Source organism: Pithys albifrons, chromosome 9 (genome assembly GCF_047495875.1).
Source record: "Pithys albifrons albifrons isolate INPA30051 chromosome 9, PitAlb_v1, whole genome shotgun sequence".
NCBI classification, from domain to species: Eukaryota; Metazoa; Chordata; class Aves; order Passeriformes; family Thamnophilidae; genus Pithys; species Pithys albifrons.
In genome coordinates this window covers 24,170,467-24,684,095 of record NC_092466.1, presented here as the reverse complement: position 1 = coordinate 24,684,095, position 513,629 = coordinate 24,170,467, and the positions used below count along the sequence as shown (strand labels likewise).

The 513,629-nt window shown below is 36.1% G+C and overlaps 1 protein-coding gene across 33 annotated transcripts; it reads left to right on the top strand.

Annotated features, from left to right (window-relative positions):
• Positions 1 to 61,853: 61,853 nt before the first annotated feature.
• On the top strand, positions 61,854 to 492,025 carry KCNMA1 (potassium calcium-activated channel subfamily M alpha 1). Of its 33 annotated transcripts, none has more exons than XM_071563747.1 (34): positions 61,854 to 62,616; positions 63,158 to 63,372; positions 185,209 to 185,373; positions 261,935 to 261,996; positions 309,129 to 309,222; positions 309,926 to 310,037; positions 331,490 to 331,565; positions 336,429 to 336,504; positions 338,195 to 338,365; positions 339,978 to 340,069; positions 353,399 to 353,509; positions 355,292 to 355,397; positions 356,127 to 356,209; positions 358,369 to 358,438; positions 359,875 to 360,030; positions 370,061 to 370,170; positions 372,180 to 372,248; positions 375,777 to 375,788; positions 384,145 to 384,231; positions 390,613 to 390,689; positions 391,887 to 392,039; positions 399,972 to 400,145; positions 426,574 to 426,667; positions 438,443 to 438,566; positions 441,452 to 441,676; positions 444,927 to 445,119; positions 468,428 to 468,541; positions 469,247 to 469,330; positions 471,709 to 471,839; positions 479,873 to 480,067; positions 481,593 to 481,711; positions 483,424 to 483,648; positions 485,705 to 485,733; positions 491,388 to 492,025. In XM_071563747.1, the coding sequence occupies exons 2-34, from the start codon at positions 63,190 to 63,192 to the stop codon at positions 491,540 to 491,542; spliced, it is 3,927 nt and encodes a 1,308-aa protein (XP_071419848.1). In that variant the 5' UTR covers positions 61,854 to 62,616; positions 63,158 to 63,189; the 3' UTR covers positions 491,543 to 492,025. The 33 variants fall into 33 exon arrangements, with proteins under 33 accessions (XP_071419848.1, XP_071419847.1, XP_071419842.1 ...); XM_071563746.1 differs by having other exon boundaries at positions 61,854 to 62,652; XM_071563741.1 differs by lacking the exon at positions 61,854 to 62,616 and having other exon boundaries at positions 62,705 to 63,372; positions 491,391 to 492,025.
• The last annotated feature ends 21,604 nt before the right edge of the window (positions 492,026 to 513,629 follow it).

The window sequence follows — 513,629 nt, the reverse complement described above, 5'->3', positions numbered from 1 at the left end:
TGTTTACAGTCCTGGCTCCATAAGGCAGTTCTGTGCCTTCCAGAGCTGAAATGGGATTTCTGATCAGTCATTGCAGCTGTGTTTTTCTTTCAGTTGTGCCTTTTCTGCAATGTAACCATACACAGACCTGGTGTTTTGGCAAGTGCTCCATGAAATTTTTCTCAGAATAGGAGTGAGGTTCTTGTTTGTATGAGAAGTATATTATGGATACATCACAAACTTTCCCTTTGTTTTACTTTCATATGGAACTGCAGTTTCCTTTTGCTTTATAGTCTCGTTATCATTAGTAGCTAAATCTTTTTTCAGGGTGTGTCTGCCATCGAGTTCAGCCTTCCTGTTTGCCCCATTTCCTTGCTTCATGCTTCACTTGGGCTTCTAAACTCTCAAAGATAATTTTTTCCGTTGCTGATGCAACCTAATCTCTCCCTTCCTCGCCCTGTTATCTAATGCTAAAGTATTTTAGGACATTATGTAAAGTCTGTTTGTTTCATAAAGTGTATTGTGCGGTTGTGTATTAATTACTGATTTGATTTTAGACACTTTTTATACTCACTGTTGATGATCTCATGAACAGCATTCAGCAGCCTGCAATTTCAGATAATGTTTTAGCAAGGTTTCCATGTCTGCAGTTTCTGAAAGTGATGCCTTGCTATATTTCCAGCAGTGTCAGCAGTACATCTGTAAAAGAACCTACTTGGTAAGCAACAGAAGACAACTTGAGAAAGTCGACACACCTGCCTTAAGATTTTATAATCTCTGCTGGCTTACAGAGGCTTCAGTCTTTGAAGTAATTTGGGTTTCCCTCTGCACTATTCTGATTCTGTGATAACACAGCACTGGTAAGGTGTACAGAGGTATAGCTGAGTTGACTTGCTGCAAGTTACTGAAATCCAAAAATGGTCCCTGACCTTCACTAGAAATAAACTACCATTATTCTAATTTTAAACTGTATTGCTATAACTCAAGACATTACTGAAGTTACAAGAAGTCAGTTTATAAAGAGTTCTGAAATGCTGGAACTTGTCAGAAGTAGCCATATTTCTCTTGTTTTTTTCCACCCTACTCTTGCTCTAAAGCCCAGTTTTTATTTTGCACTCTCTGTACTATCAGCCATTTGAAGATGTAGGCATTCAGTAATACACTATGATGGGAAGAACACGAAGAGCAACAAACTAGTGTTGAGTGTTGCAATCATGGGCCCTAAAAATCCTTTTCAATTCTTTTGCTTGCAGCAGGAGCTACTCAGAAGCAGAAATCCTTTCTTGAAACAATTAAGAGAGAGTTTGAAAGTAATTTTCTTTCTTGTTCTCAGTGCTCTCATAGTGAGACTTTCAACATCTAACTCCTTTATTTTTAAAACTCTGGTGTCCAGACCAAAAGCATTTGTGGCACCTTAATACTTGTTCCTGTGAAAATACTATTTCAACTTCTCTGATGCAGTGTATCTACTTCATTATGCAGAGTACTTTTGGCTATCGTTTTATTGGATTTAATCCTCATCTATTTCAATGATTTGGGGTTTAAGACTTTTGGTTACCACCCTGCTATTTGCAGGATTTGGGATTTTTTGTTTAAATAACCCATTGAGTTGTCCAGCTTGATGGTGAGAATTCATGATTCTGTAGTCGCTCCAAACTGAAGTGCCACGTTTCTCAATGGAGGTGAAAAAAAGGGTCAGCTGACCTCTCCAATGTGGGATTCCCCTTTCAGTGTCTGTGTTTTGTGAGTGAAGCATTTTGCTCTCTTGTTTTTTATTTTTTAAAAATCTAAATGACCAATATATGGTTTCTTAGTCAGTGTGAAATAGCAAAATGGTAAAATTGTTTAGAATTAAGCTGATAGGTCACATAAACCCCCCAAACTGATGCTCCCTGAGACTCCATTTTTCAGTTATTTAGCCTTGTGTTTAATTTTTACTGTGCCTGCCTTAAAAAGGTGTTATTATCTGAAAGTTACATTTGGAAAATGTAAAAGCATTGGAAGGGATACTTCATTTAATAAACATTGAAATGAGGCACTAAGTTTCACCAGAAGGAAAGCCGTTGTTCTCTTTCATCTCTGTATTCACTGTTTTCATGAAAATATTCTGTAATTTCTGAAAAACAAAGGATATGTTAAACGATGTCTCAAGCCAACTACTGAAAACAGGAGTTATACTATATAATTGCTGATTATTAAAAGTTTAGTTTGGGGATTTTTACTGTGTGTAGTACAGAGTGTGATGATTGGTGCAAAAAAATTTATTTCTGGCATGTGGGAGAGAATAAATCTTTCTTTTCCCATTATGCTAATATAGCCAGTACAAAACCTACATCAGATGAAAAAAAAGCACTAAAAATGATTTCTTCAGTAGTACATGGAAGATGTCTTGCATTTATCAAATTATTCTTTTAAAATTTGAGAAATGCAGCCTTGATGCAAACTCACACATCAAACATTTCTGACATTATTTTTATAGTGACAGCATTGCATTTACCGTCATTTTATGCTGTATACAGCACTGATTGTTTTTCTTGCAAAGTTAAGGGCAGAGTTTCAAACTGTCCTCCTCAAGGTTACAAGCCTGGGAGGAAATTCTTCTCTTGTTTTTTTTTGTAAATAATATAGTACTTCAACAACAAAAAAAAGAGAAAACAAACCACTAGACAAGCATGCTTAGGTTTATGAAAATCAAGTAATATGTATTCTATGATAATTTCCTCCATAAGACAGAATCAGCAAATTCAATGGTGAGAACTTGCAGCCCTAGTGATGACTGTAAATCAGCGGCTGCCATGCATGGCATGAAAAAACAAAGTAACTGAATATTAAAATAATGTGTGCTGCAGTCCATATTGCACAATCAGAGGGAGTTCAAATAATGGTTCTGAAGGGATTGAAAAGTAAAGCGTATTTCTTATCTGTAAATCCAACATTTCTAGTGCGTTAAATTGAGACACCTATTATGGACTATTCTGTAACAATCCCTCTAAATTGATGAAGGCATACTAAGCCTTGTATGGCCACAGACCTTTAGTTGAGATCAGACAATAATAATCTAGTCTCTAAAGTATGCAAAAAGCATGAGGGAGCATCAGGCTGACTGGCTTAGGGTCAAGTCCTACTTATAAAAGGTATGACTTAAAATGGAAAGCCTTTGTGACAGTTTATGCTGACTAACTTAATGTGTGTAGCCTGTGCACAGAGTTATTTTTCACCTATTCATGAATACACAAGTAAGGAAATTGGCTTTAAACATAGAGGGATGCAGAGAGTTCTTTTGTTTAATCAAATAAATATTTTCCAGTGAACATTTAACCAGTTCTAATTTATGGGGAACAGATGGGTTTTCTTCATTAGTAATTGTTTTTCCAGAAGATAACCCTGTATTAAAATTTGTGATGATTCACGGGCTCTTTTATTCTAAGTAAAGCTCTTTGTTGAAACCACTCAGTGTTTTAGAAAATAAAAAACAAAGTGACTTTCTCAAACCTCCAAAGCCTGTTAATTTATTATATTCTGTTTTTTCTTAGAGGCAAAGGTTGTCAAACATGTTGTTACACTCTTCCTTGGCAGGAAAATCTTTAAGTGTTCCTGCATTGCAGGCATAACAAAAGTTCACCAAAACTGCCTCTGCTTTTAACTCAGGTAAGATGCAATGGCATCAGATCAAGATGTCAGATTCAAGTCCTGAAAACTCTTTTGAATCCACCTGTGTTCAAAATTGTGTTCGCAGTTTCATGATAATGAAAAACTTCTGGTTTTCTTTTGGGACTACTGAACAGTGTGATTTTTATGTCTCCAGCCTTGTCCCAATGAAATAGAACCCTTACCCCTTTCTATAGGAACAAGAACAGAAACTGAGTCCTCTCACATTTCAAGTGCCCCTTTCGGAAGCTTATTGTTCAGTTCTGTTTAAAGTATATTCAGTACTTTGAGTAGTTGGAGCAATACCAGGAAATTATAGCCTTAATATCTGGTATGCTGGTTTGACAAGGTTTTCACAGTAGAAGTCACTGTTGTTTAAGCCTTCACAGATAGAGCACTTTTCTCTCATTATGGAAATGTATGTACAGCTTGAATAGTGTTTTCCTTTTATGACATATTCATAGCTCTCTACAATCCTTTAAGATATATTGATAGAAATTTGCGAAGGAAGCCCTCTAAGAATATTTCAAGTATATGAAATACCAGTGTCTAGTAATGTTGACTTTGAGCTTTAAATTTTAAAGGTCTAGAATTCAGTGGTAATAGCACATTTCCCACTGACAAAGATAGATGTTTTTGGGCACCAGCTTTCAAAGTTAGACTTAGAACTGCCTCTTACTTGATCAAACTACAGACTTGCATCTTTCTTTTGTTTAGGCACCAGAGTAAGTAATACAGTCATTAAGTTGTCAACAAGCTCCTCTGTCATGTGTTGCTGTCTTGTACACAGCATATGCAAATTGTCCCAGTGCCTCATGAGAAGTTGCTACATGTCTTTCCTTTTGCAATGCATGCATTGGGCTGTGACCTTTCTCTGAGTTTCTTTATTCAAGTTACAGACACCTCAGTGTACAGGTTTTGAAGTGGCCTGTGCCATGTTGCCAGTGCTAACCTCTGCCACCAAAGGGCACAAGAAACCAGTCTCTCTGTAGCCCGACTAGGAGCGTGGCTGCACTCCAGCTCTGCCTGCTGTGTGTTTGCTCTGTACATTTTGGTTTGCTGTTTTTGAAGGGACTGAGCTGTTTCTTGCTTCTCTCTTCACCATGCTGGAGGCCTCAGAGGTCCTATTTGCTGCATTTCATTGTTTCATTTGCTTTGATACCCCAGACTGTAAAACTGTTTGAATTACCTGCATTTTACAGGTGGCTTACCTGTTCGTATTTGTACAAAATGTAGTATTACAGCGAGGGAATGGGGCAGGGAGCTCAGTGAGTGGTTGGCTCTTACTTCAAACTGGAAAACAGTTAACACAAACTATTCAACAGTGAAGTGATCTGTGATAGACAGAGCACCAGATGCGATTGCAAGCTCAGATTTTTCTCTTTTGAGTGCCTTTGGCTCTTGAAAGAGCCTGTATTTTATCCCAGAAGATTATAGTCCTTTTTATGCAGCTTAACAATTTTTTACAGATGTCTTACAGACAAGAAGTTGTGTCCTGTTTTACAGATAGGAACCTGAGAGGCAAATAGAGACCATTTTTTGAGAAATCATGAAAGCTTTTTAGAATATGGCTAATACAATAAATGATGCTGTAAAGAGAAGAGGCATGTTGCTCCAACTATAGCTTAACCAGAGAACTGCTACACAATGCCGTGTGAAGTGTCAAACTACCTTAAGTGTGTCTGATTTCTGTGCACTCACTGAGGCAAATAATTGCTCCAGGAAATAGCATTTCAGTATCTCATAATCAGCATTTCCCTGAGTTTACTCCACACAGCATTCTGTTCTTCCTTCTTCTGGTCTTTCAAAACAGACATAGAGGTCTTGCCCTTGTGCCATTGAAGGCAATAAGAGTTTCTCCTGCAGCTCAAATGCAAAATTTGTCGCTGCCTATTCTTGTTGTTCAAGAGCTCAACAATTCTCTTCTGTGAGGAATAGGGAGGTAGGGGCACAAACATTAATTTTTATTATTTTTTAAACACAGACCAAAGAAAGATAAATTTGGTGCTCTTTGGTTTGTGGGGCTTTTGTTTGGTTTGTTTTGGGCTTTCTTCCCCTATTTTTGGTGTTGGGTTTGTGGAGGTTTTTTTGTTGTGTTTTTTTTTTTTTTTGGGGGGGGGATGTTTTGTTTCAGGTCTGTGGGGATTTTTTTGAGGTAAAGTTGACTTTTTTCAAGTATAAAGCTGGGGAGTCCCATATAATTGATGTTACCATGGCTTCCAGCCAAAGCTGGAGTAGTAGTCAGTCAGTCCTAACATGATGAAGGGCAGAGACAGACATAAATCCCCCCTCAACAAGACGTAAACTTTTTTTTTTTTTAGACTGTTTTTGCTTTTTGGGAAATTTGTAGAACAAAGGAAGCAATTTAAAGGGGGAAGGTCTGGACTATGTAGTGCTTAGTTTGTAAATGCAATTTGTTCTGATATACCATTATTTGGTACTAGAAGATTAGTCTTTGTTATGCAGCTGCTTGGTTTCTCTAGTTTTGCATGGAGGAAACCTGAAATGCAGTTAAATTACAGGTTGATTTCCAGCGGGTACTATTTAGCAATGTCCCATTCTTTTTCATTCATGACAGAACAGAGTCCATGACTAGGAGCTGCATGATGCAGATCAGCCCTCCTGTGCTCTCCTCACTGTGCTTGCAAATGAACTCCTGTGGTCATCCTTTCTGTCCACATGTCAAAGCTCTGGCTGTGCAGCTGCAGGGGTGCAGCAGCCTTAAACACAGACTTGACCTGTGCCAGTTGTGACAATATGAAGGATGTTACACTCTATTTATTGACGTTGCCTGCAAAGTCACTGCCCCCCTAATACAAAGGTATTAATTACAGACAGGAACTTGGTGACTCCAAGGTCGAGAAGTGAGTACATTCAATCTGGAATTTCCATCATGACTGATTATGCTTCTGCTTCAGCTATTAAAAGTTACAAGGTTGCATTTGTTATGTGGATGCTTGCTTCTAATTAAAGAAAATGCCTGTCCTTTAAGACCTCAAGAATAAATAGATTCCATTTGGTATCTTTACCTTACTTTCTTAATACCCTTTCCATGTGAATGCTAACTTATTCATTTTCTGTGTAAATGTGATTTGCACATTTGTTCGATGAATTAAAGACTGCATTTGTACTCATCTGATATCTTCAGAGGAAAGCTTTGCCTGCAGCACAAGATAAAATGAACTATGTACTCCTGTCTTATTCTTTTCTTTGTCTGTGGCGTAACTCTTTTCCTTATTTACTGCCTGTCTGTGCAGAGGTGTTTCAGAGAGTTAATCTAGCCAGGTGTTGATTGCACAAACCAAAATGGACTGTGTAGATACACTCATTGAAGAACAGGCATTTTGAAGTGAGTTACACTGCGGAAATAAAAGGTCCTTGAATTCTGATTCACATTGCAATGTGAGATGTGCAAGTGCTTCAATTAAAAATAAATTCAAATTATTTTTCCCAAGTGACCCTTTGCAAAATCAAAGGACTCGATTCTCTGAACTCCAATATCTTGATAAAAGAATGAATCCAATCACTTGACTCTTCACCCTACGACTAATCTCTGTCATAGCAGGAAGATATGCACAATTTCCTGTATAGAAAATATCCTCTGTTTTCACCAGTAACCTTGCTGCTTTATTTGTGTTTCAGTGATATCATTTGTACTCCCTGCCTGCCTTCCTTATTGCTCTCCTCTTTATGTTTTCATTATTTACTATGGTTTGCGTATACTGGTAGATGGAGTACTATTTCTTGACGCAAGTCTTTTATGATGTTTATTGATGAGACATTTGTGAGAACAGCCTCTTTGTACCTTGTTCAGTTACCATTTGTGTTTTGCGTTAATGTGCAGCTTTTCAGAAGCCTTTCTGTAAGCTGGATAAAATGAGACTCCCAGCTGAGAGCAGTTCAGAACATCTCCCTGTGGCATAGTAGCTGCCTTTCTATTTTAACTAAGTGAAATACACTGAGACTTAGATGAATAAGTGCATCTGAAGCTGTGCTGGCTTGGGATGAAGCTCGCAAGGGATATATCAGGTGTGTGCTTCCAAAAAAATGCTCACTAATAGCCCTTGATGTGTATCATGAGTAGAAAAAGGTAGGATAGGAGTATACGGACTGCTGGTCCCTCTGTATATAACTGATATGTTTTTATTCAAAGCCAAGGTTGCATTCAATCTACTGTGGTGTTGGAAGATGCAAAAACAAAGAAGGAAGGAAGGTATGATAATATACTAGGTGGGGACTCAGAAAACTCTCTCCCATTTCTGGGAAATAGTGACTTTCTATTATTATCCTAGGTAAGTCAGCCCAGTTCGACATTACCTATCTCATGAAAATCTCAGCAGAATTGAAGGGAAAGGAAAATATATTACAGCAATAATATTCTTGAACTGGCATAAATCTACCCCAACGTGAGAAATTTTGCCCCAAGTTATATATACATACATATAGATATATAAAAACTTGTTCAGTGCGTTTTCTTCCTGGGCCATCTAGATTATGCAGACCTCCTCCAAAGAAAAGAATATTCTCTGTCTCGCTTGGGTGAGGAATAACACCACTTACGTTTCCACTTACACCACTTACAGGCTGCAGCTTTTGGTTGGTAAGTTTGTATCACACCTTGTAGAAAGAGGTGCTGATCTCAACAGTGAAGTGACATGACAGCAGCAGTGGTTCTCCCTGCTCTCCTTCCTGCCCTGCCTTTCTGGTTTGAGTTTTTTGGGAGCCCATAAGAATGGTCAAATGCATTTTCATTGCTTGTGAAAATGTCTTGCTACCAGTCTGCCTGTCATGAAAGTTCAGCAAACAAATACACAGCATTTGGTAAATAGACTTTAAAACCAGAGGAAAAAAAACAAGTGCCACAATTCAATTTCTGATTTATAGGGACTAAAATTTTGCATTTTGCAGACACACATAACAATTAATACATACATAAATAAGCTGCAGAAAATGGGCTGATGTAATTACTATAAATTTAGTGCAAATTTTCAAGCACTTCAGGCAGTTAATTGTGCATCTTTCTACCCAAAGTTTTTACTTTACATTTAAATATATGGATTGCAGAGCAAATGTGTTGCACTTCAGTCTTTCCCAGTAAAGAGCATTTAGTGACATGGGAGTTGATTTTTGGAGTACCCAAAGCAGTGAGTGCTGAGGTCAGGCCTGCAATGATAAGCTTTACTGCCAAGTGCTGTCAAGTGGCAATATTGATGGCTTGTAGCATCAGTGGAATACACATTTTTGGCTGTTTCTGCCAGCATTATGAACTTCTCACAAAGATGTTTTATATCTGTAGAAGCTGTAGGCATGTGCTAGAAAGAGCCCACCTGTTGACATTGCTGTTGTGCTGGCTGATGCCAAAGGGCTGCGGTGTTCAGGGAAGAAATCCAAGTGGTAGAGAAGTGAGCATTGCTGTTTGAGTGAAGGAAAGCCTACAGTGAAGGAAGGGCACATCCTCCAAAAAACTTTGTAGGACAAATGAGACTACATGCTTTGAGTGTCTTTTGGGTAGTTTTGGAGAGTAGATGTTTATTTCAGGGGATGCTGCTTCACCAGGAAACCCATGAAGAAAGCATCAAAATTGCTGTACACAGGTCATGCCTGAGCTCAGCCTCCAGTCTGGCCACGGATGCAGGTGTCTCTTTCTTTGGAGAGCTCCTATTGCTTATTTACTTTTATTTCTGACAGCTGCTCTCTTCTGCAAGTATGATATCCTGGTCTGATATTCTGGCCAAATTCTAACTATAATCCTTACTGCCTGCTTGACTTAAAATAGCCCATACGTTAAAATGTGTCATTTCTAGCTGAATGTGGTGTTTTTAAACAATTTCCATTTTTCACCCCAAATATGGTTCTTTCAGCTTTCAATGTTTCTCTATTTCTAGCTTGTTAAAGTACTTGGAAGGCATTATGCATTGCATGCATAAAGACAAGCTATTATAAATATTTAGCTAGCTAAAGCATTTGTGATTTTTTAACTTCAAAGTTAGAAGTAAATGGGATACTTGTAAAGACTCTTGCATTTTTTTACAGAAAGTTATCTATAAATCTTTCACAATAGTTTGGGACTTTTCACGGTGTGTGTGCCAAAATACATCCTACCCCAGTACCACTGAGATTCAGAAACGAGACAAAGTGTCAGAGAGACTAAAACAAAGACTCGTGCCTGGAATATTCCTAAAAGAATCTGACAAGCATCAGTGCTCTGTGACAGAGTGGGGCTGGTTGGAAAGGATCACTTAGTAAAATAGTTTTCCCTTTTCTTCAGGAAAGGAAAGGTATTCTAGTGGAGCCTCTGTTTATGTTTTCTTTTTTGTCAAAAGATCAGGGTGATTCCTAGAAGGTTGCTTTGTTTCTCTAGGCCTTTCTCTTAGGCTATAAAATAGGAGCCTTGGTACATCCATTCTGCATGGAAACATTTTCTGCAAAAGATTGTGAGGTACTTAAATGCAATAGTATTGGCTTCTTCACAATAACTGGATAAATGTTTCTTAATTGTTTGATTAATATCCTGTTAACACAGTTCAACAAATAACTGAAAGTACATTTTGTCTCTGTTTTAAGAAAATGGAGAATTTTATTTACTAACGGTCTTCTCAACAGTATTTTAGCAAAGAGCTTTGAAGAATGTTTGTGAAACAGCTAATCTTAGACAAATACAAGTATTTAAAGAAGGCAAATGTGCAATTCTAAGGCACAACTGTTTGCAAAAGGAGGCTGGTTTCACTCAAAGTAATGGAAACAGGTCACGTGAGCTATTTATCAAATGGTTTAAAGGCTAGGGTTTAAAATAAATGAAAATGCTCAGTCTTTAGGCAAAAAACTTATTGCAGAAATTAGAGAATATTAGTAAGTGTGAGAATCAGAAAATGTTCAATGGCAATTCATAACCAAAATATTTTTTCTAGTACATTTGTCTCTTGGACCATTAGTACCATCTAGATGTTAATTTTTCCTTGCAGCCAGACTCAAAGGATGGAACTCTGAAAAGGAAAGTGTTCAAGATTATTTTATTTTAATATAGAAATGTTCCACTATAGAAGTCTTCCCTGCGTTTCAGATCAGTTTTAGACTATAACCAGCATACTCAGGAGGCCATACTGCTCAGTCTCCAAGCCATCCTTATCTGCCCCTTTGTGCTAAAGGCACCACAAACCACTGAAGAAAGCATTACACGTTTCCATCGTTTGTCTTTATTTTATTTGGACTGGGCTTAAGGTATGTCTAGATGTGCTTTCAAGAAGCTGTGGGTTCCATATTTTTTCAGTGAGACTGACCAGAACTGATAATTTATGTCTTGTAGAGTTCATGACTTAGCACTTTCCAAGTTAGGTCTGGAGCCAAGCACTGCAGTAATTACTTTGCAGTTGATTTCTAAGGGACCTTTGAAAGCTCAGCGTGGGGGTGGGTGAGGCACAGGCAGTGCCGCAGAGGCACTGACAGAACAGCCAAGGGGGTCACACAAATTCTGAATCTCACTGTTGCCCATTCTGTTCCAAAAGAAGCTTCCAGTCTGTGATGAAAAGGACTGATCTTCCTCTGTAGAAAGCAGATTAAAACTACAGCCCATGTATAATTGCCTGAAAAGATGTGGTAAAATCATTGCTACCTAATGCATCACATTCTTCTGCTCCTTCCAACAGCTGAAGATCCATAATCATGTTATTAAACAGCTTGAAGATCTCTAAATCTGCTTTTCATTTTTAAGTGTCAGTTGATTATTCTATTAACCTCAAAAGATGAACTGAGATGAAATGTGTTTCAGAAAGGAAAAAAGGTGACATGCACAAGGGAGTCAAGATACTGCTTAAACTCAGAGGGTACATGGAAACTGTCTGGTAAGTGTGGTGCTCACCTCTGTCTGGATTTTCCCTAGCCCTTTTCTGGCTGGGAGAAGATGAAAACAAGGGAGAAGCAGTTTCTAGCCATACTTGCATATAGGAAATAATTTTCTTCCTTTCTGCCTCTGCTGTTTGCATTATATTCCACAGTTCTGCCAGTTTGTCTCATAATTCTCTTCAGTAATTTCTTAGGAATGTTGTTTTTTTTTATAACCTGACAACTTTTAAAGTAATAGTTTTAATAAAACTTTTCTCTAATTAGATAGAATGTGAGCCACCACCCTTCCCTCTCTTTCTCCAAGTCACTCGGTCAGCTCCCATAGGGAGCTAATGCCCTGCTGACCTGTGTGCAGCTACTCTGTGAGCATCACACCACCATGTATGAGCAGTTTGCGAGCACTTTGTGTGTACTACTGAGCATGTCATCATGACTTATGGAGTGTTTCAAATGATCTTAAAAGCACGACTTTAAACCTCACCAAGATTACCTACCACGGTGCCGTGGAAGGAAACCAGGTATCTACATGAGATTGTAACTTGCAACAGCACCTACAAAAAAGCTTGAGATACACATTAATATCATAAATTATATTGAGAAGGCTTAGAGGAACAGCTTCACATATACTCTAAAAGTATATGTACATGCATTTTCTGTTGCTGCAAGACTTGAGACATGCTTTGGCAGCACCTCGGTGAAAGGATCTGTCCACTGGGAATTGAGATTCATGAAATGCTTCGATAAGCCAATAGTGCCTTTTACTTTTGAAACAGATCTTTCAAAATGTCAGGTGCAATTTCATGCATTTTAGGATAATTCAGGGTCTGGAAATCAAACTCTGATTGAAAAAGTCTTGAACTGTCTCCATTGAAGTCTGTATTAAAATATTCCAACTCTAAAAATAAGGAAAGGGGAAAAAAAGCTACTTAGTAGTGTCATTTCAAAGTCACCTCATTTCAGGTGTATATCCCTTTTCTGATGCAGAATTATCTGAGCCAGAATCAAAAAATGAAAGTTGCCATCACAAAACCCATCTCTTTTTGCCATATCTAGTGGAATACTCTTTGCTTTCCTGTCACCAATGCATTACCTCACTTCCCCTGCTTCCAGTGCCTGGACACTGCCTATAAAGCCTGGCTTCTAGTGATATGTATTGACAGAGTGGCATGCTTGGAAGTGTCTTGGTGTAGAACTTCTCAAACAGTACAGCTTATCTATAGTCTCTATGTTGAATTTAATGACTGGTTTTCATTGCTGCTTTGTTTCTTTCTACTGAATTAAGCATTTTAGGGTTTTAAAATTTTGTTTTCAAGTCCGTCCTACCACCTGAAGTATTTGCTTCTTTTTTTCGAATATTCAGGAAAACACACTGTCTCATTTATCTGCTGTAGTTTATCCTTATTTCCATCCCTCCATGCCAAACATTGACTTTACCTATAATTCCTCTATTCTTGAGCTTTCTGTATGACCCTTCTTGTCTTTAGCCTGGAAGATCTAGTTATTTGTTCATCTTCACTCCTAGTCTTATCTGAGACGTGAAGTACAGGCAGAGGTTAGGTTTTTTTCCTCTTTTCCTTAAAGGGTTATTGCAGCAAACAAAGACTAAGTAGGGAGGGTATCCTTTAACCTATTCATTCCAGAAGTATCATATTTTGATTCTTCTTGCAGCAGATTCTTCCCTATACAAGCATACACTTTTGGAGAGGGAGATATGTCTATTTGGCCACTTAGCTAATGTGACTTCAAGCTTAGAACTGGATATCATTTCCCCAACTTTTCCTTTCTTTTGTGTTTATTCAGTTCAAGCTACCACAAGCATCCTTATGTCAGCCATCTTTGACTGCCCCAATTAAAGTGGACTGACATCAGAGTTCATTCATTTTTTAAGTTATGATAATGGTACAGTCCATCTCAGGTCTCTTTGTTATGAATTCTTGAATAGCTTATATTCAAAATCATCTCTCTTGTTGACAGACATGACAGGAAAAACAAATCTCTTTTCTTGGTTCAAGGCCCACCATGTAATTTTTTTAATCTGACCCTGATATTGCAGACAACTTTGTTCCTTCCTTGTGGTGTAGCTCTCACAGCTTCTGCTGCCCAGCACCTGTGAAGTCTTCCCAGCTCCGAGATGGTGTCTGTCTGGCTACTGTCTGTCTCCCACAGTGGAATGTGAGTGAAGACCCCTCTTTAACTCCTCCTAGGCCACTACTTCCCATGAACACAGACATCACATCTTACCACCTCCTGGTTAGCAAGGCAAGCCCCAAGCTCTCTGTGGAGTCCAAGAATTGCTGTTTTCAGTACTCAGTTGGACTTTATCTTCTATACCTGTTCTCTGACAAACATGAAAGTGTGCTTATACTTCCTACTGACCTACCCATTATAGCTCTTTATGCCCTTTATTATGGCACTTTAATGGCTTCCATCTATCAAAATATATCTGAGAATTCATACTCTTCCATATGCACTTAGACTTGATGGAAGGAGGAATATCACACACAGGCAATGAGCCTGCCTTGCTTAGTGAGCTGAATAATTAGTAATTTACAGATTCAGTAAACAGTAAATGTGCTCTTGACCTTCCACTCACACCAGCTGCCTGATGAGGCACCCAGCTGACATGTCCAGCTGCCTAATGCCTTTTCCCCGTGTAAAGCCCCCACCGAAGCTCCTACTTGCTCTGTGCTGTTGTTTCAGAAGGCAGCATGGTCCTGCCTACGCGGCATTGTGCTTTCTGATTCATACTAATCCCCTCATCTTCCTATGGAACATTAAACATAATCACGATATTGAAAATGAAGGCGTTGCAGATTTAAAAGTGGGATCTGCTTAACTAAAAATAGCATTAAAGCAAACCCTGTCCTTCTGTACTGAAGGACTGGCTGGTATTTACAGTGCTGTACAGTCATCAGACTCAAGCATAGGAATAGGAAAGAATGCCAACCAAGAGGGATCAGGAATTATAGGCTTGTTCTGATTTATTCCAAGATCTGTTCCTCCTCTGCTGTGTGACCTTGAGCTTTTCATATGGTGTGCCCAAACCACCATTTATTCTTGTGTAATGTAGATATAAAGCTGGTTTTGCAACTGCTGTGTGTGACTGAAAGCATTTGTATTTGGAGAGTGCTTGAGGGTCCTTAGAGTTGTCCTAGCGATCAGCAGGCAACCATGGATATATTTATTACTCATTTCTCTGAATTCTAAAAGAAAAAGATTTTTGCAATAGAAAAGTTCAAATAATTCCTTGGTAAGAACAAATCTACAGTGTGCCTTCAAACTTCCAGCCCCAACTACCATGAATATTTGATTCTCTTTGAACAACATTATGCAGTTTGAAGCTAGCTTTTAAATATTGCATATCAAGGCAGCTACAATGGAAGGAAAACACCATATTGTCTTATTACCATTTAGTTTTCTGCACTCCACGACCTTCGAACCTTACTAGTTCCTTTGATACTTCCATCTTATTCTGTCAGAGTAGTACTGACACTCAAAATAAGACCATATGTACGATAAGGGAATTTTATCTCTCAGTAGCTAAGTTGTATAAATGACACATCTCCTTAACTTCCCCTTTCTAAGGATTCACTGTTTCTACTAATGTATAATTTCAGAGAGGCTGTTACTAATTTAATGTCAAAATTACCTGGAGAAGAGCTTACAAGGATTCTAATATTAACTTAAATCAATCTCTCTCCTTAGACCCTTAATTCTGAAAGCTGAAGCTCTAAGGAAAGCACCAACTGTCACAAGTCTTGCCAGACTGCTTATGCATCTCACTGTATCAGTTTTCCTTCCCTTCACTCTCCCTATTCTCTGCAGTTGACTCAGGCTTTTTTTTCTAGGTCTTAAAGACCTATTTAAAACTCTACAGCTTGCCTCCCACACTGTCCTCTCTATAGTAACAAGCAGCTACAGTCTGAGTTCAGATGTCTTGTGGTCTGCTTATGGCCAAGGTCTGCAAGCTAGTCTGGATATAGTACATATGTTCAATATGGCAGGACAGTCCAAACACCCAACATTTTTTGTTTAAGTCCAATGAGAAGGTATTGAGCTAGCTAATTACCACGGTCTCATTAGCACTCGTAAGCCAATTAAAGCTCCATTCTATTAGATCTTTTTTGTCTTCTCATTCTGTAAAGTAACTAAAAGAGCTTAAGAAGAAGTTGTTTTTCCCTTTTATCAGGGCTCTCGGAATATTTAAGATAGTGGCTCTTGGCTAAGCTTAGGTAAGTCTCATGATTGATTGTGTCGTCTTAAACCAACAGGGTACCTCTTGCGCATTTACCTCCCAGCTTCCAACCTAGACTTGGACCAGGGGAAAGTTAAAGTGTTAGGATATTTCTGCCTTAAGAAATGTGGTGAACAGAATGCAACTTCAGGCAGTCAAAACAATGTAGAAGATAAAAATTGTCATAACTATGTTGTCGTGGACAACCCTGCACTGTGAAGGAATAAAAGTGCTATTCTTAACTTTTACCTTATGTAGAGCCAAAAGGAGTTACGGTCTAGGCCATGCTTTTTATTGTGACTTGCTGGCTATTATTTTTGGAATGGCTGCCAGGACCTCAAGAGACAGTATTGTAAACAAGGTTCTGCTTTTCCCTTCTCATTCTTGTTGTCCACATTTAGACATGACCTGTGGTGGTAATAAGGGTTTGGTTTCTCTATGTCTATGAAGCTGTCATTTGCAATGAGGTGCTATTGTATTTTTGCTGTCATAAAATTAAAAATTTTGAAGGGTCACATTTCATTTTGGGTTCTCTACTGAGGTTTATTCTGGCTTAGGTATTTCTCAGGCATCTATCACTGCTGTCATGGCTATAAAAAAAAAGAAGGATAAGTAGGCTACAGGAGATGTTTTTGAACTCAATGGAATTAATATTTTTCCTCCTATCAGGCTGGATCAGTTCTCTTGGTAACATACCCATAGTAATAAATCTGTTTCTATATATAGTCATAGATAGCAACAGCTAGCTAAACTGCAAATAGCACAGGCACTAGAATTCAGGATCCACTGTTTAAAACGCTGCAGGTCTCAACCACTGTTGTTCAAGAACAGCAGCTCATGCTATTTTATTGACTTGTGGTCCCTCCTCCATGCAGGGGAGATTGTCACAGCCACAGGGAGAGGCACATATTCTAACTGAGCTGATGCCATCCAGCAGATGTATACATAAACAGACATTTACATAACAGAAGGTGGTAGAACTTATGTAAAGTTTGTGTTTTATCTCCAATACACTCAAGCATACTCTTGGGTGTTGCTAGCTGAAACTCAAATTTTCTGCTTCTAATTAAAAGAGCATCTGTTTTGAATATCCTAGAAAAATTATTTCAGGCTAAGAGACATATCCAGAGAATAGCTGCTCCTCTAATTAGTACGCTGAATGCTTATCTGTTTTTCTTCTTCCTCATATTAAATGGTTTCATTGTATTGGATGTTCACTTCTATTCCAAGCTACCCAATAAATCAGATAAGAAATGTCATTGTGTATCACATTAAAAAATGTTTTATGTATTAAAAGTAAAACAATGCACTCTGTCATGGCATATTATGACATTTACATAAATGGCACGATGAACATAATGTGGGATATGGTATTCCATCCTATGCTGTGACTTGCCATTTTGAAGTGAGATATACTAGTTCAAGATCTAGCAGATATATTCTGTAAAGAAGAGCATTTCTTTTAAGGAGAAATGTTGAAACTAACTCACTGCAGTAGAATTTTATTTTATTTTAATAATCTTCAAAAGCCAATATGATTGCACAGCCATGTAAAGGAAGTAATTAAGAAATAACACACCACACCACCCCCCCGCCTCCCCCGAGAAAACCCAAGTCTTTTCAAGTAGACATTATTTCCTTGCAAGTAACCATGAATATTGCTAGTTAATGCTAAAAATGGGGTATTCTCTTAAAGATATGTAAACTTACAACAAAATCTGGTTTTATCACATCAGAACTTAGGAAGATTTTGAGAGAGTTGTTTGGAACAGACAGTTGATCCAGGGTATAAGAAGAGCAGTCAGAGAAGATAAAAGCCATTGCTGAAGAGCTGAATATATCAGTGTTCAGGGAGAAGGTGATCAATGAAGTTCTTCCAGCAGTATTTTTTAAAAACCAATCATTAATTGGAGAAATATTAAACTGAATATACCATAAAAGAGTTTATTTACAGAAATCTTCTAGTCTCAATAGTAAAGAGTGCCAGGATCTGAGATTATTTGCCTTCATGTTCCAAAAGACATTAAATAGTATTTGTTTATGTAGCAATGTAGTGTGTTACCAGTTCCTCAAAATGTTGATGGAGACACAGGGGCTGGGATGTCTCCCACTTGCATCCAGGGATGGCTGCAGGTTGACTGTAAATCTGATGTACATGCTAGGCAGACTAGTGTAAACTGTAATAGTGAATGCAATTAATACACACCCAGGCAGCTGTAATATACTGGAGAAGAGGTGAAAGAATCTGTGTAAAAGGGATGGCAATGTCTCACTCCTCTGTGGTTGTTAATACTGCCAAAGGCAGATAAGAATGCAAAATTATTAGTACTTACTAGGGTTTTAGGAAAACAGCAAAGAAGGTCTTTTGTGAAGTCTATAAGGGCTAACCCTGGAATGAGAGGAACAGTCCACATCTGAATTAAGAGCCAAATAACAGAAAACAAATGGAATGACTACATGCTCAGTTTTCCGTCAGAAGGAAGTTGCCAGTAGCATATTCCTACGTTATCTATAAAAGAGAGAAAAAGTGGCATGACCAAAGGTTTCCAAGGCAATCAGCTCAGAAGCCAGCTACAGGGCAAATGCAGAGGTATATAACAAGAAAAACAAAACGTATGTGTGTGTAGTTCATGTTTAATTCTTCATGTGTGTAAATATAAGAGAAACCCTAAGATATTTTTGTTCTAAGCAAACAATATTTATTTTTTTAACAACAAGAAAAGTAATATGTATGTTATTCATTGATACAGGATTTATGGGAATGAAGGCCAGGCTTTGTTTTGCAAATGTATCTTTGGATCAGGAATCCATCAGTGATTATTGAATGTGAACTGCATGCACCCTCAAATCCAGCAGATCTTATGCTGTTTGCTCGAGGAAAGAATTACATGGAGAAGGAAGGCTCTGCCTGGACAGTGCTCTTTCATAAGCACCCACTACTTCCCCTGTGGGTGAGAGTGAGTGAGTCTGGCTATTGCTCTTATCCAGTAGAACCATTCTTAGGTTAATACATCCGCAACAAATGTAGTGAAATAATTTAAAATACTCACGCCACTGTGAAACAAGACATTGACCATTTTGTCCTGGAGTAATTTACTTCTTTAAACTTTTTTTTTGGTCAGGATCTGAAGTGCATTTATCTCATTAACCCCTTCTCAAACCAGTATTTCCAACATGAAAACTGCTTTTGTGATAAACTTCCATCTCACTTTGTTCCAGTCACAGGATTCTTCTCCTACCAGTTTCACACATGTACATGTTGGTTTAGGCTAACATTGCTGTCATCCTTGTAGACCTAGTTGAAGTGCACAGGTGGGTTTCCTGTATCAGGTATCCCCAATGTTTCTTGCTCTTATTTCAACGAGACAGCAGGTAACAGCACAGTTTTCTAGGCTCTGCAGAAACACCTAATGGAATGGGAAAAAAACAGGGCAGGTAAATATGAATTTTTGCAGCTTCTATTCCTTAATAATAACAAAAGATTGTGAGCCCAGTCCTTTGCAAATGAGTATATATGCTGCTCTGCATGGTTAATAATAATATTCATGAGAATTACACAAGGGCATCAAAAAGAAAAGAGCAGCTATCCTGCTTAAATACTGTATATGAGAAATACAGCCATCAATGCACTAAAATAATTGTCTGCATACTTTATGTCAGCAGTCTTGTCAATTTGATAATAGCTTTAACTCTTTAACACTTAAATAAACAGTTCTTTGTACAAGGTACATTGTCATTACAGACTTCATCGGTAAAGCTGTGACTGTGTCTTCAATAACAGATTTTTTCTGAGGTAGCTGAAGTTTGGCAATAGTATTTTTTCTGGCTTGGTTCACTGAACACATACCTTATTAAAAGAGAATGAATAATAATAACAGAAAATGTATCTTCCTGGTTGTTTTTCGGCTTTTTTGAGTTTCCCCCTTCTTTGGTTAATTGTACCTTTGGCATTTCCAGCTGTCGTTGCTTTAAATCATGCCCTGTACCTGAAGATGGCATGAGCTGAAGAAGGTTTGTACATTTTATTACTTCATCATAATGACAAACTTACTGCCACCTTCAGAGAAATGGAAGAAGCTCAATTGCCAGCAAAAAAGCAAAATGGTGGCTATGTCACTCAGGATAACGAATGAAAAGAGCACAGAAACTTTAGCAAAGAAATGGAGAAAATAATGTGCATGAAGAGAGGAGGAAGTTGCCATAATCTGTGCCTTTCTCTGACTGGGCAAAAAAAATGAGAATTATTTCATGGCCAAGAGTTTGTCAGAGCCTGGAAGGTAATTAACATTATAGGCATTTTTTTTAATTCACAACTTCCAATGCATGTAGATAGCTCTTTGCATGTTCCTTTAAAGCAGATATCTCAGATCCCAATCTGAAACAGGATGTGTGTCTGCATCTATAGCCATCAAATGGAAGTATGGACAGGATCTCAAATGGCAATTTCCTTGTAAACATGAATATATCTTTTTATATATATATATTTTATTTAGCAGCTTTTCTACTTAGGGGGAGTGATTTTTAAAATATTACTTTTTTTTTCTTTTCTTTTTTTTTTTTTTTTTTTTGTACCAGAATATATTACAATTTTAAAAATACATGCTATTTTGTGTGTAGCTGCAGTTGGTTACATGAACTATAATATTGTGGGTATCTTCCCTGTGTAAGTGACCATGAAAAGGAGGGAAATTGCACTTTTGGAAAACAACTGATGCTGAGAGGTAGGGAGTTTAGGAATTCAGTATCTTCATGTGAATCAACTCAAAATCCTATTCTTCATACTCATAGAAAGCAAACACAATGAGCCATACTTTAAGCATCTTTAATTAGAAAATATGACAAATGTCAAACAGCGTGCATCATTTATCTATGTGTAGAAAAGACTCATCTGCCCTTAGATGATACCTAATCAAAACAAATTGGAATCAAATTAACAGAAAGCATGTTTTAAAACAAACATTGTTTAGTTTCAACTGGAGACTATGTTATTATTTAGCATTTGAGTAATTAATCTTGATTTTGCTAAAATAGGCTTGTTGCTAATCTTTATTAAATTGATGTAGTATCCCAAAAATGACTGTATGCAGAGATTTACACCTAAATAGCCATATTCTGTACACCTTTCATTTGATTGGTATAAATCCCTGCTGAGATTAGTTATGAGATGGGAGGGAAATGATAATTTAAACAGCAGAACGTGTGGATTTCAGATGTGTCCCCATGGAGCAAACTGGCTGGGGACATCAGCAGAGACTCAGGCACTTGAAAAAAGGCTGAGCACTTGCTAGCAGCTGTTGATGTGGCAATGGAAAATACTAAGGGTTCCAGAGATTACAGAGGTATAATTTGGCCTGCAGTAAAAGTAAGTAGAAATGCTCTCTGAAAAGAACTCCTCGTTATAAGCAATGAGGTTTTGCCATTAGCTGTAAGGGAAAAAGCACTAATGCTAATGGTATTTTTTTTGTGTGTGCATTATTTTTCCAATAGTGTTTTAACAAGAGATTTTTATGCATAATAGTGTGGTTTATTTATCAAGACAGAATTATATCTGGTAAGCAAAAGTTCCCATTATGAGCTATATTATGTCTTCATTGTATTTAAAATATGTCAGAATAGAGTATATATTACAAACATAAGGAATAAATGTGATGTAGTTTACAGTATATACAAATACATTAGAATTTTGCAATGTTGTTAGGATTTTAGAATTTTGTTTTTAATTTTGAGTTCCTTTCACATTCAAAGATGCCAGTGCTTTAGAGAGCATTAACAATCCCTCTAATTCATATTATGCTGTGTAATACATAGTACAATTAGCAGGGAAACAGTCCCAGTAGGTGTGATCCTGCATTCTTTTGAAATCAAGAAAGAAAGGTTTTTTGTGGCATTCGAATCCACTGCTTAAGGATCCAGAACAACAATAGTTAAGGTTTTTAAACTTTCCATAATAATTCTGAAGCTTTTTGCCAGGACTACTGTCTGTGTGAGCACTGACTCCATAAACTTCCTGGATCAAGACTAATTCTGGTCAGGCTTGGGGAGGAAGTGGGAGAGGACAGAGGAGAGGAGTATTCCATCATTAGGTAAAATTTATATGATTTTTCATTAATGTCTTTGCAGCCAAAATAACTTATGAGTTGGATTCCTCACATATCATGTTAATCACACAGAGAAGTAATATCTTTAATAGGTGTGAAGAACTTGGTTTGATGTAGCTCAAACAGAACACTTCTTGAAAGCCACTCTTGCAGAAATGTGTAGCAGACCTGTAGCAGCATAATGTATTTTTACAAAATATTTGACAGGCTGCATTGATGTGCAGCTCAATAGAACTACAGGGAAATGAGGTTTCACATTAAACTTAATATGGAATGTTCCTGCTTTACTAATTCTATGTATTTTCCATAGGAGTTCACTCCTCCTTTGTCCCTTGTCAGTAAAATTTCAGTGTAACTCCTTTATGCCTAGAAGTTTGCTAATGATGTGGGGTTTAAAAACAGGTTGTAGCCAGGAAGGACTTGCATTCTGTGGGTATTATTGATTGTCTTAAAGGCAGATCAGCCAACAGACCTGTCCAAAATCAGTTTATTATAGAAATTGCTTATTTGCATGTTGACTTTCCCCAATAGATAAGCAATAATGAAAAATGGTTTAGGAAATATTTTCCTTGTAACATTTACTGCACCTTTACTGGTACCTCATTGTGATGGCAAAGTAGCACCATTACCCCTTAAGTTGTGGTCCTGTCTATGGACTCATCTTTAAAATATCTCAGCTATGTGTTCATATTGTCTTACTACTGTCACTATGAGATAAACTGAATGCTATCATTCAGAACTTACAGGTTCTGAAGACCAGAGAAAAGCATTTATTCATTCTTAAGCTGTACCCTAGTTCTAACAATTTAGTTCTATACATGCAGGAATAGAGGTTTTATTTGTAGAGCTCTTAATGTTATGTACCATTTCATGGGTTCACAGACCAAAGAAAATATGACTCTACACTAGAATATGTTGCAATCTAGAGGAAAATAGCCCCTGCTTTTAAAGTAGTCACATGGAGAGAAGGTCAATTAGCAGATGTAAAGAATTAAAAGAAGTGTCTTAATATGCCTACACTTAGAAATGCTACCAGTGAGGTTTATAGAATTTCTAACATCAAAGGGAAGAGCTTTATAAGGAAAAAAACCCCAAACCAACAGTGGAGAAATCACTTAAGTGCCTATTTCCTCAGATAGAGTATGGTATCTTTTGCATTTTCATTCCAGGATTATAATTGTCACACCACAGTATACTTTTCAAATGCCTTCAAGAATAAGTAGCCACTAGATAAAAGCACAAATCATTTAGAAAACACTACTTTAAACACAAAACCAGTGTACTTGCACTAATGCCAAGTACTAACTAATACAGTCTTTATTCTACCTTGATGATAAGTATCAGCATTATTAAAAGAGCCCTTCTAATGACATTTTTTATCCATAACACCTGAATTATGTCCTGTATTATAGTGTGATGTTTAAATGGGTTTTGAAAGAAAACAAGTATTAACAATAGTTAAGATTTCTGAGGTATATCAATTTGACAGAGACCCCAGCCAGTCAAAGGCAGTGTTTATAACCATCTTGTTACAATAGCTATTTTCTTCTTCTATCTCTTGTTAGATATCCTCATACTAGCTGATGCTTACTTCACAACCTTAATATCAGAATAGGATTTGGTCTTCTATGTCTGTAGCTGTTTTGATGCTCCAGAATACATTCACATTCTGCATGCTTTCTTTAACAGCTAGAGTAAAGTTTGGAATAAAGAAAGCTGAAGTTCTTTTGGTAGTTGCCGTGTCTTCCCTTGAATGGAGATTCCTCCACAAGCTTGCACCGGATTCCATTATTAGTAAAGGAGAAGTATCTCTTGACAACCAGAAGACTAGTGAACAACATCACTTTTTTTTTTCCCCTGCACCAGGAATATAATGATTTCAGCCACAGTGGCATCAGCAGCAAACATCAAGTGAAATGAGATTGAAATAGAGAGTGAGTGCTTCTATTTCTCATTCTCTTCTGTGCTTAGCTGTTATCATGCTGCCATTTTGGATATTGAGGTCGCTCAGCCTTGACATGAGCAAAGTCTGTCTCTGAGGACAATATGGCAAGTGAAAGTGCACCTTTTAGATGAATTTTTTGAAAACACATTACTGCAGGCAATTGTAAAAATTTGGTGTTTATCTTCTCCTAACTAAAATTAAACATTGTTTACCTTCTTACTTCTATCATGTAAGTATACATTCTTCCACCTTGGAAATGAGAAAGAAAACCAAGACTTGCAGCTTATTTGAGAGTATTTGAATGATTCAGCCACATCACACTGGGTAAGGTACTGAAGGGAGTAAAAACACCTGCTTCAAGCACAATCCAATGTGATTCCAGATAACGAAACTTTGTTGGCACTGCAAACCATACCCATACAAATAAGGAGGCAGGTTCTTGTATATCAAAAAGGTCTAAATGTATCTTAGGTTTTATTTCCCCTGCACTTTTACTGTTGCTATCAAGAGTCATTCACAGACTGTAAATTGGCATAGGAAATAAGAGAAAAACATTATATATGGTGAGGTTTCACATGTCAGATGGAAATTTGGAAGAGTGAAGTTCTTTCCTTCACTCTGCCAGTTTTTCTTAGATTCTAGGTACAATCTTCAATAACGCTTGTCTCTATTATGCATAAATAAAATGGGTAAAATTATACTTGATTTTTGTTTCACTGGGATGCATTGAAGACAAGTACATCTCAAATTTTAAGGTTCATAGATATCTCAGTAATGGGCAGCAGAGAAGAATGGAAGATAACAGGTACATCAAGAAAGATTAAATATAACAAATTTAGCCAAGGCAAATTCTTAAGTAGTGAATAGATAATGGATGACGGATGATGCTAAAGCACACCAGCTTCCTGAAAAAATACTTTCAAGTAGGAGAACCCTTTCTTGCCTTACAGACCTTCAGTAAGTGCCCTTGTGCCCTTTGTATCTTTTGACTTTGTTCTGCCAGGTGGGTGTATTTGAGAGTGGTTTTCCCTTTGCACAGCAGTACTGTATGATGTGTAGCACAAGAGAAAACTCAAAACATTTCCTGTAGCTGCTGTTATCATCCCTCACTACATCTGAAATGAAGACAGAAGCAAGTTTCAAGATCACAAGTGTGCATTGCATATCTGCCCTACAACACAGAGGTGATTTCTTACATCTTAGGTTAACAGGTGTGGTAAAGGAGAAAGATCAATAAAGAAAATTGCAAGGAGATACTGATTTATTTTTCTTTTACCTTTACAGAAATGAGTTAAGATTTTCTGAAGATCAGAAGATTTGGAGCCTGTCTTTGAGATAGAACAAAAAAGTCTTCCTGGGAAGTTTTAGTTATTTCTATCCAGACATGCTGCTTCTGTGTTACCTGTCATTGTCCTTGAGACTGTTTTGAGAATGTTAGCTATAACAGGATTAGTTTATGAGATCAAGAAAGGAAAAAAAAGTTTAAAAGATTGCTACTGAATTTTCTGAAATTCTCACTGAGCTAGAGTAATTTCAGTCACTGACTACCCCCTTTTATTTATTTTAGATCACAGTTTAGTTTTAAATGTAACAAGATCAGTAAGATCACAAAAACGGCATTTATCCTGTCTAGTTTGGTTGATTTCTGGTTGGTGTCAGGTGCATTTTAGTTGATTGTTTCCTGTGTCATTTTACTAGTGATTCCTGACTGAAGAAAAAAAATATATTTATCCTTGCTAGACTGGTGCCAAGCTAGAAATATACTACTGCTGCTGTCCAGAAAGTTGAAGAAGAAAAAAGGTCTTTTCATGACGTGGAGGGGATGAGGTCTTGTGGAAGTGCAGACAAAATAATATTGAAATTTGGATCCAGGCTGAAATCACCGGTCAGTAAATTTGTCTTTCAACTTCTTCAGTACCTTCTGTCTTCTGTTGAAATTAGGTTTACTTGCTGTGTAGCCAGAAATGTTTCAGCTACCTCTTTGTGGTATTGGACCAAAACTACTGATGGGCACAGCTCTTGAAGGGTCAGCTACCTCAGGGTCACACATCATCTCTGCCCTTCCTTTCCATTGGTGCTACATGAGCCTTTATAATGACAGAAGAAAGGTTATGAGAATTTGCTTCCCAGTTTGAAGTTCATGATTCTCAATAAATGTTAATAAGCAGGCAATGACAGGAGCAGCAACTTCTCTAGGAGAGGCTGTGTGCCTGCTCAGGTGGAGCTGTACCCTGTTTGCCTGGCACATGAATGACAGCACTGTAAACACCCTGATTCATGTTAGGCTTACCCAGTGTATAAGAGGAAGGGGTTGTTGATTTTCTACTAAAAAAAGAAATGTGATGAGATAGAATATTTTACAATTCTGTAAACCTTTGAAGCAATTTCTTTACGACTGCATAAGAACGAATAATCCAAATGTCTTGATTAGTTTGTGCTTAAAAACATTAATGATATTGAGAGGTTTTCTAGGTAACTTGTCACCTTGTTTAAAGACATTATTTAGCAGCTTAAAATTTTACTCCATTTCAGCTGAATTTTTCAGTCCTTCCCTGCATTGCTTCTCAAGCCTGGGATCCTGATGGCCATGTGGAACTGTTCTTTATATAACTGTTTTGTAACTGTTCTTTTTATAACCACATTTTAGGTTTTGAAAAATCACAATCATGAGTTCCTTCAGTCTTCTGCTTTCTGCTCTGAATTCCTTCTGACTTTGTCAGGGTTCCTCTTCCTCTAAGCTTGTTATCCTGCTAACTGTTTTAATGTGCTCAATGCAGCTTCCTTGGAGCTTTCTCCGTGCCTTGCTTCTGGCTCCTCACTCAAGGCTTCATTAGCACAAAGGACCGTGGAATACTTTATCATGCAATGGATCTGGTCATTTCATGCATTTAAAAGAGACCAGATAATAAAGTTCTGCTCCCTTAGTTGCCTTATTTTAATTCTGTTTTATTTCAGAGTTTGAAAACAAAACCTTTGTAAGCTCTGATTTCTATTTCCACAGAGCTCATGTTGCCAAGACAACTATAATGAATGTTCTCTTCTGGAAAAACCTCTTGTAGACATAAGAAGCTTTCCCAGATATACTATTCAAGCTGAAATGTTGTGAAATGAACAGTGAATTCACTAACATTTTTCTGTAGACTGGTCATTTAATTGATTTGCTGGGGTTATTCCCCACTCTGTGTTTGCAGTTTATGTTATTCTTCATCTCCATTTGACTAGCATAAATGAAAAAAAAAAACAAAACACAAAACCAAACCCCATTTTTCTCGGATGTTTATTGAGTTAAAAAGGAGCAGGAAGTATTTCTGGTCAAATATTTTAGGTAATAGAAATGCATGTTCTCTGTGTTGCTCTGACATCAAGTATCAACATCTTCATAGCAAAAAAGCGGGGGAGGCTTAATTTCTGGCAGAAATATGTTAGCTGCTACAGAAACTAAAGAAATTAGCAAGATTGTTTCGGGGATTTTTTTATTAATTTTTGGATTTCTTTTTCATTTTTTTGTATTTTACTTTCTCAGCACAGCAGTATATAAGGTATCCAGAGGTAACAGTACTAGCCCTGGATCAATTCTGCAAATTTGGAAGCCCTAGAAAACAGAGATGAGTTGCTACCATAATTGTACCAATGGAATCAATTAGACCTGTGCTTTAGTTCACTATCCTTGTCATTGGTCTTTACAGTGTTTAAAGATTTGTACTTGTTAATGGAAGAACCACAAGCATATCACATGAATTAGGTTCCATATCACAGCATCCATACTGAATAATTTTATCACCTCACATCTCAACTGGTACATGAACAATGAGCAAATTTACATTGTGAGTGTTAATGAAAACCACAGGAAATAATCCAATATAATGAAGGAAAACAGCTCCTTGAAATGGATTAATGTGGTTTTGTAAACTGGTGTTGTATAAATCAAATCTGTAGTTGCACACCATAGTCTCCTCTTCATAGGAAGTCTTGTCCATTGCATAGACACATAGTGAAGAGTCATAGCTCAAGGAGCAGAAAAGAAGTTGAAGAACACACACTGCAGGTAGTATGAAACACTAGAGCAATGTTTTAGAAAGACGTCAAAATTATTAATAAAAGGTATTCCATTAACATATGAAAACAAACTAACCTGTGCAAAATCAGCATTCTTGAAAAAATTCTGTTTGACTGATTAATTAACATCTCCTGAACAAAATTGTTTGAACTGAAATATTTTAGCCATTTCTTTATTTTCAGTCAAGGTAGATAATACAGGAACTATTTAGACAAGCAGATTCCAAAGCCTGCTGTTTTTGCAAATGGGTCAAGATGCAACAGATAAATGCACAAAGGGCTTCAGCTCTCCATTTTTTTTTCCACAACAGCTAGTTTCAGAAAGTCATAAAAGAGATTTCAGAAGTAGAATGAGGAATGAGCAGGAGCAACCATGAATGCATGTAATCCCTTCCTCCCACCAGCCCTCTAGAGGATACAGAGTACCAAGAAGCTCATTTTAAAAACTATCATTAGCCATGACTTTTCAAAAAGGCACAAGTCTTTACAATTATAGCTGTTCTTGTTCTAAACATGTTTCAGTCATCAAAATTTGGGAGATAAGGAGACTTCTGAAAAGCTGTATAACATAATGGCTGATTAAAGATTCTGCATCCCCAAGAGCATGTGAGCACAGCTAAGACAGAACTTTCTTTCAATGTAAAAAATATACCAGTTCTGTCTTTATATAAAGTAATCATTTAAGGTGAGTAAAAATAGGATGTTGGCAACAGAGAGGTCTTTGTAGAGGAATATGTTACTTTCTGTAGAGTACCATCAACATATTCAAATTTCCTTCCAAGAATCTTCTAAGAATTATCATATTTTTTTATAGCTCCTTCTCAGATACACTATGTCACTTGCTCTTGCAGTTCCCATTTATAACTGGTATCACATGAGCTTCATTAAGACACAGAGCAGAGCCTGAGCTGTTATGACACAGAATCACATATATGGGCACAAAGTTTCTTTGGCAAGTAGTTTAGAAAATTTTCTTTTATTATTATTTTAAGATAGCATATCTATGCTAAGTATAACTGCAGTGAAAACTGAAATAAATGGAGGTCCTGGGTCTCATCACGGTTTTGCTCCATTCCAGATCAACTTGGTGCAGAGCTGTGGATGCAATTTCCCAGAAAACTGTCAAACACTTTCAGCCCCAGGAACTAAGAAACTAGACATCAAACTCAAATTTCTTTCATAGTAACGTGTACTCTCATTTGTAGATAAGAACCCCTTTTTTATTTCAAGTCAAGGTGGGGAGGGCCCAGACGAGGCTACTAAGTTTCGGACTAGGTATCCACCTCCCTCTCTGCACAATCACTACCTAAGGTAATTTACAAGTTTTATGTATTGAGCTCTAGGTGTGATTTCTCTTGACCTCTCCTGTTCCCTTCCTGAGGCACAGTATGATTAAGACACTCTTACTACAGTACCTATATGGTGCTGTTCTGTGATCTGTGCCATAGCCAAGGAATAGATGTTGTGTGACTCTTTCTGAAGGAGACAGACATCTCTCTCATGGTTACCTGAACCTGGGAGGCCTGGCCTGGGTCACCACAGACTGCCTGCCCTACAGCCCTGCCCTACAGCCCTGCCCTACAGCCCTGCCCTACAGCCCTGCCTTACGCCCTGCCCTACAGCCCTGCCTTACGCCCTGCCCTACAGCCCTGCCTTACGCCCTGCCCTACAGCCCTGCCTTACGCCCTGCCCTACAGCCCTGCCTTATGCCCTGCCCTACAGCCCTGCCCTACAGCCCTGCCTTACACCCTGCCCTACAGCCCTGCCTTATGCCCTGCCCTACAGCCTTGCCCTACAGCCCTGCCTTATGCCCTGCTCTATGCCCTGCCTTACACCCTGCCCTATGCCCTGCCCTACAGCCTTGCCCTACAGCCCTGCCTTACACCCTGCCCTACAGCCCTGCCCTACAGCCCTGCCTTACGCCCTGCCCTACAGCCCTGCCTTATGTCCTGCCCTACAGCCTTGCCCTACAGCCCTGCCTTACACCCTGCCCTATGCCCTGCCTTACACCCTGCCCTACAGCCCTGCCCTACAGCCCTGCCTTACAGTCCTGCCTTACGTGCTCACATGTTCCTGAGGGCATTATCAACACTGCCATCTCTGCAGGTAACAGAGGAAGAAGCTGCCTTTAAACTCGACAAATGAAATACGGCTCTCAGCAGTGCTGTGGCAGACTGGAGCTCACTGTGGGCTCACTGCCTGAATATTTATTTAGCTTCTTGGGCATGTTTTCTAGCTGAACCAGTCTGCAGCAGCCACATGGCTAGAACTTAGCTGGGTGAACGTGTGCATTAACCTACAGTACAAGCTTAATGCTTGAAAATGAGCTGCAGGGAATGTAGAACAAGATGACTGGCAGGAGCACAAGAGTGTTGGATGCTTTTAGATAATCCCTCCTGCACAGCATTCTCCAGTAACTTACTGTGTACTAGCCTTGGGAGTTAAAATTGGGAAAGAATAACTTTCAACCAAAGTAAAGGGACTAAAGCAAAATTATAGACTGGTGGAATGGTGCAACTTTTGATTTACTCTGATGGTTCTTTAGCCCAGCAAATTTGTATTTCTGTCATGCACAAGGTAAGATTCACAGTTTATACCCCCAACAAAATGTTGAGAACATGAGTCATACTAAATCTTGCAACTTCAGGCAAAGAAACTAACTCCCAAAGCAGCTGTATTCCTGGAAGAAATATAAAGCTACCTATTGCTATCACAAGTATTAAAATCTGTCATCTCTAATGAAAAAAAAACCAGCCCAGTGCATGCAAATAAAAAGGGATAATCAACCTCTAGATAGTGGCAGACTCCATAAATCTTATAGCATGGCAGCAATACAGTGCTGGGTGGCTATCAAATAGACCATGGTACAAATTATAACATGCCAGACCTGCCCCATGCAGCCATTTGAATACCAATTCAAAGAGGAAGGGACCAGCAACCCTTAGGACAATGAGCTGCAAATGCACTTGAAACCTTTCTCTTTCCTCTGTTGAGCTCTTATTCCTTCACATTTTCTTCAAGTTCAGGTAGGATGAGAAAAGATTCCTTAGACATACTACAAAATATATACTAGTGTTAAAGATTACAATGTTTCATGTGGCTTTGACATACTACTGCCTTGTTGGAGATTTTTCTTCCAGATATTCCAAAAGCAAATGTTTACACAATGCAAGAGATTAGAGGGATAAAATAAATAAGTGTCCATCTGAATCTGGAAAACCTCAGCTGCTTCACTAATGTGTGCATGTGTATATATGTATACATACACACACATATATCAACAAAAAGAATGTGAAATGGAAGCCAGGGAAGTCAGTGCAAAACCAGCTGTTCTACTGGTTCTTTGGCTTGCTTCACAGAGTAAACTGCCTTCCTTTTTGATTTTCAGTTTTTCTAGAACCTTTGGAACTTGCTATGGTCTTCTTCTTGCTCAATTAGTTTTTTGTAAGGTGCTTTTGGTTCATGTAAACTGTACCTATTTGAACTTATCACCCTGTTTTCCCTGTATGCAGTTTGTGTTTTAATGCTTTTACACACTGAATTCTTGAAGACTTTAGAATGCAAAATACTAATAAAAAAAGGTAAAGCAGCACTGTCTATACCATGAGTAGGTGATGGATTCCAAGGGGCTCCAGGGAGTACTGGATTATGTCTTTGGACTGCAGGGCAAAGGGAGAGTTTTGGAACAGTATGTAAATCTAGATGTCTTCTTATCTACTCATCTTTGTAGAGACCCAAGAGCCCTGTCTGTTGCAACCAGGGCATAATTGAAAGTATTGCTGGGAGGTGGTAAAATGTGAAGAGCTGTAGTGTGGTCTCCTTAGCTGGCATAGCAACAGAATCTGTCAGCAGAACATTTGTCACCCAGATTTTGCCATAGTCAAGAAAATGGAAACTTTTTAGTCTGAATAAGTATTATTCTTACAGTAAAGAACCAGAGTGGAAGACTATGTGTCCTTTGGCACTAGATTCCCTAGTCTAAAGAAGCTGGAAAGAAAATATTTCTATGGAAAAAAAAAGACATTTTATTCAGTAATTTTTTTTTAAATCAGTACAAAAGTTTATGAAGCACTAAAACTATTTACACAAAAATGCAAAGTGCTATCCAGGTTTTGCAGGGCACTGCTGGCTTCTTGCCTGCCTTAGTCTCAGAATGAAGGGAAGAAAAGGGGAATCTGGTAGGAAAGAACCAAGTCAAGGTGGAGATTTTGAGTCTGGATACCCTTGGGTCCAGGCATGGGTCCCAAACCTTGACACATTCAGAGCTTGGACAGGGGAAGCACAGAGCTCTAGCATAATGTTTCTTCTCCTTCATTGTGTGAGTCTTAGTTTCACCCCCAAACTTAACTCAGCTGCAGTGGCTGTGTGAAAGGGTAAGCTTTGCTAGAGTTATGACAAGCAGCACAAACAGAGACAAAGAGAGAACTTTAAGTTTGCTTTGTTTGATCTGGACATGCTGCTGCAGCCCAGTCTGTCGGCAGCTCTCCAGAGCTTTTCCCAGCAGGACGTAGAAAGCAGAGCTCAGGCCAGAGCCAGGCTAATAGCCAGGAGTACAGGAAGCTGCTTGGATTGCTGCCTTCCTTCTGTCTGCCTTTGAACGAGCTTTCATCCTTGCAGCACACACCTATGTGTGTGTAACTGGAAAATACTGGTGTGACTGGGAAGGAAGTGGCAGAAGAAAACTTATTGGAAGTTTGTTTGATTTTTCATACGTTAGAGACTTCTGGCAGCACTGAGGGCTAATTATCCCTCAGTCCCACATGAATTACATACATTTGCACTACACAGGGTTAGAACTACACCAGCAGACAGCTCATTTCACATGCTAATAGCCTTTAATATTCTTCTGCCGTGTTTCACAATCCAATTATTCATTTATTTAGCAAATCAAGCTGAAAGGGAGAGAAAAAGTGTTATATTACAGAGGATCTTAGCCACAGAAGTGGCCTTTGTTTTAGAAACTGCCTCTTTATTTTTCTTCATTGACAGCTGGTGATATGATTGGTAAAAAGCTTTGTAGGGAAGGGTCTTACCCCAGCTTGGCATCCTACCTTGAATTCCTGTGGCCTGGCTGTTTTACTCAACCAGATCCTTCCATAGCCTCTATTTTCAGACTCTCCTCTCGTTATCCCATTTGTGGAGGCATTTAAGCGCTTTATTTTCTTAAGTCAGATGTGATTAAAGTGACACATCAGAGACTGAGTCGTGCTGTAGTCCTGTCCTATATATCCATTATAGGGCATTATAGTGCCATTATAGGGCACTCTATGCTTTAGCTGGTCTTTTGTTATGTGTATGAGGTCCCAAGAGTGGGTTTTTTTTATTACCAATGAAGTATCCCTCATTACCTTTCAGCTCACATCCCCTTTTAAAGTACACTAGAGCTTTTTTTATTCAGCGTCACTGTATCGATGCCTAAGTTTGATCCTCTTTGATAACTGTTCCAGAATAAATCAGCTTCTTTCCCTCTCTCTGTGAGAAGGGCAGAGAAGGGAAGAAAATTGAAGAACATTTTCCAGAGAGAAAAAAGGAATATCAGGTAAAACTTGAGAAGTACCTTACAAGTGAAAACCTGAAGAAAAAGAACAAGACAAGAACTGTTATTTCCTTAACGTGCACCCTGCAAGGAGAAGGTCAGAGAAACGTGTCCTGGCCTATCCCCAAAGTAAATAAAACCCCTTTCTTCTTGCTATTTTGTCATATTTTTCTCATTGAAGAGGAAAAAGAAAATAAATAAGAAAACTCTTACATTTCTTTTTTGTATAATGCTGCATGTGAAAAACAAAATTACAATGCAAAGGACAGAAAATAAAATATGAATGTAAACTTTACAGTATTGAAGGACAAAAACACTACAGGCTTTTTAAAAGACTCTTGCTGATTCCTGTTATTTCTAGTGATTGCTGGGTGCATCCAGAGTATGACCATTGCTTGAATTCTGCTTTTTAATTATTTATCACTTTTACTTTCATGTAAAATATTTGCAGTCTTTAAGCCTTTTAATTTTTTTTTCACTAAACCATGGAAATCTAAGGAGGACTTTGAGATTTACGGAGATGTAATTCTATTAGAAACCTTGCCTAATTAGAAGGAAGTGTGAGGTGAGAGACAGCAAATAGAAGTATGCCTGTAACTGTAGCATTGTGATACTTTACAGTCTAAATGGTCAAGAAGATTAAGGGGATAGAGAAAGAGCTATAAAAAGTGCTATTTGTTGAAGATCTTGCCACAGGATAACCTCAAGGCCAGGAAGAAAAGACAAACTTGAGCCTATGACCCTTGTAGCATCTTCCCTTATATGTGTGTCCTCCTTGCTTCTGGGCACTGGATACTTGCTGTTAAACAAGGAAATTACCTTTTTTCCCATGTATTCATTTTAAAGCTGCTGTCAGAACAATGTGAACTCTTATAAAACTCCTTGTATGTATTTTGGAAAATGTTTCATTAGCCTTCAAACTTTTCCTTGTGCCTTTCCATTTTCAAACTCCACATGAAAGTAGTTATTGGTGTCTCCCAGCCTTCTGGTTTGCAGGAAGAGTCCTGTCATTCATTCACCATCCACCTGGTTTTTTTATAGTCTGTTTTCTTAAAGAAAGATAACTTACTGGGCTGTCTGTTTCCTGCAATTGCTGTCTCTCTCAAATCATTTTTAAACAGTTGTTTGATTTCATCCTCATTTGACAAAAATGAAAAATGAAAGGAAATAAAACTGAAATTTCTACAGATCAAGCAAAAAATATTGGACTAGAAAAAGAGTTTTAGTTTTTAGTGATCTGACTGAAGGAGAAACTGCAGGATAAAGCTTTGCTACTCCTGGTACCCATGGAACTACTCCCCTATCCTCACTTTCCTCCTGTTATTCCTGTTAACTCCATTTACATGGCTTACTAGTGAGAAAGAAAGCAAATGAAGTCACTGCTTTTCACATGAACAGTCACTGTAATTGCTAGAAAACATTTCTGGATTCCATATAAGTAGAGGCACAGAGCGATCACCATTTTTCTCAAACCCTGATTTTTTTCTTTTTCCATTAAACTGTTTTCAGTTATTTAGAACTGAAACATTTTTCGCACTTTCAAAGATATTTTCTTTTTTTTCATCCATGCTTCTTTTCTAAGAGGGGAAAGATTAAATAAATAGAAAAGGTGAAAAAGAAATGGAAAAAGACCTCCAACATTAATTTCTAACTTTCTGCCACTTCCATTGAAATATTGGCCTCAAAAGTGTTCTAGTGGTTTACAGAACAACCTGTAGTAATATTATGGTCTGTCTCCTCTCGTGGTTCAACCCATTTAATTTCAACAGACTTGCTTGGCCAGTCTAACTTCTTCCTGAGAAATGACTGTTATTAAGAAAAGCCAAAATTTTTACTTTTCGCCATGACATGAATTGGCAAACTCTCAGATAATCTCTTTTGGCTATATTGATTTGTAGGGCAGTTAAATACCTCCCTGACATCTGATCTCGTCAGATCTCGGAAGCTAAGCAGGGTCAGCCCCAGTTAGTACTTGAATGGGAGACCTCCTGGGAAATGCCGGGTGCTGTAGGTTCTAGTCCTGAGGAACTTCACTGGCACCATCCAAGCTCGCTCGGCCGTGGCAGATGAACCTCAGGACTTAAACGGTGGGGCCAGTTCTGCGCACGCTGAGCCTCACCTAAAAATCCACTGCGCAGGCTGGAAGGGCACACCCACGTGGGGACAGCCCTTCCCAAATCTTCGTTCACGAAGCTCAGCCACACACACACACATGTTGATTTGTACTTCCAGTTTTTTGTTAATATATCTGTTTTGTTTTGAATGGGATGTATGGTAAAAGTCACTACATTTTATTTTCTGCTCTGTTGCTAATGATGAAGCATCCCTAATGTCTGATTTTTTCCTAGCAGAAGTGAAATCTAAATCTGTCAGACAATAATAGCTCTCTCGGGGATTTGAGGCTTTTGAATCCCTTTACACAGTCTTCCCTCATATTATTTTGTTCTCTTCTCTTGGCAGGTGCTCTGAGGCTGGGATTTCACTTTTTAAGGTACTGTGCGCAGTGTCTGTAGAATCTGAATGACTTTGGTTTGCTCAGCTGAAAGGAAAGCTAATGGCAGTGAGGCATCCTGTTGTATTTGTTTACTAAGAGACATATTTTTAAGATGGATAAGATATGACAGAGTGTCCATTAGGGCTATCCCTTTTTAGTCTTTATTGAATGAAAGTGTCTAATGATGTTAACTGCTGTTTCTGACAAGGGCCTAGAAATCAAATATTACATTGCAGACTATACACATAACCCTTTTCAAACATGTAAAATGAATAATCAAATGTTGCTCTGAAAAGAGAAAACCATTAACTTTTATTTTCTAGAGGAAGAATGCACTGATATCTCCTTTTAAAGATTAAAGGAGAAACTTGTGGTTTTCAATTAGATCCATTACTTGAGAAACAGATGCCTGAGTTTGAAGTTGTATTGTGCAAAGAGCTCAAACACACCACACAGAATCCTACCCAAATGTATGAAATGAGCGAGGACCTGATGATGGTGTTTGTAGCTCTATTTTTTATGACACAAGAAATCCTCAGAGAGAAAGTCTTTGTTTAGCCTTAGGGAGAGTATGCAGACTCAGAAGAGGAGATTGCTAATCACAGTTAACACTGTAATGACTCTTGCCAGAAAGTAGCTGGCTCCACAGGATAATAGGATTACAGTCTTCCCTTCTGGAAGAGCAGGCAGTGAACCAGAGCTGAACTGTCCTCTGCAAGTATGTGGTACAAACTCAAGCCTTGGCAAGACTCTGACACCCAATTCCTGCTGCTGCAGCTGGAGAAGCAGCTTTCCTCTCTCAGCATATTCTATGTGAATATGAGTTTTTGTAGCTTTTCCAGAGAAGTGTAGTGCTGGCTGCTAAGATCCATCTTCAGGTGTCCCCTTTCATTTTGAGCAGGAAAATGAGTGAGACCTGTAAGGAAGCAGGCTTTTTTCCAGCAGCAGATGGTTCAGGATGTAAGCTCCCATCCATGACCTAAAGGGATTTGGAGATAGGATGTGGAAACTGTCACTCTCAATCATTGCTTCAACTCTGGTCTAACTTATTTCTGAAGATTTGAAATCACTGACTTGGTAGTTTAAAATCTGAAGTTCTCTCTGAGATAATGTTGTGATTAAAGTTTATTTCCTAATGAAAGAAGAAAACTGTAATGAACCAACCAACAAAAACATAACAGTATCTCAAAACAAGACCTTGGTTGAAATGGTCTTAGAAGATTCTTTCGTAGGGAATATCCCTCCAGGGCTCTCAGTGCTGCATATTCTCAGTAGTTAAACAAAAGAACTCAATCACTACAAATATCAAACAGCATGTTCAGATTTGTGGCAAGTCACTAGAGAAAGAGATTTTATTGAAAACTGCATTTCAGAAGGTTTGTCTATACTGCAGTAATATTTAAAATAATAAGGAAGGTAGAAATTAAAACATTCATACCAGTAAAGCTAAAACCATTCACATTTTTCTTCAAATTGACAACAGTACAGATACTGAGATCAGTATGAGAATTTATAATGATATAAAGATCACTTCAAGGTTGGAAATTAAGGGGTTTGGTCAGTTAGTACAAAGTGTCCATTTGACTCCATATACATTTTGCTTTTGTAACGGCCGGTCCCTGATTAAGAAGCTTATAATAGGATGGAGTTAACTGAGTCATCCAAAATGCTCCAGACTCTCCCTACAGTGCATGAATTGTCTACTCAGTGCTACACTTCATCCTTTGCTGTTATATTCTATACTGTTGTGTGTCAAGTAATGGGAGGCATATAGATCAGGTGTCACTGCATTACTGAGATGTTTAAAGCATTAAACTCTTGAAAGGTCTTTAGAGGAGCAGTTCCCTTCAAAGAGCAGTACCTTCTCTGTGCTACCACTTATATTGTGTCTTCTAGATACAGGAATGTTTTCCTTACATCACCAGCTGAGCACATGTTTTCTTGACAATCAGTTGAGAAAATTAAGGAACCTAATACAATTTGTCTGCTTTGGATACTAACATCTCTTACAGAAGGAATGGAGCTAAGAGTGGATTAACTCACAAATTCTCTTGAAGAAAGAGGGAATTGCTTATATTTCCAATAGGGAAACATTCTTTCTAGGCAGCGATTAAGATAAATAGTCTGATTTTGAGATATAGGCTGTCAGATAAAGTTCTCAGGAGCTTCTATTCTGCAATTGCTCTAAGAGGAGCTCTTTGTCACTAACCTGAGACAGCTCTCCAGTTGGGATGGCTCTCCGGTCGGTACAGCTTATGTTGTGAACAGAAGATTGAGCCTAAACTTGGGATATAAATTTTCTGACACCATCCTGTTTTCAAGCTAATGCAGCCAATAGCTGGGAGAAAGCCATGGGGCTGAAAGCCGTAATTGCCTGCCTGGCACAGAAATATTGTCTCTCCTTTGGTTAGAGGCATGCAGGGAGGGGGAAGCAGACTGCAGAGAGTCAGAGATGAAGTAGTCAGGGGCAAGATCTTTGCTTGAGAGCTTGGGGTGACTCTGGGCAGCGATGGCCAGGCTGGGACTGCATTTTTTTTATCTCCTGCAATTGGAAATGCACCAGGGCTACAGCTACATTTTCTCCTAAATGAGTCAGCTGAAGGGAGATAAATGACACCAGTGTGTGAGGAGGCCTGCTGTTCCCACCCAGACCCTTGCTTACGGGGCAGAGTGACCCACAAGTGGAGAGGAAACATCTGAGGGTCTCTCTTATAAACAGACCTGGCACAACCACCTATGCTGGGTGTTAACAGCCCATCTACCACCTACTACTTAACACACAAGGATTAGCAGGAAAATGCGATCCCTAAACCTGCATGGATTAAAGTTATGCACCAGGTGTAATTCGTAAAAAGCTGGTTTTGTCTTGACAGCAAAATCCATTTTATAGCAAAGACAAAGAGCACTAGGCTAGCAACATTTGAAAGCCAGAAGAAGAATCCAGAATAGGATTTCCTTTCCTATTAAGGAATTTAACTAATCAATGTTTAAAGGATGTTAAACCAATGGATCAAGATCCGTCTAAAATGTACAAAAGCATTTTTTACTGGTAAGGTCACTGTAAGCACAGTCCAGCTTATTAAGGACTCTGATTTGGACTGCATTTAATCTTACTCTCTGGGTATTGCAAACCTGGTTTGGCATTTTCATTTGGCACAAGCTGACTTTAGTCTGATGGATGGTTTCGCAAAGACAGTTACGTTTAAAATGCAAAACACCATTTTCTTCATTCTTAGCATTTGTTTCAATCTAAAGCAGTGCTAAATGTGTATTAGTCTAAGAGTTTGTCCAAGATTCTCTGTAATTTTTTTTTCTTTCTTGCAGGTTTGGTGGGTTTAGATGAAAAATACATTCATATCAAAACTGAATTTAGAAATAAATAGATAAATGTCTGTTTCACTTGTCAACATTATGTACAGTTATGAAAGATGAAGAACATTCTGTCTTCTCATGAAAAAGACAGGTCTGTTTTGCAGGGCTTAAAGAACCAAGAGCCAAATAGTTTGTTAAAATATTTTCTTTCTTGTGTTAGCATTACTGTTATTTACTTGGCTGCATTTGTGACTAAAATATGTTAGACACTGCAAGAGAAACAATCTCTCACTGTGACGGTTTAAAACCATTATGCCACTATAGATTAATTGTCACTTACAGAATATATTTTAGACAAATATTCATTTTTACAACTTGAAATAACTATTATTGCTGTGTGCTTTTGAATTTGACTAATACCAGAGGCCAAGGTATTCAATTCATACAAATTATTAAGTTATTTGGAGAAAATTTTTAAAAAACAGTGCTCCTAGAATTATTTTCCATGGGAGATGCTTGAATCTGAGCTCTGTTAACATTTTTTTCTTTTCATCTTGGTTGAACTTCTAAAAGGTTGGGATGAAGATAGTTTGCAGTCTCCTTTGCTTAAAGAAATCACTATTAAAAATATGAAAAATCTTATAGCCCACTTGCAAGAAGCATCCATATCTCTTTTACTCATTAACTACTTTTGTCCATTTAGAAGTGGGGTATCAAAACTATGAGATCTTAAAGAGTATAAATTACTTTACAGAAACGTTTCTATTTTCTGATGTCATCTACAGAGAAGTTAGAATTCTTTTCAGGTGTTCCCCATTTAAAAGGTTGGTATCAGGTATGACTCTTCCACTATTAATTAAAAAAATGAAGTCTGAGAATAACTCACAAAATTATATTACATATACAATATATAACATATATATAATGATTATATATTTTAATAAATATGTTAATGGTATAATTTTATTGCATAGAAACCTACAAGAACATAATCTGGTTCCTGAGGTTTTCATGAGATGATGTTTCCAGGAAAAAAAAATCTTCAGTGGAAAAAAGGATAGTGTAAAAAAAGTATGTAAGTTTATAAAATTCAGCCAGTGGATAACTGTGGGGTTTGTTTGGCTTTTTTAGTGTGTGTTTCTGTTCTTTTCTCAAAGGAATGTGCAAAACATATTAAAAACATTGCATTTTTTTCCTATTTCAAGATACTAATGTGCTTTAAAGACTAACAGACATGATTCAACTGCATAGTGACAAATGGTTATTATGCTGAAGCATAGACAACCAGATAGAAAAATACACCCTTACAACCAAGCCTCTAATTTTTTTCTTAGATGAAAGAGAAAATAATATAGTGTGGGCAATATTCAAAATTTCTGCCAAGTACCTATCTTTTGAGCTGAGCAAAAGCTATGGAACAACAAATTTGCTGTCCAAATAAATTGATCTATAGAAATTATAATAGCAAATGTTTCCTTAGCGAAATGTCTAAAAAATTCTTCAGTTTTTAGAAGGTACTTGGTAATAAGGAGAATATTCACCATGGAGAGAACTTTTCAGTAGCTAAATATAATTTTTAATTATTTTGTGACATATTTGAAATACATTAACATTTTTTGTGGTTTTATGTTTAGCTTAATTTGAACTTCTATATAAAAAAATAGAGGATTGATTGCAAATTAAACACTGCTCTTATTAAAAATACTATAGTATAATTTAATAATTATAAATGGCTTTCATGGAGTAGGCTGCCTTTTACTTCATAAATTTATATTTTGCAGACAGACAGTCTGTAATCTGATACTTCACTTCTTGGGATAACATTGTCATTTCAAATATTTTTTTTTTTACTCAATCAGCTAGGATATATTACTGTCTTTATGGTGATTATTGGAAAATTTAATCCTGTGTGGCTGAAGCTGACAGAAGATCTTGCCTGTAGGGAACATTCTGGAGGCTTTGTGCCTCAACTGGATATTCTTTCTGATAGAAATGTGCTGACCTTTCTTTACCCAAATAGAAAATGCACAAAGCAGTAATGACAAAAGTCCAGAAATCTAGAAAAGACCAATCAATTGGACTGCTCCTTTTTTTGAGAATTTAGTATGAGACCCCTTGAACTGATTTCAGAGGAATTTACTGGAGGAAGAACTGCCTCTACCAATGTCTCAGATTTGGCATCCTGAACTGAAGGCATCACAAATCACTCTGGGAAACCTTATGCTAATCATTAATGTTAAACCTGTAGAGTCTCTGTCCCCATTTCAGAGGATGTTGTTTGCCTTCATAATCAGATATTCTTGGTGACACAGCTTACCTTAATCAAAAACCTATGTGTTGTGTAGGTTTTACATCCAAACAGCCCCTTCTTCCCAGCTGTATCTCCTTGATTTAGCATGCACTGTGTGTGCCAAGTGCAGACCTGGAGGTATCCTAGGAGCTCCACCCGAGCAACCATGCTGTAATGCAAACCTCTCAGCATTTCTAAAAGAGCAGTTCCACATATCAAAACCATGCTTGTTTCAATTTGTGTTCAGATTTTCTCATCTGCTGTAACAGCTGTCCCTTAAGTAGCACAGAATAGGCTGTGCAGACAAATCTCACCATGGGAATTCTCCTCCAAGGGACATTTTGCACTGTGGTAATTAACAGCTCACATGTTCAGAGTGCTGCATGCCAGGCTGGGGAGATGTTAGAGGAGCCCTGACATGGGTTGTTGACTTATTTCAGTAATGGGTGTAGGACATAACATGTATACGTCTTCTACAGGGTAAAATATGCCCATGCAGCACATAGAAAGATGTTCAAATTGGGTGTCTGAATGGAATTGAGAATTGGTATTCTTAACTGCTTAGCTTGAATTGGTTCTTTTCCTTTGCTGCCTCATTATTTTCCAGCTAGGACTGAAAGAATAGTTCTTATACTTTTCCACAGATGTCAGGGGTCACAGAGAAACTTGGATTCATGAAAACCCTGTTGGAGTGTTACTCAAAGTAGTGGGTCTAATTTCAGGATGACCTCAACTTCTGCATCATACTTTTCTTCTGACAAGCTAGTGGGCTTTTTCCTTTTTTTTTTTTTTTTTTATTTTTGGCTCCTTTTAGAAGCCATTGTCATAGCAACTTCCCCTTGAGTCACATTAGGTGGTTACTATTCAACCTCAGGGCTATCTATGTTACTATTTTGATTTTACCTGATGTATTAAATTAGCTTTAGGGAATAAACAAACCCCATCTAAAAAAACATATAGGAATGCTCATACACTGCAAAAGATATTACTAGCTGCTTCTACTGTGATACAATAAAAAAGCCAAGTATGATAATCTTATTTAAAAAGACTTAATAGTAGAGAGTTAATAATTTTTTAATTTTATTTTCTCAAGCAGGGGATTATAATTGAAATATAGTCATAATACATATAAATTAATAAAATACACAATAAAAAAATCTAATAAAGACCAAAAACCTGAGAAGTTTTAAATGGAGACAAACACGATCACCCTAAAACAGTTCAAAGCCTCACAGAACTTAAAACAGTATTTTGTAAAATTTAAGGATTCTCCTCCTTTCTCCACAACTATTGCTACTGCAGCTGTTCCTGCAAAATATTCATTCTGCAGAAGTTAGTTTTACTACCAGTTGGAAAAGGAGACTAAAGTATTTCTGCTATGATCAGCCTAGATGAATTTCACACCTCTCTAACAGAACCAGCTAGGCCAACAGCAGTCAAGTCACACTTAATCCTTGTTTTGAGGGTTTAAGGGAAACATAAACCCTGTGCTGGTTCTCAGATGAAGAATAAATGCAGTGCAAAATGTGTCCCTTCCCTGTAGCTTCTGGGATATCTTGCAATAAATAGGAGGTTATAAGGGGAAATGCAATATACAGCAATTTGCAGATCATTGAGGCTGACTCGGCAAGGGCTCTCTCTGTATTACATCAAGTGCAAGTTGTCATTGCTGTGTGCTGTACCCTTTCCTCATCCATTTGCAAAATGGGTGTTCAGGTTACTGCTCCTGCTGCGAAGGAGGAGAATGGGACCAGCAGCACAGAGAGGCTGTGGCGTTTCTCAGTCCTGGTCTCACGTACTCGAGCTGTTCTTACAGCGAGGGTTTTGGCTTGTCTGTTCAGGCTAATTGGCTTGACAGCTAATTAGAGCTCATAAGCCCGAAGCACAAAATAAACATGACAACTATGCTCTGCCTTTTATAACTCCGGCATTTCTCTCATTTTGGTTAAGCCTATTCGTGTCACATAGATTGAAATACCTAGTTGATCTTGTTACCCTTATGCCTGCCCCGAGCACATGGTAATGCCTCTCTTAATGCCAAGAAGCATATGAATGACACAATTTAAGTCATTGCAGTGTTAAGAGGGGTCATCCCAATGGGAGCTTGCCCATTTATTCAGAAATGTGGTTGAAGGATCGAACTAAAATAATTTTTAAGTGGAAGGAGACATATGGAAGAACTGTCTGCAAAGAAACTGTTACAATGAAGTTTTGAACTGGATGCAATAAGTATTGAAAAGAAAATAGCTGCTTAAAGGGATGACTGAAATTATGATGTTTTAATTCATATGACTGATGCCTAAAGATTTAATGTATTTTTGGTAGATTTTAGAACCACATAAGTTTTTCTAGGCTGCTCAAATCCTAAATTCAGTTATTAAAGGTCTTCTCCACAAGACTGGGTGCTTTCTCAGGCTCTGCCAAGGCCATGGTGTTTGTGAGAAGCCACCTGCAGATAACAGGTCTAACAGCCACTAGAAGATCTCCAGGGGGCAGTTGTGAAGACCCCTATGGGTGGACCCACAAGGGAAATGAGAATAACGATTGGATGTTATTATCTTATATGCAAATTACTAGACAAGTTATAAAAGTTGTAACACCCCTGGAGGGGGGCTGGTCAGGCCACTGTGTTTTGCACCTTAGAAGCTTCTAATAAAGGTAACCTGTATATCTTTCTCCATTAATCTGTTTTCGAAGTGTCTGTGTTCACAGGGCTAAGGCAACATGACTATGAAAATATGAATGGCTGATTCATGAGTTGTGGGAAGAATAACCTTAACAGAGCCAAACTGATTCTGCTGTACATTATGAAAAGAACTGACAAGTTTTACTCTACCTGCTGGAAGATAACTGTTGTCTTCACTGTTACTAGAAATTAAAATTATCAAAATTAAAAAAAATTAAAACTGTACATCACTTTACTCATAATTAAGCTACACTTTTCTAGGTCTAAACAGGATGCCTGAAAATGAAAAGGCTGACCTGAGGTCTCTGCATTCTGTTTTCATGCCAAAACATAGAAGATGGACTGCAGTACTACAGAACATATTTTTAGGTGGAATTGGGTTGCAGAAAGTTTTTGTGCAAGGTTCCAGTCTTTCCCCTCTGTGGCTGATCTCCAGACTCCATTTGGGCAGAAATACACAGCATTGCAGTGGTATGTAGCCTTTGTTCTCTTTCTAGTTTCCATTTTGACTTACAGGGAGGCTTTGGACATGTAACCTGATCTCTCTGGCTGAGTTCTTGGTCTGTGCAGTGAGTATGGTTATTCTTCCTTATTCAATTAATTATTTAGAAGGCTAGATGAAGCAAAACTACCTTTTCAACTGTAACTTTTATTGTCAATAGTGAGAATGCCACCATATCAGGGACATTGTAAATTAATTGTCAATATATAAATGATTAAAATCACTGCAGGCGAATTAGAGCTTGTACTTGAACTGTTTATGAAAGACGCAGATACCACAATGACAGGAATCACAAAAAACATTACAGATACAAACTTATAGGACTTTACTTTACTTTTTCAGGTTCCTCAAGCATTATTTTTAGAGTATCCACTTTCTTAATTAACCTTGTGAGAAGAAAAGGAGCCACAAGATAGAGCTTTTTGGATGGATGGTAGTTACAAAACATTATGGTACCCGGTTCAATGGGACTGATCCCAATCAGAACATCTGAGTCCCATAATAATACAAATATAAAACAGATCTAGATATACTTATCTATATAGGTATGTTTAATGCATCTTTCAAATCAAGATTCTAGGAAGAAATCCTCACCAATATCCTTTTTGTATCAGGGATGTACACACTCAGGCTGTAAGGGAAGCATTAAATGACATTTTATGAAAAAACCCACAAAAATTCTTGGTTTAAAGGCAATTACTACAATTAAGTATGAAACATGAAACAGCACCTTTCATGCCAGCAATTCACACTGCATGAATTTACTTGGCCATAAAAGTGCAGTGTTTGTTCTTAAAATTATAGCTAGAAGAATGCAATGTTCAGTCTGGAAAGATTTCAGGTATGTATTGATAGGGTAAAGAGTTACTAAGGTTAATAGGAGCTTTTGAGAGAATGGGAAGGAAAGAGAGAAACAAGTGTTATTTTCTTGGATAACTGTTCTATTCACAAAACCAGAGATAAGAAGCATGTGTAAGAACCCTAGGGATGAAGGATGGGTTAATCTTGATCCAGAAAGCATTTTAAGTCTTTTATAGGGGAAAAATTGCCCCAACTTTCCTTGACTTAGTAGCCAGGGCTTCCCATAAGTCCAGTTCATTCTACCACTATAAGAAACAGGGTAGGTGATAGTCAAAGTAATTTTTTTCATATTGCATGGCTCTTCCTCTTGGGGTTATTCAACAGGACTTATAGTTCACACTAATGTCATATTATAACAAAGGCTGTTTGCCCCATATGCTTTAATACAGGATTGCATTGTTTCTGATGACATACCAGCTTTGATACATTCAACCAGTAAGTAAATGAAGAATGCTGAGTGTGTCCTGTTTTCATGTATTACGATATATTACTGATTTTTACCTCCTCAACCAAAGCCACCATGTCCTTGGATTAACATGTAAAGAATGAGCAGGCCTGAAATTAAAAAAGTTTTTTCTAGTGAACATCTGTACCTAAAAGTAGTAGATGCATATTTCAGTATTTTATATGGCATGCTTAAGTTACATTAGTATTTGGGTTACTTTTTACAGTCTATATGATTTCCCCTGTGTAATTTCATTCCCACACAAAGTGGCAAAATGCTTGATATGGATTCTTTTGAACATTTTATTAAGCTGCTTTGTCTCCAATTGTAGGGGAAAAAGGTTCCATATCATAAGTACAGAAATATTCTTGCTAAATACTATTACTATTATAATTGCCATCATCATCATCATCATCATCATCAATAATAATAACACTAGTAATAATAAAATAACAACAACAACAACAACAATAATAATAATAATAATAATAATAATATTAATAATAATAATGCCCTTCAGTGATTCTGCAGTGCTCAGTTCATAAGTAAAAAGGACAAAACTTCATGCCAGAGATATTAAAGGAACTAATCTCTATGCCTACCTCATTAGGAGGAATTACTCAAGAACGTGTTGTCTTTCTATACAGATTGCCCCCGTAACGCTGCCAATGTCAGCAAGACCTTGGGTGCATCTGTCATGCTTGTGACTGAAGACTTCATACATTTTCTCATGTGTATTTGCTCAGGAGTACAAAAAATATCTGTGCTCTTTTTTATTTTTTTTCTGTGAGTTTTCTCCCTTTGCTTCTTGCATCATATAAAAACAAGCAACTGGAATCAGATGGCAAAGTCTCTTCTTCCTGCAGAAATCTTTTCTAATAATTGAGTTAATATCAGAAGTAATTTTTTTTGTCTAAGATTTCAGGTCTTGCAAGTACTGAAAAAGTCAATTATAATTTCCTTTTAAAATATATTCACTAAGCAAAATAAGGATTTTGAAACTGTAAAACCAATAATTAGACAGACTTTCAGAACCTGTTATTTTACTATCTCAGTATACAAATGTCTTTCAGATATTTTTCAAGAAATGCTTCTTCAGGACATGAGTGATTGTGGTACTGTTGGTTGCTTGCATTGAATTACCCCCTAGTTCACAAGTAAGTCAGTGACAGTTTTCTTCTCACTGCTGCTCTGGGTATCACTGCAGCAGGCTTAAATATTCAATTTCGTGCAAGAGTGATTCCCTGTTAAGAGTGTTGACTCTGCCCAACAGATCTTGTGATCCTTCCTTTAATGGCTGCTGTTGTCTTTTGACACTTCTATTTGTTTTTAATCTGCTTAATGTATGCCTTATCCTGCAATGTTCCCAAAGCTAATAGTTTATGAGAAATCTTATTGTAGTAGGGCTACATGACTTGCATAAATCTGCTAAAACAGTATTCTACTGCATATTGCCTTCAAAATCTAATAAGCATTCAGCTTTTTTTCTTAGCCAGCTGGCAGACCTTTGTGATGTCATTCTGATTTTATGACAAAACACTGATGTAAAGCAGTGATAACTAAAGGTAGCTAAACTGAGATTTAAAACTGGATGTAAGAATCAAAGGCCAAGTAAAGCAGAGTGACTCAAAGTCATGCATAAAATTAGTGTGATGACAGCCATGGGAATGCCACTTTGGGATCCCAGCCTATCCTGCTGCCTTTGTCTTGTTCTGATCACATGCCAGAAAAGGATGGGGCATTGACACTGTTTAATGTCAATGTTCACAGTGGTATCCAGAGTTAGTATGAGAGTATTTCTGCGGTTAAAACGTGGAAGTTGAAGATATGAACCCTGACTCCAATGTTTTTGTTGGACCTCTAGAAGTAATACTTCAAAATGGAACCCATTTCTCCTCCAAAGAAGGAAACAAACCAAAGTATCTGCAAAGCTTACATTGTAAAACCTGTGAAAGGGAGAATAGACTAGTTGACCTTACAGGTATTTTCCCTTCTAATTTTTGAATTTGATGAGAAAATTACTTATAATCTTTCCTAGCCATCCTATTTTTTCAAATAGACATATTACTGCAGGAAAGAACCAGAGATTCTCTTAAAGAATAGAGAAGGTGGGAGCTTTGTGACCAATAATATCCAACAAGTAATGCCTGGAATATTAAGTCCTAGTTTTCCAAAAGGTAATGGAAGAAAGCACAGTGACAAATGAAAGGACCTGCGATGCCTTGCTTACAAATGTAAATTCTTCCAAAGAGGGTATTTCAAATGCAAGTCCTCAGGATAGCAGGCACATGTGAATTTTAGAATCACAAAATATTCTGAGTTGGAAGGGACCCACAAGGATCATCAAGCCCAGCTCTTAAATGAATGGCCCATACAGGGATCAAGCCCACAGTCTTGGTGTTATTAGCATCATGCTCTGACCAAACGACCTTTGCTGCTGAGAGGCTGCCCCTCCAGCTAAGCCTGGCCACAGTGGGTATGACTTTTGAATCTGTCAATCAGAAGACTTGCAGCCAGCCTAGTTCACAGCCTCAGACTGCTACTAGCAAGGACTCCTGTTAGGCTAAACCTTGCAGGTTTCACAGAGCCAGTTCTGCTACAGAATGGTGTCATTCACAGTGACATCAGCACAGGTGGAGAGGAAAAGTAATGTGATTTTGATTTTTAGTTTCCTGAGTTTTCTAAGTCATCAAACAACTCTTGGGGATAAATAATAGGCATCATGCATCTTTTTACTACCAAAGGGAAATTGATGTAATTCACATCCGACAGTGAGACTGTGCTTTGCTGTGTAATGGGAAGGTGATGTTGGATTTGACATTTCATGAATGTAGTCTTAAGTTTATGAGAAGGTTAACCAAATTGTATACCTCTACTGACACCATCTTTTTGGATAGTGATTCTATTTGCTTGGAGATTGAAAGCCAGAGCATTCCAGCTGTGCCATTTTTTTTAAACACTGGTCTGTAAATTAATGTGATCTAGAGCTGGGAAAAAGAAATTGCCATGATATTAAGGAGGGCTCTTAGTATTAAGAACTCTTAGTTTCGTGTGATTGATTTAGTTCTGCCCTTTCACAAGATAACTTTTTGGAAAACTGGCAGTCAGATGTATTCAAGGACAAGTCCATTTGTTTTAATGCATGTGGAGGAGGGAATAAACTAGTGTTCCTTGTGGGAAGGAGAGAGCTATCTGAAAAATAGTGATGTAATTAATTTCCAAATCCCGCTACAAGACTGAACTTTTATACACCTGCAGAATTCTGTGCACCTCTCAGACTTAGCACTCTTCTTTCCTTGTATCCCCCTCACTCCATCTGTTTGTATAGCACCTGTATTTCTATGCCTCACTGACTCTCCATCTGTTTCTATAATTTGTATCTTTCTCCTCTACTTATGGCCCTTAAAATTTATAATAGAAGTAGGGAGACATTAGGAATGAGTGCCTCAACATGTTCATCTGACAAAGTCTTTACACTAATGCTTTCAGTTCCTGGCTGCTGCAGGAACTCAAGCCTGTTCTGCTGCTCCAGGGCAGCTATTTCTAATAGCCCACCATCTGGTTCCTATAAGCAGTTAAATCTTATTTCACCCAGCTGTTGCTGCTGATGCAATTTGTACCTTTGTCCATGTACATTCTTCATTAGAGAGTACAATCCAGCAGCACGATCGCTGTAGACCACTGTGACCTGGTTTCTTGCAGCCAGTGACTGACTGGCTTAGCTCATGGTATACTGACAAAGTAGATTTCATTCTCAGCTGGATGTTACTAGCCTGGAGAAAAAAAAAAAGTATTTCTCTTTCTATGTTGATATTGGCCAGTTAGAAAGTTTATTCTCACCCCTCATTTTCTTTCACAACACACAAATTAAAAAAAGTTAAAAAGCTGTGTGAAATATAATGCCAGAAATTGATCCTGTAGTATATTAAAACTGCAATATATTAAGTGAAGATATAATTGCATTCATGTCTTTCATTAAAAAGCTTATAAAATACACACACATAGGCATATTTCTGTAAATGCCAAAAAGTAACCCACACACTCATATTCTGCATTACAATACTCCAGGAGAAAAGACAAGCTGCATAAATGGATGGTATTAAGCCCTTGATAACCACAGAACTCCGAGTGTATTTTAACACAGCTGATCTTAAATGAAGTCACAGCAATAGTTAATTATAGGGTGGCACTGTAAGTATGCTGGCCAGATGAAAGGTAGCTTGTGTTCCTAAATCACATATGATCTGGTATGATGAGTGTTTGGTTACAGCTGCTGTTGTGCCACTGCTAGGAAAATTGAGGATTTGGCAATTTTTAAGAGAACAATCTAGGACTCATGAAAACTAGCAGAGATGAAGATCCATTGTTGTAAGGGTGAAACTATGTTAGATCACAAAGTGGCTGTTTTCCTAACTAAAAGTCATAGCCATTTTCTCACTGTACCCCTCTGTCAATCAACTGATTATCAAAATGGAAAATCTTCAAGAGTTATTATTCCAAAGGTCTGAGCCTCTCTGCCATTTTTAGTTTATCATAATGCAATTCAATCTGTCAGTGAATGTCACTTTGCTCATGTACACTTTGCTTGTAATGCTTTCAGTGTAACAAAATATAGTCACTCCCACCATTTCTTAATCTTCTGCTGGTATTCAGGCCATTTTAAGAAGGTGACCTAGTATCATTCTCTCAGGCATTCAGTTAATCTGGTGCAAAAGAACTTTAAGTAAGTAGCTTCTCTAGTCTGTTTTATTGAAGACCTGCAGCTTTGTACAAATACAAATCCCCATGTTAGATATCTAAGACATAAACTGGAAAAGATATGTGTATATATATATATATATAATTAATAAGTCATTCTTTGAGCTTTTACAGTGCCTTTCACCTAATGCTCTAAAAGTTCCGTAGAAACATTAACCCCCACAATACCTTTTGCACAGAAGTAAACATGAAACCCATGAAGTACAAGTTACTTCTCAAGGTCACAGAGAAAAGGCTGCATGTGTATCTTGGCCCAGGGATTCTGCTCTAATAACTGAGCTACAATCCCAAACTCTTATAAAATAAGCAAAAAAATTACATAGTCATTTTCAGTGGTCTGGTAAGACTCGCCAGAAATGAGGTGTAGTTCAGAAAACTGTAAAATAACCTCACTCAGGTGTTAAAACTCACTTTGATTTTATATGGAATTATAACAGGAATGAAATGAGATTGAACTCAAATGAATAATGAGCTCTAAATTGAGAAATGGTGTGATAATACTTTCCATGGTTCAATTAGTCAGCCATCTGTAGTACTTTCTACTAATAGTTACATTGCCTGATTTAGAAGAGATTTAAACGCCTCTGTCTAGTTTTCAAGTATACATATGCATTATACAAGAGATATTAGGCATCGTGAGGAAAATATAACAGGGAATGTGTGTGTATTGACCCACATCCACCTGATCTCAGTTTAATATGAAGTCAGTCTGAATATTCAAATCATTAACTGGAAAAAAAACCCCAAACCTCCCCTGAAATTGCACTGTGCATTTCCTCTGTAACCAGATACTTGAAAATCTTGTCTCAGATTTGAATACCTTTTTGCCTTTAGTGGCCATTTCCATTGTGGAGTCCCTGTTTGGATGTTGCCTGGTGTGTTCCTTCTCAGTAGGGCTAAGGCTACGACTCTCCTCTGTCACACTGTAGAAGCATTGAAAAGCACTGATTCCTAATATACAGCTTTATCCTTAGTATGGGACATTTTATCCTCCCTGTCTTGAGTTCGTAAGGATCTCATCCTTCATCTAGGAGAATTTAACAAGCTACAAAACTGGGAAATTTTTATTATTATTATTAGACTGGCATGATAAGAAAAGCTGTTTCTGTAGTGCAGAAGTATCAGCCTAAGGTGAGAATTAGGTAATGTGGGAGTTTTGAAACTGGAGCAAGCTAAAGAAGGTAAAGCAAATCTATTCTGTGTCCAAAGAAGAAATAGCTCTACCTGAAACCTGATATCAATCCAGAGAAGACTGGAGAGATGACAGTCCATATTTAAAACTGTAAAAATGGCTAATACAGAATTAGACTCAAAGGCAGGAATTCTTTCACAAACGGGAAGGTGAAGTGGTTGGCTTTAGGTTTTAGTTGGTGTTAAAAAGTAGTTACTGTATATCCAAGAGAAAGGCAGTGGAAACCCTCTTTTTTTAAAGAAAAAAAGGTTACCATAATCTAGGTTATGTCTTTATTGATAGTGACAATATCGTGGTAAATCTATTACTTTGTGACTCTTGCAATGCACACAGAAGTGTGTTGCATTGACACATCAATCAGGATTTAAACACATCCCAATTAGTTGCCAGTGCCTATAACTGAAAGGGTGCTAACCTGATGCACAAAGAACAAAATGTGTTGCCTAAATACTGTCTATTAAAATAGTATTTATTTATATAAATGTTAACCTGCCCTTGATAAACTTCCATTGTCCTATTGCTCGGCTGCAGTTAGTTAATAATTTACTCATGATTGCTTGTCTCTAAATAGTTGAATCTTTCTGCAAACAAAAGTGTTTTATGAACTTTTTTTTTTTTTTGCATAAGGAGGCTGGGTTTTTTTCTAGGAAAGAAGTTTAGTGGCGAGCTGGTTTTGTCTATGGGAATGAGTATAAGTACTCCTGAAATGCTCATTTAATTTTTCTTGTTTTAACACAGACTGAATGCTGTACTGTTAGAGTTTCTCCAGGACCACACGAAGACCATTGAAGTACTGATTATTTATGTAACAGAATCTTAACATGGCTGTATGTTTCTCTAGCACTTAAATGATGGCTTTTTTGGGTGATAAACATATTACATGGCATTTCAGTGGCCTTGATCATAAAAGGCATAAAATGACTACAGAGCTTCATTTCTTCACAGACCTTAAAAAGTTCTAGGTTACTCATTTCTTGTTCCAAAAAGAAAACACTTGAAATCTGACATTGTGAAAATTCAGAGGAAAAAAAATATCATGATAACAAGCTTAGTAAAGTTGCTAATGCTAAGTAATGCTTTATAATACACATGTAACAATAGGAATAATTTATGAAAATTGCATCACGTCCAAGTACTATAAACATTAAAAGTAGTCTAACCATTGAAGTTGTCAATAGACTGTATGTGTCAGTTTCTTACATACTGAGGGTAGGTGAGCAATAGTGTATTATCAAACGTATGGCAGAGAATTTCCTTTTAATAGAGGAGACCCTGGGAAAACCTGTTGTGTGAGATAAAGAAATATAATACAAAAGAGTTTGTTGTCAGAGACTTTGAATGGGACTTGACTGAGATGGTGAATAGGTGGCAGGTTTGTGATTAATGTGTCTCCTATTTAAATACAATTTAGTATTCCATTGCCTAAACCTGCATGTTAATTAATAATTAAAAGTTATCATCAGAATATCAACCTGTGAACATTTATGAAAATAAATGTTTTATTATGCTTTTCCCCAAAGACATTACTCCACTGATTACAAATTAGTCTGTCTAACTGTTATTAGATATGCACGTGTAAATTATTATCAGATATCCACATGTATTCTTCATCAATGCAGCTACAGACCTGTATTCAAAGGCAAAACTGCATCCACTGCAGAAGACAGAAACACACCATCCTTTTTCCCAAATAACTTATCTTAGTTCTGACCATAGGTTAAATAACAATTAGCTCATGAGAGGAAACAGAAGTTAACATCTGCCTGCAGATCAGATTAAATTAAAGCCACGAAAATGAGTAGATGCAGCATATGAGACTATTCAGTTCATAAAGCTTCATTTTACCATTATTATATTGCCCAGAGGCTGCAGCTGAAGGTCAACCCGGACTTCCATTTAGTCCATTTGGCACTAGGTATCTCAACATTCCACCAAATTTAGCACAGGAAAAAAATTATATGTACTGTTGGAAAATCCTTCCTTTTTAAGGCAGCCTTCATTTTGGCCTTGAAATCAATCATTTTGAATTCATCTTGAGAATATTTTTTTATAGCCTGCTGCAGGCTTAGTACCACATATAAGATTGCTGCATTAGCAGAGCTCTGACATTTGACACTTTTCTGTGACCACTGCTATATATTTGATCCTTAGCAGCACCATTGACTTGTGAGAGGACCTATTTGGATCTGTTAGTGAGAAAACAGACTATTATGTCTTTAGAATACTATTTCAAAGATTCATCTCATATCAAGAATACAAAAAATAATGTCAGTTAGTCACTGATCCTTCAAAAATTGTGACTAACTTGCATATTGTTTTTTCACTATTTTGTTAATTGAAGAACACATCGTTCAAAGCAGAATAGAAAATACTAAAGCTGTATTAATTCTGGAATTAAAGGTCACCTTTTGCTCACTAGCAAATACAACCCAGTAAGAAGTAAGTGCTGATGAAGTCAGCAAGCAATTAAGGACGTGACTCCTACACAACCTCTTCAGCTTACTAGTCACTTAATCATACAAGGTGTCGAGCCTTGTCACCCTGGACCTAAGACACATGCTTAATTTTAAACATGTGACTTGGTTACAGGATTCTGTGAGATTACATGTGCATAACATTAGACACCTGTTTAAATGCTTTGCTGGATCAAAGCAGGAATGCACAGAATTTTGCAGGATTGCCTGTTAGCTGGGTTTTATCTCATCCTGCTATTGGAAAAACACTTTGGTGGATATGTGCTTATGTAGTGGGAAGAGAAAGAGCATCTTCTGATTATGTTGAGATTCAGCTTTTCAAACCTTACTGTATGAACTGATGTTTGATAATGAAAATTTATTTTTTTCTAATTTATTTTCAGTTGCAAATTTCCAGTTCTCAGCTATTCAGTGCCAGACAAGTGTGAGAGACAAGAAAGCAAAGCAGGTCATTGCAAATACTGCTCTTCCTGAATTAAGTTGAGGGTATTGTCAAAAATAAACACCAAGTTCCTAAATGTGAATATATCCTGGGGAGAGCAAAGTGTAAGTGTCATAAAAAATGGAGTGGCTGCTTGTAAACATATGGTCTCCCCTTAATGGTTTTAGTATTGCTGATGTCTGATTTTTCAGTGTTAAGCAGATTTACACCTCGTGGACATCAAGCTAGCTAGTGCTCAGAGTTGTTTTCAGTGGCTGCTTTCAGTACATATACATTTTCACATTTAACTGTCTTTTATGAAAATTTCCATTGGCCTAACTGGAATAGAGCAGCAGGACTGTTACGCTATTACTTTGCTCCCCTAAGAATTTAAATTGTACAGCACAGATTTTGGAGCCCTACAGTGTGTTAAGGCTGGCAGCTGGTTTCAGGAATGACTGGAAGAACTTCCATTTTAGGGGCTCTGATTCTGACAGCAATGCCTCTCTGCAAGTGCCATGTGGCAAAGTTGGCTGCTGGACTTAAAAGAGAATTGCCCAGTGCAAACAGGCATCTTTGGATTTATATTGTACAGCAAAACTTTTTCCCCTTCATTCCCTTTTAGTAATTTCTTACAAGGGTCTAGAGTGCAAGCCAAATGGTTCCTAGAAGCAAGCAAATAAAGATACCCAGCCTTCACTGTTCCAGAAAGATATCAAGTAAAATTAATGGAAAAATCCTAAAAGGTGAGGCAATAAACATTTAGTTCTCCAAACTAAATCCATCAGAAAAAAGTAGTATTGGTCTTTGTGATCATTGTGGCAATACTTGAGAAGTTCTGGAATTCTTGGTTTCCAGCTAGTAGTCATAGTCACAGCATGAACACTGCTGTCAGAAACTGCACAAAGGTATGGGGAACAGTCGTACTGCTTTTTGTTTTCATAATTAAGGCACATAGAAGACTTATATCTTCCCTGTACTCTTATAACAGTTTCTCTATTGTTGCATTAGAAGTTTCTGGGCCTATCTGGAAAGACCAATGAGTGCCAATATTTATACAAAGAACTGGAGAGCTTCCACAAAACAAAAGTTGTGCAGAAACAAGTCCTCTCAGTGCCCTGATGAGTTTGCAGGGTGATGTTGCTGTCCTGGTTTGATACAATACAACAAAACCAATAAAAAGCACAGTCAGAGAAGTTTCGCCCTTCTTCTTACTGCTACCCTGCAGTGGTTCTTTGCACACCACTGCAAGTAACTTATTTCTCTGCTGGTCATTGTCATTCAGTACAGAGTGAAGGGTTTGCTGCTTCTCTCTATGGTTTGGTCATCAAGGCCCACTCAGAAAACAGGGAACTAATGGTTTAAGAGAGACATTGTAAAGGTCTTTTTCTTCATGTGATTAGTTTTAGATATTGTTGATGCATTACTTAACTGCTGTTTCTGTATCTCTCTTTGTTAGTCTACCTGTGCTTAACAGGGGTTGCTGCTATTCTGTCTTCAGAATATCCTGATATCTTTCCACTTTTTTCTCTCCTGTGGTAAAATCCCTGACTGGAAGGAAAAATCATTAGTAACAACAGTAATAAACAGGCTTTGATTCGCAGGAGTCAAGAATACTTTTAAATGTGTGGATTGATATTTATTAAATGCACTTACAAACCTCAGACAATGTAATATAGATTAATTAATATCGCACCTTGGGTCATAATTTATGCTGTCATATTTTTTCAGATGTTAGCCATGTGTTAACATTCCATTAATGCATAAACCATACTCATTTTCCAATAATAAGTGGTTCTACTTGTAAGAAATATCACATCTAATCAAATACCACATGATTTGGTAAACTTGGTAAGAAGAAAATGAGGATAAGGAAGTACACTTAGGTTTATCTCTTAGAAAAATACAGGGATATCCAAGAATTTCTTTATTTAAAAAAAAAGTTCAAAGAAAATACTCTATGTTTGCAATATTCATTTGTATTAAATTCCTATTCATACTTATGGATTAGCGTGAACAAGGGATTTTCTTTAATATTTTATTTGGCTGGATTGAATGCAAGGGTTCCAGTACTCTGGAGATGATTGCTCTGAATGACTGGGTGACCCATTAAAGCATTCTGCTGAGGTATGTCTTTGTCCTGCCAGCTGGAGGATTTTGCCAGGGTTAAGTGCCAAAATAGATCTCAATACCAAAGTTTTAACTAATTCAAGGAAATTGTTACGTAACCTCCCTGCCAAGAATAGTGTACACGTATACGGTTACAGAGAGATGTGATGAGGTTGAATATATTCGTATTTGCAGGAGTACTTTGATAAGAAGGTGTCAGAGCATGCAATATATTATCTTGCTAAATATGTACTTCAGTCTTTGAACAGGGATTGGGCAGATGGAAAATAAGCTAAACAGAATTTTCAATTAATATGTACCAAAATAGGTTGTCTAAATTCTATGGAAAGAACAACCACTAAAGATAATGATTTGCCATAAGCAAATATATAGTTATAGTCATATGAGTATCATCTCCTGCTAATATTTCCTCTTTAGAGTGTTTCAAATAAGGACACCACATCCAGACTTACATGTGTTTTACATCAGTAGAGGCTCTTCCTCAGTGTCTCAGAGAGCAAACATTTTGCATTAGAACAAAAATATCTCAGAATTATTTCATTATGCAATTTTGTTTCCAGTATCCATCTACTCACTATACATTTATCATTTTTCACTCTGCTTCCAGGACGAAATAGGAATAGTATGGAATAGTATTAAAGTGAGGTTCAGAGTTAATTATGCAAGACATCTCTGCTTATATGGAAAGTCTGTTTGATATTGTGCCTCTAGCATTTGAAGTCAAGACCAGTGCTCCAGTGACCTCAGAAATACAGATCTAGCCTCTTGACTAGTAAAATCTTTTTACTGTAATTCTGTGGTAATTCTGTGTGTAAGTACTTGCCCTGCCATAGCTACTAAAGTTACATAAAAGCCAACAGCATATTCTACAGGGACAACAAAAATGTGAAGGAGGCTGTTGGCCACAAACTGTTGTTATTTAATACTAATTACATACAGCATAACATAACAACAGCACATCCTATATTGGATTATTCAGGTAGCCACCCAAAGACTGGTGTTGCAGAGAATAAATGCATATCTGATTGTTGGAATTTTGTGGATTTTACCTTGAAAAATATTTATCTTTAGAGAACCTTAAGCTGCTTGTTTAATATTTACTCTCTACCTTAATCAAATGGGAAGGTTTTATATAATCATTAAACAAAAAGTTGTGGTAAACAAGTTTATGGTATATTGGCAAATAAAGTCTTTTAGCCTTTTGTAATATTATTTCTCTCTAGATAATGGCATGCAATTGTTTTCTATCATTTCCCCAGACTCAGTTAAACCAAATGCCTTTAGGCAAAACTGGGAAGTAAAAATTTATTCTCTCACATTTCACTTCTTAAGAAACAAAATATTCTTTGTATAATGTAGTCATCATTTAGAAAACACATAAATCTTACACTGTTAGTCCATTCATAGTTTTTTTTTCCCCAAACTGCCATGCCAAATTAATCTGTGGTGCAATATTGTGTCACCAGTGAAGCTGGGCCACCTACTTGCTTGAACTCTTTAGTTTTAATGGAAAGATTTATCATTCCAGAGTTTCTTTGTCTTCAGTATTTACCACACGGATGCTTGGAAATCCTGACTGTTAGGCTGTTATTATCTCTTTTCTTTATATAGTATATGCTTTCCTTCTTTTTTAATCATGGTTTCCTGTAATGGAACACAAGGAAAATTGTCTCATGAAAGCAAAATAAAAAACCCACTGTGATTTACATGTGACTCATATAGGTACAGTTATGCAACTATATTATCTTTGTTGTGTTCATTGCACTTAATTCGTTATTGATAATGAGTAATTTTGCAAGTTATATTATCATAAAATGCAGTAGCTTGTTCTTCCTTGTATATTTAATTACTAAACCCAAGAATGTCCTAGGTGTTTGGATCATGGATGAACAGAGATGGGGGATTTAATTGTAAAGATCCAGGTTTGATGAATATTTCAAATACTTTGCCTCTGATACTGTACACAGAATATCCACAAGAGGGAACTGTTTTACATAAAGAGGAGTCATTTCCCTGCTGCAAAACTACTGCTTTCTGGAACATAATTCTCCAGAATTATGTTGAGCTGGCATGATTGTGTCCTTGACCACGCTATCTGATAGCAACAGGAAAAGTACAAATAAGCATTGTGTTTGTTATGTTCTGTAAATAGTATTGTTAAATAAATTTTGAGCTCTTGTGTTGAAATATTAAACAGACAACTAATCTGAAAACTAATAGATGAAAGTTTTCTGTTTGCTCATAATAGACCTCTCCAGGAAATAGAGCTGGAAGATCTTCTTTACTCAGAAGGCAACACAAAATGCAGTTGTTATCTCAATAAAAGAAGAAAGTAGCCCTAGTGGGCTTTCTCAAACTCTGCTTTATAAAACCTGCAGGCCTTTCCTGATTCATAGAGGAGTAAGCTCAGATGGGATTTAACTTGAGAGATACTCATTCAAGAATCATTTGTATCTCTGTCTATGAATAGATGAACAAAATACAAAATTACCTACCTTGTCTTTTGCAGATAATTCCTATTAAGCAAACTTTTCGCTGGTAAGTTTCACCAGTTGACGTCAATATTTACTTTTTAGTGTGAGTTTTATCACAAATATTAGGACAACTGAGCAATATTTATGTAAATAAGTTTTGTTTATACGACTAACAGAAAAGGTTTTCCCCTGGATACATAATGTAAAATTTATAAACTAGGACTCCTAATGTATGTGTTTGTTGATTTATTAATAGTTTTGGAGCGTGAGAACTTAAAATCAGCTTTTTACAACAGGTCACAAGAAATTTCCTACCTACCCTTCTCCAAGTTTGTATGTAAACTTTGTGTGAACACGTTCATATCAAATTACTTTAACATACAGACTATATTCTGTGCTGTACTGTCCTGTGTATTTGTAGGTACAGTGTTATGGGGATGATATTTTAGAAGTGCCTAATTATCCTGTTTGCATCTGGAGTGCTCTTGAAACCAGTGTCTGCAGCACTCAGCTGCAGCAGTACAGAGAGTCAAATAAATACCTTTTAACTTATACCTTCTGAATGCATAAAGCAAGAAAACATATTTTCAGACTACAGCACCTCTGTCAAATCTTCTGGGCCCTGTTAAACAACAGCAAGGGAAAATATATGTCATACCCTTGGCTTCAGAGACTCATCCTTTATTATCTGCCAGACCAGAATGCAGAAGAAATTCCATCATGCAAAAACCTTCCCTGGGATGTGCTGCTCAGCTGCTCTTCATTGTCCCAGTCTTTCAAGGTGCACAGGGGTCGTGGTTTCTATTAGCTGTAAGAGTGCCTGTAAGTACCTGGCACTTCTGAAGATCAGACATCAAGTGGCTGTGTTACAGTGCTCCTGCCCTCGTTCCACTCCTGGTGTTTGCTGGTGGATAAAAGGATTCGCAGGTATGTGTGCAGCTGCAAAAAGGGTGCTGCTTGAACACCAAACCAGGAATGCAGAGCAAATGACCATCAAGACCAGGTTCTGCAGGAGCCAAGGCACACGATTCTGTCACAACAACACTTTGGGGCCCAGGTGGCTTTCTAGCTGTGGAGAGGGTTGGTAATGCAAAGACGTGGGAGGGGGTAGCAGCTGTGGCAGTGCAGTCTAGGGTTGCATGTGGCAGCTGTGACATGCAGTTTCTTTTCAATCTGACTTGTTTTCTACATGTAGAAATCCTCAACTTAATACCTTCTTACAACACTCTCCTGGGAATAGTCTGCATCAGGTGTGCTACATAACTGACTGCCTGTTTTCCTCCAGGATAATGTAGTATTTTTCTCACTTGTACACACCTCCATATTATTATCTAACATTTTCTCTATTTAGAGGCCTCTGTTAAACCCTTCTTGAAAAAGGAAGCTTTCTCTTGAAGGAACAGATTGGAGAAACAGACTAGAGTGAGACACCATGATAAACTTGCAGAATTATTGCATGAAAAAAGTGGAGTTGAGAGGGTTAGAGAGCTCCATAAAAAGCTTAGAGAACTCATAAAAAACTCATTAACATCACGTAAGCAGAAAACAAAAATAAATAAACCCCGGGAAGATGCAGAAACAGAAACTACTACTAGTAAAGGTTAAGAGATTACTCTTCATAATGGTGGCTCTCTGCTGGTGTAGCGACTAGATAAGATGGGGGAATGTCACACACACAAAGACTGCTGTATTTTACCCTTGGAAAGATGTCAAGAGGATCTGCATAATACTTTGTAGAGACAATTCAGCGAGCAGACCATGTGCCAAAAAGAGATTTTGATTTATATATAAATAAATACATATCTAGACTTATAAATTCCTCTGCTTTTCACCATGAATCCGATAAAAGGTAGGAGACAACTATCCGAATTTTCTTGCTGGTTTCCTCTTTCCCCTCCTCAAGCGTCTAATTTTAAATTGCTGCTTATATTTCTAAGGGTTAATTTCAGGAACGTTCTTGGGATGTGCGGCAATTTACCGTGCGTTTGCGGAGCTTTCGCAGTACTTCCCCCGTGACAATGAAAAACAAACCACGAATGCCTTCAGCGGGAAAACCCACGCCACGGTTCCCCGATGTTTATTTCATGCTCCCTTAGCGCGTTTCCATGCCAGCTCCCCCGCCGAGCGCATCCCCGGGCACCTGCTGCTGCAGCTCAACCGGCTCCCGCCAGCCCCGGGCGCGCCCCCGTGTCCGCCCCGCTCCCTCCCGCTGCCCCGCGGCTGCCGACCCGCTCCCACCGCCCCCGAAGACGCTGTTCCGGCCGGGCTGCGGAAGGGTCGCGCTAGTCATCGCGCCGCGCTGCGCGTCGCGGGAGGGACGGGGGAGATGGGATGGGGGAAATGGGATGGGGGAGATGGGCGCGGGGGCTCGGCGGGGGCCGGGGCCGTGACAGCGCCGTGCGTTGGCCGCTGCGTCATGACATCCTTCGAACCGGCCCCGCGCACGGCCGGCGCGGGGGGGCCGCTGCCGCTGCCCCCGCCCCACCGCGGCTGCGGAGAGCGCGGCGCGGCGGCGATGGACGCGCCGGGGCCAGCGGGACTTGTTGGACCGGCAGCTCCCCGGCGCGGCTGGGCACCGCCTCGCCGCCACCTGTGAAGCACCTCGGCAACATACAGCGCCCCGCTCCCGCCTCGCCGTCCTCCGGAGCCGTCGCTCGGCACCTCAGCGGCCCCGCGAGCAGAACCGAGCGGCCGCGGGGCGGGGAGCGCGGCGGCGCTGCCCATGGGGCGCCGGGAGCCCGCCTGAGCCGAAGCCCCCTACCCCGGCGGCAGCGGCAGCAGCAGCGGCACCCCGGGCCAGCCCGGCACCTCCGCCCCGCGGGGCCTTGGACGCGCCCACGGAGGGGCCGCGGCTGCGGGGCCGTCGCGTCCCCCCGCGGCCGATAGGGAGGGGCGGGAGCCGGCGGCGCCGCTGCGCGTGTGGGAGCAACAGCCTGAGCGACAGCCGGGCCCTGGAGGGAGCTCCCGAAGGATGGGCGAGGAGGCGGCGGCAGCGGCAGCGCACGCACAGATGGGCCAGCGGAGGATGAATTAGGAGCCACAGAAAGCTGCTGCCGGCACCGAGGGGGGAAGAGGAGAGGAAGGGGCTGGACTTGGAAGAGGAGGAGGGTGCACGGGGGGGACTAAGTATCGCTAATAACAAGTTAAAGACTATTAACAATAATAACAGACCACCTCCGGGAGGATCCGCGGCGGAGGCTGAGTGAGGGATCCCCGCTGAGCCCAGCGGGGTCGCAGCGCTGGTATCTTCGAGAGACGCTGCGAGGCAGCAGTTTGTGGTGGTGGTGGATGATTTTTTTAGGGTGGGCGGGGTGGGGGTTGTGTATGCGGGAGAAGAAAGGGGTGGGAATCTGAGGAGGAGACTATATTTTTATTATTACTTTTAATTTTTAAAAATATTATTTTCGCCGTACAACGAGGACGCTCGGAATTCACAGCCTGACGGCTCCCGAGAGGGACCCGGGAATTGTGCGGTCGCTTTTCTTCACCTGCTTTTTTGTTTGTTTGGTTTGCTTGTTTCTTTTGATTGGGGGCTTCTTATTTTTTATTACTCTCCGTAGCCCTTCACCGCTGAGCAGCGGCGGCAGCAGCAGCAGCAGCAATATGGCTGGTGATGGGTTTTTTGGGGGGCGCTGGCAGCGGGAGGAGCTCTCGGAAGCCCCTGCGCGCCCGGCTCGCTGTTAGCTATGGCAAATGGCAGCGGCGGCGGCTCCTACCCGGGCGGCAGCGGCGGCGGCGGCATTAGAATGAGTAACAATATCAACGCCAACAATCTCAACACAGACTCGTCCTCCTCCCCCGTCAATGTGCCCAAGATGGATGCGCTCATCATCCCGGTGACCATGGAGGTGCCCTGCGATAGCCGCGGACAGCGCATGTGGTGGGCTTTCCTCGCCTCATCCATGGTTACTTTCTTTGGGGGACTATTTATCATCCTGCTGTGGAGGACCCTCAAGTACCTGTGGACTGTCTGCTGCCACTGCGGGGTCAAAAACAAGGTAACTCCCCCTCCCCTTCCCCTCCTGCTGCCGGTGATGATTTGGTGTGCTGCTGGTGGTGCCGTTGGTGCTGGTGGTGAGAAGGAGTAGTAGTAAGAGCCCAGCCTTGTAGACCAGGACACCTCGGCGAAGTGGCAACTGGAGGGCTGTTGTTGGATGGCAGTGTGCTGGCTGCCACCTCTTATGGTGGTGTTGCCACGGGCTGTTTGGGGCCGTGGGGAGTGTGGCTGGGGGTGTGAGGTGCTGGGTGCAGTGCTGAGGCATGTCCTGTGTTCCCTGCTTTCTATTCCACCCATACAGGGATTCATTCGTTTTCATCTGTTAGCACAAAAAGTTACACCTGGTGTCCACTCACCCTCAGTGAGGCACATACTGGTGTAATGGGACAGTTTTAATCAGAAGTTTATATGCACCCAGACTACATACGATGGTGGGCTGGGAGCTTGCGTTTGCTGGTCTAAACTCTCAGTTCCCTTGTGGAATGAGAAACTTTGGCAAAATTGAAAAGGTAAATTTCTCATTCAAGTAAATCTCTTTAAAACTAGTTCCACTTCCTGAGAATCTTTGATGCTTCTGTTTGTTAAATTAACTGTAGCTATCTAGAGGCATTCACTAAATTTGTAACACACTAAATCAGTATTCTCTTAAGTGTGAAGGCTTTGAGGCACCCTCCCTGTTCCTTTCATTTTTGCATATTTCCAGGTGAAAGAAAGCAAAGTACGAGTTAAGTTCAGCTCCTGCCTTAAAGGATCTCTTTCCAATCCAAAGCTAAGAACTTACTCAGGTCCACACTTTAATTTTGGATTAAGACAAATGGGATAGAAAGTGTTAAGACTCTGTATTGTGAAAGTGGATTTTGACAGACCCCCAAATAGACCAGCAGCTGGAGTTTCTCCCCTTCCCTTTTCACATTTTTTGAATTACAAATGGAATAATATCTGCTTCAGTTATTCCTGGCACACAGACACCCACAAAAACGCACACACCTTTTAATATATGGTTGCTAGGTTGCTGGCTTGCTTTGACGTACAGTGAGCTGTCTCCCCCTTACTCCTGTCCCCTCACCCCATAACACACTTGATACAGCACTTGGGGAAAATGTGAAACAAAGTTACAATGTGAGAAGTTAAGGTACTTGTATGTTATGTAGTAGGAAGGGTCTAACACTTAGGGGAAATGAGAAACAAAGTTACAATGTGAGAAGTTAAGGTACTTGTATGTTATGTAGTAGGAAGGGTCTAACACTTAGGGGAAATGAGAAACAAAGTTACAATGTGAGAAGTTAAGGTACTTGTATGTTATGTAGTAGGAAGGGTCTAACACTTAGGGGAAATGAGAAACAAAGTTACAATGTGAGAAGTTAAGGTACTTGTTTGTTATGTAGTTTGAATTGCCTATGAACCTCCACATTCCAGTTGGAAGTTAAAGCAACTACAGTGAGCTTGGTCTGTCTATGCAAGGACTGAGTGCTAGAGTTAAGGAATAAAAGCTTTTAAGTCAACCTAAAGCACCAGGAATCCTACTAGGTGGCACTTCTTCTCTATAAGCAGTTTTTATTTTATTTAAAACCAAACCTGAACTTTCTTAGAGAGTCGTTAGCAAGACATCATGACACATGAATTTGTGATAAGATACCAGTTCCTACAACAGTAAAAGGCGATTTTCAGGAAAGAGTGAGTAGTGAAGACTTATGTTTGGGTTTTTTGAGCATTTAGCATTTTGTTCTCCACAGAATGAGACAAATCTAGAAGGGCTATCAGGGATCTTGATGAAAAAGAAAAAAATTCAGGTTATTACCTTGTGCTTCTTTCCTTGAGAGAGTAAAAAGTCAGAGACTTGTACACAGACTTTTTATGTATGGTGTGATGGTGGGTATTGTTGATCAGATAGTCCATTATTGTGAGGCAGTCAGTTTAAAGCAGATCAGTCATTCCTTAACCAGTATAGAAAGACATATCCAAATTGTCTTTAAAACCTCACAGCCTAAATGTGTCAGTTTGGTAAGTAGCAGGCATCATCAAGGGGTTCCAACACTTAGAGTCTGAATGCTTGCACACACTATGGCTATGTCAGGTTGTAAGATTTATTTCATCTTTGAAACCTGAATAGTTCTGTGAGTGTCATTGCCTGGAGCAGGAGGATAAAGGACTCTGCAGGTAGGGGGAGATATATGTCTCTTTTTAGAACCTATTTGTTCCACTTGTAAGGGTTTTCAAGACTCTGGTGAAGAACTTTCAAAGGCTGATCCTGCATTCCTTTCATGATAAAATGGGGAATTGGAGAGAAGTCTGTATATGCAAGGAGTAACTCGTTATTCCAAACCAGTTTTCTAGTATTTAGAGTATAAAGGGTAACTGAAGTAACAACTGGAAATGTCTTAAATTTCGCTGTTATCAAGCACGTGCCTTGTGCTGCATGGTGCCAAGGCTGCCAAGGCTGCTGGTGAAAAATGTGAATTCTTACATATGCCATGTCGACTATATTGGACCTGTTAGCAAAAGCAATTTTAGAAGAAGTAGCTCCTCCTACTGCAGGATTGAAGAAGTTTTCTGCATATTAGGACTTTTCATTCCCTGTGCTGCCTCTTCTGCTACTCCACAAGTTGCAGTGGAGTTGGGTTATTCAGCATCATCTCACTATGTGAAGAGCAGTCCCAGTGAGAGAACTAAAAGAAATCTTTCTCATGTCTACTTTCTGTGGCTTCTTATTGAATAATTCATATATGTATGTGAATAATTCAGAATTACTGTGCTAACATTCATGTCCATATATGTTATTGCAAGGAACTGCAAGAAGTTTCAGTTTTTCTCCCTGCTATACTCAAAGTACAATATTGTATTCCATGGATTTGTCTGTGATCGTCAACTTGACTTTAGGATGTAACACTTTTTAATAGATACATAGAAGGGTTTAGGATGTGGTTTCTTTAGTTGTTTTCCCCTCCTTAACTCATTCAGTTTAAGGTTGGAATTTAAAAACATATACAGTTAAGCACTTGGTGGTATAAAATTTTGTTATGACTTTTTTTTCTTGCAGATAAGAAAGGCCAGATACTGTAGGTCAAGAATATGAACACTGCTAATAGAGTTATCAATATTTCCCCTTAAAATTCCATATCTAATATATGTAATTGTATATGAATATAACATTAATATTAATCATGTACTAAGAATGATTGCTGAGGTTTTAGGATTTTTGTGCTCCATGCTTGTTTTGTGAGTTGACATTGAAAAAAAATCTGTCAAAAAGAAAATGTAAATCTTGACCTGTGTTGTCAGTGTTTCATGTAATGTGACAGTCATTACAACTGAAGTCCTTGTATTCCTTTATTTAATAAGGTATATAATTTTAGATGCCATTTTTGAAAATTAGGTACAGTCTAATTGCAAAGACTTTACAAAGGCTAGTTTTCTCCACAATGTTTATATCTACCTTTTCAGTAATGATTAGATATTGTTAGAGAACTTGTTTTGTCATTGCATTTTCTTTGTCCCTTGATCAACTCATTTCTATTTGTGTATGAATACTAGAATGTGAGATTGAACTTCATTGAGCTGGTCTCTGACACCATTAGTTGCTCTCATTTCTGGCAATAGCAGAAAAATAAAATAAATATGCATGATGTACACAGTAGACATAGAGGCTAAATGTGTATTATACAGTCTGTAGTTCTTTTGATTATTTGGATCTGCCTCTGCTTTTTCTATGCTCCTTAAGGGCATTTTCTACTGACATTATCTGATATTTTTGCTCTGAACAAACTAAAACATGAAGAAGGAGCAGTGGAAGGAGAGACCACAAGTTTGGGGCTCCTGGAGCTAGCCAGTGCAGAATGAAGTGGAATTTGTACCTTTCTGAGGAAGATGATACCAGACCCTTTGTCACTGCTTCTTGGTTCCCCAGTGAATGGTATCTGTTAAGGACCTTATGTCATCAAGACTCTAGCAGGTAGAATGTATCCTTATTGCAATGCTCTTGGTGTTTTGAAGAACTTTCCTTCCTCACAACCCAGGATTTGTATACATATAAAATGAAATTACATTATGATTATGGATAGCAGTTGCCAGCCTGAATTTACAAACCATGATAGTCTTGTTTGACGTTGGTTTACATATTTTTGAAATGTAATAACTTATACAGTGCTGGATTTGGTGAGTAGAATCTGAACAACATTCCCATTTGTTTTGAATAGAAAAATTCTGTTATTATTGGAAATACAGTGTTTGCAGAAATCTTCTTTGAAAAGTTAAAAAATTTAACCAAAACTCCAAAGCCTGAGAAAATTTTTAAGTGAAAAAATGAAAGTTTTTCCTAAAAGAGGCAGTATTCATACCAATCTGGCTCTTGTATATACTAGGTTTGATGATTTCCGAGCCATACCTGCATAACCATCCTCTCCAAATGAAAAAAAATTGAGGCATGATACATTGAGAAGAGTGAGAGAGTACATTGGAAAACACATGTGAAACCATAATGCAGGAGATCCCTTCATTTAAATCTGTACGTGGAAACCTCACCTTGACTCTCTTGAAGATGTACCGAGCAGCAGCATATGCTGAACAACTGGAAGGCTCAAGGGATTAGCAGTGGACTGTAATGCATTTTGCTTGTTAATCACATGCACAGCCTGGCTCAGGCATCCTTGTCTCATGGCTATCAGGTGGTCTGCACACAATTACTCTGCGACAGTCCCACTGGACAGGTTGCCAGTGGAGAGATGGCCATGGTGGAGAGGTCAGGGTCTGAAAGAAGACATACTTGCAGCTTTTTCTAGGTGCTCTTTCTACAAGTGAATAAAGTCACTGGTATGGAGAGGTGTATTCTGCTGTGTTCCATGCTGTGAAAAAGAAGATACTTTTGGCTCTCTGAAGTGAATTTCACATTTTCTAAACACATGCTAAAATTGGTTATGCGTACAGAAAAGAAAACATATAGACAAGGATTTAAGCTATAAACCAAACATTGTTGACCTAAATGTTATTTGGATACAGTATCATACTTCCTTTCAAGGCTTTTCAACACATATATTTAAGGAGAAATCTGCATTCAAAAAGAATATGCAACTCTCACATGTTTGCAAATCTGTAAATGCTGGTTGGAAACCATTAAATTTCACACCCCTCCCCCCCCCCCCCCCCAGTTGAGCTCAACAGAAGAAATGCCTATAATAGCAAACAAAAAGTTTTTAAGTAACAATGATCTATGTACTCAGTTTTGATGTGGTGGGATTTCCAAATGCAGAATGAGGGCATTTTACAGACCCAGAGACAGAAAGACTGAAAATTTAGAGAGCTCAGTCCTAAGTATAATCTCTGCAGGGACAGAACCTAATGATTATAATTTAAAATAGCAGTGGTGGTCCTTGTATGTCTTGTATTATTGCAAAAAAATGGCTTGTGAATCTTAGTCATTGAGTATCCTTCCTGGGACAAATCCTAAAAAGAAGTAGTAATCTCTAGTCAACAGGCAAAATACAGAGCAGCAGTCAGTGTTACTTCTAAGATTGGCTCTGCTATTCTGTGGAATCCAACTCAGAGTGACAAAAGTTTATGTGAATTTCAGGGTTGGCTGGTGATAATTCCTCAGCAGGATCAGGCTGTAGTTCAGCAGCAGAGAGGCATTTTGTAGTGTGAGGTTGTAGGGCAGCAACCGCTGTGGAGATGTAAACATAAAATAACACCAGATGAGATTAGAGGACAGGCTATCCCTTTGGTTCTACTAAACAGTCACACTTTATAAAATTACGTACTTTACATGTATGAAAATTATTGACTTATCAGAAGTCTGAGAAGGGCACAAAGAATACAGTTTGTGGAGGTTTTCTAAGGGAAAGATTGCTGAAACATTATGTGTGGGTGTTAATGGTTAAAAAATATTTTTCTCCCCCACATATGATTTTAGTGACAGAAGGAAAGCACCTACACTTGAAACAGCTCTCATACAAAACTGTTTCTGTAGTGAGTTCATATGCTGCCACATGGCTGAAGGCTTAGAATCACAGAGTATCTCGAGTTGGATGGGAGCCGTAAGGATCATTGAGTCCAACTCCCTGCTCCTTGCAGGAATACAATGCCTGACTGGGAAGTGAGCACAAAACTCTGTTAGACCACAAGACTCGACTGGCATTTATGTGAACTTTACACAGTTCTGAATGCACCAATTCCAAATAAGACCTCCTGGTTTGTAAGTGTGATCACTTTGTCTGTGACACATAGGTCACCTTGGGTGACAGTGGAGGGCGGAAGTACAGCAAAAGTTTGGTAGTGCTTTTAACAATAGTATAGCTGTATGAATAAATGAAAAAAGAAAGATACCTATCTTCCATGTCTGTCAGAGCAGGTCAGAAAGGCGGATTTTGAATTCTGAAAGTATTTATAGCCTGAGAATACATTCGGTTTGCATCTTTGAGAGGAACACTTCATTTCCATATATAGTATGCATGGTTCTGTTTAAATGAATGTGCTGCCACTGAAATGTGTTGAGCTTAGTTTGCTTTGAGATGATGTATTGCTTATATTTGTCTGTTTGAGAGTTACAGAAATGAGCGTGTTATCCAAAGTCTGTTGAAATAGAGGGAGGCAGTCCTAGTAACTTCATTGGCTTTGGACTCGGGCCCAGATATTCACAGTGTTCTAGATGAATTAGTTGTTTTTTCTTTTTAATTTATTCTTATATTAACATTTTAAGCTTTTAAAAGCTTTTTTGTCTTATTGTGGTGAGGTTTATTTACTTGGCTTGTGGCCATTATGTCTAAGATTTCAACATTAAAATCATAATATTTAAAAATCCCACAAGGTATGTTTTCATTGCAGTCAAGAATTATACCTTCTGCCAGGCTGCCCTTGGAAATCAAGACTTGGTACTATCATGGCATCTCTCCTGCGAGCTGATATGCAATGGTAAATATTGGCTCTTTTTTTAGATCTGCACTAAGTGCACATTTAGTGGAACTGGCAGAGGTCCCTTGCCCTGTGGATCACCTGCAGGACAAACGCATGTGCAGCTGCAGTCATGAGTCCTGGAAATCCCTTTGCATGTCATGAGCTTTACTACCTAATTTAAATATTAGAACAGCTAACGTATAATGGAGAAAAAACCCCAAATCTCATCACCATGCCAGGAAGGTGTGGGGGAGCACCATAACCTCATGAGCTATTGTAGCATCACACAATGACTGAGTGGCTTGTCACTGTAACTATTAAATACAGGTCTACTGTGTTGCTCTTTTATTACTCTTTTCATAACAAGAAATGAATTTATATTACAGTTTTGTTCCCCTTTCTCCAAACAGATACTGACTAAATATTTTGACATTTTCTTTCTTGTTATATTTAATTCATTTTTCATGGTATCTTTTAGATTTTTATGAAACAGTTTAGCTCTTTTTTTTTTTTTTGTTATACTAAAAAGGTAACTCACTTTTAATTTGCTGCTATTACTATTACAAAAATAAAGCGAAATGTATCAGAATGATTCTTCGTTTAAGCATCTTGTAAATTTATTTTAGTTGTGATTATGAACACATATTCTGCTGGAGAGAAGTAACGAAGCAGGTTACTGGCTTCTGTGACCTATAATGTTCATCATTGGTGTAGAGCAGTGTAGGTGCCTTCTGATATGGTGAATCCCTTGGCTACAAGTGATTTGACATCACTTTTTTGAAAGTGAATTTACTGATCAATAGGCAGAAATTGTGTGATGTTCTTACATTTTCTAGGTAATAATACTATAAGTATTGTTTCATAAAGAAGCTGGCAAACTTTACTTGAGTTTTAAGGACTGAAGAAAAAAACCTCTCCATAATCCTTTTCCTTTTATTCACAAGAACAGCTTAGTTCTTGTATAAGAACTAAGCAGCTGTAAAAGGAAACAACACAAAAAATAATTTTGATACTTGCAAAAAAAATTTTGGTTGCTTTGCTGTTACCTTAGGGTATAATAAAATATTTATTTACTAAAAGTAGAAAATGCTGTCCAGTGCATGGAACTTTGACTCTGCTTGTATGATCTAAGTGATAAAATTTGAATGTTAACTTAAATGATATGTAGTACAGGAAAACCTTCTTATCTTTGTGTTGCCAACACAATAATTCTACATGATTCTGGAAGCAGAAAAAAGAAACATTTAGTTTTCCTGATTTCCAATTTGTGGCATTATGTTTGTTATTAAGTTATGCATAATATTTAAAGAAAACCCACACACCAGTTGTTTAGGTTAATATCGGGAACTTGTGTCACTTGCACACAATAGGCATTTAGACACCTAAATTTATATTTAAGATCTGAATAAGATCTTAATCTGTATGGTTTTCAGTCAAAGGCAATTTCAGATAATTTCAGAAGAGGTATTACTGTTCTTGAAAACTTTTCTGTATTTAAATGTTTTTTCAATGAACATAACCTAAAATCCTGGGTTTTGTTTTGGTTTGGTTTGGTTTTTTTTGTTTGTTTTTGTTTTTAATGTTGAACTTACCATATTCTGGACTTCAGCTGGATTTACATAAGCCCCTGATTTCTCAATATATATAAATGTAGGAGAAGATACTTAAGTATTTGTAAAGTTACTGTTTTAAAGCTCTATAAAGCAATATATTCTCTTGCATTAATACCTAGTACTCTAAATTCTAATTTTCTTTTGCCTAAGAGATTGATAAAAAATATCTATTTTGAGCTGATTGCTCTAGAAATGACTGTAATAAAAATGGAGTTAAAAATAATTTTTCATGCTCCCATTTTGAAAATAGGGATGTAATTGGAATATGTTACCATTTCTATGGCTACAGTTGCTTTAATAAAGCTGTATATAAACTTTTGTCTTTATTGACTGTCCATGTGATTTCTTGTCTTTGGGTTTGTGTTCTTTAAAGTGAGAAATAGTAATGGTTTAAAATGAATAGATTTAATTTATTGGCTCCTATGCCAAGTGTGTACAAAAATAAAATGTATCCTTACAATTGATTCCAGAAACTGTGTTTAGACATTTTCCTGTCTTATTCAAGAATGGTTGAATGAGAGAATATATAGTCATGATTTGTGGAGGTGAAAAATAGTTCAGTCCCTAGGGTGAAATGTTTATTTATTTTTTCATAAACAAAAAAGCAAACCCAGAATTTCACAGGCATGTATGTTTGGTTTTCATACACAGAGATATAGAATACTTAGCTTCAAAACAGCTAACATTTCTGCCTGCAAGAGCTAAAGGGTACTGCAGAAGGGACTCCAGACTTGCATCAAGTGCAGTAACAGAGCAAGCCTGCTGAGTTACTAATTGTTGAACTCCTTTATTAATGATCTGCCAGAGTGTTGCTGAGTCTGGCTGAGAGGAGGGTCATATCACATAGTGAGCTGATATGAGGAGTGTGGGTGTGCATGTTGAAGTTGACTGGCTGATGGATAGAGCTCCACACTGTCATCAGCATTTGACTGCGCTGCTCCTGTGTGCTCTTGAGCATATGGGAACAGCAGTTTGTTTTAGAGCAAATCTGATTGTATGATTAGTTCTGTTAAGGTATCCAATCCACATTTTGCAGTGTTCCCATCTACTTTGTGACTTGGTACATAGTGAAGGTGATGTAAACCATACCTGATTTGCATGTTAAAGCTGAGTTGCATTGCTTACAACTTTTTTAAACACAAATTTAAGTCCTCAGAGCAACTTAAGTGTTTTGGGAGAGCATTATTTTTATTTAGTCTTCTAAGACTAGGCTTAGTATCCTGAGGTGATGATTTGACAGTGTTAATAAATCCTGAGGTTGTGTCTCATGTATTTTTGTTCTCCTAGCTCAATGAAAAATATTCATGAACAAAAAGTAGAGAAATCGTTTTAAGCGCATACTATTTTTATAACTATTTCTCAGTCTGAATTGTCTTTTCTCTGGGACAAGTAGTTTTGGTCCTGGGAATGGATTGCTTTCAGCAAGGAGTGCAAGAGTGTAGATTCTGTTGATTTGTAAGATATTTTTTGGATTTAAATGGTATGTGGATATGGCCTATGGTATAACTCCTATAGAAAAAAATAATGCCCATGACTTACAATTGGTGGCTTTAATGGTTATAAGTAAATGATAATGTGCTCTGAGATCTGATGAAAATGGCAGTTCACCTCATCTCATAACCAATTATGTGTCTTAAGACCATAGCAGTATTTTGGCCATTAATATCAGTGAAAAGAGGGGCTTCTTCACCCCTATAATTATATTGATGTTGGGTCCTGGGTGTCTAGTTTTACATTGTCAGCTTATTTGGGTTTGTTTTGACTGCTTTCTAACAATTTATAAGACCATCAAGTTAAAGTATTAGGTCATTCTTTTCTTAAACAAAACCAACCTCTTAAAAATCAATTATTTTTAATTGAAAAAAATGATTTAATTCAGTGCAATTTAGGGCATGCTACATTGGTGTAAAGTATTTTAAAACTTAATTGTGGTCTTCAGAATTTAATTATAGGTTGTTTCTGTACGTCTTCTGGCCTCATGTTTTTTATTAGATTACATATTCTTGTGTTAATGCTCTGTAACTGTCTTACCAGACTTTCTGAAGGTGAAAACCCGAGATTCTTGTTTAGTTGTGCGACACTTGGAGCTAAAACTGTGGAAATGTTTTAATATCAGGAGAGATGCAGTGTATCTGTTATGTAAACAGTCCTTGGAAAGATGGTATCACTTATAAGTGATTAAGCTGGTTTCTATCTTGTATTGATAAATTTGAAATAAAATTAGTTCCTGTACTATGTTTCAATGCTTCTGCATCATTTAAGTTCCATTTAGAGGGCTGAAGGACTTGTGGTTTTTGTTGTGTTTTCTGCAAGTGGGAAAATTCATTACTAGGGCTCAAGAATGTTGCTTTAAAATGTTCTACTCTATACAAGGATCATTGTATACTCAAAATTGGACTTAGCAACTTAAAAGATTTATCTGAACTATTTTTCTACTGTAATATTCTGAGGCCACATGGTTTTGCTGGCTTAGTTATGCCAGATCCTATTACCAGCTTTGACAAAGGGGCCATCGACTGCCTCATGGATCTTATGATGTGAAAGCAGATAATAAGGAGAAAGCCAGGAGAGCAGGAGGATTGTCAAAGAGCTGTTTTGCCCCAGTCCATATAAAGCAACCTAGTGATCAAGATAAGCAGATGATTTAATTAATGTGCATCCACTCACCCCATTTGTTAAATTAATGAAGGGAATATGGTTTGTGAGTCCTTTAGAGCAGTTACTATTTTTAAAGAGCTACAAGTGGTTACATCTTGCTGTGTCATGATAAGTTCCCATGAAGATTTGTCTTTTACGTAAGCAGAGAATAAAAGGAATAATAATAAAAAATCTTTAGTTTAGATGGGATGAAATTTTAGCTGTAGTGTGTTGAGGAATTTTTAAAATGAGAAAAAGTGTGGTAGAGAGAATGAAGGCTGGTGACAAGAAGGATGGAATCTGTCTCGTTCAATATGCGGTGTATGGTATTCACTTTGTATGCAGACACTTGGAATATGCTTGCTTCATTACCGTTAAAAAAACAAAACAGCAACAACAAAAATAATCCCACAGTTTTTGAGTTCTCATATCCACGACTGGATTTAAAGAATAATGTTACTTTTAGGATCTAGGAAGGTTCCCAGTTAAACATATACTTGTTGATATTACTATTTTTAGCTTCTTTGAACAGCACGTGTTCTCCTGAGATATTTATTTATGAACTTTGTATTCTGTTCTTAAAAGGAAAATCTCTGTGTGTCTAGATTCTTTTTCTGTATCCAAGAAAGGCAAGAACCAGGGCTCTTGTCAGTGCTTTACTTCTTAGAAATCCTAAGAGACAGGGTAAATTAATTAAATCTAAAATGGATCCATCTGGTAGTGCTAGCAATGCCAGGGGAGAACAGGTGAAAGAATCTGAGCCAGAGTAAACATATAGTGCATTATATAACATGTAAAGTTCTCTGTTACACATCACGAACAGAAGACTAATCTTGGTGTTAGGTAGGCTATTTACTTTTTGTGTAGTCTTGTTTTTAAGAGGGTTAAGGCGGTAGTTTGAAAAGCTTGTTTATGTTGCATTGCTAAAAAGCTCAATATTTTTCTTCCTTATTAATAAAACACAAATGTTATTTAATCTATCCTGTGAGAAACATACTGTTCCCTTTACAGGTTTGCTTGCAAATAAATGGGTTTACATTGTTTGAAACGAAATGAAACAAAGTCACAGTTTCAGAAAAATCATATACCTGTTTAAAATTTAGAAAGCTGTTATGCAAAATAAAAATTATGAAAGATATGATGCCAACTCCATTTTGCCCCTGAATTTATGTTTGTGTAAGAAGAATACAAAATCTCTATGCAGACTTTTTTGTTGCCAAAATTATCTTGTTTAAGTTCTTGGCAATACTTTCAATGTAGTGATTGCATCACTGGGAATAGAAATGTAAAAATGACTGTAAAAATTGAATTGTATTACCTGAATTGGGAGGCATGAAATGGTAAACAGCATAAATGCTGTGAAGAAGTGAATTAGATTAGAAAAGAAATGGCAATGAGGAGATTAATGGATGGTGTCTGTTCACAGTGCAGGGTTTGTAGTTTGGCAGGACTCCTTAGCACACATTCCAATTTTATTATGGCACCACTTAGACATGATTTCTGTGTCATTGTCTATGCTATGGGGCCTGTGTCTGAGAGAACACTGCTAATGTGCAGTCTTTGGGGAAATTTATTTCAACAGGGCAGGTGCCTGGGCCTTTTGGGGTGATGTTAATACAAGTGGAGAAAGTAGGCCACAGAGCTTTTTGTGAACTTAGGAGCTTAGTAGCTAGATCTCTATCTAGCTTAAAAAAAATAAATCTCATTACCTACCTTTAAGTCAAATTCCATCCTCATTGTGTTGGCTGTTCTTTTATTTCATGCTGTTTAAATATTACACCTTTTTTTTTTTTTTTTTGTAATTTGAAAATCCCAACAATGAGAGTATTTCACAAGTAGGTTGGAAGGAACATGCCTTGTTTGTCGTACTTGAATTTGCATCTCTCAAGGGAAAGGTTATAGGCAGTTTGTAATATTAAATAAATGTTGGTTGTCTTCTCATAGGTGAGAGGATTTACTGCCATTTTTGATCAATAATTTTCATAAAACATACTATTGCCAAAATTGGAGTACTAGCAAAAGACCTGGTAGTGCAGTTACAATAACCAGGGGAAGGGAAAAGATGATACTGAAAGTTTGTTGTGGTTTTCTTTTCTTAAATAAATGTTTTAGCTTTTAGTCTTATATTTTATTTCATACTGTAAGGTCAAAACCAAAGACAATTAATAGCTTAATTCATGCTTGCCCTCCAGGAATCTTATTTTGACAAGTGTTTATCGTGCTCAGGAGTTGTTTCCACATTAAAAGTTAATTTGTTAATCTTAACATTGTATCCAATACATAAATTCTAGTCTCTGCTGAGCTGTAGTCTTTGAATGTTTCCATTCCTAGGGTATGGCTATATAAATATTTGTGTAAAATATAAATTTTTATATATACAAATGTGACCAAGCCTTTATGAATAGTTACACCAAAGTTAGATGTTATTACAATGTGTTGTTCTATTAGGGAGTGTTATGTTCATTTTAATTTGTTTCATAGACTGTGGAAATCATGCAAGAATAAGCAATGAAATACAGTTCTCCTTTGCAGAAATATGGTAAATTCTACAAACTCCCTAAAATCAGTTTATTACATGACCATAAGAAGGGATGTAGCAGATAAGTGACTGTAAAAACTGTGGTCAGATGTAAAATACATTGCATTGGTTTTAATAATTCTTCTCTTTTCATATAGTTGTAGTTCTGTTAAGAATTTTATGTGGTTTATTTGTGGAAATAGCTATTTTAGCAGACACATGAGTACATGGAAACAGGCTTGCTTACTGAAATGATGAGCCCTTGAGAAACTCAGCACAGCCTTTCAGTGTTGGAATGAAAGAAATTAGTGGCTAGATGAGAGCAATAGGGATCACAACTGGTCTGTGAGAAGACAGAGAAAAGAAAATGTTGATTACAAGTATTTAAAAAAAACCACAAAAGCCTGGTGCATTCATGCCTTTCTAGGCCATTCCTACTCTGTTCTTTTTTATCAGTGTGCCTGTTGTGTACAGAATTCACTTAATTCTTCAGTGCAACATTTTTGGACTTAGCTTTTTAATGCGGTTTTCTTTTATCTGAAATCTGTGCTCCCAATACAGACTGGGGTGCACATGGCAAAAAATTACATATGGACTATCATCACATGTTTGAAAATTATGGTGTTTTTTTCTTCTGAGGTGGATATTAGAATATGGATTCATAGTTCCTTGTTAGTGGCAAAATTTAAAACTGATTACCAGGAGGCAGAGAGGGTTTGATGCTGTTTCTGTATGTTTACATATGAAACAGATTAGTGATATTCCAGCCCATTCTACCCTGCCAAGAGAGGTCTGGAATAGCTTTAGCAATATGGTAGACTAATATTTGATGGTGCTGCTCCTCCACAGCACTGGTCAATTGAGTTGGAAACCATTAAATCACAATATAATAAATTAGCAGCCTTATTTTGAAGGTATGTGCCCTCAGGGTTTTTTTTTTCTCCCTAAGAAAATTAAGTATCTTGCTTTCTTCCTTTATTGCCTTCCTCATAAGCCTAAAGGGTACTTCACACAGCTGAGTCCTAGTGAGACCAGTATTGGATTTGGGCCAAGAAGAAGACTTCTAGGTAGGAACTGGTTGATCAATGTAGCAGAGATAAGCAGTGCCCTGTGGCTTAAAGGAGCTCTGGAGTCTTGGGCTTCTTAGAGTGTCATTATGTTTTCAGTCTGACTTCAGCTAGAGCCACGTGTTCAGTTTTAATAAGAAATTACACTTATTCTCATAAGTAACTGTGTTTTAATTTATCCAGATGGTTTTTTGATTACCTGGGTGCTGTAACAATGTAATTCTTATCCGTTTAGAAGAAACTCTATTACTATAGAACTTCAGAAGTAAACATCCATTGTTTAGGTAAGGTATACTTCACTGACTAGATAATGTCTAAACCACAAGTTTTCTGCTTTATACTTTCCTAGTACAAAACTGGGGCTGAATAAATCCTGTAGGCTGTGCTACTGAAAAACTTAACTTTTGGTAGGATTACCTTTATTCTTGAATACTTTTTGAGATTTTAACCCACAGAGCCTTGTGGTTTCATAGTTGGGATCTCTGTGTGTGGCATTTATAAAAATGTACAGCCAAAACCATTCAGAGAGCTTTATTAGCACAGATTCATTATATCATTTTAATTTGCTTTTATCCTTAAACTAAATTACAGTACTGTGGTACATTGCATTAAGAGATGCCATATAAAAAACTTTGTTGTATTGCTTTTGTTCATCACTTCATAGCAGTTTTATGTTTTCTGTTTTAGTGGCTAATTGCTTCTTGCTTTGAGTAATTTGCCAGTGAAATACCATCTAAGACTTAAAATCACCACTATTTGTGCAGCTGAACACCGATATGGTTACCCATCTTTTTCCTGTCTTCACCCAGTGCTCTGTTCCTTTTGCAAAGAGCACCCATTCTGTGCCTTTGTACGAATACCTTCTTTCAGTGGGTTGTCTCGGTATTATTTCAAATTAATGTCACACAGACCTGGTGCATTCTCAAAGTTACACGATATGCTACTATACACATTTGTGTACAAGTCCCTCTGCTATTCTAATACTGTCAGGTCCCTGGAGGTAAATGATAAATTCCAGGTAACACATGCATCATACTGGAAAAAAAAATTATATATGCCTGCAGGACTGCAGGGTGTGGTTATGGATATCCATCTAGCCTTGGTTGCATCTTCCTTGGCAACCTCTGTATTACTTTGTCTTAAGTATTGTAGGGCTTCTAATTTTTTTATTTCTTCAGTTATTGCTCAGTAGGGATCCTCCTGAGACTTTGGTATGAAGTTTTATTATCATGCAGACTTAAAATCAGTCTCAATATATAACAATTTCCCCAGCAGTCCTTGAGGTTAATTTCAGCTCTGTGAAGGTTTTGGTAGAGGAGTTCTGGAGAGGCTCTTGATACTGGGCACACTGGTCTTTCCTGGGAACTAGAAGGGAAGGAGTTTATTTAAGTGTCTTCCTCATTGCTGAAAACAAATAACATTCTGTAGGTTCAGAAGTGTTCTCACATTAATTGTTTTAAAATGCATCTAGCAAGTATTCTCAGTCAAATCAAATCTGAACTTGTACTTAAGTAATTTTTATCTGATCAGAACTGAAGCACTTGTTCCATGATGTTTTGAGAACTCTCAATTCATGTTGAAGGCATTGCCAGCTGAGGTTCTTAAAATGGTATGAAATTCTTAACTGCATAATTTATTACTGTTAGGGATACAAATGGGTCAGTGCCAAAGGCTGAAAACAAAATACAGGGATTTAGAATCCAGTCCAAGAATTCAACGTAAACTCAGCAAATCCCTGGCCAGAGCTGGTAACTTTCCAGCACTCCAGGACCAGGCCATTCATTGTCACTGGTGACATTTGAGCATTTGAGAGTTTTAGCTGTTTACTTAAATAAGTATTGATAACAGTTGTAGGGAGGTTGCTGAGTTTGAAAACCCAAGAATGCAGGGATTTTTTTTGATCTCTTGAGTATACTGTTTCCAAAGTTGAAATCTTCTCTTTATTTTAAAGAGAATCTTGGACTAACAGGAGTTTTTCAGAGTGATTAATAATTAACAAAGGAAAAAAGCAACCCCAAAACAATTCACAGGCAGAAGTACTTCTATGCCTTCCAGGGGATGGCATTCTCTAGCACCAGAAATACTGTTTTGTTTTTTTTGCTACATAGAGATCCTAGAGTGTAATGGAGAATTATATAATGCTGGACTTATATTTATTTTTTTATTTAAGATTTCATATTGAGCTCTGATAATGTCCTGGTTTTATCTATTTTCTGTTGTAGAGCATTCTTATTGAAACAATACAATGTGTGCCCTAAGTTTAGGAGAGATGTCTCAGATTTTGAGTAGCTATATTTTTATTCCTTTTTTTTTTTAGTTTGATAGAATTCCTGCTAATGAATGTCAAACAGTACATGCTTAATTAGTTGTTCTAGGATCACTGTAAAATATTTATATAAAACATCTACATGTAATGCAACAGCAGTTGCTAAAATTTCAGTATGTTATATAATAATAGGAAGCTAGAGCTGGGCAACAATACATCTCAGAAAGAAAGGGTATGGGTGTGAAAAACATCAGTCATCAGTTAAGTGGAGTGTACCAGTTGTGTATAAACATGTGGAAGTGCTCCGGGAAAGAAGGAGGAGCAAGAAATATTATACTTAACACATATTTGGCTTTAGGTACTCAAAGGTGTTTATTCGCAATGAAATTTGGCAAGAAGCTCAAAATTAAAATAATCTCAAGCATAAGTGCAAATATGTAATTATGAAGAGTTGTGAATGAACTTAGAAAATAAGCCAGTTTTGCATTTAATTGGAAAACTGAGTTTTGGGGAGTATGAAGATGAAAAAAGACCATGTAAGAGCCTAAAACCCGTTCTTCTCTATCCTTGTATCTGTTTCTCATCTGCTTCGTATCCCATAAACTCTGTCTCTTTGACTTCAGTTCTTTGTATTGCACAAGTATGATCGCTTTTTTTCTTTCCTCTTATGTCTGCTCTTCTGAGTGAGTGTATTACACAACTTTTTTCAGGGGGAAAGGCAAATACCTACCTGCAAAAAGCTGAGGTTACACTTTAGCAGAGGTTACACTTTAGTGGATGGGAGGGTGGAGAATGTGCTCTAGCCTTGGAATGGGAAAACACAGTCCTGAATGGGGACAAGGAATGGCCAAAAATATTCTTCAGACTTCAGGAAACCCAACAATATCAGAAATAATGTTAGTCACAGACCTGATTTATGGAATGATACATTGCAAAATACAGAGAAATTTGGCAGCTTTTGTGTTTTGCTGCCTGCACAAGGAAGAGATTGAAACTTCAGTAGAAAAGGAGTGAAGAATAGCAGCCACGAACCTTCATATGGAGGAATGTTTTCATTAAAGGAGTTTGTCTTAAAAGATGAGAAGCAGAGAGGAGGAAAAAACCAGTAGGTACCAGATTGTTCAGGAGGATTAATTGCGGTAAAGAGGGTGGGATACTTGGATGGAAGTTGGACTTGGAAGCTTGCTGCTTCAAAAAAAGAACTCTTTTTACATTTACTTGGTCAGTGTCCAGTGTGCTCTTTTAATCCAGTGTAAATAGGAAAAGATTGTAGTACGTCAACTATTGGTTTTGGTTTATCATCCAAACACTTCTTTTGCTGACTTGAGTGGGAATTTTTCATTCTATCCAAACTCAAAATACTTCCTTCTGGTGTTAGAAAAGCAGTTCCTTAAATAGATTGCCATTTATAGTTTTTTAGAGCATTTGAATGCGCATGAACTGCTGTGAAAGTTCCCCTTTTTAAGACAGCCCTGGGATTCTAAAGGAAACAAATATTTGTACTAAAATGAGGGTATTTCACAGTCCACCACTGGAACCAGAAGTTTACTTGGTAAAAATGGAAGCTGAAATTATGTAATAATTGTACATGTCTTGGAAACACAGCCTTTTAGATGACACTTTAGCTTTTGAAAGGGCAGCAGTATAAGTAGGATTTGTTTTTTAGTTTGTAATTGATGAAAGGGCTTCCTAAATAGAAATGATCTATGTAAATTCCCAGTTAAAACCATAAACAAAATTTCTTGGCCTTATTTGGGCTTTAGTAAAGAAGGTAAGAATATAGTATATCACAGAAAGAAGAGAAACCTGTATGATGCCAGAGCACATTGATGCTCCTACTTGCAGCTATCTGAGCTTTATTAAGTGGTTGGAGTTTTAACAGAAGCAGATAAGCTTGGCACAGCTGCAATCCCGTGCTGTAATACAAGTTTTCACAGTATTTTCTTTCCTCTGTTCATCATAAATGTCATTGCCTTACTTGCTGTTTCTTTGAAGTAAGGTAATTAGGGAAGTCTGGTATGCCTTTTGCTTTAAATATCGCATTTTGTGGCAACTGCTGAGTTGGAGAGCTACATAACCTCACATGGAAAAGTCTTTAGGTTTCTGTCTAGTTCAGTGATCAACACTAGTATCATGTATACAAAATAAGCACAGAGTGAATGAAAATTTAAGCCCTGCCCTTATTTAGGCACAGGCTTTAAGTCTTTAAAACATGTGATCTAAGAAGTTAAATATTTAAAAATATTTTAAAAATAAAATTATGGTGCTATGGAAAAGAAGTAAAAAGGAGTGGCAGTTATGAAACCGGCCTTGTAGACTTCTGTGAGCAAATTCTTGGGTCGCAGTCTGGAGGCAGACTCTGCAGCTGTAGGGATGTGTAAAATACACAGATGAGATTTACACCTTCATCGTTTTCAGTGTTTTTCTGCATGAATCACAGATGGTAGAAGCACTCTCAAGTCCATTTAAGGCTCTGAGCATAGAAATTAAAGTTTTACCTGTAGATCTGCAAATATCTCAAGCCTCTAGAAATCAGTCTATTCAGCACACCTATGCACCCAAAACCGCTGACTCCCCCACATATGCGTGATCATATCTGCTGTTCTGTGTAGACCAAAAGCTAAAATATTGCCACATTTAACATCTGTAACCCCATATAACCCCATATTTGCATGTATGAAAGAACAAATGGGTGCTTCCGCTGAGATCCTTCACAGCACAGCATGCCTTCATGGATAAGTAGTTATAGCTTCCAGCTATTTATTTACTTGTAGTGGGATAGTAAAATATCGTATTATTATTTAATTTATTATTAATGTGTAAGATATATCAGCTTTTAACTTTTAGTTGTTTTGTCTCAGTAATAGCTCATTTGCTGAGATGTGCAAAAGTCATAGCTAGTCTGAGACAGGGACTAAGTTGTGACACTTGTTGTAGCTCAAAATGTCTCTGCTCAGAAACTTCAGATGGACTTTTCTACAGTTATTCAGGCTTCTATCTGGATGATAGTGCAATGGGAAGCTGACGTTGCTAAAGTGAGGAGAAAACGCAGTCTTCGTTAGAAGAGATGGTAGTATGAAGTAGCTGAAAATCATCAAATTGAGAACTTGAGACATTTGGACAATTTCCCTCTTCTGACTTAATGAAAGGACAAGGGGTTCATTTAAGTTAGAGTGAAACTTTGAGACCACACACAGTTATATTGAGAAAACAAGAAATCCCATGTCTGAGTGCCTGGACTGGCCTTTAATTTGTTCAAAACACAAATACCTCAAATATGGATCTGGTTCAAGATGGTAAGCATGTTTTGACCACAGCCTACTGGTGATCAGCATTCATTGTTGCAGGAAATTTCCATTCCTGCAGGACTGTATTAACAATAAAGGTACACATAGGTGTCTGGGTTTTTTCACCCTCTCTGTGGAGGTGGTTGGGCAGTGGGTTCAGATGTAGCTGTGTCTAGCTCGGGGAGTGGTCCCATAGCACTGCCCATGAAGGATGGGCATCCTAAATGAGGAATGCTGTCCACTGTCATGGTCCCATGTGGCCCAGCATGGATGAAAGGAAAACAGGTTCAACTTGTACCTTGGAAAGTGCAGTCTCAGTGTTGAAGACTTTTCAGAATGTAGGTGCAGCTCTAATGCAGAACTCCTGGATTATGTGGTTTACTGTTCAGAAGGCTATTTGATAATCTAAGTTTTATCCAAGATATTTAATCTCTTTGGGCCCAGGTTTGATGATTAAAGATAAGCAGGAATTATATGGTTTATTGATCTCATTTGGGTTTTGAAATGGAGTCCAAACAATTCTGGATGCTGCCATTGTCATAATGTTTATTTGGTCTCCTCTTTTTTTTTTTAAACTAGTTTTCTAATTTCCTGAGGTTTTACTTTCTGAGCAAGATTCCTTTAAAATTTCTAACAGAAACAATGTTCTACAGAATATGGTAAATATTGTCACTTTACTCTGGTGAACCTGGTTATGAAGAATAGCTTCTTTCTGGCTTTCAAGACACCAAGATCTAAGTCTGCTCTCTTTGTTCAGTATTTGTTTCTGTATTGTTAACAGCATCTTAACTGGGCTTTTTGCCAGCTTTATTTAGGAAGGTAACAATTTATGACACATAATGTCTAGTAAATGAATTGTGATGTTATTCCTATAACTTACCTTTTTATGATCTCAGAAACTCAGACTTAAAACCTAGAAGGGTGTTCCTTGGCTCTGAACCACATGCACATTCTGTACTTGCTGTGACTAACAACAGGGATGAAGTGCAATTGGTGAACATCGAGAGGGCACTTGAGAGGCTGGCGTGTTTGCGATTGCCATTTTGATAGTGACTTACACTGTATTTTAAGTTCATGCCAATTCCATTGTGAAACAGTTGCAGCTCCAAGGCTTGCATGAGTCTCTTGCTGTGTCCAAGTCTTCTAAATGTATAAATGCTATATGAATATTTAACTTGTCCAAGGCAGTTAAATGCCTCCCTGACATCTGATCCCGTCAGATCTAGGAAGCTAAGCAGGGTCAGCCCCAGATTAGTACCTGGATGGGAGACCTCCTGGGAAATGCCGGGTGCTGTAGGTTCTAGTCCTGAGGACTTCACTCGCACTGTCCAAGCTCGCTCGGCCGTGGCAGATGAACCTTAGAACTTAAACGGTGGGGCCAGTTCTGCGCATGCTGAGCCTCACCTAAAATCCACTGTGCAGGCTGGAAGGGCACACCCATGTGGGGACAGCCCTTCCCAAATCTTCGTTCACGAAGCCAAGCCACACACACATTTAACTTGTCCTACAAAGTTTTGCTTCTTAAGTATGATTTGTTTAAAAGGAAGTGAAAATTTTCCAACTCTGCTTTACAGATTTTGTTGGCTGTATTTTTCAAGTCTTAAATCTGCTTCTGCTAGTATGTAGTGAATCAGCTGTAGTTGAAAGTGTATCCAGAATTGGGAAAAGGCTTACAAAGTGTGAATGAATAAAAAAGAAGAATATAAACCATGAAATTTTAGACAAACCTTCAAGTATACATGTTTTTCTCAAGGACCATGAAGTTCTTGCAGGCAATAGCATTGTGTGGATGTTTGTGTTTTGGAAGAGAATTCTTCACCTGTTCTTGCACTTATAATGTTTTTGGATATTACATGCATCCATGCAAAGATGTTAATATTGTGTAGGCACAAAGCCTATCAGACCATCCTTGAAAAATCTTAGGATGAAGTCCTGATCTTGTTAGAGATAGATTTTCTTAACAGTGAGGAAAGGAATTAATGATTTTTACCTTTGGTTTGATTCCCCACTGCCCTACTCACGAGGCAGCTGTTGAAACTGTGAAAGAGCACTGAGTCAGAGGTTTGCACTGACTAGTCTGCTGTCGATACAATATCACATTTGCTTTGCAGAAGTGTCAGCTAACAGAGTGGCATTTCCTGTTGGAGTGATCAGAAGAATGGCAGGAGACAGAATTTACACAGCTGCCTAATGAGTATGCTAAAACGTTTCGAGTTATTTTAAAACATGGCTTTGAAGTTCCCCATTTAGAATATGCAGTTATGAGGGAATAAATGTAACTGCCTGCAACGCAGTTAAACACTAGTGAAAGCTGCATTTCCCACTTGTACGACGTCACTTTCTGAGCATCTGCTTAAGGGAAGGGAATAATTGATGTTTATGCCCTGTTCTCTCTCTTAGTTACTCTGTTTTCTGCTCTAAAGTCCTTCCTGTTTTATACTTCCACCTTTTGAAATAATCACTTCTATTGCTCAGTCCCAAACGTGGAAAGATAGCACCATTGGTTCCTCTTTGTCATGAGAGGGTATATTAGTTGCTTTTGCCAGTTATTTTAGTGACACTTAATGACTCAACTGTCCAATAGCTAGAGGCAAATGCAGGGGAAAAGACCTGTATGAATAAAAAGTGTGGATGTATACTAAGGGGAGTGTGATCAATCTCAGACTTCTGGTAGCACAAGAGAAGAGAGTTTTTAGTGACATGGGCCTGATTTGATGATGAAAGGCAGCTGAGAGTAAAGTGCAATAGCTGAAACCAACGATATTGAGGATGCAGGCTAGTACTGGTAATACCAGAGAGGAAAGTGCTGTGAGCCTGCTTGTGAGGGAAAGGAGAAGAAAAGTTAATACCAGCACCACAGCTAATGTGGATCTTCAGATTTTGCCATTGTAGGAGGGCCTGTGTGAATGGATGTGTGTAAAAGGCAAAAAGGGATGTAATGCTGAGCAGGGAGGAGAGGGCTGAGTAATGGGGTGCTTTTGCAGCTGTCATAACAAAAGATACACTGAGTAAAGCTATGAAAACAAAATTAATGGATGATACAGTGCTGCTTTTTTGGTGGTGTCTATATAGCCTAATTCTACATGTACTAAATAGTAAATGCTCATATGCTTCATGGAGATTGTTGTGTAATTGAGGCTAAGGAATTGTGACCTAAAAAGTTTCTCTAGGTACAAAATATGAAATAACTATATGGAAATGTAATAAAGCCAATTTAAAAATATTTGCTGTTTTATTCAGTGGAAGGGACATTTGCAAAGTATATAAATGCATTTTATACTTTATAATTAATTGTTCAAGCTTTTGATATGTATTCAGGAAAAAGTCAAAATTGTGTAGACCCTTAGTTTATATACAATAAATCACTAGTAAGACTATTTAGCTTCCTTTGCTTATTAATGCATGAAAATAGTACTAATTTATCTTTTCTTAAATTTTTCCTAATTTGTGTCTTATTTTTGCTTTCAGAATCTAATCTCTTAAAAGTTGCAGGAATAATAATTCCAAATGTTATTTTTAGATGTTCATTAAGATTTATCAGATTTTATACATGAGGTATGACTGCAGAAGTTGGGTAAGTGCATACTAGGGGAAAAAAGGAAAAACAGATGCTGTATGATCTTGGACTTGTTGCTTTGTGGGATATGCTTGTGTTACAGTATATACTTGTCTGCCATAAGTTTTTTTCTTTCTGTAAGGTATTACAGGCTTTTTTTTTTTCTTGCTTTCTTTAAGGTATTACAGGCTTAGGGTTTTTTTGGGGGATTATTTTATATATCTGGCACTGGAATATATGCAGATGAAGAACAGCTAGGGAGAAAGTTGGAGTGTTCTGAGGATATTTTTATTTCCCTGTTGTGCTTTTGCACTTGATTTCGTGCCATGTTGCACATACCTAGGGCTGTCTATGTAAAATGGTTTGATGATCAGGCAGTGGTTGCATTCTGGCAAGTGTAACCTGCAGCGTCTGAAGTGAAAGTAGCAGCCAGCATTGCTGGGTGCTGTCAGTGTTCCTGCTGGGTGGGGAGTGCTCACTGTTGTATTAGAAGGCTTTACTGTCTCTTGCTGTGGACTGTTGGTGCTCCTGCCAGTTGCGCAGGAGGGTAAAGGAGCCATCTCGACAGCTTGAGGGTAAAGCCATGCTGTCTCCAACTCATTAAATCATCACAAATCTTTCCTGTAGGAATGCAGCCTCTTCAGTCTGATTCCTTGAATCTGAATGTAAACAAAATGTATTTGTATGGGATGAACTAATAGGGTTGAGGGTTTCTTCATCTATGCAATTGGAAAACCACATCCACTCTGGCATGACTTGGGGAAGCTATGGGCTCACATCCTGGTGAGGTTTGAGTAATTGATTGAGAATTTATAGCCTGCTTCCTTATTATGCATGAGGTGGATATTTGTTTTATTCATCCTTTTCCATTAGATGCCTGCTTGAGTCAGAGGGTGTGCACAGAAATGCTGGCTATGATTGTTTTTTGGAGACAGTGGGCTGTGAAAGATTTTGCTGTGTTTCCGATGGACTATTTTTTCATATATTTTTTTTCCAGTTGCAGCTTATTATAGTTAGAGGGCTGTGTGATGTGTGGCTGTTTATTTATTGAACTGTGGTCATACTTCTGACAACTCACCTACTGTCTGCAGTCACTGACACATTGACTCTCCAAGATACAATGGTGGCTTCTAGCGATTGGAAAGAGGAAACTAGTTACAGGGATGCTAATAAGCTAATATAAGGCTCTACACATCATGATCACAATACGCAAAACTTGCAAAAACACACATAAAAGTGCTCCCTTTGTAAATGTCTGTACATTTTCTTGTTTCAAGGTGATACAGTAATGTGAAGTGTACAGCATAGTCATGTTGCTATTGCTATGCCTCCTTTTCCTTTATAGATCAGTAATTTTTGACATATAGGTGCAAAACATAATGAGAAATAAATTAGCAGTAATAGAATAAATGTGAGCTACTTATAAGTAGATTATCTCCCCAAATGTCATGGAAGTAACAGACATGGGAATTTTGCACACAGCATGAATTTTTATCTGCCTTTGCAGGGTGCCCTACTTTTTTGAAAAAAAAAAAAAAGTTCTTAGGAGAGTTTTAGCATTTCAGAGCAGTAGAGATTTTTTTATACATGTGTAGAAGTAATTGATAATCTAAGCTGTGAGTGATTGGCAGATGTTGGAAAAGAAGCAGTATTCTTAAGTTACTCAAATAGCATCAATTTCTCACTAAAGCATGTAAGGAGGACCACAACGAAAGTAAGATGACATAACTTTTTTTTTTTTACTTTTATTAAATCCATACCTAGGCTGTAACTCTTCCACTGGTAGTAGCACAGAATGTGCTATCTGATTAAATTTCTTTTCATGGCATGGATGAACAAAGAACAAGGCTGTAACCTCAAGTAGAGCAGAAAATAGAACAGAGTGCTAGAGGTTTGGTCTATAGGGTCTCTTTTACACCTGAGAAAAAGCCCCCAGCATCTTGTAGATAATCCTAATAAAAAGTACTTTTTGAAAGTACTTAAATAGCTTATGCCTGTATCTTTAAATTATTTATTCTATATAAATGCCATTTGAAAACAAAGGGCAAATGGAAAGCTTGTGATAGGATACCAAGAGGAAAAAAGTGATCTCTAAAAATAATTTAGAGTCCTAAAAAGGATCTTAAAAAATTTCCCTGTACATATTGCTAACTATGATTACAGGCCTATTTTTCTTTTTCTTTCTGGAGCTTTCAGCACCTTTTATATCTTTGATTCACTCGTCAAAATATGAACAATCACAAGTACTGGATCTTGGGGATGGTGAGTGGGGTAGTGAGGAACACCCTTCATAACAGCATCAATATTAGTTACAAACAGCCTAATCCTCGTTATATATGGAAATATATATTAGCAGCACTTCTTGGGTTTGAACATTTTCAAGTGTTCTGTGTGTATGTCCTATGCTTCTGCTTCTTCAGAGCTATTTCTGGTTTTCTTCCAGGACAGAACCTTTCAGGAATTTGCTGTCTGGGGGGTTTTGTGTGGAGAGTTTTTTGATGCTTTTTTTTTGTTTGGCTGATTTTGTGGGGTTTTGTGGGTGTTTTATTGTTTTTGGTTTGTTTGTTTTAAGTTCCTAGCTTCAGCCTTGAGATTCCTTCCTATTGTTTAATAATAAAGTTATTCCCTAGTAGACGACTAAAAATACTCTGTGTTAGACATAAGTCTATGGTTGGTGAGTACAAAGTGTGTACTACTGGACTTCTGGCTAGCATTATTAACTTTGTAATGTTATAGCTAAGGTATTCTGTTCCTGGTGTGGGGGTTCAGCCCAATGGGCAATCTGGAAGTGGCTTCATAGTGCTATTAGTTTTCTGTAGTGTTCATTTTGTTAGTATTCTGTTGTTGTCTGACCATATGGAAAATGAGTTTTTTCAGTGACCCCCAGAAATAGTAGGACAAGGTAAAACTAGGAAGGACCAGGCTCATGAGAATAGTAATGGAACAGTTCTGTCTTCAGAGTTCACCTATTGTACAGCAGTGAGTACTGTACAGTAATATAAATTGGCATGGAAAAAAGCTTTTGATTCACTCAGCAAGCAGAAGTCACAGTGTAGTCATTTGGCAAAACTGCTTGAGTTAAGATGACTGGCTGTTCATTAATAAATCACCAACACTCCATCAAGGGACCATGATGATGGGGAAGAAAGCGCACTGGAGGTGAGTCACAGGGGCCCCACCAGCAAGCACTTCTTAGTGGAAAGTATGTATGTGGTGGTGAATCACTAACTCCACCAAAATCTGTGTGTGCGTCTTAATGTTTGTGTGATGACGAGTACTGGTAATGAAAACCCTCAGCAAGTGCAAATCAACACACCTATAGAATACACTGTAAGGTTCTGGGATACTGTTTTAAACCTGAATATCTGTTGTCTAGCTAGAAGAAAATGTCCTTTAAAGAGACAAAGCTTTTTGCTCTGTAAGTACTAAGACTTCCTCCTTCCCCCTCCTCGCCTCGCCCCCTCCCCCTTCCCCTCCCCAGCTCCCCGAGGTGTAATAGCTCTCGGGCCATGTTCTTGCCCTACAAGATGGATGACACTTGAAGTGTGTAAACGAGTTTAAGATTTTGGTGTGCAAGGCACTGTGGTGACATTTTTAAGAGGGGAGGAAAAGCCCCCTCAAGTTCTATGATTTATCTCTTCATTTAGTGGAGTAAATCAAAGATGTTATCTGACTTTTTGCTCTAAGAAATATTAGTCTAAGATTGATAAATGATGTAATTCTTACATAAATCTGAATCAAAATAAAAGAGACTTGGGTACAGGAATTTCCTAAGTAAAATTAGAATTGGCTAGATGAATATATGCTTTCAAATTCCTCATTTTTCCTATTTCATAGGGCAGCTGTGTTCCTTCCATGACATTGTTGCTTCTCACTTGTCCCATTCAGTGGGAATCTTCTATTCTTAGTCGGGTTTCATCTATAAGAGGATTGCTTTCTGTCTCTGCAGTCTTTCTTCGTGGTGGTTTCCAAATCTTTAATTGCAAACATATCTAAAGTCTGTAGCGATGTTCACTTGATAGGCTTCTAGAAGATTTGTCTGCAGAGTATATTCCCTATGGAAAGATAGAAGGTCTTGGGTATGTGAAACATCAAACACTGTGTATTATTTATTGACAAAATTGAATAGGCCTTATTAAATGAAATTATATGTTTAGAAGTTACTAGCAAACCTGTGCATGCTAGACAAGATTTGATTCGTGAGGCAAAATGGAATTGCCCCTAAAATAAGGCTTTTTTATTTTTAAATAATAGAACTTTTCCAGCAAGAAATGAGTTTAAAGAAAGCTATGTTTCCATGTTTATATACTGGCTTTTAATGAGAAAAAAAATGAAAAAGAAATGGAATGGCAGCAGTCTGACCAGAATGAATCCTCTTTCAAGGGCAATGTGCTCATTACGAAAGGTTAGGGTTTTTTCTCGTCTTGGGAATTGTTCTTGGAGCAGTGATGAATGCAAGGACTTAAGGAATATCCAGAAAATTGTGATGGGTGTATTATCATGAAGGCTTTTCCAACATGCTTTTTGAGACCAGTGACTACGATAATGAGTCCTTGCTGTTACCCAGAAAGGTTTCTGATAATCTTGGGACATTGTAATGCAGTGTTTGGGCTGTTTGTGTCCTGCCCTGTTCAAAGGGGAGTTCAGTGTGATGCTCTTTGGATTTCAGTTTTTCTGTGAAGGCTGTCATGAGTGCAGGCTGTTGGAGTTTGAGCTGGGGGATCTGAGAAGATGCACTCATGAAGTGTGCTGTGCTTTAGCCAGACATATGGCACATGTTCTAGTAAACGTGAACATAATATCTAGATGACAGTAGTGGTGATTCTCTTGCATGTGTGCAATGTGCCAAGTATGGCTTTGCATCACTTGGATGGAAGCCCCTTTCATCTTGAAAGTCACCTGTTTCAAAGGCAGCTGGGTAATGCTCCCAGCTCTTTCGGCACTGGTGAGCTCGTGTAAGCTGATTCCAGATTGAAACACATCACCAAAATGATTAGTAGAGAGTTTCTGGCTCTTCTCATGTCTGGTGTGTGGGTTACACTTTTGAACAAGCGGAACTGCTCTCCTTGTCTCAGCAACTGTTTATGACAAGATGAGGATATGGGAGATGAACAGAATTCCTTTGCTTTGTGCTTCCCTAAAGTGATTCCGCAGGTGCGGATTGTGTTTCAGTTGCTCTTAATATTTTAGTAGTGACCTTTAAGTAAGTGTTCTTATGAGGGTGGTGATACGAGCATAGCACACGCACATATATATGCTCACTTTACCTATGCTTGTGTATATGTGCTGAGCTAATAACTTGTTCATATATATCGTATATGTGCCTTACTTACATAAAAAATAGTATATAGGGTATTCCTTTTTGTAAAGGTATAAGCTAATCCTATTAAACTTGTTTAGTTTCTTCCAAAGTGGTGTTTTGTGGCACCATGCCTAAAAATCTTTTGAATGTTTTAGGGAAGAGAAAGCTGAAGCAAAAGAAACATTTTTTCTATTTGCTTTTTGAAGCATAGTTGTACAGAATGAAGGCAATCTGCGTTCTTTTTCTTTAAAAAATAACCCCTCCAAAATGAGCAGTCAGAGTAACATCTTTCCCTCACATCCTATTTTTCAGTGATCATAACTTTTTCTGAATTTTAAAGAACTTGTTTAAAATATGTACTGCCTTTTTGATTGACTAGTGTAATAGATCTTCATGTCTATATATGAGAAGAAAATTGTCTCTTATGCAAGTGTAAGGAAAAAAAATAATGTGTTTATGTGTGTGAGAGGGCGATCACCATAGATATATATATTGCACCTATGATATGTATAGTTGGAGAGGAAGTATTATTTCTGATAAAATTTTATTTGAAGCCAGACAGGCTAGAGAAAGGAGGAATGATTCTTCTTTATTTTTTCAATGACATAGGGAAATAATTTTCATTTAGTAATTTTTTCCTCACTCCTTTGCAGTGAATTGGGATTGCTGCATACAAGCTTTTAGCTTTGTTTCTGTGCCCAGGTAAGCGATAGGCAAGCTTTTTTTAATGTTAGTGCAGGTGGAAGCTCATTGTGACCAGCTGGTGGGTCGGTGTTTATATTCTTTTTGCATAAACTGTAGTTAAAAACCCCAACTGACACATATTTTTTTTCTGTAGACACTGTGGGTCACAGGAAAAGCTCTTAAAGAAGATGGGGCAAAAATACTGATGTGGTTTTTAACAGACTGATATGGATATTTTCAGTAAAACTTGCTACTCTTCCCTGAAATTACCATCTATTTATTTTTAAGAGAAGTGCTGGGAGTTGTTTGTTTCAGGAAAGGGGACTTTGCAATTTTATGCTTTTCCATGGACTTTAACCACAGGTAAGAGACTAGAGTAATGGAAGACAAGAAGTATGTCTATTTATGTGAAGCAATTTTTGTGGTCACATTTCCATCTAGGATCACTTTAAAACTACTGGTACATATCAAAAGATCTAAAAGAGCGAGTGATGCAAGGGATGTGAAGGATTTTATGAATTGAAAAGAAAGAACAATTTTATCTCACCATTTCAGGTAAAATGTAGAGTCCTGTATTGATTTGAAGCTTATCTCAATCAGCAGTGTTCAATTTTGTCCTTTTAATTCTAAGAATTTAACTTAGTTTTATTCAAAGTGTAACTTAACTAATTACATACCCAATATCCTAATTCAGGATGCTCTAAATAGGATAGCCACCAGTGCAAATGCCATCCCCAATTTTCATTCTTGTTTCTTTTGGTACATCTTGGCATGGGAATGCATGTCAGGAACCTAAGTTCATTTACCAATGCTGCCATGAAATGTCTTTTAATCCTTAGCTGTAATGTAACCACAATAAATAAAACACAATAAGAAGTTTATGGCCACACTGGCTTGTGACTCTAGTTAAGGAGGTGAAAATTGCACTGCATAATTGTCTTTTAAACATTAAAAAAATTAATAGATTTAAGAAGATGGATTAAACACACTTAAAACAATACAAGCAGTATGATGCAATAGTCTGTATCCCTGTTTGTAATAGACTCATAATAACTGTAGTACAAAATACATGAACAATTTGTACATGTGAGATGCTTATGAAAAAGCAGGTGTGAATATGAGTAAGCTCTGAAATGTAAGAAAAGAAAATGGATTAGCTAGATATCAATCAGAGAAAAGCAGGTTGCAGCTTTATGGAAAGTGAAGTGCTGTTCATTTCAAGGCTGTGCTGCCAAAGAACTGGTTGTGGATGAGGGTAATGCTGTATGCTTGCAGCAGTGATCACTGTCAACCTTTGAAGAGAGGAGTCTAAAACATGCTGGTTAATTTATTTAAAGCTTCGGTACAGGTTCTGTTAATATTACTTGGCTGACTTTCTGCAGGTTACCTTGAGAAGCAACGTAGTAAAAGACTGGCAAGCTCTTCCAAAATGCAAAGATCTAGAATACATTTTGGTTTTTGGCTAATTTTTCATGTGTTTAAGCCTTTCAGGGTTTTTTCCTTCTGAAGTAATAAAAACAAGTAGATTTTTTGTTTGTTTGTTTGTTTGTTTGTTTTTAATTAAACCAGGGACTCACATCTAATCATGACTTTAAGGAAACTGAAGAAAATTACCCAGATGTCACCAGGGCAGTAAGGTGAGATGGTCAGACTGGATGGTCTAGATCATCAAGTTCCTCTAGATTATAGTATGCAAGTACAAAACCAGTTAAAGTGACTGCTTCAAAATTTCTGCCTTTCTCCTGTTATTGCAAATATGTATTAAGTCTATTATCACTGGCGGAGTGGCAGTGAAAGTATTTTCTTTGTAGCATAGTGGCTGTAGAAAAGCCTTTGTGCTGTCCTGGTTACTGTCAGTTTGTTGTTAAGAATCCAGCATTTCAGTATGTGACTGATTGCTCTGAAAGTGGATTTTCTCTGATCAGCAAAAGGCTAACTCTAGGTAATTTCTGAAAGACTATACCTGGGCAGCCAACATCAGACATACAGCGAGCTTCTGAATTGTTACTGTGGATTATTTGTAAAGCATTTTGTTTTGTTGAGAATAGGACAGATTATTGTCCAAAGCTGGTCTTTCCCTGTAAATGTTGATAGCAAGCTTATTTTGACGATGGATTTGGCCTAGCTCTTGCATTGATTGGAAGATCAGGCTTGACTGAAGAGCAGAATTCCTAATTGTCTGTCAAACTCATCTGTTTCACTGTATTTGAGAGTTAAGGCCTCCACTGCTGTAATTGGTGCTTGCTTGGAGATTGGTACCCTTGCATAGTTGTCTGCCAGTCAAAAACTGCCTTGACAGCCTTTGCTCTTTGCTGATCAGACATCATGGAGGAATTCAGCTGGCATTACCAGTCCCATATGTGAAGTGTGGCAGGACAGATAGTCTGAAAAGATATTGTTACAGATACTTATTTCCTTAAGGAATATTTATTGTGGTAGAATGCTACTCTGGGCTTGGTTGTAGCTAATATGTCGTAATAGGAATGCTTGAAATAATGAAGCCTTGTCAGAAAATGCAAGCAGCTTTAGCATAACCCTATCATAGCAGCAGTGCCAGCCTTCCCAAGAGCTGACAACCACCAGCACCCTCTAGCATAAGAACACTTAAATAAATGCTAATGCCTGAGAATCAGGAAGTCAGAGATACTGTTCTTGAAGATCACTTACAGGGGTCTATTCTTTGCACTTCTTATGTATCATTACTACTTGAACCGAAAGTTAAGATCATTGTGGGGAAAATGGGAAAGACTGGTTTGAATTGAAGAAGGAAGGTAATCTGGAAAACCAAAACTGCTGCTATTAAGAACATAGGTTTAAAACCATCTCTATTTACAGTGTGTCATTCCATTTAAGTTAATAACAAAATAAACAAACAAACAAACAAATATGTACTTACATGAACTCTAATAGCAGAATTTTTATTGCAGTTGTGTAGTGACAGTCAAATTAGTCCACAGAAACGTAATATTACCTGTTTGCCCTGAGTAGTTTACAGACCAGTTGGAATAGGCAGATACCACATAAGGAAAAAAAAAAGATCCACAGGATGGATGGTGGGATGGCAGAGAAGTAGTGTATTATGGCCACTTTGAGTTTTGGAGTGGACTTGTTTAGAGGAGAAAAAACTAAGGGGAAAGAAAAAAGATAAAAATAAAAGGTTTAAGAGACCAGGCTGGGGAAAAGAGACAATACATGAATCCTGGCATTCTTGTACTGTGATCTGGGCCTCTTTCTTACTGTCCCAGCAGTGAAACAGCAGAGATGGGCCAGGACTCAGTGATTTGTGCTGGGTGTGAGGAGTGGAAAGAGGTGGAAAGCACAGTAAGCGTAGGCTAGCAGTGCTGGCAAAAGAGCAGAATTAAGAAGTGGCTTTGCTTCATGGCTCTCAGGAATAGCTGTGAGCCCTCTGTGCTTGAGCCTCTTTGTCACAGTAATGGAGGGCAGAAGCAGCCTGGCTTTGCAGAGTCCAGCAGTCAGTCATGATGTTTCCTTGCTCCCATGTGTTTGCTGTCTAGTGCGGTTTGTCTGTGTCTAGAATTGACTCTGGTGGAGGAGGCTGCTGTTCAAATTAACTTGGATGCTGCCAGAGGCTCATTCATAATAAAAGATTGAGGTGTGTATTGAGAGAGTGCCAAGCCTCCTTTGTTAGAAGCTGTAAACCCAATAAAAATAGTAAGGCTTCTGTTTGCAAAAAATGATTGGAGCATGCAGTGTGGCTAATGTGTGGCTGGTGCTGCTGGAATTTGAGCATAAAGTGCTGGTGACAGTGTGACTAAATAGACATGAATATTTAAAAAGTATTAAAAAAAGTTAGGAATGAGATTTGTAAGTGCAAATGTCTTGAAGTGAAACTAGGGAGGCTTTTAAAAGGCAGAAATGGGATTGCTTTGGTATCAAACTGTTTCTGATTCTATGCCACTTTCAGACTTTTATGTCAAGCTAGAAAATTCTCTTGAGGCATAGCTGGAACATCCAGGTTTAGTGAGTGAAAACTAGTAATTTGGTTTTTGCTGTCTGAAGTCTTGCCCTATGATATTGAGCATGGCATAGTGAACCTGAGCTGAGAATGTGGTGACTGTACCTTCTTTCACTTCAGTTTTTGTAAGATTCTGGGTAAGATTGTATTGCCCTTTCTGCTCACAGTTTCAGGGCTGCATCACACTTACCTGTTGAGGACGAAGTGCCCTTGACTAGCAAGGTAAGTATACATATTGTACAGCAAGCCTACTGCAGTGATTAGTTGAAACTTTCTTGTGCAGATCCATCCCTAAATCTTTGGTACCTCTACACACGTCGCCTGAAAAAGGAATATACCAGTCTGGCAGGAGACCAGCTGAGGCAATAACATGCATCATCGAAGACTTACATAATGCTGTCACTAGAATAGCTAATGGTTTTTTCTTGTTATCTGACCTAGCTCCTTGCATGACATATAGATTAGTTTTATCTGCACTGTGTGAAATTAGAAGTACCAAAACCTGAAATAAAAAGTAGCTTATCAGCTCCTGTTCTGCAGAGGCAGAAATAAAAACTGTGTAAATATTGGCTATGTTTCAGCATCCTGTATTACAAAACATGCCATGTAAATGTGTACAGAGAAAATGAATAGGGGATTGTACTTTTAAACACAAAAGGGCTAAGGGAAGAGACAAGGCTCTGCATGAGTACCAGCTTGGAGGTGCACCCATCCCTGCTACTGCAACACACTGTCTGTCCACTTTCAACACTGTACCTTTTGTGGTGTGCAGTTCTTCAGGTTTGTAGGTGCTGAAGTTTGTAATGATCAGCAGGTCCAGCTCTGTCTTTTCAGAAAGAATTCCTCCTTCACTAATTTTTTTTTGAAATATTAGTAGTAGTCTTTATAGCATAGTATTCTGTAGTATTCTTTAGAGAGTATTGTTTAGAGAGGATAGTTGTTTGCCATAATAGAGCATGCAGGGAGGACTTGGGCTTATGCATTGCTATTGGATCAAAGACAAAACTACCAGTCAGTGAAATGGGAAGTTAATGTTTCAGTGTCCTAGCTGCTTATCTGGTTCTCCTAATAGATTTTACAGTGTTGAGAACAGTGTTTCTGAGCAGCACCAGTCACTGTCTGCATCTCTGTGGTTCATGCATTGTAATGATACAGAAAGTGATGCCTTAGAATATGTGAATCTAATAAATTCTGTTTGTGCTGCTACATAGTTGTCTGTAAATTGTGTGCTAGTAATCTTTATCCTGAAGGTTCTGTGTAAACATAGGGTATTTCAAAATAAGGAAGACCCCTGCAGGAAAGCACTCCTTTTTTTTTTTTTTGTAAGAATTTAAATAGTTTTTGAAGATGGGTAGAATTAATCAATAAGAGTAAAAAGGAGAGAGACCTATGGACTAGATAATTACTTTAAATGGATGTTACAGGTTACAAAAATAATCCTGGGCCTAATCAAGTAGTTTTCCACTATGGAAAACAGGCAGCTAACTTGTGACCCTTGGGAATGAGTTGCCTCACTCTACTTTTGAAAAAAAATCTGTCACGATTTCTAATTATTTTCTAAGTTTGTAAGATACTCATTCTTGAGTATCTCCTTCATAGTTTGGAAGAAATGTTGAGTGTAGCTCTCTGATCTTCAGTTTGACTATTGCTCTTCAGTTTTGCAAGTTAAAGTGAGGCAATTTGCTCCCTGCGATCTCATCATGCCAAACCACTTCTATTTATACCTGCACACCATCTTTAGAAATTCAGCAGGGTGTTTGTAAGGAAATGCCTGCTGCTTTGGCAGCTGGGTGGGGAGGAAAGGAGGTACTGAACTGTGTATTTCTATAGACCCCGTGAAAATTACTCCTTGTGGGAGACCTGTGTGTTCTGAGTAATCAGACTGCACGTCTCCTCAGCAATCATAGGTGGGACTGGAGCTGGTGGGGAAAGTGTTGCTAACTTTAAACTAGATAGCTTGAGTAATACCAACAGTGTAGCTATGGCAACACAGCTCTGTTGGACTGGCCACTCTGTAAGCAAGTTTTGGTGCCCATGTTGGATTCCAGGTGGTCATAGTTATGCTCCCATCGGTACTTGACAGAGATGATTATGAGGTAATTAGACACACTTGAGGAGCCATGTGGGTCTTCCCCAGCATTTGGGAGCAGTCAGGCTTAGTACTTGATAGATGCACCTGAGAGGCCATGTGGGTCTTCCCCAGCATTTGGGAGCAGTCAGGCTTGTGCAAGGAGGGTTGTGTGTCATGCTGGTGTCTTCAGTCAAGTCTCCAGGGCAGGAAGGAGGATGCAAGGGCGTGTTGTTGCAGGTGAGGGTTGTCCTGGCTGGTGGTGGTAGAAGGGTGTTGGGTCATCACTCAGGAAGGTCAAGAGTTTTAGTATGAAGTAAGAGGGGAAACCAATATGGCATTGTTTAGTAAAGCTGGTAAAAGCTTGTAGGATTGGTCATCATTAAAACCCTCACCAGGCTGGAGGGATTAAAAGGGGGGATGTGGGAAACAGTGTAAATGGTTATTTCTGCATATATTTCTTAGGTATTGTGATAAAAATGAATATTTTTTCAGACTAAAATATTTGCCTGTATTTTTTTGGAAAATTTCATATTTTCTATAAAAGTATGAAATTCAAAGGAGGAAAAATGTTCTCATTTGGAGCAGAAAATAGTTTCTCATTAATAATTATTACTGGATACATAAAAAGCTAATAATTGGAGCTAAACAGGTTATTCTAAGTTAAATTAGGACAGCTGACTGTGGAAATATAAATATATTTATTAGAAATATTGACATGTCTATTTACCACTTACTACCTGTATTTTATGAATTGTTGGGAAGGATATGGCTGGCAAGCAGGCAGACAACCATTTTGAACAGTCTGGGTCAGATCAAACAGCCTCTTCAAGGGAAGGGAAGACTCTTCCCTGAGAGCAATGAGCTTGCTCAGGAAGAACAATTTTCAGAAGTACAAGGAGGAAGAAGGCGCACAGATGGAGAGATGGGAATTAGGGATGCTTACAGCAAGAAGGCCAATTGGGAAAAGCTGTGGTGAAGAGGGACCTTGCCTTCCCAAAATAAGCAGACTTAGACCCAATAATAATACTTCAGTGGAAATGTGGAGGCTTGTTTCAACTTGAGAAACAACCAGGAAGGGATCAATTAGAAAATGAGGTTGACAAATGGATCATGTCCTTTCCTTTTTTCCCATCTGGTGCAGCAGATGTCGATCTTTTTCCTGTTCATTTTAGTTATATTGAAGCATTCCTTTAGTAGTTTTAATCTTTTTAGCAACTTTCAGCAAGTTCACTTTTGTAAATATAGACATGAAGCAGAATCAATAGAAGCAGCCGAATCTTGGTTCAGTTATATTTGCCTCAACTGTGAAGTACAGTTAAAAGCAAGGAAGAAACTGCTTATGATCAGTGTTGTAAGAGGTACTTGTAATTCTCTGGGAGGTCAGGGGTAGGAAACACAACTGCCTTGGTGCTGGTGAGGAAGGAACATGTCATTTGGTTGTTTTTGCACTTTTTACTTTCAAGAAAGAGTGATTCTGTTCTGTCTCAAAGGCTGAACTGATTCTGGATTTTGCCTTAATGATCTTTACTTAAATATTTTCTTGTAACAGTAATGACATCTGCAGAGTTGTTTTAGTATTACATGAGAAATGTAAAGGTGCAGTGGTGTTTGAAAAATTATTTTTCATTGTAACCACCAAGATAGAAAGTCCCCAATTTATAAAGATTTTCATTTCATTGCACCTACTCAAGGGAAACATGCATATTTTGTTTCAGTTTTCCTACCCAACTGGGAAAAGAAACTCTCATTACTTATTCAATTAAATTAGTTTCTATAAATTAATCAGGAATAATTGTGTTTATATGGGCCAAAACTTCCTCAAGGGGACATTAAATGGCAAGTGATTTAAAATATATTTAGAAATCAATGGCAGTGATTTGAAAATACCCGTGAAGATGAGTGTGAATGGCAGTAGTGCAGCAGTTTGTCAGATTTATTACAAAAATTGCAGTAAATCAAAGAAATGTTGTTAATTTACTTTAACAAAGAATTAAAAAATAACAAGTATAGTAGGTTGGATAAGCCACAAGATTGAGTCTTGCTGAAAGTATATAATGAAATACAGATCTGATATTAGCACTAAAGAATATAGGTGGGATTTTTTTCTTCCTGAGCATGCAATCCTAATTCAGACCACAGTCTGTATCCCAGAAATCCTGTTCCATGTTTGTAACTGGTTTCTGTGGCAGTTTCTAGAAGTGTAGTTGTCCTGTTAGGTGAGTGTGTGTGTGTATGTATGCATGCGTACATATAGAAAGGATATAAAGTACACTTCAGGAAGTCAAACTGTGATGTAGTAATATGAGAAATTCAGTCTCGTGTTTTGTTCAGAGAATGGAGTTGCATCTGGTACCTGCTGTTTTGCCTCTCCCTTGGGCTGGTCAAGTTGTATTTGTTCTGTCTGATCTTCATAATTTTTTTGCTCTCCCTACTATTTGTATAGTCTAAATCCCTCTCATTGTTTTACCCTTGTTATTAAGGCTCATGGTACACTCCTCTAATAATTGGGGTTTTTTTCCTATGCAATAAGTAAAACTAAATTCAAATGAAGTAAATTGAGTTGGTTTATTTACTGAATTCTTAGATGCAATAAATGCAGAGTTTTGATTATGTTCAGCACAGAATAGAAAATACAAAAGAAAAACATAACCTGAATTTTGGGATGTTTTTTGGTCCAAAATTTGTGTAGTCCTTTGACTTTACCAGAGATACTGAAGATCAGTGAGTAGCTGTTTGTTTGTGCAATATTTCTTTTACCTAATCTTGCTGTTACTGTGTCTTATTAAATGTACAAGACAAAAATGGAGCAAACCATTTGATTATTACCAGTTCATCAGGCTTAAAACATGAATTAGAGCCAAGTTCAGCTTAGAGATTCATTCACGTGGCTCATACTGAGGTTGGTGAGAGGCACATGCATATTCACAAATCCAGAATTTGGCTTTTTGCCTGAGTTTTTAGTAGACCAGTGTTCAGTGAAGGCTCCAAGGTAGTAGATCATTTGTTATTTACAGCAGATAGTGAAATGCTACTGTGATTTTATTCAAAGTTTTGTTGCATTAAGTCTTTAAAGTGGTAGAGCAAAAAATACTCTTCTAATGAATTAAAACATAAATGAGAAGAAGCTGTGTATTTTTGTAAGTGAATTACCATGTTTTTGAGAGGTGTTTTAACTGTAAAAACAGGATGATGAAAGACTTGGTTGGATTTCAGATTTCCTTGGTGTGGCATTGGACTCTGGCTGTTTCTGAGTCACAGGTGTTGCTTTCCTCCCAGCAGCTGCTCCAGAAATGCCACTTGGAACCGGAAACTTTCAAAAATATTTCACAACGTTCTTGTGGCGAGAAGTGCTTCTCGCCACGTGAAGTTTTTGGACCATTGGGCTGAAGGAAATGGCATGAATTCTGTGAGGTGAAGCTGCCCTTACTGACCTCAGAAGCTGCACGGGGCTCTCACGGAGTGTGTGGTTCTGAACCTCACTCCTCTTACCCGCTCCCTGTGAACTGGGACTGCCCTTCACCCAGAGAGGGCAGGCACTGTGTCTGTGCCAGGGACAAACAGGCGATTCTCTGCATGCATAAGACATCATCTGGAGAGAGGCTACACACTTAATTTTCAATAAAACTGTTCTTTAACAAGTCCGGTTCTTCCCCTTTTGCACTGGATTTCAGCTTCTCTTCTAAAGTGCGATTGCTGGTGGGGACAGCTGTAAGGGCTGAGCTGGGGAGGGAAAAGAGCATGCATTTGGCTGTCCCAGCACAGGATCTCTTTAATGATTACTTTTGAAGTAAGTTGTTCAGCAGTAAATAAAATTTTCAAAACTACTGTTCTCCTTGGGTTGGCTCCAGTTTAAAGGGGCATTGGTCTCCCTCCTTCCAGGTAGTGCAATACTTCATCATACTATGACCATATTATCCAAATAGGTGCTTCATCCTGTATTATTACAGTCCAGCTTTATTATCTGCCATGCAACTACATCAGCAAAATTACATCATGATGTCACTGTGTGAAATATAACAAATCAAGTTTGGTGTGGTAGGGATTTTTGTAAAAGATGATTACTTTCATCTCTTATATAGGTGATTGATTGATTTCTCAATAAAATGTATTGTCCCCTCGCTACAACCTCAAATCAGTTTAATGCTGAATGGTGTTAGTCTTCAGTAGGCTTTCATTTAAGGAATTTCCCCATCCTCATCTGCACGCTGGATAGAACAATGCCCTAGAAAACAAAAATAGAAGTTAGTGTCCCAAAGGCAATGTCTGTCTGCCAGAAGTATGTATGACTTGTTTGGTGGCAAGTGTTTTAGAATTGTGAGCATGAACTCATTTGGAAAATGGAAAACCTGATCTCCTAACTTTAATGCTGTCCCTCTTCCTTTATTTTTGTATTTATATTATGCCCTATGCATTTTAATAATTTTAATTTACATCCTGTGGCAAGTACATCTGTGGTGCTTCTAACCCACAGTCAGGTTCTCTGCAGCAGATGTTGACAGGCTTAGCTGTTTGCCTCATGGGATGTGCATCCTGCTATGCATTTATATTACAATCCGAATCATCCCTTTAGGATACTAATTTTTGTGCAGCTTTAAATATCTGCAGGGTGTCTTATAGATCTGAGAAGATGGGAAGATCCGAAATTCTTCTGACCCACCAGTATTTCCACTGAAAATGGAAATATTCTGTCCCAAGTTGAGCTTGTGAAAGGCTGAAGGTGATAAGAAATGTGTCATTTTGTAAGATATTTCTCTTTGGGGGAGTGGAGTGTAGATTACTGCTTACAAAAAGCCTATGTAGCCTATTTTAATTGAAAACTTTCTTTTCTCATTTTCCTTGGATGATAAACTTTGACTTTATTTTTTTTGGATAACCATTAGAGCCGGAATTGGCCTGTTATTTAAAGAAAACAAACAACTCCACATGGGTACCTTTAATACCATTTTGGAAGTCATCTAACACAACATTATGGAAGGCGTAATGCTGCTCTCCAAGTGTGTGACATTTCTGTCTCTCTCGTTGATCAGTGACTGAGTCCAAACCATTGTAGAAAGTAGCAGTTGCTGAAAAACAGTGCAAGGTGATGGGAGTGCTGGATGTCTTCACTCTTCTTTCAGTATACCATGTTTCAAATCTTAACTGGAGGTGTATTTTCTTAATTAAATTTGATGTTATTACTGTAGTTAAAAACTATCATGTTGCTACTCTGCTAGTTGCTTGAAGTGTGCATGTTATTATAGTGAATAAAACTGGAAGCCACCGTTCAGTTTTCTTTAGCTGGGATGCATGGGTAAACTTGAAAGTAAGAATCTACCCAAACTCCAACTTTTTATTGGAAATACTACTCACTGATATGTTCTGAGTGAATTTGTAACCCTTAAATTAATCTCTTTTTCAGATGTTATGTTTAGTATAGCACAGGATCTAACAAATAATTCAAATTCAATGGTAGATTTAATTTTGTCACTGCAGCTGAAATAGCACTTCTTAAAATTAAAATTTTATAAGGAAGACTTGTAATACTGCTTCCCACCCCTGCCTCTTCTTTTCTTGTCTAAGGTAAAAGGGAAAGATCAAGTAACAATTACAATTCAAGCTATCACTTTGTAATGCCTTGTATGTACACACACACTTCCATCTCCCAAAGAAATCTTGTATTGAAGAGATTTTCTTGTATGGGAGCTGTAGGTATACATCTTTATATTGTTCTTTTAATAGTATACTTTTCTGCATTCTTTCATCTGTTTTTTTATCATCATTATGATATTAGTCTACTGCTTCTTTGTGTATTTCTACTGACTTTATTAAAAATGAAATACAGCTTTTACCTACCTGTCTTTAAATTCTGAGGTCACTGGAAAAGGTTTTGCTGGCCTGAATAGTTAATTGAAGCCAACTATTAATGACAGAATTTAAAAGCCAAGTATGCTGAAGGGATGCTTTAAAAGAAAACTCAAAATTTGCCTGTGCAATGGTAAATTAAAGTAAATTTTAACATAAATTTGAAGGCACAGAAATTAATATACAGCAAAATTTTGTGTGTACATTGTATATCTAATTAATACCTGTAAAGTTGAAGGGTTGCCAATATATAAACCTCCAGAGTTTTAATACTTTTGAAACTAAAACAGGAACCTTCCCACAAGGTGCTGTATGTGGTCCCCCACACTTCACAGTGAACCTGCACAGTTCTGTTCAAAGTCTGGACAAAACTCATCTTGTCACAGGATTTTTCCCCAAATTAATTTAAATCTGGATTTACTACATGTGAAAAGTGTTGTTTTACAGGGGAATAAATGACAAACTAGAGTATGAAAGACCTGGGGTTTTGTTTTATTCATCTGAAACGCTTCCTTTGTGTAGAGCTGATACAAAGAAAAGGAAACACTTAGAAAAAAGGAGATCTCAGCTACAGCTGACTGGCAAAGAGCCTGCACATTCAACCCCAGTTTATGGATTATTGATTGGAAAGGAGATGAAGTGCAGCTCCTATTCTCAAGGCAAGCAGACTGCCTTACACAGAGTGCAGCTTAACTTTCTTTCTTAATTAGTGTGGAATACATAATGTGTGTGGAAAAAAGGAGGTCTCATTAACAGGTCAGAAGAAGGGAGGTTAGCCTGAGTATTGCCTGTCCAAATGAAAGAAAAGTCAGGAAAGTGAACTTGGATTACTTTGTTGCTTTAGAAAAACTTGTGTTCATAAACTGTGTATATATTGTGTATATACGTATTTTTAGGTTGAGTACCTCACAGGTTAAAAAATGAGGAGTTTACTGCAGAAGTCTAAATTCACTTGAACAGGGAAATTCAAAGCACTGAAATCTAAACAAAGCTGGCTCTGCAAAAAACAGACACTGAAACCTGATTAGCACCTTTCTCCCAAAGAACTGCAAACAGCACAAAAAAACAACTTGCATCCCACCCCAACAACAATTAACCAATGTCTAAAAATGATGCATTTGAGTTTAATGGAAAATAGACCAAGTGTCATCTTGGGCAGCATTTTGAAATCATTGAGCTATTTAGGCAGTGTATGGATGTAAATAGCTTTCAGAAATAAAGGGAAGTGGTATGGTAACCCATCAACCCTATGAACTTAGTCTTCCTACTATGAAGCAAGTGCCTGTCTGTAGTTATTACTTGAATATGTAATACTCTACATGGATTTCGGTTTGTTTTTTTTTTCCATAGTTGCCTATGGGATTTTGATTCAAACTCAGTTTTTGTATCTAGTTGGTGAAGAATTTGGGCAGAGGTTAAATTAGAGGCCTTTGCTGGCTTCTGCCTATGTCTGCTGTAGAAAAGGGGAGATGAATATAAGATTGATGGTGTGAAAAATCAGAGTTGCCCCAATCTGGTAATGCCAGAATAGCAGGATGTCACCCTTCCAGGAACTCTTGGTTTTTCCTGTCATCTTGTGCAAGGGTTTTGAAGTCTTATGCTTTTGATATTCTTTAGCATGCTAAAAGGGCCACTTTATTTGCTATAATTAAGATTTCAGAACTCAGCAGGTATTAGCTCCTACAAATTACAGAAAAGTTTAATTACTTGTATTGCTCTAAGAAAAATTCTTGAATGTGAGAAATAACATAGATAGGCTAAAGTGGCAGGTGACAAAGCAAGGAAGTAGAAAAAACATCTTGCATTTCGGGTGTGAAATATGTGAGGGTGGGTTTCAGAAAGAAAAAAGGTGCAGAAATAAATATGACAACTTATTTTTTTTCCCATAAATATGTATTGAGGGGAAGGATGAGGTCAACATAGTGCTTACAGCTTAATCAGGATGGGAAATACACTGTATAATACTAAATATAATAAGTTATTTGTATTTACATTATTTAAATCTGTCCTAGGATAAAATTTTAGCTGACAAAGGAAAAAAAAATAAGTAAGATAAGGTCACGGAGTTGTCTTGAATTTATAAAAAACATTAGGAAAGATAGTTATGTTACTTTGCAACATGTTTAATTTTATTAGTAATAATGATTTAACATCTGCAGGCCACTGCTGTGGGGAAATGTTGTGAAAAAACTGTCAGGTAGATTTATTTGGTGTCTGACAGACTTGACAAGGGCAGTTACTGGGTTCAGGTGTAAACCTAATTTTAGTGTAAAACCAGGAATAATTTGCTGAAGTTTACTTACCAACATGAGTGTGGAAGTGTGGCAAATGATATGTTATGTATGTTGTCTTAATTCCTTCCCTCAAAAAAAACTCAACAAACCAACAGCAGAAAGAAATACTAATTTTTGTCCTTGCGAGTCCCCTGACGGCCTGATCCCTGCAGTGCTGCTGTGCTTGTCCTGTCAGACACTGACGTGCTGGGGTCTGTGTGAGCACAGGGACTCTTGCATGGGGCTTCCTTTACTGTGCCAGAGTAGCACCTGGACACTTCACAAGAGCATGACGGTGACTCCAGTAGTGTTGTGTGATACAGTGTTTCTGTCAAGGGTTTGGCAAGCATAGGGATTTTCTGACCTTCCTGAACTGACATGACTGGTATTTCTGTACCCGAATGAGCAACGTGCTAGCCAAGCTAGGTACTTGTTTTTTAAAAACTACTCCTAATAGATTTATTATCTTACCTTGGACAAAGCTCACCAGAAGTGAAATATGTTCTTTTTGTCACAAAACACTAGTGATTTAGTCTAAACTGACATGTGTTTATCATGACAAGCATCTCCTGGAAGGTGACATGACTTTTAGAAACACATGCCTTCTTTCTCATCAGCTTGTCAGAAGTATTTCAAGTTTCCAGCACCTACTACTCCTGGCTGAGGGTTGCAAGTCTGCTCATGTCCTTGTCACAGCACTAGGAATCACAGAACCAGTGCTGAGGAATACATTCAGTGCAAGGAGCTCAGGGTGCAGCTGCAGTGGGACCTACAGGTTGAGCTCTGGGTGGCAGGACCCTTGGTGAGAGTTTGGGAACTGTTGACCCTTTGTACAACAAAGGGCCTGAGGACCTGTGGCCTGGCCAGATGAAGGACACTAAGGCATATTTCAGGAACCAAGGACCCCAGACTTTGCCATGTCTAGACTGTGAGGGAATAAAAGCTCTATAAGGGTATAAAAACCCAAGGGTTTTCTTTGTTCCGGGTCCCTCCTTAGGAGCACCAGCTCAAGTTGTTATTTAGTTATTGCACCAAGATTAAATTATTTTAAGGATCAAGACATCAGAGATTCTGCTCTGGAAAACCTGGGGTTGAGCTGGTGAGGAAACCTGATCTACCTGTGTGAGTGTGGGACACGTAGCTGTGAAGGGGCTTTCGTCCCAAATCAAGTGGTGGGAATGTGGCTGCCACAGCGGCTCCGGGATGGTTACACAGGGAAGTTCCCATAATACCTACTGGGCTCTAAGGTCTGCTTCTCAGCTTTTAGTTTCTGTCCCACACTTATTATGAAACAAAGTGTTATTAAAAAAATATGAAATACGTATGTAGACCTTTCTGTGGAATAGAAATTCTGAGTTTCAGATGCCTGTGTCTAGTGAGTCTTTAGTCAGTGCAGAATAGATAGTGATTATATTACCCCAAGAAACTCCGTTTTTAAGAGAGTAAGTTTAGGCCTGTATTGAGGAGTTCTTTTAATTTGAATATTTTGCTTTCAGGAACAATTTAAACAAATGGTGGCATAATGTGACTTAGTCACTACAAAGGCAATATGTAGACATGGAAGGAAAGCATCTGAAATACTGATATGACATTAGGACAGTTTTTCCATCTGGTTTAGGGAAGAGACCTTTTATTAGGATGTTATTTGTTTGACTATTTACACAGTAGCCATGTTTTTGAATTACTGTGGATTAACAGAGTCTATATTACAAAGCAACCTTCAGATGTTTCTATATTGCTCTGATTATATGAGCAGTACTTTATAAAAGTGTGAAGAAAACAGATTTGTCATTGAATTGAACTGAAATTCATGGATGCAGCTCAGAGTAAGAGACCCAACTGTACTGTAATGGAAAAAGTTTGCTATTTTCCATGCTGTGTGATTTTTGTTGTTGTTTATATTTAGTACACTTGTGCATTAGAAAATTTTGCAATCTAAAATAACTGAGGATATCAGTTCATAATAAGAATAGGTATAAAAATGTATAGTGATGCAGATAATGCTTCCAAAATATGTCTGGGGAAGAGTTCTTTTTATAATAGGGCTAAGTATTGAATTTTTGATTAGTATAACAATCTTTATGGAAGATGCATGACTGGGAATGATTCAGTTCCTGCTTCTGGGGTCACTTTTGCCTATCCATTCTATGAACCACTGTCTTATTTTCGTTTTCCCATCACTTGTCCTCTTATCGCAATATATACATCTAGAACTGTACTGCTTTTGCTTGGTTAATGCTGTGATAGTCAGCAGAGTACATTGTTTTGAAGTCTTTTTTTTAAGATTAAACTGTATCACTGACAAGGATTGACAGCTGTTGAGAATATAATAATGAGGATTTTGTTCCCACTGTCTGTGCAAATTTATCACTGAAGTTTATTTTTCTCACTTACCTGTGGAAGCATTTACCTTTGGTGCCACTCTCCTTGTGATCTACAGCTGTGTTTCTTTCCTTAGCAAAACAACATTGATTTGTGTAGTTTATATTAATATAGAAATTCACAGCTGGTGAACAAATCATGGTTAAAACGTTGCAAGACAAAGGAGATACCCCTGAAAAGTAACCAGGATCATGTTATCGGTTTTGCCATGTTTTCCATGGGTCCACATGGTGTATGGAATATGATTTAAAAAGATCTGGTGTGTTGTGTGTGCCTGTTGTTATTCATCACGTCCTCAGCAGACTGTTTTTCTCACTGACATACATATTGTAGGGAGACATCAATAACTAGTATTGATCAAGAGGAGAGTTGTTCAGGTCTGAGTCATTTGTGTGCTGACTATACAGACCAACTTGTAGCTCTTTGCTAGGTAGCAACCCTTAAGTAATTTAGAATTCTAAACTTTATGCAGCCTTTCAGAAACTTACAGTACTGCAAAGGTATAATTAGTACCTTGAAGCATCTTTAAGGTCAGTTATGGTTTTCCTGAGGTGGGAGGGTGTCATTTTGTGTGTTTTAAATTTTTGGTTGTTTCTGCCACTATCCCCCAGACTACAAAACGATATGCAAAGCTGGGCTTCTTTGTCTCTTCATATGGTTTGTATTGTTTGTTTAAATAAAGCAGTTACTACAGTTTGTTTTTTTTGCTGTATACTGCATACAGACATGTGACTTTATACAACAGAGAGCAGAAACAGTAAAAATACATGGAGAATTCCAGAAAGGAGGAGATGAACACATTCATACTGTGGCAAAGCCTTATTTAGCACATAGACTCATTCAGGTAAATGAGTCATAAGCAGGAAAGATAGGAATCATAATTGAAGGAAGTTAGTTGTGGAAAGGGACATCCTAACTCTCACTTGGTTATTGGACTTATGTTTGTTTGGTTTTTTTTTTTAACCTTAGCAACTTCTTAGTTCTGTTTTACATTGTTCTTATGTCATGAAGGAAATCATATTTTTATTTCCAGTTTTGAGCTTCAGACACAAATTAAAAAATCAGGGAAGTCACCCCTGTCCCTCAAATAGGTAAATGTAAAAGGTTGTTAATGAAAGCCTGTATAAGAAAAGTAATGTATAAAGAAAACATAGCTACAGAGCATAATTCTTTTGGATCTTATAGCTAGTTACAGAAGCCCAGAGAGTATTTTTTTTATTATCATAAATTATACTAGTACACATGCTGCTAATATGTATATATATTTCTATTCTTTAGTCTCACTGATAGAAAATTCCCTCAAATTGCTTATCATGCTTTCCTGTTCTGTTTTCAGTTGTGTGACAGCTTAGCTTTACTTAGGTTAATTTAAGCTAGTATATGTTAATATATTTGCTATGAAGTATTCAAATGCCTACTGAAAATCCTTTGAGCTCTACCAAAATTGAGATGGCCTGATCTGGAACATCTTTGATAAACCAGCATGACTCATCCCTGCTATGACAGCTTCTCTCAGAAAAGCAGTGAGCGGAGAGATTCTCTGTTTTTTTCTGTTAGGTTAAATGATGTACTTTAGAGATATGTTTGTAGTGATACTTGGTGGTTCTTTAAATGTGTTTTGTTTAATACTCAGTATTTGAATGATAGACTGGTGGCAATGGAAGTTCTGCAAGAAAATCTCATGCTGGCCTTATATGAGAATACTAAAACTTAACTGATCTTGAATATTGTCCAAGTTACGTTTTTTACTGATAATATATAAAGTTAATGCATAGGAAACCAAGAACACTGAGTTATATTTGGCTTAGACACTTACATATCCCACTTCAGCTCACAATTTCTTCCTGGTGGGAAAAGAGTGTGGTAAATAACAAAAAGTATCTATTAGCAAGCTGAAATAAAAACATAAACTAAACCAATAAAAAGTAAAATAACAATTAAGCATAGAGAATTTTGTTTAGGGATTTATGAGAAATAGTTAAAGGTTTTGAATGGACAGTTTTGTGGATATTCCTTTTTTCTCTTTCTGTTGTTACTGTATACACCTGTGAATTGTTGTCCAGGTGTGGAGGCAGAGACTTCTTTCTCTGATTTTTCCAATGTAAATCTATGATGGATTTTGCAGCGTGAGTGCTTAACTCCATACTTTTTATGTTTTCTTCTGGGTTTGCAGAATACCAGCAAATGATTTGTCAGGTCTGTAGTGAATATAGGGAATGGAATATTTAGCGGTGGAAGTTTCTACTGCGCCTTCCATTTCACTATTATAGGGGTCATCACTTCTTTCCTCTTGAAGTTGCACCTCTACCTAAAAATGTGTCTTACTGGAACACTTGCTTTCCTTGAGGAGAACAAAACAACTTTCCTTTGACTGGGAGCAGATTTACAAATGTGACAAGAAAGTGGCAGAAATAAGTTTCATTTTATACTTAGTTTCACTAAGTGACCTTTAACTCTTGTTAAGCATGCATTAAGTCAAATTGCAATAAATAAAGCTGTTCTGGGATGAGATATTACTTAGCATGGCCAAAGGTGATGTAGTGTAACTCCAATGCCAGTTTCCAGTTTATATCAGCTTAACAACAATAAAAATGAAGTAGCTTAATTGGTGCTTTTGGGATTTGCTGAAAATATGCTGCAGAGGAATGGGTTGAACTGTATTCAAAATAGCAAGACATATCTGTGCTGTCATATTGAAATTTGCTATGGCTAAGGGACTCCTTTTTCACCTCTGCCCCTGCCCCCCCCACCCCCTTCCCCCAGACTTCTTCTGAAGCTGTATTTGGGTTTCACTGGAAAACATGTACTCTATAATGGTAATACTGTTTAGTGTGACTTGACATTTTTTCAGGGAGATAATGTACTAGGAGTGTCTCCTTCCAGGCCAAATGACTCAGAAAGCTCTGAAAATATACCATGGTGTGGGAAACTTCAGAAGCATTGCAGGAGGAGTTGCTGATGACTAACTCAGTGACAAAACAGTGGCCATTAGATGTATTCTGTGCATAAGGTTCATCCGCACTTCACTTAGTGCATACAGTGTATTTCTGCTGGACGTCAGTGTGATTTGGAATTGCCCCTTTTATTAATTGTAACATAAGTGTATAGACCTGGTATGGATCTAATATTCATAATCAGTCTTTCATATTCTCTGTAATATCCTGTCTGTTGTATGTTTGCACAAATCATACTGCAGATGACTTTTTGTCTACTGTAAAATACCTTTATTTTGTTAAAGATTGAAAATTATTTATGTTAATTTAAGTGTCAGTGAAGAACCTGCTGTTAAAAGTTCAAGATCTGTTGCTTAAAACAGGTTAAGAATAATACCTCTTTATGCAGCACATTCCAGTTTCATTTCCGTGGAAGACTGTCATTGATGAATGCAAACTGAGGTGTAGGTTTATATCATTTTACATAACTTTAAAATGTGAGAAAAGTGGACAAACTGATACAGTGGTGAGATGTTAATAAAGATGATGATTCTGGCCTTTTGTTTTATAGGTCCTAATGGAAAATATTGTCTTCCATTATACAGTTGGAAGATAACATTAAAATGTGTTTTATGTTTATTTCACTGTTTCTGAGCAGAAACTTAATTTTCTTTGTTTACAACTGTTGAACAGACTATTGGAAATAAGAATCTTGCAAAGAACTGAAACACAGAGTAACACAGATGTGAAGAAAAAGAGGAATAATAATAATAATAGTGAATTTATTTCTTGAAATAATGTCAGGGATGCACTTCTAGTGAGCACCAGTAAAAAAATTTTGAACTAGGTTTTGCAAAAGTCTGTATGACAGGATAAGGTCTAGAAACCATGAATTGAGTCTCCTTTATCAAGGACTGCAAAATTCTACATTGAGACTATACTTGTCTTGAGTATCTTTCAGGAAAATCAAGTTTTGGCCTTAAGCAATACCTCTTACCCTCTGCAGCTGAAAAATGAACAGAAATGCTGGAGTCTTGCCAGAATTGAAGAAATTAGGAATAAGGCTCTGAAAAAATACCCAAATAGATGGTTAACTATCATCTACAATAGTAAAACATTATTTCAGGAGCATAAAAGCACGATGGCATTAACTTCACTCTTCCTGTGCTGTTTTAAGCATTTTGACAAAAGCAATTTGTGTAAGAACTGAACAATGAGACATAGATTTTGTAATAAGAAAAACATCTGTCTTGGATAAATTTGCACAGATACACGTCTAGGACAAGGAGTGATTCTTTATTTGACTGCAGAACTTGCGTAAGTTGAGGTTTTTAAATCTGCTAGAGCAATCTGATCTCGGATAATGGATTCACTGTTAAATGTTTTAATGGGAGCCGTTGTTAGTCATTTCTGCAAGAGGCCTGAGAGGCTGGAGAAATTGCCATTTATTTTGACTTAGTTGTAAAAGAAAAATAAAAAAGAGTTCCATGTTATTCTAATAGATCCTTTTTAAAAGACAGCATTCCCTTCACAATTCAAAATGTCACTGAGAGAAGCAGCAAGAACCTCTACAGTGAGTTAGCTGAGGTTTAGAGGTGCTGTTTGATTCATGAATGGGAAAGTATTATGGTACTGGTTTTGGCTGGGATAGTTAATTTTCTTCCTAGTAGCTGGTACAGTGCAGTGTTTTGAATTTAGTATAAGAATAATGTTGATAACATAGTAATGTTTTAGTCGCTAAGTGGTGCTTACTCTAAGTCAAGGACTTTTTAGTTTCCCCTGCTCTGCCACTGAGCAGGTGCACAAGATTCTGGGAGGGAGCACAGCCAGGGCAGCTGCTCTGAAGGGATAGTCCATATCATAGAGCATCATGCTCAATATATAAACTGGGAGGAGCTGGCTGGGAGGTACCGATTGCTGCTGGGGGACTGGCTGGGCATCAGTCAGGGTGTGGTGAGCAGTTGTGCATCACTTGTCATTATTATTTTCTCTTTTGTTTTCTCTCTTCTCTTTGTTATCTCACTTTTCATTGCTGCTATTATTATCATCATCATTATATTTTACTGTATTTCAGTTATTAAACTGTTCTTTATTTTTCTGATTCTCTGCCCCACCCCACCATAGGGGTAGGTGTGTGAGCAAGCATCTGCACCATATCTAGTTTTTGACTGGGTTTAAACTACAGCATATGGAAATAAAATTAAAATTGAGATTAAGAAAAAACAGGGACTGTTGTTACTTCACTTTTTTCCACTACTTATTAGCAGTGGTGCCAGGCAGACCAGACATATAAGTATCTCATTAAAAATGAGTAAAAGTTATTGAGAAAAACTTACAAGAGGCAAATAATGTCAACTGAAGGAAAAATTTCTTAGTCTGTTATGAATAAAGTGTTAGAACTGAAAACATACTCATACTGGGCACTAAAGAACAGACCACAGATCAGATGATATCTCTGAGGTGCCCTGATGTTAATGAAGTGTAGTTCTCATTGCTGCTCCAATTAGAGACCAAACCCTGCAGTCAGTGTCCTTGGCCAGTCTTCAGCAGCATTCCTGGTAGCTGTTGGCAGTTCAGTCTTGGTTCATAGTGGCTTTAGCAAACTCACTGCAAAATGATGAGGGTGTATCAGATTTATTTTTTTTCTTCATTTATGAGCTGCTTAGAAAATACTGGTGGACCAGCAAATGAAAAAGTCAGTACAGTAGAGAAAACTTAAAAGTTTACTGACCCTTTAGTGTGTTGCCAGAAGCAAAAACAAGTGGTTTGGTAACTGCCTTTCAATACTTTTGGTGAAAAGGGTTTGGCCTGCCCTAATATTTGATCAGTGTTGAGAATGTGTGCTGCAACTCTCAGATAACTTGCTCTGTTGTTACTGGGAGTGCAGTAATCCACTGAAAGAAGGAAGTAGCAGCGATATGTCAGGAGTACAGAGAAAGGTTTTAAAATATAAAGCTAGTTAGTAAAAGAAGTTTTCACGTTGAAAATTCAGATTCTACAGAGTTGACCTAATTTGGATTTTCTTGAAGTCAGTGGTAAAAGGTAAAAGAATTGGGCCAAAGCTGAGTCCTTGGATAGTTCCACTTCTGATGAATTTTGATTTCAAGTATTTTCTAATTATGACTCTTCTCCATTTTTTTATTGCCCAATCCTCATTTTTATAGTCCCTGCTTAGCAGAAGACACTGCCTTAGTGTAGGTGGGATCCCAAATGTACTAATTCTAGAAGCAAAGGAAGAATAAACGTGGGTAACAATGAAATAATAGATTTGTCCTTCCTGCAGTCTTTCCCCTTGTTCTTCTGACATAGGGGAGAAGAGTTTGGGGATAAGCTGTAGAGGACAGAAACTTCCCTGTTCTGCCCGGTGTGTCAATTCCTGAAGTGGCAGTAGGTCATTGTAGGTCTGTGGTACTTGATAAAGTTTCATATGTTTTATAATGTGTTTTCTTTATTATGAAAAAATGTAAACACTGTCAAGATTTCTATAGTGGACTCACAGAACAGCTGCATACATGTTTATATGCACCCTTCATTGTAGTATTAGTCAGGTGGGTTGATTGTTTCCCGGGGTTTGTGCAGATGTTTTAATTCAGTGAAAACTTTTTTTGTCCTAAACTAATTTGACTGATGGTTGAAATGCCATCTAAGGGCTTGAAAAAGGCTTCTAGGATGTATTTAAAAAAAAAAAAAGTCAAATGTTACTTAAACCTATTAGATGTCAAATTTGAATTTTGGCTAGTGTACATAAACCATATTTATGTATTCTAATGCATGCACCCAAGTGTAAACAAGCCCTACATTGCCTGGGTAACAGACCAGAATTGACTTTAAGGTCTGTGCATCTAAGCAGTGTACTTTCAAACTCTGACTTTCTGTGTTTATACTGTTATTTTATTAAGCAGTGTGATTGAAATGTAAAAAAGCCCAGCAATAAAACTCATCCTCACCCTCTCAAAAAAACAAACAAGCTTTCTGCCTTGACATTGCATAAGTATCTTCTAAAAACAAATCCAATGAATCTTCTGATTAATGTTATAAACTTTTATGAAAATGGAACATTCATTGTGCAAAGAGTTTTAATGGAGGGAATGGGACACCAGTTTGAGTTAACAAAAAGAGAAATATAAAGTAGTGATGGTTTTGGGTAGGTTGGTAAGACATGCTGAACATCTGTAAAAGAAAATTAAGATTTTTTTGGTTTCTCTTATATTTGTACGGGGATATATGCAAAGGGGTTTAGAAGAATTTAAATACTTTTCTGGGCTCCTCTATTTGAGCAACACATCTTTAAAATCTTGAAGCAGCAGCGTTTCTTCACTGGAAGCTAATAAGCCTTTTTTATGAAGTTTTTAAGCAGATATGGGAAATAATGTTAGAAACAAGTTAAAAGCTTTTGCCAGCCTGAAGTAGCTCTGTGGTAACAGCCCTGGTCTTTGTTATTGTGACTGTTTGCAAGGTGGAGGTAAAGCTGACTGGTTCACAAGGAGCCATCTCTAGGTACAGAAAGGTGTGGAACTTGCCAATGCCTTGTAGAAAATTTATTTTTAATACCTGAAAGAGCTTGGGATAAAACAAAGACAGAGAAAGAAAATTCAAAATGGTCTAATGAGCATTTATTGCACATTTTGTGAATTAGAAGAGAATTGTAATTGTAAACATGACTAATTCAAAATTCATTTGTTATGACCATATCAGCAGTTACACTTCTTTAAAGACCTTGACAGACACAGCAGTTACAATGGATGTCAGTATAATATGTAGCCAACACTAGCAAAACTACAAAGTAACTTTGTGCAAAAGATCTAGAAAGGCATTCTACAATAATTAAAGGACTACATTCAGCAACATTGTCAAAGACACAGGCAAACTCACACACGTTCTCCAAACACTGATCTGCCTGTGAAACTTCAATTAAAATAGTAGAAATGATTGGTCATAAAATGAAATTAGTAAGTGCTCTGGAATGTCATGTCAAGAACTGTGCTGTTAACCAGTGAGAGATGCAAATAATGTGCTATTTGGCAGACACAAAAGGTTATGTGTTGTTGGAATTCAGCCCAAAAAAAGATTGGGGTTTTTTGGTGTGTGTGGTTTTTTTGGTTGTTTTTTTTTTTCCTCAGAAGAGAAGAACCTCAAAATTTAAACATTAAAACTGCTTTGATTTTTATTTGAAGCACAATAATATATCTGCCTAGTCCTATATGATGCAATTTCTTTAGCATAAATCCATATATTTCAGGGAATTTTGTTTTCTGCATGAAAAACTACAAGCAAAGTTGTTAGTACATTTATTTTTAGATTCAATGGATTTGCCTTTCTCTTGCTACTGTTCACGAGATATTTCATCTTTGTTGTATATCTACAGTAGTGACTTTTAGTACTTCAAGTTATATTAAACACTGATAGACTTAATTTATTTTAATAATTTTAAGGTCAATTTATTACTTTTCCGGTGGATCAGTTTTCAGTCTTGGAGACCTGACTCTCCAGGTCTTTTCAGGTGTCATCTTCCCTCACACCTGTATGTGTCTTCATTCTCTTCAGAATTCATATTCTAACATTCTGATCAATTCCCATGGTTATTCAACATGGTGTTTCTCTGAACATGGTGTTGATAAAAGTTTCCATTTGTGATTGCAGTTTTAGCACTATCTTACTTTTTATTTAGAAAAAAAAAAGGTAGAAGAGCTAATTTTGAACTGATCTAACCTGGTCTGGATTTGTACTGACCAGTTTCCGGGAGCGGACTCTGAACTGTTTCTAAATCCTTGCCATAGCTTCACTTCTTAGTGGTCAGCATACCAGTTCTTTTTGTTCGATATTTTCTTTTCTGCATATCAGTTGCTATGCTATAACACATCAATTTTAAATTTTGCTCTAGTTTTGATTTGAGGTCTTTCAGTCATTAATAAAATTTCTGGTTAGTAGGATCTAGCTGGAAAATTCAGAAAGGTTTTGTAGACTTAGCATTCTGAGATAACAGGGCAAATGGCAAGAAAACTGATGAGCAGTAATGCCATCTGGGCAATAAAAAAGATTTAGTCATTTCAAACCTGCTGGCGACTGACTTAGCATGTCCCTTTAGTAAATGGCAGGTTTGGAACAGAGCAATAAACTTTATGCCAGTTCATCTCTCCTTCCAGAAGTCTCTGTATGGTAGTGGACTACATTGAAATAAATGTTGAGGTACAGAGATGATTTTTAAACTTTAGGTTAAAAAAAAGGAATTGTTGTAACCTCAGTAAACAGCACTCAAAGTGCCTGACCAAGTAGGTGCCACAGAGTCCTGAATTTATCTCCTGCTATATCTATTTCATGTAACACACACAAAAAGTAATTCTAAAGAGTCACCAGACTGAGTTACACATATTCTGGCTTGTTGTTTGACATATCCAGGTGGCAGAGTCTGACCTGTTTTTCTGTGCTGGATAAACACTGTAATCACACTGAAAAAAAATAATTGTTTTGCACAGTAGGTCAATTCTGTTGTCTTCCACACAACTTGTCCATGTGAATGGGAGTTGTGAAATCTCCAGTCAAATGCCTAATTTTTGAATTAAATTTCTTGTACAAACAGCATCTCATTTATTTTTGGGTGCATGGAGTACTAGTGAAATTCTTGCAGAATTAGTCTGTAAGCCTTCTCCAACAATTGTTGGGTTTGTATGTTGTGTAATTTAGGTTATCTTGTAAATACCTGCATGAAATAGCATTTTATGCTCTCTTGCCCTCCCTCTTTTCTTTTGGCCACACAGCTGATAGACCAGGTGTGAGTGGCTAGATACACAACTGTAGAGGTAAGAGTTCTAAGTAGAGGCTCAAGCATATCTTAGCCCTGAATTACAGTAGAATTACAGTTGTGTTTCAATAAAATATGCCATAATAGTTCAGATATTAAATTATAATAGTAAAATGTAGTGTTGCAGTTGGGAAGATAAGAGCAAGGAGGGCAAAAGGCCAAAACCATGCAGCTGCTGCAGTATGCCACCAAAAGGTAAATTACTGAGAAGGATGTGGAATGATACAGAAAAGGGAAAAAACAGGATGCGGTATCAAGTGGAATGGAAGAAAATTCTTGATAAGCCAGAATAGAATTAATTAGGAGGATTACTATGGAAAAATCCTTTTTAATTGATGGAAATCCCCTAGAAAATCTAGAGTTCTTTGGTTTCCTATGTGTAAATAAACAGCTGGGATAGGAACCACAGAGGACCATTTCAGTGGAATGTATTTTGAGTTCATGTTCCTTCAGATGTCTTTTCCTCACCTTCGGCTGTATGACCATTTGGAGAATTTTCTGCTCCTCTGACTTATGAAGAGCACAGTGAAGAGAAACCTATTCATAGTAAAGCTCAAAAAACTCTTGGTATTTACAGAACTTCAGGATTGTTGGCTGAAAGAGGGAGTGTGACTTTCTAAGTTAATCTATGTGTGCAACTGATGTGTTCAATATCCAACAGTAGAAACTAACATTGCAAGATTTCTTCCTTTATACTGTGTGTATTCACATAAAATCAGGTTTTAATTCAGGCCAATTAGGATTTCCAGTTCTTCATTGAACTCATACAGAAAATAAAGATGACATCCTCACTGGCTTTGATATTTTAATAGTATTTGTTTCTCAGCTTTTAACCATGCTGAACACTTTAATATGTATCACTACCACACCATATAGTTTCCTGTGTGCTGTCCTGTCTATAGGCAGCAGCTCCAACAACTTTTTCTTTACTGCTTATTCCGAGGAAGACTTTTGCTTAGCCTTTGCAAGAGTTATGTACCTCACTTGGTCAGTGTCTTGACGGGAGAAAAGGTTTCTTAATATAGTAAGCGTCTGTTATTTAATGACTTTCAGTTCATAAGAAGAAAAATCCAAATTGGATTTGTACTGTCTCTCCATGTCTTTAGCTAATGTTTGATATTTTTCCTCCCTCTCCTATTCCTCTGACAACAGGAGATGGCTATGGAAGGTACTGTTGATAAGATGTGACGCATGTTTAATGTGTAACGAAAGGACTCTGCAAAACTAAAGGATTTAGGAAATGTTGAAAGATATAGAGGTTGCCTGAGGGGCAGCCCTCAGCAGGGGAAGATAATGGATGTTGGTAGCTGGAAACCCAGCATGGCTTAGTATAAGCAGGGAGTCCGAGATTAGCTCAAAATAAAAATGGAACAAGCCATAATTATTCCTTTCTGCATTGAAACCTTTACAAAGTGCGCAGTGAAAGCTGAAGGAAGCCTGGTGATAGATTTCAGAGGTGGGAGTAAAACCAGCATAGTCTGCCAGAACTGCCCATGCTTCCTTCCTGTGCAGGGGGGCTGCAGGGTCTGTGGCCGTGAGCTGTGGGCTCACAGGCCTGGGGGCCCAACCAGTGCCTTGGTTTGATTCAGTTTCCTCTCCCACCTCCTCTGTTCAAATGAACCTCAAGAGGACAGAGTGGAGTTAACCTTGGCATCAAATGGAATTGTGGTGTTACTAAGATAAAGGACTATTTAGTGTTTACAGGCTGTATCCCTATTTTAAATCTGCTCTAACCTAGTTTTCCAAAGGACCGATTTCACAGAAATCCTTGGTAGCTTAAAGATTGTTTTTCTATCAGCACCAGATTTCACCTTAAATCCATGAAAATGGCAGTGATTTCAAAGGGAGACTGTATGTACTCAAGGCCAGAAGTCGGCTTTTTGCCAGCTCTTGTGTTAAGCGAGTATAGTAGTTTGCTGGAATGTTCAGTTCCTTGCTAATGTTTATTCTCTTGTTATCGTTATTGACAGAAACTATTTGTCAAAACCTTAATAATTCACTAAGCCATCATTGTTCACCTGGGTAATTCCAGGGAATTTAAATGAAACAGGAAACTTCATATCAGAATGTTGTATCTTTAAAATGAATTAAGTTACTTTACAGTGGATTACTCATGTAAGAGAAAAACCAGGCTATGGTCTATATAAAAAGAATCTTTTTTAGGTTCATATTAAATTTAGAATGTATTTTGTTCTGTTAGGAGTAGGTATGAGCATTTTTCTTCTTTGTTTTATTATATAGCATACTCAAACCCTTTTGGGAAAAGATGTTATACCTTTCCTCTTTGGACAGTTAAGGATGTCAATTGTATCAGGTCTTCCTGTTAGCCTTTCTTTTTCTCCTGTAAACACTATTCCATTTTTTTCTCCTGTGTAGTTAGTTCCCAGCAGTTGCAAGGAATCTTTCCCTGCCCCTGTGCATTAATACATCTTTTAAAGATTGTAAATAGGCTTTTCAGACTAGTTTCTTCTGGCTTAAAGACAAAGCATATCAGACATAACTATTTTTCTTTTGCTGTTCCTTGAGAGGGCTGCTTATTTCCAGTTGAAATAGCTGTAAAAGGATTCCTGACAAGTTGGTTTATCATGCACTATTTCATCCAATACTTTGAGAGAACTACTTTAAGATTCAAAGCTCTCCACAGGGTATTGCACACGTCCAAGTGAATGATGTGGACTGTTGGGATGCATAACTTTCATGCTGCTCAGAGATGTAAATTCTACTCTGAATTTTTCCTTATTTTTCTTATCTCTTTTTTTCTTCACTAGTAACTTGAAGACTGAAACTTGTATGAACTACTTCTTTTGCATAACATTTCATCAGTTACAAATTGAGTGGACAGAGTCCAACAGGTTTTTGTGATGGCATCTTCTGTTTTTCTATATTGTGTTTGTATTCCTTTTTGTGATACAGCATAACTCTGTTAAGACACTGGTTAGGAATGTGAAAGGTCCAGGATAAAAGGCCTAATTTTGATTTCAGAAGAGTGGAAAGTTCTCTTTCTTTTCTGTTCAAGGAGGTATTTTGCCCTGCCTTGCACTATGAGCAGACAGTAGTGGGTGAGATAATATTTTGTTTTTCATCCTTTCACTTATTTAAAATAAATAAATAAACACCAAAATTATTTAGAAGTGTTAAGTTGCTAGTAAATACCAGATTCCCTCCAAAAGCATTTGGCAGTGATTTTTCTGAGCATTTGAGCTGCTCAGGGAAGATCATGTGTCAACCTGCTATACATACAGCTCCCACATGGTGTATATTCTGCCTCCAGCAGTGCTTTTGCTGGCTCTGGGGAGAACAGCATAAGAAGTATTTCTCCCTCTAGGCCACAGAGCAGGAAAGAGCACAAGGAATAGCCTGCATGTCTAGTATTTTGTTAGGCATAGACCTTGCCTGGGGATGTAGTAAAATATTTAGTAGCAGGAGAGAAATAAATATGGAGAGAAAGTGTATAAACGGGTTTTTTTTTTCCCTCAAGTTATACAGAAAAGCGTTAGAGAAAGTTTTTTAGTTTTTGACTTTTTGTTTTGCTCTAAGTCTCAAAATAACTTGATGTTTGCTCTGTGAGGCTGAGAATAGATGCCAATTATAACTGTCTGCAAGTTCTTCCTACAGTGGTCATGGACAGTAGCTTATGTCATGAGCCTGCTTCAGGAATAAACATCCTTGTCGTGTTGGAATGGCACCATGGGGTGGGCTTTGGGTATTGACACGCTACCACTCTATTCTCCATTCTTCCTCTCACCCTTCTTATCCTGTATCTCCTTGCATATTGTAGAACAAGCTGCTCAGGGGATTCAGAAGATGTGATACTGTATGCTGATGACTTCACCGTATTCAGTGTAGGTTGTGGTTAAAGAGGCTGGAAAGAAAAACAAGAGATATTTCTAGCTCATTTTTAAATTTGAGGCTTCGTGATGTGCATAAAGCAGTATTATGTGAATACACACTAGTTGGAAAAAAAGTGGAGTGAGTTGCTGAAATTTTGATCCCACGATTGTGTGTGGGGATATTGTCCCAGAGAGAAACTGTAGGACAAGGGAAAACAGATAAAAATATTTCCTTTGTTCTAACTTGGTTTCAACTTTTTTTTTTTACTTATAGTTTCTGGCTTTCAAGAAACAAACAAATGTGGTGCACAGTTATTGTTAGGTCTGTGTAGAATTTAGAAGTAAATTAGAATTTACATCTTGGCCTTGGGAAGGTAGACATGGACATGATGTTTTCCATTATTGATATCACATGTTACGAAGCAGGACCTTCTTATGAAAATGGGAACTTGGGGCTCATAGTTGCCATAAACAGGAAATTGCATCTTGTTTGTACTATAAACAAAACTTGCAGAAGGATGGCTTCTAGATTTATGCCAGTCCTTTAGTAAAAACAAAACAACAAAAAACCCCAAACCCCCTATGCTTTTGTGGATAATTTTAAAGGAAAATATTTCTTATTCAAGGAAAGTTGAATCTATGCACATACATTGAAGTATGCATGTATCCTGTAAGACTTGTTCCACTAAGTAAGTTGTAAATATGTTATTTTTGTCGAAAAAATAGGGTTTGAACCTAAAACAACATTGTAGTAGTTGGTGTACTAAGCTGTGGTTGGCTTGCAGGAGGCAATATATTGTCTTTTACAAAATTGCAGTCACTTGTGTTGCTTAGGTGAATGTACATATGCCAATCTGAACTAGAGTCAGATAATTATTTTATAATTTAAATATCTGTAATATTGCCACTTCTCACTTTGATACTATCTAGCGCTTGTCTGTTTTACAAGTGGTAAATGTGAACGCCTCTAATAAAGACCTCTTTCCAAAGAGCCTTTTGTGCAAAGTCTTTACTGAATGTAGCTATATAGAGTTTTCTGTTGGTGGGTTTTTTCAGCTAGAGAAAACAGTGCTCGGTAACAATGGCAAGTATTTTAATTCATGCAGAAATAAAAAACTATTGAGGTTAAGAGGGTAGAAGTTTAGAGACTTTTCCTTGTTAGTCAGAGTCAAACTCTTCAGAAAAGTGAAAATGGAAGTGGATTGAAACGCCTTTTTTTTTTCTTAGTTGTTCTATGAGTATTTCTGTGTCTTTAATTTATGGAGTACATTTTTACTTGTATGGTTCTCAGATCATAAACTTATAATAGATAGTAACTGTTAGTGTCATAGCATTGAGTTTTTTCTACTCTTCCTGATGTTGCCAAGATAATAAAGGTATTTCCTCTTTGATATTTCTGTTTGTGGAGATGGTCCTTAAGCTCTTTAATTCTTATAAGTACAGAAGTGTAAGTATGTTTCATGATAATGAACAGTGAAGCCAGTACAAAATGTTAGAACTGTGGCCTCAAATCTGCCATGACCTTTTGCTTAGAAGCTGAAAATATTCCATGATGAGGTAGAAAGTAGGTAAATGTGAAGTTCTTCATATTTGTTATAAACTCTGCAGTTTCTAACAGTGCTAACACACTCAAAGTAACCTTGGATTACTATTTCCAGTCATCAAACAAGAGTTCTGAGCAAATTAGTGTTTCTTCTGTATCATATTTTTTAATACATGCACATATATGTGCTATATGGTGTATTTTGTGTGTCTGTGCATGTATCTGCTCTATGTATGAAGTGAAATTCAAAATTCAGTGTCTCAACTTGGACAATAATGATACTGAGCTCAGATACACAGTTCAGCAAACCACTGCCTGTTGCTGCTAAAGATGACACCACTGGCAGTTAAGGGATGGAGACAGGTGATTGTGGAGGCTGATTTGTCCCAGTTTCAAGGAAAGCATGCAGAATGTATTAGAAAACACCATTTCTCCTTGGACGAACAGGTGTTATTTTTGTATTGTTAAATAGTAAGTGTAGCAGAACTGGATTTACATTTGTACTAAATTTAGCTTTTTCCATGTGGATAACATACCAGCCCCTTGAATAGCTTTCAACATGGGTAAACATCAATTTTGTACAATTGGAGAGGAAGAAGCACATAGCCACAGCAAAGTTTATCCTAAATTTTCTGAGAGCACTAGGATATTTGGCTGTGCTCCAAATAATGTATATTGGTATTGCAGACAAGATGTGCAAGGTACGATTTCTGTATGTAGGTCACATCTCCAACTGCAATGCTTTAGCCTTCTAGGGTATGGGTATGCTTTACTGGCAAAGCAGCAGTACAGCAGATGCAGTTATTCTGCACAGTTGTGTTCTGTACTGACCACCAGCTGTGCTGCCCAGGCTGGGCTTCAGAAACAGAACCTTCTCTGCCATGTCATCTTGGAGACTCTGCTTTTTCTTATCACCATCAAAGTTGATTTTAGTGGCCAGAGATTTGGGATGTAGATCTTGCTATGTATTGTCTCAGCAATGGGTGCCAGGCCTCTTTTTAACACTGAGCTAGTAAAGTACTTTGGAGGATTTCTTTCCTGTTTGTTCCAAGTTTAGCCAGTACTCAGTGCCATGGGAGAGTTTGTCTTGATTTCCTGTGAAGACACCTGGTATTTGTAATTGGCTAGGCTAATGTTTCTAACTCCCTACATTTACAAAGAAAGTCAGGCCTGAAGAGGAAGGAAGAGCAGCATGTTTACTATAATGGTGCCAGCCAAGAGACCAATAAGTTTTGTTTCTCCAGCCTAATGTAGTATTTACTTGAAACTTTTGGAGGATTAAGTTTTAAAACAGAGATGGAACCATATGCTAATGGTATAAATGATAATGTTTCCTTATTGTTGAATGGCTACTTAAAAAATGTTGAATGTTAGGTATGCTGAAATACTTAGTCCTGCCACTTTTAGAAAGTGAAACTTCTGATTCTGTTTTTTCATGTAGTTATTTCTGTGTTCCACAACAATACAATACCACCTACAGAAATAATTATATGGAAGAAAACCTGAAGCTTTACAGGTTTGGAGCATTATGAAGTCACACTCTGCTCCTGATGTCAGCAAAGAGCTTGCCCATGAGTGAGAATTGGCTTGCAGACCAAGACAGGGGTTAAGTGGCTTAATGTGTAGGTTTTAAAAAGTGCAGCAATGTCAGCAATGCATGAGGGATTGTGTGCAGGGAACACAGAATGTGTCTTCAGATTAAAGAGTCAGGCCAGGTAGGTAAGTTGTCTGTGGCAAAACATACTTGAGGTGCTGCTGAAGCTGCAGGAGGTGGATGCTCTGCAGCCAGTGCATTTCCCTGCCTGCAGAATGACTAAAGATGAGAATGGATAGAACTCTGTTTGCACCATCTGTGATTCACAGCCATTTCATGGCATGCTCGTTGCAATGTGGGAGTATACTCAAGCTGACAAATTTCTGTGTAAAAGGACCTGCAATATGAGGGCTAATGCAGAACTCTTGAGCCAGCTGAACTGCATAACAACAAATGGCATATGTAATTACTTGTTTTGGAAGAGAGTGGCTTCTGCCTTATTCTCTGACTACCTTCTATTAGATTATGCACCTTAAATGTTTTTAATTGTCTAGAACAGAATAAATTAATTGCAAAACTTTATTACTTTAGACTATTGGTAAGGGATTTTTATATGAAAGTATCCCTCTGGATCTAACCCAGTTTTCTTTCTGTATGCTTTTCCAATTTATGAACTCACAGTGCTTTTTTACCTTATGACAGACTTTAGGTCAGAAACTCTTTGAAACCTTGATAATAGTGTACTGGTTGTGGCCAACCTGTGTCTATGGTGTCATTTATCACTTTTAGTTTCCATTGGTACCCATAGTACCTGATGAGCAGAGGGGTGATTCACTTTAAGTCCTCTCTCAGCATTATCAGCAAATTTCTCTTTTCAGAGGATTGCTAGTAGTGTAGCTTCATGCTGCAAAAATGGGCCATCATAATTCAGAAAAAGCACAAGTTTACTTTCTCCAGTTCATGTGGACATGAAATGAATCATAAGATGCAATATAGGTGGAGAATTCCCACTGCCATTCTGTGAGTGTTTGTTAATTTGATTTACTTCTTGATTTAAAGGATACTCATTCCCCTCATTTATTCGGTGCTGACCTCTCTCAATGTCCCCATTTGACTGTGGAATGATCTGGGAGATGTTTGCACTCTGCACTGCTAAGTCCTTGTCAGTCTCATTCAGAAGCCAACACCTAGTGACACCAATCCTCTAATTTTCTCTTGCAGGTAGGCAGAACACATCTGCCTTCTGAAATCTTGAAACCTTCTTTGCGTTTTTGATGCCCCAAGGTATTGCCCAACACCACACTTCCACTGGGTTCATTATCACTGTGAAACACTGACAGTGGGCTTTGCATGCTTACTTCTCTTAAGCCACTACTCCATTATAGACCTGCTAAAAGTTAAAAACAAAAATCTGAACTAATAAAACAAAATACATAATTTGTGAAGTTCCATGCAAAGCGTGGGAAGTTCTAATTGGGATTGCAGTAAGGTGCAGCCTCATGCTATCCTTTGTCTCAGGTGGTTTTCTTAATTATCTGATAGGATTCTTGGAAACTGGTAGAGTGACCTGACAGTAAAATGCTACTTTTGTGAACTAAATCTTAAAAACAGATCAGAAAGAAACAGGCTTTATTTCCTTTTTTTCTTTATAAATTCTTTTAAATGCGGTAATGTGGTTAAAGTAACTTATGTTCCTTTTATGTAGCTATAAATTTTACTTTTTGTTGCATTATCTTGAGTTATTCATGGAGACTGCATTAATACCCCTAAATTTATTATTTAGAGCATTTCATGAAACTACTCCCAGGTTATTGATGCATGGCTTCACAGAATCACATCTAAACAATAACTATCCTGTTCAACTAGTCAAGGAACAAATATTTTGTTTAAACCATCAGTGACAAATCAACTAAGGACTTCTGAACTCCTAAGGTATGAGTAATGTATAAGTGGTACAATATATGAGGGAGAATGGTTTATAACTGATTTGTTCAATAGTTCAGTACCAGATAACAGGTATCAAAACCTACCAAGTAATAGTTTTGGAACTAGTATTTACTATTTCAATGACTTCTACAGGGTATATGCTTAAAATGAATATAAAAGGATTGAACTGATAAGCTGTGAAACATTTTGATCGTTCTGTGTTGAGTATTTAAGAATAATTTCCTTTTTATACTCAATATGAGATATGCTAGTACAAAAAAAAGTGATGAAGCTATACAACCCACACTGAAGCTGGATGATTTTGAATAAAATATCTAGCAGAGATAATGGTCTTTAGTGGAGGGCTGCTTCCCCTTGATAGTAATTCAGACAGTTATTTCTGTCACAGCCAGCTGAATGGCAATATAATTTTCAGTGAAACTATTGTAATTCAAACAAGTCTGTGTGTATTGAAGAATTCAAGATGAAAAATGCATATCTGTTTTTAACATAAGGTCAAATAAAAGTTGATAGGAACAGAATAGATGAATACTTCAGAAGATATAGGAAATGTAATGAGCTGAGATGGTTTTAGTTTTTCCATTTAATGTAAGCATTAATGGCTACATTAAAGGAAGTATTTAGTGCATTTTCCTAAAAACTGTAAAACATGATTTTTCCAACAATGTGTAGCTACATTTCTTTGAACTGAAAGGTCTGTTAAAAATGTCTTTAAGTATTTTCACTATCTTTGCCTTATGCTTCTTTTTCACTAAGAAGTAGTTAGGTTGGTAACAACCAGTTAGTGTCCCTCTGATGCCTTCCAGTCAATTGAAATTCACTTCCTTTATTAAAGAATTATTTCAAGAAAGTGGACTGAATCTAATGAAAATATTGCTTGCCTTTTTGCTGGTTTTTTCCATTACCGTTCCTTTCCTCAACACAGCACCTCGTTTGGCGAAAGTTGACTCCTGTAAAGCTAATTCTGGTCCCTCCTTTCTTGTGTGTGGTCTGTGTATTCAAGAGGGAGTCAGGTTAGGCTTTATTTCTGTCTATCTTTCTGAACTAGTTCACTCATCTCTTCTTGATTTATCATTAAAACAGCAGTGTTCTTTTCCCACCTGCCCCAAATAGATTTGTGCATATATAATTGCCTTTTATCTCATATATAGCAGCCCTTTGAGAAGTATGCTACATAAAGCTAAGCATGTTCTGTAGCCTACAGTAAAATGAAAAATGTTTCAGCCTGGTTTTTCTTTTTTTTTTTTTAATTTTCAATGTAATTCCAGGCAGTGAAATTCAGGGCCATGAGCAGATGAATCTTCTAGCCAATATAAATACCAGAAAACAAAGTGTGTACATGAAGTAATTCAGCCAATTCATCTGTAGGCATATAAATGTGACATGACTTTTGAAAGGTTCACCTTCCCTGAAGCAATGAACATTATGATGGCAAAGGAAAGGAGCTGCACCTGTAAGTATTCATCTACTTAGGATTACTCCTAAAAAGGCCTTACAGGGCAGAAAAGAGGAGAGAAGAGACCACGCTTACTGGGAGATCAGATTTTTAATTTAGTTTAGTGGAGCCCTTCATTCAGCTGGAGGAGTGGATGCAGTTTTCCTGACCAAAAAACCTTAACATCATTGTGGTAGTTACCCTTGCTATTACACATGCAATTAGGAGGTCACTGACACCACACTCACTCCTATTTTTCAGGCCTCCCTGTACAGGCCAGTGGGTAAGTCTGATTTTTGTCACTGCAGTGGTTGGTCTGGCAAAATTACTTTTCCACATGCCTGAGTAACACAGAAGACTGTTAATGTTTTCTCTCTTTCTCTTCCTTTATTTTTCTGGTGATGGCAATGTAGGCATGTCATGTGCATAGTGAATTTTAAGCACTGCCTGAATGTGAATTTTGGAACTGAAGCAGTTGGGAACAGGAGCACACGTTACTGTTCCCTTGCAAGTGTTCTTGGAATAGCTGTCAAGGACAAAGCACAGCTCCTTCTGGTGTCTGGCTTCTGTGGGGAAGATTTAATTTCAAGCATTCAAGAGAATGCTGTTTTAGTGAACAGTTTGGATTTTTAGTGATGGCATTATCATTTGGTATGCATAAGTGGGATGCTTTAAGTGGGATCACTGCTAACTTTCCTTGCTGGCTCATGACCGGTTGTTGCTAAGAGATGTTCACACGTATTTGCTGTGTGAGGGAGTTCATCTCTGTTATGTAGATTTTGATAGCACGATCCAGAAAATATGAATATGCTAATGATTGAGCATTATAGATTAGGGAAAAAGCATGAAGCTCAAAGCTCAGGATAATTTTTTTGTTGTTGTTAAATAGATTCTATAATAATTGTGTTGCTATTGATCCATTTTCTCAAATATTTCTCTGGTCTTCTGAAGCAGAGCTTTCCAAAGAGTGGGTGAGGTGATGCCACACAAACCAGAAGACATTACTGCATGAGAAGGTGGCATCCAAAATAGCTGGTGGTGTGAGCCTTCAGCGCTGGTCTGGACTGAGTCCTGGCAGCAAATAATAGTTCCAGGAATGGTTAATATCTTTGGATTTTAGTAGAAATTCTTGAATAGTTGCAGTAAGGGTGGGGTTTCCCTTATCCAGGGGACAATATTTATCAACGGTAAAATGCATCTGAACCCCCACTACTTCTGTAAGTGTTGCCTATTGATTTCCATGTCACTCTGCTTCTTATCAGTGGGTGGCATCGGATGATGAAAAATGAAGAATTACTGGAAAAGTGCAGCTTAGAAACTGATATTTTAATGGTGTTTGGAATGGGAAGTGAACAAGATAAGATGGTTATGTCCTGCTTTCCACATTTTTCAACTGAAAAAATAAAACTGCAAAACTGTGGTTTTGTTTTTAGAGGGTAGAATTCATTTCCTTTTCTGACTGTAGACCTATCCAGTGAATGTCATGCTGCTGACGTGAATTTTAACAGGGATTTCGGTAGCCTTATAAATAGATATTTTTCCATGTTCCTCAGCTCAAAGATAAGCTGAAATGGTTTTTTTGAATAGGAACTACCCTTTCTGAGGAAAATATTTTTTATGGTAATAATGATAATTCTTCATAGTAACAATTTTATCATAATGAATTATGATTTAATTTCTGTTTGTCTAGGTAGGTAAATATTGGTGTTCAGAGAAGTAAAAGCAAAGTATCCCAGTGCTGACCTTGTCTAATTCATCCATACCCTTTTTTCAAGTGCTTTTTTTCCTGAGTCATCAGAATACCTTTTCACTTCTCCTTTTCACTTCAAAAATGCTTTCATGCTGTTTTTATAAATATAAATGTATTCAGTTCCAGCAGTCTAGCAAAGTACTATATTTTGTCTGTTAGTTTCAAGTAGAGAAAGCAACTTCTGCATTGAACAAGATTTTGGTTTCAAGCTTGTATGAATTCTTCACCAACTGTGCAGATACTGTTCTAATTAGGAAAAATTACCTTGGCTGTATGTCCTTAATTATGCTCAGAATGTCAGATAGATAATGAACAATTCAATACGGACATAAAAATAACTTTACATTTCACTAGTTTGACTTTGAAATAATACTGAAGTACTTAGACTCTATGAATGTTAAAAGTAAAAAAAGGCCACTGAGGAGCTAGTCAATGAACAATATGCAGCAATTGCAGAAGTAACAGGCAAAAGATGATTTACTTGCATAGAAAAACATTCCAGCATACTTTGAAAGTTGGGCAGTGTTTCTGGAAAGCAAATTAAACTATCTCCTTCTGGGCTGATTGTGCTAAAGTTCTTCAAAGATTTTTTTCAAATTGTCTTATTTTCTTGTGAAATTCTATTAGACAGAATAGATTTTGGCTGGTAAGTAGACCCATAAGTTCTGTATTGCTTTAGTGCTGCTTATTGATGGCAACTGTCCAATACCATTTTGTTTAGATTAAAGGTAATGGTGATACAGAAAAACACTCAAAGTGCTATTTTGTTTCCATTGAACTGGGAGACTTGAACATCTGTTTGAGTTTATTCTGAAAGGGATTATCTCCTGCAGTTGAGCTGTGTGTTGGGCAACATACAGTTGCTGTGGCCTGGTGTAGGTCATTTGGCTTTTACATGGTCACTGAACAATAAGTAAGCAAATATTTGTGAGCAGAGTTGGAACAGGGGAAGTGTGGATTTCAGTCCTGCAGTTCTTTGGAAATAACCATGACAGATTCTCTTGAAGTGATGGTTAAGGTAATAGTGCACTGAGAACAATGGAGAGTTTCATCTATTTCAGTCAATCACACTGATTCTAATCTTCTGGAGGGTCCTCAAAGTGTCTGTTCTAGTTCTGGCTTAATGTGAATTTCAGGCCATTTAAGGACACAGCACAAACCGAACAGTTGTTGGTGCTTCAGGCTTCTGTTTTATCCCCTCTGCTAGGTAATTTCTGTTTGTAAGTGCCTACACAAGCGAATGGCCGTCAGTTATTCAGTTACAAGCACCAGAAACACTGGTTGTGTCAAACTCTCCATACCTGAGACATCATGTGGTTTATTTGATAAATTTGTATACAGTACAGAGAAATGGGATGCTTCAGCTCCAGAACTTTGTCAATAATGCAAGATAGGTGATGTGCAGTAAACGGATATTTGAGAGCAGTTAAACACCCAGTTTCCAAAGCTGTCAAAGGCCCTTCAATTTTAGATTCATAATAGAAACCCCCCAGCATTCATCTTGGTGGGTGTAGTGGATTTTAAATGACTGTTGGCATGTTAGACTGGATCAGAGAGTAACATTCTTGTTTAGTAATGAAGCTCTCCTTGGATCTGCCAACACAACAAAATGTCCCTGTGAAATAATTAAAAATTGTATTTAAAAAAAGTAAGAAGAATGGTTATTTCTTTTTCCAAGGACTGAAGAAAGACCTGTTCTGTAAAAATTTAAGTGTTTGTTCAATATTTTAATTTTTCAGTGGTTTCCTTAGAGGGGAGAAATAAAATATAGGCTATCAGTGCAGTTCTGATATGCAGAGTGTGCAATACTAGCTCCTCTCCAGTAAATTCCCAAGGCTAGAATCTTTATTGCTTAGAATTATAAGTTGCATTTATTTCTAATATTAAATCATCTCTTACAGCTATTGTCTGGTATTGTTTGCAGAGATTAACCATATATATCCAGTGAGAATGTAAGTGATGACAGTTTAACATAAATGTATTAATTTGAGGAAATGCCTTTCAAAGGGCAGCTCTTGCATAATACCATCTGCGGAAACTCAGTAATGTGGTTTATGTCCATGTGGAAGGTCCATGGGGCAGCCTTGTTCCTGTGTTTGTGCTTTAGGTGCCTTGCTGTGCATGGTTGCTTGCAGCCATTCTGTTATTGTATTTGTATTGTTGCCTATTCTACTTCCCCTCCCCTCTCCCATTTCGACTACACTGTTAGAAAACAGCAGTACAAAGTTAGTTCAGGACTATAACCATTCATTACCAAGAGTGAATTATGTACTTGATAACATCAACTCCACCAGTATATCTTCCTGAAAGCTAATCTTGAGTTTTCATATCTTTGCCCCCAGGCATTACAAATGCCCTCCTTGAAAGCTGACATGAAATATGACTCCTGATTGACTATTTCACCAAGTCTTCTTGTATTCCTTCACAATGTTCTTTTTCTTGTGTGTTTGCTCCATCTCACTCCTCTTTTAAACAGACCAAAGGCATTGACAGCAGCTTATGGCATTATATGCTTTTAAGCTGCTTTAACGCCTTAGATAATTTTGCATTTCTCTTACTTCCCTATCCCATAAGATGAAATGCTCCCCTGATCCCAAACGAAGTGCACATTTCAGAAGTAAAAAACAAGGATGTGTTTTTCAGTGTACTATGTTTTTCCTTAAGTGCATTCACCTTGGTCCTGTATTTAATGGGTCTTTATTTTATTCACACCTTCACATCTCTTGGAGAAATACACTGAGTTCCCTTGTATTAGCAAAAAAGTTCTTTATTTAATTGATTTTTAAGAAAATTGTAAAGCATTGTAAGGCACTCTTGCACAGAATTTGTTTTAAAAATAATTATTGTAATGGTAATTCTGTGGAGGAAATCAACAAGTATGCATGGAGGAAAAATATTCTCTACTTGCTTGGTATGTTATTATATGTAATTTCTGTCTTGTTTCTAAGCTATAAAAGGAACTTTAATTGAGGAAAATTTCAATCTCAGGACTTGGGGAATAATCAGACTGTTGAATTTTTGCCAGCAGTGAAGAAATTCTTTGTCAATTCACTTATATAACTTAGAATCAAATTAAGTGGAAAGGACAGAAATAAAGAAGGAAGGGCCAAATGTGCTATTGAAATGACAGAAAAAGTTGGAATCGGCTGAGATTTTGGGGTGGTGGGGGAAGCTTTGTTAGAGAATACATAAAACTTCAGACTGTCCTGAGCTTTGCTGTATGAACAGGTATTACTGTGAAACTAAATTTGAGCAAGGAGTGAGAAGTAACTCTTCAGCCAAGGCTATACAAAACATACTTTTTCATGGCAGGTAAGGAATGGCACTTACTATTTATAGTGTTCTGAGATCTGGAGGTAATATTTAGGTTTTTCTGAATATACTAAATATCTGAAGATACAGATTCTATTAGGTCAAAATTGTGACAGCAACTAACTTCATATTCTTGCACCAGGAGGAAGAAGGAAAGGGTGTGTGAGGGGGCAAAGTCGAAACATCTTTAATTCATTTGCCATATCCTTGAAGCAATATGAAAATAAAAAGCTCATCGTGCATTGTGATGTTTATGCAGTTTTAAATCACATGAACATCCTTGCAAAGTAAGATATTCCCCTGTTGTGTCATCTGAGGACATATTACCTAACCATTTCTGTCTTGAAAACATCATACAAACAGGAAATTTATGCTTGCTCACCTATGATTTATTCCCTTCTAGTGCAACCAGTTGGTCTGTTTTTAAAAACAAACAAAAAGCAAACAACACACCCCCCAACCAAACAAACCATATAAAGTTAGCAAATAAGCAAGTGTGTCTCAACTACTGTGACATATAGATTTACTAAAGGACTTCATATCAGACTGGAGTGAAATTCTAAAGTTCTTGATATGTAGTCACATGTTCATTTGTCTCTTCCACCTCAAATGACAAAATAATATAGAAAAGCCTTATTTAGTCTTTATTCTCCATGAATAAGATGCTTTCCAGACCACTTAATAAATCTACAGTATTTTTCTTAAAGCCTAAACTGACCTGAAGAGTCATTAGGATTTAAATCATATTCTTCCTCCTGTTTCTGACAGTCTAATTAGAGGTTCCAAAACTTAGGTGAATTGTACATAGAATTTATAACTTAATCATCACTAGAAAGCAATAGAAGGAGTGTTTAAGTGCTGAAAATGTAAGGTAGCTTGCTTGAGGCCAAAATACAATTCTAATTTTTTACCAAATGCTAGTCAACATTTCTAAGCCTTCAATCTGACTGTCTTGCTATATCTTAGGATTCATGTGGTGTGTTGATGAAATATGTACAGGCTGCCACCTTCAAGCTGTTCATATTAGTCCAGGCAAAAATACTTTCCTGGGATGCTATACACAGCTGCAAAAACTGAGTGTTCATAATCCCTGTGTGAGAAGACTTTAGTTTCACTTTTACATTTGCCAACTTTTATAACCTATAGATTAAATGTGTCTTATTGAATAAAAGGGAGTCCTTACTGCAATTTTGTGATTTTAAGAACTCATTTGCCTTAAGATGCTCCTGTTTTTGCTGTTCTCCGGAAGATGAGGATGTTATAACATACAGCAGCCGTACTCCTTTTACAGTGTCAGCTGACTTGTTGCAGTGTAGCAAGTCACTTGGATTTTTGTTATGAATGAATGAGTAAAAGTTGGGGTAAAAGATAATTGCTTCAAGAAATGATCAAGGAAGACTACCTTGCAAAGTCCATTAGAATCAGGGCCAATAAGGGAATGATGAAAGTAGTCACTCAACTCTCAATAAGTTGTATTAATTTGTATTAATTGCTAGTCTGTTCTGTAAACCAATAGCAAGTCTGACTTGAAGGCTCAGTAAGCTCCTCCTCCTCTCATCTTTACATTATGATTGATAGGAGCAGTGGTAATGTTTCTTATCCTTTGGATTCCAAGCACATAAATATCCAGATTTTGAAGTCCATGTTATATCAGTCAAATAAATCAAAGTGTTCCACAGGAAAATGGTATTATTTTTGCCTGATCAAAATTGAAAGCAGGAACAATTTCTAAGAAAGTATTGATATAGTCATGTGTATGTTGATAGTGAGTCTCTTAGCTCTTTAGTATATCTGGATCCAAGAGAAATTTGGAGCTTTTATCCATCTGGTCTGTCTCCTCTATATGCTATATCAGTAGCCAAAGCAACCTTAACAATATCTAACTTGTATATTGCACTGGTGTAATAACGAATACTAGACAACTAAGTACTGATGTTAAGAAACTTACCTTTTATTTCTAACTGGGACAAGAACAGAACTGTTGCTATAAATTACTATATTCCTTGGCTGGTGGTTTACTTTGTCTTCTGCAGTCATTTTTGACCCAAGTGTGTCTGTAGCAACATTTTCCAGTTCTGTGTGTTTTGGCACTTCCAAGGAGTACAGATGGATTTCTCTGGCACCTGTTGTTATACATTCTGCCTCAGCAACATCCAGAAGGACTGATGTAACCTACTTGAAAAAAAGTAACGATGGACTGTGTTTTTCATCACATCTTAGCTATCCTTTCATTGTGACCCAAATGTAACTAAGGCTGTGGTACCAGTGTAGTGATGAAGCTTTTCAGACAAGAATGAACTTCTGCATGGTTGTGCAAACATACTCCTTAGTATGTAATGGAAAATTTCAAGCTTCAGTTTATTCCAGGCCCAGATGTTGACTCAGAGAAAGAGACCTGTCTCAACCCCACAATGCTGGTTATTGTCTTTTAAGCATTTCAGTAAAGAAGCCACTTTTTAATCTTGAGTGGTCTAAAGTATTTATTTTTTTTTTATTTTTTTTAAATTTTTCCTGGGTCAAAGAGACAGGGACTGCATTGTTTCTGTCAGATCCCATCTTTTTGCTGTGAAATCTATCTGTCAACTTACTCAGGAAAATGCTGACCTGAAAGCCTTTATGGTGGTCCCTCTTGTCATTTTAATGACAGGAAAACCAAAAGCAATTACATTTTCCTTTCTGTAGGATACCCTTTAACTCCAGTTTGCTTGTTCCCTGTGCCAATTTCAAGTAAGATCCCACTACTAGTGTATTTGCAACAGACTCAGACATGTTTCCTTCTCTAAGGTTAAACCTCCTGCAAATACAGGCCTTCTTCAGTTAGAAAAAGAGTAGTGGTCTTAAGTAGCTCTTTATATGTACATTGGTAGTGTGACTTTTGAGTTTATTAGAGGACATTTGGGTTGATCCTCACAGTAACACTGGACATAAAACCCATCCTGGCGAAAGAATTTGTTGTCCTTCAGCTGCCTTTTCTTCCAGAGACATCTGTCACATGCGGGACATTAAAAATAACCTAGCAGTTAATAGCCGTCTCAAAATAACAGCCCACAAAGTACTTGGGGAAAAAAGGAAATGAGAACAAAAGTTATATTTCTGAAAAGTGTCACTTAATTACTGATTTGTTTTAACTTCTGGAGTGATTTCTGCTTGGCTGCCTAAATGTGCTGTGTGTTAACCTGTATCTGTTTTAGCCAGAGAAAGTGCATCTAAGACTGAGTGTGTGTTTGTTAGAGTTATATCTGACTGTCAGCAGAGAACCACAGCACTGCAATAACTTGGTTATGTTTTAGTGTGCCACCAGACACAAGTTTTCAGTACATCTTACATTATTAAAATCCATTTTAAATATTTCTTATATACTACTCTCATAATTTTGTGATTATTGTATTTCTGTAAATCATGGTAAACTTGAGTATTTAATATGACCCAACATTGTTCTATGTAATAAGAGAACTGTAAAACCAAAGTCTGGTGAAAAATTCAATCTTCAGAGTTTGCGTGATTTTTAGTTATAACATGGTTTTCTTTCTAATGTATTTTGGCTTAAAAATGCCAATAGAAAAAGTACACTTCAGAAAATAATTGAGAGGTAATTTTTCTGTATTTGAACAACCTTCCAGGAGAAAACAAGTTAAGGTTCAGCATCAACTTAGTGCAGGACCTACACAAGCTGCAGTTCCCTATGTAAGTTGAAACATTCTAGCTATAGCTCTGTTTACATTTGGAGTTTCTTATAAGTATTTCAGACAGCTAGAGTAAAAGAGGACAAACTGTAATTTGGGACAATACGGCAAGTCTAACCATAATTAAAATTCAATTGCATGTTTATTTAGTCTGTAGTTAATTCTCTAAGGCTGAAACAGCTCTCATCTTGGCATTACCTATATATAAAAACATCTTGAGAAAATAGATTATATGAATTTCAGTGAGAAGCAGTGGTAGAAAATGTATTTTGCGTCTGCATTTTTTTTTTCTTGGTGTAGATAGACTTAATGCTGCTGCTGTTGTGTGCGTGAGTATAACCCATGTGCCAGTCACAGAGGACTAATGTGCTAAGGTGCTAACTGGAAAGTATGATCTTCCTATACTTCTGTATGTAGATGAAGGTTTTCCAGTATCCTAAAACTCAAGTCATGCTTATTTTTAAGTCTTTCATTGAAATCTGGAGTTTAAGTTAGTTGGTTTGTTTTTTTGGGTTTTTTGGGGGGGGGGCGTGGGGGAATGGAGGGGGAAGGGAGTTTGGTACTTGTTAGGTTATTTAACAGTTGTGTGGATCACACACTGAGATGCATGTTTTTATGCCTGTCAAGAGGATCATTAATCTAATGAGGCAGATGCAGAAGGATGGAATTACAGTCTACTTCCTGTCCCAGTTAGCAAAAGTGAAAATCTTGCAAGCCATGTGGTAGTTCCTACTCTATGCACTGAGTATTCTGGCAACAGATGATTTTGTGTTACTGCTTGTGACGGTTGAAGACACTGAGATTTTTTGCTAAAACAAAAAGCTGAAATTTTCAACAGTGTGATAATGTGATCGCTCTCCCACATGTAAATCATTTTGTGACATCCCAGCTACTTGGACTGATTGAAAACAAAGATGTAGCCACTATTGATTGATGGTATCCATTACTTACTAAGGGCAAAGCACTAGAGTTTGCCTTGCTCTGTGTCCTACCTTGTCTCTAGAAAATTAAACAATGTCATCAAAGGCCACTTACACCTATTGGATTACTGTCTGCTTGCTATCAAATTCAAAGAAATAGTTGTTAAATAGTGTTCCAATTTACTTCATGATTTTACTTTTGTTTGAAAGTATTTCAAAGTAAGATTTATTGTGGTTATGTTTAATGAATGCTGTCTACCAGTCATTTGTATGGAGACTAATGAAATGTGAATATGGGACTTAGAAAATTGCTTGCTGCTGTCATGAAGTGTATTTAGCTGGCAGAATGAAGCAAGGAAAGCCCAACAAGCCTGCTTTACAAACAGGAAGCCAAAGTTATGCATCGTGCCCCTTGCACTTCAATCTTCAATTGTTCTGTTCTTGCTTAAACGATCTATTTGCTCTGAAAGGTGTCTGACTTTGTTAGCAGGAGTGGCTTCTGTTAGACTACAAACTTTATATTGTGAAGAGAAATGCAACATAACTTGCCATTTGTGAGAACAAGCCATACTGTATAGACACCTCCTGAGGCTCTGTGAAGATCATTACATTTCCTCATTCTTCTGATTCTTAGCCTTTTCACAGAAGTTTACAGCAAAAGTGCATATTGTTCTCTGTGGCCTAGAGTGATTAGCTGTAGAGATTTATTAACTATCTCAAGCTACTAAATAGCTAACAGATGATGCTAACTGTATGAACAGTGATGACTCAAAGGTTAAATTCTCTAACAGTTTCTAGTGTGTGTCCTTCAAATGACTGTTGCATTCAGGCTGTTGTGGAAGATATAGAAAAACCGTTTTAAGCTTAAAAACGGTCAAATACAGAAGTTGCTCTATCCCCTTTCCCTTCATTTGTAATTCTAGCTATTCTCTGCATCCCCAGATTTTTGATGAGGTTTCTCAAGTATGGCCTGTGTTCTTTTATTTACTAACTGTTCAAGACACCTATCAGTTAACTTAAATCTGCTTTTCTACTGTACAGGGAGTTTGGGTAGAGGAGAGATTATAATTCCTAGCTTGTAAAACTAGAGCTACTTTTAAGAAATAAGTAGTAGGGGATATTGGCTGAGATATCTTCAAAATTTACTTTAATGTATTTCCTGTTTTTTAATGCATTGTGTTTCAGCCTGCTCTAGCTTTAAGACCTGAGGGTTAGTGTTGAGGGCGTGCAGATTTTTCATACAGTAAAATTTCCTCTTTCTGAATTTATTTTATATGAAGAAGTAAAATTAATGGTTTAGGTATGGTATTGTTATGTATTCAGTAGTTAGAAGGTTTATTCAATAACCCTAATGCTTTGATGTTTCTGTCATTGAATCAAAGACAGATAGCTTACAGAAAAAAATTGTAATTGTGTTGTCTGTTCATAGTCATGTGTTTTGTTTTTGGTGTTATTTTACTGTTCCTTAAAGGATTTTAAGTTGTTGCTGTTCTTGATTTTTAAATTGGACAATCTGCATAGGGAAAAATAACAGGTAACTTCTCTTTGCCTTGAAAACTAATCTCTGCAAAAGCACAAAATGGTACTGACATAATGATATCAGTGCTTATTAATACACTGATTTAAATAATCCTAATCCCAAACAGAGTTGCAGCAAGTTAACAAAGGCTGCTGACACTTTTCTGCAAGTAACACAATAAAACTGTCACAAAAATTTTTCGGCTGTCTGTGTGGCTTCTCAGTGTTGACATTCTAAATTCTTTTCCTGTAGTTTAGTTGTTATAAAATGCTGTACAAAACAACATCTATTCTATGGAGTGTGGCAGAGAAAATGTTGAGATTTTTGGTGTGTTTCTCAACTGATTTGACTTAGCAGGAAATCCACTGAAATATCAAAATGCATTAATTTTTGAATGGGATAAAGCTGGGTGGGTTTCAAACTTGGCAAAGTCAAATAGAAGTGTTGTGTTAAAAGAAGAAAGATAGTGTGGATACTTGAATTATTACCTACTTTGTGGTAATGAAAAGGATTTTTACCTGACTGAGAATTCCTGCCTACATTTTTCAGTGAAGTGTTTTGGCTATACAGGTCAGAAGGTCTGCAAGCATCTAGAGTGAAGGCAGATTCATACTTTTTTACTCAGTTTGCCATTGAGCTACTTGGGGTTCTGAATAACATGCCCCAAAGTCACCTGGAGGATCAGCTAGGGTGATCTACAAATGTCTTTGGATGTTCAGCTCTATCAGTAAAAAAGAATTCTAAGCATGCATCCCCAAGATATGTATAGTTATTTCTAAATGATATACATTAATTGCTGAAGTTCTAATATTTTCTTCCAGTATCCCAGTGAGTTTTCTTGAAAACCCCACTCTGGGGACCACTACAGCATTACTGTTAAATCTTCTGCCTTTCCTAAAAGACAGGTTTATCACACTTCAAGTGTAAATGACAGGAGAAATAGTTCTTTTGAGTCTAAGAAGAATTTTAAACTAATTTTCAGCTTTGATTAACTTTAATATAATGAAAAAATGATTTTATGATTGGGATGGGGTTTATTCCTGGGCATATCTGAAAATGGTATCTCTGTATATCAGTACAGCTCCTAACCTGGCTAGGAAGCAGAGAGAAAAAAGTAGAGGGAAATGTAATATCAGGATTATAATGATTGTAGTGGCATGGGATTCCACATAGTTTTTGCTCTTAGCACTGTAATTGCTAATTTTCCTTGACTCTATTTTCTTCTTTTGTGTTACAGTTCAGATAGATTGAATCCTTCACTTAAGCAAAAGAAGAGGGCAGAAACTCAAGCAGAATGTCACAGAGCAGCAATTTTTAGGCTAAATCAGTGAGGAAAAAACAGTTTATGAACTGAATGTTACCTTCATATCCCACTGGACTACAGGCCATGAATTTCTATAAACCCAGTGCTGTTGGAGAAACTGAAGATTTATATCAGAACTAGGCATTGACTGTACATGCTAAGAATGGTATGATGCATTATTCAGATGTAGTTCTTTTCTAAGTAATCTGCCTGTTATTTATTTGATGGTCAAAATACATTGGCAGCATTCAGGGCTTTCAGAAAAAGGATAGTATAGTGTGGCCCAGATTCACCCAGCCTAAATGCCACCTAATGCCACCTAAGTCCTTTTGTCTAATGTTTCCTACTGGCTACGTGCCTTTGGAAGCCTGGAACCAACCAATAAGAACCAACAGGCATGGAGCCTATTGGGGAATTATGTGGGATTAAAGCTGTGTAAATCTGAGCCATTGCTATACTTTTCTGTTTTTTTCCTGGATGTACCAAACAGCATCAGCCTTCTCTGACACTGATGTGCAAACCACAGACTGTACTGCCCTGGGGAAAATGCTGCTGAGTGCTGGAGTGTTGATACAGCCACTACTCCACCTTGCCATGCTGGCCCAAGTGAATCTGCACATCTGCAAGTCTTTCCTCCAGGTGTTTGTTCATTGGTATTTAGTGATAAGATATTCCTGAAGTATTCTCATTACTGGAAGTAAATCCATAAAAGATGAATTATTTTTAAAGGAATGTGTATTTTCCCTTATCCATTGTTTTAAGTCCTCCTGATGCCCAGAGACTTGCCTGCTTCACAGATGTGCACATTTCCAGTGGGTGCTTGAGTCCAGTGATTAACACACAGGAGCATTTTTCCATTTTGAGTCCTAAGCAATGGCACCTCTTATTCATTCTGTAGGGGTTTTTTTGTTAATTTTCTTTTTTTATCCCAAACAAGACGTATAAATTTAGTTGATCTGGGTTCAAAACTGTTGAAATCTAAAAGTTAGCATACTCAAGTAATTCTAGTCTGTGTTGTCTTGAGCAGTCTTCTTTCATTCCGGAGGATGTCTTTTCTCAAATGTAGTTTTTATTGAACAAAATACTAATATCTGTGCTGGAATTAATAATTTATGCTTAAGAACTCTAAAATCACTTTTTTCCTTTTTTTAAGTACCAACATACCAATGAGGGGGAAAGGGGAACATGCTAGGATACTTGGATATGAATGTAGTGCTTTATTTAAAAAAGGTTTTTCTTCAGTCTTTAAAAAGCAAAAAGGTATCTTTTGCCTTTCTTTTATGTTGGTCAGCAACCTAATTGTTCCTAACTGTCCAAAACAGAGAGTGTATCTATTTAAAATCTGACTAACTTGAAATGCATGAAAATATCTCTTGAACTCTGGCCAACTTCAAAAGGTGACTTAAAAATGTTCAACACTGCATGTTTAAGGAATGATGGGTTCCAGATCTGGCTTTGCAGGTGTGAGGGGTTTGCTCTTAGAATTCTGTGATGGCTTCTACAGCATATGTCAGTTCTGAGTAGAAGATAAAAATCAAATTTATGGCATACTGTATTTTCGAAGTGAGATTCATCCTTTTTCTAAATGTTGGAATGGGTTGGAAAATGACAGGCATGCTCATCTCTTCTTGAAGGTAGAACTCATAACTGTATGATTTATTAGGAAGCTGTAGTCCATGGGAATTCTGCTATATGTAAATATTGCCTTTTGGAATGTTTGTACAAAAATGTTTCAATATGAATTATGTGTATTTGTGTAATACAAGATATGCTGATTCTTTTGTGAGTATACTGTTTTCATGTGTAGCATTTTTCTGATGATACAGAGAAACTATCAGTGTCAAAGTACTTTTTTAGTTGTCTATAGTAATGGTTTGAGTTTTATATCTATAGAGCCCAGTGTGTCTCCATTCAGTTATTGCTCCAGTATGGTGGGTCTTGTGCACTGGCAACCAGCATGGTGTGTCGTTATTGTATTGGGAAACTTAGCAATTCTCTGAATCATTCTCAGATTCAGACACATAAAATTGGTTCTTTAGCTTTATAGGTTAAAGAAAATAGAAAAAAGTAGTTGCAAGCTTAGGGGGAAGACTATATGGAGACTGTTTTAAATTCTATTAGCAGCACAAACCCCGAAAAACTATTTTTCTTACTCTTAGTTCCTAAAATTAATACAAAAGCATGTGAACTTGAGACATTATTATCTTTGTGGTAAGTTTAGTCACCATTAAAAAAAAATTGTTAAGTTGCCTACTTCATAAAGCAGTCAGCAGCAACTGCATGTTCCGCTGTATGTTCTGCCAAGATCTTCTGGAGAAACAGAGAGGGAGCATCACTGGGGGCAGGGAGAAATGTTTGAAGACCTGCTTGGATAGAGTCCAAAGCAACTTGTTTTGAATTCAGTGTTTTGCCTGTTTTGAGCAGAAGTTCGAACAAGGTGACATTTTGGGTGCCTGCCAGCCTGAATGATTCTGTGGAAGATTTTGGGGGAGCTGGGATTTAAAAGTTGTTTTTGATATATCATTAATACAGCATCAAATTTAAAAGAAAATAAAATGCAAATCTCTGCTGATGATGTGAATTAAAAACACCTTCAAAAGTGCTTTTTGAGCATTTGGGCAAATGAATTAGGTAAATGCTGAATGGAGACTAGCAAAACTCATCAGAAAAAATCAGGCACACCTACCCCTGCTACTGCTTCCTGATGCATATTTTGAGCATAGCTGCAATCAAATACTCTACAAGAAAATGTAATTTGAGTTGGGAGACTATTTGCTTCTTATTTACTTTTGTTTTTCATTCCATGAATCAAGTTGCTTTTTTGCATAGCATATTAACTAATAACATAAAGCAAGGGTTGGCTTAGTAGTAGAGTTTTGATTGATAGGGCTACCAGGAGGCAGAAACCATTCCAGAGCACTCTGTGTGAGCATGGGTGTCTCAGGAATAAAGACTGTGGCCTTTTCATAAGGCAAACAGCTGAAAGAGTAGAAGACAAAGGTTAGAAGCTTGTTTTGTGAAGAAAGTTCAGATAAACCAAGCGTTTTCCTAAGTGCTTATTCTTGATGAAACAAGCATTTCATACAAAAATTTCTTTAGAAAGGGCTTCTCAAGGTCTCTTGGTACTATCTTTGGTGGAATTCTAGGTAAGAAAATAAATTTTTGTATCTAGAGTTTTGAGGGTTAGTCCCTCAGAATTAAATCTTGATATACTCTCATGAAAGTTTGATTCTGGATTCCACATTTTGGTTCTAGTAACAATAAAGTATGTGCTCGCTTACACTTTGTGAATATTCACATTTAATCTGAAGCTTTGTGAATATTCTGTATTCTAAAGGAGCTCATATTTCATTTTCTCCAGTGCCTATACCCTTCAGTCTGCCTGATTTCATGGAAATGTGGAAGACAAAGGAGAAGCAAGTGAAAGGGCTATTAAACTGAAGATCATTATGTTATAAAAAATTTAACTATGGCTTATCAAAAATTTAATTCAATCTGATGAATGAACTGCACAAATCTAAAATGAATCTTTGCTTTCATTAAATAAAATGGAGGGACTTAAGAATTCATTTCAGTACTGTAGGAATAAAGTGCTTTTGGACTGTCATAATAAACTCAGAGCTCTCAGTCTTTCTGTTGTAAGTGTATAGAGGGCATGCATGTTCTTCCTTTCTTTCTAGGATCGGATCAATTTAAATTAGAGCTGAAATCTGTCAGTGGAGGTCATTGCTACTATTCTTGTAAAAAACAATATGGAAAAATTTAAAATATTTTACTTGGGGAGGGGTTATTACATACAATTTACAAGTGTTTTCATTTTAGAATATGTGCTATCGAATTATCAAATACTTTAAAATTTGAGAACCATTGATGCAATTGTTTTGTATACTGTTGTATATACCTTTAGTATTAGGTTAGCAAACTGCTGATTTTAAGTGGAGTTAATTTTATGACAGTGGTGCACTAATAGCTGTATGCAATGCATAGTGAAAGCTTTATACCTTAACAGTGCTGTGGAAAGATAAAGCTGAAATGACTTGTTGCTGTACATAGAGTCCCAAGTTAAAGCTGTCAGAACCACAGCTCTTGGTAGCAGAAATTATTTTCTCTCTCAATCCTTCTACATGTATTTTTCATAGGCTAAGGTACATTTGAGAGCTAAACCTAGTTTATCTGTCAGCTAATTAGATAACTGTTCTGGAGGTAATGTAACAAAAGGAGACTGAAAGTTAGTGCCAGCTTTTTGGTGTTGACCTGCATGGGAATGGGACTGGTACCATCTTGTCTGACATGTTGGATCACTATGAAAATTGCCTACAGCCTAAAAGGGGTAAGAAAAAAATGCCAAAGAGGTCAAGCTCGGGTGACAGACCCAATTGCTTTAAAAGGAGAAAATGAGTGATATTCACATGATAATGCTTTCAGAACAGGTAAGAGAGGCCATTGAAGATTTGGGCTCTTTGAAGCCTTTTCTTACTGCCTCATCCAGTGGTGAATTTGTCAGATATGTCAGGCTACCTATTCCATCCACTTAGTAGTTGACTGAAATAATGTTGTGTTTTATTTCTTTTTTTTCCCCCCATGCAGATAACAAAGAGACATAGCATGAAACCTTTGCAGTCCTATAGATGTCATCTCTGTCCATTTGGTTTTTCTGTTATAAAAATGAGGATTTCTCAAGGCCCTTTGCTTCTAGTGACAAAAAGAAAGGAAAAAATTCTGGTAGGATTATATGGCCTTTCCATCCTGAACTGCAAAGCAAACTCTTGAATTTTTAGTGGTCTTACAGCACTGTTCTCCTTTGGAGGATAATGTTTATTAGTTGCCAGTTAATTAAGCAGTCCCTTGTGCTCCAGGTGATACCAACAAGTTCAGAGTTATAGATTATCTCATGTTGTAGTCCTGCTATCAGTAGAATTCTATTTTGTTGTTTGTAGTAGCAATTGAGGAATTGCTACTACACATTGCTAGAGGAAACCCTAACGTACTAAAGTTAATCCCTGCCCTGGATTATCAATATGCAAAATAAAAGTTAATTTCATCAGTAAATCACTGTAGATAACAATGGGGCAGAAGAAAAATGTACATCAGCACTTGGAATGTGCTAAAATTCAGGGCTGACAGAGGAAAATCTTGCTCCTGGGAAATAGCAGCCTCTGAGGAATGAAATGGGATCAAAAAGGTGAATCAAATGGTCTTCAGTATCTGGAGGCAAGGGTTTAGGATTATGGAGTAGACAAGCACTGGAAATCTAATGAGAAAAAGTTTTTGGTAGATAAGAAATGCTGATGACAACAGCTGAATTGAAAAATGTCAGTGAAATTATTTTCCTAGAATTTATAAGATACCTTATTTTCTAGCACACTGCTGTACTCCTTGATGTATGATTAAAATAATTACTAAAAGAAAATAATTATGGCTAGTTCTACTGGTTGCAGTAATTGCAATTACATGTATAGGGGATATCTAGTCTGAATGACATCAACCAGCTTTTCTGCTGAGTGTTGTGGGCAATAAGCTCTTAGGGCACCTTCAGTACCTTGGATCTAGTTCCAAGAGATCTTTTTGTAAAATGTAAAGTGTAGTTATCCTTTGGGACTAACTTGATAAGCAATCTGTGTGGCAGAAGAAGCATTTTTTACTAACAGAATATTTGTGTTTAGAAAAAAACAAGTCCAAACTATTCATTTCACAGTCTGACTTAGGGATGCCCATTGTTTGATCTTGATCTGCTACTCTAAACAACAGTTCTGCTACATTTGGTGATCACAATTAAGAACTTAGAAAACTTATGGGAAATTTTCTTTATATATATATACATATACATATTTTTGTTTTATTTCTTCCTGACTCAACTCTAAAATTACTGGCCTTTTAGATAGATCAGTGTGGAGGTTTCAGTCTTAATATGCTGGTTCTGGACATTTTGAGAGCGCCTAAAATCTGCATAAATTTCTGAGGGATGAGACACTCCAGGTGTCTTTAGCAATATTTAAATATAGGAAAGATGCAACCATGAGAGCCTTGTAGGTTTTAGTATATACTGGATATAATTAAAAAAAAAAAGGCCAAACAAATCCCCCAAAATAAAAACTATAAGAATTTTGTTATGACACAATTGCTACAAATTGAGTGCCATTCCACAACTACTTGAATAGTTTGTTGAATGTATCAATCACACTTTGCAATCTACGTGTCTACATGCACAGAAGTTATTTGAATTCTGATCTTAGCAGAATAATTCCAGTTATGTCCCTTTCCAGAGATAAATTACTGTAATCTAAGATGAGTTATTGTGCTTGACAGCAGCTCACTTCCACCCCATACCTAAAGACATAATTTGAGACTTCTGATCTAAATTAAATCCTTAATAGCTTGTCACACTTACTATAAATAAATTTCCTTAAAGGCCAGCTAATATAATTATTTTAATTAGGAAATAGTTTTAGTATGATTGCAGTCCCTTGTTCTATTAATTGCTCATCACTGGCAGAACTGACTCAATTTTTCCATAATCTTCAGTGCTATCACTTTTCTGCTTTTCTCTTCTTGCTCTGTGTACATCAGCTACGTTCTCAAACTTACAGGCAAGTGGAAATGATGGACTTGTAGCCATGCTGGCTGCAAAGATTTTTTTTTTACTTGATCTCAGCTCTTAGCAGTGGATTTTCAGCTGCTGGTTTCTTTTTTACCATATTCTTATTTCTTTATTGTTCTTTCCTGTGTTTACAATTTCAGTTATAAAAATGGACAGGCAAAAAAATAAACTTTCTCCCCTTGCCTCCAACCTGTCTGTTACTGCTGTTCAGGTGGACCTCCTTCCGGCACCTTCCCTTTGTAATGCTTGGTCTTCTCGGGAGAGGCCATAGGATGAACTGCTCTTCACCCTCTGCTTCAAGTACTATGCCCAAACCCCGCGTGGATTATTTTTACCTAATCTTTTGTTCATAGTGTACTATTGCCTTGTGTACTGTCAAATAGTGTCGAGCCAAAAGGGTTCATAAATGACTGGCCTGGAGGGTCTGTCAGTGCTTTAGATGTGGCAGCGGGGTAGTTGTTCCAGAGGTGACAGTTATCAGGTACACTGCTGGTGTCCACCCTTGTTAGAATATGTACTTCAGGACAAAGGGTTGTATCAATATCTGCACCTACACAGGTACTTTATCCTGACTGTGTCCGTGAAATGTCACATTTCTAATGGGAGATTGGGGTGTAGAATGGACCATATTGTCGATTATTTTTGCCCAAGTTTGTTAGTAAGGCAATTGGTGAGAAAGAGTATAGATACCAGTCAGCATTGTAGTTTCCGTCCTGAAAGTCCATATGGGTTTCTTTTTGATGTTTAAGAAGAAAGGGTTTAGTTTGTCTCCTGCTTGATTCTGATCCCCTTGATGTCTCCAGAGGCAGTCCTTGTATTGCTGATATACTTTTACTCTCTGCTTATTTGAATTTATTTTAAATTAAGGTAATTAATGATAGTAAATTATGTATTAGGGGGGAGGGCATGGGGGGCAGGGCATGAAGGTGACCCATTTCTGAGAAGGGAGAATCTGAAAATAACCTTGAGGCTTTCAGAAGGAAAAATTTAATCAGTTTTTATAATTAATGAATGTTCATGCTCCAGCAGCATTTCCCACAGGGTACTTCTAGTTCAGATTTTGGAGCTGTCTTTGCATCTTGTATAAGAGTAATATGCTTGCTGTGGCTTTTATTTAGTCTATGGAAAACAAATTTCAGCACATGAAAAGAGGTAGATATTTCTGGGTTGTCTGTATAAAAGTGTGAGCACACACAGAGGGATGAAGGCTGCTGATGTGCATTTTGAAAAGGTTATTGTCATCAACCCCCTTGTGCTGTATAGTTTCTATAGAGAAACACTGAAAGAGCTCACTGCCTTACCTGTGTGCTCCAGAGCTTTTCCCTCTAAGTGAAACATTGAGTGAAATTAGCACAGAGAGAGGAAAGCTTATTTTCTTGTTCTCTTATTAGGAAAAACCCCCAAACTGCTAAATATGTGTGCATAGGGATCTGAAAGGATGAAGATAGTAGGTTTACTTGTTTTACTTGAAGAAAGCTGTTTTTTTCAGAACAGTTAATTGTTGCTTTAACTCAAAGTGCTGTCAGTGGTAAAGCAGGCATTACAGTCTGTATTTATGGTGTTTAGCTTATTTTTTATGGTTCTACAAGACTCATGTGGAGCTACTTAAAAGTCTTTGAGACTACGGACCAAAGAAGGAAAAATGAATGGAACTCCAGAATGAGCAAGTTGTGTCAAACTGAGCATTCTCATGGTCATACTCATCAGAACTTTTTCCATGAATTTCCATGACAAATATTTAACTATGCAACCTGGTTATTATTTGAATGAAATTCGATTGCAGTATTTCTTACTTGTTTGATTTTTCCTGTTTGCTGGACTTTGAGAGAAGATTGTATCCCTGTTGCTTATTATTTCTGAAGCAAGAAAGTATTCTTTCCCCCTAATCATATATCTCTATTATGTACACAAATTAAGTGGTTTTCCAGCTTTTATTATTATTTAATTTTGTTCTTGTAGAAAGCAAATCATGAGAAATGAGGAAGCCTAGTAGTTACAGTATGGCATTGGACATGAAAGACCTCAGTTAAAACTTCTGTGATGTCACAGACTTCTTGGTTGACACTGGGGAAATCTCAATGCGTTGGTGGCTCCTTGGCAGTTGAGTAATACTAGGATCTTATTGCAGTTCTGTAAAAAAGTTGTGAAAAACTGTAGAGTCACACTGTAACAGAGGCCTTCCTAATGGCCCCCCAAAATAGAATTTATCTGATATTTGGGCAAGTAATTGATAGTGGAAACACTGCTTCCAATTTACTCCTCCTTGTTATCTGATAACAACTCCTTAGAACAAGTTAATTTGCATCTACACTAGACTGCATGAATGTCATTTGTGCAGGAGAATGTTTATATCCCTGACGTGAAATGTGAACCTGAATAAAGCTCCTCATTTGCTTATAACAGTAGACTGTCCTTTGGAAATCTTTGTAGAATGCTTTTAGTAAGTTTGCAAGATATTAATTACCACCAATTGGCCTCTTGAGGTAGCTGTATCTCCCTGGGTGGTTTTTTGTCTTTTTTTTGGTGTAATTTAAGTCACTGATAAGCTTATCTGGGTTTCTACATCGCAATGCTTGATGTTCCCATTCTCTCCTTGACTGGCAGCTAAAGATAAGATTGATGACAAAGATAGTGATGGGCTGGCTGTAAGGATGTTAGGATTACCTTGTTAGGAGCCAGAATTGAGGAAGGAGCACAGTTCACTCACTGATTCACTGTGAGCAAATCTGAACACAGCTAAATTCACTTAAAAAAAAACAGGAGGAAAAAAGAGTGGATTTTCTTTATAATAAGCTTCAAAATAATGAACACATTGTAAATCATGCATAGACTTTGATTTGTTTATTTGGGTTCAGTTTTTTAATTCAATTGCTGTAATCAAGAAATACTATGAAGAGTGTTTCTAAAATTCCCCAATGCAGAGAAGTTTCTGAAAGCTAGATCCTTGCTAGGAAGGGACAAATATTGATCAGATAATAGATGTTATTTTGTGGTTAGTTTAATTTCATAAACTACAGAAAGGAAAAAAGGATAATTCCTAGGCTTTGTCTAACTCTCATTTTATTATCAGTAACCCTGTCTTGTCTTTACAGAAATATATAGGCTATGTTAGTACCTTTTTATATTTCATAATCTGACTTTTTTTTCCTCCTGTTAACAATGATTTTAATTGTGTTCCACAGGAGGACAAGTGACCCAATACCTTAATAGTTTCATAACAAACCATTTTCTGCATCTCCACTGTTTGGTTTCAGAAAACATTACATCACTTTCTGTGATCTTACTGTCGGCAGGCCCTGCATTCCTGGTGGCCGTGGGGATCCCTGTCAGAGCTGGGCAGCTGCCAGTGGCCCTTTCTGGGCATGGCCTTGCAGGTGTTCTCAGTGTGCACCTGCTCTCCCTGTCCATCTGTGGACACTGACAGTAGATTTTGATTGCTCTGCTCTTTTTTCCTTATTTTGTTTCCTTTTCCAATGCTCTTTTTTAGTTCTGCCTCTGTACTGTAATTATGACAGTGTGATAACTTTTGTTTGGGGAAAGTTGGTGTGGGAGCAAGTTGGTGGCTGCTCATGCTGGGCCAAATCTGCAAAATAAAAATGGCCCAAGAATTAGAGTATATTCTTGTTCAACAAGGCTGTGATTTACCACCTAGTCAGTAATAAAGCAATTGCCTTCTTTTGGTATTGCTAACCTGTAGACTCCCCCTTTGCTAACTTAGTAAACTCCCTTTTTGCTTAAGAGAATGTGAAATCTTCACGTATGAAAAATAAGGCATTTTATAACTTCCAAATTATTATTTGATTCGCATTATGGGTCAGGATGCTCACAGCATACAATGCTAATTACACATTTTCAGGATATATTCTGACTTTCATAATTTTTTTTTTCTCCTAAAGTACTATGCTAAATAAAAAGAGTAGTAATTAGGTTTTTTTTTACAAAGGGAAATTAATGATTGAGTCTGGTCTAAGTTTTTAAATTCTTCATGTGAAGTGAAATAAAGCCATGATGAAATGCTTTGATTTTTATTCTAAAGCAAAATTAAAGAAATATCAGAAAAAGAAGTCTAAAACAGTTTTGCTAAAAAACTGCTAGTAAGTTACTGGGAAGAATTGTTATGAAAGAATAGAAATGGTAATGAAAAGACAGGAAGGCTGGGAAAATAAGGCTGATTTTTAGGGAGGGAACTATCTCATTTTTATCATTAGCCTAATTAAACTTATTATAGCATCACTAATAGTATTTTTATTTTAGAATAAACATGCTTCATCTGCGCTATCCATTAGAACCTGTTTTCTAATCACTGTCACTCCATGGACATCATAAGAAGAAAACAAGAGAAACTAAAATCTACGGATATTTTACTTTCATTTGCTTACTTACATTATCATTTTTTTCTGTGAGATGCACCCTTTGTTCCATTGCAGGCTTGAAGCTTTCCTGTTAGGTAGAATTTCTCTTCACAATCTTCTTCACTATCGCAATAGTTGGGCACTTGGGCAAAAGTAATAGATTATGTTTTCTTTTATTAAGCTCAGTCACAAAATTCCAAGTCAGTTTTGTCTTGGAGCTCAGTCTTCAGACAACTCTTTCACATGAAACCAGTGTCTAATGGGATGTGGGCTAATAGGGAAGATAACCTGAACTTTGTGGTTTAAGGTTGCCACTGTAAGGGATTCTCAATACTTATCCTTCACCAACTTGACATTTCCGATATACTGAACTTTTGGAACAAGATTATTTTTGTGTGGGTTTCAGTTTGGTGTAGTGAAAGTGATTGCTGAACACTAAGAGTAGCCTTGGTTCCATCTACTTTGTATAACTGACCTCCTGCAAGTCAAAATTACTACTTCAGTTTATTTGGAGCTATTAAGGATCGGCAGTCTTTGTGCTATTGCCTGTGAATGTTGACTGTTACTGGAGGACACTTTAACCTTCTGCTGGCCATAAATGGCTCAGCATTAAGAAAACGTCTGAACATATACGTAAAAGAGGGATTTGGCCTCTATGAAGTTACATAGCATTTCAATTCCTGCATGGAGATGTCATAAAATAAGTCTGGTTTTAGAGTCAAAGTGACAGTGCTTTAGCAATGTAAATGACAATTATTAATGTAACAGTACTCATTTACAGAAGAATTAACTTCAAATATTCTTTCATTTAGACAGAATCTGCAGGGAGCTCATCTGATTTCTCTTGGTAGTTTATTTTGTCATTGTAGCTTATAAATTCCATTGCTTCCTTTAACCCTTATAAAGTCTGTATTGTTGTGTACGTCCTCTGTGCTCACTGAATTGAAAAGTGATTTTCAAAAAATCGGTGTATAATTATTATTTTTAAAATTAGATACAGCTAATCTGTGTAAGTAAATGATGCATATCATGCTAACACTCATAAGACATGACATGCAAAGCTGGTAAGCATACCACTACTAAGAATTTAATGCCTGCATTCCCCCTTTTTCTAGTAACAAATTATCTCTACTATTAATTGACCTCAGATTTAGTGAATTGTTCTTGGTTCCATGTGAATTTTAATGTGAGTTGAAGAAATCAAACTACCTTTCTTCTTACATAATCAATGCAATTATTCCAGTGTTAAAAACCCTACAGATATAACAGAAAAGAGATAAGGCTTTTATGATTCCACAGGCAGCTATGGCATAGACAGAGGTTTGAAGTATCCCTAGAGTTCTTCCACTCATCACAAATGAGGAGCGCTTCCCAGCATTCTGTATTGATCTACATGTGCTGGCAAGACTAAAACAAATACAGGGAAAAGCTCAAATACAAGTGATCCTGAGCACCTTTCTAAGGTGCAGAAAGTTCTGGTCCTCATAACCAATTTGACCATCTATTTTAGTGTGGCTGAATGCAAATTCATTTTCCTTTATCTTCTCTTTGAAAAATTGCTTATAATGTGATACTTTTCTATCATATTTGTTCAAAAAACCCCAACTTGTTCCAACACTTCTGCAGGGAGCTTGCTGTTTGAACTGAAATTTATTTAATAAAATGCATGCATATTAAATCAGAAAGTGTGTATTCATCCACTTGTATTATTGATTCTTAACTTTCTGGAAAAGGTCTTAGAATTCTGATTAGCAAGGAAAGCTACTTTTGTCTGCTCAGCAGACAGTATGCCACAGGAGCAGTCCATCTGTGACTAAGAATTACATACGAATGGAGTACAGGAGTTGCTAATGACTTAAGGAATATAGAAAATGGATATAGTCATGGATATGTCTACATGGTATGCTCAGTGGAAAGGCAATATTCCACATCCTTTCTTGTTCAAGGACAAGAATTTTGCAAGAACCTTTTTCTGGAATTCCTAGATGAGTTTAGTCTAAGGGGACAGGGAGGGACAGAAGGCTGAGATATTGAGAACTTGCAATTTGTAGTCTTACCTCAACATCTGAGTCTCTAAAAATTCCCGTTTCTCCATTTTGAATCCTAATTTGTCTCTGCTGGATGTTTGCTGCTTTGGATGGCACTCTGGAGTGTGCCAATCACATCACCAGGTGGCTCTAATTGAATGAGACGGTTCCAGTCCTAGCCCCCTTCTAAGGAATTCTGGCTGCCATTTCAGAATATAATTTCTATCTATTTTTATATTTAGTTTGTATGAAAGCTATGAGATACTTGCAAAATTGAAGGGACTTTGATCCTGTCTCGCTTGAAATATTTATATGGAAATAAAAATGTTTTTTAGAGCTTCTGAATCACAGAAGCCAAGATCTCAGTGGGATGCCAATTAAATCTCTCTTGACTTGCTTTCCTGTTTGCCATTTGCCCTTGTTTATGTGGACAATACAGGCACACATACTGCTTCGTGAATAAGCACTGCTATTTTATTTATTGTGGAACATACATAAATTATTCTGTAGTTAGAATTATCAGAGATGACCAAAAAATAACTTTGTTATCACATTTTTCAACCTGAATATATTCTCACTGCTGCTAATAACAATTTCTTCTGTGACTTTTAATATGTGAAATTAACCTGTAGTTCTAGGTTAATGCCCATGCTTAGAAATTTGGCAGTCCCTTTCATTTTTCAATTTATAAGCTTGCATACTATTTCAAGATTTTAGAAAGCTTAATGACATTTCTAGCTATCTCACTACTATGGTGCACATTGATTCTGCATAAGTGTTGTTGATTTTTTGCTTAAGACTTTTCCATCTCAGTCATCTTGCAAAATTGTAGGAAGGTTTATTTCTGTATTCTGTTTTTATAACGTTTTGTTGGGCTGGTTCTAGAAGATTAATTTCCACTCAATCACTAAGACAACTGTTCATAGTCCCTGTATCACACTGTCAGAAAGTCTGCCATGGTAGCTAGATGATTATTCTGTTTTACTTTTGCCTTGCTACCTCTCCTTATGAAATCTGTAGATACTTCAGACAAATCAACTGCGAACATAAATTGGTGATCTTTTCATCTTAGTTTTTAAGTAATTCTTTCAACTGATTGAGGATTTGAACATTTTTCTGTGAAGTTCCTTTTTCTTTGACCTGAGAGAAGAAATAGTTACAACTTAAAAAACCAAAATCAAAACAAACACCCCCCCAATCACCACCACCACCAAACAGACTCATAAATGATTAGCAATTTTCTAAGGTGCTGAACTTCTTTTTTTTACTGGAAGGCATGTGCTTAGCAGTTTTCACTTCTGGAAAAAATCTCAGCCATTTAAGGCAGTGCAGACTAAAAACTCAAAACTTCAACATATCTCTAATGGCAATTGTTTCCAAAATCTTAACTAATGTTGTAACTGACCAGGTCTATCATCTCTGGAATTTTCTGGAATTTAGTTCTGTAATGTTCAAGTTTTATCAGATCACAAGATGATCTTAGCTAAAGAAAATGAAGGATTTGGTTCCTTTGAAAGTGGCAAAGCACTAATGGTGCTGCCAAACACTTAAATGTACTTCAGCATTAGCTCTGAGCTTCTTGTGAGTTAGATTCATGCTCTACACTGTCAGTTTTACTTGGTGATAAAATAACTATACCTTTGAAGACAGGTCTTCAGGCAGTTCCACTAGAAACGGCTGGGAAATGCCCTACGGCTTGGAAACCAGGTCCTTCTGATACAGCAATAAATGGTGACAGTTTCAAAACTGGAAAATTCATTAAACAGAATTCTGTTATGAAAAAGACATAGTCTTGACTTGTGTAAGCTCATGTGTTAACACAGATGGAGTGAATTTTGAATGAAGGTAGTACAGTTGATAGGATTTAAATGTGTGAACAGTTAAAGGCAAAGATTGTTGCATCTTTTCTTAGTAATTATTTTTAAAATTAAAAAAGGCTTTGTTTGATGGTTTTCTATTGATTACTAGAAATCCTGAAATAGGAATTTATTTTTCTTCCCATAGAGAGCAAGCTTATGTAAGAAAAATAAGCAGGGAATAAATAACCCTCAACCCCAGAAGGCTGATACACAAGTGAAAAGAATTTTTATAATATTCCACTTCTATAATAATCTGCACTTTGCTGAAGACCTCTGGTCCAAAACATAGATTTTGTGATTTGTTTGTGAAGTATTAAGAAAAATGCATGCCATATTGATCCTTTAGAGGAAAGCAATTGCCAAAAGCAAATTGTGTTCTAAATCAAATATTAGTCTGTGAGAACACATGGTGGAAGCTGCGTATGTGAAGTGGGGTGTGAGTGGGTTTTTTGGCAGGTTTTTATTTATGGCCTGTCTGGCAGCAACACTTAACTACCTTTCAGAGAACTTTGTTTAGAAATGATTGCATTTCATAAGCTATCAAATTTGAAAAACCCGGAGTGTTAAAAGGAGTTTTTATTTTGTGATGGATAACCCATATGATATCCAGTGGTTTGTCTTTAGTTGTATCATTTATTTAAATTTGCAATAAATGTTCATTAATGAAGCCTTATCAAATAAGAGTTTTAGTTGCATTTCTGAATTGAATGGTAATTTATATCTATATGAACTATGAAAAGCAGTAACGAATGTTTTAATTTCTGCTGTGCTCTGTAAATTAAATTGCATTTATGGTGAAAAGGACGTAATAGTTTACATTTATTTCATATCCAGGGATCTTTTTTTAGCCATTTTAGCAAGAACACTGATGAAGTTAACTGTAAAAGGTGATGCCAAGCTCTAACTCTCCATCATAGGAAAGTGGGTTTGATTTTTTTTTTAAATTTCCTTTCAAATCTTGAAACACCACGCGACAGATATTATTCATTACAAATCTTCCTGATGGAAAGTCCTGATTTTTGAAGATATTCCTAGGAAATATTTTTATTCTTAGTCAGAAACCTGTATATACTATATACCTTATCTTGCATCCATTGGGCTTAAGTTGGCTTGCTCTTAAGCCAGTAATACAGAGCTTAAAAAAAAGTCAAACAACAGTTCAGATTTATTCCTTCAAGTAATATTTCCTTGGGTTGAAGGCACAAAATAATGAAAACTGAATGGATAGACAAAACCAGAATTACATGAATGAGATTACATGCCTGACCTAGTTTTCATAGACTGCACAGGCTTGAATGACTGAGGTAATAGTATTTAAAAATACTTTAAAGTGTGTAAATATGATGTGATTTTAAAGTTTTTTTTAGTTTTTTCAAATGCAATAATTATATAATGTTGTTAGGTTTATTTATTATATTTTGAAGCCATTAATTTTTAATATGCTGTCTATCAAATAGTTCTCTTGCTTCATTGAAGAACATCTCTGTGTTCTTTTAACAGCCAGATTTAAGAATGATATACGACTAGATGAACTGGTCAATACTGTAGCTGAGGCCTTTACACTCCTTGATACTACCAGTGAAGAATGAAATAATCATTTCATTGCCTAGCTAGGCTGTAATGGACATTACTCCAAAGAGGAACATAGGAGTACCAGAAAAAATAATCAAACCGCAAAGAAATAATGTAGTTAGTCCTGGTGTTATGATACTGTTTTTAAAAGTTAAGATTATTGAGGCCAGAAGGTTTATAGACCTGTTGAAATTTATTTTACCCATTTGACTTGTAAAGATTACTTTATATGCAAACCCAGGGCTGCTGTTGAGTATGCTTATTCTTTGTTTCTTTTAAAATTTTATTGGCATTACTCCTCATTTACACTGCTATTACACACATAATAATGTTCTAGAAAATATAAGTATTGCCAGAAATCTAAACTTGAATAAACTGAAAACTGGGACATATCTTTGGCAAATAATGATGTGGTTTGAGGATATTTTATCATTTTTTGATGACTGTTGGAAGAATGGACCTAATGTAAGAGATAATAATTTGCAATTATATGAATGCCCAGAGCTGCTAAAACAAACTTATGTTAGGAGGTGTTCCATAACCACTGAGCATCTGAGCCAGAAAAAACGTCGTCATATCATTAGACTTAGTTCTATGCCTCTGTTTCTGAGGAACATGAAATGTCAGATGGTTTCAATACACATATGTAAGCACCTGCATGAGTGGCATTGTTTTAAGATTGGAACCTTTTGACATGGAAAAAAAGAAGAGAAGCAAGTAGTGAAATAGTAGATTAAATAATAAAATGTTCCAGATTTCCATGATAATTTTGCTAATAAGCAATAAAGAAAAGCAAAAGCTGGAGGAAATAACATAGTGAATGGGGAAAGTTTGGATGTCATTACTTGTCAGTTGTGATATTTTCCTGCCCTGAAGGGGTTTGCTCTTTCAGTCTCTCACTTCTTTGTGTGTTTGGTGTTTTTAAAATCTTACATACTTAAGGGACAGTTATATGTAGTAATATACTTTTAAATTGACCCGATTTTCAAAAGCTCTGATCATGCTTGTAGATCTCAGACACAGTTAGTACACATAAGGTTTGATAGTCTTTCAGTTTAGGAAAGAAAATCAAATGCTACCTGCTGACTAACGTGGGACATTTGTCTTGCCTATGTCAACTGAAATTCTAAGTAGAATTTGTCTGCATTGTTTGGCTTCTTTTGTAGTCTTTGGATTATATTTCTATGCTTTTTTTTTAAATGGGTGATTATTATATAGGCATCAGGAATACATTATTTTATATAATTTAATTATGTTAGAGAATGCTGGATTAATAATTATTAGGAGCATTGAGGCTAGCATTGATCCACCATACAAGAGGACAAAAGAGAACATTTAAAGGATCGTATTATACTATCATTTTTTACTTGTATATGGATCCATAGATTTTTTTCCTAAGGAATTATAATTTATTTCCTGAAATGTGACTGAACATGGTTCCTAGGCTTTAACTGTCTTTTCCATCACACAGCACTTTCCTAGAAATGCCATTAAAATTTCGAAAAGAACAGCTGCGAAAAGGTACCTCACCTAAACCTATTTCTGGGAAAACCTCTATAGAGGACAGCAGCATTATGCACTTCTGTAGTATTTAAATAAGAAAAGGTCTGCAGTTGGTTCGTTTCTTTGTAGGAGTCCTAGGTGAGTTTCATAACTAAGAAACCATTGCAGCTGCCTTTTGATTTGTCTCCAAGCCTATGGGAATTTTTTACTGAAAAGAAAGAAATTAATGGTTAAGGTAGTAATTAGTCAAATTCTCTTGATTCCATTCTGTGCTATCTTCTAACCACTCACATTTTTTAAATGTAGCATATCTTAAAGCAATTGAAGTAGTTTCCCCTTATGGAACCCACCCCTGAATTTCTCAGTTTCCCTAAAGTCAGTGTCATTGGGAAGTGTTTGAACTCCCTTGTGTTCCATTTTTCTTATTCCTAAAACAGGTATAATGCATATCTGAGAGCAATCTCTGACTTTCTAATGGGCTAGTTTTCATATCCTTGCCTGAGGACATTATGTAAGGCAGTTGTACACATTGTCCAAGGCATGTTATTTGGTGGGAAATGGCAGTGTTGCCAGGAAAATGTTTTGGTGTAAGTTGCTGTAGGTTTCTTGCATTTGTGTATTATTTGTGGAAAATTGTATGTAAAGGTTGTATTTTTGTTCATCTTTCTCTCAGGGTTTTCAATCTTGTGCATTTTCAGATTATATAATGTTAGCAGCCCTTGTTATTTTTCATCAGAGAATCGCCATAGAGACATCATTTTACCTTCTGGTGCTATGTGAATGCATCAGTATGTCATCCTTCACTTAAAATAAAAAGTTTTAGTATTTTTGAATCTGATTTTTCTAAAAGTAAACCATATAACATGCTAAAAAATAGAAAAATTTGAGTTTGGATGTGCAAAAAGAAATGAAATAACTTTATGATATCCCAAGCAGTTTGAATAAGCAGGAACAAGTCTTTTAATGCCTCATCTCTCCTGTCTTCCTTATATACTTGAAAGGATGGCATTTTCACGTATATAGCACTTTTTGTTGCTGAAAGAGGCTTTGAATTTGCAAAAGTAGTGTATGTGATTTTTGGCTTTTAACTGCCATCTCCTCCTCCGTCATATTTGTATTATAATTCTTGTAAGGGAATTTAAATTTCAGTTAACTTTATGTACAAAATCCCAGGATAATAGTATTCATTCATTTCTTCTAGTGAATTTTGTGATTAAAATGCAATACAACTCTTTTGTTGTATTAAATATAACTGTGTGCAGTAAAATGCTTTTTATGTCAAAATTATACTGCTATGACTTACTTAGCCCTTAACATGTAGCACAACTGGTTATTATTTTATTGGACAGTATTAGCTACACAGGCCTTTCATGATTGCATCAGAACCTATAGAAGGTTCTGAAAATAAGAAATGTAAATTACAGCAAATATACCCATACATGGAATGAAAGGAGCCGAGTAGTGTCCTTTTCTGTCACTCAGAATTTTCCTCCAGCTTGTGCTTTATATGGTGAAATTGTCCTAACTTGACTTCTGTGAAGGAGCAATTTTCGGTTTTGAAAAGTTCAAATGTCAGAGTCTTGGAGAGACAAATGGGATGAGATAGGATTTAAGTGATCTCCCCCAACCCCCAAATCTCAATAAAGACAGCTGAAATGTTGAATTATTACAGTTTGACATAAAAATAGCTCTGGTTGCTAGGCAATGATGAAGACTTGTTGTATAGGAAACCAGATTTGTGTTGCCCAAGATCTAAAATTGTATGCCTGTCATGTGTGTGTGTTTATTTTTATGTATAGGAATGCATGTCTGTGTGTATATATATATATGTGTCTGCTAAATTCACAAATAAGTATTTCTGTCGTTCTTGACATATATGGAATGCCTCAGTTCTCCTAATTTTTGTTTCTTATTTGCATCTCCTGTTTACTGTCTGGCCTTTAGATTTGCTCCTTAATTATGCAAAAATCTCTCCTCCTCAAAAATAAAACAATCAGAAAAAAAACCAAGATAAAAAGGGAGACATTTCCCTTTAAAAATATTGGAATACAAGGCTTCTTTCACAAGTACAATATTGTAGATAGTTCCTGATGTATCAGTGATGTAAGAACAGAATCTTTTTATAATATTTTAGTGGAAATAAAGATGTATTTGAATTAGACCAGCAGGATTTGTTTCCTTAGGCTTGCTTTTCAATTTCATTGTTTGTTCTTGATTTCACAACCATTCATTTTTTTATTATTGTTTTTGTATGTTCCACTATTTTGTAATTATCATGAATTTGATAGATTTCAAAATTTTTCTTCTCCTTTGACTCCCCTTAAAGGAAATATTAAAACCTTTGCTTTCACTTCACTGCGTTCAAATAATTCAAGGACCAACCACAGCTTCAGTTTTTACAGCCCCCCCTCTTAGACTATCCCGCAGTGCTGTATCTTCATCTCACACAGTCCTTAGAGCCAGGTAGGTCTAAATTAACTACAGTAGCAATACTTGCTGTTCCTAGAAGGAGTCCTAATCTCAGCTTGAATTGGGAAGTTCAGTTGTGCACATTAAACAGTGTGGCTTCTTCAGTGTTTTTATCTCTATCTGCTGAGAAATGTGCTGCTGGTACTCACTTTCAGTTTTTTTAGAAGGGCTCAGCCGTGTGAACCCTCTCCTCCCACCTAAATATTCTACAAGCACAACAAATCATAAAAGGATTTCTGTAAACAGCAAAATTAAAATTCATTTTGACCATACTGAAGAAGCCAAGAGCATATATAAATTTGGCTTGGCAATGGCAAGAATAAGAGCTAAAATAGAGAAATGTTTTAGACTTCAAGAAAGGGATGCATAACAATGGGTGATGAGTGTGTCAAACATTGCAAAGGGGTGGAATACATATTTATCAGCCTATTTGAACAGAGTAATAAAGCTTCAGTTTCATCTGCTGCTATAAAGAAGCAGTTTCGAAGCGTGAAATTAGCAGTCAAGTAATACATATGCCATAGCCAAAAGCAAAACAATTAGCTGCACAAATCCACAGTTTATCTACTGATTCTATTGCGTTTTCAGCACCAAACTTGATGCTTTTTCACTCACTGAGCAGCAAAGGCAGTAAACAAAACCCATTTGCTGAAAAAGAAGTAGTATTCTAGCCTGCAGCAGCAACTCAGCCTTGCAACTTTAGTGGGCAATATGGTGCATGTAGCATCTGTAGTGAGTGGTAAACTTGTAGTTCTGCACTGCAGACTAAAACAGGTGAACTCTTGTTAAAATCAGTTGGAACTTTGTACTCCAAAATGGATGTGCATTTGTGTATCTCTTAGCGGAAACCATTCAGAAATTTGGATTCTGCATTTAAGACCAAAGCTCATGAGCACTGCTTTTAGGTCAGGATTGGATTTTGTTGCCTGTAAGATAAAAAAAAGATATAGTTTAATGCGCACTAGAAATAAGTTGCTCTTATGCACTTTTGGGTTTTGTAAAGTATCAACGTATGTGAAAAACCCAATCTGAGTCCATTCTGTACCTCCTGGTAAAATTAAATCAACAGAAAGTTGCGATAATGGGTAAAGAAAATGCCCTTTTTGATTGCAAAAACTCTGTTATACAGTAATAGTTACAAAAACAAATAAATTAAGGTCAGTGGTAAAAAAATTGCTCAAATGTTATATATTAAGTAAGGAACTCAAGGCTTTTGGCATGGTTCCAGCACAGTCATTTTGCTACTGTAATAAGGTGCACAGCATGTACTGGAGCTCAGTTAATAACCATTTGTAGTTTAAAGTTGGTCCCTGCAGCTGTGTTTTTGTGCTGTTTGTTTGCTCTTGTGGGCACTTATGAGGTAGCATCCAACGTTCTGTGAGAACAGGCACATATGGATGACAAGTTTTAAGCTCTGGCTTTCAAATCCTCATGGAATGGGGTTTTAATTCTGGGAATTGAACTTATAGTCAGTAGTAGCAACAAATTCCGGTGGAAAGGATCTTCATTTGGTGTATCATGGTAACAGCCAGCTGACCCTCAATTACAGAATTATACTTTCTATTTTAGCCTTTTGAAAACGAAGTAAGAGAATGTTTCCCCTAAGGTTTGTCTAAAGACAATTTGAAGAAGCATGGCAAAAAGAAGAATGGCAAATGACGAAAAGGAGCACCAGATTCAATGAACTTCTCATGTGACTTTTTAAAGTGATCAGGCGTAGGTATTTCCATTCTGTATCCTTTTTGCCCCCCAACATGCCAAAATGAAGGAAATGTTAAACATTCAAATCACGAATATGTTACAGGCTGGATTTATTTCATAGGCTTTAAGTCACCACATTTTTTTCTGTGTTTTGTCTTTCTTTTTGTCTTTAGCTGGTTTTGCTGCTACCTATAAGCTAGCTAATACACAGCCACAAGTGTAACTTGCAATTTTTGACACAAAACTTGTCTTCGTGTGTTGTGGCAAGTGACTGTAATCCTTTTAGCTGTACTGATTTGAGTGTGTGTTTGCCATGATTTTTTCCTTTTGAATAGTTAAACCAAAGCAAGATGTTATTGCCAGTAATTAAATAAATATTTCCCCTTTCTTAAGAACATAATAAAAAGCATATCAAAGATCCCTGTAGCCAATTATTCTTTTGCAAATAGTAGCCAAGAATGGAAGCCCGTAGATGAATATTTTTAGCAAGGCTGGCATATATAACTGTTCCTCCTTTTTCTCTCCAAACCTTCAGCTATTTGCAACTTGAGTGATTTTTCTGAGACCTGCATCGTTGGTCTGCAGTAACAACTCATCATGGATCTCTCTTCTATAAGTTTGTTCAGTTTCTTATTGAACCTAAACAAATCTACACCATCAAACTTCAACTTTTTTTGACTGAATCTTGGGGAGTGGACAAAACCATTTGATTTTTGTAACTAATCTACTGGATATGAAGATTGATACAAATAAAAAAAAATTAACCAAATGAAGTTCAGGGTAAGGATAAGTGGTATTAACATTTCTGAAAACAATTTAAGATGCCTCTCAAAAAATTGTATCTTGATAGACACTTGCATTTCTGTGTATGTAGTAATTTGCCTCATTTGTTGGGACAATTTAAAATCTTAAAATAAAAATTATATATATGTATTTTACTATGACAATGATCCTTGATGTGGCAATATATTCAGAAGAAAGTTAAGGCATACCTAATTATAGGAGAGGGAACTTTCCAATTTTTTTCCTTGTTTCCTAGTAAGTTGCCAAATTGCTCATCAGAGAGAAAATTAAGTAGAATCACTATCACTGTTCCGTTTATTTAATGGTTTCCAAATAGCATAATTTCTTTTTCCAGAATATATTGAAAAAGAAAAATAAAAAGGCTGAAGAGTTAATATTCCTTGATTTTTATGATCTGAGCCATATATTGTAAAATGTATTGAAAATTTTCATGTAGTCTTTTACTTGTTGCTTTTAAACAGGTAGATGATTTTAAAGAACTTGTTAGTACCACCTGGACGCTACATTAATGCCTCAAAAATGCTCAAGGAGATTGTTGTGTTCTCCATAGTTAAACATTGCTTTCCTTGTCTCTGTATTAAGGACTGGGCATATCACAGTTCTGCTTGCAATCCAGGGGTTAGCATGCCGAGCTGGTTACAGTACTGGTTAATATTGTGATAGTTTAACTTATTGAATTCTGGACATTAGCAAAGCTGAGGTGTAAGTTGCCATCTTAATATTCAGGAATCATAGCAGACTGTTTCCCGTTATCTTTAGTCTAATGTTCACTGCTTACTTTCTAGGATGCCAAAAAGGATAAAGGACAAACTATTTTGTTATAGTTCTCAGCCAGCGAGTCTCCTTGAATTTTAGGAGATGCTGCTTTCATAGACACCACAAGTCTCTGCAGTGTTGCAGTGCTCTGTAATTAATTCTAAATTCTGGGCTTCTGCTTTCTAAACTTTTACATGGAGAAATAAAATTCTGTTTAGAATGCAAAGTTTTTTATTCTATCATCCCATAAGATTGAGTTTATTTTCTTCACAGACTGTAGTAACAGTTCTTTGGCTAGAAAGAGAAGAAAGTATAGTCCTTGGCATGACAGGCAGGAATCCAGATTGATTTCAACTGCTGTATGCAGGAGTTTCTTAAACATGAGCTGAAGTAGCAATTCCAATTTTTTACTGGGATTTCTTTCAGATATACTTATCCTAAAAAAATGTTGTTCATGGGAAAATGGATCTCTTCATAACAACATTTTCGTGGGTTTAGAATACTAGAATGTGTGGATGAAGTTACTTTCCTGATTTGTGCAGTCTTTCTGTATCTGGGAGCTGTCCATCTGCTCTTATTTTATGGCATTCCAAGACTGAGTTGCTGGTAGCAGTCACAAGAAATTAAGCAGTGAACTAAATTGGTGATCTGTCCTCTACATGGCAACTTTGTTACAAGGTTTCTTATGAGACAAGGTCTGAACAAAACACTGCCAAAGCTTGGTTAGGAACTACCTTGGATTTTATGATGACCATTTCCATTAAATGAAAGGGGGAAAAATTGAGGACATGTGCTAAATTTACTGTCCTGGGAAGTACTATGTTTTCTAGTCCAATAGAAACTAATTAGAATAGGAGATTATCAGAGGACCCAGACTATAAGGAATGCGCTTTATGTATACACCAAGTAACATGAGGTTATTTCTAAAAATGGTTTCAAGGACTCACAAAAGATTTCTCAGAAGTAAGTTTAAGTATGTGTGTGGTTTAGCAAGGCAAAGGATTCTGCTTACATACACCCTATGAGAGAGGAAGGTTGTTCCTTTGATTAGTGCTATGGCTTAAAACATATAATCTGATATCACATGTGTATTTCCTTACAGGCTTTTTGCATGCCTTTCAATTTCTCTGTACCTTCTTTTTCAACTTGAAAAAAGGGGTCAAATGACAATTCCCTGCTTTGTCTAACTAGTCTGGAAGCAGATATTTCAAGTTCCCCAGTGTTCTGAGTAAGTCCTGAAATCTGTGATATCATTTGATACTATATTAATAATTGTGAGATATATAAGCAAAAATCAGGTATTTTTTGCCTTCAGTCCTCGATGCTTCAATATTATACCAATGGTGCTGAACCTCGCATGAAAACTTTTCGCTTTCAGGCAACATAACTAATCAATCTCAAGTGCGCAAATTATATAGTTGAGGCTGTCAAATTACTGCGTCAAGTTCTTCCTAAAATTCTGCTGCGCTTTTAAGGAGGGCACTTTTTTACACCTCAAAGTCCCCATTCTGTCCCTTAGCTGTTTAGCTTTCTGGTCTCCAAATGTTCCTTGGTGATAGATTAAAGTGCCAAAATTTTTTCTGGAGTTAGGAAGTTGCTGAGTGCAAAAAGCAGATTCAGTGCTTTGAGAGGAGCAGCTGTGTGAAAATGAATGATTTTTTCAGTTTCAATTAATAGTAGTGATGTTAATGTAGGTCAAGTTTACTCACAGGATTAGTGGAGTAATTTCAGTTTGAGGGGAAATACTATGCAATGTACATACTTTTATGTTTATTACTTGTCTGACAGTATCCAAATCTGATTCCCTGAGTGAACTCATGTGAGTTTCAGGATGTTTGCAACAGAGTAGCAAAAGTAAAACATTTATTTTTAAACATCTATTTTTTCTGATGTAGTACTATATATTTGCTTTGCCTTTGCTCAGTGTATATGAGGAAATTGTCAGTTTTATTTCTGTTTATCTGTTATTTTCACTAGTGTGTTCTCCTTTAAAATGTGTTGTTATAATTTGGATTTTTTGCTCATGTCAAGGAAATATTTGTAGTATTTTTTATTCCTAGGTAAGGGGGTGTGTGTGTACATTCATCTTTATTGACATAGAAAATAAAGTCAGGCTTCAAAGTATTTATCATGTATTTTGTTGGGTTTTATTTACTAAATCTATTGGGTTTTATTATTAAATCTAAAATTTAATGTTATTTGTTTTGTACAGTTATGTGACCTATGATGAAGTACCAAACTTGGATACTTTTATTTGTTCTGGGTACAACTTCCCAGATAGAGGAAGCTAAAGTTTAATTGAAACACAATAGTATGTCTTTAAGCTTATTTTGCCTCTAGATACACTCTGGTTTCTATTTTTAGAAAAGATAAATGAATTTAGCACATACAGAATTAGCCAGCTCAGATCAGAGCAAACTGTCCTAAGAGGTTGGAGAAAGTGGTCTGCACTGGTTAATAGATGTGTTTTCTGGATTCCAAGGCTACTGTTCCCATTCCTGTTAATGGTATTACAGAATCCTCAGAATCCTGGTTTTTTGCCTCCATCTAGCACAAAAAAAAATGCATTGCTTGCTTAAACAGATTTCAGTTTGTTTTAACTGCTTCAAAAGTGTCAGCTGCTTGGCTGTTGCTTACCCTGAGCATAAAATCCTTCTTCCTAAACTGACCATCCACTGGCTGATGGCAACCAGTGGTGCTTGGGTGACTGTGCCCTATCAGTTGGGGCTACTGGCAGTCACCGCTTGCAAATGTCCATGGATGCTGCCAGGGGAATGTGTCCTTATGTAGGCATAAAATTATTTTCTGAAAGAATAGCACTTTACTTTTATATATTCCAAAACTCAAATGAAAGATCAGATTTATGACAACAAAATATGCAGTTCTGATTACCTGTTTCTGGCTAGGGAAGGGAATTATACAAAGTATAGAGCTAATTGATGAAAACTGTAAAAAGTCTTCCCTTATTTTAAATAGATTTTAGTGTTCAACCTTTCTTTAAAGACGATATTATGTAGTAAAATTGGTATTTGCCAGGAAGGAAAAATTTTCCCCATTGCATCTATCACACTAAAGACTTTTTTGTTTTAATATAGGTTTTTAAAACTTTTCCTTTGTATTTTGAACAATTAAATTCGAACTACAATCAGTCAACCAAACTAAAGTCTTATTACAGATTCTGTCCATGTTTTAGATCACAATCGGCTATTGCTGGCTTTTTTGCCTTTTTTCTTTTTTTTTTTTTTTTTTGTTTGAGTTGTTCAGTGAAGAAAGAAATAATGCATAACTAATTAAAATTTTTTTTTCCCAAACTTTATGAGTATTTTTGTACACGTTAATTAGTGATGTATATTTTGGTGAATTTGTCCATGTGAATTAGTGTGTGTACTACTGTAGTATATGTTATCAATCTTAAGAGAATATTCAGCAGGTAGGCAATGAATAATGATTCTCATTACAAATGGATGAACCTCTACTTGCTGGATAACTTTATTCCCTCCCTTTAAGTGTCAAGAATGTGATAATTTGTTTGCTTTGCTCATGACTAGTTGAGACATAAGTCTTAAATTGTTACCTATTTTGATGGCACTGTCATTTCTTTTCTGAAATAATTTGTTCGTAGACTTATAATACAGTTTGGGTTGTAAGGGACTTTAACCCAAACAAGATGTATATTAGTGCTAGAAACAAATATAAATAGGCAAACCAATTCTCTCAGCCAAAAAAAAAAAAGGTGATGCTAAAACTAGTTATCCTCATTGAAGACCTGTTACAGTAAGCAGAAACTTTTCAGTGAATCTTATTAATAATAGATCATTCCTAATGAGAAGCTTACGGAATATATATTTTTTAATTTTAAACTTAAAATATCTGTTTCTTTGTGGCAAAACTAGATTTAAAACTTATAGAATAAAGACTGTTAATTTTAAAATTATTCTTTCGTAATAGGTCATTTGACATTCATACTGCGTGGTGAAAATGTCTCTAAGGTCCTAGAGTATGAATTAGCAATAGGGTTGATGGAACACGAGAGCCATAGCTTGTAGTTTGATTGCTGGAAAGTGGTGGAGTAGGTACAGCACAGAAGTCAAGATGTAAGGGGAATCATGGGGATCCTGTGGGTATTCTTTGATCAGTTCATTTGTATCCAGAAAGCATGCTATAAACCTTCTCATTCTTTCACTGTACATTGTTGACTTAAAAAAAAAAAAATCAAACAAAAAAAGCAAAACCAAACACACACACACACAAATCTAAACCAACAACCCAATAAAAATCCCCCACCATATGGAGTAATTTATAGAGCCATATGCTTTATCCTGTCCTGGAGGAATGTGTCTTTATAGTTTCTGGCCAGCTCCTTAGTTCTTATGAATCAATGCGCCTTTATTATCTCTGTCACTGACTTGGAAATTCCTTTAGTTTAAAAAAACCCAAACAACCAAGCCAATCAACTGAAACCTTCCCATTTTTGTTCTGCTAATAACTAGGTTGCTACCCTATACATTCTAATAATTAGTACTATAACTTTAATTAGAGCACCTGGAAATTATTTGTTGGTGATGCTCTATAATCACATTGTAAAGGAAGTGGGTGTTTTAACAAGCTGCATTTTGATTGCAGAGAAACATAGGAAAAGGGAGAAATATTGGCACTATGCTCTAGAGGTAAGTATGCATGAAAGCCTTCATTTTATTATCTTTAGGGACCTCTGCATATTTTATAGATTCAGAGGAGTTTGTGAAAGATTCAGTTATCAGAGGTAACATTGTTTGTATGTCTGAATACTCGTGGCAAACAATACTGATAGCATGAACAAATCTGCTTTCTGAGATAGTTTTGTCACAGCATGGATATCAATGTAGGCCAGTAATGGGAGAGAACCTCAAACAGCTTGTTGGTCTCTCAAGCAATTCAGATCTAGTTGTGTAAGTCTATGCTGGAAATCTGTCTAAATCCTAGTGAGTATCCTGGAGAGTGTGGGGATGTGAGACAGTGAGTTAATTGTTAAAAGCAAAACCAAAAACAAAAAAAAAACCAACCAACCAAAACCCCCAAACATATAACCCCAAACTCCCACTGGAGGAATGAGGGAAGAATTTGGTTACAGTGACTTAGGATTTGCATGCAAGTTGCATGCAGTAATTTTAATTTTTCTCTATTAAATATTCAAATTATTTTTATACTTTTATACTGTTCTGCTTCAGCCATCTCATAAACAGTCTACCTAACAACAGTTTGAATCTGGCATCCAACAGGGCTGACATTCTCATAATTGATATGCCTGTGTTGATGAAAAATTTCCCCCACTTAGATTCCAGCAGAAGTCACTGATTATAGGGCGTGCAGAGCACAGCAGAAAATCATACATTTTTAAAAATGTATTTTTTTAATGATTGATGATAATTTTATTAAATATCACTGTTGCTGGGTCTCTGGGTAATGAAATAAAACGTTTTTCAGAGAGCAGAGCGAGGCAGTAGTGCCATCGTCACTGGGATGCTGGGTTTCTTACAATGTCAGGAAGCAAACTCAAAGCTGTATTCTAATAATCTAGAATTAGTTTTAAAAGGTCTGTATAATCTTTTGAAGAAATTGGCCTTTTTCTTCACATGAGTTAATTGTCAGTGTGGCCTTTGCAGTAATTTGGTTGCCAGGAACAGGATTCGTATTCATACCTTTCATACTCTTCTTCCTACAAGGTGAAGTGACTCATGTAATGCAGTTAGGAATCCCAGCTGTGATGGGAAACTTGCTATACTTCTCATGGGATGCTATCATGGGAGAATGCCTAATGTTCCTTTTATGACAGAATTTGAATTCTGATTTCACTAGCCAAGAGGATATCTTGCATGTTAATATGAAGCCCGAGTTGCTTATGGAATTCTTAAATTTTATGTCTCAATTTTCTAAGAAAAACAATTTTTTTCCAGAGGGAAGAGTGAAGCACACTCCTAAAAAATTCTGTTTTAGATAAAAATCTAAATTTGAATTTATATACTTTTTGGAAATTTCATTTTACTCCCTAATTCCTAAAAATTGTAAATCAGCAAACTATGTCTGCATATTTGTGTCAGCAATTCCCATATGCTTGCTTTTACAGTTAAATAGACAAACCAGTGAACTTTTGCCCACTTTCTGGAGGTCGATTACTGTATCTGGCAGCTTTTATTTTTCCGGTGTTCCAATTACAGTAGCCTTGCCACACACATTATTGAGTTTAGAACCAGCCTAATGATATATTTTCATTACAATTGTGTTTTTATTTTGTTATAGCAAAAAATCTTTCCAGCAAGCTGAAGGGCTGTGTAGGCATTTGGGTAGTTTTGTGTGTATACTCCCATGGTGCCTTTTTCAGTTAAATGGTGGCCTCAGTGCCCACAGGACCATCATATTATTCCTGCTGTCAGTCTTGCTTTCAGTTTTTGACTCTTTCCATGGGTTACTTGTGGCTGCTGCGAGACATGAGAACTAACAGAAACATCTGTTGTCACCCCAGGAGTTTGGCAGAGTTTCATCCAGAGTATGTGTGCTGCTGTTGATCATATTTTCACTACTCAGTGCCACCACAGTTTGATGACAGTAGAAGAAGATGCTCAGAAAGAAAGTGGAGGCTTTGAGCCAAACTTACAGACAGGAAATGGCAAAGTGTTTGAAGGGAGAGGTAGGAGGGGAAGGGAAGAAAACCTCAAGAAACCCCATCCCTAAAACAAGCAAATAGAGAGTAAAAAATTAAGAAGGATGATACCTCCCTGTCTCCTGAATAAATGTCTTAGATCATAAAACTTTTCTCTCAGCATATTCTACTTTGTGACTAGATACCTTCTGCTGAACTCAATCCCTGCTGTGTTAGGATAAACATCTTAGCAGAGTCAGAGGTCTTGGGTATATAGGGAGAGCAGGATTAGAAAGGTTTAAGAAAGGCAGATTTAGACTGAAGGTTAGGAGATTAGATGCAAAATCATAGAATCATAGAATATCTCAAGTTGGAAGGGTTGGATTATTGGGTCCAACGCCTTGCTCCTTGCAGGACTGCACATCATGTGACTAAGAGGATTGTCTGGATATTCCTTGTACTCTGACAAGTTGGTGCTGTGACCATTTCCCTGTGGACCCTCTCCCTTTGTCTGCTGTGGCACATTGTTGAATCATATTCAGCTTGACATCAACTCAAACTCAGTCAGAGGAACTGCTGGCTTTCTATGTGTACTGCCATAGTTCTCAACAAAGGTGATATTAGTGTGAACTTAGTTTTGCATGGGTGCTCCACAACATTTACAGTGCCTTTTTCTGGTTATACTTCCTTATGAGATGGCAGTATCCAGAGAGATGGCTACTGGAATCATAGATTCACATCATAGTATCATAGAGGGTTTTGGGTTGGGAGGGGGCTGTAAAGATCATCTCATTCCAACCTCCCTGTGGTGGACTGGGACTCTTTCCAGGAGTCCAACTTGCTCAAAGTCCCTTCCTACCTAGTCTTGATCACTTCCAGGGACGGGAAGTAAAAATGGACATAGAGCTTGGAAAGTTTGCTTAGCTTATATCTTTCTGTTACTCCTGTGGTTATCTGCATGAATAGAAATCAGAACAGAAGAAGATTTCTGTGGATATGAGAGATTCCAACTCAATTGTCTTATGGCAGTAGTAGTGGGATTTTAGAGGAAATAAAATTGTTTCATCATTTTTGAATCCTGTAAAAAATGAAAACTGAATGAAGGTAACACTTTTTCATTTGAATTTTTACAACTTTTTCTATTGATTCAATCAGTAACAAGAAGACTTTTTTCCATATAGAGCCCTTTAAAATATATTTCAAGTCAAGTTTTATTTGAACAGCACAGTACAAAAATCTGATATATGTCTTAGTCTTAAGGATGAAGCTTCCTTCTCAGGAAGTTCATTGTATTCAGTAGAAATCTTTTGCAACCTAGAGTGAGGACCACTAGATGCTTCTAGGCAGTAGTGATTGCCAACATGTGCATCGAGTATAAGTACTTAGGTATTGCACATCATTTTTAGTGTCCTGAGAACTTTATAAATGTTAATAAAATGAAGCATTTGAATTATGCACAGTCCTGTGATGCCAGTGAAGATATAGAAAGTGACCAGAAAGAAAAATATCCTGGAATACTCTTTCTTAGAGTTGTGTATCTGCAGACAAAGTGGGAAGCATGCTATGTATGACTTCTGCTTTTGTAACCCATATATCCCATTTTCCTTGTTAAGATAGTTTGTGAGGGTACTTTTAAATGGGAAAAAAAATCTGATCTTACAGCTTATGCCGTTAGTTTTTTCCTGATTTCCATCAGCTAAATCTGAAATGCAGAGATATATTTATTTCTGGAATGCATCCCGTAGTTATGTGTATTGCCTCAGTGTCTTGTTGCTGAATAAGCTAGAGGAAGGTATTTGGAAGAATTCAAATGTTTATTTATTTATTTTTAAACGTGGTCTTAATTAAGTCCTTTCTTCCTTTAAGAAGTAGTTAAGGTAAATTTTTAATGTAGTGTGATACTTGTATGAGATTGTCAGTGAATCTCATTCACATGTAAATTATGGAGGGCACCTGCATCTTGGGAAGCTGCCTGAGATAATTGTGCAGCACTGTAAATGGAGAAAGTCTCGTAAGCTTCAAGCTGCTGCTGAGTAGGCTCTGTAAAATACAGCTTGTGAATAGTGTAAAAGTTTGACAGTCCTCTTTGATGAACTGTTCAATCTTTACGCTGCAGCAAATTCTTTATCAGAATAATTAATATAAAATTTACAAGAAAAAAATGGGAGTTCTAGGCACTACAATGATGTTATCACATTGTAAGAAAATTACAAGTAAACAAAGGGCATTCAAGGTTGACATTTACACAGTAGCATTAACTTTATTATTCCTCAGTGTCCACTTCTATTCCCATGAACACTGAGCAAATTAAAATTCAGTATTTAACAACAGTTACACTGATTTCTTCTTGTTATAATTTAATTTTAGCAAAAGTGCTAAAAATTTCAGTTGACCTATTCTCTCACATCTGTTCATTATCTTTCCTGATCAGGTGTCAGTAACTGCTTGCTGTATCATGCATAATTTATAGGCAGAGAGAGTATTAGGAGGTAACATATTTTTGTGACATATGCTGCATTTGCTGGTTTGATAACTTTTGAAACCAAAAGCTGCAGACTCATGAGACAGAACAATGACTGCCTTTAAGCACCTCACCTGCCCTCTGCTCCTAATGCAACTCTGTCAGTGCTGCTTCTAAGCACTCAGACCTCTGAGGAACTTCAAAGACTTGGTGTTCTCATTTGGAAGATGACTAGGAGGTTTATCTACAAGTTTTGGTACAGGCAGATTCAATCCTGCCATGAGCAGGATGTGTTATGAGAGCTGAGAATGGACACTATACATCTTTATTTTCCACTTGTCCAACATCTGATTGCTTAAAAAGGCTATGTTCAATGTCACAGTCATGCACCAATTCCTGACAGTGCATCAGTGGTATGACCATTGAGAGCAGGAGATGATCTCTGTCAGTTTGTTATTCCTGTTATTTAAAGTCATGAGGTTAAGAAAGTCAAAGAGAATTCACTGAGCTTGTTCTCGTTCTATGCAGCATAAATAAAATTTGATGGAGGTATAATACTCAAGTCAAACAGAAGTTTTGCTGTCCTCTCCTCTCTGCCTTAGATTTCAGTCAGTATCTGTGAATTTGCAGGAACTGTGTATGTTTCCTTGCATCATAAATGTACCAGATGCAGCATTTGTAGTCTACAGGTGTTACTGGATAATTTGAATGCTGGTATTTGGTGTCTAGGGAGTAAACCAAAGTGTTATATGCTACCTAAAAGAAATGGAACCTAAAAGAAGAAAAATTCCTTGTAGATTAAAATCTTTTGTCTACCATTTATATGGTGGCAATGAGATTGATATTAAACAAAACTGTTTCCATAGGAGTGGGTAATAAATGAGGCCACAGCACTTAGACGTTTCTTAAAGTGTGATGTAACTGGTCTTTTGGGGGGGAAATACCAAGTTTAATGTACATATTTCAAGTAATCATTAAAGCAGTTACTTTGTAAGTTCATCTGCTTTTTCAATATTTTGAGAAGTAGAGCTGTACATCTTTTCTCCAGATTTCTGAACATTTGGGTACTTTCTGACTTCCTCCTGCTCCACGTTCTTTCAATCTGAAAGCTGCATTGCACTGTGTAGTCTCTGAGAGAGAACTGTTGTAATCTAGTAAATATTTTCAATTACTTACTGGCTGACCTGCTGCTCTTCAAATATTTATGTGCTGCATACTGGAACTTTATTTCCTATATCAGTAAAGGCTTAGGTATGACTTTATAACTTACAGAGAGCTCCCTTTTATTCACAGAATCACAGACTATTCGGAGTTGGAAGGGACCCACAAGGATCATCGAGTCCAACTCTTAAGTCAATGGTCCACAGAGGGGATTGAACCCGTGACCATGGCATTCTTAAAACCAAGTTTAAACCAACTGAGCTAATCTCAGGGTCATTGTGCTTTCCTCTATAATTTCATTACAATGAGAATAAATGTGATATACTACCCTTGAATCAAAAAAGGCCTTAATGTTTTGTCAGATTTGGCAGATAATTGAAGGATTCTCTGGCATTCTTCAAATTGTTGTTATATATGCTTATTGTGATATTATCATCTAGTTATATTCATGAGTCTCCCAGTTATTTTTGTCCCACTGCTTCTGTCCTTCATCTTTTATCCTGTTACCTTGAAAACCTTGTAAAAAATCATAAATCTCCTTGTAAAAGTATAAATGCAAACAAATTCTATTTGACAGGGTTAGTATTGATGAAGGTTATCTATATTCCCATAAAATATTGATAATTTACTATTTCATGTAAAATGGAAAACACAAGTGTTTAAGTCCATCCCTTCCATGGAAAAAAGTTTGATTTTAGTCAAATGAAGACCTAAAATTCCTGTTGCCAAGTTTTTGAGGTGAAAAAACTTTTCTTTTAGTTAAGGAAGGGAGTAGTTAATCCCTTTTACGTAAGGACCAAGATTTCAGTTTTGGAGTAGTGACAGTACCTTGTGCTTAGAGGCTCTGTCTTTTAAGCCGTGTACTGCCTTTCCTAATCCATGGATTTTTTGTGATTTTTGGGCATTAGAGAGGTGATTTTGAGCATGGGTTTTAGTCATCAGTGCTGGCTGCCTTGCTATTCTGTAATTCACAGAAGGCAGCAAAGATTTCCTTCTGCAATTCAGTCCATATCTTCTTCTCTTGGATACCTCTAATAGCAAAAGCAAGAAAGTATTATTGAAGTTCATGCAGTGCAAGGCAGCATAATGTTTGCCAATAGAGAAGAACTTCCCCTCTGTGACTGAGCAGCATGCAGCTGAAGAGATATTGTGAACTTTAACTTCACTGACAAAGCAGTTTGAGACTTTGTACACAGTTTTTGTGAATATCTCTTAGTGCAATAAACCCATTTTTGCAACTTTTTAATGACCTGTTTTAATATGGAATATTCCTGGCAGTGAATAATTATTTCAGTGGTTTTTTTAATTTCATCTTCTACCACATAATTATTTTTGTAAAAACTACTCTCATAATCTAGGTCATGTAGTACATAAAAGATTTAATAATAATACTTCTTTAAAAATTAGGAAAAAGTAAATTTTTTTTCAATGTTATCATTCATCCTTTCATGGTACTAAAAAATGTGCCAAGAGGTAGTGATTGAAAAACTTGGAATTGTGTACTAGTTAAGGTTAACAACAACAATAAAATTACGAGCAGTCAACTAGAGTACTTCCTGTAATCAGGCTAAACAAGTAATTTTCCTATTATTTCTTTCTCTTTTTTGTCACTTTTAAGACCTTTTACTTGCATTTGTGAAGCACTTTGAGACTTCTGTGTTGATGATTTTTTTTTTTTTAATGATCTGGGACAGAAAGGTTTTTTTCTCCTGGATTAATCATTTAATGGGATATGGGTTATTTGGCAGTTTTCATTTCATATCAATGTCTGAATCGAGTTTCCTTGCTATTGTATTCTTGTTATGATTTGCCACCTGTGAGGTGGAAAGAAATAAAATGAGAGTACAACAGCCAGTGCATTCTTTTCCATTAAGGAACGCTCCTTTTCTGTGGTTTCAGTAGCTCAGTCTTGTATATTGCCTAATATATTTTTACAGGTTTAGTTTCCATCATATTGAAGGCTACTCTACTATAAAAGGTTTTTCTAAAATATATTTTGAAAGTGTAACCTCAGTATAAGTTTTGAACCATAGAGAATACAGTTAAAAACCAGTATTGTCTTAGATGTTAATTACCTAATCTGCCAAATGCACCTATTTCTGTGGTATGTAGGGACCAAAAATAATAATGTGCATGATTAAAACTTAGTGTCCCTGGTAATAAAATGAAGTGCTTTTGTCTGCTACTTTATAATTGAAAGAGCCTTCAGAGAATGTTTTAATCCAATAATAATTTGACCTCTGTAGAGGAAATTAATTAAAGAAATGCTCTATTAACTATGAAAAAGTAAATTCACAGCCTAAGTGTTAGTTTGAAAATTTGTGGAATCTTTTCAGTGAATCATCTTAACCTGCATATGACCACCTTGTCCTAGTTTTTTATTTATTTATGTGTTCCAGACATTAATTTCACTTGTTATGTAGTCTTACAAGTTCATGGATTATTTATTTCTGTAAATGTGGTCTGATACACAGTCACAAGCAGAAAAGGAAACTTTGTGAATAAATATAAATGAAATTATTCACACAAACTTCTTAATTTATGGTGGTAGTTTATGTAACTATTGATATCAACTCCTGCTAACTTGAAACAATCATGTTTTTTTAAAAAAAACCACTCTGTACATTTCAATGCATGTAAGTTTGTAATTACTTTGTTGAATTCACTATAATGCCTGGAGTTCTTAATAGCTTCCTTTTTTACACATCTGTCTTAAGATGTTGAATTGTCTTACATAACTAGTTTAACAATCTTTAACAGTTTTAGTGTGTCTTATTTTAAGATTCCCTACACTATGCCTGCATTGTCTTCCATTTATGCAATACTGAAACACTTAAAATCCTAAATATATTTATAAGAACCCTATGCAACAAAAACTACTGTTACTCTTGTTCTGTAGCTGTGGGGTGAAGACCCCTCAACAGTGTGGCTGAGGACTTCCAAAATTGGTGACACAGCAGGGACTTCCTGCATATCTCTCTATTCTTAGGCTGGTATGGAAATCTGTCAGCCAGCTTTCCAGTTGTTTGGAAATACTGTTTCACATCAATGAAAGCGTTACATTATCATACTTCTATTACTAGGTAGAAAATTTTAATCTTTTAACTGAATCTTTTTGTGCTTTCTTCAGATTTCAAATAATGTAGGTGTGTACTGTTTCACATTCTTAAATGAGAACCATATCCGGGAACCCTTCATCTGACAGGCTGTTGTACTATTTGTAGGATTATGTGTGGGACACTATATATTACCAATCTAGTTTCCCTTGCTGCTCAGGTCAAGGTTTTAGAATTAATTCCTCTACTGGAGAAATTTTTGTCAGACAATGCAATGACATGAAAAGGGGATTTTGTACAAGTAACCCATATCAGAAATATGAAGGGCACAGAACAAAAAAACCCTGTTAAGACTACTGAAGGTCTGCACAAATACAACACAGAGGCTGGTCACTGGAAAAAGAGGAAAAAAAAAGGGGGTGGTGGGATTTGGTCAGCAAAGAAAGTAAGGTTCTGGTTGTAATTAAGGACTGACAAGATGCTTCTCAGAATTCCTGCAGGAATGCATGAAACAAAAAGAATAGTTTTGCAAGAGTTTAACATTTCAGTCATAAACTAGTAAGAAAACTTTTGTACTCTGTTTTTGGCTTATTTTTCTTAACCTGCCAAATTTGCAAAAACCAAATTATATAGCTTGTGAATATTTTATGAGAGCAAAATGCTTGGTTATCTCATCAGCCATGTTTTCCACAGATCTTTCTGGTTCTTTTATTCAGTGAAAGGAATAATGTTTGTCTGGATATCAATAATTAATCCTTTGAAAAGAGTCAAACCATAGCTACAGTATGATAAGTGACGTCAATGTAACTTAATATTGACTAGTAAACTAATATCCGAGGAGGTGCTGTGGACAGGCCAGTTTATGAGTACCTCTTAGCTCACATTTAGTTAGTTTAACTTCTGCTTTCCCTTTCCTACAAGACTTACTCTTTTCCAAGAGAATTAAGTCTCCATACAGCTATTCATTTCTCATATTACCTTTTTTGTTTGTTTGTTTATTAGTGTTCCTTAGAACAGGTGAACTGCTTCAGGGCGTTGGGTTTTGGTGTTTGTTTTTGTGGTTTATTTTTTTTTTTTGCTTGTTTTTACCACTGGATCAACTGGTACTTAGTAACTATTAAGGTGAAGACTACAGATGGTAACGATATCTGATGGAAAGCATCTGCCGTGGCAATGTATTCAGGAGGTACCTGAAGTCTTAACATACACTGTAGATTGCCCCTTTTCTGAGAATGCAGCATAGTATTACGGCTTTAAATAAATTTAAGACCCCTCTTTGCACTTATTAAAATGGTGAGTGAATGTATCTAAGGATATGGAATTAAATTACAGATGGAGATCTAATAATTTTCACCTCAGTGTTTTAGATGTTTTCCTTATAGAAAGGAGAAATAGTCTCATGCAAAATTATTCCTCTTCACGTAGCACCTGTTGGTGGCTTTGGGGAAACTGATGAATGAAAAGGAAAGGAACATAAACACAGATTCTTAATGTGTGAGAATAGTAAATATGAGAGTATTGTCGATCTGATATAAAACCTTTCTTAAAATGTAGGCCCTAGGAATGTAATGCTGTTAATTGAAGGGTAGTTAATGGAGATAATGATACCAGCAACTTGAAATTTTATCTAAAGCAGCCCTTTTCTGACTTCTCCAAACTACATTTTCTTACTTGATTATTACTGCATACTTTAAATGAGGTGCAACTGCAGTTCTGACAGGCCCTTTCTCATCTGGTGTTATCTAGGATGAAATTCAAAGGCTCAAACTGAGCTGGCTACATTGATACTGCTGTTTTTAAACATCTGCTTAAATTGACCATACTGTTTTCTCTTGTGGTGTGGGCATTACTCAGTGCCCTGTATTCTCATTACAGGTGATACTTCCTAATTTTTGTGTGATATTCAAATAGTTAAATGTTAGATAAATGGGAATATCAAGTAATTTTCTTTGTTTTCCCAGACTTTAACCCAGTTCTTTTTCCTCTCATTACCTGCCTGTTTGCTACATTTTCTAACATACTGTAGGGAGTAATCAAGTCTTTTCAGCACCATACTTCAGAGAGTGCTTGTCAGGTTCTTCATGGCATTTTGTGTTTTTAGGGCTTCTCAAAAGACCTAAAATTATTTTTAGATGATGTTTTAAGGTTTCATAACAGTCTTCTAGTTTTATTTCGTGTTGTCCTGTGTTGAATGCGGTGGTTCTATGTACAGGTGTTCTAGAGAGGTGAAATGAAGCAGGCAGGACTAAATTTTCAAAACCATTAAGTGTTTTTGAGTCTCTTTTCCCTTTTCAAATTCTTCTTCCTTAAGGTAACTGTGTTTTATCATCTCAGAATTTGTGTAATCTAAATCAATATTTATTTTTGAAAATAGGAGACAAAGCATTGAACTTTATGGTCCAAGTCTTTGCCAAACCACTGGTAGAAAAGTGAGTCCTGATTCCAGAACACCCCTTCTCATCATGCTCTCTTCCATTTTGTCATTAAGTTCAGGAAAAACATGCTTCACAGGGCACATTGCTTCTGACTTGATCTACCTGAATTCACGTTCCTGTCCTCAAGTAATTAAAATAATGAATACAAGTAAGCAAAGTGGCTAAAGATACCTTACTGGTAATACTGAACTTGTAAATACTTAAACAGTTATTGTCACTGTCAGCACTTTTTTCATGTTTTGGTGTTGGTTACTCAATGCTTTGAGGTGAAGAAATAGCAGTAGGACAGACTAGTCACTTAATAACAGGACTGATTTGTACTCAGTGTAGATAAAAGCAGCCTTTAGCTCCTTTAGTGATTTCTGCACAATTGCATAATGACTTAGGGATAAAATTTCTTACTCCTTACCTGCCAATTAAATAAGATAAGGAGCTAGCCATATAGATGAAAAATATAAAATATCCAAACTGAACAGAAATATTACATAACAGCTAATCTGCATATTAATTATAGCTACAATAATGGCAAGAGCTAGGCTGATCATGAGAGTCTGCTCCAAGTGATACTTGGCAGGGGATGATTGTTTTACTTACATTCTAATTAAGAAATAATATGGGTGGGAGATTTTAATAGAGGTAGAATAAGTGGTATAAATATAGAAATACAGCCATTCAAAATGTATTACAGACTTTAATACCTTCAGAGAGTCAAATAGTGAATAGGCCTGTCATGCCTTACTGCTTTATTCCAGTGGCAAACAAAGTCAATACAGCAAAAAGAACTGTAAGCTATGAAAAACTTTTCAAAATATAAAAATCTACCTTTCTCCTTCAATTTAGTAAATTGCCTACTATTTTATTGAGTGTTGGGAAGTTTTAAATTATTTTTATAATCTTACGAGTAAGCACATCTCTTGACAAAAAGATTGAGGGTAAGGAGGCAACATGTACAAAATAACAGAATTTTCCAACCTTGATATTTCTAAGTTCACTAACATAAAATGGACTTTTTCATTTAGCGCTTTTTGTTCAGTAATCTGTAGTTCTGGAACTTTCTATATCAAGATCCATAGTTATGAATGTTTTTTTCAAGGTATGCACCCCTGTGATTTTTAACAGAGGTTGCTAGGTGAAAAAATCATGAAAGACTGTGGTTTCATCCTTGCTCTGCCAGTGCCTTCTCTAGTGACTGAGTTAAGTGCTTAATCACCACCTCAGTTTCTTATCTGAGAAGAAGAGATAATTGCACCTCCTTTACTATGAAAATCACATTAATTCAGTTAGTATAAACCTGTACAGAGTATGAAAGCTTGCTGTGCAATGCAGAGAAGGATCAGGCAGCAAAATCTGGTGTGTGAAGTTTACATTCTGAAAGATAAGCTCCAGCAGTTACAAAAGGCAGAAAAATGTGGGAAAAGAGAGATGAGCAGAGTGTGTAGCTTTAACTAGTCAGTAGCTGCCATGGCACTGGGGGACTCCCTGACTGATGTGGTGGGGTGAGGCCCTGGCTGCCAGGAACCTTCTTGGGGCCAGCCTGGGATGGGAGCCTGTGGATCAACCAGGCAAGGGGAACCAGGCATGGATTGGCCGAGCTTGGGATCTGGTCCATCAAGGCTGGATAGGACAGGGTTGTGAGAGTGGGTGGCACTGAACAGGGGTGAAATGACATCCTGTGCAACAGAGGGGTCAGGGGACACCACTGAGGCCTGTGAGTGCCCCCAGGGCCTTGAGATGTGTCTTACTTCAATATTTTATGCTATGACAATGTCTGCTATATTGAGCCTAGTTTTACTGGTTTATGATGGAAACCCTGCTGATGGTCAGGGCATTTCTTTGGGACTGATTTATAGGGCTTGGTGATATTATGGGTCACCAGTGGTCTCCAGGCAAGTGTTGTTTTGCTGGAAATGCCTCATGCCATGCTGTACATCACCATCCTCTGCAGTGAGCTCAGTCCTGTAGGTTGTGCTCTGTGCATGTGCAGTGCAGGATATGTCTTTCAATGCTGAGTGTAAAACATCTGATTCACTGTATTCAGATTTGTCAGTGAATGAGGTCCAGTTACACAAATACAGAGAACTTATCTTCTGTCCTATTTGCTTGGGAAGTGTAACTTAATAATTTGTTATTATCAATATAGCAATATCATGCACTGTGCTGTAACTGCTAGTAAGAACACAGAGCCTGCTTTTTGGGAGGGGAAACTAACAGAAGAAAGAATCTGATTAGCTAATTAAGTTGCACTGCTGAGAGTCTCTTAAAACAACTGTTGGTCTCCATATTACATTTTTAGCATTGCTGTCCTGTTCTTTGCTGACAGATTCAATGCAACTGTTTATTAGTTCACTGCTGATCTCAGGAAGTGCCTGTACCCTTATATCCAGCTGTGTCCTCATGGCCATCTCACAGCTATTTGTTTTGACCATCACAGTGTAGTATTCCTACTGTAGTAATAATAATCACATAACTGGCATCAAACATCTTTGCTTGTATAACAGATATCCCAAAGGGGAATAATGGCAATTGATTTCCTGCTTAGTGGTCTACAGACAAGTCATCTATAAGCAAGATCTTTCAAGCTGTTGGTCTGTGCAGAGTGTTTGAAGCACTAAAGTAGATCTATGTGTGAAGTTCAAATGCTTGGTACTTACTTCAGCACTGAATTTTCCTGCCTCTCCTATGCTTGTTTAGCATAACTTGTCAAATATTCAGGAAGTCATTAGTATTAAGCTGTCACCAAAGGCATGCTCATGGCACAGTATGATACTTTGCATACGATATTTTTTAAATGCTGTACAATCCAGGCTGGCTTTTGCTGTCATTTCCCTTGATTTTTGTGTGGCACCCATGACTGTAGCACATAGCAGGCAGTTACAGAGCACGACAATCTTGCTGCAGCATCCGTGAGAGACTGAGATGGATTCCAGTGCATGTGACTCATCAGTCAGCTTGGTGCAGCTGGGGCTCCTCTTTAATTTCTAGCTCTCTATTCTGAGAGCCACTTACTGACTGAATAATTCCTGTGATATATTAAACACTTTCATTGAAAAACTGGTTCACTGATAGCATGGCAGCTCCCTGCAGATTCTCTGTGGTGTATTTTGTTCCCCTTACACTTGATAATTACTGTCTTGTTACATCATGCTTCTTAGTGAAGGTTTACTCAGATAATTAATTCTAGTGATATTAAATTAAAGTTGTGCATAAATTACATTCACACCTAGTAGGCATTGTTTTGAACTAATACATCAGAAGGTCTTTCAGTGTATGTGTGACAAATTTTTTTATAAGTGGCTCTATAATTGCATACAGAGCTCTAGTCAGTTATGCTGCTTATAAGCAAGTAACATAGAGCATATTTGATGCCAAGTATATGTTTTTAAGATGTAATGTCAAGGAGCATATTATTATCTAGTTGTTAATCTGGTACCTTATAAAACATATCTATTTCTAGTATTTCTAAATAGGTATGTCCAATTAGGTTCTGTAAAGAATCCCAGAAGATTTGTTTTCTGTTTCTCAAAGCATATCTTAGACATAACTTTGCTGTAGCTTTCCTTGTCAAATTGCTAAACACTGACTAACTCCAATACTTACTTTGCAGGAGGCCCAGAAGATCAATGGTGGTGGAGATACACAGGCAGATGGAGCCTGCAAACCAACAGATGAAAAAGAGGAGAATGTGGCAGCAGAAGTGGGATGGATGACGTCTGTGAAGGATTGGGCAGGAGTCATGATATCTGCCCAGACATTAACTGGCAGAGTACTTGTAAGTTTTCCATAATTTTCTATGTTTTTTTTTTAAAGAACATTTCTTAAGAAGAACTTAGTCCCAGCATTAGTGGAGGATTTTTTATTGGTTTGTTGCATCAGCACTTAATCAATCCCAATTTTCTCTTTTGGAAGTAAAAATAGCAGACTATTTCCCACTGCAAAAGAGAGGCAGAGACAGTAAGTAAGAACAACTGACTTCTAGACTACTCCCCAGCCTATTTCAGTATTCTGACACCAAGATTTTGAATTGTGCTACAAACAGTGAGTTTAGCAATTTCATATTAGGTTGCAAAGCTATAGGCCTATTTTATCTGGAAGTAAAATTGTGTGGGGAAAAAAGGAAGCCAACTTGGAAAATAAGCATAGCATTACAAGTGTGTATAGTGGTCAGAAATATAAAACAAAGAAAAGTTTGAACTGGCTATGCTGTGATATTTTCAGTAGAATAGTAATAATTTTATATTCTCTGGATCTTTATTAGCTTAGGAAATCCTTCAAATATATGAACAGCTACATATCAAATACGGCCATATACTGATGATATGCGGTTTAAAATTCTACTGAAAAAAACTCTGTAGTTTTCTACTTTATTTGACTATAATTACATTACAGCTTTATTTAATACTAAATTGCCAAGGGTTTTCTGTGGTGTTCAGTGCAGTAAAAGGTGACTCCTGTGTAATTTTGATTAGTTTCCTTGTTAGAATGCATCTACTTATAAACAGCTAAAGTGATTTAAATCCCATTTAAAACCTCTGAGAATCCCAGTGAGACTTTGTAACTAGTTTGGGTAAAACTGAAAAAGGATTTGTGTCTGTCTTTATTTTGGTATAATTTACAGTGAGTCAGTGTGGGTCTATAGAGTAATTATTTGGATGGGGAGGAAAGGGAGAAAAAGGAAAGAAATTGCACTTCTCAATCAAGTCCTTTACAATAAAAGGTGATGCAATTGCCACTGTATTGCTTTGTTCTGCAAGAATATTATTTTGATTATTTTTTCTTAAAAGTATCTTCTTCCCATTTGCTTGTGTTAATTGCTGACTTTTATCAATACCATGGAAGCATGTTCCATTGCTGCTTTGAGCACTATGTGTCTTCCATGTGAAGCTGGCAGACTGACGTCATCTTATGAAAAGTGGCACTTTGCATGTTTTCCTGACATTTTCAACATGAAAAAAGGAAAAATCTTAAAAGTCATGCTTCTTATCCCAATTTAAGTATCAAGGCTAGAAATCACCCCAAACCCACTGCTTCTAGCTATGCAGTGAGAAATTGGCCTGTGATGTTTCTACTGAGTTATATATGAGCATAAATACAATCCAACAACCAAAACCTAATATAAATAATATAAAATGCATCGTACTATGTATTTTTTTCAGTATACTGGGAGAACTTATTCAATTCCATTAGATGACTTCACTTACCATTGTATTTTACAAGGGACTAGCTGGGCTGTGTTGTTGGGTTAGGTTATTTCTGAGAGTGTATTTATAGTCTTGTCAAGGTATAGCAGCAAGTATTGTGCACCTCTGGGTTTATCAATATGAGGAACCATCTGAAAAATAAGAAGTGATGTATGGAATCTGTTAGTTTATTGTATTCAGTTTAGAAAACAAGATGTGTTTATTTTAATATAGTAGTCATCAGTTTCTGCATTTGAATTGACAAGATGGAATTCATGGAGGACAATTTCCAGTTTCAACATTGTCTGTTCATTTAAATTTTACTTTCTGGGTATATTATTAAATGTTAAGTGCTTCAATGAACATTTGTGCTGGACGTAATGCTCACATTATTTGTACATATAGGATGTAGCAAAATTGTTTGAAAATTTGAGGACTTACTCATGAATTCCCGCTAATTTAATACAGTCTTTTCCTGCCAGCTATATTTCTGAATCAAAGTGTGGAATTTCTTTTCCCCTGAAGAAGAAAGAACTGACGATTTCACAGTTCTGTGAAATATCTGTGTATGAGATATCTGCAGCCAAGGAAATTCTAGTACACTTTTACACTCTGAGAGTTTCAATTAAAATCAGTCTTATACATCCAATGTTCAGTTCAGCATGATGACCTGAAGGCAGTTGTGTAACTGCTGCCTGGTTTTATATAAGGAGTGAAGGTTATAAGTTAGCTTAGTGTTGAACACACATCAGTGTGAAGCAGAAGCTTATTTGTGTTTTCTGCTCATGGGAAAACTCCCATCATTATTCTTATCTGGACAGTCATTTTCTGCACAGTGAATCTTAGTGGAATGTCAAGTGCTGTGTGTGGAATCTGAACAGACCACATTTTGGACCTCTCTCTACTGGCATCTGTCACCGTATCTTTGACAAGTCTGATCTACCTTTTATTTCTTCCCTAGAAGCCTTAGAAAACAACTTTCTAATTTATCGGATGAGTTGTCCAGTTGCTTTTTGAATGTTGAAAAAAATATTTGCATAGTGGATGCTCCTATAATGACTTGTTTAATATTTAACCTTTATGGCTACCCAATGGTGAGGAAAATAAAGGCCAACAATACGGAATATACAGGACAAAAATTTGTGTTTAAAGGGCATAGCTTCATAGTATAGTACAAAATTGGACATTTGCATCAACATTGGACCATTTGCACAGTTTTCTAATGAAAAGAAATATCTCTGTTAAGACAATAGATGAAAATTAGTACATAAGTCACGATGCCTAAACTCATAACAGACAGTTTTCAGAGGCAGCAACCCCTATGTGTTAAATAAAGCACTTTGAATACTGCCAAAAAAAATAAAATTAGATGCAGTCAAAGTCCTCATTGTCATGGGTCACAGCTACTAAGGAATGGTGGGAAAAGGGGGCAAACTATGTTTACAGTAACTCAATTTATCTATCCAAGTGTAGGGATTTTATAAACTACGGGAGGAGTTTTACACAGAACTATTTTTCCACACAGTTGCACACAATTCTAAAACCTACACATCATCTAAAATCTGACATTAGTTTTTCCAGCAGTGAAGCCACATCCATTATTTGATATAATTGGTTTGCAGTCTATTGGCTATGACATTACAAATTTTCTTAGACAGTTAAGCAAACTTTAGTGTCACCTATACATTACCATAGCTGGGCAAAAATAAATAATGTCATATTTTCCCTTGCATGTGTGCTCCATGTTTCTGAACTAGAGGAGAATGAGTAATCCTTCCTCAGTCTCCAGGTGTGACTGCACAGGCAGGAAGCACAGAATGTTCCATGTCCTGATTGGTTTAGGTGGTGATTTGGGTTTTTGTTTCTCTCTCTCTCTCTTTTTTCCCCCCATTTTCTCCCTGATTTGTTTTGTTTGTTGTTTTCAGTCTTCCGAGATTGAAAGTCTTATGTCTGTTGTGTAGATTGTATACTATTACATGTATATATATATATATATATATATATATATATATATATATATATGTATAGTACAGTAGTATAAAAGGTCCTGTTTCCTCATCTTGGTCAATAAGAGAAATGACATAAGAATGAAGGGCAGAGTCTTACCAAGTATCGGACATGTGTATAAAGACAGTGCACAAAGCTGCTGAGGATGCACCTGTCAGTGTAACTGCACAGATCTGTGCACCACAGTTGGTAGCTTATAAACTTCTTGTCGATGTTTGTTACTTACCTACTGTTCATAAGGGGGTAGTTTAGATTCTGCTCATCTCTACTGAGAAATGAACTTTGCCCATTTAGTTATTTTTAATCTTTCATAGCCCTTAGTGGCAAGTAAATGAATACAAGAGATGAGTTCTAGATTGCCTTAATCTCCTGTGACAATGATGTGGGCTATTTCCAGGGTTTCCATAGGAATAGGAACAATGTTCTCCATTTGAGTTCATGAGATAATGATAATGGCATAGAGTAGGAAGTGTTGAGCAAGTCTTGCTTGTTTCCATGGTAACTGCAGCTAGATTAAGTTCCATTTAAGCATTTTTTTCTCTGAATATTTGTTTATTATTGACAGTAGCAAGGATTGTTTTGCAGGTTTTTTTTGCTATGGATCAAAGGATGTTCTTCTGCCCACAGTCTTGTTGGAAAGTTTTTCTACTATGCATATTTCTTTAACATTGAATTATTCAATTCTGCATGTAGATGCTACATATAGATGTAGCATTCCTAATTGACACTGCACCTTTAAGATAGTCACCTTATATTTTTGGAAAAGTGCTTCAGTTTCAGTGGATGTTATATTTAAAAAAATTGTTTAGTGGCTAAACTAAAATACTAAAAATAAGAGCATGCTGATTTCTTCATATGGGGTGATATCTAGGACAAAGAAATCATTTCATTATCAGTTATGACACTAATATAGGAATAAGGTGGCTAATTGCAATTCTTTAACCACCAGCTTGCTCTTAGTATGTTATTTTTAGTATAGTTTGGACAATGCTCTCAGGCACACGATGTAATTCTTGGTGTCCTGTGCAGGGCCTAGAGTTGAACTCAATGATCCTGGTGGGTCCCTTCCAACTCAGCATATTCTATGATTTTATGATTAAAATATGCCAATGTTAGACTTTCTTTTCTCTTAAGTCACCACAAATTGTATGGCTAGTCAAACATAAATAGCATTTTTTCTCCTCAATTTTTGCAGGTTTATGTTCTGCTATGTGGAGAATGGGCTAGATTAGAATAAGGTAGATGTACATGGTAAAATCAAATCAAGAAAAGAATAAGGAGCACATTTCATAAAGGCATGACATGAACTATCCTGAGAACTGGACTTAAAACCTTGCATTTGAATTCTTAGCTCAGAAGGTGGAGAAATAGAAAATTAGCGTATATATCACATATGCAATCCACAAATGTTTATCTTAAATAAAATTGCTAATTTTTATAAACGTTTTTGTAAGACAAATCTCAGTGTAGCCTAATCTACCTTATCTCCATGTGGTGTTTCAGTCAGATTATAGCTGCTGCTATGGAAACTATTGTAAAGTTATCTCTAAACTTCTTGCTGTGCTGCAGTGACTTCTGTGACCTCTAGATAGATGGCCATGCTTGCTGAATCCATTCTAACAGTATTATAAAGCATGAGTCTTTGCCTACAGTGGGAATAAATATATTCTTCTAACATTTTTGACATCTACTGTTTCCTTTCTTGGCTAAGTGAAGATATCTGTGGAATTCTATTACTAAAATGAAGAAAAGCAAACACATTTTAAAATTACGAGTCAAGATTTAAATGGTGTGATTACTTGGAGAAAGTATTTTCTCACATGGTTACTCTTTGGGAGAGCAAAACTGGTTTGGGCACACTACTATTGTAGAGAGTGTTTCTGTTGCACAGCACTTCATTGCTGAAAAAAATCAGTGTATACACATGTCAAATAGAAGTTAGAAAAAGTCCTTGCTACTCCTTTCTTAGATACAATGAGAATGAAAGTGTGTTCCTTCTGATAGCACTGTGTTATCCTCATGATAAGAATGAGGTGCAGAGGGAATTTGCCTTCCACCTATAGGCCATTGACAATAGTCAGGTATTGAACAAAAGATAGAAATAAAACTGTTGCAAATGAAGTGTGTTTACAAAGTTCACTAGAGGAGACAGATGGCTCCCCCTAAGGCATTTGCGCCTTTCCCATGCAAAGGGCTGCTCTGAGGAAACAGTTGATAATATTGGGGTTTTAATGGATTTTTGTTTTTTCCTCTTTGCATTTAGTGTATTTGATAAAATTGTGCTTGCAATCAAAGCACTGCTGTGATAATGTGTATTTTTAAAGATAATTATGTATATGCTTTTGTACAGCTCTACCATCAATGATTTGTTCTGGGAGATGGGGTAAATGAAACCAACTGCTAAGCTTGTGGTTAAAAAAATTAAATCTCCATTTTGAAGTTCAGCAAAAAATAATAATTACTTTTACGCAAAATATTGTTATCAAAATAATTTTCCTTTTGCTTCTTTTATATATATATATTTTTTTGAAACTGTTTTGGTATTTACTTGAATATGCAGAAGTTTCCTGAGTACGGTTCTCAGCAACTTCATCCTGGCTTCAGAAGTTTAATGTGGCTCCTTAAATGTGCATTACTTTGGCACAGGAGATTCCTCTCTTGTAATTAATGCTTGTTTCAGCTTCAAATGCTGCAGCAGAGAGAACTTCAAAGCTTACTACTACAGCTGCTCAAAGTCCCACTTTTCCTGTGAAGTCAGATGTCTGTATTGGTAGGCTTTGGAAGGCTTGGTTCCACCTGAAGTAATAGTAAACAATCTACTTGTCTTTCTGAAAAGAGAGCAGGAAATCTACTGGTAGAAACTAGGATGGGAAAGTTGTCAATTCAAAGTAAAAATGAGGGAATATTAACTGCCTGTTGCATGCATTTCACCTAGAAGCTGAAAGCTCTCCAGCTCTTCCATAAGTCTAGAGCAAAATGCCATGAATTTAAAGGAGAAACATGTATGTCCACTCTTTATCCTGGAGACACCTTCCCTCATCTTAGGAGGTAGGAGAAATAGGAACAACAATGGGAGAAAAAGGGAAAGAGATGGAATTTTACAGAAGTTTGAAGCAACCCTGCTTGTTCTTTCAGTCTTGTGAAGACTGCTTCTAGCAGCAAAGCTGTCTAGGATAGGTGGTTGAAAAGGCAATTTCGGCAATGTAATTCCATGCCTTCTTATGAGCTGTAGAACCACTGACTGGTCATGAACAGGGGCTTACAAAAATAACTTAATTGAGGCAGTGTAAGTATAGAATGAAAAAGGAAACATAATCTGATCATTTCTCTATTTGTAGTCCAAACTTAAAAAAAATCAAACACAGTGTACTTGTTACTGCTTAGAATTGTGGTACTACTTGGGAACTAAAGTGAAATGTGGAACCTTGTCCTTCCTTGCATAGACAGATACTCTTCACTGCATGCAAACCGAGCCATGCAGTTCTGTCAGATGCCCACAGTCCCCTCACTGAAAAACATGTAACTCCTACATACTGTTAAAAAATCCACTTTGTGCCTGTCAGGGTAAAATCTTGCAAAAATTACTTCAGTAGAGATGAGTAGATTTCAGTGAGCCATCTGATTGTTGTGATATACAAAATGTGATACTGTCATGAGCCTGCTGCAAAGGATAGGAGAATGCTAAGTTTTTGCATAGAAAGGAACTATTCTCTTTGCTACTGTCAGCCATTAAATTTAATCCTATAATCCTATTTTGAAGGTGCTAAATGTACCTTGTGAAAGTCTGGCTGTGTATCTTGGTAACAAGGAGGAGTATATTGTCTGCAGTTTAGTGTCAATGCAAAATGTTTATAACATCCTTGTGAGTGGTTTAATTTTATAATTTTTCTTTACTTTTTAATCTCTTCCTTATGAGGAGGAAAGAAGTCAGATTTTGTGACTTTGGATGCCTTGTTTTGGATTTTTAAATCTATCCTATCCAAACATTGCAAGGTTCAATTGAATCTTAGAGAATTTTGAATTAGAAGAATCAACAGTGTGGACAGTGTTACATGCTGCCATTTCTATTCCATGCTACAGATTAGCAACCATGCATATGTAATCAGGGCCTGGAACAGTCAGTTCTATTGTTTTAGCTAAATCAGGGAATTCTGAATTCTGCTCTAAGCAGTGTAAACAAAGCTCATCTGTGATGTTCTCCTACCCTTCAAAAGCCTGGCATGTATTATGAATGGAAACTCAGCACAGGTACGAAAAGATGAATTCAGCAGGATCTTTCTTGAATATTGTAGCAGTTTGCTCAGATTTTTTTATCCAAGGCTGCAATTTTATTTTTTTATTTATTTTTGTTCTCAAAAAAGGCTGAGCAAATTTTGCTATTGATGCTTATGTCCAAGGATTTAATAAATGTGATCAAGTTTCACACTGTCAAAAAAGATTTTAAAGTCCTTTTCTGCTATACTTAGAGGATTGTAAAATATTATCAAAAATAATGCAGTAAGTGCAAATCAGGGTTCTTTTCCATATTAAAACCCAGAAACATAGATTAGCATGTAGATCATAAAAGGCTTCCATGTCCTGCTAATTAAAGATACTTGAGAAACCTGTGGATATTTTTCTATCAATTTCAATTTTTTGCAAAAGTTGGCCTATATATTACATTGTCAGATTTGCCTTATTTTTCCTCATGGTAAATGTTACAAAGTTGGTTTGGGTAATTTTTTTGATATTTTCCAGTTTGCTGTTGTAGAAGGCTCTGAAAAGTAACAAAGAAAACCAAGCCAACAGGTGATATATTTACAGTTGCTCTTTGGTGTTTGTAAGTGTAGTTGAAAATTTTTAAGGGTCTCCAGACTGGAAAGGATTGTCAGCCCCTGTCTTAAATCTAGTGGAGGAGTTAGTTGGGCAGAAAACTCTCCTGTCTTTGAAGTACCAGCTAGAGGAAGTACAGTAGATGGTGCTGTCCGTAACAGTAACTCTTAATTTCCTAAGCATTTTCTGTCACTCTTGAGAAATTATGTGAGCAATGTGAATTCAGTAACTGCAGTATAGGATTGGAAGTTTGACATGTTTTCTGTTCTCAGGTATAAGAGTAACTTTGTTGATTATGAACATATAACTAATCTTACTATTATTTCTTTGTTTCTGTGCAAGCTGTGATTGAAATTATGCTTGTAAAAAGTATTGAAGTCAGCTTTTAAGTACTGAAATTAGAAATTTAAAATTTAGTGACTTTTTTACTTTGTCCAATAGAAATTTTCCAGTCCAAAATATATTTCTGTCCTATATAGTTAAATCCATCTAGTGGTATGAACTATGTATTATGTCTTCTTTATATAAATTTCATATATAAATATTTCTCTGCCTATATATGAGTTATTTTTACTTCCATATTATGCAGTTGGAGATTGCATCAAAATATTTTTTACTATACAGGCTCTTTTCCTTAGTGTTTTTGTTCTGTACTTCTGCTTGTTTAAAAATCTCTTTTGGGCCTGATAGGTGCAGACAGATAAATAATCTGAATTTTTCCTTGCCATTCAGTCCATTAGACTTATTATGTATTCTCTTTTAGAAAGAGCCTCGGGCATCAACACTAGTTGCTCATGGTCTCTTTATAGCTGATGGCTCTTGATATGAAAGACCTATTTTTTAATGATGCCATTCCATTGCTTATCCAACCCCACTGTTTTATTTCTACAAATAAAAAGCCTGCCTGTGTGAGATCTTTCCTTATTTCTCTTAAGAGAATATATCATGTGGTATAAAAAAAAAAGAAAAGTTAAAACTGGTTTTATACAACTTAAGTTATGTAGCTATCTGATAATTAATCATGTGAGTTAATTCATTGATATGGGATTACAGGAATAAGCATAGGTTGAATCTTGAAAACTTTTGGTTTGCCACAAAGTAGGAAGTGAATTGAGAAAGACTTCAGCTTTGTCTTACCTAGAGTAGCCAAGAGTACTGACATCAGATGCTTGCACTTGTAAGGGAAATTTCTGCTTGTCTTTTTGATTATTCAAGGAATAGGAATGAGTGAAAATGCTTGAAAAATGTCTTCATTTTTGTTACACTTTCATTATTAGCTTGCTAATTGTGAACTGCTTTATTGCCTGCTATCGTCTCATTTACAGGTACAGTGATGAGTATATAGGAATTCTCTTCCCCATTTTGTTTTCAAAAAGTTTTAATAGTGCAATAACTTCTGACCTGGCATGAGTATTGGCATTTTAGTATTATTTAAATGTTTATATAAATTTATCTTTATACAGAACACAAATCTATAATTAATATAAAATGTCTTTGCTGCAAATTCGGCATCATAATTTGATATGATTTACAAAGAAGTTCGTGTTTCTGATTTGCTCATAACATGTTCAGAGTCCCATTGGGTAAACCCGTATGACTTCGATAAAAATGAACCTGTTAGCAAACTGTTAGATATGTAAATGATTGTAAAAACTGATGGAGTTAGTGAACTGCATCTAGCCACTAGATGGTTTAAACAATGTTTCCATTTTTGTTGTTTTGTTTTGGCTTTTTTTGTGTGCGTGTGTGAAACTGCTATTTTAACCCCCAAATTTCTTATACAATTCAAGAATATCATTTATTCTTTTGTGAGTTCAGTGTAACTGCAGCTGCTGGCAGGAAGTTCCAGTGACTTCATCAGTAATACAGGAAACATAGTAGAAACAGTTTTAAGACAGGTCTGAAAGGCAAATTTGTATCACCAGTAGAATTTTGAGACTATTACAAGTTTAAACTGAATAGTACTGTGATGTATTTCAGTGGAAAAATTGAGGGGAAAGTAGTAAAAAAACCAAAAATTCTGTAATTGCCTCCACTGGTTTGTATGGTTTTTTCTTGTTTGATTTTTCTTTTTTTCTGTTTTTGGTTGGTTGGTTGGTTTTTTGTTAGTTGATTGAGTTGTTTTGGTGGCTGGGGGAATGGAGGGGGGGGGTAATTTTTTTAGTTGAGTGTCTTTGGGGTTCTTTTTTGTTATTCAGTGATCTCTTTGCATTAATGTAGGCATCACCATTTGATATTTTTGGATTGAAATGTCAAGATTCCCAAGCTTTTCTCAGCAAGTAATGAGTGTGAACTGTATAAGGATTTAATATATAGTTAACATTAAAATACTTCACGGAGAGAATTTTGCTAGGCATTTGCAAAGCCCTGTGTTTACCTGCTGGGAATTTGGGAGGTTGGTACTGGTGTTGCCATGTTTCTCTAGACTTTTACCTTACTCTTAATGAGTATTTCAACCAGTTCTCTTGATAGTAAATTAAGGCATGCTCTTTTGTTCCTTTTGGTGTGATAGTTAGCACCTGATACAAACTTAAATACTGTAAGACAAACTGACCATATAGTCATATAATTTATTGCAATTGAGGGACTTAATGGTTTTTACTATCAGTTCATCAGGCTAATTCTTAAACATTAAAAATGCTTGGTCTTTCCTTTTCTCTAATCTTGATCATATTTTCTGTTTTTTCTATTGGAAAATTTCTACTGATACCTAAGGACGGTGTCAGACTGGAAGTTTTCAATGGTCAATTCAATAGTTCTGCTTCAGATGCGGTATTGGATTTCTATGTCAGATTGCCTACTTCCCTTTTAGTGTGAAATTTTTCTTTTAATTTACTCCCTTTTCTTATCTTAAATTTAGAATGTATAAGAGGAGTAAACTAGCAGTAAAGATTGTTGTTTTAAATGCTACTCCACATAATGATGATTTTTTAAAATGTTAGGTGACCTCCAGTCTAGGGGAGCTGATTTGAGAGAGAAGAAAAGGATCTGCTTGTCAAAGAAGCTTTTTGTAGTTATGAAAAATGTTTTTAGTGTGACTATTGCAGCAATGAAGTCTCATAGTATTTTACTACTGAAGACATCAGAGTTTCTTGCATGAGAGGTGTATTTCAGCTTAATTAATGGTAGTTGAAAAATGAAATGTTTTTTTCCTGTCCTACTGTGCTAAAGTCTCCCATATTTAGCCAGGTTAAACCGGTCTTCTGGAAAAGATAATACATTTCATAAGAAAAGCATTATAGTGCTGTCAACATTTTCTTTTAAAGTCAATAGATCTGACAATGTTTTAATTAGAATAGTAGATCGAAAAGCCTTTCTTTTGAGAAGTACTTTGAAATAGTAACATGAAAAGACCATCAATTCAATGTTAATGTTATGAAATATCTTGACAACATAATGATTTCAATTAACTGTGTTTGGAAATTAAACTTAAATCATGCGAAATGCCACAGAAGACAAGTGGCATAATTTAACATTCTGGCAGGTATGTAACACTACTTATGAGTTGTGTGTGTGCAAGACATGACCTGGAAAACTGCTTCTAGATTGAGCCAGCAACATTTGAGTTTTCAAAGTCATGTTCCATCTATGGAACACAGTAATCTGATGTATCTTATTCAGTTGGTTGATGACCACAGGTCACTGAGCCTTCACTTCAGAATCACTGATTTTATTATCCTTTCTTTCCCCCAAGGCCTGGTGCAGTAGTCAAGATTCTGATGGCTAAAATATTTGTGCTTATATACAGGTGCAGTTACTTTGACAAAAGTTGTCTTCCCAGGAGAGCCTATTTCTAAGAGCTAAAGCAGTTACCTTGTACAAACAATTTTTTAACCAGCAAGACATGCTAATGTATAACTTGTTTGTTATGGCAAGAATGACTCAGTACTTAACTTCTGAATATTAACATGGAAAAAAAAATAAATTTCCATTGCTTCCTTCAGTTTTAACACAACTGCTCAGGCTAGCTTTTAATTTGAAGGAAGGTACAGTGTTCAAAAACAGCAATAAAATCCTTTTCATTTTTCCTAAAAGACTGAACTATGTGAGAACTATGATGAACAGGCTGTGAAAGTTCATATAATAGGCAGAAATATCTACCAGCAGAAGAAAGAAGGAAAAAGCTCAAGACTAAAGGTTCTCAATAAATTCGATTCTTTTCCCTTATATCTTTCTTTTCATGGAATGAACTGTAAAGGCTATACTTACTACGTGTTTTTAGATTTATTTATTTATTTATTTCTTATATAAGTGCTCATTTTTCATATCAGTCTTACCTAACAAATGTTTAATGAGGTTGTTTTATTATAACAGAAAGTTTTAAGCTCTTAGTGTTTCACTAATGCCTTGTGGGGAAAAGAAAGGTCAGTGAAAAATACTTTGGTTCAGTTTATGAAACAAATGCTTAAAAAGCTGTAACATTTTCATCATGGCTCTTAAATAAGAACTAGACTTGGCTAAGCTCTGCAAAGATGCAAGACCATGAGCAGATGCTTTCCTAGGGAGCTCTCTGTTTGATTAAGTCAGAAAGTAGATACGAGATCCAAACTGAAATTCGATACTGAAAGTTTATCCGGGAAGTCAATACCAATATTCAGAAGTGAATATTAATTCAATACTCTAATTGATCATTAGAGAAAGTTTATTTCCTTCTTTTTATGACATTATGCTACCCCAGTTTCAGAAACTCATGACTGCATTTAGCTGCTAAGACAACTTACCCAAGTTGTCCTAACTGGAAGAAATATTGTGTTCTTTTAACATTTTGGTTGTTTGTCTTCTAGTGCTAAGGAAAAGGGCTTTATGAGTTCCTTTCATTTTGAAGGAGACCTAGAACTGAAAAAATATATTGGTGACAGCCCCTTTCCAGCTTTGCATGGCAGGAGAATAATTTTGGGATAATTAGTATTGCCTTAATGTGCATCTCAGGTGGCAACTTTATGATTGTCTTCACATGAAATTGCCTTGGATGAGGGGAAATACCTTGGGATGTATAACCTGGGCACATACAGGCTTTTCCCTGGCCCTTTCAGATAAGGTAACCTGCCTTCAAATAGTGTTACCTCTAATTAGCATGCCTGGCCAGGTCTGTCAGATGGTATCTGCAAACTCTTGTTCTACCTTTGTTTGGAAAAGGAGTGATAGTACTGCATAACAGAAGAGGTTCCTTTTGAGTGTGTGTGTAAAAAAATAAAAACCTAATAAGGTTAGCAAAAATATTGTTATTCTCGCTGTGCTTAAGTAATTTCTTAGGCTTTGAAAAATAAAAAATGGCTTGTATCCTAAAAATTGTAAAAAAAAAAAAAAAATAAATCCAAAAAATCCCCCCAAAAGGCCAAACCAAAACAAAGGCAACCCCTAAACCTCCAACATCAAACCAAAAATGCTTTGGAATATAAGCCAGTAAAAAATTAATATGAAAGTAGATTTCTGAGTTTTCTGTATCATCCTGTCAAATGCTTTAAGGCAACTTGATGTCAACTTTATGCTTCTTGTAAATCAAATAGTTGTTTGGTGAGTGTTTTAAGAAGCACTTGTTTTGACCTGAAAGGTACAAATTGCAAGATTATCTGTCTGGTTTTCAAACCTATTGTTGCACAATTAATTTTTGCCCTGTTGTGAAAAGCCCACCACAGGATGAACAGAAGTGCTGTACAGTGAGTTTAAATGTTATGATGGAAGATTGAGATTTTTATAATACTTGCTTTACAATTATCTTGGGTTTTTTCCCCTAGTTTTTGGGTTATGGTAACAGTCCCTCTTTTATTCTTCTGTATGTTATTTTTTAGCAGTTTGTATTTTAATGCTAAATTAAACATTATGGAAGTGAAAAAGCTGTCACCTTCTGTATTGTATGTATGTGGATATAGAGGCTGTGGACCTGACTCTGCACTTGCCTAGAATTTCAGAACACGCAACTTCGCTTTTGGACTTGATGTTGCAATCTACTTTTAATTGAAGAGAGGTGTTCTTTTGATAAATGAGCATTCTTCACCATGTACAAAATATTTTATGTTATTCCTATGCCCCTTTACTTGAAAGATTTGGAATGTGTTTTTTGAAGAAAGTTGTAAAGAATGTAATCTGACTTCTGCTCACTGTGCTTAAAAGGAAAACTGAATCAAGGATGATCTAGGGATGTGGCTTCTCCTGGCCTGTTAGAAAAGAAGAGATTTTGAGACTTAGTACCTAGAGTTTCTGTTATTGTTTAGCTGACATACTGTTTTAAACTCCTTATGTCCTTAAATATTTTTCCCAACATTTCATTTAGTTGGTAGTCCATTCAGATGACCACAAGTGGAAGAATCCTTCTATTGCGAATCCTAGGCTTTAAGGACATTAATGGTACCTGGCACGTCACCAGCACTGTTTGTTTGTTTAACCGCATATTCAACTACTTCAGTAATATTAGGATCTCTAAAAGCAAAATGATCTGACCTCTGACAGAAAAGTTGCATTGCAAAAGTATTGCAGAATTGTGCTCAAAACAAGTTCTTGAGCCATCAAGACCTACTCTCTTGTATTAGCACAGTTATCACCTCTGAAGTAATCGAAGCTCCCATGACAGCGCTTCGTTGGACACTCTCTCCAAGTTTTCTAATATCACATTTACTTTTCTGCAAGAAGCATAATTCCAACATTTCATTCTTTTGCTTTTATCTATTTGTACTTTTCTTTTTTTTTTTTTTTACTGTCAAGGGAGTCCCCATTTTCTACTATTTTATCTGCTTTGATGTTCTATTTCTTGAAGCTGCACTACACAATTTTGATGTTGTTTCTCTTTTGTTCTTTATTCCCTTTAAAAAAAACAAAACTACACCACTTTTTTTCTTTTTTTTCTTTTTTTTTTTTAATTGTGTATAGAAGTCCTGGAACTAAAATGCAGTTAAAAGTGCTAGCTGTGAAGCTGAATAACTTCCTTCTAGGCTGGAAAAGAAGTTTGAACACCTTTAAACATTTAAAATACTGTTCTTTGTCTCGTGTGGATAGGGATATGGGAAAGAGGTAATGAGGGAAGGTTTGAACTTGCTAGAGTGGCAGTACTTGATGGCTTAGTAAAGACTAAAAAGTGATGATTATAGGAAGAAAAGCCCAAGCTTATTTCTCTGGGCTTGTTCATGTGCCTGTTTGCTGAGCTCTCTTGACAGGGCCACCACCCATATCAATGAGCCTCATTGATCCTGAGACGTTTGCAAGACTCACGGCCAGTTGCACAATAAAACTTGTCACATCTGGCCCCTATTGGTTTTTGCTTATCAAAGCTGAGTTAATTGCTTTGAGGTGCATTTGCAAGTAGTAGAAAGTCTTGAGTAGGAAAGTACATAATCAAGATAGGATGTGTTAGTGGCTCACAGAGAAAATATATATGTATGTGTGCATATGTAGGTGTTTCCATATATTAACATCTTAGAAGAATATCTGTGTGTATGCTGGAAATCAGAAGTGTTACCTATCTAATCTCACTTCAAGCACAATGTATGATGTGATGATCTGAAGAGGATAGACTGATTGTGTGATGTACTTGGTAATATCCCTCATTTTTTGTCTTCAATACTTTATGTTCATGTTAAGTATCTTTTAACAATTTGAAGTGACTCCAATTAAGATGTAGTTTAGTTCCATTGAAGTATATCAGAGGTAGATGGCAAAGGAAGAAAGAAAAAGCCTAAGTTTTCCTGTGCAATAAACAATATATTTTTGTCCAATGTTTTTGAAAAAAAGATGTCAAGGAAATATCAGTATCCTTTGATACATGCATGGAAAAGTATAACCAGCCATACAACGTGTGCTGGGATTTGTACAGGAGTCCTATTAAATTAATTTTGACTGTATTCTGAGTAGTCTTATATGTCTTTAATGCCCACATCCACTTTCCTTTCCACAAATTATTATCAATGATATGAAATAGAAATAAATCTTAATTGTAATTGTGTATATCCCTGCATCCAAGGAATTGATGTTGATTTACCTTACTTGACATGTAGTTTATTTAATTATGGGAACTCTCTGTTGGTAACTATCGTAGAATGTACATGATTGCCTCATTATCTTGCTGTGATAGTAAGTGGCTGTTATGTTTGCTTATTCTCTTGATGCTTGTTTACTCATGGCCCTCAGGGAAAACCCTATTAAATATTTCTGCAATCATTTTTCCAGAACAAACCCCGCCCCCCCCCCCCCCCAAAAAAAAACCCCACCAAAAATAAACACCTTAGCATTTTCGTTTTTAATGCTGACATAAGCTGTTTTTCATGACTTCAGTATCATTGGAATATATTGGTTTGGATTTGGAATCCCACCATAGCTTCATATCAAACAAGGATTTCTAGAAACAATATCCAGTTGGAAGCTGATGTTTTCATATGATATACAAAGCCGCATTAGAACCCTTTTTGGCAGTCACTAAATCACGGTGCTTTAGAGTTCCATGGGGAAGCTGCAGCAGCCCCATGGATGGCATGATGTGGGAACAGAAGGCTGGAGCTAATGGAAAGCTAATGCTGTGTTAGTTCCCATATGAGAAATCTGTACCAGTGCACCTCTCTAAGATGCTGTTCACCTCCTGTAACTGCTGTCCTGCCTGTAATTTCTCTCGGGTTACAACACAGCACAAAACCTTTCAACAATTGGCAGATGGTTGCCTGGTATTTCAAGGTGACTGTTGAACTGAAACAGGGACAGAGAGGGCTGTCCTGTTGGTACAATAATTTGTGTTTCCAGTTATTGCAGCTAAAACTCACATCAGTCTCACGAAGCAGATGAGTAGTATGCCATCATTATATGACAACTAGAGGTGTGCAAACCTTAGCATTTGTTACACACACATCTATATCACGTGGAGTATATTTATTAAGACGGATATTTTTAATTTCTTGATTGTTTCAAGAGCTGAGGATCTGCTCTTCATCACATCTTCTTGCACTATAAATCTGAATTAATTTTGATTTCAATAAATTTCCAGTTGTGTAAAACTAGGTCAATATTAGAATATTACTGAAACAATAAAATATTCATAAATATAGGAAAGACCAATATATGCAGCATATCTGAACATTGAGCTTTTGGCTTGAATTCAAATATGAAATTTAGAAAATGAAGCGTGTTTAGCAGTTTGCTTTTGTGGTGCCAAAACTTACTTTACTTACCAAAATATCACCTGTAACTCATTTGCTATAACCCTTTCTTAAATATATTTCTTGGTCTACAGCAGGTATCTCATATTAGAATATCATTTAGAGGCAGACCAAGAAATTTGTTAGATGAAAATATTCATTTTAATTTTGGATGCTAAGTTTGAATGCTTGCAGAGGATTACTGTTACTTTTTTTTATGGAACATTTTTTGTGATAATAGGAAATGTAATGGTGCAGGTAGAGACCAGTTTGGAATTTCAGTGCTGATCACAGGAACATCTGTTATGGACAGTCATGTATAGATATCATTGTATCAGCAATCTCTTTTGTAGTCCTGAGATATGTAACCCTAATTACACTTACCCACTAAAGGAAGGAATAGGTTGTGGAAGAGGAAACAAACAAAGCAAAAAAAGAAAAGAGGTGAGTGATTGTGAACTGTGACAGAAAATTAGTATTGTCTCCCTGAGACTTTTAGTGTGGTTTATGGGAATTTGTTTGTTTTTTGTTTTCAAGCTGTAAAAGTAAGGATACATTTGTTCTTTATGGTTTACGATGATTTTTATAAAGAAACAGAACAAATTTTTCCATGTACATTCCCTGAATATAAGTTTCCATTTAATATGGCACCATTCTCTGCACCTTCACTCAAACATAGCCCAAAAGCAACACACCCAAACCACAAATCCAAACAACTTCTCATTTTGCATTGGTGTTGGGCATTAAAGTTTGCAACGTTTGAAATGACAGGAAATCCTAGATCTTGCATGGTTTCTTTCATGAACATGTACATATGTACTACATTCTAGATGAATACAGGTGATCATGATGGTCACAGGATGCAGCTTTGTGCCCTTTTTGTGGTCCTTAGAAGCAACACATCCTGTCTGTTTCTGACAGCTGCGAGGCCAGGAAATTAAAAACAGTCTCATAGTTCTTCTCTTGCATTTAACACCCTTGAACAATGTTTTCTTGCACATCACTGTACCCTGCTTTACTTCCTATGGCAGGCTGCAAAAACGGTTTTAAAGACCTTTCCTCAATTTTTCAAATTTAAGTTTGTAACCGGCATCATCCCAGTAAATGCTGGTTTTTGTAAGACTGATAGGGAAATCCTGAATTTCTCCACTGCTTTTTAGGATTAGCAATTATATAATTAAAAGAAATAAGTTGATATTCAAATAGAAGATCCAGCAACAAAAATTAGTTGTAATTTCTAGTTCCCATTCCTAGTGTGGAAAAAAAGACTTATTTCCATTTTGTTATCCACCACACTGTGTGTCCACATTAGTTACTTTTCATCTAGATCCCTTTTCCTTTTCGAAACTAGCACAAAACATCTTTTGGGGACTGACTGACAGTGTTGCCAGCTCTGTATTTTACTATGTGGGGGTTTTTTTTGTTGTTTTTTGTTTTTTTTTTTTTTTTTATCAGAAAGCATTTACTCTAATATCTGATGCTATGGCTCAATTCTTGTAATTGTTTGTTTGCAACTGGTGCAACAACAGTACAAAAAGCCATTCTGTTTTCATTTTCAGATTGTTTATAAAAGAAACAATTCCATATTGCTATCATTTCAAGACTCTTATGGCTTATATTATGAAGGACTGTTGACTGTTCATTTTGTTTTGATGATTTAAATCATCAGCACTTTGCAGATCCCTAAAAATAAATCAATTGCTTCTATATGGTCTACAAATGTCCCTCATTACATTGTAGTGTGAGATTGTCTTACAGAATCATCCTACCAGGAGAATGTTGGAGATTCTGTAGTAGTTCATAGTGTAATGTGCTAAACAGCATATTGAAAACTTACAGCCTAAATGGTAGTTGGAAGCAGTATTCATGCACCGTTAGCAGTATTTCACTATTTTAGGACAAATTCAGTTTGGTGTTGCTACTTGTCACTGAGTAAAAGTGCCATAATTTGATCCCTACTTCATTAGTCTTCTATCACTGGCACTGCTGACAATGATTTGCAGAATGCAAAGAGGTTGTTGCACATATTTCATGAAAACATTAAAGCACATCTGAGTTTGGGAAATGCAGTTCTCTGAAATGCACAAACACACTGTCTCTCAAGGTTAACCACCTTTTCAGTCCACTTTTCTGCAAATGTTTGTCTTGCATTTCTGATAATAAAAAGTAATTTCATTTAATTCGGCTTTACTTCTCAGGGATTAGTGGTTCCGCCTCTGACACACTGATCTACATGTGCAAATAATTACATGTGATAGTTAGCTTGGGGAAGGTTAGGCAGGGCTACAAGGATCTTGTGTATGTGATATTGTATGTTGATGAAGTATTATCTACCTACACATCAGCACTTCCTTACCCTTCGTATTAATTTTAGAGTCAATCAGGGCAATGTCCTGCTACTAAGAGCTGGAAATTTTAGATAATACTGCTTATGAAGCATAAAAGAAAGTCAAAACAGTAAAATGAATAGGGACACATTTTAGAACCACCCTTGATAAGAAGCCTTTTGTGTATAAAAGTTCTCAGAAACTGGGCTGGGTTTTGAACTCCTATCTCCAGTCACTTGGAGATTAGAGCCCATGGCATGAGTAAACCTGTTGTGATTAATGTAACCTCTTCTGCATTAATTAAGTGTAGAAGGCTTGATAGGCAAATACAGCAATTCCATCCAGAAGTCCTCAAAAAACTTTCCTGTGTGTAAAATAAGAGCTTAGTTAAACTGTGCCAGACTGGATACTATAAATATTGGTGTTGTGCTCTCAGTGTGCTATGAATAGTACGATCATGTCACCCATAAAGATTTAGCAGTAATGTAAAGCATGTGGAAAAAAAAAAAAGGCCATAGAAAACAACTGCCAACTGCCTGAGGTAAAAAAGAAATATTTTTAATGGTTAGGTATCCCTCTGATATTTTAACAATACCTCCTGAGGACTTTGATGTTGTCAGACATAAAATAACTAGAGGAGATAGGAAACTGCCCACTAACACAATCTGAGGAATGATGTGGTCCTTCCCTGATTTAACAGATCTATGATTTTACCTTCTAGTTAAACTGAGGTTAAAATGTATGTGGATTGTGCAAAGCAAATGTCAAGTTATTCTAATTAAATGATACTTAAAGTGTCAGCAAAGAGTTAACTGTGGCAATTCTCTATTATAAATTCAAATGAACAAAAAATTTCACTGAGTAGGAGGACAGACATTTTGCCTAGAAGGTCACTGTTCTATTAATAAGGATCTAATGGGTTTTCCAAATGAATGACTTGTATTTTCAATTTGAGGAGAGGTGAGAGTACGAGGTGATGGAACTGAGGTTGAATTGAGAATTTAATCTGTGTATCAAGAACCTTTGTCACTGAAAAGATAGTGAATGGATGAATTAATTTATGAAGTTTAATGAAATCCTATTGAGAATTAATTATCTTGGTACTTAGTTCTTAAACTGGAAACATATTTGCCCCTTGAAATCAATCTTTTTTTTTCCTCATGCCATCAGAAACCAGATAAAACTTCATAAGTTCAACATGATGAAACTTAGAATTTATGTATTTTTTTTTAAATTAACACATTGTACAAGCATGACTGATGTTCCTATTCACTTTATTAGTTTTAGCACATGTCTGAATTCTGACTGCACTTCTTCCTGATTATTACTGACTTTTGGTTAAGTAAATGTATGTGATGATTTATACTTTTGAGAGATGGAAAGCGTTGTTACACCCTAATATGGTCAAGCACCTGGAAATGTAAAGGCAAAATCCAAGGATTGTCTCGGAAGTTAAGGTAGAGGACATTAGTGAAAGTGTAAAATGCTCAGATATTGATAGGAAGAGGAGGACAATCGTGAGAGAACAAGTGTCTGTCATGGAGAGAAACATTCAGAATAACCAAGTGGCAAGGGGGATTGTATGGATTTTATATATTTCATTTCAAAAATACATGAATGTGAGAGTAACTTTGTTATCCATAACATGCATTGCACAAGCAAAGATCTTTAATATCAATTTTAGCTCTATCTTTTGTTCTCTAATTCTACACTTAAAGCATGTTATAGAATAAATCTGACTTTCTTTAGAAGTTTTTGATGAAGATAAAGGAAGAGTTACTGCTCTCTAAAAGATGTTACTTTCATGGAAGAAGAATCATTGGTTATAACTGACATTTCTGACAAGTTCAGTTGAAATTTTACAGGGCATCTCAGAAGTCATATCAGTTTTTACTCTATAATGATGTCTTTTTATATTATTGGTTACTGAACAACTGTAGTTCAGCACACAACAGGGTGGAAAAACTGGAAAGGTGGGGGTGGAATCACTCTTGATGGCCTGTCAACACATTTATCACTCCATGTTTAAAATATTAAATATCTTCCAAAAGGGAAAGCAGAAAGATAAGATCAGAGAGTCACTGATTTCTGGTGATTCCACCTTAAGATAAAAAAAAAAAAACAAACCCAAAAGTTAAAGCTAGAGCTTTCTCCAATTAAAATGGTTTCCAAATTTCCATTGCACAGAATCAGGTCTAAGAATCAGAATCAGGTGGAGATGACTTTTAGGTTATCAACAGGTATACCTGTTGTCCCTGAAAATACCATACATCTCTTTAAGTTTACTAAGAGAATTTTGGCTCAGGTATGAGAAACTTCCCATCTCTGTTTTGTACTCCTGAAATAAAGAATTTCATCATTTTAATGCTAAATACATCTCAGTTTTCCTAATGAATTCATGAAAAGTAAAGACTAAAGGTGAAGGGTTTTTAACTATTATTTCTTTAATATGCCTTGGATTTGTAAAGTCAGTGTTTTTGTAGTTGGAATAAATGACGAATTTCCTTTTGTAAAATACAAATTTCCTTCTTGCGGGAGGAAGTTCCTAACATGACTTCTACCATTTAATTGTAAATTTCCTGCTTCAGCCACCTTCAGAATAAATTCTGAAATTTATGAGATTTTCAGTCAACCTAAAAAATAGTCTACTTTTAACTAGGTTTTTTATTTTTAGCTGAATGGTTAAATGTGTACATATTGTAAACTAAATAGTCAGATAATATAATTCTTGAGTGGAAATGGAGACTTCCAAGCAACAGGTGACATCCGAGTTAATCCTGATAATATTCTTTTTATTTCCCTTTACATGCAGTTAACTTCAGATACACTATAGTAGCTTCCAACAACTTCATTGATTTGCATGTTCTGTTAGCTTTGGATATTCATATGACCCACTTTAGAAGCAAAGGAACTATTGGAAACCTTTTTTTTAAGTAAAAGATAGAACTGTGTAATCTGTCATATCTCATCTATTATATACTATTTATGAAATATTTTTTAAAATCTAGAAAAAGATACTGTGAGTTGTTTTAGCTTTTTACTGCCTTTCATTCTATTCTGTGTCACAAGTGTAAAGAAGGCCCTTTTAAAGAAGATCTTAAGTATCATTTTATTATAGATAACAATGCAGTAATTTAAATGTTTCATACACTTTTAGTGGTGGAGATTGAAAAGATTTTAACATTTTTAGATTTTATTTTCCCACCAGTTCAGTACGGTGTTGGCAAGACAGCACTGAGCCTTCAAATAGACATGTGAAATAAAGGGTTTTATTATGTGAATTCTGAGGCAAACAACCTGAGCTGTTGCATCAAATTAGTATATTCCTAGAAAGTAGGTAGTATTTATACAGGAGAAATTTTTGGGTTTGAGTGTTAATATATTTTCTGCCTGTCAATTCATATCCTTGCTTCCTCTTTTCTCTCTCGTGGCAATACTGTTATTGAAGGGAAGTTATAGTTTCAATTGCTGTGAATTCTTTATAATCTGTTAAATGCTTTAAAATTGGTTAAGCTTAAAAAAAGACAGCCCTCTAAAATCTAGACTTTTTCATTATTGAAATAGTATTCTAAATTGATCTTGTGCATAGACTTTTTAATAGCTTCAATTTTTTTTGTGAATTGTGAGTTGTGCTCACAGAAATTCAATTTAGATGACAGGTAAGATTGATTTTCAGTATTGATTGTGAGCATTCTTCCTAACTAATTCAGAGGTAGTTCTTTAATTCTTTAGTTCTTTAGTTCTTTAATTTTTTTCCAAGATTCCATAAAAAGTTGAATGAAGTTTGGATATTTATGCATGTGGCTGCTTGTGCAGTTTATGTTTTTGTTGAGTATTAAAGGTTCAATATTGCATAAATTATTCATTTGAATTTGTATGTAAGCATCCAAATTTCAGAGCTCTTGTAGAATATTTTCTGAAGAGATAAGTTAGACTTCACAACCAGTAAAAATGTCACTTAATCCTGTCTTTGCCAAATGAGTGAAGTGCATTTCCAGATGTGTAGTAGATTTAGGAAATAAAAGTTTTTGATTTTTTTTAAGCAGGTTATATGGATGAGTTGTTAGACTACATAACCTGGGAAACTCACAGTGCCAGTTCTTCACATCCTGCTTTTCACTTGTCTCCAGAGTCACTATTTCAGTATAAGGTCCTCTGTCCTGATAGTTCTCAGATCCATAGGGAATGAATCTAGGAGTTTCAATTCTTTGAGTTTGCATATTCTGTTACAGAAATGTCCAAATGTGAACAGCTTTGATTAACTGCGAAGGAACAGGAAGCTATGTGATGGCTTGCCCATGTATTGTGACAAAAGAATCTGGTGATAATCTACCCTGTTAAAAATGTATGTAAATACTATAGTTGCTCTAAAGAGTAAAAAAACCAACCAACCAAACTGAAAAAAAACCCCAAAACAAACCAAGAAAACCAAAACCACAACAAAGAGCCCCTGATTGCAACTGGTGGTTTGAGAAAAGAATAAAGATGTCCTGCCATCCATTATTTCACTGAAATTTTTGACAAATGTCAGTTAATTTGAATGTGTCTATGAGAAGTGTTCCAAAAATAGTTCTGCTCCTCCTTGGTAACTGACTTGGTGGCTAAACAACTGGAATGAGGTGAATGTTCCAAGCAATACCTCCTAGCTGCCTCAGGGATCCTGCCCATTGCAGTGACCGTGCCTTGCACTACTTTATGCTTTCAACTACTCCTGTAATGGTCTGCCAAACCCTGTAGCACTGTGTTTTGAAGTCTGCTTTTGTCAGTCTAAGAGTTTCCATTGAGAGGAGCAGAAGCTGAAATCAAAGAGGATGAGCATTGGAGCAGTAAATCCTGTGCTGTTTTGTGCAGTTTTATAAGCATCTCCAGCACAGATCACATTATTAAAGCAACATCTGCTACAAGCACAGTACTTGGATTAGGGATGGCAGTCATTTGCAGCCAAATGAACTCTAAAAAATAGAATATATATAATTTGACAGGGATTAATGTTTTATTAGCTTGCTAGTTTCTTAAGGTTTACAATAACATTTTCTATTGATGTTGTATATGGATGCTCTTTATATTTAGTCTAATGTAAGTATGCTCTACATCATCAGTTTTCTCAGCTTGCCCTGTAAGCTTAACTGATGTTCTGTCTCTTCTCTATTATGAAAAATCATGAGGCTCAGGGATATGACAGCAGTATTTTTCCTGTTAGAGAAGGACTTAAACTATATCAGCTGGGCACCAAGAGGATGGATATCTGTTCAGACACCTGTACCAAATCTAATGCCATTAGGCATCTATATCCAATCACAAGTTTTTATTCAGCCCCTGCCAGCGTCATTGCTATTCTTATTCCTTCCACAGGATCCTTACTTTATTAACTTTAATTATGGATAATTTGGTCTTTTTAATACTTTTTTTTTCAATTAGCTTCTCATTTACACGATTTCAAGCTATTTAGGACATAGTAGCTGACTCCAATGGCAACCTCTGCCTATGGCTAGAGCAAGCAATTTATTTTGTGTTTTTGTCTGCTCCAGCATTTACTCTTTTAGGTTTTTTGAATTTTTTCAGCCTAGTCAGAAGAGGTCCAGGTCTGTTTCTCAGAGCTTCAGTCATATAAGTAGACTTTGTAAGTGCTGGGGGAAACTTTAACGTAAGAGGAAAAAAAAAGTCATTCTGACAAGTGCAAGTAAAGAAATGAATGCTGCCATGCATTAAATACAATCAGAGAAACCTTTTCATTTTGCATTGATTCAGTGTGTTGGTTCATTCAGTGAAAAATATGTATTTTGAAAACAAATCACTGGCACGTTTAAATAGAATGTGTTACACTTAACTCCTGCATTGACAATATGTTGCTGCTTAAAAGCCCCACCTGAGAATGATGCCAGGTAGAAACTTCAGAAAATTACAATAATAAGGAACAATCTCTGCTCTAAAAAGCTTATATCTAAACAGACAAGACAGTGGGTTGAAAACTTTGAAAGAAATAGAAAAGCAGAAAGCTGATGTGCTTTGCTTTAAGAGAGTCTCACAGTAAGTACAGACAGAACAGTAATTCAGTTCTTGCTGACATTTTTCTTAAACCCAGTGAAAGATAACCATGCTGAACTGGTAGGAGATGCTTCTTCTTTTCACTGTTCCTCCATTTGCAACCAGTGAGGCAGAAATCTCCTCTTTGTGACCCAAGTTCCATCCTTGCTCAAGGAAGATCTGCAAAATAGGATTTTTTTCATTTTTGGTAAGCTACTGAATTAATGTATTGTTACTATGAAACTTTGGATGTATTTTGTCTAATGCATTGCTTTCATATACTCACCTATTAAATGGCTGAACTTCAACCAACATATCGGTTTTATGAGAGCTTTTTTCCTTTTAATGATTTTTTTCCCACATACTGTGATACCTAAGGTCAAACATTTTCAGATTTTATTTAATAAATTGAAGGGACAACTCTTAATGAAAAGATTGAATAACAGCTGTTTCTGTCCTCAGTGTTTGTTCACTGATCTTTACTTTTCACTCAAAATGGATATAATGGAATGAAATTAGTGAGACATGTATTTTCTTCCTTTGCAGTGGGTTTTAAAAGTGATTTTGGGCAAGACATTTAAACATTATGCATGTCTTTTCTGCTCCTAAACATGCAATATGGCATTTTGTTACCATGTGGAACCTGCTACTTCATGTAACTGGTTTTTAGATCCTATGGTAACAGGGGCTATATGAAGTAAGTATGATACTTTAATATGGAACTGCTTGTTCAAAGGCAAAGCTGTAGGACTGAAACAAAGATGTTTCAGAAGGACTGTATATAATTCCTGGGGTGCTCTCTCCTTCCCTTACCCAACAATCGTTTTTTTCCTTGACAGAATTCTTGTGTTAATTACTTAAAATTGTCTCAGAGGTTTTAGTATTATTGTCCCATGAATCCAAGTTCTAGAGTGCAATTTAGTATATGTCCAGAAATATATCTCTCTGATTTTCATGCTTTCTAGTCCTTTGAGCTCTATTTTCCTTTGTCCTTCCAGGTTCTTCAAATGCTGTCTATAAAATGATAATCTTAGCACTAGAAGAATCCTAAAAATCTAAATATATGCATTCATTTAAATACTTACTTAACTACAGATCTCCCTAAATCCCCATTCCCCCCAGCAAAAATGTGATAGAATGTCAGATAAATGATGGATTTCTCAGGTTTAGGTTTATGATATAAACAGCATGTCTCTAAAATAGTTAATATCTATACTATGTCATAATGAAGATGTTTTCTTAACTGCTTCTGTCCATCTCAGACCCAAAGGGAGTGCTTTCTTCATAGCATATATATTTTTTTATAATCACCTGATGGATTTTGGTTAGCTGCTCATACAGAGCAGAAATGCTGCGGATACTGAGGACTCATTAATAGATGAGACTTCAGAATGTTTAAGATAAGAAACAAATATGACATTTTAGATGAGTTTTGCTCAAGTGTTTAAGGCATTCACTGTAGCTGTATCTGAATCTGTATACAGGGTCCAGTACTCTATAGTCACTCTCTATAACTCACCTACCTGTTCTTGAACACTGTACAGGAATGTGTAATGGATGACATTTGCATGGATTATCCTGATACTTATGGATTTAGAGAATACATACTTCACAGAATAGAAGCTTTTGAATTAAATACAGAAAGACTGTCTTAAACCTGCAAACATGGTTCCACTGGAAAACTATAGATAAGGATATTAATGAGAAAAGTGTATTTTCATTTGGAAGGAGATATGTTTTTTGCAATGGTGATGAGCTAACCATTGGTTCCAGTTCTAGAAAACTGATGTGTAAGGAATGCCTCTGTTCCCAAGATAATTTGATATAATGACCACTGTGTAGCAGTAGACAAAGACAAATAGTTAATGCTTCTCATTTCGGAATGAGGACGTTGAGTTAAACAAATAAATTCTATAGAATATCAATCCATAGCATCTACTATTTCATCAATTTATTTTGGGGAAAATGTAGTTAAGACAACATTAATTGTATCTGCCTCTCCATCCCCAGTTATAATATGCTAACATATTTACTGATATCCTGTGATATGATAGTAAGTGGATCATACATGAAATTATTACATCAGCCATGATGTCAATTAAGGGATTAGTACCAAAAAATATTAATAATTCATCAGTTAATAAAAATATTTTAACCTGACAACTTACAGAATTTTTTCAAATAAATTTAATGTGCTCAATAAAGCTACCCTAATCTGTGGCTGTACCTCAAAGTATCAAAACATATTTACATGTAACTTATAGCGATATTTTATATTTATAAAATGTTCCAGAGATCCCTGGAATCTTCATTTATTGAGAACAGTGACTTTTCTAGGGAAGTGTTTCACTTTACTCTTTTCTAAGGCTCAGCATTTTGGCTGTGAAAAGCTGATTAATAATGTGTAGTTTTATGAGTAATATAAATATCTGTTAATTCTATCAAATGTCATAGGATCAGTTCTCATACCTGGGGGAAGGAACATGCTCACTTAAAGTAAACAAACTTTCATGAAGAGAAAGGACTTCACCAACAAGCTTATGAAGTTTATAGTGAAGACGTTTTATTTCACACAGCACACGGTTTATATAGGGTTAGAGGTACATCTTATTGGCTAAAAGGGTCTCACCCCAACACCCTAGAACTTCTAATTGGTTAAAAACCTATCTCTCACAAGTCCGGTGTTTGTATTATCTCATCCTAATGTTTTGAGGTCCATGTCCGGAGATCAGGAAGGCAGTTGAGACGTTCTCATGAAAACACTTGCAAGGAGTGACCGTCACCTACCGGACAAACAGCAGGTGTGTGTCCTTGCAGGCTGAAGCATCAGCATGATTCTCATGGAGCTAAAGCAGTTTGGATTGCTCAGAAATTAACTTTTTGCAAGCAATCTCACAACACTCACTGAGTTCTACTTTTGCCCTCATGAAATTTAGATGCACAAGTAGGCTTAACTTAGTTTGTAAAACGTAGCAGAGTTCTTTAAAAATGGCAAATGCTGGTACATTTGTTTTGATAGGAAGAAAGAATGATAGACTTCTCGCTTGTAGAATTTTGCTTCATTAGGTTCTTCAGTGATTGCCATTATTGAAAGCCCTCCGGCAAATTCATACTCTTGAAGAAATAGCATGTGAACTATTCCGCTGTTTGGCAGATTTCGGTCCATTTAGTCTTCTATGTCACTTTCATAGCTCTTCTAAATGAGTAGCTATTTCTGGAATGTAAGCAACCATAAATTTTAATAAAGAATAGCATAACTGTTATTATCTAAAATCAATTTCTATTCATAAATAATAACTTTTATCATGTGACCAGCATAAGTATATGCAATCTGAAAATTACAAAGAAAGCATGTTGAATACAGGTTGTTCTGGTGATCAGGCATAACAGGGGAAATTAATGAATTCATTGTTAGGGTCTGTTGTTGGCAAAGGTATAAGCATTACACTGCATTTCATTATTTTTCATTTTAATCTGTGTTAAGCCTTCTTTTTTTTTACTTTATAAATTCTTTTCTGTTTAAAAGAAAGATAAGCCAGAATTCTGAGGTGGCTTAGAAAAATGGAAACAGAATAAAGCCTCAATAAGTGTTACATTGGATGTGAGCTTCTTGAGTTAATATAGCCAGCCTCAACCCTGTAATCCAGGGAAAGCCCAAGATAAGAATTTCATGTGGTTGGAATAAACTCTTGGTTGTCTAGTCAGATATTGAAGTCTCAGTGTGCACACTAGAAGCTTCTGTAAGATTCCTTTTTCTCAACTGGCTACACTACTCAAAATTACAGATGAAATCAGACATTATTAATGTCAGTGATTTAATGAGCATTTGGTAGTTAACTATATATGTACCTTTTTATAGTCTTTACTTTCTAGATTATGAAAACTTGTGCAATAAGGCTCTTTTCTCAGAATTCTTTAATGGACAAGTTTGCATCTTAAACTTTTTCTGGACTCTCAACTACAGTTTCTGTTGCCATCTGCAAATCTTTTTTTCTTCCAGTTAATGTTTATTGTAGCTGTGCAGCGGTAAAAGATTGTATAGGAAGTCAACATCACTATGTGTGACTAGAATTAGATAAAATAGGAGCATCTGCTTGCAAATTAGTTTGTTACTTGGCTCTGAGATGGCTTCTCTTGGCAGTTTCAGGTAGTTTCATATTGCATCAACATCTGATTTGGAGCTATAGAGTGTGATTAAGCTGTGTGATTATTTCAGCACACTATTAGAACTGGAAAGGGGGCAAGCAGCATTCAATGGATCTGTGTTTTGAATTGGTGCTAGGAGATTTAGTGGTATCAGGGTGCTGACCTTCAGTTGGTTTGTGAAAAATGATACTGTTAACTTGAAATATTAATATCAACAATCAGATGAGTTTAAAGGTTCTAACAAGAACTGATTAAAATTGCATAGTTTCAGTTCCATCACTGCAGTTTGGATTACCATATTTCTGACAGAGAATAAAAAAAAATAAGAAGGAAGAGTTCAAGAACTGGAAACCTAAAAATAGTGTGTGTGTAAACCTAATACAGAGGGGAGTTTTCCATCTGGAGTCAGCGTTACAGCTTTGTCTACTAACCCTGTTCTCAGCCTTGGAGGACCTTTCTGAAGATACAAAGACAGAAGCTGTGACTTGCAGAGTATGTTGGAGTTGTGGAAGGATGACTTGGCTGAAATTGGATGACTCAAGAAATAGTGATTGGATTGATGGGCCCTTTTGCAGACGAATTTCTCCATGACAGTTTAGACACATTCCCTTGGTATCTTTTGCTTGCTAATAGCAAAACAATGGACTGAATCATGAGCTGATCCAAATTTTACGTAAGAGAAGCCCCAGAAGAGAATTTGCCTTAGCACCTTCCAAAATTGACAAGGGAAAAGTATGGAATATATGTCTTATGTAACAATAAGTCTTGTAATTATACACTTATTTGAGCAGATGGATGTGCTATTTTGGGACTGAATAACAACTGAACATTCACTCTAGTAACTTGGTTCATGAAAAAAAGAAAGCTTTTTCAATGATGGCAATCTGGACAAATGTGCTGCAACTCCAAGAAGCTAAGGCAGCTGGTGGAGGCAGAGCTCACTGAGGGCTGTCAGCCTGCTGTGCTCCAAGCCCACACCTTTATGTGTGACTCAGTTTTTGTTCCTGCTCATGCTCAAAGCCCAAGGCAGAGCATTGATCTGATCATGTAGTAGGAGTGGACAGAGTAGATTCTTTATGTTTTATCTCTACATCTAAAATACCAGTGTGTTCAGTGGAAGGGGACCAAGATGGTGAGAGGTCTCAAGTGTCACATTTATGAATTCAGGTGATTTGTTCAGCCTGGAGAACAGAAAGCTGGGAAGTGACCTAATCCCAGTCTACAACTTCCTCAATGGAGTCAGCAGAGGGGTAGGTGCTGATTTCCTTTCTCTGGTGGTCAGCAATGGGACACAAGGAAATGGAGTGAAGCTGTGGCAGGATAAGTTCAGACTGGACTTTAAGAAGAGGTTCCTCACTGAGTAGGTGGTCAGTCACTGGAATAGATTCTGCAGACAAGTGGTCATGCTCTTAGTCATGCAATTGAGTTTTAAGTATTCCCATGAAGAGCAGGAAGTTGGACTCAATGATCCTTAAAGGTCCCAATGATCCTTAAAGGTCCCTTCTAACTTTAGATACTCTATGATTCTATGATAGCCTGATAATTACATATTTACTATATTCTCATATTAAATGCACCAAAACTTTTTCCAAATAACCTATTCTGACAGTTTCTGTTTACAAAACATCATTGTCAAAATCAATCCATATTCTTTGTCATCAATAAGTGGTTTTGGCATGAAAAGAATATTCTCACAGCCTTTCCAGACATATAAAGCATCTTTATTTTCTGCAATATGTGATCAGGTGTTTTTGCGGTACTTAGGGTGATTTATGACTTTAGATAATTTTATGCTCACTTTTCTTTCCTCAAACCTTTTAGCTCTTCTTAATGAAGCTTTAGTAAAACATCTATTCTACTGAATCCTAGAGTCAATTTACTCTTTTGTTATTCACAAAGTATGTAATTGTGCCTATAATTGGGAATGTACTTGGATGCATAAGCAAACTCTGTCTGTGAGTGCTGATTAACATGAAGCCTAATCTTTGAACTAAAGTTGCTTAAGAAATTAAGCATAACTAAGCTATCTGTAGTGGGGATTTCTATAGGAATTGAGCTGCAGGATGAGTATGTTTGTTTTTCAGCTTCAGTGTTTGGTATCAGCATTCATTACAATAACTCTGAGTTATTTTCCTCTTGTCCCAATGCTTCAAGCAGAGGCAACATTATGTATCACCTGTTCATTAATTGGACAAATTTGTGTTCTTAGAAGGCAATTAAACAGAGATGTCCTGAGTTGTATCTATGCTTTGAAAACTGGATAGCTATGACTATTATATTGCCTGGACTAGGTACTTCTCACATATATAATTGTTAATGAAGCTTGATTAAATATCTCATTCTTTTAACTTAAAAAGTGGATGAGAAATGGAAAATTATGGTATTTTATAGTGTATTTAAAAAGGAAGTAAAATCACAACTATTTGCTAATAGTGCTAGACAGTTCCCTAGAAAGTAGTTTACAAGACTTAAGCATGCTGAAGACAAGCTGACAGGGCTGTTCCTGCCAGAAACTTTCCCCAAAGACCTTAACTTTTACTACTTGGGAAGAGCTCTCACTACCTAAACTGGAAAGTCTCAAGCATGTGAATTAGATGCACTGCAGTTAGCTGTAGTTCTGTTTTTCTGATATGTAAATTGTGACAAAGACTAAAAGCACCTGATAATGCCGAGTAGCCCATTTTCCGTGGACCTGGAACTTCCAAACAGCAAACTTCAGCTTTTTCTTGCTCTGTTTCACAATATCAATATAAGTTACAATTTATCATAGAGATCTTAGTGAAGCAGCCCATTGACAACATAGAAGAATAAATCGTTTGAATTAAGAGAGTAGTTTCTAAATTTTAAATATTCAGATTTTGTTATGTGTGCAACAGACAAGACTCATCCATTTCTGTGTTTGCACTACAGTACAACTAATACCCAAGGATAATAGAAAGAGAAGATAGAGATCTGATGGTTAGAAATCAAAAACTACAAAAAAGTAGTTGTCCTTCCTAATGGATCTAGACTTAGAATTCTTATTGAGAAAAAACAAACACCAAACCAAAACCAAACCAACAAACCCCAAAAACCCCAAAGAGACAAACCATTCCATTTAATTAGTTTCTTGTTCTGTAAAAACCAATAAGGACTGGCATTCTAATGCATCCAACAAAAAAATTCCCCCAAATTGGTATGACTGAAATATCTGTTTATACAAAAATTGCAAAGCACTCTTTAGAATAAGAAATTACTAAAAATTGTATTGTATTCTTTATAATATACGAATAAGATTCACTGAGACTCAGGCTTTAATTGAAGTTATTAATTTTTGGCCTATTTTTTGTATTTTTTTTTTCTTGTGAATCTAGACGGCAGCCTTCCTTTCTTTTAATATTTGCTGGTTTCATGTGAGACAGCTGAAGGAATGGTTGTAAAATCACCTGTGGGAACACCAGCCTCACAGAAATCTTGATTCCCATATTGATTTCCCTTTCTTTCCAGACTACTTAAGCTGGCAAGTGGATTTTGCAAATTCTGGAGATATGCCACACACCCCATTATCTTTCTAGGGTCAGAATAAGTTTGTTTCCTGTACTGCATATAGAGTGTCTCTTATATAATTCTTTTTAATTTGACTGGCATGAGATCAGCAAGCTTTTGATAAGCAGAAGTATCTCTATATATAAATGTGCAACTACATGTGAGTAGGACTAATCAGTGGTTTGCTGATGTCAAGGAGGCAGAGACCACTCCTTTTTCTCATTTTGTTTCTTGGTGTGGTTTTTTTTTTGTGTTTATTGTTCTTATTTTGGATTTTCCCCCAAGTAAATAGGAATTAGTTGGTCTGATGGTGCTAATTCTAACCAAAAAACATACCACTGAAGCAGGTACAATGCAATTTAGCTTCACTTTGATTTGATGGAAAGGAATTGTAGAGGAAATTTGTTTCACATGACTGACAAATTAAATATGCAGATATGAAACTGAAATAAGCACATGGAGCCTCCAAGTATGAACAACGTGGTGAAAAATTTTCTATGGAAGATGCAAAAGAAGTTGACAGGGCTCCCTTCACAGGACAATCTTTGCTTCTTGATTTGACAGAAATGTCCCCCAGATGTCCCCGGGCTCCCACTGAGACAGCAAAAACTCCCAATTTAGTAAGCCATGTCAATTTAAATACAGCATCAGGATGTTTTGCATCCTTTCACAGCATCCAGACACAGCAGCTGACATCATGCATTTCATTATATAGGTCTGATGTTTGTTTCATGATGTGCAAAGAGACATTTGGCATTCAAAACTCATGAATTGGTCTAGGCTCTTTGTTCTGTTCTGCACATGGACAGTATGGGTATTTTATTTCAATTTGTGACAAAGAGGAAACATTTTCAGATATTTACTTTGACTTAGAGTGTTGTATTGACAAAGATCTTTAGTGATGTATATAATTATGTACATGTTTGATGTTAGGATGCTAGATGTGGACATCATACTATTTTGCATCTGATTTCTTCATTATGTAGTGAATGAAATTTTAGAGAAAAGCATGAGAATGACAGCCAAGAAGACTGAAGTCACTGCTGCTCAGTGACTCTTCCACCCAGCTCTGGCTAATTTCCATGAATTCTGAGAATGCTTGCAAAAAGATGGAGCACTAACATTTAATGCAAGATTAAATGCAGATGGGCACTATGTTCTGCCAGAAGACCCTCCTTTGGCATCATTAATTTGTTTTATTCTTAAGAACCAAGTGGAAATTTTGAAGGTAGAATAAAAGGTGGGAATTGTCCAAATTTTAGGTATTTTTCAGGGGTGTTGAATCGATGGTAGAGGCCAAACACCTGTAACTGTATTCAGGTAATAAAGTTCTCCATTTAAACTTGCTTGTCTCTCCAAGCTTTCATAGCTGGTCATTGGAAATAGTCGTTTAAAATGACCAGTGTTCTTTAAGCACTGGATCAATTCACTTTTAGCACTGATTGGAAGTTTCAAAACCTGGACTTTTTATTGCTAGATTGTTGATAGCTTATTTTTTCTTGAGGTTTATTCTTTTTTCCTCTCTCTCACATATTCTGTCTTCTCTTTGTTTCTTGGATTTTATTATATTTAAGGATTGAACTACCTATGTTCTAGGAGTCTTTCTTTAAATCCAAGTTGTTGATGCTTGAAAAACTATCTTAATATAGTGGGAAACTTAAAATGTTTGATGAACTATATGCCACAATGGTGGGAAGATGAATGCATCAAGCCATACAATGAATTATACTGTCTAGTATGAAGAGGCAGAAACTTGCTGAAAATAAACTTTGTAACTGGATATATTCTGTGGACTGATACCAAATTAGAAATTTAAGGAGATATTTAAGGAATGAGGCATCCACTGAATGCAAGTAATTTGAATTATCCATGGACAGCTCTTAAAGCTCCCACTAAGCCATTACTTGCATGTTATAGCTTGTGGTGCATGGAATCATGAGGTGGTTGGGCCAGCACCCTAAAGGAAATTTCCCTAGATGTTGTAATATAATGACATTGATGGAGCTTTCTCTTTGTCATTCCTCCATTCTCCCTCCTTTGTTACATTCATTTATGAGAAACGGCCAACAGATTTCTGAAACTTTTGGATTCAGATTGTGGAAGAAAGTTATGTCCGATGTAATACTAAAATTTGTGCCATATGCTCCAAAGAGTAAAGCACCGCCTCAAGTAAAGGCAGGAATATGAGTTTAGTGAATGAGATTTAATATCATTTGCTTTCTCCATATACTAGCCATGCAATTTAAAAATCAAAGATTGCTTTCATCTATGAATCATGACTAATGAAGAAGGTAGAGTTAATACTAGATATTTAGTGACCACATATGGCAGGGCAGGTGGTTGCTAGAGGAAATGAAGTTTCTATGGACTTTTTATTGAGTGAATGATTTTTAGACTGTTAGAAAGATTTCAGGTTGCCTTGAGCTTTAAAAATCCTTGAGCTGGCAACATAGTGTTGCCACTGTTGGCAAGTCCAGCCTCCTCATAAGTATTTGAAAAACCAACCAAGAAGAATTTTAAAGTCTTTAAATATGAAAATCTAATTAGGGAGTCATTGTTTCTAACTTTATGATCATAATATTTAAATACTGAAACTGTTTCCTATCCAAGTACGTATGAGATTTTTGATGTATGAGTATGTCCTATGATTTTTTTTTTTCTGTGAAGCTCAATATATGGTGGGAATAATCTAATTATAAAAGTAATTTTCTTGGCCTTTGAAGAAGTCTACAAGCATACTGAATTAGAACCTTCTATGAAATTTGGCACAACTATTTTTTGGAAAATACATTATAATTAAATATATATTTATTGGTAGTAAAAGTTGTTTATGAGGTAGTTATTAAAAAGAAATGTAAAATCTTTTTTATGTTTAGTCTTTAAAAGTATCACTATTACAGCTAAATTGTTAAAGTCTTTTTCCTACTGAAGTCCAATGTCATACATACATATGTATGTTTCTGTGCTTCTATGTGTCTATAAATGTTTGATTATCAGTTAATAACTAGAGTTTATAATTTTTACCCTTTATAATATGCTCTAAATGAAGTGATGTTTCCATAATCTTTATAGCCTTAAAATTCAGGGCCAGGCTTTAACCAGGTTTATTTTGATACATTCTCTGGTTTGCATTCAAGAAGTTGATGTTATGATTGGGAAATTGACCATTTATTTTGGATTTATTTTTCTTTACAAAACAATGTGAAAACAGAAAGTAAGAGTCTGAACTATGGCTTCTTGCAAGTGTGCTCCCACCTCTCCACCTCATGTTAACATCATTCAAATCAGATGCCTCAGGAGAACAGTGGAGATAATTTCTAGCACGAAACCCCACAAATTACTAACCTACCCTGTCGAACAGGAACATAACACCAGCGGTGAGGAAGATACAGCATATATCATTCAAGATACTACATTGTCATTACCATAAAGAGGAGGTTTTTCAAATAGGAGCTACTTGGAACTTGGCAAAATAAGGATAGCATTAGATTTTTTTTTAATTACTTGGACTGAATTTACTGAGTATTCATTCATTTGCTAAAAATACAGTCTTGTAATTAGTAATGGAAAGGCTTAGTTTAAACACAATTTTCCTGCATTGGTCACTATAGTAGCATTGTCCTACTACATGAAGTCTGGAAGACAAAATTGACTTGGAGTTGCTAGTGCTGAATATAAAATGGAATCTAGCCAAAATGATTTATTTATTTGCTTAAGTTTAGAAAGCTCACTAGTCTGTGATCAATATTCTTAGTAAAGTAATTATCTATGTGCTTTCTAAAGAAGCATATTCTTTAGTATAATAGCTTTCCCAAAATAAAACTCCTTATTATTGTGCTTACAAGATAAGTCTCAGGCCAATGTCGTATGTACAGGCACACGGGGTAATCTCTTCATTGTTTTGTGACTAAATTGTTTGTTGACTGATTTACTTTGTAGTGATGCCCCACAAGTATTCCTGAAAGATTGATTTTTTTTCTTTTTGTTTTCAAGTAGCTTCCCTACTGTGTTAACATATTGAATACCCAGTGTAATTACCTCACAGTCACTCAAAAGATGTGCATGACAGCTTATTGCTGTTTTCTCTGTATCATGGAGAAATCAAGAACTGCTCTTGTGTTGAGTGTAATCACATACTTAATTCTTTGAAATGTTTAAGGTTTCTGATAGTCAATAACTATCTTCCACTCCTTATCATGTCTAAGGGAAATAGAAACAAAATCTAACCTCTGAATTATAGGATACTTACAAAAGAAATAGGGAATTCCAGCTGGTAATATTTCCCACTTAGCACTACCTTAGATAAGTAGATACAATGAACTTTCTAACATATTTCGTGGTATATAGTGAAGCAGACAGATGCACTAAGGGAAGGACTGGTAAGTTTGTAGAACAGCATCTGCAAGAGGCCAGATTTAATAATTCTGTAAAGCCTGAAGCAGTTCTTGCATTGCTTTCTCAGAAAGTAGTGTTTCTCTTCCAGTGTACTCTCATGTTTCATTCTAACCTATATAGCAAGATCTTTCTGGATTGTGTAAAGTGTCTTGGAAGGCCCAATGCTGAGCTTACAGGGATTTGAAAAGGAGGCAGGTCTACAGTTGGCTTTGCACACAGTTTTAATTGCTTGTGATGTATTCAAAGCTCCACAATTGCCAAGTTACTTTTTGTGAAATAGATTTTAGAAACTTTTTAGACATTATCACTTCTGTCATTTAAAGACATTATATAATATATGTTCCAAGATAAAACACAATTTAAAGGTACCTTTTCCCTGAGGGTTAGTGAGGGAACAGTTTGCATTCAATGTTCCCAAATTCTCTGAAGTACTTTGTGCTATTGCTTTGTTCTTGAGCACCCAGATAAATGGGGTGGGATAGGCAAAAAGAAAACCTCTACATGAAGATAAGAATAAAAGCATAAAAGAAGGAAATCCTTTACAGGAAAGTAAATAAAATCCAATAAAATTCACTGGGTTTATGCCATAATTTGCATGTGAATATAAATGTGCGTTATAAAACTTGACAGTTATAAACCAGGATTATAGAGAGATTAAAATGGATAAGGGATGTTGCAAACTGGCATGTTCTACACTTGAAATTCTTAATGGGGTTCAAAACTGTTAATTTCCAAACACAAAATTGCAACTAAAGAGCCAAAAGTGATCTCATTGGTGCTAACTGACTAGGCCAACATGTGGCATTCCCTGGTATGTGCTGAAAGGTGAACACCTGTACACTGGAATATTTCTATTGGCTATACACGCAAATAATTTCGTTGGCTATTAGGGTTTGTTAGTGTGACCATGTAAGAAGTCAATCCCTTTTCTGTGACTGGTTGAATGACATCGTACTGGAATTGGAGTGACTGGCAGAGAAGAAGCAAGAAACGAGAACAATTTAATGACCTCTGTTGGTTTAGGACCTAATCCGAAGTTAAATGACGTCAGTGGAAAGACTTCTATTGAGCTCATTGGGCTCTTAAGTCAGGTCTTTAAATCTTAATGTAAACAGTGTGTTAGCCAGTTCAGGTGTTCCATGGGACAAGCAAAAGCTAAAGGGGGTTGCACTTTATGCTCAAATATCAGAGTTTTAAAAGTTTTTACTGTCTTTTGAACATATTGTCTGACTCTGCCTCAGAACTTCCAAAGCAGCTCAGGAAGATATAAACGTGGGTGGTACCTAGACTGCATCACTGAAAAAAATTTTGAGGTGAAGTAAGTGTTTCATGGAACTAAAGTTGTTTTGAAACAAAGCATAATAGGACAGATGAGCACTGGGAAAAAGGAAAGTATGATTTTGGCAACCACATCACTTTCAGTAGTGCAAACTTCCATTGTATAGCAAAGAAACGTTAACAAGGAAGGATTGTTATGTAAGTAGGGATTTTACCTTGCTATTCCCTTTTGCAAATGCATCGTTTGTGAAAATGATTGATAATTGCCTCTAAACATTTCACCACTAAGAAAGAAAAAAGCAAAGACTTCAAACAATGTATTTAAAATAGTATGTTAAAATAGTATGCTTATCATTAAGAGACCTCTATTAAAATATATTTTGAATATAGACTAGTCTATTAGTTCTGTGTGATTCTTTATCATTGGTGTATACATAAAGTTACTCCATAATAGAGAACAGTTAAATAACTGAAGTAACTGCAATGCAACAGTTGCATGGTTTTAATAAATCCAGAAACAGGTAACTGTTTACTGGATTTTATGTATAATATATGGGTGTTTAGTTTGTTGCAAGGGACAGGGTATTTGAATTTTCTGCTTCTATTTAATTTATAAGAATTACTGTGTGAAGGAACTGTTTAAACCTCCTCCATTATGTTTTACTCTCCTGAAATTTTTCTTCCACTGATTTTTCTCAAATGTGAAAATATATCCATGTATGCATGGAACAGTGTAACTTTTAAAAATATTTTGATTTAGTTTTTGCAATAGAGAGCTGGAATTTGAAAGCAGCAATGGCTATTACTTCCAAAAGCACAAAAAAATAACATATGATGATTCTCGCCAAGCCAATTTATAATAGCAGGTATGATTCAAAAGATGCCTGAGTCATAGTAGGCAACCTGTTCTGGTTTGCTTTGAGGAATGTTATTGGAATGTGATGGTAGGCACAATATCAAGACAGATTTCTCCCACTATCCCCCGTTATTTTTTAAGTAGGGTGACAAGCTGAAAAGTCCACATCTGTGTTAATCAGTAATTATAAGGCTAGAAAAATACAGCTGACTGATGGCATATTCTTGTGTTGAGATTTCCATCTTAGTTTCTAAGCACAGGCATAATTTCCACATTAACAGTGCCTCTCAAGTCAGCTATTTGTTTTCTCTGCTGCTAACACGATGACCTCATCTAATTTTTTGTTTGCTTTGTCCGTCTTGAAGGAGATGTAGTCTGAAATACCTTTCATATATCTCTGTACTTATTGTTTGAGAATAGAAAAGTTATGTTTTCTCCCTCTTGAGTGTCCCCCCCCCCAAAAAAAAAAAAATTAGTCATTAGTGCTTTTCTTTAGAAAGAACTCTTAACTCCTTTCATTTATCTAATTGACCAATAGCTGTGAGACTTCTCTTTGTGGCTGAATTACCAGCTTTAGAGCTGTGATGGCTGATGTATGGGAGGTGTATGCATATGACTGTAGTTCTTATGGGTATGTAATATGTTTGGATGAAATTTTTAAAGATGGGTAATTCAGTACCTAGCTCATTTAACTCTAAGACAAACCTTTAGTGGACAGATCCTTCTAATACCATGACTCTGGGGAGAGGATGAGAAAAGCAGCAATGAAGCAAGAGTAACTTTCTCACTCCAGTGGCTATTTAGGAGAAAGAGGTCTGGTTTACATGTTCTGATTTGTCACCTGAAAAATTTGAGCCTTACAGAAATGAAAGTATTTGAAAACCATAAATATATTATTAACTCTAGTGAAGGAGATTCCAGAGGTAAAAGTTTTGACAGTTTTAGTTAAAAGTGAGAAGGGCATCAGATACCTTTTGGCCACTGTCAGTGGCTATACCATCTTAGCAAAAGATAGAATTGTGTGTCTTTGGTCTAAATATGATTTTGTAATGCTTTTTTTCCCCAGCTTAGAGCAGTGAACTAGGCTAGTAACTTGAACATTCTACTTAGACAGTAAGTCAGTTGATAAAAGAAAAAAAACCCCAAAACTTTAGTAAAATTAATGTATGTTTCAGATCATTACCTCTTTTCTTCAAGATATTGAGCTAGCCAGATGCCGTGCTTTTTAGGAACAATATAGGCTTTTCTGAAGCAGGAATATGAAGGTCAGAATCACTGACAGTCCAGTGGCTTGCTCAGCATAGTTCACTCCTGCCTGATTGTGAGTGAACTCTCTTGAGTATTATGTACTCCTAGTAAGTGCTACTATTGAATGACTTGCCTTTTCTACTCTAATTTCTGCTTTTGCTTTTCATCTGCATTCTTCTGTGAATACATATGCATAGAGCAAATTTCCCAAAATAGTTAGGCCTCAATTTTCAATGCTTAGTAAACTCCAAGAGATGAAGGAATGTAGGTTAAGACTTTTCTTGTTTTTCTACTGGGATGTGCAGGTAATTGCTGGTAGTGCGACAGGGTGAAGCAAGACAGAAGCAGCACATTTGTTTCTACTTGTGAGTGTCTTGTTTTGCGGCAACATTTTGAGCATTGTGATTTGTCACCTCTTAACATTAGACCATGGCTATCCTGCATTTCCTCACAGTGGAAAATGTTTAGTTAGCTTCTCTTATTCAGCTGTGTCACCTGCTTATTGGTCTCTCTGGTCTTAACAGCTTCCTAATGAGAAGAAAAAGCCAAATTTTCTGATATAAACCCCCGAGCATCTGTGTACACTGTAGGAGGAAAGTTAAAAATGTTTGGCACTGTTTTAGGACAATTCAAAGTATATGCTTGTTTACTTTGTTTTGATTTTTTAACCATATATGTTGGACATGATTTCAAACTATTTCACTGTTTCACTAAATCAACAGATTTAGTTAGGTATTATCATATTTCACACAGTTCTAATATGAAGAGTAGTATGTACCAGAAGAATCTTTGGGTTTTTTTTATTCTTTCTTGCTGTGACATTAGCCACTAGAAATTGTCATCACACTTTGTTCTCCTCATAAATCAGGTCAGTTTCTGGGACCTTGCATCTGTTTCTTTTAATACAGACATGTCCCAGTGTTGACAAATCACCTTATAAATGTTATAGCAGAAGTGCTGAATGGATTGCAATGAGCAATCACTGGGGGAAAGGAAGTGTTAGCAATGGGGATAGCATTTCATCACAAATATGCAGTAGAGTAGAAGACACCTTGTCAGAAGCCCAAACACCCTTTCAGGCAGGAAAGTGAGGGGGAGAAAATGCTCACCTCACTGTGAAGGCTCTGATTGTCATTATTTTTAATGATGTAAAATACAGCAATAGTTTATGCTTTGCACATTTTGCAAGTGGCAGTATAAACATACCATGAAAAATTGGTCCTTTATCTGCAGAGCTTATGATCTCTGATTGCAGCTGTCAGGAAAGATTAGATGAATGAATCCATTTTTTTCAGCCGAGATATCACAATTTTTAAGTCTTCTGGATATTTGCAAAATAACTGGGTAGCCTTCAAGTACTTAGAATGATGTACTGAAAAATAATCTGGTTTTGTCCACATTGTTTATTTTTCTATATACAAAACTGATTATCTGTTAAGTAATTATCTGTTTGCCTTGAAATATTTTTTTTAATGTCCTTGTAATTTTTAGTGTTGGAAGCAGGATTCTTTGGCTAACTGGTTGTTTTGTTTTGGTATGATTTATTTTGTAAGCCATGACCTTGACCTCTATGTATCTATGAACAGATATAGAGAAAGAAAACATATTACACAATAAAGCTGGGCTAACAAATTCGTAAGTTTTGTCATTAAATAATATTATAAAATGTACCCTTTAAAAATGAATGACATATCACATATCTTTTAAAGTGTTTACTGTGGAGCAAATTAGAAGAATGTCCTAAGGATTTTGCTGACTGCTCATAACAAAGATAAAGCCTATTCAATTTTTGTTATTAACTGATATTAAAAGAGTTGTGTTGTTTCTGGCTCCTCTCTTGCCTCCAAAAATTGAAACTGTCAGTACATCCATCTTTATTGGCCTCTCATAATCTTCCTACATTTTAGAGCTGTACATGTCAGCCTTGAATCATCTTTGCTAAAAGTAAAGAATTGTATTCACCTTTCAAGACCTGATTTTTTACAGTGTATGAATGATAGATTGTTGACATCACAGAATGCTTTTTTAAAGAAGGCTTTACTTAAATACATATTTGTGGAAAGGTCATCTGTAACTCTGTTACAAATGTGATGGTTTAATCATGTGTCTAAGAAAGTTAGCCTGTTTTTTTCCTTCTTAAAGCTTAAATATAATTAAAGATATATTAAAGAACCTCAGGGCCAAGCCTTAAAAGCATGATCTATAGCTAATTCACACCAGGAGAGGACTAAAAAGATCACTGAATTTGGTTTTAAAACAGTCTTTAAATAATTGTTACCTGAGTCATAAGTCTTGTACATTTGAGAAGGGTTATCTGAAAATACTCATTTCTGTTTGCCATACAGTATATTTATAGAATTGATATGTTTTCTAATGCTGACCCTGTCACATGATCATGTAATAATCTAATATACTAGCTTGTGACATTTTAAAAATTGAAATACATCTTCAGTATTTCAAAGGTAAGAGAAAATAGAAAAGGGAGGAAGAAAAGGATATCTGTGCCCTAAGGGACACATTCTGAAGAAAATTAATAATAACTTTGTACTGTGTAAAGTTCAGGTATTTTTTGTTAAAATTTATAAATCATATTTGTTTCTCTCTTAAGTATTTACTATGGTTAGTCTTGCTTAATAAATTTTCCGTTTATGGCTGCAAAGTAACTGTTGTTCTTAAACTTGCTCTCATAAAAGAGAACAAAGTAGATTGAGAAGATAAACCAAAATCTTCACTGTGCTCTAGGTAAATGACAGAGTGCTTACCTGTATAACAGCCAGTAAGACATCGCTGACAGAAAGGCTTCCTAAATAGTGCTTTGCGTGTGCAATAATTTCATCTGGCTTCACAAATTAAGTTCCTAGAAGTCCAGCTGAAATCAGTCAAGTTTCTCAGCATCTCAGGCAGAATCTTGATCTCTTTCCTTTGGTATTTTTCCTGCTCTATTGTTCTGTTGCTTATTATTCAGTTTCTGTTCTATGTTGTTCATCAGAGTTTTTTCTTGGGTTGAGGAATGTGCAAAGTTTATTTAAAAAAAAAAAACCTTCATAAAACTCCCATAATTTGAAGGCCCATGCATTGTAACTCTTTTTGCTGATGAAACTTACACCTATTTTTCAAGAAAAGTCTTCCATGAGAGACCATACAGATAGGAAGTAAAAAACACCTTCATACCCACAATTTACTTGATAAATAAAGTTGGGAATTGTAGGTATGACTGTCTAGAGTGTTCTGAGTCTCCTGTTCTATTTAGATCCTTTGCTGTCAGAGTCAGAGCTGGGTTGGGGATTATTAGAGGCATATCTGAGGGGTTTTTTTTCCATTAATTGCCCTTTAAGTGGCGAACTTTTACATGCTGTTTTGTCTGGTCCAGCTCACTAGCTTGTGCGGGAGAGCAGCAGGGCTGGCTGCCACACAGGGGGTGTGAGTAGCAGGCAGGGCCATGCCCTCAGTGTTCAGGGCATACTCAACCCTCCCCCACTCCCACATCAATATTATTTTAATGGAATCAGATTATAGATTTAGGCATTACTTTATTTTCATTTTTTTTCTCTCAGGACAATTATAATAATTGGTCCTTTTTACTTAATATCTTTCAAAGCAACCTTCATGCTGAGATTAACAGTATGACTTTTCTGTTTCTCTCAGGGCTAACTAAGATTGTCTGAGTCTGCAAAGAAAAAGAAAAAAAAACATAGATGAAGGAGGTGTATGTAATATTCAGCTGCTCAGACAATACGTCAGACAGAATTGAAATTATTGCTCTAAGTCCCATTCCCAAAGCAGGACTGAGAATTGAATATGATTTGTGATAACCAGCTCTTTCGCCAAGTTGCTTTTCAAAAATTTTGCAAGTCTCTATGTGATCTTTTAGCTTGAATCTGTTACAGAACTAAGCAAAATACTAGTTTTATATCAACTGTATGTTGTTGTAAAAATATATATATGCGTTATATGGAAAAGGTTTTCTTGTCTAGTAATCTTCTAAATTCAGGAAATCTGTAGAAATCTTAGTGGTAATTCCACCTGACAAAGCAAGAAACAAACTAATACACCGTGTTGATGCATCTCTATAATATATGGAGCACATTCTTGCTTAGAACACGTTTCCTGTGGTGTCCCTGGAGCTGTGAGAAGAAGATAAATGGGTAGTTGCAGCACTGCTTCTATTTAATGTTCGGATATGCTGGTAATTTATCAAAATGTTGTAAGAGCTTATCCTTATAGGAGATCCCTAAAGCTTTGGACTCTCAAGGCCCAAAGCACTATAGTGAAAGTAGGCACAGTGGGACTGGTGTTAGTGGAGGTGCTTCTGCTTATGCTAGTCCTGGGTTTTGCAGATAGATACCCATTTATTTGGCTGATTTACTGTGACTGTGGGATTGCAGTAAAAGCTTTAACAAGCCCATAAATTATGTCTTAAGTGTATAGAGGTGTTTGAAGTTGGACAGAACTCAAGTCAGGAAAAGGCTATTGAATGAGTATACTTTTTTTTTAACTTTCTGAAAATGTTGTCATCTAGTATTTTCTATCTTATAATATACAAATAGTAACTGGTATTGTACAAGTTGACTTTGCTGAGTGACCACTAATTTCTTTTTTTTTACTTCAGCTTATTTTATTGTGATACAGTGTCCTTTTCCATAGTGCATGTTGCAAGTATAATAAAATGTATCAGGAAAATAGGATCAAAGAATCTCAGCTCTGTTCATCCTTATGGCATTCCTCAGTTCTTGCAGTGGTATTCTTGATATCTTCTTAAAACACAGAGGAAGAGAAGGGAATTGACAGTCACAGTCTGTTACTCTCCTTTCTGTGACTGTGTTTGAGTTACCACATTATATCAAAAATAAATTCATTATTTTAGATAGATTATTTTTTCTACTCCCATCGCTGTTTCTCTGTCTCCTTGATAACCTCCTGCTGATCTCTAAGGGCTAATGCCAGAAGTATGAACTGGTGGATAATTATTTGGAACTTTGAGTTTAACAAAATAAAGAGAAGAAACAGAAAGCAAAATGTCAATGAACTTGGCTTCAACATGATGTCAGTTATTGACTTCTCATTAAAAAAACCTCACTCTTACACAGAATCCAATATTTATGAAATAAAAATGTTTAGAAACTCCAAGGTAGTTTTGCCAGCTTGTATTTCTCCAAGCTATTCTTTCATATTGTCTACTGTGTAAGGCAGATAACACTGCACTAATTCACCTTTCCAGAGTAAATGGAGTGATCGCTAAACAAATCAAAGCTCAGATTTTTGATCTCAGTTCAGGAAAAAAAGATGATGCTAGGAATCCATGGAGTGTTCAGGCCCTAGTTGTAGTTGATAAAGTTGCAAGGGTTTTCAATGCTATGGACTCACTAATATGAAATAGGATAGCCTACAAGGGAAAAATTATGTTTAGCTTAATGTGTATTTAAATTGCCAAGTTCTCAACAGCCTTATTGAAAAAAAAAACAACCAAAAACACCCAACACAACAAACAAGCTAAAAACAACAACATCAACAAAGCAAACCAACCTTTAAGTTTCATAGTTATTTCATAGTGGCTGTAGCTTTTTTCCTGTATTATAGTTGGGGAATCTGTAGCCTGGTTCAAGTCTAATAATTTCATATCATAAACTATTTTTGCTTCTTCCTCCCTATCTTACCAGTGCTTTGCATTATAATTTATTTATCCCTGTGTCCTATTTAACTTATTATCCATCAAAGGATTTCTTTCTGTTCTGCACCTTTTCACTATAAAGTAACTTTTTAAAAGACAAGGTGATTATGCTGCTTCTCTTCTGTGTATGTTTCCAGCAGAAGAACTGATGTTCTAAAATAATGCAGTTAATCCATGGAAAAATACATGTGTTCTTTTTCCAATTCCATTTACCAGGATACAATAGGCAACAAAGAGGAGGCAAAATTATTAAATTTAAATAAATGTTATTAAATTTAAATCTTTTTTCTAATTTCTTTAGATCCCATCCTCCAACCTCTTAATAAAAAGCAATATTGGAATATGAACAACATTCTAATGGTGTGGAGAGAAGATGATTGTTTTCTTTTGTGTGGGCTTTGTTTCATGCTGCACTAAAGCACAAGGCCTATTGCAATTAATGGGTTGAAAAGAAAGTGTTGAATAGGACTAATGAGTGTAATTAGGCTTCATTAGCAATGACAGAAGTTACATATGCACTAAAGGGGAAATACAGTCCTGAGTGTTTGTCTAGCTTTCCATTCAGTGGAATGGAGCATTGCAAAGTTTCATAATACAGGTCCCTATTATATGTGGCACGTGGTGAATGAAATCAGATATGCCAATTCGTATGGTTTAGAGAAAAACTGGTTGAGAGGAGTGTACAGATTTGTATAGATACCTTTCCTAAATGCATGTGACATTTGTGTTAGATGCAGGTCATAGTTTGGCATGAAACGTGACTACTTGTCTACCCTAATCCTCTGCAGGTAATGCCTTTAACTCTAACTCTTTAAAGGCTTGCTTAATCTCAGTCAAGATCTATTTATAAGAACTGCAACAAAGACATTAGGGCCTCCAGTTGAAAAAACTATTTAAAATTCAAGTAGATTTATGTTTGTGATCATTTGCAACTACTAAACCCATAGATTTTAAGGGAACATTACTATGAGAAGCAACACCATGCAATTTGAATATAGCAAACCACCCATGTTACTGTAATGACCTTCAAAGGTATAAAATAAAATAATTCAATAAAACTCCATAAATCTTAATTTTCAGCTATCATATCCTTGTTTCTTGTATCCTTAGAGTAGTGAATTGAACTTGCTCTTTTCTATTTTCTGATCATTTCAGTTTCTGCTTTTATCTTAGTGATAGTTTGCTTTGTCTTGAATTTCAAATTTATGTTGTAAATATATGCTGGCTTTGTTTACTTTTCTAAAGTAATTACTTTCTTTTTATTTTTCTTAACTTCTTATTTTGGGTGTGATGATGAGAAAAAAACCCCAGTACTCTACAGTTATCTGACTATTCAATATGGTTTATCATGTCTTTTTTAATTTAAAGTTTTGTTAAAATTGAATAATGTTATAGTTCTGATGAGCTTCAAATTACTCTCCAGGTTAACTTGGACAGCACTCTCAGGCACGTGGAGTGACTCTTGGTGTGTCCTGTGGAAGGCCGGGAGTTGGACTCAAAGATCCTAATGGGTCTCGTCCCTCTCAACCCATTCTCTGATTCTGTGATTGTGAGCTGTTCATACCCCTTCAGTTAGGGACTCCCCGGCAGATTATTTTAACATGGAGCTGAGAGAACTTTGTAAACCTTTTGCAGAATGGATCCTTTCAACGGTGAACTGCCCAAGAGATTTGATCAGCTGTGTTTTATTTAACTGAGTCTTGAAAGCCCTCAAGGACAGGGAGCTCTCTCTGGGAGAGCTGTTCCAGTGTTGCACTGACCTCTTATGGAAGTCTTTTTCTTGCTGACTGGCAATGGATGTGTTAGGATGACATTAAGCTTTCCACTGAAATTCTGCATTTCAAGCAATATTTTAGTGTTTGAAAAGTAAGCACAATGCAATAAGTGCCTAATCACTCTTGTGACTTTCTTCTTGTATGTATTCTAGTTTTCTTGATGTAAATGTCTAAAAAGTTACAGAAAAAAATCATGGCTGGAGGGGAATTTCAATCCTGATTAAATTGTGTTTATCCCTTCAGTATGTTTATGTATCAAGTGAAATTATCCAACTCTAGGAAGTGAGCATACTCCACTATTGTGAAGTAGTTGTCCTATGTTTTTTGCTTCATTTATTTTTCTGTAATATGGATGAATGAGGTGTTAAATTCAGTTAAACACTGTGAATATGGAAACCTGACAGCGATTAATGACTTAAAATGCTCTTGGCAGGAGTTGAAGTGTGGGTTGGAGGCACAGCAAAAATAATCGGTGAAAAACATAGTAGGGTGAGTGGAAAAAAGACACAGGAGATTTTGTAGAATGAACAAAGAAGGAAACAGATGCCAATTAAAGTGAACACAGAATCAACATTGTAGTGTCCACAGGGGCACATTTGAAAACTTCTAGAAGGACTCTTCTACCCCTCTAAAAAGGGATAAAAACACAAGCTTCACCTCAGTTAAGTAAGCAAATTTTTATTTGGCCAAATCTCAATAAAAAATAAAGAAATAAGGGTGAAAAGCAAAGGCTTAGAAATTCAAATTGGTTTCACCACTCTGTAATAGTCCACAAGAGTTCATTTTTCTTGAAATGCAGGCACAAATAAACTTTACAGTTTTGTTTAGAATATATTTAAAAGGCAATATTTTTAAGTATAAAGGAAGTTTGTTTTTATAACTTGTTCTTTTGTGACCGATAAATTGATATTAAGCACCTGGAGACTGAGGACCTAAATTAGAATATGTGGCTGTTCACTTTGCTGGATATGGAAGAGAAGGACCTTTCGAGGGGGACATTTCAGTCCCTGTCCTCATATTAACTTCTCAAAAGTTTTAGCAAAGGGCAAAGTAATATTTGTGGTGTAAGCAGGTAAGCTGAGAAATGTGTATTCATTATGAATACTGTGTTGAACAACACTTATCCCATAACTTTGTGTGCTGTCAAACTTTGTCTTCTAAGTGAAAGGCTGTATATCTCTGTTAATCCCATTAGCTGGCTAATTTCTTAGTTAATCCCAATGTGGTTTGATCTGAGCATGTCTTCCTTGGGACTATGGAATATTTTGCAAAAATAGATATATACACATACATACACACACACACACACACACACACATATATAAATCCCTTGATTTTTTTAAAATGTCTTAAACTCAGCATAAGTATCAAACCATAAATTTTCATGGCGTGTTATTGGTATGCATAGTTCAACAAACAAACTTTTTAAAAAAAGAATGGGATTGAAAATGTGAAAATAATAAAGGAAACTGTGGCTGCCTCAAAGCTGTATGTCATCAAATGTGTTATCTCTGGAATCAAAACTGTTCTCTTGCTGCTCTGGAAGGCATTACACTGCATTGAATAACAATGTCCACATCTCCCTCTAAAAGCAGTAGAATGAATTACCAAAACAGATTTAAACTGGAGTCAAAGTAACACCAATCAAGAAGCCCTGCAAAAATGTTTGTGAGTTTATGGCAGACATCTTTTCCACTAATAGATGAAAAACATCCCTTCTTGAATTCATCAGAAATGCTGAAGGCAGGTGTGTGATTCAAGTGAGTTTTTGGAAGACATAATCATGATACAGTGCTTAGGGGTATGGATGTGTATCAAAGCATGCTAATGCAAAGTTGAAAACACTGTAGCACCTTCATTTTTATAAAACAACTTTATTTCTCACATCTTTATTATTATGATTATTATTCCCTGGCAGGCTTTGTTTGCTGCTCCTTCAGCTATCAGCAGGTGACTCAGAGGGGAGTTGGAGGCGGGGCTTGCTCGTTAGCAGGAGAGTGAGAAGGCTTTAAGAACATCTCTAGGGAGCGCAAGCGACCCGGAGCGCGGCGAACAGGAGCGGGCAAACAGGGGCGTGGCACGTCTGTGAGGGCGTGGCACGGCAGTTTGCACGGCAGTTCGCACAGGCAGGGCAAACAGGCAGGGCAGAAGCCTAGGTATTTCTGCAGCTTTTTTTTTTTTTTTTTTTTTTTTTTTTTTTCTCTCCTCTGTTCATTTGTTTCTTTGTCTCTTTCTACCTTTCCCCCCAGCTTAAGGCAGTCATGCCTCCCAGAAAAATGAAAGCTGTTGCTCCTGTTACCAGTAGAGGGGTGTCAATACAGACAGAACCCTCTAAAAAGGATGCAGCCACTCAGGCCTCCGGCTGCATAGACTGTCTGAGCCTGGACCTACTACCAGAGGACAGTATGAGAAGTGCCTGCATACGATGTGAGCAGGTGAACGATTTGCTGGGTCTGGTGGCAGAGCTAAAGGAAGAGGTTGATAGGCTCAGAAACATAAGGGAGAGTGAAAGGGAAATTGACTGGTGGAGTCACACCCTTTCCACCCCTAAGGAAGCCCAGCAGGAGGTGGTGAAGCCCAGCCCCTCCTGCCATCAGGCAGACGGAACAAACCATAGGGTTGGGGATGAATGGAAACAGGTGCCTGGTCAGAGAGGCAAAAACACCCCCTCTCGACCCCTTTCACCTGCCAGGGTGCCCTTAAAAAACAGGTATATGGCCCTGGACTCGGGCAGTCTGTTGGAGGACAGTCAGGAGGAGGATCTATCTACAAGATCTTCTGGTTACCCCCAGCCTACCGGACGGGTTACGACTACAGGTAAGAGAAAAAAGAGAAGGGTTGTTGTAATAGGTGACTCCCTTCTGAGAGGAACTGAGGGCCCTATATGTCGGCCAGACCCGTCCCACAGGGAAGTTTGCTGCCTTCCTGGGGCCAGGGTGAGGGAGATTACCAAAAAACTTCCTAAACTTATCCAACCCTCAGACTATTACCCACTGTTGGTTGTCCAGGTTGGAAGTGATGACATTAATAAAAGGAGTACCAGAGTAATTAAAAAAGATTTCAAGGCACTGACCCGATCTCTTCAGGGGACAGGAGCACAGGTAGTAATTGCCTCAGTTCCTGTGCTAGCTGGGATGAATGAGGAGAGGTTTAGGAAAGCCCAGCTTACCAACAGGTGGCTTAGGGGATGGTGCTATCGTCAAAATTTTGGGTTTTTTGATCATGGCGCGAACTCCGTGTTGCCCAGTCTCATCAAAGCAGATGGGCTTCATTTATCTAGGGAGGGCAAAAGAACTGTAGCCCATAAGTTGGCAGGGTTAGTTAGGAGGGCTTTAAACTAGGTTTGAAGGGGGAAGGGATGGCAACTGGGCTCTCCAGAGACAGGCCTAAGAGCATAGAGCCTGAGTTGAGAATGAAATCAATGGCCCAGCTGAAGTGCATGTACACCAATGCACGCAGTATGGGAAACAAACAAGAGGAGCTGGAAGCCATAGTGCAGCAGGAAAACTATGACATAGTTGCTGTCACAGAAACGTGGTGGGATGAATCACATGACTGGAGTGCTGCTATGGGGGGCTACAAGCTCTTCAGAAAAGACAGGCAGGGAAGGAGAGGTGGAGGGGTGGCTTTATATGTTAGAGAGTCTCTTGACTCTGTTGAAGTTGAGGTCAGCAGTGACAAGGTTGAGTGCCTGTGGGCCAGAATCAGGGGCAAGGCCAACAAGGCTGACACCCTTGTGGGTGTCTGTTACAGACCACCCAACCAGGATGATGAAGGGGATGAATTATTCTACAAGCAGCTGGCAGATGTCTCAAAGTCTCCAGCCCTTGTTCTTGTGGGTGACTTTAACCTGCCAGATATCTGCTGGGAGCTTCATACTGCAGAGAAGAGGCAGTCAAGGAGGTTCCTGGAGTGTATAGAGGACAATTTCCTTCATCAACTGGTAAATGAGCCTACCAGGGGGAAGGCCCTGCTAGACCTACTATTTACAAACAGAGAGGGGCTGGTAGATGATGTAGTGGTTGGAGGCCGCCTGGGGCATAGTGACCATGAAATAATAGAATTTTCAGTCCTCAGGAATGTAAGGAGAGTCACCATTAAAACCTCTACCTTGGACTTTCGGAGAGCAGATTTTGGCCTATTCAAAGAACTGATTCAGAGCATACCCTGGGAAACAACCCTTAAAGGTAAGGGGGTCCAGGAGGGATGGACATGTTTTAAGAGGGAGATTTTGAATGCACAGCAACAGGCTGTCCCAGTGTGCCGAAAGGCCAGCCGGAGGGGAAGACGGCCAGCTTGGTTAAATAGGGAGATTCTGCAAGAAATCAGGGATAAAAAGAAAGTTTACAGACTATGGAAAAAAGGGCTGGCTACTTATGAAGAATTTACAGATAGAGCTAGGTCATGCAGGAAAAAAATTAGGGAAAGAAAAGTGGAATTTGAAGTAAATTTGGCTATTTCAGTTAGGGATAACAAAAAGTCCTTTTATAAATACATTAATAACAAAAAGAGGGGCAAGGAAAACCTCCATTCTCTGTTGGACTTGGAGGGAAATATAGTTAAGGAAGATGAGGAGAAGGCTGAGGTACTTAACACCTACTTTGCCTCAGTTTTCACCAGTAAGACAGGTGGCCCTCAAGACAACTGGCCTCTGGAGCTGGTAGACAGGGAGAGGGAGCTGAATACCCCTCCTGTATTCCAGGAGGAAATAGTGACCGACTTACTGAGCCAGCTGGATCCTAACAAGTCTATGGGACCAGATGGGATCCATCCCAGGGTGATGAAGGAGCTGGCAGAAGAGCTTGCCAAACCGCTCTCCATCATCTTCCAACAGTCCTGGCTCTCTGGGGAGGTCCCAGATGATTGGAGGTTGGCGAATGTCACCCCAATCCACAAAAAGGGCTGCAAGCAGGACCCTGGCAACTACAGGCCTGTCAGCCTGACCTCTGTGCCTGGCAGGGTTATGGAGCAGTTCATCCTGAGTGCAATCACACAGCACCTTCAGGGTGGACAAGGGATTAGACCCAGCCAGCATGGGTTTAGGAGGGGCAGGTCCTGTCTGACCAACCTGATCTCTTTCTACGATCAGGTGACCCACCTGGTGGATGAGGGGAAGGCTGTGGATGTGGTCTATCTGGACTTCAGCAAGGCCTTTGATACTGTCTCCCATAATATACTCCTGAAAAAGCTGGTAGCCCATGGCCTGGACAAGTGTACCCTCTCCTGGATTAAGAGCTGGCTGGAGGGTCGGGCCCAGAGAGTGCTGGTGAACGGAGCTGCATCCAGCTGGCGGCCAGTCACCAGTGGTGTTCCCCAGGGGTCTGTGTTGGGTCCAGTCCTGTTTAACATCTTTATTGATGATTTAGATGAGGGGATTGAGTCCATCATCAGCAAATTTGCTGATGACACCAAGTTGGGAGGGAGTGTCGACCTGCTGGAAGGCAGGAGGGCTCTGCAGAGGGATCTGGATAGACTTGAGAGATGGGCTGATTCCAATGGGATGAAGTTCAACAAGGCCAAGTGCCGGGTCCTGCACTTTGGCCACAACAACCCCCTGCAGCGCTACAGGCTGGGCACAGAGTGGCTGGAGAGCAGCCAGGCAGAAAAGGACCTTGGAGTACTAATTGACAGGAAGCTCAACATGAGTCAACAGTGTGCCCAGGTGGCCAAGAAGGCCAATGGGATCCTGGCCTGTATCAAAAATAGCGTGGCCAGCAGGACCAGGGAAGTGATCCTTCCCCTGTACTCTGCATTGGTGAGGCCACACCTTGAGTACTGTGTTCAGTTCTGGGCCCCTCAGTTCAGAAAGGATATTGAGATGCTGGAGCGGGTCCAGAGAAGAGCAACAAGGTTGGTGAAGGGACTGGAGCACAAGTCCTATGGGGAGAGGCTGAGGGAGCTGGGGTTGTTTAGCCTGGAGAAGAGGAGGCTCAGAGGTGACCTCATCACTGTCTATAACTACCTGAAGGGAAGTTATAGCCAGGTGGGGGCTGGTCTCTTCTCCCAGGCACTCAGCAATAGGACAAGGGGGCATGGGCTTAAGCTCTGCCAGGGGAAATTTAAGTTGGATATCAGAAAAAAATTTTTTACAGAGAGAGTAATCAGGCATTGGAATGGGCTGCCCGGAGAGGTGGTGGATTCACCATCCCTAGAGATCTTTAAATGCAGATTGGACGTGGCGCTGGGTGCCATGATCTAGTAAATGAGCTAGAGTTGGACCAAGGGTTGGACTCGATGATCTTGGAGGTCTTTTCCAACCCAATCGATTCTATGATTCTATGATTCTATGATTCTATGATTCTATGATTTCTTTAAAATATGTGTTTCAAATGACAAAACTGTACAACTTCGCTGTGAACATCCATGTAGGAATGTAGATGTTTTGTGTGAACTTCGTGTGTTAGTGTTGAAAAAACAACCTGTACACTTATCCTCATTCAAATACCATACAGTATCTTCCAAATAATTCTCTTTTAATTGGAAATTTGGTATGTAAAATACTATTTAATAAGAAGGGTAACAGACTTCAGGAGTTGAGTAATGCTCCTTGTTGCTTTTACTTTACCTGTGCACCCACTGAGACACATTGACATTACTCAGTTTGGATAACAGTGATAGAATGTTACTTGTTCATCTCTGTTGCATGTCCATTAGTACACCACAGATGTTATTTTCAAGTCAGAATGAACCATATCTGTTTTTTTAAAGTATAATTGATATTTTTTGGTATCAAATCCAGTTCTATGAAAACCAGATGAGGAATATAGAAAGGGCAGATGGAGCTTAACATACAGTAGATGCCTGACTTTTTATCTAGTTTCTTGGAAAGTTTGTGTGTTGTGTACCATTATGGTGTGGAGCTGCTGGTCATGTATATGTGAAGTTGGCTTGGATCTGGCCTTGGATAGGGTCTAGTTTATTGACATATTCTAAAAATTGGCAAGTCTTGCTCATGTTGTTATTTGTTAGGATCTTATTTTGTAGAAGCTGATATCACTTACTTGCACCTTCTTTGAAAGCAACTGGGTCTCTGTGCACCAAAGTGGAAAAACAGTGTTAATTTAATTAAGTTCTAATGCAGAGTCCACTGTAAAAGAAATTGAAATGCCTCCGAACTGCTTCATAATCAATTAAACCAGGTACCCAGGTAAAAATTTCCGTAAGGGAAATATATTATTTCACATTACTGCTAAAACATGGATTTTGCCTGCTCTAAGTAGAATATTGGATTCTGTATCTCTCCCCGTGTCTATTTGCCAGTGTTATGTTTAAAAATTCAAGTAGCATTTTCCTGTCTGTCTGGAGACAGTAGAACTCAAAATCTTGCAGAGCAGGATATTTACTGAAATTGAAAGGAAATATGAGGAAATAACTGAAGTTATTTTGTTCTTGCTGAGGCTAAAAAATTATTTTGGGGGTAAAAAATTTTCAGAGCTTTTCTACCAGGTACAAACCAGTACAGCACTTATCAAGTCCCAGCCTTCATTACTGATAAACTTCCCAAAGGGTTTTGTGGAGCCTCTGTGAAAGTTTATATCCATCCTAGAAGCAGAGTAGCACAGGATAAACAGATTGGTTAAAAATCAAAATAAATTTTGTCTTATAGGTCTTACACTAGTCTGGACTTTAATACCTTGTAAAACAAGTATCTGGCAAAGCCAACAGCCTGTTTTACCTTTTAAAATTAAAGTTAATGAAAGCATGCTCTCTGCTTTTTTCATGTAAAGTTTGCTTTGTATCTTGAGTATATTCAATAAAATTATGCTTATTCTCTTCTGATTTGAATAATTGTGCAATGTCAATTTCTATATTCAGCCAGCCCTGCACAGAGGCTGAAGCTGGATAAGGCTTAGGCTAGAGTGTGCTGAGATTGCTGTAAAGACTCTTCTTTTGAGTGGGCTGTCAGCTGTTGAGTTTTTAAAAAGGGGAAGTTCTTTTGCTGTTATGAGGTCATGACATATGTATGATAATTCAAATGTTTTAGCATTCAGATCTCAAATGCTAATGTTGTATATCTTATCCAAGCTACGTGTTATTCCACTTTCCTAACCCCTTTATTGGTTGTTCCATTCACTTGTAGCTTTTTTACTTTTGTCAGTGATTTTTGCAGGCTCTCTGTTATGAAGTTTTATTGAGAAATATTGTAGCAGATGATAAGGAGCCAGTTTATCTGGGATAGCCAGCATAGCTCATGATGGCTGAAGAGCAGGAGACTTGGCAGTTTGACTTTCCGAATTTCAGAATAATTTCACATTAGGATTATCAAGTATCATTTTCTGGGAAAGTTTCACTTTCTTGTCCACGCTCTTCTGTTGCAAGATACTGGACTCATTTTCCTAATGAACTTAGTGCATATCTCCACATCCTTAAGTTAGGACCCTAAACTGCTCATCCACCCAGAGACCTCCATTTGTTTCCTTGTTTCCCCTCTGTCACTATGTCCATTTGTGCAGGTCCTGCTTTCTTAACTGTGTTTCTTCCAGCCCTGTGGACCACAGAAAGGCAGACTTGGCACAGTCACAGAATGGATAAGGTTGAAAAGGACCACAGGGGCACCCAGGAAAATTCTTGAATGAGGGAGATTATACAATCTCTGATCAGTCTTTTCCAGTGTGCAGTCATTCGTGTTCAAGTGGAGCTTCCTATACATCAGTTGCTGCCCATTGCCTCTTGTCCTTGGCATGACCGAGCAGAGCCTGGCTCCATCACTTGGCACCCTCCCCTCAGGTACTTATAGACACTGATGTGGCTGAACAGGCCCAACTCTCACAGCCTTTCCTCATAAGGGAGATGCTCATCTTTCTCTCCCTTCATTGGACCTGATCCAGGAGCAATGTCTCATACTGAGAAACCCAAAACTGCACAGAGTACTCCAGGTGAGGCCTGGATGTGTTCCAGAAATTTCCCACTTGTATGCTAGTGTCTGTCTGTGCAATGACTGACCTATGGTTGAGAGAAGTATGTCTACCCAAATAGTTACTGTGAATAATAGGCATTTCCTGTGTGGAAGCTCTTTTATGAAAGGCAGAACAAGCACATTTGCCAACAAACAGCTATGGCCAGTTATCAGGCAGTGGAGAAGTGGTTAAAAATCTCCACACTGGCAGGTCAGACACTGGACTTTGTGATGCTGGACAGCTCAGGCATACCTGCTTAGAGTCATCTATATACATGGAGCAAAAACTTTGTTACCTAAAATTCTGAAGAACATCTTTCACGAAGAAGAAAATGTGTGTGGAAAAGTTATGGGTGAATGTTAAGACAATAAAAAATAACAAGAACAAAACAAAAAAACAAAACCAGAAGCTGATAGAAAAAATACCATTGGAAGAGACAATAGGGAACAAAGTGCCCCTTCTTCCTAGTTTGTGGAATGCAATTTAACAAAAACTTGCCAAATGGAGTAAAGTCCTGTACATTTTTTCACTTTTTAAACTTTCATAAATGTTTAGAAGATATTTGATAGTGTGTACTTAAGTTAGATACTGCTTGACGCGGCGTTGTATTAGAATAAAGACACAATTGGCAATTCAGTATAAATTCAAGTTGGATCTCTTAGTGGAATTGCAACTTCAATGTAATGCCAAATATCACAGAATCAAACAAATTTAGTTGTTCTTTCCCCCTCAAGCAACTATGCAAAGTTCATAAAAAGGCATACGCTGGGCCAGAGTGTAGATATTGTTTCATTCACATGATGGAAGGTGATCCTTCTGCTACTGATGCATTATACATTAATTGCCTTGTTATGCTGTGACACCATATTGGAGCTACGAACAATGACCCAAACCTGATAATGTACTTTCTGTTTTGTTACTTATTCATAAGATTCTTTGGAAGGTTTATTTATTTTCCGTTCCCCAACAGCACTTTCCAGTGTTTGCTTTGAGAACAAAGCAGTAAACACTTCAAACCGTGAATTTTAATGAGTACCTTTGCAGAGTGGAAACTCACTGAGGAAGTTAGTTGTTAGTAAATCAGCAAGGCCCTTGAGAAGAAGATGTGTCTTCAAATGGATAATACTTTAGCAGTAATAATCAGCTGCACTTAGAAACAAAATAGAGACAGTAAAAGAATAATGAGACTGATGGGAATACATAAGAGGCCTGGTTATTTTTGTGACACCTGACACATTGATGCAATTAAAGTTGCATTTGATTCTATTTTAGATTTGCACAAAGCAATAAATAATTTCCTTATTTTTAAAATAGCATTTATCTACTAGAATACAATAACTTATGAAATAGAAAAAAAATCACAAGTATATTTTTGAAATGCTTGAAATAACACTGACTTTCTTTTTTTTACTCCAAATAATACAGGAAAATACATATAACTTTAAAAAACTTTGGTTATTCCAAATGTGTATGCTTTGAAGAAAAAAATAGTGGATGAAAACAGTTTATCCAGTCAGTGAATGCAAAAGGACACTGCTTTATTGCTGTAAGATTTACCTTTAACCATGGTTTAAATAAGCTTTCAGAACTGAATGATGCTGAGAAATATGCCTTTATTTCTACATGGGAAAAACAGCATACAAATATAAATATTTTTTTCATTCATTTTTCAATTTTTTTATTAGTTGAAATGTTATTTTCTGCTCTCTGTTTGTGTGTATCAGTTAAGCTCAGCATACCAGAGTTTAATCTGTTAGATACCTGAGCAAGTGTCTCATTTGGACACATTCAGCATTCAAATTTAAAACTATTTGTCTGTATCTGCCTCATATTTATTTTTGTTTCATTCAGATTTACAGGCCTCTCTAAATTATAAATCCAAGAAATCATACAAAACTCAGTGAATACTGATATAAAAATCAATGAAATCATACAATATAATTTAACTGAAGAAAAAGAAGGCATTTCATTAAGTTCAGTCTGGATTGACTGCTGATGAGTGGCAAGTTGCTTTCACATGGTATAAAACAATACATGTGGATGTATTCTAGACTACAGTCCATGAAATTGCAAATGAAGGAGCTCTCAAGCTCATGGCTTGTGCACCTTTATTGCAGTGACATTAAAAAGCTGACTAAGGTATGCTGCCACACTATTGATCGTTAAAGAATTTGAAGTCATCATAACACTGAAAAATAGGGTAATGAAGATGGATGAGTGTCAATTGTTGGTTCACTTCGAGCTTGATTTATTACTGGAAAAAAGAATATCCATCTTCTTTACTTGAAGTGGGACTTGAAGTGAATTTTAGTCAAACAATGAGCAGAAGAAAATCAAAATAAGCATAAAGCTAATATTTTTTTTTAAATGTATGTTTTTAAAACAGGTTCAGTTTGCACCCAGTCAAGCTTACACATGGCCTTCCAACAAGAACTTAAAATGCATAGGTCTCAGACTCAAAACACATCTTGCAGCACAAAGACTAGCAGAGAACAGCCTGGCTCTTTAGACAACATGCCAGAAGAATTTTTGAGTACCCTGTTAATGCAAAACTTACATGGCCTACTTTTCAATTGTGTCAGTCCACATGGTGTGAAAGAAATAGTGTGAAGAAAATGTGCATGCTATAAAGAGAAAAAATTACGAAGTGTGGGATTTTAAAGCAAAATAGATTTTAATTTATATGCTGGGCATATCCAATTCCTTCTTGTTTAGCTCTGTCTATGCCTCCCTGATGCCAAATCCTGTCAGAGCTCAGAAGCTGAGCAGGGTCAACCCTGGTTAGTCATTGGATGGGAGACTTCCTGGCAATACTGGGGGCTGTAGGTTCTAGTCCCAAGGGCTTCACTGTCACCGTCCAAACTTGTTTGGCCTTGGCCGATGAACCTCAGGAGTTAAAGGGTGGGGCCAGTTCTGTGCATGCTGTGCCTCACCTAAAATATCCACTGTGCAGGCTCGAGGGGCACACCCGTGTGGGGAGAGCCCTTCCCAAATTTTTTTTCATGAAGGCAAGCCATGATGGTCAGCTCTGTCTATGCTTTGCTTCCTGCCTTTCCCCAGACACTGCCTCCACACGGGTGCCACCACCATCACTGATGGGCTTGGCCTTGCCAGCAGCAGGATTGGACAGTAGTATTGCAGATTCTCCTTTGAATTCTGCATCAGTCAAGCAGCTTCAGTTGCTTGAGTTGAAGGCAGAAGCTTTTGTCCCTTAAAATGTTTTCTATTGTCGTAAAAAAGATGAACGTCTGGGCTTTGAACCAGTCTGCTAGAGACTGTATTTGTTCATATCCTCAAAATACCGTGTAAATGAAACTAAGACTATAAAATCCTCCTACTTTCATGAGCAAATGCTATTCATATACTAAAATCACTTTACTCTGATGTCACAGAGTAAGCAATTTCTCTTTTTTTTGTTTTTTTGGGTTTTTTCCTTTGAAAAAGAGATAGCAGTGCACTTGGCTAATGTACTGGGTTTTTTTAGTTTCTGTGTGCACCAAGAAACTGCAGAGTGATCATCAAATATATGGACATTAATCTGGACACAGGGTGTAAAATCTTCTGTACAAAATGAGAAATATTTAATAACTGAATCATTGCTATTAAATACTGGATTTTAAAAATTGCTCTGATAATACCTTCACCAGGCATTTTTTAGTGTCAAGATTATTGAAACTGAAGATGATTCATATGAAAATCTTGCTCCATTTTTATAATGCCTAAATTGAATTAGCCATAAACATCTGGCCCTGTAGCACCAGAGAGAATTTTATTGTTCTAGTCTGCCTTTCTATTACTGCAGGACAACTAGCTGTAACATATTATTTTAAGGTACTTTATTGAGGCAATTTTAGTTGTGCATACATGTTTTAAAATATAGCTTATATTTCCCAGATAAAATTATTCATAATATTTTCATTGATTAAGTTCAACCCCCCAAAAATTATAATAAACCTCATGAGTTCTATGTAAAATCTAGTGCTGTTAGACAACAAATTAGCAAACAATTCTTTGGTGTAACTTTAATTTTTTTGGTCATTGAAGGAAAACTGCTAGGATCTTAATTTATTTATAATGAGTATTATATATTAATGTGATTTACTGCATACTACAAAAATCCTTTGCTGTAAGTAATGCACTGTGGTGAAACTGAGAAATTTGAATTAGAATAATAGAATATCCTGAACTGGAAGGGACACTCAAAGATCATCAAGTCCAACTTCTGGTCCTGCACAGGACCATTCCCAAGAATCACACCACGTGCCTGAGAGTGTTGTCCAAATGCTTCTCTAACTCTGTCAGCCTTGGTGCTGTGACCACTTCCCTGGGGAGCCTGTTTCAGCACCCAGTAACCCTATGGGTGAGGAATCTTTCCTGATACCCAACCTCAACCTCCCCTGACACACCTTCAGGCCATTCCCTCGGGTCCTGTCACTGGACACCACAGAGCAGAGATCAGTGCCTGTCCCTCCTCTTTGCCTCATAAGGAAGTTGTAACTGCAATGAGGTCTCCCCTCAGTCTCCTCCATTAGAACGGTTTCAAGTCTCTTCTGGTCAAACCTGGAACACTTCCAGGGATAGAGCATCCATGACTTCTCTGGGCAACCTGTTCCATTGTTTCGCCACCATCAAAATAGAGTATTTCTTCCTTATACCTGATGTAAATCTTCCCTCTTTCAACTTATAGATGTTTCTGCTTGTCCAGTACTACAGGTCCCATTTTCCCTTTAATTTTAATTCCTTTTTTGTTTTCTCCATTCTTTTACTTTCTGGATTTTTTAAACTTTTTTCCCTTCCTTGCAGAAACTCTTTTGGATTGTCAGAAAAGAATTGGTTAATAGTGGTAAAGATACTATTCTATGTTTTTGGGGATTTTTTTTTGTTTGCTTTTTTTTTTTTCCCTGAAGCAATCAGATTTGCTTAATAAATCTTTTTTTCAATGGCAGAGATATATCATAAAATAAAATAGATTGTGTAAAGTAGATGCAAAAATTCAAACTCAGTAATGAACCAAATAATACAGTTTTCACAAACCTGGTTAAAATGGACAACTACTTATTAAAGCTTTTTGCTAAAGGCATTAAACTCTTCAATTTGTTGCATAGGAAATGGAACTGGACTTAAGCTGGCTGTCTTTTGATGGTGTAATGGATCACTGTTTGTCTTTTGGCAGTTTTGCTGCAATTTGCTTTGATGAAATGAAGTTCTACATAATTTGCTAGCCTCATCACAATGTCAGTGCTTATATTTTCTTTGGCAAAAATTAATAGGGATCATTGCCAAAAACAAATGAATGAACAGAACTAGCAACTATTAAAAAAGATGAAAAAACAAACCCAAACAAACTGTTATATAGTCCTAAGCAAGAAAAAAACCAAAAAAAGTAAGAGACTAGGATTTAAGAAGTAAGGAGTTGACAAGTTTTGCAAAAAAACCAACTGTTTTGAGATAAACCTTATTATGTGAAAAGAATAATTCAAAATTAAAAAGAAGAGCCTGACAGAGTACTGAAAGGAAAACTGTAAGAAGAATTCTCAGGGGCAGACTAATTTTAGCATTTAACTTGCTTATGGGAGATGTGGCACGTTACATATTTGAAAAAATATGTAAGTATTTACACAAAATAGATCATCTCAGATGAGAGAAATTGAGAGCTATACAGTGAAGGTTTATGTTCAAAGGCTGAGATATAACACCTTAATCTGCAAACTCTATGTGTCACCCATTCTACCAAAGGCTCTGCTCATTCACAAAAGCCTGTCCTCATGGCCATGTTTTACTTTGTGGAATAGCCCTGCAGCATGTTCTTGTTAGTAGTTACATCCTATTCTAGCTCTTGTAGTTAAGAGAAAGCTGCAGCTTTCAAGTCAGGTATGTAAGCAGATATAGATGTGTGTTTGGTTTTCCTGTGTTTAATATATCTGGAACCAGGGTAAGAAACCAAACTATGAATTGAGAAACTGCTTCAACAAGAAATCTCCAAGGAATACATCAGTGCTGCTGGCAGTCATGGACTTCCTTTCTGAGTCAGCAGTGTTCGGTTGCCTTGGCACACTTTTACGGTCTTTATCATAAGATTCTTTGATCAGAGATGCGTTCTGATGTTTTGGGCAATCAGCAAAACGAACTTTAACTTAATGTTTGAAATGATGAATGCTGAAAGTTCGTTATTCCGTCCTCTCCCTGAGAGTCAGAAAAGACTCATGTCAGCCAAGTTGTTGAGAAATTATTTGTTAGTATTAGGACTTGATAGTGTTTATTCTTATGCAGTATCATCACCACAGTATAAATATTTCTCATCTGTGTATTTGGTATAAGGATTTTTTAAATGTCATTGCCATTTTTTAAGTGCCACTGGACTGCTTTTAATTATTTTTTTAATCTCTTTTTGTTCCTATATGTGGGGCTGGGTATGCAGTGAGTTGGCTCAGTGAAGCAGGGGAGGTCAATGGCAGGAGTTGATGGGATTTTGGTTTGATACAAAACCAAAATATCTGGTTTTCCTTCTCTTTCACCTCCTTTACTAGATGAGAAGAACAGTGTCTTTAGGGGAGGCTGAGCATCAGAGCAGTGGGTCTGGTGGTGTAGCACAGTGGAGAAAAGCAGCTGAGTCTACAGCTGGGAGAGAGAAATTTCTTATCCCAGAATAAAGACTTAAACACTTGTTACATGGAAAATTGTGTTAAAAAGGTAATTATTTTTCAAACTTTCTATTCAAAAATAGGTTCTAGAAAGGTGACCTATTTTAAAATCAAGTGTTTTTTGAATAAAGCAACATAGGACTGAATCTCTGAAGGAGATCTCTAGTAAGTCGAGTTTCAGGAGAAGGGAAGTACATTAAAAGAAAAAAGAAAATGGTTTACGCTTCAATGGCATAATTTACCTGACCAGATTCTCAGCCAGATGCTGCAATACTTATTCAGAGAATATCCCTATGTATATCATAAAGTTTGCTTCCAGATATTTTGTAGTTCATATGAGATGTAATATTTTCTTGCAATACTAAAAATCCTCATACTTAAAACTCATTATATACTTTCAAATTCTGCCCATTCTGTCATATTTTTGAAATGTGAGTTAAAACTGCATATTAACATAAAGACATGGAGTTGTAGCCATACCTCTTATAAATCTCTTTTATCACAACTGGTGTGTGATTACCTGGTACTTTTTCCAATTTTGTTTTTCTGTGATTTTCAGAATAAATGCCTTCTAGTAGCCCCTCAGAAAGAGGATAGAGCCAGGCTTAAGCAGGTCTGCAGAAAAGGGAAAAAATTATGTGTCAGCTGACATTTATGAGGCAGAACATAAGCTGAAGTTGTATGTTCCTTGTTCTCCACCCTTTCCTTTCTATGCCTGTGAATAAGACCACTCCAGACTGACTCTTGGTAACCTTTCAGTGTTAGATCTTCACAAGGGACCGTATGAAGCATGTGGGAAGGGAGGCCATTTCCTGGCTCTCTACCCTACAGAGTTCATCTGTATGAAAAATAAGGATGCTGATGGGAAACACTACAGCCAAGGAAAGCCAGCTAAAGATGCAAAGACTATGGACCAGAGGAAGGGAGAACTATGAGGTCTTTTTTTTTTTAACTTTAAGACTTCATGTTATATAAAAAGAGTAACAAAAGCCATGACACCAGAGGGTGAAAGTTAAATGACCTCACATAGTGTTGTCAATAGCAAGAGAAAAGATTAGCTGAGGAAACAGTTCATTTCAAGGCCAGAATTAATGGCCACTTCTGTATTTTTTAAAAGCAGGGATACTAAACAAGACTATTAGAGAGATATGCTTGAGGTTGGTTCTGCACAAGTCTTTGACTATGTAATTATAGTATTTTATCTTCAAACCATATAAAGAAAGGCTCATAATAAAGCTTTAGAATTATAGCCACATAGCAAAACAGGAAAGCTCATCTTCAGGAAACATTTGCATGTTTGTGCATCCATAGAGAGAAACAGCTCTTTCCATCCTGCAACTCAAATATTACAAAAAAGAAAAAACACAAAAAAACATTCACTGCAAGTAAAGGTTTGTTGTGTAAAAAATAACTTTTTACCTTTGTTTGCTACATCATTTGTTTTCTGCATTGGTCTTTATTGATAGTTGCAAATCATTGATTTCATGTCATACCTTGTGTGAATTTCTCATAATTTGAAACATGATGTTGAATTCCAGATTAACAATACTCAAAACACACCATCAGCATTTCCTTGATGATTGAAAATGGAAGACACCAGCACCTGTAATTGACGGCGCCAAAGGCTTCCATGCCTTTCTCTGAAATACCAAGGTCTGAAGAACCCTCCATATAGGAGTGCAGCCTTGCACCAAACTGTGAATCAAGATTTCACCTCTAGTAGCAAATAATTATACTTGTGCAGATTTTACATAAGATAAAATTTATGCTTATGTTGTTTTAAAGTAGTAGAAACCAGTCCATGAACATTTGTTCAGGTTACTTCCAAAGCACACTGACAACAGCTCTCTTAACTGTGAGTGAATGCTTCCTCATGAACCAAGATCACCACAACCCTAAACAGTTTCTGCTTTAGGTTTAGCTGCTTCAGTGAAATTGCTAAATTTCATTATCTAATTATGTAGAGATCTCACATCTCGTGATCAATGGCGGTGTCAAATAATTAATTGGCAGCCTTTTCACTTCAAATCAGTCTAAAAAACAAAAGAGCTCACATTATATTTATATGCCATGGAAAATTTAGGGGTATGATTAGAATTAAATTCTGACATAGCTGCTGAGAAGTATTATGCTGGTTTTATTTTCTGTTTTCAGATAAATTGAGGTTTATGCTCTTGTATAGAATTATCAAACAATGGCTAAAATTTACAGTCACTGCTCAGACTTGTTCTTTCTCTTTATTGTTTCCTTTTGCACACTAATTAAAGGCAACTTCCTGTACTCACAAAATTTCATATAAAGCTGGTTGAAAAAGGAGGTTTAGATTTATTCCTAGTGATAAAAAAGTCAATTTTTCAGTCTTCAAAGCAGATTGGTATGAGAGATAGTTTCCTGTGGCTATTAGTCAAAGCTATCAATTTTGACAAAATGACTGAAGGACAAACAAAGGCAGAGGAAAGGGAGGGAAAACATGCTTACAAAGGTGACTTTGAGAAATGTTGTGTTCTTTAACTCCATTGCCAGTAGTTTTCCCACTTCCCATGTAGCATGGTTTTCTTGCACTGATTTTTCTCATGGATGGTCCAGGGTTTGAGATCTCTGTTAATTGTCTCAGAAAGCTTCTGATATAGTTGGCAGTAAGCTGTACTTAATCACTGAGTAGACAATGTTGCTTGTGGTACAGTGAGCTCCTGAAAATCCTTATGCAAATCACTGAAGATATAGTGGTTCCTGTTAAAAAAGTCAAGTTGTTGATGATTTCTTCTCTTGTAAAGTCTATGAAAGGTTAGGATTTTTCTAGATTTATAGTAGAAATTGCCCAGTGAATACAAGACTTAATTCATTTACACTTATTAGGAATTGTGATACTCGGTGTTTGTTTTGGAAACAGAAGTGGAAATATAACAATAGTGGAAATTATATTACAAAAGATGTAAGAAAAAACTCTCATTAGGTAATGGTAAATGGAAGAAGAGAGCTGTGATGGTATTACTGCAGCAGAAAACTGGTTTTGCACCTCAGGAGAGTACGGTGAGTCTTTTCCCTTCTGTAGACTGTGTCTTGTTTTCATCAAGTTTTAAAGTGCATTTCTTGACAAGCATTCAAATGCTTTTTTTTAAGCTGAATGATATCACTATTCTTGATTCAGTCTTTTTTTTGAATGAAATTTTACTAGGCTTTACTGAAGCCAAGAGCTTTCCATTTTTTTTTTTTTGGAGAATACATCCACAGCTACAGCCTTTGCTGTTTGTGTGAGTTCATGTGACTGAGAACCTAAACCCTTGAAAAGGGGTGTAATTGGTTTTATGTTTGTGGAATTCTGCTATTTGAAAATTTAGCAATAGTAACACCAACTCTGAGCAACAGAGAAGGAAATCAGTGTGAGTTATCAACATACAAAAAGTGTATTTGACCTTAATGGAAGGTGATTTGGGTGACTACTAGGTAAAGAGGAACCTTTTATGTTGGAGAAGAAAAACAAACCCCAAAATGTGTATGGAGAGATATTTACAGACATATAATGCCATGCATTTAGCTCTAGAAAATGGCATGCTTTGATTTTTTGATTGATACCAAACTGGAAAAGTTGCATGTGCTTAATTTGGTCATGTTGCCAGGCACTCTACCAGCAAACCTAATTAACTTCAAGCTACAGAGCACCATTGACAGATGGGACTTTTTGTCTTGTATTATTTCTCTAATTAGAAAATCTCAGTCTTTTCACATTTATGGATTGAACAGAAATTTTCATTTTGTTGTCAATATGTCAGTGTAAAGCTAAGGAAAAAAACCATTTTGTATAAAGAATGAAAAATAAAACTGAAATATTAACATTTATTAGGAGCATGTAAGGGCCAGAAAACAGCAAAAATATTTCCTTTTTTAAAATTCTTCCTCTAATGAGATTGGAATTGTGTGTGGAAAACAAAAGTGCATGAAGATACTCATTTTATTTGATATATACTTATTTTTATTTCCTGTTTTGATTTTTCATATTCTGAGTCTGATGTCTACTCTAGTGATTCCTGAATTTCTATCCCACAGAATCCCTTTAATAAGAAATACTTCTTCATTTCAAGAAGTCTGTCAAATGAGAGGTAGTCTGTTAAAGTCTATGTAAGAAACCTGAATTTCTTATTGCAAAGAGACTAAAATGCAGCTGGTGAAAGTCAGGCTGAATTTGCTAATTCTGTTTTGTGTGGTTTCATTCAGAGATGTCCCATATTCTATTCTTAGTGACCTGTTGTATGAGTTACTTGCTACAATCATGAATGGTTAGGCCAGCTCACAGTGATTCAGGCCTTTATATGGATTTTACTTGTACCTTTCAGATATACTCAAATTACTGCTCTGATGCATAAATTCTGTATGTGGAAACTGAATATGTGATTAATTTTTTTCTTGTTGTAATTCTTCTGTATCTCTTTTTTCTCCCAGCAATTTTATTTCTATATTACTTATCAATATTATGTAAGACTGTAAAAAGAGAAGCTTTAAATATTAACTGTATCTTTTAAGTTGTGTGTACAATAAATATAGAATTTTAGTTTCAGTAATAAATTAAAACCTTACTGTAATGACTACTGACTTAGTAGGAACCAAAACATAATTCCAGAAACATAGAGGAATAGTTTATCTTAGAAAGAGATATTGACACTTTTCTATTTAAAGAGCATGCTTTAATACATAAAGCCCCTTTGCTGTCACAGGTAGTGCCAGCACTGTTAAGTATTGTACTTGGGCTTTTTATTATTACTGTGACAGCAGTAGAAGTCTCAGCTGTACTACATCCATTGTGAACACCTGTAATGAAGACAGTGGTTGCCCTAATGAGTTGACATACAGTATTCTTGCCAAATGAAAGCAAGAGGGAAAATCGGAAGACTGAAGAACTCAAGTAATATGCTTCAGGTCACACAACATGAGTGACCGAACTAGGAACAATAAATAATTTCTGATTGCTCACGGTCATCATCCAGAGCTCACTCTGACCTACTTTACTTTTGTCTTTTTAAAATTAAGTCCTTGCTATGAATTTTTTTAGAGAAGTTCATTGAGACTTTACTGTCCATTGACCTCCTCTTTTGGAGAAACTCAGACTTTTCTTGAAAACTGTAAGCCTACATGACCTTTTCTGAATGGGAAAATTTATGTGGCAAAGAATTTGATAAAGCTGCCAGAGTTCACAGTGCTCTTTTTTATGTGTATTGGTGACTAATTTAGTTACTGCAGAATTTTGCAGGGGATTAACTTTTTAGTTAACTTCTTTCTGTGCAATAACAGTAAACAGAAATCAAAATCAGAAAATGTAATTGAAATGACGTGCAGGCAAACATTTTTAAGTCTGGGTTTCTGACCAGAAGTTTTTAACATGGCTATCAAAATTGTTAAGTTTGGATTCAGTACTATAATTGCTTCAGGCTCAAGAGTAAGAGTCAGTAAAGTCTCTTGTGTGCTCTTGAACCTTTTCTGACTTCCCTGAAAGTTGGGGTTTCTCATCATCTGGCTTGAAGGTGCTTTGTTGCTTTTAGAATTGGATGTTAAATTCCAGCTGAGATTCAAAGGGTGAAAGAAATTGTTGAAATGTGGATTTTTATGTGTTTAGGGTTTTGTTTGTTTATTTCCCCCCCCCTGCAGCACCTGTCTTTTCTGCATGTAAACTGGTAGGATCAGTAAGTCACCAAGACAGATTTAATAGCTAGGACACAACCCAGCAGATACAACCCTTAAGATTCATAGCTATTAGCTTGTACCTTGTCATCAGCGACAAGCACTGGCTGTAGAATTTGCACTTTGCCAGTACTTGCATGAGAATCATTGTATATATCACTGCTGCTACTTCATAGTATTATGGTTGGTCAAGCATGGCTCTTATACTGGGAGTATATTAACAGCAAAATCTGTTTCCCTGCATTATTAATAACAGGTAAATGACAAGAATTTTTCCCAGTTTCTTAGTGCCCTCATTTGAACTTTTCATTTATTGCTCACAGGAACAAGATGAAATCTTGTTTCGTCTTTCCATTATTCTGTCTTTTCATCTTTCTCCACCTATTCACTCACTTCTACTCTAATTTGCTGGTGTTTCATGGTTTGCTCTTGTAAGGCAGTACATGGCTAAACAGTTTTCTTTAAAGAGAAGCTGGCATTGTATGTAGTTGTTCTGGAAGATATTAAGAGAGTATTTCATCAATAAGAAATATGATCTCACAAACCTGAGAGGGGTAGAATGGCATTCTAAGAGCCCCTTGGGAGTTCATGACCTCATAGAGTAGATGGTGGATATTTTGTACTTTTGCCTTTGGCATTTTAGTTATTTATATGTTGGCCCAGGAGGAATCAGGTAAAGATGAGGCAGAAAGACTGAAGAAAACGCAATGTGTTTAAGCCCAGGGAAAACTCAGTGTATAGCTTCATCTAGAGCATGGTCACGGGTCCTGATAATAGATTTGAGAGATCCTCACTCCTGGCTAGCAGACAGAGCATAGTGAGGGAAAAATGTCTCTAAACAGAAAGTTACTATCAATTTCTATTAAAAATATGCATAGCATTTTATTTGTCTTGACAAATCACAGAGTTCTGAAGACTGTTTTGTTGGATAAACTAATATGAATTGTATAGTTTAGCACGAAGCAGCTACTTCTGTTCACTGATTTATTTCCAAAGGTAATATAAATAAAAACATCTCAATGAATTAAGACCTAGAATAAAAAAAAAAAAAAGATGTAGAACGCTGATTTTTAGATCAAGGATCTACGTTGTATAGTAAATAGCACTTCATTTGGATTTGTAGTAATCTGAGATATATTAATTGCTCAACTGTTTATATCAGCTGCAGCACATAATTTCTTACCACTTATGGCTTTGCCTACAGAGAATGCTTTCTGAATTTTGCTGTTTGCATATAGGGTGTCAGTTAATGAGACATTAATTTAAATAAGCCATTCTGGTTTTTTTTTCCTGTGGACTAGACTTGCTCAGGTCTTACTTTTGTTACTTAATTGCATAGATGTGGGTGCATATCCTACAGTCTGCAAATTAATGCTGGGATTGCCAAGGTAGAAATAATTCCTGCTTCTGAGATTTTTCTAATTTGATGGTTAGAAGAAATTTGGGGTTTATATTTAAGGTATGCAAGTTTTCATCCAAGTGAGGTCTAAATCTAAGGCTATTAACATCTTAGTAATGCAAACTTTTGTGTCACAAAATTGAGGATGTAACTTTATGATCATAGGAAATTTGTGTTCTCCTTAAATAATTTGAAATATAAAACTGAATAGAGTTTTTATTTTAAATCATACTATGGTAAAACTGAGTAGCTTATTAACATAATTTACTGTGTTGAGGTAGAAATGTAAATTAAGTGAATTTCAAAACAATAATAATATTAACAACTTTATATGTTCTAAGCATTATAGTAGCCTTAGCGTTGAATAACTGCAGAACAAGAGTTTTAAACAAACATTTTTGAAGGACAGTACAGAACAGAATGTTGTCAGATAAAATAAGGACTATCTGATGCCCAAATAGTTAGGGGTTACAGTATTCCTCAAAGTTTTTTATTTTCAGTGCATTCTTCTTATTCTAATATTTAATGTTGGAAAAATATGAAACCAGACAACTATTTATTTTTTATTTTCTGCTTTCTTACTGGAGTTCCATGATATTGTGTTTTAATTATGTTTGGGTAGCTCAGTCTTGTATAAGCAAGAATTTGCCTTTGTAACTTTAAAGAGTTCCTGTTCTGTCTTCCATGGCACGTTCAAGTATTACAGGGTGTGAGAGACTTCAGTTCCTGCTCTAGAGTCCCTACATGTGGATGTAGCTGTAGCCTTCCTCTCTAATGTGAAGAGCCTTTTCATTTTCCCTTGTTCCTTCAATGATGCCTGGACATGAGTTCCACACAGTTGTAGGGGAAACAGTGCCACCCCTTGGATTATCATTTTGTTACATGGGCTGAGCTGATCCCCTTTGCGGTTATCGTGCCTTAATTGAGGTGGTGTTTGCTCATGGTCTGTACTTCCCTACAGCGCTATTATGTTCCTATACTCTTATCAAAACTACAGGAGCCTTTAAAATTTTCTTTACTTTTTATATTTATTATGGATGCACAAATTTTGACTGCAGTCAAAACTCTTCTGATAGAAATAAAAATATGTTTAATTTTCCATAAGTGGATTTTATGGGCAGTTTCTCTGACTTCTGCCCCAAAACCACATTGTACACTTTTGTTGAAATCTGTGGCTGGACTGTTTTTTAGTGAAAGATTCAGGGATATGCAGCAATTATTCCATTTATTTCCCCCTCTTCCCTTTAATCAGATTGGTGTTTATTTTTAATTTGATACTAAGTGCTTAGTCTGTAGAGCTGTTAGCATATGACTTCACTTTTCTCAATCTTAAACAAACAATAAGTTATTATAAATGAAAAGATTCCTTCCAGACAGAGGAGAGTTATAATAGATGTGTAGCAATTGCAATGTTTTGCCAAGTGCATTGAAACAATAAACAGAGCGTGCAAGCTTCTCCTCGTGGCCTGGTTAACAAAAAGGACAGTAATTCACATACATATGTGCTTTGTCCTCCTTTAAATTCTAGTTGCAGTAAATTTGGTGTATCTGTCTGTCTATATTCATAACACTTCAAGGATTGCAGAGTCCCTAAAACAGGTGTTGTCTCCCATGGTAATCTAGTGAAGATTAGAACAAACTCAATAATTGTCACCATGGGACTGAATAACCAGGTTGCATTCATGTTTGTTTATGTGGGAATACAGTGAAAAATTTTCATCTGAGACCCTATCATATAGCGTAGAAGAGTTTTTTCCTTAATTTGTTTGTTTATTTATTAATTTTAACATAGCTCTAACCTGACTGGTTCACCCTCTGTTTCTCCACAAACTTTAAGGATTCAAGTTCAGCTCAATACCTTTGTCACTTACCAAAGGAAAAATGTGTTTCCTTGCTATTAGAATAAAAAATGGAGTCTAAGATTCCATTCTGCTCTGATGCCCTTTCTGTGATTCTTGGGGAAGTTATGAATTATAATGTTAGGTATGTGTTTTAAAAGAGAAAATAAACCTTGATTTAAAATCAGGTATATATATTATAGTAGGGGAATGTTGTAGTTTTGCATACATATCTCACCATTTAGTGTAGCATGGGAATATGGAGCTGCTTGTAAAATATAGATATTTGCATTTAATGGCAGTTATACGAACTGTCATGGAACATTTAAATTCCTTAAGTGTTTTGGAAGACCTTATCCAGAATCTCTATAACATTACTTAAGCAGCACAGTGATAATTAATAAGGGATTGGCTATAAGTGAGAAGCAAGGTTGGTATTTGGGTGTGCTGGTTTTGTTCTAGAAGACTTTTGGCTAGGAGGCAGTGTCTGAATATTGTAACTTAAGATTTGCTGTGTGGAAAGGAAAATAAAAGTCCCTGTATACTTTGTAAAACTTGGAATGAGAAGTGTTTATAGGGTCTCATGAGGATTCCAAGTTTACTTTCTCAATTTCGTTTTCAACAGTAAGTGGTCATTTCATCATTCTGCAGTCCAAAACTCCTCCTACAGGGTAAATCTCTTTCACTTTGTGTGGGGGTGGGGGCTTTTGGTTGTTTTTTTGGTTGTTTTTTGTTTGATTGTTATTTTTTGATTATTTCCTTTGGGTTTTTTTGTTTTTTGTTTTTGTTTTCAGTTTTATTTTTGTATTAAGAGATACATATATCTGATAGTGGTTTTGGGGATACTGTTATTATACAAATGATTCCCCAGAATACAGGCTAAAACATCACCGTTAATACTTGAATTGAAATAATGTAAGATTGAATAGCTGTGTTGGAAACTGGTTTGGGTAAAATCAAAATTTTCACCAAAAATATAAGCCCTGTATTCCCAGAACACCTGGCACCTTTTTTAGTTCTAGTTCTGTTTTTTGAAAATATATAAAGACTTCCTTGAAATGCATTAATAATAAATAATGGAGCAGATTTGATTCAGATCCAGACTGTGACTGTGTGTGACTCAGAATAGCCCAAGGGGTAGGGCAGAGTGTGCACGATAATTTGTTTCCCAGTATCTTCACAGATTTCACAGAATATTCTGAGTTGGAACGGACCCACCAGCATCATCGAATCCAACTCTGAAGTGAATGGCCCATACAGGGATCAAACCAGCAGAGCTTGGTGTTGTTAGCACCATGCTCTGACAAACTGAGATAATCGCAGGTTAAAATCGAATTCACAGAAGAATGAGCCTTGGGATGGCTGCTAATCATAATTTAGAATATATTGCCAAATCCACAAGTTCTGTTAACCACATGAATTTCTTATGAGATGCTGAGACTTACCAGTGTGTAAGCTTATTTCACCTTGTAGCACCTGATGAATAATGTAGTTTAATGAAAGAGGTTTCCAACTCCAGATATTAACATTATATTAGATAATATAAATATTATTTCAATAAGTTTCATGATTCAGTCCTTGATTATAACAGATTTTACTGATTTGGGTAATAAAGCAGCAGGTAAGGCAACAAATCCTTCTACTCAGACAAAATACTCTTTTTTAGGCATGCATAAAGAAAAAATGCCATGGTCAACAAGATCTCAAATTTAGGAAAAATAATTCAAGATTTCAGTTGACTTAATTTCAGTTATTTTAACAATTTGTAGTGATTATGTAATATTAAGACATTAATGAGTTTATTTCATCGGAAAGTATGTATGTGCTTGATATTGGCTCTGCAGAGCTCCAGAGTTTGGGTATATAATAATACCTTGCTTCAGGTACTGCCTCTACAGCTTTGAGTGATAGCTGAGAGTAGTGGAACTTCTCCATTGCTGTTCCAGGAAGTCTATTCAAAATGAAGACTCTGCATCTTGGGTTGCCTCTTGCACTGTAATTGTCAGGTTCTTTCATAATATGGCAGCTTCAGAAAATGGGCTGAAGCCTGTATTGAATCAGCATATTTCTATTTCAGTTATCTGTTGGTTTAACGGTTAAGACTGTTAACAAAAGTAGTAACAGTTGTGATGGTATACATTAGTTCTGGTGATCGTACAGATTAATACATTTCCTCTGTCAGAACTAGTGAAGACTTTAGTTTATTTCTCCTATGCAGTTGTTTAGATAAGTGTTTTAAATTTTAGCCACTTCTAAGCTAAGAAGTTGTGTTTTAACTGGCAGTTTGAGGATCTACGTGTCCCCTTAGTTAGTACCTGGGTTTACCCACTTCTGAATGATCAATTTTATGGGTTTATTAAGGAACATTACTTCTAAGCAGCTCCTTGAGGTGTACCTGCCAGAAGACTAAGGGACATTTATTTTCATTCTATAGCCCAGCATATCAGATGAGTTTTAGGAGACATCATTTTCCATCTGTTTCCTATCCTCAGTGCAACAGACAGGAATCTTATTTCTTCCAGAAGAATTGCATTCAAGATACAAAAAATAGCTTCTTTGTCTCATATTTTTAGACTCCAAATTGGTATTTTTCAAGAAGTAGAAACCTAGAGTGAGAATATCAGAAACCTAAATCACAGTGGGTACACAAGCTATCATGTAGCTCATGATTCTTCAAGCCTAAATTTGAGTACAGAAATTTCAGGTATGATGTCTTGTGTAGATGTAGACCTACTTTGAGTGGGATATGAAAATAAATCTTCCTCCAATGTTGGAGAATCTTTGGGAGCCTTATTACAGGTAATGATATTGGGTTTATGTTCAGAAAAAATAAATTAAGGATGGTCAGAGATGCAATTAATCCATTTTCTGCTGCATTAGCCAGAAAAACAAGTTGTACTTTATGAATAAGGGCTAGATGCCAGGCATAACAAAATGATTTGGTCCAAAAGCTTAAAAGATTTAAAGGGGGAAAAGGGTTGCAACTACAAGGTACCCAGGGTATATATTCCTTGGATCATACCATTCTGCATAAAGCTATTGTTTTAACTTGTTTGAAGGCTCACCATAGTCTCAATGGACAGGAGTGCAGAGTAAGTACGTATTTTTACATAACCTTACACTTCTCCTATGGGTTTCACAGCCACATTTATAACGGGAAATTCAGTCTATTCTGTCATCAGTCTTGGTTTATGTACCAATGAACAGTCCGGAAGGGTAGGCCAAATAATGCTAAAGTGATTTGAATGCTATGCATTAGGATTGCTTGCCATTTAAAATTTAATAACATGGTTTAGCAGAGGTTAGAGTCTAGGGCCTAATTGTACTGAACTAGGGTTTAACTTGTTTGTCTCTCTTTTTCAGTGCGAGAAAGCATTCTATGATAATAATATTTGAAGTTCAAATAGAAGTATTTTTCTAAAGAAAATGGCAGCTGAGATAAAACAATACAGATTTATTTATTATTTTTCTTTTTTTGTATGTGTAAAAAACATTAACTTTGTTAAATAATTACTCTTTTCTTTTCTTTTTTAGGTTGTCTTAGTCTTCGCTCTTAGTATTGGTGCTCTTGTAATATACTTCATAGATTCATCAAAGTGAGTATTCGGGTACATTTTCCTTTCTTTCCTTTCCTGCAGCAATTATACATCTTTAAATTGCTTCATTCATCTACTTCAAATCAGTCCTTGGTCTCATTGCCTGAGTGCAAAGAACTTTATAATAGCGCATAATCTACAAAAATAACTCAAGAATAGGAAAAAGATCTGACATAAACTAGATTGAACACAGTCACAGTGGATCTGTAGAATAAATAGAGAGAAAAACTACATTTGTGTGTTGAGATTATACATACTATTCAAAATTAGTTTTTATATTCATTATGCATCTGTAGAATCTTTCAAATTCAGGACCGGGATAAGAAATACAGGCTAACAGTATTTGTCAATAAATTGCAGTTTGCAGAAGGAAAAAGGTGTCTTAGGAGACAGACAGGAACACTTCTGAAAACCTCTGAATGAATTAGGCTGTATGAGCATTATATCTTGCATATCTGTTCATATTTCCAACTTCTGGTTTTGATAGATTTCTACCAAGATAATGTGAACCAGTAAAATTCTTCAAAGCATCCCCAATATTTTTTAGATTTCCACCGATGTTATCATATAGTGTTGTAGTTTTGGCCAGGCAATAGAAAATTTCATCCTGACCTTTTGAGGTATGTGATGGTTTGACACAAACTCATGTAGCTTGGAGTATATTCTGCTATCTTTCATACTCCACCCTTGTTTTCATATCAAGCTGGACATTGTGTTATAACTGGCAAATTGGTAGCCTAGCAGAGAGGAAAAGAATAAAAGGGGACTTAATAGAGCATTCTTCTTTGAATTCCAATTCTTTTGGGAGGATGATATTCAAAATATCAATAGCATTTTAAAGTTCTATGGCTACATGCTTACTGATTTTTTCTGAACTAGTTTTAGGCTTGCCATTACTGCAATGGTTAAAGAGTGTGATTGTATGCCTAAGTCACTCCATTTGAGCCTGCCTAGCTGTCTGTAATGGTACTGGCTGTGTTCTAAAATAATCGTTCCGTGACTCAGAAAATCAGACGCTCCACTGTTGACATCTGTACATACTGCTATCTAGGAGCGTGGTAGCACCAGCAAAACATATTCTTGGATACATGGATGTCAGCTCTGTATTGTGCGAGTTTGAAGTCGTAGATGTGTCGAGCATAACACAAATAACTAAGGTAGAGATTTTCTTGGTAGAGACAAGCCAAGTGATGGGAAAACTCAAGTTCTATCTTGAGCTCCCTTGATGTGAGGAAAATTATTTTTTTCTTTCTTACCATAGTGAGGAGTTTTCATAAATTTTAGAAATTTTTCTTTAATATATAACTACTGCTGTATGTAATGTGGTACTTTTCTGAAGATCTCTGTACAACTTTTAAAATCACAATGGCATAGCTTCTGGATGGTTATATGTCCAGGTCAAAAGTGTGGAGTAGAATAAAACGTATTCCCATTTATATTTTGATTTCAGATAAATAAGAACTACAGCTATGTGTTGAGGCAATTTCATGAAACTACAGGGTTATATAATGAATTTTAGCACTACATTCTTGTAGTCTTTGATTGTTTTCCTCAAGAAGATCAAAACTGACAACATGGAATGAGATGTTTCTGGGTGCTTAAGCTTTTCTATGGGACACCTAATCCACGTACTGCTACTGGCTTATTGGCTGCTTAATCAACAAGTGTTTTAACTGTGCATTTTTCTGGGTTTTCAGTCAACATTTAGCTCCTGCTGCAGTTTAAATTCAGCTACTTCAAGTTAAGGTACTTTATTTGCACACCTTTGGTTTCTCTTCCTTTCTTCTCTCTTACTCTTCTTTATTTCCTCTTGGTTTGTATTAGCTACCCTGACAACAGTTTCAGCAGTGCAGAATCAAATAGAGGGATATATATCAATCAATTTAAGGTCCACAAGTGCATGCTTGAAAAATTCATTCCTTTGAAAATTTGGCTAAACAGGAAATAATGAAGGTAGGGTGAGAGGAATGTGATGATAGCATCAACAAAACAGCTGGAACAACAGAGACAAAGGTTCTAAACCAAATTACCAAAACAGTTATTCTTGGTGGAAAGAATGAGGGTTACTAATTTTGAAAACTATAGAGACTAATTCAATCCTTTCATCAAGATTATTCTTAATTAATACTATTCAATGCTTCTACTTTTTACAAGCCACCAGTTTGAATTGTTATCTCCCAATGCCCAAAGTTGCATAGAGAATACTTTAAACTTAATATGTACACTTTCAGTGATGTGTGGTAGCAACTAACTAATAAAGATTTCAGTCCTTTATTTAGCAGAGAAATGACTATCTTGGTTTTTCCATCAACTGAGTTGTCATATCCTGGTAGGAAATGTTTCACTTACTACTAAGCCTAGACTCTTCCTTTGCTTTATTTGTAGAATGTCATTCATAAAGTGCTGTGTTCTTGATCAATGGTATTTTTCAATACTTGAAGTAGAAGATAAATGTGAAACATTTGCCAAATAGATATTATAAATGTTACTCACATACTTATTTTAATATTTAGGTAACAAATAACCAAATAATTAAATTTTTGTTTTTAGAGATTTTTTTTTTCACTTTGATGTCTGTCTTCCATTTTGGGTTTGAATGAAAGCAGAACATTCAAAGAAGAAATAATAAGCAGATATACTTCAGTACAGGATAGCATCATTATTGTAACTTTGGTTCTTTTCTTATTCATTTTTCCTTCAAAATTTGTCATAATTTAATTTTCCAAGGTAAGAAAATAATGCAATTATCCTTCATTCTTAAGAGGAAAGTCTGACATTAGATGGTTGTCTGGAGTCTATTGAATGTGCTGCAGTAGAATAAAACTTGATGTCTGCCATGGTTTTTCATTTTACTTGCCTTTCCATGAGTTTTCACAAACTTCCTCCTTCTTTTTACCACTTTTATTTATTTTTCTGCATGTTAAATGTTTTAGCAAATACATATAAAAGTATTTCTCTGAGGATTATTTACCTCAGCACTAGAGATGCATTGCCCATTTCCATTTCTGTTTGTCATTCTGACCTCTGCATATTGCACTGAATTTCTGACTTGAATAGAAAGAATAGAGAGTAACATTTGCCTTGATCATCTTCAGGCATGGACAGTAAAAGCATTAGCAGAGAAATTAATTTTCTGCTACAATGGTAACCAAGGGCTGCTGTTTCCTATATCTTGTAATGGCAGCAGCATGGCAACTGTTTGTGATATGAATAACTTTTTATGCTCTGGTCCTGGGTTCTCTTCTGGACTGCAACATGATGTAATATGCAGCTATAGATACTAGATTTTTTTTTTTTTGCCAAACAGCTTACTTTCTAATGGGCAGTTGTTAGTGTCCTCTCTCTTGAAATTTACCTCATTCACTAGAGACCCTCTACTGAAAACTGATGTCAGTGTAGAAATTATACACAATCAATGTACATGAATGACAAAGTGAAAAAAAAATCTCACAACTTTTTTAGTTTCTACTCACATGTGTTTTTTCAGATTAGCACTGTGAATAGGAAGATTTATACAAGTATACTTACAGGCATGTAGGTTCATGCTGAGCTCAGAGCTTGTTCTCAACTGTTGTGTTCTTAATCAGAAAGCTGGAAAATGGTGTTAGATTCCAAGCCTGATTTTTAAATTAACATTTTAAAGTGAGCTTTGTACTTTCTACAAATATGTCTATTCTAGACTTTTCTTAAAGGTTTTTAAATTTCTAAAGCTGTCAGAAAATACCCTACATACCCTCCCCATATCTGTACCCCTTGCCTCAATGCTATGATGAGCACAAATAAATACTTCTAGTCACCACAAACTATTAATTAAATTATTATATAAGAAAAAAATCTTTGTTAAGCCGCCTTATGGTTGCAACTTCATTGCTGACATTCTGACTAGGGCATGATTGTTCTTTCTTTTGTCCAACTTCTATAAAACAAAATTAAAAAAAAATCTATATACACATGCATAGTTTCCACATACATATTTGACTGCATAAAAATTCAGTCTGACTTAGGGACATATTAATTTTTTGTGGTTTGTTCTGTATGTGGATAACTTTTCTAAAAGTTTGTTGTCCCCTTCGGGAAAACAGTTTTCTTTCTCTTCACTTAGACCTTTGATTTCTGTTTTTAGTCTTGTCATTAGTATTTAGAGTGAAGCAAGTCTTTGTCACCTCTGTTAACAATGAGACTTGTTGATCTTAAAGGTCTCTTTCAACCTAAGTGATTCTGCCTACTTGCTTAGTAGCAATATTATCTGGAAACACACCAGTGAGGCTATAATAGAAATTGCCTAGCAAAACAATACAACAGTACAGCAAAACTCTTGTTTCTTGTTTTGGAGGATTCACACTGGTTTCTTGCCATTGTATGGGAATATATTAGGAAGGATGCATTGGCAATAAATATTCTGTTTGAGGAGTTTCCTGCGTGGCAGCACAAAGAGGAAAGTGCAATCAGCAAGTTCTCTTGGAATGTTTTACTAGCAAAAATATTTTTTTCCCCTGAGTAGTAGTTTATTTCAAGTCCTTATGAACTCTGTTATTTTGTTGGAACATTTGAGATTAAGTTGTGATTGTGTAGCATTTTGACTTTCCTGCTTGTTTGCTACTGCTGCCATTTTGTTTTCTGAAAGACTTGATTATGTGCAGCAAAATGTTCTATTGAAGTACTGCAAGCCTGATGAGAATTATTTATTTAAATTTATTACAGATACTGCCCAAGAGAATTTACATCTTTCTCATTTGTTTAGGCTGTGTTACCCCTTTTACAGGCTTGTATGAGGTATGAAGTTTAACTGAGTAGTTCAATAAGTCTGTTAACAATCAATACTCAAGTTTTTTTAGATACCAATCTCATCTTCATTACAGATCATTAAGCTTTTCCATATTACATGGAATAATCTGCAGAACTTTTTGATGACTCTTTCTCAGTTTCATGGCTCTTTGATGAAAAAGAAATATTATTTAATTTTAATTGTAAATCAACAATTCAATGCTGCTACATCTGAATTTTGAGTGGATCTCATTTACTTGATGTATTAAAAAAAAATAAATTAAGATGTGCCTAATACCAAAAATCAATTCTTAGAGAATTGTTCAGCGTTCAGCTTGATCTTAGATTTTATTATAGATTTCAGGTTGCAGCTTGGTATTTTCTGAGTGTATTTTTCTTTTCAATCTGCTCGACAGATAAGTGTAAAAGATTGCTGGATTTTTTTCTCCAGTAACCAGTTTTAGATCTATGCTGTATCATTTTGCTGAGGATATCCTGTGCAGTTCAGCATTCAATGCTCCTAAGTATGCATTTACCAGTATTTTGAAGGTGTACAGGTTTTTACATAGCATTTCAGTCTTCATATTTGAGGAATTAAGTAAGTAATTAGTGGCACTAAGCTTTGTTTCTAGTCTTCCTACTTGTAGTGAAACTTACTTGTGCAAAAATATTTTAATTATATTTATAAAATTCTTCTTTGTCTTACTACTCTCATTAATCCACACTAAGAGACCACTGGAGGATTCCCTTATACTAAACACATATTAGAATTAATACATTTTTTTCCCCATGAAGCGTCACTAGAGATGTAGAATTTGACTTCAAATTCTTGGATCTGGTTCAAGGAAATACTGTTAGATAATATTTACCATTACTCAGATTGCTAAAATTACAATGGCCAATATCTTGACAAGTAGATTAAAATAGGATTGTTCCCTCCATAATGAGAATTCTTGGGAAATAATACAGATTGTCTACCACAGTTCTTTGCGGTTGGTGGTCTTGTCATATTTTGTTCATTTTAGTTTTGTTAACACTGCATCCATTTCTGGCCATTTTGTGGGCTGATAAACTTTGTTCCATGTTGAAGTAAATCCAGTTATACATGTTGTCTCCACCTTATTTTTTTTTACATTAAGGGAGAAAGAGAAACTTTTAATTCATAAAAACACCTTAGTTTTGTTAACTGATCAATTGTCAAATAGAGTATAATTTTCTGATATAAAGAAAGTTTACCTTAAATATGTAAGTGAATTTCTCTTGAGTGATTATCTTCAAGTCACTTGGCTTTTACTATTATAACAAAATTATAACTTCAGTTGTTCCTACTGCTGATTCTCAACAAATGACAAAATCTGTGGTTTAAAAAGATTTTCAATACCCATTAAACTGATTCAACATTAAATAGGTTTTTCAGCACAAGTAATGTCTAATTTTATCTTTACCATGTTTGTAATAGGTGAGTGTACACCATTATTGCTTTGATTGAAAAGTGATTTACAGGAGAAAGCCTTATTTGTGACAATGAACTTTCATTTTCTTCATTCCTCTGCAAATTTTCCTGGGAAAATGTCCATAGCTAAGCTCCAGTGCTTTCTGTTAGCTCGCTGCAGCTGGAGCCAGGTGGGTGTGCAGCTCAGTGCACGGCCTCTAAAGCAGCTGAATACCAGAGAGATGGAAGGCCTTTGGTAGGTACAGATGGTGCTACTTATGAGTAAAATCCAGCAACAGCAGTGATGTGATTATTATAAGGTAAAAATGAAAAGAAACAAGCCAAAATGGAAGGGAAAAATCCACCAGGTAATTATTGCCCATGGGTTACTGTGCACGTTGCTCTCTAGGGCGAAGAGATTAGGTATGATTGTATGTTTTTCAGGCTTGTTGGTAGACTTCTGTTCCTTGATCATCAATCACTGTAAATGTTCTCTTTCTTGAATTATTAAAAAAGCTGGATGTAGTGAGGCATACCTGTAAAACTGAATGCAAGTTTTGTATGCTATCCATCTCTTGACCAAGTGTTAGCATTTGTTCTCTGACATATTCAGAGTGCTTGAGTTTGATAAATTATATGCAAATAAAATTTGTGAAACTCTACCTGAACAATTCTTCCAATCTATTTAAAAGATTATAATAATTAATAAAGATAATTCTTCTGTGTGTGTTTATCACATTAGTGAAATAATATTGGATTACACTCATTTTCACTAGCAGTACAGAAAGGCAATATGCAAATATTCTGATTTCTCTAGACGAGCCATGCAATGAAATTTCTGTTAATCAATGCAAGTAGTTTGTGTTTACACAATGGTGAAAATTAATTGCTGCAAATGAATTAAATAAGAAGCACTGGGAATGGGTTTCAGATAAAATAGCAAACTAAAAAATCTTCCTTCCATAACTGACAATTCAAACTCTGGGGAAATTTCTGGGTACTGTTTTTACAGAAATTCTTAATCATGATACACCACGTTGATGATGCAATAAATTGCAGTGGATACATTTTCTGAAGTGTAAGGTCTTGTAAAAAAAAAAGATCTCAGTAATTGTAATTTCCTCTTGAGCTTTCATGGAGTATGACTGAAAAGAGTCTGGCTCTGTTTTCTTTGTACCTGAAGGAGACTCCATCAGGTATTTATAGATGTTGATAAGATTCTTCGAGCTTTATCATTTTCATACAAAACAGTCCTTCAGAACTCTCTCAGCCCTCCTCATATGACAGGGCTCCAGTCCCTTTACAATCTTTGTGGGCCTTCCCTGATCTCACTCCCCTCTGTCTGTGTCTGTGTGCTGGAGACACATTTCCTAATGTAGCCTGAAATTTCTCCTGACTTTCTTTGCTATAAGGGAACATTGGTGGCTTATAGTGAACTTCTGGACCTCAGATTCTTTTCTGCAAATCTACTTTCCAGCTGCAGCCAGTTGCATGGTATGCTAAGGAATCACTGAAGTTCAAGCTTGTATAATTTTGTTATTCCAAAAATAAATCAGTAATTTCAAATTACTAAACTTTATACATGCAGTGATATTTAATTACTTTATTTGTATTAAAATGTTGCTAGACAGACCTCTATGCAAATATCTGTCACTTAAATGAATGTGTTTATACTGAACATAGCAGGCTTAAGGGTTCAATCATCAAGAAGCTAAATCCTCATTTTTTCATTAGCCAATTCATATGTTTAAATTTTTGTCATCTCTTTGAATAGTAGCTGCAAAAATGAGAGTACCATATTTCAGGAATCACATCCTTCTTTTTAAGGGCTAGATGGAATTTACCAATGTTTTTTTGAAAATCTGGCCATTATTTTTTCCTTCTCTGGTTTCTGCTGAACTGACAGAAATATAGTTTCGACGCAGGCAAAAATTTGTATCCTGGGCACATTTGTAGGAGAGCAAGACATGTTTGTCTTAGAGTTTATCTCTTTTTAAGGATGAATGGAGGAAATTCTCATCTGAATGAAGTGTTGTCTAATTTGAATAGTCTGTTTGATATATTTACATAAAAAGACTTTTTCAAAGGAGCAGGATTTTACACTAAAGTCTGTCTTCATATTTTTTTGTGGAGAGGAAAGGAAAAATATCTTTGTAGTGCAATTTCTAGGCTAATACCAGAGGAATGCCTTAAGCCTTGGTAAGGCCTCCAAGCATGCTTGTATCAGAAATATGTAGAGACAAACTAATGAGGGAATCTGGAGAGAAAGAGGAATGATTAGAAATTGAGGAAAATTTTTTGACAGATAAAGGAATGTAGAGTGGTTGTTGGCAAAGGGTTTGTTTAGCCTGGGGAAGGAAAAACCCTCCACCTTGTGATGTAGGAAGGACAGACGCAGCACCATTCCAATATGGAAATGGAACGGTACCCAAATGTCATCTACATGGTGTTTGAAGTAACCATAAAATCTATATAATTTACAGCTTTGCAGGTTTAGTTTGAAACTTAGCAAAAGTTTGATAGCTGTGTCAGTGGTGAAATATTGGAAAAGATAAATTATGGTGGAATTTCCTGCATCTCCGGTGTCTCACTAGTACAACATATACTTGGTGATACTCTGGTTGGTAGGATGTTGGAATATCTGATTGTTATGTCTTCAGAAATGTAAAGCTGACTATGTGTCCTGAGATACTCAACGGAAATGAAGACCACTTTGTTGCTCTGAAGATTTAAGCCTGCAGAGTGGTAAGGGTGTCTATAGGATTTCAGTGATACAAGCATATTTTTTACTTAAAAATATTAAAGATAAAAAGTGAATATTTAACACTCTCATCTTTTGTAACACAGTTTCTTACTCATTATTAAAAACTCAGAGACTCTCAAAAGACTGGAATAGATGGATCCAAGTGCAGGGAAGATGTGTGATCCTGTTTTCATAATATGTTCCTTTGCAGTTCAAGGTCAAAAGTATTTAGATAAGAGTTTGGTCTTTTAGTGTGGCTAATTAGTGAGAATTTTATTTTGAATCCAGAGACATACAGGAATGTTTCTGAGAATTAAATGTTTGATGTTAGCATTTTATATCTTGTCTGAAAATGAATAAGAAATCAAACAAGTATCTTGCACCACCAGGTAGACAATTTTTTATCCCCTTTCTGTTTTGCAAGTCAGTTTTGGCATCTCTTGAAAAATGGCATTCATGGCAAGTGAGTTTATACTGGTGCTTCTGAAGCTATTTACAAGAAGTAAATTTAAACACATATGTTTGCACATCTATATATAATCTAGTTTTGAGTCAAATTCTTTTCTCTATGCTGAGGGAGTGGTTTGTGGGATACCTGAAGTCCTTAAAGGGATGGGGGAAAGGCACTGGCTGAACAGACTATAGCAAATTGTTGCCTCATCTGGCAATTTTTCTCCAAGCAAGTGTCCAGTGCTAAAGACCATTTGAATAACTCTGACTGGTATTCAATGCTCTGATGTGGCCAACTGCATCTTTCTTTTCCGATGAGTTGCTCCTACTTTTGTGTACTCAGAAGTCCAAAGGTATCAGGTTAAACATGAGGGTGAAAAAGGACTGCAAATTGGCAGCTGTTTCCAGTTGATTCCTGTCAGACTTCATTGCTTTCTGGCTCTGTTTTGGGAAGGTTGTCCCCATCTGCTCTAAATTGTATTTGCTTTCATAGGGCACGATCTCAAAGTTTCATTTGTGCAAGAGTAAAAGAAAGGTCTTTCACCTGAAAGTTCAAAGCAGATGTCAGGCATAATCAGGCATGTTTAGAAAACCATACTTCTAAACTATGTTTTAAGTTCTGTAGTTTATCCTCTGCTGCTCTGCCTGCATAAATCTTGTATTAGTTTTGATATCATGCTCAATTCATATCTCTGCATGAACTCATATGTCTCTGAGTCCAGTGAAACCACAGTGTTAAAAATATCTTTGTTATCTCAAAACCCCAGAACAAGTGTCCTTTTTAAAATTCTATCCATGCCTATGGATACAAAATCATTGCAATAGAACATCCTAGTTTTTCATTTCCATGGCTTACTAACCTTCTAAATTTATGTTTATTTTGAAAATTATATTTGATATTGGCATTACAGTACTACATCTTATGGAACATCTAAAGAACAGTCTGTAACTTGGCGGCTTAAATTACAATTTACTAATCATCGTTGTCTCTGAACAATAATTTATTGTCTATAGTGATTAATAAAAATAATAAGCTTATTGATGTCATTATGCTTACATACACATTCTTTGGATAATGACTTGGATCTGACTTAAGAAATATGGATAAAAAAAATTTAGACCAGTATTTAGTTGCAGCTTAAATTTCGGTAGCTTTCATTGGGAACAAGTTCTTAAGAAACCTGCCCTGTGTGTGTTTTCATCACCTACACAATAATTTGAAGGTCAGTTTGTGTAATGAAACTGGATAGATCACATTTATGGCCTGCTCAGTTTTGCTTCTCTGTTTTCACAAATTCATACTGTGCTGCTTAATGGGTTTTCAGTATTGTTGTGAGAACATATTCCTAAATTTACAATTTAAATCCTCTTAAAAACCACACCAGTATATAATTTATGTACAAGTTAGAACCTTTCTCTAGTTTTTGTCCTTTTCCTCTTTTCAAATGAATCTCTGCATTTTGTTTCATCCCCAAGCATCTGACAATTGATCTGCAAATATTTCATCCCATGCTTTCTTTCCCGGTAGACAGATAGGCACACTGAGTTAGAAGCATTCTTCCTTAGCACTGGACAAATTTACAAATTTATGTAATATAAAAGAGGAGATAACTCACACATGGTTTTAAAAATACCAGATACCATATAGCTGTTATCAAAACATGGCTTGCACAGAAGATTTCCTTTCTAAGTGGAGTTGAATGTATAATCAGTGCCTTACCCCAATGCTTTTCAAGCTCCAGATACAAACAAAGATATGACCTCTTTTCCTTTCTTTCCTCCCTTTTCTCCTGACAGCTTGACAAATTGTAGCTTTTGGGACACCCCAGTAGTTGATGAGTCATTTCTGTGTAAAAATAGAATTCCTTGCAGCAAGGACACCCATTCCACTTTTGACGCATGTGTCATTTCTAACAGAGTCACAGGGCCAACTGTGCCATGTTAATTAAGCAATGAGGGGGAAAAGAGCACTCTGTTCAGTAAATACCAGAGCTGGAATCCAACAATACTGAAAAAAGAAAAAGGAAATCCCGTATACATAAACATGAATACCTGCATGCTTTCCCTCTTTCCTTGTACTTGGCAGACATTTTGAGCCTTTTATAGATACCTTGTGCAATTTAATGAACATCATATCTTTCTTCTGCTCCTGGCCCCTGCCTCACCCCCCCTTATTTTTGTTTTTGTTCTAAAAGCCTCTAAAACCTGACAGAATACCAGCTTCATAAAGGGAATTGCAAGGTCTGATTAGTGTTACAGAAGAAAATTTGCAATGAAGTATTACAATAGTTATCCTTTTATTTGAGAGGCACAGAAAGAGTGCTGCAAAGGAACAGTGATAAGCCATCAGCTGTACCCAGCAGAAGGTACCTGTGATAGAATACTCTCTACAAGCCTCAGTAACAGGAAGTATTAAATACAAATATGATTAATATTAAAATGGCCATTTGTATATTGTAGATGATCTTGCTCACTTTAATACTCATAAAGTTTTTATTACTCTTATCAAATCTAGTGCAGTTAGAGGCAGTGGGGCAGATTGTGCTTTAGCAAGATTTTTAGCTTGTGGCATATTTATTCATCTGGTACTGATGGCAATTATTTGGCATCAAAAATGAGGGCCAGTCGCTTGAGCGGAACAATGTTATGGTGCTTAAAGCCCTACTGATGCAGTGCTTTTTCTGCAGATTTTCAGATTCCTTTTTCTCACAGACTCTCTACTCTGATAAGCATTAGAAATAGTGAATTTTATGCAAGCTGGATTCTATGCAACATCCATAAAATAATTAATTCGTATAATTCAGATAATTGGATGAGTTTGCTGGAGACTGTGATACCTGTAAAATTCATTAGACAGTGCAAGTCTGATGCTAATAGCCATAAAAGTTATTACATCAGCCATATGTGTTGTTCTTGTTACCATTTTGCATCTAATCTTTTCTCAAAACAAAGTAATTTTCTATCTGCATATAATTATTTCAATTTCTATTAATTGTACTCCATTTCTACTAAAAAAAGGTCACTTTTCAACAAAGGTGGCTCCGTTTGTACCTATTCATATGAGGGAATGGAATTATAAGAATAAAAGTATATTGATGATATGAAGTATATTTTGATATTGTTTATATTTATACAATTAAACAGTATTAATTCTGATAGCTTGTTCTGCTTTCACAGTTGTATTGGTCACAACCCTCATGGGTAACTTGGATTTTAAAAAATCTAAGGCAATACTGAAATCAACAGTTGGTATACTATTATTTACAGAATATCCATTCTTTTACACATAATCTTTCTGAATAATACTAATACTTAAATTCTTGCAAAGCTATTTGATAACTTAATTATAGGCTCAATTATTTCTTACCTTACATTTGAAATTTGGCTTTAGTGACTTACATTATACTGATATCATGAAATTCAAGTAAGAAATAGGATTCATAAATTTGTATTCAGAGGAAATAAATAAAAGAATTACTATTCGGAGTATCAGTCACTGTATAAAGTCCCATAACACTGACAGTGTTACACTTTTACTGTAGATCTGAAGTGTTACATACATTTTGTGCAAAATTAAGGGAGTAGAATAAAAGCAAAAAAGAGAAAAGAGTGAACTAAATTTCAGGATTACCTTGTCTTGCCTTAATTAAAACTGAATTACAACAGACTACTGGGGAAGTTCTTTGAACCATAAATACTAAATGAAGGAAATATCAGTTGAAATGGATTCTATTGTTTATTGATTTGGGAAATTTTATAAAGAAGAAATAAAAAACAAAAAATTTCTCCTGAACTACTATTGATGATTGCCTATCTATTATAAAACTATAACATATTTCACTTTTTTCATTCAATTCTTCAATGAATACAAGGACATTGTGATATCTTAGGTTAAGGATTTCTTTTTTTCTTTAGCTGTGGCTGTAGACTGCGAAAAAGGCTAAACGAGATTGTGAAATACCACTAGTTCTGGAATTTAGGCCACAGGGCCTATGGTGATCATTTTGTTGTATTTCTTAATATAGCATTTCATACAGTATTTTGCTTTAAACAAGTATCTTCTGATCACAAAGATATTTAGACTTCCCTTTAAAGATGTGATGTGGTACAAAGTCTTCCAGTTACCTGGAGCACTAGTTGTAGTGGTTAACTGACTTTGATGATGATGATGACAAGGTTTTAGACTGAATCATTCTGCAAGTTTTTGTTTGTTTTTGTTGTTATTTTTTTTAAATCTTTGGCATTTTTATTTTATATCTAACATTTCAATTCAAGTATTTTTGCAATCCAAACTGGGTTCTACTGGATATTAAAATTTCAGTGATTTTTAAGAGCTTCATTTCAATGAATACTTGCATTTTCTTATTCTCCTCTGTTTATTTATGAAAAATATGATAACTATTTATGAAGGACAAAATTGATATAGTGCTCTCTGTTTTTAATTATACTAATTTAGCCAATATAAAAATAATATGATATTTGTCGTGAAGAAAACTTTACTTTGCATTGTAGAAGCTATCAGAGAGTCACAGAATATGCTGAGAATATGCACTTTGTCTTCTAAATAAATACAACTTTTGAGGTTGAAGTCCCTTACAGAAATGCATATGACATAATTTTTTCTGAATAATTGCATATTCTATTCTGTTTGGAGAAATATTTATTCCATCTACATTTTATTAGTGTGTTGCAATGCTACCATACCTACCTAAAACTGTATCACTGCACTAAAAAAAAACCCTTCAACTTTGTTTCCAAGCCCGCTAATCCTGCACATCTTTGTTTAAAATATTAGCTTGACAGAAAACAGAAACAAGCACCTCCCTTCTGCTTAAGGCATTCAGTAGTTTAAGTGGAATATAGACTCATTTCCATTTATGTCCTGGAAAATATATCCTGTCATTGTTCACATCCCTGTGTCTTAGCAACAGTGTTTGCAGGGGGAAAAAAATGAAAGAAGAAAAAGAACCCCACAAACCCAAAAACCAACTCATACCCCAAATGTGTTCCAAATAATACAGTTTGTATTCACTGGTCTACAGCCCATATTATATTATTTATATTCAGTAAAAAACTATTTTCTGTGTCTTAGTTTCTGTAGTTCTGTGAGAGCTTACAGTGAGATTTATTCATTCCTATAGTTTGATGTTGCTGAATGAAAGACATAGCATGGAAAAAGGTCATCAGCAATCAGAAAATTAATTCTTCTCAGTAGAGAAATAACTGCATTTTGGGTTTTTTATAATGTTTAGATTAAAATTGGAAACAAAAGTAAAGAAATAAAAATTTTCTGGAACATCTTGGTGTGAGTCAGTGAAGCCAAAGTTCCCTTCCTGTGATTACTCAGACACTAGTAAGTCTGGGACTTCCCAAGGAGCTGTAGGGAGTCTACTTTGTATTTCTCCCCGTGACTCTGCATGCATATCCATTGTTGCTTCCTTTTTCTTTTTTTGCCTTCTTTTTTTTTTAGTGATATGGAACTTTCCTTTGTTTCAGTCTCTAATACAAAAGAAGTGTAAAGGTATTTAAGATTTTGCTGTAACTATGCAGTAACACAGCTCTGTCTGGCAGTAGATAATGCCAGTGCTATATTGCCATGTGAGACATTAGAAAGAATGATTATACAGTAGGAAGAGGGACAGAAAAAGGATTTTTCTGATCTCTTGAAGACTGCCTTGAGAGAAATGTCTGTGACAAACATAAATTTGAAAAAAATAGATGTTTATTGGTCTCTGACAGGTGTTGCACTGTGTCTCCCTTCTTCCCCTTTACTCAGCCATTTGGTTGCACTTTGTATTTCCTTGTCAAAAATAGAAGTTTGGACACAATTTTTATAGGATTTATTTTCTCCTTCTGAGATTTTATCATTTTTTTAATCATCTTCTACTCTCTGCCTCACATGATACTTTAGAATTAATCACATAAGTATGTGACCTTGATTGTCAGAAGCTTCTTGTTTTTTGAAAAAGGAGTTATGGCTACTTTTTTTTTCCTATCATGTAACAGGGGGCTTACATTTTCTAGTGTTCAGCAGTGTCAGGAATATGTCACCTGCAAAATTAATTGAGGTAAAATCAAAATCCAAGTAAGTAATCTACAACAGATTGGCTTTTTACACAGATGAAATTTACGTGGTGTATATTGATGAGAAGAGTGAATAAGAATCTTATCAGTCTTATCTGTCAGAAATATGGTTATCATTTATGTATTTGCTAAGAGCTTTTATATCTTATTTACTGACTTACGTAGGATCAGTGACAAATAAGAGATAAGTGTTCATGTCAATAGCATTGAAAATGAAGTTTTTACAAGTTATCTTCATCATCTTACATTCACGATGAGTTCTTTATCAGAAATTAAGAAACCACTCACATCTGCTAGATCAGCTGAAGGGGAGACTACCACACTGAATTCTTCATGGCTGATTTTGGGGAGGTATGAAACTTCATCTCTGTGTGGTTTAAGACCTAAAGAACTATTCATCTATAAAGAATACTTAATTTTTAATATGCAGCCATTATGTTATATAAAATAGTCTGCAATGTGCTTTATATTATAATCCTATTTACTTGTTTTTTCTCTCTATACTTAAGCCTAAATGTGGTGTACAGTCTCTATTATATATGAAATAGATTGTTCAACTTGAAAAGAATGGAAAAATATAACAAATTTGTAATGTTTAGTTAAGACAAAATACTTCAGCAAAATGTTGCCTGAGATATGTAATTGTCCAAATCAGTTTGACTCTTTACATCCTTATGGGTGTTAGTTGCAGATTCGTGGTGCCAAGAGTCTGTAGTAGGTTGGAATCACTCCAGACTGGGAACACATGTTGCCTATACCTCTGTGTTTCCAGGAGGTTTTCCTGTGACAAGTCAGATTTCAGTTTTAGAAACTGAGCTGTTGTCACTGTTGGGGATGCAGACATTGACTCACCAGCCTCTGCTCTTTGCAGTGTGCTTTTGTGGCTCCAACAGTTCAAGATCCGCATTTCCTGTCCTATCAGGCATTCCAGGAGCTTTGCCTAACCACAAACTGGTTTCCATGTAACTCAAGATTAACATAAAATTTACTTACTTTGCTTTGCCAAAACCTAGTGATTTGGGGGAAAAGTGGGGGCACATTCTGTGAGTTAGGAATGAGTGAATTCTTCTAGGTTACCTAAATAATAATTCCTTTTCCCTTTGCTTTGGTTTTAGTAGGCTGAATAATACTGAATTTCAAAGACCTAGTTGAAGGAGACATCTTTCAGGTGGCTGAAGACGAGCTTTGAGTTGCAGTAATGTGAATCCCTCTGTGCATTTTAAATGATCCAAGCTGCAGTACTAGACGTTGTGTGGTTAGTGTGCCAGCCCTTGTTGGACAGCACCCACACTTTGGGATTATATTCAGGGAAACTGTTGCTGATCACAGCAGAATCTAGTCACTGTTTTGTAATAAAATATGCATCCAGATACAGAATTCAGAAAATTCATACCAACTTATTTTCTTTTATTATTTTGACGCTTTCTTGCTTGTCCTTTTTCTCTCCAGTAGAAATCATGTTTCAGTTAGCAATAACGTAGCAAAAAGGTACTAAAATGAGTTGTCTCCTGCTGTGGTCTGTGATGATGATTATGATCTCATTGAATTTGGTGTTTTTGAGAGCTGGATTGATTAGATTGTTGATCTAAACTCCATGCTCCTTAAATGATAGAACTCAGATTGTTTTTTTCTCTTTTACTTTGCAATACTAAAAGCATTTGCAATAAGTTGTTCTGTTGTCACTGATACACTGGTATGTGCAAAAGAGGGAAGTGCCATTTCTTGAAGGAGAGTTTCATGGCATAACTGACAAAAGTTGAATTGTCTAGGCCAGTTCAGTGTCCTGAGTGGGTCCCAGAATAACAGTCCTCATTCAACTAGTTACTCAACAGCATTTAGGTAGATCCTTATTCCATGAAATATTTTTCTACTCATTTTAATTCACAGTTTAATTTAACTGTGGAAAATTATAACTACATAAAGCAAAATTTTCTGAAGACATCTGGATTCTGATTTTGTCAATTTCTTTCTGAAATAACCTGGCGTTCTTTAATTTCTTTATCAAAGTTCGTGTCCTGTCAGGTACAAATCCTTTCTATGGAGATGGCTGTTTTTTCATGTATTCTCAGTGCAATTTATGTTCATGTTCCTCATGATCTCGATTTTTCAAAAATTAAATAAATTGGCAGATTCTAATACAGATTAAGAAGGCTTAATGATAACTTGCTGTAAAAAAATACGTATGTCATGGGTTTATTAGGGGTTTTGGTATGAGATTGTACCATTGCCAAAAAATTATTGAAAGAGTTAACGGTGCTGAGGCATTATTTGTTATCACTAAACAAGGAGCATAAGAAGCATTTGTGTTGTTGGGATGATTTATATTGTTGAGGATATCTTATACAGAAGATATAAGATAATTAAATTATTTTTTTCTTTTATTCCCAGTGGAAATTATTTGCTTCTAAAGCAAACCAGAAATAATTGCTTCTAAAATGAGCAACTCCACTTAATTGATTAAAACCAGTGAAAATGAGCATGCCAGGAGATGTAAAGAAAGACATAGAGTGATTCTTCCCTTTCCTCTGTACAATATTCATGTTTGATTTCTGAGTGTGTTACTGCATGAACTTCCTCCTCTTTTGGCAAAGGAAGAAGTTTCCTTGCCAAGTCTAAAATGCCTGATGAGATTTCAGGGTTTGCAGATGATTTAAAAAAAAAAAAAAGACAACTGTAGCAAAAATAATTTTGGAATGTTGAAGATGGGAGAAAGAAGGGAGGAAAGAGAAGAGTTATCTGAAAGCTGTGGGTTGCATATAGTTGATTGGGCTTGGGTTTGTGTCACTGCTTATTAGGTTTATTGTGCTTACGTGGGAGTAAATCTGTTAGAATAGTTTATAAACCCTCTCATTTTATAGAGGTGACATTTTTTACAGTGTATTATTATCTTTACACTGAATTTGTTTATGTTCTCTTAATAGCAATAAGAGTGTGCCTATAGGAAAGAGAGTAGGTATGCCTGGGAGAGAGTGAAATGCAATAAACTGGAGCTAGGAATGACTCAGAATATAAGCTGGAGGGGAGGCCTGGACTCTTTCTATATACCTATGATTTCTTGATCAGAAATTAGTAGCCAAAATATCTAGTGTAGCAATTATGCTGCAGAGAATTTTAAAGTTCTAAAACTAAATTTTAATATGTTTTTTTAGTAATCTGTTTGCATGTATAGATACTGTTTTACAGTTAGGTAAATAACTACATTTAGTGGTTCACTGGAAAAATGAAATCAGTGTCATTCACTGTCAATGCATGACTGCTAATTTCTTACTGTAAAAGGCCACAGGTTTAGTGTATTTAGTTTTCTTAACTGAATACATGGAAACATGTATACAAATAAAGCTTATATGTAAGATAAAATGAGCTACTTTCTGAAGTTCTAAAAATACTGGATATTAGATTCAAATATCTAATAGTTATTTTCTTTAAAATTTTTCAACATTTGTTGAACATGTTACATTTGTTTTATTTTTAAACAGCTGTTTTATTTTCAAGTCATATTTACAGTTGACTGTCAAAATGAGTATATAGGATTTTAATAGGTTTTATTTAGCCCACACAATTTCATGAATTTATTGTTTGTTTTGCTCTCAATGGTAGCATTCAGGTCTGTTTTCATTGAGACTTCTATGTAGCGCTTAGAAGGACTGTAAAATTTTTCATAAAAGCAAAAGTAAAACCTATAGGTAAATCAGAGTTCACAGTGCTTCAGTTTTAATTATCTGTGTCATCTTTCCCTTCTTTCCCTTTCTATGAAAATTTTCCCTTTGATCCCTTAAAAACATAATAGAAAACCTGGAAAAGGTGTTGTTCAGGGTTTTTTGTTGTTGGGGTTTTTATTGTTGTTTTTTTTTTTTAATTTTCCTCTGTAGAGTTTGGAATTTTTTTCTTTTGTTTTTTTTTTTTTTTTCAGTTTCTTGATATTATTCTGTCTAGCTCTTTGATCAATGTAGTATTCATTTTTCTTGCATACCACTAGAGAACACAGGTGGTTAATATCTCTGAATATTAATCTCAGAGTGTTTGCTTCAGAAATAATTAGTTCTATTAAAATATTATTCCTATGAAAAACAGTAAATACTTTACTGTACTGCAATATTTGTGTAAAATGAATGACCCCCAGTGGTCATATTGTAGATTACCCACTGTATTTTACCACTTTCCCTAACTGTAATAGAAGTGGAATTATTTTCGATGGGACACCTTTGATAAATTATTTTTAAAATAAAAAATTGCTTTCAGTATGAAATTGCAACAGGTCTGTCCTTAAATATGTATTTTAACAGCTGAGGAGACTGATACATTCAGAAGATAATGATAAGGCAACAACTATAGCTGGAAGTTGTTCAGATAAATCCATGTGTACAAAACCAAGATCTGCACTGAATTATATTAAGGGTCTTCGCAAATGTATTTGTTTCTTTGTGGTTTTAAGAGACATTACCTAAAGGTTCTTTTAAAGCAAAATGAAATGTCATCTGAGGGGGCCTTGTAGTAATGGACATATAATTTTGATATCTGCTTATCATAATTGTGTTAGTGTTTTGAATTACAAAATATTATTCGCTTAAATAGTTATCTATATTAATCACAGACACAACCAAAAATTTTTCCTGCAAATGCTCCTTCCAGTAATACCAAAGAAGTATTTTGTAGTTCTGATTTTAGTCAGATCAACAGGATTTGATGATTATTGGTACCTTAGAGGCTCCAATGTGTAAACAGAGCTTTGCTTAGTAGCAATTTTTTCCCCTACAGCAAGGTTATTTAATATGTCTTTAATATCTATATATGGTATTCTACTTAAGGTGTCAATGTTTGAAATACAAAATATATATTAATGATTGTATTAATATGTTTATGATACTACTATTTTTTCCTATTGGGGATTTATATTAAACTAAGCTTTTCAGCATGTAATACATAGAGGTATTCTCTTTTCTCTAGATTTGAGTGTGCATGTAGAAATGTATATATTTAAAATCTTACTCATTCTGTGGGTAACTAATGAACACAAGGAAAGCCAAGAAGATTCACAGCAACGCAGCTCTAAAACAGATTCAGACTTCTATCAAAAAAGGGCCAAATGATGAAACTTTAGGGTGATAACTTGCCCTCCTTTTCCAGATATTACTGAGTGCCATTTGTACTGATTTTCACATCAGTGATGAAAGTAGCAGTAAGAAAGAATTGCAGGTGCAAATACAATTTAAGCAGCAGATCAGATTTTTAACAAACCAGGGATGGGTTTCTGATAAAAACGGAAGTGTCATTCATTGCTGCATTTTGCACACTGTCCTTAGGCTGCTTACTCCCACTCATGCCAGCTGCCAGATCTTTTCCAGCCCTCACTTGGCATCTGATGTAAGTTTTTACATCAAATGCTAATGGACTGAAACATACTCTCTCTGGACCTTCAGGAGGCTGATACCTGTTAACACAAAGGGAGACCTCCTGAACTTGTAGAGTCTGAAACAGATGTCATGCAACAAGCTTGAAGGAATCATGATGTAATCATTACATGATCCTGATGTAACTCATAAGGGATTCTCTACTGTAAATTGAGAGTAAGTTCAAAGGAAGTAATGTAGAAACTTATTATAGACAGAAATACATTCTTTAAATACATGTGTCTGAACATGCATTTTAAGTAAAGATGAAGGCTGAATGGAAAGATCAACAGAAACATGGTAGATGGATAATCAAGTCCAACTCCTGACCCTGCACACGACCATCCCCAAGAGTCACACCATGTGCCTGAGAGCATTGCCCCAATGCTTCTTGAACTCTGTCAGCCTTGGTTCTGTGACCACTTCCCTGGGGAGCCTGTTCCAGTGTCCACTCTCTGAGTGAGGAACCTCCCTGATATCCAACCTAAACCCCCCTGACACAACTTCAGGCCGTTCACTTGGGTTGTGTCACTGGTCACCACAGAGCAGAGATCAGTGCCTGCCCCTCCTCTTCTCCTCATAAGGAAGTTGTAACTGCAATGAGTTCTCCCCTCAGTCTCCTCCAGGCTGAGCACACCAAGTTCCCTCAGCTGCTCCTCACACAGCTTCCCCATCAAGGCCCTTCACCGTCTTTGTTGCCCTCCTTTGGACACTCACTAATGGCTTAGTAGTTTAAAATAAGATCAACCTCTGTTTTTCAATAATTCATAGTAATATTGCTCAGTCAAGACAGATAACTCATTACTGAGCTAAGTACTTGTGAAAGAGCTACTTTTTTAAACTAAGCACCATTCTCCCGTTTCTCAGAACTATTTGTTTGCCTTTGATAAATTATAGCAGAAAATTGGCAAGTAATTGATTGTGTGGCACACTGTAAACTAGAGTTTATTTGTGAATTGCTCATTTTGTCTGATGTAACCTCTAAAAAATTTGTTTGTTTTTTTTTTCATTTTATTAGAGAGTAGAATCGCTCTGGGGGAATAGTGGATAATTTCTCCCTGGTAGGAATATTATTCTTTCATGTGAATAGAATGTCTTCAAAGAACTGCTACTTTCTGAAAAGCAAAAAGAGCTGACCATACTGAAGGATATGAATTCAGCTAACCAAATAGTTACATACATTTCAAAGCAATACTGGCTAAGGCCTGTAGCAGTTTTGGAAGGGTTCAGTGTACAACCTTCTGACTGTTTCGGACTGAGATCACTGACATTAATATTTCGTTGAACTCTTGTGATCTGTCATGTATGCAAATTTAATACCAAGTATATTCAGAAAATTATAAAATAGATGGGAAGATGTTATTTCCATTCATATCAGCATTAGATGAACATATTTTTTTAAATGAAACAGAATTTCCACTGATTTGATAGATATATGAGTAGAACATACAGATGTCTCTATTCTGCAAGCATCCACTGTCTCTTGAAGTTCAATATTCATGGTCTGGAAATCACACTGGAACATTTTTTCATGTGTGTACAAGTGCTGTAGTGTAGCACATAGTGGATTTCACAGTTTGCCACATGACCCTTGGTGGTTTAACTTTAACACTGTAGTTAAACCACCAAAGAGTCTAGCCAGGAATATGAGAGGTCACCATCTCCAGCTGCCAAAGAATTGGGATCTTTTCATGGACAGGTAGGAAGGAACAGTGGTCAGTTTTAGGGGCTTTTCCCCCTTTTTATTTTTTTTAAATTTTTATTATTTCAATCAAACCTATTTCCAAAACCAAGTCGGATCAGTATGTTTTAAAAGTGAACACTAAAGCAAACTTACAAAGCAACTAGTGCACTTAACAGTTTCAGAGGGGCTGTAATGGATCTGCCTGCATAAAATACATACTATGTATCTTGGAAGGAAATCTATCAACTGAATGACATGTGTTGGCTCTTCTTGATGCATTACACTTTCTGAAGTCTGTTGACGAAGGATTGTTAGCAGCAGAGATCAGAAAGACATGGCACATGAAATCAGTTGTAGCTGCCAGCAGCTCAGATTGTATTACATGGCAGGCTTGGAAATCTGTTAGACTCTGTAGAATGTCAAACTATAGGTAACTTGACAAGGTTTGTGTGTAGAGTCAAAGAGGTTTTAACTGCTGAATTAAGTGCAGATGTTTTACAGCGAGAACTTCAAAGCTTTGGATTTCTAGCAAAGCTGTCTACTGTAATAATGGTGATGTGAGTCCTTTCATTCTCAGGGAACCTTTCATGCTTCCCTTTAGCTCACTGGCTGGCACCAAGAACAATATTATAAAGAGAACTCAGTTATTTCATTTACAGTGAGCTGTCAGTGTGATGTTTTATCACTCTCTAACCTTTCAGCCAGTCTTCATAGGTAAAATGTTAGGAAGGGAAAAAGTTAATGGAGAAGAAAAAATGCTCCAGTCATTGGTTAGATTTTTTTAAGTTGATTTCTACTAACAGATGTTGATAATAATGCATTTAACCCTAAAAGTAGGACTATGCTACTGAAAACTGGTAGTTAAAGGTCAGACTTCTTGGTGGGCTTAAAACTGCAGTTGTTTCAGGAAACACAGCCAAGGAGTTGGTTTCCATAGATTTCATCCCAATGGTTCTTATTTAGAGGTTAACCCAGATAAAATTCTATCAATACTCACAAATTAAGATACTAATTAAAAAAAACCCAACAAAACCTAAAAGTCTGTATGTATTTCTGCGTCTATGTTAATATTAGTGATAAAGTTTAACTTTCTTAAGTTTTACTCTAGTATTTAAATCTTTAGAACCAGCATTGTTATGAATTGGTTTTTTTCAGTGTAGCAAGCGTGCAGTGGACCTATGACCTTTTGTCAGTGTTCTCTTAAGAAAACCGTGACAATTTCTGCAGTCTGGTAGTCATTCCAGACTCTAGTAAACCAAGTTCAGAATTTTATTTCTACATGTATTAATGTTGCTTTTCTCTGTTATCCTTTCTTTTGTATTATTGTCTTTCAATTTTGGAAGAACTTCTGATAACATTTGTACAAATATGTTTTGCAAAAATACACTCATATCTAAACTAAAGGTATTTGCACATTTCCTCTGGAATAGAGCAGTGTAACTTTATGAAATGGATAAGCAAAATGCAGTCCCTCTGTTCTGTTTGTTGTCTTGTGGAATCAAACAGCAGCTCCATGTTTGCCACTGTCTTCAGAACGCATAGAACATAATATGGGAATGGTGTTGTCTTAATGTTACATGTTTTTTTATTACTTTTTTCTTTAAAGGAAAATAACACTAGATAGTGATTACAAAACAAAATTATACAGCTAAATGCTGATTTTGAGTTTGTTCCACCTTGTTTATATCCTTAGAGTAACAGACGTAAGGTTGTACTTAAAGCCCTGTAAATTAATTTTTAGTGTGGAAGTCAATTTTGAGAGCACTTACAGGGGAGGACAGATTAAGAAATCAATTTCACAAATGATACTTTTCAGCTTTTACTTAAAAGGAAAAACAGCAATTTTTAATCTTGCAGCTGACCAACATTCTGTATGTAAGCCTGCGACAAAATTTACTATCAAGAAAATCCCTATCCCTCTCAGCCATTAAAATTTTCCACAGGGTTAAGTATTGATTTGGTTGGTTTGAGACAAGAAGAAAGGCCTTAATGGCCCTGACAGGCTTCCCAGGGGTCTCCTCCGCTGTGAGGGTGCTGCCCTAGCCCTGTCCCCCGGCTTTAGCTGGGACATCCTGAGTCCATCCAGACCCCCACCCTGCTTTGCCCTTTCCCTGTAGATCTGGCCCCATTCCTGGCAGTGCTTTGCTGCAGTGGCCCAGGCCATTGTGGTGATGCCCTGGCCAGATCTGTGTTGCAGCCACCCTGGGCTGCTGGTTCCCTCAGGGAGCTGCTGCCCTGGCTGTTCCTGGTGGTCTGGATGGAATGGGGCTCTTGGGGTGCCAGGCAGGGTGCTCTGCCAGGCTGGCTCTGGCCATGACAGCCTGTGGTGCCCTCGGGGGCATAATGCTGATATAAAGTGTTCATTTGTCCAATTTTGTGTGATGTGGCAGTAACACAAACACATGTTTTGAATTTCACTTCTCAATGGTAGTTAAAAAAAATAAAATAAAACCTAAACTAAATTCCCCTAGAGCTTGGCAACAATTTCCAGTCATCTTAGCTGAGAGAGGTGGAAAAAAAGCAATTCTCTTTCAAAATCTGGTGTTTGAAGCTGAATTGTAAAGGGGCACCAGAGTGGTTTGCCTGAAATATGCTAGAGAGTCTGTGGAGATTTGGTTGCTGAAAGAAGTTAAAAATGAATTTTGAGTATTCACAAATCAAGGAGATCTTAAAATAATTAATTGCTTAATATGAAATAGTTAATCCAAATTGGAATTAAATTTTATAGTTTGTCTTCCTCTCCAGTTTGCTCTCAGATCTTTAGGTGCACCTTTAAGTTGTAGGTAAAAGTGTTAAGTATAAAGGTCCTGCCTTTATGTGGACTACCAATCACGCACAGAATTGGTCTGAAGGGTTCCCCTCTCCCCCCCCCCCCCCCAAATCTCACTAGTAATTTTTACCATATTATTACATACATTCTATGTCATAATAATGTTATTTCATGCAAGCAGGATACCTGCTAATACACAATAAGTCAGACTTCCACCCAGATCTCATGCATTACATTAATTTTACAAATAAACTGTAGTCCACTTCAGTTTTCTTCAGCACTAAGACAGCATTTATATGGAAAAGACTGTGGTTGTGAACTTGGGAAATTGAGGACTTGTACACTGAAAGATGGGAAGGTTTCCGTATAACCCCAAAGTTTTCTAGATGATTCAGGGAGAAGACTAGTAGTTTTCTTTCTGTGTTGTATTTATCTTACTGTAGACATGGAAAGTCCAAGGTTTTAGTTGATTAACTTTTGAGTAAATGCAGGGTAATATATGGAATATGATATGATCTTAAGGTGAATGCATATCAAACTACAAATTGATAAACTCAATTTTGGAGCTGGAGGAAAGATGCACAGGCAGAAGAATTTGGTGAGAGGAGAATCCAATTCTTTTTAGTCGCTTGCCTTACCTACAGAATCAGTGTTCCATTTTAGGGTTTCACATCAGTATTTTTTTGTTGTTTGCTTGCTTGTTTGTTTAGTATTAGGAAAACTCAAGTGCATTATCCCTGGTAGTTTTACCTGTCCCATAGCAAAACTGCAGTTTTGGATGAATATTTTTCATTGTTCAGATTTTGATCATACGTATTTAAGAAACATTTTTGAATGACAAACATAGGAAATGTAATCTTTTGTAAGATTATAGAAAAACAGCAGCAGTACTGCAAGCCACTTTTTCCTAATGTTTGGAAAAACGATCTCTGAGGGAAAGGACAGTAGATTTTCAGCATCCATGAATCATTCCAGTAACAGTTGGTGTGGTTACAAAATATATTTAATGGATTTTTAGACTGTTGTTGTTATTGTTACTGGTAAGCCTGAGGCCTGTGCATCTTAACCTTTAAAACCTTTCTGTACTTTGAGTTATATAAAAAAATTAGAAAGCAATCTATTTTCTGCCCAACCCAGAAACAGATTCAAACAATGTATAGGTGTACAGAACAGATAGAAAGACAAGTAGAAAAAAGCTGAAACAAATAAACTATGTCTTGTCATTGCTTCCCTAAGTAATGTCATTATGTGACACATACAAAATAAGTTAAGATCACTAAACTTAGTCATTCTAGGCAATATTCCAGACCTTCTTTTGGTATCAAGAGCTCTAGGTTAGCATGTAATGATTATTATCTTACTTGGCAGATTTCTCAAAATATTTGGGACTCCCACGATTTTTTGTCACTTTTTGGCAGGTGCTTACAATCTCTTGAACAGCTGCTGTTAGCTCAGGAATTTGTGGCTGATTTTCCTGTGAGATTACAGTTGCAGCTCCAGCTGGTAATTGTGGGTTGCAGTCCTCACCTGCCACCAACAGAAGGTTCTGTTCTCAACCTGTGTATTTCCTGATAGCAGTGCACTCAGGTTCCTGTGGGTTTTTTTTTGTGCAGAAGGGAAAAACAAAATGGATTTTGCCAAGATGACAATTAGGCTTATTACCAGTGAAGGCTGAAGGGACCATCAAACAGTGAAGCTATATCAATAGTTATCTTTCCCTAGAATTGATCTAGTGTTTTCTAGTAGACTTGATTTTTTCTTCTCTTTGCTCTTTTCATTAAGTTCTGCCAACACTTGAGTTGGGAAGGACAAATGAACAGGGTAGAAAAAGATAGTGTGGAGGACTTACATTCTTACATTGGGTGTGGATGCCAGTTTTAGAATAAGAATTTTGAAAACAGATGAATGAAAATCATCCCATGATTTTCCAGGGCGTCCTCTGATGATGCTTTTCCTCTGCTTTTGCTATTCCTTGAGCTGGCCAAACTGACTCTCATACCTGATGAAAATTAATGTAAAGAAATAGTGGTAAGTTAATTACTTCAGAGAGTAATAGATAAAAATTGCTTGGCATTCCTAGTAATTCTGCATGTGCAAGAAAAAAAAAGTGAATTTTATTAATCCATATGAGCCTAGAGTGAGGTGAGCTCACTAAAGAATGCAAGCTATGAACGGCTATGAACCCTCACCAATGGTCAGACTAGTGTTTCTTGCTAAGGCATTTAGACTGTAGAATCTTCTGATGTAGGCTGTAACCTTTAGCTTCCTGAATATTTTATTTCTGGGGTTTTGTTTGTTGGTTGGTTTTGGTGTTTTGGGTGGGGTGTTTTGGGTTTTTGGTTGGTTATTTTTTTGAGGGGAGGGTGGGTTGCTACTTGCTGGAGGACTTGGTTTACAAGCAGAGGTCATAGGCAATTTGCCTATGAAGAAATGGTGCCAGTTGAGCACATCTGTAGCCATGGGACTGATAACTTCAAAAAGATCTCCTTTTAGTAACAACACCAAGTGTAAAAATTCCAGTGATGTAGGTATGATGGGAAAATGGGGACTAAAAGTTACATTTGAAAAGACAGGGTAGTTTTGATTCCACTAACTTGGTGTGCATTTTGCTGAAAGGAAGTTGTTGCTAAAAGCACCCCAGCTTCCATTTCAGTTTTTAGCAGGTTAGTATATAACAGTATCTGCTAGTTAATCAGTGATTCTTTGGATTCACGTAAGTGCAAAAATATGAAGATTAAATGTTCTCAGTGTCTGTTTTCTCTGTACTCAACACCACATTTCTCGAAGATTTATTATCTTGGTAAGTGAAAATGTAGGCAGAACTGAATCCCTATGAGTTTATAGTGTGACATTAGGAGTCTTCCTTTCAGAAGAATCTGTAGCTCTTTTATCTACTAGTAGGAAGCATTGCTTTGTTTCTATCTGTATTGTGCATTAGTCCCTTAAAGTGCAGCTTGTAATACTTGCTTGCAATGAGAAATCGGGGAATTTCTTCTTAGATTGTTCAGATGTAGTATGTGAGAGAATTTGCAAAACCCTAACTAGCAAGCATGCTGTTCTGTGAGCTGGCACAAGAACCATCATTCTCTGCCAACAGAGCACTACCATGGTTGTTTAGTGCTCTATTAAAACAATGATCTCTCAATATTTTGGGAGGGGGAGGAGTCATGTTGTGAGATGGAAATATGAACAAATTTGCCAGCAGATTGACCAGCAGTTTTTTCACCGCATAGATGTGTTCCCTCACAAAATTTGTAATTGGTGCCATAAATGGCTTTTAAACACATTTATAGTGTATTTAAAGAAAATTATAGTGTTTAACTTGGCGGAGCCCTCTTAACACTTAAATGTTAGACCTACCCTTTAGCTATTATGGACCCAGTGAATTGCAAAAGTAGTTTGTTTAAATTTCAAAAATACTGTTTGTGCTGCTTATGTTGAATGTCTAATAAATGTATTCTGATCACATAGAGCATTTGACATATTTACTCCCTGCCCACCTTATGAAACTGAGCTTTAAAAGAACTTTTTAAGAATCCATGAATTAACATATCTGTAAAGTTGAGAGCATGACAACTGGACATAATATACAAACAAGGATGTTTTCAGTGTATCTTTCTTTATTCTACTTGCTCTTGAAAATTTCACAGAAGCCATGAGGAAGGCTGAGAAATTATTACAACCATTAGCTTTTTTCTGTGAGTCCATACTTAATGGACTGGATTTCTTCACAGATACATAGAACTGTCGAGGTATATTTTTCTATTTCAGTCACAAAAGTTTATTCATAGTTTTTTCATTTTCAGAAAAAGGCTCTGCTCCATTCCCAACTTCCCCCCTGCTGCCCAACCCTCCCCTGGCCTTACCTGAGCAATTTTGAACAGTGCATTAGTGGGATTTAGCTGATGGAGTGAATGCCTGCTGTCATCATGGAAATCAGGCAAAATTCCCTTTTAAGTGATAATTATTTTCTAAAGCTGGTTGAAGACCCTTGATGTCTAACTTTATAAGTATCTTCTTTCTCAAATATTTGTTGAAAATTCAGGAGATAACATACAAAACACAAAGCAAAGTCTGCACAAGTTGCTAGGAATTAGTTTGTCTCTTTGATGGTTGCTATTGAGAGGGACAAGCTGTATTAAAAAATTGTTGAGATTATTGTTCTTATTATTCTTGGTCATTGTAGTTAATAGACCTGTCAAGCACAAAATGTTTTGCTCTTAGACAAAGTCTGTGCTTGTCAACTAAATAATCTATGAGTAAAGGGAAACTAAGGTTTTGGGATAGGATGATGGCACCCGGTGGTACAACAGTGAACAGAATACTGCCAGCCTTTTGGAAGTTTTGCATCAAAGCTCAGTAATGGTTGATATGTGGCTGAGTTTGATTAATACACCACAAAGAAGTTTTCTGACTCTGGTTGCTATATACATTTATGTAAAACTTGAGTTTATGGAGAAAGAGAATTTTTGCATGTAAGTGACTAACATTGCAAAGTAAATTGGAATTCTTGTGTATTGATTAGGAGTGTCACTAACAGTTTTATCAGGTTTGGAGAGACAGGAATGAACCTGCTGGTGTAGATTAATCAAAGGAATAACCTCTTAGGCAGGAGGTCAATGAAAATAAATTACTTGCCTGCATGAGATCAAAATATGTGGAGATTTGTCTAATATCATATGTGCCTCACTCAAAGGCTGATACCTGATAAACATTTGGACCCTTCCTCTTTTCTGTGCACAAGCAAACCAAGGCCCCCAACTTGCAAGAACAGAACAGAAAATTAAATCTAAAATTTGATTAAACAAGCAGACAGCTACTGCTAAGTTGTAAAGAAATACCAAGAAATGGGAGGGAAGAAATGGAGTATATTTGGCAGGCTGACAAAATTTATTTAAAGACAGATTTTTCATTCTCTGAGTTTTATATCTTAAAATTGGCAGACATTATACTGAAGATTTCTTTTTCTCAACATTTTGAAAAGCAGTCTTTGGAGTTATATTTTTTGGCATTTACAGAGGGGAGCAAATAGGTGATACAATATGAAGAGAAGTCTGTGAAATACATACAAATGCATATATAGTACTTAAACTTTTCATGAAGGAACAGTTACTTGCAGAGAAAACAAAATTATTCAAGGAAACATTTCTGTGCAATCAGATGTGGTAACACACAATGAAAATAGACCTTAGCATGACAGCAGCCTACTAAGCAAATTAACATGCTGAGCATTAACTTCACGGCATGTGGCTGTAAAATTCCATGCAGGTTTGTAGCTATTTATTTAAATCTTTGTCCTAATCATAATAAAATCTTGAAAAGATATTGTAGTAGAGGAGGAGAGAGGCTCAATGGTGGTTTTTTAATATAATTAAATTAAACCCTATTTCTCTTTCAAACTACTGATTTGGTTGCAGAACTGAAGCTCATAACCAGAATTAAGTCAGCGCGTCAGAACCCGGAGCTGGGAAATGTTTATTGCTGGCACCACCATCCTGATACGTTGATCAGGATATCAGTTTCACAAGACAAGTATTGAAAACTGAGTGTAATCCTAGCTCAAGTAGAGCTATTAATAGACAGGTGTCACCTCTCTGCACCTCTCCATTTTGTAAAGAGTTGTTGTTTTGGTGTGCGGAACAGGGGAATTATTACCCCTGTCACTGTGGAGAGCATAACAGAGACTGCGTAGGATGTTGTGTGACAAAATGGAGAAAGGAATCAACTTCTCTTGCACTTAGAGAGAGGTATGAAACCAGACTACACACTACTCTCATTATTCCTTGAAAATATTCTGTGGAGTAGGGAGAGGTGTCTATAGTACTTCTCTCATTTGCTAGGGTTCATTTCCTACCTTTTAACTCTAGATAGCTTATGCACTCCCCAGCAGTTTGGTTTGAGTGATGGGAAGGACAGCCTTCTCCTGGCTAGAATGCCGAACTGACTTTAATTTTCTCACTGTCTGCACTGATATCTGAATACAACTAGTAGTTATATGAAATTCATATGCAGCTAGGTCTTTATTCCCAACAGATACAATGAAGCTAGTACTCCAGGTGGGAGTTTGTCAGAGTTTGGTGGCTGAAACACCACACATGAGATGGGAAGGAAGCAAAGTGTGTGGGGATTGTGGCAATGAATGTGCAATAAGATTTGGGAGTGCCCTTAGTGCCTTCATTATAGGTTGTTCTAAGCCTTCTTGTTCACTTTCATGTCAGCTATTGGAAATGAGAATCATGTTAAATTGAAGAGTCATCTAAGATTAAAGTAAGCTTTGTGTTTGGGCCTCTATAGGACTTGGCCAGCCAGCCTTATCTATTTGTAACCAGCAGAGCTAATATCAGAAGAAAGAATTTAAGCTTCATAGGAAAAGTTTAAAGCATATGGAAAGATAGTTCAAGTACATTTCCTAATGCTATCTCCAAAGACAATTATTTTAAGAAAGCATCTTAATATTCAGATATTGCAAGATTTAATATTGGTTTCAACAGTCTTCACAGTTTTCTTATCTTTCCAAAGGCCTTAAAGCTATTAGGACATGTATGTACTGGCTAATTTTCCCTGCATCTTCCTGCCACTCATTTTCCCTCCAAGAAGTCAAATAATCTATCTTAGAATGAAATAAGTCTTACAGTGACTTGAAGCATATGTATGACTGGAAAAATTGTGTCCCTTAATTCTATAAAAGCAGAATTCAAAGTGAAGAGAGACATCCTAGAAGTCATTAATCTCTAGTTAAAATCTTTGTATCTATAACAAATCAGAAATTTAGTTAAGTGTTATAGCTCTGGTCATTTAGTTTCAACAGTACAGTGTCCTTGATAGTGATTAAAGTTTGTAATTTGCATCGGAGTTGTATGAACTATGTACAGTTTGTTATGGTTTTTGGCTACACCAAAGGGGAGAAACTTGTGCCAGTTTAGATTGTTAGGAAATGAATGAGTTTGACAGCTTCTCTCCAGCTGAAGCAGGGGAACTTTTCTTGAACCTAACAGTTGTACCTCTGAAGACTAGCTGGTTTTATAGCAAAAAAAAAAAAAAATCACTGCTAGCAGGGCAATAAACTGTTGTGTGGGTAAACTGTAATTTAACCAGATCTTTAGATCCTTACATTTCTAGCTTCTATCATGCTCTGCTGCATTACTAGCAGATACCAAGGAATATGATTCTTCTAATTTTGTTTTTACGTTGTTATGTTCATATACAGAGTGCTGAGATTGTAGAACTAAGACCAGCTTTGTGTTCTGTCTGAATCTTGAGGACTTCATATCATAACGAGATGAAAAAATTAGTGGTTTATTATTTTATTAAGAATAAATTTAGGGACTGCTTTTCTTCTTTTGCGAAACCAGTGTCTGTCAAGTAAGATATGATAGATTTGTTTATTTCCACAAAAATGGGAAAGGATAAATATGTAATATATATCATTTGTGTTGGGATACATACATATATGTTACATTACATACTGTGTATGCCATAATTCCAATTGATGATTGTACAGTAGCTTTTTAAATGGTACACTTTGGGAGTCTGCAAGCTCAGTTTCTGAATTTTGGGGCTTCTCATCTGCTTGCCCTAAACTATTTACTGGGTTTCTGGCTTTGTCAGTGGTGCTTTAATCTATCTTGACTCAGTAACCTTTTCCATAGGCGATAACATTTGCATGCAATGTGCAGCCGTTTGTAAGTATACCTGTACACCCAAGAAAACGTTCACATCTTTAATATACAATTAATGAAACATTCTACTAGCCTTGTTCAATAGTGCATAGTGGCCAAAAGTCATATGAGTCTTGACTGCGAGTTGGGTCCCTGTGAAAAGGTTGGAAGTGTTTGGCTGGAAAAAGAATGTGTATTTCACTATGTAAGTGTGGTACAATTGGAGACTTTATTTCTGGAATGGACATTTTTAAAATTTATTTTACCTATCAAATTCAAAAGATGCTGACAGGTTTTTCTGCAAATCTGAGAAATTTGAAGAGGCCAGAAAATGATGTCTGCTGTCAATTAAGCTGATTTTATTTGTTCCAAATTTCTGTGGCAATTTACTAAATTAAAAGATTAATATTTCTAAAAGCTATTAGTGTATAAAAACAAAAATACCAAAAGTAATTGTTCTGCAACTGCAACAGATTCTGTTAAAAACCTTACAAGTAAGTGAAATTTAGTTTTCTTGGTAAAGCTATTTTTTGGTGTTCTGTGAATTGCTGCCTTACATAATTAATGCATGTATTTGGAAACTGTGCTAAAAATAGAATGATCACGTACAATTAGTGGTAGTTAAAAGAAATTACTTGAAAACTGTGTACCTATTTAGAAACATGGAACAAATCTTTTTGTAAAAGAACAGAGATAATAATATGTTACAATGTTACAAAATCATACTTCTATCATCTCAAGGTGTCATCTCTTACGTGTGTTGCATTAAAATAAATTACCTGGTCAACTATTTTGTTCTGAGTTCTCTGGAGTCAGGCTATAATGTATTGAGCATAATCTACATCCTTTAAAACAGGCTAGGTGGTCACCCCATAACTCAGGTCACATTGTTATGTTCAGTGTATACATGACGGTGAGTAAGGTAAAGGCAATTCACAATCACCACGAGTTCTGAAAAAAACCCCTGCTTTATTCAGCAGAGATTTCTTTTACTAGAAAAGCAGCAGAAGGTGACTGAATAAATCACTCATATCAATGCATCCCTTATATTGCCCATATTCTTTTGATTTTGTTGGTTATGCATTCAAATCAGTGAAACTTGTGTGATTTAGGTCCTGTGCACTGCATTGAAAAATTCACCTCTACATACATACCTCTGTGTTTATGATCTTCAGTTATTCATTACACTTCATTCAGTTATTCATTCAGTTATTCAGAACACTTTGGACATTTTGAAATTGCCCTGTATCTCTTTTTTTTTTTTTCTTTCTCAAAATACATTGAAAACTCTGGTTTGCTTTGAAAGCTCAAATGAAATTATGAACGAAATAACAAAATGCTTATTTAAAAGAGCTGATTGGATTTCAGACTTGTTATTGTAATTTATAATTACTCCTCCCTCTTCTCTTTCTCATACTTTTTGCCCTCCTTTACAAGCATCTTCTCTCCCATCCCTGAGTAATACTGGTGCTTTGTACAGTATTTTGTTTACAGTAGTATAAACATTTTCAGCCTGTGACTTCATTGCTGAAATAACTCACCTCTTTCATATCAACTCTTACCTAGGAGCCGTACAGCAGACTCATTGATGTAGGTTTTTTTCTGCATGGCAGCCCAGGCCAAACTGTGGTTTCATGCATGATGCAACTTCACCTTTTTTGGTTGTTTATGGGATTAATTATAATCTATTCTTGTATTGCCTGTGCATGCCAATGTGCTTACCATAATGCTGTATACACTGAATGCAGTCTAGAGCATTAAGTGCATGAAATTGAATGAAAAAAGTAAAAAAAAAACCAACATGAAATTAGAAATTTTGATCAAATGTAAATTATGCTTAGCAATAAGTTAAGCTCTTATGGAATGAATAGACATAATATGTATCAGGTTTGTGTATTTAAATTTTTTAGCATATTGCAGTAGTTTATTGACTTGATGCACAATTTCAGTGTGGTCAAGATGTGGGGAAGAGTGTACTGTCTATCTTGTTGTGACAATGGCTGAATGGTGCCAGTAGTATCAGAAAGGTAAACCTGTCCTTGCTGTCAACTTCAGCAGCAGGTGACAGTGAAAAGAGGTAAGATTATAAATATTCATTTATTAAAATTTAGAATTGGCAAAAGGATTTTGAGTTTTTTTAAATGATGTTAAATAGCCTGCAAAATAATTTAAAATGTATTGATTTACAAAACTTGCACTGAAATTCCAGGTGAAGAATTGAAACACTGCTTGAAATTTCTTTTACAATTTACATTGTGACCATCCTAGAAAACCTGTTATTCATATGTTCTTAAATGTTTTGAAATGAACCTTTCATCAGCACAGCATAAGATATAATTTAATGCTAATCAGTTTTTTATCCGTTTGATAAAATGATGAAATAGCTGTTTGGGAAGTGACTTGAAATGTTGTGTATGAACACAGTTGTGTTGTTATCAGAGCAAATGTTCAGTGTACATGTTCAGAAGTTATGATTTGTGTACTTTTTGGTGTCAGAATTTACGGATTTGAAATTAATATTCGGATTGGTGAATCAGTATTATTTGTCTCATACATTTAACTTTGAGGGCCTATGTACAATCCTTTGATGTTTTAAAAATGGTGATAGAAAACAGATGTATATATAAACTGAAAATATGCTCCTAGTGTGTCCTTTTAAACAGGTAACTGGAAACATGTCATATATCCAAAACAATAAAAAGGGAAGTAATTTACACAACTGTTGTCATGCCCCCCACATGATGTTACTGTGGCTGGCCTAAGAATGTATATTACTTTAGATTACTTAGGATTTTATTTTTTTATATTACTCCTCTAGTCCACATAATGACAATTATACTGTTTTGGGGTTTTTTTTCCTTACAAGGAAGAAAAATTCTTTTAGTACTGTAAAACTGATCAGACATGTATCTGTACAGCAACATGAATCTCTTCTTCCTGCAATCAATACAAAACAGATTATTATATCAGTTCTTTTGACTTTCCAGTAGCTTGGTTGTATAAGCTGAATACGTACCCATTCTCCCATGCACAGCAGCCAAGACAAAAAGGTGATGGATCACACACACAGAATTACACAGAATATGCTGAGTTGGAAGGGACACACAAAGATCATCGAGTCCAAGCCTTAGCCCTGCACAGGACCATCCTCAAGAGTAACACTGTGTGCCTTAAAATATCATCCAAATGCTCCTTGAGCTGTCAGACCTGGTGCTGTGGCCACTTCCCTGGGGAGCCTGTTCCAGAGCCCAACCACCCAGTGGGTGAAGAACCTTTTTCTAATTTCCAGTCTACAGTGCAAGCCATGTTGAGATGGTGTTAGAAAGAAAAGACCACTATATATTCATTTTTACCATTATAATCCTCTTCTTACCTTGATGTAAAGCACTTTTATATCAGGTTTGTGATAATTGATTTGGGCAAATGCTACAGCTGTAGGCAATTTCTTATTTCATTTGTTAATGGAGAGATAAAGTTACTGCTAAAGAAGAAAGGCACAATGTCATTAATCTGCCTAAAAAGGGCCTTGCTTTTCCCATTTGGAAACACCACTGAGTGAAACTGTCAGTCGGGCTCCAAGCTAATTTTCTTGTCTGAAAAGTTTAAGTATTTTCTTAATTTCTTTTTTTGTTTAAACTTTTTCTAATCCTTTGCTAAGTGAATGCGGCTATTCAGCAAGTCTTTCATAGAATCAGCATTTTGCCTCAAGAATACAATAATTTGCACTTGAGGCAGTGGTGGTAAATAATCAGGTCCCACAGCTGGAACAGCTGTAATTTGAGCTTTTCTAAGAAGGAAAATTTACTAGATAGCAGTTATATGCATGTGCAAATGAAGCCACAGCAGAGGAGTTTATGGGTACAGAAACTGTGGATAGATGTTTTACTTGAAAAAGTTACATACGATAAAGACTCTTCAGGAGTCTAGGATTAAAAAACAGGAAACTGGTAGAAGGAATTGTCCTAAGTGTGTATGCTGGGAGCAAATGTGACCTGGATTATGCCTATAGTTGCTTTGAGGTAGAGGAATTTAAACAGATATACTGGGATGCTCAGGATATAGTCAAAGATCTTAAATGGTTACTCTTGGTAGTTGAAAGGCTTTTTACTTTAGCTCACTTGTCTGTTATTTCTAGTCAAGGGTAATTTATATGCAAATAATCACTTGTGATAGTTTACAAGGGTGTGCTAGATGTTTCACAGTTTGGATTGGGAGTAGTTGAGTTCATGCCTTTTAGCACCCTAAATGTATCTTAGCTATTAATTGACTAGAGTGCTTAAAAGGACTCTTAAGCTGACGGGTGGATAAGGCTGACAGGTCCTCATAAGGAATGAGAGGGAGAATCTGAAATTAAGAAAATTTGTTTGGGACTAATATATCTTCTAGTTTCATGTAGATTTTTTTGAAGGAATGTACATGGCTGATGTTATGCTTTCATTTGAAATAGGAAACAATATATCCTGCCTGGTGTAACTGTATATTAGGATTGCTTTAGAATTACTATTAACACAATATGAATCGTTATTTAGGTATAGTAATAGATTTGGATCATGCCACTAAATGCCCCACCAAAAAAGCTGATCTAGTAATGTAATGTCAGGTTTCTACCACTTTGCCATAATATAAATGAGCTTTCATTGCTCATTTACATTATTCACTGTTGTTAAAGTCTAATAATATGCCTTAAGTTCCAGTATTGTAATTTTCAGTTAAAATAGTTGAATTTAGACTAAATTTCATAGGCCAACATGACTTTTTAAGTTATAGTATGTAAGCAAGCAAAAATATATGGAAAATACATTAAAAATCATCTGTGGGTATCTGTTATACATATCAAGCAGTAAAATTAGAGTTCAGTTCTTTGATGATGTACAGAAATAATTTTAATTGGAAGTAAAATAGGTCAGATGAAGAACCTTCTTATTTTTAATAATTTTAGGTATTTTTTTCTAAGAGTTCAATCAGATGAGGGAGAATTTTAAAGGTTGAATAACAGTATCAACAGAATGGAAGGCACTGAAGTGGAGGAGTAGTTGAAGCTGGGAACAGATGATTATGGTGGGTTTCTGAAAACAGAGTTTGAGGAAAGTGGATAGCAAATTGAAAAGCATTGTTGGGTAACTTTAAGAGACAGCAGCTGCAAAACAGAATCACATCAAAAAGAGCAAGAGGAATCTCAGGAACTGACCCTTCTTTCTGCTGCAAGGTAAGAGTGGCTGTAAAGACATTTATTCAGCCACTTAAAGTTCAATGGCTTGTAGACTTTCTGCTACAGAAGAAGGAAATTTTAGAAATATCATATATGTAGATCATTCTGTTGACATATGTAAATGCAAGGACTTTAAGTGGTCCATATATCCTAGGCTGAAATGTATTTACTGTTTTAAAAAACTTAGATTCACGTTCTCCCCAAAGAATCTACTCTGGTGATTAGCTATATGTTTCAATTGAAAAAACTTTATGCTACTGATATACTTCTTATTAATTTTATCCATTTTCCTTTGTTCAAGCCAATGTCTACATGGGAAAGGGATTAGTATTCTTTTTGCAGCATCATATGTCTTGTTTGCATTTTCATGTCACCAATTTTTTTTTTCTGGGGTAAACAGCTACAACAACTTACTACTACTTAATAAACTTTGATACACAATATTAAATAACAATTACATAAAAAGTAACAAAACAGAGTAATTACAAATTAGAGGCATGCAAGATTGTCAATTTGAGTAAACAGAGGATGAAGTTCAACCAAATCTTTCCATAATGCAATCGGCATATTAGATATAACTGAAGTGGCTTATTAACATTTGTCAAAAAACATATTGTTAGTCAAAACAGTTTGCTCATGTTTGTCTCTCTAGAATTATAGTATTCTCACACAAAATCCTTTGTTTAAAAATGTGGTCCCTGGCATTGTTGCTATCATTTTTGTAGAACTGATTTGTTGTCAGGGAGATTTTTTTGTCAAGGTAATGTAATGCTATTTGCAGGTGCCAGTGTTCTTAGCTTATGGTAAATAAACAATTAAGAAATCTAACACAACATAAATTAATGTGCTCTTCCTGCTTACCTGTGTAGTTCTCAGGAAATCTTTTCAAATGCAGTTATCTTAGGATGAAGATGTTAGTGGTGTATATTGCTAGAAATCACATGCTCTGTGTTTCATACCCTGCTGGAAGAACTTAGAAGTTGTGGAGATGGACTCTGGGCCCTTCACTTATGTTTGTTTTAGCACTCAGTTCCTGGGTTTCTGCTGTTCTGCAGGGATCTTTGACTTCTGTTTGTGAAGTTAGAGAGGAAGTCTGCTGCAGACAGCAGTACAAATACAGACACCATGATGAAATTCAGTAATATTGTGTTTTCAAAGTGAGCAATTTTAATGCCCATTTTTTTTTGTATATCCCAACAATTCAATATAAAAATATAAGTAAAAACTTCTTGCTATCATGCTTGTATATAATTTTGTGTTCAAGCTGAGGAAGATAAAAATTTGATTTTCCTTGAGTGGTGTAGTAGGTTGACTTATATTTTACTAGAGAGTCTGTGATGAAGTGTGATGTACTTAAAATGCATGGAAAGCTTGAGAAAGAAAGATGAAAAGTGACAGTATTATACTGAATTTTACCAAGTTGTATTAACTTATTTAGGTAAAATATCTACTAGCAGTGTTACTTTACTCTGTCACTTGGTATGTTCTCAGTTGCAAATAGCTCTGTAAAAGTCAGTAGAGTTGTGCCAGACAAAATATTGAGATGGGCATTAGGAAGGTATAACTTCATTCTGTAGTCATACTGACTAAATTTGCCTCCTAATTTTGTACATGAATGTGACAGAAGTTAAAATTAGGAGCTTCTCTTTCTTTCCCACTGGAAAATCTTCACTGTCTTAGTTTCTAAACTGAATTAATTTTGCATTAAAAACTGCTAAGTCACAGCATTTAAATACATCTTAAATTTAAAATAAGTTAAGATTCAAAAGGGAAAATAAAAATAACCTGAAGCCCCATTCTTTATGATGAAACCATCCAGAAACATGAAAGGATCATAAGGAAAAAATATAAGAATCTCTGATTCTGCTTCTGAGAAAAATCTCTACTAAATGATAGTTATACCAATTTAACACTGATTGGTCTGGTTGTGTTCTTGCTTATTTCTTCTGACATTGGATTTTTTTTTTAAGGAGAATAAGGAAACCTGTTCATTTTCTTCCGAAGTCTAAAAGCTTCTCCAGGTTCCCCAGTGTGCTAGGGAGATTATATGGAGATACTTAGTTGTAGAAAGCATCTGCAGAACAGATGAGTCATGGTGCATTTTTTAAATTAAGTTAGAAATAGAAAGGTAGTATTCTAATGCCAGCTTGTGATCTGTCTGATTTTAACGAATAACAGAAGATGTTATCATAGAAATTAAAAAAAAGGAAATAAGGACAGACACTTTCATTGTTCTTGGGGGGGGCTTTAATAAGGTGTAGGTTAAACGATAGTCTAAGAAATCTTGGAACATAGCTTTATTTGACATTATTTTTCAGTCTGTTTTATTTTGATGATATTTATATTTTGCTTATTTACTTTAAAATTGAATGAAGAAGATTCTGATTGTTGATGTAATTCAGAGATGGCTTACTGTGTATGAGCCTAAGGCCATCAAAGCACTCTGAAAAGGAATGTGGAAGAGAAAAATGCATAGCAAAGTGAATATCCAAGTGAAGAAGGGAGTCCACTCCACATGCAGGTTGCAGAAATGGAGATGGAAACAAAGACAGTGAAAAAGAGTAAAGCAAAACAAATTCATCATGTACTGAAGTTGAGGAATTTTTTATGACTCAACAAATGCAGTTTGATTCATTAAGCAAAGGAGAGTCAGCATAGAGAATTGAAAGAAAAACTGTTGGCAAAGCCTGAAGAAGCTACAGGGTTTGACACTGAAACATGTTAGGAGCAGAAATTTCTCTGGGTGTGCATGAGCAGAGCAGAAACAGTTAGCTAAGGATTAAGATGTACAAGACTGAATGGTCAAATAGGATTTAATTGCATCTTTAATAATAATATGACTTGTCCAGATCCAGCTGACTGTCCTTCCCTTTTGGGAAGGAAACCAATTTAACTCTTCCTGCATATCCTGCAGCACTAACTGAAAATGCTAATAGCAAAAGTTCCCTGATGGCACACCACATAATGTCAAGGGAGAGTGAAGTAATTTAGAAGACATTTACCATCAAATACTTTATTGGTGCTATGACTCAAAGAAAGACCTTCTAAAATGAGATAATTTTACCAAAGCATCTTGCATTTAGAAGATGGATATATATACTGCAAGAATTTTTTTTCTTATTGTGGGACTCACTTGGTTAATAAATGAAAGCATTTGAAGTAAGAAAAATTATGTTATGCTTTCTATCCCTTTGAGATGTTTGACATCTTTGGTTCTTATATAGTCTTGGTGATTTGTTGTAATGATGGTATTTGTTTCCCTAGGTATACATTTGATAGGCATCTGTGTTTATAATTTTGCTATATGTTCTTGCCTGTTTCAGTGAAGAATGTTTTAACTGCTTCTTCCTTTCTGAGCTGTGCAACTAAATCATAGTTAAAGGAACAAACTCTTCTGCACTGAATGAAAATTGCTTTTGCTAAACAATACATGTGGCTTTTCCATAGTTTTACTTTACTACTACATCACTGAAAGACAGTAAAAAAGCCTAACCATAACCCCCTTAGTTTTCTTTTTGCTGTACTGTTTAAATATGTATCAAAGGAATATAAATGGCACTGTCACATCAAATTTATGGCAAATTTATTTTTTTACTCTAGACTTCATAAAATTGAGTTTGTTCTAGAAACAAATTTGAAGGAATTCAATATTACAGAGGAGGTTGCAGTAAAACAAAATGGCTTTGAAGAAAAAAACCCTCACTATAAGCAGTTTTATGAACAAAGAAAATTTACATGCCCAAATTAATACATATTAATTGCATTGAAATAGAATTTGAAAGTGAGAAGTGAATGGAATGTCTTCCAATGATTATATACTAAAGAGCTTCTAAATACTGAGTGGTTTCTCTCGATTATTTATTCATTTATGCTGTTTATATTTTAGCAGCATTAACTTTTATTTCCATACATATCTATAATTTAATTTTAAAATTCACTCTCATCAATGGACATTCCTTCTGATAAAAACTCTCCATTTTACTGTTTGTTGACGTTTTTTGTCATCTAATGCACTGTTGTGCAGCCTAAAAACTGTCATGAACAAGGGAAATGAAAACTTCCTAATTTTTCATAGTATCACTTTTTGAGTTTTATTTTTCATTTAATTGATATTAAGAACTGAAATATATTTTATCTATTTGCAATGATGGATATGGCTTTTCCTTCACGATTCAGAAAACAAATTTGTGTTCTTCCAAGAGTTAAAATTGTAAATTAGGAAAATTCTCTGAATTTCTAAAAGTTTCAATAGTTTCTGAAGGTTTCAAAGCAGTAGCAGCTGTTTTAAGATATTAACATCAGTATTTTCCTGAAATTACAGTAAATTTCCTTTTTGGTGGTTTATGAAAGTTTTACGTAGAACTTCTTATTTTCAAAACACTTAGTAAAATGTATTTAGATTAATATGTCTTAGCATGAACATTTTTCATTTTCTTTTAAAATTATACGTAGGTAAAAATTGGTATCTATCTTAGTCTTTGCAGCCCTTGTTATTGAAAAGGAAAAAAAAAGAGCCAAAAACCCATTAAGAGCAGACTGGCATGATGTGCCAAAAATACAGGAATCCACTTCCTTACTTAGGAAGACTAGAGAACTGTAAATTGCATATTGGATAGTTATTCCAAGTGCTGAATTGGGTGGACAAAACTTTTCTCATTATTATAGGGAACATTTTATGTAAAAGCATCCAGATAGATGTCGCTATGACGGCAAACCTGGCCTAAAGTCAGAATGAATGTAGAACTCCTCCTTACTTCTGTGTGATCATAATGGCAGCGATTGCACTGTGACACAGATTGTTATTTCATGCTATGGCTTTGATATGAAGTTTGCAATGGGCTTTACAGCTCCTATCAAGAGGTGAAATGATACAGTAAAAACCACTCAAGATCTTTTCAACTCTGTTACAATTGCAAAAATTTTGTAAATATTCTGTGAAGGGATCTTCCGTGGGAAGTTTCATATTAATATACTTAGAGAAACAATTAATTTCAGAAAATGGTAAAAAGTATACTATTTTCCCCTCTGTTCTGTTGACTATTCAAATAATAATTCCAGTAAAACAATTTCAATGCATTATAAGCATTTCAAATGAACCAAAAATAGGTGAGAATAATACATACACGATGTAAACTTGTGACAAAAACGGTTATTTAAACAGCAGTAAACTCTCTTGAATCGAAGTGACTAGTGGTACATTCTGTGGCAAAAGTGTTACGTAAAGCACTGGCTTCAGTGTCAGTTGCAGCAAAGGTTTAAGGATGCTGGGAACACCTTGTCAAAATTTTGTCCTGTCTGTGTAAAGTTCAACTTGAATAATTCTGTTACTTCTCCTGTAGTTGCTCTTTCTCACTGAGGTAGTTTATTCCTATGATACTTGTATAACTGGGCTCTATAACTACTAGTTTTTTGTTAAAATTGTTTTCATTAAAGATGCTTTTTCAAAGAGCACATAAATACTAGAGAATCATAGAATCATTTATGTTAGAAATGACCTTTAAGTTCACCACTAGGCAGTGTCCCTGAGAGCCACATCTACACATCTAAAAACCTCCAGGGATGGTGACTCAACCACTTTCCTGGACAGCCTGTTCCAATCCTTGACAACCTTTCAGTGAATATTTTTTTCCTAATATCAAATCTAAACGTACCTTGGTGCAACATGAAGCCATTTCCTCTTGTCACATCACTTATACTTGATAGAAAAGTCCAACCCCCACCTTGCTAAAACTTCCTTTTAGAGAGGTGTAGAGAATAGAGAATAATAAGGTCCCTCCTGAAGCTCCTTTTCTCCAGGCTAAACACCCTTAGCTCCCTCAGCCTGTAGCACTGCATGGGGCTGTTGTGACCCATGTGCAGGACAAGGCACTGGGCTTTGTTGAACCTGATACAATTGGCCTCAACCCCTTGATTCAGCCTTTCCAGATCCCTCTGCAGAGCCTTACCCTTCAGCAAATCAACACTCCCACCCAAATAGGTGTTGTCTGTGGACTTACATAGGATGCATATGATGTCCTCATCCAGATCATAGATCAAGATACTAAACAGGACTGACCCCAATATTGAGACCTGGGAAATACCACTAGTGACCAGACACCAGCTGGATTTAACTCCGTTTACCACACTCTTTGTGCTCTGCCATCCAGCCAGTTTTTTTACCTTGTTAATCCAAGCCATTAACAGCCATTTTTTCCAAAAGAATGTTGTGGGAAATAATGTCAAAACTTTATTAAAGTCCAGATAGCATCTACACGTTCTCCCTCACCCACCAGGTGGGTCATAGAAGGAGATGAAGCTGGTCAAACAGGGACCTACCTTTCATAAACCCAAGCTGGCTGACCTGATCCCCTGGTTTCCTGCATGTGCCATGTGATGGCATTCAAGATGATCTGCTCCATGAGCTTCCCATAGGATGTGATTTTAATATAAAACAGGGAGCATATTCTTAGCCCAGGAGAGCCTAGTACACTACTGCCTGGAACTCTAAGAACTATAGCACTTTTGGTTTTGGGACACTTGATGTAAAGATGAGTTTCAAATTGGCTTCCTTTCTGCAGCAGACTGAATGGTGCAATGATAAACATCAGTGGCCATATTTTTCTTTCAGATCACATATGAGTTACTTATGAAAACAAAACAAATCCAAACTGAAGAATATCACCAAAATTTGGAAAATATGAAATCTTGTATAATCTGTCCTGTGAGAAAAAAGAATATTTCTTCAGTGGCATGCCTTTCTGACAAAATCATTATTTAAAATAAAAAGGATGTTGTGTTTGTCTTTGGCATAGATAACTTAAAAATTGAAAGAGAGGCATAATCTCTGAAATGAGGGAAACTTTAAGGAAATGACTAGCAGAAATAGCGGTTCTGGTTTTAGGTAAACAAGAACCTCAAATCAGAATTGTGGTCCACTGTATTAAGTGGTTTGCAAACAAGGTGAAAATGTATTGTGCATTAGCTTATTTGTCAGGTCTTGTAGGTTTATGTAAAGGACAATGACACAAAAGTGCAGCTGTTAGCTGCAACCTTAGGTGACCTTATCTAACACTAAGTACCAAATAACTGTGGAAAAGAAGAGCTCTCTATCCTAATTATAAGTCTCTGCAATTCCATTAGCTTCAGTGAATTTCTACAGCTTTTGCAGGAACCTAACCTGGAATTAAGAGTCCAAGCCTCTCTGTTGGTGCAGGGCTTTTGATTCTGCTTCCCCAATACTCCTGTGATTTCTTTTGATAGGGTACATAGTTGACTCAGTGTGTAACCTACCTTATTTTGACAAAATCCTTTGCTCTCAATAATGCCATAAAGAAAATGATCCTGTTGGTTTCTCGGATTCCATCAACTGTTATTGTAGCTAAAGCTGTATTTGCAAAGTATGAGGTGCTGTCTGCTGTGCTATATGTTAACATTTGGCTTCTCTTCCCTTCTGACCGCTCTTGTAAAACAATTTTATTTGAACTGTAACAGAAATGTCTCATAAGTTTGATGTGTTTGCAAGTAGACTTTGAAAAACAATTTTAAAAAAATCCTATAGCACTGAAGCATCTGAAAATATAAAGCTATTGTACATCAAGGAGAATTTTGCTGTATACATACATGCATCTAAAGACAGGAGAGGGCATGCTGTACTTAACTTGTTTGACCTGTAATGTATACAAGGAATGGAAAATTTGGCTGCATGTGTAATGACCTGGTAGTCTAAATAATATCTTTTATGCCTTAAATTAGGTAACCGACACTCATAATGCATAGAATCTTGCTTGTTGAGCAGTCTAGCATTATATTTGTAGAGCTACTGCTATACTAACTGGTATTACATTCATGTTCAGTGATTTATTTGACCTGAAAAGCCAACAAATTTCTGCTTTTATAAAGATATTTTCTAGGGCTCCAAATGATCAAGTGGTCATATTCTAGTTTCCCATTTTATTACAGTTGTGATGAACACCTGATCATTTGCAATATATGTGTGTGTGTATATATGTCTATGTGTTGGGACATTATGTATTTGTAGTATATACATCAACATATATTGGGACATTATTTTCACGTTGGTCTGTGGCTGCAACATTAGACTGTGGCTTCAACAACCTATTTTAGAAACCTCACAAATAAATCACTAATAATATTTGTGGAAGTTATCAGATTCCTTAGATAAAAGTATATCTATAAAGTACCAGTTTGTATAGAGCAAGCTTTGGATCTGTCCCACTGTTAAATAAAACATAATAAAATAAGCTAGAATTTGCTATGGCTGCCTGACACACAGAAGGGTATTTTAATTAACCTGCATGCAGAAATTAACCCTTAGAGTACTGCTTCGAATTCTTCAATTTATTTTGTTGTTTAATTTTACCAGTGGGCTATGCTGCTTTTCTACTCAGTTCATAATACTGTACATAAAGTACATTAAATAGCCATACAAAAAAAATCAAAAAACCCAATCAATGTCTTATAAACAAGGGATTCTACAAGGCTAAGTACTTCAGGTTGCTAATAGGTAATGTATTCCTAAGCAACTACTATTTTGTTAAAGGTTTTTATATTATGACATTAATAAAAAGCATGTAATATTTTACTGTAGCTGTGTGTTTGTTAGGTTTTTTCCTAAAGTATCATAGGTGTATCTCCTTTAGAAAGAAGTCAGTTCTTTAAGGGTTAATGTGGCGTTAAGGGATCCTGAGGTATTCTCCTGCTTGTCCTTTTCTAAAGGTATCTGCATGTTAACTCTGAGATATTACCTGAACAGGTGAATATAAACACTGTATGAATGACTAACTTGAATGAATGAAATAATACCTTTGAAATGCTTGCTTGTATCTTGTAAGCAACCAGAAAACAGAAACATGATTTCTGAATCAAGGTCTTATATGAAATGCAAAAAATTTTCAGCGGACTAGAAACTCGTATATGGATAATTTATTCTGATTTCTTTTTCTTTCAAATAGCCCAATAGAGTCCTGCCAGAATTTCTACAAAGATTTCACATTACAGATCGACATGGCTTTCAATGTGTTCTTCCTACTCTACTTCGGCTTGCGTGTAAGTAGTGTGGATGTCTTTGATAGCATGAGGCAGGGAGGGAATATAGCTATTAGACAGTGAGAACCTTTGCATACAGCTTGACTTTAAAGTGGCTGGACAAAATTAAGGTAATTTCTAAAGTGCACAATCAATGCATTTCATTTAGAATAAATAAATAATAAGAATGTAATAATAAGAATGTAAGATCACTAAGGAGACCAATAGTTTGTAAGTGAAACTGTTCCAGAACATTCTCAAATAATAAAAGGTCAAAACTGTACAAGTTCAGGGCCGGTCGGTGAGGTCGAATCTAGTTTCAGTGTCCTCAATGCTGTGATAACTACTTCAGCAAGACCAGTGAAGAGTTGGTCTATTCCTGCACTTTATATATGCCTACACTTCTTTAGTAATACTGATACATTGATAAAAAATGTGGCAAAATATTTTTAGCTCAGATATTAAAGCTGATAACATACATGATCTATATCTTTAGTTAGACCTTTCATTTTAATACCAATGTGATTATCAAGCAATGAACAATACAGACTTTTTCCTAGTCAGACATGTTGTTTTGTCTGCACTGACCTAAACCATCAATTACTACACTAACTTTTCAGTTTTATGTTTTAGAACAGAAAATATTATACATACTTGCAATCAGCACAAGCATAATCTTTCATCTCTCTTCCTCTTTTTTTTTTTTTTTTTCCCCCTCCTCCAGTTTATAGCAGCCAATGACAAGCTATGGTTTTGGCTAGAAGTTAACTCAGTGGTAGATTTCTTCACGGTCCCTCCAGTGTTTGTGTCAGTATATTTAAACAGAAGTTGGCTTGGTAAGTGAAATAATTTTTTCTTTTTAACTGTTTAACATTACTGAATCTTTGCACATTTTGATGGAGAATTTCTTAATCTTGTGTCAGTGTGTAAATAGAAGAATACTACCAAAGTTGTTTTTACAATGAATCTACCATTTTGGCAGAAAGGTGGGTTTTGTCAGAAAAGGCACTTGTCCATTTTGTTCTCTATTTATTAATGTGATCTTTAGGTGGTGTAGAGCTCCAGCTTGGAAGTGCTGTGTAACATTAGGCTGTTTTATAAAACAGCAAATTTGATGCAGTTGTCTCAGCTTGCAACCTGAACAGGTGATCCAGACCATTCATTCACTGAATTGGATTGCCATGAATCACTGTCAACAATGAAATCAACACATTTTCATGGCATTTTTGAGCCGATGCGGCTAAATTTTAAATTGACTGGAGCAACATGTTTGGGAGATATGGTTAGACACTTAATATTTCTGTTGGACTGCTAGTAACACATCAGAAAAAGTATGCCATTTGTAAAAGGGGATACAAAATGAAACAGAGAGGACAAATCGGTTAAAGGACATCCATAATGTGACTTTTGAAGTTTCTTGTACAAATTGCACATGCTTTCTCATTAGGTAAAATTTGAGATTTTTTATTAGGAAGAAACTTCCTAAAAATGGCATATTATGTGAATGCCATGGCTTTAGACAGTATATGAAACCTCACAGTTTGACAATTCATTTCTCCAGAAGTACAGGCACTCATTGAAATTTCTCATCTGAGAAATTAAGAGTGGTTATCTTAAATGCTTCATGTGCAAAGGAAAATAAGCCAGAGGGTATTTAATAGTCTTATAATATTTTCAACTTGATACAGGCATTTAAAGATACAAAATTTATTAATGAATTACTGTTTTATGAAAAGAAATTAATAAATATTTAACCATGGTAAAGGTCATACTATATATATATCAGTCATTATTAATATGCCAGAGAAGAGAGCAGTAAAACATCCAGAAAATATCACTACACATCCTCATATGATGACTGTCTTTATCATGTACTTTTGTTGTGTATGGGAAACTGAGTAAGGCTTTTTGAAGGAGAAAATGTCATAGAGTTACATATTAGGATAGGAAATAAAATTTAAAAAGAAGGTATGGAAATAAAAACCATGCTTATGCCTAAAAGAAAATTGCTGATTTCAGTAGCTGTAGCTTAACCTCATATTCTTTGCCTTATGTGAATTAAAGGGAAGCATTTTCACACTTGATTGCAATATACAGTTTCCCAAAACTTTCAGATTGAAATCCTTGAAAATGAATGCTGTCTAAGGAAATATCACAGCATCCATTGAAAAGGAATATGAAATGAGAAAAGAGCAAAACCACAGACTCTGGGAAATGAGGCCAAGAGGTAATTATTTGGGATGAATACCCCTTATGAAAGTAATTGCATAATTGACTGACTCATGGTGACACAGCAATCTAACTACAGTACCGACAGGGATAATGAGAGGGTTTGCACATTTAGCAGTTTTTGCTGGATTGTTTTTACAAGATTTATGTAATTTTGCAGGAAGAGTTAAGTATTTTACTTATATTTATTCATAGGGTTGAAAGGATTTCCAAATATCTTAATTACACCAACATCTCTTTTTTTTTTTTTTAATTTCTTGTTTATAGTCCCACTTTACCTGTTTTCTCATGGAATCCTTCTGAGACATTTATCACCTGCCCGCTCAGGCAAAAAAAATTAGTTTGTTTTTAATGTAGTCAGCTTATGAGTGACATTTTTACAGGGTTTGCACCTGCTTCCAAAGGGGTTTTCATTTTAGTGAAATCATCCTTAGTGAAATAATTCATTAATTCAAAAAATGTGAATTATTTGGATTCCTAACATAGCTTAAATTTAGATCAGCAAGCAGCTGTGCTGAAAGAATTTTTCAGTGAACACACTGAAGTGTATTCGTGAAGATTGTGCATTACTTTACACCTTTTAAAGAGACAGCAAAATTACTATCTGTGGAGCTCAGACACTTCAGACATACTTGTAGGTAATACAGTGGTAGGACTGAGTGTGTGACTAGAGAGGAAGGGAGGGGGTTTCGATGATATTATTTACAGTTTCAGGTTAGAGACCTTCTTTGCCTTTTATATAATTCTTGTAATTGAGAGATTTTTGTGCAGAGGGTGACTCAGAACATCTAACATGGTTTCTGCACCACCTGTCTGACTGTAAGTAGGACTTGCAGCAGGGTTTGCCTTTAAACAAGGCAAGTAAATAGGGAATGCTTAATGTTAGGCAGTGTGAAAATCATTTAACAGGTTTGGATTTAGTGTATCACAGTAATTCCTTGCACATTTTAAGAATTTGTTATTGATTTAGCAGGTTTCCTTTATATGCTTTAAATTTCAAGATCGTTTAGGAGCCCAAATACAATAAAACATCTGGAATGTATTGTGCATCTGGGTCTTTCCAGTTTATTTCATCATTGATTTATGTCAGTCAGCCATGATGAGTTCATTGAAGTAGGAGACAGAATCAAAGTCACTGCTGTGGCTCCCTGAATTCCCAATTTCATGAGAACTCTTTAGCTAACTCATTTGTGTCTGTACAGACACACAGTTTAAGCAAATTAGGAAACCCCAAACCATCTTAAATAAAATCCTAAATAAAAACTAAACTTTGCCTTCAGGGCACTAAATGTTTATAGAAAGATGTGAAACATAGCAGAGGACACGAGGTCTATCATCTGTTAATGTACTCTAGTGGAAAGGCAGTGGTTTTTTTCTGTTCTTATGCTGGTTCAGAAGTGCTACCACTCACCTGCTATGTAGCTCTTAGTACACGAAGGCTTTCACTTTCCCTGCAACTCTTTTTTTAGTTTTTCATAATATGTATTTTTGTACCTTGAAATGCTATATATGAATGAAATTTTTAATCGTATTCATAGAAGTTGTTGTTCCAAATCTAATCTTTCACCTAGAAACCAGTATGCAAACAACATTCAGTATTGAAAGACACATCAGATTATGTTTTTCCATTGAAAGGTTTCCAGGGATTTTGTTATGTACACTGTCTAAAGTAAAGCTGAAGGCTAAACAGTGCTTTGAACCTGAGAAAAGTAAAATTTTTGGACTTGATAAATCCTTCAGAAGGGATTTCTAGGGTATCATTTTTGCTAGCATAGGATAGCATAAGAAAAGGAATCACATTTAAAGAATACATCTGACATATGGAAAGTTCTACATATTATTGAAAAAATTGGGAAAAGTAGAGATAGGGAAGAAAATTTTAATAAATCTGTAATGCAGCGATAGTGATTTATTATGCTGTATAAACATTTCTTATTCTCTGACTTAAAAATGGTACAGATACAAACATCAGTGTGTTTTCTGATGTTCCCTTGCATCTAGATTACCAGGACATTTTTCCAATACTGTTCTGCAAGCAGTAGGATTTGTGTAGAAATTTGCTCATAAACTAAAGCCCTGCTCTACAAAATCATAAATTTTGCTTTCAAAGTTCTGTACAAGAAAATTTCTGATAGTGATAGGATGGTTCTCCACTTCAAGTGCAAGATTCTGTGGAGTGGAGAGAATCTTCCCAAGGGAAGAATGGTAGTAGAAAGAATGGAGGTTCTGGCTCTTGAGAAAATTTTGACAGTGAATTTTCACTAAATTATTTCACTGCATTGTTAAGTCTGTACACTGTCTTTATAGTCTAAGTGAAAGTTGACCAGAAAAAAAATTGCAATGGGAGAAATAATGTCATGGTAAAATTTTTTCATGTAAAGTTCTTATGATTATACTAGCTAAGTTCCAGATTCAGATCTTGGATAGCTTGGAGAGCCCTGGAACAAGTGGAAAGCTTCCAGTTTTATTTAGTAATGATTTACAAACACTCTACACATTACTTAAAACTGTTAATCTATCTTCTGTGATAGCAAAGACACTTCAAATAACTGAAATGCCTTGTATGCTTATAAAATAGGAAATATTGATTTTATGGGCTGTATGTATTGGAATAAATTGCTTGACAGGATGATATTGTTAGAGGAAGTTTAAACATGAAAAATATGATCTTGGCTTCACATTTACAAGGATATGTGAATGAGGAAGAATCAGCCTACTAGACCTACAGTGATTGAAATAAAACCTAATAGATGAATTTGATACTGTCACATATTATTGAATCACAGAAATTAAGGGTAGAAAATAACTATTAAACAATCCATTTCCTTTTCCTGACCATATGCTTCATCTATTCTACTGTACAAAATTTCAAGGAAGATAAACTCTTTGATTCCTGGTGAATTCTATTATCAGGAAGATATTTTTTTTTATTTATCCCTCTTCCCTGATATCCCTTTTAGTCTTAGGTTGATGCTATGCTATTTTTTTCAGAAAATAATCTGAGATAGTGGGGGAAAGAAGACAGACAACAGATGTAAATGTAGGCACATGCAAAGCATAGAGTACAAATCTCTTCATGTGGTGAAGAACAGTTATGGAAGCAGATCCTTTTTCCCAGTGCTTGCTCAAATTCTGTCAGGTCTTGTTACAGACATCTCAATTAATTTTGAATGAGACTTGTGGTTTAAGTATCAATTCCTGATGTGAGAAGGCTGTTTCCAACAACTCTGATAGAAATTCAGGTATTTTGGTTAGTCAGAGAATGAAATTTGTTTCCCTCCATGGAGAGAGATAGACAGATTTGAAGAAAAAGTGGTGTGTTTTATTAAAATAGTATAAGGGAATGGTGTGAAGTCTCCTGCCCATCTGACAAGTGTTCTTCAAGATGAAGCTTTAGTTAAAAATCTGTGACATGAAAACAAAGTTTTGTGTCAATACCCTGTAGACTTTCTTGTAATAGCCTCTACAGAATACCTCATCTTGAAACCATATTTGCATCTGTAGAGCACTTTATTCCTTTTGGAAAACTTGATTATTTTAATGGAATTTAGTTATACTGACACAAAGAAGTCCTCTGATAACTGATTTGTAGGGATATCACTTTTGCACTTCACAGCTTTGCAATCATTTACTGCATTTTGATGCATTTGCAGGTCTCAAAGTTATCCCTTTCTTAGCACTTTACATTTGCAGTCATTTGCAATGATTTAGTTCAGTAAGTATTGTGCATTTCTGCCATCTATTGGTGTAATCTTTGAATGCACATTGAAATTCTACAATATTTCATACAAATCTAGTGTATTTTATACATTTTTGAAGTATTTTGTGTCATTTTAGTTACAAAATAAATTATTTTATGTATAATGGAAGCTAAATTCTCTAAAATTTCTGAGGAGAATTTTATGTTTATATTCACGTACACTACTTGTCTGTGCATTAAAATTTCTTTCTACACTTCAAATACCTTCAAACAGGTATCAGAATGAATTTAATGAAAGTAGTTCTGAAGGCTCAATGTGCTTGGCATTTTTTCAATAATCTGTCATTAAATGGACTGTATCACATTGGCATTGTACAGAAGACAACATTTTTGCTTACTTCTAGGCACCTTAATTAGTTCAGTTGTCACAGAGCATGTACATTTTGACAGAGTACCAGTTAAAATGATACTTCACCACAAACTTTTGAGTTGCTACAATATTAATAGCAGAAGGGAAACTTGTGACAAATATGTATTTGTCAACATCTATGACAAATTCTTATGGATATAGTTGCACTCATTTGTGACAATATGCTTCTACTTTTTCCTCCTCCACTGATGAGAACTAATATTCGACAAAAGGCCCAAGCAGAGGAGAAAACCAAGGGCAGCACTGGCTTCAAGTGTCATTAGTGTCTGCCTTCTGCTGACATTCATACAAACTGAGTGCTTGCTTCCCTACAACTGTGAATTCAAAGTAAACTGGATAATTTAAACTGCCTTCTGTTCCTGGTCTATCACTGTCTGTGAGTGATACTTAACACTGCACAGAAAAATCACCCAAATATATTCTGTTATCTCTTTTTCTCTGATGGGGAGGGGCAATGGTTAGGGGAGTACCTTGATTTTTCATGCATGAATGAGTGGCAGGCTTAGCCCAAAACTAGTCATAGTCTCTGGATTTTGAGGAGCTATTGCAAATTAATATTGTAGCTGATACAATTGTATTACCTTATAGGCTGGATTGGCTAATTTGAACTCTTTCATCTAAAACCTGACTGAGCAAGAATGCTTCTTTAGTGGAGAAAAATAATAATTCAGTCTTAAGTTTATAGTTACCTACAAACAAATGTTGCCTATTATCAAATGCATATAGTTTGTTGCCATCCTGTTTACACGTGATCCCAAGCCCTGCTTGTCACTAACTTATTCTCTTCATTATCAAGCATTATGTCCTCTGGTGTCATTGCTTAACATTATTAGCCAGAATATTAATAGAAATATTAAATTACTTAAGGTCAAGAACACATTCCTTACAAGACTCCCAGGGAAGACATGCCAGATTCATTTTAAGACTCCATGGTACTTGGCCCATTTAATGAGTGCCATGGCAATGCTGACTAAATTGCATCACTATTTATAGCTTCATCACTCAAACATGACATTTAATGGAAAAGCTAATGGCATAAGTTGTTTTTCTAAAATATATGCATAAATATAATTTTTTATCTTGACCACCTAATTATTTTGCCGTAGAAATCTTTGTTTTGTCTGAGAATGATGAATAGGTTCATGGTTACTTCTTTTAAGCTTATGGAAAAAACATTAACTTGCCTCTGGAACTCTATAAACTGAGTGTGATTACATGATTAGCATTTTCTACATGATAAAATAATATATATGTGGGATGTTTCTGTGTTTTCACCATTATTACTGAAATGTTCACCATGTTGCAAGTCATAAAATGCTACAATTAAAATGTCTTTGCGTTGCAGTCTTTTTTGAATTCTGTTGTTTTTAAATAGGAAATATATACTACTATTTAGGACTTTTTTCCCTCAAACAGTAAATGTAATCAATGTTTTCAGTTCAGTGGCCTAAATTTAAATTCCATAGTAAGCCCTTCCTGTCTTATAAACAACCCTCTCTTCGGTGAAGCAGTCTTAATATTCTTTTGTGGTTATTATATTTAGAATTTCTAAAGAGTCTTCAACATGTGTTTACCAGATAGATGTTTCCATGCTGTAGACTAAACTTTTTTTTTCATGTTTCATGCAAAAGAACATCAGCAGATAGACCCAAATTGTGTGTTGTCATCATTGGTTAATGTTCTAGTTCATGTTTTTCCTGGACATTGATCCATAAATATTTAAGATCATAGTCCACTAAATTTACTGATTCAGAAAAACAGAATGTCACTTTGATATAGATGGACTTCAAAATTCTAAGTTGTTTATAATAACTGATTTTAACTTTTTACTCATATTTTATTCAGTCATACTTGCCTCTAGGATAATAATAGGATATCAAGGGATTTATGCTGGAAAGTAAATCACTGCAAATTCTTTTAATAGTCAAGCATTTTGCATTTTTTTGTAAGATATTATGTAATTTTCTTCTCTCCATGTGCTTTCCTGCCTAGTTAAAATATGTTTTCAACATCTGGATGTTTTGTGAAAAAACAGTCTAATGTTTTCTTTTTATTCTGCCTTTTATTATCAGTTTAATTACTTTGTGTCTGCCCTTGGGTTCTCTAATGGCTTCAGTGGTCTTTCAGTCTCTGTAATTGAGTTCTTCTGCTCAATTGCAGGCTGCCCAGACTGTAGAGTTTTGCCTTTAATAGAATGTGGAATAGTATTGTAAAAGGAGAAAACTTTTTCTTGAACTGCTTAGGGAACACACTTATGCTGTCCTCTCGCATTTGTATTTGTTTGAATGAGGGGCATTTAAAAATACCTTTTGTACTATCTAGGATAATTGCATTATCATTAGTCAGCTGCTTTCCAAATTTTCATGAGCTACCTACCTACCAATCAACACACTTTACTGAATGATAATATGAGAAAGAGGGTTGATTTTATTTATTTATTTTTTAAATTTAACTAATTATTTCTTATCTATAAAAGTCAGCTGAAAGACCAGTTGAAAATAAGATTTCTTTTCTTGGCTCCCAGGTAGTATGTTAACTTGTACAGTTCCTTACAGGCATTCAATATATTCTGTGCAAATTATCCAGTAGTTTTTTCTCCCCATATCTTCTTTCACGAATTTTTTAACTCGTTTTTTCAATACATTGCAGCTGAGTAATGTTGTTGCTAAGTTGGATCCTCTCAACTTTGAATTTTCAGTGCTTGCTCTTCACAACCAACTTTATAAGGAGTATAACTGATATTTGCATAAGAGCCAAACTAGAAGTCCTAATACCTAGAACAAGAGAGTTATGGTTATGGTTTTATGATTTGATTCCCATTTTTGACTTTTAGCTCATTTTTTATTTCTAATTTCTGTAACACTGCTCAAAGGCATTATTTTATCTTCTAAGCCCCAGACTAAATGAACTGCGATGTCCACCTAGTTCTCATTAATTCGGCACCAATCATCTGGTGTGCTCTGTTGTGCATGAGTCTTGGTTTAGGTGGAATTAAGAGAAGATGCATTATGCAGTTTAAGTAATTAAAAAACCCAAACTGCCTATCTATGTTTTTCCTGACCTTTTTGCAAGACTGAATTAATCATAAGCAAAGCCTGTTATGACTGGAATTGATATAAACTGATGCAAAGATAGTTGAGCTTTCATAAGAAAGACTAGAAGTTAAAAACTCCACATGACACTTGAGAAAGTTTTTATAGTGGCTGTTCTTTCTGAATATCAGAGAATTCTGATTGAATTTCTGTACTCAGCTGAGACTGGAGGTTTTTATAAATCAGATCATTCATATCCTTCCAGTAACCTTTTGGCAATTCTTTTGCTCCACTTTATATATATATGAATCTAAGAAAAGTCAAGAGAGGCTTTGATTAGGATTTTCACTCTTACTATAATTCCAAATTTAAAAGAGAAATTTCATTAATATGGTTATTTAGATGCACTGCTTGACTGTCACTTGATACATCAAAACCCCATTGGTAAGACGACTTCTTGTGCTTAGTGCTTCAGGTATCAATATGAGCAAAACTCTGACCTTCCTATTCATGTGACACTTCAGAATTACTAGTTGAATGGCTAATAATCTGTTCCTTGATCCGCTGTTCTGTCTTTGGAATTGCAGTATTTTGCCATACAAAGTCAGATGGCATATAGAATAGGAAAATTTGGGATATAGAGGAAGGTGTTCTTAGAGCAAAAATGTTTAAGGCTTTTTCAGAGGTTTTGAACTGCAGGATATTTATACCACCTGGCAGTTTCATACAATATTGACTTAAGTCAGGGAAACAATATCCTTCATAGTTTGTCATATTCTGACACTTGTTTCAAATCAGTTTTTCAAATGCTTAACATTCCCTAGTACTTCTGCATTTACATTCTTATGTTATGTTGGGCTTTTACATGACTCACTGCTGACCCTGAGACATTTAGTGTTCATTAACCTTGTTATCACCTTCAGCAGCGTTTTGTATCAGACTGTCTCAAATTTGAAATAAAAATAGAAATGCAGTGGAGGAAATGCAGTCCATAAATGGAAAGACATCTCTGCATCGCAAAAGTGTCTCTGAAGTTATTGACTCCTCCATAACTACTTGCACTGCAGGGCTTACCTGATGGATCACCAGAAGGTCTGCCAATAAAGCTAATGATTCTCAGAGGGCAGGATTTACTCATTCTTTTTAAGTGCACGCTTTGGGAACTTTCTGCTGTTTTTCCCAGTTCCTTCTGTTCAGGGAACTTTTTAATATGGAGCAGTGTTAACGAAGCTGCTGCTAAACTTTGGAGTGCATTTTTGTTTACATTCAGGCATTTAGTTTTTAATTATTTTTTTAAAAAGGCAATACATTGTGTTTGTAAATAGTATATGGTGCATAGTAACATAGTTATATATAGTTATGAAACATTTTCCTCTAAATTTATCTAGTAATCTTGTCTGCTTTAATATTTCTAAAGGGATATGAACCAAAGAATTTAAATTTTCTTAGTAGTTTCAGTTCCAACTATGTAAACTTAATTTGCCTTCAAAACTGCACAGGCATTTGCCAGAAGCAGGTGTTCTAATGATATCTCTGTAGCTGCAACTTCAAGTCGAAACCTGAAATATTGGTAAAGCAGCCTGTTTGACTTCATCAGCTCTTTTGTTTGTTACTGGTAAAAGTATAACAGATGACAGATAAAAAGACAGAAGAATGTATCTTTTAATTTAAAAATAACATTAAAACTTAGAAAAATGTGGGGTTCTATATAAGTAAAATTTCTAGTATATAAAACTTCTTTTCTAAAGCCATTTTCTTGTTGCAGGTATAGATTATTTATACACGGAAATTATTTTGCCTTCTTTTTAAATCAGCTGTTCTCAAGTAAGGCAGATGGAGTTGTGCTGTACATGGACAGGTTTAGTACACAGCATTTTTTAAATCATTATCCTGCAAGGACTGCAGTTTTTATTAAAAATAATAATATTGTAGTATCACTGTGGATATTTAGCTGAAAAGAATCACCTGTGTACTATCTTAAGTGTGAAGTTTGATTTGAAGGTGTTTTGCGTATCAGTCAGGATATCTAGAGACTATAATCATATTGAAAATAAAAGATTGTAATCACATAATAGCACAGATGACTGAAAGTAAAATGGTTTGGTCTTCTGCTAGGAGGCACTCAGAACTCTTCAGTCTTTAGTTCTCCATTATCACCAAGTTACTCTGCTTCTGAGCATCTGTCTGACATGAATTTGAAATGTTGTAAATGCTACTTCCATTAGTGCATTTATTCTTGACTCAGTCTTAGTCATGATTTAATATTTGCACTTTTCAGACCTTGTATGTAAACATGATACACTACTGAAGAGGTGAAGACTGTTTTAGTACTCCATTGGGGTGAACTAAAAGTTGCTACCAAAAAGCAGTTGCTTCCAAAAAGCAGTTAACACACCAGAATCTTTTATTTCTATGAAATTTTATGCCTTAATTCTTAATCCAACAACTGGTCTGAAGTACTCTGTTTATTGCTGTTACAATATAAATTTACACCATGTGCAAGGAGTCATTCTAAACTGTGAGTAAAAGGACATCACTTTAGGACAGGCATAGGTATTTTTTGAAGTTCAGCATCCATAGGGGCAGAAAATAGAATTACTGGGTTTGTGCACCTGGATCACAATCACATACAGAACTTTGTGGTGTATCATTTTCATAACCAGTTTCTCATAATTATCTGTATGTATCTGCTCATATCCATTCTTTAACTATATTCTTTGTGCAACTCAAAGGCTAAAGAAGACGCAATCAATAGGATGCATTATATCATACAGTTGATTAGAACTGAATTACTTGACTCCTTTTCAAGTCTTATTTCATAGTATGCTCATTGCTTCTTTGGCAGTTACGGCCTGTGCCTCGTGACTCACAGGAGCAAGACAGGCAGAATTGCAAGTCTTTTTTTAAACCAACGTCCTGCAGCATGAGTCAGGCTTTAGATCTGGCCTTTGTCCTTCCTTTGCCTTTGTTCTTATCATTTGTTCTGCCCTATGGTTACAGCCTCTCAGAATAGCATATTCCTGATTTTAGTGCAATTTGTTCCTGGTGAATGCCAGGGAAAATTATATAAGATGTTAACTTGTCACTTTTCAGGAAGGGAAACTACTTTATACTGAGCTGCAATGGTAACTTTAAAAAACAAATCCCAGGTTTCCAACCTTCAGTTCCATGTCTCTGTAAGGTTAGCTTGCTGAGGTGTAACCTCTCATTTCAAGGACTATTTTCGTTTCAGTAGCATTATCCATAAGGTGTAAAATTAATTTTTCTTTTCTTCCCAAATCAATGAATTAAAAAAGCCATATTTTGCACCTGTTTTGAATGTGGATTTCTGTATCTCGAAAGGATTACACAACTGTAAGATTAAAAAATAATATTTTCATTGTAATATATGATGCTTACTAGTTAATGCACTCTGGTTTTATGTAAAGCTCTACTATTCATTTGCTACTGGTATATCTCTGCTTGGTTTATGGAATATGACATTGTGATAGCCTGAGGTGGTGGAAAGCAGGAAAGTTAATGTTTACGTATCTAGTGACTGGTTTTGTTATTGCTATTGCCAGGCTTTCTGAAAATGGTTCAATATCTTAAGACTTTGAGACTGGGAGAAATATAGTGCTACTACATGTATTTTCTCAGGGACTCAAGTTTGGAATGTAAATTTACCTTCTAAATAATTTAGTGAGATTAGTGAGTGGTAAATCCTTGGCAGAATGAACATTGTTCTGTTTTTGTCATAACATATAGACAATGCTAAAAAGCTATACCAAAAAGTAGGTTTGGGCCAACCTCTATAGTTTTCATATTCAGACACAGCAGTTTACTTTTTTTCTATGAATAATACTTTTCTAATTTTTGAAATAGGACCAATGAAAACTTTATGGGCCATTTTGCGTACAGTGATGGCATTTATGCTGTAGCTTCAGAAGCAGCAATTAGAAAGAGAGGAAAGAGCACGTGGAGCATTCTTTGTTCACTTATTGTAAACAAAAATAAAAATGAATTTTCAAGGAGATACTAGTCACAGGATAGAACAAAGTTATTTTTCTCTACAGCATGCTTTTTGACAGGTTTCCTTGTGTTTTGTGGGGGTTTTCACGGATTATGTTTTTGAGCACAACTGTAAGCACACAGTATCCTATAAAAACACAACAAATCAGTCATCCCTGTCTGACCAGTGTTTTATAGGACAGTAATTTTATTCACTCTTTTACCCAACACATTGGTTTCCTATGGCAAAGATCTCATCTTCCTTAGCTCTCTTGCGAGGTGATACAGGAAGTACCTAGTCCCTGCATAGCCAAAGGTAAAGCAGAGCTTGTCTGCTGAAAAGTCTTGCTTTCTTCTCCTGCATATCTAATAGCACCATATTTGGATGGACTTTGGAAGCAAGTTGTCATTTAATTATGGCAATAAAGTATATAAATGCATTTTTATGGCAAGTTCGGGGAGGGTCATTCAGTGATATGCTTAAAGGATATGCTTCTGTTGAAAATATGGAAAAAGTCACTTGGAAATAGCTTAGATTATTTGATGGCACAATAGGTGTTTAAAAGTTATACTAGGGCTCTTTATAACAAAATATATGTTTAGTTTGGATTAAATACTTCAGAGGAGACTGCAGGCATCTCAGTCTGATAACACGGGGGTTAGGAGTTTTAAGTCTACCTCAGTCCAGAAAGCCATTGACTGTGTCCTTCACAGGGGTAGGAAACAGTGCTATCTTCCTGATGGCGCCATCTTTTTCTGCTTAATTGGACTCCAGACTTTCACTCAGATGCTCATCTAAGCTACATGATGGGATATCTAAAAATTAGTTTTCTTGAAAACTGACAAAGCAATTATTATATAGAGAACAATTTTCTGTAATCTAATTTTACTTCTAATATGAAAAATTTGATCAAGTAATAGACAGGTATTAGAGATGGTTGAGAACTGTAATGTCACTGAAAACAACAAGTTGTTTTGAGTAATCAGGTTGTTGAACAAAATGCTAAAAACTATTCCATTGGAAAGCAGAAACATCTGCGTGGGAGAGTTACACCAATAGCTGTGTGGCTCTGTCTGATGTTGAAGAGTCCTTCTCAGCACAATATGCCATCTTCCTGCTGCTGCTGAAATTTATATATATATAAATATATATATATATATTTAAATTTGTGGAACAGGTTTATTTAAAATTTATTCCCAGTTTTTGTCATTTAATGTATGTTTTCAGATTTTGATGTATGCAATGCACTGACAGAAAAGGGAGAAAATTTATGAAAATCTGGCTATGCCAGGGTGCCAAGAGAGTTAAAGAAATACTGTCAAATTACTTAAACCAGAATAATAGGTTATGTAAACTAAACAGCTTGGCCTTGCTATTTATTACTTGTGTCCTGACTGTTTTCCTTTAGAGATGTTCCATGCTGGTAAGGTAAATGGATTCTACACCCAAACATTTATTGTACTAAGTATGAAGTAAACTAATGATAGATTTAAAATCAGATAATAACAAGATTGTAATACTACCCAAGAGGAAATATAAAAAGCAAGCAAAATAGAATGCCTTATACGGTAAAAAGTAAGTAGGGCATTCTTTCAATTTGAGCTGTACAAGACGCCTTTAGTAACACAGATAAGTACTACCCTGTTCAAGTCTTTTGAATTTGAGAGGAATGATTCAAAAGGTCACAGATATATTATTTATATGTATCACCATATGTATGTAAAGAATCAAAAATCATTCCCACTCTACTCAGTGGAACTTGATTATTTTGACCAGTGGGAACATAACCAGGTTGTTTGTAAGAACAGGGTGTTAAAGGCTAAGTGTAAAGGAGTCACAGAAATAATTTGCCTCTGATTCACTCTCCGCATATTTCTTATAATTTGAAATTTATGTGTACTCCCCTTTTCCATATTTGACATTGCCACCCTTTAATATAACTTCCAAAATGCCTTGAAATCCTGTACACTTCATATAAGCACATGGGGCAGTCTATTTTTGTGTCTGCTTTGAATTGTACTCCAGATGGCACTGATATATTTTTGGCTTATATATCTTTGTGGCTCTTTTGGGGAAAAAAAAAAGATAAGCATATTCCTTGAAATGAAGATACCTTTTAGCTTCTCAAGATGAAGTTTGTATGTTATTCTCAAAGCAGGAAAGTTCACAAAGAAAACATCTGGAAGTTAATATATCACATTTATATTTTAGTTTAAAGATCTCTATCCAATTGAATGAGCTGGTAGCAGACTGAACAAAAATCCAGTTTTATGAATATTTGGACAACAAGTCTGCTTGAGAGAGCTAATGCACTGTATTCTTCATGCTTGTGCAGGATGGCTAAATTGTTTTATTTTTCATTCTTTTTTCTTCCTTCAGTAAGATAGCTGTAATTTACTGGGATTGGGTGGAGGAGTTTTGTGTTTATTTGTTGGAATTTTTTTTATTTCATCTGGAATAAATCCTATAAGATTATGTGACCTCTGTCACCTGCATACTAGCTTTAACTGGAAGAGCCATATGAGAAGTTAGCAAAGAAGCTAAGACACAGTAAACAATTCCCTTCATGTATGTGAATTATAAGAACTATATTCTTTCTGAGAGTACCTGTTCATTCTAAGTGAACAGCATCATGTTTGTCAGTTTTGAATCAATGGGTGTGGTTTTTTGCTGTATCCAAAAGAAGCTTATATAGTAATATCCGGATAGAAGATGGCTTTTAAGCTCTAATACATCACGGATCAGAGGAGCATCTGCACTGCCTGCTTGCTTCCGTGATTTGTTTTGTCTGTCCAGTTTGTTATATTCTTAGTCTGTTCTGTCAAGCCGAGGTTTTGAATTCATTCTGTTTCTTTCATGCTACCAGAAATGGACTAGATTATACTGAATTATATTTTGATAACAACAAGTAAAGGTGAAGTTTTTCCTGTGTCCGGTTAAACAAATCTGCTCCCACAGAGAAGTTCTGTTAAAGAAAGAACTCTGAGCTGTCTCTCCGTGTTGATACTGAATTAGCAAAAAGAAGGGTAAATATGTGACTGTCTTCGCTATTAGTGAATGCCGTGACTGAAGACTGGACTGCAATACTTACGGGCAGTGCTTCTGAAGCTGAAGATACATAGTCATGATTCCCAGCAAGATTTTAGTCTACCACAACCCTTCTGGGGGTACGCGTACAGAAACGTACAAAATTACTAGAAGGCCTAAAAAATCTCATGGAGAATTGTTTAAAAATGGATATCGTGTCAAAGCTGGACATAATGTCCCTGAAAAGGAAGAACAACATACTTTGCGAAACTCCTTGGTGTCTTGTTATAGGGTTGGCTCATACTGGGGTAAGGTACAACTCTAAACTTTTTCTTCAGCACTGTAGTTTGTTATACTGTCCTTGGTGCTAGTATTCTTATCTTCTAAAAAAGACATTCTATTTAATTTTTGAACTTAGAAAAAGCTACAGTATTTCAGCTGCTTTATAGGAAGAATTCCTTTGCAAACTCACATACTCCAGTGTACTCCTATATCTTTCACCAAAGGGATTCAGTCTTCACCTAGAATCAAGTAATCTAGTCTTTATTGAAGGATGGAATGTAATTTTCTGCAATGTTGGTGTTATCAAGAAATTATTTTTGAAAGTGCTGTCATTGTTTTAGAAGGTGCAGAAGTTAAGTTAAAGAAATGTACAGGAGAGAGCTTTATTAATGAATCTTTGATGAAGCATTGTTTGAAAACAATTAGTATGCAGTTTGAATTTGATGTAATTTTACTGTCCTGGCCGTAGAACATTGATTGTTTTTCATGCTGATGGCTGTTCTGCCCACTTGTACAGTTGCATAACAGAGGTGGGGAAATGTATAAAATATTTTGTCTGTGTTACTTCCAAGAAATGGCAGATCCTTTTCCTCTCTGCTGTTTCTTACCTTTCCCTTTGAGATTTCATTTTCAAGCCTAACTACAGGGAGTGCGATCTCAGGTAACTCTGCTGCACTGTGTGAAGGCATTCAAAATAGGATTATTTTGCATCCTAAAAATTACCTTGCCTTCATATATGTCTCAAAAAGGTTCCTAGTATGGATTCTGGATTTTTTTTTTTAAATAAACCTAGGATAGAAGTACCCATTGAGAGATTTGATGAAGATATCCTATTCTGATGAATGGGTGAATGGTTGGTCAGGATTAGAAGCAGTGTACAGAATCCCTGTACATTGAATCTTTATACATATATTTTGACTATATGGTAGTATAAGGGAAAAAATAAGCAGAGATTATGTATCTCATTGGTGAGAAATAAGGTAATGCTTGCTGTATTTCTTGTGACTACTCATGTTGAATGAAGAAATATCCCTATTCTTGTATCTATGTATGAGAATCTCATTAAAATCAAGTATAGTTGTCATAATTTCTTTGCCTTCCCCTTTAAAGATTTAAAATTGTAACTTCCCTTTTTTTGTGGGGTTTGCAACCTACGGGTAATCCTGATTACTGCTGTATATTAATCCAGTGGAAAACATCAGTTCAGCAGAGAGACTGCAGAACAGTGCGACAGACAGGAAAATACCCTATTTCAACATCTTTAAGACTGTGAAGTTGAATAAAGTTTAAAATAATGTTGTTTGCTTTGCTGTAATCTTTATAGATAAAATAATTTTTCACTGTAATTGCATCACTACTGGCACATCATTTATTGGCCACGTTTATATCACTACTCTCTTCTAAAGCTGGGTCCTTAGTAAAGAGAGAAGAAAAAAATACTCCTCTTGTATTCTAGAGCTAGCCCACTATTTCATCATGGTACCTTGCTTTCTATTGAATAGATAATTGATTTCTATAAGATTGGTTTTTGGCAGCATGAAGCCTCTCTTGGTGACCATTTAGGGAAGGGTGGTTCCACTCAGTGTCTGAAATAATATTACGCACATATTTTACATTTTCTGTGTATCTAAACAATAGTCTGGTTGCTGTACAGGCAACACAGATATCTAAACAAATATTTTTGCAGTAAGAAAATAATCCTGTGATGTTTTTGAAGGTTTATTTGAATTATCATACTTACAACTCAAATTATTGTACTAGAGGCAGAAACTATTGACTAAAGCACTTTGTCTCATATTGTTAAAGGAATTTGTTTCATAATCATAAAATGTTTCTCTGGTATCATTAGTACCAGCACTAGAATAAAGTGCTTTGTGGACTTTTTCTCTGGGAATTATTCAGTTCATCATCATCCCCTTGCTAAGTTTAAGGTGATATAAATAATCATACTTCTAGGGACAAACTCTTTTCATCCGAGTTTTATCCTTACAGTTTATTCTCAGCCTCAGCTTTTTGTAAGACTGAAACCTCTGAATGAGCTGCAGTTTTCCAAAATGTTTATAATTTACTAGAGGATCAAGCAGTCAATGCTTAAACCAAACAGATTCATTCAAAGACAGCACCTCTTATCTCTTTCACAGACAAGCTTTAGAAATAACTCTTAAGGAATGGGAATTCCCCTTTCTCCCTTGTTTTGGTATGTCTAGCATTAGTGGATGTTGTGAGTAGACTGTGTGAAACCTGCTGGGGAGGCTGGCACACTGCTGCCTTGTGCCCTGTAGTTTGTCCTTACTATGTAGAGTGGTTTTGGTGTCAATAGTTTTATGGAAAGCAAACTCTGCAGGAATAGTTTTTTCACTTGCAAACAGTGAACCAGATGATGGTTATACACTCAGCCCCAGAAAACAAGATACTGTGAGTGCCTGAAAACAAGATTACACAAATCTACCAGCAGCAGCCATGACATCGTCCAGTTCTTTTATGTGTTTTGTTCAGATCACTTTTCAGAGTTCTTTTATTTTTTTTAACAATGTTTTGGAATACCTGTCTGTTGGCAGTCAGGTGAAGGCCCTGGGGACTGGAAAATGGAAAACAGTATACCCGTGTTTAAAAAGAGTAGAAAGGAGAACCCTCAGACTACCAATCTATCAGCCTCACCACTGTGCCTGGGAAGAACAGGGAACATATCCTCCTCTAAGCTATGCTACGGCACATGAAGAAGAGGGAGGTGATTCAAGATAGCCAGCACAGCTTCACCAAGGGCAAGTCCCACCTTACCAACCTAGTGGCATTCTGTGGTGTAGTGACTACATCAGTGGACAAGGGAAGAGCCATGGATTTATATCTGGACTTTTGTAAGACCTTTGACACAGTTCCCTCCAACATCCTTTTCTCTAAATTGGAGAGAGAAGGATTTGATGGGTGGACTCGTTGGAGGATGAGGATTGCATATAGAGTAGTGGTCAGCAGCTGAAAGTGCAGGTGGAGATAGATGAGCAAGTGGTGTCCTTCATAGGGTCCCTACTGGGACCAGCTCTGTTTAATATCTTCATTGATCACATAGACAGTGGAATTGAGTGCGCTCTCAGCAAATGTGCAGACAACATCAAGCTGACTGGTGCAGCTAACATGCCTAAGGGATGGGATGCCATGGGCCCTGGACAAGCTTGAGAACTGGGCCTGTGGGAACCTCCTGAGGCTCAACAAGGCCTAGTGCAGGGATCTGAGCCATGACTGGGGCAACTTGTGGTGTAAATACAGGCTTGAGAAAAGCCCTGCTGAGAAGGACTTGGGGATGCTGAGGGATGAAAACTGGGCATGAGCTGGCAATGTGCGCTCACAACCCAGAAGGTCAATCATATCCCGGGCTGCATCAAAAGAAGTGTGGGCAACAGGTCAAGGGAAGTGATTATTTTGTAAGATGCCACCTGGAGTATTGCATCCAGCTGTGGGGTCATCGGCAGAAAATGAACATGGGCCACAAAAATGATCAGAGGGATGCAACACTTCTTCTGTGAGGAAAGGCTGAGAAAGTTGGAACTGGTCAGCCTGGTGAAAAGGAGGCTCTGGAGAGACCTTATTTGTAGTGTTTCTGTACCTGAAGGGGCTTCTAGGATAAGAACAGACTTTTTAACATGCCTGCGGCTACAGAAAAAAGGGTTGATTTAGGCTACACATAAGAAAGTTTTTTAAACTGAGGATGGTGAAACACTGTCCAAGGAAATGCTCCTTTTTTTTTTAAACATTCTGTTTTCTAAATGGAATTCCTTAAAATGCTTTGGGCTGTAGCAAATGCACAAGTTCATCCATAATGATTTCTTCTTTAAAAAAACACACTGCAGCCATAGTATTTTTGTTCTATTATTTGATTTCTCAGCAACTAAAATGTATCTTAACCATTATAATGGTTTTATGGCTAACTTTGATGTTTCTCAACTTTCTTTTTCAAACAAGGCAATGAGTAACTTGAGATGGTTGGAAAAGAGCTGAGAAAGTTCAGGGTTGCTAGTCAAGATCCTCTCCTTCCCTGTCCAGAACTGCTTCTTTGGATAGGAGGAGCAACTGTGGGAACTACGGGAAGTGGAACAGGGGGATGAGTCTCAGTTTCAGCAATATGATCTGAAATTATCAACCTCAAGTTGCAAATGGATCTGACATTTTTAATTATTGAGCTTCATTTTATTGCATTTCATCTAGATCCCCAAATCCATTTAGTAAGTTGTCATTAATTTTCAGAGTTCACTACAGTCAGTAATTAAAAAGAAACTTTATACCCATATAATAGACAGGCGTGTACTTGAAGACTATTTATGAGTCTTAATAAGGCTACTTAACAGGGCTATTTATAAATCTTAGAAAGAGTAAAAATTTTATTTATCAACTTTCCAAGAATACTGCAGGAAAACCCTCACGATTTAAACACATCTTTCCACATGCATCTTTGCTCTTGAGGGGAACATTTTGTTCTTGAAAAGTTGTGACCAGATTTATATGTTTCCTAGGGTCAGTTTTCCTTAAGTTTCTAGAAACAAAAAAATGGTTTTTGACACTGGAATTGGGTAAAATAAATGTCAATAAAAAGAATGTATGAGAAGCAGCAGCCCTGGACCTCACTGCAACAGTTGGAATACCATGTTACACAACTTTTATGTAACTCCTGGCTGTACTTTCTAATAAAAATTATCCTTCAAGCTTTATTTTAATTTTATAAGCTATGCATATATGTAATACACAGTGTACTTTTATTCATATGCCAAAGATCTGCAGCCAAATCATTTACTGTCAGCATAAGACTATTTTAATAATTTAAGCCCTTAATCTCCAATAGTATTTTCTCTTGCACAAACTCTTTTTCTATCTGTCTCGCCAACCTTGTAGTTGTCTGGGCATTGCTATGCACGCAACCCAATTTTTACATAAAAATACTATTTCTTTGTAAATATAATTACTTATTTGATAGTTGAATGGTGATGCATTCCTATACTTATAAGTTTATTAAAAGAATTATAGTAAATTTGCCATTTTTAAGACAAAATGTGTCATTTCTCTGTTCTGCACGTTTTTTTGAAATTAAGGTGGAGTTAGGGAGCATTATTACAATAAAAGATTTTACGTCATTAAGATTTACCAATTTAATCAGGCATATACAGTCCACTTTATCCAGGTTATCAGATCTCTTGCACATAATCTCCTATTTTTCACTAAGCAATGTGGGAGCTTGGAGGACTGAGGTGTTTCACATCTGCATGTGTCTTTGACAGCCTGGAAGAGAAGGACATGTGCACTAAAACTACCGACAGAAACCTCAGTGAGGTTTTTCCCCCTTAGCTTTCAGTCTGTGTGTCTCCTCCCATGACTTCCTACACAAACCAAGGCTTTCTGGTACACGAGGATACAGGAGTTATTAGGGAAATAAACATAAAACTATTTGAGAAAGTCCTTTTAAGGATCTTGGAACAATTAAATATGGAAGAGCATTTCAAAGGTATTTGACATTTTGTAGCTATGTTGATCTAATTGATCGCTGTTGTTGTTATATGTTGTTATAATTTGGATTATTTTTTTACTATAGTTTTTTTTTCTTCCATTTACTGCAGGTTTAAGATTTTTAAGAGCTCTTAGACTGATACAGTTTTCAGAAATTTTGCAGTTTCTGAATATACTTAAAACAAGGTAAGACTTTTTCTTGCATACTGTGTTAATTGCATTGGTCACAGAATATAAGGACTTAGATTTGGGGTCCTTGTAGTATATGATTTTCTTTTCTGCGGGAAAAAAAAAGAATAAGAAACCAACACTTATCTGTTCTTTAAACCTTTTTCTGCTGATGAATGATTTCTCAGTGAAAGCATCTTTTGCTATGTGATAGTACGTTTTGATGTGTTGTTACATTTGAAATATTTAGCAAGGTTATGTGTTGGTAAATTAGAAACAGAATGAATTACATAGTTTTGCACAGATTAAACATTGCTTCTTTTCATGTAATCAGTCCTTGTTCTGCTGTCTTGAAAAAACAGAAATCAAAATTCATTCAACAGAATACAGTTAAAAAGTGTTTTGAGAAATTATCAATGTGGCTCTATTTCAGGAGCTTTTTTTTTTGAACTGAGCATCCTTTTTCACATCAAAAACATATTAAAAATTACACTGAGCTATCTTTATATTGTGTTCATTGTCCATAGTATTTCTTTCATATAATAATTAAAATACTCCAATTAGCCTTCTGTCTTATTGGTTCTTTGGCCTATTAATACATGAAAGTTGTGCAGAAGAAGTGGTTTTGGACAAAAGATCACTTGAAAGGAAATAAAAAGAAACCTTCTCATGCCTTGCAGTTTAAGACACATTGCTTTTCATAATTTGCTAAAATGCCTCTGGAAATATTGAAGCCAGTTTCTAATAACTGCTATAAATTCAGTTCCATTCTGAAATTCTCTGCACCAGTTGATACAGATGTATGTGAGTTTTATATGCAGGTAACTTCATTTCTTGCTATGATAATTAGTAGCAATGGGGAAATAAGTCCTGAGATTTGTTCACAGTCATGGTAAACAGCTGTTTCTTCAACCCTTAACCTTGAAACTACTCTCTTTGCTGTAAATCTCTCACACTATCTGTTCTTGTCAATCCAGTTCTTGTCAAATGAAGACATCAAAGAATATGCAGTGAAGCCCCATAGGTTAGAATACTACCAGTATGGTAAAGCAGAGTAATTGTGATGGAGCTCAGAATATCCAATGAATTTACATTTAACATGCAGAGTAACTTTGCCATAAGAAATGGCAGTTAATGGAGAAGCCCCATAAACTCAAAGGATTTTGGATAAAAGCTAATAGCCTTTTCAGCAGTAGGGGATTTGTGAAATTCCAGATCCATAAATGAAGGGATGCTGTATTAATCACAGGCAGTGTACTCAGACCTGGTTTATTCAAGATTGACCTGTTCATCGAAACAGCATTTTTCTGAAACAAAATTACTCTTATGTTAAATATAGATATCATGTTATTTATATGACTGTCTAAATATCTGTAAAATCAAAAGTTGATTATTGAAAGCCTGTAAAGCAAACCTTTCTCATATGAATGTTTTAGACTAGTCAGCTAATTAAGCCTTAGCAGTTCATCACTAACATCATTTATTTAACTTAAAATCTGTCATTTCCTCAAACCAGTCCTTTATGTCTCTCCTTGTTCCTGGTTCTGCAATAGAAAGTCATGTCTGTTCTATTTTGTATTTTACTTAATAACTTGAAATAAACCAAATAGTTTGGAATGTTATTAATGTTCACAAAACCTATTATGGTAAAATGGATGTGTCAAAGCAAATAAACAGGAATAATTTCTTTCAGAAAAATTTTTAGTTGCACCTGACATAAATTTAACCATGTGAGTGCTTGGGTTTTTATTTACTGTCTTGCATGATTTTAGCTTTTAGAAAGCAAAAAGCTATGAAAATAATTCATTATTTTTACAGCTAAGTTCAGTGAGAAATTTTCATATTTTCAATGTGTTCTTAAGTACCATCAGAACGGTGGTTCATGTGATGGGTAGGGTACACATTTTCTCTTACAGTATGAAAAAAAAAAGCGGCATGTTGATCCCTTGCAGTTAATGGAGAATTGTTAGTAATTTTGCAAGAGTTAGAGCACTTAAACTAGTAGTCTCAACAAATACAATTTTATTTAATAGTATTTATTTATTTAGAAAATATGAATTTTTATTTATTTGAAATATTTAGATTTTTATTTATTTATAAGTTCTAATTCTATTTATTTAAATCAAATTTACTTCCGTAAATTCAAGCAGTAATTTTAATTACATTCCATGGCCTTAAACCATTATTATTACTTTAAGATCTTATACTGTATTATATGCTTTTTTCCCTGTTATATTTTGTTCAGGAATGGTTAAAAATCTTCCAGAATTAAATGACTTTTGTATTTATTGCAGTCCACTTTTAAGATTTTAATGAGATTTTTAGCATCATAGTTTGTCTGTGAACATAAAGACCAAGGATTAATGGCAGAACTTGAATTGTTGAACTGAAATAACAAAGTCAGTATATCATTACTAGCTCTGAAGTTATATTATAGATGGAAAAATAAAAATCCTAACACTTTTTATATCTAAAAATTATCCAAAAGATAAGAGTTCTCCATTTGAGATGATCTGTATTTTTATGAAAAAAATATGGAACTAATTCAACTAGAGGCATTTCTTGTGTTTGGCATTAATAACACGTAACTACTGACAGGATGAGAAACTGATAAGCTATAATGGGCACTGCCGTATTTTTAATATTCAGTGCAATTAGAGAAGAAATTTTCTCCTTTTCCTCTTTTCCCCAGTAAAGAAAAATCTTTAACACATAAATTAAAATTACTCCTACAACTATTGACTGAGATATGAGGGTTAAGGGAATGTGTATTTTTTTATACAGTGAGCAGAAGGGCCATTCCAAAAACTGGAATCCAAAGGAAGAACTAAACAATACAAAAATTGAGGCAGTGAGGAGATGAGCAAAGGGTTAGGTAACTATTAGAATATCTGAAAAATTTATAAACGTATTTAAAGAGATCCAGTAGGACAAAAAAAAATACAGTGGTGTATTAAAAGACCAGGTTCTGGCAAGGACCTATTTGTTTTGCTAATTTTAAGTGAATGTCTTTTTTTATTGATATTTTTTGTTCCCATTTTTTATGAAATTGAATTTTTCAGTTTTCAGTTGAAAATTTCTCTCTGCCATTGTTTTATAATATTATTTTTCAACAAAACTACAGAGGCTTAGGCAGGGCTTGCAGTAAGGGATTTTGCACAGATGTTGGAAAGAGCTTAAAGAGGGAGAAAATATTTGTGACTAATCCTTCATCTATATTTAGACTGGCAGAAACACAGGGAGTGTTTTATAGATGGGAGAGAAGGTATAGTGTTTAATAAATATGCAGAAATAAAATATGTCAAACAAGTAATGCAATTATTATTAATGAGTGCTGTCATTTTCTTGTATTGCAGTAATATGTGGAGTGACACTTTATTTTATCAGGAACATCTCTTGTTCTAAGTTCAGATGAAGGATGATCTTTAGCTATTCATAATGGAGCTTTGCATTAGCATGACTCCTGTGGTTTTGTATAATCTAGGAATCTATTGGTTTGGGTCCTGTGCTATAATTGAATGTTAACATCAGCAAAAGAGGGAGTTTAATCAATCATACCTTAACCAGAGAAACAGGCAATATGTGTTGATGTAGGTGAGCACTGATTAATGGCAGGATAGCTGGTGCATCATTTTATTTTTGAGCACTATGTTTATCACAGCATCTGTCATATTACCCAGTTATATTCTTTTCCTTGTGCCTCCACATGCCCACAGACTAACTGTAATTCTTAAAAATATTTTTAGTCAAGTTAGTCTGATTGATTTTCCAGGTTATTTTCTTAACTTTTTAAAGAAAATAATGCATTTTTATTGTCCCTAAAGTAGTTATAAAGAGAAATATTAATTAATTCTATTGCAAAACTACTACTGCTAACAATGGTAGTGTTTTGGTGTTTTCACTTTTTATATTTTTTGAGTGTATTGCTTTATGAATAACTGTGTTTTTTCCTGAAGTATTATACCTTCTTATAAATATTTTCAAAACCAAAGGAGAGCTCTTTCCAATACAATTCCATGAATGAGTAAGATTGTTTAAATACAGTTATACATGGACTGGACTTACTTGTGGATGTGTTGAAAATCTTCTTAAGTTAGTGATTTTTGTGAGAAGAAGGAGAGCAAGTTTTGCTTATATTTCTTCCACACGATTTTAAGTATGGTATTTTCCTCTTGAACTGTATGAGGTCCTTGCTTCAGAATAATTTTGGCTACAATAGGGAATGTAGTACTCAATGGGACTAAATTTGCAAAGTTTGATTGGTAGGTTTAAATTTCACTTTTTTTTTCAGTTTTTACATTTTACTTTTTTTTAAAAGAAAAATGTGAATGTGAAATATGAAATTCTCTAATTTCATGTGAATTTCTGTAAAGTAGTCCATAGGAGTTCATGCAAGGAGAATAATATGAAAATTACTTAGGACTTTACACGAGAACTGTAAAATACCTTAGTTATTTAATTTGGGAATCATAACTTTCTCATGTATTTTTATGTATTAACATTTGAATAACTCTGAGGTGTATAGCCATGAAAAATGAGGTGAGAATACTGAGGGGGAACCAAATTATCTGTGAAAAAGATTTATTTATTTCTATTAGTTTGTTTATGAGTACAAATGTAACCAAGGATTCCATTTGTCTTTCTGCTCTCATACATTGGAACTCTCAAGCTACCTAAATGATGAAAATGTGAACTCTTTGATGACAAAAAAATAGATATGTTGCATGAGCTTTTGATTAAGTTTTTTAGGGAGTCTGTTTCTCTTTGGAAATAATCATCAGATTCTTTAGGTTAAAGTATGCATTTCTATACAGGCACATACAAAAAAAAAGTGTGACAAACTCTAGTCTATGTTCTTATTTTTTTTTTGTTTATTTTCAGTAATTCCATCAAGCTAGTGAATCTGTGCTCTATATTTATCAGCACGTGGCTGACAGCAGCTGGGTTCATACATTTGGTAAGTGTATTTGAAAATACTTCATTGACTTTTTCTCATGGATCATCTGCTCTCTGAGCTGCTTTATTACCTTGCTTTGGATAATCCCTTAACACGTCCGTAGAGTACAACAAAAAAGCATCACAGCTTCTCAGATTTTAGGCTTCTACTCAAAACTTGTTCAGAGTAGTAAGAAAGACATCATTAACCTCAGCAATAAAGCAGGAGACTTGAACCGGTGCCACTTGTAGAACGCTGACGATTTACCAGGAGGTGGCAGTGCTTCCCAAAGAACTCCTGGCAGCGATTCCTGGGAGCAGTTGCAGGGCTGGAGCGACAGGGAGCTCCTGGGATCGATGGTCGCGCCAGAGGCACACAGTTCTGTATTTCCACGAGAAGTAATGGGATTGCTAACACCGTGGCTAACAATTTGTTTAGCGATTATTTCCTTGTCTTTTGCTTTTAAATTTCAAATTAAGTGTAGCTTTCAGTTACTGATAGCACAGATATTGTAGTAGATTTCTACTCTACACTTAAAAATACCTGAAAAATGTAAGATAGTATAGAAGTACAAGAGTTCGTAAATGTCAATATGCAAATGTATGGTAGGTATATGTCAAGTGTGTATTTTAAACTGATAACTTTTAATTATTTGTTTGGTAAATATAATAAAATATCATTAAGTGATTATCCTTTAAGTACATTTTATGATCAATTTAGAATTAGTAAAATTTTGAGCTGCTAGTAATAATAAGTTATTCAGGAAGGTTTTGGACTAATAACAAAATTTAATGATATTTATGTCAGTCTGGAGCAATTACCTTGACTTCACTTGAATTAGCTTGGGCTGCATCCACCTGTGTAAGATTAAATGCAAAATGTTTATTTTCTTGCTCTATCAGTCATTTAAATTTCACTCTTATAAAGATGCACTAAGATTTTGGGTGTTTTCATTTATGTTATGTTTCTTATTCACATAGGACCATATTTTTATACTCCTCTGGGAAAATATAGCATTTCTATCACAGAAACAATAGCTTTTTCTCTTTCTAAACACATGAACAAAAAAACCCCACTACACTTAAAAATTACATCAAGACCAAGGGAATGCTTTTTTCTAGCATTTTGATGGAATTTTTTTTTTCCCTTTTCAGAGTAAGTTTCACTCTTCTGCTCTAGAAATACTCAAACCTCAACTTTTTACTGGGGAACAAATTTTAGCGGGCGTACTCTTCACATGGATAAATTTATGATTTTCTCAAAACAGTAGCTGGCTTTTTGGAAAAGTAATAGCATATCCCTGAATGTGTCAGTAATGCCTTTAATAACTACATAGTCTTTTAAAATTAAAACATTAAGGAGTATAATTGTGTTACACACAAGATTCACTCTGAAAATGTTCTAAACAAATTTTTATAAAATGAACTTACCTAAATCCATTAATAAGTTATATCATTTAGTCGTGAATGGAAAAGATACTTTCCCCAGTGAGTATGATCAGCTAGGCTATGTATCTTGGCAAAAGAACTGTAGTGATATATTTGGGACAGAGTCAGGTCTCTATTTGTTCAAAATAAATCACAGGGAAGGATTCAGAGTTTATTTTATATACCAGATTATATATACACACACATACTCATATGCACATGCATATATGGTTAATTCAGAGTACAATTCTGTTAATTCATTATATGTTTTCTTGTGAATTTAGGTGGAGAACTCAGGGGATCCATGGGAAAACTTCCAAAATAATCAACCACTAACATATTGGGAATGTGTTTATTTACTGATGGTCACAATGTCCACTGTTGGCTATGGAGATGTTTATGCAAAAACAACCCTCGGTCGCCTTTTCATGGTCTTCTTCATCCTTGGGGGATTGGTAAAAACTCTTTTTTTTTATTCTTGCTATTATTCCAGTTACCTTAATACTCGATCTGGTATACCTCAATGTTATAATTAAATAAAACTAAAATTAATTAGAAAACATTTAAATAGGTTTAATATGTCTTTCCCCCCCCCCCCCGTAGATAAGTATTTTGACAGAGCTAGTCAAATTAGTCCAGTTTAGTCAGAATTTTTCAACCAGTAATGCATGTGAATACATAAAGTGCCTTAATATTTCTACCTATGATGTTATCTGTAGTCCTCTACTCTTTCGTGACTGACTGTAGTGCAGTTTTTGAAGGCTGCTATTGATATTTAAAGGCACTTTGCGGTTTCTGATGTCCTACCCACCCTTCTGTGTTCCTTCCCAGAATTCCAACAAACACTGTGGCTTTGGACTGCCTTAAAGAGCAGCTTGCCTGATCCAGATGATGGCAAACCACATTCTCTTTAATTTCAAACATCCTTCATTTCATGTAGTACAATTTTAACTCATAATTTATCACATGATCATAACCAGGGTCCTTTTATAGGATTCTTGTGTTCTTTGTCCTGTATGTAAATAGCACCCAAGTTGCTAATTGTTTTATGTCAACTTTTCTCGTTTTTGTCAGCTTTAGTAATATTGTAGGACCTGTAGCAATATTATTCTCTAAACCAGCAAAATACATTTCAATATTTACAGTGTTCAAGGTAAGTGCTTTATGGATGACTGTAATATGGATTGTGCACATGCATACTTCTGTATATTGTTCCTTTACCCTCCTATATTGATTTCACATATACATACATCTTACAGAGATGATATGTATATAGTTAGTGTTACGAATGCCATATATGAGACACATAGATACATGTATGTGTGCATTAAATATATGCATTCCCATCTCTATTCATTGACATACAAAGACAAAGATCATGTCAAAAGGCAGTAGCTCTTCGAAGTATCCAGCCACAAAGAAGATGTTTGTTGGACAAAACATGGCAGAATATTTTTTATTTTCTCCTCCAAACCTTTTTTCTCTCACATGTTATTCCAACCCTTTGAAATGCAACAACTTTTGGAAAATTTTTTGGGGGGCAGGGGAGTGATTTTTTTTATTTCCTGATGGGGAAATAACCCCTGGTTCCATCTGGTTTTTGTCTTCTTTTAAATTCTAATAATGGGGGGAAAGTCTGTATTTTAAAACAGAAACATAACAGTAATGGCAATATTTGGTTTTGGGTTTTTTACAGGGGGACTTGGACAGGTTTTTCCTCCTCCCTTTTTCAGGAAGAAATAGACATCACTGTTTTTTGTGATCAGATACCAATTTAAATTAATTTTGTTCTTGTTTTGTTTTGTGTGTCTATTTTTCCTCTTTTGACCATTTTCTTTATTTATAAGGTGTGTGCCTTCTCCAAGACCAAATTTTACCTTGAGCCCTCTTGTTTTGTTTGATAAGAACTTTTACATTTTTAAAAATTTTCTTTTTAAACAATTGCATAACTCTAATTCTTTTGCATTTTCAGATCTTAAAAATATATATCTTCTGAAAATATTCATCATCCCCCTTTCTTTGGCCTCTCTTTTTAGTCTTTTCTTCTGTCTCCTATCTTCTTCTTAGGCCATGTTTGCCAGCTACGTCCCTGAAATCATAGAGTTAATAGGAAACCGCAAGAAATATGGTGGTTCCTATAGTGCGGTTAGTGGAAGAAAGTAAGTATCCCAAGAGGCTCTGCTGCCTCTGCTGCAGTAGAACACTCTCTGCATGCCATTTTCTTTTTTTTTTTGTGTTTTTGTTTCATGCATGTAGGCAATGTTTGCTCGCTACGTGCCAGAAATTGCTGCTCTCATCCTTAATCGGAAGAAATACGGCGGAACTTTTAACTCAACTCGAGGCAGAAAGTAAGTCAAAAAGACCAGGTGTGGTTGTGTGACTTTAAAGAGCCCCTGAAGGTGGTAATAGCTGACTCACAGCTTATAAGGCTGTATTTTTTTACATCAGATGTTACCACTGGAGAGTTGTCACACTATAATTAGAGACCTGGGCTGTGCTATGGTACAAGTCACAACATTTTGTCCCAACTTCAAGAGAACCTGGATGCCACCAAGGCTACACTGACGTATCTTGTAAAAAGTGCTGCTATTATATATGCAGTTAGCTTCAGCAACAAGGTTGAGTTGTCACCTCACCATTTTGGGCATCAGGTTATTGTGTGGTTTATCTCTTTAACTGACAATGATAATTCACATGATTTTCAGATGACTCAATTCTTTAGAAAACTTCATTTTACTGGAGTGCAAAATAGGTGATTTAAGTTGACCAGTTTATTCTATTGGGCTGACTATGTAAGAAGTGTAATCGCCCTGTGTCTCAATGTCAATCAGCAGATTCTCATCTCTTTGACTTTCTGTGGGTATTGCAAACTACTCATAATTTTAGGATCTGTGACCAGGGATTTTAAAGCAATTCTCTTCCACACACCATGTAACTCTTACCTTAAGAAGAGCTGGCAATGGCCTTAATATCAATATAGTATGGTAAAAAACCAAACCCATAAACCCCACTATTTTTACCTGGTGGTAAAGGTTAACTTTTATTGGACCACATTAGCTCATTGCATTTCTTTTGAAAGCCTGCTTGTTTTCTTGATCAAGTTAAAACCAGCTTTTCAGGCATTCCCAGCATCTAGGACCGCTGGGATACAGACAGTATGGAACTAGATGTACTTGGCGATATAGTGCAATATAGCACAATATCACCTTTAATGTTGCTGTCTGTCATTTCATTATGTATCATTGTGACATTTTCTGGTAGAGATATATTTGCCCTGAAAGACTAGTCACACTGAGAGGCTTCTTCATATAACATAAAAAAGGTACTGCAAGCCATGCGTCTAATTCATTTTCCCTCTCCTTACATTAAGATAATTTTTTACTTTGTTATTTTCAAATCATCACCCATGAAACATTTTATTAAAGTGGATTATGGATAGCAAAGACTATAAATGTCCCACAGAGATAATTCTAGAGTACTGTTTTACATCACTGGGCAGATAAGTCAAAGTTTTAGAAGAAGTTATAGCTTGTACTATTGTCTGCTCAATAATACTCAAGAAAAAAAAAGTGAACTTCAATACTTGCATTTTCTGAGATACCCTCCAATGTCTGGGGTAAACTGTAAACTGCAATGTTGGCAACTTCCATCATGTACCTAGACTAACAAAATACCTTCATTTATTTCTGAGAAAGAGTAGTATTGTAAATTTCCAAAAATGTTTATTTGTGACAGAGACCAGGACTCAGTTTCATATTTCTGTTTGGTTTCTCAAAGAGTAAGTTTTTCAGACACAGTGCGTATACCTCTGTTTTTGAAGCTCCAAACGAGTTATAGCAGAGGGGTATATGGTTAAAAAAAATTTACATACAGTTTTAGTCTTTCCCCTTCTATATTGTCACTAGTACCCAGCATTGCTCAGATGTCTCTAAATTTTGACCTGATCTTCAGTCAGAACCTCAAATCCTGAAAAGCTCAACTTCAAATTACAGGCTTCTGCTAGCTTTGGGGCGTGCTTATTTTTAATTTTTTTTACTTTTTGTTTTTGTCTTTGTTTAAATGCACTGCTGTTTGTTTTTATCTCACTCTGTCATCAATGCTTTCTCTGCTGATCTCTGCTGCTCATATAATTTGTTGTTCGAAACTCAGCTGTATCATCAGCATACAAACTGTTCAATTTACTTTATGCATTGTTTTCTGGTTCAATTATTAATTACTATGTAGTTTAAAGATGTCCTTTGCTTATGTGGGTCTTTCATCAGAGAATCTAAGCTTGGGAACTGCACAGTAAAAAGCCACTAGCACCCTTTGTTTGATGTTGCTTTTGCAGTCAATAGAACAAGATTGATGAAATGTTATGTTTGGCCCAAATTTAAGTTTTCATTTGCAATTCAGTGTTGAGAGAAAGGATTGTCAGAACGAATAAGTTTTCCTTTGCTTGGGATGTGGGCATGTGGTAGTAATTAGCAATATAACGTCTTTAGTTGAGCAACCAAGCATCGATTCTGACAGCAAATACAATGGGAAACTACAGTTTTTCTATTTCTAATGTCAGAAAGGTCCAGATAAAATTAAATAAATCTACAATATGAAAAATGCTGGATTTTGGTGAAAGATATAGTTTTAACCCTTAAAGTAACAAATGTATATATCTTTTAACTTTCTACAAAATAAATACATGGAATCTGCTTTGCAACGTTTTTATATATGTTTATACATGTTGCCTCATAAACTGTGTGTAGTCGTTTCTATATGGTTATTAAACATTTAGGTCATAAGTTAGAATTAACATATGTTTGTGAATGTTTTGAGAATTTTATGTGTGACTTCAGTACTAAGGAGAGCCTTGCTATTGAAAATTGTAACTATTAAAGCAGCTGGAATGTATGCAAAAGAATTCTTGATACAAGCACCACTTACCAAAGAAGAGAAATAACTAACACATCAACAAGTTTGATCTTATGTTTTATTTTGCTTCTCAGCCAGTAAAGTCCCCAAAGGACTCATAAACTCTATAGGACTTATTTGTCACAATAAAGAACCTTACTTCTCTCTTTGATAAGATATGCACAGACTTTGGAAACAGAAGTAGTTTGTGGGCAGTATGCAATGGTCACTGGTTAAATTTACTAGATACTAGGTTAGTTTTGTTATGAAAGTCCAGAGAGAGGTTTTTTAATTTTAAATTTAATTTCTATTTTGTAGTATTACTGTAGTGAGACTTCTAGAGCCTCTTAAAATACACAACAGGATTTTTTTAGTCTTTGCTTGAAGTTTCACCTGTTAAATAAACAGCAGTACTCACTGTTGCATATATACCAAAATAAATATTAATATACATACTGAATGTGACTGACACTAAACATACAGGTTAAAGGACAAGTAGGGTTATGAATTTGGCACAATTAAAATCTGGGGGAAAAAAAGAAGAAAGAGAAGTTATTAAAAAAAAGTAACAATACTTATTGTGAATTGCAAATTTATAAGCAATGAGATCTGCTTTGTAGGCAGTGATTACTGTTAAACAGCTGTCTTCTTCAGCTCATCAGAAGACTAACGTTTTTACTGTGTGTCCTGGTTCACCAGAATCAGTAGAAAAGCAAAACTGGCCTTCTTGGTTTAATTATACTCAGAAGAGACAAATGATTACTTCTTGTTATAGTCATCACTAAATAAAAATCATACAGGGAAAACCAGGCTGTAGTTATGAAGGCAGAAAATAGTTGATATTAAATATATATATAAATATATATAAAGCTAAGTCATATCTGGGAAACAAAATTCAGATGTGAGAAGCAGTCAGACCTGTGAAAAGTGTAATTTTGTAATACAGCTAAGAGGTATCCAGTGATGTGGCTTCCAGTATTTTCCACATTGAGACCAACACAGCTTTTCTGTCCGTTCCAATGAGTAAATCAGTCACTACTGTTTCTTCTTCCTGTGCTTTTCCCTGGATGAGTTCTGTAGTACATGATTTTACATTTTGGGAAGAACTTTTTGCAAAGCAGGTACTACAAATAATATTCTTTACAATGACATTTTCTCTTAGCCATTTTTCTTACTAATTTTGAGACCAGAAAATGCTTCCTTATATATACAATTATCTTTTCTTTTTAAAGCTTTTGATTTGACTTTGTTTAGGTCTTTCCTGTAAACTATCTGTAGAATTGATGATTTAGTATTCAAGGGTCATTTTAAAGCAATATTTCTAAAGTGAAGTACCATGAAAGGATGAAAAGTTGTTTGCCACTCTCACCATAGCTGAAAGGCTATTAGTTTTAGAATATAGCAATAAATCTGCAGGTTTGTTAGTGTATTCCTACTTCTGGAAGGCTGGAATGGACAGTGATCATTTTGTCTTTGGATGATTTTCTGAAGTGCTCCAACTCACCTTCTGGGTGTAAAGTTCAGGCTGTTAGTCTTATGAGACAGGGCTTTTCTTCAAGAAGTCTTGGGTTTGGATAAGTAGATTTATGCTATAGCACTCTTTTTTTTTTTTATATATTTGCAACTTATACATTCAGCTTCAGCCAAACTAGAACTTACAAGATCATCTGTGCTATTTATTTTAATGATTCATATTCCTGAGGTGCAGTATGAAATTCGGTTAAAATCTAGATTTGTTTTACCTCTACTAATATATAGTTTTAATCTACATTTACTTGAGAATAAAGGTTTTTCATATTTCATTTCTGTATTGACGTGTTCACATGATTAGACTGGATTTTACTTCTGTGAAGTATTTTGCAGTTGAAGATAGTAGTTTATTATAAATCAGCCTGCACAAAGTTCTAGAAAGCATATGGAAAGAATATTTTTAAACTGATGAACTCAGAGAGACTGGATAACTTACTGGTTTTATTTAGTCTTAACACTTAATTAATGACTTTTAGTTCCATGGACTGAATTATTGTTTGTCTTTTTAATCCAAAACTGTTATCAAATCCATGGAAACCCTTTATGAGGGCAGGAAGAAGAACATAACTTCCCATGGATAGATATTAGCAGAGAGGGGGATGACCTGTTTGGATCAGATTCCCTGCTATGGTCCCTTCCAACCTTAACCATTCAGCGATTCTGTCCATGTACATATAAACTTCTTGCCTTGGCAGAATAGTAAATGTTTATGCTAGACTTTGTTATATATTCAAGAGATTAAAAAAAATATCCAGGAGCATCATTTTAGTTAGTATGTAGGATTAAAAACTGTATTTTAATGAAATTGCAGTTCTTTACTGTATAAGCTATTAAAACCTAATTTCTCTTTCCTCATGATGTGCTCTGCTTCCCAGAGATTTCTTCAGATTTCTTAAATTTACAAGCCATAAATTAGCAAATCATCAACATATCAACGGGAATAATCATCTGTTAGAAATTCCTTCCAGAAGGAAACATGGGATCCAATAACTAAACTTCACAGAGACAAATAAAAACTGTAGACAGATAGATATGGTAAACAGAAAGACAAACGGATAATTTAAATTGACAGGCCATCTTGGACTCATTAGACATTTGAATTTCATTAAAAATTAGAACACATCTCCCCCTCCCCCCCCCCAAATTAAGGCTTATCCAAAGCAAAGGTCCATTTGCTACAGTAATGAGAGGCATAGCTCCAAAGAAAGTGACATTAGATTATTATATTAAATAATTTGATACAATATGTAAGATATTATTTTTTTCAGCGGGATAAGAATGTAATAAGAGAATGTGACATGGATTACATTATGATCCCCAGAGATGTCTCTATTTCCCATCTGCTAGCCATTCTTCTAATCCCACTGTTTCAAATGAAGTTTCACTTAGTGATAAAGAAAATCTGATGAGTGTTAAACAGACTGAGTAATAGAAGAAATAGGACAAACTTTTTTTTTTTCAATTTCATGTGCTTATTAAACCATATCCATTCTTGTGAAAGTAGGAAAGGGAAGGTGAGAAGTGACATACAACACTGTTATGACTTAAAAATGTGTATTTGAGGTCTCAAATCATGTTCAATTCTTACAATGACTGCACTTATTTTTATATTCCTAGTTAAAGTTGTAAAAATTCCTTTTCTCTGCCTAAACTTTTAAAAAACCCTTTTGGATTTGGCATCATATAGCAGTTGTTGCTGTCCAAATTTTGACCCAAGCAAGACCAAATCTGGTTTAAAAATCTGCTGACCTACGTATTCTATGAATTGTAAAGTCCATGACTCTTCAGTGTGTACATTCCAGTGTGTGTAAATGTGACATGACAGAAGTGATTAATTGATCAGCATGTTTTAAAGATTTTTTTGCATTCATGAAGGTTCTGTTGCAGAAAATGAGTCATGACATTTTGGGGTGATCTCATTGACTCTGGTTGTGGGTGAAATGCTCAGAAAATCTTAAAAGCCTTTCCTAAGTCTTGCACAGCTTATAAAAGATTTAATTATTTTTTGGCTCATTGAGCACATAAAAGATGCGGAAGGTGGTTTGAAAACGAGTAATGGTGGGAGAAAACAATGTATGTAACAGAAAATACTTTCATTTCCTTTCAAAAGTAATAACACGGTGTTTTGTGTATGTGATATCTACCACATGAAAGATTATAAGAGAGAAATCCGGGGTTTGGAGGGATCAGAACAGTAGATGAAGGCATGTTTGCAACTGAGATGTTAATGTTGGAGGTGTAGACTAGTACATTTTACTGTAAGCTTTCTAGTATGGACTCATTGTGCAAGCTGTTTAACAGTTTTTAGTTCTATTTGTATTTAACTATTCGCTTATTTCTTCTGGTGATAGAGCTGTGTCGTGGCTAAATGTTGTGGTAGTTTTCATGAAAACAGAAATACTTTAGATAATATTGCCATGAAGACTGAATGAAAGGATGAATATTCACCCTTTAAGCTACAGTGGAAGCCTCTTAATTAATCCAGACTCTGGAAGAAACAAATCACTGTGCTTTAATCTTATTATTGCAGATTCAGAGGTATGCATCAGACAAAGAGTATCAACTGTTAACTTGCTTTATAGACAAACATTGTGTGATTCCTTAGATCATAAAAATGTCAGATAAACTCATTTAGCTGTAGCTGAGCAAGGGAGTTTAAATAGGCAAAGCAGCCTAGAGTGAATCCCATATGACAGCATGCCATTGCAAACAGACTGAGATGCAAGCTCTAGTGCACAGTTAAACAAAGGAGTGTGCTATTTATCCTGGATTAAAGTATCTGAATACACTCTATTGGCCTGTTCTCTAGTAGAAATCTCACTTAGGTGGGTATAAAATATCTGAGGACCCATGTAAGTGAATTCTTGTATACTATTTCTATGTGCTTCACAAACAATTTCTGATATTTAAAGGTCACCATTGACACTCCACCAGCTTTCACTGAGCAAGATTGAAACCTGGATTTATATAAGTACACTTTCTATAGTATCATAGCTGTAATAATTAACAGCTATTTAGGGTCATGTTCTTATCACGCATCACCAATTTTATTTTCAAAAGAATTGAAATGGTTCCTTCTTGATTCTTAATTTTACATACTTATGTTGGTCACAAACCATCGCAATATTTGTATCAGAAGTAACTTTTAAATGCCTGACATTAACAATTTCCCATTTGTGTTAATCTGACATATGACCCAGTGCTGTTCCACCGATCTATACTGTATAACATATACTGAATGTAGCTTTTTGAGTGTTTCCTGGTATTAACTAATCCCTTTTTCTTCTCTTGCAATTTAAGAGAATTCAAAGGCATGCATCCTGTTTGAAAGAATAGATAGTTCTGTCAGAATTAATCACAGCAGTTTCAGTACAGGCTGCATGAGTTCACTTTTGTTCCTAAATACTTGACAGCTGAAGCTATCAGGTACAATTTACAGAAATTAAAGGTACCTCAGACATATTCTCACATACTGCAACCACATCTCCTGTGACAGTCTGGTCATATGGTTATATACTTCAAATGTTGATACATATTTGAAAGTCAAAGCTTTTGGCTTTTTGGTGACCTTGACACTTTTGAAATTTTTGGTCCTTCTGAAGTAAAGAGAATAATGAAAATTTACTTTTGAACAAACAGTTGCAGTAGAAGAAATGTTGGAGTTACTGGGATTTTATACACTTGACGGTCAGTTTGCTATATCCTTTAATATTTTCTACCTTAGTCTCCTTTGTACTAGAAAATATAGAGAGCCTAATGGGAGAATCAGATTGAGAAAAGAGCTTAGAGTTGAATTTTTTTTTTCCTTACAACTATCTTGTCTGGACATCAGAGTATTTTATGCTCTCTCTTCACAGACAAAAATGACTAATGCAAAAAGTTTCAGAAGTAACACTTTGTAATTTCCTGTCTTCTGGAGTTATTTTTTAAAAAACTAACTGCTGTGCCTTTTTTTGGTCCAGAAGTGTCCATTCTAAATAAGTGGTTCTCAACCTTTTGTTTTGTATGCAATACAAAGTCAAGTTTTTTAAATGGTTGTAGTTTTGTAACACATTATTCTGCCTAACTATACACATGGACTAAATAAGTGATCCCTAGAGGACCATCATCCTTGGGTTTAAGTCTGTCAAAAAAAAAAAAAAATAGAAAAAAAAAAGAAATTCTGGCTGCACAGCACTTATTACTCTAACAGTATTAATCTGAGAGGGGAGTTTATACTGAAATAAGAGAAAGACATAAGCACACTCATAAAGTTTTGAACTGAATTGACAGAATCTTGAGAATTGTTAGGTAAACCATGAAAAGCACAAGGCTAGAATGTGTTGTAAAGTGGTGTGTTTAAAAATGCATACCACTACTTGATAAACAACTAGACAATATATACAATCTGTGTTGGCATTTCTTGGCTTTTTTGTTTTCTATAATAAGAAAATGCGACTGAGACCCATCGTTTTTTTGAGCAAAACCTATTAGACTTAACAAGAAGCTGTTTACATCAACCATAGTAGTCTGTTACTGGTATATGCAGAAATAATTTAGGTGGTCAGTAGATGAAGGAACAAGCAGAAAGACCAGGAAGAGGTCTAAGCATATGTATTTGATATAAATATAATTTTATAGAGACATCTAGATCGGTATGCACCACACTTCTTTTAGTTATTTGACAAGTGAACACCAAGTATTCAACTGAATACTGAACAGGATTTTGTATTTATTTTCTTTGATTTATTGTGACAGACTAGTTGGAGTGAGTTTTTTCAAGTTCTTTGTACTTGTTCCAATAAAATGGATATAATTTCTTTCAAAATAAACAGGCAAAAGATTTGCCTTTTGTATTGTGTACTCTGAAGGAAGAAGCATGCAAAGATCCCTTTTAAAGAATCCCCTTCACAGTGGATCTGTTTTCATTTACAGTGCTATTTACATGGATTAAATGTATGTTCTCAATTATGTCAGAAATCTAGATGGTTTAGCTTTGGCTTATTTAATTTCTTTTTCTTGCTGAAATGATTTGTGTCTCTGGTAGCTTTCGATCACCATTTTTGTTTACTTTATAAGAAGCTAGAGTATTTTTAGCAAATGTATCATTATGTCAATACTTGAGTGGAAAAAATTAGGTACTGTAGAGATTTTCAACTGTGTAGAATCACATTTGAAATCAATTATGTACAACTGTGCTAATTTTTCATATTTGAAATATTTTCATACTTTTTCACATACTTAAAATTAATTTTGAGGATGATAAATACTTATGGGAGAGAATGTATTAGAACTTCTTTGTTGATTGAATATGGTTTCTGATAAACCTTTGATTCTTTGTAAAAGACTTCTTTTGCAACAGCACAGTCAGGTAATATGGATTCCCATTCATATATTAAACCAGCATGATGTCTGATACACAGTACCAGTGATGGCTCTTTCTTAACAGAAACCTTAGTCCTCCTAAATACCTATCAGTAATGAAAATGTCTAAATTCCTAAATCGTGTTTTTCAGGATGATAAGGGAATTTCTAAATTTCATTTGAAAAGAATAAAAAGAAATTGAAATCATAATAACTGTATTACTTTTGAGACTTTTAATTAAAAAAAACCACTTTAATGCAGAGGTTAGACATTTTGGTTGACAAAATATTTTAATACAATGTTTTTCTACAAGTCATGTCTTTCACACAATGCAAGAGATATCCACTGTGTTGGCTTTACTTAAAGTCTCACTTTACTTAAAGTGCATGGAAAAAAAAAGGACGGTAAAAAAAAAAAAGAAAAAAAGGGAAGGGAATTGTTGTTGAAACAAACACAGGAAGTTATAAATCTTTAAATCATATATGGGACAGATTGGAACAATATAAGCTTTCCAAGTTATCTTAAATAATGAACCTAAAAATTCTCTATGGGCAAGTAGGAAATCTGTTTTCAATTTCCTCTACTTCTAGCAAAAATACAATTTATGTTAAAGGAAGATTTTTTTTGGTGGGAGTTTTCAACCAAAGATTAATGCAGAAAATATTGTTTGGAAGCCAGGAGGTTTTGTTGCAGTCACTTTTTAGGACACTGCCTTGTACTTTGTAAGAACAGCAAACAGAGGAATAGATCATGTCCAGCTCCAAATCGGAGTATAAGATGAAACTGTAGTGCAGATGCCTTCCAGCACTTCTGAAAGACAGCCCTGATGCCCAAATGCAAGACTATTTGGCAGCCAAATGTTTTCTTAAGGAGCAGATTGCTATGAATCCCTACTCAGTGAGAGTCATAACAGGGTTGTACCAAATGCATCTGCTTTTAGCAGGAGTTTTTTTGTAGTAAATGACCTCTGGACATATTTTATAACATGAATTATTCTGTAATCTTTTGGTACTGGTATGATTTCTTCAATACAGTATTTTAGGTAGCACAGCTGTACTTTGAAAATGTGGACTAATTAATGACACAAAAGAACCAATATTAGGTGAAATCAAGCAGGAAGGAAACAAATTTTCTGCACAGGAATGTAGTGTATCAGAAGAGCATTCAAGAAGAGACCCTGCTAAAGCTTACAGCACAGGATCTGTACAAAGGAGTTCCCAACAAGGAGAAATTATTTCTACTATCGAAAACAATACATCAACTATGCAAATGGAAAATTCAATTTCTTCATTAGTAATAGGTGGAAACATTTGAAGAAAATAATACTCATAGTTTAAATCCATCATCTTGGAAAATGTGTGCAGACAGTATAAGTAATACTAATGAATATTTTTAACCGCTATTTATCTATTTCTTGGGCTTTTGCAGTTTTTGATGCTGGATGGGTTTGCACTCTGGGAAAGCGTTGAATACCACAAGAGTGTCCCAATATGTTAGTATAATGTAGTGTATCAAACACAGTTTGTTGAGAATTTAGATCTAGTAAACTACTAAGGTTTTAAACATTTCTTCAGAATGTGAAGTTTCCTAAGGTTTTCCTTTCACATTTCTATTTTACATATACCCTTAGTGCAGTAACCCCTGAATGCACATCTCTGTTTCCATTAGGGACACAGAAAAAGAGTGCTTCTGGTAAGGGTAGTAGAAGCAGGTTCTGCCTAGTACAGAGCCTGATGCAAACTCTGCAAAGTTGCAAAGCTTTCACAGGAAACTTCTTAAAGACCCCTTGAACTAAGATAAGAGGGTAACCTGGTATATTTTACAACTTGCTTTCTGACTGTATCATCTCATAAAATGGGAAAGCTTTAACTCGGGGGGGTTCATGTTTTTAAGTGTTAGAAGGAATTTGTGCTTTGAACATTTACTGCACCTAAGACTTAAAAAACACACAAAACAGGCACTATTAGCTAGTTTTGCAATAAACATTCTTAGCATTGAGTCCTATTTTAATGACAAACCATCATGGTCATTCTTCTATAGATATCTATTAAATAGAGCCTATTAAATAGAGTAAAACAACTGAAGTTTTAGTCTGCTGCTAATTCTAAAATTGTGTTTGAGTCCTGGTGCTGTTGTTAAGAACCCATGCAAAATGAATGTTACCTTATTTCTAAATAAATGTTTGACACTGTGTTATCCCAGAAAAATGATAATAGTAAACAATATCACAAGGTGTGCTGGACTGGTGTAACAGTTTATTGTATTTTGCTTTTCTAGTCACAGTCTGAACCACTGCAAAAGTAACAGTACTTGACAGTGACAGTATTCGCTGCATGGTGCATATTATTATTCTTGCTTTATCCTTTGCTCTGCATAGTTGTCACTTCTCCAATGAGTTCTGTGTATCTTCCATACACATTTCATCAAGGATCAACTTATGAAGCAAGAAAAGACTCCTATTGTTGTCCATTACATAAGTAATCATTGGTGCCACTTACTATTTGTTTCCTGACAATGAGGTTAATGTGTTGCTGAGTTTTCCATAGAAGACTTATGGAGTAGCTGAGACTTGTATTGTCTACTTCATGTCCATAGAATTACCTTATCCTTGGAATTAACTTGCTTCACATTCAGTAGTTCAAGTACCAAAAAGGTGCAAAATTCTGTGTTTTTAGCATTTATGCATAGACTGTATGATAGTAATGAAGGTGATGTTCTGTTACTTCAGGAATCATATCTATACCACCTTGTCCCTCCTCCTTACTTCTGTGGGCAAGGTGGTTATTTGAAGTGTTAACAATAGGCATAGCAAAAATCACCATCTGTCTTAAGCCCATGACAATAATAAAAGCTGGATTTTAGATCTTTTCCATGAAGGAAATTGTGAAATTTTAAGATATTCTAATCATAAATTTTTGGACTTTGCTTTATGATAATAAAGATGTAAAGTTCCCTTAAGTCAAGAAGTGTGCAATTTCTCAGGCCTTTTCTTCAGCCTTTCAGAATTTAAGATATAAAGAATGTGTATGTAGGCATATATTGTGCTTCCATCTAACATGGTCAGCTACATCTAGTAATGAAAATATGAAGCAGTAGAAACCTTTATGACATTGCAGTCTAAGCATACTTTGATTTTTCTAAGCAATCTGTTGTGATGGTGGAATAAATAATGACTTTTTATTGTCAAGTACTCTCCTTCTAGAAGTTATGGTGGGAAAAATATTTCTTTTTTACTACTTATGGCCTCTAATTGGCAAGCTTTGCACTGCCCTCATTAGCATAAATATCTGCTTCAACTATAAAGAAATATCAAATCATTTTGGGGAGATTTGCTGTCATTAATGAAAGATTGAAACAGTAAATCTCAATAGAGGAAGTAAAGATGTGGAGAAAGATGTGTAAAATAAAGAAATTTGGTTTTGAAAGGGACTGGTTAATACAGTGCATAAACAAATGTATAACTGATGCCACTCATTGTTAAATGTGTAATACAAAATGGCCAAATGGCTTTGCAGGTAAGAGCATGTATATATTTGCAGTTGCAAAATACCTTTTGGAACTGATATTTTCCTTCTCTGACTTCATGGAATTTGATCTAGAGAAACATCAAGAAGAGACTAATGTTTTGTTGGGTTTTTTCCCCCAGTAAATTGTAATTTCTGTCTCTGCTTTCTTGCTTGCTTGTATTACCTTCTTTGCAAGACTAACTCTGATTTTTCTGTAACAGGCACATAGTTGTCTGTGGTCACATAACACTTGAAAGCGTGTCCAACTTCCTGAAGGACTTCCTGCACAAGGATAGGGATGATGTCAACGTAGAAATCGTCTTTCTGCATAAGTGAGTAATCTTTCAAGATTAGTCATCATCTGTTACTAAAACTCAGTAACTTAAGCCTGGTCTTATAGGAAGACAGAGAATTTTTCAAGCTCCAAATAACCATAAAATTAATGTTTTCAATTACTTTTATTAACAATATGTTTTAAAAAAAAAGTTGTTTTCTGCATTTTTCGTAGCCCATTGGTAAGTATACATGTTTCAAGCAGATAGACTTCAGACCTAGTTGTGTCATCTGTGAAGCAGATATCTAAACACATAGTGGAAGTGGGAATGGAGTTACGAAATAAAAAAAAAAGAAATGGAACTATTTTTAGTGCTAAATATTTCTATAGAAATTACCTCAATTACTAAAGTAAGTAAAACTAAGGAAAAACGCTGTATGTCATAAAAACTTAAGTTGATACATTTTCACCTTAGTTTGTCTAGGAAAAATGTTTATTTCACATTGCAAAGTATTTATAAAAAGAAAAATGTAGGTGCAGATTTAGTTTTAATACAAATGAGATATATTACAGATATGTCGAAGATAAAAATTAAATTCTTGTCACAGTGATAATCAGTACTGTACTTCTACCCATATATACATACACACACACACACGTAGTCTCTCTCGCCTTTTTCTGGAGTGGAATTTGGAAAGGTGACTTAAGGTGATTGGTGTTTCTCACAGGCTCTATATTATTATTGATTATTAATACAATACCAAACAGGTATGCTTAGGGGAGAAGCTGCCAGAAAAAGCCATGTGAGAGGAGACTGTGGAAAGTCTTTCCTGCTTTGAAACAGCATCTGTTTAAAAGTGTTACATTCAGCAACACCTTCTGTACTTTTTGTCAAAGAAAATTATTAAAAAGTTAAGGAATTGTGATGATTTAACAAAGGAAGCTGAAAACCAAGAATCAGCAGCACTTTCATCTAGTCCTTTCAAACTGAACTAGAGATGATATCCTCAAGTAACTCCATCATTTATTTGCATCCCCTCTCTGTGTAGTAACAAGAAGTGACTGTGAGAGGAAATTGAAGATCCTGATTTCCACAGTGAAAATACATGGTGATAGGAATCAGGAAATTGCATATTCATGTGAAAGGAGTTTAGCACCTTGCTACTTGTTTGTGCTTGCTCTCTTCTGTACTGTCACAGACAAATACTTCCATGTAAATGGTTTATTTTCTTTTTAAATTTAGCATTTGGCATGATAAAGATCTCATGCACTTCTGTTTTAATGAGTGGCATCAGAAAAGATCTTTACAAGTTTGGTACCACATTATGTAATTAACTGTGATCCATTTAATTTTTCTTTTGTTTCTGGCAAAATCAAATGAAGGTCATAGCATCATTTTGTATGTTTTAATTGTAGCTCCCACAGGCCACAGGGTTTCTACATGGTTTCTTTTCTTGGTTTTTAGTGATTTTGCGTTGGGCTCTTTTATTCAATGCAGCCAGCTGTTTTGAGAATACAGAGAATTATTGTGTTCCTATATGATTTCTGGGTAGAATGTGGTGAGAGGATGTTTTCAAATATTTGCAGCCATACTTCTGGATTCACATCTCTGGACAACTGACAAACAGTACATGGAGAACAGCACAGTGAAGTGGGCCAGAAGCACTGTAGCCAGAAATAAGGAAGTGAAAGAAATATAGTGTTTATCTTTTAAGTACTGCACACTGTTTCCACATCAACAGAAGAAATAAAAGGATGAATTCGTAAATGAAAGAAATGGGACAGTTATGAAAACTGACTTCTCATTTTTTCTTGTGTTTTCTTCCTCTTCCCAATGCAGTATCTCCCCTAACCTTGAGCTGGAAGCTCTTTTTAAACGACACTTCACTCAGGTGGAATTTTATCAGGGTTCAGTCCTTAATCCCCATGACCTGGCAAGAGTGAAGGTAACAGCTGTTCTCTTCTCCATTGACTTTTTTTAAAGTACTCTTTGTATTATTTGAGGACAAAAACCAGTAAAGTCCTTCTTCATGTAACCCCAAAAGATTGTTTTCCCATCTCTATTAGCGTGACTAATAAATTATAATGTCTGTCCTTGCAAACCTTTTTCCTCCCCCTATATCTTTATCTCTTCAAAGCTACAGCAGCAGTGACATAAGACACATTGTTTGCCATTCCATTAAAACCTGTGTAAATGTTTCATTGGGGTTTCAAAAATCTGTTTTACATTAATGTTTGATATAGCAGAACATTGTTGCAGTAACAGCTTAATAAAATTAACTTACCAAAACAATTAAAAATATTTTTTCACCTGCTGATCTTTTTTCTATTTTCTAGAATCCTGAAAGAGAAATACATTTTAAAATTGTTGACAATTAAGCTAAAATTAGATAGTTTTTTTGTCTAGAATTCCTAATGGTAAATTAGATTGTACTCTTAAAGCAAAGCATGAAGCTTTAAAAAAAACAAACTAAAGAAAAACCAAATTGTCAGATAAATCATTTCCTTTTTCCTTTCTTTTTCTTTCCCTGCCCCCAGAATATAAACTGGCTACTTAAGCCAAGGATATTTTAGCACAATGTTATTCATCCTTTCTCGAGTTCTAATCATGTCTTTTGTCCATTTTGGTGCAGAAATTGATTAACCTTTTGTTTGCTTTTTCTTTGGTGTCTCAGATAGAGTCAGCAGATGCGTGCCTAATCCTTGCCAATAAATACTGCGCTGACCCAGATGCTGAAGATGCCTCCAATATCATGAGGTAAACTCCATCATTTTCAATATCTTTTTGATGCTTTAACTTTATTAGCTAATTTTATTTCTGATCTGTTGTACTTAAAGAACACTGTAGTGTTTGTTTTTTTTTTTTAATTAAGATTGTCGCAAAACTTCAGAGGTGAGCACACCCTCAATTCCTACTTAAACTGTTTAATTTAGCTGCTTTAGTGTGTGTCAGAAGACACACTTGAAGCACAGGCTTTGGTACTCAGAAATTTGCACGACCTAGGACTTGTGTATTCATAGGTGAATGCAGAGAGGAAACGGAATGAAGTTAGGTTGTTGCACCATTATATTACTGACTGCATTTACTGCGTGGGCTGGTGTTAACAGTGGGACAGAAGGATACTTCATCACTTCATGCCCCATTTCTCCATGATATATCTGCTCTTACAAGCAATGCACTTTTTCCCTTTGCTCAGGGACTAGCAAACTATACAGCTGAGTGGTCTATCTCCATCCCACTCTTTTTACGCTGAAGGCCAATCATTGCTTATTTTGATTGACAAAGCATTTACCACATTAGGGACCACCAGGTCTTCTCCTGCTTTCCCCCTTGTAGTCTCTGAAGGAAGTAGATGAAAGTCAGTCAGTAGCTGGCAGCTAGAGTTAAAAAAACTTAAGCCATTCCATGCCTTGTGTTTTGTTCATACAACCCTTATTTTAAAGAGACTAGTCTCCTTTTTAAAATTAGAATGTCAGTGATTCATTAAAAGTTCTCTAACATTAGACTGTCCAGTGTTATGAACAAATTTCATTGGCTTGTCAGATGTTTCCATGGTGTATGTTGAAGGAAGGGTATAAATAAAAAGGTTGTAATGAAATCGCTCCTCTGAAAGGAAAACTTTTACTCTGCAAGAGATCTGGGTGTTTGAGGAAGATGTAGAGCTTAAATATGCCTAATTTTATTTTACAATCAGGGTGTGAGTTACAGTGAGAGAAACCTTATTTTGACATTGATTGCATAAATACATTAAAAATATTCCAGTTGCAGATTAGTGCATTCTTAATAGAGTTAATACATTTAATGTAATAAAATGCAAATGTGTTAATTTGAGAGTGGAATTCTCTTGTGTTTTCTCATAATATAATTCTACAACATTGAATGTTTAAATAAACGACTCAGCAAGAAATGAAAAATTAAAAGGAAGAGTTAAATAATGCAATTTTTAAATGTTTCTTATTCTAGCTTTGATATGCTTCAAAGCACAAACCAGACCAGCAGTTTACAAGATACTTTCTACAAAACAGCAATGTAAATGCTTGCAGCATTCAGTCTTATGAGACTGAGGGTTCAATAAGTTAGATTTTTCTTTAATCATTTTGTCTTCTTTCTCTGCCTTTGGTTTGTAAATGCAAAACTGACTTTTTGGCCCATTCATCTCTTTAATTTTTTTCAGTGCTTTTAAACAGCATATGATCAATCCAAGAATTTCTCAAACAATCTTCTTTCCAGCCACTGAAAATCTGTACACGATTGAATATATCTTACACTCGTGAAGTAATTAAGAATGCAGAAAAGCTGCAGATTACAAAAGTAGCCCCATACTGTATAAATTCAACGTTCAGATAGCACTCTTGATATTGAACTTTGGAATAGTCCATAAAAATTAAGATGAATTTGCGCATGTAACACAAAATCATTATGTGAGGTGTTTAGATATGATGAATGTCTAGCAGCGATAAATAAATAATATTTGATAGGGCAGAAAGAAAGGGATTTTTTCAGCCATTTATCATTTCACAACTTGATCAATTAGGTTAATTCAAAGACATGAAGATTATTGCTGAAGATGATATCATAATTCCAAGTGTGTTATTTTCCTAGCAGAATAAATGGAATATCTGAACAGATCTGCTAAAACAAGTCTCTTTTTCTCCAAATTCTATAAGAGCAAACAATTTAACTGAATAATTTCTGAAGTTATTCTCTATTATTAGCCACTAGTTATTCTCAAATTCATTAGGCGTAAATATTGCATCGGTCTGACTTGAATCAGTACACTTTACAGCCAGGTGGATAAGAGGGCACAGTTTTAATTGTGGGACTCGACAACCCAGTGAAGCAGAGTTATTTGGATATATTATCTAAATATCCTAACAGTTAAAAGTTATTTTATTAGTTTTTGCTTTTCTTTTTAGGGTTATTTCAATAAAGAATTATCATCCGAAGATAAGAATTATCACTCAGATGTTGCAGTATCACAATAAGGTAATGTGATGACCAGCAATGTTTCTCCTCAGTTTTTTGCTGCATTGTATTCACTCCTACATAATTTTTCTAATTCCATTAATAGTATTTTTCTTCTAAACTAAAACATCCTAATAAGCTTTGTCGTGTATCCCAGTTACAGAGTAATTTAGTGTTAGTTACACATGCAAGGGGCTTTATCAAAATCCTGAGATTTATTAGTTGCCTGGGATCTAATTCTCAAAGCTGCAGTGTCCATAGTTGCTATTGATTCCAGATGAGTTTTTAGCTGCCTAGCTTCTATAAGTTTTGCATAGTTTATTATGCTAGAACTACCCAAGATGGATTGACGGCCTCTAGGCAAGTAATCTGAAATCAGTTCTTGGTTCATAATTAAAAACACAAAACAAAACACCCCAAGTAGTTATTATCCTCTTATTGGAGATTATTGGGATTTTTTTGATTCTAGGATGACAATGTGGACCTAAAATAGCCAAAGAGCAGGGACAAAATAAATAATACTACATTTATATAGATTACAATAATATACTTTCATATAAAACATAGCTTAGTTTTGGAGTTTTCTGATAAAAATATTATGGAATTCAAATTCATAAATCCACTTTGGAAAGAAATTTGGAAAATTATCGAGGACAAATTTGTCGACTTTCAACACAGTGAAGTCAGTGTATTCAATTCTGAGAGGAGGGAGTCCATAAACTGCTGATTATCAGGGTTAGCAAGAATATGTCAGAGAACAGACTACTCGTATGTGATCTACATCTTTTATTATTTCTAAAAACATCAACCACTGCCCAATGTTTGAGAAGAACCTTGACTGGATAGACCTTCATTTAATGAAAAACATCATAAATCTCGTAGTAAGAAGGCTTGCTAACAACCCCTTATGCCTGTAACCTTTACCTATACCAAGAGCAAATACTATTACTTCTTATCTACACTTCTTGAATATTGCAGAAGAAACTCATCTTTTTATAGAATGAAAGCAAGGTGTTTCTCTGCTTTAAACAGGTTCAGAGGGAGAGATCTTTTAAATACTGCAGGTTTTGTTTGTTATTCCAGTGAATGTGTCATCACGAATAGCTTTTATCAAAGTACTTAGCTGTTGTATTAACTTAGGAAGAGAAACAAGATTGAAGGCTTTGTTTTCTTATGTCTATGCAAATGTAGAAGGTACATGTAAGAGAAAATCCAGTAGAAGTATGCCAATAATTGAGCAGTATCTATCTTTAATAGGTAAGAGTGGAACACTTCTTAAGGTAGAATTAAACACTGAAATACTTGAAGTGCTTCTGCCTACTCAAAAGAAATTAAACCATTAATAGAGGAAATCATTGGCTGCTATCTTCTTCAATACCATACTGTATTTGAGGAAGTATTTCTGATTCTTCAACTGTGGGATATTTTGTTTGGTTGTTTTTTTTTTTGTTTTCCAGGCCCATCTGCTAAATATCCCAAGCTGGAACTGGAAAGAAGGGGATGATGCAATCTGCCTTGCTGAGCTCAAGCTGGGTTTCATAGCCCAGAGCTGCCTGGCACCAGGCCTTTCAACAATGTTAGCCAACCTCTTCTCTATGAGGTCATTCATAAAGGTAATGTCTTCTCTCATTCGAATGTATTAGTCTGCAATAAAAGTTGTCAGAGAGTTGAGCAGAGAACATAAATATGAAACAGATAGGAAGACATTAACAGATTTTTTAAGACTAAAAAGATCAGCAGACAGTTCCATACAAAAGTTTTCTGCTGCAAATTAGGTAATAAACCAGGTTCTATGAAGTTATGTTTCTATTTCTATTAAGCAAATGTCTGGCCTTTATATGATTTTCCATAACATCCTCCATTACTAAGGAGATATTTCTGGTGTTTGGTGTTTTGCTTGATTTTAGACAAACAACGTTTACCTATGAGGTAATTCACTGCTGCTAAACAAAAGTATGATTTATGTAAGTCCCATATAGCAACAAAGTTCCCAGAGAAAGAGACTGGTCAATTTGGTCTGTAACATCAAGTGGCTAGTGAACCTCTGACTCTGAGTAAACAAAGAAAATGTGTTAGACCTGAAGCCTGAACTTCCCACAACATTAGTCATGTATTTGGTTCTTCTCAGTCTTAGTTAAAGTTATTTTATTACGGATTTTAAACTTACACTGAGAAAATTCACAAAAAAAGATTGACAAAATGATAAAGCATACGAATGTCTCACTATGGGAGATCTGTACTAGAGATGCACACATTTATGGTCTGGATTTGTAGCTACAACATTTAAACAGGACAAAAACTGGAAATGTAAAGGTAACATGTTTCCAGAAAATAACAACTTCTACAATTATCCATCTTCAATCATATGTTTTCTTATTTTAGAAGATATTCTTATAATAATTCCAGTACAGTAACAGATTAGATTATCTCACAGATGAACAGTTTTAAGATGAAGGCTCACCTTTGCAATACACTCCTCCGATTACATCTGAGTCATTCTGAGTCATTCTGTGTACATAGAATAAGCATAAAAATAGCAATGAACTTGAGGAGGAAGAAGCTATCAATATCAGTTTTGCTCTTGTATCTGTGATTATACACAATTTTAAACAGAGTAGTGTGCAAGGCATACCTTGTGTGACTTCAAATGCCATCTTCAGATGGTACTGGGAGAAAAAAATGCCATAAGTTAGTGTGTTGAGATTGCAATATTCTGTTAGTACTGGTTAACAAATATGTCTGCCACTTAACTAGGAATGAATTTTCTGGATATATAAATCACCTCTTCCAAAGATCTCTGACCAATTTAAAATCTGAAGCCAAATAAATGTAGAAGAATTGAAACATATTTCTATATGAGATCCAAACTTATTGGTGATAATAAAAGGGGGTTTTTAATGTAGCTGAAAGGGTGTTCTTTTTCATGTCTCTCTCCCTCTGAAAATTTGAAAAAGAAACCTTACTGACTGGTGGCTGTGAACCAGAAATATATTGTAGGAGAGCAGCTACATTGATTAGAATTGCTAAAGAGGACTCTGTTGGAGAGAAATATGACCGTTCCTTAAAAGAATTTTATCCCTTTTCATTAAGAACATTGAATTTAAGTACTGTCAGACCTTCATAAATTCCTTGGGCAAATATTATTAGTGGAATCTCCTACAAGTCAGAAGATTGCCAGGAAAATGTACTGAAACTTCTGTATTTTTTAGTGAAAGCTTGAAATGTGTGTTTGTTCCTCCTTCTTCATAATGTGATTAGAAAGTGATTTAATGTGCAATAAATTTTTGGTCAGTCAAATACAAATGAATGTGATTGATGGTGACATTGCACACATTTAACACATTATGTGTTACTTTACAGTAAAATGATTTGTGTGAGCAGTCTGCTCAGTATTAGAAGTAAAACAAACTAAGAAACCTCAAAATATTATATTTGTCCCTAATATTTTCATTTTGGTTTTAGTGATATAATCTCATATGGAATCTTTTATGTTCTCTTTGGCACCAAACTGAACCAAAAAAGAAATCAGCTCAAAAAGTTTAAGGTTCTGTAATAAACACTTGAAGACAGATAGATTGCACAACAAACTATATGTTAAGGACAAAACCCCCTAAACTGTGCACCTGTAAACTATATTTCAGTAGTCCAGTCTTCTTAACAGACTGTTATTGTTGTATTAAAAAAGGAACTGGGACTCTTTATTAAGTTGAAAACTCTGAGAAAAAGATGGAAATTATAACTATACTGTACTGCAATTTCTATGTTTGCATTAGCAAATGTGTACCAGAAGTCTACCTGTATGAAAAACATTGCAAAAATGAAATAAACAGAATAATAGGTAAAATTTTGTCCCTCTTTAAAAATCATACAATCCAATATGAGTTAGTATTGTTGTGTAATTGAATAAAATTGGAATTTGGTACTTAGTGTAACACAAGTCCACTACTGAATTAGTTCTATCTTTGCTCTATTGATAAGACAGTCAGTACACCTCATTCCAGATCTGAAAAATTATCTAGAGTTGTCTCTATTACCCCCTAAGATGTTTTGAGAGCAGCAGTGTTCTGTGGGCTCTTCTGGCAACTTTTGCTCACCCTAATGCATATACAATGCCCACTTTACATTCCTTTCTACTCTAGGCTAAAAGAGAGCCATAATAAAGCCACCCAGATTTACACCAGTTGGGTGCTTACTTACACTGATGGAACACATCAACTTGTTTGCTATTTATTTTTGGCCACCTAGGCAGCCTTGGACTGTTTTACTGTGTGAAACTAGGGTATGCACAGTGAATTCCTTCAAATGTAGGAGAACTTTAAAGGAGGGTTGAGGAAGAAATGCAACTTCCTGATTTATTGTGAGGTTCTTCAGGAGGCTGAATAATAAACTGATTATGTGATCCTCCTCACACGATTTAGTCCAAATATTAATATAGCCTGTTACTGAAGACATTTATTCTCTAAAAGATCTTCCTGAATGTAATGTTTTTAATTGTTAAGTCTATCTTTTGCATCATGACTAGGTAGAAATACTGCCCTGTTTTGTAAATACGAAAGTACTAGAAGAAGTATTAAATGTCATAATATTTCAAGAATACTCTTTGCCTTGGCACACTACAAGATTCTACAGATTATGACAAAGTGCAGAAATCTCTCATTTGAATTTAGAGCTAATCTTATTTACCATAGTTTCTCTTTTACAAAACATACTCATTTTATACCAATTTTAAAAAACATTCTTGCATACAGAAATATGGGGAAATAGTTGACTGAAATTGTTGTTTTCATAGAACTAAGGATATTTGTTAGCTTTCATTTAAGCAGACAATGGAATTGAGTAAAGAGGTAGTCAATAACTTATAATACTTGAGGAAATTCAATTATAAGACTGTAAATCTAAGAAGCCTCTCTTTGCTATGACTGTAAGACCTTCTTCAGTCAATTTCTTATCTCTTGGATTTAAATATCTATATCTAAAGACATAATAAAGCTAGACATTCACTCTAGCAATTTGGACAACTGAAAGGGCTTTGTAAGTAAATGTGAGAAAGTGTTTAAACCGCATTGCTTTCAATAGCTTTTCAACTACCAATCAAGAATATTCAAGGAACAAGGTTAGGACAAGGAGTAATGGCTTTAAGCTGACAGAGGGAAGGATTAGGTTACATATGAGGATGAAATTCTTTGCTGTGAGGGTGGTGAGGCACTGGAACAGGTTGCCCAGAGAAGTTGTGGTTGCCCCATACCTGGAAGTTTCCAAGGCCAGTTGGGTGGGGCTCTGAGCAACCTGATCCAGTGGACGATGTCACTAGCCATGGAAGGGATGTTGGAACTGAATGGTCTTTAAGGTCCCTTCCAACCCAAACCATTCTGATTCTGTGTGTACTTTCTTTTAATTCTCACCTATGTTGTTAGAAAAATGCAATGCTGTGGAGAAGAGAATTGTAACATTATACATCAGGAAATCCTGGAAGCATTCTCAAAGGCTATGTGCTGTTCTCTGCTCTTTCTGTGGTGGTGATGAGGTGATCTTATTCAGTGCTGGGGAGCAGACTTTACATCTGCTTTCATTGTGCTATAAAGGAATTCTTGTTCTGTCACTTGCTTAATATTTATAAAGACACCCCACCATCCTTTCCCTTCCAAAATGCAATAAAAGATCCTAGGTCACACTGCATCTCTAGCATTTGTTCTCTGCCATGGTAGTTATACTTCGATCTTGTCATAAGAGACAATATAGCATAATCAGGATCAGATATACTCAATCTCTTTCATATAGCTATTTAGATCATTACACTCAAAAATGAACACTATGAACAAGATAGATCATGTGGAGCTACAGAGTACCCAATAATTACACTGCCAGAGTGTAAGGATGGGTGTAATAAGGGTTTTGGTTTTCTTTTGACAGTACTAATGGTTGTGCTTGAAAGATGTACACCATTTTTTTCGTAGCACTGTCACCATGTACCACTAGGAATTGATTGTATTATGTAAATATATTTGCTGATAACAATATTGTATCTATATACAGCTAGAGGAGAGCAGGGGAGGATTGTGACTCAAGAAGAGATACAGATGAAAATTAGATTTCTTCTCTTGGGATGCACTATGTAATTTTCCAGCTATTCTTCATATAGGCTATTGAATCAATGGGTCATTTGTTTTATGACTATCCAGGGGACAGAACTGTGGTGTAATGTAGTCAGGGAAAGATAATCACATACTTACAGTACTGGAGAGTAGTTTGGAAAATATAGATTTGAGTCATTGTGCTGGTATGGCACATTCTGTGTCAGGTCCTACAGGTACCTAAACTCTCTTTACCTTTTTTCCAAATTGTTATTGGAGTAACTTAAATTTTTGTTAGCATTTTTTAAAATTTCCTCTAGAGTTTGTAAGGTTTCTGAAGAAAAAAATTGCTACTTACTGTTTACACCAACACAGCATCCTGTGATAACATTTTGCTATGATTTAACATCAAAGGAAATTGCTATGTACTTAATAATTTATAGTGTGGTCATAAGTAGAAGACAGCGAATGATTTCTTGTTGCTGTGTCAACTACTAATTGTGCTGTCTTGTTATCTTTCTAGAATGTTACTTTTACTCATGTTGCTGCAGGTTCAGCTTGAACTACGTTAGCTACTTAACTCCAGAGGTAAAAATAACAGAATGATATGCAAAGTCTTCTCCTTAGGATCATACAGGAGAAGGTCTCTCATAGAGGTAGATGCTCCTTTTCTGTAAGGAAAGGCATGTAAAAGTGCCTTTTGTCATTGCTTGGTGATAAGGTTGAGGTCTAAAACAGTGATGAGCAAAAAAGTCCAAATTAAAATAAATAGTGTGGAAATAGAATTACCCTTAATCAATTATTGTATCTTCATTCAACAGTTGCACCCTGTAGAATGTACAAGAGGCCTCTGTATGAGGCTAAATGAGAATGGAAGTACCATGCAAGAAATGAGAAGAGTGAAAAGAATAAATGATAGCAAGATCAAATAATATCAACGGGGTTTTTATGGGCTGTTTTTTTCCCACACTGAAGTGGTTCATGGCTGTAGTATTTATGTACCTCATGTCTGTTGCTGCTCTTGTGTTGTTCCACACTGCAATGTTTTATTCTATTCTAAATATTGTTTGACATTAAATTCTGCTTTAATTACTCTGCCAGCAAAGATATATCCTCATTCCAAATCAGTATTTGACTGCTTAATTACTCACAAATTTTTATTGCCAAGTCAATATTTTTCAGAAAACAATAAAGATTTTATCTGAGGATGGCATGTCCCATCCCTGGAAGTCTTTAAGACCAGGTTGACTGGCACTTTGAGCAACCTGATCTAGCGAAAGGTGTCCCTGCCGATGTCAGGGAGGTTGGAACTAAATGATCTTTAGAAGTCTTTCCAACCCAAACCATTCTGACTTCTATGATCAGAATTCTTGACTTCTCAGAAAACTTTTTACTCAAATGAAATCTACTCTGTCTCAGCTGTGTTAATTCATACTGTACAAAGGTAGAAAATGTAAGTATTCTGACATTGCTGTCAGGACCTGAAAGAGGATAGACCGGTACTTACTTGTAGTAACAAAACTGTCTTTATAATTGTAAAATTGAAACTACTGTAAGCTTTTCTTTATTTTGCAAGTTAAAATCAAGGTTGTCTTTCTTTAACTAACTAGGTAAATAATCATAGTTTTATTGCATTGCATTTGTGGTAACTTTAATGGGTAGCATCTTGAACTGAACTCGCCTCAAATTCAGCTCTTTTTGTTTCTATAAAATTTAACTATTCCCCCTTGTTTTCAGGCAACTAACATGTGAAGCATCAATTTTGTAAGTGCGTATGAGACAGGTTATTTAATCTCTACATTAACAGTTAAGTTTTTGCAACTTACTCTTAATGTATAGATAAGTATGGACTAATAGGTAACTATCTGTAGGCCTAGAGATGGACTGAACAACAGTCATTTAAATTATGGTTAAGTATTTTAATGGAAAATAAATGCACATTATAAAGACTCAGATTAATTTTGGGATTTAGTTTTTGAGATTAACTGCAGCAATAGACTTGAAAATATTATGAAAGCCTAATTTAGTCAAGAGCATACTTATTTCAAAATAGGTATTTTTCCTCACTTTAAGGATTTCAAAATAAGTGTCTTATTGGCCTGGATTATGGGAGAAACTGATTTTGTTTATCTGCGGAATCTTACTCTTTTAAGACTTACTGTAACTGCAGAACTCAAGGAAATGGAAAGAAAATACAGAACACTGATGATTCTTATTAGTAATTTCTTTTCTAGCAGACCAGCTGATATGGCTTTTCAAAAGATATTGGGCAGGTGATCATCTGTCTCTTTAAAGTCACAGAGAAAGCATCATGGTTCAGATGGAGATAAAATGGAATTATTGTCTTTAGTCCAGTGTTACAATCAACTAATAATAACATAATTTCCACAAATCAATTGTTGTTTAAATTCATTCATCAACAATTCATGGTATCCTAATACAACATCTCTTAAACACTCAAATAACTTCATTGTTACTTTAATACTAACTGGTATCTATGAAGCTTGATCACTGCTTTGTGAATTTGTTTTTTTCCAGTCCTTTGTCAGTCCTTGACAGAGGGTGAATATTTAACTACAGGTCTGATCCTTCCTGCAAATTAAAGCCATCTGCCTAAAGAAAGGAAAGCAAGGGAAAAAAGTAGAAAGGGAAACATGTAATGTATTTGTGTATTTTTTTCCAACCCCAGGTGGTGTCAATCTAAGAAAAAGCCACAAAATAGACCATAAGTTACAAACATGCCCTTGTTACCACGAGGTTTTTTTTTTTTTTTTAACCAAGCCTGCACTTTATCTATTTTTTGGATATAGAGTTGCTGATCAACAACATTTGCAAGTTTCCCATAAATAAAAGGATTATAAAAATGTGATATGACATCTCCGTGTGTGGTGGAGAATAACACAATGCAAATCCCTTTTACCATCCCACATGATCTCTGAATGGTGAAACAATTTCTATGGAAGAAATTTCTCTTGATTGTTTGCAGCCCACTTGTCAGGGAGTATATGATTTGGAACATATCCATGTTGCAATTTATTCTTGCAGTTGTTTATAGCTCCAGACCTAAATTAATAGGTTGGCAGCCTTTCAACAGGAGAAGAGAACTATTTAAAAAAAAAAATCATTTGATCTTATATTTCACTGGTTTCTTAAAAAGTTTTCAATCCTTCTGTTCTTTAGAACATTTTTTTTGAAAGAGTGCCTTTTGACTAGTTTAACATGAGGAAAAGATTGGTGAATCCCAAATTACTACTTACCCTGTAGGATAAAAATGCAAATTTATCTAAAATACTGTTTAAATCGTGTCAAAATAGCTGTGGAATACAGATTTTTTAATACTTGAAATTTGTTTGCCCAAGAGAATAATAGAATCATAGAATATCCTGAATTGGAAGGAGCTGATAAGAATCATTGGGTCCAGTCCCTGGCCCTGCCTGGGACGTCTCCAAGAATCTCATCATGTGCCCATGAGCAATGTCTATATGATTCTTGAACTCTCTCAGGCTGTTCCAGTGCCCAACCAGCCACTGGGTGAAGAGGCTTTCCTAATATCCAATGTAAGCATCCTCTGACACAGCCTCAGGCCATTCCTTTGGGTACAGTCACTGGTCACCATGGAGAAGAGACCAGTGCATGCCCCTCCTCTTCCCCTCCCAAGGATGTTGTAACTGCAGTGAAGTCTCTCCTCAGTCTCCTCTTCTCCAGGTTGAACAGGCTAAGTGGCCTCATCTGATCCTTCCAGACCCTTCACCATCTTTGTAGGCCTCCTTTGGACACTCTCTAATGTCTTAATATTTCTTGTATATTGGTGCCCAAAACTGCGCACAGTATTCCAGGTGAGGCCACTCCAGTGCAGAGCAGAGCAGCACAATCTCGTCCCTTGACTGGCTGGCGATACTTTGCCTGATGTCCCCCATGACATGGTTGGCCCTCCTGGCTTCCAGGTCACTGCTGACTCTCATACAACTTGCCATGGACCAGGACCACCAGGTCCCTCTCCACAGCACTACTTTCTATCATCTCATTCCCCAGTCTTTACGTACACCCAGAGTTGCCCTATCCCAGATGGGTAATCTGGCACTTGCTCTTATTAAACTTCATATAGTTTGTGATTGCCCAGCCCTCTAAGTTGTCAGGAACTCTCTGCCTTCAGGCAAGTCAACAGCTCCTCCAATTTTAGTGTTGTTGGCCAACTTACTTAGTATCCCTTTGAGTCCTGCATCCAGGTTGTTTATGAAGATGTTGAAGAGCACTGACCCTTAAATGGCAGCCTGTGCAACTTATGATTATGATTGTTGTTGTCGTTGTTATTATTATATGAATACTCAGAAAAAAGTAATTAATTATATTTATGGTAGGCATTAATTGATTTTTAAATTCAAGAGGCAGAAAGTCAGTAGCTGGATACATTATCGATGCATAGAGTAGGTTGTTGGTCACAGACCTGAATTCTCAGGTGATTAAAGTATGTGCTTTAATTTTTCTCATCTTAGTTTTTTTTCCTTTTATGAATTTATACATCGCGATTTTCTTCAAGGCATATACATTATGCAAGAACATCTTGCTTAATGCAGTTTTAAAACAGATGTAGTTTGACACAACAGACAAACATATACTATTGCTTAAAGATGCTTTTCTCAATTTGATTTATTGTGGAAGAGCTGAGAAATTAATTTGGATACCTTTACCCACATTAGTTACATCCCAGTTAAACAAAGACATTTGAGTGCTTATAACTTCTAAACAAGGTGAAAATAATTGAAACATTGTTAAAGACCCAAATGACAATATGATGCAACCTCTGGAGTGAGTCCAGAGGAGGGCCACAAAGTTAGTAAGAGGACTGGGGCACCTCCCCTGCAAACACGGGCTGAGAAAGTTGGGGCTGTTCAGTGTGGATAAGAGAAGACTGTGTGGAGACCTCTTAGAAACTTTCCAGTATCTTAAGGAGGCCTACAGGGAAGCTGCAGGGGGACTCTTCTGCAGGACCTGTGTGGTGGGATGAGGAGTAATGGGTAAAAAGTGAAAGAGGGGAAATAGAGGCTAGATGTTAGGAAGAATGTCTGTGAATGTGGCAAGGCACTGGAACAGGTTGTCCAGTGGATGGAACAGGTTGTGGATGTCCCACTCTTGCCGGAGATTGTGGCCAGGTTAGAGAAGGCTTTGAGCAACCTGGTCCAATGGGAGGCATCCCTGCCCCTGGCAGGGAGGTTGGGACCCAGTGATCTTTAAGGGCCCCTTCCAACTCTTAACATTCTATGATTCACATAAAAAGACAGTTGAGAAACATTTTTATTAAGCTCTCTATAACCTTATTTCACCCCAGGCTAAATATGCTTGACTACAATTGATTATTATTTTTACATAGGATGCTTGATTTACTGACTGCAGGGACTCTGTTTTGGTTTTTTTTTCAGCATTCCAGAAAATCCTGTAAGAATAAGCTATGTTAATTGCCATAACAGTCTACTGACTTATTTGTTAGAATCTGATTCATGTTTAAGCAGTTGTTTGTAAACTTTAAAGAAAGCTTTAATTTTTGCTGAGTACTCTCCATCTCTGTTTCTTTTAGATTGAGGAGGATACATGGCAGAAATATTACCTGGAAGGAGTTGCAAATGAAATGTATACAGAATATCTGTCTAGTGCCTTTGTGGGTTTGTCCTTCCCCGCAGTTTGTGAGTAAGTAGAAATACATATTAACATAGAGAAGTATTTGCTTTCTGTCAAGAGTGATTTGTTTTTTGCAGGAGACCTTTTCACTCTGCTGAAGTCCTAATGATACATCAGATGGTATCTAATAAACACTAAACAATCACTGCACAGAAGAATCTGAAACATTATAATGCCTGTTTTCAGAATAAATTTGGAATTAAATGATTGTAAATGAAAGCATAAATGTTTTTGGCGTTGAACAAATTCATCAACAATCCATTTAAATTGAGTTATTTACTCACAAGCACTGTTCTATCATTTCTTCGAATGATTCCCATTCCATGAATAGTGATTGTCGGCATCACCATGTTGGCTAATGCCCCATTCCAAGGAAACTATTCATAAATTTAAACAGATGTTGTCAAGTCATATAAGCAGTGTGGCACCCAGAGCTCTGTGGCACTGGCTGCAAACCACTTGTAACAAGTGAAATATATCAGAAAAGAGATGTCTATTTGGTTATGAGAAAGGAGTACTTGAAGCATATAGTACATAGCCATAACATAAGCCATGCTACATCTTTATTTCTAAAGACTGAAAATACTTATATTTTTCACTAAGGGAAAAAGTTTATTACTATAATTACAAAAGTTTTCCTGGATAACTTGAAGAATAAAACCTCATAACATTTTATAGAAATGTGTATTATATTCAGAATGAAAGGCAATTTGTGCTGTTTACGCTAGCTACAGTCATGAAAGTCACGTCTCCTATAATGTCATGAACATGTTCCAACCAATGTATTTTCAGTATGTGAAAGTAATTCCTAACATTTTGTGCCCTTGGATATTGCTGATTGAAAATAAACTACCAAATTGTCTCCCCCTTGTGCAGTCTTCTGTGGACCTTCTAACATTTAGTAATGCAAGGCTAACCTTCACCCAGGTTATAGGCCCACTATTCTCTACCCAAAAATTTTCCTGAGGCCAGCACATCTGTGAACTGACACTTGACCTAGAAGTGGAAACAGCATATGAAATGTGTACACTTTTCTTAATACATATTAAATTAGGTGCATTTGCTGTTTGTTGTAGAAATTGAATATTATCAGTTCAGCAGCCAGTTCCTTGTTTCCTGCTAAGGATGTGATTGATACAAAGTATGAAGAATATTGCTTAATTTGCTTAAAGAAAATAAGTATAATCGAAATATATATGCCAAAATACTAAGAACACTGAAGTAAGGAAGTTGAATAAAAAGCACTGAGCACTGGAGAGGGCAGTGTATGATAAAGAAAATGACAGCCTTCTAATTGAAAGATGAGCTCAAGAATCAGTTGTGACAAATTTGTAGAACAGGAAACAAGAAGCATTGACTTTGTATATGTTTCAATGAGTTATTAAAAACCAAAAAAGCTCAGTTTCTTTGTTTATTTTCACAGAGCCTCTTAGCTTGAGGCAAGTGGTGTGCTAACTCACAGTTCTGCAAGTCTGTGAACATCACCCTTGTTTTAATAAATAGCCACTTCAGCATACTTTTATGACTAAAAAATAATGTATATTACAGTATCAGAATGTTCTTCCCATATATTGATCAGAAATTGCTTCCAGTCACGCTATTCTTCCCTAATAGTGTACTCTCACTTTTTTTCAATATATACATATTTTTCTAAGGAATGCCCACTACAATCAACAAATATTGAAAAATTACCTTACAACATTCACAATTATAGTCAGATGCAATTTTAAGTTGTGTATCATAACCTTTGTTATTAATGCTTAAGTAGACTTAGTAACACAATGTGTTGGTGCTTATGCTACCATTACCAGCTTCTTGGTTTATATTTTTAGAACCATATGCGTTCATTATCTTCAAAACAGAAAGATCTTAATATATATTCTGTGTATCCCTAATGGAAAAATGGGGAAAGATCTTAGCCTGAGTTCTCGAAGAAAATACATTCCCCACAGCCATCTCTACATTTGTGATGTTGGTTGTGAAAAAGAACTGACTCTTGGCCTCTTCTTTTCCTGCAGACTGGTGTTTGCGAAACTAAAGCTTTTAATGATAGCCATAGAATACAAGTCGGAAAAACGTGAAAGCAGGTATGTCCAATGTCTCCAACTTCTGAAGCTCTGGAATGCACTGTCAAGAATTCTGCCTGCTTTTTTTCAGAGTGAACGTAACGATTCTTCAGAACATTTCAGAACAAAATTAGCATGCCATCACATTACAGCATTTCACATATCACTGAAAGGCATTTATTTCTGCCTTATTTCTTCCTAAAATTAGTCAGAACATTTAGTAGAATTGAAGAGACAGTAATACATATGTCCCACCTCCACAAGTGCAGTTAATTTTTTCTTATGGAAAAGCTTAGAATTTGTTTGTGTTCAGTGCATATCACTTTTAACCAAAGGTCCAATTTACTTTACTGAAAATGGAAAAGTGGAAAGCAGATGTGATATCAAAATTCATTATGGCTATCTATATTCTCAACATGCAAATTTGGCCTTGAATTACCAACCAACTGGCTAGTTTCCTTGACCAAAAAGAAAAATAAAGATCATTGGTTTTAGTACAGATTCACAGATGGGAAAAGAAGTGTTTCATGCATTTCTTTAATCAATACTTATTTTTCTATAACAAAAATCTTATAAATGTTCTCTGCAACATGTGGAGGGTCATTTAATAAAAATATGACAGTACTCACTCTGCGATTAATTTGATTTTCCTCTTTCAAGAGTTATATTCTGCACTGCAGTAGTAAACCTGGAAAGTTACATATTAATTAATCTTATTTTTGGCCACTAATTACCTTTTAGTGGCCAAACACTGTTAAAGGCAATTGTTTCTTGTCACAGGAGAACTGATTCTGTCATTTGATCTCATGCCACAGTTTCTGAGGTTTTGCAAGTTTATTTTAATATTATTATGAAATGTCATATTTTTTATTAAAAGTATGTGTAAAACATATATGGGGCATTTGACATGGAAAATGCAATGGAACAAACTTTTATAAGAGTATTTCCATGCCCGAGAGTTGATTTTACTTGATTCTTTTTATGTTGTAAAGTGAAATGTGAAGTGGTGTATGTGATATTTGATATTATTTTTCTTCATACTATGCTGTTTAAGAATTTTTTTTTTAAATATCAGATTTTTAAAAATGTTTTCAGCTTTTATGGACTCTTAAAATACTTTTCTATTGAATGACCTCATTCTACATTAGCTAATTTAAGGCAAAAAAATCTCTTCTTTTGTCTCTAGAAAAAGGAAAAATATGGTAGTAAGAGCAGTGGAACTATTTATCAGATTTTGTGCTTCCAATATTAAAAGAAAGATGTGATCTCTGCTTTTTCTCCTAAGAATTATTTCCTAAATTTTAGTTGTCATTACTTCAGTTGCCATTTACTTACAGATGTGCTAATATTATAGTCTTTTTCAGTAATAACAGATAATTCTTGGCTTCCATATCATTCTTTCCACTAACTTCAGTGAGAGTTGGATTGAGTTCTTAATCATAAGGTGATGCAGAGGATCCCACAAAAAGTAACACAATATGATGCAATCCTATATTTCTTCTTACTTAAAGCCCCTCATATAACAGCTTGGAATTAATAATTTAATTAATTTGTTAGGGGGAAAAAGAGCTTAAAATTGCAGGAAACAATAATTACAAAAAGATTTTAACAGCTTGATTTTCTGAACATGTATGTATCAAGAGGAGGGCATGTAAGGTAGATATTCACATTTCTTTATAACCCTGATCCACAGTAATGTCTGCTGATTTTATTAACTGGTGATAATTTTATAGTCACTGCTTGGTGAGTCACAGAGCTACCTGCAGTATATCTTTGCTGTTCTACTTGTTCATTTGCTCTTCAACCCAAATATGTTAACTACATATTTTTGGTTTTCTGATCTGGAGCCTGTTAGTCTAACCAGAAAGGTAATGGAGCAAAACTTAAGTTTCGCACTTCATATACTTGCATTTCCTTGCATTTCTATTAAATGAAAAGATGGGGAATTAAGATAAAAGTTAAAATAACATGGTTTAGAAGTGCAAGCTCTTTTTGAACAAGATAAATTTTTCATTTTCCAATTACATTTTTTGATGTTGGCAGTGAAAATATTTTACTATGCTCATATCTAAAGTTCTTCATAAAGATGAAGCAGGAACTGATTATGGGTCTCCTTTTAAACCTTCGATCTTTATGAGAGTGACCAATAGTAGATATGTGCTTATAATAGTAGATACATAATATTTTATGATTGTAGTTTGCAATGTAAAATGAATTCAGGAGCGTGTGCAGCTCTCAAAAGTGGCAGTGTGAGGGCATTCTAAATTTCTTAATCCTCTCTTTAAATTTTCTGCTCAGTGTTAAGAATTAACAGTCCCATCCCACTCAAGGGCAAACTTTATTTGACATTGTTGACTTCTTCATTACATGTACAATGGCACAAATACTAGTTGACCTACAAACCTTTTTTTTTTCCTTCAGGCAATCACTTAGATGTCAGTTTTCTAAGGCTTTCTGATTTATAGCCAAATTCTGTTAGCTCTACCATAGGGAATTTGAGATCAATAGTAATTATGAATTATCGGAATTCTATCCAAGTTAATATTTCTGTACAAGTTATCAGTAGCAGAGCTTCCTGCTTGCAGATAGCATTTTGCTTCTTTTTTTCCTGGCTACTTATAAAGCTACACAAAAGAGTAAGCGCACCTTGTTAACAAATTTTGTTAGCATTAGGTACTTAATTGTAAACAATTTATTTTACAGGACTGCTTGAAAGCAGATATTCAAGCCTAAATATAGGTATTATAGATATAAGAAATGCAAATTAGTTTTTATATAATGATTAAAGTGTCTATATTATGTTTTTCTTTTTAGGCAACTGTTCTTCATAAATGTATCTTAAAGATTAGATTAGAATATTTTTTAACCCTTGCTTTTATATCTTTAATAATGTTTAAATTACTGCTCAGCTATCAAAGCCTTTGAGTTTACAAAACTCAATTTAGAGGATTTCTGACCAGCTGCTAAGGTCTGCACTTTTGTAGTTCCAGGTCACAGTATGAGTTAGCCATTCCTTCATCTCTAATTAGTATCTGGGAATGTTATAATCTGTTATTAAGAACAGGAAGTAAATTTTTGTGCCCCCGATAAAAGCCAAATATTTTAGTTGAAAAAATTATCTTTCTTAGTTCATTTGGAGAGAGGTTTTGGTAATTTTGTAGAAAAAAGTAAAAGGAACATGGAGAAACATGAACCTGAAAATGTCCCTATGTTGAATATATAGCGAAAAATAACAGTCCAAAATGCAGACATTCAAACTCCTAATCTGAAATCCCTTTTAAAGATATTTCTACCTTCCTTTTCCTCTGTATTTTTCTCACATGAATAAGCAAGAGGAAAGCCTAACATGGACTCTTCCCTCCTGCAACCCATTTATACTCCTCTTGTAAAATTTTCTCCTTGCCTATCCATATATTTGTTCTCATTCTCAGCAGAAAAACCTTTAAGCCTTGGAAACTTTTAAATAAAGGGTTTTTTTGCTTTTTCTTTGGTGTCAGTTGACTTCTTATCAAAGTGTTTGATTTGCAATTTTTTTCTTGTCGTTTGCAGAAGCCGAAAGCGGTATGCCCTCTTCGTTACCTTTCCTTCCAACCTCAATCCTACCTTCACTCCTTCTAACTTCAGGACTAATTCCTTGCCAAGAACACAGGAAGATAACATCTTTGTCTATCTTTCTCTGTATATGCACACACATATATACATACATATATTCATCTGTCTATGTGTGTGTGTATATATATATATCTGTGTGATATTTCTATATGAGCCCCCAATCTCAGAGGAGAGAGAATAGCATTTTGTCTCTCCATTGTTTCTTGTGACTCACGCACTAACTTCTTTGCAGGAAGTACAAAATTAAATAATATAAGCTTTTTAGGCTTTTTTTTTATATTTTTCCCCCCTTGTGGAGTCATTGGTGTATCAGATTGTTGCATTTGAAAAGCAGACTTCACCGTTAACATCTCCCGTCCTCTTTTTTCATTTGTACTGCACTATGACGATGTATATTTCGTCTCTACCAGCCCCTGTGCTGCCATATTGTCTTCATATTCACACCTTCATTGATGTCCTTCTTTCCCCAGTCTTCCTTCAAAACACGTTTTATAATACAGTAGTTTGTGTTCTCTTTCAGTCTCATCTCCCATTAACAACACAATACCTGATTCTTTGCATTGCTGTCCTGTTTTGAGTCCAGTTATTCATAATACAGTACTCATTAAAGCTGTTGTACTGTTCCAGTGAAAGTGTCATGGATAGTTTGTGTTATATGTCACATTCATTTTAATGACATTTATTAAGCTCATTTATTAAGGTGTTACTGAATGTATTTGTTTCTCAGCTTTGGGTTGATTTTTTTTTCTTTTTGAGATGGCGTGTTTTGCATTTTCTTTTGGTATACCATGCTGAGTCCCTCTCTAGTCTACATTCTGTCATGGTTTGGATGAAGGAAATAGGGCATACTCTTCCATATCCTCGTCTCTTCTTGTCTCTCTTCCAGCTTCCAGCTTCTCTTGCAGCTTTTATTTTTCTAATTGCTTATAGCATTCTCTCTAACTGTCTTTGGAGACCTGTTCTTGTTGTCGAGACATTTCAGTTTCCTTCTTCATCATTCTCTCCAAACTTTACTTTCTATGTCTGTTCTGTTGTGTACGCTGTATGTGTTATATGTATTTAAGTTTTAGTCTTATTCTTCTATGGTTTATGAGTAGATGTGTGATAAGAGAGGTGGCTTCCTGTCAGTTTGGCATTATTGATATGATCCAAATGCAGAGAAGTTACTGCAACACTTAGCATCTTCAAGGATCTGCAGCTGTTGCACCTCTACTTTGCTTCTTGCTTTTAAGTATATATTATCTTGTGGTGAAGGCATGTTAAAGCTGGCATGATGAGCAATATGGAGAAGTGTTGTACCAAGTCAAGTTGCTTGCTCCCAGAATAAAGTACATTGTTCTGCTTCATTGTACTGATACAGATAATCAATCACTTCTGGAACCAGAACGAATAATTTAATTGTTTCCAAGTGTATTGAATTCGCCATCACTGTTGAACTAGTTTGGACTATGCCCCAGTAAAACACCTCATGCACATCCTGTAGACCATGACTTAGGTGCTATTGTAAAAAATTTAACTCCTGGGAGCAACCTTTTATATGCTTGTAGCAATTAAGCTTTAACACACTGTAGCATGTAATGTGCACTGTGTCTTTTACCTTGTATTCTTTTGAGTGTCTTACTGGATTTTGCTGTGTAGGGCAATATGGATCTGAATTAATGTCAATGATAGAGCCCAGAAGAAAAAAGCAATACTTATGAGTTACAATCAGTGTGAAGCTGGTTATGTGCACAACTCCCACTGAGGGATTTGAGCACCTACTCTCACACTTCACTTCAAAACATACCCTGAAACAAAAAATATTATCCCCAGCTAATTCTATAGTTGGATGAATTACCTGGTACGCTATGCTAATAGTAGTGCTTTTTGTCTGGGCATAGCATGAAACAATCAAGAATAATAGCTGATTTTGTTTAAAAGTGTGTTAGCTCTAGACAGTAGTATCACATAGTCTTGTTTTAGATAATATATTCGTAACATTTATACAATAGTATATCTTCCTGATGATATTGCTACTGTTTGAGTTGCATGGGGAATGGTACAGTACATCTACCACAAGGTTTAAAAGGGAGTTGTTACAGCTTTTGTCATTTGTTTAGTCAAAATTTTGCTGTTTGTGTTTCATTTAATTCAACAATTAACATTTTCTTTTTCTTTAGAAAAGGAGGATGACAGTCACATGGGTAGCCATAAAGCTGAAAACAAATAAAACCACCCCCTAACACAAAAAAAAACAAACCAAAAAAAGTAGTGTTACTAAGTCAGACAAGTTTCCTTGATGGAGGGGTGAATTGTTCTATTGGTTACTGATAGTGGGATTCTTCTCACCTTTTAATTATCACCTTTTAATTATCCAGACCTACTCCATGATTCAGGGGGAGATATACAGTTCTTGAATAGATCTTCCATTCTAACACAGATGAGAGGAATTCCACCTTTAGTGCTGTCTAAAATGTAATCTTGAAAACAAGAACAAACAGGAATAGTACATAACTGAGGCACTGACCAGGAAAATCCTTAATAGGGAACTACTACTGAAATTTTTGTATGCTGAAAATTTATTTGAAGTAATGCTTTAAATATTCCATTAATACAAAAAGATATCAGCCCTGAAACTTTCTAATCATGTTTCAGCCCGGGAAATGTAATTTGAGTCCAATATGTGTGATATTTGAAAGCAGGAGACAAATAAAAGTCACCTAAAAGCAGAAATGAGGGAAAAATAAATAGGCAGAGGGAATTAGTCCTATCCCAAAATGTCAGTCTCCAACTATCACATTCTCCATCTATTCAGGAAAACATGAAAGATCTTCAATTATTAGTCAGGAGCTTATCTTTCTTACAGTATTTTAGAGGAGCACTAAAAACAAATGTGTAGTAAGTGTGTTTTAGCTAGGTCAGAATATTGTTGTATTGCAGTGTCAACCATCCATGCACTGCCAAAAAGGTATTGAGCAATACTTGTGTTCTGTGTTAGTTTCAGGTAGATAAGAAACGATCAATAGATATTCACATGTATCCGTATTTTATTGAAGGTAAAGTGTACTTAAAACATCAGAAAGGTATAATCCCATAAGTGAGTACATTGATCACAATTAACACACAGTGACTTATGAACAGATCTCTGTTCTCCAGTGACATATGAAGAAGTCATCATGTTCTATCTTAACTTTTCATTCAACAATCTATGTAAAGAAAAACATAAACATTTGTCTAGAGTTTTCAAGATCTCATTTGAATTTTTCATTTTTTTTCAAACTGTGCATCTCAAATGTGTACTGATTCCAACTTGTGTTTCATCTGCTTATACTTCTGTCAGTCTAGGATCTCATTTTCAACTGTATAGATACTATTCCTGATTCTTTCCTGAGCTTTAGTTGTTCTCTGTCAGGTTGGATAGGGCTTTGAGCAATCTGTTTTACTGAAAAATAACCCTGACTGGAACATGAGAGTTGGAACTAGATATTTTTGCAGATCCCTTCTGAAAGAAACTGTTCTATGATTAATTCTGTGAGCTGAATTTAAGTGTGACTTCCACATTTTTAATGTTTGACATTTTCATTGCGCTTATGTGCGTCACCTTGCATGTAGTTACAAACTGAATCTTCTTTAGTAAGTGAACTAACTTTTGCAGATAAGTGTAAAACGGAGGTTCCCAAACTGCATATTCTATTCCACTAATGGCTTCCAAATTGTAGTATATCAAAAAGTAATGGAACTGGCTTCTCCTAAGATCATACTGGTGAAGAACATTAAATTCCTATTAAAGTTATTAAATCATATTTAGTTTACATGGCTGTAATTGCCATGTGTTCTAAATGTTCATGTGTGAAGGATCAAGCAATCATGTGATCTCTACCAGGAAAAGTTTTGTCCTGAGGAATGTATTTCCAGAACTGGAATCCTTAGAGAAATTATGACTAAAGGTTTTTTGAGCTTGCTATTACTCGATTACTTTCTGAAGTAACCTAAACTAGAAATGTTTAAAATTATAAAATTTGTTCGAGATTTTAGAAGGTTTTAAAGTATGTGGCTGATTTAGAAGATTAAAAAATTAAATTGTATTTTATGATAAAAATGTATTTGGAAAAATAAGGATGTCATTTTCAATAATATTTTTTCTGATGCATGGCAGAGATTGCATATGAATTGTCTGTAGATATTGCCATTGAACCCAATATGTTTTTCTCCTTTTTTCCCCTTTTTCCTACATTCTTCTGCAAAACTTTTCAGCCTTGGAGGTACATAAAAATGAGACATTTGCTAAAACTTTCTCTCTTAGAAGTCCAATTTAATTTGCCATGTACTTATCATCTCAACCAAGGGGATATATATATATATATGCATATTTTCATATTAAACAAAGACATGCATCTCTAAATAACTGATGGATGCATTCTTCTTGGTATACAAATAAGACTCTTGTTTCTCTTTGTGCTGTAAATAGATAAATAAATATACAGCAGAGGAACTGGACATCATACACAGACCAATATGATCGAATGAATGCCATTTATTACACACCACATACAGTTTATATAGAGCTAAAGCTACACACAATTGGCTAAGTTAAAACTTACACCACCAGGCCACAAACTTTAATTGGTTATAATCCATATCTCACAAGTCCAGTGTTTATATTGTCTTACCCTGGCTATTTTCACACACCTGCAGAGTCCTGTGAGAACCTACTGTGTGAATCCCTGGGGAGTAACTCCTCCCCACCACCTAGCAGCAGCTGTGCTCCTTGCTGCTTCTTAGCTGATAGGGTTTGTCCAGGCTGGTTTCAGTCTTACAGGATCTTATATAGATCTGAATTGCTCACTTGTGATTTTTCTGTTGCTACAGTGCTGTTTGTTCCCTATATTCTAATATTTTTATTCAAAACATTTCCCTTGCTCTAAATATTAGAGTGTTTATCAAAGCATAACTTTAGCTAATGACACTACAGGTGTCATAAGAAATAATTTTGTTCCTACATTAATAAGAGATATATTTAATATATCCTTATAGACTCAGTAGAAATTGCTCATGATTTTGTTCTGGTTATATATCAGTGTGTATATAAACCCGAAGCTTTATGAAGTTTTGCTGTAACTCTTTGCCAATAGCAGTGATGGGGCAAATGAATTTTTATTCCCAACAGAAGATTTTGCTGCTGGGTCAAACTGCATTAACTGTGATCACATCTATATTTTGTGGCTATAAATACATTGTATTTGTAAAAATAAGTATATGTGAATGAAGTATAAGATCTGACAAAAATAAAGTCTATACGCTGACCCATCTGAATTGATTTAATGTGCCTTAGAAAACCTTGAGATACAAAATTTTGCTCACAATACCTTACATCCTAAATGAAGCCAGTTACTTTTAAGATTATGTTCCATGCATCTTAAAAGGACTGCTTCGTTTGCTTATCATTTTGTAAAATTTTAAGCATTGTTATGAGGAGTGAACATTTATACATCTAGCGGTTACCTAGTTTGTGGAGTTTGGGTTGTTGAACTTCGACTAGAATTTTTTTACTCTTTGGTATGGTTTACCTCCAAGAATTTTATTGAGGAGAAAAACTAACCTGGGTTTAATGTAGAGAAATTTGTTCATCTGTTTTCACTGAAAAACTGTAATACTTACGTGCTTAAAGAATCAAGTAAGGGGATAAAAGTATTTTTCTGACAAAGCAGTACCTATTTGTACCTAAGAATGTAGATGCAGTTATGATAAAAAATTTTGACAGAAAGACTTTGGAGATTTAGTGGCAGAAAGATTCTCCCCTAGCTCTTGAGAAGGCTTATCTAGGCTTAAGATAGGCTATTTTCAGCTTTTGTCCGTGAGTACGGACAGAGAGTGTCTCACCTCACTTAGTGATGCTGGTACAGGAGACAAAAGCTAGTGCAGGAAATCTGGATTTTCCAATCTGTTTGTGGCCTAAGTGACTGGTTTCATATGAAGAGATACTTTTGGGGCTGTTTCTTTTGTTTGTTTGTCTGTTTTCTTCCATTTTAAAACCTGTGAAAATTATTAGTAAAACTGTATTAGGTAAATGTTTTGGTTGCAAGTGCAACCATTAAACCCAATTCACTAGGAAAATAAATAGTAGATATGACACTAGATGATAAATGCTAGATATTGGTTGATGGTAGATAATAGATGATACTAGTTTAGCTGTGTAACTTTATTTCATCCCATTTATCTGCATGCATAATGTAGGTGTTATTTCCACCATCACTTTTCAATTTTTGCAACTGGTACTAAAATGTGCTGTGGAGATGAGCCTGCTTTCCATGGTGATATCTCCCAATTTCTGTAGTTCTCCTCTCCTTTTCTGTTGCACAGCTTGAAATAGTGAATAAAGGAAAAGCAAGGTATCTGGGTAGATGCTTCTGTTGAGATTTAATTTCTGTTTAAGCCTCTGCCAAAGAATACCTGTGTGAGAGTGAGATAAAAATGTAAACTAAGCCTTTTGCAGATGAGCTCTGATTCAGTGTTCCTTATTTTGCAAGTCAGGGGCTGGGCTTTCGGAAATGGGGAGCATTCCTATAGCAAAAGTCTTTAGAAAGCGTACATGGAGCTATGTAATCCCAAATGCTTAGAAAAAGGTCATCTGTAGGCATTCTAAATTAATTAATGTACCTCATAGTGACTTAATCTGTCATTTGTAAAAGGGGATAATACTATATCTTCATTGTTCCTGTAAAATGAATTAAGTATTTGTGTATCTTTTGCATGCTGTAATGATAACCATTGCGGAAAAACAGATAAGAAAAATACGATGCTGATTTTAAAGAACAATTTCATGAAGCCATGCATGAAGTAATGGCAGTAAAACACTACTGAATGAAGTTCCAGATTGTGAGAAGGAAGTAGTTTGGGGTATTAAACTAAGAATTGTATTATAAGGTCTACATAATGGGGGCTGAATTATGACTGTGTGACCAACCTTTAACTCCTGAACTCATGAGCGCTTTATTTTGGGGACTGCATATTCTTGTCATAGGGCCTTGAGAGTGTGTGGAATTATACAAAACAATGTGCTCATTAGTAATATGTTAGATATATCTTTTTTGTCATACTAATTTATTCCTAATGTATGGAGAATAAATAATATATTGAATAAGAGACATACTGAAACCCATATTCCCTTCTAACAATAACATGAAAGAATTTGGGCCTTCACAGTTTGGTAATGTATGTCTGTTCAGAAATGGACTTAATTTTTTTTTATGTATACAGACTTCCCTTAAATCAATTTTTGCTAAATCTACAAGTGTTTAAATTGCTTATAGTCTTTATTTACTCCAAATTGCACATGCATGCCATTACTACATTTTGAGTTAGAGAGCCTAAGCTTTAATAAAAGATAAAAAAGAGAGAACTTTTGAAAACCTTTATTAAGTTTTAGAAAGTCAAAAGCTTAGTTGTATTACACATTAATAAAACAGATTGGAGCATATATTTACACTTACCTATATGTGTACATTCATATTTAGCTTGTTACTTTGCAAAGTGCCTTGCCTAAAATCTAGAGTTAATTTTTTATGAAAATATAGAAGATATTTGATAGAAAGACATGGATTCCCTCAATTCTTGATAGCAGTTTATAATTTCCTTCATCAAATTTAGCTAAGGGTATTCTGTCATTGTGATTGGGTTATTTTTGTTCTTTCATGGCTGCATAGCACTGTTTTAAAAATTTTCTATTCGTTTTATGTTTTTTTTCAGCTGTCGTGACTGGTTGTCTTGTACCATTCCCCTTGAGTGTATGTGTGTATTTATTGTTTTAAACAGTAACATTGTATGTCCAGATAGGGGTCCCATTAACTTTTTATTTCACTAGATATTGGCAAAAATTTGCATTGAATGGTTTAGCTTCACAAAGGATATTTTGTATTGTTACTAAATGGTGGTTGCTGGTTCTTTCCTTTTGACCATACTGTCAATTTTTTACCACTTTGCATGACAGAGCAAGGAAATGGCAATGCTCAGCTTCACACTTCATGTTTCTGAAAGGCTTCTGTGTAGTCTATATTTAAAGCAAAAACATAAGAGACCAGATATAAACACTTACATGATGTGATTATAGGCAGAGGCATGAGACTGTCTCAGACTAAAGTTTTTGTAAAAAGCATTAAACTGTTATTTGATTGGAAATTTCAAAGAAGAATGGCTTAAAATTTCCTTACAGCCTTTCCTAACTAGTGGGTCCCCTATAACAGAATCAAATAAAGCTAATTTAAAACATTCAGTTAAAAGTAATTTAAACTTATGGTTTTGTTGGTTTTGTTCTTTTTTCACTGAGCAGTATATTAATCAATCCTGGAAACCATGTCAAGATTCAAGAAGGTACCTTAGGATTCTTCATTGCAAGTGATGCCAAAGAAGTAAAAAGGTAATTCATATATCTTTAAATTTGAATACATAGATTTATTTATTGTCAGTTTTTTCCTTACGTTCGAATGCATCACCTAATTTGCATTATTATCTGATTCCTAGGGGAAATTGAGTTGTTACTCTAGTGAGCCAACGATATGTACATGTAATTTTCCTAACTACAGTCCTAAATATCAAGGAAATTAAATAATTTTGCAGCAGATATGAAAAGAAATAGAGAGGCTGTTTTTTTGAATCCTACTAAAAATGTAAAGTGTTATTATCAATTTCTCTATAATTTGTCTCAGAGGAATTGCTATGAGAGGGGACAGGAATTAGTTTTGTCTGAGTTTCGGGTTTGGAGGAGTTCTTATTTACATAGTCTTTAGCAAATACTTGATGCAAAGAAACAACTCTATGCATTCAGTAACTGCATTAGCAAAATAATATTTATGTTCTTGTAATTTTTCTGTAATGAAAATACAAATTCTATGACCTCATAATAATGAATCAAACTACAACTGTGCACTATATTCCAACCACTGTAGACAATGTCACAGGCTCATTTTACTTGGCTGTATTAGATTTGGGATGAATGAAAAGGAGTTTTATGGTATTATGTTTAGAACCAAATGTGTGTACTCTTGGTTTTTTAAGTTTATAATATGTTTGGAAGGAACCAATGAGCAATGTGAGAAAATAATTTTTTTTAAAGATAGAATTATTCAATGTCTGTAAGATTACAAAAAACAAGAAAGGAAGAAAATTAACATTTGCAGCTGAGTTCCTTCTCATAATTTGTATTTTGTTATAATTCATACCATCAAGAATCAGATTCTTACTTGACATTCTCCATGTGTTTAATATGTTAACTAAATCCTATACTTAAAATGATAAAATATTCAAATTATACACTTGATTGAGTTCAGACTTTTTACAATTAAATACTAGTGAAATAATAGTTAAGCAATGCATGTTTGCCATGCATGTTTAAAGAAAGGAAAAAACCATCCAAACCGTGAAATCAAAGAACTTGAATTCTGTTTTTGTTGAAAGATCTAAGTGATTTTTTGGCTAGGTGAAGCATACAGAACAGAACAGCACTGCTCCTGTCCTCTCATATTTCTCGCACCATCTCTGGAGTATGTGCATCCTGCACTGCCTCAGGTACACTTGCTTTTCAGCATATAGTTCATTTCCTCTCTGGTGCCTTTCTGCAGATGAATATACAGAACTGTCTTCACAGTGCTTTACTGAGATGCTGGTTTTCTTTCGTTCATAAGGCACTTTCCTATGAATTGTTTTCAGACTGCAAGTAAAATGGCATAGCATTTTTAACAGGGAGAAGTTGACTGTTAAAAATAAGTGTAGAGCAATTTTTCACGTAATTCATCTAGCACATTTTATCTAAAACCAAGCTTGAAACAAGGTTTCCAATTCTGCCTGGCTTTGTTTAGAAACATCCTGCCTTCTTTACCACATTTCTTAATTGTTCTGTGCAAAACAAATGATTAGTAATGTGTTTCAACTAACAAAGCCAACTAGGAAAGGTGTTCACTTTACTCTTTTGAGCTATGAATTAGTCAGAAAAATTGTTCTAAAACTGAGGTCTTTCTAGAGGGAAAAAGATTTTTTTTTTTTAATAAAGCAAAATTAAACATGTTATATACCTGAGATTCAAATTAAATTATTCTAGGCTTGTGTTAATGAAGAAGTATCAGCTCCCTTAAGCTAAAGCTATTCATATTTATATATCCCACAATGAAATATAATATATGATGTTCAATTACTCTTCCTGCTAGAATCACTTTTACATTTTTAGAACAAGAGTTTTCCATTAGAAGCAATTATACCTAGAAACAATTATGCCTTGGTAAATAGCTTCACATAAAAAGTTGAATGTTTAAATATAACACTAACTATATGAGTTGCATCTTTATTATTATTTATTCATTTACGTGTTAGTACTGGCATCAGAAATCCACATGCTTCAAAAATCACTTAATTCACTCCGGTTATATAGAACGTTAATTTTATTACAGTAATCACTTCAAGTGTTTGCTTTGACTTTGGACATAGGTTTGAAAGTACTCTTTAAGACATTTGCCCTTCAGTGAACTTCAAAAATGTGATCTCTAGAAATTACCTGTGTGCAGTTCATGCCATGACGTTTTGTAAGGGAATTTTTGTGGTAGTTGATTCTTGTTCAATAAAGGGGCTTACAGCTGGATTGGGAAGTAATTGTGAAATTTGGAGGCAGTTTTCTCCTCCTTGCTTATGTCTTGGCATTGATTCACAGATTGAAAAAATATTTTATTCTCATTTCCTTGGAGGTAGTTTGTTTTCGTTTTGGTAGAATGTGAATATCTTGAAGACCAGAAACTTTCTGCAGCAAAACCTTTTTTTGCGTCTTGGAAATACTAATGCAATGTCACAACCTAAATAAGTAATCTTCCTGGAAGGTTCTTACAGAAACTAAGTGTTCTACATTTCTTCCATCAGAAATTTTGTGCTATATTGATTTTAGAAACGTTAATAACATTCAGTGATGTCTCACTGCAATTTATATTTGTCTTCTCTGGTTTGTATCTTGTATGCTATCTTTCTCCTGATGGGCCACTTAACTCCCAGGGCCATTATTCAGAGATGTAAAATAACTTAAATAATTTTTTACATATTTAAATTAGGTATTTCATTTATATCTCTGACCATTTCCTTTATTATTGTTCTACCCATGGCAGCCACGCTCTGCTTAATCTAGGAAAAATAACAGCGGTCATCCTAGCTGCATTGCCAAAGGATGCGTTTAATCAGAGGCTGTGTACTAATATTTTTTATTTTCTTTTTGTATGGTGCTGTATATTGTTCTGTTTCAGGGACATCCCTACTTTTGTAGCAATCCAGCCATCCAGTACTGTCAGCAAAATCTGGGGGTGGTTGCAAAGTGGCAGCTTTGCCTCTTACTGCCATATTGTATTGAGAAATATGCAATGAGAGGAGCTCGAGAAGATAGGCAGAGAGCTGACCTATCCTGAGTGTGGACAAGTACAGGGAAATAAGCAGGTTAAGAAAGTATGTTTAATTTATTATGCCAGCAAGAATCCTGCTAACCTGTAAGTGTCCAGCCGGAGGTCACTGCGTGATCCTCGTGAAATGTGTCATAGCAGCCTTAAGTGACATGTTGACTTGGCAGGCATGATTAAACTCTCCTATGGGCAGTCTGATGCACATTTATTAAATTGGAATTTTTAAAAAATCCTATTTAAAGTAGAAAGTTTATCCTTTCTCTTTTCCTTAGTTCTCCTTGTGCTTTGCCTAATGGTGAGCCATTTATACAAGAGTAGAAGTTCATGAGCAAAAATATTAAATAGAAATCTAGATGGTTCATCTTGTTAATTGCATATTCTTGTTTGAAATTTTGGCTTTTGTCTGTTCAAACCAAAATGGTTCTTCTTTATTTAGATATGAAGGACAAAAAAAAAATAGTATCATAGAATAGTTTGGGTTGGAAGCAGCCTTGAAGACCATCCAGTTCCAAGCCCCCTCCTGTGGGCAGGGACACTTTCAACTGGAACAGGCTGCTCAAAGTCCCATCCAGCCTGGCCTTGAAGACCTCCAGGGATGGGGCATCAATAACTTCTCTGGGCAGCCTGTTGCAGTGTCTTACCACCGTCACAGTCAAGAATTTTTTTCTAATGTCTAATCTAAACCTACTGTCTTTCAATTTAAACCCATTCTTCCCTTGTCCTGTCGCTACATGCCCTTGTAAATAGTCTTGCCCCATCTATCCTGTAAGTTCCCTGCAGGTACTGGAAGACCACAATTAGGTCACCCTGAAGCCTTCTCTTCTCCAGGCTGAACAATCCCAGTTCTCTGAGCCTTTCCTTATAGGAGAGGTGCTTCAGCACTCAGAAAAACTTTATGCCTTCCTCTAGGCTTGCTCCAACAGAGCCATGTCCTTCCTGTCCTGTGGACCCCAGAGCTTCAGGTGGCATTTCCCTAGAGCAGAGTAGAGGGGCAGAATTGTCTCCCTGGACCTGCTGGCCTCGCTGCTTTGGATGCAGCCCTGGATGTGATTCTTTCTGTGCTGCAAGTGAACACTGGCAGGTCATGTCCAGTCTCTTATCCACCAGCCCTGCTAAGTCTGTCTCAGCAGGGCTGTTCTTGATCCATTCATCCCCCAGCCTGGTTTCCCCAGCCCACGTGCAGCACCTTGGACTTGGTCTTGTTAAACTGCATGAGATTCCCATGGGCCCACTTCTCAAGCCTGTCCAGGTGCCTCTGGATGTATCCTGTCCTCCAGGTGTGTCAACGGCACCACTCAGGATATCATCTGCAAATTTGTTAGGTGTGCACTCAATCTCTTTGTCATTAATGAAGATATTAAACTGGTCCCAGTACAGAAGGACCCCTCTCATTACTGATGCCCACTGGAACTCTGAGCCCTTGACTACTGCTCTCTGGATGCAACCATCCAACCAATTCCTAATCCACCTAACAGTCCACCTGTTGAATCCATCAGTCTCCAGTCTGGGGAATAGGATGAGTTTTTGACTGTGTCAAAGGCTTTACAGAAGTCCAAATAAATGACATCTGTAGCCCTTCCCTTATCCACTGATGTAGTTACTCCATCATAGAAAGACACCAGGTAGGTCAGACAGGATTTTCCCTTGGTGAAGCCATGCTGGCTGTCTTGAATCACCTCCCTGCCCACTGTGTGCCTTACCAGAGCTTCTAGGAGGTCTGTTTCATGGTCTTCCCAGGCACAGAAGTGAGACTGATAGTTTCCAGGGTCATTCCTTTTAAAGATCAGTACAATGTGTTCATGACTTTCCAAATATCATGGACAGTGGCTTGGCAGCTACATCAACTCACACAATTATACTTGTTTATTCTCTTCCCAGGTTAATTGTCCTAGTTTCCACTGCCTATGCATTTGCTTTTTGCCCTTTAGTTTGACCAGGAGTCCCCTACTCAGACAAGCTGTCTCTTGTCTTTCTTTGCCCAGTTTCTTGCTCCTGAGGATTTCTAGCTCTTGTACTCTGTGGAAGACTTCTTTAAACATCTGCCAGCTCTGTTCCACTCCATTGTCCCTGCAGACAGTCTCCCAGGGAATCCCACTAACAATCTCTCCTGAAGAGCTGGGAGTTTGCTGGAAGTTCAAGAGCCTGACTTTCCTTCTTACCTTACCCATATTCCTCAAGATTGCAAACTCCACCGATGTGTGACCACTGCAGCCTATATGTCTTCCAATTCTGATGTCCCTGGTTAGTTCACTTATGTTGATGAGTATCAAATCTAGTATCACATTTCCTCTGGTAAGGCTGTCATGTGGCTTAAGAAGTTATCCCCCATGCATTCCAAGAGTCTCCTGGATTGCCTACAGCTTGCCATGCTACTTTTCCAGCAGATCTCAGGGTGATTGAAGTCCCCCAGCAAGACAAGGGCCTGTGAGTGCCATGCCTTCTCTAGCTGGAGCAGGAAGGCTTCATCAACTGCCTCTCCTTAATCAGGTGACCTGTAGTAGATCCTAACCTTGAAGTTCGCTTTGTTATCTTAGTCTCTGACTTTTACCAACAGACTTTCTGTTTGCTCATGGCTGTTCTTCAGAGACAACTCTTCACATTTAATCCACATCTTGATACAGAGGGCAACCCCTCCGCCCCTGCTTCATTTTGTGTCTCTTCTGAGCAACCTGTAGCCATTGATAGCCACACTCCAATCATGAGATTCTTCTCATAATAGTCTGAAACAAGACTGTTTCATTCAGATGTTCCTTTAGGAACTTATTTTGAGTGGATTTTCCCTTTCTGGTTTGTTTTCATCTTTGTGGGGGACTGTTGGGGGGAGTTTGAGGAGGGTTTTTTGGTCAGTTGTTTGGTTGGTTTGGATTTTTTTGCAAATAGCATGTCTGATATTTATTGTCACAGTGATCTCATTGCAGTTTCACTGTAGCTAAAATGAACTCTTAGTTGTGACTAGCTTGCAAAACTGGTTTAGGGTGGTAGACAGTCTTAAAAAAATACAACTAGTAAAAATAGCTGATAAGAACAGAAAATTCATTATATATATTTTTTCCATGACAGAAGTCATTGGATGCTCTTTTTTTTTCCAAGATGAAAGACAAATGAACTGATACAGTGTCATAATTATCATCTCTTCTTTCAGTTACTTTTCAAATAAAAATATATTAAAAGAAACATGAATTTGGAGTCTTATGTTTGAAATTAATGGTCTTGTAGCAAATATTTCCTACTTTAAATATCCAAACCGTTTCAGAGATTAAAGGAAATTAGTGTTGACATTTCATTAATTTGTCACTGCAAGAAGAGGAAATGTGGGACTAATTTCATTTATATGGATTAAGAAATGTGGTGTTTTTTCCATTCTCTCTCTCTAGGGCATATTTTTACTGCAAGGCCTGTCATGATGACATCACAGATCCCAAAAGGATAAAAAAATGTGGCTGCAAACGGCGTAAGTAATATTTCTATCACTCCCTTCCTCTCCTTTTCATGAACTGTTCAGCCCTGAAGAATACCTGTACGTGTGTCTACATGTTTGACTCAGTGGTACAGAAAAGCTAAGAAATAAATGCACAGCAACATAGTAAGTGCCATTTACATTTCTGAAGTCTATGTTTTTATTGCATTTCACACCACTCACACCTATGTCTTCACTAAAAAGTCAGTTAAGGTTCAAAGCTAACAAAACCTGAATAATTAAGTCAAGCTAGATCTAATTGTGGAGGTTTCTCAGTTAACAATTAGCCAACAGTGAAGTTTTGCTCTCATTCATAACATGCAGAAATCCAGTAATTTCAACAGTTTTCTTTAAAGTAAAGAACTTTCATCTGTCTTGCTGAACATGTTTCTGTAAAAGAAGCAACTAGGGAATTCTATTCTATTGTATAGCTACTGAAATAAATTATTATTGAAATAAATGAACATTTTTACTGGAGGAAACTGTTGTCTAGAAGAATTTAAATATTAGTGCCTCATATATATCCTTTTAGCTGTAATGCTAATATTAATTAACTTCTTAAAGTATTTGGACAGTTTCTCATGAAGAAATAATTGAGTTTTGGAATTGAGATCAGACTTTGCATTTGAATTTTTATAAATATGTAGCAATTATTATTTTACCTATCTATATTTTGAAAGGACTTTTTTTCAGGAACTACCACAACCACATTTTTGCTAAAGATGTGTTTGACCCATGCATATTTGTAATATTGATAGTAAAGTTATTTGGAGATCCATTTCGCAATGGATATATGAATATTTATGTGCATTTCATGGTATTCTGCCATGAGAAAGAGAACTCAGTTCAAAAGTAGTGATTAGGTAAATTGAAAGATATCAGAAGAATTTGATCCTGTCTATTTTACCATTACTTTTAAAAAGGAAAAAACATTTTCTTATTTATAGTTTGAGTCAGTGTTATCACTGCACTATTTTAGAGGATGGAAGACAGCCTAAACTGGACATTCTCTGCCTTTATGGAATGCCTGAAATAGATTAATTCTTGAATCCTTTTTTTAAAAAGCTCCTCTCCTCCAAAAAAACCCACAAAAAAACCCCAACAACAAACCAAACCAGGAAGTGTGGAACAATAGTGTAATTGAGATAAAGCAGCTGAAACACTGACAGAAAATGGTATTTATCTTCCCAGTAGCCAGAAGGAGAGCAAAGCACTTGGAAAGCATGCCTGATGTGGAAGGAATGTATGCATTGCCTAACATATTGGAAAAAAATTGTTCAAGAACAGTTTATCCATGTGAGAATGTGACCTTTGAACTGCTGCCAAAGCCAATGAGTCTGCTGAGTAAGTTCTGGTAAAGCCAGTTACAGATGCCTCGGGGTGCCTGTAGATCTCAAACAAAATCTTTTTTCCAAATTACTCAACAGTTAAAGAGAAATATATTACCTGTTTAATTTTACCTGGTTCTGTCAGGAAACAAAAAAGCCTCTTTTATTTGTATTTTCTTCTCTACTCCTCCTTCACATAGTGTATGCTTTTAAAACATGTTCTGCTTAAAAAAAAAAGTCCCAAAAGATCTGTCAGTTTAATGTGAGATCTATACATATTGTTAGAAGAAAGGAATCATGAATTCAAACTATAAAGGGCAAGAGCCCTTTATTATATTAATGAGAATCTAAGTAACCTCCTCAATACTAGGAAACCTGAGACCCAACCAACACAATGGATATATTATCAGCAGTAAGGCCATGGAGAGGCAACAGTAACAACTTCTGTGAGGAGCAGTAGGAAATGTTACAAATAGCATGGTCACACATCAGTCCAATAGATGAAAGGGTGTTGGACAGATGAATAAACAAATTGATGGAATTAGTGAGGCAGAAGAAGGAGGCAGCTGTCAGAGCTGGTGCAGTAAGCACTGAACAACACTAAGGAAGGAATACTCTGGGTCAGGTGAAAAATTTAAAAATAAAGGTCAGTGAGAGTAAAATCTTAAATTTCCCTCTCATTGTCTCCCCTCTCCCCGAATCTGCCCTCTCTTTTATTTCCTAGACGCAGATAGGGGCACAGGTACTATGACAGGAGGCAGTCCTTGGTACACCTGAGAACAGCTTTCTCTTAGGGGCATGCTCATAAGTATTAGAAACAATACAGTTACTTTGCTTTGCAAGTACTTTCAGCAAAAACTTTTAAATGAAAAATTTCAACAGTAATTAGTGATTTTTGGTTCTCAAATTTTACTGACAATCTTGAGATTCCTTTTATGGGACCCGTTTTATTTTCACTTTGTTTTGTTTTTTAAGGTAAGTCTTTAGTGGAGTCTGTTATTCATATAAAGTGTTTTAGCTTTCAAATCACTAATCACTTTTGAAAAACTTTAAGTATGTCATTCATCTGTAAGCTACACAAATCATAGGTCTTAAAAATTCAGTCTAACCAAAACAAAGCATAAATTGAGAAAATTTACCTAATGAGTTAGGAAACTGTCGACTGGTCTGTCAACAGAAAATATGTCAATTTGATTTTAAAAGACACTACATACAGTCACACATGCGTCTGTGTAGTCCTTTATGATAAATATATATTTAAATTAGTAAGTAATATAGTAATTAGAGGCAGCTGAATGTGGAAGATGTTTAAGATGAAATGAAAGATTGTGTGTAAAATATTGACACATTCAGGTGACTTAAATGTGAAAGAATATCTTTATATGGAAAACTTAATTATGGTGGCATTAATTATTCCCATGACACTTAAAACCCACATTCTTTAATAATGCATCTGAGGGTATGCTTCAGTTTAGATACTTTTTGAACATTAGGTTGTAGCATTGTTGGGGTCTAAACGTGAGTCTGACCTACATAGCCATTTGTCCAAACTTGTTAGGCCTAATGTTATTAATTCATGGCAGATCAGTACATTTCTACAAGGTCGGGATAATCAATGTAATCTCACTTTCCTTTTGCAGTTTTTTTGCCATCCTTTTCTTCTTACCCATCTCGTTCCCTGAATAACATATGAATGCTGGTGTCATATTGTCCAAAGATACTTGTATGGAAATTTGATTCGCAGATTGTTATTTTTTTTTAATGTTTTCAATCACTTTCTATTCCTGTAGTTTTTTGCAGCAAGAGCCCAAATACATGTATACATTTATACAAAACGCAGCCATGTTGGGATGAAATCTCTAAACTGGATGACCTATTCCTCCTGTTTCTTTCATTTTGTGCAACAGCTATGGTCTAATTCTCTATATATTTTTTCCAGTGACAGTGCTTGCTGTGAACAGTGGGGGTTGAACCCCAGAGGGAACATATCATGTGTACATTGATGTGTTTGAAGGAATTTCTTGTAATCTATGACAATTGACAAACTTTTGATTTATTTTTCCTCTTGCTGCCTTGGAACACGGCCCCTACTATATTTTAACTGCACACTGATAGTGATCTATTGTGAGTAAAAATGGGTTCCCTGTAGCCCATAGTGCGGTCCAACCTGTCTTTCTCTAGCAGAGAGTATTTTTGTTCAGTATTTTGGTTCTTTTTTTTATTTATGTTGCATGTAGCAGTGATGTCATACCCTCAAGTTTCTCATTGTTTACACCAATGGAGATTAGGGTGACATTGAAGAAAATACAGCAGTTTTCCCTTCTTCCGCCTATTTGCCCCTTTTTATCACAAGCTCATTTTTTTATCCCAGTTTGAAAATGAGATCTTGGCAACAGTGTTTTCTTGAAATTGTTCAAGAGATATTAATGAATTTTTAGAGATATCAGTTAGCCCGGGGTAACTGCCACTAGAGCACTATTTGCCTGGTTAAGTACACTCCAATTCGTTGTCAGGCCCCTGTTCAATTTTTTGGTCCTTTCCATTGCGTAGCTGACATAAAGAGCAACACAGAAGTCTTTTACAGTCCTAATCTAACTTCTTTCTTCTAATTGATGGAAAAAAAAGTTGATTGGGAAAAGCTAGACAATGAATTAAATGTGTGGCTAACCTATAAGCCCAGAGATATCTTCGACAAGAAACAAACTACAGTGATTATTTTCCTGAGCTTGCTGATTATGAAAATAACTGCATAAATAGACCCACACTGACTTTTCAGGACCTTATCTGTAAAATTTTACATTATTATTATAATATATAGAATAGGAACTTTATAGACCACTTCATGGCAATCTAGGTCATACCACTTTAAATTGTACAGAATCTATGAAGGCTCTCATCAGACACGTGACACGTTTTAGTGTGTACACTTGTGATGATTTGAATAAACATTGGCATTTGGGTTATGGAAAGAATTTGCTGCTTAGAAATACAAGTACTGCAAATAAATGTACTGGTTATAGGGCAGTGTTGAGATTATATGGGCTTGTTCTTTCAAACAGCAAGGGGGATCAAGTATCTCATATCTGCAGTGTGGCATTACTGTACCAGATTGAGGCTGTAACCATACTGTGTAACTGCAGCTATTCTAAGTGAGGCTGTGAGACTTCTGCCACATTTTACCACATAGATGTTTTGAATTTATTGTGTTAAAAGATTTCAGGTCTTAATCAGGATTGAGATATTTTTTCCCCCTTTTAGCCATACACACCAGCATCTTACAAAGAATCAAGTTAAAAATTACGCTCCTGGCGTTGCATGATAAAGTGCTGGCTGTTTTCAAATTGTCATGGCCTGCATTATAATTACCATTATTTTCTGCTTGTCTTATTGTGGTGCCTGCAAACTGTTCTAAAGGATTGAGATCCAGTTGTGGAAGAAAGAGTTCAAACAGAGAACAGAATTTTCTCCAAAGATCTGTTTTTAGCCTTTAGAATGACAGCAGATTGTGAAGCAGGTCAGCATGGTAAGAATCAATACTAAACCAGAAAAAAGATAATTTCTGTGGATAAAATGATGACTGCTATTGACTTTGAGGCAAAATACTTGAAGTACTTTGGATTTATTTGAAGCAATGTATTTATTTAAAACATATTTATATCTTGAGGCCTTTCTGAACTAGAGAAATTAAATAGTAATAAATAAACAAATAAAGGGGCTCTTTATGCTACAAATAATTAAAAAAGAAAAGCCATCTGGCTTTGATTCTTTCCCCCCCCCCCATTTCAACAATAGCTTCAGTTTGTTCAAAACTATGGTTAGCTTTGAGAGTACACTGGCTGAGAGTCTTCTTTAAAGTAATGAAAGAAAGGTCATGATCAGATTTGAAAATTAAAATGAATTGGTCTATAAATGTGCTGTTACATCAAAATCCATGAGTCATTCTTATAGTGACTAAAATAGGCTAAAGCGTCCACTCAGATCTCCTGCTGTTTTTACAGTTTTCACAAACAGCAGCAGCTTGTGAACTGAAGCAAAGAAATAACCAGTTGCTTTTGATTGCAAAAATTGCAAGACAGTAAAGAAGCTCATTTGCTAGTCTTGAAGTTGCCTTGTAAAAATTAAGTAATGAAGAGATAGCTTTGTGTTAAGTGAAAAAACAGTTCTCACAAACAGTTTAAGACATGCTGCTGTATTTTTCAGGAAAGTGACACTGTGCTGGGAGAAGTCCTGTCTCTATTTCAATCTCATGATGTTAACCAGCATTGCTGAGAGGTGATCAGACCAGTCTGGTCATCCTTTAATGCTGCTGATATTTTACTCATAGTGTGGATCATGAGAACTTGATGAATTGAAATGACACTGTGAATTTCAATTCTGAACTGTAGTGGGACCTTTTTATACCATTTGCTGGTCAAGAAACCTTCCAGTTCCTCTTAACCAGCTGCTACCTCAGAGAGATCCACTAGATGTCCTCGGAGATCCACTCTTGTTACTGCTGAGGTCAGGGAAAGCTCTCATAGTGACAGGAGGATCAGGAGGATGGGGTAGACTATGGTTTAAAAAAAAAAAGTCAGCAAAGATGAAGGGATACTTTGTTCTGCTTCCTTGAAAAGAAAAAAAAAAGGAGCTGTTCAGCTGTTCCTTGACATATTAGGTAGAGAATAATCTGCAGTTTCCTCTGCTTATTTTTGCAGCTGGAATTATTTCCCAATACTGTTTGTGAACTCTAAGTAACACCTCAGATCCAGACTATCTAGACATTTTAACTCGACTTTTTGAGTTTTTGAGATGAGAAAGCAGGGTGCTGCTTGAAGCTTAGGCATCAAGGGCACATTCTTTCTTTCTTGGAATGGAAGGCTACTGCCTCCTGAGAAAAATTGACAAAAAAAATATTTATAAACAATTGAAAGAAATTTTGCTGTCCTTTTGCTCTTAATAAGTAATTAAATAGTTCATATATGCCTTGTTTTGTTAGTAAATTATTTAAACAGTATTATCTTCATGCCCATGAAAACTTCCCCTGATATTTTTACTAATTAGTTTTACAAATGCTGTGTGATTATTATCATATTAAGTAGAAGGACCTGTTCTTATTTTTTTCCATTTATTATACTATTGAAAATAGGGAAGTAGTTTCTTGTATGTCCCAATTTAGATGTTCACTAGTAAGTAATAACAATTCTATTCAACATCCATAACACTTCTAGGAATAGAAATCAGCTGATTCTTGTGCAGGTTCTACAGGTGTCAGACGAATTTAACACTCACCCAAAGGCTGTTCTTAAGGTCTCCCTGCCTCTCTGATGATTCCCATGTTTTGTTAATGTCTATGGAAGTTTTATAGAAAATGGTATGTGTGTGGCGGAACCATTTAAAATCATTTCTGTCTTGTCTTTGATCTTGTCACTAGTCATACCTATTAGTAGTATGTGTTTTGTTTTATTTAAAATAAGTATTGTGTTTGGTATGAATGTAACTGACTGTATAAAAGGGAATGAAGAGTAACAGCATGCTTTCTTTCCAAAAGTTATTGCTCTGATATGCAGTTGCTTATATACTGGTTGAAACCCTTATAGCAAGTCCTTTCTGCTACTTATATTTCCAGGTCCAAGGCTGTTTCCTGCATGTGAAGTATTCAAATGATGCATGATCTCCAGAACAACTGACAATAATAGTTAAAAACAGTCCCTGAAGGGCATTACTTTTGAGAAACTCCATGGTGTCTTTCCCCTCTTGAACAGAAGGCCTTAAATTTTCCACTTTATTGGTTTAAGTCTGATGAAAATGTTACAAAAATTTCCTTCCAAGCCTTCTTTGCCCTTAAGGATGATTTCTTTTTTAATTTTCATAAATGTGTGCTATCCTATTTTTGACTGTTGACAAGATATAGCTACAAGTAAATGAAAACCAGGGACTGTTACTAACCAATGACATAGCAGTTGAGAATTTCAGTCTGTTTTGCTACAGCATTTGATTAGAAAAAGTCCTTCAAAACAGCTATAACTAAAGCAAAATGGGCCTGCCATTTACATCACCTACTGTTAGTGTTTCATCAATGCCCTTTATTTTTCTTTAATTTCCTTATAAAGTAAAATAGGCATACTGGAAAAACTTCCACACTTTTGGTAACTTATTTCACTTTTCTTTTGCTGTCCGACTTTTCAACTTTAAAGAATGTGTTGGGAAGAGTTAGACAGAGGGAAACCATAAGGAAACAAATGCTGTTTTGAATTTTCTGTGTAGTTTGAATGTGTATGCATCAAAAGCTGCAGTGGAAATCTTCATATTAAAAGCCAATCTCTGAGAAATGATGTACCATGCAATGAACAAGCCTGATGCTGCATGATGACTTTTTTAACAGCTGTCAGATAACTCTACTAGGATGCTAAAAGAACATGGCATTAGTCATGTGAGCAAAGTTTTAGAGGAATGGAGTCGCTGCTGAAGAGATCACTCATTCATTTCCCGCAGTGCCTGTTTTCCACAATCATAATGTTACCCTTGCTTGACAAGTATACTGTATGGCAAGTCATCAAGGCCTTAGAACAGGACTTGACCCATTTGAGTGTTTTCAATCCCTCTTTCCTGGTGACTGTGGGATTAAGAAACCGGAAAAAAAAAGATAAAAAAGATAAATTATTTTAAATTTAATGTAATTACCATAATGCAAAAAAACATCCTTAACTGAAGGTACAGGCCAGAGAAACATTACCTTCTTTTTGCATTTGCTTGTAAGGTTTTGTTTTTGCCTGTCAATGTCTTCTTGTTTTTAGTATAATTGAGTCAGTTCAATCTAAACCATTACCAAAAGTGTTGGTTCAGTGCAACATGTGGAACAATCTAAGTGGCTTTTGGATTTCTTTATACTTAAACATAACTGTGATTAGGATATTTAACAAAAGTAATTATACATGCATTTAAAAAATAGGATGCTGTATATTTTTAGAAATACATAGCAAGGACATTCAGATGACTGAAGGATAAAAATGGTCTAAACCTGGCACTCATTTTGGAAGTAATGCCTAATTCTACATTCAGTTATTTGGTTCTTGTTTGACTTTTGAATCCAGAGCAGAAAACATGCTAATGATTGATTCGGCGTGTTTCAGTGGACCAATGCTCTGTGTGCTTTTGGTGATGCCTTATTTGTGAACTGATCTTAATGTCAAGCATATTTGCCATTATTAGTTGTGTCTCTTATATGGGCAAATTTTGGTATTCTGTCAAGAGTTAATTTGAATTCCTGAAGATATAATGCAAGGAAAATAAATTTTCAGAAAATTTTATGAGTATCTTGTAACTCTTGAGTAATGTTTAATTTATTACCATAATAGAGTTCCTTGGCACAGTTTAATACAGAGAAAATATTATCATATGTTTAAGAATAAATATATTGATATGTATATATATGTGTGTATGTGTATAATGTATTTGTGTGTATGGGTGTGTGTATGTAAGAATACATGTGTATGTGTGGTTTTGTGTGAGTATGCATACACATATATATTTATATATTAAAAACCCTTGGATTTTTACAGGAAACAGGATGAGTCAAAAATATCTAATGGATTAGCAGCTTTTGTTTTCATTTTAACCCAATAGTATTAATTGTGCCAAGGGAAAAGCATAACCTTAGGATTCTGTGCTTTAACCATGTTCTATTTTGATCCAAACACTTGACTAAACAGTAATTCTTCCCCATGACTGCGGTCACCTTATAAGACTGAACAGAAATAAAGATCAATTTATCTTTTGCCCTAATTTTAATGGACTGCCAAAGTGTTATCAATAATCTCGTTGCATTTTTTTTTTCCTGGGTCAAGACTGTTAACATTAACTAAGGCCTGTATTAAATCCCTTAAATTACCTTCCAGCTGCCTTGTTATATATATAACCTTGCCATTAACCTGCTGCTCTTCCTCTCCTCCCATCCAACACATGGTTATAGCCAAGATGTCCATCTACAAGAGAATGAAACTGGCATGTTGTTTTGATTGCGGACGCTCTGAGCGTGACTGCTCTTGCATGTCAGGCAGTGTACATAGTAACATGGACACCCTTGAGAGAGCCTTCCCACTTTCTTCTGTCTCTGTTAATGATTGCTCCACCAGTTTACGTGCCTGTAAGTTTTAACACCAACACATGCTGTTCCATGTCTGTGGTGTCTGTGGTATCATCCCCGTCTTGTGTCGTACATTGTAGTTCTGTGAGTTTTACTGGGCTGATGCTTTTTTAAAAAGTCGACCCCAAATTTGAGTGCAAATTTTTATATTTCTGTTTTAATTTATTTTTGATACAAAAAATGTAATTCATTATTTTGCTATGTGTGCTCTTTATAAAGCATCCTCTTGCAATAGCATGCAAGACCTTAGTAGTGCAGTTTGGTGGCATCTTTTTTATTTAATTCATAAAATATAAATTGTCATTAATTAAAAAATATATAAATATTTATATATGTTTCAGTGGAGGAACAGGCCTGTGTCTGAATCTATGACTGGTGCTAAGTGGTTAGCTTTAATAATGGTGGCATTAAAGCACCATACAGTTGTTAGTGAATAAATATACAGGATACAATACAGAAGATGAACTGTAGTAGCTGAAATTCTATTCTATACTGCCACTATTGTCTTTAGTTTTGTTTTTAATCCTTCATTCTCAATAAGGCAGACATTCCATCTAATACTGAAACTACCGAAATATTACTGTAAACAGTTGTACTTTTTGTAGTGCCTTTTTAGAAGGACTAGCCTGATGAAAAGTCCTGGTACAAATGTTTTGAAATTAACTCTAGAATCTATCCCATAGGACAATAGCAGTCTGAAATAGGCCCCAAAATCTCTTTTGAAAGATCAGAGCTGGGAGGGAGAAAACAGAGAACATAGAACAATTCTGCATAGCCATTAATTCTTTGAGTGAGCTGTAGGGATTCCAAAGCTTGGTTTATCAGTGTGATGTCACCAGTTGAGGAAGATTGTGGGTTTTTTTGTTCTTCATTTCCTTGTCCCCTTTAGTCATTCATAGCAGGCAAGCCTATGTCTTGGGACAGGAACTGTTTTCCTTTCCCTATCCAAATGTCAAAGAAAAACTACAAAGTTATTCAGATACATCTGTGAGAAGTGTTTAGAGTTTTGATCAGGAAGCACATCTACTTTACATTACAAGTCATTAAGGACAAAAGTGCCTTCACTATAAAGACTACAATGTAGTTAGAAGATATGCATCTGGTTCTCTTTTTATGCCTTGTGTATTGCAGTATGTTGTCCAAGTGGTGAATGACTTTGCTTTAACTATTTTGAGCTTTGAGCTATTTTTCTGGTTGCATATATACAAATGCCATAACTTTGTTAGCATTTTTTCTCTCAAGACTATGTCAAGTAAAATTATTCTAATAGGATTTCTTGGAAATTTTACCAGAAGTCTTATTTCAGTATCTCTTTATAAACTCTGAATATCCTAGCTATCTACATGGTTGCAACTCATGCATCACCTCATGGAGGATTGTTCCCAGTTTTAAGCCCTGCTCTAAAGCACAAGAGTTTTTATCCTTTAAAGAGATAAATTGTAGTAAAATATATTTTGTTAAGAAATTTCTGAATGAGAAACTGTCCTGTATTGAGAATTGCTGCAGGCAGTTACTTATACAGTGTAACAGTCTCAGTAACACAAAGTCTGGTAGAGTTTGCGGTAAGACCAGTACAGAGAGTCTGTGGGTTGGTCCTGGCACTGGTGTTAAAGAAACAAGATTAGGATAAATTAATATGTCCCCTACAAGTGAGTAAAAATTTTGCCATTAGCACTGTTTGGCAAGAAAAGGAAACTAATTTGTAGGTTTACCATAGCTTTCGAATCCACTTAAGATTCTAGATAGGCAGATAAAGTGAACGCTGTTGATTGTGTTGCCTGCTGAGCCAAAAAGCTACACAATAATGGTATTATTTCCAAGAAAACCCAGTGTTTTTTGGGAAACAGATATATGTTATATTTTGAAGGATAAGTGATATTGACAGCTTTGAGGATTTTTAGCATCCTATCCTTCCAGAGCCTTTCTTCCCCTTCATCACTCCATCAAATCAAAAGAGATCTCACTCTTCCCCTTGTGAGACTAGTCACCTTTGACTGGTAATAATAAGTTCGAAAATCAATACCAATTCACACTCTGTGTAAAGCAGCATAAGCCTTTCTTTTCCAATTAATATATATATACACACACGCAACATTGCACTGGCAGGGCTTCAATAGAAATCAGTGTGTTTTGCTTGCAGTGCATAGGGGTCGTGTGATGCCCATCTTGACAGAGCTAGTTAACTCAACGAATGGCGGTGAGAGTCAGCTTTTCATTAAATATGAGCAGATGTGAAATGTAGAGTGTTTGACAATTAGAAATGGCAGCAGCAGGGCCCCAGAATCAAAGTGAGGTCAGATTGGTGGATCAGATTACCTCTCTTACATTCTTTAGTTGTTCTGAAAATCATTTTGAATTAGTGTCAGTGGAGCCATGATGGGTTTTGCCCTTTGTCTTTTATGCTAGGACTGTATTGTTTCCCCAGACACTCATTAAAGGTCATTATACTATTACAGGGCTTGCTTTGGTCGTGGTGCCCCAGTTGAGTTGGTTTGCTTCTACAATTGCTTAATGCGTTTCTTTCTTTCCTTTATGTTTTTTGTTTATTTTTTTTAACTTTGGTTATAGAAGCAAGCTTTTTTTCCCAAGGCAAATAAAATCACAGACCATTGTATGAAGTTCCTTGAAACAATGAGTAGTTTGGGTGAGAATTAGTGCTGTTTCTAAGACTCTGATGTTGAGTAGAAGATATCAATTTACATATTCAATGATGTATACAGGATTTAGTCTACTAATTGTAAAATATGCAGAGAAAGTAACACTTGCAGTGTATTTTCCACTGCAAATGATTTTCTCTGCCATTGTACTGTTGTTTGTACTTCCAGCAAATGAAAATCATGTTTTGATTAAAAATAATTACATTAAAAGAGCTTTTGAGTTTATGGGCTGTTTTCTGGTGGAAAAAAATGCATATAATTTTTCTAAATGTAAGGAAATAGAATTTTAAATCTTCTTTGTGGTATCTGCATTTTTTCAGGTTTTGCTGCCTTTGATAGGTTGCTATGAAAACAGCAGTCAAATGATCCAAATATTTTTTGCACTGAAGACTCAAGTCAATTACAGTGAAGAGTGACACTTAACCACTGAAAAACCTGAAGTGGTTTATATACTGATATTATATTAGTAATAGGTGCAATGTTTCTGCTTAGTTTTGTGCCAGATCTTGGGCGGTGGGTGCCATTCAAGTATTTAATTGATACAGACAGAATCTTAACCTGAACCATTTAACTTCTGTGTTTCTATCTCACCCTATAGCTGTGGATCTCAGAATATCAAAAGTTCTTGTTTCTAGAGTAAACCTTTTCTAAAGTTATCATTGTGCCCACTGCCATGGGAATATAAATTTCCAAGAACATTCTTGATATTAGGCCCAAATATCTCTTATGCAGCTTGTGAGAAAACATGCTTTGCCATGCTCTGATACTTTTGAAGACTTTTGCTTTGGTGAATCTCAGGGATCTCTGGAGAAAAAAAGAAAAGTTTAATTATTCTTGTATTTTGAATTGAGGGCTCAGCCCAAACTCCTTGTGGAGAGACCATGGTAAGACAAGTTGGAGAAAGCTTAGCTTTTGAAAGTAATCAAAGCATGTATCGACCTGTGTGCCAGATCGTTTAGAGCCATATATTGCATATAGTCTTATACTGTCAGCATGTGATTTATGTTGTACAGACATGTTGGCTGCTGAATCTCTCTCAACGACCTAAAATGACATTCTGCAAGATTAGGTGAACATTTTGGGTAGCTTGAACCAAGGCTGATAAACTGTGCTGAAACAATCTATGGCAATGTGGTTTAGCAAGTTAGGTCAAGAGAAACTCTAGCTTCTTCACTGAACCTGTGTTACTTAGGGTGATGTAGGCTCTGCCTGTGCATCTTTAAAACTGAAAAAGCCAAAATCGGTAATGAGAGTTGAAATGACTGTAACTTACTGATTTAACCAGAGACATTAATGCATAACCCACACTCACAGACATTGCTCAGAATATCTAAAACTCATCGGTTGTATAACCATGCTTGGGCTTTTCCAAGTGAGTTGACTATTTAGTCCTGAGTTCCTGAATAGCTAGCTGAAAAGATAGCATACTCTATTTCTCCTAGAATGCAAGAGATGTATCCTCTGCTTTTTTAACCTTCTTCTCTAGTCCTCCTGTAGTAGCCGAGACAAGAACTACTTGCTTTCACTCGTGAGCTAAGGTGTAGGAAGGGCCTCTACATGCCCTGTCAAAAGACTACTTTCAGTGCTAGATTTTTGTGTTCACCCTTTAGCAACAATAGTTTTCCTTTTACAGGATGAATGTACTACCTTGTGGTAGCTCAAGACTATGAGATTCTCAAACCAGCTATGAATATGATCCATTTACATAATATTTATAATGCTTTGAGTATGAGAAGGTGGGTTAGTATCACTACTCTCTCCCACTACACGGCTTTTCTGAGTTGTGAGACTTCTGCTGTGGCCACGGGAGGGAAGTAGACCTGTTTGTTGTTTGTTTTTTTAAATCTTAATTTTACATATGCTGCATAAACCCTTTCTCTTTAATATAACCCAGTGATATCTCTGATATCACTGTCTCATCTTTGTCCTGAACAAGTAGCTAATAGTACACATTTAATGTTTTGAGGAAGAAGAAACTGAAGGAGTAAATAAGAGATTGGGTCTTCCTGGAAAGGAAGGACAGATACTGCCCTTCTTGAATGGCATCATAAGTAAGTGATTATAATCAGATTTTTGTTTTATACAGCTCACTTCTGTGGAAAAACCTCACCTCAGTGTACCAGAGAATGATAGAGCACTATGTTGTGTAGCCTGCTTTAGAATGAGGCATAGTGCAAAATAATTTCAGGTAATTTAAAGCCGCAGAGAATATAAATGATAAGCCTGTGAAACAAACTGTGCGTGAAATATTGATTTATGTAAAACTGGTTACAGATATTGTCCTTTTAGGGTGACAGATTTTTACTTCAGTTTCTATGCATTCAGTGTTGTGATGTTTCTTCTCAACACCTCTACAAGACTACATATTTTCCTTTCAAAATACTGAAAATAATGCAAAAATGGACACAGTGTTTATTTGAGTTGTCAGTTTTCATAAAAAAATACTATTTTAGATAACTCAATTAAGATACAAGTCCAGTACAGCTGATTAAAACTCAGGCATATACAGTTTGTGTTACTGTTTGATAATGAAGGAAACCAACTTACCTTTCTTAGCCAGCTTCTCAGAATGAAATACTGACAAGAAAGCTGGTATTACTGAGACTGGACAGTGGGGTTTTGAAGCATGTAAAGCCAGACAGTGTAACAATTCAAAATCCCCCCAAAAACAACAATGTAAGAGAATCTTATTCTATAGAGGTTCTTATTGTGTAGCCACTAATAGGAAGTCAAAGCTTGCATGTGCTAGAGATGTGCCACATTTACAGACATCTCCATAGCCTGTGGCACTGGCAAATCAGAAGCCAGACACCATGAGATCTGCTTTTCTGGGACCAACTCTTTGATTTGTCTGCCTTTCTTTCACTCTTGATCTATAGCCCTCCAGGTTATCCTCTCCTTTGATCCAACTGGACGTTTTTCTGTATTGCTAGCATAGAGATAGAAGCAGTGATAAGAGTGGGCTGGTCCTGAGACTTCAAGAATCTATTGCATCTTTTTCTCATGTATACAAATACACTGTGACTTTTGTGTGTCCTCTTCAAAAACTGAAGAGATGACATTAATTACTGAGGGGGAGGGGGGAGGGGGTCTAACATAAAACAATAGAAATTTTGCAGTAGATGACTTAAGTATATAATTTGACTCTAACAATCAAAAAATGAATCCCTTTTATTGTTCTATGCTTTAATAGAAACCGAGTGCTGCTAAATAATTTCACTTTCTTTTGGATACTATGAGTATGTAGGTGATACTAAGGTGTAGAAATGCAGTAGTAGAAAAAAACCCAGACAAATCCTCCAAAACAACCTGTTCCTTTTCAGAGGCTAGAATGGTAAAATGAGACAATCTGACTCATTACTAGATAATATAAGTAATGCAGCATGCACTTTTCCGGATGAGTTTTGCCACACAGCATATACCACTAGGCTGATGAGGATGACCTCTGCCCAATTTGTGATGCCTGTGACAAGGAGATGAACTCTCACATCACTATGGGATGGAGACACTACGGAGTTTAGCAGTGAATCCTTTGAAGAATTTGGAAAGTGGGGGGGAGGGAAAGATCAAGAAGTCTGCATGTAAGTCCTTTAGGCCTTTACATTGAGTAGTGATTCTTACCAGGGTCACAAGGAAGGGACTAGTGAGTGGCTTGCTTTTATGGGGGCAAGCTAGAAAAGATACTGTCTGGATCCTGTGGAGTGAGTTTAGCAGAGGGGCTTATGCAAGGTGACATGGAAATTATGTTTGCATTTTTACTTCCTGAGTGTGGCTGGTTGTCATGAAACTCACCATGACAGTTTCTTACCACCAGGCAGCAGATTCTTCCTGTTACCTCCTTGGTGTGGGACAGATGCTAGCCGGTTAGGTCCCCTTCTCTACTGTTTCTGAGCTATTTCAAGCGACAGATGCCAGAGCTGGCTTGGTTTCAGCTTGAGCATTTCTGTCATAGCCCTGCCTTGAGCCCAAATTCTGACCTTTACTATATGAAATAAAGTATTTATGAACAAGCAGTGGCTTGATCCAGAGCAGGCTTAGAGCAAATGTCAAGTGTCAAGTCAGTCTCCTGCCTCCTTATACCACCTGCATTAGGAACCTGGATTAGACCCTAGACTACAGCACTGACTGCCTTAGGCTTTATGGGTCTGGAGAGACATAACTTATTAACAAAGAGTTATTAAATTTTTATCAGTTTTATAATGCAATGTAAAAGCCTTCTATGAATCTACATTGTGTTCATTATCATTTAAAACGTTAATTAAGTCAAAGTTGCATTTAATTTAGCTCTAAATGTGCCTTTGGGATGAAGCTTTTAAAAAACAGCTGCAGGACTGAGACACTCATTGATACTGGGAAGTTGTTAGTACCACTTTTAAGGATAGGTCCCCCAAATTGATTGCCATTTTGAGTCTTAGCTAATTTGTGTGGATGTTATAAGGCAAGGTCTCAAATTAATATTGAACCAACCACAGCAGAAAACTATCAGCTCATGCTAATCAGAGAGACACTTTGATATCTAATTCCTATTCTCTTTAAATTAGTTCAAAACTAAATATTTTGATATGTAAAACCTGTACATCTCATACTCTTGTGTTATAACATTGTGTTAGCATTTTTTTCAGTTTATATTCTTATTGTTTCTATCCTATTCAAGGAAAAACATGTTCACTGACTTGGAATATTTGCCTTCAGATTCATAGGAAAAGAAATCTTCTGGCAGGAGTCTTCTACATTTCATGTAATCTGTAGTTATTGTAATATAAAGAGGGAAGTGCTCATTGAAGTATACAACAGGCCACAATATAGGTTCAACATACGAAATGGAATGCAGTTTAGTATTAAAAAAAGCCTGGAACAAAAGCTCTTGCATAATGTATGGGAGTGGTTTTGCTTTTGATGCATTTTGATGTAAAAACAGGAGAAAGCAGGAAAAAATCAAACACAGTGCCTCCATCACCTGATTATTCCATTAAAGCCCGTAACATATTTAATACATGCACACCTTTATAATCAGGTAAGGAGTCATATCAGCTATAGCGTGACCACTAATATATCTATTGTGTGATTCATACTTCAAAAACTGGAAGCAGGAGCAATCAACCTATTTCTTACCCAAGCTAGGAAAAATCTATTGAATTAGAAGCAGAAGTCTTCAGATTTTTGTCAAGGTCAGAGTAGGTCCAGGAGAGTGGTTCAGCCCCTGGTCCAGAAACAACTTGCAAGAGAATTTTTTCTGGGTCATTGTATTTTCTGCTGAGTACCCAGAACCTTCCCAGACATTTGTATATGCTAGGATATATAACCTCATGAATTTTTTATGTTCTGCATGAAAAGAGAAGTTTGTTTTCACATAACTCCATCTGTGTTTCTTGAAGTGCCACAAAACAAGTACCCATACTGTATCATTGCTTTGATAGGGGTTAAAGTAGAGAGGATGTAGTTGAACAGAATACAAGGAGAAGTTTTAATTTATTTTTAAGAAATCATAGATGTGTTTCAGTATGTACGTTCTTAACTGTGTTGATAATATACTTTAAAAATGGTAAAAGTTAAGTTGTAATTTTAATGTTTCAGACTATTCACCAGCTTCTATTGGCATTCCTTTATATACAATGATATAGTTTTCCTTGTGATATTTTATACATTACTGAATGCTGTGATTTACTTATTATCAATGATTTTAGGAAACATAATGTGTACTACCTCACACACACATGCTTCACTCATACTGATGAGAACTTGTTAGCACAGTATGATTATTCTGAAAAGGAAAGGTGGAAAAAGCATTATTACTGTGTAAGATGTGGCCAGTTGTTATCTGGTTAAACACTCCTGTGCACATTTTAGTTTGACTGGAAATTCTGCCAAGGCAAATGGGAAACAAAAACGTCTCAAGGCAAAGATTTCAATCTTGACTGTGCCACTGGCTTACTACATGTCTCTAGGTTTTTTTCAACCCAGAGACTGAAAACATTGAATTCACAATATATTTCATTGTATTATTTTTTCTACTATGAAGTGCTTTACATTTTAAAGTCCTGAATATAAACCTGAGTGTCCTTTTGATGTAGTTATTCCCCTGAAGAGGTCAATTTTCATGTTTTCTGATCTTTGCTGAAGAAGGACATAGATACACTGCAAGGAGGAGAGGAAAGTGAAATGAAGTACATGACAGAAAGGAGTGGCAAAATTACCATGACTGCCAGGCTGCATAAGGACGTTTTGAAGGGGGATACTATATGAGAGGGCAGGAATACCTTCTGTTTGTCTGCATCAGCAGAGAAGAATCTCTTATGCCATATTTTAAAAATCATCTGCATTTTTTAGCTGCTTCTGAACTTTAATTGGAATGCAGAGCATGTTTACTATGAAGAACTGCTGAAGGAAATCCAAAAAGTCATTATAGCATCTTTGATCTTTGTCATGCAATTTCCATTGTTCATTCTTGCATAGAAGATTTTGCTTGCACTAAGCATGTTGCTTTCTCCATTCCCATGTTCCTGATGGCATCTTCACTCTCTAACTCAGTAGTGTTTTATGATCTTTGACACAGAATGCCTGACAATATGGAGAGAGACTTTACATCACCATATGCTATGGAGGAAGCCTGGCAACATGAATTGGAGGCTCTATTTTTAAGCAAAAATTCTTGCCAGATTGAGCTAGCAGGTGTGCCATCTAGCAATGGAGATGGTTTATTCTGAAATTACTCCTTCTATAGTACTTACACAATCTCTTATGGGATGTACTGCTTGGACTTTTAGTAAAAATAGCTGTTGTGACATATGAATTTAGAAGTCAAGATAAATACTTGCCTAGCTGGTAAAGTTCTCTCATCTCCGTGAACTTAGATTCTTCTCGAAAAGAATAAAAACAGTTGCAAGTTTTGAGCCTATTGTAGAGATGATGCTTATTCCTGTTCCATGAGTAACATGCAGTAAAATCCATAGTTACAAACTGACAGCATATTTCATTAGCAGGCATTTGTCCAGTGATTATTTTTCTTTTATTTATCCTTTACCTCTATTAGAATTATTCCTGATCTACCAAAACATACAAGGACTGCCAGGTTTTCTGTGATGGGTGGCAGCAAAGTGATACAGTATTTATATAGAATTGAAGGGCGTGAAAATCTATATAATTCACATGATGAGACAGCAGAAGGGTGAGAAGAAGTGAGATACACTACTGAGTACAACAGGGTGCACTTTTCTGGCTTCTACTACAAATTGTGCTTTACAACATATGAGGCCTGTTTCCCAGATTTTCAGATGTCATACTAGTATTTTTCCTAGCCATTTTTGTATCTTATCTTGGTTTTGACATAAAACACTACTTTTTTTCTTGGTTCTCAATAAAACTGATAAGCTTTCCAATGTCAGGGCAAGCAACAAACTCTTGGGTGCTAAGAACTGCTTTTGATATTCCACAGAAAAATATTTATCCTGTCATGTGAGGTTATACATGTTCAGAGTAGTACTCAAATTAAATTTAATTATCAATGAATAATGATTTTGTAAACTGAGACATGGAAGTATATTTTGTTTCATTTTTTGAACATGAAATCTGCTGAAAATTAAATCAGTTTTCATTTGCTAAAGCCATGATTTTTTCAGTAGTTCTTAACTGATGGATTTTTTTCACCAAAACACGTTTGCCATAGAGGAGTTGTTCAAGGAAACATGAATGTAGATATACATACACACACATACATATATAAAGCATTTCGTTGTATGTATTCAGATTATTTGTATTCAAGAGTCTTACTGTCCTGAGTAATAATATATAACTTCTGGATTTCTTCACTCAGATAAAGGAGAAAAGATGAGAGAACAGTAGAGTTGGGACAGAGACAGATGTCAGTCCCAGCACAATTTCTGTAATGATAGTCACAGTGCAAAGACAGCAGAGACTGGAGTCAGTAAAGTGATCCTAACTATTGGACAGGATCCTTCCATATCAGGAATCCAATAGACAGTCTTCTCATCCTTTGGAGAGTTATGTGACTCAGCAAGAGCCTTTGGTTATGTTTGGAAGAGAAGTAGATGAACAATTTTAAGTGTCAAGGGAGACTCAAGCCAAGAATCTGACTACCTAGTCTAGATTTGTCTGATACTACATCAGTCTGAAATTCTGTAAAAGCAGGAACTGGCCTTCTTTTAACCCATTGTCACCAGATCTTTCTGCTTGTTTATCTATGTAGTATGAATTCTGTGCCATATGTGCACTTCAATATGTCTTTATCATATAATTCTGCTATTCTTAGAACTTCCTGTACTTAAATTTGCCTCTTTCAAACATGAAATTATTTTAATATATGTTATATAGGATGGTTTGTAGAATACTTTCTGTCTTTTCTGAGTAATCGCTGATAATGCTATCTTCTACTTGAATGAAAATTCATACTCTGTTTTTCGACAAATGATTTCTAGTGTTAGCATGTCTAGTAGCTAATCAAATTTAATAGTCTTTCTCATTGACTGATTGAGTCTTTGAATGCTGCAGCTCATTCGTCCACAGTTTTACTGCTGCCTCTCTTCTAAATAGATAATGAAACTTTTGTTTTGCATTTAAAATTGTAGCTTAAAGGAATGCAAGAATCGTGTCTTTAGGCTCATATATTCAGGCTCAATACTCAAGGCCCACATACTCCTCAGGAAAGATCCTCAAATTGTCCCTTGGGTTCCACAGATTTCCTCAACAGTATCCTTGAGTTCTGCCCATGAGGAACATAAAATATGTCAAAATATGCATTTGGTTTTAATCTGCCTTTAGCATATGAGTCTTTTGTCTGCCCTCTTCTTTCTTCTCTGGCAGGACAAAATAAAACCCTGAGAGGCAGAGCTCCAAGCAATTCGCTTTTGGTAGATGACTTTCTTGACAGCTGTCAGTGTCCCCTGAGCATTGGACTTCTGGATGCTTTCAGTATCTGATTCTCAAAACATCTGGCAGAATCTGTATTTCCAGATATATGGGCATCCTGTGGCATTTGTGCTTGATATAGTTACTTTCAGGATAGTAACTGATCTGTAAATCTTATGGAATTTTATACATTTTTTTTTCTTTGTTGGAGAGGGTTCCTCATGTCCAGGTGATTGTGGACTTTATTCTGAAATTGGTGAGATAATATGACTGAAATGCTGGCAGTTCAGTTGTTTCCTGCAGAAATGTCTTTCATTTTTTTCTCTGATTTTATCAGTCTTTCCTCCTTATCATTGCTGTCTTCTTTGAAAAGGGACATCACCTGTATTTAATTTTATACTACCTGAATGTAAATGATTTCTGTGGTATAACACTGAGCACACCAGGCATTCTGCAGGGCATTGCAAAGTACCTTCAGCAGCTAATTCAACACTTTGACAATCCTCTTCCAAAAATTTTCCATTGCCATTTTCTTTCCTCGTGTGCTAGCAGTGAGGGTGCTGCTGTTAGGCTACCTTCTCTTTCTATGATGATGTCCATATTCTCATCAGGGTTTGGTTAACGGAACCAGAAGTACTTAGTATTATGCAGTTGTTTGATGAAGTTTTCTTTCTAAAGCTGTTCCTCGTCATGGACTGTGATCATCTGCCTGATCTTTGTCATGAACTAAGAGAGGTTGGTACCTAGTACTAGCTAGTAGTTACTAGCTCTAGTAACAAAGTGAAATCTAAAAGTAGAAAACACATATAATGTTATTTATTAAAAAAAAGGATGGTTATTAATTTGGTAGATTCAGTATTATTTGCTTTCTTTCTCTGTTGATAGCCTGTGTACTTTTATACTATTATATAGTTTGTCTTACAGGAAGTGAATGTGAGATGACATGCCTTCCCTTCTTACAATATTTTGGAATAGTCAACCCCAACTCCTGCAGAAATTCAGGGTTATCAATACGGTCTCTTTTTAGTAATAGAGAAATTATCAGAGGGAATTTATAACAGACATATTTCTATTTTGTAGAGAAGTATTTTGATCCTATTTAGGTTGTATTTGAACGTGATCTGTGCTATATACATCCATCTTTTTGAGTATTCTTTCTGTTAGACATAAAAATGATATTGCAAGTAACATTGTTGTTAGTTATCACTATTAGTTGTCAATACTAGATTTCCTAGTTTATGTTTTATTTTCCATCTTATGAAATTGCCAGCCCCATAGCAATCAGTTTCAGCCAAACTATTGTAAGATTTGGTAGAGATATATTACTTTTTCTGGGTTCTTTTGCAGATAGAGTAGACAATATATTTCCTTTTTTTTTTTTTTTAGCTATTATTGTGTTGTTTTACTTCCTTTGTTTTGCCATTGTTTACCTAGAAATTACGTACTATACTTCCCTAAATTTCCATAACAATTAATTATGTTCTATCTCCATTTTTACTATTGCTATTTCTGCTATTGTTTTATAGATTTAATCTTAGTTATTTACATAACTAAGATTAAACAGCTAAGGTTGTTTTTATATTAATTTATTTAACAGGTGTTATTGGTTTTTCAGTGCATTTGTTCAGAGTAAGAAAAAAGGTTTACAACAGTGGAGTACATTGTAGAACTCACTTAAGTAGGGACTACTTAGAAAAAAATATATTCATTTCTTAGTGTCATGAAAGGTATTTAACTGTATATCAGTAAGTCATAAAACCAGTGTAGGTAACAATAGGCTTTTTAATACATCAAGTTCAACCTATTTGATTAATTTGAATGTTTACCCTGTGACTTATAGTAGTTTGCATAAAATAATTTCTGTGTCAACAGTTAACATTCCCTGCTTTTATGAAAGCCATCCTTCAGCTAATAGACTATTGTTAAATTGCAACCAATATGCTAAAAATCTCTTCTGGTAATAACATTTTTATGTATAAGAACAGCTGAGAAATACTGCTTTATATTCATGCATAGATTTGAAGACAGAAAGACAGCATTGGGCCTTGAAACTCGCTATAACCAGCAGGTGGTGCTGCTGGCTTGGAAATCAGTAGTGACTGAAACGCCTGCAAGAACTTCACTATGTATTGCTTTGCTGAGGGAAAAAAAAGTATATATAAAAAAATTGTAATAGTTCAGATGGTTCACTTTATTTGTATAGAATTTTTCCATAAAGGTGCATACAGTGTAAGCACTTGTATCTAGAACTGGTGTGTATGTAAATATGCACAGCATATCATGCTTAGTATAAATATGAAATGATATTATGACCTCGCAGGTAACAGTCGTGTAAAGACCTCTCTCCCAGAGGAATATTATGGCTGAGCCTGAAAGAGTGTTGGGGATCACTGAGCCTGGTCCTATTAATGTTGCATTGTATATTTTTCTCTGATTTTAATGGAGCTGGGGGATTGTAAACAGTAAAGTGATCATTGGCACAACAGTGAGTGGCCTTTCAAATTTTGATTTTTTTTTTTAAATACTAGCCTATATTTTGTCCACATATAGAACATCACTGTTTTCAGTTATTTCAGCAGTGACTGATCAGATTTGAATGTGTTTAATTGTAAAGGGGAAACTTCCTGTACCTTGTAAAAACAGAAGGGATCCCTTCTACAGTTGGGCAGAACTCCATAACTACATCCTGCCCTTGCTAGGGCTGCAACTTCTTCCTCCGTGTCCCTTACAGTTTGTGTCAAAATTCTCTGAGGCAATAGGAAAAGGACAATACACTTTGGATCATTATGTATTGAAATAAGGATAGTCTGTTACAATGCTCTGAATATTACAGTTTGTTCTGTGTTCCTACTCTTAAAGAATCTCCCAAAGATGTGCCTTTTGGCTTTACATGCCATGCCTTGGGGAACTGTGAAAGGATCACTCATAAGCAAATCAGTGTCCATTAATTGGCACTGGTTTTGAGGAAGGAAAATAGAAACAGAGAAATAAAAAGGATGTTGCAGTTATTCAGTGTTAAAGAAACACACTTTCATGTCTAATTTAAAAGAAAAAAAAAGATAAAAAACCATGAAAAACCATGAAATATGGTAATAACAATTCACTGTTATTACAAATGAATGTAGTGCATTTTATTGGAATGTATTTCTCAAACAGCAAGAGTAACCTCAGTTTTACTTTTGCTAGATCTGAGACAAAATAGAGATTAACAGCCACATTATCAAATTATTTGATCACTTGAATTTTAGCAAGAGCTATACGTAAGGAATTCTATTAAAACAGAACTGCAAGTGAGCAGCCTAAGGCTGTGTAACAGGTCAGTGGTAAAACTAAATCCCAATCAAGAGATTCCCAGTCCTTTGGTTGTAGCCATGGGATGATCAAGTAGTCTGTTAAAAAGTTGGCTTTGAGCAATTCTTCTGCTAGACACAGCAGCTGGAGCTCTAAGACTGAAGTTCACAGCTGCTTGTGACACAGTAGGACACACAAGGTCTGAACAGCTGTTTTCTGATGAGGGAGTAACATTTTGCTGTTGCTCCTCCCTGTTAAAAAGAGATTCTCATAATGAAGTAACATAGTTGCAATTAGAATATTTACACTTGCCATACTGAGGAGACACTTGATGTTTGTCTGAGCGACAGAGCCCCATGCACGCAAATCAATGTTCTAAGTTTCTACAGTTTAGACAAATCTCCATTTCTTCACCCTTTCCCAAAATAAACTTTATCCAAATAATATTCTGTATAGGTACAACATGTGGAGAAGTCAATTAGGCAATTAAATGGACAGGGGGAAAGAAGTCCACCAATGCTTTGGGATTTTTAACTTTTCATTTGACAGTTTTCCAATAACAATATAATGAGTTGAATAAAAAATTACAGAGTGAATCATAATTTGAAAAAGCAGTGGAGAATGGAGACTAAAAATCAAGAAAAATGTATGAGGGAATACTAAAATCTGAATCAGAAAATATATTCAAGGTTCAATGGATCTATGACTTAGTCAAAATATAAATTAGGATTTGATTGGGAATTAAATGAAGTAGCTTTTTTTTCTACTGTGCACACTCGTCAGAGGAAAGAGAAGATGTTTGTTGTGTACAAACAGTATCATACTGTGTCTATTCTTCTGTGTGGAACAAGAAACCAGATGCATGAAATCTGAAACCTTTCTTCTCTAAATGGCACAAACCTATTGTAAAATGCTGTATATATGGAAAAGGCTTTCTTCCCATATATACAGCATATACGTGAGATATGAACAGCTCCTGATCTAAAGTCTACTGAAGTCAGTGTAAATATTTTCTCTGGCTTCAGTGGACTTCAGACCAACCACAATTCAAACAACCTTAAACCACTTCTTTTCTTGCTGAAATCACATTAACAGAAGAGTAATAACAACTAATACAGCATTCATAATAGTTACACTCTTGAATTAAAGTGGAGGAGCAAAGAAAAAATATCAGATTTCTCTGGTAAGCTTGGGGAGTTGCTCTACCCATAAACATAAATGCAGTTGGTATAAATCCATATCCCAGAATTTTTTCAGCCATCTTTTCAAAAGATTCCACTTAAAAGTTTGCTGAGTTTTCACACTCTTTTTCAGTCCATGTTTCATTCTATGCACATGCTACCCTAAAAGCTCAGGAACTTAAAGTTTATAATAGTTTCACAGACCATCAGAGCAGCCATCTAGAATGCGTAACAAGATTCAGCCTAGCAACATTCCACATTTTCTATTAAAAAATGACTTTTTTACAGAGTTCAGGGAAAAGTAAAGATGAGGAATATACCTGGGTCTGGGTTTCAATTCCTTTTTTTGTGAGAAGAATTAAGACTGAAAGACCATGTAAATATTTTGTATATATAAAATTTAGGCATTGGATGCCAATAGAAAAGAAAGAAGTAGACCAGTGGATTTCTTTTGCAATTTTATGCACCTTTAGCCAAAAGGTACAAGACTGGGAAAAAAAAAGATTTAAAAAAAGAAAAAAGAAAAAAAGAAAAAAAAAGAGAAAGTGTTTCTTTTGCTGCACTGTTTCAAAGAGAATGTCTCATGTAAGCACCATTCAATATTTGCAAAATGTTCTGAGATGATACATTCTTGACATTCTCAGATCTTGATGTTTTCTTATCTGCTTCAGATGACACACTGCAACTAGAAGCCAGCCTCACCTGCTTTTCTAATGCTGCTAGTATGTGTAGATATGCAGCATATTATTTTTTTCCTCTTTGTGTTAAAAACCACAACAAAAAGCATTTCCCTCATCTGTAATGCACATAGAAATCAAAACAGCAATTCTCTTCCATTTGAATTACCATTTCAGACACTAAGCAAACACTGCTCTGCAGTTTCTAAAATTAACATTCTTGTATCTCATCAAGCACCATTATATTGTAGTTTCTAGTCAATGATTTCATTACATCTGTTAACACCAAAAAAATCAAGTAAATTTGTAAACTAAGTAGTTCATTGGCATAAAGTGATTTTTAAGGGCGATTGAACAATGTTTGAGTTTTTCCTAGCAAATAACAAATGTTCTGATTAAACTATGTTTCAATACTATGCTAAATTCAAACCCCAACTAATTTGGCACATTTTCTTTTCTGAAACTACCTTTGATAAGAAATGCATTACAAACTCATCAGTTTAGCTTCCTGTTAACAAAGAGACAGCAGCCGTCTGGATTATTCTAGATCCGCAGTGAAACTGCCACACTATGTATGCTCAAACTAAAGCTATGTAAGTTTGACAAGGGGCAGATGAATCCAGGAGTTATTGTGCAGGGGTTTAAATCTATGCGGCAGCTGACGGTTGAAATAATCATCTATACATCGCTCTGAGCTAGCTGGGGAAAGGTTGAAGCTGTATATTTTCAACATATCTAGCCTAATGGTTAATCTGTTGTCTTGTACAGAGGGTGCTGGGTGGAATCACAGCAATAGCTGACAGTTTGGAGGAATTGCTGTGGGTATTTTCAGTTGCCTGATTCACAAAGTGGTAGGTAGCAAAGTCTAAACAGGCTTGTCATTGAATGAGGGAAGTCATGCCCACTGTCACTCCCATCAAAAGAACTCTGGTAACCAAAAGCTCAATCAACATATTGATTATTTGCATTTAATAATACAGGGCTGCATCTTGTCTTCACCCCCCACCCTGTAAAAGCTGAGCCAGATTGCAGAGTGGTGACTGCTCCTTTGGAGGTCAGTTGGGAAGATGTTTAGGAGAAAGAGAACAGTTAAGTTGGGGGAAGAAATAAAATATTTCTTCAAACTAAGATAGCTTAAGCCTTAGAAACACTCTCTGTCCTTCTAGTGCTGGATCTGGCATATCTGCACAGTAACATGGCATTACTCACTACAGAGATTAAGGGGGTAGAGTACGAATTAGACTGAAACAAAAATGAAGTATCTGCAAGTGACAGCTCTGGCTGATGGCTGACTATGAAGGAAAACACTGTGCTAGTGTCTGGCGAAAAACAGTGCTGAAAGCCTAGCAGCTGATACAGATGGGGGAGGAAGGGAGCAGTGGGAATTGGTGGTGGTTGTTTAGAATGTCTGGTTTTGGTCAGGATATTTTTTTCTCCTTTAAAACACTTTTTCATCTTCCCTTCCAGGCAAATCATGCTGAAGCCAGTTTCAGCCATTTTGTTGAAAGCACTGTACTGGTATTCTGCCTTGTTACATTTAAATTAAAGCTCAGCCCAGTTTTAAGTTATGGCAAGTGTATGCTCACAAGGAATAAATAGAGATTGCCACAGGCATTAGATTAACTACATTGGTTGTTTTAAAAATGTTCAGGGAGTTGCAGATTGCAATTCAAATTATCTTCATTATAATAAATAAAATGTATAGAAATAGAAACAGGCATGATTCCCTAATGCAGTCTGTAGGCAAGTGTGTATTCATTGAGCTTGAAAGGGAGTTCCTGAGGCTGGGGCTAAGGAACAGGAATATATGCAGCTTCAAAATACCTTTACAATCACATTAATGTTTCACATCTTATACACATTATTTTTTATATCTCTAATGGTGACATGTTTCTCAGCAAGTTTGGAACAGCATTTTCTCAAAGTAGGTAGTGTTCACCCAAGGTGCAATTAGAAAATACTAGTGAAAATGGAATTTCTTACCCTTACTGTACTCTTACCCCGTTCCTTATTGTTTGCCATTCTCAGAAAGCATTTGAAAATTTGCTTTCAAAATGACCAGTAAGGGTAACAATAATAATGCCTTACTGATACCCAGCAAGTGTCCTGAATAGATCTAAGGAACTTTGACCGAATAAACAGTGCAGGCAGCACCTTGTCCTGTGACTATTTGCAATGAAAATAAATTAATATGTCATATTAGGTGAAAAAAATTATTCTGAGTAGGAAAATAATTCTCTTTTAGTAGACTTGCTGGTGCTAAACTCATCACATACTTTGAAGAGAACCCTTGTGTTTTGGGAGCTTGTGGTTTGAGGTTGCACAGTGGTACAACAAATTATCCCAATCCAGACAGTGTGATTGCCAAACCTAGTAAGGCAGTGACGATATGTAAGGATGTATCTAGTTCCATATAATTAACAGAAATCGTTGTTTCCCAAATACATTTTTATGGAAATCAGCCCACACAGTGGTGCAAGAACCCAATCAGATTTTAAAGAAATTATTAATAAAAATCAACTGCCGTTGCTGAAAACCAGGATGCTATATAAGTGTTTTAGTTTCTGCACATTTTAGTATGTATCTGCTGAAATGGCAGTGTTGGTCTATGTTTCTCACTAATTTTATAATGCTACTTAATCTGAAAGCCCCGTGCTTGCATATGTAGTTCAGTGTGTATCCTGACACACCTGTGTTTGTGGCACAGTGTGCATTTACAACTTGATAGACTATTTACACTATGAGTAATCAGTTTTACTCTTCTATGGGAAGAAATATATAATTGTAGGATGAATGGAGAGATTATTATACCTATCAAAGATGGGCTATTGAGATATTATACTGTAATCCTTGCTTTTCAAGATGGACTAAAAAGACACGAGCCATAAACTCTTGGAATAAGAAAGAAACTTGCCCTACATACAAGATATTTCATAGTTATCCACTGTGGAGCTTCTTCCACTTTCATCTGAAGCAGCTGAGCTCTTGTCAGAGGTGAGAGGCTAGAAGTCATGGGATGAAACCAGTAGTTAGAACTTTTAAATCTGGAATAATATGGCCAAACAAAAAAAAGGCAACTTGTTATCCCTGTGCTCAGTGTTTTGGTTTTCAGTAATAGTACCTGTCCACACTGTTGGAAAGCAGAGGAAGTAGGTTATGTTTTAAGAAGCTCAGTCTGCCTTCATGCTGAGCAAGATCCTGTGGGGTTATTAAATATGATGCCAAGCTCCAGATATGAAGCTGTTATGAAAAGACAAGTATTTTTGTTCTGACTCATGCTATTCCACTGCAAGCACAAAATCTGGGAAAGCTTGCTTATGTCTATATGGGACATTCTATGAGACATACATTGTTATGGAAGGTTATAGCTTAATAGTGAAGTCTGGTATCTGAAAGCATCACTTACTGGACTCCAAACGAGACTGTAAAAAGATTATGATGTTTCTGAAACAACTTGATTGTAGGGTGGATAAACTTAATAGATTTTAGTCTTCTTCCATTGTATGTGAAGATACTTTGATACAGGGATGTATATTTTTAAAGATGATTGCCAATATTGGTGTCTATACTTTAAAAATAAAACTGAATTAATGCATATCAAAGTCTTTAAATACAGGCTTGACCAGTGACTTATGTAGGGAGATAAATCTCTGCAGATGTATTGTATCACCTGAAAATTGCTTCGCTGGAGTAATATAAAAAATAGAAGTAAAAAATTTGACAAAACTCCAGAAATTCTGAGGTAAAATCAGTAATTTTCAAGTAGTGTATCCAATATTATTCACAGTGGTTTTTTGTGGTAATTTTGCTAATCAAAGCTATATGCTCTCCTCTGATTTAAAATATATGTGAACTTTGATGAGTATGCATATTAATATACTTTAAATGTTACTGTTATTAGTAAAAAATCAGAATAACATTGTGAATCAACCTCTAGTTCTTTTCTCACTGATTTTTCTATCTGCCTCAAAGTAGTAGAAAGCCTTTAATTCAGAGGTCACTGAATTAGAATGGATGCTTTATCACCAAGCAGTTGAACCTTGTTGAAAGGTACCTTCAAATGACTCCTGTAATTCCCATAGACCCACCTTTTTTAAAAGAGAGACAGATTTCATGCTTGAAGAAAAATGGCAAGCATGGGGATGCTATTTACTGATCTTTCCCATTACCAGATGGTGTTTCTAGCTTGTGGTAAACTAGACAAAGATGCCAGAGAACATGCCGACCTGCTCTAATACTTTGGAGCTATGACTGCTCAGTCCCCCATACAATCTTTAAGGCAGTTGAAACATATGGAAATAATGCTGCAGGTTTATCTGTCCAACTACTCCCTACCGAACCTGGTTGCCTCAAAATACATAACCAAATATAAGATCTTAGTGGCTCAGTTACATACTTTCTTTTCTATACTATACTCATTCAGAATGAAGCAAGCTTTAGAAGATCTTTATTCCTTAATTTTACCAGAAAAACATTTTGTTATTGTTTTTCACAGTGGGTGCAATTTGTTAGAGGTGCTATTGGGGGAGGAGTGATGGTCTTTAATTAGCTTTGGTGTATTAGCAACAGAAGACTAAAATTCACAGTTTCAAACTAAATCCGTATTTAGGAAATGAAATTTCTTAACTTTCTTTTCAGAGGTGCTGTGCATGACCTCCTGAAATTTACAGTATGCAGCACTGTTGAATACTCAACAACTTTTATGGAGATACCTAAACATCAGTTTAATTCCATAAGTATGCCTGCTCAGTGTTGAAGAGTTGACCTTACATTTTCTATGATTCCTTATTTATTTTAATAGCAGCAGAATGCTCTACCTCCCCTGTCATTTTCAGTAGTTTCAAAGAAATAAACATCTTCCACAGCTAGTAAATCTCACAGCCTTTATCAACATTTGGGAAATAAGTGTTGCTTCAGACATACTTCCCCTAGGATGGGATTATTGCTTAAAGATGCTAATATTGTGGAATAATCCTTTTATAAGTATTCTTTTATAAAAAGCCAATTTTAGAAAAAAAAAAAAGCAACCTTAAGAAAGCTGCAGGTATAAACCTTTATTTTTGCTGTTGAAACTGCCATTTTAGGCTTTGATGTCTGTATTTTCACATGATATCCAAACTGATTCATGCCTGTGGTTTGTAATAATTTTTAATACAAATAAATTAATTTAAATTTTTTCTTATCATTTAGAAATAAAGAATGCAGCTAGATCAAGTTACCCAAAATGTTCATATCAATTCAAGAATGCAACTACTAATGCATTGGTTGATGCCAAGTCCACTGAAGGAATCCTGGAACCTGTTCCACTTGTTAATAATCGTAAAGGGAGCCTCTTCCTACCCAACAACCCCTCGCTGCTGCACCTTAACTTACTGAGTTCTGTTGAACAAGGAAAATCTACGTACTGTAGATTGCAAAGGGCACTCAGCTTGCCTGTAAAATACCACTGCCACTCCCAAAAGCCTGGGTTGACCCAAGATCTCTGTAGGTAGCCCAGTTGTTGGATGCATAAGGCAATACAGATCGGTTTGTGCATGGTTTTGTAGTCTGTTTTCAATGTGACCATGACATTACTAATGCTCTGTTAAGTGCTTACAGATGTGGGTTTCTCCAGATGTGGTGATTAATAAGTTAATTGAGATTAGCTAGTCAACTAATGTTTCTGGGTGGTTTGTGCTTTACCTTTCAAAGGTTTTATTTGCTCTGAAGCATTTACATGCTAGGCAGAATGAATTTACTGGGTTTCTAGTTCTTGTGATGTTTAGTAACACAGATTTCAAATTTCAGCAATTTTTTGGTTTTAAAAATGTGTCTGTAAACTGTTCTGCTAGTGACCTGGGAGAGGCAGTGAAGGAGAATGTTTTATTTTAAAAATAGTAAGAAATTAACAAAGAAAAAAAATTGTGAACTTGTCCACTGTTTTGAAAGGCATTCCCTTTATTTTGCTTTAAAAATGAAATGAGGATAAAAGTCAAGTAATGTGTTGTTACAGATGTTCAACTCCACATTAAGGCTGTTAAAATTACCAGCACATCTTAAACCAATTCATGGAACATTGTCTGGAGGTTATGTCACTGAAGTAATGAACACTCTTTACTCAAGAGTAAGCAAACATGTTAAAACATCAGTGTAACTTTAAATTAAACTCCAGCATAAACTGGAGCATCTGAAGCCTCATTAGACTCGCCTGACATTTTTCTAACACTGAGTCTTCCTGAACTGCAAAACTGTTATTAGGCAAGTGAGCTGTGGGTTGTTACAACAGTACATTAAGTGTTATATTTAGGGATGTGCAAACAAGCTCTTGAATTTTATTAGAATTCAGAGCCTGCATTGAGTTCCAAATCTATAAAATTCTGTGTCCAATTCTTGAACTTATTTGTTATTTTCATGAAAGATTCTAAAGGAAGTCTGCATAATATAATATGGCTATAATTAATACAAATCCTGTAGCATAAAGACATATACAATAGTAAAAAATAGGAACTCATTAACAAAAGCATATGTGCATTATCAGAGTTGAATTGTCATATATCACAGCCCATTACTCAAATATGGTTGTCTTTCATAAGAAAAAGCAAATTTAACACTCCCTTTTAAATTAGAGCAGACACAGGAACCATGAAGCTAAAATGATATTTAATGACTTTACTAAAAATGTTGCTAGGTCTATTTGTTTAAATATGGAGGAAATTGATGAAATTATCTGAAGGATAATAATTAAATGTTTTATATCCTATTTATTATTAAGAAACCACTTGTGAGATATAATTTCAAAATATTTGGGAACCAAGCCATAGGTAATGATGTCCATTACATACTGTTCATATATTCTAACTTCATGGATTCCCTTCTCCCATTCTTATGGAGCTGTGTTTCTAAGCTGCAAATATCCTGTAAGTGCTGCAGAGAGATTTCAATGAAATGTAAAATCTTGGTTTTATGGGATGTGATAAAGATAGATCTCCGTTCTTTGCTACAATGAGAATATATGTCTTCCTTGCTTATGCAAGGCATTGCTTTATCAAAAAGCTGAAATCCTTCAGAAGGCTTTGCTAACAGGTATTAACTAGAGAGCCTCATTAACCTTGGACTTTCCTGGTAATCAGAGACAGTAACATCATTTGAATATGATAAACATATATCCAAAAAGGGAGCTTATTTAGTGCAGACACAGTACCAAAAAGAAATGCAGAGTGCTAGAAATGTCCTTCTAGAAATGGCTATTTTGGATGATTACTACTAAGACTTTGTTTTTAATTGAGCGCATGTTAGCATCAGCCAGCAACACTGGAGAACACAAACATTGGACCATGAAGTGCAAAAACATCCTTATTGTACTAACTTTCAGAGTTGGAAAGGATCAGACACGAGTCTTATATGCTAGCTGAAAACTTGGAGAAGTATTCTTTTTTAATACTGTTTTCTCTTTTTCATAGAAATATTTCTGACTATAATATTATCTACAGTTGACTTGTGTTATTGTAAGATTTGGCACATGGTCCTGATGGCTATGTATCTACCTTATACTGTTAAAATAGTACAAAAATGCCCATGTGGCTATTGCATCTCTTGACAAACATTTTGTAACCCCATAATAGCAGATTAAATTAAGTAGAATTTAGAAATTTTATTACCAAGAGAGCAAAGCAGATAATTCCTTGGTTTCTAGAAGGAACATTTTGCATGGTTCTTGTTCCTTTGATCTTTTAAGTAGTGAATTCATCAGATTGGAACTGAATATTTGTATCTGATAAATACTAAGAGAGTACAGTGTGTATCTTGAAACCCATTGTCTGGGTGGAATAGCATGAGAAAAACTTTTTGTTAGAAAAGCTGAAAACAAGACTAGACCATATCAGTGTGTTCTGAAAAGTAAAAACACTTGCACTTTTTTCCAATTAGAAATACAAAGATTTTACCAATAAAATAATTCTATGCATATTCACGTTATGATACATGTAACTAAATACTGAGGTGACTTGGTTAATAAGAATGAACTGTCACAGAAAAAAAAGATTCAATTTGTTTATTTTTGAGAGTTTTCTATGGATTTATCTCTCAGCCAAGCAAAGAATGGCACTTGACTAATCATCAATAAGCATTTACACTATAGGACTCTGTTCTGGAAAAAAAAGAAAAGTCAAATGAGAAGAAAATTACTTTATCTTTGGGGGTGCTGTCCTGGAAGAGGAATAAAGTTAGTGAATAAATCTTTATTGACAGTTATTGTTCTAAACTAAGTTTTGCTTTTTATACCACTCTTTGGGCATTTATTTCGGGATTAGGTGTGTTTGTTTGGGGTTTTTATTTCTCTTTTGCAATGCTTTCTTTTGTTGTGACTCCCTTGTGCTTGGTGATGCCAGGTCATATAAAAAGAGAAGAACATCTGTCTTTTCAGGGCCCAGTCCTTTGGTCTTGACCAAGGCAAAATGAAGCCCCATAACAGGCTTGGGCAAACAGACAGGCAAGGCAGATGGAATGCGGTTTGTAATAAAATTGTGTCAGAAGAGGGTTATAGCAGAAGGCTTTCACTTCATTCTTCCCAGATAAGTGTAGGCCAGGTGATAGGTATTGAAGTTTTGTTGTTTTTCCTGTATAGATAATTGCAAGTAGTAATTTTTTCTCAGCCTCTGCTTATGCACTGCTAATGTGTACTAAGCTCTTTTAATGTAGCTACTAGTACTACTACTACTAATGTCTTTCCTTTTAGCTTTAAAGTAACAGCTTCCTAGTCGTCAGTTTTTATCTTCTAGTAATTTTTTCAGTTAACTCTAGGATGAAAAAATTCATTTTTCCTTTATTATATTAGAATAAATCACCATCAGTGTGAATTTGAGAAAAGAGGCATAAGATTATTCCCTTTGATAGCACATGTAAAGTTTACACACAGATTATGAAGTGCAGTTGCAATCTTGCAATAATAAAGATGGCGGTTAATTCTTGTAGATGAGTTCTTAGGAAGCTGCACTTGCTTAAGTAATCCACATTGTGACATAAGTTATCCGATAGTAGTTTATGACTGGCAAAACTGTAGTGCTTTTATATCCAGAAATTGATCTGTCATTGAAAACTCACCTCATCCTCATTAAAAGATTGCATAACATGCGCATCCTCTGCTATACAGGTATTGTCTCCCCACTTCCATTCAACCTCATTCTGTTCACTCCTGTTAAAACTCCCTTTTGTGAGAAGGGTAGAGCGATGAGGTCTGACTTGTGCTGGAGATCTGTGCACAATGGCAGGCTGCATTCACATTCCTGACTAACGGAATCATTGAACATCAAGGCATTGAATATTTTACATCTCTTCATGAAGACTCTGTTGTTAGGCATGTGAGGAACAAGAACCAACTGGTGTCTAGTTCATTAGCAAAAGCAGGCTGGCAGCTGTTATGTTGATATTGCAAATAGTACTTTATCTGTCTGGAAATATAGCAGAGCACTAATTCTATTTTCCTGTAGCACAGATTAACTGATAATAACTCTAAGAATAACCCGAATGTGGTTCCCCCCTTTGTTTTTGAAGTATGAAACCAATTTGAACACCTAAGTTCAAAACCCTGATATTCTTCCCTGCTTCTCCTTCAAACCAATCTCTTTGACTAACATGTATTTGGTTTTTATTACTGTTGAGCCTATGTTAGCAATGAAGTATCAGTGCGTGAATGGACATAGAGTGTGTGTTCTTTGCTTCTTCACTTGTATTTCATATTGCACTTAGAGCAGTACTTAATCTCATAAGTTCCTTATATTTCCAGTTGAAGATGAGCAGCCATCGACACTATCACCCAAAAAAAAGCAGCGAAATGGAGGCATGCGAAATTCACCCAACTCCTCACCCAAGCTGATGAGGTAAGACTGTAAGAAACCCGTATCTTCATCTCCTTTCTTCCTTCCTTCCATTTCTCCTCCCCCCACATCAAAAATAAGGGGAGGGTGGTGAAAAAAAAAAGATTGTTAGATGGTTTCTGAAAGGCTGAAGTATTTATTCTGTCAGCTTGTCAGCAGTTAATGATAGAGCTGAAAAAAAATTCTGTCATGAAAAACAGTTTGAAAAGCTGTTTGAAAAATACATAGGCTTTAAAGTCTTAGCTGTCACCCTGTCCTGTCCATGTGTAGTTCTTAAACAGCAGTGGCACTAATGATAGCACTAACCAATCAGGGGAACTCATGTGGTTAGTTTGCCTCAGGCAATTCTCTTTTTGTTGGATTCCCTCTGAGTACTGTTTTCTGTACTTAAGGCCATATGTGAGATGTATCATCACAATCAAAAATGAACCTGAATATTACCTTCCTTTTATCCTGTCGATTGAAATCAAATTTCTGTTAATTGATTTAGACTGATAAAAAGTCTAATAATATATGTACTTGCCAAAGCAAAGTTCAAAACTAACACAGTTTTAGTCAAGCTAAAAGCACATTAATTATGAAATACAGGGATTTTTAAGAGGGTAGTATAAACTCTAAAAGTGGGTGATGAAAACATCATCTTGTTAGTGATATTTTTCCCCTGTTGCTATGTGTGCATTATTTTACAGATACTCCTTGTATAACTATGTAGTTCCCTTTCCTAGGACAAATTACCTCTAAGAGATTTGTTAAAACTAGAATTTCAAAAAGAAATTGGAGTCTATTAAAATAATATGGCATTTTCATTCTATCTCACTGTGCTTCACTTTTACCTGCACAAGGCAGTCAGAGCAGGATCACATTGTAGAGAGAATTTTCTACAAGATTGTTCGTGCTCTGGTTTTGCGTATCTTAGATAGTGGGCTAGAGCTTCGATCCTTAACTGTATCCATAAATACCATAGCAGAGATATTCCACTGTGTGTACATACATATATATACAGAAAAATGTAAACTTATTTACATATAGAAACAGATACATTCATGCAATTTGACATTTATGTGTGTGTGTAACTCTGACTGCTCACAGAGGTAAACTGAAAAAAATGGATGCAAATATATCATTCTTTCCATATATAAAATCCCTCAATACTTTTGTTATTGAGAAAGATTTTGTTCCTTTAATGATTCCAGATAATACTAAGTGATATTTCTCCTTGTATTTCAGTCACTAGACTGGAATTTTCTTTGGCCAGTTATGGAAGCATGCATATTTGTTTATTGTTTCTGCAATATAGGGCATATTCAAGGACATAACTTCTACAAGTCGTCCTCATCTCTGTTTAGACTACAGAACCAAAAGTGAGATTTATTCACAGAGGAAAATGTACTCGGCTGTGGGGTTTTTTTCCTGTTGACCATCTATTTCTGTTAAATGTATCATTAAAAGTTCTCTGCCTTCCTGTTAGCTCAGCCTTGCCCATATGACACTGATTTACATGCTTGTTTACAGTTTATGAGGAAGAATAAAATGATCGTAGTTGCAAACTTCTCATTTTTATGGTGCCAGTTGTCATGCCAGCATCGTTTTCAATTTACTTACCTTTGGACAGTCCTCTTATCTGCTGTTAATAGTTTTAACTGCTCAAAATTTAAACATGTGGGAGATTCTCCCCCTCACCTTTCCCCAAATCCTAATTTTGGGGAAGGAGAAGCAAAAAGAAAGAGTGAGAGAGAGAAAGAGCTGAAACATTTGGAGCTGAACACACTGTCCCTGTTTGCTATGTAAAGTATGCCTCATTTCTTTGATCTTGAGTAATAATAATTCTGGGGAGTTATACTGTTTTCATATGCTTCAAAGCTGTGTCAAAGTTTTGCTGCTTAAGGGTACTTCTTTATTCTATTGGCTCTTGGGTACTGAGATGACAGGTCCTCTGTACTAGGTGCAGGCTTTTTTCAAGTCATAGCCTTCAGCAAAACATCAAATTACCAAATACAGGGTAACATACTTCTACACAAATGCCTTTCCTGTAGATATATTATACCATATATATTAAATACTTTAGTGTTACACGGTACATTTTATGTGCAATAGAAAGTGATGGTTTGAGGTAGCCTTAGGGGTACTTTTTTCCACAAGCAGAAAAAGCTAGTGTATACCATATCAAGTATGGTTTTTACAGGACTTTCTGCCCGAAGGCCTTTGTAAATAAGTAATGATCAACAGATTGGCTGTGGGTTTTTGAAAAGCATGCCTGTGTCAGTTTGCATGATGGGGGAAGATTTTCAAAGTAGAGCCTGCTTTCATTGCCTGCTGAAGAGGGACTGAGGGAGAGTAGTCGTCCTGAGCCTGAGCTGTCTGCTCAGTAGCACATCAGAATTGCTAAACACAGGTTGAGCAGTGAGTGGAGAACTTGCCAGGCTTCCAAATCCAGACATTGTTTTCCTCCTCTTCTCCGTTGCTGCTAAATTTATTCTGCAGCCCTATGTTCGCACCCTCAGCCTCTCCCCAGACCCAAACATCTCCTCATTTTGCTCCTTATCTACACTGACTAAACTTTGGTTCAGGGTGCTAAATAAGACAAAGTGGATTGAATCAAAAGAGAGCTCTGTTAATCTTTGTTTGTAATGGTCAAACTCGTCTCTCCTTTCCAATAAACAAAGCTGAACTGTATTATCTGCTATTTTGTATCCTTGTAAATTACCTAAAGTGACAGGTACTTGCTTTCCTGCCCAGAAATCTTTAGTGATGTCAGCTAAAAGTACCCAAGAGGTAAATCAGCTAAAGCACTGTCATGTCTTTAGCCGATATTTACCTTTGCAAGTTTTTTTCTTAAATTTACTTTAAAGGTTCCTTTTCAAAGTCAGTTTTGCGTCTGTGCCACCTGCCCTGAAACAGATGGCTACTTTGGAAATTTTTCCTCAGCTATGGTCCTCGATCTAGAGGGGGGCTGGAGGACAAGAAGTCTGGAGCATTAAAAGGACAAATATGTGAAAAGTTCATTTATAAATTTTAATCTGAATTGTGACTTTTGAATCACATTCTGAGCATTCTTTCACAGTCAAGATAACATAGAAAATGCTACAGAGATTTTATATTTCTACAGTGGGTAGGTCAAATCAGGGAAGGAGGTATTATGCTATGAAATACAACTTTATGACTTGCGCTATTACTGGAGTAGAACAGAGGATGGAAACTTTAACATAGGGATTTGCTGGGACATCATGACAAGTGGTCTGGCCTAGTCCGAAAATGTGAGGTTTTGAGATTTACTCACACATAAATAGAAAGCTGTATTACCAAGTATGATCCGAATAACTAGATTGGAGACATCTTTTTGATGACGCTAAATTAAAATAAATTACTGATATAAATAGATGATCAACATACAAATGCTCTTTGTGTGCATCACAGATGGTCTACAGTCACATTCAGAAAGTCACTGTTCTAACTGAATTCTGCCTCACATCAAGTGACATGAACAGAATCACACTGATGCAATACTAGAAGAGTCTAATCAATCAGAAGCAAATCCTTCAAATTCCAACAATAGCTAAAAATGAAAATTAACTAGGAAAAGTCTGTTCCACTAAAGCCCTAAGAACATGGATACTTTTTAAGAATAACTTAAACTCTGACAGGGAAAAATGGATACTTCTCCTGTTGAGGTGTGAACTCTAGGACATCCTATTACAATAAGTAAAATTTAAGTAGGAAGTGAAAGGAAAAGGAAGGGAGTGAGTGGTAGAGTAATTACATATCAGGTCTCCTTCATGAGATGGAGAGAAAAGCAGAACCAATTGATGCCTTAAGTGTCATGCAGTGGTATCAGTCACCTGTTCATCATCTCAGTTGTGGGCTTTAATGCGTATTATTGATGAGCAGCCACATTAACTATGAGGAGGCCAAGATGCCTGAATATCAAATAGCAAAGTTAGTTTTTTAAAAAATGTCATTTTGGATTCAGAATGACCAGTAAAAATGTGAAAAGGCCTGGATATGAATCAAAAAAGCCACTTAAAAGGATTGTTGCTGAGGCTCAAGTTCGTACTTAATGCTTTAGTAGCTGCTACTGCATGAGTGGAATACACTGACTTGAAGGAAATGTCAGCCCAGCTGAGTCAAACTACCTCTTAATGCAAGAACAAATAGCATATGACAGGGCCCAAGGGGCCTGAAGAGCAAACAAATAGTTTGTCCCTGTCCACTCTGTATGTAGTGGTGTAGTTGACATAGGCCTCTAGACAAGTAGCATACTCAGCAAAGGGTCATTATCATTAGTGTCCGTGATCACATAAGAAACAGAGGCATCAGAGGACATTGGGTTTTCGGTGTGTTGCCAAGGAGAATTTCTTAAGCCTGAGGATTTTTTTTTTTTTGATGGAGGATCTTAAATAATTCCCCACCAAGCCATTAAACTTGCTCAGAGACTGTCAAAACCCAGCTGACACAAAAAAAAAAAAAAAAAAGTGAGCTCTTTGGCATAAGTTTCCAGAAGCCTAATGAGATTATTTATCTGAAGTTGAGGAGGAAACCTCCTGTCTTTTTTCCTGAAGTTGGATATAATATGCTAAGTATATGAACAGTGGCTGTGCACATTTATCTCCTCATCCACCCACTAAGCCACATCCACTTAAATGTATATACACATTTCTGCTAGTGCCACTCAGGATGAATTTGTATTGCCCCTGCTGCTGTAGTGCTGCTGTTCCATGAAACTGTGAGCTTTCTCACAGAAACCAAAAAACTAAGGTGATGACAGCTCTAGAGGGAAACATTTCTCAAGGCAAAACAGGTAAAATAATTTCAGTCTGGTAATTTTCCATTAATCCCTTAAACTAGACATGACAGTAAGGTTTGAAAAAGTAAAAGCTCACTAATTAACCATAATATGGTATGGATTTACATCTCTCAGCCTTGGAAATTTCCATTGTGTACTCTTAAATTTATATCCTGACTTTATGCAGTGCTAATATGCAATGATTACCAAGCTGCAACCCAGCAGGTATATAATGGCAAATTTCACTTCTTGATTCTGTCCTACAACTTCACTAAAACCAACATGAACAGGAGTAGTGATATGTCACTATGTTATCTTAGACTTGTTTTTAACAAGTTTATAGAATTAAATTATTTTAATGATAGGTGGTAGTATATCTTAGCCTTCTGACTGTTGCTACCATTGGTAACTGTGTTATAAACCGTGGGAATAAGAACAGTATAAACTGGGGGGGGGGGTGTGTTATATCACACATTATTTTATATCTTACACAAGTCTTTCTGAGATGAGAGAGCAGTGACAGGGAAGAAAAGGAGAATTTTCCAGAAAAAAATTTGCTATTTTTAATAAAATTCAGTATAATAGGAGAACCACTGAAATCAAGGCAATAGAAGGAAAAAAGCTCTTTAGCTACAAGCTGTGTTTAACGAAAATAATATGTAAACTTTGACTAGCAAAAGTTGTAGCTTTTATCATAAGGGCATACATTTCATTTAAATGACAAAAACACTTCTATATTTTATGATGCCACGTAACTGTGGGTTAATTTTTTACAAATGGAAAATTATTTTTGCAGGTTCATTCCCCTACCCCTCAAAGACTGCTTGTTCTGCAGCTTCAGTAGATATAAATGGGAAATGTTAGAACCAGTAGACACACTGACTGCGTGCCTTGTCTCCTTCTCATTAAATTGCTTATGTAACAGTCTAGAAGTTAACTACTTTTTTACTTCTTAATGTGAGAGGATTCATACTTCAGAAGCATATTCTGATCATGTCCTGTCCCAAGGTATCAAGATACTTTAAAAAGCTAGATTCTTCAGGAAACGGCTTTATATCAGTATTCTTAGTATTCTTGATAAATTAATGTAAAATCTTCAGTAAGGCTTCTGAGGATAATAAAATCAGCAACATTTGGGCAGAGCAATAGGGAAGGAAGGAGAGTTGTTAATTTTGTTAGCACTGTAATTCAGCCCATAAGCTAGCACAGGGCACTAGGTATCAAGCACTGTATTATATATAGTCTACTTTGTAGATACAGGGAAAAAGTCAGACAGTATGAGAATGTAGCCAATATTAGGATAGCTTCTGAATATGACAATGAAAGCATTTAACAGTAAACTGCAGCTTTTCTTTCTCCTGTCACACTGTGTTTTCTTCTCTAAAGCCCAGTACATCTGGGCACTGAATCCTTACAAATTTCATTTCTGATTAACCTGTGAAAGTAAAGATCAGTGAAAGAGTGTCATTAGTGTAACATGGATAGGCAACAAATTTTCATTACAACTTAATGCTATCCACACAGACTGTAGGGTCACAGGGAATGGCTAATGGTAGCTGACAAATGTTGGGTGTATTAGTCACAAAACATTTGCTGAATTCCATCAGAATGTCTTGACAACCGTCATAGCTAGTCCCAGTGAGCTGCTGGAGTCGGTGGAGTCTGCCTGTGACAAGCCGTCACTCTATCTTGGTCGAGCTTTATAGCACCAGTCAAAGCAATCAGAGAAGATTGAAGTGACAGAGGCCCACTGAGTAAATAGTGAAACACGCAGCACATCATGAAATATTCAGCCAGGGTGTAAAAGCTCTAAATGCTTTTTCAATTATTAGCACCTGCACTGGCTGCATACATCTAACACTAACAGCACGTTAATTGCCACAATTTGTTAGAGTAGTTGTAGGAGAAATTTCAAAGACATGAGACATTCTCTAGCATGTCTTCAATTCCTATTTTACCTTCAGCAAACCCACCTCTTCCTCCTAAAATTAAGGATGTGTGTACATACATTTGCAAAGACATAGTCATATAAGTCAAGTAGGAAATCTCAACCTTCCTGAACAGGCAGAGTGAGTTTCAAGACCCTGCATCTTGAGAAGAAGACTTCTAAGCATCTTTTTGTGTGCAAAATCCAGATATATCTAACTGAGAAAGGCTTAATTGCAGACTTTAACAAGCACAAGCTAAAGAAGAGTAATTGTGTTTTTTTCCCAGATGTGTTTTGCTGTTGACTTTAGGGATAATTTTATTGGAGGGCAGAATAAAAAGTAGCCATGACATTGTCTTACTAATGTGTAAAGACTAACAGATTACAGTTTATTTTCAAACAGCACCAGACTCCTCCCTTCTGGTCATACAATGTTCTTGTTCCCCATGCTCAGCACATTGAGTAGTTCCACTGCAGGTCAATGACAGTACGTTGCTCTGATACTCAATTGCATGACGGCAGTCCCATGGTGTAAAGGAGAGCACTCTGGGCTCTGAATCCCAAGGACCTGAGTTTGAGTCTCAGTGGGGACCTTCCCTGGCAGTTAAATGCCCCCCTGCCATCGGATTCCGTCAGATCTCAGATGCTCAGCAGGGTCAGCCCTGGTTAGTACCGGGTGCTGTAGACAGTCCTGAGGACTTCACTGTCACTGTCCAAGCTTGCCTGGCCATGGCAAATGGACCTTAGGACTTAAACGGTGGGGCCAGTTCTGTGCACGCTGTGCCTCATCTAAAAAATCCACTGCGCAGGCTGGAAGGGCAGACCCACGTGGGGAGAGCCCTGCCCAAATCTTCATTCGCGAAGTCTGGCCATACATACACATACTCAATGGCATGTGAATAACAAGAGGGTTAAGATCAGGGTGAGAAAATACAAGGAAATTATAAGCAATAGTCATATAATGAGGCAGCCATTTAGTCTGGAATGGTCTTTGTAGTTCTGTCCATCCCCAGTCAGTACTCAAAAGTTTCAGACTCAAAAACTTGAATTTTGCAATAGTTATAGGAAAGCAGTGCTCCTTAAAAAGTAGTGCTGACTTCCTTGGAGTAGGTTTGCTGACAGTGGGATTTATGTTTTTGCTTTAGGCTGTTGTCTTCCAGGCAGGTTTTTTGGGGCTGCAGCTGTAGCATGGCACTGAGCATCTTTTTCAAGTTTAATTGCACATAAGTGGCATTATATGCTCTTCAAAACCTTGAAAAGATGGTATTTTGCTCTTCATTTTAAGTCATGCGTATGTAATATCTGCCATAAGAACCAGATAAGCTATTTTTGAACTAGTATTATGGGTAAAGGAAATTTAACTTTTCTTCCTTTCCTCCTATACAGACTATACTTGCCTGTCTTTTTCTAGATGGAATGGCCAAATGCTTTGGTCTTTGTAAGCCAACATCTTATTTAAAACAAACACTATGTATTTAATTGGTAGAAGGTGTTTTGGTGCGTATGATTTGAATTTTTGAAACAGACAACTTTCTAGCCTCATAGACCATAATAGCTGCAGCACAAATATAGGCATTTCTACAGGAACCTGCCAAAGTGACTCAAGCACTGCTTGACAGAGACATCTTCAAGGGCGAGGAGGCAGAGAGGCTCTAGAAACATTTGGCCCATGATTTGACAGTAAGGGCAACAACTGTAATGCTTTGTGTAATATAAATTTTAATGGGAAGAGGGTGTCCAAGTGCTTTAGGCAGATTTGACAGCCTTGCCCTCTCCATGTGTCTGGCTTAATTAATTTTTAGTATTTGCAAAAGAGGTTTAGATAATTAGATTAATGAGGATATATATATGTCCAAAGTACTAATACTGTTTTATTACTGTTCTTATCAATTCAGTTTTTAAGTACATAAACCAGCATATCTTCTAAAATCTAAGGACGAAGTTGGACTTTAGTAGCAAACAGTTTTCAAACTCCATAGATATCTTCAAGGATCACTCTACTGAGACTGAATTAAAGAGAGATTAAAATAATAGCTTAACCTAGAAGATTTAAGTTTAATGAACACACTTATATGTAAAATCCCACAGATTCTGAAACACAAGGTGTTGCTAGTGTTATTGCAGTTTCCTTCTCAGGTAATAATCCATTCTTCCAGAGTAAAAGTAGTACAGTAATATCTCAGCATACTTTCTTGTTGAGTGTCCCAACCTGTTTGCTTTCCTTAAAGTTCCCCCTTGCTATACTCCAAGCAGTGAAAGAGTGTCCAAGCACTTTATTATACTGTAAACAGATCCATGTATTGATTAAAAAGAAACTAACAAAGATTTTTTTTTTAAATCGGTTTGATACCTAAAACTTCAACAAGGAGTTATATGTGACAATTCACATTCTTTTTTCTTTCCATATCCCAGTTATGTTTCAACCTAAGATATTCTAGCAAACCTTTGCCACAAGCTACTTAGAATATTCCCTTTTAGGATGCAAAGCCCAAAAGAACTATACTAGGCTTTAAGCACTCATGCTCTAAAAATTGCCTCAAGCTTCAAGGCAGTTGACCATAATTAGATGCCAAACATCTGTTACCACCTGCTTTTTTATAACATTCCTTTCAATTTGTATCATTTTTGTGAATTGTTTTTGTGACTAGGATTAGATTAGTGCTAAATACTCATTTGTGTTAAAGCTTCAGGTGATTTATTTGGTTTTTATATCTCAGAGAAGAAAAAAACCACTGATTAGGAAATGAGAATGTGCCATTTTTTAAAAATTATTTATTATAGTTTCTCTGATGAATGATTGGGGGAAAAGAAAATTCGTTCTTATATGCATTTGAATTCTGAAAGGAAAAGAAGGTGATTTTGTCAGTGAACTTCGTTTTTGTTTCCTGCTCTTTTAGAAAACTAGTCAAGAACTACCTGGGGGGAAAAGGCCCTAACCCCAAAGCAACGGGAAGGAAATCATTTCTTATTGGAAACTCTTGAAGACTCCTAATCTTTTGGCAAACTTTCTTATTTTGAAACACATAGCTAATGCATTCCATTAGAAAAAATAGCTAGGACAGAGCACCCCTAAATGTTGTCTGAACATTGGTAGAAGCTTCAAATGCGATTGTGTTCACAGTTCCAGACCTAATTGTACCACATGCAACTATGAGCAGATGGGGAATGCCCGATGAACAGCATCGCAATTAGCTCTCAGTCAAAACTACCATGGCGGCAGCTTGTTGATAAATGGAGTAAGAAAATGTAGAATCTAGATATTTTTTCTAGAAATTAAAAACACCCAACCAAACAAAAAACCCAACCAAACAAAGAAAGCCCCACAAAAAGACCCTCAACCAAACCCCCACAACAAGCTGCTTTGGTATAGCTTTTACATCTCTGCTTCTTACAAACGAGGTAGCACAGTTATGCAAGGCCTGTCATTATTAAACCTGGGGTAGGGTCAGAGACTCCAGGTAATCCCCTAGAGACTTCTCTGCTGCCAGTTTCAACTTTGAAAACATAGCGTTTCTTTTTTTTCTAAATGGGTCTGACTTATGCCTTTGCTATGCAATGCATTAAAGCATCAAAAGATTCTGGTTTAAATGGAGCATTGTATTAGTATTTTCTCAATGTTTTTTGAGAAAGTTTCTGTGGAGTTGACCTTGTTCAAGTGAAATGTGTAAGACTTTTCTACTGGTGTCAATGGATCTGTAATCAGTGGTCATAAAATTACACTAATTAATCAACTTGTTGGAATTCAAGATTATAGCTTTCTTAGGCATGCAAATATAACTATTGGTTGCATAGTAACTTACCATACTATATTCAGGGTAAATTAACCTAGATCACACAATGTGTTCACAGTCTGCTTTAGCAGACGAAGCAGAAGAGAGATTCCAACTACCATATGCTGGCTCAAATGCTTTAAAAGCAGGAAATTTTAAAAGCTCAGACAACATGGGCGTTTCTTTAACAGGCTTCAAAAAGCAAAGTTGTTTAAAATTTGGATACCTGTCTCAGAGTACTTCTCCCATTCATACATTGCAGATATTTTCTTCCTTAAAATGTTACAATTTTGTATCAGGATATTTCAAGCATTCAAGACAAAAACCTGAGGTTAAGACTATGGCTTTCCAGAGAAAGCTTTATTCCCTCCTTAAATGTCAGATTTTAGGGTCAGTTTACCCTGTGCCTTGTAAACATGATTCTCCTAATGCTATTGTATAATGCAGTCACTTAGGGGTCCTCACTGGCATCTGAGAGTGTTGTACTTAGCACTTAGTACTTAGCTTAATGTTTGATTTTAGCATATAAATTAAAGAACTGTACGTATCTGTGCTCAGATGCACCTATATAGTTGGAGAGCAAGTTTATAAAAATGTCTTTCATTTGCTTCTCCTTTGAAGAGCCTTGTGCTTTAAAATTTTGCTGCAAAAACACTTAGAAGGTTATCACAGGTAGAGTTGTCAGAGAAAATGGACATTGTTGTTTGGTATTAAAATCATGTATTCCAGATGTGGGCATTTGTTAGTCAGTCTGCTCTAAAATGACATACTGTTGAATCTTTAAAGGGCTTCAGTTTGGGAAAGCAAAATATGATTGGGCAAATTGCTAAAATATTTAAAGTGCAGCCTGTTAAAGCTTTTACTGTGAAGAGCATCACATCAGAAGTTGTATGTGGTAAAAGCAAGTAATTGGCTTTTCATACGTATGCCAGTCAGTCAGCATGGGGCTCTGTTCCTATCCCTTCTATTTCATTGCAGATGCCTATACTGACTCCAACATTTATTTCAGGGGGATGGGACTGGAAACAAAAAAAAATACGTTTTCAGAAAATGCTATCAGTTAAATGGTTATTGGTATAGAAAGAGTATAGAAAATCTTTGAAACTGCACCCAAAATTTAAAAATTAACTTTTCTATTCAGTTTTTGTTTTAAAATATCCTAATTGCAAGTATATTACAGTGCAAATACATTTCATTTTTTTTACTTTTACCCTTGTTCATACACAGCTCTTGGGATATCTTTCCATCCATAATTCATAATATTTTCCATTTATGTTGTCCTCAACTTGTTTTTTCCCCAGGCATGACCCCTTGTTAATTCCTGGCAACGAGCAGATTGACAATATGGATGCCAATGTGAAAAAATATGACTCTACAGGGATGTTTCATTGGTGTCCAGCCAAGGACATTGAAAAGGTCATTTTGGTAGGTATTAATGATGAGTTGTGTTTCAAAAGAGGTTTCAAGAACTGGTGTCTAATAGACTAATAAGTTAGTCTCTACTATTATGAAATCCAGCATATTGGAATCAGAAGCACAGTGTGATGAAACCAATAAATCTTTATGCCAAGTGCAACAATAAAAATTCATCCAAGACAGAGAAATTCTTTTTCATAAAATGAAATTTGTGTATCTGGTATGAATTTTTAGAGAATTAAGATTGGAAATATTTAAATGTTTACATACATTATTTATCTCTTTACACAAGGCAGTAATGATTCTAACACAGGCTAGTGTTACTTTGCATTATCTCTTATTTATTGAAGTTTTATTAATTATTATAATTGAATATTTACTAATTTTGCTCTCTTAAAACCTCTCTCAATTCCCAATATTTCAATATGCCCAAACAGGCCAAAGCAAGCAGTGCTACTACTCTGACTTTCTAGTATGTTGCAGTGAGCCTGGTCTATGTTTGTTGAATTCGTTTGACTGGGAAAACCATCAAACTGACTCAAGTCTTTAAAAGTAATTAGGCCTATCAGTCTGTTTTGAAAGTTTGTGCCATTTGTGTTCAGGTATTCATACCAAAGAGTAGCAAGTAGAAAACTGATTATATTTGAAATGAACTCCCTGGTGGATCTTCACTTTGTCGCACTTCATAAAGCTTTTCCTGAGCCTGCTTTCATAGATTTTCCTGCACTGTGGCATGGTGTAGCCAATGATGGTGACAGCCCCAGTTATTTTATCAGGGGTTAAAAGCTTGTCACTAGTTCTCCTCAGGGCTTTCCATAATAACTGTGACATTGCCTGGAATTGCAATATCGGTGTTTAAACAGTAAAGCAAGTAAATTCCAAATTCTAGAGTTGGAGCTGTGAGATAGAGTTTGGCTGAACAGTGTTAAATAGTATGCATTTGTATGTAATCAATAGGCAAGGAGAGGCAGCCCTGTTGTACAATACTCTGTAATACATGGAGGTAGAAATCTGCCTTCATGCTATAAGCACATTTTAGCTGACACACTTCACATGTTGTCCCATTTTGAAAAGTGTTCCTTCAAAAATGGTGCTGGGGAATGCATCAATCATCATCTCTCAGTTATGCCATGTTATTTTTTTCACTATCAGCCTATGAATCTGCAAGTCTGTGCAGGTTCTTTCTGCTTCGTGCATCATCACCAATAAAGACACTGACAGCAAAATGCTTCCCTACACCTTTTGAAACTCACAGTCCACAATGTATGTCTACGTTCATATGCATGCAAATTTAATGTTGTCCTTTTAGTGACCACACAAGTAGAAATTAGTGCACAATTTGAAGGTGATGGAATTTCCCAAGTTATCTTCTAATTGATATTTGGTGATACCTCAGTCAGAAAATAATTCACTTTTCTGCCCAAGGTCTGTTTTGGCGCTGAGACATTTGAGCAGTATCTGGTGGTAAAAGAAGGGGTTTTTTCCCATACAGTCAAATGTACATGGCTACATACAGATCAGTGACTATAAAGTGATATTTTTGCATAATTGCTTTCAAAACTTGGTCTCTGACTTGTAAACTCAGAGTATTCCTTTGGCAGAGGCACAGGACAACTTAAATGAGAGGATTCATTCATGTCTTCTGCTGTTTGAAGGGCCAAGATGACTCTCTTGGTCAAGCTGTACGAAAATCAATGTAATTCCCCTAAAGAAATTGAAAGCACTCGCATTTTTTAACTGTTGAGAAAACCTCTAATCAGAGCTCCCATTCTTCCTACATACAGAGAATATCTGCTGCATATTCCAATCTGTATTGCACATTACCAGGCTTCCATAATTTATAAGAAGGACATATACTTTGCATAAGTGAGAGGAAAATTTGCCACTGACTAAGTTTTGTTCATTGGCAAATCTTCTGTCTAATGATACTAAGTGTACAACTTCTTGGCAATATGATATCACTGGATCTCCAGATACCTGATGGAATACAACAATGCTAAGACTGGCTCTAGAAATTAAGATAATTTTTTTTCTTGTGACTGTATTTAATCATCTTATTGTTTGAGTTTCATGCTCAACTGACCTAACAAATGATGAAATTGGGGCAAAAATTTATTCTTATCATTCAGGCAAGAAGATAATTTTGGAATTCTTTTAAATATTCACCATCACACCTTTTTCCTTCTATCTGTTCAACAAGTTCAATTGGCCAGAAAATTTAGTATTTGTTATAATCTTGCACTATTTATTTCTTACTGAGAGGAGCTCTGTGTAGTATAGTGGTCATCCATATTAAAGTGGAGCAGTGTAGAGCACTCTTTGACTGCTTTTCAGGGTAGCAGCAGCTTGTCCTAAAATAAGAACTTTGAGAGACTATGGTCCTCAATTCACAAGATCCAAGTAATACCACAAAACCCTTTTATGACCATTGGACACTCAGATTTTCCATTTCAAATTGGTCCTGAAATAACCCCAACTAGTGATTCATCAGCAAGGGCATGGTTTTGCATCTCTTTTCTATAATCCTATTGGTTGAATATGCAGTAGGTCAAATTCTGTGCTTAGCTAAACCCATAGTGTTTTGATTATAACCACAGCCACAATTCACACATGTAGAAACTTTGGTGTAAACACCAGACAAGAATTTGGTCAAATACAACGTCTTCCTGAATGTGGAAGGATTTGCAAACAGGAATGAAATTATCTTCTTCTGAGCACATTTAATGAGTGATAAATAAGGGTAAAATGAGCAGCTCTTATCAAACTACTTCTTTGTGCATGTACAATATTGACAGTTGTATTTCTCCTGGTTTTAAACTCAATATATGATTTAAGATTCCTTTTGTTTCATTTTTCCCTGTCTTTTTTGTTTTGTTTTGTTTGTTTGTTTTTAGACTCGAAGTGAAGCAGCGATGACAGTTTTAAGTGGGCATGTAGTCGTTTGCATATTTGGGGATGTTAAATCTGCTTTGATTGGATTAAGAAATTTAGTGATGCCATTACGAGCCAGCAACTTTCACTACCATGAACTCAAGCACATTGTGTTTGTGGGTTCACTTGAATACCTGAGAAGGGAATGGGAGACACTGCATAACTTCCCCAAGGTTTCAATCTTGCCTGTAAGTTCAAAAGCCATATTATTGATATTTTGTTATTTAGGACACCAACTGGAAAGATTCGTATTGACTTTGATCTTAGGCTTTTTTACTTTTGTCTACTTATAGGCCTGAGGACTTAGATTTTTCCCTTTATTGTGTCTATAAAAACAGAGCCCTGTGAGACCTTATTAGAAGATATTTGCTGCAGTGTTTGGTTCCTCGTCATCCTCATCGGATGAATTTCAGCTGCTATCACAAGTATTAGCTATGTTATGTATCGAACATTCACTGTAGTGCACTGCATGTAGCCCGTTCTGATGTTGTGATTTCCCTGACAGAATGACAGTAGTTATTTATGACATTATGTATGTATTTATACCAACAAAACCTTTGAAAAAAATTATAGTTACTCTATCTATGTAATAGCTATCTGTACTTAAAAAACCTTCAATGGACTGGACCTCTTTATAAGGAACACTGCCATAGCATTTCAGTTCAGAGTCCTGCTGTACTCATGTATGGAAGTATACAACAAAACACTGACCCTTTCTAAATCAATGAAAAGCTCCCATTGATTTTGGTAAGCACGTCCACTAAAACCACAAATCAAAAGTCCTGTTGCTCTTATATATCATTATCATTTGCTCATGTGCCCAAACTGTAGAATCAAGGGTTCCAGGACTAACAAATGAAGCTCTCCAAGCTAGTGATCTTAGGTGGCCGTAGCTATAAACGACAGACAGGAAAGAAACCAGCTCATAGTATAAATATGAAAGAGAATGCTCTGTATGATAGTTTAGATTTTTTTTTCAGAATGAATAATTATGAGTTTGCTAGATCTTAATAATTATGTTTCTGCAGTTTAAGATAAATAAATTAATGATGGATGTAACCATAACTGAATATTTGGAAAAATAGCTATAGAATGAAAGGACTGTCTTCACTTTTTGATTAATTCAGTCTGCGGGTCTTTGTTACTGTAAATGCAGTTTTAGTGTTAACCCTTGGCTTTTTTCTGTAACCTGATCCAACAGATGGTGTCAGAAGATTCTCTGCTGTCACAAAAATAGTGTCAATATCAGATTTGGTCAGTTAATATCCTTCTCTTTCTGCCAATCCCTTTTAATTCTAGTCACTGTGAGACCTAATGACTATGGAATCAGAATACTGTTGAACTATGGAGCAGAATATAATTCAGCTGCTACTTCCAATATATAATGTGTATCTGTTATTATAATGCATTTTTATAAAGTTTTGATTCTGACTTCTGAAGAGGCACTAAGGAAATGTACACCACCTTTACTTTCCCCAGTTTACACCATAATTTAGAATAGTTTTAGTCTAATTTTGACTTAAACAGCTTAAATAGTTAGATGATGCACCTTTAAAAATACAGAATTATATAAAGGAATCGTATCTGACACAGTAATCAAGGGAGTTGAAGACCACACTGACTTCATTACTGCTTTTCCCATTCTTTTTTCCAGCCTATGTGGTTCCAAAAGGTGATACAAAGTTAAAAACAGCAGCATTATTCTGATCTACTTATACCAATTTGAAAATCTAGTAAAAATTCTAAGATTATACTGATAGGAACCATGTGTTGAAGGGAGGCCACTTAAACTCATTTCCAACTTATCTGTGCTTTGTTTCACAAGGTAAAACTTGCTGTTAATATCTGATGGAGATGTGGTTACAACTAAATATAAGATCATTTGTTCTGGCTAAAAAAAAAAAAAAAAAAAAAAAAAGTGGAAATTTGAAGTCCGAATTAAAAGAAGCCTTTAAGCTGCTGAGTAACTCTTAAAAAGTAGGCAAATGCCAATTTTAAGCATCCTCAGGCAGCCTTAATTCTGTCCCTTTGCATGAAATCATTAGGAGCAAGCATTTAATTAATTACGATTGCATACTGTTTTCCCCCACAGGAATCCTGCTTCACTTGGTGTACAGTACAGGCACAAAGGGCAGGATTAAGGTGGCAGGAATAATAATATCCTAACTTTTTGTGCAGTTGATAATGAAATCATATCTGTTTGTTATGTACTGTTTTTCACAAGGTTTCATGTCTTAAATTATTGAAAGTAACATGGAACAATTCAGCTGGTGTCTAAGACTACATGGCAGTCACTGAATAAGAATTGAGTTCCTTCTTCACACCGTGAATTTTAAATTCACTTTTGCTTTGAATATTCTGAGTGTATTTCAGGAGATATTCACCATGGATGATCAGGAGATGGAAGAGTAGAGTCTTGACTTGGTTTGTGAAAGCCACTGTGTGACAAAGAGACAGTTATGTCTCCTCATCATTGGGGTCCTTGGGTACCAAACCATGTGAGGCAGCAGAGCAGAATCTAGTTTCCATTAAAAAACAAACAAACAAAAGCAAACAAAAATCAAAAAAAACCACAACAAAATCCCCCAACTTTTTCCTGGACTTTACAGCCCTGATGACATAGACTTAATATTCCTTAACTACAGTTGTGGACTGTTGGATGTGGAAGGCAAGTTTTATCTTTAAACAAAACATATCATGTTAAATGTCATGTCTCAGTTTTGTTAATTATGAAAAAATCCACAGACTGCCACAACATTTCATTTTAATGATTGTGTTTTCTGATTAAGAATTGTGGATCAGGGAACATTGCATGACTTGTGCCCATTAGGATAAAGTCTTGTTTCTGTTTCAAAGGGTTTAATCACACAGCTTTGAAGATCAGTGTGTTTTCTTTCTAGAAGCACCAAAAGCGTGCTTTGAAAAGGATTAACCTTTTCTGTGTATTGCTTTAGGTAGAAAAAAAATAGCTTTATCCTGATTGCATTTCAAATGTGTAGGACACATAATGCTTTCCTGTTTAAATTGCTGTTCTTTTCCCCAAGACCATTGTGAATTGGTAGTAGATAAATAGACATTTAAAAAACCCTCCTTGTTATATTCAGAGCGCCAGAGGTTGCCACATGATAGCAACTTAAATCAAGACAATTTCAAGTCACCGATGAGATGTAGAATGCTGGCATTATTCCTGTTTCTTGTTTGTTAGTAATAGCTTGACTGAGTATTGAGACTGAACCTAAAATGCTGCCATCAGCACCAACTACCCTTTAGATTAGCACACATCTCCTATTCCCTGGCACATAGTTAGACCAGCTTAATGTCAGAGCATAAAAAAGATACTTGTTAAATGATTTCCCAAAGCTCCTTCTCAATCTTTAATTTGTTTTTCTTTTTTTCCTCTTCTGTACCCCCCCCCTTTTTTTTTTCTCTGTGCCGAAGGGTACACCATTAAGTCGGGCTGATTTAAGGGCTGTCAACATCAACCTCTGCGACATGTGCGTTATCCTGTCAGCCAATCAGAATAATATTGATGATGCTTCGCTGCAGGACAAGGAATGCATCTTGGCGTCACTCAACATCAAATCTATGCAGTTTGATGACAGCATTGGGGTCTTGCAGGCTAATTCCCAAGGTAAGGACTGCCCTATAATACTTCTCTGCAGTGCCTACAGGGGACAGGACCTGGCAGGAAGAATATCCCTCACTCAGTAATTCAAAGAGCCCTACATCAGCTTGCTTGACAGTTAAACCTGCTGATTGGAATGATGGCTTTTAAAGGGACAGTCACATAGTTTCTCTGCTACATCACAAAGCACATCTCTTCAAGGAAAAATGAATGAACATGAAACTGGCATTTTTTCTCATTTTAAAATTTTCCTAGAAAATATATAAAATCATCACTTTCTCATGGTGGCTTTCTTACAGGCGCAGTTGCTGTTATATAGCCAATGATAACTTATACTCTGAAATACCTGAAGTTTCTGTCTAACAAGATTTCTTCTTTTATGTAAAACACATTGAAACCACAGGGAAACTACAAGTTGGAGTAATACAAGCAAAAAAAATAAAATGAACAAGAATTTTAACATTTCTTTACAGCTCTGGTGCCTTCTTGCGCAAGAAGCCATTTAGTATTAACTCAAAACTGATTTCTTCTCATAATTTGACATGTACTCATCCCATTTAAGGATGCTGAACAAAATCCTTCAGTCTTTTCTGAGAGCAGGGGACTGATTCATAGGTAGCCAAAGGCTATTTTACACCATCTGTGACTGTGCAAAGCAGCTGCAAAGCAGTCATAAGCATCCTGGCAAAGACCATCAGTGTAAAAACAATCATCTTCCCATCCCTGAAGGGTCTTGCAGCTTATGTAGCTCAAGTCCTACCTTTGATAAACCTATTAACTGCTGCAGTAAATATTCCCTCTGGATTTAGCTCTGCTATAAATGTAGGTGTGGAAAAGATAGTGCTTTGGTCTGCAGTTTCCCCGTGAGCCTGACCTAGAGATAGTTTTCCCTCAAGGACCATGAGAACTAAGATGAAGTTCAAGTTTTCTGCTAAACATTCTAATCAGGAAATAGGAATTATAAGCCAAAAAACAGAGGCAGCAGTGTAACTTTTTGAGTATGAGAACTTGAACTATGGAAAATTCCTTCTTAGAATCGGCAATAAAAAAGTGGAGTTTAATACTGGGATTAAATTGTATCAGCAAAGTAAAAGTTTGAAGGTTTCAAAGTCAAATTGGACAGTTGTCTGGATAAAAATGGAGGTTTGAGAAGAAGAGGAAGAAAGTGTTTGTTTTTTTCAGTCCCATGAGTGTTAAAAGGTTTTATCTGTGGCCTGAAAGTAATACAACTCCAAATATTTTAGAGTTCTTCCTTTATAAATTTGTGAGACTGACTTGCTCAGAGTGTGATAAATTATGATTAGGAAACTCGTTGAAAAAGTGAGAGACAGTCACGGAAGTTTCCTGTTTTGCACATTTAGACATGGAATTTGAAATTCTGTATCTCAAAACCAAAACTCTACTTCCATTACCAAGCTAGTGGCTATTCTTTGAGGGACCTCTCACAGTCTCCTATCAGATACACAATTAAAATAATCAAGAAATAGAATCTGATCTTAAGCATGAGCAGTCCAAGAGAATTTCCTTCTTCTGTCTTTGCACAGAGGTTAGAGACATTTCCAGCACTTGAAAGTTGTATTTTTCCTTCTGGGAGTACACAGGATCTTAGACCACCCCTCAATGTGGATGGAAAAACCTATCAATTTATAGTCTTATGCACCCCATGAACACCTGTAATTTTTTACCCTCCATCCTTAGAGGTATTTGAGACCTGACTATATAAAGCCTTGAAGAAGCTGATATGACCTCATAGTTGACCTTGCTTTGAACAAAATCAGACCAGAGACCCTCTGATGTCCCTTCCAAAGTGAATTGTTCTATGAATCTATAATACCCAGGTCGCTGCTACAGCAAAAGCCCCTATAGGTCAAGAAGTGTACACTGGCCATGATCCAAATCCCTTTAGCTCTGTTCAGTGTTGGTGATGCAAAGAAATAGAGAAAAAATAGGTTAGCACATTCTAAGATATTATCAACAGGTAAATTTCTTCAGGTAACCAGCAGCCTATTTTAGTTAAGAGCAATGACTAAGGAGAGATTTTTGTAAGCCCAGTTGCTTCAGAAAATAATTACCTTCCCAGTAAATTCTCTGCTTATGATATCCACAACTGCTGAATTGGTTGCATTCCTTTGAGTGCAGGGAATTTTCTTGAAAGACCTTGAATACAATGATTAGACTGTCAGAAGCAGTTAGATCAGTAAACAGCACAAACTTCATTAGAAATTATATGCACCATGACATTTTTCTCTGTGAAATTTAGCTTTAACATATGGTGGACACAACTATCATGACAATTATATAAACTAGACAATTCAACTTTTGCTGGTCAACAAGCAGCATTCTAGAACAACCTCACAGCTTCTTACTGGCAAGTAGGTACCTTTGTTTCCAGAGTAAATTGTCATTTTACATCTGTGTATTGCTTGACATAGTCGTCCTGAACACATTAATTGGTACAAACCTTAAGTATTGCCAATATGGGTTTTTCTAGATCTTAGTATATGATTTTGAATTAAGACATCAACACTATTCTTTGAATCTTCTGTGCTGTTCTTTTCTGTTACTCCTGTTACTGATCATCAGAAACACTGACATTAGAAAATCTGGATGTGAGGCAGAATGTCGAGTGACAGTGGGTTGAAAAGAAGAAAAAAGCAAAATATGTGAGCAGTCTGAGAAATGTATAGGCTAAAAAGTAAGATTTTTGGCAAGGGATTTAGCAGTATAATCTTATCCTTGCTATTCTAAATAAATATGTAATATCATATATATGTAATTATGTATTCACTAAGTAGTGGAATCTCATACGAAAACCTGATCTATAATTTATATTTATGTCTCTGAAAAAGAAAAAAAAAACCCAGTCATTTAGTTCGTAGGTTATTAAATGCACAAGGATCTTCCCAGATTGTATCTGTGATTATTTCACACCAGCATCTGGCAAAAGATGACACCAGCACAAGAAAGTGTGCCATAAAAAGCAGGATGCAAATTTATTTAGCCATCATATAAGCCATAATCATTCACCAGTACTGAAGTACAGGGCTAGGTCTATATCTCCTTTGTTCTAACCTGGTAGCAGAAAAAGAATCCACAAATTTGGGGATTTCATTCCCTTTTACCCAGAGCCTCACCGTTATCATCTACTTTAACATGGAAGTCACTTCCAGTCATAGGCACTCATCACAGGGCAACCCCTCTGTATCCATCCAAACATACGCTTTCCAACTAGGGACTTGTGGACCAGAACTACAAAGCACTCTGGAGTACCCAGAGTGGATGGCAGTGAACTATCTAAGTTGTCAAATCTATGTTTGTCATCAGCTGTCTATGAACTTAGAACCAAACACATGACTATACAGAACTGTGAGTGTAAACAAGCTATCTTCCTTAGAAGGAAAAGCTTACAAACTGTTCTGGAAGGATTTGCTGGTGTCCTTTTGAGAAAATGAGTAATTCTACTCAAAAAGAACAAGAAGCTCTTTCAAACTGGAACTGTGCTGTTGAAAGTTCTCACATGGAAAGCATTCTCATGGCTGTCTGCACTGAACATTTCAAAGCTGACTGGGGAACTTTGTAGGTTTGCTAGAGGTTAGGGGTGTCTATTCCAATGTCCTGAAAATGAGCTTCTGGAAATCATCAGGGCAGTTTATTGCCTTTGGGAGACCTAGATTCCAGGGACAGAAAGGCCAAAGTGTATTCCACTGAAGCTGCAGCAAAATATCACTTTCATTAAGATAGCTCAGCTTTTGAAATACAAAATATTGTCAAGTCAGAGCTTGGCCCACTTCTTCACAAAATTACTCATAAACTCAGCCAGGTGTCTTATTTGTGACAAGAAAGCCCTGTCTTTATCTTGAAGTTCCCCTTATAGATCTAGGCTGATTGTCTTCCTAGAAAGATTTGTGAAGAGGTGTGTTTCTGGTGGAGAAAAAAGGTCACCCTTCAGTCCTGGGGATTTGTTTTTATTGTCCTTCCTGTTTCTCATTCTGCTCCCTCAAATACAAATTGATATTATTTTATCAAGAAGTATTTTGGAGAGAAGATCAGAGAATATTGGATCCATGTTAAGCACTTGTGCTCCTCAGGCATAACATTTTTCCAAAGCACCCGGGAATATTGAGTATGGGATGGACTCTGCCTTGGCAGTTACATTTGGAGGCCTCCAGTAATTTTGCTTTCCTTCACTCTATTGTCATTTCCATCCTTTCTTCTTCAAGTAGCATCTATGGACTATTCCATTTAGTGTTTTGTGTTTCTTTGGGGTTTTTTGTTTGTTTGTTTGTTTTTTTCTTTAAGAGTATTACACTGTGGGAATTTTACTTATTCTTCTATCCACCAGATGAACAGGGCCCAGCACAAAATATTTATCTTCAGTTGTAACTAAAACTGCTATCTGGCTTTCTTCCCTAAACCCAGAAAGACAATTATGCCTAACTGTTTAGAGATTTATAAATACTGTACCAGAGTAGCCTCTGGGTAGTAACTTTAGATATCCAACTCAATAATTTTCTTTTATTGGATAGTGATTTAGATCTTATTTTGAGTCCTATATAATAAGAACAGTACATTTCATTAAAAAACACTTACTAAACAATAAAGGAAAGTGATCTTATAGCTCCAAGCAGGGCTAAAGTACAGAAAGGGGATGCTCTATAGAAACATTTTGTTCATAGACATTCTAAGACAGATCACAGTACAGCAGTATAGGTGTGTTTCAGCAAAGTAACAATTGCAGCTGTTTTCTGAATGACTTCAACTTATGAGAATTTTCCCTGGGAACACTATTTCAACATGTGAGAGATCTTTTTAGGGCCTTCATTCACAGTTCCCCGAATAGATCCTCCAACCAGAAAGAATAAAGAGAAAAGCATAAAGATTGGATGAACTCCTAGGCAATACATCTCATATATCATGGCAAGATTCTGGTGGGGAAAATTCTATAAAATCCAGTACATATACTGGGAATTTTACACACTGACTTTCAAGTGTAACAGATTGCACAAGCTAAAATAACCCTGTAAAAGTTTAGTTTCATTTCATCCAGTTCCTTGTGACTTCATCGTCATCTTTTGTTGGAGCTGTCTTAAACTTTGCCTGAAAGGACTGAATCAACCACAAAGTTTAATTAGATTAATTTTACAATCAGCTCATTAATTCTTATATCACTGCAATTTTTTGTGGATTTAGTCTCACATGGTGCTGCAAGAAATTTCGAATTAAAATGGATTTGAGATTCCGTTGTGCTTGCAGGTAATATATTCTTTTTCACCTCTACCAATCAATAATTCTTGATTGCTTTGTCTCTGAAATATTAGCGAAAAGACAGAACAACAATCATATTATCAGGATTGAAAATGAGAGAAATTTCTTAAAAAAGAGAAAAGGATAAATACTATCTGAAGTCCTTTGTTAGCAAAGGGTTTGTGCCAATTTTGGAGATAATTGTGTTATAATGCTGCTGGAAAAAACTTGTTATAAATTCAAAACAATAGGGTTTTTTTCCTGAAGGACGTGCTTTTAGTGAATGTTGGATCTTATTTCTCTTATTTTATGGTTATAAGTTTTAAAATTAAGATTTCAGAATCTAGTTTTCTATAATTATAGATGAGGTTAATTTTAGGTTGTTATGGAATTCAATATTCTGTGGCAACTCCAACACTATTTCCTAATTTTTAATTTGTTATATTGCATGAAAGTGTAGAAATAAAGAGCCTTAACTTTCAAATACTGACAATCAAACTCTATTTAGCAGGCACTAAATAATTGCAGAGTTTTAGGAGTTACTTAACCTCCTTAGGAAATCTTGTGAGTAAATGTAGAATTTTAAATGCAGATGTAATATTAAAAATAAATAAATGAATAGTGCTGGCAAAATGTGAAAGATATGGGGTAGTTTTTTTAAAGTGTCAAAGTGAGCTGTGACACCAGCTTTATTCTTTTGAACACTTAGATTCCTGTGTGTCTTTGCATATCAATGTCTTTTAAGCTGCAGAATGCTTGTCATACCTGAAGATAGCATAGATGTTTTGAAAAATTTTCTCCTAGACATTATCAGTCCTACCAGTCACTTTTGCAAAAATGGTATTTTGCATTGACATCAGAGTTATTGGTTTGCAGGGTTGAAAGCTTAGTGTAGTGTTCCACCTAATTAAGGATGTTTTTATGCTGCATATTTCTGAATGCTCCTTGTATTTTTGTTATCATTGGTTGTTGCAAATGACAAAAATAATAATCCAATTAACAAAATTTTCTTCTTGGTTTGTTGATTGTTGGTTAACTAAATGAATTTGAAATATTTTCGTTTGGTTTCATTACTGTTTTTCAAAACAAAGACTGATAATCCCAAGTAATGAAATGAATAACTGACAAATGAGATAAAGGTCAGCAGAACATGTACCATTTCACCATTTACTCACAAAAAAAAAATAGTCCAATTTTTGAAGACCAGGTCACTATGATAAATAACTCAGTATTACCTTTTTTCAACATGCACATAATTTCTTATCCTCTGAACTAGATGGATCAGCTGATAGCTGTTATTTATTTTATGGTAGCACACTGGGGCTCTGGATGGAATTAAGAGCTTGTTGTCATAGTCCTGATATATACAAGAATAAAATACAGCCTTTACCCTGGCAAGTTTACAATCTGATGCCTTGCTTGTTCCAAAACTTATGTGCTCAATGTTATACAGGTTCATAAATCTCTCTGACTTCAGTGAAACTATCCACCTGTGTAAAGTTAGATTATGTGCAGATCTTTGCAAGGTTTGGACTTAAATAAACTAGAGAGACTGAGTGGGAGAGAGGCTGTTCACTTCACAGTTTTCCTGTGCTGCAGAAACCAGCCATGTTAGGACCTTGCCAGCCTTCCAGTCTTCACAGGAAACCCTCAACAGGCAAGGTCCACCCAGCACCCTCCACATTTTAGTATTTTCCTTGCAGCTGGACGCTAATGCTGCTTGCCAGAATTACACACAGAAAGTTTTCCATCTTTCTTGAAGTTTTCCTAGAAAAACTGAAGAAAAGAGGTTTTTCAGTCCTGTTGCTTGTAAACTAAAAATGTGTTGAGGAATGGCTAGAGAGACACATTTCTCTGACACAATTTCTCAGTATTTGCTGTAAGGTCCTAGCCCAAATACCTTCAAGCCTTCACAACTGCTTCTTTCTTCTCTGCTTTAAGATACCTCCTGCTTAAGCCAGATAAAAATAAAACCAGGCAAAGGTGATAGATAATACAGTACATCAAATATGTGATCCCACACTTAAACTATAAATATATTTACCCATCCCAAAGCTGTTATAAATTTATAGTGACTCTATTTCATTATTATTTTCTGTTCAACATCTTGAAATCAAACCACTTATTATGAAGATGTACTATTTTGTTCATTTTTGATGCTGAGGAATAAAAAGACCCTACTCTTTTTATGAGCATTAATTATACACCAGGCAAGGAAGCAATTGCCTCTATGTTATGAAATATTAAATCAAAATGCTTCCTGTTCCCAGATGTCCCAGAGATAAATACAGCAGTATTTTGAAGCCCCACTTGGAGCTGTTTTGCCTGCAAATTTATAGTTTTGTCTCCATTTTCAGAAAACCCTGTTTTATATGAAGTATAGCACTCTTGGTAGTTTTTAAGGAGCAAACTCCTCTGGAGTTGCCTATGTAGGCAACAACTCTTGCGTAGATTGCACACAAGGGATCTGAAGTTGAAAGGCTCCTTTAAGATGACAAATGGGTTGAAAGTGTTATTGTCTTTGATTGCGTGCCTTACATCATCTGTATGTAGGAATAAGAGAGCAATACTTTATCTTTAGCCATTTTATAAATATTTAAGTTCTTATAGTTGCCTAAAGATATTAAAGCATATTTTACAGTAGTTGGAATATAAATATTATATATAGCACAAGATACCAAAGTGGTTTAATGAATTCATAATTTTCTGTTCCCTTTTATTGGAATGTGTTTTATGTTCCAAAACTTCCATTTAAAGAATAAGAGGCCATTCTGCTCTCTGACAAGGTGTGAGCCAATAGTGAATGTTACCAAGGTTCCTTTAAGTGGTGATATGAGGCTTCATTTAGGAAGAAGAAAGGGAACATGAGTATTAGAATGTACTACAGCAATCTCTGTGTTTTAACTTTACTTTTTTTAAAGAAACCATATGTAAGACTTTAAGATACTGTAAGGTGCTTTGCTTCTCTCTCTGTGTATGTTTTAATTTGCATAAGAGGATGCATATCTAGATCCAATTGTAGAAGAGTAAATTTTTAAAATTTGAAGTTAATTTTCTAAAATAACTAACCATAAAATTGTGTGACATTAAATGTATAAAAGGTCTGTGTTTCATGGTTCCTTGAATGCAAAGTTGTGTTGAGGTTATAATTCTAAATCTTTCAAATTCCGATAAAATAAAATAAAAAAATTCTTTTTAATATTTCACAGTTTAACTATTTCCCAGTAGGAGTCCATGCTGGGTAATGCTTGCTAATTACCCACAACAAAAGTAGACACACAATGCTGGCAAATTACCTGACCCTTTGCAATTTAATGAGACAACAAGGATTTCATGAAGTAATGTTGTTTCAGTGGTTAATGGTGTCAGCAATGTTGTAATTGTAGGCTGAGGCACATTAGCTGCACAACCACATGTAGGAAGGGTTTCTCTCGACAAGCCCTTTGGAGAATAGAACAGGGTATTATCATTAAGCCTATGTCATTTGCATGCTGCTAATCACTTACTTTATTATCTTGTGTATCCATTGTCTTTCTTTAACTGCTCTTTAAATGAAAATTAAAAATAGTTCCAATGCCCACGATACTTGTGATAGCATCTTGATTATGAAGATAACTTCAAGAAAATGGAGCATATAGATAATATATTACAGGAATATAAAATAGTTTGGAAGTTACATACCATAGCAGGCAGCCTCATGAGTGCAATTCTGATATCTTTCTTTGCTTCACTATGTATTGTTTGCTTAATAAATGGTTATTTATATTCATAAAGGTGGTGGGTTTTTTCAGAGATCAATGTCTTTGGTTTTGCTTTAGTGTGGAAGAGATACAAAGCATCAGTATCTAGCAGACCTTACCAGTCTAATAGCATTACAGGAGAAAGCTAGATTTGTGTTCTTTCCAGTTAAATCCTAGTCTTTAATATTCAGTAATCTAACTCCTGCTAGAGAGTTGCAGAATTATGACAGCTTTAGGATAAAATTTGCAAAATTCTTAGCATTCTTTTGTCAGGACAGACCTGTTGATTTAAGTTTGACATGGTTAAATTTGAGGCAGCCCAGACAGTCTCTAAAAACCTGAAGCTTCTGGTTATCAAGAGCCTTTCAGATGTTTCAATATCTGCAGAATGGGCTGTTCAGAATCAATACTGTATATGTGTATGGCCAAACTTTGCGAACGAAGATTTGGGAAGGGCTCTCCCCACGTGGGTGTGCCCTTCCAGCCTGTGCAGTGGATTTTAGGTGAGGCTCAGCGTGCGCAGAACTGGCCCCACCGTTTAAGTCCTGAGGTTCATCTGCCACGGCCGAGCGAGCTTGGACAGTGACAGTGAAGTCCTCAGGACTAGAACCTACAGCACCCGGCATTTCCCAGGAGGTCTCCCATCCAAGTACTAATCCGGGGCTGACCCTGCTTAGCTTCCGAGATCTGACGGGATTGGATGTCAGGGAGGCATTTAACTGCCCAGAATCAATACTACTGTGCTCCTAATAATATATTTTTGCCACTTTTCAATATCTGAACAAACCAAACCTGAAAAAAATCTGTCTGTTATTTTTGCATATGGTATGATAGGATTTTTTTATTGAAGAAAGTAAAATAAATTTTGTTCTTGACTGACTATTATAATTTATTTCAACACAACTCCATAAGATTGCAGTTAATGTTAATTTTTGTATTGGCTTGTTTAGATACAAGTTTAAGAGCAAATAAAACTTCTGTAATGTCACAATAATACCAGATCTTTTGCAGACATTCCATAGAGCTTCAAAATACATCCTCTGAGAGTTATAATGGAGATTGGACCTTTCATATTGATTTGAAGTTTGGTTGCTTGTTTAAATTTTCTATTCACCTTTCATTCTCAAATACTATAAATACTGATTTAGGAGCATGATTACTGGCTAGTAGTGAGGGAAGTATCTCTACACTCTAACAACATATATCTTTTCTATAGGTTTGACTTTCCAGGGTGTTTTTTTTAAAATGCATAGGCAGGGCTGTCATGAGATTGGATATCTGCACAGGGTTTCCTATTTCTGCTAAGTTTCTGTCAGTTTGCTTCTGTGATTCAGAAACTAATTTCCAAATGAGGGCAAACATAGGCAAACATTTGGAAAAAACCCAAACATCCTGTTAAAAAAAAGAATGATTGATTTCACTGAAATCAGATAGTGTCATATGGGGGCTGAGAAAATGCCTTTGAGATTGTTTCTTGTTTGTTTGAGGACAGATGAACTGGACTAATAGCTAGTCTGTGCTGTAAGCAAAATTAAATTCAGAAAAAGTGCTTGAACCATTTCGTTCAGCATATTCAACTGAGTATTTTAGAAAATATATCTGTTGTAAATCCTCAATAATTTGCAGATTGTTCCTGTTCTAGCTTTCTGTACAGGAAGAACTTCAAACTTTTTGGAAATTAGTTCAGTTATGTATAAAATAAATCCCTATTGAATCTATGTATTGAATCTACCCTGGCTTGAAGTGTTTTACAAGCAGTTTAAAATAATATTTTGGTGAACTCTTTTTCAGAGGACAAATATAAAAAAGATTTTTCCATATAACTCCAATTTAGCAACTCTGTTATTTCCAGTGCCTAAGGAAGCATATAAATCTCAGATATACTATTATATCCTGGTTGATTTCATTGCCTACCAAATCTTTAGAGTTCATAGAAAAACAAAATCTTGGAAAAAGGTTCCTTGGAAATACGATGTTAATGGAGTTTTTTAACATAGATTTGATGTTATATTTACACTATATTCTTAGCCAAACATGTGACATGCAGGGTAATATTTCCTTTCTTAACTCATCTCCTTTATTTTTATATCTAGCCCTTAGAATAATTTTATTAAAAGCTTGAAATTGTTGGCTTCTTGTTTTTGAATTTCATCAATAAGTGTCGATGATCTCACTGTGAGACTTAAAATTCATGAGAGGGAAGAAAAGGCCTCATATTTTTTCTCGTTAAAGTGTGGAGACCAAGTTGGTAGCTAGCAATGTGGAAAGGACTTTGGGGGTTTCCCTCCAGATCTTCATGGGAGTAGGGACTGGGGGCGAAGATCTCTCTGTTCTTCCTTGCAGATCAGTGAATGGAGGCAGGGGACAGCAATCCCTCCCTGAGCTTTTCCTCTAAGATTTGTACTCTCTTGACTCCTTTCTCCACAGGAGCTACCCTTTGATAAGCAATGGGAAGTCTGTCATGGGAGAAAGGTGGGGAAGTGCTTGTGCAAAGTATCTTGTGATGCACATTTCAAAATGCTCCCCCTGCAAGACGGAAGTGATTCTGGTTACACAAGAAATGCAATGCCACATTTGTGTCTCCCAAGTTTCTCCGCATTTGAGAATTTGATTATTATTATTAACTCTTCAACTAAATGTTCAATTCAGTTCTTTAATGGCAATGTAAACTCATGTGTCTGGACACATCTCCCATTCTGAGAGAGACAGATGTAGACTGAATTAGATAGACAAAGGGTGCTTCTAAACACTTGGAATGTGTCTTGAATTTCGTTTTATTTATTTAATGGCTATATGCTCACAGTGCCAAATGGAACTAGACTTTAAGATTTATCTGTAGATTTATATTTTAGATTTGCCCTACCCAAAATTATCAGCTTCTTAAAATACCCCAATAGCAGCACAAATCCACATTGCAAATTGGATATGTTTTTTCAGAATCCTATCAAACAAGAAATAGACTAAAGACTCTCATAAATATCCAAAACCTCTAGTTGAAAGGAAAGTAATTTCACTGATATTGGTATTAATGAAATTAAAACAGGGAAGTAAACCTTTTCATTTTTATTAACCCATTTAACTCTGAAATAAGTAATAAGGGATAAGGCAAGTTAAAGTGCTTATAGATGTATGAATGGCAGTAAGTAGTCAATATAATGCTGAAAGCTAAAAAAAAAAAAAGACAAAAACTACTGGAAGTTTTCAGTGTGTCTCTACTGTGATTGAATACCATGGTATATGTTTTATGATTGCCACTTGCTTTTCAGTACTTAAAGAATACCAAATTACATTTTACTGATCACTGTCTTTATCAGTTTGTTTGATAGTGTAACGGGTTTCAGATCCCATATAAATAAAATAGATAAGGAGCTGGTGTGGAGACACTTCTGCTGGTATTTATTTAAATATAAAAAGACATTTGAACTGTAAGAGGTAAAACCCTTAAAGATTTTAGGAAAAAATCTAATAAAATAATGACTCATTCTGTCATGCTAAGAAGTTAATTTTCTTTTTAAAATTAATATTTACAGTGAGCCAAAATAGTGTAAACTTAGCAATGAAAGTTTCTTCTTAAGAACAGGCTCTACCTCGCTGGTGTTGTGAATACCATTCCTTTTTTCTTGATATACCTGAGCAAATTATCTGTTTATTTACACTGCTGACCATATACTTTGGATATGCTTCCCCCTCAAATGGCCATCAGATGCATAAGTTGCTCTTTGCATTCTTGATCCTGGATACTGCAGTGAATGAAGCAGAGATTCCCACATTTCCAGATTGAGTAAACCGAGTGATAGCAGTCGTACCACTGTTGTTCTTCAGGCAGTTGTACCAACACGAGATATTATTAGTAGCTAATATATAACTACTGGTGTGTCACTCAAGAAAACTCAATTAGAGACAGACTTCAGATTCACCCTGATTCCACAACTCTTCAGTTTGTATTTAGATTGGTTTTAATAGTGGGAAAAAAAGGAGTAGAAAGAAAGCAAAATATTCATCATTTGTTTATTTCCAGGCAGAGTCAAGAATAATTGCAATAAATTAGACAATTTTAGGTTTTGATAGACCTATATTTAGACTGGAATCAACTGTTGAATAATGTATATGTGACACGTGAAGAGAGTATAAGACTGTTTTGATGTGTTAGCCATTGCTGTGAAGTTCAGTATCAGAGGATTGACATTTCTTTTATGAAAATACTTTCTGGAGGTACTTACCTTCCTACTACTTTTCATGCATGATGGGGATAGTTTTACTGACTGATAAGGCAGTTAAATGCCACCCTGACACCTGATCCCATCAGATCTCGAAAGCTCAGCAGGGTCAGCCCTGGTCAGTACTTGGATGAGAGACCTCCTGACAATACTGGGAGCTGTAGGTTCTAGTCCTGAGGACTTCAATGTCACTGTCCAAGCTTGCTCGGCCATGGCAGATGAACCTCAGGAGTTAAAGGGTGGGGCCAGTTCTGTGCACTCTGTGCCTCACCTAAAAAATCCACTGCGCAGGCTGGAAGGGCACACCCACGTGGAGAGACCTTCCCAAATCTTTGTTCACAAAACCGAGCCATGATGATGAATACTGATTATTCCAAAGTGCAAATAATCATGCTAATGGGATGATATGCATGCTTTTAAAATATATTCCAAACCCTAGGATTTTATTTCCTTATATGTGTTTCAAATAGGGTCCTGTATGTTATTTGCAAAGTTCTGATGAAACTGGTGCAAGGATATCCTTTTTAGTTAAGAGAATTTTGTTTGAAAAAGTATACAAGTACTGCTTAGGCAATGAACATTCCTTACATTGGTAACTGCACTTGGCTGTGTACAATTTATTGTGCTTTCTAAGGAAAAATTGGTTGAGTTAGTGTTATTCAGACTGGCATAGTTCAAATCAATTTGATACTCATTTTCACTCGTTATCTGCCAGGATATCTTTAACAGATGTGCTACTCTGAAATTGTGTGCTACAAAAGGTGGTATTTGAGTGACAAAGAGCATGACTGATTTTTTTTTTTTTATTTCTTCCTCTTTATGATGTTCGATTTGGACTTCTGGTAAAAAGATTTGGCTTGCAGAAAACCTTGTATAGATATGATGAAAACTTGAGTGTCAGAATGAAATTCTCTGTTAAGCCTCTTTTAAAGGAAATGTATTCACACATGAACACAAACCCTATATTCCTTCCCAATGGGAATTTAATTAAGTTCTTAAATTTTTTAAATACAGCTTTAATTTTTTTGAATCATCTGCATACTGTCACTTGACAATGTGCATAGGAAAACCTGTCTGCTAAAAGATTGTGTAGGATTTGGTGAAATCTGGCAGGATGGGACAAGAGCACACTATGCTCTCTAGTCAGCAGGCTTTGAAGAGTTACTTTCTTAGAGTAATAGAGCATAATATGGGACAGGAGCTTTTGTATACTTTCAAATGGAATAGAGTTAGGAAGTATGCAGGAGGACTATGAAGCATACCTGCCAGATAAATTAGAGGTGGTCTTGATCTGAATCCAACCTGTCTCAAAGCTCAGCTCTGGGAATTTGGATCAGATTTCTTTGATAAAATGAGGCTTTGATCCCCAAGACAGCCTTGAATGTGGGATTTTTGTTTTGACCCATCCTATAGAGAACCTAATGACATTTTACCATAGGTTTCCAGCTCAGTTCCAGCTTGAGTAATTTGCAAGTCTGCTGGCACTATTTAGCCCACACAGACTATGAAGTCGAGCGTAAGTAAGTCCAAGTTGATGAAAAAACAATATTGCTAGAAGAGAGTGACGGATGTTGATTATCACAAAATGTCTGTTTAAGCATTTTGCATGTATCCATTTCCTCACTGCAAACACCTGAAATTTTTGTAGGACTTACAAAGTAATCGTACTTAAAGACATGGAATCATCTGCTAAAGACATTGTCAGAATACATATTGCAAAAAGTGGCTGCTATGGTTATTACTGTTGCTGCTCAGGGGAGCTATTCAGATGCCTCATTTATTGTAGCTTAATAGATTAAAAGTCCAAATTGAGTCTCATGATATAAACCTAATCAAATTCTAATCTGCATAATTTTTCCATAAGCAGCAATGGGAAATTCATTTAATTTATGTTTTAGTAGTTGCCACTCATGTTGGACAACATTGTTACTTTTATTTATCAAAATATTTTTATTGTTTTCTTGCTATGATAACTGGCTTTTCTCTTCCTTTTTCACAAATTAAAAATAACTTTAGTTGTTCTAATAACATAATGTAGGGGTTGCCTAACTTGCTGATATATCATTTCTGATGGTGAGTTTTCCTTTTTGTTTGCAGTTATTCAATACCTGTCTCTCTAAACTAGGTAATATAGCTTAATTTATTTGATGATTTTAATTCAACATATTTATTTTTGCCTCAGGTCTCAATATTCAGGGCTGAATAATGATTAAATTGAAAAGAATTTGGCATCATTATATACTAAACTATTTTAGCTGCAGTCCTGTGCTACACTTAGATGCTACCAACTTTGTGCCTTAGAAATACCTCGTGTAAAAAACTGTTAAATGGTAAATAGAGGGTAAAGACAATTAAAAAATAAAGTTTGTAAAGGAAGCAGCTAGTAAAAGGAAATTTTATTTTGTTTTCCTTTTTCCAAATAAAAAAATAAAATCAGAGAAATTGTGCTTCATTCCATAAGAGTGGAAAGTTCTCAGACTACTACTGGCCAGGAATGTTTACTTTATAAAGAATCAAAGTTTCCTTTGAAGTAAACTGAGGGAAGTGCTATTGCTGGTAACTACATGCTATCTTACTTAAAGTGAGAGAAATGGCAAGGAATGAATGTCAAGACTATGCTTTGCAAAGCATTAGTAAATAAAGCCCATTTGTTTTGGTAATTTGGGGTTGTGTAAGCTTGTGGTGAACCTTAGTAGAAGCAGAGTTTGGTTTACTACCACGTGAGATTGTGTGAAGGGGGAAAAAACCCTTACAAAGCCAACAACAGAAACTCAGGCAACTTCAGGTGGACTTCATTTTTCATGCATGTTTGATAGTGAAACTCAGAAGACACTTAAACTGGGAAAAGACTTGTATAAGTACCTGTGAATAAAACCCTCTCAGTTATACATGATTTTGCACTAGGCTTAAAACATTATGCTATTTCTAACATATTCTGCTGTTCACAATTGCAAATGGAATCAATATGGTGTGATTCAACGCTAAACTTCAAGATGATGAAACTCCAATCCTTCTCTTGATCTTTGTTTTTACAGCTTCATCCTGATTTCCTAGAGCAGCCTAAGGATGAGTAGACCCACAAATCATTTACACTTGCAGCATGTGGGGCCACTAACTTATCCAGGAATATATATCACACTTTGGGAGCAGAAACTAGTATTGGTCCCACTGCCCTGTGCTTCCATTTGAGCTTTGATTTGGAGATTTTCACTATAGTTTTCTGTAATTCAACAGTAAGGCCATGAATAGACATTAGAGCACAGCACTTTCTTGGCAGAAAGATGGCAGCTTGTTCTCTCTGACAGTGTCTCTCAGAGCTCAAAGCTCCAGGAGTCGTTCCAGTCCCAAAGCGCTGGACAGTTGTTAAAGTTGAGAAGGCTGAACTTCTTCACCCTCTACTCTCTGTAGACGTACCTTGGCCTATGTTTGGGCCTGGAGCATCTTTTATGATGCTGAAGTCTCTGAGAGAGCTGGGAGCTTATGCAGTCACATCTGGTCTCCCACATTCCTCTTCTTTTACAGAACTTTAATGATAATCTCTAAGAGATCATTACATCTTCAGGCACAAATCACAATAAAAGTCAGAACTGAAACCAGAATTTAGGATTTTCAGGTTTTGAAGCCAAACTACAACTCCCTGTCTCAGACCACATGGGACACTGAAGCTAGAATTGTTTCTAAATTGAATGGCTGTAACAGATTCCCATGAATGTCAGCAGCTCTTTAGCTGCATGGCTGCTGCTGAACTTTCCAGGTATACCCAAGTGGCTGTACTTTGGAGAATAACAGGTATAGTCTATCATTCAATTGAATTCACAGGAATATACGTGGACATTGTCAGCAAACAGTAGCAAAGGGATATAACTGTGAGGTCCTTCAATAAGAGAGTTATTTCTTTTTGGCTAGCTCTACTTAATGAAAATACTTGTCCTATATTTCTGCATGATAACTTGTCAAGGGTGTGTTTGGCAGTTCACCACCTGTGTGCTATTCATATATGCTCAAAATATTATTGTTGTTGCATATTCCTTAGATGAGCCAGAGCTATTTAAGAGTATATATGTCTTTTAAATTATACTTTTGGGGGCTATAGTCCATACATTATCCAGTGAATGCAATGGCATCTTTCCCTAAAATAGCATTATTTAAAGGGCACTATCAATTTACATGGTACTTTAATGACAAGGCCACAACCTTTAGGTTTGCCAAGTGGATTTTCAGTTTGAGAAAATACCTTCTGCCTCCATACAGTTCCAGTTCAGTAGAACATACAACTTTGAAAGGGAATGGAGGCAAATAAGAAAGGGGCAGAGGAAAAGAGTGAGAGAATGACAAAGGATCCGTGATGATCCTTAAGAACAGAAGATATTTTGTAAACAATGTAAAAATCCATTTTGAGGATATGCCCATCTGAGTCTCACTAGAGAAAGTGGAACAGAAGCAGTGTACACACATGAGACAGGTTTGTTCCTACATTTAAACCCGAGTGAATTTTTATTGGCCCTCAGCAAACTTAAAGAATAAATTTACTGCTATGAAGAGCAAACCTTCCCACATTTCAAATGAACTGCACAGGAACAAAAATTGTCAATTTATGCCCAGCACAATCAGTAGAACATTTGGCCATCAGGCCAGTTGCTACAAACAACATATAAGCAGGGCAGAACTCATGGTGTTTTCAGTTCAAAGAAGGCATGTTACACCATGCCAGCATTCCTTAAATTTCAACTTCATCACTGTGCCACTGGCTCTCAGAATACCTGTGTATTACTGCTGAGTCCTGGTTAGTGCCTCCCTGAGAGGCCATAGGTCAGCCTGGCTCAGGACGCACAGCACTCACAAGCCAAGTACTGCTCATCCCTTTGTAGGTGGTGTTTTGTAAGAGACAGGTAGGGTTCATGCCCACCTGGCCCTGCTGAGCTGAGCTGGGGAGCACCTGCATCCCCAATAACTCTAGGTAAAAAGAGCTTGCATCCTGTTGGGGTGGAATTTTCCCCAGTGTTCTTCCACTGAGATGACTACACCTTTAAGAGGTAGGATTTTGCCTCTAAGGCAATTGTTTGGTTTTTACCTACTTCTGTGAGCCATAGTGTCTTAGAGAGAGCTTTGCACAGAGTCAAGACATTGAACCAGCAGCTTTCTGCAAAGAATTGCGGGATGCTGGAACTCCTTCAGAGCAAGGTAGCTGAGTTAGGGAATGCGAGTCGGCTGCCAGGAGGGACATAGTGACTGCTGACTGCCAAGCCTCAGCGATTTTGAGCATGTCAAAGCCCAGAACCTGTGTTCCTTATAATACTTAGTCAGCTGTTTGGCAGTATCTTGTTTCAGAGTGGGACAGGAGTGTGCTGCCTTCTGTTGAAGTTTCCTCAGTTTGATAAGGGAAACCTTATCTCTCTCTCTAGCTACCTGAAAAGAAGCTGTAGTGAGGAGGGGTATGGTCTCTTCTCCTTGGTAACAGGTGAAAGGACAAGAGGAAATGGCCTCAAGTTGCACTAGGAGAGGCTTAAATTGGATATTAGGAAAAATTTCTTCACTGAAAGAGTTGTCAAGCATTGGAGCAAGCTGTCTAGGTCAGTGTTGGAGTCATCATCCCCGGAGGTATTTAGAAGATGTGTAGGTATGATACTTGGTGACATGGTTAATGGTGGACTTGCCAGTGCCAGGTTAATGGTTGGACTCAGTTATTTTAAAGGTCATTTCCAACCTAAATGATTTTATGACTGTGTTGTGGTGGTTATCCCTATAGCTGATGGTGATGCGTTGACCCTGGCTGGTAACTAAGCCAGTCTTGCTCACCCCCCACATGAGAAAAAAAACTCATGAGCCGAGGTAAAGCCAGTTTAATAAATAAATAAATAAACACCCCACCCCACCCCCCCAAAAAAAAAAAACAACAACAAACAAACAAAAAAAACAAACCAGAAATGAACTACAAAGCAAACTACAAAAAAAGCAAAAACCAAGTGATGCAAAGTCAATCACTCACCCATTACTGCAATTCAGTACCGGATGCAGTGCCTGATGAAACTGATATGATTTTTCTGTACCTTACCTTCTAATTGCTGGCAAAGAGAATTCCCCTCTCCAGAAGCACCTCAAGTCAGTGTCACTGTATTTCCTAACACAGGGACTGTGCTCAGACTTGCACAGGCCATGTGTATTTTACTGCAGAGGCTGATCCTGTTAAGCAGTTTTGACACAGCTCCCTCAGTTGTTTGTGGAACAAGGAGACACTGTGGGGTTTTTTTCGGCCCTGTTTTACGATTTTTATGAACATTAATGGAACAAAGTTTGTGGACTGAAAGAGAAAATGGAATAAGAAAAGGAAAATGAAAAGAGGTTGTGAGGAAAGCATGTAATTTCTAAATGAATGCTCTGTGCAGAGGAATTTAATCTTTTCACAGCTGAAAATGGATCTTAAATCTGATGCCTTAGCTTGTTTCAGCTTCTGTAATGAAATAGAGTTTTCCTAATACCCTGTGACCTGAATTTCTCCCTACTTTATGGGTGCTATTCCTTGACGTACAAACCTGTATTTTCTCAAGTCAGCATTCAATGATGGATGTCAAAATACAGGTCATGTATTATGCATATAGCATTACCGATTTAAGGTGTTTACTTGTCAAGTTGAAGAAATTCAAAAATGTCACATTCACTGAATCTGCACAGCTGTCACTTTTAGTTTTTCATGCCTTTAAATGAAAGTTCTGATAAAGCAGGTTAGTTTTCCTGCACCTTCTTTTTTTTTTTTTAATTTTTGTTTGTTTGTTTCTCTCTTCTGGAAGAAAAAAAAAATTAGCTGATGTATAGAATTTACTTTGTGATTTGGGAGCAGGAATGTGGCCTGAAGGTGTATGATGGCATGTGACTCCAAACATAGGCATGCAAAATCCACAAATACTCATTTTCCTTTTCCTGAAAATATGCCAAGATTTTTATATTTTTTAAAAGTGAATATCTGTAACTACCTGAGTTAAGTACAAGCAAGGAAATTAAATTAAGCTATCAGATATTTCTCACATCTTTCAAGACCACAGGACGAATAATAGTAAGGCTTGAGTCTAGTTTCTCATTCAAGGAGAAAACAAAATCCCCTTAACATGCTTCCTGCTTTTCAGACTGAATACACTATGTGTGCAGTGTGCAATTACAGAGCTTCTAACAGTCTGTGTCTAACAGAAATGCTGCATTTACTTCAATCTTCTGACACCATCCTAGGAAGACAAATACTTGATGGGTTAGAGAGGTGGCTACAAATAGCCTTCAATAGGGAGTGAGTGTGTGTCCTGTGTGCACGTTGCAGTGGAGGAAAGGCAAGAAGAACTTGCACGTTTAGATGCTGTAATGCTAACTTACTTCAGTTTGCTTTTAGCTGCTAGGGAAATGCTGACATGCTCCTGAACAGCCTGAGTCACTAAAAAAATATTTTAAGAAGTACATCCTGAGATGGGGAGAAAAAGCAGAGCCTCTGTGGGTGCTCACAGCAGTACAATCCCTAAGGTGTATGAGAACAGTATTAGCTTGCTTTGCTTTTAGATATAAAAGTATAAAAAGTCCTGCTGTTGCCATTTTGATCTGTAATCCTGCAGAGGACCCAACTGGGTCTGCCACCTTAACTGCTCAAGGAGTCGGGATCTACTTGAGCTTTTTCTCTTGTACTGTGACAAAGGCTCTATCTTGCATCTCCTAACAGAATGCAACCCATAATAGAATGCAAGACTTCAGACACTAGGTCCTACTGCAGGGGTGTCACACTAATATCCACCTGTCCTTAGGTAGCATTTCCTTTCTTTGGTGTCCCACTTTAATTTTCTGCTGTTATAAAAGTGTCAGCATTAGCTGTAACTTATGAGATGGTGCCTTGAAGTACCTCAGTTAGACTCACTTTGAGGGCCTGAAGTATCTCAGGCTCTGCTATGCAGAAGGAAATATTCAAAGAGCCAAGACAGCTATCAGTCATAGTGCCAAATACAAGGAAACCTCTGCAAACCAATACTGGTTGGGAATGCAACTGACTGTCACCATGCCCATCTTATTGAATCAGTTTCAGCACAACGAGTAATATTAAATGACTGACTGTTAACACTTTTGATTGTCTCTAAGAAATCTGCTTTCTAAAGATTTTCTATGCACTGGTAATATTAAATAGAATTGCTTTGCTGACTTAGGTTTGTTTATGGCAATGTTTTTGTCTTTCAAGCCTGTTGTAGAAACCACATCTTCTTTTCTCCTAAGGAATTTCTTCAGACTTTTCACTCCCTTCTTAGTTATCCTGTCTGTACAGTCATTATGTTGCATATGTTTTCCTTGTGATAGAATGAAATTTATACTGGTACCTTCTGGAGGGCTAAGATGTCCCTTCTCAGTGATTCTAGTTTTATTGCATGTATATTCTCTATGTGATACAGATAAAACATAGGAATAGATGAATGGGAAGAGAAATTTAAATCCCATTAAATCAAGAAGGCCAGATCTAGTGGTCTTTCTGGTTTAGGGTTAATTTAAGAGTCATGGTAATTATCACTGGAAAAGAACCATGAATCCTTGAGATATTATGAAAGCAGTATGATGTGTTAGTAACTACAATTTAGTTTAGAGATTTCCTGGTTTTTAAATTGGTCCCCAAACTGAAGAAAGGTAAAGTAGGTCATAGCATAGCATAGCATATCATCTGCTCCTGAATTCAGTAACAAATAAATGTACCAATGATTTTAATGGAGTGAAACTGTTTCCACACTGCAAGAAGATAATGAAAGTATGTCAGGAATTAGTTTTGCTGTTATTAATTTAGAATCAGTATATGCAGAATTCTGAGCTATTGACAGAGGACCAAGAGTCTGTCCCTGGGTGTCAGGTGTGAAGTCAAAGAACTTAGGAATAATGTAGAAAAAAATATAATGTTTTCTCAGAAATGTGTGTTTTAAAGTAAGCTTGACCCAATCCTATTCCTAGCATACAAATATTTGCCTAAATTGCTGCCCTGACACTGGTCTACATGAAACCTTGAAATCAACCTTTAGCTTCACCATCACTTCTGTAATAATGACATTAAATGAACATTCCCATGTTTTCTGCAGCTTTAATGGACAAGAGAGGTGGAATGCTTTACTCTCAACAGTGAATTTTTGTCCTACTATTGCACAGGCTTTTTTATAACTACCTGGTTTTCAGTACTTACAATCAAACTGCAAAAGGCTTTGCCTGGGTATTTTTTGTTTGAAGAAAGAAAAAAAAAGACAAAAAAATGCTCAGTGCCAAGGGTTTCATTTCAAACTGTGTCGAGAATCAGGCTGAAAACACAGTCTGTTTTGGAGGTGAACCTTGCTGGTGCCCAGATCTCATTTTATGTGGATACCTGCCAATATATTTCCTCTCTCGCCTTTGCTTCGTTTACATCTTCACACTTTCTAGTTTCTTGTCAAGTATTCCTCTTAGATACAGTTTGAAAACCTGTGTCTTTTTCCTTTCATCCTATGTTTCTGTCTGTTAGAATGGACCCTTCGATCCCAGTATTCCTACAATTTAATCCTCATAGAAATGAATGCTATAAATGGTACACATGAAAATTTAAAAAAAAAAATCAAACCATCATGTGTGGGTTGTATTGCTCCTGGAAAACAGTTACATTTAATCCCGCTTGTTTATCAAACTTAAACCTGCTAACGGAAGCAATTTGTTCCATATGGTTGTACTACCAGTTATAAACAGTACTCTTCAAAATGTTAATTGCTGTTTAAGGAAAGGTGTTTGTTTCAGGATTATTGAAATACTAGTAGGACAAATTTAACCTCTCCAATACTGAGGTATTTTTTATTCATATTTATGTGAGCATTGCTCTTTCCATTTTGCAACTTTGGATGCAAAGGCTTAGGATAATAAAATGAATTTCAGTTCCTCCATTAGCTATCAAATATTGTACAGTAGAAATGAAATGCATATTTGTGAAGGTTATGCTTTTATGAAGTAATTGTTGAGAATTAGGTCAATTTTTTTAATTACTATTTCTTATCTTACTTTCCTTGAAAAAAAATTAAAATCAGAGATAGGGAATTCCCCATAGTTTCTCCTCTATAACTTTCTCTTTTTTTTTTCCTTTCTTCTTTTTTATTTTAGGCTTTACACCCCCTGGCATGGATAGGTCATCTCCAGACAACAGTCCAGTCCATGGCCTGTTACGTCAACCATCCATTACAACAGGAGCCAACATCCCTATTATTACAGAGCTAGGTAAGGAAAGCTAACATTTATCCTTTCATGTACATTTCTGTACCTTTTTTCACTTCCTTTGTTATATAGTCATACAAAAGTTTTCCATACTGTATCTTACACTGTTTTATTTTCTCTTTTGATAACTGTTTTGAATTATGCTCTCTAAAGAAACTTTAGTAACAGTTGGTTCACTTTATTTGAATAACTGAAATATATTTCTCTCCTTCCTTTGGATTTTCTCCATTGACTTAAATAAATATTCTATCAGACAAGATGCTTTTTGCATAGTATAACAAATAATCAGGGCCTTTGAGCTAAGGTTAGAAAAGGAAAAAAAAACACAGTAAGTATGAGCAGATATTTCCTGTGCATTTATTCAATTGTAAGAGGCCATTTATTTATTTCTTCATGGTCCAAAACTTTTTAATCATGTGTAACCAAACTCTATATAATAGTATGAGATATTTTACTCCTGAGAATACAATGATGGTAGGTAACTAGACTCTGATTTCCACTCTAGCTGTGGGTATTTATGTTGTCAAGTGGTGTGATGTGAAGTGCAGAAGCTGTTCTGTTTTTTTCATGGCAAATACAAACTTGATTTGTGGTCCTTTGTCCTTTATTTTCTTTTTTAGTTCTATTTTTTAGAGCCTTACCTGTCTTTTTCCCTTACTTTATTCTCTTTCTGTACTTTCTTTTCCTCCTAAATACTTTACCTATTAGCTAAGCCTGGCAAACTTCTGCCTTTGGTTTCAATCAGTCAGGAAAAAAACAGTGGAACCCACATTCTTATGATAACTGAACTGGGTAAGAAGTGCCTTTTTCCTTCACATCACTGTTTTATTTTCTGTTGTTGTTGTTCTTTCTGTCATCAGCTTTTCCTTTATTTATTTGGCTGTATCAGAGGGGCTATCCTCATGGCACTGCTTTGAATGTGTTTTATTTGTGGTTCTAGTTGAAATTGACTGTCTTGTTCTGGTCTTTCTTAATGATTTTTTTTTTCATGCAGCATCAGTAAACCTTTGATCACACTCGTCTGACCTGCCGGCTGTTTTCATAGCACCTCCTCACCAATTCATTTCTTTGGCCTGAGCCGCCACCTTCCAGACCTCTCCTGCCCTGCCAGTTTTTCTCTCCTTTTCTCTCTCTTTTTCTCTTTCTTTTTTTTTTTTTGTTACTTAGCCTGTTGTCAGTTTGGTGGACATGCCTTAGCAGTTTTCACAGGAAGTCCAAGAAGAAGTAAGATCCCAGAAAAAAAAAACCCACAGCATCATACTTTTCCTTAAGCTGTTTGTTTATTTTGGGGAATAGGCTTTTTCTCAGAAGTTCAGGTTTTGAAGCTGTAGAGAAGCAGTCAAGCTTCCTCTCAACACAGGGAGCTCTCACCAGCCTTTGTAAGCAGTGTTTGATGAGCTTTCCCTATGGTGCAGCACCACACATTCGAGCCCACCTCACCTGCCCCAGAGACCTTTCATAGAAATACTGGCACACTAACTTGCATTAGGAAGATAAAGATACTGAGAATAAAAACACACCTTCAAAATTCACATTAGATTTGTAGCATCTTCGGAACTGACACCACGCATGTCTAGCAAGGTGTCTAAGGTATTAGTCTGCCAGATGTGAGTAGAAAAAGAATGGTACTGTCAATAGTGCCTACTTTCAATTAGCAAATTAAACTAAGGTACAAGGTTTTCAAAAAGTACATTTCAAAATGATACTGCAGGCTTTCAAATACTATATTTCTCAGGAATCTGGAGAATAATTTGATAAATATTGTACTAAACAAAGAAGTAGTGTGGATATTGGTGTTTTCTTGGATGATATTCTTCTGACTTCTAGGGCAGCATATTTCTCTGATTACAATGCAGAGGTGTTATGTTTTTAAGGTTACATCACGGAGTGGGAAGGCAGGAATTTTAAATCTTGTCTCATTTAGACAGCTATCATGAGGCTTTATCTGGAGTAATTTATGTTTTCTAAACTGGGCATGGCAAGCACAGTAGTATATAGCTTGAAAAAGGAGTGGACAGAAAAGAAAGCTGTATGACAGGGAATGAAACTATATGAGAAGGAAGATCAGAATAGCAGGCAGAACAATTTCTAACGTAAATCCAGAGCTGAAATGTGATCAAGTTAACAGTGGCTCTCGTGCTGTCTTCAGAGTTTGCTGGGTTGACTCAGGAGGTGTATTCTCACAGGGAACAGGGACACAGTCAGTATATGCAGTTTCAAATGCTCTGAAAGTTTTTAATTTCCCTTGCTTGCTTGGGAACTGAAATTAATTTGTGGTTTAGTAAGTTGAAGAGTATTCTGACGGCATAGCTAAGCAGTCTGTGCTTTCATGCCTCAGGAAGATTAATATGGAAATGAAACATTTCATGAAATACGGTCCACTTGATACACTGATCTCAAGGAAACAACTATTTTTATTTGGAATGAATTGGAGGCAGAGGGCTTAACTGTGACAGTGAAATGCCAGAGAAAGTCTAAACGAAAAAATACTACTTTATTTGGGCTTTTTCTTTAAAACAGCCTCATGTAGATTTTTTTTTTTTTACACTGGCTAATACAGAATTTGTGTCTGAGAAAGTGAAGTTATGGAAACAAATATTTGAACAAAAGGCAGCGCTGCAAGAGAAAAACTGCTCATTCATTCCGACAGATGCATGTTAAAGGGACAGTTTATCCTCTTTTGAGCAGTAAGTGCATTAGCACCACTCCAGTAAGAATCACAGCAGCACATCTAACAGATGCCTGTGGGCTATATCAGTTTTATTGACAGCCTTTATTTTACAACAGGCTTCTAACTTTTTTTCTTCTGGTAATATTTCACTATAAATGAATACAGCCTTAGCCACTGTACCTGACCAATATGAAGATTGTTTTAATATATAAGAACATCATGTATCTCATTTTAAGTGCAGACAGTTGGTGCCACGAAGCTACTTTTACAGCAAAGGGAAAGTCACCTCTCAAGAACAAGTGTCACCTCTTACAAGCTACAGATTTTTAAATGCACGTTTTCACATCCATCTTAATTTCATTTTCAGTGACGTCAAAGACACAAGTCTGTGTTTCCAGACATATGCCGTCTCTTTTTCTTTGACTGTGTAATGTGTAAGGTCACATGCTAGTGACCCAGAAGCACCTTATGATTTTACTGTTCTTCCTATTATTTTCAGTAAATGATTCAAATGTTCAGTTCTTGGACCAAGATGACGACGATGATCCAGACACAGAACTGTATCTCACTCAGCCTTTTGCATGTGGAACTGCGTTTGCTGTCAGTGTGCTGGACTCTCTCATGAGCGCAGTAAGCAAACAAAACCTTCTTCATTCCTTTCCATCTGACTTATTAGGAAAGAGTATGAAAGTGTAGACCCTTTTCCCCAGGTGGGCAGGAGAACACACTTTTTTCTTAGATGTCAAGAGGATTTCAGAACCTAAACTAGGTTCTTTTTTCACTTGGACATGAAGACCTTAAGTGAGATATCTAGAACTTCCATGAGTCCACAATTTTATAGGGAAAGAGTTTTATGTCAGGTTTGAAGGAAAATATTTTCAAAAAAAGTTGTCTGTTCCCCCTGAAATCGACTCAAATTCAGTGTGATAGTCCCTATGTTCATCATTCATGTCAGACAGCATTATCTGTGTTTTGAGCTTTTAATTTCTTGTAGCTATGAACAATGTTGTATAAGTATGAGCACTGAGGGACACTGACAGAACTATATGAAAGCCGTTGTACACATCTCATGAACTCTACTTGTGTGAAGAAAGGTTATATTCTCTTTTTTCTATGAATTTACTTGTGAATTAGAACTTCCATGCATGCCAGAAGCTCCGGGTGGTGGCCTCTGGTTATGTCTACATAGGACTTTTGGTTTGCAGCCATAGTACAGTTCTGAAGCAAACACTTCAGTCATGCTCCTTTTTATCCTTCTTGTACTGGCTAGGTTTTCAGACCAGTCTTACTCTGTATGAGCTACACTTCTTTCAGAGTGACCTTAAGCTCTGCTAGATATGGAAAGGACACATTCCTTTAAAATCTAACCATAGGCTTGCTAAGCTCTCCATGGAATAAAGTTTTGTAGTGCTGAGAAGCATCTCTTGTAAGTAACAGTATGTATGAGCAGATAGATGGAGCCAAGTCTAGCCTCCACCTAAATTCAGAATGAAGCTTTTTTGCTTTTAAGAAAAATTCACAGTGATTTGTATTATTTTTATTTGTATTTCATATTTATGTTTCTATATTTTGTATTTTTCTCTATTATATTTCTCATATGTTCCATCCACAGATATATAATATCTTTCTACACTGATATAATTTTATTCTAATGCAGTCTAGGAGTTTTCAATAACCTCAGAAAATGCTTTTCTTGAAAGTTATTTGCAATATTTTTCAGATGAGACAAATTCAAAAAGCCTAAGCAAGCACACTTAAACTCTGTACCTTCTCTAATTAAAATCACTATTGATAAAATATTTAGTATTTTCAAATTATAACTGGGCATGATTAAACATGAAGGTTCCAAATTGTTGTACTGAGAGCTGTTTATCTACTCCCCTTATTATCTAAATCAATGTCCCTGAACATATTGCTCAGTAGCACACTTCCAGAATCTCGAAAAAAGTAGGGTTAATAATTCCTATTGCCACTGGCATCACCACAGAAAGAGAGTGAAATGTTGTGGACATCATTGCTTTCTTGTGCTAAAATATGTCATGTAAATAATAGTGAGGCAATGAAAAATAGGTTGAGAGCATGCCCGTTTGGAAATTTTTATTTGGAACTCAATATAATCCTCGTAATATTTTTAGTTATTGCTTACTTTTATTAACTTTCATTTTTTGACAACATGCCCTTCCGTTTCTTCTATTCCTTTCTTTAACAGTCTTTTTTCCAAACATTTTCACATCTAAGTGGTCATATTGTATGTCAGAGTCAGTGCAGCCTGAAGCCAGAGGAACGTGATAACAAGAGTAGAAAATTCTATACTTAGAAAAACTACTAATCAAGAAGACAAGCCAAGGATTCAGTCACTTAGAATTGTTCACTGTCCTGTCTTTTCTTTCACCACTTTGCTGATCGGTGGCAGCGTTATTTTCTCTTTTATTCCTCAAAGGCCCAGTAAAGAGTTGGAAAAGTTCAATTCTTCCTGACCCTTCAGAAAGTGTAAAATGTGTGATGTTTTCCCTGTACTATCCATATTCTCATGGGAAAGATGTATTCTCCTTGCACTTCTTCTCAAAGGAAAAGAGTCTTTCTCACACAAACTAATCCACTTGCACTGTATTATCCCTTTTTTTTTTGTTCCCCCTCCCCCTTCCCCTCAGAATACACTCTTTTTGGGAACCAGCTTCTATTTATTCTGTCTAATTTCAAGCCAGTAGAGTCAAACTGAACCCAAAATCCCAGCTAAATTGTGAGATCTAAAGTCATGCTTTCATCCTATTAATTGCACCGAAATTCTGTAAGAAGTATATAATTTGCCAGCTCACTTGGAGACACATATAGAGTTCATTATTCAATCTACTTAGTGATTCAGGGGGTTTTATTGCTTAATTTATATAGGAAAATTCCAATTTATGATCTCTGTTGATATCTCCGTAATGCAAATTCATTATATAGTCTGCAATGCAAACATACAATGCATTAACTGCTCCTCTAAGAATGAATCTCTTCTCACAGTAGTGTGGTTTTGAAGGTGTAAGAAAGATTATAAAGTAGAATAATACCCATGCTACAATATTATTTCTGACCTATGGATAATATGAAACATACATGTAGATGTGTGTATATAGAAAAAGAGGTACAAAATGTATATTAATTAATTTTCTAAAGTATCTAGTTATTGGATAATAATAGTTCTACAGTATTAATTGGTGGTAAATAATTAGGAGGCTTTCTATAGTTATATTAATAGAGAAGTAATGTGCTATATCCTGCTTGTGAATCACAGATTGGAAAACGTGGTCTCTTTCTGACTCAAATCTGAATGCTGAAAATCTTTATGTTCTGCTAGTTTAGGGTTATTTTCTATTAGATGACAATAGTAGATATTTTAAATTTGAAATTGTCTGTTATTTCTTATTTCAGAGATAAAAAGTTAATTAAGTTTAGTTTTCAAAATGCCATCTACTGGCGCTCTACACGCAGTTTCTCCTTTGCGGCAAAGGCAATATATTGCACAAGCCCAGGCGTCACAGTGTAATAGCTCAAACAGCATTGCTCAGAAGACAGTAACAAGCTCAAAACCTGCATTGTCTTTTCGCTGAGTTGGTAGCAGTGGTCTCTACAGGCCACTCCAGATCAAGTACTCTGTGTGAAGACTCTAGGCATGATTCAGGTTTTAACTATGGCAGTGGCTATGGTTAAATTGTTCCAGCTAATCATCATTATGTCTCTGAAGAGACATCTACTGCCATCAAATACTTGAATGATATATTAATATTTGTTTTGTTGTAACATATGCAAACCCAGGGAAAGAATACATGTCAGTCTCAAGGTGGCACTGCTTCTGAAAATCATGACATCATCACCAAGTGGAATGTGACTAAAAGTTGTGGGATTGGAAGCATATTTTAATTATATGAATATTTTTTTTAAATATTATCTTCAGCTATAGGAAAGTTGCATGACATAGAATAGTCTAAGAGTAGCAATTTTTTGAGCAGAAGTACTTTCTCCCTTTCTGGATCTTCTTGAGACAGTTATTCCAGAAAATCCTGCGTATGCAAGGAAACCAGTTTTATTGACATACAGGACTGTAAACGTTTGAGCAATTGGCCTGAGAGCCAAAGCTTTGCTGTTACTCCTTTTGGCACTGAAGCTATGAGAACTATGGAAGTTCTGGCAGGTTGGCACCTCTCCCACACATACCACTGGCAACAGACCTGATGTACTGTCAGGGTGGTGCCATTAGAGGCAGGAATCTCCAGAACTGGATGATACCATTTAACATCTGATATCCTGGAATTCATTTCCTTGTGCTAGAACTTTAGGTCTTGATTTTTTTTTCTATATGACCAAAATCTACTTTTGCTTCATGTAAACAAAAGCACAGAATGGAAGAAAATAGTTAAAATAATTTTTCATTATATCCCTTATTCAAGAGTTCTACCTGAGGGATCCTCACAGTCTTTATTTAAATACAAAAGAAACTGTTGTAATCTGTGATATGGACATTTTGAAACAAGAGACTATTTTTTGTGCAGTCTGTTCAGGGGTTAGTAAGCAGCATCTTGTAAATTAAAGTATCCTAAACTTCTTTAAAGTTCGGACAATATTTTAATAATTAATATATTTTCCAGCTGTGAAACGCTGTTATTTATTTTCTGCTGTTGATTCAGTCTCAAAGGCAATTTCATTATTGGTATGAGTTACTTATGTTAGCTCAGTCTTTCCTTGGGTTTGGGTATGTATTATTCCATTAACTGGAAAAGAAAAAACTAAGCAATTTAAAATATTTGTTTGAAAGTGAGATTAAAGCTGCATGCAGTGGAGGAGGAGTTTTCTTAAAGGAAACTCATAAAAAAATACAGTAGCAAACACAAAAAAAGGCAGATAATACTTGGAAAATGACAATTTTAGTGTAATTATAAACGAAATGCAAAGTGCTATTAAAGTTAAAGCAATATTATTAAAAGATGTGCTAATTTTCAGTTACATTTTCTGTAGAAGGCCAATTAGTTTAAAAGGCTTGACAGCATTAACTGCAAAACATAAGCACTCTGGTAATTATACTTTAAAAATGATTGAATAAATGGGAAAGCATCCCTGAAACATCTGAAAGAGCTGAACTACAATTCCAGAGCATGGGCTAGGTGGCACTGCTAGCTCAGATATCTGTGTCATAATTTCCTTGCTATTTACCCAGTTTCAGTGTCTATGATGCATTTAGTTTTTTCTATGTTTAGGCTATACCTATTTCATATTCTTATTCTGGATGTCAACTAAAGTGATGTCATACAGATGTCCAGTGTGGCATTCAGTTAATGGCAGTAGCAAACAAGTATTTGTTCAGTTATGATTTTACATTAAAAAAAAGGAATTCTTTGCCATGACTGGAAAGTGCCTTGTTACTTTAAGTACAACAGCACCTTTCGAAAGACATTCAGTAGATCAGTTTCTTATAAGTACTGGCATATCCAGGCCGTGTACTGTCCCACAGAGCAAGTAGAAAATCACTCTCAAATTAATTTCAGTGTATTATTATTCCAAAGGAAATAGATATCAGCTAGCTCAGCCTTTCAGGGTCCCCTCAGTTCCAAACTGGCAAGAGGTAATAAGAGGAGTCTGATTATTGTGACAATCTAAAGCATGGACAGAACAGTTTTTCCTGAGGAGTGTTAAATACATTAGTACAGGAGGAAGCAACCTTCTTTAGCAGAAGGTGACAAGTTACAGCTTCCTATTCACCCATCTTTTCTTGCTTATGGTTGGGCATTTTCTGATCAGATGCAATGATGGAATAGTTTGTCCTGAAATTTGGAACCTTTTCTCTCATTGATGACAAAAAAAACACCCCAAACCCCATCACTTGACTGCACTCATCCATCTAATTAAATGGTGACATCCACATCAGTCATGGTGTGAAACCCAAATTAAGCCATTGTTCCAAGATAAATGTTGCCTCCCTTGCTAGTACGTGTCTTAGCTTTGCCTTAACATTTGTCTAGCAGTGGGAAGCCTTTATCTGCTGACAGCATTACGTTCCATCAACAGTAGACCTGGTTCTTTTTTCATTTGCATCTTGGTTCTGGCTATTGCTATAATTTGAATTACAGAGTAGAGAGAGAAAGGGTTGGAAATCAGTGAAGGCTTGCCTATTTTACTCATAATGTTAAGGAAGTTATTAGCACAGTTTTGGACTTCTGCATGTTTTACCAGTCAGTGCAAGTCAGCAGTCTATAAAAACAGGCTATTTTTAAAGAACCAGCATCCTTCAGTCTCAGAGCAGGTGAATATTTCTGACCCTTATTGCCCTCATTGTAAACCAGATTTGAAAATAAAACAAACCCACAAGTAAAGATATGCTTTTACTTCTGTTTCGTGTTATTCTATGTTGATTTATAGATGTAAAACTGAGAACAGCATTTTGCAATAATACTAAATATCACTACTTTGAAAATAAAAGGAATCAAATATCCATAATAAGAGCGAGGAGGGCATGGGAAAAGACCCCATTGCAGAACATGTTTTGCTTTTGTCAAGATATGTACTTAAGATGCCATATAGACTATCTTGAAGTACATTTTTCTGAGGGCTCTTCCAGCTTCTACAATTGCAGTGCCTTCAGATTCTAGATCTGGCAGAATTTGGCTTTATCCATGAAAAGGGTGTCAAGTAACTTTGCTGCCTAACTGTGGGAGCAAAGGAATTGTACTCATTATTTTAGCTCTGAGTGCTATATAGCAAGCACTGACAAAGCAAAGCAAAGAAAAAAGACTAACTGTATTGCCTTATTTTTTTTCCTTTTATATGTCTGTGTTGGAAAAGTATAGCACAGTCAGAAGAGTTGCCAAAGAGGGCAACTCTGATTCTCACCTCAGGGACATCAAGGAAAAAGTAATTGAAGAATAAACAATCATGCCTGGATGTCTCTCTCTCTCACCATGGCAATTCCTATTAAACATCATGTAATTGCTCCAGACTTACATTCCTGCAAGGGATCACATTGATTTTTCTATATGTTAAGAAAGGTTTGAGTATTGCCCTTGAATTTTCACACATTGCATCCACATATGTAAGAGCTGATGTGAGAGTAGCTAGTTCAAGACTAGCTGAATCTTCCTGAACCCCTGATTATGTCAGACTACTCTTTACAGTACACTTTGTATTTAAAATATGTAGTGCCTTATCCAGGCTAATTTAAAATAATTGGAACCGATGAGATGCAAATATTTGCTTTAGGGCATGTATAACAATATGTTCCTCTCATTTTAATTTAGTCAACAGGTGAACGGCATATAAGCCTACCTAAATAAGCAGAGTAGCTTGAAGTTATGAAACTTCAATGTAAGAGTGAAAAATATTGCCACTTAGAGCTCATTTTCTTCTGTTTTATCTGTCATCTCAAGCGAACAATCTAACTGAAATTTCATTATACAATAAAGAACATCAAAGTAACATGAATAGGAAGCCAGTTCTGCTTTTTCATCTCAGGATAAAATATTTCAACCTGTACCTCAGTTTACCCTTGTATTAAATACAATTGCACTACATAGGTAGAGTAGTGAATTTCATTGAAAAGGATTATTTTAAAAGGATTATCTTTAGACAACAAGCACTGTTTGAGAATTCATTTCATTCATTTTTACTTGGTGGGATTACAGACATTTGTTTCAAGTCCTAAATTCAATAAGAGTCACAGATCTGGTAATGTCAATTCTGTGTACTCTACAGTGAGCTCCTTGTATGTCCCCTGCACTTGCAAAGCTTCTGAAAGCACAGACATTGGTAACATTATAAGTGATGGTGTCTCCTTTTTTTGTTCAACTTTTTTTATTTTTTTTTGGTCCAGTACAATGCACTGCGGATATACAACTGAGTATATCTGAACTATACCAGTATACTTTTAAGTGAACTTGAGAGTCATTCATCTGGATTTAAATTAATATTTTACATACCCATTGTTTGCCTGACAGACCAGCAATGCTGCAGATGCTGGCAAAATGTCAGTGTGGAGTAAATCTTCCCTAATAAACCACACTTACCCTATACCCTAGAGTTTTTTAAAAGGACCACCAGGATCCCAAACTCATCATACATTTATCTGGAATGAACTCAAGATGTTTAATTGATACATGCTTATGTCTGAACACTGTCAAGTCTCGTAATAAGATGTTTAGTACAATACATCGGTTAGACTGCTAGAGTCCAGCCACAGTAATAAGTAATGACATTTGCAGCACAAAGGCAGCTCCCCAACGAATTGGTGACAAGAGTAAAAAGGCAATCTAGCCTGTATAAGCTTTAAATGTGGTCTGAATTTTACAATTACATGTTCTAAAGCCCATTATTAGACATGAAGGCGATGAGAAGGAAAGCAGTCATTGCATCACTACTAACACCAATTATAGGAAACATAAATCATTCAAATTTTTGTGCTTTAATAAAAATCAGCCTGAATTGGTGTTTAGAACGAAGGATCTAGTATAGGAGCCTAATGGGATAGAAGAAAATAGAGTAATTGGAGGCTGCTGTCTTTTCACTTTCTATATAAAATTATTTGAAGAGACAGCCAAGAACTTTAAACAGCAGAAACCCGGAAAAGTTGTAATTTGGATGTCTTCAGTTGTGACTTTAATGGTGTTTGCTTCAAGAGCTTTCTTTTATCTCTACAGACATACTTCAATGACAATATCCTCACACTGATACGGACATTGGTAACAGGAGGAGCCACACCAGAGCTGGAAGCACTGATTGCTGAGGAAAATGCATTGAGAGGAGGTTACAGCACGCCCCAGACACTTGCAAACAGGGACAGGTGTCGAGTTGCTCAGTTGGCTTTGTATGATGGGCCGTTTGCAGACCTAGGGGTAAGATCATGAGGGAAATGTAGGACCAAGGCTGGTCTGCACTCTATTTGCTTTCTCTCAGACTGAGTGAAAAATCTATCTGAATAAGCCTATAATTTCTGTCATTTAATAGAGCTTTTGGGTTGTTTAACAATTTACAGCACAGGGTGTTAGGTTTATTTTTAACCTCTTTAAGAAGCTATATGACTATATATTTCATATGGAAAATCCTGTGGCTCTTCTTTGTCAGCTAAAAAGATGGATGAGATGATTTGCATGATATAACTATTCTAACAGTAATGCATTGTAAACATAAGCAATATCTATACTTTTGTTGGGCTTTGATAAGCTTATTTAGTGTTTTCATGGAGCTTACATTTCCTAAGATATGCTTATTAGCTGAAAAACAAAGCTATAAGGGGTTTTTTCTGCTGTTTCTGAATGAACTAAAATTCTTATTTTCTGACATTTTGACTGCACTATCATAGGAATGAAGTGGAAACACAAAAAACAAAACAAAACAACCCCCAACAAAATAAAAATCAAAACCAAATAGATCTTGAAAAAACAGTGAATTTGGTTAAAGAAGTATCTCAAAATATTTTCTAGATTACATTTTGAAATCTTGAGGTGAATCCCAGAGCACTCACTTTACTTTTATGGTGATGTAGGATTTGCTGTTACTTAAATTAACCTTATATTTCCCAGCTCTGTTCAAAAAGAATCGAGCAACCTTCTTCACAGAAATGGAATCCCAGTTTATGGATTAAGCACAGCAAGAGTACATAGATAGAAGCAAACAGCCTTTCAGATCATGAAGGAGTCCAGTGATAGCTAAGACTAACAGGTCATCAAAACACTTTGTCATGCAGCATAACATTTCCACAAATACCAATCCGTTCACCAGAGCCTCAATCGCACTACATCAGTGAAGGTAGAATTAATCAACACTGCAACTTAAGAATCACTCTTTTAGATATACGAATGATCAAATCTAAACTTTTCTAATCAAAACATTCTGTATTATTTATAAAAAATGGCATAAATTTCATCATTGTTTTACTGAGGACGATCTTTTATTATCCTTTTGACCCCTCTGAACTCTAATTTCTGTTGTGCTCCCTGATGAATTTTTTGTCTGGATGATAGTATGGCTGCTGACAAGAAAGGGTCAAAGATACTAACAGTTTTAATACCATTGTTAATGTAATTTTTAGAATATGCATTGTCCAGTACCAAAATTTATATTTCTAACTTAGAGTAAATCACTCAGTCTTTCCAATTTACCATCATTTCAGGAACCAAGGCTCTCCAAAATAATGATTAATTTACATAGTTACTTATTTGTAATAAAACACTTAGATTATTCATTTCCTTGGGTAAAAGGTTCTCACTTGAGATAAACAACAGACTGTCTGTATATTGTCCTTTTTATAAGTTCATACTGAAAAACCTGATCCCTGACATTGTGTTAATGGAGATAAAGGGGGAAAAAAAGTGCTCTTCTCTCTCCCTTTTTTTTTCTTTTTATCTCTCATTCTCCTAGGATGGAGGTTGTTATGGAGATCTATTTTGTAAAGCACTGAAAACATACAATATGCTTTGCTTTGGAATTTATCGATTAAGGGATGCGCATCTAAGTACTCCCAGCCAATGCACTAAACGGTAAGTCCAGTCTTGTAGAACATCTTGGCTTCACTGTTCTTCAGTCTTCTCAGCAAGGAAGATCCTGGTGTCTGTAAAAGTTCTAAAACAGAGCTTTCTCCATTTTTGGCATAACTTTCCCTCAATAGCTAAGCCTTTGAGGATTTCACAATGACTCTTTAGCTGACTTTAAATTATAAGCTGCATATCATGGCATAAATTTTCATCTAGTTTTACTCAAATTTTTTTAAATTAAATTTTCATAATTTATCTTTATTTTGTTTGATTTATGATGATTTCTTGCATGCAAGAAAAGAACCTCAGTTTTCTCATGACAATCAACTGTAAATTATGAGACAATAATTCAAGTTATGGTAGTTAGTCTTTTTTCTGAATGCTCAAAAAATACTCTTACGAGCTTCCCATCAGTACTATCTGTATCTAATCATAATTTCTTCCAGTAAATGGAAATCCTTTTCTTGGTAGACTACATTTTTACTTCAGGAACACCAAGCCTGACCCTAGTGCTTTAAATAGAGCAGACACATTTCCATCTTTGCAAACTGAAGGCGATTTAGCAGCTTGCTTGAAATGTGTCTTAATTAAGTGCCTCCTAGAAATACACATTCAGACCCATACCAGAAGTATCACAAATCTACCATCTGTTACTCTTGCATGCTCTACAAAAAGCATCATTATTGGGTGAACATGATTATAAACAACCCTGCAACCCACCAAAATGGTTTCTCCTCTAAGGATTTGGACAAATTCCATAGAAAAAAATATTTGCTACTTAGATCTTAGATTTACACTGTATTTGCTCTACTAGAATTATTTGTTGGATTATTAATGGACTTCTGTCCCTGAAGCAGCTAAGCACATTTCTTATGAGCACAGAATTAATTTGAAAAGAAGTTGTGAATTTCGTGTTTGATTTTTACTCATTTCTTGCTTGGACAGAAAATGCCTATTGCCTTTCTCAAGTATGTTTCTCATGTGCATGAAAAAACTGAGCAGGTGGTCTATAAAGCCCTTCCTATCCTGAAAGGGCACTAGGTGAAGGTGGATATTCTTTAAACTGAGTGAGTTTTTATTGCAGACCTGGGATTTATGCTAAGCAATGTTGGATTCCTGGATGTGCAGATTTCTCCTTATAAATGCTCTTTGAGGTCATGAATGTACATGTGGAATGAATGAATAAAATTAACCTCACCATAAATTTGCTGATATATTTTTTTAACTTGTTTTCTGTAGAGTCACAATCAAAACAAATAATTGAAACCCTTGCTCTATTGACATTATTTAAATATTTAATAATTTTATGCATTTAAATAGAACTGCATATAAAATCTTCCTTTTCAGCCATTCCTTTAAATGCTGTTTCTGATGGATATGTTATTGGTTTTTGTCAATATGTAAATCTGTTTGCTAGAGTCATCACATTAGGGTGTGGCTAGAGAAGGGAGGATGGTTTTTATGGTGTCTTCTCTGAAAAATCATTACATGATCAATTGAAGCACATTCTTCTCAGACATTGTGTCTTTCCGACAGGAAAACATACAAAAAGTGATAGCTGACATAAGAAGGACCTAAATCATAATGGGAATTATATGAGCTAAACACACACTTCAGGAAACAGAAATGCAAAAATCAGGCTAAATGCTCATGAACTAGCAACTCAAACACATCTAAACCTGGTTTCTCTTTCTTTTTTTTTCTTCTTTTCTTTCCAGTTATGTTATCACAAACCCACCCTATGAATTTGAGCTTGTGCCGACAGACTTGATCTTCTGTTTGATGCAATTTGACCACAACGCTGGCCAGTCCCGAGCCAGTCTTTCTCATTCTTCCCATTCCTCCTATTCTTCTAGCAAGAAGAGCTCATCAGTTCACTCTATCCCATCAACAGCAAACCGACCGAACCGCACCAAGACCAGGGATTCCCGGGAAAAACAGAAGTATGTGCAGGAAGATAGACTTTGATATGTGTATCTACTCCCGCTGTGTGTGAAACTTGCATTCACCACCCATTCTCCCCAGTTAATGTTTCCAGCAGTAGTGTTCCCTGTTTTCCTGTGGAGTTCTCCCTTTTTGTACACATATTTTGCATATGTATGACAGTGTGCATGTGATTGTCATTTTTATTTCACCACCATAAAACCCTTAAGCACAACAGCAACAAAGCAGACGGACCAAAAGTTATTTATGATGCTAGGGGAGAATGAAAAAAGAATTCCAAACCTATAGGCACATGGAAAACATACATAGCTCACTGCAGTTACTCTACATAACCAAAAATAGAGAATATTTAACATGAACACTTGCTCTTGATGTCAGAGTTACACAAAGAAAGTCATTTAGTGCAGAAGTATTGATGTATTTTGCGGTAGGTTCTTTTTATACTCATATTTGCAAGAGCTGATACATTTATTTGACACTTATAAAACTATCCTACTAAAAAACAAAAACAACAAAAAAAACCTGCAAAAAATCCCTACTGATTTTTCACTCTCAAAGCTTATATTATATAGGGCTTACACTCTTTGTACAGATTATTGCTACACACCTGCTTTATACCAAAGCAATATCAGGGAATTTTCTGCTTGTTTAAGGACTTTCTCTAAAATACTAGCCTTTTGGAGATAGTGTATTTTCCCTTCGACATTGAAATTGTCTGGGCATGAAGTTTTAAAACTCCAGTGGTTTAATTTAAGTTTAGAAAGCATCTAATTGCATATTAAACTATTATTCTGTCTATTTATACTGCCACATGAATAGCTATATTTTCTTTCACTTTTGACATTTGGGATAAAAAGCCATATGTATCATAAATATTGGATGTAAGTCATTAAAAACTGCCTTCCTGGGACTTTTATGTCTTTAAAAGGTGAATTAGTCACCTTATGTACAGAATAAATAATGTTCAGAAAAGAGCAAGCATTTTTCTATGCTTATGTATTGGATCTCAAGGGACTTTGTTCCTTTCCCCAGATGGTAGTTTAACTTTTCCAAGTTAGAGTGTTGGTGTAAATCTTAAAACAAGAGTCCTAATGTTTGAAGATCCTCCAGAAATCTTGCTGCATGTTCTACCTGGGTTTTTTCCAACAGGTGCATGCCAGTATTCAGGAATAGAGGGGCAGACAAATGAGTGCCTTGAAGTCTCTCCCATTGGGATGAAAAGGAGCTGTGTCCTATGCAGCTAATGAGAAGAACAAGAAATTCACTGTGCTGAGACATCATGTTCTAGGCACTTTCCAGAATTTAGTTCTTGCTGATTATCACCAGTGACACATGTAGCAAAAAAACAGAAATGTGGTAGGGAAATAAATAAAGTAGTGGAAAGAAACCTACCCTAGACAGTCATAGAAATGATACTTCAGGCTTTTGCTTTTACTTTTTTTTGGTTTAAATTTCAGAAGCCAACCTTTTGATATACAACTAACTCTAGGTATATGAAGTTTCTTAGGGTAGGGAGGGCAGAAACACATACCCTCTTCCCTGGCTACCCAGCAAGAAAGCATGCAGTCACAAAAAAAATATTTGGATTTGGAATGATTAGCATTGTAACTGCCAACCCAGGCAAGGTGCTTTTATGGTTAGTATTGTTTTCTACCTTCCCCTTCCCCAAGCATGATAATTTTGAAGATTTGCTTGCTGTGTGAATTGACAATGAAGCCAAGCACTTTTACTGACAAAACCTGGAACCATGTAAGTGGGCTACAGAGAATATGACTGTGAAGTGCCAAGCATAATGATTGGAATACAGTAAATATGTGCGTGTGTGCATTCAAATGCAGCTGTAAGTCCGATCCGTGAAATACGTTGCAAATTATGGATGCTCCCCTCCAAATAAGGCTATTACAGTTGTTCTTCATCATAAAGAAAAATTCATGTGTTTCGTTTTGCCCTGAGAATACTTATTACTTCAAGGATGTGCCAGTTAAAGTGCTCAACCAGAAATATGACAGTTTAAAAGCATTGTAAAACTTACATAGCTTACTTCTTTTTCTAAAGTGCAACAAGGATGAATAGAATGGGCCAAGGTATGAAAATTAATGGTTCTGCATGACCTAGCAACTGCTGTGGGTTTCCTTCTATAACTTTGTCCTTGTGAAAACTTGTGAAATTAAAAAAAAATTAGTTACAAACTTTATTCATTTATTGGTTTGTTTGTTTGGTTGGTTGTTTTGTTGGTTTTCCTTTGCCTTTTTTTCCCTCCAAACCAGAAGTAAAACTGGCTGCTGCTGCTGCTGTTGCTCAACCCTGTTTTATTTTTCATCCTCTCATCCGCTTGCCTTTCTAATTGCACGTGTCCTTTTGTAAGCACCCAGGTTCCTGCTCCACGAAGATGCCTATCCTGGTGCAGACATTAATTTCCCATTCCTCATTCTGTTTTCTTTCCTCCCTTCCCCTCCCTACTCTCCTATCCCCTGTGTATGTACATGAGCATCTTTTTATGTTGGCAATATTGATTGAAGATAGTTGAGAGCAGTTACACATTTTGGAAGAATGTTAATGGCTTTGACACCAAAATGCTTTTCCATTAATGTTTTATCTGTTTTCCATTTAGCACAGAAAAAAAGGGTATTAATATGAAGCCACTTGTCACATCCTACATAAGGATTTTACTAAAAAAAATCGTATTTGTGTAACCGTACAGCTCAAATAGAAAAAAATATAAACAGCATACATTAGAGAAGAAGAATATCTAGTATGGATTGAAATCTGAATTCTTCAAATTATATTGGTGCCTAATTCACCTCTGTCCTAAAGTTAGAATTCTAGATGTTTTGACTTTAGTTATATCATGTGCAATTTCCACTGCTGACCATAGTCAAATTGATCAAATGGTTTATTACAGTGATAAAGATTTTCTGATATGGGTATACTAATGGAACTGTGGGGTTGGTCATTAAAAGTAGAGAAATGCCTAAATCAACTATGTTATGTAGGGTTTTGTACTGAAAAGTAAAAGGAAATCTCCTGTCCTTTTACAAGTCAAATATTCTTAGCAGAATGGTTAGTTTCTGAAAGTAGAAAACTATCACCAATGTCAAGAAATGATGTTTTAGAGCTTTAAATGGAGGTCCTGCCATTTACATCAATCTCAACACAGTTCCAACATTGGAAACTATGTTCTCAGGGAACTTAAGTGTTGACACAAAACCATATCTAGCAAACCTGCAGGTTCTTGGCATGAATTCCCACTGAGCTAAACAGGGAGTCAGTCATTTTCCAGTGACATTTCCATTGTCAAAAGTAAGAATTTTGCTATTTTAAAAAATCACTAAGAACAAGTGCGGAACAGCAGTTTTTTCACAAACTTTATTTGCCTTGGAGCAAAATAAAGACCTTCACAGAAAGTAAGTATAGTTTCTTGTCTCTCTCACTGCAAATTACATACTGCCTGCTATAGGTAAAATATTTATCTGCCAAACAAAGAATTGCTGAGCGGGTGGGTGGGGAAACTTTCCTTACTTTTTTTTTCTTTTTTTTATGTGGGAACAAATTTCATGGGAGAATTTTCAGCTTAGGTATAAACAAGCTGGCTACATGGAAGGGGCAGCCACACAAACACATCCATATAGACTAATTTGAAATTGCAAATGTCACAAAAGAGGAAAAAAAGCAAGTTTTAAACAGTTGTAAAGTAACCTGGGATTATGGTGAGAATAAACATTTAGTTAAATCTTTCTGTAATGTTTAGCTATTACTTTCTTTGCCTCATCTCAGAAGAGGGGGTGTTTCACAGTGACATTTGCTCTAAGTTGTTACTCAGTCCAGAATTAATGATAGAAATTTTAAAGCACCAGAAAAATAATTCTGTTGGAGAGAATTGCTGGAGTCTTATACAAGTTGAAGAAATCTGTATTTCGATCATTTTACTTTAATTATTTATATCCTTTTTTATGCTGCAGGGAAGAGTCTTACACAAAAGTGTTAATTTTTATTTATTTGTAATAAGAGCACAAAGCCCTTAGAACCTTTATGAATGCACTGGTATGCTGACAGCACATTACACACCCAAGTTTTTGAGAGGAAAGTAAATGTTTTCTGCTTTCTGATACATGCAGTTACTTGTTCCAACATTGCTCAGGTGATGCTGTCAAAAACAAACCTGCCAAATAGTGCAGGAAGATCAGGGACTCTTCAACAGCTTCTAAAAAAAAAAAGAAAAATATGCCTATTATCAGTATAATGCAGAAACACGTATCGTAATTATCAATATGCATATTCCAAAAGGGACAGAAAAGGAACTTGATAAGGAACTAGAAAGAGCTTGGTGAATAAAACAATATATAAATACTTTAAAAAGGGGTTTTCTGAACTGATTTAAAGGAAAGAGTAAGTAGTTTATTTAAGATAAGTAAAAATCTGTGCTAAAATTCTGGGAGACATATCAAAGTCAGACTGTGAGCTTGGCATAAAAGACTGAAAAGTGAGGCATTCAAGGACATTTAGTCACTGGGAGCAGAATATCTCAGTGGTCAAGAGTGAAGATGAGGTGTGTTAAGCTATATTTCAAAGGTAAGTATAGAGGTCAGTGAACTTTTGCAGAAGGTTCATCGTTATGTGATCAACAACAATTTTAACAGCAAAAAGGAACAGGAAAGGTATAAAGCTGGGTCCAACTATTTGATGCTGGAGATGCTAATACTTAGATCAAGGTTTCAGCACTGGCAAAAGGAAATCTAAACAGCACATGAAATTAGAATCTACCAGCTTCTGCATTTATTATTAATGTTCTGTATTTATTACTTGCCAGCTAAATGCAAAAGGAGATTTGATGATGTCTTTTTAAAGTTCAGCTCTCCATATATGAGCTTCATTGTAAAGATTAACATGTAAATAATTAGCTCGTTTTGAAAATTTTAGGGAAAGTAGGGTATCTGGAAATGCTTTGCAATGGCTGCTGAGAAATACAACTCAGTTCTGATCTTTGGCACTCAAGCAGTTCTCTTCTTTCTTGCTAAGATATTGAATTAACTTGCACCAAGTTCTGTTTGTAAGGAAAGTTTGTGCACCATGTGTTAAAAAAGAAGATAGCAATAGAAGTTCACAGTGTGTAACTTGCCTCAAAATCATTTTAAACATAAACCATTAGAAAACTGTTAGTTTGAAATTGTTTATGTGATCTCACAAGGCTTTTAAAACATGATAACCATCACATTTTACACCTCTCTGAAAGGTTAGTTTAATCGTAGATCACATAAAATTGGTTTCCACAAATGCATAATGGTTCATGTGTCACACTTGAACTAAATGGTTTTTTAAATGGAGCTGAAATTATTTTGATGTGTACATTCCCAGATTTTTTTTTCTTACAACCTTTCTTAAACCGGCCCCCATCAGGAATCATTCCCTTAAAGTCTCATTAATAATTCAGATGTTCTGATTACTTTAAAAGATCTATGGAATTGAGGCTTTTTCCTTTTTTTTTTTCTTTTTTTTTTTTTTAACTGCTTGACAAAAAGATAAATGAATGTAGAAAGAAGCGGTAGGAGTCTGGCAAGCTGTAGATCATCTCTGAACAGATTGTAACTTTATCATTCTGTCAGGAAGAATAATTTAAAGCACTTAATCAGTTAGCTTCAGTGTGCAGGATGTAACATTATGAATTCCTATCGTCCAATCTGTTCAAATCAAACGGAACTTAATTATAATAGGTAAGAGAGAGAGGGAGATGGGAGATTGAACATTGTTCAGATTGAGGCAACTTTAAGGAAGTAGGGAATTATTAAACCTCGTTGCAAATGGGTAGAATACTTTTAAACAGAAGTAAAAAGCATTTTAGAAAATGATAAGAAAAACATTAATTTCTGTTTGTCTTCAGTAATAAGCCATTAATGAGTAATATAGTTCCTTTTTTCAATTTCATTCTTATAAAAAGTGGAAGAACAGGTAACAAATGCATCTGATAAAGAAAACAAAACAAAACAACTGGACTAAACAGTCATGAGATTGGGGCTTGTTTTTGGAGAATGGGGGTATTGCATGTATATTCTTGAAATCCATATCAAATGTGTTTAAATGAGATATTCATGAAAGTGAGAAGCTGTGGAAATTAATACACTTCTTGAGAGGCTCTAACTCCAAAGATGGTTGCTTATTTTTGTGTACTTATGCCAAGGTACTTGTCCTTTATTTTTCCCAGTCTTTCAGTTTCTTTTCTCTCCTTTACCTCCTGAGCTTTTGTGCCTTTTCCTTGGGTTTCCAAGGTGGATTTTGCTTTGCTTATTTTTGATCACTTTTTTATTAAAAAGATGAGCATTCCTTCCACTCTTGTCCTGTTTCCAGATACTGCAGCATTTTAGTGGTTAGCAAAAGTAGCAGTTTGTATTACATAAGCGGGATCCTAAAGCGTCGGTAGAATTCGGGGTTCCTCGTTGGAATGCGAAGTAGTGCATACATGCAAGATCAGGAGTTCTGACATGGCACACTTTTATGCTTGCATGTAATAATGCCCAGAACCATAAGTGTCCACTGCTTTGCTGTCTCACCAGTGGAATTTGGGGAAGGAGGACAAGAATGGAGACCAGTGTTCAAAAATGCCTGTTAAAGCACAAACACTCCTAATGGCCATTAGCTACTCTTTAGATCAGGAGTTTCTATGTCTTTGAATAGAGCTATCTTGTAAAGTTACACACCTGTTATTGAGAAATTATAACAGAAATTTCTGCCTAAAGTGTTTAAGAGTTTTTTTTTCTTTTGTGAATTTTAAAAAGTTTTGTCTACACCTGCATATGAACAGTGCAATATACTGAATACAATGATAAACGGCTAGGGAATAGCTGCAGTGATGCAGCCTCTCAGCATCCACACTCCCTCCCTCTTTGCTCCCATCCCACCTTAAAATGCATCACAAGATTCCTCCTATGATCATGGAAACAGGCACTGCCCAAAGATATAGAAGAAACAGCTTCCTCTAATCTTCCTTTGAGTCCTTGCTTCCTTTGCATTGCTGTCACCTATCACAACCAATCCATTTATGCTTATCTGGAGCCCCTGCTACAGTCACCTGCTGCCTCTGATATGTTCCATTTCCAAGTCTTAAACTGTACAGTTCAGCAGTGCCCAAGAACCTATGTTTCAAAGTAGTGATTTAATTTCCACCCTGTGCAGGAAGGCTGCCATCTGGCAGTGTGATTAAAAGTCCTGTTTATTCTAGCACCAACTGCAGAAAGTTCTTTTCATTCTCCTGCATGATTTCTGATCTAGCAGTAGTGACCACCCCGAGGCTGAAATGGTACAGAAAAGCCTCTTATTAGAGGTACTCCTTTGTGTATAGACTCACATGCTCCTTTCTGCATTACCTTTATCCCAGTTGCTCTTCCTGACTTCTCAGTATCACTTTTTTCAATAAATGAGTCAGAGGTAGTTCACCTAAGTGTGGAGGATAAAAAAGAGCTCCCTTAGATCCAAAAAGCAAACTAACACATTGGCAGTTTTCTTTAGCTTCTATTATGAAATCTGCAGACATCACCTTCCTTTCATGAAAAGTATTTTCAGAGGTATTAATCTAATGCTGTACTGCTAGTAATTAGTCAAAGTCACCTTCAGTTGATTTCTTTTCTCTGTAAACTTTACTGACTGCTCTTTCTTTTTTTTTTTTTTAATGTTCATGTGTATATGTGGTTCACTAATTAAAACTTTCATTTTCCCTCCTTATTCTGTCTCTACCTATTTTGCTCCTTAGCAGAAAAGAAATGGTTTACAGATGAGCCGGATAATGCCTATCCCAGAAACATTCAAATCAAGCCCATGAGCACTCACATGGCCAATCAGATCAATCAATATAAATCGACAAGCAGCTTGATACCACCAATCCGAGAAGTTGAAGATGAATGTTGACTCCTTCGAGGCCCGAACTATTTTTTTAAAGCCTGACAAACTTCATGAATGGTGATGTGACATTTATTCCTCTTACATGCTGAACCACTGATGGAGAAGTTATGAAGGGCAAGCTAAATGGGAAAATGAAGTAGACAGATCTTTGTTTGTCTGCCTTTAATATTGCTTCCATGTATTTTGGGAACTATTTCATTTATAAATGAACATCATCAAAACTAGTCATGTATAGCCTCTAGCATTTTAAATTATTTTTATTTATTAGAAAAAATATATTTTTTCTTTTTTTTTTGTTGTCAAGTATTTTCCCTTAAAAAAACTGTATATGTGGCCAGACTCCTAAGAATTTAAGAAAAAAAAACAAAACAAAAAACAAAAAACCCCAAACAAACCACCAAACAGTAAACCCTCAGACTTTGGCTTAAAGGAGAATGATGGTCACAGTAACAAGGATATGTAATTAAGGGAGACAAATTATATATTTACAAGAAGGGGGGGGCGGGAGGGGAAAGGCCAACTTGTATTTTAGTAAATCAAAGGAAAAAAAAAAGAAAAGGTAAAAAACCTACAACAATTCACCAAAATGTTTCTTTACTGGGAGATGTGTATTTTGTTCAGCATTGACACCAGCTCTTAATAAACTGGACTTATTTATTTTCAAAGTTGAAAGTCATATTTTCGTACATGTAACATTCTTCTGAAATATTCTTTGTTTTATTAACACACATAGATCATTTTAATTGCCAGTTAAGTGAGACCAGTAAGTCCCCACACACACTGCACCCCACCCTCTCTCATGTGCATGCACACACACACACACATACAGAAGCCTCCATACCCAGCAGCCTCCATAACTTTCTGTAACACTATAGGGAATGTCTCGACCCTGCACCAAGGGCCACGTAGGTAAGGTGCACTTGCTATAAGTGGCAAATCTGGCAATTCCACTTTAATTCCCATTAGCCATCAGCAGCTGCGATTTCAGGAAGGCAAGTTTGGCAATTCTTTTGCCATGTATTACAGTGCTTTGATCCAGACTGCGTAAAGTAGTGCATGGAAGCATAAGTTATAAACTGTCTCACCTACCATATTTTGTTACTTCTTCACTTCAAAAGTGCTGATGGCCTTTCATTGGCCTGAGTTGGTTGAAATTGTTCCTGATATATATAAAGATTTAGCTCCAGATCCTTGCACTTTGGTGATAGCTCATACCTTGGTAAAGGACACACTGAATCTCCTTGGGGAATGCAGATCAGGGTAAAAACTGGTTTAAGCCTCAGCTCTATGATCTTACAACATGCTGTCAGTTAATCCTTACACAAGCAACATCTTGTTTTAGCAGTTGTTGAGGTTTTTTTGTTTGTTTGTTTGTCTTCCTCTAATTTATTTTCACTTTGCTGGGACACCACACATAAAAAGTACAGTAACCAAACCAAAATAGTAAATTTAATGAATGTATTTATTATAATAACATGCAAAAGGCCTTTGGTGGGTGTCTTTTGTGTCAGCAGTTTCACAAAGTTGCCAACAAGCTTTATAGCCATCAGATAAATACGTGCTATTTCATATCTGTGCTGCAGTACCTATCAACCCAAGTATTTATGTTCTAAATGATTTAGTAACTCTCTCTGTCTCAAATAAGCAACATCTGACACAATCGTGTTAAAGAAAAACAAAAAGAAAAGGCTGTGCTAATAAGGAAATAAAACCCCAAAACTCAAGACGGAATCATCAGAAAAGGTAGATTTTCATTGTGCAAGTCAACTTTAGGCTTTGTAATTTTGCAGAATTGTGAAACACCACAATAAAACATACTATGGTATTTTTATCATTAGAGAAATATCAGTGAATTAAACAAATACAAAGCAGATGATGAATTTATTGTGAAAACAATGATGTCCACTATATAATCCAACATTTAAGCCAAACTATTTCAGCTTTAATGTTTGTCCACTGGCTGCAGTACAAGTATAACCATACTAACACCCAATAGGCTTTATTCTGGAGTGACTTCTTGGACTGTGACTATTTTGTTATTACATTTTGTAGAGTAGCTATTTGAAGACAATAACAAGATTTGTTAATACAGTATCTGTAAAATTGGATTGTTTAAAATAGTTAACTCTCCTACAAAGTAAACAAAAAACAACTCAAGCAAATTTTCATAATTATTTAGACTGTGCTTAACACATTTCACAGTCCCCAAGAAAGAAGATAATTCCAGTGAATTCTTTCGGTCAATGCTGCTTTGGCTAGTGACATGTTACAATTTACATCTAGTTTCTGCATTGGGTCATGTTAAGCATTTTCTTTGAAGTCAGTGCTCCTTTTTCATTTATGAACTGTATATTACAACCAGAATGAAAAAAGCTGGTCCTCAGTACATTTTGGAAATTTGTGCTTGACCTCACCAAGTACGTGGGAACTCTTCTATTTTTTAATTAGAAGTCCAGTGTTTATTGTAAAGGCATAGAACATTATATCTTCTACTTTATTATACATTTGATGCCATTTCTGAGTTTCCTTCCTTCAGAAGTGAGCATTCCCTGGATAAAACATACTAATGAAAGAAACACAACACCTCTACATAGCTAAGGTTTGTGTGTGTGTGTCTGTTTGTCTGTCTGTCTGACCAGTTTAACTGTCACACCAAAAGTATCATGCTACCAGTTGTATATAATTATAGAACAAGATCTGAACACACTCACACACCATCCTGGCATGGATAGTTCCATATTTAGTGATAGTTAGACAGAACACCACCTGTAAAGAGCAAACAAGACAGAGAGAAACAGATAGAGTTCTGGTTTTCAATTTTCCATTTATAGAAAACTAAAATCAATATTTTCTTACTCCTATTTTTGATAATCAAGATACAGAACTGACTTCTGGCAATTAGGTGTAGGAACATGTAGGAAACCTGTTGGGGGATCTTTGATATTCAGCCATTGAAGACTACAATAAGGCCAGCACCAATATGTGGCTGTATAAAGCTGCATTAAAGCTGAGAAAAGGGCTTAATTGACAGCTGACAAACCACATGAGGACAGATATAGAAACAAATTCTTGGTCTTTATTAATAATTCTTACTCCTTTCTACAAAGGCAAAAAGAAAAAGGGAGAAGGTGAGGAATTTCAGCTTTTTGAATAATTACCTGCATTATTGACACAGACTATAGAATTTTCTTTTGGTAACTCATGTATTGAATAGGTAGTGCTTGTGTGTGTTTGCATATATGCATGTCCACACATAAGGGAGTATATACACACAATTACATATATGGGAGTATATATGTATTTGATTGACCATGAAGGTGGTTATCATTTTTATTGTCCATGCATTGGGGTGAAGAAGGACACACAAAAAAAAGAAAATATGTGACTTATGGGGTAGCACATGGAGGAATTGTATCTGCTGTTTCCTCCTGACTTGACCAAAAAGCTGTCATTCCAGTTAGTTTTGTGAGGGATGCCCTGGCAGTTGCTGCAGACCCCTCTCTCAGTATGCTGCTGTCTTGGGTTGAGCTGGCAAAATGCCAACTGCCCAATACAGAGTCAAAGCCTGCCCCACTGAGTAAAGGGACAAATAGGAAAAAAACCCTGAAAACTCAAACTAGGTTTATATATTTATACAGAAAGGAGAAAATTTTATATTTTGAGATGATGTCGGAATATGGTATGGAGTACCTTTGGCTAGTAGAAGTCAGCTGTCAGCTAGCCCAGCCCAGCTCAGCTCAAGTCAGCCGATAGTCTCGGACCTACTCTGAAATCTGAAGCCTAAATTTAGGCCTACACTCAGCTAAACCCATAACAGCTGCTCACACCCCCACACTTGCATACTCCCACATTGCCAGGAAGTCTGCAGTTAATTTCTGTTTCATGTCTATTATTTTAATTTGTCCCCATGAAGCACCAAAATGAAAGGATAAAGCTGTCCTCTAATAGATTTGGCAGCAAGTGCCAAGCACAGCAAAAGTTAAGGTATAAAGAAGATATTAATAGTCTAAATGCAATTTTTAAGACCTCAATGTGATTGCCTCACTGTTGCTTCCAAGCTAATAAGAATATGATGTATTTGTTAGTAGGAAAAAAAATTAAACCCTTTTCTTGTTTTTATCAAAAATGTTCTAAAACTGACACTGCCATCTTAATTATTTGTGTTTCAAATCAGCATAGGTGGCCAAAAGGTAGAAAATGCACATGACAGAAAGTACAAACCCCTTGATCTGGGCTGGGCGTGGTCACTTGAATGTGAAAATACTGGCCTCAGCCAAATGTGGAAAAGGGCAAACATAGTTTGCATACACTGTACAAGTGACACTATTAAGGTATTAGCCTCTAATTATAGGTTTTTGGGTGGTGGTGGGTGAGGTTATTGTTGAATATTTTTGGCCTGTGTAAGAAAGATTTTGCAATTCTTGAACATTCCAGATAGTAGGAGAAGGACAAAATGCAATAGTGTGTTCTCATTCAGGGAGGACTAGTTTTACTGGGGTGTGGGTGTGTGTATGTTTTTGTGTACACTACATCTAGCAATTACTGCAATAATTGGATGCAGAAACTACTGCGTGACAAAAAAAAAAGCAATAATTTACAAATGGGTAATTATTCGTGTTTTCATTGCTTGATCACTCAGTTGCCAATCCACAAAAATTTTAGCAACTGCCCTGGTCTAGCTGACTTACAAGGCTCAACCTCAACCACAGAGCAGGTGATTAAATGATTTTACCAAGAAGTGAATTCCTAAGGGCTCCTGGATCCCAGTGTATTTGAAATGAGCACAAGCTGAGGTGGAGGTGTGTGTGTGTATTATTTTGGTTTCACAGCTGTTATCATTGTGAATTTCTTTAGCAGCAAAAGAAGTGTGTGTCTCACCTTTCATTTCTAGTTTTAAATGTGCTCAAACAAAATAATCAAGCGTGTGAAATCTGTTCCCTGTGTTACAGTGGCTTAGTCTGGGAATATCTGTCAAACTCAATGGGAGATGCACAAAAAAATCAGGGGAAAGAAGAGCTCTTTATATTCTTTCTGTTGTTTTCCTTTCTGTGCCATATAAACCACCAAAATCCTCAACAAATGAACAAGCACCTTTCTATTTTATTTATTTATTTTTTGAGCTCTAAAGGTGCTTGAACAATCACAGGCTTAAGGGAAATAGTTGGGGTTTTCTTTAAGTCATTATATGCACACCAGGTCTCCTAACATTCCATTAACAGGCCTAATATTTGTAGCACTTTCATGCTGAGCAACAGTAGTGGGTGCGGGTTCCAGCCCCCATCTGGAATAATGGAAGGACTAGAGTAGCTGTTCTGCTGTGGTCACTGCCTAGGAAGATACGTAGGCCTATAGCATTGATAACTCTGTCCCAGTATTTATCAAATATATATTTATATAAGTAATGTATCTATTCTGCACAAATTTTCTCTGATATAGAATATGCAGTCACATTGAAACTGTCTAGTCTCTGTGCAGTAGTCTATATAACCAAGTAAATTCCAATTAACTGAATAGCTAGGACTGCTGGTCTAATGTATCTGTTCTTTGCAATGGTGCGTTGCTCTTAACTGTTAAAATGAGAAGAGGTAGGGAAAATGAAGAAAATATAAAATATAAGGTATTCCTTTTATCGTTTGGGTCTATTTTAGAACAATATCTAACTTAAGAAGCTAAACAAAGTAATGCTACATCTCACTAGAACCTTAATGGGGCTGAGAGAAGGCTTCTTGCTGCTTCTGTGAATGTATTTTAGAGGAGATCTCTATAACTTTAAAAAAAAATCAAAACCAAAAAAACTAGAAAAAAAGACAGAAAAAAACAATCCAGAACACAACATATATAGGCAGTGAGTACCTGTAATAGAAAACATAGATTTTTCAGAAACAAAAATTGTGGCATATGAACATTTTGTTGACTGGACAATCAGTAACAGCAACCACGTTATCGTGAGCGGTTAAAAATTGCTGCTTCTGCCGTGGTGTAGCTTAGGACACATGTCCTTAGCCAATGCAAACAATCTAACCTCGGGGGGGGGGGGAGAAAAAAGAAAAAATATAACTTTAACTTTCACATTTCTGTAGAGTTCAAGATCGATGAAATAATTTTCTTCCTTCAGATAAAACCACACATCTGCAAACACATATATACTATATATTTTCATTGTTTCACATGTCTACTTAGTTATAATTAGGGAGTGAGGATGACTAGGGTGTGCATTGACAACCAGCTACCATTTTAAGGTAAAAGTTCATCAAGAAAAAGGAGTATGACTTCATCATTTTACTTTTACCATTATGGGTTGGTGAGAGAGAAGAAATGCTGGTGCTCAGAAATGATCTACCTGACTTTGTCATATGTAATATCCAGTGATAAATATATCGTCCTGTAAAAAGAGTTTGTACATAACTTGTACATGGTTTCATTTTGTATTTTTCTCAGATTAAAATTTATGTATTTGTGTTCTAAAAGAAGGAGAGATTTCTGCGTTTTTTTTCTCTTCTCAAAAAGTTTGTAACATGTATCACCAAGTCATGAATAATCGTTTATTCATGAAACCAATGCTATTAATACTTTGACCTAAGACTAATCCAGCAGCCTCTCTCTCTTGTTTATGCACCAGAATCAGCTCCTTGCTAATGGTAACTAATATCAGCTTCTGTGGAGGATGGTGTGAGGGCTGTAAATTAATAATTCTGCAGTAGCAACAAATGCCACCCTCACACCAGCAGTGTAGTCAAATACAGATATAGTCTGGTATAATTTAGCTACTTTCTGTGATTGAACAAAGCATCTCATATTACCTTTGGCTCTGGTAGGTCAGGTTATGATGGACTGATAATTTTGCTGAGCAGTCTAAAGATTTTCTACTTTCTCATGATGAATATATTTAAAAATTATCTTCAAGTTTTGGACTATGCTTCAATTGCAAGCACAGGAATTATGGATCACTTTGCATAAAATTTTATGGTTTTAAGGTTAAGAAAAACTTTTTTTTTTGAAGCCTGTGACATTGCATGAGTATGGCTGCCATTCTGCTATAAAATAACCTTGTCATTAAGGTTGACATCATTAATATTCTGTGCAGCGGTATCACCACAGTGATTTGTAAACCACAATATGGTAAACCTTGTTTGATTCTGAATACTGGAGAGGAAAGAAGAAGAGCAGAGCTCTGACAAAGACTTGATTAAGCACCTGAAAAAATAAAAGTGCAAACCGTCAATTGGTTCTAACGCAAAGAACCTGTTATAAAATGACTACACTGGTGTTTTGTAAGCAAGTGAGACTGTTGTGTGAAGGAGGGATGAGTGGCGATAGGGGAAAGGGGAGAATCAGTACACAACACTACTTGTGCAGGACTGTGGAGAACTGTGTAAGAAATGGTTCAGCACCAGTCTGAAAAGCAAACTGGTCCAACCCTCACGGATTTCACTTTTCCAAACCAGCCTTATACTCTCTCACTGGGGAAGGGAGTTTATGTGCCATAAAAACTGTGATGTCTGTCATGAAGAGTTCAATGAAAAGACTACACTGTTAGTAAATCTGTATGCAGAGGTCTACTTTAGATGTTATTGCTTGACCTTCTACCATCTCAGTGTTCGGCACTGACGAGTAAGCTTGACTTTTAATTACTGAAGGAGAATTATAAGAGGAAGTGAAAGTCATATAAGGCACCATCAGTGAGTACCCACTTTAAGATGGAATGATAATTCTTCATCACAGGTTTAATCATGTGTCTGCTTCCTGCACAATGATTCACATCACAAAAGAGATATTTATCCATACATATTGATGTATATATATGTGTGCATTTGGGCGTGAATATTTATATCTACACATATATGTCACTATCTACTAATTTTTTTGGCTCTTGCCTCATAGATGGTGCAGTTTGCTGTCAGAAACACTTAAATCAAACCTGATCATAGAATAACTAAGCTATGAAACTGTTTTGTTATGCTCTCTATACCCCTGTAACCATACAAAGGTTAGATTGAGCAGAACCCTTTGCAGTTCCCCTGAAAATTATGCAATAACCCTAGTAAGCAAGGGATAGTGGGGAATGAACAGGCTGCTCAAACCTTTTCTGGTCTCTGAGAAAGTCCTGCTACTCTTTCATCATACTTTAATTATATTATAATTATTTAATTTTTTTATATTTTATTTTAATTGCAAATATATAGTTCAAGCTAAGGAGGTGATTTCACAAACACAGCTTTGTGCATTGAAGGAGTACCACTGAGGGATGAGGCAACTATGCAACAAACCTTTGCCACACAGCCCAAAGGCAAGGTCAAATATTTGTCATAATCTTCTACAGCACAACAAAAACACCTGAAACAAACAAACACGCCAAAAAAACCCCATAAAAATAATTAGTCTCTTTTCAGTCCTTTCTCACTTACACAAGCCCATCTTTTGTCACCTGCTGCTCCCCTAGGGAAAAAGTACTATTTTAAGAAAGACTGTAATTCTTCTCTCACTTCAAATACCGACATTCAGACCTATTTCTAAGTTTTGAGGAAAAGGCAATCAATGATCCTAAGCATGATTTCTGGCTATATGTACCTGACTGACCTCTTTAAAAAGCAATCCTCCTCCTGCCAGGCCCCAGGCCTGAAAACACGTATGTATTATACCTTTTTCATAAGATTCATTATGTTAAAATTTTCATCTGCCTCTGCATCTAGTTTGCCTGGTTTTACTTTCTCATTTTTTTCCATCCACGAGAAACCAGTGTCCACTAACCAGACACTTTCATTCTCTGTCAAAAAGATCTTGCAGTCAGTGGGAGAGTGGGTTCAAAGTGTCCTGATGGAGATGCTGGAGAGAGATGAACATTCCAGAGCACCTTTGTTTTTACAACTTAATTCAGTTTCCACTTTCTTTCCAACATCTTCATCTTTTTTAGGCTCTCCCTAGAGACCTACAAATTAAACCACAGTAAAAATTTGTAAAATTGTTGACAAACTGTAAACATATCTGGGGTTTCTTCAGTGTACTCATTTAAGTGTTATCCAGCAAACTCTTCTATTTAGACATCATATACAATACAATATATATTTTGAAAAGCATTTATCACAAGGTACAGTGCAAAACAAATAAGTAAATATTGGTTTTATCATGGCTCAAAGACTTTACATGTAGAGTCCGTGCGTGCAGGCTGAATTTGGTAGCCTTCCACTCCAGGCCTACAACTTGAATGCAAAGCCTTTTTAAAAGTCAATAACATAGTTGTTTATGTTTGGACTGAATGGAAACAGGACTGGTTCCTTTACTTCAAAGGCAACTTTGGTGGTACTGGTTGTGGTATATGGCCATGATTTCATGGCTATGATTTGCACATATATTTTTCCACTAGGGAAGAGAATGCTTTGAAGATAACTTTTCCTTCTGATAGACTTTCTGAAAGGTGCTGTAAAATTAATTTCCTATTTCCCCCACCACTGGACATGATCAAACATCTCTGCTCTGTCTTTTCATAATGCACAAACTTCATTGCTTCTTCAGCAATATTCTAGTCAGATAATGCAAAAACCACACCCTTTCATCATCCTGTATATGGATACAGATGTAATGAAGAAATAATAAAAATGCACAAGACAGTAGAATTTAGGGCAACACAGCAAGTTATTAGTTTAGGCTACCATAGAGTCTCCCCCATTGATGAATTGTTTCTTGAGAAATAGCATCTTAGAGAATCAAGTCTAAGCAGATTATTAAAATTGTATTGTTTAAAAACTCATGCACTGAATGGGAATCTTGGAAGAAGAATAAGAGATGCTTAGGTGTGTAGAAAATTACATGTGACAGTTGAGCTGGAAAGGGTTACTAAGAGGGGATTTGGAGATGAGTAGACATCTGGGTGTCTGGGTAAATCAATTATTTGCATGGATGGCAAGTATGACAAAAAAGTCCCTTATAAATTTAACAATTTCTTCAAAATACAACTTTTCCTGTAGTGTTGAATCAATTTCTGCAAGGATACATTACTTTAGCACTTTAGGTTCTGCAGATGGTTTTTCATAGTTGGACTCTGTTCAAAGAATTAGCAGGAAAGATGATAGCACCAAGCAATGAAACCCCTTACAGCCATTAGATTAATTTTTTTGTTGCTGGACTTCTAAGGCATAGTTCTGTTAATGTGTGCTTAAATGTCTGATGGGTGTTTTGCAGGGAAATCAGGAGTCTGGTCTTTGTAACACTGCTTTGACATGTCAAATCTCACTGAAAAGCATTGCTCCTCCCAGAAAGAAACCAATTGCTTTTCAGGTGCAGGAGAAATTTCAAGTAAAGGATTATTGCCCTTTATAGTTCACATTATTTCTTCAAGTCAATTATTACACTCATGCCCTTTGCTTGCAACTAAGAAATCAAAACTATCTCTTCAAACAGTGGGAAAATTCATATTTGTTATAAAACTTCTTTTTCACCTATGTTTGTTAGAAATACCCAAGGTATGCTTGGAGATCCCTTCGGAATGAAAAGGGTTGGTGAATGACATGCCTAACTATAACATACTTTTCAAATGCAAATAGTACCAGCTACTAGCAACTGAACATGTTGAGTTTTATCCCCTATAATATGTAGCTTATTTGTATGTGGTGGTTCTAATATTATTATTCCTACTTCCTATCTCTAGAATACGCATCAAAAATACTGATCAGAAAAGCCATCTATAAACCAGTATCTTTTCTACTTCTGCTGGCACAGGATACATATCCTGGAAGAAGTTGATGTAAACTTGATTCCTGTCCCTTTTAAATATTGTGGTGTGCTACACAGTGACCACTGGGGAATTTATACTGGTCTGGGTTTTGATAAAACCACCCCGACCTCAACAAACAATAGAAGTACTTGCAGTCATGATAGCTGTATCTGCAGTATGATTTGCACAGTTAGCAGTTTGAAGTTATTTTCTATAGAGTCCCTTGTAGTCAATTCAGTGCTATTGGTGGCTGCAGGATCAGCTCATCATCCTCCAGCAATTCTCTCATTAATACACCTTTGACCTGGAGGCCTATTCCAAGTGAGACTGAGACTCTCTGGCCAGTTAAATCACCTGTCTACTGGCTATAAATGCTGTGAAGACATATAATTATAAGAATTAGACTGAGGCCCTTAATTTAGAGCAAAAATAATACTGTCTGTAAGACTCTAAAGGTTTAAGTCCTCCTGACTGAGTAGCAGAACCATGGGAAAGCTTATGTCGTTGGACAGTGACCTGTTGTTTCCAAGTCTTACAGAGCATGCTTACTATTTCATAATACCTTTAGCACGCTTAGTAAGCATGTGGAACATAAGCTACCTTTGAACAGGATTATCAATCTTGGTTGTGTATGAAGGGAGCCTGATGTAACTGGGTATCTGAGACTCTTCAGTTTAGGTGGAATTAATCTCTGCCGCATATTCTGTGATTCCTTTATGGAAGACCACTTCTGATGTATTGTGATGAAAGACCTTTTTGTAAGGAGGCCACCTTCTTTTAACAGCTCATCTATCCAGGAAAATAAAAGAACTGAAATACAGGACATAAACTGGTGTATTAACAAAATTGTTCTTCAGCTTAGAAACAGGAACACCTAAAGCCTATGTCTATACTTTCCATGCCTTTGTTCCTCAATCTTGTGCTCTAGACCCATTTGCCCAGAACCCTTTAATGTGAGAAGCAACTCCTCTAGCAATGTAATTGCTCTCTTTATATACACTCACGGTAATTTCATTCTTTTATTGCTAGTCAGCTAAAAAGTTTTGATGATAAATTGTGACCTTTTATCTCACCCTATTACCCTTCATGCTTAAAAATGAAGTTTCATTTACCTTTTTCTTGTTCAAACTTTATTTGAAGGTTTGATACCAGCCCGTAATGTGGATCCACTGAAGAACTCAGCCCATGGGGCATAACTGAAGGAGCAAATCTGTATTCCATGTTTAACTTAAAGTTAACCTGAAATTTAATTACCTGGAATCTGCTTGCTATTTATTTGGAGAAGTTAGATTTCACATGCTCTGCAGATTTAAAAAAAAAAAAAGTTGTGAACTCCCTGCTTTATGAGACCAACAGAGAAATAAATGTTCAAGCCAGTTAGTTAAGGAAAGGACAAGAGAAGCAGGAGACCTATTAAGCACATCATTTGGAAAGGGTGTGTTGGAGAAAGTCATACAGAGAAGAAATAGCAAATGGCCAAACATTAAAAGAGAAAAGCAAAAGAGCAAGATCAGGAAAGGAAGCCAACTGAAAACTCAAAGATAGGGAGAAACAATGCAAAAGAGTTCACGCTTGGTGCAGAATGATCAGGCCAAAACTAATGAGCTTTTTGTCACGCTCTAAAATCGACAGATCTACCATGTGCTTCAGCGAGCTGTGGTTTCTTTCCATAGCAAGGCAGATGACTTTTTATCAGATGTGTCACTTGGTGAAATAATTGCCAGCAATAATGGTGCAATAGCAGCATACTCAGAGCACAATTTATCCATGTCTGTTCTATCTTTCAACTTCAAAGCTTCTACTGCCTCACAGATCACATCAAAATGACACCTCTGTCGTTAATGACAGTGGTCTAATGCAATACAAAGAAGTCAAATCACTTCCCCAGATAGGCAGAATGCTCTCATACAGAAACTAGGCATGTGCACGGGTCCTGACATTTGTATTCAGATTTGTATTTGTGGGGAAGAGGGTAGGCTTGACATACAGATTTATTCATATTTGAAACAGTCTGATTTTATAAAGCACAAAATTCACTAAAATTAGAAAGGAGGAGGGACTAGAATAACATGCAGCGCTTTAACTTAAGCAAAGTAAAGGCATGGATGTAAGAAATTTCCTTCTGCAAAGCCAACAGCATGGGTTAGTCACTGTCACAGGTCAGAGATGTGAGTTGTTTCTAAGGAAAGAAAGAAAGAAAGAAACAAGCAAATAAATGAGCCAAATAAAGGTAAATGTACCTTTAAATGCGCACTCTGTCCTTCCAGGCAAATGCACATATTTTCTGGATCTAAGCCACTGTGAAGCCCCTCCTGGTGGTCATTACTCAGGTAAAGAAGAAAGCTGGCAAACTGCAGTTTTTAAATAGAAAGAATCGTCCGTTTATTTTCTAGTGCTGTTTGAAAATTACCATACAACAGTAAATCTCTAAATATGAAAAATATTTATTCTTCTTACATAGTATACATAAACACACATGCAATCGACATACTGGCAGGGACAACATTTGTTTAACTTTCATTAAGATGTATAGTTAAAAGCTTTATTAAAAGGGTTCATTTCTCACTTTGGTGAGTTCAGAGAAATTTATTGCCTGAAGGTTAAGTAATTTTTCAGAGGAAAAATGAGGTTTAGGAGTATTGTCATATTTTACCATCTTTTCCAAAGGAAATATTTCTTGTAATAGCTACTTGGATGGAGGCTTAAGACTTCACTATAGTGTATATTTTCACAGTGCTTTATATATAAAAATAGACAAAAAAAAAAAAAACAAAAACCAACAACCAAACCATCCACCAAAACAGCTCTCAGCTCTACCTCTGTGGGAAAAAAAAAAAAGGGGAAAAGTCTTCTTTGGGTAAAAAGAGAGGTCAATTTTTTTTAAACAGATTTATTTTTCCCAATTGTTATTGCTATTTCACTAACATGGCAAGGAGGACTTGGTAAAAAAGATAAATTAAAAAAAGGTAAAAAAAAAGTTCTCAAACCCCATTTTTTCGTTAAAGCATTTTGATGGTGAAAAGAAATCACTCTTCTTCCACTGCCTTTATCAGTGTACTGACATTTCAGTAGTGTATATAGTGTAAATCACTGACTGCAAGTTTCTGTGCTGTTTTGTGTGCTGGTGGCCTCATCATTTCTTGATCGTAGACATATTTGAACAGTCTACTTGAAAAATAATTCTGTGAATCAGATTTTGCCCCTGGACCATGATTATAGGCCAGGGGACCATAGTGGGCCAGGGAACTTTTTCCATAAAACTGACAATCTTCATAGGATGGAGAATTTTACGGAAGTAAAGAGGCCTTGTGTGCCTCTTGTCCTGGCTAATTGTCACTGAGCAGATTAATTCTGAAACAAGAGGTCACAAATTAAGTAAAGATTAAAATATTTTCTCTTTGGTTTAATTTATTTAGAGAGCTTTGATATCCTAAAACGTTTTCTCACGCATCAGGAATGCACATGATGAATTATTGGAAGTTTCTCCTATTTGTTCTGTCAACATGGTTCATGTTTTACCTACAGTGAATGTTGTCCAAGGTAAAAGAAGTACTTTGGGTCTGGGTTTTTATAACAAAAAGGATTTTAGTTTTATGGGCAATTACTAAATTCCAGCTGCAGGTTTTCTACAAATTTTCAGCATGAAGTTCTCTGCATAATGATTATCTTAAAATGCCCTGTAGTTTTAACGCAAAAAAAATGCTTTCAGAAGAAAATAATCAACAGGATTTCCATTTTCCCCTCATTAAAATTCATAACATTCTGACTATCCTAAAACAAATGCAAAAATCTCTTAAGACATTGTAACAACGTATAAAAGCATTTTCAGTTTTGTACACTCAAATTTGCTTTTGGTACTCTCAAGTACTCCACTCAAGTACCCTCAAATACAGGAATTGAGGAACAAGGTCCTGATCTAAGACTTTGGGAAGGTCAGAAAAAATCCATCTGCCTCTATAGGCAGACTTCAGACTAGTGCTGGACTCCTTATACAGGGTCTCTGGGTTTTTTTTTTGTATCACTTCTTGACTGAACTTCAACTTCCATGCTGTTTTGTTCAATTTTTTATATTTATGAATGCAAAGACTTATTCTTGTTTAATAAAATGGAGATTTAATGACCCATCATCCTTTCAACTCTAAGCTCAGTTTCTCTCCAGGTCAGAAAATTCTGTCCTAACTGCACATCAGAAGCAGCTTAAATGAGACTTTCTCTCTATATTCACCCTTATTTATGCTTGCTCCCTTTCTACTGTTTCTTCAAGCATCAAATGTTGAGATTCATCCATAGGAGTGACCATCAGTAGCTACTGCAACAACCATATCATTGTTTATTTCAGGTTCTGGATTACACATATATACTAAAATTATCTTGGAAAAAAAAAACACGCACTAGATATAAGTTCTTTGCAATAGTGAGCATAGAAATGTTTTTCTCCCCATCGTGACTTTGTCCTAAAACCTCTGCCCTGTAATCAGCCAAGGACCATAACTAAAAAGTGCTTTTAGAAAGTGCAAAGATATAATAGTCCCAAGATGAATCTACCCCACAGTTCCATTTTCTGCCATACAAACGTTTGGGAGCTTATCACTGAAGCCACATTAGTCTTGATTTAAGGCCTTTTGACACATTATTACAGCACACTGCCGTCACTTCACACCTGCCATTCTGTCAGTCAGAAGAGAGGGAGGGGAAACAATTTTGATGTCAATCAAAAAATCCTTTGGGAGGTGTAACCTGTTAAGACATATTACCCTTTGCCCATTACGGTTTACAGGCTTTCAATTTAAAGAACATATGCCAGAAAAAATTAAAGACTAATCTTTATTGTACTTGCTTATGAATGAAGGCATTTAGTATCACCAGAACATTTATAGTGTCTGGAAGAAGAAAGAGAAAAAGGAGTAGAGTGTGGTACTATTACTACTCTTTCCATTTCTATCAATTGTTCTGTCTGGAAGTTAAAATCCTCTGCCCTCATGGAGCAAATACTTAAAATAGTAGCCATAACTACTACACTTGAATTAATGTCCTAGCAATGTACACATGAGTCCAGTGTGATGCAAGGTTTGTAACACTGTTTATGAACAAAGACAGTACTTTAAAAACAGAAAACAATTATGTGATCTTATTGGAAAGAACAATCTAGAGAAAGGGGAAAAAAGGCAAACAAAGTAATCCTGTCTTTTGTGTTTTAGTGGCCACAAAAATCATTCTCAGCCTGGAGAATTATAACTTCCATAGGCATAATCCAAGATCACGTTGTAACTACTCCATTGTCATTTATTCAGTGGCATCAAAGAAGTGATGTCAAACTCAAAATCTGAATTTAGGACATAAATCTTGAGCTGAAAGAGACATCTTTTTTAATGGTGTTTGTTTTTTGTTTGTTTTTTTTTTTACTACTCGGTTTTCAGAATGACACAGAAGATAGGAACATTTACAAAGCCTACTTGTTATTGTTCTCAACTCATCTCTAGAAGAAACATCTTGTCCTTAGACTGACCTTAGAGCTACCATCTAAAGGAAATAACTACAAAACAAGAATAGCTATGGAGTAAATAAAACAACAGGCAGGGGCTATATAGCCCAGAGAGAACTAGAATAAAAAAAATAATTATATTGTAAATTTTTTTACACTACTGCACTGTATTACTATACATACAACTTGTTGGGGCTAGAAATTGGATGGAATTGTGGAAGCTCTGGCTTGCAGTTGCCACCGCATGTTACCAAAACCCTACTGAGAGGACAGTTTCGATAGATGATTTGAAAACTTCTGGCACATTGTTCAGTTGGTAGACACTAAATCATTAATTCATCATCATGGAACTCTTTTCTACATCTTCCAGTCATACCTCCCTCATTATATACACAGACACACGCACACACACAAATGCACACAGGGGAAGAGAGAAGGTGGAGTTAGGAACAAGAAAGCAATTGTCTCAACTGTGCCACAGACCTTTAGGGACTAATACATCACTCACCTAGTGAAGCATACACCATGAGGCATCTACTGATAGATAGTGTATCAAGATCACACAGGTGATCTGGAGACACATAGTGTCCTCAATTTGTATTCACAAATAATTTTCACCAGGAGGGTGGAGATTCACCTGCAGACAAAAGCACTGTGTTCATATCCACTTATTAATTTGATCTGAGCAAATGGAAGGGCTAAATTGGTTTTAGTTGGTGAGAGTGACAGAAGTGTGTGCTTGCAGTAACTGTCAGTTTTCCATTTCCCAAAACATTGAATGAATCTTGCATATGATAGACTATGCCTTCTCACAGTTTGAGGATGTACTTTGAGAAGGGTGGGAATTTAAAAGTCAGGGAAGTTGGAATGAGAGGTGGATTTTTATTAACCATTTTACACAGAGGAAGGGAGAAAACAAATGCTTCCTCATCATCGGTCTCCGCTCCATTTTAAATACACCATCTGTCTGGTTAGATACTGTTTGCCTCTTTTCAGATTTTCATGGTCCCTGAGCACCTCTACTATTACACTTTCCCCCATCTGCACTGCTTTCTGTGCTCTCTGGAGGTGTCTCAGACATGACCATGTCAGCCAGACCTTTCACCTCAGATTCAACTTGCTATGGCATTCATATACATTCAGTTGCTGTGGCAACATACAACATCAGCAACTGTCTCTTGACTGTAAACTATGGTGGAAGTGAAAAATAGTATGCCAGTTTTTACACAAGGATCCAGGATTTTCTAGAACAGGCCAGAATTGCAAATTTCAGGAAAAATCAGCACTCCCAGCCATGCATAAAGCAGAAACCAAATAAATACATCTATATACAAGATATCTATATATAAACAGTGTCTTTTCTCATATTTTGTGGTAATTATAAGGTAAAGAAGCTGTGTCTTAGTCGCTGGCAGCTGATGGCTGATTCTGCTTTTACTTTCATAGCTGTGAAGCAACACTGGTAATGGAGTAAACTGGTAGAAAATGGGATTTGAATCAGTTTCCTAGTTTGAAGCTGATCAGAATAGAACCCTGTCAGCCTGGAAGACTGGCGAATATGCTGTGACATTTAATCAACTGCTTGACTACAGGCTCACCTTTAGTGTCTGTGGTGAAGTGAACATGATTCCCCTCACCTTCCTTCACATCACACATCACTTTTCAGTGCACTGCTGTAGAGAGCTGGGTTATAGCCTTTTTTTTCCCCCCTAAGAGGAGCACAGTAACAGAGGTCAGCAACAGTCATGAATTTTATGAAAGGTTTGCTGGGAAACCACATTAAATGGCAACATCAGTCCATACATCAGCCCTGCAGTGCTTTTATTCCAAGACTCTGCAGCTGAGTGATTTGCAATGTACTTGCATTTCATGGCCATCATTTTTAACCAATGTCATTTGCCTTGGTATCAGACACTTCAGCTGCACCAGAATTCAACCAGCTATTCATGATAAATTTCCTTCAAGAAAAAGTCTCCACCAGAAACACTCCCAGGATCCCCAGACTCCAGTCTTCAGAAACCTAAGATATAAAACCAGGCATGGACAATTCAAATTCCAATAGCAGCTGAATAGGAAAAGCTAAGAAAAAAAATACTATCCAAGGGTTCAGAAATGTAAAACTTCTGTATTTAAAAATTAAATAAGACAATTTCCTTGTATACACTGTTTGGACTAACCTGTCCTTCATTTAGAGCAGACTAGCAAAATCATGCAATACAAACTTTCATGCCTCTAAACACTGTTTATCCCCAAATTCTCTATCACTGACAGACCAGAGAAGCATATATTTTGGCAAACAAGTAAACACTATCTAATATTATTATTTCCAGTGAATAAATCCCCCAGATCACTGACCCACTACATTAGCATCCATGAACATGTAACACAGATGGCTAAATCTATCAGAGCTGGCTCTCTATTCAACCGATGCTGTAGTACTCAAATGTTATGTGTATCTAGTCATGAATCAAGAAATATCAAGAAAGGATTGGCTGACTTCTTGACACTTGGGATAAAAATCAGAGACAATTGTTTGCATGAGAAGATTGAATCTGATAGTGTTATCTGAGCCAAACCAAAGGGTCTTGTATAGGAAGTTCCAGTGCATTATAGCACTTTTCAGATGTTAAACCATATGTCTGAATCCCTTCCAGGTCATACTAAAACCAGTGATTGTCTGATGACACCTGACAGGCACCCAAAAATTGAATTCTTTGTGTCATTTCAATGCTTAAAATAGAAGAACTCTCATTACAAAATGGTCAGCAGAGAAAATGCTACCTGTGGTACTTGTTGGTTGTAACCACAGAGAGAAAGGAAAAGCCAAAAAAATCCAACCAAACCCCAGGTTTTGGAAAAAAGGGCAGAGTTCTCTTTTCACCTATTCTCAGCTCTTTACTTTACATCAAGAGAACTAACTGATAGGGCACGTACAGAAAAATCTACCAAACAACATTGCTTCTCTTTATATTAATGTGGTTCTACAGAGCTAGGGAAATGCAGTCTCCAGCTCTACTATTGTGACGTTCTTCACAAAAGAAAAAGGAAATATGTGCATCCATAAATTTCAGCAGTAGAAAAAGTTTAAGAGTGCTGTCACCCTCTTCATTGTATATAAGCTTGGTAAATAAGGACGAGAGTGTGCTCTTGGCAAAACCATTCGGCATTCTGTGCTCAGTCTTCTTTCCTGAAATAAAATACAATGCTAAGTTGTTCACATTGGTTGTTTGATATATGGCTCTGTTCTACTTCATCATTCTAGTATGATTCAACAAACATTAGAGAGAAATTCCTCTGTTTAAATCCTTTAGTGCAACAGAAGTAAATATCTTACTTTAAGAAAACACATTTCTTAAAGATAAAATACAATTCTACAATACTCTTTCAGATAGATTTGCCATAAGTCAGATACCCTTGTTCAAATAATGGACTATGAACCTAATTTATCTTGTGCCTTCAAGAAGTACAGAACTTGCTCTTATTAAGGTGCTCCATTATGAGACTCTGTGCCTGATATAATGAATTGTTTTTCAGCTGTGCTGTAGTTGCCATCGTAAGTCTTCTGGTTGAATGAAAAGGCAATTAAGGGGGAAAGTATTTAACAAGAGACCAAAACAAAATGATACAGTTTTAAGGACAGATCATGATTACAATGACATTTAAACTGTCATTCAGCTAAAATAAAGTAACAATATAGAGCTGCATGGAACTCTGGCAGGGGTGGGTGATGGGAACAAACCTATTAACTTAGGAGAAAAAGCCATCTTCATACTGCAATAATACCTTAGAATCAAGAACATTTGTTTTCCACTCCCCTTTTCCTCCTCACTAAGTTACAAATGCAAGTATGAGCAAATATAAGCAAATGTAAGTTCCTTATTCAGATTAGCTGATCAAATCTACAGCTGGATGACTCACATACCCAGATGCAATTTTCTAATGTTCTGTTTTTAAAGACAAGCTTCCTTCTACATTCCAAGTTTTAAGTGTATCATTTAAATTTGAGGGAAAACTTACTTCAATGCATAATAAATCCAGAGAAACTAGATGAGTTCTTCTATTGCTTAAAGGATATGATTCAGTCTTTGTGAGGAAAAGTCTTTGCTGTGCAGAAGTACAATATATGTGTGTGTGTGTGTGTGTGTGTGTGTGTGTATTTATATACAACAGTGCTGGCCAGTACACTATACTGTGAAACAGGTAAGCAAAAAGAAATAAAAGCAAAGCTGTGAAATGCATTAATAATACCTGTTTCTGCTAGAGCTGGACTAAACAAAATGCAGTGTAGGTCTCCTGAGGTGTAAATACCCAAGATTTTACTTAGGTTTTGATCAAAGCATCATGAAATTATGCCCAGTTGTTGGTCTTCAACACAAAGTTTCAGCAAGAGGAACTGATGTATCTGATACTACCTGTTATATTATTCTGTTTGCTTGTTGGCTCTTGTTTGACATTTAAACATTTTTTGCTCATTCAATTTTCTGTTACTGCCAAAAAAACTGGACGAAACTAGATCTTGATTTTTTAAAGTTGTGTCTAGGTGCAGCTTGCTGAAAGCAATAAATACCAATTCAATAGTTTTTTCTGAAACTTTCCTTCCCTCCTTAGCATCAGTATTACTATCAAAGATAGCTACAGTGCAGCTATTAAGGTCTCTTTTTCCAAAACAAGGAAATGGTAATTATTTAATGTATCTCATGAGCTGCCCTTACAGGGTATATCTTTCTTGAACAATTTTTCTAGACTTTACATAAAAGTCTAGAAAAGTCTCTTCTGGCCCTTTCTGTCCTCTCCCACCCCAAAGTTTCACTCAAACTGTCATGCTGATCTCTTATTCACACTAAGTAGGGGTCATGGAGGACAGTTTTTAATGACTAACAAGCTTTCATGCTTATCAATACGTGTACATTTATTTTAAAAACCTTCTTGCAAAAAGTTTAACTCACAACAACATTGACAAGAGTCTCACTCTATAGATCCTTGACTTGAATTGCTACAGAACAAGTAAAGGCGAAATTAATTGCAGTTGCAAAAGTGTCATGGGACCAATTCACATCTGAAATGAATCAACTTCCACTGCAAGTGTGAGAGCATCATTATGAACACTGGGTATGGTATTTCACAGGAATCAGAAAGAGCTTTTAAAATTATTTTCTTATGTGAGAGAAATAATTGAAAAGTTGGAAGATAGTATAAAAAAGGAACCACATGGCTTTAGTCAGAAAAAAATGGTTAGCAGTTGTTGTTGAAGAAAGTAGAGATCAAAAAGGTAAAGGACAAATGATTTCATTTACCTGTATTAACAAAAAGATACATTTAAAATGTTTTTCTAATTATGTAGGGATATAACACATTGATGTAGCAGTTGTTAAACTTCACAAATTAAAGGCAAAAGCTGAACTGCAACATAGAGTTTTTAGAGCAGTCTCAGAGCTTGGAGAATTCATAAAACAAGAAAACCTTCTGACATAACTATAAAATGTGGTATAAACCCTAGGAAAAAATAGCCATCTTGAAAGGGTAACAGCACTTTTATGAGAATTTCCAATGCACCATGGCAACATCAACCCGTCAAAGCAAATGAAGGGCAGTAAAAGTAAAATTAAAAATGATGAAGGGGACACCAGCTTGCTAACAGCTTTCCAAGCTGTAAAGCTTTCAAATGTTATCTCTTCATTGGTTTGTTCAATCACACATGCTGGTTACCAAGCTTTATCATATTATGCATCTTTCCCATCACTACATACTGCCAGATTTTGATGGACCTATGCATAAAAAAACTATATTAAAAAAAATTCTTTTCCCTCTTGGTGCACACCCATTCTGCTTTCCTCTTATTGGTTCTTCTCTACTGGTGCATACTGTCTCTATGGTGAAACTTCTAGGTATTAACTAAAGCTACA

What these genes read in the sequence shown, in the direction of transcription:
- KCNMA1 (XM_071563740.1), top strand. Translation starts at nt 63,061, where the DNA reads ATGGCAAATGGCAGCGGCGGCGGCTCCTACCCGGGCGGCAGCGGCGGC. An exon ending in CCAAGGTTTCAATCTTGCCT is followed by an intron (nt 441,677 to 444,926) that starts GTAAGTTCAAAA and finishes TCTGTGCCGAAG; the next exon opens with GGTACACCATTAAGTCGGGC. An exon ending in CTTGCAGGCTAATTCCCAAG is followed by an intron (nt 445,120 to 468,427) that starts GTAAGGACTGCC and finishes TTTTTATTTTAG; the next exon opens with GCTTTACACCCCCTGGCATG.